Source organism: Neodiprion lecontei, chromosome 4, assembly GCF_021901455.1.
Source record: "Neodiprion lecontei isolate iyNeoLeco1 chromosome 4, iyNeoLeco1.1, whole genome shotgun sequence".
Classification (NCBI taxonomy): Eukaryota; Metazoa; Arthropoda; class Insecta; order Hymenoptera; family Diprionidae; genus Neodiprion; species Neodiprion lecontei.
Window position 1 is genome coordinate 29,537,691 of NC_060263.1, and position 576,716 is coordinate 30,114,406.

General features: G+C 43.4%; 10 protein-coding genes and 1 long non-coding RNA gene across 13 annotated transcripts; 8 read left to right on the forward strand and 3 right to left on the reverse strand.

The window, feature by feature from the left end:
* Positions 1–33,770: 33,770 nt before the first annotated feature.
* LOC107220627 lies at positions 33,771–35,366 on the reverse strand. The gene is made up of 6 exons (XM_015659294.2): positions 35,276–35,366; positions 34,725–35,184; positions 34,372–34,597; positions 34,170–34,292; positions 33,940–34,101; positions 33,771–33,863 (listed from the first exon to the last, which is right to left on the reverse strand). The coding sequence occupies exons 1-6, from the start codon at positions 35,364–35,366 to the stop codon at positions 33,792–33,794; spliced, it is 1,134 nt and encodes a 377-aa protein (XP_015514780.2). The 3' UTR covers positions 33,771–33,791.
* Positions 35,367–60,015: 24,649 nt separating this feature from the next.
* LOC107220624 (lysine-specific histone demethylase 1A) lies at positions 60,016–282,642 on the reverse strand. Its single transcript, XM_015659292.2, has 15 exons — positions 282,411–282,642; positions 279,184–279,411; positions 278,545–278,752; positions 278,251–278,402; positions 277,855–278,016; positions 277,641–277,757; positions 277,066–277,242; positions 276,663–276,938; positions 276,444–276,581; positions 276,211–276,284; positions 275,817–275,965; positions 64,781–65,073; positions 64,477–64,689; positions 64,199–64,409; positions 60,016–61,758 (listed from the first exon to the last, which is right to left on the reverse strand). Exons 2-15 carry the CDS (start codon positions 279,205–279,207, stop codon positions 61,571–61,573), a joined length of 2,382 nt encoding a protein of 793 aa, XP_015514778.2. The 5' UTR covers positions 279,208–279,411; positions 282,411–282,642; the 3' UTR covers positions 60,016–61,570.
* Positions 130,825–143,088, forward strand: LOC107220632 (toll-like receptor Tollo). Its single transcript, XM_015659301.2, has 2 exons — positions 130,825–131,184; positions 137,378–143,088. The coding sequence occupies exon 2, from the start codon at positions 137,944–137,946 to the stop codon at positions 141,637–141,639; it is 3,696 nt and encodes a 1,231-aa protein (XP_015514787.2). The 5' UTR covers positions 130,825–131,184; positions 137,378–137,943; the 3' UTR covers positions 141,640–143,088.
* On the forward strand, positions 281,610–290,348 carry LOC124294237. The gene is made up of 3 exons (XM_046739052.1): positions 281,610–281,916; positions 288,608–288,717; positions 290,115–290,348. The coding sequence occupies exons 1-3, from the start codon at positions 281,901–281,903 to the stop codon at positions 290,346–290,348; spliced, it is 360 nt and encodes a 119-aa protein (XP_046595008.1). The 5' UTR covers positions 281,610–281,900.
* On the forward strand, positions 290,318–295,325 carry LOC107220630 (uncharacterized MFS-type transporter C09D4.1). The gene is made up of 7 exons (XM_015659298.2): positions 290,318–290,772; positions 291,463–291,694; positions 292,145–292,382; positions 293,407–293,618; positions 293,718–293,821; positions 293,907–294,017; positions 294,378–295,325. The coding sequence occupies exons 1-7, from the start codon at positions 290,543–290,545 to the stop codon at positions 294,700–294,702; spliced, it is 1,452 nt and encodes a 483-aa protein (XP_015514784.1). The 5' UTR covers positions 290,318–290,542; the 3' UTR covers positions 294,703–295,325.
* A 525-nt stretch (positions 295,326–295,850) lies between these two features.
* On the forward strand, positions 295,851–301,458 carry LOC107220633 (uncharacterized MFS-type transporter C09D4.1). 3 transcript variants are annotated; one of them, XM_015659302.2, is made up of 7 exons: positions 295,851–296,339; positions 297,077–297,308; positions 297,975–298,212; positions 298,753–298,964; positions 299,027–299,130; positions 299,224–299,334; positions 300,480–301,458. In XM_015659302.2, the coding sequence occupies exons 1-7, from the start codon at positions 296,188–296,190 to the stop codon at positions 300,811–300,813; spliced, it is 1,383 nt and encodes a 460-aa protein (XP_015514788.1). In that variant the 5' UTR covers positions 295,851–296,187; the 3' UTR covers positions 300,814–301,458. The 3 variants fall into 3 exon arrangements, with proteins under 3 accessions (XP_015514788.1, XP_046592597.1, XP_046592596.1); XM_046736641.1 differs by lacking the exon at positions 295,851–296,339 and adding an exon at positions 296,398–296,520; XM_046736640.1 differs by lacking the exon at positions 295,851–296,339 and adding an exon at positions 296,726–296,810.
* On the reverse strand, positions 301,306–303,650 carry LOC107220634 (proteasomal ATPase-associated factor 1). Its single transcript, XM_015659303.2, has 6 exons — positions 303,239–303,650; positions 303,102–303,142; positions 302,736–303,004; positions 302,409–302,614; positions 301,849–302,164; positions 301,306–301,748 (listed from the first exon to the last, which is right to left on the reverse strand). Exons 1-6 carry the CDS (start codon positions 303,298–303,300, stop codon positions 301,440–301,442), a joined length of 1,203 nt encoding a protein of 400 aa, XP_015514789.1. The 5' UTR covers positions 303,301–303,650; the 3' UTR covers positions 301,306–301,439.
* Positions 303,651–303,901: 251 nt separating this feature from the next.
* On the forward strand, positions 303,902–306,157 carry LOC107220628 (integumentary mucin A.1). The gene is made up of 3 exons (XM_015659295.2): positions 303,902–304,121; positions 305,114–305,479; positions 305,755–306,157. Exons 1-3 carry the CDS (start codon positions 304,055–304,057, stop codon positions 305,847–305,849), a joined length of 528 nt encoding a protein of 175 aa, XP_015514781.1. The 5' UTR covers positions 303,902–304,054; the 3' UTR covers positions 305,850–306,157.
* A 9,063-nt stretch (positions 306,158–315,220) lies between these two features.
* LOC107220631 (toll-like receptor 7) lies at positions 315,221–321,059 on the forward strand. Its single transcript, XM_015659300.2, has one exon. The coding sequence runs from the start codon at positions 315,712–315,714 to the stop codon at positions 319,684–319,686; it is 3,975 nt and encodes a 1,324-aa protein (XP_015514786.1). The 5' UTR covers positions 315,221–315,711; the 3' UTR covers positions 319,687–321,059.
* Positions 321,060–326,578: 5,519 nt separating this feature from the next.
* LOC124293988 lies at positions 326,579–413,756 on the forward strand. Its single transcript, XR_006903849.1, has 4 exons — positions 326,579–326,684; positions 390,042–390,187; positions 390,364–390,567; positions 413,370–413,756. It is a non-coding gene; the product is annotated as an uncharacterized LOC124293988 (long non-coding RNA).
* A 3,966-nt stretch (positions 413,757–417,722) lies between these two features.
* On the forward strand, positions 417,723–420,205 carry LOC107220629. Its single transcript, XM_015659297.2, has 3 exons — positions 417,723–417,878; positions 418,724–419,023; positions 419,739–420,205. Exons 1-3 carry the CDS (start codon positions 417,873–417,875, stop codon positions 420,075–420,077), a joined length of 645 nt encoding a protein of 214 aa, XP_015514783.1. The 5' UTR covers positions 417,723–417,872; the 3' UTR covers positions 420,078–420,205.
* The last annotated feature ends 156,511 nt before the right edge of the window (positions 420,206–576,716 follow it).

The window sequence follows — 576,716 nt, forward strand, 5'->3', positions numbered from 1 at the left end:
TGCAAATGTCCGCATGTAGAGAAAAATTTGTCAAGACAATCGCCACTTCTTAAAAAATAGTTAAATCCGAAAGAATGTTCATTCTAACATTCCTGAGCAACCATTCAATTGTTTTAAATGGATATTTACTTGAAGCAAGAAAGTTTTATTTGAAATAGGATTATTTTTATTGGAACAATCGCATATTTTTTTGAATCAGTAAATCATCTGCTGAAGAGTATTCCAGTAAATATTGTCTTGGATCCACTCATTTTTTTTTCTAGTTAGAAGTACATGATTTTATGACCCAAATATGCATGTGTGATGAATTCGAAAAATTCTCTCTTACTTTGTCGAAATTTCATCATTTTCAGGGTGTGGTTGTGTTGGGCATCATAGCATCGAATGTAAAAACGGGATGAGACAATCCCGTAAAGATCATGGTAAGATTACTGGCCAGTAGATTACTTAGATATCAGATCAAACCAACCTCAGAGTTTACAGCGGTGGAAAAACTTGGGGAAATTAGTGAATATAGTTCAACCTCGTTCCTCGTGCCCTTTCGGTGGAAAGTTCGAGCTCTCTAAGTATTTTCAGTGCTCCCAGACTACCGCGTTCCAACTCCGAGATACGTTCGTCCGCGAATCTACCAGACCGTGTTATATTCTGCTCAATGCTGAGGAATATCTTGACGAATATTTTCCTACCGCTGAAGATACAAAATCTCCGAATCCCCATCTCGTAAAAGTGGATACTCTTTGCTCTTCGTCTTTGATAGGGATTATAAAGCAAACGAAACGCGTATAATAATAATGAATTTATATTAACATTTAGAGGACGGGAACACCCGTATCCGGGGGCGACGCATGGTCGACACTTTACCTATGATAGTTTTAACATATTAGATACTTTTTTTATGCATTTTCTGAAGGAGACCAAGAATCCCAAATCCCCCTCCTCTAAAGGCTAATTTGATTACGTGGGTATGTATTAAAACATCATTGTCATTAACTTTGTCCTATTACGGTGTTATTTAGGGTTGAATTTTTTAACAGCGAGGTTTTGTTTTGACTATATTATAATAAGGCCTATAGACGTTTGGTTATAAATATCATGTACAAGTGACAGCTACAACGCCATGTGACTAAGCGCGTAGTATGCGTCATGGGGAAGTCCATGGCCAATATTATTTCACCTATAGTGCAGGTCAAAGTATCCCCTCGTCTAAGCCGCATCGGCAACCCTCCGCCATAAAGTCGCATAAACTGAGCCGTCCCGTCGAAGCTTGGTGTGAGTGCTATTTTCCTGCAGCTACTGTGCTGGTATACCTCTGACAATGAGAAATACGTTGAAAGTTCCAGTCTTCGTTCAGATTATACACAAGAAGACGAATCTTTTCCTTCCCGTCTATTAGGAAAAATAACGGACGTCAATAGGGATGACGATTGCAATTCAATTATCCACACCTGCATGACACTTGACTGATAAACGCGGTTGAAAAGCGAATTAAATTAAAAAACGAGTCAACGTACCAGACTTTCAATTTGTCGTATAAAAAGTATAAGGTGCATTAAATAGAGTTGTCTTGAGAATTCGTCGACTTCAGTAATTGGGGAGTATCGCGTTAGCCGCATATTCGTGAACATGGCACTACAAGCGGTAAACGAGAGTTGTGTTTTCCACCCGTTTCAAGGAAGCTAATTTCGTGGCACATGCTTCTCCTTTACCCACGTTGGTTTCCGGAAATTAACACGATGCTGAATAAATTAGGTTTACACGTATAAAGGCTATCATCACACCCGATAGTAGCATTGATCATTACGTCACGTTTCTCAGGGGGTGCGCTGCTAACTTCGCACATCAACACGAGAGCATCGATATTCGATAAATACGATATTCACGAGAGAGTTTTGAATCACGTACCGTAACATGTCTATGCTCGAAACATCGGTTGAGTATGGGAAATTTAGTGTTATTGGCAAAAGCCAAAAGCGATCGACCAATTTCAAAGAATCGAGGCAAAATAAATTTACCTATGTACGTATGAAAGGAATCTCTATTGTACGTAACATTTTCTGTCGATGAATCCAATTAATCCAAAAGTATTTTATCATTATACAGAATGCAACGCAACCGTAATCTCCTAGTCCGTTGTATATAATTATTGGTATCACTCGCACGCTTTGCGCGCCCTGACATCGAATTTTCAAATTGATAGAAGCAGCAAAAAGTTCTATGTAGCTATGTAACTAAATAGTGGTACAGTATACTGTACGGTGACAGGCAGATATAATTCAATTTATGCGTTTATGAATACCTATTGAAACAAAATGATTATCGAATTTTTGCAGTAACATTTATCAAACTTGCGAATGTACACGTTTTGTCTTCGACAAGAAAGATAACCATTTTTATCTATTCAGTGACTTCCTGATATGATTTTGTAAAATACCTTGCAATCATCTAGAAATTTGGATAGGTGAACAGATATCTTGAAATCAGTGTTAGAATTGAAGCTTTTAGATTATTCTGTGTTACAGGTAGCATTATTCAAACTTGGACCGCTCTGACATGATTCAGAAGCTGCAGCATGGTTTTGAATTGCGTCAACGTAAAATTTGATTAGATATTAAAAGAGTTGTCTATTATATGCGAACTGTCATGACATCCGAGTTTTGCACTAAAGGAGCTTTTAAAGTAATAAAATAAATAAAAAAATATCATCTGTAGCTCAGTTTGAGGGTATTTTCCGTGACCATACGTTGTTACTCAACACGGCATAATATCAGAAAATAATGAAACGCAAACCAGCCGAAAAAATCGGTCAAATTGTCAAAATGCATGACCCGTCATACCTCAATTGAACACTGTCACATTCTGTACCATAATTGTAATAGGTATGTGACTCAAATTCATCAGCTATGGAACACAAATAAACCGAGCTTTGTGAACTGGTTGATATTTATCCTTCATCTTGGATGTAAAAGGATCGATTCTTGTAAATTCGGAAACGGCTCATTGTCACTAGCTAGGCTAGGAACGTTCGAGAATAGAATCTATGGTTATTAGCAATGTGAAATAACGAAATGCATGACAGAGAGAGTAAATACAAGCTGCCATACACATATAATTGTGAAATATTATACACAATAAACTTTTCTAAATAAATGTTCACAATGAATTTCCTCAATCAAACTACCCACCCTGTTAGTTTTCAAACTGATACATCCTCACAAGATGAGATTGGCTGAAACAGCAGCACAGCCATCTAATCGTCATGCGTATAAAACATTAGACTGCCAATGGATAAGCGAAGAAACGGAAATCCAGCTTAGCAAGAGTTGAATTCACGATAATCCGGGTGTGATTCTACGACAACACTTGTAAGATTTTCGAAATATTATTACACATACATTCTTTAAGACTGGATCATCGTCAGCTTCTCTAGCTAGAACCTAACGGAGTCAATAATTGTTACCCAAGGCACATGACAGATAGTTTAGTTATTTCTCAACTACCAGGGTTAATTTGACTGACAAGTTTATTTCTAACCGTAACATGAAACTAGGCCACTGTGAAGACGGGAATGGGTGCCAGTGAATATTCAATGTAAGGACTGGCTAACGTCAAGCAGAACAATTCGTATTGTATGGATCGCGCGCAGTACGATAACACATTACCAATTAGCTGCGCTTCGATAACATTGGTTCGAATACGCCAGTCACAGAGGAATGAAAAATAACATGGTCGCATTTGCAGCCATGACAGTTGTCGTCGATATTCTTCTATGGCCAATTTACAAAATGATTAACTTTGTACCATAGAAAGAGAAATAATAATAAATAGATTAAAAAAAAAAAATAATAGATCAAAAAACCGACCTAAGCCGTTGCACCACGGATATGTATCGTGCGATGCAGTGCCTAGTGAGTTTTTAGACTCGAGTAAGCCTCCGCTGCAGAGTCTTAAGGCAGAGAGCATTGTTTGGGTAAACAGTATCAAGACAATAAGCCATTATCCAGCGGTAGCGATTGGCTTGAGTCAGTGAATAGCAGGCGGTACAGTACATGTTCGGAGGGGCTGAAGGGGGATGGCAGCAAAGGACGTGATATCATGCAAAGGCACGGACGCCCGAACGGTGGGGCTACCGAGTGGTGAGCGGGAAAAGCCTCTAACGGATTACGAAACGGGAGCTGGAACATTAACACGTTTGAGGCTTACTTGCACGCTAACTCGCTCGATAAACGCCCAAACAAAACATGCGTTTTCCCTAAGCTCGCGCGCCTAACCGGTGTAACCGAAATGCACCACGCCGCTACCGCCTCAAGCATTTGCTAAGTATACGTAATTCGTGAATTGAAATGCTTTTCAGCCATGGATGAAAAAGTTTTCACAGTTGTTGCCGAACTTCCGGTAAATGGGAATTATCGCGATAAGAGAAGCGTGATTGTTTCGCGATCAATTGGCTCAACAACCGTAGGCAACGCGTGCGTCATGCACCCGGGAGGACTTGAACTTTGTTCAGTCATCTTATTAGTCGAGCTTAAACGCGCTTGTGATACTTCCGCCCGCGCGTCCCTGGATCATTTTTCTTTTTCCTCATCGCCCGTTAACTAACGCCAGGGTGTTCCCTGACGTTGGGTACCTATCCACGCATTGCGAGCCTAGGCACGTCTGCCACTAATCTAACCGCAAACAGACCATTAATATAGCTTCCTAGTCCCCGTTCGAATACGTCCCCCGCTTGCCGTCCGACGTCTCTAACTACTACAATTAATACTGCAGGCTACGGTTCGCTGCTCTTGTTGTTCCTCTATTAGTTTGACGATTAATTCGAACCTAATAATTACATCAATATCTAGACCATAATTTGACTGAATTATTCTTGCAGTTCAAAAACGCCGAATCTACCACAAATCAAGCGTTTTACTACACCTGTAGGAATGATTGATCCGTCCATGATGGATTGGAATGCCGTCAATATCGAGATCTTTTCGTAAAGTACATCGCAGCATCGGATGGGCAAATCTCGTGGAAGGATTACTTGATGCTACGTCACGTAGAGGAAATCTTTTTCCACGCAAGAGTCGTGCCATAAAATCTTTCCTCTATGACAAGCAATGGACTGACCCGCTAAAAGAAACTGAAAATTGAAAAGATAAATTGAATGGATGCAGTGATATAGCGGGAATGTCGAAGTACCGGAGTCTGTTACTGTCATTCCCCATTTTTATTGGATCGAGTGCTGCGGAAAAGACTCGTCATGTACGGGTGAAATCAAGTGCTTTATTAGTAATAGGCAAAGTCGATTGCTGGATTTTTGTTTTGTACAGAACGTGTTCTTGAACTTTATTTTACCCAGAACTGACGATGGCTATGAAGAATAAAAGTGCCGCTATTCTGTGAAATACGAATCATAATGCTATATTGTAATAAAGTCTTCATTAAGAAAATTGCTGGAAAGTATTCTTACTGATTAGTCTTGAATTGTTCGAAAAACTATCCAATCGAGTTTGAATTTTTCTATTATAAAGCTGAAAAGGAACGTGCACCGTGATTTGTGTATGTCTATTTTTCGTGCAGTCAAAGTATCAGGGAATAGTGGTTAACGAGCGGGGGCAGGAATTTCCTTACCCGGATTGGAAACTGATAATTTCCAGATACGTACCTCAGAATTTGAAACGAGCACAAGCAGTAAGCCCTCGACAAACATTTAAATACAAGTTCCAAAATAAACTAGCCGATTGGTTCAGGCCGAGGTTAGGACTAGTGGAAAGTTTCGTTGTAAACGAAGCTGTCGAAATTTGTGTACCTATCTATCGGGAACCAAGTTACTCTCAACGGGTTAGTTTACGGTCTCATTAGAAATTTATACGATCTCAACGTTAGAAACGTACAACCCCGGCTAATTTTACGCTAGCAATCCGGCAATTCGCACAGAAACATTCGTCTGTGTGAATCCTGAAACGTAATTCAGAATCCACACGTCAAGTTCGGACGGAAAAAGCGACGGCACGTGCCGGGAATTTCAAAATACAATTCGAGACTGTCATTATTTCGGATCGTGCGTAAGGAAATCAAGCATTTATGTCTCACCTGACAACGTGAACGCCCGAAGGCGGACTACGTAAGTCGCGGAAAATTGGAACGAAGTTAACCCCACGCGAAAACAAAACGTTCAACGGATACGCACGTCGTTCACTCGTGGATTCGGATTCCAGACCGAAAATTTATTTCGTTTGGTCGTTAAGTGAGGGCTGTAAACAAGTTCTGAGACCAGGGTGCCCCCGGTGTAAAATCGTAAAGAGAATTAATATCGGGAAACCATAGGGTTCTATTCGACTCTTTCCTGCGCCTGCAGCCCCGCCGAAGGCTCTAAAACCGTTTACTTTTTCGCGCCTATAGATTGCAATTGTAATAAATCGAAGCTTTACGGAGATTCCAAGTTTTTATCGCGCAGAGAACAAGATTCTTGCAATTGCAGGGTTCAGGGTCTCCGGGTTCCGCGTCTATCGCCCTCTCGTGCGGGAAATAAAACCTTTCTCATCTTACTGCTGCCGGGAACCTTTCATCTGCCCACTAATAGGAAGCGCTTTCCATTCTCCGCTCTCGACCACCCTCTCAACCTCCTCCAGGCTACGCCTATGATGTCTGTCTACCGAGCGAACGCATTTTCTCCCTCAAAAGTCTGCATCGAGGCGGCCAGGCGCGCATACATCCACCAAGGAAAATACATCTACAGGCTTTGCCGTCTGTCCTGCCACTGTCCCTGGTTATACCGTCCCGCAGGGCACAGACTGCTTGTTCCACGTTAGTTTGGGACACACATTACCGAGGCTTTATGCCGCTGCTTCCACAGTCACAAGCGAGGCTCCGCTTTTCCATAAGGAGGGAGACCGGCCCGAAGCTTCGGGCTAAGATCCGAACGTTTGTCAAAGAATGACGAACCCGAGGGAATTTTTTATTCTCCATTTTGCAGGCCGACCGGATGGAAAAATAATAAAAACCCAGCTGCGAAATTGGAGACGGACTTTAGATCGAAAACACATTTTTCATATCGGGGTAAACGGTCGAGACGTTTCGTGAAAAAGCTTACATTCCGCGAAAGTGAAACACTATGCGGCGGATCATCAGCGATACGCCGCTTCTACCGCCCCTGCAAGTCCTGCTGTCGCGTGCGAGCCCATGCTTTCAGTGTAAGCGGCGACGGAAGTCCACGAGGAGCAATCAGCCCGGCTGCGCCAAGCGCCAACGAGCTTTACCCGACGACATTGTCTCCTTTTGCACGGCTGTTGCACCCCTTGCGAAACAGAGTGCTTTCCGCTTTCCACGCTGGCGAACAGTCCAGAAAAGTCAACTACATACGGTGGCTTTATAGTACTAGGCTGTTGCGTGTTTTATATATAAAGTTCTCTGCAAATGAAACCCTCCATTTACCGTCAGGTTGGTTCGGTACTTTTCTTCTCTTCATTTTTGTCTTCGAATGTATTTTAACCGTCGTATCTGACGTCATTTTTCGTATTTAGTTCACATTCTTTTAAACGGTAGCGGTTCGAGAATATTAAAATACTGTCCGTCGTCCACATACTCCCAATTCTGAACGTGTATTTACATACTTGCAAAATTCAACAGCCAAAATTTGCCTCTCAGAACGAGTAAAAATGCGCGTAGTGTATAATTTTACTCTCATCCTTTTTATCATCACCATGGAATACTAAATATTTTACAACAACATGGAAAGCACGTCGGGGGCGTGGTGAAATTTCACTTGAAAATGAGAGAAAAGGAATGTGTACACAGAAAAAACACGGTATGGTGCTTTCAACCTATTTCCCGGACGTAAAAGAACGTGAACCGTTTACCTCCAACCGGTTGTTTTTCCTTGAGCTGAATTGCTCACCAGCGTGATCTACCGAGCGCGGTAACAATTACTGCACAAAAATGACTCGCCTGTCGGACGAGGCGAAGCGTCGTTCCACTTTTCATTAGTGGACCGAGCCCGCGAAATCACCGACTCCTGATGCCGTGGCCAACTACAGATTGCTGGACTTAGGGACTCGTCTTCCCTCGGCTATCATCCCTCACTTAGTTCCTCAGGATTGTGGAGACTGCGGACAGTAAAAATCTTTATTTCCCGGTGAGCAGTCAGGCGAGAAAAATTCCTCTCTCGCAGTGCAAAGCGAGGATTTTGATGTACGCTATTAAAACCATACCGTGGTCAGAAACTGGCGACCAATAATAACTGGGTGCAACCCGTCTACAGATCCGTAAAATTGTTCACGAATACTGTGACCGGAGTGCGTTACATTTCAGCAACAAATAATCCGGGGGTCAAAGTCGATAACTCAAGCGAACCGTGGTGGAGGCTCCATCTGCGGACGTGCCGCAGCTGAATATCGGTGGGTGTAATATATTTGACATACCTATACGTATATCGACGCGTGTCTGACTTGCGCGGAATGGACGCGAACGGTAAGACGGAGGATAACAGCGTCGTAGACCTGTCAAGTTCTCCCTCAAGACACGAGGTGACTACTCGAACTTAATAAGCGCGTAATTGAATGTGAATGACAATATTCGTCTGGCGAATGATCACCCGGATGGATGGACAAATACATGGATGTATCTTGCGAGCGTGTTGGGACCGCGTCTAGCCTGCAATTACAGTTGACTGTCAATTCCAGTTGACAATCGCGATGCTCACTCTGAGTGATATCTGGTGTTTAGGGTAACTTATTTCCGCGTGAAATATTTCGAGTAATTCTACTTTGTGAACATCTGTGTTATCTGTGAGTACATCTTATTTGGCCTTAGGCCATTGTGTGAAGGTCAGGTACATTTCTGAATCTTCCTGTTCTGTACGCGAATGTGAATTGTAACCAAGAATCTTGACGGTATTTTTATGAATTTTCATACCGTAGTTATTTGAAAATGTATTTCGCAAAATTTTTTCAAGCAAACAAAAATACACAATGTATCAGAGCCGCTGTAAAGTCGGAAAACTTTCCAACGTGGAAGGCTTCCATGATTCTGTAGTAAAAAAAAATGAGGATTGGAGGATGAGATATGGTCCGAAATAAAGTAATCAAAACACTCGATTGAGTCAAGAAAATTATTGCAATTTATTGGCTCGCAGGGGAAAAGCCACTGAAGCATAAAAACCCCTTATTGTCTTGTAATAAGGTCGTGCCAGAGTGTATGAGGTGTGAGTGTACGATCAATGGTTTTGTCTCGCATGCGGAGAGCTGCCGTGAAATTCAGAGGCCCGAAGGCGTGAATCTATGGAGGTTCGATCGACTGGCGAGAACCTAGTGTTTTTAATTGGGGAGGAGAGGAACAGAGACTCAACTAAGAAGATCGGAAAATGAGAATACCTAAGATAATCCGCGGCGATGTTATCGTTACCGTAGACTCGATCAGACTGAGAGCTCCGAGCCTCAACTCCCGGTTGTTTATCGCTGTTCATCCAACGATCAGCGCCATCTTTCGCGATTAACGACGATCCACCCCCGCGATCGCGCCTAAACTTGCCGCGGCTTGCTGGTAGTGGTAGAGATTCCGAGTATCAGACGGGGTAGAAAGCGTACGCGGACATGGGAAAGGAAAGGATAAGTTCGGTCTAAACAGCCGCAGTGATTGTACACAAATACCTACGTGGAACGATGAATGTACAATATTTTAGCCGCAGCATAATAAAATCAAGTTGTACGGTTTGAAACGTCTATGTCATGCATTGATTCACAAGTCTCTCTATACTTGTCAATAAACAGTAATTTGAGTTCCGGCAGCACGGGGAACAATTCCAGCTTTTTCAGACACGACTGTTTGCGGCGAGATTTCATCCGTAATAGAAGCTTTCTGTAGTAATAATTCCTGCTCAGCACGGAGCCATCGTGCCATCAAACGGCCGCGAATCGTCAAAACGACGAGCGGACCTCAACGGGCAAGAATATTCGAGGAGTACTTTAGTGGAGATAGGAGACGCAGCGAGGGTTACGACTTGGCGAGAGTAGGTTGCCCACCATAGCCGTGGGTATGGGTCCCCATGCAGTGCTTTCTCCTTTTTCTTCCTTCTTTCTGCCCGGCTGTAAAACCCTCGTCATAAACCTCGAGCTCAGTCAAACGAATTCCCCCGTTCTGCCCCTTCATCACCCTCTGGGCAGCTTTTATTTCTTTTCCGTCTATTATTTAAGTATTTCATCGGTTTAAACGGAGCCACGCAATATTTCTTCAATTTTACGCGTCGGGGGTTGATAAATATATAGATATACCGTTTATAGTATGACAAACTACAAATGCAGCGAGAAATTTCCCCGTGTCTCACGATCAAGCTTTATACCACTGACATTTGCGGTCTCAAAAATTCAATAACACCGCGGCTAGGCTTGAGTACATTAAAACCGATCTTTCCACCAGACAAAGCTGCCTCATTACGAGGCTGGTTGTAGGACTCTACATATAAGACAATCTGCCTATTAATTGAGCTTTCAACCTACGCGTAAAAAAACTACCTTATGATGTGGATGACTGGCTTGTATTCATGAGCCTGATGTCTCGTTCTTGCGTACAAGCAATTCGAAATCATAGTCCGCGAAGGATTTACCGGGTAAATATATGATCTAGAACCGGTTACCTCCAATTTGCGGGACTGACACGCTCGTTTCGCGTATTTAAATCATACCCTGCCAACAAACGTCAGCCAAACACATTCCGCTAATATACAAGGGTTAAATGTGGGTTAGACAAACATTATTCTTACCACCGGAGTTCGGGTCGCGGTCTCTCCCCGACACGTCACAGACACGTGGCTACGACGGCATGTGGTGGTTATTTCATGCTCAGCTGACACCGGCGCGTCCCGGATGCTGGGCTCAGTTGACACCAACGCCAGGGGCCTCGGCTACGCAGTGTTCCAGCGTCCGATGGCCTTCGCCAGATTTTTCACCCCCTGACTCGACTGCTCGCTTCCAAGCGTTCCGTACGTTCGCAACTCCTCTGTTTACACCGTGTAATAACGATCTGACGAAAAATAGGTACTTCCACTCTTGGACTCTTCTCACGTGATATTGCCACTTTGCATGGCAAGTTCGTGTACCGTGAGAACATGTATTATACATGCCACGTGTCTCTCCAGCCGCTAGATACTCCTTGATACTTTGATATATGTTCGTAATATGTCCCGCTCGAAGCGGCAATACTGCATTTCGAAATGAGGAATCTGTCTTCACTTAATAACCATTCCGACAAATTTTCCGTATCATACTAATGCCGAATCATATTGTTAAAATATTTCTCATCGCGGAATCATACGAGGAAGGGTGAAGGGTACAAATTCTGACTTCTATCGGAAGTCAGCATAGAAATACCGAAATTACATCGCGATGATGCTACCATGGGGTGGAGGAAACTTGAGAATGTAAAGGCGCCTGGTGCACCATGGCGTCCGCAAATGCTGCTCTGCCGCAACCATGCGTCGGTACAGCTCGCGGCATAGTTGAGGGTCACAACTCGCGGCAAAGTTCGTATAATGGACGTATATATGTAACTGCGTCGTTGACTGCGACCGCTAATACCAGTAAAATGACCTCCTATTACACCGGATGCATGCAGAGCTGCAGAGCCGTTTATACTGCAGCATTCATTGGCTTACGCGGTACATGTTTTTCTTTTGTTAAACGCAGAACGATTTACCCGTCACAGAATTCGCGGGGGCTTAAATTATTGAACGATTCTACCCCGCGGCACCATGAGCATGTTGTTCTATCCAGCGTATATGTAAACCAAACCCACGCTGCTTTCCGTTGCAGATATTTATTTACACTTGCACGTCGAGTCTAACGCGGTGCTGTACCTACATTTTGGCGAAACCTTATTCACAATATCCTGCCCTCTGTTTACGTCAGACGTGCTCATACGCGTATTACTAGATTTTCTCTCAGCTTTAGCTGATGTGGAAGCTGGGAAAATACTCTGTATGAGGAATGAGCTTGCGACACCACGCTGTTATACACATATAGCTACGGTGAAGAGGTGGGTGAATCGTAACGGAAAACAGGACTAGAAACAAATGCTAAAATACTAACGACTTGACTTCCAGAACGCTTTATTCACGCAGTCATTTTCATTCGCGGTTATTTTTCTCACCCTCAAGATTATACTTCTCACGTATACTTTACTTAGTTTTAGAATATTATACAATAGTTTGATATGGATATGTTGAGGAAAATTGATGAACAGCAATGTGATTTAAGTGGGCGATTATTTACTCTTCTACATCACTTGGAGCTTCTTTCAATATATTTTTTTGTAAACTACTTGTTTGATGTATGATTTATGCGCATCAGGATTGGTATTTGTTACGTTTATTTATGAGTGAGGTAGTTTGAAACGTTTTCGTCACGTGGCCATTTTACGTACGTATTTTAAATACATATAAATCCACGTCGTACGGTGAAAATGCTTTTTTTAAATACCTCTGGAATTAATTTTTCATCGCTTTTTGTTTCATGGCGCAGTAATTCTCAGCGAAATTGATCGATGAGTTATGGGAACATTTAACCGTCGACATCATTGGAAAAATACTTGGCATGTGGCCTGACATTAATTTGGCTGCGTCTATGGCTCCGCTGAGCTATTAATTATCTTTGTTTAATGCAGCGTCAAGCGATAGAAATTTCTTTGTTTTATTCAGCTTCATCGACGATGTTAACGTCCGCATCGGTAAACTGAGTTTTAATCTTCTACTTTCAATGTTTTGATCTATTTTGAAAAACGGTGGACACAGAAAGTGTTAAAATTTATTCGATTATTAACTGCATGCTCTCGTGTCGACACGCCAAGTATCACTGTTCGTCCTACGTACATGGCCAAGCACTAAATAAATCCTCAGCCCGATTTCAATGGAATTTACGTCAACTTGATCAGTGAATCGAACCATTAACGATTGTGGAAATCGTACCGTGATGCACGTTTATCTTCATTTCGAGTTTCGTCAAATCTATAGCTCCTGTAAGATCCGCCACAGCGAAAACGCTATAGAGATCCGAGACCCTTATCCGTTCATTTTGAATCGCACGCGTCTGGGAAATTAGATCAGAAGTTTGTCCGTCGAACGATGCAGCGGACCTTGGAATCGTTGAGCTGTTATGTTGGCAAAGAAGGCAACGTGACGTCGAGAGTTCGTCTCCTCGGATAGGCGGTGATAAACGAGCCGAGCATCGCAAGATCTTGATCGATGTCTAGAACTGGGTCAAACTGAACAAACTGTGCGGGCGAAGATGTCTTTACCGCCGATATTGTTGTTTCACCCAAATTGCTGCTTGTCCAGCATCTGAGGGCCAATTAATATTTTTTCACCGAAAATGTAACGTGCATTTGTCAGCGGAAATTTGTCGAGTAAATTGAGGGAAAAAATTCCGCACTTGCACCGAAGCAATTTGGACTGAACGTGAATCAGAGTCACATACGAATATGAATCGAGAAGCTGCAAGGAGATATTGGTACAAATAATATCTGAAACATAAGCAGAGCAAAGGCTATTCCGTTGTAGAGCGTTTTGTACAAATATGGTATCATCGAGCTCCATATCCAGGCCGTAAAACTACCGTAAAACTTGCCATTAAACTTTCGATTTTGTTTGTTTTCATTTCAAAACCTGGAAGCAGTAAAATCTGCCATAACTTGAAGGGGATCAAGGAGGTCTGGCTGGTCGATGGTCGGGCTTTTATAAAGCTGCGGGAAGACGATTGCGTTGGTCGTTCCCATATTCGTCCCCCGGACTTATCCGGTAAACTTAGCGTAGCGTGGTCCCGGATCCAACTTCCCGGCACCGTACTTTCCACTCTCCGCTTTCATCTTCTACACCTTTTTCGCGTCAGCCACACCGCGGCCGTTCTACCAGGGATTCCATTCGGACAGTAGTCGCTGAAATATACGACGTTATTACTCCGACCTCGCGAATCCACCTGGCGACTAGGGCTCCGTTTATTACAGACCTTACGCCCAACCGTGGCCTGGTTCTCTTGTAACTGACATCTCCCCGAGGATACAGTACATATAAATATTGTACTGCGTGCTAGCCGAGGTCCGTGTGTACCATACAGGTATTTGTACGGTATTTGTACGCATGTTCACGTTTCAAGCCAAAGTATCCTGGTAACTTGTTACAAGATAAACCAAGCGCTGGGGCGAGTCAAAGTGTTCGTGTAAAACCAAATTTAGAACAAAACTGAGCAGCTGGGTTTGAAAAGTTTTTCCGATACAGGTAGAGCAGGTCTAAGCGTCAAATTTTCAGATCTTGTGTGTTAAATAAATCGTAATACGTTTTCGCCTCGGACATGACATCACAAGAATTATCGCGCTCCGATTGTACTCCGCAGCTTTACCTCGTTCCGGCTTCTGCCCTGAGCGTACTGATCCTACCTTGGAAATGCGTTTTTCTGTAAAAGAAATAAAGTGTCGTGCGAAATGAGGGCGGTCAACGTGTACCAGAAACGCTGTAAAAATTTATTTCAAGAAAACCCAATCGTCAGTAATTACAGCTTGCGCTGCTTCATATGGCTGTGCTCTTCCTGGCAAAGAGCCCTCCTTTTGAAAAGCTCGTTTTGTTATATCCTGATACTACACATGCTATGTGCAGCATGGAGACAAATTAAAAAGCACAAGAACCGCGAAGCAAGTAGATGACATTATAAATATTCACGCGAGGAATGTCGCTGGTCGGAAAATGCAGCCTGGCGTTGACAGGATTTCAAATTTGCGTCTCGGGGTACCAGCAGGTTGTCAAGAAAGTATAAATTTGCATGGCAGTGAGTAGGAGGCACGTGATTCACGCACCAATGCCGAGGCGCACCTTTGGTACGTCTCTTTTACCCACGAGCGACAGGATCCGGTCGGTGAACCCCCTCGGCGCATATACGAGGGCCCCGGCAAGGAAATCCAGATAGTCGGCTCATAAAGTGAGTAAGTGGAATGTCGAGTCAGCACTTTGCCGACTTCCTTGCGGCATTCGGAAAAATAACTGAGATAAGCCTGCGCCCGCAGGATAACTTCGCATACAGTTACATAGCTGCTCTCCGCTGATACACGTGATCATGATCCACGAGCTATAATCATGGATAATACCCACGGAGCCTGCAGTGAAACTCTGCAAAATTTGTGCAAAGCTCAAACAAGCGATGCCTGCGTGCTTGTCTTCGCAATCAATACTTTGATGCTGAACGGTACTGCAAGGATGTTCCGCATGTACAACGGTGGGAAAGTCAAATATTTGTTGGCTCCTTCCGTTTTCCCAGTCAACTGCTCCGGGCCTCTCACAAGCTTCAACATTATTAAAGCTTGGAAAGTAATGTCTACGCATTTTCAACCTTTACTTATACGGCTCCTACTTCTTCCGTGGTATATAGCAGCTCAGGACAGACTTGAAACTGACAAATTCTTCAGTTTTTCACTTTGCAACGGTATGCACGAGCAGTCGTAAAGCCAATAATGGCCTCGTTGCGAAGTTTAAGCGTGCAATTCTTGTACCACAGCGAAATTGTTTTTGTTATTTTTCAATCAATGCAACAACATTTTTTTATTACAATCATTACTAAACCTTCTGCTATTGGCTCAATCTTTCGACCCAGATACAAGCTGAAATATGAGGAGTTGCGAGTTCGCTGTATTTGAACGAATAAGATGAACAATCTTAAATTTTTTCTCAAATTATTGAGAGGTTATAAACATCTGACCTGAAATTACACGACGCGATAAAATACAGTCTGGAGCTCTTTAACCCTCGTTCACAAAACTGTAGGATTAACTTTTCCAAACGTAGCAAAGTAGAATTTGATAGAGTTCGGCCTTTGGCTCCATTTTCCTCCGTTTTATTTTTATCGATGCCCAAGACAAGACTACAGTAATTCCTCAAAGTATTCACCTGCAGATTTTATTCACTGAGCAAAGCCTGGGTCAGGCAATAAAGAAGTTTCTTTGATGCTTTCCGCTCACTCGCTGACGCTTCACCTTTACTTATCCATGAGTGCCCGTGAGCGACTATAGAAACAAGCAAATCAAGAGGTATACGCTCGAATTTTTTTCCAACAGTTTTGCTAGATTGAACCAAATTGTAGCGTCCTACAAACGAAATTCAATACATCGAGGCTATCGACTACTCATCCCAACTAAGATCCGACGTTGAGTTGGTCCAGATACTCAATTAATATTTATACTATTCGCTTGCAGGATGTGTCGAAAACGCGCGCATGGTGACCGAATAATTCCGAGCGGAAGACGACAAGTTCAGTCAAATGCTGTTGTTGGAAGTATCATGCCGGCGAAGCGTGTCTCGAAGGTGGGTTCGCGGGGTAAGTCGAAAAGTCCCCGAAGTTCCCAGAATTCTCAGTTTTTAACGAACGATTCCATCCACAGGGTTGAATGTCATTTCACGTTGAAATCCGCAGATGCAAGCCGTACGTACACTTATCTATACCGCATTAAAACGCTGCCTGAACACTGTGATTTCAGAGTGTTGAATCTGAATGGAATAAAAGACGAGAAAAGAGTGGAAAATAACTTGACAATGACGAGCATTTGTATCATTCCGTGTTTGAAGTGGGATCGTGAGATTGTATATTCGTATCTTGAGCTGTCGAGCGTATTTTCAGTTAACTATCGGGGTTATAAAACTTTTCTACCCTGCAGGATGATTTTAATCGATAAAATAGGTGAGATAAGGAAAGGGAAGTGAAAAAACGTGAAGAAAAACAGAAAAACGATTCACTAATGGCGTATGTACCCTGAAGGAACAGTGAAGCAGAATTTGCGGTGTTTGCACAACGGCCAAAGTTGTGGATGGATACCACAAAGTTCGCCAATGTCCAGACCCGCGTTGTAAGACTTAAAAAATACAATCCATTAGCTGAGAAAACAACGTGGGATTTGGTCCCTGTCAGCCCCAATGGTTGTCGGAAGGCCGTCGTGTAGGTGAATAGAACAGAAAACAGAATTCCCCCTGGAGTGTGCAACTTGTCCACCGTGTACACTGTTAGGCATGTCACGCGCTATTCGTGAGTTTGGCCAATAGAGAAGGAATAGTGTCATCCCAGCAACAACCATCAATTCTATGAATACTCAAACATTCGCCATTCGTTTGACCAGACACTCAATTGCTGACGATGGGTGGAAAATATACACGCATAATGAAAGTTTGTGAAATATGCACGTCACGTGGGAGCAGCCGAAGATGTACCCTCTCTTGTCACGTTTGAGTAACTCTGTCGAAGATCCCCGCTAAGCCGTACCAATAAAGAGTGAGCCGTGTGACAAATGATGTAATTTTCCACAAAGCACGTGTACTTCAAGAGGCAGGAAATCGTCAGCGCACAGGGAATTTAATGATACCCCAAATTCTCCTGTTCGATCAACCGAATTCAAGCGGAATCGAAGAATCACAAATCGATAAAATTATGGATCAAATGGAATACAAATACAGTTTGTATGAAAGTAATATGGTATATTCAACTGTCTAAAAGATTGTATACCATATCGAGATTCTACTTCACCGTTCATTTGATGGCATATTTCTACAGTCAAGATCAAAATTCCAAAAATTAGTTTCGAATTAGAGTTGGTAGGCAAAATTTTACTGTACTCTTATGTCACCGTATAAAAATCTATGTATTTTGAAAGAAGGAATTTCGCAACATGAATTTCTCTAATCGGTTACACGAATCTGGCTCATTCGGTGAATGTTTAGACAGCCATTGATTGCAAACTGATAGTCTTTGCCGCGATGTTGCTTGACGCTGGAATTAATTGTCACTAATACACCAATGGATAGATCTGGTGAGTGAGTTTTACTTTAGTCTAGTAACCATATACACGACACGAGTCTGCCTACGCCTCATCAATTCAACTAGGACAGAAGCAGCAAGCAGGAAGAAACTACCTCAGAAATTACTCCTACCACCAAAATCGAATAGATTTGGCTTTTCTTTTACCGCACCTTTTTTCTACCCATTCGTTTCCGGCCTCTTTACTTCCTCTTGAATGAGCTTTCTTTCGAGCTAACTGCGCAGTGTAATATGCTCCAAATATAATAGTCAGAGACAATGGAATGATACGCGGACCAATAGAGAAGAAAATATTGCTCGTGTAATTCACGGAGATTTCACGGAAATATTGAGCAGAAGTTTGAGTTTGGGAGATTGGAAAAATGAATGACGAGAGGAAAGCCATTACACTGTATTGAGTCAAGATTAATGGAATGCGATGGGACGTGCCAACCCCCCTTTTGCAGCTTTTAAGAGACGTCACCACTTCGACGATTTTGCCTCCGGCAGATGTCAGGGATATTTCAAATCTATACAATGCACAAATTATTTCATGAAAAGGAAGAGTAGGAGTGATTCTGCCGCAGTCTTTGGCCCACTGACAATGAGTAAGAGTAGCGCCGATTCTGGTCGGTGTTCAATCGATGTCGAACCTTTTCGAAGGCAGTTTTCGTTATTGAAGATCAATAATAGGCCTCACTAGAGGCCCTGATGTAAAGTGGAAGACAGGATTAAAGGAGCTTTGCCAGGACACTTCGCTCGATGTGGCTTAATCTGAGGCATAGTTAGTGTTCACTGGAACGATGTATCCTTTGGTGATTCTGTGGATTCAGTCGGATAGCACTGGAATAAGGTACTTAATAGTACCGGGTGTTGTGCAAGAAAGATGACATATCTAAGAAAACTTTAGCTATAAACAAAAAATCTTGTTTCGATTCATATACAGTTTCGGAAATATAAAATACCGCTACGCTATTCAAAACCCATTTGTGTAATATCAAATGTGAATTGAGAACCAAAGTTGTAACAAATGGCACTGAACTCAGTTCCAGTGATAGGCGTTATCGGGTCTAAAAAGGAAAGGAATGTAAATGTCTGACCAGTTACCACAAACAACTTTCAAGTCGCGCGTACGTTGTTTGTTTCGGCAATGGAGCTCGGCAGCTAATCGCGAAGATCCCCTTTTCACGCGCTCTGTTTCCTCTAACCATAAAGCGGAAACTTGCTGGCGATAGGCGACACGAACACAAAAGATCTCAAGCACTCACGTTTTTGTTTGTTTCTTCGTTTAACTGTCACCGTTGCGACAATCAACACTTGACTGCACTCCTGATGGGCACGGGACAATGCCAAGTCGCCAGCTACGAAATGCGCAGCCATCGTTCCTGACTGGTACAATTCGTGCGCTACCGTCGTAACCTCAGTGGACACGAGAACATGAAAGCATGAAAAAGCGAGACTATTTCCAAATGTATAATATATATATATAATATATATATATATATATATATATATATATCATAAAGTTCTCCGGTAGCTAAGTTACAAATCAGGCAACCGAATTTTTGGCTATTTCGAAGGTCGCCTGCAGCCTCGCCCTCTCAATGGAGCAGGATTCAGTCGAATTTTGGGGCGATACAAACGCGTCCTTCTCTGTTTTTTTGGTTTCACCAACCAGCAAACCGACCAGTGCGTTGCGACGGCACAAGCTCTCTCTTTGCCATGATGCTGAAACTGATCTATGAATCGGTATATGTGAAGCTTCTAGGATGCTGGTGGCTGAAGAGACAGGATTCGTGTGGAGAACCGCATTGAGTATTCCCAACAGATTACAACGAAATATTAGCGGAAATTACCCTTACCTCGGTCCCTGCAGTACCGTCGCTATACTCGTTGTACGGATACGTGCAACGCAGCCCGCTACGTGTTCATCAAAAGGGTTGATTTTTCCATGAATATGTATTTGCATATTTTTACGGCCTGAGGCAGCGCTAGTGATACGAGCTCTGGTACGCCCGGTCCAATGTCATATTGTTTGACCTGTGATACGGATGAATTAAACTCATTTTGTACACTCTGCACTCGCAAGCTGTTAATGAATTGTAATCTACACATCGGTTTACGTAGAAAAGACCATAGTTGAGGCTTTTCTTTTTTTGGAAATAAAACCCGAATCCACGTTAAAAGTTGCCTCATTACAGAGAAACTGGTCTCGCAAGAGTGTCTGCTTTATGGGTTTTCCATAATTACAATAAAGTATACGATTTTAATGATAACCTTATTCGTCACCTGGATGAATAAGAGTTGGTACTGTACGTTCAGAAAGAGTCTTATTTACTGTTGGAAAACTCGGAGTAGGAAAGAGTGATGGGGATAAATAATAAGTTTTCCAACAATAATTCTGAAAGTAAGTATTTTGAATACCATAAACTGTAAGAAATGCCTGAAACGTTAATATTCTTAATAAGAACGCATATTGAATTGAAAGGCATTTATATTTTTTGCAACTGGGATTTAAGGGAAATTCTAAAAACTACACGAATAATTGTCAAATATGTCTGAACTTTTCCGATATCAGTCTATGACGAGATCCGACTGTACCCGGTACAGCGGAATTCGGCTGCACACAATTAATGAGATAAAAAACTCGAATTAAAAAATAAAAACCATGACTCGCTGAAATTTTTAAATAAAAAACGCTACTTGACACGTTATCGCGAAACTCAAGTTACAACCACCAAGCAAGAAGATTGGCAAACAAATTTCGAGTACGTTTATTTGCAAGTTCAAAATGGCCAACCATTAGTCTGTGTTCCGATTTAGATCATTCTTAAAATTTGTTCGCGAGAAGGAAATTGACGCTTATCGCTTTGCAAACACAGCAAGAATTCGCCAACACCGCAGCCAGACATCAATCTCGATACTTTTCCTTTAGCAATTGACAAACGAAACTCCTCAACTTTCTTTGACGTCCTCAAGTCTTTATCTTGCCTCAAAACCTCTCTAATCGACAACACGTAAGATTTTCAGACGCCGCCAGGACTCAAGTGACGAGCTCTAGCTTATCGGTAACGGCGATGTCCGCCGATGCGGAACGCTAATTGGCTACTTTTGGGTTCCCCCTAGGGTTCGAGAAGCTATTTGTAACGTGTATTAAAAATGTCATATTGCTGTAAATTACATTGTAATTATGAATGAACAATAAAGAAAGCATTGATAGCAAACGTCTTTCGGTGAAGTCTATGAATGAAACTCATCAATGAAAAACAATCATCGCCAATGAAACTCTGAATCGGATTGTCGGGGCCACATTGAATTATACCTACCATTGGCAGACTGTTATACGCTTACGACCTCTCAAACAAACCTGGAAACCAATTTCTCATTACGGCCGAAGTAATTAAAACAGATTGATCAGATTCAACTTGTCATTTCCACTAAAATATTTCATTACTACCTCAAGTGGCTGAAAGTGAGTGCCTTGCGATAGAATGATCGGTTTACATGTGAAACTTGGTAAACTCTAGTTTACACGTACTAAGCACGCGAACAAAATACCAAAAGATACGCAGGTTGAAATGACGCACGGTTACAAAAAAGCTCTTTGGCGATGAAAATTTTTTAACGAAACCTCGAGGCAGAGATTCGCATTGATCTGAACCGAAAATTTTCAAAACCATACCGTTGAAATACTGGATTTTTCCAACGTTTTTTGGCTCAAAGTGAAATTAAAATCGAGGTCTGATCAAAAGCTTAATTTATACTCGTCTACACTCGTCGATATTGAGTTACGAATTACATCCCCATGCTTGTTGCCTACCCTTTACTTTGCCAGCCAATTTGTCACGATGGAAACTGGTTCGCGAGGCTTTAATAACACCCCTATACCTACGGCCGCGTTGTTTCGATGTACGCGCAATCTTTCTCTGACGTGCGACTATACCACGACATTTATTTATTCGTGCCGGCAGGCACGAATAGCCGCGTGCTTATTCCCTCGGAGAATTGACAGGTTCAAGAGAAAAGAGAAAAAAGAAAATGTCGCAAGAAAATAGGCGGCAAAATAGAATCTATCAGACTTTTTCTCAGATCAATCTATTTTCGAACCCCGGGTGAGGTGAGCTTCGATTCCGGCATCGTTCGATCAGATTGATCGTTCGACAGAATTTAAATCCGAAGTGTTCAGGTATCAATTTCGATGTATAGCATACGTATATACATATATGTGATCGGCCAAGAGCTCTCAAGAAGTTGATCGCACCCTCACGTTATTTCGCGTGGGTTTTTCGCGGGTTGGCCAGTTCCCCGAAGTAGTTCAGGGCACAGGGCCGCGCTGTATTATTCCATTGTTATTGCGACACAAAGCCCATTGTTCGATTCGTTAAAACCAAGAGAACGCCACAAGTGCGATTCGGGGGATGAAAACGCTATCACGTTAACTCACCATATCCGGTCCTGCAGTAACCTTCGGTAGGAGTAAGCGTCGGATTCTCGGTCGGACGTGAGCATGAATCAACAGACGATTCGAGCAGGAGCGGCGAGGCACGCGGGTAACGCAATCAGTGTTCCATTATAAGGGCGGTTCTTGCGAACGCATTTCATTACTCGGGGGTAGTTTGGGGTTAATTTAAAATGGGTTAATCCAAGTTGGGTGGATGGTGCGCCCGCTGGCTCTGCGTTCCGTAATACGATTGAGGCATGGCTGCCCCCTTCCGCCCTCTTCGAACCGAGTCCAATGGGCTCGACATCTGCCGGTAATAGCCGGCGCCAACCCTTTGGCCGAAATCACCGAGGAACGGATGGAGCGACCGACGAGCGGACAAACCGGCCCTAGGTGAAAGGGCCAATGCGCGCTCCAACTTCCCCGTAACTATCGGTTCCGTAACTTTACCCGTTTAATTTCAATGCGTTATTATTGAGCGGGGCGGACTTAGCGGGCCCGCCCGCGGTTATGCCTCGAGACGTTATTATTGCCTCGATCGGGGTCATTGCGAATATGGCCGTTACGCGTGCGATAAATATCAACGTACTGCCTGCGGATCCTTTGTTCGATGCGTCTTTTGGCTGGCGATAATCGTCGAGCTTGCCAGGGTGTGCGGATTATCGTCGCCATTCCGAAAGCTCAACTGAGTTCGAGTTCGAGTTCGAGTAGTACATTGAAAACAACCTTCTCGGTCTTGCTTGGCGACGTTCTTTCACGGAGTGACCTATCCGAACAGCTGGTGTGAATGCGACGAGGTCCGTTTTACGACGAGGTTACTGTATTTCAATCGGTCAATTGACCGTGATTTCCACCCAGTGTTTTGGATCGTGCGATCGATCGGATATAAAACAGCTGCTAGTTAAATGTCCAATTAGGGTAGTGTCATTCCCTTCGTGGAATTCATCTTCCCGAACGATCTAATGTCAACAAATGTGCGAAGCGGAAAAGTTTGTATAATTGTTGTAGTTAAGGTGACAGGAATTCACCCCCATAATATCAACTGGAAGTTGAATTTACGATTTATTTGGCTAAGAAACACTGATGGGAACTGGTCTATTAGTTTCCATTAGGATTCCGTGCCACGTGTAGAGAAGTAGGTACCCACACGCGGCTGTTCTTGGTTGCTTATAAATCACAAAACTTTCGAGGAAGGGCCCCTCGTTTACAAAAGTAATTAATGAATACAATGCAACAAACATGAAGTATGTATACAAGCAACGTGAACTACTTGACTTTCGACCCCTCGTGATGAGTGTGCGGGCACGAACCAGTGTATGCATACATTCACTACCTTGAGGACAAGTTAAGCGATGGATTTCCACATAATGTCTGGAGATATTCAGCCCAAATGTAATTCATGTTTAATTTCTGTAATACATTTCGACCAAGTTTCGAGACTTTTGCACAATTATAAAATATGCCTGCCTTGACTCGTTTACGCTAAATTAATTCAGTTGGGTAATATTCGCCCGGTTATTCAGGGTTAGATACATTAATTGTGCCGTAGGTTTAAATCAAAGCGACCTAATTCCGTAGTAGTGATAAATTATTGTCTCCGGCTCAATTTTGGCTTTAGCCCGCAAATGCATATTTCTCATGAAGTATTATACAATATACAGTAATAACCTCGGAACATCGCGAGTCGCCTACCAATTTCAAGATAATTTGACATTCGATAAGAAAACAAGCGTTAAACATTCACGAGAATTTTTACACCGCTCGTAAAAATAAAGCATAAAAATTTCCACCCTCCGTCCCTCGGCCTGGTTTCAGAATGGCAGTAAACGCTTTCAGTTTCTTACCTTTTAATATCTATAAAAATGTTACGATAATATTCAAATTTTCAATGACTCTTGGGGAACAGTTACGTAGACAAAAAGTTTTCAACGATCCTGAATCGTAAATACATTCCTGACAGCTGGAGCAATTCGACGTTAAGCATTGGAACTTTCCTGATCCACATTTGATAACTGAACGCAAGTGCAGGGGATAAAGAATAGTCTGGGAAAAATATTAATCAGATTCTTTTCACGCGTTTACTTTTCTCAATCAGCGTAATTGCGCAATTTCCCGAATCTTATAGACGAATTGTCACTTCCTTAGGGTACTTTTGCGCATATGAAAAGAGTCCAGATCTGTATCCGTGGGGGTAACTGACGATGTACTCACTTTCGCAGTATCCGAATCTTGGCTGCATAAATATGTACCGACGCTTTCGCGGACGGCATGTTACACGTCAAGTTTTCACAAAGGGTCTCGTCTCCGGTGGGACTCTTCCCCCCTCTTTTTCCGCCCTTCGAGTTATCCGGCCCACATCCCGCTCCCGATTCCGTGGCAAGTTTTTCCAACACTCTCTGGAGACACCCTGTTTTACCCGTCTTCGAGACCCGATTCTCACCCCCGTCGTGACTCTGCACTACAAGGTGGATGCGTTGCGTGTCTGCACGTCGAAGCTCCGCTCCTAGACGGTACAGTAGTCATCAGGAAGAATGCCGAGCCTTCGAAGCCCCGAGGGAATCCACGTCTCTTTCTTTCTGGGCACTTCATCCCGGGAAAATTCCCCCCTCCCGCCTCCCTGCCCCTACACACAAACACACACCGTTCATCGTTCTTCGGTCGTTTTTTCTCTATCTAATCTCCAGTGCTTTGTGATCCTTCAGATTTTACCCCCGTTTCGTAGTCGAAGACCTTATACCGGATATTCCATTGGGAGTCTCGACAAGGCGTCAAGCGTTCAGATTCCTTGTCCTGATATGTATAGAATACACGTAAATATATATAACGTGCGCTGTTGACGACCAGAGTTTCTTTGCAAATTTCATTAGATACAAGTTTTCGTCACATTTCCAGACGACCATGAAATATGCACCACACAAGATGTCCTTTTCATTCAAAACTTGCCACGTATTCCAATATCAGAGACTCTTCAAAACTGGGAATGGCGGGCCAAGGAATACTCCATACCTGTCCGACTAGCCGTTTTCCTGTTTCATGGAGTCCAGAGGGAAGCGGGAGGAATTGCCATCGTCGCGCCTCCCGCATCGTCGATTTCATGCGTTGCGTGCCAGGAATGCTTTCGACTCCTTCTCTTTGATCTCGGATCGAGGCCATCCAAGGATCAGAAACGCACACATCGGGAATCCTGTATTGGTTGAGCGGGTAGGATTGGCGTCAGAAGCGACGTCCAGCGCGTATAAACGATGCCTTCGGCTCAACTTATCTGATTCTACCGTACGTATCGATTTCAGAACCGTTGCGTGGAGGAACTTCCGGTACCGTCGCGCGTTCTGATATCACGCTTGCTTTCTACCTGAACTCCGATTGTTACTGTGAGCGACGAACCGAAATTAGACGCTCCGTCACACAGCATCGACATGAAATGATGCCCGAAGAAAATGTCGAGGCATGGAATCATTTTCTACTATAAGTTTTCCGTACCTAAGCTCCGAGTCACTGGCTTCAATATTGTTTTCAATTGATTCTTTTCAGCATCACAATCCCGCAGAATTCATACAGGGTTGCGTTCGCGGAAAACTACGGCTATAATGACTTTACTATAGCACCTGTAATTTAATTAAATGTATGTACATCGCATGTTTTTTTTCGCCTGATTTAAAATGATGCAGACACTCATCTTACGGGTCACATACAAACAGCAGTCTTTTATAACTGTAGTTATCGTTTTCTTTCGACTTTATACTTTTTGAACCTTTTGTGTCTAATGTGAGATTATAGCTTCGTTCAGTCTGATGCCTTTGATTTTCAGGAATTGTGTTCAAAAACTCGCAGAATCAGGGTTGAAGCGAAGGAGTTTGAGAAGCATTTGAGTCTGTTCGACAATTTCGGATTCGAGTAATAACAGGTATAATATAAATGACCTTTCCCTCACGTATCATTTTGTGAAGAAAAGAGTAGTTATATTCGAAGTAAATATCACGTTACTTTAGGTTTCCTCAGTATACTCACGTAATTTTGAACGAACAAATATGGAAAAATGCACGATCAAGTTATCGTCCAGCTAGAGTGGGGAAATTATAACAAAACATATACTTTCTCGGATACTTATTTTATGACGTATTTCAAGATGAATATTTTAGAATGGAAATTGCGAGCTTTCGGATAACATATTTTGAATATGGTAGTGATTTTTCATCGCAAGGCATCTGATGACCAAGGAAATGCTTCTCGTCTGTGCAAAATCGATGAATTAATTACCCTTTAGATTCACGGAATCCAGTAAAGTCAATCTGATTATCCGAATCAGTATAGCAGCAGGACTGTATAATATATAAAGGATAAATCAGTGATCACATCAACTAAAAAGAATTCATAGTAAGCACACGGTAGCGTGCACGCAAAAGAGAGGCTAATACTTCCGGGGAAACGGACACTGCTGTCGACCAATATGTATAGCATGAAACGGTGCAATTTGCCGCTATCGAATTCCTTTGCCATTTCGAGCAGTAAACCGAATCATATTATTTCCAATATTGCCCTTGTTACGATTACATAGATATTGAATTCTTATAGCGATTATTAAAGTTGCAATTGCAGAAGTATGGGACTGCCCTTTAACAGCCTCCTTTCAACGAGGGCAGCAACGGTTACGGGGCAATAAACCTTTACGGGGTGAGTCGCTATGCCGCCATGGCTTCACTTTTTATGTACATAGGAAAATAGAATTTATTTTTACTGGTCAGATGTAATACAATGGATCATTTAATTTGGTAAATACTTGCGGCATGAAACGGTTATGTTGAGATTCCAGTTTCATGTCAGTTTTATGGCGGAGTTCCTGACCTTGTAAGGGATAGCCTAATTCTATGAATTTGGTTTTTTTTTACTCTTATTTATTACTGACTCCTAATTTCATTTTTTGTAACTATGTTTCAAAGAAATACTCCTTCATCGAAGAAAATATTTCTGGTGTGATCGAAATAGTGGCTATCAATTCACAGGTTTTCTTCTCTAACCCCTGAAAATCTCGGTATCGATAATGGTTAAAATATTAAATTACACATAAAAAAAGATCTAGTGAGGACTTCCCGGATTTAAATCACTTGGAATCATTCTTCGTCAAGTCTCTTCGAGATACTTTCGATTGCTTGAATTTACATGATACGAATAGAAATTTACTATTAGTGGTTCTTTCAATAATCGTTGAACCCAAAAAAGTTTGTGGAAAATAAATTCATCTTCCAAGAATTAAAGGCATCAATAGTAATAATTAAAACCGGATCATCATCGATAATACCTGCCACATTTTGCGATATTTTCCCTCTGGACCGCTAGTACGAAACGAGAAAAACAGATTGCAACGAGTTTTTCGTGAGGGATATATCGATCCAAATGTTCAATTCCATCCGAATCGAAATTTCCGAAGTGGCCTTCAATATTCTATTGGAAGTTAATCGGTTTGAGTGCAGCTAAGTGCCGGGTACCTCATACCATGCCGATTGCAGCGCTTGGCCAGAGGGTGGCACAATCGTCTAAATCTATAACTTAGTCGCTGTGGTTGTCCCTGGAGTTATATACGGATTCCATTATTAAATACGATGACCAATGCGAGGTGGGCGGCAACTTCGTTCAATTATATCACTTCTCGAAATGATTCGACCCGGCAGCGCGCCAACCTTTCCTTGGCCACACTATTGGGCCAGTTGGCGGCCGACGGCATTGGTGTCCCCAAAATATAATTCGTTATTGCTCCCAAAGGGTTTGGCCACGTTCTATCTCGACAAATTCCGGGTCAACCTAACTCGGAATTATATTACACTCCTCGCCACTTATGGTAAGCTAGACGCGCCGTTACAACACCCTCGACAAGCATCCCTTGAATTTACTGTCGGCTTGCCACGTTTAAAAATTTCTAATATCCCTGAATTTTTTGAACAAATGAACAAGTGAAAACGTCTCAGAGGGACTTTTTTGCGACCTGATACTTGAACTTGAATTCATTTTTCAATCACGTCGATTTTTCTTCCAGCTATAAATTACGTAGTAAGTAAAGGAGGTGGCTGCAACTTCAGTAGCAGCACATCTTCATTCTTTACGAAGAAGGATGTAAGAGTGTTTGAAAAGAAATTCGCGGCAGAAGTACTTTAAGTTTTCCGCGGTGTCGAGCTCAAGGCTTTAGAAAATATAACCAGCTTTCGACAGTCTTAGAGAAAACCGCGTCAAGATTTTCTCCGAGCTTCGCATATTTCTTTATTCATATTCACGTGTATACAGAGTTCAGAACTTCATAAAATTCTTCAACTACAAACTGTAAGCCTTATGTTCTGGCAGTACCTATTTCAAGGTGTGAGAGAGCTGTAAAGTACTCTGTACGTGATTCATGTGTAAGGATTTACTGTGAGACGGACACTAAAGTATAAGAGAAGTTGGTCTATCAAAAGTAATTATCTTATCAAGTCAAGTAGGTACAATTTTATACGTCGTTTCATGCTTCGATCAGCTAATACGGAAAATTTTTTTGTGACGGCAGACCTGAATAGAGAAGATAAAGAGAAAAAGAGAGAGACACAGAGAGACAGAGAGTAAGCCAGGAGAGGGCGATGGAGTCTAACCCTCTGATAAACAGCCAAAGGGGTAACCACCCTCCACGTCAAAATACGGTTGATGGTTGATAGCTGTTATCAATAGATGATTGAGTATAGCTGCCATAGAGGGACCCGCCCGCGTGTTCAAAATCACCCCGTACCCGCAAATGCACATTTCGTGTGATATTTCAACGGTGTTTTTATCGTGCAGTTCACCCTGTCCGAAGACGAAGCAAATGTATCTCGAATTCAATCTTATTGTCAGCACTCGACTTCGTATACTCGTGAGTTTTCCTTATCTATACTGTTCTTCCAGCGAAAATTTTTGTCGCTTCGAGAAATCCAGATATCTTCGTATTCAGCCGCCCGGTTTCGTGAGTTTTGGCTCCGAATTTTATCAGTCACGCGTCACCCTTACTCGACCTATTATCGTGCCTGTTCCTATGTCACGCATTGTCAAGGAAAAGCGAGTTCAAATGGTTATCTCGAGCAAAATTACAATTTCCGGAGGTTACGCGAGACAGAGAACCATACATGAAGCGATAAGGTGACATACATGTACAGTCTTAAAGCTTACGTTTCTCTAAACCAGTAGCACGAATTTAATTTTAGGAATTCCAGTCTGACCTTGACAAAAGCTTCAGGCGGTACGTACAGGCGGGTGGTAATTTCAACAGGACGAAATGAAGTACGGGCAAAGTTTTGCCCCGATATACCTTGCTTGTCGAGCTATACGCAGCCCCGCAATTTGGTGGAGATCAAAACCGCGTTATGACGGCGCTGAATTGCACGTTTATAATCAGCTTTCGAGCTGTTTTTATATTTCTCTGAAATTTCAACCGTACCTACTTTGATATTATGCTGAAGTCAAGAGTCTGCCCTCCACGTATGCCAGACACGTCCCACACTTGAGAGGTCTGAGCTTAGTATTCAATATCTCAAAACAATCCCTGGGGCAAGGGGCATAGTGGGCATACCGTTGCAAGGGTGGAACATTAGGGGCTCAAGGGGGAAGATGATATACATCCTACTCCTACTTCATACTGAAACAAGCACAAAATCGTTAGTTGCACTTGGCTCTATCCTGTCATCCGATTCCTCTAGCTTCTCGATAGTGTTGTGAAAAAATAGCATAAGTTACAATCAGTCGTTTTGACCTAGAAAAGGATTTATGAGTACGAGCGCAACCATTCTTCAGTTGAGTGGTCTCATTTGACAGAAATTTTTTACGTAGTTGCAATTCAGAACGTTTTTCGAACGATTTTTTCAATTTTTCTCCATTTACAGGCCACTTTTTTTAATTGGTAAGGGACTATTGACAATAAATTATGAAAGTTATTAATATCAAGCGAACCGTTGATGGCATGCGTTAGTGACAGACCTCACAGCCGGGTACTACTAGTACCCAAATTTACTTTTGTACTAGCTATAGGTCTCACCGTCACCCGTCTCGATAGACTCAAAACAATAATAGTGGGTTCGGGGTCGATTTAACGATTAATAATATGACCACCAGATACGAAACTGCACTTCAGGGTTTATTGGACAAGCTTTACATTCATTCAATCAGTAATTATTCAACGCTTGTGTAAACTTGGGTAACTTTCTAACGGTTATCCGTTCAACACGGGTCTCGTCGCGAGCAGAACCGGAGTAGGCCCTAGGATGACGTGTACCATCTCACCCCAAATCATCGGTCAGTACCTTTACTGTTCTAACCGGGGGCTGCAGGCCCCGCCGGTTTCCCGACACGGAAACCACTCCGGGGTAGCTTAGCTACCCCGGCAAGGCCAGCCCACGCGGCTACACCAATTTTGTGTGATTTGTTATTTATTTTCAAGTGTTCTTGATCCGCGGACTGTAATAACCACGTTGGTTTCCCAACGTGTCAACCACCGCGGTTCCAACCCTCAATCATGAGGCCCCGGGAAGGCCAGCGCGAGAATTCCCAACCGGCTCTACCCAGTTCTGCTCTCGCATCTATTTACTTGACCACAAGTACATTAGAAACACGATCCAACGTCATTAAATAATCAAATCAATCATTATGAGCCTCGATTCGTCGAGTTAATAGCCCCATGTTCACACAGTTCATTGTATCACTCTCGTATACATAACGCACTACTGTCAACAAGACTCACGTGTTTTCTCTTCCGAGTTTCGACTAATACTGATCTGGTTTCGGATTCTTCTCCAAATTCTCCTCTCGCTTGCTCTCGCGGAGATTTTGAGAACTTTAGACTATATTGTCTTGTCGACCACTCGCCGTAGTGTGCGTGAGATTAGCGTACTTGGATTCATTCACACACACATCGTAGTATTATAATACATTCTGTCCCTTTGCTAATCTCCAGCTGATCTATAGCAGTCGTTCACCCCCTCGCCTTACCATACCTCTCTGTTATTACATATGGTTTGAAGTAATGCTCGCCCAAGCTGTAGTGTTATTGAGTACACTTCTTAATTTTTTACACATTCTCAGGTTGGGATCGCGTTAAACGTTGGATTCTAACTGAATAATCACATAGGGCAATAATGGTCTGTGGCAATGGCCGAATACGTAATTACAGGTCATAAAGCACTAGTTACGGCTGTTGTTTTCTGTCTATGTATTGGTATGCGTCGCGAACAGCATGCATTGTTGAATTTTAGTTCTGTAGTGTATCCTAGGGATGATCCACAATATAGGAAGTAGATCCAGTTTTTTGAAATCATGGGAGTCATCGATGGCAAATGATAATCTGCGATGACAGTCAATTGAAATCAGTATTTTCAGCAGGTTTGACGACCAATAATCGATGTTGTCACTCATTCATCGTCCACCCCCATGATTCAAACCTTTCCAATGCACTGTCACTCGTATAAAAAGGCTATATAATTATATATTAGATATTAATTATTCAAAGGTGAAATTATTTATCTCGATTTCGTGTCACAGTTAAATTGTACACAACGCGGGTTAGGAATTCAACGGCAAAAGGTAGAAAGCAATTCGTATGAAGAACGTTCCAAAGTTTAACTACATAAATATTTTTTCCGATTCTTTGCTACAGCTGTTAGTGCGCGTTAAAAAATACTGCAGATAATTTTATTACTGTTTACGAAATTGCATTATTTTCTACTGCTGACAGCGAGTTCACACAGCTAATCGTATGCTTAAAATTATTTCCAGATCTCACTGATGAACTACCACGAAAAAAAAAAAAAAAAAACTGTCCTCTTCAGCACTCGCTACGTGTCCAAGCTTGGTAACATTTTTCCAAGTTAAACGTTTAATTTATTTCGAACCAAAGTAAAATGTTAACCCAATTATAGTTAATGGTCAAAGCTCAAGGAGCTTTAGTCAGAAGATGGATGAACGACGGAGCACGTCGTCTCTGGGTGGATACCTAGTAGGGTAATACGATCGCGTGATGTATTCGGGATCAGGTAGGATGCAGTAAGATGATTCGAACCCCGGGCTGCATCGAGGCGCAGCAAGGTGATGAATGATGCATGGCGGGATGCGGTTCGAATCACGTCTGCGGAATATCCTGTGCTCCTCTCCCAACGCCAAACCATACACGAACGTGTATCATTTCTATATCCCTCTATGCACGGCGGATCTCGGAGGCAAACTCTGTAAGATCCCCCATACCCAGTGCACGTCGTCGCCCCCTTGGTACATAGCGGGTTGATGATGCCCGAGGAAACGCCGAGAAAACTGAAGGATCAGTATTGAAACGGTGCTCGGAAAATTCCTCTGCCCAGATAATATGTATAAGGCATCGAAGATCATGCGCAAAAACTTCTCGAACGGAATGCGGCAAAGTGGATCCGCGTTTCACTTGTACATATGATGCACAAAATATTACTCCGGAAAATAATATCAGTATTAGCAGGCTGATATTCTGGGTGGAATTTATCGTGCTATTTCATAATCGTTGAATCACTTGAACTTCTCGGAAGGAGACACAGTTATTCAGAGTTATTAAATTTCCTACCGATCTTTCAAAAAGCTGGACTAACGTTGATTGTGAGTCAAATTTCTGGAATGCCAGTTGTATTGTATTTACATGGTAAGCACAGACGCATATGGTGTGCCAATGTCCGTAAAGAATTTCATACAGCTTCCGAAGAGTGTTCCAGTAACCGTACTGGGTGCGGTCATCGCCCTATTTTATGAATTTCTGACAACGAGAGAAAGGGAGAAAAATTCAATCGTGACGTGAACACGACGCGTGCAAAATAACAATATGCGAAGATTTCCATTCGGAATCACCCCCTTACTTCGTAATAAAATCGAGCACCGCAAGCGGCTCGATGTACACGTCTCGAACGAGAAGCGGTATTGTTTTAAAAAACCTATTTACACCGGAGGTGATGCTCGAAAAATTTCCCGAGGGACTCCTAGGAAATAGATTCTTGTAGCGGGCGGAGGTAGTAGTAACCCCATTCTGCACATGTTCTATAGAATCCAGGGGCAAAGTTGGTTAGACATAACCGTTTTCCCAAGGAAATCTTATCTGCGCGGGCTTAATTAAATGGCGCGGAAACACTCTTTTAATCTAACAACTCTTAGATAGAGAGTCGACTCAACGTAGTTAGGAACAGAAGCTTACAGCGTTACGTAACGTCACGTACTACGCGGAATAAACGCAATCGTATTCAGCGATGTGCACACTCGGTTTCATATTAGTTATTCCCTTCCAGCTCGGTTACCAAATCAAAATATTCGTACAGCATTATGCACCGATGGATTGAAGATTGGTTCACACGATTCTCTTGATCATTATTTGTGTTATTTGGTAGCCTTTGAAGCGCTGGAAGCTAACTCTTAATCCCCATTAAAGCTGCTTACTTTCATTTGCGTAAATGAGGCAAGAAAAATAATTTGCGGCATAGTATAATGAACTTTTCACTCAAATACAGAGATTTTAGTCGATTGATGTACTTACAATACGTGTATCAGTTGTCCGGGTGGTTAGTTTACAGCTATTGTTTATTTGTTGAATTGTTTTGTACCTTGCGCAGCATTGTGTAGAAGGAGAAACTAGCTCGGAGCACCTGGAAATCATTTTTCACCTCTGAGGTGTTGCATGCTTTAGAATAGTTTCCACCGTTGATGTTAACATGTACTTACATTTCCCACTATGTCAAGAGATACAACGTAAAATATCGTCCGCACGCTCATCGGTTTCCTTGTACCGAGTTGAAATATCTTCATACTTGAGAAGAACTTTTCTGTAACGCTACCCCCGTGCCAGGGCAGGGTTTCGAATGCGACGCTGGGAATCAGGGCGCTCTGAATGAATTGAAATTGATAAAATAATAACGAAATGTTGAGAGGTGTAAAACTTGAAAGCGTCTTACCGTGCGTAAAAGGCTATCGGGAATGTAAGAAGATATGAACAAGTCTCCGCAGCAAGCTACGTAGTATTCCAGTAGGCTGAGAAATCTCATATCGGTTGGGCTGAAGTCCGCACTTACAGTCAGCTGAATGCACGAGAACACCGAGTTCAATTGACAATTTCGTCGAGCATGGTCATCAATTAAAGAACAGTAGTGCTCTTACCTTACTCAGACTGTATATGACAAAGCATATTATCAATGTGACGAGAAAAAATCTAAGGAGTAGAACGGTGCCAAAATAATTCTGCAAGGCGTCTTTTAGTCTCAAAATACTTTGATGGTGAACAATACAATCTTGTAACGCAGCCTCAAGTTCTTCCTCGTAAACTCGTTCTTCAAAGGGCGAGAGAACTTTCTCACACCGTCGTTTCTCAAAGGCTTTGAAGAACCTGGCGTACAAATTGGTTACAACATGACTTATATGAAAATGGATTAAAGTAACCAGGCTTTTATCTGTATAACATCATCGAACTTGATAAAATTCACCCGTCAGTTGATACGATCATTCGTACTCACCGTTTAAACTCTTCTGTACAACACTGACATTTATCAGAAATTTTCGTTCCGTTATTTCCTGCATCCGAGGTGTAACCCTTCGAGGTAGTTTGGATAGGTGTCTCCTCGTGCCCATCCTGAACTCTCATTTTCGTTTTCAGAACAGCAAGAGGACCCACGTGCTCCAGTGAACATAAAAGCATGTCAAATTGAGCTTTGACTAACGCTACGACGCTAAAATAGAAAATACCAAAACATCCACTCAGTGAACCGATCCAAAACTGTCCTGCAAACTGCAGGATCATGTTGATTTCGTAGTAAGGACTAATTTTGAGATTCACTGGCGCCCAAACAGGAACCGAATCCTCTTCTCGGACTATCGCCGCACCGAAAAAACCGGTCGAACATAGGATCAATATCGTCATCCACGTAATAACGACTCGCTTGTTCTTCATCTCTGGTTCTTCCATCGTGAAATGACCTTTGAAACATGATATTCGTGAGTATCACTCATAATTAACTACACATGGATTGAGATTGAAGGCTCAAAATATTACAAAGTTTAAGCTCACCTGTATTCGAGGCATATCTGAAGGTGTTCCGAATTTGTGCGATCAAACGATATCTAGCTTTGCTTTTAATCCCGCAGTAAACGACGTGCATTATTCCCTGGCAGTATATAAGTAGTTGCAGCACATTTATACTCGAGTTCAGTAAGTCAAATTTGTTGACAATTTTCATATGAGTATAACATCCGATTATCAGAACAGTGTAAACGCCGTTGATGCAAAAGGCGCGAAGAATAAAAAGCACGTTTACAACCGGGTGACTAAATTGTGGCCAACTCAAACCTAACCATGTGCACAAGCTTAAATGAAACTTCAAATAACTCCGGGATACCGTCTTATCTCTTGATTCTGCCATCACTACATTAAACTTCTGTGAAGTCTGAACAACTGTCATACAGGCGCCGTTGAGTTGTGTGTTCTCTGAGAAGGTCAAATGTGGATTGAGGTTATTAGAATAGTACATTGCTAGCAAAATGGAATCGCGCTGTAACACAGAATTCCCTAAATTACGACAAATAATTATGGTCAAAGGCATGGGTTGTCCCTCTAGTGAAATTACACATGCGAAGACCGTGTCATTATGTAAATGAACCCGAAGCGAACCGAACTAATTCGTGAGGGTGATGTGTTATTACAGTCATACCCGTAAGCTCACCGATTAATCGATAATAGCTGGTTTGTAGTTTTGTGAAGTAAGTGCAAATCATGCTTGATCACTAGGCAAGAACTCGCGATCAATTCGAACCATTGCATTTTTCACAACATTCTTCATTTCAAGACACCGAATGAACTAAGATTGCGTCATTACTTGTTCACAATTATTCGGGCTTTTCTCTTTCAATATTTCAACACAGCGTGGAGAGTTTTTATATTGAATGGAAACGAATCAAATAAATTTACCAAATGAAAATCTAGTGTTTACCCTGATGTTTTGTCACAGCTAGTACCCTCAAAGATGAGAATGAGAGACGGCGAGAAGAATAGCCGTAGGCTGAAATGATGCAGGAGAAAAATGATGTAGCATATCGATACCACCGCGTTATACGTTATTTCACGGTTATATACCTGTATATAACCGAGGCAGCTTACTTTTTTGACGTTATTCTTCCTCTCTTTTTTGTGAACGCTTCGAGCGAAAATGCTGCCACCTACGGTATGGAGTACCCCCTAAAAGCTTGACGCTTGAACCCATTCAAAGTACCGCTCAGACGGAACACGCGTACATGCGGTGAATTCACACTAACGCACACGTATGCTAAGCTCTTAGCGAGGTACGAGCCATACGTGACACGGAGTATTAACACAGAGCCAGACGTTTTTGACCTTTACCCTACGAATGGGGTATTTCCACGTTTTGGCTTTAATTCGTGTTGCGTACGAAATCCCGGGATTTTTTAATGGATCAACTCGTGGCTGGCAGAGGGTCGTCCTTGGTACGTTGGTGTCGGTGTAATTACCATCCCCTTCCTACATTTACCTGCATACTGCATTACTTCAAATATCCGATATCATTATGTCGAATATGATTATTCTAAAGTAGAATTACCGATCCCCAGACCCGCGACTGTATTCACAAAAAACATTTGCACTTGGTCATTGAGTGGGTTATGACTTAACGATTATGTGATTGCTTTTCTGAAGTATAAGTTTTAAGACTTGTAATGAATTAACGTACATGAGAAGAAAATAGACCGGTTGAACGAAGTCTTTGAAACCAGATATCGAACTACGAGTTTCTGATATTACTTTGATTGGAATAACAATTTCCAGACGGTCGATTCAATATAATAGGTCAGGTTTGAATAACAAGTTCACTCATAGGTTATACGGTGAAAAAAATGTCTCGTCATAGCGTCAACTTTTACAAACAAAAACGTTGATACAATTAAATTTTCTAGACGTTCAACTCAATATTCGTGTATTAATCATTATTTCTACAAACACGACTACATCCGATGTTATGTTGCCTTATTTGGTGGATGGAGAAAGTATTTTTCATTACCAACTCCTTCAGGGTACTATAAACGTTGCAGTAAAGGTTGTTTAAGTAAAGAAGCGCATTATTCGAGAGATTCAATTAGTTATCTCAATGTAAAACCTTATGGGCAGATTAAAATGTATGTTACGCTTTTGATATGAAATTTTATTTTTCAGTCGCAAGAACTTTCACCCTATCTAAATCTAAGAAAATAAACACTTCCTTGGCCATTATATCCTAGCTTTTTCAATAACTGCGGTTTTCTTCAAATTTACAGCTGCTGTGTTGATAAATATAATTAGTAATTCAGGTGAATAGGTTTGGCGATGAACCACCCGACAATAATGTTGGAATTTCTTTGGGCGTGTTTCGGTTTAAACGAACAATGAGCGAAAGTTAAACAATTTTATCAGGGTAATTTCAGTTCTTTGAGAACCTGCAGGACTTACAAGCTTCAAAGAAAAAGTTTAAAACTTTTGTAGTAAATGGCATCGAGTTAATTTCCTTCCCTTTATAATTAGAGGAAATTCGCATCCGGGTGTCGGGGGTGAGTTCCGTGGAACAGTAGGGGTGAAAAGACGACGCCGAGTAAGAGCCTTTTTAATAAAGCAGCTCCTTTACTCGTTTGTTAAACATCCGTTTCCTCTCTCGACACGTTACGAAGAGGCAAATTGCAGCCACAGCTCGAGGCGCTTGATTCTTACAAAACGTATTGTACGCACATACCGAAGGCCAAAAAATACTGTCAATTCTTATCTACCCCGATTCGAGACGGCACAGCAGCGCATGTACGTAGAGAATTAGACTTGACGATTTTTTTTTACGGCAAACTGGTAACGGACATTGGTGTACATGAGATAGGAAGAAACAATTACAGTGCGGTAGGCGGTGAGCGTTAATCTTCGACAAGCATCGTTCATCTGCTTAATCCATGCCATTAAAAAAGACGTAGTCCAGCACAAAATTGGCCGTACTTTTAAACCATTTAGCACCTGATGCATGGGTTCAGCGAACGATTAGCTCACCCATACGTTTCGGAACAATCCGTACCACCGGCGCAGTCTCTAACACCATTTTCTAGTTGAGCCAGCCGTTCGACGATCACCGTTCAATGCCTGGCTCACTCGAAACTTTGCCAACGCGCGCAAATTCTTCTTCTCTAAATCCGAATGCTCGTAAGCTCGTGAGCCCGGAATGAAGCGACTTTTAGAGTGGAACATTTTTTTCAAATCATTCTTAATTCTCTTCATCCATGCTGGATCGAAATCATCAGATTACTGTCTATAATGTTTAACAAATGTACATTATGAAATGTAGGATGAAACATATTATTAATGAAAGACCATCAGAAGTTTGTAAGCTAAGAAGAAAAAAGGAACAACCACCTTTGTGGACCTCTACTTAAAACAAGTCTAAAATTCTAATTAAGCTCCCGTAGAAATAATAGAAATGAATCCAGACTGTGGACCCATTCCAAAAGCCACACAAAAGTTTTCATGTAAAAACAACGCGAAACTTTCAAAAGAACCGAATGTTCGCGGTCAATGAGTTGGGGATCGACCGATGAAGTTTGTAAAGCAAAACAAGGGTCGGTGAATTGAAATGGTCGCAAAAGTTGAGGGCAGAACTGAACGAGATGGACATATAGGGTCTCGTTCCACTCGACAAGCAGCCTGCTCTGCCTGCGAGGTCCGGAGTTTGATTTTTTTCTTTTTTCACATGCTCGTTGCCCGTTAGCTTGCATGGTACACAATAGTTTGGAGTTGGAGCTAAACCCAGAAATCAGATTTCTTCCTCTCGCAATTCTGGGTTCAAACTTTTTTACCAATATTGGATAGCTTTTTTGCAAGCTAGAATCGTAAATACAGGTATCACTAGTTATTGTACATAATTACAATTACTTTTGAGCAAAAGCGAATATTGCGGAACTTTCGATCATCCTCAGTAGAAAATATGTCCAACTTGAAAATCGCTACATTGTACAATATCAGAACGGAAAACAAAGTGTTGCTGAGATAAACTTTGACCGGTCGTTGCAAAAAAAAAATATATATATATATTTATCGAATGATAGTATAAATAACGCTGTAGGTGAATTAGATAAAGGAAATATGAGACGATCTGACAGTTAAAAAACAGAATTCTATATTCGGTAGTTCAGATACAAGTCTGGTACGTATCATGGACATATCATAGGTGCGTGATCCTCAGTCACAAATCTCAAATGACTTGATGCTTATTGACAGTATGGGATGTAATGTTTTCATTGATGAAATGAAGAGGACGAACGGCTAAATAATTGACTGAGTGTCTTCGTGCACGAAAATAGTTGAAGAGACGTCTTCGTACCCGAGGTCATCCTCAATTCCAAATTGAACAGCAGTGATGTCATTGACGGCAAGTTCCGGTTCAGGATCGAAGTACGCAGTTTCGTGGGATGGAACACTCTGATATTCGTCATCATTGATGATACGCGAGTCAATATCGAAACCAATCGATTTATTCGTTACGAGGTCTCTGTTTGAGTTTGGCTTTGTTACTTCACCCTCAACGTCGACCTTTTCATCAGAATGTCTGAAACCTTTGAAATTGCTCCGTGAGGTATCAGGGACTGTCAAGCCTACCGTCAAAGCAGCCTCACACAGAAGAGCTGCCGTAAATATGGCAAGTGTCACTTTAACGTTCATCTTGAAGTTGCGATTGTCCTTTGACTTGAATATCTACGCTTCGTGAGGATACTGAAGCCGTACTGAGGCTACAACACTTATTGATAGAACTCACGCCTCTGTTTTATCTGATAATGGCGCGACAAGAACTCTCGATCATGGGTCACAAATGTCGTAAAACAATTATGATGATTTGTAAGCTGGTGAGCTGTTCACACTTACACTTGCAGGTGATAAAATATTTTGGAGTAGAAAAGTTTTTTGGTATCTATTCACGTTATTTACTTTTGCGATTTGCTCAATCGACGCGAGATTCAGTTGTCAAATATCTAGTAATAGCCCAAGCTCAAATAAGGCTTAAATGGCAATTACAGCTGGATAGATAACAATATTCAACTATTATTCCAAGTTAAAAATAATAAATTTCATGAGCACGTCGTTATAACAATCGTCACGTAAAATTTACAACAATATGCAGCAAACAAACTGATTTCAATATCATATTATCGTTTGTTGCCGTTGGCACGAAAAAATTATTACCACACGACCGCGTTTTTACAATTATAATCGTACAATTATGGAAATTTGTGATATGAATTACCGACCAATTATTAGCAGTATTCTCATCATTGCTTCATAGTCTGGTTTCCGGTTATTTTTATTTTTAATTTTAATTTTCAATGCACGAAAGGGAACTCTATTGTAGTTTCTCTCTGTATTGGAACATATTTGTGTACGTGTATAAAATTGAGTAGGTTCGGATAACCAGCCGCAAGCAGCGTTAACTCTGAATACTAAACAATATATATTACTCCATGGATTGAATTGGAGAAAGTAAATATTGATCGAAAATATATTCAGCGGTGAGCTAGGCTAATTAAAACTTTGCGATCGAGCAATTAAGAATTGAAGTTGCGTTTTTCACGCAGCAGAAAATTAATTTGGAAAGTGTCATTCTGTAGTGTTGACAGCGACACTTTGACCCTAATAAAAAATACAGTTGTAGTCGCGGGCAAAGTTGGTACGAAGACGGAATCTCGGCCTAATCCAGGCTCTGTTACAAAAAGAGCTCCTGGCCTGATTTGGTTGAGTGAATATTTCTCGGCGTTTATGTCCGGTTAAAGTCAAGCCGCATGTCGGAGAGAACGAAGGCACAAGCAATAAACTACGGGAGGTTCAAAATAAATGACGGTTGCGGGTAAATCCTGGCTTCGAACCCGCCGAGGCCAGATTGATAGCCAGTAGTTTTTTGGGTAGCCTTCTATCACCCTCTCGTTACAGGGTGGTTGGCAGATCACCCCGTCCAAACCTTATTCTGTCATTCCTAAAACCTTTACATATTAGTCCGAGGCTCACTCTTGAATTTCCGAGCAGGCCGCTAATCACGTGGCTGGATGTTTCCTCATTTTTCCCTGCTAGCTGGACGAAGCTGTATCACTAATTTCACAACAACGGACATCGTCGCTCTGTCTTCCAGTCGCAAAGTGATAAACCTTGCAGGATCCATCTCAATTCTGATAATCAGATTACTCATAGTATGAGTTAAAGGTTGCAAGTAGTTCGGGGTCCTCGTTTGCTACTACATTTCTCGTTTTCGCAGACAAACATCGTGCCAATTTTATTCCGAAATTTCAAGGGGCTGCTTATCACATTTATACGTGTAATAATTTATCTCGTTTCATGCGTTAAAGTTCGTTTGCAATTAATACTCGACTGGGGTTCTTGTATGCCTGTCAGAGAAATACTATTCTAAACGTGATACACCGTTCGAAATGCAGATTTGAATAAAACAGTATGACACGATACTGGCGCAAGATATTTAAATTCTAGTAGATTTACGAAGCGAGGTATTTAAATGATGGTGTATAAGAGGTGGGCAGCGGTATTATGATCCAAAAAATGATAGGTATAGCAGAGTGAGGAAACAGACTGTAAATTGTCACAAACAAGAATCCTATTTCGTTGCTGACAAGATTAAGGATACTCCCGGATATCATCCTCGTGGCGAAGCGAGAGTTTCACGGAACCTAATGTTTGGATATCGTTCCCCCTGCCAAAATTTATCGCTCAATATTTCCACGCAGTCAGCAGTCTTCTAAGATATCAAATAATTCGGTAACTTTTACCCGAGGTGAATGTGCCAGACTTTAGTATTTGTGTTTGCACGCCAATATTTGAGGATAAGTACGACAGAAGAATTTGTGAGGTCGAACGAAGTCCGTTACTAAAGTTGCTTAATTATTCGGTTGTATGTTAAATGCATTCATTCGAATTTCAGTTTCAATCCTAGATATTTCACAGCTTCATAAGCACTTAATTTCGTAAATTTGATCGCATCAAGCCTTTGATAATTATTTTATTCTACACTTGTAGAAATGAAACAAAAAATTAAGGGCTGAAAATAAACAAGGAGTCATTGCTCAAATAAAATTTTTAATAGTATCGAGTATACGCATTTTGAGTCACAGTTCAGGTTTACGATGTTCTTCAACGTTCTTTTAAAAATCAGTCTACCATGGTGCGGGAATATTTAGCTCGTTCGCTTCGTCAGGTACCGGTCGGTTCAAAAGCACGGCTGGTTCATTATTTTGCCACAAATCATCTTCGGTAATGGATCTCTTCAAGAGTTTCGAACCAAGGTAAGCCGTCACTAGCCCATCTTCAAGAGCTTTCTGTCCAACCTTTTCCGCAGCTTTGCCCACACGTTTCAAGGTATCTCTGAACTTGTTACCTTCTGTTGAAGTCGTCAAAAACAGCAAAGCCACAACACAAATAGCAAATGTTATTTTAGAGTTCATCTTGTGTTCGCAATGTAATCGCTGTTTCGTATATCGCGACTGCTGCGTAAGGAGTCAAGAGGCCAACTGATGATGAGAGACTCATGGCTGGAACTTTATATCTCGTCACATGTAACGTTGTGAATTCCCGGTTTATCTCACATCGAGGCTTATTCCAAGAATCATCTGTTTATGTGAATAGCACATTACCCAATGAAAATCGTGAGCAATCGGCACTGTACTGCTAATATCTTCATGCATAAAGCGGATACTCGAATAGCGGAACGGTACACTGTCATTTCGCGTAAACGCACCATATGTACATATGCAGCTTTCCCTATGAACTCAGTGCATGGTTGACCATAACAGTTTTTCATTACACCAAAGATTTTTCCTATGTTAGTGCAACCCCTTAAAACCTTTCTGAAAAATTTACAAATGTTTTGATTCATTCGTTTTCACCTTATGAATTTTTCAACCCCTCTAAAAACCACCCAAAACGATTTTTTTCAAATAAGAACGAAATATTCCTCTTTCGAAATAAAAGATTTTTACCCAAGATTCAGATCGGATGAACTTCTGTCTCTACTTTTTTTTTTTTTATCATTTCAAGATTAAATATATATAGACATTTGACCTCATTTGAGACTTCCATGTCAATGTCACCGTTTGAAATTACTGGCTAGGAATGCTTGACAACTTTGATCTGGTTCAGCTATATTTCCGAACCCCAATTTCGAGCAGATCATAGACCAGGCTAATGCACGTCAAGTCAAGATAGTTCAAGAGTTCAAATACGGATGAAGCGATCGACCATGTAGACGTTGTATCTGATTTCATTTCATGAAAACTGTATCCAATTTGCCAGTTTTTTCTTACTTTCAAGTTCACGTACAAAAAAATAAACGAGGACAGAAACCTACTAAACAGAGTTATTGAATGGCAAAGACAATCGATCCATTTGCGCATTAACTGAGAAATGCAATTTCTGCGAACGAAAATAGAGACATTTGGATTTAAGTTTAGATTCTTTGGACGGATATAAACCGTTTCTTGAAAATAATAATTGCAAAATCTTGATTATAGTTGGAAAGATATTTACTTCTCTGAGTTCGATAAAAACAAATCCAGACTTTATAAATGACTAATGCGTGACCTCATTAGATTCAAAGAATTTCTTGTAATCAGAAGTTTCATGTTACGTTGAGAAAATATTTCCGATCAGAGTGATCAACAGTACATAAGGCTCACGTGGTGGATCACTTGTATTGAGTTCGATGAAGAGAGAATAAACAATTTCCAACACTTTAACCCACATGACTCGGTATTTCGTACTCCGGTCTCCAAGAGAAACAGAGATAAGAGGAAAGAGAGTACAATCAACGTCAGCACATGCGAATCGTCACGTATTTAAATGTAATGCGTTATTCAACAAAAGTTCGCGAGTTGATGTGTCGTAATGAGTGATGAAAGTACCAAGCTGCCGTGGTCTACTACAGGCAGCATCAATTAATGAGATTTTACCGGAGCGTAGAAAACCAACAACTAAATCTGATAACAACGAATGTTCATCAAGGATATTTTACTGAATTTAACGGCGAAATGACCAACGGTAAAGATCATGCTTGATTTCGAGGATAACGTCGCACATCTATGCAGACAGTTCGTATTCATGACTGAGAAAAACATCGACTGTTGAATCATGCCCGATGCGTAGATTACAGGTGAGTATGCAGCTCGTAAAACAATGCGTTGAACAAAAAAATAGGCGCGGTGATTAGGTGCGCGATGTATCGAAGACACTGTACTTTACGGAATATAAAGGAGACCTTTAGCATAAAGAAATTTAAGCTTGTTTTGTAATGTCAACATATGTACTTATAGCCGTCCGTGACTTGCTGTACCTACCTCTATACTTTATCTGTACTTAAGCAATCGGCATGAGCCAAAGCGTATTTAATATCGTGACGTGCCTCATTGGCTTATCAGTCATAATCGCAAGTTCGTGAAATCCGCTGAAAAATAACAAGCTAATGCCATTGAAACAAAGCGCGTTGTTGAAAGAAGCGATCGCTGCGAAGCGCCTGCACTCAGGACAATATTTATGAAAAAGATGCGCCATGCAAATAGATTCAATTCACGATGGACAAACCTGAAAATGACGAGACCGATACCTTTAAAGCGGTTGCAACAGAAATAAATTATTTTATATCACACTTGATGGCAACACAGACATCAGTGAACCCGGAGACCTGCTTCGGTAATGACTTGAGAGACTTTAGTAATAGTGAGTGTGAATTACACACATCGCATCGTGAAATTCTTCGTTTGTATTGGTGACAATGAATAAGAAATATCTTATGAGACCTGATTTTAAAGTTCATTATAATTCAAATCCCGGTCCACGATTTAGTTTAGAGTTTAATTTAGTTATAACTATACAACATGATTGCAGCAGACTAACGTTTGGTGATTCACATTATTCATCAAGGTACAAAGATAAAGATTGAAATTTTTATGGCTTGCGCATAAATTTTTTTTAACGGTGGATTCAAGTGGAATTCATATGCAATTATCATTTTCTTTCGCGGAACTACTTTAACATATAATAGGCGAAGTAATCCTGGCACTTTTCAAAATCAGTCAAAATTTGGCGAAGACAATGCCTTACGTTTTTCGCGATTTTAGCAAAAACAAAATTTTCGACTCAGAATCGATTTGAAGGACCTATTCTTCACAATAATTGCACCCTCAAAAACGCTAAAAAAGACTATATGGTTAGGACATTACAATCAAAATACAGAGAAATTTGTCAATATGGGGGCTAAATAATAATATGAAATATATGATACGAAAAATTACCGAAGACGCTTTCTTTTCCGCGAGTCTTGAACCTAACACATTTTGTCCCAGAATTGATGTGTAGAAAAATTTTCTGAATCGTTCGATCTTTAGGAACTTCAAAATTAGATCATTGCGGTCTCAACAGCCAAGACACTAGGACAAAACGATGTATTTTTTGTATGTTACTTTTGAAACCTTGATCGCAGCAATCGGTTTTTCGTGTGGAAATATTTTCAGATGGCTGGTGTTTCTCAGTTGTGATTACAAGACGTCAGAAAATGCAATTTCAAGAAACTCGACCTAATCAATGTGAAAATCCGATCTCTTGTACTGATAATTTGATGACCGATTAGGATGTCGGCATATCTTTGCTTAACTTGAGTTTATCAAATACCTGATCCTGGCTCCGCATGCATTCATCCATGTAACATTGATTTCAAAGTCAATTGGATATTCAGGAGATATTGCAGTCACCTGAATTACTAGAAAAATAACTGAAAGCAACATATCTATAGGCATTCGAATTAAACTTCTTGTATTGTTGATCGAATGAGTGCAGAATTCAGTCTTGTTGTCAAACTGCTCAATTCGAAAATGAAACACTCACGGTGAGAATTCCCAGTCACAAAGTAATCATAAAATTTTTTTGCTGTCTAATTCACTCAATTTGGTTTCATTAGCGACCATCTAAGATTATTTGCAGTAAAAACTGTCATTCGGAAAGTTTAAGAAATGAGCGACATTTCTGTGTAGTCTTGCAGCTTCTTTATTCACGTAGTTATATGTATATTTTCAATTCAATAGTACACGGCGAATCAGTTAAGTTTATCGCCCATTTCTGAATATCGCCCTCAAGTACTAATCGGTTGTGTTTCGTTCAGTTTGAGTTGCTTGCAAAGCCAGGCAGGGATTACGCCATCATCTCGAATTTGTTGGCCCACCTTTTCGATCGGCTTGCCAACTCGCTGTAGAACTCTGGTAAACTCGTTTCGGTCGTAATCCCCCGCTTGCAACTGTGATGCTCCGAAGCATCACGCACATACGTAAGACGAGCACTACGTTGTTTATGATCTAAAATAGAATGATGACGCTTCTCGAGAACTGGGGTTTCTGCGATTTTTGCAGCGTGTGATTACATATGCAGTTGATAAAAATTGACTCGTGAATAATTGACGGTACTATTCGAAGTTGGATAAAGCAATTTAGCTATAACTAGAAACTTCACAAACTGGTCCCACCTAGTGACGCAGTGCAATCAGCTGTACAAAGCCGGTGATTCCCGAGCAGGTTCAGCGAGCAGCGAGTGAGGTGAAAGTAGCACGAGGAAACCTGGTCACAAATCACAAGCCATGCCATATCGATGAAGCAGAACTCTATCAAATGCAAAGCACAATAATTATTATAAGTCGCTCGTAATAGTTATGACAAGTCCAGACGAGCAATTTTCCAGGTGAGCTTTAGCGACGAGTAAAAACAGTTCTTGGAATGCTGTTCAGAAGTGATTTTCGCTGAACAGAAAAGAATGGGATGTTAAATTTGTTAAAATTCACATGAATTTTTCGATGCATAGATGAAACGTTGATTCAAGAAAATTACATGCGAACAATTTAAATTAGGGTTTAAAGCTGGTCTGCAATACGGAACTGATAATTTGTGTGTGTGAGATAAAAAAATTGATTTTTTTAAAGGCAATAGCAATAATTACTCAAGTCTGAATAATTCGGACCGGGTTACGTGGTGAGTCTACGTCCGGACAATAAATCCGAATAGATCAGTAATTATAAATTACCTTTCATACGCGAATATTTTTTTCTCTTCATTAAACCTCTCCACATCGTAAAATCACGGCGCGTGTATTGAACTTGAAGGTGATTCTAGCTAATCACTACGAAAATTATGTTCGAGGTGCACAGAGGTTAACTGTTATAATAAATATCTTCAACAAATATGATAAATAACACAAATACTAATAAATTCATCGTATGTTTTTATCATTTACAATTAAATGTAAATAGTCATCTTAATAAGTCATATCAACAAGCTTAGGCCGTTAAAATATAGCGTTCCAACCTAGCTCATTCAACACTTGATTATAGTACCGTTAGAATAAGGTTTGGAAAATTAAAGTCTGTCTTTTATTTTTGAAGAATAATATATCACGCGTCCAATGCCTTATGGCAGCTACGAAAGACGGAGTCTCGTCAATTGGATATGCTAAATTTCGATAAAATCCTACCATTCAATGTTGAATACTAATACGTACTCCGGAAATATTTGCATACGCATGTATATTCATTATATCTAGCTGACTAGCAGCGTATTATACTCAAACACTCAACTAATTTGTGTGCAAAACGATTTGCGGTTCTTTTCATTATAACGGTGACGTGTTCCGGTGTTTTTTAGCGGACGCCAGTTGCAGGCGATATAACTATAAGCGAAAAATTCAGCTCTTGACTATTTATCTTGCTTCAAGGCGAGGTTAATGCTTGAAAACAATGAACATGAACTCCAACGAGGAATCTCTTCTTTATCAGAAAACAAGCATTCAGAGCTCATCCAGAGCTCAACCATAGAATTAATTCTTATTGTATGTCAGCATCAGCTTGTAACTCAACAAGGAATGCGCACGCAAATATTGAACCGGGATAAATAAATGAAGAATTATACAAAATATTACACGGAACAATAATTGTTTGGTAGTGTATTAGATTCACTTCAAAAGTATATTTAACGCATTGTATGTTTGTTCACCGAGTAATTCCAATACAGTTGAAACACTCGTTGAATCTAGCGTATAACATGAGATACATATTTGAATCAAGACATTGCTCGAGAAATGGCGAGTGAAAGAAGGTCGATGAGGAGGATGATGGTTCAGCAGAGTTTCCTCATTCAGCGGGTGTACGGAATTGGCTGGTTCCACGCCGGTTGTTCGACGTCTTTCAAAATGGCATCATCCACGGATCTCCTTTTCCGTCCAACAGCATTGGCCAGGATAACCTTGGACACAGTACCGTCATTCAGTGCCTTCTTTCCAACCTTTTCCACGGCGTGTCCGATCCTGTGCAGGGCGCGATGAAACTTGGATTTTCCCTCGACAAATGAGCCCGTGCACAAAAGCCCGACGAGAAGCACAGCAAAAATTACTCTCGTGTTCATTATTCTGACTTGATTTATCGGTCGTGCCTTTTCTTTTAAACTCAATGAACTTCTTCTCAAGCTGAGATGATGCTCTAGTAAATATTCTGACTTTACTGGTAACGAAGAGCGAGTGGGCACACATTTTATAGGTACTGTATCGGTCAGGTGCCTCCAGGGGATTTACCGTCTGGTTCTGCTGATAACCTGAATAACTGAACAGTTGTGAATCCCGACGTTCAATAGCGATTGTTCGACGTCAATTATGTCTTTCAACTTGGTAAAAGTGTCGAATGCATATGCTGGAGAACGTATTTGACTCATCACGGTTTTTACAAATTCGTTACTCCCGGTAAATACCCGGGTAATATAGGGATTCAAAGAAGTGTAGCTACATATGTGACATGTTGATTCGCAGATGCGATGAGCGATAAATTTGTAAATTAGCACTGCTGTAGATGCCACAGGAAGGTTAATCGATTTTTCCAGAAACTGATCGTTTCAAAAAAATGAAATAGACAGTAACTCTGATTCTTGTTGAAACGTACAGGCTGCTACATGTTCGCATTTCTACAACTAACGTTGTAAGACATTGCGCATGTAAGAGATACGAAAGAAAGTCGAAATCTTTTACAAATTTGAGATAATACAACGTGATTTGATCTCAAATGGTACCTGCTTCCTTTGTAATTTGAATTTGCTGAAGAATAAGAACGTTCTTTGCCTTTTGCAGTCGAGATCTGCCTCGCCCGAAACTTGGAGGTAAGGATTACCGCGGATCAGGATGGAAAACAATGAACAACTTACAAAACGGAAGAGCAAACTCCAATAGCAATGGTTGACTCGACAGACCTGGGACCTCGGTGGCTCAAGAGTTAAGCCACGGTTTACGCAATCGGAGAACTTATTTCGGTCGGTTCGATTCTCTGGCGACCAATGAACAGGGTTTCGTATTTTGTACGCCTTGGCATGTGTATGGAAAATCAATAAACTGACTCAACCAGCAACGAAAATTGATTAAGCCTTGGCTCATTATCACAACATTTCGAAGTATATAATTGTCAACATAACAGCATTCTTCCTCGAGAAGAGTGAATTCTTGTGAATTTTCAACAGCGCGTCTTATATCACGCTAACTCGTATTGTGTTGGGATAAAAATTATGTCAGCGAAGAAATACTGCGACATTTATCGGTACAATAAAAAGCCATATTCTCCAAGCCACTGGCGGGTGAATCGGATTCTCGGCCAATAAGGGCTGCTGTTTTTATTACCCAGTAACAGTGGGTACGATACTACCCTGTCTTTGCTCCGGCTTTCACGATACTCCTTTGCGCTATGTTACTAGTCCAGGGTTATACGTAAGCTGCTTTCGGCGCCTTATCCTCAGTTTATCCTCTGCCCTAGCAGCGATCTCGATTCACAGTTTTTTAGTGTTTTCAAAGGAAATCTTTTATGCGTGTATTGAACGTCTCCCAAAGAATAGTATCCATCTACGCCATCTAGACGTCTCGAGCTGGTAAAAGGTACGCGTAAAGACTGACAATATGACAGTGTGGTGTGTATTTCAATTTTGAGATTGACCAATGATTTAATATTTGCCACGCAGATGCTGAATCGTTGAGAAAAATAATCGAATCCTTTTAACGGACATGGTATCAAAGTGCACGATCATTGATCCAACAACAGCTCTCGCAATCAATTGCAAGATAATTATTCAATCTATTCGTCTTTCAATTCTACCCTATCAGAATAATTCTGCAACTTCACAGCCTGCAGGCCACGTACAGGAGGAGTTTGATAAAAAGTACGAGTCTCATGTACCTAAATATTTGCTATAGAAATGCATGGATCGTTTCAATATAAAAAAAAAAAAAAAATCTGGATAGGCAGCTAGTCACTGATCAATCGCATTGTCTGTTCAACAATCAACGATTAATCGACTATGCAGAAACGGTACTACAATCCACACGAAATTTTTCGATGCGGAGTCACGACGTATCTCTTTCGTTTATCTGTTGCTCGGAAAGATGATTCAACGAAACTTCACATTCTGATCCTACGAACATCCGCGAGTTGATAAGTGACAACGCAAATCATGCATTGGCTTCGAGTGATCTTTCTTTTCTGGCAAAGCTACGTCGTCATCTCATCGCTGTAGAGTTTAATGCGTATATAACAGAACAGATTTTTGGCTAAAAATAGAATCGTCTCGCGAAATAGCGAAAGTACTGTGTGTGCGTAGTATATCTACTACGCACACACGTATATGCGGATCACTTCTATTCATCCCATAACCCACGATATGATCATTCGGGATTACGACTACGCATCGCGAACCTAATTGAAAATTTTTTAATTAGTAGTTCAATCCTCGCAGCAGTATCGCAGTGCTTATGCGAACCAATGGATTCAAGCCGAAACACTAAAGCCTAATCTATACGTCAAATTTGAATGTGTGAGGCTGAATTTATTGCATCTGAACTTAATTTTTAAGCAATTTCATTGCTACCCTTACATTACGCACATGTATACGTTAACCTAAGTTATTCAACAGAATTGTAAATTTATGTTGATCGCAAGCTACAAGCATAACACAGAGCAAGTGAACAAATAGCACTGTAGATGAAACATTCTAATTAGGTAGATGCGATAAACGGGACCTCGGTGTAATTATAAAAACTTTTCAACCCTTGAAAACATATCTTTCCATTTTTTAAACAGCTACCACAGTGTGAGACTCTTTAAGTAGGTATAATAGATATCGATTCAAATTCGAAACGATTCACCGTCAAGTCTTCACAGCAAAATCATAATGTCGATTTCTTTTAATGCACCTATACGTACTTGTAGTTGCAGTCTAGTTAAGAAAAATAGCCTAGCCGTTCAGAAATTAATACTATTCAGTAATACGATCGATTTCCTGAAACGAAAAAAAAAAAAAAAAAAAAAATAGAGAAACGAGAAGGCAACATAAGTATCAAACATTTATAATCGCCACTTTACGGCTCTTGTATCAGAGGGAATCGTGATGCAATAATAACCACAACTATGCAAGGGTATCGAAAATTTGAATGAAAATCGGGATATTACTCCTGTTGATAATTAAAAACGTCTTTGGGAATAGCGGGCAGCTCTCGTGTAGACGTGCCGACGAACAGTTAAAGCCGAGAGTAGGTGTCGGTAGTGCTTAAAGATCTGAGCCATAAACAGGTACACGGCCCTATAAGCTACAAGACGGGGTGTCACGTTACCTCGCGCCGCCTTCAGACAGACAAGCTCTAATTAAATTATCTCCAATTTCCGGAAACTAGATAATAGCGACGCTCCTCTGCACTCACCCACCTCCGCTTCTGGCGTCAAGACGCCGAGGGGCGGGTTCTTCGCGAGTCATTTCCCTGGGATTCTGCGACAGAACTTGACAAGCCGAGGCGTCGATGCATCGTTTCTCAAATTTCCCCTGGTTCTGAACTCCGCGTTCCCGTATGATCTGTGGTTGGGAAAATTCCCCGTAGAATTATCCAGTAGAGATATCCACAAGCGACTGCATCGAGCTATGCCGGGCTTTAAATTGCGTTTAAGTCCTCAAACAGACACCGTTTCACGCGATATCTACCTGCGTATTATGTTATAATGTGACAAAGTCCTTTGCCGTAGGTATTAAGCGCGCAATTCCAATGATACTCACCTACATTGACGTTGACAACGTTAATCCATAATTCAACACGAAGCGTCGTAATATCCGAATGATTACCGCTTCACACGTTCCGATTACCGACTTCGTATTCCATCTGCTTTTTTACACTTCAAACTTCATAGGCAACGTTCGTTCTATTTTGTCACGATGAAGATGAAGGTTCTCAGATTTCATTGTAGCAAATTCATAGCTGCGTAAAATTAGACAGTCCTTCAGTATTTCGGGACTAAAAATTTCAATTACCTCAAAGTGCATGGATAAAGATTCGGAATCGAACAAACAATTGCTCTAATAATCGTTCGATAATATTTCGAGCTGGAATAATACTTTTAAAATGATGAAAACGTCGACGTTATAACAACGCCGAGCGCTGTTCGAATCAGATTACGTTAGAGCAGAGGCTGATTCAACATAGGTATTATGCAATTTTGTATGCCTTACGGCGGGTTTCCAACACATGGCTCATAACTATAATTATCGCATATTATCTACCGATGATTAGCTGTCGTTTATCAGCTAATTTTGGCGAAGAAGCGAAGGGCGGGCACGCACGAATTCACGTTACGGGTAGGAAATGTACGGTTGATTATTGGCGAAACCTCCTAATGGACTCGACGGACATTACCAATGATAATTATAGGTGGATTATTATTAATACCCGCATAATGCCAATTCTATACCTGAAATGACGATATACCTAATGACTGTACGATGATACAAATGCATAATCAACGCTCAGCCTCCATTTTCACACAACGATGCAAATGTGTTGCATATTTCGTATACAAATTGTCGCCGCATGCTCGTTCGGATATCTGCAGCTGATCCATTAGTTACCGGTTCGACACTACCGTAGGACTCGAATATTTAATTTAGGCTTGTATTCCAGTGACTTATTTTGAAATTTTGGTTCATGTAACCGATTTTTCAACGCTAGATGTTAGTTTTCAAGAATTGGATCGACTGAGCGAGTGTGACATTTTTGTTAGAATGAAGGGGAGCGGGTGTAAGGATCTAGGGTGCAGAAAGCAAATTTTCATAAAAACGACTTATTCGTTAATGAAAAAACTAAAAAAGATGTAATCAATAATTCCTTCGTACAAGATTTAGATTATGATTAAAGTATATGTACTAAATCTTTTGCGATGGAAGTGTTGACGCAAAGAATTTTCGGCAGGGGTGGGCAAGAAATCTTTTGCGAAAGGTTTCTGACGATAACACTTTCATTGAAGAAGTATCAAATTTTCTTGCACAATCAAATACACGTACTACACTATATCTGAATCTCGTAACAAGAATTTCTTGATTCCATCTGTTTGGTCATTTTTAATTAAAAACGATTGTTTTCAATCAAAATTGCTCTGAAATCGTCCCCCTAATGTACTTATAAGAAATATTTAATAAGGGAAGAAACTCCTCCTCAGTTCCAAAATGCTACATTTTCAGTTTAACCTGTCAATATCACTTTCTTCTTACTGTATTTGAATACGAATTTGTTCAAGAAGGATGAGATATCGAGTACCTCAAGCTAATTCGCGTAATATGCCTATAGGCAGTGTAGGTATGTGCAAGCAGTGGTAAATTCACAGGAAAAAGGCCAGAGCAAAGCCTAAGCAGTCTGCGAAGAGCGATTATCGATGCTAGTTAGGCAGAAGCCTTCAATGAACCGAACCCCCATGAGATTTGAGGGAGGAGAAGGGAGCTGATTAATGATATAACCAAATTAATCGATTTCGCCGTGGAAGACTAAAATTGGCGAAGCGAGCTCGGCGCTGGCGCCGACAGATAATTAACACCAGGTGACCGCAACGTCAACCATCTTCGAATGGCTCGCCATAACAGGCATATAACAAGCTCATCAGTTATTTGCTGCTCGAAATCGAGAAAAAAAAGAATATCCACGCACTGAAGTTCAAAGGCAAGCATTTTCAGAGCGCAACGTGCAGCCTGTTACGTAATGCCACTCTGAAAATAGGCGTGCAGTGTTACTGTAGTCTGTACTTGTTCTCACCTCGGTTTTTTTCATTTTTCACAATCAATTCCCTGCTGACCTTTTTTGAACTTGAGACTTTTTCTGCTGATATTCAGACAAACAAGTAAATCCTCTAAGTTTGGATCGTTCAAGTTGCGCTTAATCGTTTCTTTTCGAAGCTTCTGCGCCCGTGAGCCAATTTAAAATCAGCTCTATGTACCATACGTTACATACGTGTAATACATGTGCTGAAGAGTATGAGGAAAAAAAAACGCCGGACACGTACATATCGATCTTTCGATCTGCTCCGGGCGCTCTGATTAATGAACGGTAAATCGCCTTGGCGTAACGATCAATCAGGTGAAAAAAATCCCTAAATTGAATACGCCGGAGACGTTTTCCCTGGAAATAGAAGGAGACATCAGTTTACTTGTGAGACTTAATATCTTCAAGTTTCATATCTTCATTTCAGATACGAAATACATAAGATGCAAATATTTCTGTATCAGAAATAATGATAATATGCCAGGACAAGTATAACGACTATCGCGAGGTCATTAAACTCACGAGGTTATTGAACCCGTAGCAGGGCAAAAAGCACCTTCTCTCGAACCAGGGATCAGGTTTTTTTATCCGAATTTACGGTCTTTAGCGCGTGATGAGTACCCGAAATTTCATTTATCCGGCTGCAGGTATTCTCAACGTATGAACGTGAATTTGAAAAGATAAGTTTTGTCAGATCATACAAGTTGCTCATGCTTGCTTATATCTGATGTATCACCTTGGATTATATCGCTTTGTAAATATGTATAAGGAGAAGTGAAGTGTTATTCTCAAGCTGAGGTTGAAAAATCAAATTGAAGGTTGTCTGGCTGACTGCGTATAATTCAAAATCAGATATCTTTATTACGTAAGTTTCGAAGCGATAACTTTTCCTACTTTCTACATGTCTGTACCGAAGAAATCTTAAAAAGGTACGTTAGACTGACAATTAGAAGAACTTGATTTAGGCACATCTTTCTAATGACTGTGCAGTGCGCCTGCGCATAACGCAACTCCGGATGCATGTGCGCATCACGTGAGGCCAAGAAATATGAATTGAAATAGGCGTTCACTGACAGTGAGAACGATATAATTTTAATGCGTTCCTTGATTTTATTTTATAATTGCAGCCTATTAACGGACAGTTAGTGAATTTACAGACAAGGCAACCTGTTCCTACTACTCTGTTATCGAGGAAACTCGCAGATCTTAAACTTTATTAAAATTGTTCAATTTTTTGCTCGTAAGCCAGAACGAAAAATAACATTATTGATGGCCTATATCTTTGCCGTACATTTGTTTTTCTATTTGTAGAGGCATTTAGTATTCCAGACTGTGAAACCATTATCCAAAATATGAATAAAGATCACGTAATTTCGAATATTCGCAATGCACTTGAATTATTCAACTGAAAAATTTTCGTCATTAGGCTCGTCAAAGCTGCGAGTCTCTTCACTGGCTGTAACAATTCGTTCAAATAACATCGTCTGAACTGACGTGCGTACAGCTGCGACTACGAATTCAATTCGCAGAAATTTCAATGAAACGCGAGCGATACAAACTTCGTTTTTTTGACACGTACAATCTCGGGAACTTTTTACAATACCCAGCGGCATATTTTCTCTCTATACCATTGGGTTTTTATTATTTGAAAATACGAAAGAAACTTCCCAAATATGCCTCTGCTTTCACGGAATATACATACATTTCGGCGTTATATTGATAGATGATATTCCAGAGGACAAAATTCTACGACAAACTGCAAACACACCTCATTCGGTTCTATTCGTTCTTGCACAGCTAGCACTGTTCGTCACAACGTTTATTTAACCAAAGTTCCATTTAGCAGATTGCCTCGACTGTTTCAGGATTTGCAGAACAAAGATTTACTTTCTCATAGAGCTTTGAAATCATTTATGCACACTATGCAACGGCAGAAATGTATCATCTGCAGTATATTCAACGGTCATGTGTATTTGTAATTAGTTTTACAGCGCGGTATGAAATGATTGTAGAATCCTTTGGCGTAGATAAACCTTTCTTTGAAAAAAAAGGCGATACTATTCAAAATTATTCTTCGAATTCCCTGATATTTCTTTATTCTCCAAATTTTGAAACAAGCAAATCGAACAGATTCGACGAGCGAATAAAATTCTATGGTAAAAAATCGCCTTCTTAATTATGAACAGTGCAGTTATTGCAAAACTAAACTGATACCGTCATCTCTCGGCGGATCGCGGAACTGTCTCGGCTTTAGACCTGCTTGTCGGTATCGGGCCTTGGGATCCGTAAGCTCTGCATCGTGGTTTCGAGCTTGAAACGAGAACTGACTGACTGAGATCTAAATTAGGCAGATTGCATACAAATTCGACGAATTAACTATATTCTCATGAATAGAATCACAATTTCTGGTCAATTTTAAATCGCATGACTTTTGAATGTTGATGCCTGTGAATGCAGGAAAATAATTGTGTCGAGATACGATATTAGAATCTCACAGCCTCGTTACTACGCTTCGTTCTTAAAAGTTTTAATTGTATTAAAAGTCAACGAATCGAACTTCTATTACTGCAGAACATATTTTTTTGTGAACTTGGCTGGGCATTTTATTTTCTGTTTTTTTAGCAATCTTCTTCGTTATTTAAAACTCTTAACTTTGAGCCTGATACCAACTGATCGATGTTTCTTTAAGGCTAACAAGGCGTTTTCGAGTAATACATCTGAAAAAACAATAAAAATAAATCATAAACAGTCATTAGAGGTAAATTACATCGAGTTTGAAACGTGACTTGACTTTATGGCAACAAATGAATAATTCATGGTAGTTACTTTTATCGACGAGATAGAAATTGACAGTTATTATGCTAACTGAATTCCATTACACTTAGTTGAAGTAGTGTATTTATCTATATATCATCCTAATGTGCAACACATGAAGTTGAAGACTGTGTATCTTCGTAACTTTACCATGTTCCGCACCGTTCAAATTGCTGTGGAGCGAAAAGTGCCCGTGATTTTACCTATCGCAGAACAAATAGGTACATGAAATTATAATGGTTTTGCGCATGTTCTATTCGTACGTACATAACCACACGAAGTCACAGGTATACTTATTTTATGCTACTCGTGTTACGTATGTCTAAGAATGAATGTATCGCCGAATGGATAATTGACTAGAAAAGGGCGGGGGAGGGAAAAATGAAAAATTCAAGCGTCCGAGAAACTCGCTAGCCAGTTAAATAAAAATAAGCATCTGAGAAATGGCGGCAATAACCGGAGAGACTTCTCCCTATGCTGCGTATACGCATCGGATGCATTCAAGATTTCCGTGCATCCTTTCGACACACATTTCGATTATATTCATAAGATTCTGCGTCTGTGCTGGGTTTCGCTGTGAAATTAATTTTACGAGTTCAACCATATTTAACATTGTTGTGGTTTTTGTTATTCACCGCAGTAACAAAGCGAACCACCTCTTTCACCTGTCTCAATCTAATTGCAATCCTACTCATTTCATCTTTTTTCCGCCTTCTGATACGATTCTGGATCAGGTAGCGAATTCATCTACTTATAATATCGTTTTCCTTCGGCTACAGTTGACTCAATAGAAGCACATTCTTTCAAATACTACGGTGTCTTTAGTAATACTAAACAAAAAATTCGATATTACTGCACGGCGTTACATTTCGAATAATGAGATGAGTATTTTACATTGTACAGTTGAAATTGCAAGAAAAACGTATCTATGCGTTGCAGGTTGTCTAAAATCTTTTGAAGTAGATATGGAAGAGGTACAGTTGTTAATATAGCTGGAAGTATGCATATTGCGGATAAAAAATCTTTAAATAAACTGAGCAGATTTTTTGCCTTTCTTAGATCAGTTCTATATTTTGATCGATATTCAATCGTAGTCCAGTGACTGAATGTAACAGCAAAGAAAAAATATACCGCAAAAATAAAGACAGACATTCAAGTTAATAAAAGGCCCCATAACTGCATACTTAACACGCTGACTATGGGACATAAAAATCACATAACATTTGAAATAAAGAAGTTGATTCGACGCTAAGACCAACACCGCGATGTTAATATTGTGAGACTCCCTCTTGTGAGAGCCCTCCGCTTCGCCGACTGGATGCACGGGAATTAAAACGACGCTTGTCTTGTCACGTGGGTCCTGCCTCTATCAGATTTCATCTCCGCCATTAATTTCCAGGACGTTTATGGGCCAGTTTTATTCGTTCGACTCCGTTTGAGCCCGTTAACGTCTCCTAGCATTCGTCGCGACGGCCACTGAAGAGTTGAAACGTTTAAAAGAGTTTCGGTGGTTGAAACCGAAAACGGGAGTAAAAACCGAGGGGATTCGCATGAACGTGATATTTTGCTGTGAAAATCCGAGTGATCGCTCTTTCAAATACTTGCGAAATGGAAACGAAGCCCAGTTAGAGATGTTTTTAATTTTTCTTTCGAAACACGGCGGATATCGGATATTCGCGTACTTTTACGTGAAAACTTTATTCTCGAAGCTACCCCGATAAGCCGGGAAGATATGCAAGGCGGGACACTTGGCCTTTTGTCAGGTATGAGTTTGTAGGGAGCGAGGCCTGCGACCTTGTGAATTTAATTAAGGTTTTGCGATCGAAGAGGATATCCGCTGCGCGTATAAACGCCTCGGTGAGGTCTGTAGAGAATGAGGGCGTGCATAAAATTGATTAATTGGAATAAAATTCATGCAATAGCACGCAAGCGCATGATTTAGGCCAATTCCATTACACCAAGGAATGCAGAGACGACCCCAGTTTTGTTTGGGCGAGATTTAACAAATTAAAAATTACGACTTTCGAGTCTGGCGGAAATAACATGCGGAGAAAAAATGGATCAGCATACCTATGTGGACCACTTTGGAAAGGACGACAATCCCTCCCGCTAACCGTGTCACCGTTAATTTTCTCTTCATGGACCGCAGCGCTCTTTGAGCCCCTATATTTTCTATTTACTTCGTTTCGTTCATATTTACAAAGGAAGGAAAACAATAAGGTGTACAATTAGGTCTACCGGTGAGTAGAAAACAGCGAAGAACTAATAGTCAAAGAAAAGAAACAAGGGCACGTGACAGGGTGAGATGAGAGAATAAAGGAACGAAGGAGAGTCTGAGAAAGGAAAGTGGAAGAAAACACAGGAACGAATAGATAACCACTACCCATCTCATTCAAGGAGAAGTAACGAAGACGACAGTTTGATGGACTGCGGTTGTATCTACCGTAACCAAGACAAACTGTAAATAGCCCCTTTCCTGGCAAACAGCTGAAATTAAGAGTTACTACCAAACCCTGACCGCTATCTCCGTATTAGATTAGATTGCGCTTAATTTTTTCAATCTGATTGGACGTCCGATTGTTTTGTTGTTCTATTGGGAAAATTGTGACAAATTTAATCGTACAAGTAAACGCCGCACGATTTTTTACCACCGCCAGTTACTCGTTCTTCAAAAATCTACAAAAGGCGATACTTACTTGAGGGAAATAAATTTTCATTCGTACATTAATGTAATAGATGTACGTTTTATGTTCCGTAGAATACAGTTTTATACCATTTAAATTGAATTTGCTTACAAAAACGGAGGGAAAGCTATAAAATTATTTTTCCTTCATGTAATTTTTAGTGTGTAAAGAACGAAATGTCAGCAAAGAAAAGTGTTCCCAGGAATCATTACATATTTACATTGCTGTTTTTCTTGTTAAAAAAATTCGGGAGTCGGATGTAAAAAATTCATTCCAGTAACATTGTGTGTTACAACCAGTGATTTCGAAACTCGAACACTTGCACGGTAAAAAAATATGATAAATGTTCAACATTGTTTCATTCGTTATTTTTCATTCGATGGCATGCACCAGCGATGAAATCTATGGAAACGAACTGCTACTGAATTTCTCTACGGAAAATACAGATGCATTTTATATTATAAGTTGACGATTAAAAGTTTAATTTGTGCAGATAAATAAAAATGAGGAACTTTAGAAAGAATTATTAGCGGAATGTGTTCACTGTTTATTTACTCCATTCATTACAGTAGTCATAAATGATTAACACATTCATTGCACTTACAGAATGTGGCCGATTTGCATGATTGATTTATAATCAGTCGATTAGTTACTCGCTGTATTGCAATGTGTTATGTCAATCATTGCAAAAATCACAACGCACGCGCATCGAAAGTGTCCTGCAATATCGCGTATTTATAAATGGACCAGCAATGAAACGTTAACGCCATTTCTCGACGAATAATAAAGGATAATGGAATAAGTACGATGCGTTGAGGTATAATAATAATTAGAAGCAATTAATTTTTAATAACATCTGACACGGGTTTGCTGATCCCTGCGGACAAAAGGACTTTTATACAGAGATTGAGGTAATATTGACATTGATTTTGATAACGAATCGTAAACAGAAATAACGTCAGCGATCGGATCGCGCTATTTCCGTTTAATAACGAAAAATAAGAAGAATACATGACAGAGTTTAACTTATTATTTGCTTTTGCTCGAGTTTTTTGGGTTCGTCTAATCGGATCAATTATATGAATTAAAGTTCTGTCCGTTAGACAAATGTTTTGCAGCATGAAAGGTACGGGCAAATATCGCTACATAAGAATAACACGTAATGCTATAACTATCTATTGTAAAACTTTGTGAGTTGTTCCTATAGTGAAATGAAATTTCAATACGTAAACGAAGGTAATTAAGACACGGGGTCAATCGACATCCGTACCACCGAGTATAATAGAGATATACCATTGAATCTGGTACAGCATCAAATAATATCTAAACGCTAAGGCAGTCACGTGGTAAAAGAAATACTAGTAATAACGCTATAAGCATAATCTCGTGGGTAAAATACGCCCGCCGTTCTTCAACCGCAATCTCAAAAACGGCACATTCACAAGCATGCAAAAAATACAGGACTCTTATCCGGAGGCAGGTAAAGTCGATTAAAGTCTGCGTAGGACGGATATTCGTCCAAGTTTTTCCGTGTATTTTTATTACCAGACACATCCTAACGACGTTTCCTCCAAAAATGGTAATAAGAACATCAGACGGGAATCCACCTCGGATCTCAACCGGCAAAAACGACCGGAGATCGCGAGTCCGTTGGCGATAAGACGCTTCTGGGTGTCTGGCGCTACGGCGTTCCGCCCGGAGCTGCGGATGATGTCGTAACGATTCCGGCCGTGGAAACGACAGGCGTCGGCTGCGTCAGGGGGGCGTAAGGACATCCGGTGAGCTGGTCAGCGATTCGTCCACCCTCCCTTAGTCCGCTGAGAAATGCACCGTGCACCGTTGCCGGATAGTTGCGAATTGTGTGTTCCCCTGAAACCGGAGGAAGGGATTGAGGGAGAAGCGAACGGGGTGATTTCACGATCGTTGTCGAATATCCCGGGGTGTTCACGGTGGGACGATAAAAATGAAATCGTGCTACGCCCTGGAAACAAATTATCCCACCTTCCCGACGCGTTTTTGCGTGTTATGAAGAACGAGGAACGCGGGTCACGTGCAAGACACACTCGTGTATTCCTTCGGGTTGATCGTTATTTACAACCGACCGTTCAAACGTTAATGTCACGCGTGTCCCTGGCTTAAATATATGACGTAATATACCGCCTAATTGGTGCTCACTTAACGCAGCCGGCTCTCCTCCTACGTTGCCACTGCACTAAACCTGCATTATCCAACTTTCGATAGATTTCGGCCGGTCTCTCGTTACCGGTCGGCGGCACGTTCGTTAGTAGATACGGCATGCCACGAAAGAGAGAAAGGCGAAATAATTGAGGAAGCTCCAGGGCGAGATTAGTACCGCGGTGTAGGATTAAAGCGGGCAAAGATCCGCGCCGATTATCTTACGCTCGTAAGTCAGTTTCGTGATTATTCTGATTAAAATACACGCTGTAGAATTACTGAAGATATCCATCGTTGTTTGTTAGGATAATTAAAACCCCACCGATCAATCGTAGATTCACGCGTGGATCTGATGATGATGATTCATTTTTCAAGAGAATAATTAATGTCACCTCTTAAAAAGATTTACGAATTACCGAGGAACGAAACGAGAGAAAGATAAAACGAGAAACGGAGGGATATTGCGGGGAGGGATGAGAGTACGCCCGTCTTAATTTGCGGCGAAGCTATTAGCATATTCAGAACGCCGAAGTAAGTTTGGGAAAACGATATGCAGGCGAAACGGACTTCCAGGTTTAAAAATAATTTCATTTCCAAGTATTTCATTCGAATTCCAATTGTGGGCAACACCTGAAAACTCGTTGTAAGCGATATAAATTTTTCAAACAAGCGGGAGGAAAAAAGAGAGAGAAAATGAGACGCAGATCAGAATCCCGAATATTTTTTTTTTTTACCAAAGGCAAAAAAATAGGAGCAGCGTGCGTTGTATTCGTGGAGTATGCGTCTCTTTTGGGGTTGTGCCGATTTCTGAAAGTTGGCCTCGTCGCAGCGGTTGTATAACAAGTTAAAAGCAATTTCATTTTCATTTAGAACCGCACTTACGTAAATGAACGTTGACTTTGTCTTCGACGTTGCATTATTCCAAGTAATTACTATTTATTAATTACCGGGAAATCATGAGGCAAACACGGAAACTCATTGTCAAAACGACAGCTTCACCACTGGTGTGAATTTAATTAAAAGGCTTCATCGTTGCAAGGGAGGCTGCTGCGACGTTCTTGAATATATTTCGGGATCCACGGAAACTGTATAGTTGTCGAAGGCAGATTGTACAAGTTTTATGGATTGCCTGTAGGCCCATAGCATGAATTTCGGAGAGTACAATGTCTTCAAAAATGCAGGGATAAGGAAACATGTTTTTTGCAAGAAGATTATCAAACATCTCCTAGTGTTGCATCGATGCCTGTATGAACACATTTAATATAATCGGTGCTTGTTGCGTGAAAATAGTGATAACGTTATCGAGTTTCTGATGTTTGATGAGTAGCGTCGATTTTTAAAACGATTCTAACTGAAATCTGACGATTCCATAAAAAACATTTGCTCGTTTTTAGATTACAAAGTCTGAATCCCAGCAGTTTCGCCGGAATGAAGAAGGTGAAATCACAAAGAAATTCTGGGGAGATCGATTCGTTCAAAGTTTGCGAGAAAGTCGGGAAACGGTTCGCTGGAAGATCGAATAAATGAATGGCCGACTGATTGTGAGACGGGCAGGAAGGAAGACAGGCGGATGAAAGGTTGATCTTTCTTCCTTCGAAATGATAAAATTCAAAAGGCGAATTATGCAGGTGGGTAATCGCTCGTGAATGTTACCTCATACGTAAAATATTCAAATTTCCATCCAGGACGGCGCGGCGGTAGTTGGTATATAACGTATACCTGTCAAGTTTTTCACGATTCGCTTTTTCCGACCTTTAAAAACATTTATGCTTTCGAGCGTTCTGAATTTAAACGTTCTTCACGTTTTGTCGGAAAAAATTCCTAACTGGCTCGTGTTCCGTTAAAACGGCATAATAAGTATCGTTGACGTTGGCCCGGAGATACAATACGAACTTCGGCGATCTATCGGATGGAAATAACGTGAAAGTTTAATTCAGCGTTTTGAATTTTATACGATCTCAGTATCTTCGAGTGCATCTCACTGATGAAACTTATACGTACTACTTTTCAGCTCGCGGAAATTCGAGAACAATGATTCTACACCAGCAAAACCAAACGCGTAAGATTCACGTTCCCTGGCTTGTGAAAAACAAAAGAAAAAAAAGAAAATAAAACGACGTCACTACTGTTATACCTGCGAAAAATAAACGTGGCTGAAGAGGTGGAGCCCCAGGTGGATGATTCGGAGGAGCTGGAGGAGTGACGGGTGCCGCGAGAAGGTCGTAGTCACTTCCGGAGCTACCGACAGCAACAAAGCTGTAGGAACCTCGTGCCCAAGGGTCGGCCCTCCATCTGGTAACAACGCTTTCGCGTGGCTGAGGCACAACTTGGTTTCCGAATATACCCTGTCGAAGGAATGAGAATTAAAAATCATTACCGTGAAATTCCCGGCCTCTTCGTCGGTCAGTCTACCTTGAGGACGGCGATGCATCGACCCACGATAACGTCGTCGCTAACGTTCTCCATCACGCAAGCTGCCTCGCCGGCAACGAGGGCTAACAGAACCGGAGCTTTGTACAGGTTCCAAAAGAGGAAAAGCTCTCCTCGAGACGCCGTCGTGCTTCCGACGTGACCGAAGAGGTTTGCGGTAGGGTCCCAGAAGATTCGTTCGAAGCAGAGCACCACCTGAAAGCACATCCCGGATTGTCTAAGCGTCCGTTTTTCCACCCAGCAAAGGCTTGTTGTTCACATTGATCACGATGCTCCGAGTCCTAACCTTGTTGAGGTTGCCGAAACCGAGACGCTGGATCGCCTGTGACTTCCAGTCGGGAAGGGGCGGGTTAAACGCGACCGCCGAAGGTTGGGCCGAGGCTTTCAGGACTCCCAGAGGAAGCGTAACCAGGACTGCGTCAGCCTTGTGGACCGTGTGCGCTGTGTGCGGACTCCTCGAGGGCGCGGCCCAGACCTCGACACCATTTGGACCGTAACGAACGGCTCTTACTGCAGTGTTTAGCCGAATGTCAAGTCCCTCTGACAAGGCTACTGGGACGCAAGAATAACCATTGCGAACTAAAACAGAACAAGTTGGTTTTTGTGTTATGTTAAAGGGGAGGAAAATTATGGCGTAGGCAGAGCGAAGAAGATTGTTGATTTTGAATTCACCGGTCGACTTCAGATTTTTCTGTATTTATCGGAACAACGGCCGAAGTATGGGAATATCTTCAGAGGTATAATCAGGAGGGCAGTAGAAGACGTAGGCGGTAAATATTCTTATGTGTTTGAAGGGAAGCATAAGTTAACGTTGGCAGCATCACTCAATAACCTGCAAAAGTTTGCCCCAAAGGCGAAATTCGAAGCGATGCGCACGTCACTGTGCAGTTGTATGGAATATGCAACACCAACGTGAGTGAGATTGCCATGGTGCCGCATGAGCAGCCGCCCACAGGATCCTTCGACTTGAAACCAGAAGATTTACCGTGCTAGCGTATTTCGAATATTTGAATTACAATTGCCTATGAATCATTACTTCCACGTGAGGATATTCCTCAATGTGAAATACCGATTCTTTTTATGACTCGGACATAAAACAATTTTACACGTTCGAACGCTTACATAAATTCCGTGCCTCTCGAAGATGCAGGAAGCAGTTCTTTCACCCCATGGTCTTTTTTTTTTTTTTTTTTTTAGCTTTAGCATATGCGAGTAGTGGGCGCAGGTTCGGCAGCGGGATGATAGAGAGAAGTGAAGAGAGTTACAAGCCAGGCGAGAGGGTGTATGTTAGCTCGTCTCGATAGAGTTTCGAGAGTTTAGAGAGAAAAAAAGAAAGACCTTTTTACGCCTGCTGCATTCTTTACTGATTTTCTATCAACAGAACAAACAAATTGTCTACGATTGGAACGAAAAAGTGCAGCAAAAATTGTTCAACAAATGCGCCAAGCAATATTTACCTTAAAATCATACTGACACTCCGTACCGCGGTTATAATGACGGCAATTAAACGTCCAACAAATCGAGCAGAGATTGTGCCGCTGTACTCGGGCGGTACTCTAACGAGAATCACTTTCTTCAGACGTATCGTCCCTGAGGATGGAATTATGCAACAGTTAATCAAACTGACTGACCGTAATTTCAACTAAAAACGAAGAATCAGTCCAGCAAAGGCTTATGAATAACGCAAACGTTACTGCTTCACGAAATTGTTTTCACCAAAAGTTCTCCGATGCTCATTGTGAGACGGAAGAGTGACGAGTGCATTGCTTGCAAAACGGAACCAACATATTTCGATGCAACCCTCACGATTTATCGCAATATGCTTCGGTACAGCATTTGATAAGTTTTTAATGCAAAGTTGGTAAAAGTTTTGCCAAGGAATCGCTTGTACGTTGCGCTATATCAGCAATTAAAGTTGCCGCTAATACACCTACGGCAGTACGGCCAGGGTACACCGTATTATTCTATCGGTGGTCTGAAGCGAAAACAAAGTGGTCAGTGTGAAGGTGAAGTTCATACCATCTTGAGTCGACGGAAGGTTGTCCGACGAGTCAACCGGTCAGACTTGCAATCACTGGGAGTCCGGAGCGTCCGTTGATGCCAGGTTATATACTCGAGGCAGAGTCCGGTTCGGAGTACCGCAACGACTCTACCAATGACTCCTCCGTATCAGATCTACGCTGATGGACGTGCCGTGATTGATGTACTGTTCACACACCACACGTCCATTCCATTTAAATAATAAACGATTATTAGACTGGAATACGAAGCCATTAGAGATCCAGGGGACTCGGATGCCCAAAGGTCCAAAGGCTCGAAAAGCCGGCAGTAGTCGCACCCGACCATTCGGAGACATTCGAGACTCTTTCTTTACTGCTCGATTGCCCCTCGGATACTTTAGATCGTTATCCAAGCTCAGTCAAGAAAAAATCCGGCGGGTGTCTGCGCGGCTCGGAAGCTTTTGACAACTGATTTAGAACGAGGTTTGAAACGGACTGTACGTAACGTTACACTGGAATTTTGCGTTCAACGTGCTTACGACGAGGTAAAGTGCGATACTAGCGCAATCCTTGGCAAACTTCAGACCAATGTGACAATTCGTGTAACTTGTATCCGAGTAGTTTTTATCCACCGCTGCGCCATGATGAAAGTTCATCATTTGAAAAAATGGGTGGAGAGTGAAGAGTGATTGTTACAATGAAGTTGGCTTTATTTTAACCTCTTCAAACCGAAGTGGTTACATTAACGTCTCTTGCTTGGTTAGTTTTTTTTTTCAGATCTGCCCTCGAGGATAGAAGTGAAGTAGGTATCGAACAGGTTTTTCCTTTGAATATGCCGATAATCTATCCGCCCTACGATGCACCATGTAATACCTGCACTAGTCTTGCTTCTTGAAAATTACATTTATCGATACAATATTATAAGAGTAAATGTATGCTCGCGTACCTACGAGCGAATTTAAGCAAATTTCAATTGATACAACTTAGAAAGACCGGCTGCCAACAGGTGCTGTACGCATATGCCTGATTCAGCGACTCGAGATAAGGTGGGTGTGTTCGGCATTCGGTCCATATAAGAACATACGTTTTACGTGTGCGAAACTGGGTTTATATGTGTTGTAAGTAACAGTCAAGTTGTCTAAAAATAGGTACACACGCAGATGTGACGCAGTTAGAAACCAGGGTCGTACTTTGGAAACATTTTTAGTAATCAAAAATGTTGAAAAAAAAAATTTCTTTCAAATTTCCTGCCACGATTGTGTATAGTCCGATGCTAGTTATGACTATTTGTCTAAAATTAGGTCGAACCAAAGAAGAGTTTAAGAAAAGCACTTTAAGTAAGTTAATCTAAGGTAGAACGGAGATTAATGATAACGTACGCGTTGATTGGTTTTGAATTTGCAATCTTCTAGCCATGTGGGTTATTGTGAAAGGCTAGAGCGTCATGGTAAAAAGAGCTGCGTAAGATAAAGTTGAATAAAAATAACAGCTGACCAGTTCAAGCGGCATCAAGATGCAATATTAAGCCTTTTCAGTTACAATTACAAACTTAAATCTGAACTAGGAAGTCAGTATTATCGTAATTACATGCAAACGCATAGTAAGCGCTCTAATTATGATACACACGTGTCTCTGCTCTGGTATTAATTACGTTGATGGCTATTACGAAGCCGTACCGACGGATATTCCATGTCAAATGCCATTTCGTTAATTCAAATTTATGCGTATAATCCGTCGAGCGTTGCTATAGTCGTAATTTAAATTAGCACGGTGGGTACAGTCGGTCTTGTTGGTCACGCCGTTAGCAAGGCCTGTAAGTCCTGGCTATCCGGATCCCCTCGTCCGTCACGACAGCCATTTTGGTTATCAGACATAATGGTTACAGGAATAATCAACCCTTTCGGTAGGCTGGCGTTTATTGCCAAAGCTCTTTTGCGGACGTCTTAAACCTCACAGTGGCTACCGTGCGGTATGATTTGGCGTGATTTTCAGTAATTATCAATTAGATGCCTGATTTATTGCGTTCCATTAAATTATAGAATGGTCTGCAATTAACGTCCGCGGCAATCAGTAACCGTATTTGCGGTCCGTTCGATGCAAACCGTCCGAGTGCTTCTGTATGGTTGAAGAAAAAAAAAAATGAGAGAAAAGACCTGCAAAGGTTTATCGCGGGGAAAAAGGGTTAACCGAGTGTCGAAGTATCTACCTCGGAACGTGCATCATGGGTATAACCACATGGTTTACAACCACATTATTCTGCGAATAAACGAATGATTTTACTTTTATCAACTACCAATTTAGGTGTACAGAAATATCGTGATCTCCGGACGATTTTTGTTACGCAGGTATAAAGCACAAGGTTCGTACGGCTTGTCATTGAGATATAAAAGCGTACGAACAAAGATGATAGTAAGAATATCCACCTCCCGAAAATTGTGATTATCGATCAAGTTACTCTTTATCAGCGTTGCAATTAGTCACAATCCAATGATGCGAAACTCAGCTGGAGGTTCTGCAGATCTCTCGTGTGTATCTGTTGCTCAATCACATTTATTGTCCGTGAACAAGGCACCGATAAGAAGCAGGGACTGTTCCGGCCTCGCCACCCTCCGTTTGCTGTGTTTGATCTTCGCTCGCAGTATATTTCGATGCCGAGTCGAACAATTTGTATGCCGCGGTGGTTTTCAATTTACATTTAAATTGGTTGCTTATGGCGTTCTGTCGCTCGACGGGAGTCGAACTCGGGCACCGCGTAAGGGAACAGTCAAATACTAAAACATCCAAGTGGCAGAATTCTTAACGGGTTCGACGAACTTTTGTTTTTACCAGCAGTCCGAGTAGTCGGTTAGTCTTCTGCGATCGCCAGCCGTGAGCCTTAAAGCCGCCTAATCGTAAGCTTCCAATAGAACAAGACTTATAGACGAAAAAATTGAAAGCTCTCAAATTTCGGCCGTCGTCGACTCGTCTGTTCACTGTGTATACCTGTAAGCTCCCATAGACGATTATCAACACTGGTCTATTCGTTCAACCGTATCACGACATTTACGAGTATATCATGAACCAGGAGAGGCGTTCAGTTTGCTAGGATCGAAATGAGGAGAAGGTGCTGCATTCGCCGGTGCGCACGTATGTCGTCACCTCGGGTCAAGTCATCTCCTCCCGTTTCTTACGAAAGTGCCTGCGGGCCCCATTATGTTGAACGGTTAAGCGAATAGTCAGTTTCATTCTGAGCTTATAAAGGTTGGCGGTGGTTGGTGGACGACGCAATTTCCGTAACGGCTTTGTAGAATGCTCATCTTTGCGCGAGAGGAACGTTTTATCTCAAACCCTTCGGAGTCGTGATGTTTCACAGTTAGCTTCGTAATTCAATACCGATTAGCTCCCTTTTATACGAGAACCATGCTAAGCGAAAAGTTAGTCCCAAACCTTGGGGGGGAATCACGACACTGCAATTCCAAGTTCGGACCGAACGGCCAGAAAGCAGAATGCGAGGCAGTACGGAACGTAAAAAAGTGTAGCGTTTTGGCTGAAGACTGGGATATTTAGCAAGGCTTCCAAAGTCGAATAAGCAAAGCCAATAAAAGATAGCGTGTCGGGCACCGAATCGTTTTCGCGTTAATTAAATCCAAAGTTTGTATCTTTTATAACCTGAGCAGTGCCTAACGAACATCGTTTATAGGAATCTCTGGGCGTATCGATGCGGCGCGTACGATGAACGAGACTCGATTTGAAATCACCTTATCTTATCGACAAATTAACCGCGCCGAAGAACATTCGCGCACATAAACCGCATTATTTACTGTAATCGCGGCGAAAATAACAGACAGGGAACAAGGTAGAGAAGATTCTCATTCGGGTATAACTGTATACCTGCTTCCTCACGTCTTTGAAGCCTTTTGCTTATTTTTCAGCTGAATTCAGAATTATCCGTCTACCGGTCGGTTATTCTCGTGGTAGGTAACACGTTTCCGGACCACTCGCCGCAATATATAAGGAATTGATATCGAGGCGAAAATTTTCATTAAGGACCGTCGTAATTAATGCGATTTTTTATCCACGCGGTATTATCTGATGCCAAACCAAACCCCCGGACTAATCTTTTTCAAGCTGCTCGTTGTAAGCTGGACCGTTAACCCGTTCAAGTTTTATACTACTTTTGTGTCGATCCCTGAGAAAAGTATTCGAACACGCCGGTCAGTAAATCTCGGTAAGTTTTTCACGACAGGTATGCGTGTATAAGACGATTTAGTGGAGAGTGTGCAGCGAGTCAGGATGCAGCAAGCCGAAAGAATGGCTGTAGGTATATACACACTCGGAGCCGAGAATATACCCCTGTAGACGCGGCCTGTCCGACACGCCCATCCCTGCTTTTATGGTTATTACACTTTTAAACTATACTAAGGCAAACATCATTGAGCGGAAATCGAAATATAGTATCAGGGTGAGAAGTATGTAGTTGAGCCGAGTCCTTACAGCGGTGCGGGAAAGCAAGGAAGAATGTTGCCGAGGAATACGAGCTCGGGCCGCTTTAACGTTTCATACTGAAAGATGTTATTTTTTGATTGCTTGAGCACGTCCTAACGATCCCTCCGAGCAGTTTACACTTGCACGGTGAATCGGCGGTGAACGTGCACGGCTGGCCCTCCGACGAAAGGTTGAAAAATATCGTAAGATAAGCCTCTCGGCGGTGTTATCTCGGATTAAAAGAACAAAAGACACGCAATATTCGAAACGCTCGAGATAAGTTGGGCCACCCCTCCTGCCGGCTATCGATTACCTGCCTACCGACCAACCGAGAGCCCACCTTCTTATACAATTTCCAATTATCTGGAAGGGTGAATAATCCGAACGTACGGACAAAATACAGCTCGACTTTGTACCGTGTGCCAATTTTCTTTTACATCGTCGTTCAGTTGCGAATAGAATCGCTGAAGATATACGTATTATAAAAGACGAGGTATGACAAAATTTATGCTGTTGCCAAAGACGCCCGTGAGCTCATACATACCCAAGTATACGGTCGATCGAGTCATAGAATGTCAAGGATGGAGGAAGATACCTAGATACACATGTACGCTCCGAGGCTGGGTTGGGCCCATAAAGTTATATGGGGTGCCGCGTCGTGTACAGTCTCTCGATGGCATGCCGATGCATCCGTGATGTTAGGGGTGAACCTGACGGGGCCGCGGCAGACCTCCATACGGAATTCTTATGGGTTTTACGGCTATTTATTACGCCGTATAAATAATCGTCCTAAACATGTCCGTCCTTTCGTGGTTAACGCACACGTGGCGGGCAGAATGCCGCCATTGTGGTGTTGAGGAGACTATCGGAACCATGAGCTGCGGCCTGTGCAGGTCCTTCTGGTCACCACGGACTTTATCTTCGGCGCGTGGAAGGCAGGTTTGAGGCAACGGCTGGAGGACCGGTCGTCCTGTGTGCCCCTCGAAATGCATAACTCTTCGATCGCGAGTTTCCCTTCTCGCAACTTGTGTAAATCAAAGAACTTTAACGTTATACCACGACAAACTGAAAATTTACGCCACTAATTTACGACGCGCGTTCGATCCCTGCCAAAACTGTGGATTCTGACACGGCTGACCTTTGACTCTGGACTTGTACAATGCCGGACGTGCGAGTATGTATGTCGCCGAGGGGGAGGGGGAGAGGGAATTGCAAAGCGCAGCGGGACGCCTGTGTGAGCGTAGATATTGCAATTATAATAATCGTTGAGATCTCGGTGATCAGGGGTGGGGCTTGCAGCGGGTGGTTCATTGCCGAGGGAGAAGAATAAGAGAGCCGAAGAACGGTCCATGGGCACGAAACACGTCCGAATGTGCGAGGGGAATCCACGAGAGGGCGGGGAATATTTGAATACGACTCAACGAGTAAATCGTCCCTCTGCAAACGAGCAGTGGGCTACACAAGAAATGCATTTGCAGTGGCGACCAGGGCGCTTCGCATGGAAGGGAGAGATCCTCTCTCGTCCACTCATCCTCTCTCAGCCACGAAGGCAAAGGCGAAAGGCCTCCCTATCAACCGAGCTATCTCGCAGCGCTGTTCTCATAATATATAGGCCGTATCTCAGGCCCGCAAATTGCCTTTTTAAACACAACAAGACAGCCGTGCCCTCTTTCAATTTACGCCATGGCTTTTTTTCGCCCGAGCTTCGCCCCTTTCTACGTCCGAGCTTCTGCTCCGTTTGGTCCTTAAAGGATTCTTTCGAGAACCCACTCGTATATAACTGGCGTAATTACAAACGGGATTATTACTGTATGCCCACCGACTAGAGTATCTGTGCTGCTACCGATCTTCTCATCCTATCGTCTTTCACTCGATTTACCACCCGCTTCGGTACATCGAACTCGCTTACTTCGTATGCGCAAGGACATATCCAACTTCTCGAACCTATTCTGGAGCTAGACGGCAAAGCTGCGGTGTTCCCGTAACGATGGACGACGTGCGTAGGTATATCCACGACGAAATGATATACGAACCGTATAAGAATCTAGCGGTGGTCTCATCTCAAGCGATATTGCGGTGCAATTTTGATAAATTAATGTGTACCGGCTCCGGCCGGTGCAAATCACAACTTTTTCTGGTCTTCGTTTAACCTCGCTACACGGGAAACGAGAGAGATGTACGAGTACAACTTTTTAGCGCTACCGATGCTTCGTACCAGATACGAGAAATTGGTTCCAGTTTTGAATGCCACCTAATCAAGACGCAGTTCATTTCTCGTCAGCTAAAACTGCTCTTGTTCAAAATAGACGAATCGACGAATGGTACGATATTAAGTCTGCGTGTTTCGAAGCGGGTTGCACTAAAGGTTACACCATCCGAAAGTGTAAAAACTGATGAGAGGCATAAATGGGTACCTAACTTCGTATCGCCTGAGACAAGTAAATTGGATATTATTAGGTACTTTTTATCACTCACTATCCCTGAAAGCAATTAGGTATGTTGGGAGTATATTTAAAAACAGACAACGCGGCAACGTATAGACGGATGTGAGGTTCTCACTATACGCTGTGTTACGTACGTCGTATACGTTCGAATGAGATAGGTGAGTTGTCTCGAAATTTTAGGCTGATCTAGATTTCTAACTGGCACCGTTAAGTCGACAGAGAAATTTACTCCTAAAGCTGACCAGCAGATAAAATGATACGAACTTGTCATGAAACGGATGTATGTCTCAAACTATGCCCACCACACGTTCGTGTATCTATAACGTAACCGTGGGTATCGCGAACGTAGATATACCTACTATCCAAGAAAGAAAGAGGACGATAGATTTCAACCGCACCGCATAGTATGTGAAAAAATTGACGTTGTCACTTTGCGGTTTTGCACAATTCCCAGCGGTTGTCTAAACCGGTTGAACGCATCAGTGACAAGTGTGTTTTGACGTATTTTTAGACTCAAGAAACTGCTGACGAATCAGAGAAACTTGACGACGGTAATAACGAAGGGATATGATTTACAGTAGCGATAAATTGAATAATAACGTTTCACCTATAACTGCGTCGTGTAATTATGTTCTAATTGGTATTCGAAAAGTCGTATATAAAAGCAACGCAACGCTTTCGAGTTCTAGAAAATAAATTTGCTGCCGTAAAATATTAACGTCAAAATTTCACTTCCTCGGTTATTATCCGAGATTCGCTTTTATTTAAATCGAAAATGGGTGTTGTTTCAAAGCGATCTCGATAGCTACGTGCGTTCGCATATTTATTTCATATTAAAATCTGCAGGAAATGGTAATATCAAAAAATGGCTTACATTCTTCACTTCTCGTCGCATGATTAATATTCATCCACTCAATCATTTTATTGTTAATGGAGGAAAAAAAAAAAATTGAACCTTCTCGAAGAACCTCTGAGGTCTCCAAGCTATAGAAATGTCGTCAAAATTTTTGCACGCTGATGGTGCAGATATCGAAGGTTTGGGCAGCAACCAGAAGCCGGCAAACAGGTAGCGATATTCCTTTCTCCCGGGGTGTGGCGTGGTAATTTAAGAGTCACGTGACCGCTGCATGGAACGAATTAAATAAAGAAATAATAGCCCGGCTCGTAAAAACGTTCTATCCAAAGTACAAGCAGCGTTCGTTTGGCTGCTGATACACGACACGATGGTGATGACGATCAAGGGTACGATTTTCACGGAGCTGAATTTTCCACAGATTTAAGTAAAAGTCGACAGCAATCGAGCGCAGTTGTCAGTGTATAACGGCGTATACAAGTAACAATAATTATAGCTAGACGACTGGCGAGCCGGTTCGTTTAATCCTGAAACGATGTGGGTATAACCACGACGTGAACGTAGGGAAAGGTTATAGCTTTGCGTAGGTTAACGCAAGATCCCAGCAAACGTATTTTTTAACTAATTCTTGTTAAAAAAAAATCAAAAATCGTTTCCATGCAAAACAACGCGTACGCCTGTATACTCAGTGTAAGTACAGCATTGTACGTGCGTAGACCAAGCTATTTGTCTTGCGGTGATATAACGGTGAACTCGCGCCAGTAATATCGAAGCTCACCTTATCTCATCTCGTTTCTGAAACTTATTATTCATGCGCGATTTATACAAACCGATCATTGAATAGATACAAACAGGAGATAGGCCGATGTCTATTATCACCCGGTAGGGTGTGGCACGTTAGAAGTCGATCCCTCGTTTATCGGGTGTTCACGTTTTCCGCAACAAGTACATATCCGTACACACGAGGGTCACAGACGTCCGTCTGTTCTTCAAACGATAAAAATTCAGGATTCACGATCGGGTGACTTTATGACTTAACCTGACCAGGCGCGCCATTCGGCGAGAAATTCACTGTGAATTATCTCGAGACGCCTCTGTGCGGACACCCCTTGCATAGATCTTGAAAATCTCGTGGCAACGCGCGCGCGGTGACGTTCGCGGAATGGCGGGACTAAACGGCCCTCGTTAACGGAGATGGCAATTCTCCACGGGCAATCACTACTCAATGACTAGTGTTAGGCGAACGGAGCTTAGCTCAGCTTAGCCTGACTTCGCTCGGCGCAGCCAGGCTCAAGTTCGATCCGGGCTTATCGCGGACCGGAAGAGACGCAGACAGGTATCAAATACCGTCCGTATACCAGCCCGATTTCCGAAGAGGCAGGTTAGATTTTTCCGAAAGATTGAAAATTGCCTTCAACTGGTTATTTCCGGCCGATTCGGCCAGCCTGTAATTCATGTCAAAAAACATATAAGGTATAACGCGGTATCGAAGATGGCTCCTCTTTGCTGGTTTCTTTCGCTTTGTTGACTCCCTGTGTCTCGAGGCCTTTGTGCAGTTCTCCGAATCATCGCCGCAAGAACGTCGTTCCGCGATTTTCCTTGTATTCAACAAATCTCACGGTAAAGTCGAGAGAGAGGTGAGGAAATTAAATTTATCGAGAGACAAGGCACGTTCAAAGTTTGTCAGACAACGCGGTGGGACTGCCGTATTGAACAGATGATAACCGCAAAAGTTATCTTAATTAAATGGCAGCGTCTTTCATCATCCTCCACTCAAAGCCTTTTCGTCTCGATGCCGTTGGCGTTGACTTCACCCGGCGCGATGCCACCAGCTTCCGAATCGTTGCACGCTCAACTTACATCGCCATCCCTCGCTGAATTCAATTTTATACTCAATTACACAGGGTCCTTATCGGCCCATTCCTTATTATTCATTCGTGCCGCCGCTGGCACTTCGGCTGAGAACATCTCCGTCATGCTCGAAGATGAAAAAACGATCATTTGGTGTGCGTGAAAAGGCAACCTTCCGTTCCACCCTTACATCTGATTTCGATTCCAGTTCTCCCTTGCTCGATCTCCCGCACTACGGAAAGTCGCTGGCTTCGGAAGTCAGAGATACAGGCTCCTAAAAGCGAGTTGAATCCTGCTAATAACAACCACCTGTATTATAACCTGTAAAGGCACGCCGTATCTCGGTGTCTCGAGGGGCTAAAATTAAAATTCTCCGTTTGAAACTAGATCGCAGCCGAGCAATGGGGCGCGGAAAAGAAAACGGCGGCTATAAGTGTTTTCTTTGAGCGTGGACGCGTGCTGTGAATTTTTCAAAAGAACGCGTTTCATTATTGAAGGAAAGACGGGGCGCGAATAGACCGGAGGGTAGAAAGAGTAAGTAAAACACTCCTTACGCTCAAAAACCAATTAACGTTGAAGAAAGACATTGCCCGGCGTTGCGATGGAACCCCATACCCGAGTGCTTAAGACAATAATAATTATCGTGCCACCGAGTTGAATAACGAGGAAGTGGCAAAGTCAAAGCGAAAGGAGAAACGGTGGACGACGAGAAGAGCGGAAGGGTGAGAGAGGGCGGTCAGAAGTACTCGTAAAGAGAGCGTTGGGACAAAAGGCCAATTTGCGTAATTCTTTCTCGCTCCCCCGGCTCCCTCCTGTACCGAAAACAACTCACGTTGAAAATTTTTCACGACTCCAACAGCCCGATAACCGAGTACGCTCCGTTTCATGCAACAAAAATAAGTGGGCCAATATTTCCTTAGGGGCGTCAAAGGATAATTTCTAACTAAGCAACGAAATGTGTATTCCACAAGGAGAAACGCGTAGATTTCAGGCGAAAAATTCTTAGATAAGAGTCTACCTTGCAACCACAATTGCAACTTTGCCCCTTCGTGTTCAGGGCAAAAAGCAGAGAAGTCGCTTGGGAAAACGTACTGACAAATGCAGCAAATATCATTGTCAAAAAACGTAAATGGTGTGTAAATGCTGCCACGGTATCGGAACCGCTTCTAGGCTCTGAACCGTTCTGAAAAAATAGATAAAAAAAAGGGCCATATTCGTTATGCACTTCAAGGATGAAGCCTGTACACACATCCAGATGAGAAATAATTTGAAGCCAATACACGCTGGCAATACGAACGCTCGTGACGTGAAAAAAATTTGAACGCAGAAAGTGGATTCTATAATGCTTACTCAGGTCGGTGCGTCTGTTATTATCATAATTGCAAATGTCTGAGGGTAAAGAGATACACGGCTGAGAAAACGAAAGTTTTTACACGCTGTCAGGATGGAAAAATTGCTGGCTCATCGAAGGTTCCGTGGAGGAGTCGTGCGATCGTTCTCAGAACTACCAGGATGGGTATCAACACGCATAACTATAGAGGCTAGAGCGGCGCGGAGGTCCGGAATAAATTATCTTGTGTTATCATAAATCCTGAAGTGAAAACCCTCGGGGGTCTTTGAGAAAGGAAGTTCTCTCTCGTGGAAAACTCGACAGAGAGCTGCTGCGATTTTCTTAGTAATTTCATTAAATTAATCAACATTTATCTTTTGCCGAAGCAAGGAAAGTACGGCCTGCTCCTTCCGTTACCTCCGAGATTTCCTCGAAAATTGAAGGCCCACTTTCAAAATTTGGGAAAAAATCCATACTGCCATGCCGCACAGCCAAAGTATCTCTGGCTGCTGTTGTCAGCCGCGAAGAGTCAGATGTATATAAATTTTCTTCTTGAATATGCTTACATACGACACAAAGCGGCCGGACGGACCGAGAATTTTTTACATATTCCCCATTGCTGTGCAAAATATATTTCACGTGAGTTTACCTGGAAGCTGGAGCGGTATGAAAACAAAGAAAATATTCCCACGAAATGTAGCAAATTTTTTAAGTCTCCCTCCCGAGAATTCGTACAAGCACTCGGTCTGATAACAATTACGTACATTTTTCTGCCGGTATGTGAATATTTTTTGAACTTCTTGAAGCAGCCGGAGCAGAAGTAACGCAAAGAAAAACCTCGCCGAGGGAAAGAGTGAAATGCAAGGGACGAATGCGTCGGAGCAATCGTTATGCAATAAGGTGCGACGGGAAACGACACGGCGATGTAGGGGCGCGTGGGTCCGAGGATCCAATTTCCCCCTTGCACAGCGAGTGAGGCGAGGGTAAGAGAAGAGACTCGGGGCCGAGCGGAGTTGGGTGGTGGGCTGGCTGTCCTGGCAGCCAATTTTTGCCCGAGACAGGACAATTTCAAACTTGCGGGGGAATTCAAGATGCCGGTAGCTAGATGGGCCGGAGGGGGAAAAGAGAGAGGCAGAAAGAGCCCCGTGGCGTTGTATTATCTCCCAATAAGACGCTAGTCGTCGCGACGCTTCTTGAAACAAACATCGTTGATTGAATTCCAACTGTCCGACCCACGGGGCATTTATTGGATTACTCAGGGTCGTCGATCGATAGGCGTCGCGACGCCTTTGTAACAGGGATGCTCGCAAGGTATTCAGAGGTAGCTCCTCACTACTGAATTATAACGTGTTTGCAGGTGTTCTCGATTCGCAGCCGATACACCTTTCAGGGTATGACTAATTTCCGGACTAAAATTCTTTCACGACAGTAACTTAACACTGACTTTCTCCACCGAGATAGGGTAATCTGTGTTAGGCAGCATTTTTTCTGAACTTTTAACCCGTATAGGGAGAAAATATTTCTTAGGGGATTGTGACAATTGCAATTACAATGTCCTCGACTGATGGTAGTTTAGGTGCCAAAAACTGATACCTATCTGTTGATTTGCACGTTAAAGATGCGTAGGCGTCGACGCGTATTAACTATGCGCAAACTGAACCGTAATATAACTGGGCCTTGGATGCTCGATAGTTAATTACGAGCGTTACGAAGGACGGTCATTTAACGATGATAGAAGCGATCGGTGATAAATACGAGTTCTTCTTCTTATTTCTCTCTTTCTCTGACTGTGCCTCCTCTATTAATAGTCTCAGCCCTAACCAGCTTAACCGTATTAACTCTCCCTCTCCCTCTCCCTCTCTCTCTCTCTCTCTCTCGACCTTAATTATACCAATAGACTCAGTATCTGCCCGTTAAAATCAGGTAGACCGCGTTACCGCCTACAACGATATTTTGACTTTTTTTTTCTCAACTGCTTTCGAAAAAATTTATGTAATCATATGTATATCTGAAGATTTATAAATCTGCCTCGTTGTCGGTAGGGGAGCGTGTTAAGAAAAGTATCGACTGTCGGTATGAACTGTGATTTGTGTGAAAGAAATTCTGTACCTGATGTCTTTCCGACGAACAGAAATAAATTTAAATTATACGCGCACAGGAATCTACAGTTAGACGATTCAATGCTTTCTCGCAGAAGAATACTCAACTTTCACACCGTGTGGAGTAACTATGAAAGAAATCGAAGTTCAGACGAAGGAGAAGGAGGACGTGGCAGAAGGAAAAAATCAGTGCCTTAAGTATCATCATTACCGCGGGAGATCCGGCGATCGTAATGTATCACCCAATAACAGGCGCAACAGTGTCGTCCCGGTGAAAGATAAGGAAAAGATTTTACCTATCCTGCGCATGTACGCCGCGATCGCGATGTTGCGAAAGAACAGACAGGGCGGCGAGGTCAAACGCATCGCGGTTGTCCTATCTTGTTAAGATGATAATCGGAGGAGACTGAGGACGAATCGCAGAAACCTGAAGCGAAGACACCGGGCAATAGGTACTTGACTCGATCTCCAGGGGCGGATGGTAATTGCAATCGCTAATTCACCGATCAGTGTCTGCATCCTGTATATATATGCTATACGTGTATGCATATACATATGGGCGCATAGGTATTATACTTGAGATGATTTGTGGTCTGAGAAATTATTTCATTAAACCTAGCAGAACGACATGCTTGATAAAGGTCGAACATTACACGGGTAATTATAATTTAATAAGGAATACGCGGTGCAAATAGCCGCGATACCGAGTTTAATAATGTAAAAGAACAGGGTTGCCGGGGATAACGCGTTACTTATCCATTAATTCGCGCAACGATATTCGCCGGCAGATTATGTACCGTTTATACGTATTCATAAGCTGAAGGTTACTCAACATTAGCGACGATAAGTAGATTCATCGCAGGGATTTGCAACTGAAAATTTAATTAAAATTTGTAAGGTTCATGCCATTCTTTTTCACTCATAAAAATATAGAAAATAAGATTTCGATTGAGCGTTCGCGGATGTAAGTTTTTTATGAAAATAATATATTCCGAAATTCCATAACAATCGATATTTCGTGACGATTTTTTGTCATTGACCTACAGCTGCTGATTGGTGAAAGCGGTTGAATTACTAATTGAGCATTTTGCTGATCTTTCATTCTTGACACTCGTTCATTTACACGAGTAAAAAAAGAGACGATAAAAATGAGCAATTAAATAAATCCACACGCACCGCATCGCGAAAAAAAGATGATGAAAGGTTGCCCGTACGGTTCGGACTCTGCAGTGTTTGAATTTAGGCTTTGAGATTCGACTCGAAGTTAGACTTGGCCGGTGGCCGCAACTGGTTATAAGGCCACCACCAGCCAGAGTCCGATAAAATAAGACCAAAGAACGCAACACAATAGAACTAGCGGCCCATAAAATCAAGAATGTTAGTTGCCTTCCCGCCGCCGGCCCTCTTCTTCTTCCTTTCCTCCATCTTCTTCTTCGTCGCCTGCTAGAAGGCCGTATATTATTGGTTCGGTCCCAGTTATTACTGATTTAGAGCCTTTTTAAACAAATACTTTCGCCCTTGGGATTGGCTCCTCAAGCACCGTGGCCGGTGAATTTGACCGCCGATCGTTCCCTCTGACCGCGATAAAAGTGTACAATAAACTACCGGAGTTGTGCACGTTGAGTTTTACACGTACGCTTAGGTATATGCAAGCTGGTGGCGAAACCGGCGGTTACATCTCGGTCATAATACCGGCATAAAATTCTAGCTCCTACGAGGGATGGGTAAATCTGAGAAAAAACAAAGCTATCAATAAATCGTTGGAAAAGTGCCTGTGCGATGGATACAAGATACATACATAATAATGCATACATAAGTAAAACCGTTCCGTTGAGAGCTGGGAAGCAGGGAAGTTTTATTCCATGTTGTTCGTTCTTTGTTATCTCCGGAAAGTTGTTTTCCGCTGCTTCTTATATATTATACACATATATAAGAAGCAGCACATACATATATATGCATATACCCTGAGAGGACGAAATTGATTATAAAACTGATTTGCAGAGGCGTATTTACGGCCAAGTTCAAAAGATGGGAAGATAAGTAAATTATGGCCATACTCCGACGTGAATGATCAATGAAGAAAAGTGAAGCAAAGAAAAGTTAGCGAGACAAATGAAAAACGCCAGGATTACAGATTTCCACGGGGAAAGCAAATAGAGGGAAGAAATGACGAGCCGATGCAGCGGTTGCGGCGTTTTGCACTTTCTGTTACTTTGTCACTCTGACCGTAAGGAGCGCGGGCCGTTCAGGAGACCCGTTCTTCGGACTATAAATTCCGTTCTTCCATTTGTGCAAATTAGCAGTCTCACGTAGCGGCGCTCGTTCTTTGTGTTGAAAATGTAGCGCCAGTTAGTCAAAAGCGCATAAACAGCGGGACACCACCACGCATCGAACCCCCTCCCCAACACCGAGGCATAAGTATCCGAGACGAATGTGCTAAATATTTAAAAACGCGAGTGGGCCCGTCCTGACTTATGGGGCTTTGTCCAGCTGAGCCATAGTTGGACTCGGACATGGCGTTTGGCTGAAAGGGCAGAGCCCTCTGAATACTCCCACGGAACGCGAGATTCTCACCTCTCGGTGTCTCATCCTTATCTTTATCTTTGTCTTACTCCCGAGGCCCGGCGATCCGCGTGGGTAACGTCACTCATTTTCGGACGTCAGGTAAGCCCGTTCTTGATTTTATCTCGTTTGTAATTCCCGCCCGAATACAGTCGCCTCTCATGTTTGAATTGATTATTTGATTATAAACCCTCGCACAGCTTATCCGGAGAAAACTTCACGCACAACCCGTAATGAATTCCACGACAACATTCGCGAGTGTACCGCCATGCATCGCGGTAACTCTGGTTGCTTACAAGGAGTTGGCAGAGCAGTCCTCATCCAGAAGTGAACCTCCGTCGTCGTCTGATACGATAGGTTTTTTTTCACTTTCATTTTACGAAAATAGTTAAGTGTGTAAAATCTCGAATATTTCATAATTCACGCGGCACAATTACTCTGCAGGAGTTTCTGTTGAAACGATAAGTACATTATGTACGGATACCTATAACTTGATACGTATATTCTGGAACTAATCTATCTCGCAAAGACTGCCGTAACCGCAGGATTGAGTTTTTGTTGGCTTTTGAAAGTATGATCGTATCTACGGGAGTAGCCGTGCTGGCAGCTCTAATCACTAAATTGAAGCTAGTTATGCAGAATGGAGTCAAACCACAAGAATGTCGAACCGAGGTGAATCGATTTCAAGATACACTTACAGAAGCATATCGACGTTGAAACTGTTGTTTTTTTTATCGTGACGATCACTGTTGATAGACTGATCAATTATATTATCAGAATAAAATCACCAGAGATTAGAAGACTTTTATAGGTGGAAATTTCAATAATTCTCGTTCATTTCACTAACAACTCGGTGATTGCTACCATCGGTCTAATTTTCATGAGCAAAAAGTATTATCTGAATCAGGCCAACAATTTGTTCCACTGAACACAATAAATGAGCATTCATTGGGTATCTTAGAACAAATTCGCCTAGTGATCTCGATCGGCCCAAGATTTCAATATTTTCTGGTGTTAATTACGCTACTCAACGACTCAAATTCCATCAACAGCGCTTTAATAATTATTGTAAATTTGTTACGCGTGATCCGAACACAGAGTATTTCCGAGTTACTATCGAGAAAAGCAAAACGACACAATGGACTCGGACACATTTAAAACTTTCACCTTTATAACGATCCAAGAGGTTCCGATCTTTTTACTCAATCTCTTCGTCTAACCAAAGTTCTGACGACTGTCAAAAGTGTCCGATACTTGGCACGTTTGATACGAGAATCGATCCAATTGCGTGGGCGTTTCCGCTGAGACATTAGCGGGAAAATATCAGCCACGACTTCCCTGGGTTCACAGTTTTTCCACTCCGATAATCTCCGCAGGGCGCAAACGGTCGATTCGCAGTTCACACCTCGGGGCAATCACCTTCCGCGTTCATCCGTCCATTCGTCTCTTCCACTCACTTGACCGTTTTCAACACGTCAAATTCTTACGCGACAGAATCGCCGCGTTTTTCGTTATGCACGATCTGGTGTTCTTACTACTAACTTATTTGAGGGCGTATCGCATTTCTTCTGCATCTCCTCGATACCAGGTAAAGATCCACTGAACTATAACTAACTGTGTCGCGGCGGTTCTTTTATATTTAGTTTCGACTAGTTATTTTCGTCTTGCGATACTTAAAAATGTGGCCGTTAACTACCAGATACTAAATGATAGAAAAAGCTGGTCACCGACAATAAGCATCCTACCATACCGATGGATATATAACGCAATGTAAGCATTTTTTTATAGTCAGTCGTATTTGAAATTTATGTCAAGTTTATAGGAAGCAGTTAACGAGCATTCTGTCTGACTGGAGTCTAGTCAAGAATTTAAAACGGTGGTGATAGGATTTCATTATACTACGCACCCAATTTGGTGGAGATTTTATTCAGTCAATATACGGAGACAAGAGGTTAATTTTTTCTGCCTAAATTATTCCGAACGGTCAATGATTCTATCCTTAATCATTATATCGCTAGAATGAAAACGAATAATACACGAAGACGGATTATGATCAAAGTACGACTCGCCAGCGGTACTCGTCAGATGACTTGACTTTTCCTGGTAGGCAAACGCAGAAATTGTCCGGTACGTAAATAAGGTAGCTAGGATACTGTAGCATCCGCGATGGAATATAATGCTCAGACTATAGTTTCGCCTTGACGAGATTTCTGACAACTGCCAGAAATTTACGACAAGCGTAAAGCAGCAGAAACTCTATGCGTCTTATATAGGGGCTATGATTACGAAACAGTTATGCTTCCTATATTAAAATTGATTTATCGAACGGCTCAGCGGAGACGGTGTAGCAGCGATCATCAACCTCTGCGCCGCGATGTCTATCGCTTACGGCGATTCGCGTAGCGCATTTAATGACGTGCCAAAGCTTCCGCAAAAGGATGGGAAGAGTTGGGGTGATGGAGGAATTGACTGATTAACGAAGAAACTATGAATGGAAGAGTGTTTAAACGCCCCGCTGAGCCCTGCGGAAATACACATCTGCGCAAGGAAGCGCTATCCGGGTTGTGTTATCTCGAGTTCAATACACTTCCCCAGACGCCTGTAACCCTTTGTCACCCCTGCAGTGTTTCCTTGTTTTTAGACGGGAGAGAAACGCGACCTGCACGCGGTGGGTCAAAGTCGAAACATCGATCGCTACGCTCTCTCGACAAGGAGATAATCCGGAGTCTTTGTGTTGCTTCGTGGCACGTTGCAGTTCTTTGAGGTTAGACGAGCCACAAAGTCGTCCGTCATCAGCTTCCTGGAAGAGATAGTGATAAGGCAGGTAGCCTCGTCTCCCCGAGGGTCGAGTGGGCGCGGAGCTACGTCACGAACTCGAGGCGTGGGTGGGGTAAACATCCCGAAAGACCAAAAAGTCGACTAATCGTAAGTTGAAAAACCGAAATTTTCAAAATACGAATTTTAAAACAATTAATGACGAGTGTAACGACGTTGGGATTTTCGATAAATCACCCGGTAGAATAACTGTTTTCCCGATATTACATTTAACCGAACGCTTTCTTATCCGAAAAATTATTTTCAGGACAGTCGGCATTGCGAATGATCAAAGCACAAAATGTGGAGATACAGAAAAATGAAAGTTCCGAAATGAAAAATTCAGAGCGGCTAATACTTCGAACAGCCGCAAAATCGAACAAATTAAGTTGTAGACGATCCAAGTTCAAACGGAGCAAAATTACGATCCGAAAAATGCAGAAGGGCCTGAAAGCCGAAAGGCCGCAATACGATTGTCATAGTTATGTAGAATTATGATATATGGCACTAGACATTGGCCATCGAATATGCCTGGCGTTGCAGAGAATAATATGTGTTTTCAACGTCATCCAACCTTTCGGTACCTTGGCCATTCCATCTTTAGCGGGTTTCGGGATTTCGACCTTTCGAGTCTGGTCAATTGTTATAGATAAATTCGGATTCGTAGATTTTCGACAGAGGCGCAAGTCTGACATTTGAAAAGTCAAATTTTTGACTCTTTGGTATTTTCGCAATTCAATATTTTGCCCTCATAATCTTGTCCATCTTGTCATCTTTTCGTATTTATGGTCTTTCTCCGTTTGTAACTTCGGTAGTTTGACTTTCGGGATGTCGTCCCTCCAACTTTTTGGTCTTTCGCCTTTTTATCTTTTTATCGCCTCAGTCCGTGGCGTCACTCAAGACGGGGTCAGGTGTCCTTTTCCCCACCTTCGCACCTCCCGTCAGAGAAATTAACGCGGATTGTGTGAATATTTATCACCAATGCAAATCCTGTCCTAATCTTTTGGATATTGTTTACAAGTTATGAGGATAACGTGTATAAGCCAGTGAAAGTCAAGAAACAATAACGAATCGTATGGCGCGATGTCGCATTGAAAACTGAACGTCAACGAATTTGTCCACTCAACCAGCCAACCTGTTTCGCCCACTGGATTTTCGCGTTGAATTGAAGTCATTCAGAGCTATTATGCGATCGTCGCACAGGACTTGCCTCATCCTCGTACAATCGCTCGCTCCGTGTGCGGGCGTATAAATGGAATTTGCAGAACGCGGACGAGCCGTTGTGAAGGATAGGTAACCGTTCGCGTTTACTCCACCTAATCTACGATCTACGGAAAGATTTTGATCCGTTGGCCAGTACCGTTGATGCACGTACTAAAACAAGATGACCCTTGCGAATCGGTCCCGACACGGACAAGTGGAGAAGGGGGAAAGATTGCGCCCGAGCATTGAGGCCTCGGATTTATCAAAGCGATAAATTATCGGTGAACGCTGCCGGCCGTCTCTGTATATTCGCGCCAAGGTCCCATGAGACAAGAACCCTTGGTATGTAATTGCTCGGATTACAATGGCCTTTAAGCCTTTAAGCCTTTACGGGAACGTTTGTCGTGGAGGGAAACAAGTCACGGGCATGGCAGGGGAGAAAACAGGGGAAGGGCTAGGGGTGGGGACCGGGACGATTCGGAGGTTAAGGTAAAGCGAAGGCGGCGGCGGCGGCGGCGGCGGCGGCGGTATAGTATGGCTAAGTGTGTGGCTGGATCCGAGCCACCGGGACGGGCGGTCCTGCGTCAATAAGTCCTGCATGTAATGAGGCGGGTCCGCTGTTCGCAGGCGGACAATAATGTCCATAACTCACTGTCCACGTCCGGAATCATACCCCCCACCCCTGGCCTCCCTCCCCCGCGTACTTTTGGGCCCACGTCTTCGGGCCCTTTTCCGCGAACCCCGACAACTTCGTACAAAACTCGCCGAATTATACACCGCACAGTTTGATTTATTACGGGAGTCGTCGCGAACGCGTGGAACTTTGGGGCCGATAATTCGCCTTCGGGGGGGATTGTGTGAATTATACGTTAATTGATTATGGGAATTGCCATTAAATTTCTTTTCTCTTCTTTTATTTTCTTCGCGAGAAACACGTGACGCGGGGGAAGTAACGGTGCATGCGAACGGTTAGATACAGATCGGTTTCAATGAATACGAAGAACGGAAGAAATTGATTTCCTCGACATAAAAGCGTATATACAACTGGGTTCAATTCGGGAGGAAATTTGACCGTTGTCAATCTAAAGAGGAAAAAAGTTCTGAGGAGTGGTTGGAGATTGAGTATAGAAACAAAAAATGTCATCCCGTTTCTTTGTCACGGTGGTTGCCTTCGGTTTAATTGAATCGATGAAGTCGCCAAAAAACCCCAGAGGGGTTAGATACATGCCCGTCACCGTCGCATTCAGACGCCCAGCTTCTTGCCCCTAGCCAATTTTCTCCTCGCCGTTCTTCTTTTCCATGTATTTTTTTTTTTTTCTCTCTGTTCATTCCATTTTTCCCTCCTCGTTCATTCTCTTTTTCTTTATCCACCCTCGACCGTCACCCTCGCAACGAGGTTATTTGTATCTCATATTTAGGAGCTTGGGACCTCGTTTCGCGGTTTGTTGCACACGAGTCAACTCTTATACGAGGCGAAAATCGAAATCAGTCTGTCCCTCAGACCGTAATAATACTGGACACACTTTTTCCAAATCCACGTATACATACAGGTGTATTAGATCAGTGAGGTCTCCAACAGGACCACACCCTGTATCAGACTCAAGAGGTTGAAAAGATTCACGATTGTTTCAGCGTTAACATTATTTTCACAAACTTGCGCACAGAAATTATTGGATACGTGATACTATCTTATAATTATTTACGCACGTTGAAGTGGTCTCCTGATTTGCTTCAATTGAACATCAACATGGGAGTATTTTTAAAAATAAAATGCAACAGATAAAAAATATTGACTCGGATCGTTAACGAAACGATGGCAGAATCGAGTGACCAAAGTCAGCTTATTCGAATATGAGTGAGACCGCGGGCGCGTAAAAAGTTCAATGGTGTATCGGGTTAACCGATCAAGATATAGACCTTTGCTCAGCACAGAGGATCGAATATGGCGACCGGCAGAATTAATTTGCGGAACCATCTTTTTGGATTTGGCATGTCTTTGGTTATCCGTCAAGTGGCGATATGATCAGCAGTCCGAAGGAGACCGTCGTAAGACAAGTAGGCAGCAAAAGGCAGACCGCGGTGAGACGGAGACGGAGGAACAAACAGGCTTCAAGGCGAGGGACCCAGTTTTTTGGATTCCGGTTATGAAGGAGCTTCGCCCGAAGTCATCGTGAATCGCGGCAGTCTGACGTACATGATGGCAATTTTTATCACAAATCATAAAGACCATGCAGAATGATAATCTCTGTCCGTACGAATTGAATCAGCGACAAAAGTTCTGGCAAACCCGTGTGATTATTTTCTAGGAAAATTTCAAGTTTTGATCCATCGAATTATTTGACATTGCATTCGGCCAAGTAAATGTTCCGTTGAAATCAATCACGGCAGATTTTAAAATAGAAGTTCGGTACTACATGTAGATAATATCTTAGTTCTACCTAGTTCTATAAACAAAGAATTCGGGGGTCGCTTGGTTGTTGAATATTCACGATCATATCACGCAAGTACATGAACGAATTGTTTTCATTCCGTGGAAAAAGATCGGAATGTATTATACGTTTGCAAAATTTATCAACGGTCGATACGTAGTTTCACGAGCGGCAGTACATGCTTCGTTAATCATTTTATTAATCAACGCGTCGCTGCCAACGAGACGAGACTGTTAATTGAAACGGATCGGTGCAGAGGAACTGATGTTCTATAGCCGAAATTCTGCTAATAAAGCCACCTTTGGTGCGCTGCGAAGACGGCGCGTTTACTTACACAGGACACAGCAAGCCAGTTCAGAGGAGCGCAGATAACTTTGCTGCGCAGGAATGTTCCGTTTTTGCCAACATTCTCCAGCCCCAGACAATCAGCAGCCTACGATTTCATTTACGATCCCCATGGCGTTTCTCGTTCGTCGTTCTTCGTTTCCCGAACCCCATTCCTCTCACAAGCCAAACCATTTTGCTATAACTGCATTTAGTGCTGAGAGTAAGAAACACCAGAATTAAATACATACCCAGAATTCAGTTGAGCTTCGTCTAGATTACCAGCATTGAGTACCTCATTTCCCTGCAAAGCTCTCGTTAAACAAACGTTTCTCCTCTTCTTCGTTGTAGCTTTTCCTACTCAAATTTAAATCCTAGGAGGATAATCGTCGGGAAGACGAATTGTAACGAAGATGACGTAGAGCCAGACAGGTGGAGATGCCAAAGAAATGATTGCCGAGATGAGCTTTAAAGTGATGCAAGTCTCCTGCTTTCTCGGGGTGGAAGCGAAAAGTTTCAAATTCCGTAGCTTGCGAATTTCCCTACGGAAGAGCAAGTATTTCGTTTTAATAGCGCTTGCCTTCTGAATATCCGATTTGCTACGGATCGATAATTTGTTCGATCTACGTAGGCGGAAGGCTGTACGTAAATTAAAATTTCGGGTATCGTGTGTTCCCTTTATAATTATTCGAATCGTTGATAAAATAAATCATAAGTGCGAGAACAGTATTGACGTTTTTCAATATTTCTACGAATAAACGCTTCTCCCGAATTTGTGAGTTACAAAAACTAGTAGCGATATGAGAAACTTCAGTGTTCGGATTACGGCCGAGGTATTTTGGCGCCATGGTACGATTGGCGAGCGAGAATAATTTCTTGTTCTAGCTGAAGTTGAAATCGGAATAAGCACTGACACTAAACGGCAAGGAGTATCCTAGGTATGCGTGTTTTTGCCCTTAGACCGTCAGCGTTCAGGTTCATGGATGTGACAGATTACTCGGATCCCTGCAGACTCTGAGGCGGCGTAAATTCATTACTGCGTAGTGGACGAAGTTATGCAGAAACGGAATAATCCGAGAGCAAGAAAGACGCCCGTTCGTCGGTTCACAGACGAGCGAATCTCGTCGAGTTTTGAGGAAATTAAGCCGATCAACGGCTGCGGGCTAAAAGAATTCCGTGGGTCCATCGAGCGGCGAATAACAGCTCAATCCAACGGAGCGATCAAAATTGAATATCCTACCCCCGGTGTCACCCATCTCAATATCGATGCACCGCGTAGCTCGGCGCATTCCGGCCGGCATAGTGACTACAAATGAAGATGAACACGTATCGAAGCTACGCAGAATCCCGTCCTCGTGCAGTATGTCGGCTGTGTCCGTTGCAGGCAGACTTGTGCGGTACACACACATCGCTTACGGGATGCATCGAAATTGGTTCAAGTATGCGTAACGGCGCTCGGGTGAATTCGAGGACAGTCTCGTGACCGAGGACACACGAACGCCAGTTGCATCCACTGAGCTGATAATGAAGCACATTCATCTTGCAGCCGGACATATTGGCACACTGCAGTAGGTGTGACGTTAATGTCCAGGCGAGCCTGTTTCATGGAATAATATATGTGTGCATAGGGGGGTTGCACGGAGCGTAAATATCGGAACTGTTCTTCCTCCCGTGGATTGGAATTCGTTATTTTGAATGTTTCGCAAAACACATCCTTCGGGTAGTTAATTTTTTTTTTTTTTTTTCTTTACAATCGTTTCAACCTAACAGCAGTCGCTTAATGAATTATAACGCACCAGTTGTGACGATATATCGTGAACGACGGTGTCGGGGAAGTGGGCGAGGGGAGGCGGAGAGAATCGCACGTTGTCACGTAGTTAGCACGTGTTAACGTTGAAGTTGAAATAATTCCAGTGCTTATTGCATTAGCGAAGCGGCAAGCCGTGTGTAGTCGAGATGCCATTAACTGCTGGCCTGTTAACAGAAGCTTATAGGTATAACATTTATGCACTACCATGACACCGCGTGCTTGCGATCCCTTTTGTCTCAGTTTATGCTTTATAAAATTTAATAATGACATGTCGTGGCTCGGAAAGAGGCTAACTGTTATACCCACTACGATTGTAAAGCGTTCAGACAGCTGTGAAAATGAAAATTCAATTTCGTTGGTGCATTTGTACAAAGTAGGTACTATATAGTAACGAAGGTAACTTTTCGCTCTGTATATTTAAATGTGGGAATCTTAGCCCTTCAAGATGAAAGCATCTTACTAATAGATGAATTACTTGGTTGCTGAGTCAGCGACTATTATTGTAAAAATAGTCTCTCTCTAGACGATTACTTGAGAAGATCCATTTTCTTGAAAATTCATATCGATCCTGTATATTCTGTGTTTCGCTGAATTTGCTTTATTATCGGAGAATTCCTTTTCTTTCTTGTAACTTAAAATAACAATATGTATAACTTCTGATTTTAGTCCGATCCTACGACAGCAGTTTTAGACCAGCATTTCATTACAAAGCCACTTTCCTTTAGTCAGAATCAACACTCACGGCGTGCTATCTGAACAAATCAATGAAATTATTTGCAATGGGATTCGGAGCGAAACATTCTCAGTAACTGGAGAAATTTGGGAAATTCTCAAGGACCGTACCGGAGGATCTGCCGCGGATTGGTGCGTGTGTATGTGTGTGCGCAGGGTGCTTCTCAGCATATGTGTAATTGCACGGTTGGTGGAAAACAAAGGACGCGACGAGTCAGTTGGCGCGTTACGGAACGTCGAAATCGCGGTTGAAGGTAAGAGAGCGCGTTATAATTACGAGCGTAGAGATGTGAGCAAATAGGAGTAAGTACGACTCGGCACAAGTAAATACACCCAGCGCCATGGAGCGCCATAAAACAGGTAGAGTGTCGCGAAGCAATAAGAGGGAGAGGGATGGAGAGCGGGTGCGAATTACGATCGTCCAGCAGTACAAATAGTCGTGTGCTGTTGCTGCAGGACAACCGACCTCGTACGCAATTCGCGAGCTGGCAAACGAAGGAATAAAACCGGCAGGAGAGTGTCGGAACATCGACGTAGGTAAAACTCTAGGTACGAGCTTCGCGACGCGACGAGTTTCACCTTCGCGGATATCAGAGTTATCTACTATAGTCGTATACTAATCGGTAGTTGGAGGAGTGGTGGCTGTTCAAACGTACGAAGAAAATCCTTAAACTCGTTTGATGACTGGTGCGACGAAGTTACACGCTGTAAAATCGATGGAAAAATGGCGAATCGCATCGCTTGCGAGTGAAATATTCATCTGATATTTTTTGAAAAGTAGATCAAAATTCACTAGCAGAGTTACTGCATTAGAATGAAAACTGCAATTAGAAGATCGTCATGTTTGTGGGACAGAATGAATTAGATAATGATGCTGTAATTGAATTGCGTCGGATGAATATTTCATCTCGACGTATGAAATGCCTTTAATGTCGATTATTATACTATCTATTTATACCGGCGTAAACCTACAGGTGCAGAAGTTTATAGCCAGCCATAGCAGAGGATGACAACGCGTCGAATTATACAGCTAAGTCGTCCTTGCAACGGCTATTAACTGAGTTAATTAAACGAACGACGTATTGCTATATTCACTATCATATAAATTTATTGGCGAATTAATACAGATGCATAAGATGAACGCAAACAGGTTGTCGCTGTAAAGTGGTGGAAGCACCATGGAACTTGTTACCGGATCTGCGTGGACGGCACCTGCGTTAATTTCGGCCTGCTATCTCCTACGTATATTTCAAGTGCTGTATACCGTCAAAAATGGTAGTGTCAAAACCGGCAAGAAATTGGCCGGTTGCGACAAGTAGAGAACGATGTAATCCATTGGAAAATACGATATCATATAGCGTTAGATTGACACCAAACTATAGTCTACAAAAGTCCACACCAAGTTTCCCTCCGAGTGTAACGCGCAAAGATATTCAACGCATTCGATCGCATGCTGTCAAATTTGATGGCGTATAGATTGTACGGCACAATAAATCAATCAAACAAACTTTAGACGAATGTTAAATAAAGTCACTCGCTCCCACCTTTCAACGTAGTTGGCCTACTTGCTATACAATTTCGATAATTGAACTCTCCTTTCTCAACCACGACGATCGGTCGGTGCACAGAAATGGCTGCTACCAAAGACATGCTTCATCGCAAGCCCAAGTCGATTTAGCATTTTGGGAAGGCGAGCAGGGGCGTTTGTATCGAAGGCGGCAGTTAAACGCCAATAAATCTCTTTCTTAAACGGAGCGCAACAAAACCTGGTGGAAATGCCCAGTAGCAAAGACAAATGATATCTAATAGGAGGGAAAGATGTGTGGGGAATTGGTGTGTCGGGTGATGCCTATCACTCAGGCGTTTAATTAATAACAACACCAGCTCGGCTGACATCTGCTGGCGATGTGAGTAATGACCCACGCCCATCTGATCCCGGGATATTGCTACGAGCACGGTGCGACCTGGTACGTTCGGTGTACGACGGCTCACGCTGATTCACTTCGTACTATCGGAAGTCTTTTAACGTAAGGCGGAAAAGTCTGTCTCTCTCTTTCTCTCTCTCAACGCTTCTCTCTTTGGAGGTGTTCGTTCTCCATGTTTGCAGTTACGTGATTAATGCCATGCGTTAATTATACGGACCGTTAAGCGGACATCGTTGTTTATGTAGAAATTGGATAAATATTTCTGCTTGTATATTATTGTGATATTATGCTATTCGGTATTGTTTGTTAAACAAGCTTCCTGCTGCTGCCGCTTCGCTACGTACGGATTTGGTACTTTGACTGACAGTAGTTCCTGATTCATCTGCCGCAAGCAATTCATAAATAACCGTTTATTAATTATATCGAACCAGTGCAACGATGTTTGAAGGATCATTCTATACATACCTACACGCAAATATCGAAAGTAAATATGGACCTGACCTATTGTAGGTAGGTGGTCAGCTTTGAGCTTTGATTATCGACCAAATATATGTACAGCACACACTCGTAAAGATGAAACCGAAAGAGTTGCCTCCCGAATATTTTACTATAATCCATCCTCCACAGACGAATCCTCGATCAAAATTTTCAAATTAGCAACTTACACGACGCACGTGTCCAAAAATCGGTAATTGAACTATTTCATCAGTTCTCGGGGTTCGACCGTATCCCGACACTTTCGATTCCGTTCGAAAACCGAGTAGCTCAATTCAGCGTCAATGGCATGAGGGCATATTTTGATATTTACCGTATCAATCGTATGGATTTTTGACAACCGATTCAGTGTCGATAATTAATCAATAGTTTGATAACCTTGCACTGAATTTATTTTCGTTGCGATGACACGGTGTGTGTTCACCGCGTCTTCAGATAATTCTCTCCGAATCTGTCCGGGGCCTCTGACTCTGATCGGCGAAAATAAAAATAGCAAAAATGAAAGCACGTGCCGACAAGTAAAACCTTTGCGGGCGGTATTCTCAGAGGCGATGGTGCGGAGTATGATGCACGCATGCGGTAGATGGGGTATATAATAAAATGGCGAGATATGGCCTGGGTATATGGGTACGGGCGCTGTATAAAAGTGTACATCGAAGCTGCCCGCTAGTCGCGTATACCAAGGTGCACCCGTCCTGAAAAGAAACGTTTAATTAAATCTTCGTGGTTGGAGTATCGGGTTATGATAGAAACAAAACTCCAAAAGGCTATAATAATCGTAATTCTCTCCCGTACACCGAGCCTGCATTCGTTTTCTTATTTTCTCCCCCTTTGTAACAACAAAATGAAAATATTAATCAGAAACGAAAAATGGTTACTCCCACCGTCGAAATACCGGTTTTAAAACTACGCTGTTGATTTAATTTGTGTAAAATTGATGTGAACTTGGTACTTTCGTACTCTCGACAATGTATACGCGTGTAGAATTATACATATCTGAAACTCGTAACATCGTTCAAGCAATACGGGAACATCCGAATGAAAGCTTCCATCTAATTCGAAATTTCAACGGACACTCACCGATAAGAGGGAAAACGGACTGCAGTTAACGTATACTTTTTTTTATCGAGGAGTGACTCGAGACGTCTCGATGGAGTCATTTGGAGACTAAAAAGAGCTGCGCAGAAACGAGAAACATTATCCGCAAAAGCACCCTGAACCCCTCGCGAAGATACCGACACCGAATGCCGGAGGAAGAAGGGGTTGGGGGTCCCCTGGGATCATTGGCACCGGCGGCGCGCGGCGTCGGCTTATAAGAAGGCAGAGCACGTAGCGCCGTAACCTAGGCCTTGCAGCTCTTGTCGGTCGTGATTAATCACTGGAGAGGATTACGCAATAAACGGTCGAACGGGCCGCGCGTCCACGCTCGCAAATAAACGAGACCGAAGTCGGACTCTGCAGCCGTAGCAAAGCGGTGAAGGTCCTGCACGAAGGGGACTCCCACCGCCGCGCTGTTGCACCGGCCCTTTTTCTCTCCGCCGCACTGCCACCTCGCGCCATTCCTTATCCGTGGCGTTTGGATTATGGTTGCAGCTGGTATTAATAACGAAGAATGCTCGAGCTGTTCTGGTAAAGTGGAAAATGAAACGGCGAGGAGAAATTGAACGTCCCCGCCTCTTGGATTATGCCAGAAGCCCTTTCCAGTGTTGAAACCTTGGTCCTCGGCTCAGTTTGGCGGCCGACTTAAGTGACCGTCCAAGTTTGGCAATTCCGTGATTCAATTTGGAGGTACGTACAACAGACAGTCGTAACCATTCATATCAATTGCTAACCAATTGCCCCGACAATCGCGACGCGTGGGACCGGCACGAATAAAATATGTATACGCGCTACGTTTCGAACAAACCGGAGGCAAGCTTACTCAATTGTCAAAGATTCGAAGATGCGGACAACCGCGCGGCCGTTTCGTGCCTAGGATAGAAAGACGTTGACGAGCCTTGATCGATCGGGTCGATTAACACGCTTGAAATATTCTTACTCCGGGATTCCATGCGCTCTTCGGTGCTGAGTCCGCTAATGATTAAATGCTTGATTGATTTCAGATTACCGATATGAAATCGTATAACGCACGAATAAACGTAATAGACTGTCCGCGAGCATTAAGCTCTGCTCTATTAAACTTGATTAATCGGATACAACTAATATACATATGTATGACATCCTATCCAACTCATCACCGCAAGAACGACTATACGCGCTCAATGTTTAATTGGTGAGTTATAAATCAAGTCGCGCATTACATGCGCGGCACGTTTTCGTCGGTAATAAATATCAACCATTGCACAAAAGTTGTGAAAAAAATTTATAATTTTTCATGCCACGTTAATTTGCTTACCAATTGACATACACGTTTTCGACGTAATTTATTAGTTTATCGTACAAACAATAAGATGACACGGCAATTAGCGTCATTCCTCGAAATGATTTTTACATCGAGAAAGAAACGGTCTTCCGGTCGAATGCTGATGATCTCCGATATATTCGCAACCGGAAATTGCTGTGCAATCATCGCGGACGGAAGCAGAAGCCAGACTGGTCCTGGCTCTGTTTTCGTTTCCGCGATTGGCAAGACCGTTGTCGATACGGTTTCCGGAAAACATCCATAAAAGCACGAACTCACGGTTTCGCATCGATACGCAGTATTAACGAAATTGACCGGATTTGCGGGGCACAAGCATACTTGTAGTTTTCTAGTAGTTGATAGGCAATATTCAGAGACTTACTAGAATTGAGATATTGAATCGTGAGGTAACGCATAGGATATAGACGGAGAAGGCAGTCAGAATTGTAAATGGGAAAGTAGAAGCAAAGGTATCGTCCTTGCACAGAGGCATAGAATCGGCCAGCAAACGAACGACTGACCTGTCCATGGTGGAGCTCGGCATAACATCACGTGCATAATCAATGTAGGAATACCTTGAATACGCGAAGCTGAGCATCAGTCTCACGATCAATCCTGATGCCTTCTTAGAGGCAAGTGAATACTACACCGGAGTAGGTATACTAAAAGCGCGTTGGCTGCACTTTCGTCGGCGCGTGCGAAATGGAATTATTATTACAAATCAAAGTATCTATGATGCGTTCCAATCGCGGAAGAAAAAGAATCCGAGTGCCGTTAGACGCCTATCACGTCGTGCAGGTATTGATTTCGAAAGAGAATACTACATGTCCTACTACGTTGGCACGTTGCGTTGGGCCGCGTCGTACCGTCAAAGAGCAGCAAGCTGAGTTGAATGTCGACCGGGCGTTGGTTGTAGTAATGAAATTCTTTCAAGCCGCCAAGTCTTATCGAAAAAAGATGGAAGATACGAATCAAGCTTTCATTCCTGATGGCGTTGCTGCTCCATCAGTGAAAAAAGAAAGTTACACTATAGGAAGCAGCAACACCCATTCGATCGTGCGCCCCGCATAAAGCGTTATCTTCATACGAATGGAATACTTGATTCGAAACCGGAAATACTGAGACGAAACTGGAGAACAGTTTGACGAGATGTTAGACCGGCGTAAACTAACCACAATTTTCACCTCTGCAAACGAAATGATCGTCCATCGCAAAAGATTGACCAACCGGGGTTGCCTTTCCGTTCGCCAATACGGATCTTATTACACATTCTCCTTTGTTGAGATACACGGGGAACCCAGAGCTACCCGAGGAGGGACGACGGCATTGCGTATCGGCGGTAGTTTTCGATGAAGTGCGGTACAATAACCGCAACCGTAGCGTCGGGGCGACGGAAGCTACGCTCTGCATCGAGAGAAGAGTGGAGAGCTGCCTTAGTTGTTGGGCGGCAATGGTATCCACGAAGAGATCAAGCAATGTGGACTCTGTCCATATTAGGGATTCGAAGACTCGTCGTTTCCTGTTGCATCCGAGGACGCGCAGTGCCGCGGCACCGTGCGTGGATCGTCGTTCGACCGGGCCTCGCCGAGTCCCGGTGAAGCGGAGTCCTGGTCCTGCAGCCGAGCCCTGGTGATTCAATACGGCGAATGTAAGATAGCGGTCCACTCTCGGCGGGGCTGCAGCTCCTCTTCGGCGACGATAGTCTTCGCCCGGTGCTCCGGAACGCTAACGACGAATACTACTCCTGCGCTTATCGCCTCCGCTTTGGTTCTACGGGGTGTGTTCAAAGCCACCATCCGTGTGGTGGATAACGATTCTTCGAGGGTTGATCGGTTTTCGAGAGAGTCGGTAAACTAGCGACTTTCAGACGGGGAACGTCGGTCGGATCAGAAAGCAATTCGAACCGTCGCTTTGCGATAAGGTGAAAAGTTTCTCCTTGAGCTGCAGAAGTCACACCGGAACTTTAAGCACCGAGTATGCTGCTTACGCGGTCACCTTAACATTCTTACGTAAGAATGTATAATCGATTATTCTTTCGAATATCACTGCGAGTCCCTCCGCGGCCTGTGCAGCAGCTTACAGAATACCGAGAACAGAAGGAAGTTGGAGCAGCTAAACCGCATCGCGCCCACTTGGTCTCTCGTTTCAGACATTTAATTTTTTGTACGTTTTTTTTCCATCGCCTCGTGTACTCCAGCCCGTTTGTATAATAGAGCGCCTTCCGGCAAACGAATGGACATGTACCTTGGAAAAAATGAATTGCGATTAACCTGCCGAAACAGTTCCGTCACCAGTAAAACGTATCGATCCTTCACAAACGCGACAGATTGATGCATCCTCTTCGGGGCAGAGGGCCTGTCAAAGACCAGCTCGGGTCAGTCCTTCGGGAATGGAGTCGACGCGACTGTTGAGTGAATACAAGGTCTAAACGCTAAATAGCTGATGAATGTAGGAGCCCGGTGAGTAGACTTCGTGATAGTCGACCGACCGACCGAAAGCTAGTTGGATACGTAAGTGTTCGTCCGACCGGCACCGCGTGAAGGCAATCGAAAGTTGAACGGAATTAATTATAATACACAAGTAGTGCTCATTCGTCAGCGCAAGTCGATACTATCGAATTTTCTATTAACATTAACGTTAAGGTTTATTGTGAACATGATTTCTTCGTTCTATAATATAAACGCGGTGAGAGGAAGTCCGCGCAAATTAGCAAATCAAGTTTTAGCGGTGTGGTATGAATACGTACAAGCAAAAATCTGCAGAAATTACTTCTCGGCCATACAGGATCATAATTTCAACGGATCAATAAATTATTTCAGTATGTCGTTCCATAAAAAAAATTCCAAAAACTTATGCTTATTCAAATAGAGTCTGCCACCAGCACGTCTGCGTTTGTGGAGTTACAAATGAAAAGGAAACACTCTATATTACACAAGTCACGGTTAACTCTGAAGCACTTTCTAGCTCCAGCTAAACCAGCTCCACCGGACCAGTAAAGGTCAGGTAAATACAGACGAAACAGCGTCACATCATCCGAAAACTGGCACTTAAATGAAGACCAAAGTGTGAGGGTACCTTGGAAATGGTAAGAATTATGAATCGACGGTTATTACAACTGTTTCATTAAACGACTGCGGGAAAAATCTTTTATTGCACAGGCCACCTTTTTGCCACGAGTGGTGTCAGTGGCTGGGTATTTACCTTGACTGGAGGGGACAGTAGAACTTTCATGTTGCATGCTCGAGTGTTACAATCTGCAGAAATAAACTGCCAGAGCACTCAGCACATAAACAGTGGTAAGCACAGCAGTGTGCCAACAGGTTGTTTGGAGCATGGTAACTCACGCATGCAGCCTCGGTTTGGTTCGCTTAAGGTATATTCGCATCTAATCTGAAGAAGATAAAGCGAAGAAAACACTGCGACATGCATGGAATAGTATAGCATAATGACGCACTTTTCTGACTTCTTTATTCCGGTAGCGATGTATCGCTGATCATTGAATAAGAGCTGTTAGAAGCAACGACGAGCATTTGACGATTGAATTTTTACCATCAGTAGTAGTTGAACGCAAGGTCTTCCACGGACAGAGCTTTATCCTAGCTGGCGCAGTTCTAATACTGGGTCGTTCGCGTAGCGCAGCACATAGCCCAGGAGTGCAGTTATCACGGTTGGCATTAGCATGCAAGCCTTGGTAACGGGACCGCCGGGAAGGGGGGCTTCCGCCTCTAAACTTGCTATAACGTGGTCGTTGCAATCCACAACGCTCACCGGTTTACCAATTAGAATTTTTCACCGGAGAGCAAACTGTTGTGTATACACAGGCCAGAAACTAACCGATAAATGCTTAAGTTTGGACCATTAATCGTTAGCTCATTTAACAAGCGATGGCTGGCTTGAAATCCGTAGAATTCCAAAGCTTCGGTGCAACGTACGTTGTGTCCAAAAAAGTTCAGGAATGTCACGTGAAACATTTGATAAACGCTACACTAGCCAAGATACCGGATCGAGAGATAATGTGTTACGACTTGAGTTCGATTACGCTTCGAGCGTATCCATGCATACGAATTTCGACCGTAAATGAGTTTTGAGGTAGGAAATTGTTGGGCAACACAAATATCCGCTATGACACCGATTCGTATTCTTAAATTGCTAAAATATTCAATACTGATCGAGAGTTGAGATTCTAAAACTATTCGAGCTCCGCATGGATACTTTAGAAACGATCTTGACTAGAAGACCAAGAATTAGGATTCAGCTGCGTAAAAGCCAAAAGTTTGGGATTTTCGTCATCACGACTCCAATTCATGCATGAGTCCATGCTTTCACATTTGTGAAGTGCAACATGATTTTTTAAGAAGTTGTGTATTTCCTAGCACTGTGCATTTGAAATTTTAGTACCTTGTTTGTGGAAAGAAGAGGCGTACATATTGATCGAATATTAAAATAATTTCGAAACGTGCACCACTTAATAATAACGCGGGTTGTTATTGATATTAGGAACGTTACATCTTATAACGGTCATTTTAAGTACAGAGCAAGTTTTATTTAGATTGTTACACAGTGGATCTATGGTTTTTTGAACCTGTGGAGATGGACTTAGAACCAGAGCAGTAAGCATCGTTACAAAGCCTTTCAGTTCCAAGATGTAGGTCGCAAAGTTCCTCGATTAGGTTTACGTATGCGTAGTATACATACCACGTGACTCGTGATTTCCGTATTGTAGTTTAGAAAAACTACAATGCGTTTATGTCGAATGTGCAACATTTCATTTCGTTATGTCTAAAGCACTATACTAATTTTTCTTTATCCGAGTTCATTAGAGAATTTAATGTGACGATTTGCAAATACTGAGATTCCTTTAATTTAAGAGTCTGATGTTTTCCGGAGTCATTCCAAAAAAGATATTGACTTTGTATTTTCACACCCACTATGCGACTTCTTGTAACTCTACCTCGATTATCGCTCAATCCGTACATTCTATTGTAATTATGAATAAGCAACAAAGTAAACATTGATACCAAAAGTTTCCCCGTGCACGGTAACTTCTGGGCGTTGGCAATGCTTGTTCGTCGGTCGCTAGTCAATACGAAATCCTGTATGCAAACGGCTCGGCATCTTTTCTCATTTAAAGTTCTATCTTTGACGACTTCATCCTCCTTACTTAATCTGACTCCCTTCCTCAAACAGTACCTATTGAACGACGACTCGTCTTAGAGAAGATTTCTTAGAACTCACTGAAAGCAAGACACGCAAACTACTTTCTGGTGTATTCTGAGCAAATCCGAGTTACTATGGTGTCTGAAATTGCGTTTCTCTGAATTGCATCTCGTTGATGTGATGTCGAAAGTTGGAGAGTCTTCGGAGTAATGAGATAGCGATCGCGTTTCAACTCGCATAAACCGATCCTTCAATCATCATATTCGTATAATTTATATACTAATAAGTAACACGTGGATACTGTGAACATTGAAATATTTGTGAACAACAAATTGAAGTGCGTCCTGCACGTTTATAACCTGCGGAACTAACCTTTGAAAGCGTTACGTAATAATAATTTCGGGCGTGAGGCGCTGCTGCTCATTAACTGTAAGTGGTACATTTTGTCATAAAAGGTTGATAATATTGGTATAAAAATGTACACATATGTCTAGTACATTAACTCTATCAGACGTTATTGGTTCGGGTTATATCGAGGCAAGAAACTCGATTTGTTCATAAATGAGAAATTCTCCAAGTAAGAACGGAGGAAGAAAAAAACGGAAAAAAAGGGAAAAGGAATAAAAAATTATCATAGAAATAGGATTTCTTCGATACCTACTATACTTTTTAGTTCAAGTTCTGAGATATCGCGTGGCTGGGCGTTCGAGGGTAAACGATGTTTCGGAGTGGAAATTCAGCGGCGGAAAACCATCAGTCGATAACAACAGCGAGCGTAGATCCTTCGATACGAGACCCTCGAAACCTCCTGCATATGAAGCTTATCGGACAGATTTTCGAGATATTCATCGGCCTTTATCGCTTTCTCGAAAACATAGGCTACCTGAGAATTCAACGGCAGAAGTTGCTTGAGCCATGGTTCGATATATTTTTTCAATTTGATTAAAATCGGAGGACCATACAACAATGGAAAATTTTTATTCCGTCTTTTTTTCCATGGCTTTTTCGCCACGCTACCGCACTGTAGTTCTCGCACACCACCAAGGCCCGATAATGAAATCGTCTTTTACGACGCCTCGTTACCAGAGCCAAGAGTTACGGGCCTGATCTTGGGCCTGGTCAGGGCCCTTTCCTTCTAGTCGTGCATCTAGTGGCGCTTACTGCGAAGGAGTAAAGAGCAGTGGGAAATGAATGGCGAGGTAAGGGTTTCAGACCGAGCCCGACTTAACGATATCATCATCTTGGCACAATGGAGAATCCCTTTGCTGTATCTGACGAAAAAATTACGGAACTCGTGAACAAATTAAATATATTCAAATTGATTAGGGGAAGACACGATAAAAAGGTATAGCTAAGGTGTCGTAATAATATTTACCTGGCGGGAAATCAAAAACGAAGTATTGTGCCGCTTTTATGATACGTTATGATCAAGAAGAAAGACGTGGAGACTTTTATAAACTAATAGAAACTTCATTACTGATGCTAATGTGAAATTGTGTACTTTGTTCATTTTGCCCCACCCATGGGGCAAAAGGGAATACCTCATACACGTATAACAAGTGTTTCTTAGGGTACACCATATGAAACCTGTGGAACTTGACGGGTGAGCTTTTCCAGTTTGAAGATTTGTCAGAGACCCTATGGATTTGTCTCTCTACAGGTTTATTTGTTAAATCATCGGCGACTCTTTCGATACTCACTGCGTATCGAAGTTTTACCAGCATCTCACGATAGCAAGCGATTACAAGATGGTTTTTTATGCCCCACTGTATCCTATTACCCCACCTATCCTTACTAAAAATTAAACGCGAGTAAATAGATTAAAAAATTTTCAACCCTGAAACGAGAATTTTCGTTACCTAAGGGGGGATGATGCTTCTACAGATTAATCGTAGAAAAAGAGAACTGTTGCCATAACTATAGTTGAAGCAAATCTTATGTGGAAAAGGTATAGGAGCATTACAACATCTCTCTCTCTCTCTCTCTCAGTACCAGGGGGATGTGAGTAGTTTGTTGTTGAAATTACTACAATTGCGGTCAGATCATCTTGCTACATTGCGCTATCAACTTTCCTGTAGAGTAGTTTCAACTGCGTGTCAAGTTTTCTCTACCATAATTATAGTACGAGCGAAGGAGCTAAGCTTGTACTCTAACCGCGCAAGTAGACAGTGACGTAGATATAAACGTTTCCGTGACAGGTCCCAACGTATTTGCTGATGGAAAAATAAGCGTCACTTTCCAATAACGTCAGTTAATACCGCAAGATTGTGGTTCCCTAATCCACTCGAGGTATGAGGTGCTGAGATGGATGAGTCTTTATAGTCTATGGTCAACAGTCAAAGTTGCTATATTACAGCAACTGTCGGGAATGATTCTGACAGAATTCAAAAAATAATTAGTTTCTCTATCGAATGAAGTATACTAACGAATGGTGAGCTTGGCCAATTCTCTGGTAAATATGCAGTTGTAAATTACGAAGAAGAAGGTACCGCACGAGGCCGATAGCTGCGAATAACGAGTACTTGGAACTGGCCGTGCCGTAATTCGTGGTATCCGAAAATCGACCTGTCCGCGGAATGTTGGACTTGATGAAACGTATACCTCATGATTGTTAGTGATACCAAAGCTGACCTGCTGTTATTTTTAAATTGATCGAATGGCACTGGGTGTAAATTTGTTGGAAATCATTTGAGGAAGAAGGAAAGGGAGAGGATTTAAAAAAACAAAAAACGAAGAGAAAACGAAATGTAGAGCGAGATCACACGGCGGCGCCTCGGGTTTGCCCACTTCTGAAGCCAGCCCTGGTTGCAGCCACCGCCGGGCTTTGTTCGGCCAACAATGCACACGGCTGCGCCCACGTTGGTTTGTATGAAACCATATACATACATTATCCACCTCCGATATAGCCGTATTATTTCGTTCGAACCATTTTTCACTCTCGATAGATTCAGCGAGTTTGCAGCTCCGGCGTCGCCGATACGAGTGCACCGTGCCCCGTCTGTTATTAAGGTGCAATTGAACTCGTATGTCAGAGCGAGTGTTTCGTTTAAAAATGAAGCGGAATCGGCGCCTTCGAGGTGTCGCAAGACACTCGCTAACTGCATTCCGCCTTGCGTTGTGCGAGCGCGATAAAATAGAAACAAAGCATCGCGACTAGAAAGCAGGGGATTTTTACGTGCAAGATCAGGGTACCGTGTCACGCCGACCGTTCTCCGGTCGGAGACACATTAATTGAATCGCGGAGAATGGAAACTGTTGGAGGAGGCGTAGGTAGCAGTTGCGGCCACAGGAAATAGATACCGGGCGCAGAGTCGTGCGTTCCAGTGTGACGCGGTAAGAGAGAGAATAGGCAGGTAGGTGAGTGAGGGAAAAAAGTCGAGACAAAGAACCCGTTAATCAAAGAATTTGCCAACAGCGTAAGCCCCTCGACAATTCTGCAGTGTCAACACATTAGACGCGATAGACACTCCTCGCGGCAGCTTGAAAGATTGATGGGCGACATCAGAGTTAATTACGGTAACAACGGCCCCCCCCCCCTTTGGCAGAAAGGGAAAATAAGAATAAGTAAAAAAGTGCAGCCCCCTTGGCTCGAGACGTATCATGACTGCGGGGAATAAAGCTGAGACTTGTGCGAGATTGCGGTCCCACCCACGCGAGCCAAACTGCTTCGGCAACGGGACGAGGCCTGATAAATTGACATTCGGCACGTAAACTTGTGGCTCACCGTACGCCGTAGCTCGCGACGAGCGTGTTGCCCGTAGTTTCGTAGTCGTGTGCGACGGTGCGCGCGTATAGCTGCTGCTTAGTTTCGTAGTAGAGTTCGGGAAGGCCCGCTTCGAAAGTCTGTAAGCCACGAAGAACGGAGGGAGAAATTGGAATGGGGGAAGTCAAGTCGGTGTGGTTTGGCTTTCGGATCGTATAAAACCTTATATTTATGGACTGCCAAATTACAAGTTGAGGTTCGCAGCCAATAAAATTCTCCGCAGTGGGGAGGGACCGGCCAATTGACGAGTTTTTGAGGCATTTGCAATGGTAAACATTGGAACATCGGGCCCTGGCACCAAGAGCTATAAGTGCCCGCCGTAGTTCCCAATTAGTAAGCGATTCCTGCCTCGATATACCACTTATTAAAATAATTGTTTGGTTAATTGGTCATAAATTCGTCGAGGGGCTGGACCTAGCGGCGTCATATTTTCTCAGGAGGAATTGAGCGAGGGCATTGTGCCTTGTTTGCTTCTACCTGGCTTAGCTGTCGACTTATCTAAATTACCCTCTCCCGAATTACGATATGGCGAATGCACCCGCGAAGGGGTGGAACGGATTTTTATCCAACGGTCACCTGAAAAACCCATGGCGCTTGATACGACCATGTGTTAGACGGGTTTACTTGTTTTGTGGTTTTGGATTTCCCAGTTGGAGTGTCGATAGGATTCTAAGACGTGGTCCAACGCGTGCCGAAAGTAACAGCTCGCGTTATAATGTAAAACAAATACTTCAAGTCATCTACCTGTATACGTTCCTTGATCTCAAATTCCTTAATTCGGGTATTCCACCATACGGATAAAATACGATACAAGAAGTTTATTTATGCATATTTGCTGATCAAACAAAATTTCGCCATGCTAGGTAATTATGGATTTCGAGAGACAAATCGTTAATAAGTTGTTGATATCTGCCTTCTGCAGCTGGCGAGTGTCGACCTAGCCAAGGTGCCTCGTCTTTCTGTTCCTTGGCCGGTGATTATTTCGATCTTTTATTTTTTGTAAATGACGAGGAAAGACTGCGCGACCGGTTTTATATCAACCGTTTAACTCCGTGGAGATTAATTAATTGCGCTGGTGGGGAAAAAAGAGGAGAACTAAAAAGAGAAGGTTCGAGAGTAGCCACGCGCGTGAATGATAAGACAACGTCATCGGTACGTTAGGAACCTTTTCACGTTCTCACTTTATACTCACGTATACCACGCGCTGCGGCGATACCACCGATATTGTTAAGCAGTTACGTCGCGTCGTGCCGGCATGTACTCGCATTAGCACTTTGAATATTTGCAAAAGCCGTGTGCCGAGCAAAGAGAAAAATAAATAAATCGGTGACAGAGTGCGCCAGGACCGCAGCACGAATTTCATATTGCCGCTATTAATACGCGACTACAAAGTACTCCGGGCGTATCGAAGTGATGAATGGATCGTTGCGATTATCATTATTTGTGGAAGTTAGTTAGGGCTGATTATTTTAATACGGCTGTTTCGACCCACGGGACGAGAATGAGACAACACAGCAAGAGGAATATGGATTCGAATTTTTTTTCATAGTTAAATGGCCTGTAAATATGATTGTTTGGAAATTGGTGTTCGCTAATCACATGATTTTAAATGTAATTGATAATATTTATTAATTTTAATTTGATTTTTCGGGTATGAAACAGAGAAAGTCAGGCTGTATGTATTTCTGTAGGATGAAGGAAAGCCAATTACGCCGCGGGTTCCTCCGCGTAAGAGAAGGTCGATAAATAATTCTCACTTGGATATAAGTAACGAACGATACTTTTACACGAAAGGGCTTTTCTTCCATGAGTATAAAGTTTCAACCAAGCACTAAAGATTTATGTGTTTTTATTAGCTTACCGTAACTTATTTTAACGCGCATCTGACGTATCTTGAATTCCATAGGCGCATAGTTATTATACCGGTGTATGCATGCTGAAGCCAAATGGAAACTGCGGATCGTTAGGATAACGATGCGTCGGATGCGTCGGAACTATCATTTTATAGACTTCGATCATATACCGTTCATCGTCACATTGATAATTCCTGCACGCTTGATACGGGGTTCAACTTTGTAGTCTTTAGAGTGAGCGGACCGTGAAAATCATCTGTCTTCTGGTTCGTCGATAAAAATGGTGCCCCAGAGCAACGTTAACGACTTTGTTTTATCACGATACTAATTTGAATCATGCCCACTTACGTATGCATCTAGTCTAGTGCCGCACCCATATCATTTCCTGGTTCTTTACATTTCCGAAGATTATGATTGATGGCTGACGTACTCATGATTTGAAATTTTTCTGCTAATTAAATTCACCGTCTGCGTTGTGCCACATAAAAAATATTTCCTCAACATCGTAACTCAAGCCTTACCTTTATGTATTATAATATTTTGAATATAAATTTTAGTGGTATCATTTTGAGCAATATAATTGCCATACCTCGAAACACATTTTTCAACAACGAAAAAACTAAAGATAAATTAGCATAATCGTTTTTTGTTCGTAAATGAAGAGTTATCGGTATATTTCCGTCCGTTGTCAACGAGACACCTGGGAATTAATAACAACTCAAAAGAATCAATTAATTTAGCCACGCATTTAAGATATAATAATTCATTCAGACATGTTATAATCGAGCGTGAAGTTATTTCTAATTACAAACGGTAGGTAGATAAAACAGATTGCAGTTACGTCACATACTAACTGAAAGTTGAAGAACCGGCAAACAAGATGAGAGAGACGAACGGAGAAGAGACTGTGGGAGTCAACCTTCAATCACACCGGTAATTTGTCAGTCGGTCTCCCGGCGATGGCCAGGGCGATGAAGGTGGCTCACAAAAAAGATCCGGTAAAACAGGCCGCGCATTGTCCGTATTCAAATATCGTACATACGTACATATATACATATATACATATATATATTCACGCATCGGTACGCACAAGGAAACGATAGATACAAATGAGCATGCAGCTTTTCAGCTGCGTATCGAGCTAACGAAAGGAAAGAGAGGCACAGATGCATATTCACACGCTAGACAGGTGTTCGAATCTGATTGGCAACATATTCTCGCCTGATTGTTTCCTCGTATTTCACAACAAAACGACGGCCGAATATCCTCGGACAAAACAGTTTGATCATATTTTTGAATAAAGCTAGATAAAATTTGGAATATCAGTTATACAGTGTATAATATATATATTAGGGTGGTCCTTGAAAAGATCATTTTTGAATTTCAACGGGTGCCCTCCCCCCTCGAAATCGGCACCAAATAATTCAAAAGCGACTCCCCAATATTTTTCAGATTTTTATCCCAACTCTAACCCGTGCCCCGAAAAGGGTGGATTTTCACATGAAATCAAACGAAGAGTTTTAGATGAAATTTAATACGAGAGGGTTTTTCGGGTCGCTTATGAATCTGACCTCAAAATTTTTAAATTCAAAGTGGCAAATCCAATATGGTGGACCAAACCCCCAAAAGTCACTTGATATTGCCATAATGGATCTACCATTTTGAATTTTCAAATTTTGAGTTCAGATTCGTAATGAGCGATCCAAAAAACCCTCGTATACGAAATTTCATCTAAATCAGTTAGATTTGATGTGCCCGTGAAAGGGTTAAATGGAATCCACCCTCTACGGGGCACGGGTTAGAGTTGAGATAAAAACCTGCAAGAATTAGGGAATTATTTTTGAATTATCCCGAGCCGATATGGGAGGCGTGCCGGTCGAAATTCAAAATTGATCTTTTTAAGGACCACCCTAATATATTATATATGTATAATATGTATACATGTATATTATATATTATATATTATATATTATATATTATACATATATCTATATTATATTCCAGTATCGAGAAAGTGCTTGTTGGATTTATTCCCACGATATTCGGTAATCCGAAAGCCATCAGTCAAGGGATGAGATAACAGGCAATAATCCGAGAAACTTTTTTTGGGAATGAACCTATTAATGCGTCGCATGAGGCGAGTCGGGGGACCGACGGATTAACTCCGGGACCTCCGGGTCGGCTTCGCCGTGTTCTGTAAGGCTCAACAGAAAGCAGGCTTGTGCTATTGCTACTGAAAATCATTATTCCTCTCCGCGTCTCTCGGATCCTCCATTCTCTTGCCCCGGACTGGTTAGACTGGCTGGGGCGAATCGGTGGACAGGTAGAACCCGGTGGATCGCCTGATCGGTGGACCGGCGAACGGACATGCAGGTACTCACGTCCCGGACTCTAATTACTAATTAACGACAAATGTGTCCATGGATTCTGTCGCAACGGTGCAAAGACCGGGTGTAGAGGTGTGCACTCCTGTATCTTTCAACGCAAATGGTCTCGAGCCCTGCACACTAACAAGCTCGCTATCTAGCTAATTAGATACAAATGAATCGATTCATCTTAGATCTGTCCTTCGCACAAATCTCCCCCTCTCCCTCGCCCCTCGTTGCCCCTTAAATCTCGTCCTTTCACGCAGTTAGTTTTAATTATTTCTAATTGATATTAATCACCGTTGACCAACGCACGGAAAGTAGAACCTCGTTCGCGTACGCGTTATCAAGTCATCGCCCCGCGTTACCGGGATAATGCAGACTATAATACCATTGCTCTACCGACTATCGGTCAACTTTTTGGTCAACTTCATTCAGCTTGTAATATTCTCCTAGGATTGAAAGGTGACAAAAATTTGACTCGCACAACCCACGCGGTTGTATTTTGTTGGAGAAAAAATAAAAAATAAAAAAATATAGGAATGCGTGAGTAAAGAAAGCAAAGTTCTGTAATACTAATACAACGTCGGAAAAGATAGATCTGAGATAATGTACCAAACATTTCCAACGGAATCAATAGGAATTTCTAAAAAAAAATTTAAGAAAATAAAAGAAACGAAACGAAACGAAACGATCACAGTGGAACGCCACTGCCATGTGGCGTAGGCGTCCAGAACTCCATGCGATGGTTTCAACCGTGCTTTGAGCTTGAGATAACATCTTCCCAAACGTATATACATCCACATACACCCCCCCATTATAACTCTACCGGCACGTATACAACGAGTATAATAATGTACGTATCGCGCGTAAATGTGTGCGACCCTGTGTAGCATTGCATGAATTAATTGAACCACCGTTTGATAGTTGAGAGAAAATAGTGACACTGACCAAGCCGATATAATACACTCGAGCCGCAAGTGTGGAAGAATAATTAAATAAATTACATGGTTCAAGCGAGGGTAGACAGAAAGCTGCATATTGTTCTTAGGATGAGGCCGGTATGCGGCACGAGTGTTTCCTGCACAGAGCGGCATGAAAGCACGTGTTGGAGGAGAGATAGTTCCGTGCATCGGGCGTGTACGATAGTCGCATGTGTGTGTGTGTGTGCGTAGACTGCACACTGTCATCAGCTTGGTTTTTTGTGTCAGCCGGTTATTAGATTATGATTAAATGATCGAAGAAGTTGGGCGGGATAAGTAGGGGCGTGTAAGAGGAGGTCAGTGGCCAGAAGCATTGAGTATCGAAAAGGGGGAGCTAATTAAAATGTAAATAGCTTAACTGCAGGCATTTGAGGATCTTAGCTAGAGCGGTCTTGCGGCACGAGGTTAATGCTTTCTTTCGGATGATTACCAAATAGCAAGAGAGGAGCGCTCGTTGATTGACAACAACACGTACGCGACGTGATACTCGTTACGCGGTAATGTGCACTTCTTACGAGATGGAGCCTAGCGGCACGACGCAAAAACAATATGCTTTATTCACACCGCATCGATAAGCCGATTGATTCGCAACCAGACGGAAGAACACTTCCGACAAGTTTTCCACGCTGGTGATATTATGCAAAGGAACAACTAGCCAACGAACTCGAATAAGTCAATCGTAGGCAACATACGCGCGGCATATATTTAATAAACTCTTCGTGTCATTGACCAAGTGACTGGCGATGCCAGAGATCCTATCGATTCTACGGCATTAAATCGGATTGCGCAACTCAACGTACCCTTGGACTTTCTAAGCCTAGATAGATCAACGCCTCGGCTCGAGACGCCAGCTAGCTGGATTAGGATTTACACGTGAAGTATCAAGGTCGGTTCAATTAACGTTTCAATCCGTTGGAGAAGAAGAAGCGCACGTTGCCGGTAAATCCCTGGTGTAGGAATTACTGTCGTGAAATAATCTCGAAAGCGGATTCCGTTTTTTATTCTGCTTCAAGTAGATCCATGGTGGTACGAAAAAAGTTAGATCAAAATGCACCGGTGTGAAGAGAGTCACTGCATATAGCGACGTTCAAGATTCCAATCGATCTTCAACGTCATCCTCCTCCTCCTCCCGCGCTTTCCTCGGTACTGCAGCCTCGGATATGATAATTTGGCGTTTTGTTTATTAACGGTGGGCCGCTGCCCGAGTGCCCGTCAATCACGGCCCAACTCACTCCCCCTCTATGCCCTCCCCTTCAAGGCACATTTACGCCTGTAGCCACGGCTCACGATGAGCCTTCCAAAGAGAAAACGTCCGGTGCCGGTGCCCAATCACTGTAGAATTACGAACTTTAGAGGATTCCAATCATTACCTCCTACCATTTTAGGAGAGAAAAGATCTATGCTCGGAACTCTCTACGGGCAAAAGCCCTATTTATTATTGCGCCAGCAAAGTTGACTTTCCAGCTCCGAAAATTCTTCGATCCCGACGATCCATTCTTCGACAGTTAGCCGCGTTCCGAGTTCGACGATGAAAGTTGAAAATAGCGAACACCGATCCTCCAACGGAGGTTCTGAAGTACGATAAATAAGTTTTCGGGAATTTATCAGGAGTCATCAGCGTAAAAAAGTACTTCGAATTCTTTGGCATGTGGTCAGTGGATGGATACGTTGTTGACAGAACATCTGGATGAAAAGTAGAAATACTAGAATGCTGCATGTAGGACGTGGGACGGATTTGGACAAGACTTCGATTAATCAATCCGAAGTAGCGTGAACGACAACGGCTTGACAGATTCTGGGCATCGGTAGCATATTCGTAAGCCACGGTGAAGTCCATTGTAGTGGCCGAGCGTATGTCCCGTGAGTGTCGATCCTTTGCTTAGACCATTGTTAGAGATCGCGTACGTTTTTCTCTGCTCGTGAAGACCATTCGTCACGGCGCGGCGGCGAGCCGTGATGTGTGGCCGGCTTTGAGCCTCCGTTTATCCATACCTTGCTCTTCCACCTCGGCACGCGGTCTGTGGCTTTCTTCCTGCACCCTATTATAGTAAAAGCCCGTACACCCGCGTACTGATCTTTAAAACTCTTTCAAATCACCGCCGCGTGTTCCTTTTCATCTAGCCTGATGCTCGGATGCGGTAAGATTCGAAACTGGTTGGACGGCGAGACGCCTGCCGATAGAACAAAAGTCGATTGCTAATTCGGCTGCATCGAATCACCGAGCATCGACTTGAGATTGTTTTTCTCCGAACTATCAAAGCTACAACCGGATATGACACGGACTTATTTAAATGTGTTCATAATTTGTTTCAGTCGTTTTTTTTTTTGTTTCTTACAATCGTGTCACTCTAGATTCTAGAATTCGTTTTTTTTTTTTTAAGTTTATTTAATAAAATTTGCTGTTGACTTGTGATACAGTACCCAGAGACCAGGAGACTTGGAAATAACGGCAATTCTCTTGAGAAATATTGTAAATTATACATTATACATAACGGTGCACGATGTCTTGTAACGATTTATCGAGAATCGGATTCATATACAAATAACTTCCTGATTTTCAAACGTAGCCACGTGTCGTACTATCTCAAGTACGCACTATCGAGATACGAATATTTCAGGATTAAACTACTAGTGGGACGATTCCCTGGGTGACATCTGTCCACATAGACCGAATACACTTCAACGAAATCATACTCGCGACTTCAGGTAAAAGCATGATTTACTTCATTTAGTGATCGAAGCGGAATTAGAATCACATACAGTTACCATTTATTCACGTTGTTCAATTCTGTAACATCACAGGCAACATCACTATCGTAGATTCGATCGTCAGGCAAGAGAAGGATATAAAACTGGCAGAATCTGATAATTGACGGGTTATCGTTATCTCATCTAAGGAAATAGGTAGATCTGAGTAGAGTCTGAAGTAGTATGGGTTCAAAATTGCCCAACACGTTGAATAAACAGGCATGAAGAATAGTTATTGACAAATCATGTATCGGTACCCTAGCGGTTCTCTACTCGAGAATACAATGGTCAGCTAAGAGGTAACCGCGGCACGGAAGAAGTCAGCGTAACATTTGGTAGAACACAGAGAAGCACTCGATATTCAAAGTGCTGTGAACGGCACTTCCAGCCACGGCCTCTGCAGAGTTGTTTCTTATATAAGAAGCAAATATGGCAATGCAGGAAATAACGAATGGGCATGATATTCTCTTGCTTCTCCCGATTCTCTCGCGCTTTATACGAATCCCATAACCGTCTAGCCTTTCTGCACTTGGACCGCGATTCAGCCGACGACACGTGGATAGGATCCTTGATTGTCAGAGATACAGGTACGACGGTGGTTAATTGCAACCAAATGAAAAGAAGTATTACATACGTTCCACGGTAATTCCTGCGATCGGAAGGAAATAATTAAAACGAGAATTCCTGGTTGACCTAGGAACTATTTGTTTATTTGCGGCGATACCAAGGTTTATTATTTCGTTAAAGTTAATGGCCTTTAATTAGTATGTATCGGGAAAAATAAAACCACGCTCGAACATTGATCTTGAATTCCTTTACAGCCACTGCTGTAGCTTCGGCGTAAGAGAGTAAAAAATATCACGGGATCCAAGTAAGTAACCATCCACGTAACTACGTAGCTCTCTGTGCAGCGCCTTCACACTAGGTATTCCCACACCGACGACCGCTGCGCTTGCCTTCGTAATCAGAAGTCGGGAATCTCCGGTGGGTTAACCACACTGAAAACAGCTGCTCTACTTTTCATCCCACCACAAGTCGGCAATTATCAGGCCAGATGCACGTAATCGATGGTTTTTACCGAGCAGTTAAGGATAACCGACCCACATTACGCCACTAAGGAAAATTCTATTATCCTCGCTGGTCGAATGCTCGCGTCCGTTTCAATGACTGTTGTGTGATATCCGTTGAAATTTGCATGATCGAGCAAAGTTGAACAATTGCAGAACGATGAAAATCGAGAGCTTGAAAGACGCCGGATGTCCTCAAAGAGTATTCAAATGCCGGACCGGACTTTGATTTTTATCGTATAAAAGCGTCAAAGAAATCAATACATTTACTGGAAGAAACGAGTGGCGATAAGGGGTCGACTCAATGGAATGAAATTTGAAACTTTACTACCTACTCGTCCGCGCGTTTTTTTATCGCGAGAATCTCGGCGAACGTGTCTAGCTGGTACGCCGATGAGAACCGTGCTCCATCGAGTTGCAGGAGGATGTGAAGGAGATGGAAGAGCTCAAGCTGGCAAAACCGGGTAGCCTTTTCACCAAATGTCCAGTATCAGGTGTCAGCGAGCTTGACTCGCTGAGTCAGGCAAACGAACCCCTTCCGATTAACGTGTCACACCCATTCCTCGTGCCAGCCATCGGAAGTAATCCGGCGCGACGTTTTTATATTTCATCCCGTGTTATCCAAAGTTGGTCAAAGGAATTCCTTCCGTCGCTCACGGAGGAATTGCCGCAGGCTATAATAGTTTTGCGTGCATCGAAGAAACGATGGGGAGGAAAAAAAAGGTACAGACTGGAAAAGAAAAGAAAAACAGAAAAAAGAACTCCGGCAAAGCTGGTAAGCAGGCTTCTAATTATTCGATGATATTTACAGTCGAGCAATAAATTAGCTCATAATCAGAGACGATTTGAACCGCCGATTCGGTAACGGGGTTATTTTCATGTGATGAAGCATGAAGAGAGCGTACGGAATGTGTTATATACTCTTGAGAGTAAATCGTTAAATTGTATATTTCGCTCGTGATAGTAAAAAGAATAATAATAACTGGTTATGTACGTGGGGAGCGTGTACATGCATATAGATGCGATCGTCGAAACGCATATATTCCAATCAGCCGATAATGAATTGAAATGGGTGCCCAATATATATTACGGCTGCGGACCGACTCCCGGTAGCCTACGGAGAGGCGTCGTACCTTTATCGTATTTTCAGCCCCGGTGGGTTTAAGTTTCTAATAAAGTACAATTGACACACGGGCGATGGGCGACCGGTTGGATTTCGTTTCAACCCGGAGCGTTCTTGTACATAACTAGAGTCGAATTAAGTGCTGGACAAATGGTCGCGAACAGACAAACCTCATTATCATAAGGCTACATCAGGTCGGGATGTATCCGAGTCAAACGGAAACGCTGTGAAATACAAGTAAAACAATTCGATTACGGATTCGATGGTGATGGTGGCTCGATCCTAGCCAGAATTGCCGATTGTTCAAAGTTTGAAGGTAGATTTGTTGATTGAAAGCGAAAGATCCTGCAACTTTTACTGCAAGTAACCAACTTGGCGGCAATTCCGTAGGATTCATTTGTACCTCGTCCCAGAAATTTGACCGGTGTCAAAGATCTCTGAGCGGTTTAGTCTCGGTGGATGGTACTTAGTAAGAAATGACCGCTCGTTCGTCAGGAATAAGAGCTGAAGCTCGTTTTGTTCCAAGAGTCGTTGTGTTCGTGTTACATTCTCGTCGCATTAAAAATCCTGGACTCAGCTTCTTAGCTGTGCTACGTTAATTACCGCGAGCTCTATTGCTACATGAATTCCCGATATATAGTTCCGATGCAAAATGGGCGACAGCGACGGTTAGCGCTCACATTGTACAAGTTGACCGTATGCATGCGTGCGTCCGAACTGCGTCAAGCTCATCCTGCAGGCGTCGACAAGTCTCGTTCGCGCTATTAGCTTTATTGATGGGTGGTAGCCAATATATTTGCACGCCGTGTAACCGCCAGTCTAGATTGCGTGTTAATGGTTATCTAGCTACTAATTGTTCAACTCCGGCTATAGCTGTGTTATCGATAAATCGCAATCAAGCCAATGGGCATTCTCTGCTCGCTGATCACTTGACACGGTTCAGATGTAACCGCAAGCTGTAATCAAATGGAAGACTTCACCAATTCATTCGGACAAGATTGTGTTACTTCCAACGGCTATTGGTACAAGTATTGACTTGAAATATCTGGTGCACTTTTTCAAATTCACATTGCTCTCCGACTATGATATCTTTCATATATTGATTTGAAAAAAAATTTTTTTTTTTTATTCGTGTACACACCATTGAAGAGTACGCATCGAAATTACTGTACTAATAGGCCTTTTCATCTAAAAATTGTTTTGTGCGCATGCGTTAGCATCAGCCATCTTTTTCGTACTGCTTTTTGTAAACAATCATGTTAAAGTGCCCGCATATGACAATTAAAAATAAAACAATATTAAATTAAGCATACTTTGTACGAACAGTACGAATCTTTTGAATTACCGCTATTTCAACAGCGCGGCTACGCTTCCGCTCGTCTTATGATGAAAAGGGCTATTCGAATTTTTATTGTATTAACAACAACGGGTAATCCGCCAGAGTGGGAGCAGTTTGGACGGTAACCGATACGCGGATACGCACGCGACGCCGTTCAAGAAGCCCGGAAGCATCATCTTCCATAATAAAAGCAAATTATTGTTAGCCAGCGAGCTGATCATTCGGGGATCACTATAAATCGGTCGTCTAACAAGTGGTGTTATTACAGGCTCGTTACTAAGACCTGCGTCTCCGTTTGGGGATCTAAGAATATCTCTCGATTTATGTACATATTAAATTGGTTAATTCCATAAAACCGGGGTATCAAAATATCCTCGAGCTTGTGCGCTAATAAGAAAACAAATTTTCTATGCTTGTGCCAACAAAGTGTTTTCCTTGGCGAACGAAAGATGTCAAGAACGTCGGGGAGATGGAGACAGAAGCTGTTCAGGGTTTCCCATGGTTGTCCTGGAGCGGCGACAGCCCAGTGACATATCCTAGTGAATAGTTAACGGCTATAAAAGCGTCTGCGCGTCGCTCCCGACAACAGCCGGCATTCGAATGCCTTGAATGCTACCTTGTTAACGAGCAATTATTTAATTTAGAGTTATGTATCGAGAATCCGAGGTAGGCATTTCTGGTCTGTAGACTCGGCTATCCTAAGTAACCCCGGCGTTCCGTTTGCCCCACCGTCGATCCCGACCTTTTTTCCATCCTCAGGTTCAGACGTTCGGATAAACGGATTGAATAGAAGCGACAAAATATTCACACTCTTGAACGGCCAGTGTTAAGTAAACGAAGACATTGAAAACGGGATAAAGAAAATGGAATTTATTTAAATGGAGAAAAATTCCGTAAGACGGGGTTGGGAACGCCGAAACCTACGCAAGTGTGACTTCGTGTTCCGAGTGTATACGTGATAGCCGAGAAGCTGATCAGAATCGAAAACTCGAATACCAATTAGCTCTTCCGTAAAATATTAATTACCGAAGGGTGTATGCGATTCTTTTGTACACACTCCGTGAGTATTCAGGTTTTATACGTGGTAAAGAAATTCCGAGATGGACTCGGAAGTGAGTTCATTTTGCCGTTTTCGGTATGCTTTCACCGGCATTGAAGAAAACAAGAAGATGATTATTGCTTCTGTTCGGCCCACGTAGCTCAAACAAGTTAAGGTCTCAACCCGAGTGACCATTGCGGGCATTGGCCGTCGCGGGGAGGGGAAAGAGGCGACTTAACAGAAAAGGCAAATATAAGTAGAGATATAAGTGGTCAAATATTTGGGGAGCCATTCGGAGGCTACCGTCCAGGTTCAACCTCCAGGAGTCGGTCGATTCGAGGCACAGAATCCAGGAGTTCACAATTTCCGTTTTTTTCGAAACCGGCATCGCGTGTTCGCGGTGTTTCTTTCATGTCGACGATATTCCTTGCGTCTAGGTACCCGTAAATATACCGTGGATATAATGTATACATGCATGTGTACAACGCTCTTCAAGTACTACTACCCACCAATAACATACAACCACGTATAAGTTCGACTCCGTTCTTTTTGTAGCTCCACCCGATACTGTTCAAGTATCATGCGTATACGTATAGGTTAGAAAACCGGGACACCAGCCTCGCACCGACGCGACGCGACGTTGTAGAGGATCTCGAATCAGAACCTCACGACCAAAGGTGAAACGGGGATGGCGCGAATGAGCGTCAGAGTAAACTCATCCGTGCGCGAAGAAACATCGAGATTTTTTGAACTCGCTCGTCTCAAGTTCGTTGGTTTTTGTTATACACGAGGCTGTTCAGATACAGATTTGCCGATAGTTGATAAGCTGGCTTAATGATATTTAAGGCACTCAAGCTGCAGTAAAGCCCTCTGCATTCCCTTCGAACGGTCCGGTGAAGCGAGATACCATCAGGTTCCTCCCCAAGGACCCTTTTACCCTGCCGCCCATCCTTCTCCTCAGGTTTGGGCCTGATTCGGTGTTGAGCCGAAGCCAGATATGGCCCAGCATCTCCGATCGAGGATCTCTCTTAACCCTCACCGTACTGTCGTAATATTAACGATTTCAGGAAACTCGAACTCTGCCGTCATTATATTCTCGATTTCACGATGTTTTCAACATATATCGCAGTTACTTCTCGAACCGCCTCTTTGTTATCTTCGTTTCCACGGCAAGGCAAGATCGCTCATGGTGCGCCAGATGCGTAACGTGAGACTATCAGCTCTCGAAAGTTATCCTAGCCTGTAGAATCCGATTCAATAGCTTTCGCATAATGCTTTTAGCGAGCTGAAAGTTTCAACTACTTTCTCTCTTTGTCAACCCTCTGTAAGGTTGAATTTTCTAGCGCAGTATTCAATTTATACGTCATACCAAAGCACGGTGCCTCTACCCAGCTTCGCTGTTTCATCTATTTTTGTGGGGAATTTTCAGAGGAATTTCGATTGAAAATTAGAGCTCGTGTTTCAAATGCGCACCTATGTAAATTTTAAACCAGCGAGAAAATGTGTAATGAATAATAACGACGCTGCGCTACTATGAACCTATACCTATACTCCTTTCTATATTCCACCTTATCACGCCATGGGTCACGCAAGTTCGTTAAGGACGGCTGTACAGCCTCCGTGAAGCTGCTGGTCCACGCCTCTGACAGGCCTGTCTTTAGCGTAAAATATGCAAAACTATTAAAGGATTAACGGTAGCGTAATAATACAATGTGTGTTAGGTCCTCCCTCCGCAGGCAACTAATCACAACGCAGAACTGAAGAGTATATACATCAGTGAGTATCAAAAATACTCACTCAACGCTTATCGATGTATTGAAATCGTGACTCACCTGGAACAGAAGAAAGTAACATGCAATTAGAAAATCAATTTCCTTTTCGAGTTGATAGTGACAAGCAGAATGAAAAAAATAAAGGATCGATCGGTATTCGAAGAAACGTATGAGAAATAACTGTCAGCGAATCTTGTGGAAAACAACGATATGCATGATTTCAAAGTGGGATCTGTATCCGAGCTGTTCCTTGTGAATTGACAGGCTGACAGCTGACAGGCTATGAACTTTTCTGTTCCTCTGAAGTTTATACTTATGAATATTTTCCCTCAAAAGATTTGACCCCTCTTGACCCGGGCCCCAAGGATCAATTTTGACGATTGATTATCCGTCACGTTTGCATAGCTGGACGTTTACTCTGCCAAAACTGTTACAAAACGTGTCTATCACGTTGCTGAAGATGCGCATAAACAAAAGAGCGTATCAATTGTATATTAGGTATTTGAATCACCAACGCGAGTTGTGCGTATCTCAATTACATTGGAATTACTCGTAGTTGTTAGTTTTTCTTTCCGCAATCGCTTTGATATTTCCAAACGCTCGAATCCAACTACGTTGTTTCTCGCTCTACAATACCATTTACCAATATAATCAGAACTAATTTGAAACGATTCCCTCAATTTGTAAAATAGCTTTCATTAACGGTCATTTGTTCTGGTTCAGTTCGCATAGACTTTGCGGTAAATGAGCGACCTAAGTGGCAATCCATTGTTTCAACACCGCCCGTAATGATACAAGAAAAGAACTTTACGACCCAGAAGGGTTGAGAATAGCAGACGTACTTTACCGCCCCATAGCATATTATCGTTTGGATTTTTCGCTGTAATACATAACAATCTGGGATTTCATATATAATGCTTCGAACTGGTGTTAGCCAGTCAACTTCTCAGACAAAAATACGTACTGTACATTTTTGGGGTCACGATGATAAGCAGCGGAGGCGTAAGCCGTGTGTATACGACAAGTACCTAACCAGCGCGATGGATAAAGTCGGAAAACGATCGATGCCAGATGAGAAAGTCAGCATGACACGGCCGATAGATCCTCCCGTGGGAGGCAATGTATGCATTCGAGCGCCAACAATTCGGCCCGCCTTTGATCCGCCGTAAATTGAATAATTTGTCCGGGAGGATTTTCAAGATACTCCGAAGCCCGCGCGGCAGGGTGAAGAGAGACGAAGAGGAAGGTACATCCTTGAGGGAAAGGGACAGCGTCAAAATGATGTAAAAAAGGAACAAATAATTCGGGGATGGGGAATGGCGGAAGAGGTCGGCGACAGAAAGAAATTCACCTCGTTTACGTCATTAGCATAACATGGCGCGGCGTGACGTCATAATCGGCGAACAATGGGACATGCGTCACGCGATTGCCCGGCGTTATCCAGCGGAAAGAGGAACGGCGGATCGGAGAAGCCGAGTTGCCGGGGGTGAGAACGGCTATCTTCTCCAGCCGCGCTCTCCTAGAAGTTCGCCTATATCATAGAGAGTACGGAAGCGACGGATAGCGAAGTGCGGTAGGTTTCGCACGAGGGTTTTGGCCGTGTTACACGTGGCACGACATGCGACACCGCTATCAGGACCCGCAGGGTGGTCGTGCGTTGACGCGTAAGGACTTATGAAAGTGTGTGATCTCGATTTGGCATGCAGAAAAGGATCCTTGGATCCTTGCGTGTGGGTTATACGTGCGCGTATACCGCTAGCCAAAGTGGAGGATTCGTAGAGAAGAGCGCGTGCGTCGCCGGTCGATAACTTTCGATTCACCGAAAGCTACGTATGAGCCAACGAAACGTTCAGATTCGTTTACGAAAGTTGAATTTATTTCAACCCATCCGACGACCCTCGGGAGAATAATTTGCGGATAACCAGCACGGAGACATTCAATTGGATTAGGGCATTCACGCTCGGACAAAATTTTTTACTTCTACTCACAATTAATGTTTGCTAGTTAATTATGTATATATATATATATATATATATATATATATATATATATATATAATATTATATATATATTATATATATTATATATATTATATATATATAATATATATTAGATCAGGTACACCCTAGTAAAGCACGTCTTACCATTTATATACTACAATTTACATTGAAATGAGAATTTCTTTATTTTCAATGTTTGGAAATTTTTGTACAATGATTTCACCGTTTGAATCCCGTTTCCAATAGTAACAAAGTCTTTCGGATTGTGGAACTTTTCCATAGAAAGGACCAGAACATTTTTGTCTCGCGTGGCAAATTATTCAAGGAGCTTTTTGCTTGCGTTGATATAACGTTCGGTGGATTATACATTAATCTTAAAATTTGACTACCGCATCGTTACATAATTTACCTTTCGATCACGGCTTCCGTAAATATGTCAGTTTTTCTACAACGTTTTTTTTTTCCTTATTATCTGAATTACGAATTATATACTCGGCGTCATAACAGCCTCGCAATATTTAAGGGAGTAGGCACCGATATATTACGATATGTAAATATATATAACGAGGAACGGTTTCCTGGAAACGAATAAAGTACGCAAATCACGTCCCCATCCCATCTTTCTTATAACAGCTTTCCGTGTGTGCCGACTGGTGCGAAGTATACATATACGCATATACATCAATGTATGTGTTACAATAAAACGTCTCGCGGCGCTACAGCCCGCGGTGTAAGTTCCTGCAGGGTGCGTTTACTGTTTGCACAGCCTTCCCGTCGCGCCACTCTTCAGAAGGATAATTCACACAACCAGCGTGCTTTAAGCACTCGTAAAACTCTGCCCAGTTGATAATGTCGACAAGTTATCGGACGGGATGGAACCCCAGCCAGAAGTCACGTGGAAGCGTGGCGTTAACTTATTGAATAACCTAAGTTGGACCTTGACAGTATAAACTCGATGAGAGAGAAAGTAGTCGGTATCCGCATACCCGAGGACGCAGAGATATATCGTCGATGCGACACTGAAACTTAAGCTCCATCGCCTCGACAAGGTGTCATCGCGAAGCCAGGTGGATCGCGTGCAATATTACCGTAGATCATTTTTCAGCTCCGTGAGAATATATCAACCTCCAGGAATCGAGTACCAAATAACAAGTGGTTCGGGCATCGAGTAAGTCGGCGGAACAAGAAAATATGAAAAATAGTTAAAAGAAAAAACTTCGTCTACTCGGGAAATGCTGCGATGGCATGTTTTCGATTTCAGGGTCAAGGTGACGCGGTCGTGAAGCGGGCATGCTTTTTCCTTCGTTTTAGTCCGGAATGAACCTAGAAAAACTAGTGGAATAAAAATGATGAGAGCACGATACCAGAAAGAGATCGCTGTGAAATTGTTGGGAATATGGTTCGGCGACGGAGACGGCGCTTTGACAATTGATACACCGCCCTAGAAGCGTGACTATTACGTTCCAGTGGCGACAGGCGCGTTCCGTAAATTAATACGTCACTAAGGCCAAGCCGGTCCAGCCGGATGTCGGGCGTATACGCTCTTTTCGATACGCCAGCGAGTCACTCGCAGCGCACGATCATAACGCCTGCCCGATCCGATATTCGTGTTCCAGCTTCGTAATTCTACCCGACGGTAATAGCTCGAAATATTCGTTACTTTGCCTCTCTACGCGAGCAAGCTTATCCACGCTATCGTGAAATTTGTAGTCGTATTCGTGCAAATTTTATCGTTCAATTTTTATCAGAGAAACGGAATGCGCACGAACGAATAATGAGACATCGGATGTACCTGGAATCACATGTCCAAACTTTTACTCAACGATAAATTACCGCGTAACGAGATTCTAAGTGTTCAGACAATTTTCCATTCCCCAGGTAAACAGTAGTTGTGTAATGGTATGACTTTGATTGAATCGGGAATGACTAAAGATCACTGAAAATAGCGATAATAGAATCTTTGTATGTAACAGAATAGAAGAAAGACTGAATCTTCCTCCTTGAATGACAAGTTGATTGAAGTACCTGAATCTGAGAATATAGCTTGAATATCGTTGCACTGGATTGAGTTCCGTTGAACCGTTTCTTAAATTTTATGAAATTCTTGAATTTATAGAAAAATCCTGTACCTTCCCATAGATTGTTATCAAGGTGCGTAATAATGCTGATGTAATGACTGGACGCCGCGTGAGATTTCTGTAATGCAAAGTTTCGCCTTAGTTAGACTGTACGCAGTTGATTAACGGTACTTCGCGATTCCGCAGATTTATTGATCCCCGGTAATAGGTGAAGCGAGGAAAGATGCGGAGCAATTTTAAGGGATGCAAACTACGCCGAGAACTACTGGGAGATTCATCGCAGAGAAGATACAGGCTGGCTGTCGTTTGCTGAGGAATAGATGCAGGCGAGTCTTGCGACTATGAGGTTCGTTCCTCACCTTCCTCTTCTTGCCGCCGCGTGTCGGTTGGGGCCAAGGAGGTGGGACGAGGAAGGAGCGAGTGTCTGAAAGCTCGGCAAGACCGAGATGGAAGAAGCTCGCGTCGGTGTGCTCGCGTGTTGAGCGAGGGCCACGGACCACGGAGTCAGCTCGACCGACCAACGCGACCAACCGGTCGAACAACTTTTTAACGAGCCATACGCCGAGACCCTGAGTCGACTCGACCATCTTCGCTTCGAAATGAACTCGCGGTGAACGATACCGGCGATTCGGCCGCTATTTGCTCGCCATTTTCCACCTCGTTTTCAGACTTTCTTACCACGAGCTGCTTCTTCGTTAGCGTACAAAAATTCAAGGTCAAAAGGAGAGGGCACTTCGCAGAGGAGAAAATTTGAATTTTCGGGCCGATGGAGGAGAAATTTTGTAAAACACCGTGCGTTAAACCTACCCCAGGATGTTCAAAGACACGAGTTTCTGAATAAATCCAAGCTTCTTCATTGGTCCATCTTCGTGACGCATCTGGCGCTGGAAGCACTTTGAAAACTTTGGCTCGATGTTTAGGAAAGTTTTTGCACCTCCGGGTCGTTAACGCTTCGCCGGGAAAATGGTTGATTCGTGGTCAGACAAAAGCGGGACATCCAGGTGGAAGAAAAGGCCTCCGGCTTTTCGAACTTGGTTTCCTCTGTGATTCTGCGCCTCCGACCGATGCTTGAAAATCAAAGTACAAAAGAACCTACCATCCATTTCACGCAATCTTTTACTCAAAACTTTCTTCCCCGAAACGAGTCACTGCTGAGTTCATTCCTCGTTCTAGAAAGTTGCTCTTCTGACCTCCTGTTTTTTTGAAGAATTCGTAGGTATATCAATAGTTTCCAGCACACAAATTTTCAACGACGAAAGCCCCACAGCGACTGGCATTAATCACGTTTTGAAATGGTTAACGCGGCTGATCCGGAGAGTCAAGAATCTACGTGAAACTGAATCAATTCGCAGTTCGAAGCCACTGATTCGGCAACAAACAAGCACCAATATTGACAGGGATGCTGCTGCAATTTCCGATGCTCGATCAAACCACTGCAAGATGAACGTTTTGGCCACTGTGCACTGCGCACGTGAAGACATACGGGAAGAGGAATGATATATTTATAAGAAATAAATTAGTGGTAACAATTGCGAGCCGGTTAGCTTCGATTTCGACAGCCGGGCGTTACAGTCACCCCGCACTCGACAGTTACACACGTTGTGCACGTATACGCGGGTCTTCGTTTATAGCCCACTACGGCGGTCCTTCCGTCTGTCTGTCAACTGGTCCCAGTATCGGTAACTGTGAACCACTTTTTACACTATCCAGTGCATGTTGATGCAGCTGGAAAAGCAAAAAAGGGCTCGAAGCGAACGCATTCCGTTAACCACTGCATGAGCAGCTTCCGAAGAGAGGCTCGAAGAAAAATGTCCCAGAGGCTACTGGTTCCCGGATTCGATCGATTGATTCCTGCGGTGGCAATTAATTTAATAAAACTCGAAACGACATCCGACCAGAGGCTCGTTGGTCCAACTTCTCGTATTCAACCGTGAAAAATTCCACCCTCGATTTCCTGATCGTAAGCGCGGGACTTCAGGCATTCCGACTCGGGTGCCACAGGTTGAAACTAGTCAAATTCACGCGGTCTGATTAATCTACGATCGATAAATCACGCATTTGGTCATCCGGTCGCTATTTAATTTCAAGGTGAAAGTCTTGCGCGGGATACACGGAGCCGCGCTGCAGAGACCGACAGAAACGTGCGTCGAAGCCAAACGTCTGTCTGGTGAAGATTCATTAAACGTATGCGGGCCAATGTAGCTTATTATCATAACTATCTCTAAGCTCGCCGCACACTACTTCCCATCACACGAATACATGTCGCGTCCGAGTGTCTTGGAAAAATATATTTCTCGGACCGAGACGGGTTTAAACTATGCTTCACGCGCGTGGATGTACTCGCTAGCATTTTACCGACGCGACGTGTAGCACTCTCTGCAGGGTGAGTCACCGGGCGGCGGATTGAGCCAGGTTTGGGATCGGCATGCAGGGGTGTCAGGGTGGCCAAGGTGGGGCGCGTTGCACCGGAGGGAGAAATGACCTTTCTGCTTTCATCGATACCGAACCTCGGAAGGTCTTTGCGCTGTGCGCTCATGCCGGCAACGGTGCCCTAGTGTTTATTCGACAATAGATCGACAGCACCTATTTGCCGGCATATCGGTGCAGCCAACAAATGTCCCTAGATCCTAAGATACCTCGAACCTACTTCGCATTTCACTACGGAGCATCGCTACGCCTGCATCTCGGTTTTCCATTGTCTCTTACTATCTTCGGTCTCGACAGGATTATGTTTATTCACCTGTCACCGTAGCGGGAACTACCATAGTTGTCCGGGAAGGCCATTTGTCAGGACGCATTCGCGTCGCTTCGACGACAGGCGACAGGAGATGGGAGACCCGAGACGGTTGATGGGTCGGAGAGTGTCTCTCTGCATGAGGGACGTTATACGCCCCACGTTCTCCTTCTCCAAGTGCAGAGCCTAGGCGCAGAGGTTACGGAGAGGCATTGCAGCTGGGGCCCGAGGGCGTGGGCTCGGTGCAGCAGGCGAAGCAAACTGGATAAGTGTTAATTGGACTTTGTTGTGACCGCTGGCATTGTTCACCAAGTAATTTGCACGTGGGCCGCCGTTTGGCGGTCGCCGGTAATCACGGCCCCCGAAGCCGTCCGGGAGTTTGCACACACAACGGATAGTTGAGCAAAGATCGGTTCGCACGTTTCTTCGCCAGGGCCAAGCTCGCCGCGCGACCTGCGGTCGCCACGTTCCCTCCTCCCTCCGCCCTTGCCACCCCCTCGTTCCCTTGGTGCCGAAACGTGAGCTGACTGTACTTAATTCGACGAGCAAGTTACTGCGCGAGTTCCCTCGTCTTTGCTGTCCGCGCCATCTACAGGTTTCGCCAGCATGCTATGAGCCCCGCACCTTGACAAGTACTGTAATGGGGTTGTTTGATTTGGCCGCAGAGAAAAACAACTTTTTTGCACTCTCAGAGTAACCAGCCTTTTCGATTAGAGGACAAGATCTTTTACTCTGAGGGATTTCATTGAAATATTCTCGGTATAACAGTTGAAGGCCTTATTTTTTTTTTATTAAAATGCGATAGACGCAGTGACTAATGGGTTATGGGTAAAAAGTCGATGGTCTACGAACAAAATGATCACGTTGGATTCGACAATTTTTTTTTACGACCATATCGTTCGATACAATGCTACACAGGTAACAGTTGATAGTGGATTGTAGCAGTAAATGCGTTGGATTAAATTTTCATCCAATTTATGCCTCTGGATAAGCACGAAGGTGAAACTTATTTTTCCGCAGAGTGAAGCAGACTCGTTTTCCGGAGCTAACTATGATCCTCGTTATTTCGCAATTATGATTATCGAATCACGGCGAGGTGGTCAGCTGATAATAATTGCCATGGGCGATTGAAGAGTAAATGGCGGCATGTGTAGGTACCGAGGGGAGAGAGGTGTATAAAATCTTGTACAGGGGCCCGCTCAACGGATCGGGGGTAGTAATGAGAGGGTAGACGATCCCCGATAAATCCAGCGAAACCCAGGATTTGTAAATTACACCCTGTCAATACTTCAAGCGCGGGTAAATAAATGAGCAGCGCCTCTACGCATGGCCCGGGCCCAAGTAAGGCTCAACCGTGAACGAGGCCCCGGACCGGCAACGGGCGATATAATAGACCGAGTCCAAGTCACCGGATTCGTTGCCGTATCTATGTTATACACACAGACGAGTCCGTAGGTCGGTACCAACATTTTGTTTCCTGTAGGGGAACAAAGCGTGTTCCTCGGTCCCAAAATTTTACCCGCATAAAGCAGAGCTTCCTCCACGTTTCTCCAGGTTACCGAGATAGAATCTAGCATTCTCAGCTCCTATTATACGGCACGTTGTACATTTACGAGCTAAAACGCCTATCGTTGTTATGCAAACCACTACAACCGATTTTCTTTACCTACTCTCAACCAGGTTTCTGCGGCACCGCGGGCCGTTTGAACCTAGTTATCTGACACTGGATGACAATTAACCCCTTGCGGCACCAACGCGGCCTTGCTCTCGTTCTCCACCGAATCTGAGCGAATTGTGAGCGACATATCGCAAAAATTGTAAAACGGGTCATGTCGTTTGCACGCCGAACCGGCAAACTAAGGTTTGAACCCAGCTACACCCGATGGGCATGTTTTTCTGCATTTTTCCTTGTCCCTTGTGCAAATGCACATTATTACTATTCTTATTCTTATCATTATGATTGTTAACGTTGGTGTCATTGTTGCTGTCGTTGTCGTTGGTGTTATTGTTATTGTTCTTATTACGAAAGAATTTAAGAGAGTCTGTGCGGTGAAATAATGGAAAATCTATACGTAAAGCGATGTTGCATCCTGGAATAAAAACGCGCGAGCAACATTCAATCATGACTTGCACTAAAAATTCGCTGATTTTGAAGTCGAAGGATTCTGATTATACACTTTTACGTCACTGCTCGTCCTCCAATTCCCATCCCCACCCGGAAACATGTACCTTATACTGCCTGAAATTGATCTCTGCCCTAACAATGCCCTAAACGCGATCACTGAATAGTCGGCGGACGATAATTGATGCTTTATTATATGTTTCAAACCAGCAGCTCCATTAACATCCCATTGCCGAATTCTTGGTAAGTCATCAAACATGGCGATCACGACTGAGGTAGCTGGGGCGACTTGATTGTCTGTCCGTCTGTTTGTCCATCCGTCTATCCGAGCACCGTCGCTAATCCTAGTTTTCGTTGGAAATTATTACTGACGACACGAGGGGAAAGATCGAAGCCACGAATTAGTCAAACCGGTTCGACCTAAATTTCCAGTTCGGAGATTTCGGCTCAATTTGATACCACGTGAAAATAACATTATCGCTCAGCTATGTATTGGTGTGTTCATGCAATAAATGTCAAGTGGAACATTTTTTTCATGTCAGAGAATCTATATATATATGGGGCATTCCATGTCAAATTTACCCCTTTTTTCCTTCACCATTTTTGATTCATTCCGTGATTTTTTATACGATTCTACCATCCAAAAAAGGCACTCCTGAATTTTTTCAAATTTTTTTCGCTAACCTTTTTTTTTAAATATATTATTCAAACCCATTTCGAAAACGGTCGTTTTTAAAAATCTGAAAAAATTCTGAAAAATCTAGTTTCTCATTCCGATCATACCGACACCTGGCCGATGATGGGCCGATTTGTTCTGCTATTTTTTTAGCACTTTAAACATTCTCAACAAACGAAACGCCATCTTGAAACGTTATGAAAAATCTTCAAAAAGTCTCAAAAATCGAGTCTTTCATTTCGATCATTTTGACACCTGGACCACGATGACGGTCCGATTTTTTTCGATTTCATTCAGCACTTTTAATATTTTCAACAAACGAAACTCTATCTTGCAACGTTATGCATTGAAAATGTTGTTGAAAATGTTAAGTGCTAAAAAAATCGAAAAAAAATCGGACCATCATGGTCCAGGTGTCAAAATGATCGAAATGAAAGACTCGATTTTTGAGACTTTTTGATGATTTTTCATAACGTTTCAAGATGGCGTTTCGTTTGTTGAAAATGTTTAAAGTGCTAAAAAAATAGAAGAAAAAATCGGCCCATCATCAGCCAGGTGTCGGTATGATCGGAATGAGAAACTAGATTATTCAAAATATTTTCAGATTTTTAAAAACGACCGTTTTCGAAATGGGTTTGAATAATATTTAAAAAAAAAAGGTTAGCGAAAAAAATTTGAAAAAATTCAGGAATGCCTTTTTTGGATGGTAGAATCGTATAAAAAATCGCGGAACGAATCAAAAATGGTAAGGGAAAAAAGGGGTAAATTTGACATGGAATGCCCCATATATCTTTAAGATTATTTCGCTACTTACCGGCAAACACTTATTTATTCGCGAATGTCATATGATTAAGCAAATTAATAGTTTGTGTGTATTCAATCGAAATAATTTATCGTTCAACTGATGGATTCAACACTGTTAACATTATTACAGACTAGCTGTTGCCCACGATTTTGTTCCCGGCATGCGGTGCAATGCCACTCACAGAAAGAAAGTGTTTTGAAAGCACACGAATTGCCAATAAACTACATGAAATACACTAATTTGTTAAAACGACATTTTTGTTGAAATTTCGAAAACCTTGTATGCGATATCTTTGAAACAGTTGGATTGACGGAAAAAATTTACTTATCACATAATCAAGCGAATAAAAAGTGTGTGTGATCGTGCTATAAATTACAGATAAGATTTATAGAATTTCAAACTGACACAGGATAGCTTGAAATTAATATCATACGCATATGAATGATTACAAAAGTTACGTAGACGGCAAAAACTTTAAATTCGCATAATTAACACATCATAAAAATTATAATTGGCAAAAATGTTGTTCACAGAGTGAACGAGGAAAAAAGAAAACATTCGTAAACTCCTCCATGAATGCCAATTATAAATATATTTCACGGTGACAGACGGTGGGCGGCTGGGTATCGTCTTGTTGTTTTATTTCAGTTTATCAGATTTCTTGCGGCATTCAGGTTCGCCTTGAGAACATTAAGCAAAGTGCTGCCATTGATTTTGTTGACCGTGCCACCAGGCTGTCGCGTGTAATCGAGTTTTAATTTGATACAGTTTATTCTGTAGATGCTAAATGAATTAATAAATATTATACGGTTGAACAGCTGAACGAATCTGACCACAATGTAGTTACACCAAGGTGAGATAAAGTTACGTCATATTTGTGCGACAAGTAGAGTTCAGGAAGCCGCTTTAACTGATAAGGAAAGTTACGAGCTTTGCATGACGCAGTCAGCATTGAACGCTGTAGCGAAATACATCGCGTTTGTTATTCGCAGTAATAATTTTGAATGCAGAAAGTTTTAGCAAGAATGAAAAATTCGTACAAGTGATTCCAACGTGTCCATCTTGTTTTGAGGGTTGATCGAAGTGTTAGAATTTCATCAATATTCAGTAGCTATTCGTAGAGAGTCTTTAAATCCGTCGTGTGAAAAAAAAAAAGATAAAAGACAGGGTTTTCGAATTAAAGTTTGTGAATTAGCGGTATAGGATCCTGTACCACAGTAAATATGGATTATTTGGCTGGCTGACCACTGGGAGTGATTATCAATCAGAGACGTCAATTTCGATTTGTATTAACAAATTCATCGAGAAAATAATAATCCCCCGAAGAAGGTACACTTTCGGGATACTGTAATAATAACACTAAATTAGCGTTAGCTGTACTTAAAAACTATAGGAATAAATAAACTCGAATATAATTGTCCCTCGTCTCTGCCGATACGATATTATTTTTTAAAACAGCGTAGTCTCAACGCAGACCGAGTGTAACGGCTGTGTCAAGTGAGTCAGTTTTTAGTCGGGCGTAATGGCGCATAAACTATAATTAAATGTTATGCGCGAGCACGAACGATTCGGTTCAGCTGAGCGTCAATGTCACTCGTGTTTGGTTGATTTCGTGACTTTGCTTGCCTAATGGTCGGTCCCAATCAGGCTTGAGTAAGAGGTCGATGGCCCGCACTGCAGCCGAACGAGTGTAGCGGCAATAGCAGATGCAGCAAGTAGCATAAGTGAAACTTTCCTACGCCTATTTTATTCTCCTATTTCCTGTTACAGCGTGACATCTTGCCGAAGTGATTCACGCGCAATCATCTGTATCTCGCGTATAACTTTCGATCAACCGCGTGTATGAAAAATGCGCGAGCAACCGCAGGTCGAAGACACCACGCGGTTTCGTAGTGATGCAAAAATCGGTTGGTTTTAGTTTACCGAGTTTACGGCAGGTTTGCAAGCTCGTTAATTTTCGGACGGGCTGCTCCAGCGGCTACACACACACTGCAATGCGGTCCGCTCGCTCTTGTCTCGGTGGTGGTGCTATCGTAATCGTTAACGAGGGACCCTGTCAGCGCCAAGAGATACCTGGGGGTCTCTCGCCATTAACCTTCCGCTAACAAAGGCATTGCCACCTCCTTGGGCGCTGCTCGCTGCCATCTTTCTCCAATCTCAGCTTCTTCTTATCTCGCCCCTCTCCGCCACCTCCTTTCCTTGGCTTTCCTTTCCTTTCCTCGTCTTCCTTTCCCCACGCCATCCAGGCTTCACCCTCTCGAGTCCCCCTCCCCCCACTCCTGTCTTCGCCTCGTTCCGTATTCCTTTCTTCCTTATTTATATGCATAACTCAAAAGAGGTGTAATAAAAATTTCACGGTCAATTTGATTACGGAGAACAGTCCGGAGTTTATAATATACCGCACGGCTACGATCAGGCTCGATCTCCGTCCATTACCCTCGAGCTTACAACTCTTTGATAGTCACGACTGTATTTATAAATTACCAGCAATTCGCCGTACAAATACCAAGAGACACGATCGTGACGATGTACCATAAACCATTTTCAGTTAGGTGTAGTACGGTATTGAGTATCTTTTCAATAAACTCGTGACCAATCTTACCGATCAGTTAGGAAAATAGTGTTCGCCTGGCAAAACATGGACAAGAGGCGTCGAAAGTGTACGCGGTTAAAAAATTTATAGAAAACAATGTGCGAGAATGGCTTAGTCGAAAGAAATTTATTAAAGCGGAGGTTATAGATGTAGCTTAGACATACCTAGTGGATCGCGCTAAGCCAATTTACTAGCCTAAGATGCGGGAGATTCCAGGAAGAACATGCGAATAAATCTAAACTTTGCCTTTGCGCGCGAGTTAATACCTTAACAGAAAGTCGCGAGGACATAGAGACGGCGCGCAGAGAATACTTTACAAGGTATACAGGAGAATTTTCCACAACGCCCTAGGTGTTATTCAACCGGGATCGGCGGAGGCTCGGTCAGTGGGGAGCGTCTCCGAGGTGAGGGTGCCACCACGGGACCACCGGATTCCCGTGGTGAGCAATTAACTCTTCGACGGTGAACGAACCTCGTCAGCGGAGAGCGTTACTACACCTCGCCCAAACGCCCTACGCCCTACGGGAACGAATGCCAAGGCGGCCGAAAGTCTCCCTCAGCACCATTTCGCGTTATACCCACGCTTTTAATTTCAAGTCTGAGAATACTGAATCCCGCGAATCATTATACGTATTGGACTCTGTTTCCGTCATTTTTACAAATTAGATTGCTTTTTTATGTTTCGGACGTTTCGAAGCTTTTGAAAACTTTATACTGTACCGATTTAAAATTACTTCAAAACAGTCGGTTGTACTTCCTCATAACAGGCGGTGGACTCTTAAGCGGTTTGATGATGCGGTAACCGCAGATACGTAATTTGAATTGATCATCGAATGGACATCTAGAAAAAAACGAATGACCAGCAGAATCCGGTAGCAAAAAATGTTGTCAATTTTTACAAACGGTTCTGAGTCAAAAATATTGTTGAAAATGCAACTAGCGAGAGTAGAGTCTAGAAAATCTACATTGGCGAGTGAAGCCGGGTTCTAGACCGCGGCTGATAATAGCTGGTTCAGCAACAGGTGAGCACGGAGCGAGAGCGAGTGGGAGCAAAGCGGACGTTTAACGAGGGCGAGCGAACGAGAGAAGAACGGGGAGAAAAAGCGAGAGCGCGGGAGAGAGAGGACGAGGGAGAGGAGAACTTCGTGACCGCTACGATTCGTGATTCTCTAAAACAATAACCAACACAGACGCGGCTGAAGGAAAGCTGGTGCACACTGCACGGCATGCAGACAGTCAGGCGAGCGAGCAGCCAGGCTGGCAGGCATGCAGGCGGATTCTACACTTTGGTTGAGCATGCTATAACCGAACCGACGGGAGACTAGCTGCATTATGCCTCCCTTCGTCGCCTACTCTCCTCCCGCGCGTGCTCTTACTTCACTCCAGATTCTTAGGTATTTGCATTTATATTCCACCGCAACACTTCAGCGTCTTAAGAACGTTAACTCAGCCACCTAGCATATTGTCTTGAGTAACTGTCCGTTATTTTTCATTTGGTTTCTTTTTTTTTTTCCTTTTTATTTTTAGTTTTCGTTTCTCTTATTTCCTTTGTTGGCTCTGGTAGATTGGTACAATCCAACGGTCGGTGGATACCTGACATCATTTCGATGGCATCGTTTCAATCAAATATCGTCCGTTTTTGCATCGTTTGATCGAGATTCGACTACGCTCCGACTGGCTTGTATATATAGTTTCGTTCGGTATCGTTGGTTGGCAGTTGACCTTCATAGTCTGGTGGATCCAAATTTCTGATCATCGGCACGCAGGCCAGTTACTCTCAGTCAGCCATGACCACATTATATACACAGGCATGTAGGTTGCAGAAGTAAGACGCAAGTTCAGTACCATCAAATTAACTCGTAGCGTTGAGAATTCAAACAAAGGATACCGGTGTTTCAGAATTAGGAAGAGACCGGACTGGGGTAGAGTTGAAGTTAGAGGGGGAAAAGGGTGCAAAAAGAAAGGAACCAGCCGGAGATCGTATGTATAAAGAAGTGGAGAAGCAGGACAATTTGGAGTAAATTTATGGGAGTCGCTTCAGTTTAGGTGCGTAAAGATCGCCGATCAATCCTGCGGTGAACCGAGAAAATAGATCAGACCGCCACCCTGACTGATCATAGCTCGCCTTGAAAATGCCATTCTTACGGGGAAGGGACAAGCCGACAAACTGCAGGAACGGCCGCGTCGCGGCGCGTGCCTGTCCCGATCATTATTTCGCTTCGAAGCGGTTGTCCCGGCATAGTTACTCAACACTTGTAATTCATAAGTTTGCCACCAAGGAGACAGAGCTGATCGCATAACGAACGCCCACTAATGAATCAACATGCCCGGGTAGGCACGGCCTGCAGCTATCGCTCCCGCATCTCAAGCGAAAGCGGGGAATGCTGCAGCTGCACGGTATCTCGGGACTCGATGCCCCACGAGGTGGGCATCGACGTAAGATATCAGAAAATAAGGTAAATAGAAATAGTTGCAAACAGAGAAACTCGTGTTTAACATTCTAAACAATTGATCGGTAGAAGATAGGATGTAAAGTCAGCGTATCAGTAGACACATCTTGTTGCTGGATGATTGTTTCGCAAAGAATACTAAGTCGGTATAACAAGTGATACATTTGTATGGACGCAGTTCAACCATCCGAGTGGTTCATGTGTTTGACGAATTGGCTTCAATTTCACTCCACGTAATTATCATTTTTGCATTTATCTCGGTACGCAACAAGCGCAGAAATAAATCACTGTAATTCCAGTAGTAAAAGTCCTGTTCAAATTCGGCTTCGGTCGGTCTCAGAGAAAATTAATACACCGCATATATATGTATATTTTTATATATTATATACATAATATACTTGAAAAATATACATATATATGTATGTATGTGGTATGCATAAGCGTCGTAGGAAATTTTTGACTTCGTTTTTACCTTCTCCGAATGCATTCCCTGAATGATGGGGGTCTTGACAAAAAACCTGACCGCCTTGTACCTTGCAAGGCATTCCCCGAGAAATTTATTCCCTGTTGTTAGTTGCGTGGGTATATGCGTAATTACGAAGCATTATCGTATCTTTGGTTTTGTGAAGAAGTTAACAATCACCAGCAGCATGCGCTTTGCTGAGTAAAGTCACTTTGTTGCCGAACCAATTTAGTCAATTTAATTTATGACTTGGGTATGGCAGAGGTAAGCTTCAACGCATGTATAATGACGAAGCAGACTAAGAAAACTAATTGATGGAAAACGAATTTAACAGAAAAATAAATTTCACTTTTTTTGTATAACTCACAGTCGATGTACTTATAAATTAATTTTCTTCGTATAATCTGTCTGATATTTTTATCACCTCACAAATCAAAATAGAATATAGCCTCATATCTCTGCGCAGTGGATTATTTTTGTGGTCTCGAGTGGTTAAAGAATCTCATAGGATCATACCCCATAGTGTCTAGAATCAAGCGATTTGCATCATCAAATCTTGGTAGGATCTAAATCCTCTTTGTATGTGGTGTTAAATACCAAATATAATACCTATAAAGTATATCATATCGTTGATTTGAATAATCGAAATTTGATCATTAGCGGTTCCCCGTTATGATATTCGAATGAAACGCAGAAAGCATCTGAACATGTGACCAACGCCCTTTGCTCAGTTTGCAATTTGCGATAAGCTATACAACGAATCTACTTTTATATTCGGTGCATAATACATTAAAATTTTTTTGAACACGATATAAATCTCCGCGTTAATATACTAAATCGTTTCCTAAAAAGGATAAGTAGTTATTTCTGTGCACAATAATCGATGGCCGCAGTCTTGTTAGGTTCACGTTAAAAGTATATACCTTGAAATGACCGACGAGGTGTTTCGAAGGTGTGAATTATTAGGAGGGCATCCCAGAGGAGGTCCAGCCGACCTACCTGCGTTATTACAATAACAATCAATACTGGTGGGTCAAAACACGTTAAGCCTCCTGATTAGACGGGTGGTTAGAAAAGAGGCCTAGAGGGTCGGTCGAGACCAGTAAGTCAACTTGGTGCCGGAGTCACGCGTCAGTCCCTTTCACCAGGGGGTAGGCCACCCTCCAGGGAACCACTTAGTTGACCCTTGCTTCACACTGCTTTATGTCAACGCGTTAATGGGGTATGGTAGATTGTTCCACACCGCATACAAGCTAACATTCTTTTTAACGTTGAAAATAAGGAACAGGAATAAAATTTTCTTCTCCCGACTACTCGAGATCGTGACAAGTAGTTGTAGCTCGTTTTATTTTGTACGCCTTTCCCTATTGTCTGGTTGAAAGGACGGCGTTCAACGGTAACAAGTGAGTGGTAGTAGCACTGCGGTAGTTTCCAAGCATCGTGCCTCGTTACATTAGACATACAGGAGCCCAATTAATTGTCTTTGGAAAGTAAGAGTTCGCGAACCTTGGTTCTTTTTTCAAATTCCATCCAACTGTTTAAATTTCTCCAACGAAAGTCCCACGTTTCTCAGCGTTCCCATGATCCACGAACACTGAATAAGAACTCAACGATTATACGGAACAGCCCTACATGCAGAAGACCGTGAACGGAGTATACGTCGATAGATATAGGTACGAGTGACGCGATAAGTAATTAGGTGAAGCTGGTGTTAATTACGTGGACGATCCACCCTGGGCAAGCAGAGACTGTAGATATATCGAAGCCCGCGGTTTCAGAACGTGAAATAGAGTTTGTTCGAGTATAGAGAACTTCGTAGGTGAAAAGTAAGAGTGAGAGTATAAGGCAGCATCGACGAGACGAGGAGACAAGGAGGTGAACGCCGGGGGACGCGTACGAACGGTCCACCAAGTTTCCCTGGTAGGCAGGCACGGAAGGCAGGGAAGGCAGGCTGGCAGGCAGGCAAGCAGAGGAGCCATTGTAAAGGCCCAGAGTGTACCTGTCTTGTTTTTGTAGGCTTGGCAGAACGGCGGACACTAGGCAGGTAGCGGCGAGAGCAGAGTCGAAGGAGAGAGGTGGGCCGGTTCAGACACAGGGAAGCCGGAGGTAGGGGAAGGGGTCTAGTTGCGGTCCCAGTACTCGGGCCTAACAACCTACCAACCAGTCCTCGGAGAAACGCGGCCGATGCCAGAGCGGCCGTTTACCCTTTCGATCCAGCAGCCACTGACGCGTTGATACTGTGCCGTTCCGTTTTCGTTCGAACATTGAATTGCTAACGATTCAATTAAAATTGACAGGATAATAGCCACCACTTGTTACAGCGCGAGTGCCGACTGGTTGATACGGTAGGAACCGTCGAAAGATCGTCTCGCCTCCAATGAATGGATTACCAGTTGGATTATTTTAGCCCGGGCGCTTTGGATGTACAGTGTCTTTTATTCTCAAGTGAAAACTAGATAGTGATGAGTGATGTGAGATAGTTATTAGCAAGAGGGCCCGGAGCCGTTACAAGATAGGGTTAAATTGAATTTGAAGTGCGCGAGTAACATCAACAAAGTGTATGCAAAGATAAGAGTGCAAAGATGCAGGGTAGTCCTGCCTTCTTCGCGATACTACTGGGCACGATATTTGGAGTTCTCGGAGCCTCCCTTAGCAAAGCTCTCAGATACAAAGCACCCGATGAATGCAAGTGGGTCGCGACCGGGGAAACGGAAGACGACGTCTCTCTCGTTTGCCGTCTGAGAACCATCAATAGCGAGCTGGAGAACACGAATTTCAGCGTGATCCAGCCACAGCATACGGTGCGTCTGCGGCTGGAGTGTAGCGATGCGTTATTTTTTCAGAGTTCGCTTAGCGCCGGTAGTTTCAGACCGTTGGTGGAACTGCGAGAGCTTGCCATAGAGTATTGTAAGATCGGGAATCTTTCCGATGACGCCTTCCGGGGTCTCAAGGAACTGAGAAACCTGACGGTGCGCACCCACAACACGGACTGGTCTGCGATGGCTCTAGACGTATCCGCTGGCGCCTTTAGCGAAGAACTTGCTCAACTTGAAAGACTTGACCTCGGAGAAAACAACATGTGGAGTATACCGGAGGGCACCTTATGCCCCCTGTTGAATCTCGAGGTTCTCAATCTAACGCGTAACCGGTTACGAGAAGTGACCAGCTTCCATTTTGGAACCGGCGCTAGGTGCGCCCCGGGATTGCGCGAGCTGGACCTGAGCAACAACAGCATCGAGTCGCTGCCCGCCGCTGCCTTCTCCGGTTTGTCACGGTTACATAGCCTCGATTTACGCAGCAATACGATCACCTTTCTCGCCGATCGAGCCCTCGAGGGTCTCTCCTCGCTCGAGGTACTAAAGCTGTCCGACAATCGACTAGCGAGCTTGCCACCCGAACTCTTTACCGACACGAGAAACATCCACGAAATTCATTTGCGCAATAACACTTTGAGCGTCCTTCCGCCCGGGCTATTTGGCGAGTTAACGCAGCTTCAAGTGCTTGATTTGTCGCGGAATGAGCTCAGTTCCGAATGGATTAACGCAGTGACGTTCGACGGACTGGTTCGTCTCGTCGTCATGGATCTGTCCCACAACAGAATTGCCAGGCTGGAACCGGCTGTGTTCCGCGACCTGTACAGCCTGCAGATATTACGGCTGCAGGGTAATTTATTGGACAACCTATCGGAGAATACGTTTTCTGCACTCAATAATCTGCATATCCTCGTACTCAGCGATAATCACCTAACCGCGATTGACGCTGGTACATTGAGCGGCCTCCACGTCCTCAGTCTTCTCTCCCTGGACAACAATCGACTGAATAGTCTTCATCCGAACTCGCTGAAGAACGTCTCGTCCTTGCAAGACTTCCATCTTAACGGTAATAGACTGTCGACAATCCCGGAGGCTTTGAAGGCGACCCCATCATTGCGTACCTTGGATCTCGGTGAAAATCTCATATCTGAGATTCCAAACGGCACTTTCGATGATATGCAACAACTCTACGGACTTCGATTAACCGAAAACCATATCGGCAATTTGACAAAGGGCACTTTCGAGAGGATCACAGCTCTCAAAATATTAAATCTGTCGAGAAATCGAGTCCAGTATATCGAGGTTGGGACCTTCGACGCCAACACGAATCTCCAAGCTATACGATTGGATGGGAATCAGTTGACGGACATAGTCGGACTGTTTACGGGACTTCCGAATCTAGTGTGGTTGAATGTGAGTGACAATCGTTTAAAGGTGTTTGATTACGCGATGATACCGACGGGACTGCAGTGGTTGGATATTCATTCCAACGAAATCAACGAGTTGGGTAATTACTTTGAAATCGAGTCTCAGCTTCAGTTGAGCACTTTCGACGCGAGTTACAATAAGTTGACCGAGATAACCGGGAGTGCTATCCCGACAAGTGTGGAACAGCTTTTCCTGAATAACAATTTAATATCAAAAGTGCAGAGTTATGCGTTTTTCAAAAAGCCAAATTTAACGCGAGTGGACTTGAAAGCTAACCAAATACGCAACTTGGAACCTTATTCGTTGAGGATTAGTGTAGTGCCGCATGCCAAATCTCTACCGGAGTTCTACATAGGTGGAAATCTGTACTTATGCGACTGCACGATGGAATGGCTACAGAGAGTAAACCGACAAACTCTAACTAGGACTCAACCCCGAGTGATGGACCTGGACAGTATAGATTGCAAACTTCTATACGATAGAAAGCGCGTCTTTGTACCCCTAATGGAAGCTACGCATTCACAGTTCCTCTGCAAGTACGAGACTCACTGCTTCGCGCTTTGTCAGTGCTGCGACTTTGACGCGTGCGATTGCGAGATGACATGTCCGACAAATTGTACTTGCTACCATGATCAATCGTGGTCAACGAACGTGGTCGACTGCTCCTCCGGAGGTCACGTCGGAAAGCTACCGGAGCAAATACCGATGGACGCGACTCAGCTTTACCTGGACGGTAACGACTTGAGGATAGTGTCTAGTCACGCTTTCATCGGACGGAAGAAACTGAAAGTGTTGTTCCTGAACGCTTCGAACATCGAGATGGTCCAGAACAGGTCGTTCAACGGGCTGCGTGAGCTGGAGGATCTTCACCTACAAGATAACCGGATCCGTGAGCTCAGAGGCCATGAGTTCGAGGGATTGGATGAATTGAAAACGTTGCTACTTCAGCAGAACAAGATCGCATCGATCGCCAACAATACCTTCGCGCCCCTGCGTTCTCTGTACACTCTCAGACTGGAAGGAAATCATCTGACCAATCTGGCTCTCTCGTCGCTACCAAAGCCCATTAACCTCACTATATCGCGTAATCCCTGGTCCTGCGACTGCGAATATCTGCAAATGTTTCGAAATTGGCTTCGTAGCACGGTAAGCCGGGTTACCGACGCTTCGGATCTACGATGCGTCTACAATACGACCGAATTCGAAGCCTACGGCGAGGAGACGTTCAACGATGACGAGTTTGGATTCTCGTTGTCCAACAACAACAGTTCTACGTGCACGGGTCTTGCCGCCATCGAGAACAGCATACGTGGTAATCGGACCAAAATCGAACCTCAGGCTCTTCACGATTATCTTCCACTACTGGTGGCAACCCTATCCGCATTTTTCATCACAATGCTGCTCTGCATGTTGGCATTCATATTTCGTCAGGAGCTTCGCGTCTGGTTTCACTCGCGTTTTGGAGTGAGAATATTCTACAGAGAATCCGAGGTCGACCGAGAGGACAGAGACAAGCTGTTCGACGCCTTCGTTAGTTATAGCTCAAAGGATGAGGATTTCGTTGCCCACGAGCTTGCCCCCGTCTTAGAAAGGGGAAACCCTGCGTACAAACTGTGTCTACACTATCGGGACTTCCCCGTGGGAAATTTCATAGCCGACACCATAGTACAAGCGGTGGAATCCTCGCGGAGGACAATCATGGTACTCTCAGAGAACTTCATCAAATCGGAGTGGTGTAGATTCGAATTTAAGTCGGCTCACCATCAGGTCCTGAGGGATCGCCGACGCCGACTTATCCTTGTGCTAGTCGGCGACGTCCCGCAACGGGATCTGGATCCCGATATCCGACTGTATCTCAAAACAAACACGTACCTGCAGTGGGGGGACAAATTATTTTGGGAAAAACTGAGATTTGCCTTACCCGACGTCCCCAATAATCAGCGGAGTCCACAGCAGAGAAGACAACCGCCGCCGGTCCGACGGCAACACAACAACCGGACAGCAAACGTTCAACGTACAGTTGCTGTGCACATATGAGTGAAAACTAATTAACCAAACTTTTAAACGAAATATTTTATATTTTCATATGAATGTAAAACAGTGATATGAATTTGTTCCCACACAGGGCCCGAAGGACACGCGATCCATTCGTCGGAAGTGTTTGGTGCAATAATTTCTGGATGGGTGTACATAGTGCAAGAATGAATGGATGATACCCTTAAAACTTTAAATAAAATGTGCGTGGCACGCTAAAGTCTGTAAATAAATTTTTAACGATTAAGATGCGATTGAGGAGAATGGAATTGTTGATATTTCAAAATTATATTATAGCTGTGTATATTCGAGTGAGCATATTATACATATATATGTATGTATGCATATGTATAATTGATAAATATCTAAATATTGTAAATAATTTTGTATACTATGTTTATTTTCTGTTTTTTTTTTCTCTTAACGATGTATCATATATGTTATACAAGTATCTGCAGCACGCTTCGACAAACTACTATTAATTTCATACATTGAAAACATAACTGCGGTATAAAAGAATTGAAATGTTATACTCAAACGTGTTGTCTCTATGTGAACAGATGCGATAAATTGTAGGTAGTTTAAATTAACTATCACGAAGCGACTTCACGCTGTTGTAACAAATCAAATGCTAGCTAATTCACGTATATGACGAGTTGAGCGAACAGTGAATGGGCAAAATACGCTGGGCACAGTCCATTATACAAATAGATATGTCGTTACGTCATTGTCATACAATAGTGCGGAGATATACATATTGCATATTGCAATAGCGTCAGACGTGTGCCTGGACCGCAAAGATCAACAGGGACGACGACGACGAATTTGTCTGTACGCAGCTTTGAGTGAAGCCTTCCGGCTCACAGTGATATCAATTCCTAATATTTCCTCCATGTATGTAATCATACTCGATTCATTTAGAATGCAACGATTCGTCCGATTCGTAATCCGGTGAGATTTTCAAGCCGTACATTAATCGTAATAATGAAAATTATACTTTCGTAACATATTGCACGGAATGGCGGATGAGTCGTACGAAGTTGAGGTAAAAAGAAAAGTTTTATTGTAAATTTTTATTTCTTATTTATTATCATTCTGAATAATTGAAGTCGATTATTGTTACATATTTTACACTACTAGTTTTGTAAAGTAATGTTATTATTATTATTATTATTATTTTTATTTTTACCGCAGTAAGAATACCTATAAATATACGACTCTTTCACGAGCCTGAGAATCGCAGGCCCAGGTGTATAGTAACACGTGCATTACCGAAAATCCGTAGTTAATATGCGAATGACTGATTGTGAAAAATTTTAAATTATTTCCATTACTGTTCACGTTGTGCTATTTTCGAGATTCTTTGTTCGCTCGGGAAAGATTGTTTTGATTTGAAGAATGAGGGAAAAAATACGACTGATGAATAAAATTCTTTGTTTCTATGCTCTTGAACATGTGCTGTTGATTTTTTCGATCCAATAACCTGATAACTTTGTAATTACGTTTAATCAAATTTCTAATTGTAGAATAGCCTAGGAAATCATCCCTTCTTCAAAGTATACGTTCATGATCAAATACTCTAGTGTCCGAAATAGTATCACTAACGGAAAGGACTAAAATCGGCAGGCGTATATGTCAAATATAGTTACAGCTGGCTTCGTTCATAGCTAAATATACAAATGTATGTGTATATTCTGTGGGAAATAATTTTTTTTCGATTAGGCTCGAACTTTTTATTTTTTTGTGTCCAACTTCCGCCCACAAAGTGATTTCGTAACGACGCAGAGGTAATGAGATCTCGTCGTGACTGCTTCCGAGACAGCGTGCACAGTTTCAAATCTGTTTATACCATAACTCTAGGCTCAACTTCTATTTTATGAGTTGGGCCAGCGTTAGAGGACGAGTAATCCACTTGCAAATGTCATTTCCACAAACTATTATGGGGTAAATACTTGTCAACCGCTAACAAGTTCAACCGTGGACCGCAACGATATTGCTGTTACTATGCCTACCTACTACTATACATATACGAATAATTGTTATTTATTTATTTGCTTTTTGTTTGGCAACGTCATTTCGCGAACCATCGAAACATGCACCGCGGCATAAAAGCTACCAGCAATTAATTATATAGTATGAAACGCATGAAAGTTCCGAGGTACGTTGTAACCTATCATTTTTTCCTACGTGGGAAAGTAACGAGTATAACAAAGATAGGTATAATTAGGTACCCTTTCGAACTATTGCAAACCCAGCCGATACTCGGCATCAGTCGCTAATTTCAACATTCTCAGTGCATACCATGTACCACTTAAAGCATCTCGTCGAGTAAAAACTTTACTCCCAGTTAGGTACGAAGGAAGCATACTATACTTATAATCAATCCGTTTGCTCCATGGCCGCGAGAATCTCGAGCCCAAGTCGTAAGGCGAAAGTCAAAAGTATAGCGAGCCCCCTCATCATCCACTCAGGACCCCCTGGGCGCGATAGTCGTTGCGCCTTACCACCGTTGGCCGCACTTAACGTTGACTTCTTTGTAAAAAAGTCCATAGAAAAAGCAACGAATAAGTGGCATGTCGCCGATGCCCGCAGCGTTTCTCTGTGTACATACAGCTGCTGTTCCCTGCAGCTTTCGTGTGTATAAAGTAAGATCTATAGGCGCAAGGTCCGACGGGTACATCCATCTATGCACAAGTACATCCGTACGTGTGTTCGATGTGCAGCGAGGCATCACGACGCGATTTCATTTCTTTTCCAGTTAATTCGGGTACCTTCGGAACCGGCCACTCAAACTGATCTTGATTCGGTTGGTAGAGATGCTACGGCGGCGAATCGGTTCCAATTGAATTAACACAATATCAACGGAACTTTACACGATTCACGTCTAGAGTACTTCAATTTCATTCAAGCATGAGCGTCGTCATTTCATTTTTGAAATTGTTGAAAATTAGTTTTTCGGTACAGGCGAAAGAAGAAATTCAGTAGTCTGATCAATTGCAACTTGCTGTTTTGTGGTTTAGAAAAATACCGCTACCGTTTAAGGTTTATAGAGTGAAAGTTCCTATCAGCCAACGTTACTTCTGTGATTGTGATTTATTATCTCATTGTCAGTCACTTCGTTTATTAGAGCGTAAACCGGAGTTCAACAGCTTTTACCCGGCTGTTATTCATATGATCTAACTCTACGGTAGATAGCAGCGTCGATACACCCACTCCGGAATTTGTTAGACTCAGAAACCTGTATATAGATGACTATTTTCTATAAGCAGTACCGTCATTTGTCCCTGAATAATGCCTAACTGATTTTAAAAAAATAGGTCACTGCAATTGTGTAGAATATTATGATCATAGTTACGCAATTGATTCGAAGACTTTTCGCTAACTTCGCATATCTCTAAATGATGGGTCAGAACCAAAGATATTTAATGGTGATATAAATGGTTGAAGTAACTTTGAAAGGTAAACGTGAAATTTCCGATGAATATTAACATAATAATACCGCGGGTGTATCAATATTGGCAAAGGATGGTTGTTCGTTACGTAAGAGAAAATACCAGCGTAGATTTGCACAGTTCATTAGCGAGGAAAATTGGAAGGAATTGCATGATGAATTCTACTTATGTCAATTGCCTTTTCTCGTTACCCCACCTCGAGACCGTAACCTTCGCAGCATGGCAGTTACCGGTTACAAGTTCGCGTACCTGCCTGCATAATGCGACAATTTCCTCGCATTCGCGTTCTACTGGTGAAATTGAAAATTAGACTAGCTTCAATCGCTGTTCGAGAATCGTAGTGGGTACGTGTGAAGATCACGAAATATTAAGTCAGAATTTGTCAGAAGCAAATAATGGCGAGAGGAATACTCAGAGTCAAACTTTTAGTCAGAAACGCTAATTAACAATCCACTCGCCTGTTCCTTCTTTTAGTTTACACAGGTGATGTGTACTGTGAAGACCGGAACACTTGTCAATTAGCATCACTTGTAACTCAACAACACACGGTTCATTACAAGAGTAATCCATGAATAATCGATGAAAATATTTCACCTCGACGGCGATTTTTCTTTACAATCGACATTTGGTCGAGCCATGCGGAAGAAACATAAGTTTAAACATTATTATTTGCAATTTCTCAAAATTAAGGCAAGTGTAACAGTTATTGACCCTCTTCCAATTATTGAACTTTTTACATTGTATTTGTTTAGCGTTTACTTGTCAAATTACCAAAATATAAATTTCTAATGTTTAACTTTCTACGAATTGGTTTTAGTAATTGAGAAATTCACAATTTGTGCCTTCAATTTACAATTTTGGAAAATAAGAGTCGATAACTGGTACACTTACTTACCTTACACTGATCCACCGGTGGATCTTACACTGATTCGAAAATATAAACAAGTGAAATTAATGAAAGAAGAATGTCGATGAATTATTCTTAGACAGTAAAACTGGTGAAACGAATCCCACGAAATGTTTGGTTTCTGACACTTCCGCTACAATAGTATAATATTACGAAATTTCAATCTACTACGTGAACCACAGTATATATCTGTTACGTTATACTTAAGGTCGTGAAACTTCGATTGCAAAACTATCTCTTGGGAATGTAGGAAAGTCGTTCGATACTCGCGTATACAGCATTTGCATGGGACCAAGAGTACAATGCAACAGGTTCTGCATTTTTTGCGTGATTATTTTTTCTTGCATTCACACCTACCCGCGACGACTGGACGCTGGCTACAGACAACATCGGTCGTTTGCGTCCCAAGAGCCGGCAGAGCGGTGCAGAATGCGCCATCTTCAAGACATTTACGGGCGGGGTGATTTATGGAAGCGGAAAGTGTGCGTTCGTTAATGACCTAATAGTTAGCATTTGAACGTGTAGAGAGCTTCGAGAAGAAGTTTATATCGGACAGGGAAGACTTTATCCAAGATGGACAATTTTAAATCAATTCTACCACATCATTTCGGTGTAAGCCTAATTTGATGTAATTTGTATTCAGACTTCTTACTCGTCTAGAAATAACAACAGCAAAACTATCAAACGTATGTGGAGGTATAACAGTGATAACTTGAATAATAACTGAAACCTGTCCGGGATCCACGCATGTCGAATAGCCACAGAACACGATCTCATTAAAAGCTCATTACGTGACCGCTGTGTGTTGAGGCACGCCTGGTTGAATCAAGATTTATGAAAATTGACAGGAAATCAAGAAGGTTTCACCGATAAATAATAGAGCTGCGTCTAGAGCCAAAATACGAAATGCGAATGTTGCATAAAATAAAAATATTAAGAAACATAAAAAGTTCCATCTAATTTGAAAAATACGAGTTCATTGACCGATTGCAAGCTTATTTTTATAAGTAGAAAACAAGTCAGAATACGTGGATTAATGTCGTAGATAATGTCTAGGAGCCATATTATTGTTTGCAGCGTGTGAATTACATGACATTGTGTTGAATATTATTATAGAATTACTCACTGGACATTTAATTTAAACGTTGACGTATACAATTTGGTCGTGTACAACAACGGTAGAGTTCAGAAAAAAAAAATGCAACAATAGAAGAGAGTTCAGCAAGTTTCACGATAAAATCACGGAGTTTCCTTTTCACACCCGCTTACCGTTCACATCGTGTCAAGCGAGCGTCTTGACCTCCCTGTTTGTCCGTCATAGCATACATGCCTAAGGTACATATTAAAAGTGGTTCACGCCCTATGGAAGCATTGGCAAATCAATCGAAATCAATTCTTCGCTGCTACTCTTGTGCTATTATTCCATATAGGTAACACTAAAGATGTATCGCTGATGAGAGAAGCTGGAAAGTTTGTGATTTGTACTAAAGCGATGGAAATGTTTTGGCAATGTAGCAAGTGGCGCACGACAATTTCGTGCTATTTGTGTCATTTGCTTCACAGGTGGGTGCAAGATAGGCGAAGAAGAGCCGGAGGGAAGAGAGCGAGAACGGAGCGGAGCACAGCGCGAACTAATTACTACCTCGGCGGGCGGCACTCGAGGCGCGGTATCGGTGGCCTGCATCAGTCGATACTGCCTCATAAGTGCAGCATGCTAATTAATTTGACTAGCGAGTTAACACTTGGTGTCTCATTGCAAATGGCTCGCTCTTACGACCTGCAACATGTGCGAAGGAAGCAAATTTACCATTCCATATTCGATAACGGCCATTCGGAAGAGGTGTCAGCGAATTCCAGCCAGTCGGCCACTCTTCTTAAATTCTTCTTTTTCGTCATAACTTGGAGTAACGGTTTCATGTTCGTAACCGCAAAATCGTAAGGTAGAATGAGAGAATATCACAAATTTTTTCAAGTAAATCAGCAGTGGTTTGCGATTATAGTTTTCGGACAGTTGTTAAGTCATTGAAATTAAAGAAAAAAACATCATTGACTGTTGTGTAAGATTTTAGTGAGTCGAAATTTTGCGAGTTATTGTATCACTGTGAATGATGACCAGAAGAGTAGTCTTCATTCACCGGAAATAGAAATTTCTGACAAAGCGGAAAACAGCCCTCTTACGCGTGGATCAGTTTGTGCAGCGGTGCTTATTAATTTATTTACACTGTAAACCATCCTCAGATCGTATGAACCACTTGGCTGCACGCGAGCCTACGTTTGAAAAATCTTCAATTACGATTAATTAACTTCGCTTAGCCCGTTGAGTCGTAATTAAGAGTATTTAGACGCGAGTAGATTTGAAACAACGGTCACGCGAGCTAGTCAGCCCTTTTCTTCTCACCCAACTGGTTGGAATTTTTACGGCGTTTATTAAATTAAGCCGTGTTTTACGCCTAGAGTTAAGGTAAGTGCAGGCGTGAGCATGGCTACGACGAGGTCCCTCGAATGTTTCCCATGCGGCGGTACGTTGTTCAGAGGGAAAAGCGTTTCACGTTGTTAACACCGCGAGCACTTGAACTGCGTCGATCTTCTTCAAAGCTCATAGTGTCGGGTATATTCTTTTATCGCCCCATTAATATCGTTGAATCGTAAAAGCTTATTGTTTCTTAGCGTGGGTAGGCGATGGCCAGCGACTTGATGTTGTTTTTATATTTTTTCTATTTTCCGTTTTTATTTCAACCGTCGTTGGAATACGTGCGGCAGGGACTTACGCTGTCGGAAAACTTATGCGGTAACCGAAGACGAATCTACGAGCCGAGTTTACGCCCCGAGAATCCAACGCTGATTTATTACCGTGAAGTGAGTAGGCATATAAGAAGAGAGGCTCGGTCATGGAGCAGCGTGTCGCCGCAGAATCATACCGCCAGTTGATTAAAACCTATTTACCCGTCGTTTGATCGAAGTATCTCGACTAAACCAGGGACAAATAAGAGGAATGCATAGTGCGGTAGTGTAACCACCCCACCAAGCTTTTGAGCGAGGAACATTTAATACTCCATCTTCAATACTTTTCTTCAATATTTATCGACTACCTACGACTTTTTACAACTGAACAACAGTGAATCAAAAAAAAAAAAAAAATCATCCCCGGAAATGTAACCACCCCATCAAGATTCTTGCCTTTTGTAAAAAGTGGTGGGTAATCGATAAATATTTAAGAAAAGTATCAAAAGTGGAGTATCAAAAGTTTCCCTTTCCCCCTCGGAAAATGAAAAAGTTACGAACAGTGATCGATCAGTACCATAGCATGGAAAGTGATTCGTACGGTAGAATTTCGGCGTGATGGTTGGGAGGATTCGTTCCTCCGTTTGAATAGCGTTACTCAAACAATTTAACATTTGGTCCAAGCTGACCGATGGGAGTAATCATTTCCTCTCAATCTTCCTAGCAGCTTCCATACATCACTCGACGGACTATGAACGATTGCCACGTTTACCGGTAAGATGAATTAACGACAAATGGTTGAAATTAAATTATGCGTGACGATCCTGAGATGAAATTAATGCTGATGAAAAGGGGAGCCTGGACATTACCGCCCGAAGGAATGCAATGCTATTGGTTTTTTACTGTTAAGGTGAACGTTGAGGTCACCTTAACGCTTTGTTTCGACCATTCTACCGACCCTCGGAACGGGCCTCGGCCACCGGCGGCACAACCGATCCAAACACCGAGAGGTCTCCGTCTCGCAACCGCGTTCTGCTCGTTCTTTCGCTAGCACGCAGTTATACAGCGGCTTGCCCGTTCGCGCAGTGGTTGAGCAACTTCGGAGAATGCTGCTGCATGCCGCGATGTTGCTGCAGCTACCTTCTCCCTGGTCTTCGCTTCCGAAGCTTCTGCTCGCGTTGCTGGCGTTGCCGTTGCCGCTGCAGCGATGAAGCACTTCGCTTCACGGCGATGCGGCCGATTTCTATTTGCCCTATTTATAGCGACACTTATGGGTATAATGGTATTATTAAACCGGTACGTTGATCACGGCACGACTACGGGGGCAAAGGTGTACAAATAATAACGCATTAGGTGTTTATTTCGACCTATTACCTTCCTGTGATCGATGAGATTCTCTCCAAGAATACCTCAAAGAGGATCAATTATTTTTCGAAAGTCGCGATTCGCTACTGCATGACTTCCTTTTCGTATTGCACGGGGGTATCGAAAGGTTAGGGAGATTCATTGTTCACCGACTACCGTAAGCCGTGCAAAGTTCATCGTGACTTGATTTACTAACAGAATGGATATGAGTGAGTTAGTAAGTAAGCAGCCGTTAAGATCACCGTCGATTCAAGCCGTTGCCTAATCATTTTCATCTAGTGTATAAGTAACAGGAACAAGCCGGGTCTATTACATAATGAAATACTAATTTACACGGCGTTAAGCTTGTTAACGATACTTCCTTGTCAGTGGGTAAATATTTCTTGGATTTAGTCAACTAGTATAAGTCTTCGAGTCTATACACGTGGCGCAACTTAATAAACATCCACCGATGGATAAATAGCATGTATTATTGATAGATACAACGTAACGATTAAAGGTTTATTTGCTTGTGAAACGTCAATCGGGACTTTAATAGTTGATGGCTGTAAATGTTTAACTTGTCAAAGTTTCTGAGTGATTTCTCGGTACGAGTATAGCAACTGTTCCAAAGGTACATCTAACTTTTGGTAATGGCTCAGACAAAACTACCGTTCACAGAACGGGCTGAGTAGCTTCGAAAAGTTCTCATAGGAGTATTTATAAAAACCTAGCCTAGTGACGATGTTTCACTCGCGCTATTTTAAAAATCTAGAAAAGTCGCTAATACGATGTTACGAGGACTTAGGCGGCAAGAATCTTACCGAGACATGGAGATGCGCACCTGGAATCCTGTATTTGACCGCGAACCCCTCCGCCAGGAATTCGCGCGTTATACGCTGTTTTTAAGCCTGTGCGTTTTGCGTGAGCCTAACCCACGCTAAGTTAGCCTAACGCGACTTTCGTATACTCTCCTGTGCGCGAGAATTATTACCTACCTTGGCTGTTTCGCAGTTTCGCGGCCAATTGGCCAATTGACCTTTAGGTCGTTACTGCGACCGAGTATATATATTCAAACGATCCTGCGTGCGGCATGTATGCGTTCTTTGGATAGGAGAATAAAATACATAAGAGGTGATTAAAAACCGAATACGGATCATATATCATGAGGTACATACAAGTCAGTAACGCAATTATCAGATTCAAATTTTCATCACTCATCGAACTATGCACGGGAGAAACTACGTGATAAAGTATACACGACAATATGCAAATCTCATCTGAGATCATCAGGATGTCCGAACACGTTGAATTTAATCAATTTATTCATAATAAACATTCGATCCAAAGCTATTGATACATTTGTTATTCGATGGGGTATCGATGTGTCAGCTGTTCCATTTGAAAAGCACCAGTCAGATACAAAATTCATTTTCAACTTTGAGTGTAAGTATAAGATTTCAGGACATTAAATTTTTTCAGGAAAAGAGTTTTGCGAATAGTATGGAATTCGTCGATTCATTTGCAACGCAAATCGGGCAAGATATTTTTTCTTTACGAAAATTAACTTTTCTTGTAATTCACTGTACGTATTACGTACTATAGGTACGCTATCAATTTTGTAAAAGATTTAGATATTAAAACAACCATCCTGACAGCATCGATATTTAGTACAGAAATGATTCAGTTTAAAAAGTCAACACTCAAATATTTGTAATGCGAATAAGTTAATGTAATCCCAACGATTTGAGAGGCTAATTACGAAACTATCTGCCTGTCTCAGCTTCAAGATGCAGAATACAAAATTATCTTAATATCACAGTTCTGAATGATGTTTTTCAATTGCAATAGATGATATAAGTGTATATAACTGCAAGTGACGGAAGTTAAATTAATTTCTATAAGTAAAAGTATTAACTTACATGAACTATACAACCAGTTGCGTTATTGAGGTCGTAAGAGTTTCATTTTCGAAGTCAGCTGCAAAGCATCCGCGGGAATAATCATTTGACCCTAATAGAGAGATTCACAGAGAATTATTTTACAGACTGTGTTTTTCAATCGTTGGGTGTCTAAAAAATGTGATAATTGTTTCTGAGAATACTAACCGGCGATGTTATGAAATTTACGCATCGATACATTTGGTACAAGTAATGGTTGATTTATTACACACGATTATTAACAAAAAAAAAAAAAAGTTTGATAGAAGGATCAGCATTCAGACACACGAGGCGATTAAATCAATCATCAGAAATGGCTCCGATCGTAAAATTCAAGACCAGAATTTACATTCACTCTTCTCGGAACGAGCTTTACGCGTCACATTATGCTAAATAGACACATGTCTGTTTTCTCGTGCTGCAGTGTGGTCTAGGAAGAGAAAAAAGGCTCGAACGAATAAAGTCATTCGTAGTTCTGATATAGAGACCCTTCTTAAGTATCACCGCCATGACGATTTCAGCGCTTCCCACAATGGTACATGGGTATAATTTGAAAGATGACACTTCGTAGGTCACAGTAAAAATTCTTGTAGCTATACCTAAGCCTCAATATCACCATGCTTGCGACGTCTCAATTTCGATGAAGATGCTAGAAGAGGGTTGCCACGGTAGGGATAAGGGACTTACTGACAAAATCTACTACCGTACGAATGCCCGGGGAAGAACATGTCATTAGCCCAGTACGGGGTACGACCTTTCTACCGCACGTTGTTACACGTGAATCTAAAAGTGTAAATACGTATGTATGGATACATTTACGATGGTCGAGTGAAAAGCGATCCCAAGAACGTGTCCGGCTACCTTGACTAACTCGACATTTCCATAATTCGAGACTTTCACGAGAAACCCCAATTTATTTGAATAGCTACCGATGTTTGAAGAACAGCTGACCTGTATATGACCTCATACTTGCTGACAAACGGTTAATCAATTGATTCAGTTTGTCAAAGGAGAGCCTCGTTCAATTTAGCAGTACGTAAATATTCGTTTGGCTTGTAAAGGTTTTGATCTGAACCTGCGATACACCATTTTCATAAATTATCAAAAATGGGAACGTATGCACCTTTCGCCAAATTTGAAGCCTAGACGTTTTAAAGAAGTAAACATGCAATTTTATCGAAGATAACTCTAAGGACTAGCCAAAACAAAACATATGCGTGGCTTTGATTCTCCTCTCAACAACTTTTCTTTTCATTTGAACTACTTCCTGGGACACAGATTACTACGTCTGAACATCACGGGTGCCGATCTGAAGGCGTGCGAGTTTGCTGTTCAACTTCGTGATACCTAGCAAAACTCCGCCTTCGGTACCCTTAGGGCAAAAAATTATACAGAGTCTACTGTGGAACGTGGATGCTAAAGATTTCACTGAGATGATAAGTTCATGTCAAGAACTGACGAATGTATCATAATCCTGGATATATTTGAGGAACTTTTTCGTATTCTGCTTTATTCAATTACTTGAATATTAATTAACTCTTGAATGATTATAACAACGCATTTATGGATGTCAAACGTGAATAATTATTACTGTAATTATTATTATGATTATAACTGTTTTTGTAAGGTTCGAATGACTCGTTTTTTAAACCGTGATGCACGGACTGGTGTGCTTGCTCAATTTCTCGCCGGGCTCACCAAGTTTCAAGCTCACCATTTCGATGATGACAAGAGATAGGAATGATTGATCGTCGCACGACGAGTACTTTATACTGGCAATCAGTGAACGTCCGATACAGTTACTGATTAATTCTTCACGATATCCATTTACGTTGACGCGTATTTATACGTTGAGTAATAAAAACTCAGTGATTATGAGGATCATTTGAAGGAAGGGGAACGTAGGTCTTGAATCGGCTAGTAATTACAATGTTTCTGAATTCTCCTGAATGGGCCATATTTTTGAATATCCGAGCCGATCTCGCCTCGGGACGCGCGATCAAAAATTTTACCAAGCCTCAGGGGCTGGTGCGGAACACAACGTGGCTTCTACAATCACATTCATCTTTGACGCGTGTGCGAGGAAAAAATATTTCACAACGGCGCAGAGTTTACGAGACTGGATGGCATGTTTACCGCATAATTGGGCTGGACATTGTGCTCAATCTCGTTAAATCATAACAAAGGTATATTATTACGGATTTCAGCCGCGTACGAACTAACTTGAAGAGATGCCCCCACGGTGGTATTGAGATGTTCGCCTGATACGCTGCGCTCTATACGATTTACGATATCACGACTTGAAAATGCTATCCGGTAATTTGTGATAATAGCCCGTTTGCCGAACAGCATCGCGTGGTCCGAACCGGCCATCCGCAGGTTGGCAGACTCTTCGCGTCCAGAAATCAGTGGCCAAGTAAAGTAAACACAGCCTGTGCCGTCTCTGCCTGGCCGCAATTTCATAGGCGGCGCTAGTCGTACGTTACAGCTTGGAATGAGCGTTTGGTTGGACAATTAAATTTCTGACTTGGTTATCCTGATCCGGTACAGAGTGAGTCGACTTGATCAAGTTGCTCCCGTTTTTTGTTCGTCGAACAGTGGACGTGCTTGAACCAACGAGAGAGCGTGCGTGCGTGCGCGCACCCGTGAAACCTGTCATGACTGCCAGCTATGCGAAGCAGCGTTAACTGCCCAAAGCGTATCACCTTTGGGTCCGACCACCTCTTCCGTGTGTGCCTACGATACTTCGAAAATCAAACCAAAATTGAGCCAACGTCGAACCATGGTCAATGCGTCAGCAACCGAGAAGATTCATCTCCATGGAGCAGGAATTATACCCCGATCAATGAAGTTGTAAAGTTGCGAGTCAGTAGCAGCTACTCGCACGCTTGTCAAAGCTTACTACTTAAGAAATGGAACGTGGCTGATAGCTACGTCGATTATAGACACTCGAAAGGCTCCATTGTGTTTTAAGTACCGTGAGACAAGCTTCGAGTACTCTGACTGCAGTATAGGAAAATTATTCGAATTATATACCGGCTCGGTTTTCAATATTAGGATTTCTATTACCTAATTTTTTTCAACTATATGAATTCACGAGAATGTCGAACTTTTATGGAGGTATAAAATATCGAGGAAAAATAATTTCAAGTCTGAGAGAAAGCGCCCGAGGCCCGCCTATGGAACGAGCAATCGAGAGACGAGGAAGAACCGGCCTAACCTCACCTAACCTAACCTAACGTCAGTTAAGCTAACCTACTAACTCCTCTGGTTTCTTCGGTCTCCGCTTCACTCTTCACCACTCCCTCTTGTTCTGTCCATACTATATAATCAGCTCAGACGAGGAAAAACAAGACTGCTCACCCGACAGTGTATCATGCCATCACCGACAAATTCGCAGCGGCAGATTGATTTAGCTATTGACCAGCCAAGATTAATCCAATCGGACACCGCAATTAAGCGATTCGAATACTTTGTTGCTTCGTGGTTATCTTTTGATTCAGTAAATCAAACGATTTAAATATACAGCACTGTTTTTACAACAAAGATACATATTCACTAGTCGAATTGAAAAAAGGGACGATTGCATTTCGTATTCTATTTACAGTGCATGCAGTATACAGTATATTTTCAGTTCATTGTTCACATTTAGCCGCTTGCAAGTGGTGAATTGGAATCCTACAAGTTCACTCCTGCACTAAGAGTCTGTTCTAAAGTCATGATGAAAATGTATTAACACTAGATTGTGTAAACAGTATGGAGGCAGGGAAATCTCGCAGTCGTATTTTTCCGCGAATAGCTTGTTCATTGGCCAGCTATTGTTAAGCTTTATAGGTTTGCTTCCAAGAAGTCTTTGGTAAGTCAGTTGGTTTCGAGTACAGTAAAACGCTCAAGTCTGCTCACGTTACGGTAGTGCGCGCCAAATACTGACGGTAACTGTTGCCTACTCTTGTCTAGCACGAGTGACGGACTGTTACACGTCGCAACAAGGATCTCATGGTTGTAACTAAAAGCAATCGAGTAAGAATCATTCTCAGTACTCATGTCGCTAAACAATATTTATCCAATCCATCGCAAGATAAACATTCATGAACGCACTTGCTAGGATTAACAAACATCATCAAAAACTAGTGAAGAAGACCAGAAAAGTAAGGCGTGCAGGTTTGGTAACTCAGACGCGAAGCTTCACCGCTGTCAGCACCGACAGGGCTACTCCGTTATTACCATAAATATCCAAAGTTCCTCGGCAGTAGTTAGACGATCCTCGGTGAGAAAGATCCTGCAGATCGTTCCCGGCTTATTCAATTTAAATACCGCATGCAATCAAGTGTGGAGTCGGTGTAACATTTTCTCATATTCAGAACGTTTCATACAGCTTTCCGTCTACCTAAATTACGTTGCAAACACTGTTCACCTTTGCAAAAGTTAGAAATCGTATCGAACAAAACAACTACTGTCAGTAAAGCATGTCAACCTGTGAAAACTTTGTTAAATCGTCCTGGTAATTGGGCATACCGAACTGATTAGAATCGGACAAACTGTCCTTTAGCACATGTAACATTAGTGTGGTGGTCATCGTACGAGCCGTTGTAACAATCGCGAATCGAATGAGCAGCAAACGAATTATACCATCAACGTGTAATTGATGGTGAGGTATAAATTTTAGATGAAAGCGTAGGATGCACAGCTTGTACTTCGTGTAGCACAAACTTGATAACTTGGAAATCTTACACGATGCACTTGAGCCGCATATTCGAAGTCAAAATACAGAGCACGAAGAATCAGAGAGTTAAATGCACCGACCGCAAGAACCACCAGAATCGTCGACCGTACATCTGCTGACGTTAGAAACACGTGTCTGCGGGTAAGCTGGTCGCTGGTTGGTAGGAATGGAATCAGAATTCCAAGAAGGCTAATCAGATCCAGGGTATACCGGACGGTTGCATTGTCCCGCAAAACAAATACATATTTTATACATGCTATTCTTACGCTACCAGTACGATAGTCGTCTTTGCGGAGCAAGCGAGGCCTGGTACAGATTCAAACTTTTATATTTAAGCGAGTCTCTGAAACCAGGCGATTAAGTTGAAGCCACACCGTAGCTGAATACGACAGAGGAGTGTAGAACGAGTGACCTCGGAATAACAAGTTCGCAGTTGGTTTCGCGATAAAGGACACACCGAAAATCTAGTGTCTGAAATTCGTAAAAAAAAGACAGAATTCTAGGCTTCGTGATACGAGTTCTTTGAGTATATGGTCCAAGTTAGGAATCCATGGCGTATGTATACACCATTCGTGAGCCACGATGAATTCACGTGATCTAACTCACTTCGAGTCAAAGTCGATTTTCACACAAAGGGTTAGGAGAAAAATTGAAGATACTACGCCAACTCTAGAGAGGAGCAGTAAGTAATTCAAATACGAAAAGGTTATAGATGAGTACTGGGTGAAGTAAGTTACGGGAAAGTCAACATCGATGAACAGTCTACCAAGGAGTAATGATTTGTGCACAGGACTCAGGCGGCAGCTGTACCAGGAGCTGCGGAGTAGTAGCAACAATGAGCCTCATGAACTCGTAGAATTATTCAACGAGGTTATTGAAATGTCGTATTGTTTCGGAGAGATCCAAGCGAATGGTTGCCTTTCTTGTAGTACCCTGTTCGCGAATCGACATCCGTCCTGCGACATCCCCTGCAAATCCGTTTCAACCCTGCCCTGTTTCGGGTCATCTATATTTCATGGAGGTCATGAACTTTCCTGCACCATCCCATCCAGCACCGAGGATCTCTTTGTGGCGTGTTTCCTTTGAAATCCACCCAAACTCCGAGGGATAATTACATCGAACCAGCGAAATCGGCAGATGCCGATCTCTGACAGTGAAGAGGTCGCTCCCACGGCGCACCTCGCGAAACGCAATCAACTTGGATTGATCTTCATCGTCGCAGGTTCGTTACTCGCCGACGATGCTCTTTGCCAGGCGAGGAGTTTTAAGATATCCACCGCAAGTTCAGTACCCCGCGCTGGAAGATCTGACGTGCGAGTTTTACACGAAGTAAGAGAAACGTAAGGCACGTGTGTACCTGGAACAGTGGCATTGTTTCAAAATAAACTGCTCGAGGTAGGTGGCGATATTTCACAAGTGCTACCCGACGAAGGGGCGTACGAGCCTTTCTGCACGAACCCTCCCGCGCTCCAAGCACGACCTCTATGAATTCATCAATATATCAACCATATCTGCTCCAGCTACGAGAGGCCGGTATCGATGTATGCTACAGCCGAAGTGCATGCTCGCGGAACTATTTAATTCAGCCGCTCCTGTTCCCGAATGTGTTTAAAGGGTTATGATCTCGGGAGCCGTGAGATACGATCAAACTCTCCGTTGACTCAATAATCGTAAAAGTCCACCACGATTCGGTGTTGCCAACAGTGGCACAGTCGTGGGTGATGACATTAGCAAAGCATGGATATACGAGAGATGCCGAACTTTTGTAAAGAAAGTTGTATACAGCGAAACAATATGTTACGAAGATTCCTCCGTATTTTGTAGCTCCAGATTAAAAAAAGTGAATAAAAAACTGTGTTAAGACGAACGTCGTCACACGAATAAGTGTTCTCGTTTCTTCGATACCATTTCCAAACACTCCTGCACGAAATAATTTATCGAAAACCGAATGGAAATAAATATTAGAAATTCCAACAAAATGTTAATATATAATAAAAGAGCAGCCTTCTCATCGCGAGAGTCGTTTAAACTCGCTTAAGATAGAAAACAACTTTCTTCGAGATGCCCTCGGCCGACCTTTCGCTCTGCTACGAGACTGTCGCCACAGTGCAGTGGTAGGTATTACAGATATGTACTTCATCGCTTAAATGTCACCTCTCAGAGTTGACCACGATATCTCGCAGGACGCGAGTCTCGTACACAGGAAGGCTTTGTCGTCCAAGGAACGTTACCTAATCTTCAAAGCGTGTATAATTGACGCTGCAAATCTCTTAAACGTGCGGCTGCACGATTCATTCGAACAATAAAAGTTGTCGGCTCGATGACAGCGAACGGCTTCCGAGCAGTAGATACCCAGAAGGTAGACGGCCCTTCTCTACGGGACCGTGATAAAATTAATTTTGCGGTCCACAGCTGGGTCACGAAGTCGGGTAACGAACCCGAGTTGCTTCTCTCGCTTCCAGTTATGATGCCTCCTCTCCTCCGACTAAACAATTTTGTACAAATTCTCTACATGACATCATAGTTTTCGCATACGAGCCATGTAACAGAGAATTCAAACACCGCGTTTTTTACTTGAATAATGGTGTAAGTGTTTCGTGGGTTGACGAGAAAATTAAAATGAAACTGATACAATGTTCGTGGTTCTTGGCTAATTAAACATATTCTTGGTTAAGTGAGCACCACAGCTCTAAGGTTTTTACAAATATAATGCGTTTGCTCAACGAGGCGTATAAAGACGGAAGCGAGATAGTTGGTTTTCAAAAGCGGCAAACCTCCGCAGCGACAGTTGGTTAAGTGATCGGAGTTCTGTTCTGACAAGTAGCAATAAGGAACGCGGCGATGATCACATGCCTTATGCCCTGCCTTACGGATTACAGAGTTGAGCCGTTCCTCGTATCCTTCTATCTCGTCGTACAAACGTGAGCGAGGAAAGATGTTGAGAGGTGTTAATTAAAACTGTGGCCTCTCCCGGTTGCTTACCCTTTCTTCGTCGGTTAGTCCCGCCACGCATGTCGGAGAATTCGAAGCCCCGTTGGCAAAACGGATTGTTGGCGGGAGACGGAGAGGCCACGAATTAAGGAGTTAGAATTGCACGGGGGCTCACGTATTCCAACTTTCTGAAGGTATTAACATTTCAAGCCTTTGAGATGCCCGATAGCGACTTAATCGTGCAAGCTAATTGCTTTTAAATCATTTTCATCTTCTTATTTTTACGCGCTGTGTAATCACTGATGGATTCCTACCAGAGATGCAATAATCCAGCATCAATGGACATAGTGTTAATATTTTTCTAGTCATTTGCAGATGATTTTCATTCGAAAATCACCACGGTTGTTGCCTTGTGCGTTCAGCAAGAACGGTAAAGACCGAGTTTAAAAATGGCCAGGTGCACCGGATTGCTGGTTATGTTTCTGGCGATCGAAGGGCGGCTAAATCCAATAGGTCCAAAAGAGGCGTGGAACCAGAAGTCCGACCGTTGGCAACGCTGCGGGTTGAACGCTCGGGCGTATACCCGTCGACCTGGACCTGATCCCGCAGGACTCTCGCCGCAGCACTCGTTTGACGGAGCTCCTCGTTTTTCAGGTTATTTTTTCGAATCGAGTCCCCGTATCGGGTATCGTTGCCGTTCAATGCTTAACCTAGCGCTTGAAAGGTGACAGACATAACAAACGAGAAGTGTGAACGGCAGCGTATTTCAATACAGACCAAAGCTTTTCTACCGGCATTCAATTTCATCGTTTGAAATACCAATTTCAGAAAATAATTTTTCAGCAGGCGGATCCGTGTATATACGCTAGTTTTTTTCAACTGCAATTCTAGAATTAAATTTGTGGTTCGACCTTAACGTCGAAAACGACTTTCCTCTTATTCAGCCGTTTCGCCACAGATAGTTGGCTCCTGAATCCGTTCCAGTCTTGATTTTTCTCTCGTTCTTTTTTTCTTTTTTACTTTTTCAACGACCGCATGAAAAAACGGAGATTCTACGAAGCCGCAAATCGCCGGGCCAGCGATCACGGTGAATACGATGCGCCGAGATCGCGAACGACCAGACATTTCTCTCCTGGCGCGAGTCCGCTCGGCACGCCGCGGTCTCGGGGACAGCAGGCTGGGGAGCCATGCACGACCGCGCACGTTAAATGTGAAATATGGACAGAGGTATATGAAAATCAACCGCATTGTGTGACGTCTTGTTCCCAACGACTAGCTCGCTGCACTTCTGGCTTACGATTTCAAAGATGAATCCACCTCGCAATACCATTTCCATGTATATATTACAGACTACTCTAGTAAGGTTATCGCGTCACTTATTGCAAGATGACTTCTTTTACTTTGCAACGATTCTAAACTGCAATTGCCGCGATTACGCACAACCGTAAGCAGAAACTCACCTGAAATTCCTATTTCTAGGTATAACGACACTTCAGATCAACAATGAACTGCGGTAGCAAATTGGCGTCATAGAAATAATGATTCAAAGCAAATCTATCTTTTCCAAATAATTGTTGTCAATTGATCCAAGTTTTACCTCATTTTTCCGACGTCGATATTCAAGTAAAATAGGTAGGGCTGTCATTGGTATATACTATGACCAACTGTTTTGATTCCCGAGTCACCGCACAATGATTTATGAAATAACCGCAACGCCAATTATTAAACTAATGATAGCCGAGCTATACCAAGATGACAAATTTTCCATCACATTTAAATTGCCCCCTCGACTTCCTATAATGCTCTAACAAGGTTAAGATTCAGCCGTTTTGAACCATATGCCGCTAGTTTTGTGTGCTTCTATCGGTTACAATAGTTGGTTGAGGCTAGGGAACATCATGGTTCCGAGATAGACTCGGTAGAAAAGAGAGGGACGGTAGTATCCGGTACATGGGCTGCGGGCTCGAGGTGTTGCGTGTGAGTTAACAAGCTAACGACGGCGTGCGAGCGCGATTTTCTTTCGTATCAGCCTCAATCTACCCCCACCCCCCTCCTTCCCGCGACCCCACATCTTCCTTCGCCTCTTCTCGATTCCCTCAAACATACGTTCGTGGCCCGCTCGTTTGGGTTCCAGTATGTTCGTTATTTTAGAACCATTCCATCGAGATGGCAAACGCTTACTTTTTATCCTTCGTTCTCGGTTTCCCGCGTTTGCTATATCACGGCGACTTCACTCGGAACTACAAACCAGGTTCACCAAATTCTTTTCGAGTGCTTCAGCGTCGAAGTGGCAGAACGCAGATCTATGACTGCAGGAGTCCGACCAACGAAAGAAAACATTGTTATTGGATGAATACTTATCAAAACTGACTTTATTGTTGTTATAGATGTTCCAAGACTGAACAAGCACTTCGCCATTGTGATTAGTTATCATCCGGGGTGGTTGAAGTATACGATACCATGCAGCGGGCAACCATCAAGAATATACACGCCGCGAGCTAATAATCGATTTTATGTGCTCAAATTCCTCCTTCTTCCTTTCCTTTTTCTTCGTCAGCTTTCGCGGTGGTCGTGAAGCTACACGCGCTCATCAGGTATGGTACCGGCGTATCACGCACGCACAAACACACGCAATGAAGGCATGCCTGTGTTTGTATTACCCGTACGTCTCGTTATTACGCAAGCAAGGTTCAGTGTCGTTGTGGTTGTGTGGCTTCTCGCGGCCGGTGAAGCAAGTCTTCTGCAGGGAGAAAAGCAGATCCTACCGCAGCCCAGCTATGGTGGCATTTTGTTGCTCGTCGACTGAATCTCATACGATATGTATCGCTTATGAGTAATTGTCGACTGCCTAGTGTCCGCATTATGAATGGGTTTCCGTTCACTTGCAAATGTAACCATACATCACCGTGTTAATTACACAACTGAAATGTGTATTATACCAATGTCAACAATTCGCGCTCGGCTAACACTCTGCTCCACGTACGAGGAGGTGTACCCTTTTATACACGCATGATGCTACCAGTTACACAAATCTACTTTTATCGTACCCCAATCGGCAGGTACTTGTATAATACACGAATAAAACTGGATTTGTCTCATTTTACCAGCAACCATAGATTGCGAACTAATTCAAGGAACATAAGTCGAACTCTTTTTTCTCCAACTAACAGATAATAACAACCTAGCAAAGGATACGAATAGACTTGACGCGGATTGATAGTATCTGTAAGCTATTTTTGACTCACGGTTTCACTAGAGATGTGGGCGTGCGCTTACAGCTCGTATTGTGTCATTTAAGACTCGGAGAATCGAGCAGACAGAAGCATGGTGCCGTAATTACGAATGGTAATTGTATTTGTTTCTTCGGTAACGAACGCTGAAGCGGGACCAATGATTTTTACGGTAAGTATAATACGTATGGTATGGAAATTCAATTGGTTATTAACCTCCCGACGTTAACCGGAGTCTAACTGCATAACCGCGACGTTGGAAGCCCGTCGTTAAAAATATCTCATCAAAGATTCACAACTGCCGTATAAGATTAGCTGTAACTTCTTCACATCGATTTCTCCAATACGTACTTCGCAATATTTGGAAAAATAGTGGATGAAATAAAATTAGAATTCCATAGTTGGATTCAAAGCCGTAACTTTTCAGGACAATACCGATTGCGCAGATAATTTCGTGTCCGAATGAAACTGTACAGACTGAGCTCAGCATTCGTCTCGTTCCTGATTCCTCCGCGCTGTAAATGGCGATGACTTGACTGGATGATGCAAATAAGCTTTCATCACGCGGATATCCATGGATGACAAGGCAATGAACAGACGTCAGACAAGGCATATGCCAAGGCAGGTATGTGATATTACGATATACATGGCCGATGATGAAAATTCTGCTTTCGAACAAACGTATCCGAGGTGTGCGTTTTGGGTATATCCTAATTGTCGTACGTTCAGTTTTAAGATTTGACACTCGACTTGGAAATTCAGACGCCATGTAAATACAGTAATCACAATTGACGAAATCGATTGATTAGTCAAAGAATGTAAAGGTGTGCGATAGTAGTATACACTTCACTCGTCCAGCACCTTAAACCCGATATGTATAAAGTGAAAAATGAATAATTTCACCTCAGCGTTAACATTAGCATGCTAATCGGCCTGTATAAGCAGTAAACAAAGTATGCGGCGGCGGTTATTAATGCCCCGCGGCGTGACGAACTTGCCTATGTTAATACTTTGACAAGCGATCCTTGTTGCATGCCAAGCTAGGCATCGCCACATTTTTCTATGCGAATCGCTTCCGAAGCAATTAAAACTTGCTACGCCAAGTTGTGGGCTTGCAGGCGTTGGATAAACGTCCACGCCCATCGTCACGGGAGAATCATAAATGCGCGTGTATGTATATAAACGTCACGGACATCCTCTTCTGTAATTTTGTCGCATTGGGAGAGAGTGACGTTTCTCACAAATATGTACCAGCCGTCATCTTTTAATTCAATCGTTTTAAAGGAGATAAGAGGCGGAAGGCAGAGTCCCGCCGACCAAACTAACGTGTTCGGGGAAAACAAATTCGGATGCTTTCAACCTTATCACAAATTGAGAACCACGTAACCTTCAAGCATCGTTCTACTATCCTACTAGCGCAACAACTAGTCTACTGCTCTACTCATCTGCTTGGAACAGGAAGACGAGATGGAAAATCGGAGAAGAATGACGGTTACAATGTCGTTACTGGGGAAATATTTTTTTTTCTTTTTTATAAATATTAGAAAACTCTGTTCGGAAGAGGTTTCACCCACGGAAGAAAACGACAGTAAAGTATAATTGAAAAGAACGCTGAAGTCTGTAAGGTAATCTAAAAAGTGGATAAATCGTTATACGATCACTATTGTACAGAAAGGAACCTTTCAGCAGATTGCTTGAAAACACCCTAAATTTCAGGCTTCGATACATGCAACCAACGTCAGGCACGTAACGAGAGATGAAAAAAAGAGAAGTTGGATATTATTTGGTAAACTGAAATCCAACGTACGGCGCATAGATCCTCGTCTCGGAGTCGAGAAAACCGAGTTCAAGAGCTATTTGTTACCGCTTGCAGGTGTAATCTTTGTTCTCCGGTTCGTGAGACGGGTTCTCCTTCGTGCCGGTCTACAGTTACGCGTCACGTTCCTATGGTACACGTATATTCGGATCCGCATGTTTACTTATTCACGGAATTTGAGTTGAAAGCTCATATATTTATCGAGCTGCATGAGTTGTGTGAAAATGTGGATGTATAATGTGGTACCTATCTACATTTATACATACAAGTTTCGCGAAAAAAATTATCAAACTATTTTAACAACGTATAGTCAAGATGTATATGCTTCTCAGTAATATTAATACCCCCGCATGAGACGCAGTGGGGAGTTTGAAGCGGGCTTATACCTCAAGCATATTTCACATTCACAACCGCCTAATCACACCTGCACGATCGCTGCATCAGACAATGCCACGATTTATTCGTATATAGACACGTCGACCATCAACATCGATTTATAAGAAGCTGACAATAAAAATATGCACGTTATGAATCAACTACACAGTTCTATTTGCATAAAAATTCATTGAATTTACTCGCCTATAGTAAACAACGTGAGCCGTATAATTTATGAGGAGCTAGAACCCTCGGAACCGTCGGCAATTCGAGCGCGCCCGGGTCGTGAGCTCTACGAACGGTCGAATGAACGGACTCCGCCAGGCGTGCAGCTTCGATATTACCAATAATTGTCGGCTCGAAAGGTTATCTCAAGAAAGCGCGCACAGCGAATTCCCTTCTACCACCCATCACTTACCTTCGAGTCCTGAATGGTTTCAAGTAAATCTCAAGATTTCACCTCGTCAACCCGCATCGTGATATTATCTCTTACGGTCGATCTGACAAGTTCCAAATAAAATTGTAGGTGATTCCTTCAATAACCTCTCCAAGAATTTTGTTTCTCCTAAGCAAATAGACTGCAGAAATAATGCAAATAATGTTATCCTATTATACTACAATTTGTTGATGCAGTCATTTTCGAATGTAAAGTTAAAAGACATGTAGATTGAAGAAGTTCACCCGCAAGTTTGAAGAACTGCCTATTTTTCATTATTTATTGATACATAGCGATATTGTATTAGAGTTAGAAAAAAATGATTTTATCGAATACAGCGATTCGAATTCCGGCTTTTATTCAAATCTACCCACTTTGACGGTTAACCCTAAAGGGTAACGATTTCCTCCAATTTTTTTCTCACTCAAATGGCCGGAGTGCGGCTGTGAAAGTTCATCTTAAATCACGGGCTCGGTTGACACACCGAGCCGAGAGTTGTTCGGACAAATACGTCTGTGCGGTTACCCGTTGTCCAGGAGGTTGGTACGGTATAGATATCGCGTGTCGATAAGTCGATCGACTTAGAGGAACTTAGTTAATTTAGCCGTCGAATAGTGGTAGGAGGAGGAGAGGAATTGAGGGACGAGTCGGAGAGAGAGGACGTCGAATAGCCTTTCCTTGGCACGCAAGCTGCCGGAGTTACGCGTTGGTTCGGCCGACCCGGGCGGCCCTCGGAACCACCGCCGCACGCATTCAAGTTCAAAGTTACCGCCGACCTACGAGCCGCGATCAAGTCCACAACGATCACCAGCCGGCAGAGTCGCCCGACCGGAAAATTATTATCATAATGACCAATAGATCCGCCCGTCCATCCATCTTCGCCAGCCGCGCTGTGTGCGAGAGCTCCTTTACGGTACCAATAAGGAAACACGCTGTACGGAATGTCCAGATCGACTGGGATCCCCTGCACGGACCCATTATGTGTATGCTTCTACTACCGCATCACAATTCCGCGGAAGAACTTCACCACCGGACGAAGTAGCGCTTCAAACTCCACAATGCAGAGTACATCTGCACGGCACGCTGATCCTCTCCACGCTTCGAGGCGATATTGATATCCGTGTAGATCAAATTAAACCGGGACGGCATCGGCATACGGGCATTGCAGTCATGAATCCCCGCACCCCTCAACAGGTATTCAACATCCCGGCGAATTGGCTTCGGAATCTGATGAGAGATGAACTCTTAGTCAGCAGCTGAGATGTGCAGCCTACTTGCACTTACGAGCGGACAGAAGTCGATTGAATTTCCAATAAAAAAATTGCTTCATTAGTGATTTGAGAGCTCGAAGTCCGTTCGTGGATAGATTCGTTAATGGATAGCATAAGAATGGGGTGATCATACAGCATTTTTCATTATCTGTTTGAAACGATGCACCGTCGGTATTGGTAATTCTCTTGAATGAAACGAGGTCCGACGTGGTGTTTAATACCAGTGTGATATTTGTATTCAGGTCTCAGACGAATGAATACCAACTGATATTCGGACGAAAGTATGCGGGGTTCAAGTTTCGTATACCGCAACATATGCGGTGGTTTCAGTCGTTGCCGATTGAGAAGAATTTAGAGATCGTAGGCGTGTCGGTGGCAGAGATAAAAATGCAAAGAATATTCGTAGCGGAGTAAAAAGTCGGACTTTTAAGCAATTAGGAGAATTAGCAGCCGCGTGCTCGGATCCTTAAGGTCAGACGACATCCGATTCGAGAGACGGGAATTAGAAACGATGCGACGGAGCGCGAGGAGGGAAAGAAACTTACTTGGGGCGGAAAGAGAAAGGGGGGGAACGAGGCCCGATGAATGTGGGCCAGTAGCCAACAATCCATCATCGGGACGGTTTATCTTAAGATCGCGACAAAAGACAGTCCGGCATTGCTGCTCCTGGCAGTCGCGAAGGTATGTGCCTGATATTATTACGTTACAGCTGCAGAGCTCCTTCGGTTCCTTCCAGTCTCACCGACAGACCGGCCAACCGACCGACCGGCCGACGGCCGACCAACAGACCGTCCGACCTCGGACCATGATGGCTGCCCGCCATCGCCTTGTTGCCTGCGGCTCTTGTTAGCACGCGATGCCCGAACGATTGCTTCTGGACCCGCCGCCGCGTGGAAAAATTGCACTCGCATAGTGAGAAAGCGGTTGGTTGTAGTTCGGACCGTGATCGCCGGGCCGAGGAGACAAGGCGAAAGGGGTGAACCGAATTTGAAAAGTGTTCACGCCTTGCGTCCTTGAGCAAAGGAAGAAAATCCAGCGATGCTGCAAGGTACAATTGCGAATTTCGAAAGGTACGTTAAGTCATCCCTGGTACAAAAACCGTACGCCATTACCGAGAGACTATTAATAATTAGACACTACATATAGTGCCAAGCATTCTAGAGGAATCAAAGGTGGTAAAGCATTAATCACAACTCAAACCTATTAAGCGGACAAATATAAACGTCGTCATCCGATTGAGGATTATTTATTATTACACATATATCAAGCGAGTGCAAAGTGAACTTGGGGAGTTTTTTCTAATGGAACAAGGACGAAAACGAAATTGATACTGAAAACTAGGATTATCCTGTTATAAGAAAATAAATTTGGAAATTTTTTAAACAATATCAAAATACTGTGTTCTATCTACCTGGGTTTCTGAGAGTTAGATAGACTCACGAACGCTCCTGGCTCTGTATGCTAAAAACAAAGTCCAGCAAAGCAAAGACTGTTATTATGCAGAATCGACTGAATAGCAGCTATTGGGCATTCACGTAGTACAAAATAAGGGAAGAATGGATTTTCACAACTGCGTTACATATGATGTAGAAAAAATGATGCACCTGTTAAAACAATATCCGTACCCTCCGGAGAGTGAAACTAATAAGTCTATACTCGCTTCTATTAGTCGAGGGCAACGAGGCAGAGAGAGAGAGAGAGAGAGAGAGAGAGAAAGAGAGAGAGAGAGAGAGAGAGAGTGTGAAAGACAAAGAGTAAAAAAAGAAATAACAGGACCTAGCACATATCGTTGGTGGCGGTAGACCGAGGAGGAGCTGAAGCGAGCCAGAAGGCTTCGGTGTGTGCGGGTACATCGCATACTCTTGTTCCTGCCGACAAGTATGTGTCCGTATAATACCTACCAAACCCTGAACTACACCCCGGACCATCCGAAGGAGCAGTCAGCTACGGGAGTTCTAATTCTGAACAAAAATTATTCAAACCCAGACTGGCGGCTGGCGGCTCATTTGCATGCAGATGGGCCGCTTTGAGGCGTCGACAGGCCGCGGGGGCGACTGCTCGGGTTCGCCCCAGCATCCTCTGGCCCTCCTCTAATTCTCCTGCGATCCTACAACTACCAAGATTCCTCAGCGACGCTTTTTCTTTTCGCATCTCCTCCGCGCAAGAGAAAAAAAAAACTCAAATCAACGAAACTCTGACCACGGTCGGCAAAAAAGTTGAATGAAAATAAACCACCGCCTGGCACCAATCCACATTTTAACTAGGAACGATACAGCAGATGTAGCTAAACCAGTTTTCACGTGTGCATGAGAAATCGTTACGAAAAAAAAAAAAAAAAAATTCCGTTCAGTTCTCTTTTCGTTTGAAACTAGCCTCGGGCTCACAGACCAGGAGACATTTTTGGCAATGGCAGAGTAATGAGCTGCCAAAATCTTCGTTCCGAATTTGCAGTAGCAATTTCGTGGAGAAGATTTATCGCTTTCGTAGAATATTGCAGCAAACAAAATCAAAGTAGTTCACGGAAATGTTTTACAGACATCAATTATCAACATCATATGTATGATTCCAGTCTGCAAAATCGTTTTCTGCTTGACCGCACACGACAAGCTTGCAACGCGACACAATATCAGCACTGCACGAGTGATCATTTGGAACGGCACTGTGCAGTTGTTTGCAGTCTTGACCGTACAAGGTTATAGCTTCCATTGGATACTTCGAGTTCTTACCGGCTTGCCAAGTTCATCCAGTGATACTTAAGGGAATAAGAATAAACCGCGGGATCTCACGAATTGTCAGGTTTTTATCTTGCACAATGATTCAACGACAAGTCCATTTTCGTCAAGGAATTGATCGGCATTAGTTAAGGTGGATCTTAAAAGACCTTGGTACGTGTTGCTCTTAATTGTGAGTAAATTATCCCAAGTATGTATCACTGTTCAACAAACGGCAATGCAATGAAATCACCGATGAACTCAAGTGTCTTGGATCGAAAATTCAGCCTCCTTTATCGGGTTAATACGGTAGAAGAGACAAACGAGAATACAAGTATGAAGTTCAGGAGATATATGCTTCAGCCACTGGTACAGTAGTGAAAGGTAAGAGAAGACAAGTAACGTGAGTTTGTCTAATTGTAAGATCAGAAATAGAGCAAAGGAATAGAGCAAACGAAAAGAAGCAAACACCTCACGAAATGTATCGTGAGAGAATGCCGTGGAATTTGACATGCGAAGAATGGCTCTGCTCACTCTGGACACAAAATGAAGTATCCAGAAGACTGAAATAATCGACTCGAATCGAATCGAATCGAATCACTCGAGAAAAGAGAAACAAAATCGTCCACGTTCCGGACTGTCGACTTTTTAATCACGCTGATGAAATTTCCCTGGTATCTTATTAGAGACATAAGAAGTAAAAATATTAATAACCTCGGAGGTAATTCAATTCCGGCAAAATCGTTATCTACGTTCTTTCTTTTTGTATTCCGTACTCAACCGATTTCGTCCAGATTTTAACCCATGGCGTCTCACCTGCCCTCCGCATTTCAGTTCACCACCGCAGTTCAGTTTAGCTAGCGAAGCGATGACCTGGATACATTAAGCAGACATGTTTCGGCTTACCTGAAACATAACACGATGTACAACGTTAGCACGGGTAACCTATAAGGGACCTGGAAATAATATGCAAACCTAGCGACCTCTCTCGGGTTGCGTGCAATCCTATCGGAAAGACAATGCAATTTTACGATTTAAGTTAATGGCCGACCGCGCGAACACGTTGCGCGTGATTCGTGGTATTTGGTATAGGGTTTAACCTGCCTACTCAGGGCAGATAATCACCGGTGGTGTTTGCGCTGGCACAACTCGCTTAGCTTTCCCTTTCGCGGGAATCTCGTATCAAACTTCACGGATGTATTCCGGATGTAATGCGAGAATGTCACAGTTAATTCAATTCTGCATGCAATGCCGAACAAAACTATCCAAAAACTTTTTGGTTTCAAGCGAAAATAATACAAAATTTATTCCTGCAATAAGTCTTAATTCGGTTATAGAAATACATTTCTTTGTATTACTGTTGCGTGAAACAAAACTTTTTTTTGGATATGTGTATTCGAAACTGCATGAAGAGTTGCACTGACTGCGGTATTGTTATATCAGTGATGCGTGGGCTCTGACAATAGTCAAAATAAGTAACGTTCAACGCGTTGGTACAAAGACTGACCCTAGCTTCTTCTCAAGATATTTTCCATACACCACGCCAGATAGTTTTGAACTCTATTTTCTACTTGCCCCAACCCTCCGCTTCCGTGTAGCTATGAAATTGTTCAATCTTAGCATATACATAAATACATAATTTGACGAGATCTATAATCAACGTCTCGCCTGTTCACGGGTAGAATATAATATAATGAGCAGAAATTAGATAAGACAAGCGAACGGATATCTTTACAAATAACCGACTACCACCCTGTGAAAAAGCCTTGTGCGCCGCGAGATTGACGAGTTGTTCGAAACGTCAGGCACGCAAGGTAAGAACAATTTTTATACCAGATTCACGCATATTGAGTTATGCTGGACTCACGCTAAGCTAGCCTTATGATACAGTCCGGCCCTATCTCTAGTATAACAAGTTAAAATAATAAAATAAAATTTGAAGAAAAGAAAAAAAAAGGATAGTTGAAAACGATAGATAATCTGTCACGTCACCCGTCGGAACCTTCTCGCATTCAACAGACTTAGAACATAATGAGTGGGCTTATTTCAATCCGAGCTTTTCACAAGCCGCGAACTGTAATACTGATATGCTCTTTCGATCAGAGTAAAACGAATATTTATATATATAGCTTTCTGAGTAGGTGCTCCGCAATAATCGTACCGCGGCGGAAGATCAATCGTTAGGTTACTATAAATTAGTTCGCCAACTCCGGTGAGATCAAGGTAGGTATAGTCAAGGTCATTGCCGCGTTACAGCTTCCCGACGGTAATCCAACCGCACACAAAACATGATCAGGAAAGAAAGAAAGATAGAGCGAGTTCGCTGGAGTTGCAATTTGTTTCCAAATCCTCGTAAGTTCAATTCCCAATTTCAGTACCTTTCAAGTCTAGCTTAGACGTCAAAAGAGCGTATGATATATTGCGTTTCACAATCAGAGCGATCTTCACGCGTGTATCGTCGGTGTCCAACAATTTTTATGTAGAGATTTTTCAAAGCTGATAAATCAATTTTTATCCTTCTACTCAAACGGAGGTGAACTAGACTTACGGGTTTCTAAAAGTGAGCCGCCGATGCAGTCGGTTAACCCTTCGAATTCACGGCGAGTACGCTGCACTATAGAGCCTCAATGAGGCGTTAATTACGCGCATTTCTTACCATTGCGTCATCGCGCATCAGCTGGGAAGACGATGCTCAACGATCTGGTCAACAATGCGTATCACTCTTGACGAGGCTATGATCACGAATGCTAGTGTGAATGAAGCTTTAATTAGTGCGCCGTTATCGGCAGGGCTCGCCGATTGTCCAATGCGAAGTGCCGCTTATATTATTGGATACTCCGAAAGTCGTGTGCGCCAGCGATGAAATGACTTTTATTAGCGGGCACTGAATGATCACTTCGCCCTTGCAGATCACCAGATCACTTTCAATCATTGTAGGTTTATTGTTTTGGAAGGAGGGCCATAGCCGTGTAACATTACTTGGTTCATTGCGATAAGACTTTCTACGATCAATTAATTTTTGTCGAACACATATCGATACATTTATTCGTACACCTGTTCAACCCCACACCGCACAACCTCCATCAATTCCTCGGACTTCTTCGCTGCCGTATTCATAGGTTCATTTTGTTCTTCTCTACGCCATGTTTCCTGATGCATATCGTTCCGACTTTGTCGACGCTGAATACTAGCGTAGCTCGGCTTCCGGCCGTCCGCAGTGGAATACCTACACCTTTTGAGGACAGTTTAACAATGTAACAGCTGTCGGTTTTATCGCATCTCCACGTGGGTAAATCCTCATCAACTCCAGATAGCTGAGATTCCGTTTATCGAAAGCATGAAACTTAGGATGGTGTTCACTCTGCATTTTATAAATCTATTTCTATCCCCCCCCCCCCCTCCCCTCTCCTCCTTCATTTTCAACAGCTTCAGATAAAAGCGTCCCTCGTTGACGGAATTATCCCTGAGACCATTGTCCGAGTCAGATTTCGTTGACGTTGGGTCGACGGATAGAAGAAAACGGATTTAAACGACACTCACGGGGAATAGATCACTCTTGAGGCGCCGACAGGCCCATTCGATGCAGGCGACTACGATCACATGTGTAAGCTCCCTGCAGCATTGACCGCACATGACGTAGACGTGCACGATCTTGACTCAAATAAAGGTTAACCATACAGCGTCGTTATTTGGCGGTGAGTTTACGCACCGTGATTCTAGGCGCGACGCAAGCAAGCTCTTCGTGCTTACTGTACCGGCGCGGGAGTACAGCTTGCGGCCTTATCTAAACATCGACTAAACATCCTTGATTCGAGATAATCCGCGCCGTGTCTAATGTGATCAATCAATCAGGAAATCAATCTGCCTGAAGCTGGCGCGCGTGCGTCACGCACAGGGCCCAAGCGTATCTTCCACCACGGTTGAAACTCCGGTAAGGATCCTGCATGCGCAGGGCTCGTGGGGAAAAACTCGGAGCATGGCGACCATGCCTAGAGTCTGGGTCCCCTCTCCACGCGCTTCTTTTAGACGAGTGGGCCTCGCTATGCCCTATCGGGGATTAGGGGGAGGAGGAGGCCCATAACGGGACTCAAGTAACACCTTTTAAACCTGTTCGTGAGACTGACCGCGTGACGTTCGCTTCGTGTACGGTGTTACGATGATGTATTCGATGCCAATTGAGCGTCCGGTGGAATGCAAAGCCGAGACGACGTCGGTTCCGATCCCGCCGCGGATAAACTCTTATTCTGGTACAATAAAAATACACCACTCTGCGGCTTGCTTCGCATACGGGGAAGGAGCCGACCCTCGACTTCTCTGCAACAACGGGGTCTATGGGATATATATGTGAATTGTAAAAAACAAAGAACAAATAATCCGCGACTATTTACTGACACGGGAAAAAATGGTTTGATATTAGAAATTCGTAAAATAAGCATTTACTTCGAGGCAAACAGAAACCATCGGAATAGTATAACTCATCGCCTCGTTACAAGACGAAGTTTTCGTACTGAGGTAAGATTGTGTCGCCATGAGATTGACGTGAAAGCGGTCAATACTGATGCAATTGCTCAATCATGTACGTTGGAAAATACCAAATGGATTATTCGATTAATATTCTGTGAAGCAGAGAAATAAACAGAATCGATTCGGAAAAAATGTAGTAGGAATTTTCATACCTTCAGAATGAAAGTAGATCACGATCAACAACTGCAAAGTGAAACATGCTTAGAAACCCTATTCTCCCAGAAATACGATACGAGGTGCAGCCCGCATTGACCGTCAATTCTTATGCAAAAAATAGCGATGTTTCTCCATTACATGAAAATATGTCTATTGTGCTTTACGGCTGCAGTTCCTAGAGTGTGTTTGAATATCCGCAGGCGCAGGTTGTTAGCACAGCATAGCAGAAATGTAGACATGAGTCGTACAAAAAAAAAAATGCGAGAGCAAGAAGCTTTAAAGGTTGTCGATGATTCCTCACGATTACGGTGCAGAGATTTCAGTCGCAGAAAACATATGCTCTGACGATTGATCAGTCGTAACGAACATTGACGAAACTTTGATATAATTCCGCGTTTAACAAAATTTCTGCGATGAATTATCCCCCCGCCAAGAGGAACGACACGCCGAGAATCCTTACCGAACACGATTTTAACGCAGCGTCGGCACCGTTCGCGGATGTACATTTGTTATAATAAATTCCGATTTCAGATGGGATCTAATCGTAAGGAATCGCTAGCTGTGGCGGAAGAATCTCGGAGGAAGCTGCGCATCGAAGTTGGCGAGAAAGGGCGATCGAAGTGGAACGGGCGCCGGCCCGGAGGGCTGCCTCCAGGCTCAAGAGCTCCAGGGATCGTCGATGGGCGCGCTGTTTACCGCGGGGCAGGAGCAGAAGTCCTGCGATCCATTACCAGCACGTACGCACGGACGCACGGACGAGATGGTCGGGTTGAATCTCGCGGTCCGCGAGCAGCGGACTCAGCGTCAAGGCTGAGTCCGCAAAGTCCGAGTCGCTGCAAGAGCGAGCAGCGGTCCCTTTGTAGCAATGTCCGCGCTTCTGCATACATTCTCGCCCGATAAATATACCCTTTGGCAGTTTAATCCCGGGCCCCTTGGCTCGCGAGGAGAAGATTCCGCTAGTACCGGTAGCTTCTGAGAAGAACCTGCCCGGCGGAGGTTCGGCCTTTCCTTCCCCTTTCCTCCCCCTTTCCCGCCGTCAACCGCCCGTGCCGGCTGATCGCGACGCGAAGGTGGCTGTGAGAGGACCGAGAGGACTCCTCTTCCTTTTCTCCCGTTTATCCGTCTTCCCCCGCGGATCGCCTCACTTATCGCGCATCGCACGCTACGCACAATTAATCTGCTCGACGTCAATTCACGTCGGACACGGCAACCGGCCTGACTCCGATTACGGAAAAGCATCGCTCTGTAGCATAGGCACGACTTCGTTCTTCCTACTATGGTACAAAGATCCTACCAACACGAGTGTCGCTCTCCTCCTGGTTATACGAACTTCGCGACTTTCGACGGGTCGACGTTCACCGCGGACGTTCGACGTGCTTCCTGTGGGAATAAAAATCAACCGCTATCCGATTGTTTGTTGCCCTTACCGTCGATACCGCCGAGTTACAGACACGTGGCGCGTGCTCCAAAAGGAATGATTCGTTGGAAACTTGCAGAAAACAATTGCGGAACAGGTCAATATTTTTTAGTATTGTGTAATAACGTTTACTTTGGTTCTACCGTGAAGCTCCCAATTTTAACAGTCAATTCGTACACACATTTTGTGGGGTTTTGTTTTTTTTTCTTCTGGCTGCGTCGACACAAAACTCAGGGGGTTGTACGTTAATCTTAAAATTGACTCCCAGCAGTAGAATTTTAGCTGCAGAAACTCAGCAGTTTTTTGATTCAGAAGGAAACAAAAGCGTCAAATAGTTCTTGTATTCTGATACAGACTAATTTTTAACTACATAATTATTTATTTTGATAATTCCAAAGCTTTCTCTAATATAGAATTCAGGTACAGGTGTGTCTATATGTTTCGTCTTGGCGCTCATCTCTGGAATCGAATAGTAACAAGTATGCTGTATCTGCAGGGCTCATTGAAAAATAAGAAGGTACAAAGTATGAAATCGATCACTTACGCAGTCTACGCTGATTATGATATTTTCTCTCGGGCAAGGAGTAAAACGTATAAGAATATTACATCTAGTAGATTTTCTAATCGAGTAATTATGGTATAGTCTGTGACAAACTTATAAACAATCCGAAATTTGCCGGGTACTCATATAGTTATATTTCCGACACGCGACAATTACAGCAGCGTCTTGTTTCAATATATCAGCACTGTGACTTATTCGAAACAATGGATGATTTCGGTGGGCACTGAAATCCGAGGCGAAGGCTGAAAGGTATCACGGCGGTTACTAAAATCTTTAAAAGAAGGGGGAACGCAATAGCATGAGATCTCGAGATCAGAAAATAAAAATTGAATGTAAAAGAGGATAATACCTAGAAGCGTTCAAATTCGTGGTAACATGGATCAGCGTATTCGTGCAGAATTTCAACGGAGAAAATTACAACTCTCCGCTTGTATACTTTCAGTTTCAGAAATAAAATGAATAAGAAATCAGTCTATACAATGCCTCGGCATTGCGTGTCAATAACAGCATATTAATGGATGTAATAATTTGGTTTTACTCCACAAGAACACGAGAGGATAACCGATACCTGCTCGATTCGTTCCAGCGTTCAAATACTATAAGCCGGTATAAAATATACCTGTCATTCATTTTTATCAGAATCCGACACCTGGGGGCGCCATTATATGTACATCATCCCGGCTTTTTTTGCTAATACTTATTACAGAGACGATCAACCGGCACGTGTGTACGAAAGATACCAATACGCCGTCGCGGTGAACAGGATTAATTGCAAAACGACGAGGCCTAAACTCGAGATTTGTTGCATCGTGTGCTTCGGTCCAATCAATCGATACGCAGTTTACAATTTCACGCAGTTTGAATGTAACGAGGCGCATGAGTATTAAGGCATCATTACATTAAGAGTCGATCAGTCTTACGATGAAGCAGACATATAATTAATAGCAGATGGGAAAAAATAAGAACCATTATCGTACTGCCGGAACGTGTATAGTAGCACTTTAGTGGTCATCGCTCCGAGACTTTGCCATGCACGAAACGGATGCTTACGCCGCATTGTGTTACACGGCAGGAATGTTTCTTGACGGTAAGGATCAGATAATCGGATATAAAAGGATAACCAGTACATACTGCCCATCTTGCGTTCAGAAACATCGCTGAAGAGCGTATCAAAGACTATTCCAGTAGCGTCTTTCTTGCCTACGGCTTGATGTGTATAGAAATCATCGAAGCTGTATGAGAATAAAAATTTAATATCACTGGACGCAGATTCGACGACCATGTGCATTTTCAGAGAATTATTTCCACAAGTCTGCTCGACGTATACTTCGCCAATATGCGGTTACTCCGAAACCAGACTGAAACCGCGTTCCGGCACGAACGGGAATTTTAAATGGAAGTCTCAGTCTGGACTCAGGGAACTCGAGCATTTCCGTAGAATTGAATCAAACCCTTGTGAAATTAAGTGCCAATTTCAATATCGGCAAGAGAGGAGTGTTTATAAGTCCAGTTGACCGCCATCGAGACTGCATGCTCAATTCGTGATCATCGTTCTACGTAGCGTCACTTTCTTTCATTTTTTCACCCGGCTCATTTACTGGAACTGTAACTCGGAGCTTAGTTGCTGGTGAAACTATCTGATCTGGAAGTGCTTCGGAATTGAAATTCACTGTCAGAAAATAAGTCTGGAAGCTAGCACACAGGGCTAGATATATCCTGCCCCATATGGGGCACAGGAAGAAAGGCATTTAGGTACTAGTGAGACGGTAGCAGCAAAGAAGCAATAGCATCTGGGGTTGACAAATGAAGACTTTTCCGCGACAGTAATAGCGCGAACGTAACACTTCGAGGGCCCAAGAATCCGCAAGGAATGTGTTCATCCCGACCGCTCGACTGCTCGCCGCGTGTCCACCTTGTAGCTCTCCGTGTCTGCCACGTGACCTAAGGTGCTCTTCTGCACTTCGCACCGTGAAAATTCTCAGTGCTGGGGTATTGAGTCGGTTGTAATTAGCGTGCGCAACCATTGGCACTTTTTTGCGAAAAGATTTTTGAACGAAACAGTGCGACGGATTTAGAACACGGATAGTTTGGTCGTCGCGTGGCTGTGGCTACCTGCGCGTGACGCGTTAGAAAGTTCTTGACTTGGTACAGGGAGAGGAGGAGGTGGTGGAGGTGGAGAAGCTGAGCGTAAATCGTTTTACCTTTACTGCAACGGAACTTTGACTTGAGATACGTTACGGAGCGTCAGTTTAACGGGTAACCGCGACAATTACTACCGCGTAAATGACACTCGCGTCGGACGATTGCGTTCGTTGCGTTACGGTTGACTCAGTACAAAGATATAAACCAAGTCGTTTCGGATGCTGCTACGTGTTGCGTGGTAATATTGTAGTTGATACATGTGGTACGCGATATCTACGGAGGTCAATTTGCAACGACGACGAAGTTGCGGAATAACTTTGATAAATATAAAATTTACAGTAAATATCAAAGAAAACTGGAACGATATTATCAAAACTGAATGAGCACATCAAGCACGTAAAGATATAGTTCAAGTGATACGTCTAAATTGCGGTTAAGAAAAAAAAAAAATTATGCTCACTTGTTAACATACAACTTGTATGAGTAAGGTAAAACTTGACGATACATTTGCAATCAGCCCATAACAAAAAAGATAATCCAGTTAAATTAAAATAAAACAATTGTATCTGAGGAAGCAAGCCACAGAACTGACTATCTGCATGGTGAACGTGTCTGTTACACGGGATTTACACCAGTCCAATATGCTTTGAAGCGAAGGTTCTTTCGTTGAAACACTCACGGAAATAATCGTCAATTTGAGTGTAAATTCGCATCCTCAACGTTTTTCTCGTATGAATTCAGCTTATTTATAAGTTGAGGATGAGAATTCACGCCCAAGTTGGTTTTCTTTTTCGTAAGGGAACGAATTTTTCAAAGTTTTCGTTCAATTGCTCTTGACCTTATAAGTTAAGTACGGAGCTCACATCGACGTTTGAACATTCCACCGAGGTTAATCACAGGTCTTCGTTAGAAAACGATTAAATAGCGATTACCTACTCGGAATCCTGATGGTTACTGATACTCAGTTTTATCAAACGCGTCCCTCAACGCAAGAGTCAGAAAACCTAGCAGCACAATTTTTACTGCAATCCTACGAGTTTCTGTTCTAACCACGGTTACTCCAGTTAACTGAAACTAAATCACGCGTCGATATTAGGTAAGTGTAGTTCAATAGTGTACAGGCAATGATTTTTACAAAGTTTTAGGTGAACTGACATAGAATAATATTTGGATGTCAATATCGAATATACGCTTTACTCGTGAGTAATGTTTCAGTTCGAATCCAGATTTACTGTAATGGAGAATGAATAAAGTAATGGTCAAGAGCAAACAGTCGAACCAAACGCACGACATAACCTAAAGCCGCATGTGTGTTTGCCAAAGATTGGCAAATACTAGAGAAGAGGGAGGGAGGGATAAAAAAAATAAGGGTTTCAAAAATTGGTCGCGTACCTAGACTAACGACTCAAAACTAACGAGTACGGTATTAAAATAGCGAGATCATTTGCGTCCTAAATTCCACAAAAGGTATGAAAGCATCTCCTAGACAGTGCAGAAATTGAAATAATTCCGCCTCTTGTCAAACTGTATCGCCACTATGTGGCAAAACATAAAAGTTCAAAGCGTGATAGTCACACTTGAACTTGTGTGAAATCACCAATAATGATTATTTCTGCGAAAGTTCGACGATCCCGAAGCTTCGTGGTAGCCAGACACCGGAGCATGCAAGGAGCAGACGCATAGCGTGGCAAACACTTCCTTTGAATGGCATGGGGTATATATCGGTGGGCGCCCCACCCTCGCCAATAAACTATACTTGGCTATTGTTTTATAAATCGTAAAATTTAATGGCTTCTGACGAAGTGTGCTTGAATGCAATGAAGGTGCCTCAGGGCAGCCGTCGCGAGTTGCTCGTCACCTATTGAGGGTACGGCGGTTATACGATGAACGTTCCCCCACCTTTACCTTCGCGCTAATACTCATACGCCGAGGTCGTAATGAGTGGTGCAGTGAGGTAGGTACGGTGCTAAACTCTAGTAGGTACAACTGGCCGAGACTCTTCTGTCGATCGTCATGGCCGTCACACAGTCCTTAAATATACCTTTATCGACGAGGAGGAATAACTGCGTGAAGCGCAGACTTGAGGCGCGTAATTTTCCAGCATAACAAATCCAACCTTAACGATCTCTCGCGGCTGAAAAGTCATCTCTGCAAACGTACTGAGCGTACCATTTTTTCGGAATTACGGCTACGAACCTATACTACTTGTCAAAAATGCATATACCTGCTACGGTGATTCGTCACTATATTGTGCGTTGTCTTTGCAGCCGACTTTCAGCCGGAGTACATAATTTTTTTACTTTTTACCGTTTTAAACCAGCAATTTCACTGTGGAAGTAAAAGCTTTCTATGAGATTTCACAAAATTTTAATTGCTGAATTCACTGCTTTCTTTCAACCAACATTATGTAGCACGTTCGACTGCCAACTTTGTCTGCTAAATACAGTTGCACCTTTATGAAATATCATACACGTGACTTCACGAGCAATGGGAAATAGTATGCATATTACCGTACGTACGGTTCTACGCTGCACGGCGACCAGGCATGGCCAATTTGCTGAAATTATTCATGTGTGGCCTCAATAGATTCCGCAAGATATTATATGTACAGCGATGCGATTATCGTAATGAACTATTTACCTCAAGACCTGGGATGACAGGGATTTCTCAGCTTCCGCCATCAATCGTCTTTGAAATTCAGGTTCCATTCGCTACACTGACACTCATTGTTAGAAAATCGACGTATACGCAACACACCGTGAATCAAGAGAAGGACTACGTGTATCACTGCTGAGCTGGGTATTACGTACGCGGTTATTTGAGTTTGGGGGAATAGACTTGATTGGAATAGATGAAGTTTCTACCACTGCACTTTCAAACACATTCAAAACAACCCGTTGCGTGAAGTGGTTGTCAACTTGATTGAAGATTTCACTCACTTGTGAATATATACGAGTACGTAGGAAATTTGGTGACGTGCGTTCTTCCCCAGTTTGACTAGAACACTGAGGTTTGCACGGCGAGGTAGAGTATACAATCACTGTTTACGCGCAACTGTGTTTACGTCCGTCTCCTTGACAAATTGATTTGTTATTCAAATTTCGAATCACAAGCGAATGCTGACGGTATCGGCACAGCCACTATAATATATCTACTGCTACATTTTTCACGAATTATCTACATTTATGCAATTGAATCAAGTATCTCATTACCGTTCGTTTTTTTTCTTCGTACCAAAGAGGATCTTTTAACTTTTCATCATCTATGGTTGTAAGCGAAAAGTATTCGTTTTTCAAAAATGGCTTTTTCTAGCTTCAATGAATCTACGTTTTCTGATCTTTGGTATTTGAAAAAATGTCGGTCTATCTGTCGATCTGTCGACCTGTTGGTCGGTCTGTCTATCTGAAACAGTTTAATGGGACCATCTAAAATTAACACGACTATACATTCAATAGCAATAAAATAATGCTGGAAGAAACAATTTGATAAAAAATAGAGAAACTGTTTTATGAAAAAAACGAGAGATAATCATGAGAAAAAAATTTCAATTTTACTTCATTGTACTTCATGGTACTTGAATTTGTTTGTAAGGTATTGAAAATTACGCCAAGACATACTTTTTTCACGGCTTGTTTCTGTTGAACGTACTTTACATCAAATAAATATGGAAGTTTTTTTATTGGAAAACTATTTCTATCTGAGAACCTCATTGTTATAATAGATTATTACTCGCAAGTCAGCGATTGACGAACATTTGATAGCTGCTGAATTAATTGTTGAGAATGCCTCTGCGTTTCGAGGTAAAGGAACATTTTGTTAGTTTGTCTATTATTGATAATAGCCTACCTAATTACAGTTCCGGTTGAAGTCGAATGTTTCGTGTAAAGATGGTGTTCCCAGAATTCTCGTCGTTGTGAGAATTTTCGTTTAAGTACAAAGAACTTTCGAATTCCGAACAGATTTTGCCGGAGTACAGCTGTACAATAATATCGTGGCATTGCAATTTTTGTGTAGCGCAAAGTTCCAATGGGCTGTGAGTTAGGTTAGATTCGGTTGGATTATGTTAGGTTAGGTTAGCTTCACGAAGGAATGCGTGCTTCGACAATACTTTTCCGTTTCGTTCTGTATGCAAATGTAAGCCCCGTAGGGGCGAGGCGTCGAGCCATCGAAGCATCAATCAATGGCAGGCGGCAGCTGATTAAAAATTGCGTAACACCATGAATTATTAATGTGACGATAAACGTGTAAATCCGTAGTTTACCCAGATAGTAAACCAGGTGGTTCCAGTTTCCGATATCCGCTCCACCAGCCATTCTGTGAAAATATATTTCCCTCCCTCTTCGTATCACAATGATATTTCACCATCTGGTTTACACAGCTTCTCACACAGATTACCGAGAATATTTCAATTACGGTATAGATTATAGAAGTAGGTGAAAAAAAAATCACAGATAAGTTAATGAAGAGGCGCCGAGGAGCGACGCGGGTGAACGATGGAATAAAAAATTCCACTTCAACCAGCCGCGCTTCAAGCACATATGCTAATTGCGGTAAAACCATTTCAAGTGTTTTATATACCTTCCTGCGTGTACAGAGAGAGGCGAGATTTTCTAAAGCAAGTGATATTTATTTGACCGAACCAAATAAGGCGATCATATATGGCGGAACAAGGTATTTTATGTTTTATTCAAAGAGAATATCACTTGGTTGAATGAAGAACAGTGTTATCAACAACAATGCATATTTTTGGGTCAATGACACAGAATGTGTTTAAAAGGGCCAACAAATACTCGGAGCGTATTTTTATTATATTATTTATTAGCATTTTATATATATTTAAATAATACGCTATTATCTATAAGAAAAGTACGAGGAGCAGAATAAGAAAATAAGAACCACCAGTGCAGTTGGTATCACAGTTGGACAACGGGGTAAACTAGCTGGTGAGGAATGCTAACAGCCAGGCGCATAAACAACCAATGTAATTCACATACTTCATTCATTCGAGCACGTTTCACGATAATAAGAGTGAACCGGCAGTAGGAAAAGGCATCAGAATTTAGGACTCGAAGGACCGTCGGATGGGCAATTGACTGTTTGCCACCACAGAGAGATTCCTGCTTCACGGACTCGGATCTCTGGTGTGCGGTTGCAACGGCGCTGTGTGATTAGGACAGGAGACATCTCTATTAGAAAGTAACTGTACCTCGGTCCTCGGCCAACGCCCTAATCGTGGAACATCTCGAATTTATTTGTCAGGAATAACCATAATTATTATTTATCCGCCTTGAACTGAGGCTTGACCAATCAAACGCACATATATCACTACCGACACGGCTATTATCGGTATAATTGTGATCTAAGCTGCCGTTTCCCAAGACCTAGAGTTCCTAGAGTTCCTTCCGTGTTCTTAGGTGTGGATAGCGATGGAGAATTCTTCCAAAAGATTCATGGCCTACGGACCCTGGTAAGTTTCTATTTGATATCCTTTTCTGTGGAGCAGCATACCTACATTGCCTTGCGGCTGGCGTGACGCGTTATTCACCTCATTCGACGTGTAACCTGAATATTAGAAACGCCACCGGTTCACCGCGAGAATAATTAAAGTAGATTATTGCTCCAGGAAGTTCATTTGCGTCAACGCGTATCGCATCTCAAATGTCATCGAAGCAGTGAACCCGCAGCGACAGCTCACGCGCAGCTATTCTGCCGTATCTCGGATTTACTATACAACACGATATCCATCGGTACCGAGGCTCGGACGAAGAGGAGGGCGACCGGCAGGTACCACGCTGTCAAACGGGCAGCCAATGCCTCAAATTTCAAAGGTCGATGATGCAACCCAAGTGGCACAGGTGAACCGGTCGACATCTCGCGCCTTCAACCAGCGAGATTTCTCCCGGAGATTAGACAACCGTGGCGTTGGTGCTAGCGCGGTGTGACTCCGAGAAGATAAGAACCAATGATGGCCGTGGGCGGTCTCGAGGATGGGAAAGGTACAGAAGTCCCTTCGTCGAGCAGCGGGAACGTAGGACAGTATTGTGCACGAGTCTGGAAAGTGCTATCGTCGCAGGGAAGGGGGGACAAAGGGAAGGAGAAATTGGCGGGATGGGGAGTTCAAGACCTGTAATTAGCCTCGATCGAGCATGCAAATTAACTCGCGACTTTATTCCATTCCATTCGGACCGCAGCAGGCCTGTTGTAGCGAGCGAAGAGTAAAGGGTTGGAATGGAATGAGATGAGCACGAAAAGTTCACCCACAACCTCCCAACGGAACGATCAAGCCGAGTCTTATTCTACGGCTTCGATCGTCGGTCTTTGCAGTTCACTGGTCATATTTAATTTTATTGTTATGACGCCACACCGCGTTTAACTCCGTCCCGCGTACACGCGGTTTTTGTACAACGAACGGAGTCTCGGAATGCGCTTAATGCGTTCAACGTGTTTAATACAACGCGAGACTTTCAACATAAATCACCGAACAAGCTTGGGCAGAGGTAAAACCAGAGAGCTCAATATACAACCTCGTGTATAGTTCGTAGACGATGTGTATTAATAGTATAGGGCCACGTCAACCCCCCCTCCGCCAAAAGAATACAAAACTAAAGATTGTTCCAACCGGGTCTGTTGGAAGTTTTTTCGAAAACTACAAACCGATCGGCAAACTCTGGAGAAATTTTTGAAGGATGTCCGTAGAATAGAGTTCTCGTTGTCCTTGTACGCGGTACACGCCAGGTGGATGACGGGTCCTCGTGAGATCAAAGAGATTCACTCTCTCCGCACCCTGGTATATAAGCTCTGGCTCGCTGCTAGGTGTGTATTTGTGACACGCCGCTACGAACATCAAAGGCCAACCAGAGTCGTAAAAATAAATCTAATTAATTAAACTGAAAACAGAAAACACCGACGTGAGCCAAGATAAGACGCGCGCAGGGTCCACGCTCCGTCTTTGCCGTGTATAGAAGATTTTACCTCGGAACCGGGGCCTTGTGCGCTTGTGCCTTCCTTGCGCCTTCAAACACACCACTAATCGGGAGAACGAGAGGAAACGAATCAAAACGAATCGGGACGTCGAGAGTTAAGGGGGGAAGAAGGAGGAGGGTAGAAAAAAGGAGAAATACGAGCCGAGAGATCTCTCTGTGGAATCTCATGAACGAACACACGGAATCGCTAATGTCTACTATTTCGCCTTGGCAGCCAGTGAATGAAATGAAGAACAAAATGGAGCGGGTCAAAAAAAAAAACAACAGAAAAACTAAAGAGAAATAAAAGAAAATAAAGTCAAACGGAACAGTGATTACGAAGAAACCCTGGAAACAGTTTCAGCTTCGCTGACATAAATATTGTAAGTACTTCTAGTGATGATATCTTGCTTTGTGCTTCAAAAGGAGGTGTTAATCCAGATACCCGGCGATTTTTTTTTTTTTCCAAGAACGAATTCGAAAGGCTTCAGAAGCTCCAGGTACTAACAAGGAACCGACACTATTTCTCGAGATGTTGTGATCCGATTTCGACCATTTTACGATTCGAGATTCGACATGACGCGTTCTTACCATCCCAGCAGCGCTGTAGCGGCTAAACTGCAAAACCGCTTCCAAAGTCGCGACCGGCAGAAAGTAATGTTCCTTTGTTCTGAGAAAGCGAATCCCAATTGACAAAATAAAGGATGATGCACCGTGCGTGTGTCGAGATCCTCGCCTCGCCTCCCACGCAGCTGGTTATCTCCGTGACTTAATGCCGGGTAATGTGCTCTCGCGTTACATCTCTAGTGGTACGGTACGGCGATCCTAAGGACTCGCAACAACTGAAAAAGCCCGGGCCCTGATTAGTGGGTTGGTCAAGTGTTGAAGACCGTTGCTCTCCCGCTATTCATTCAACGGAGCGTATACACATATAAGCATCGGATGCGAAACTACGTAATCGGACGTCTTACAACAGTATAATTAATTTTCTCCGTACAGATTCGTTCTGTAATTTTGTAATTAATTCGTTCAAAATTATTCACTTGGAAAAGTAATCCACCACTGAACCATGGGTCGCGGTAGGCGTTGACTATCCGTTAATCCGGTTACCTCGACTACACTTTCTCGTTTCATTAGTAGTCGTTTGCTGAAAAAAAAAGCTGTAATCGCTCGTCTCTTCTCACCCGTATCGAAAGTAGTGAGGAATTTAATTTCATGGTATCCTCTGCCTATCCGAAGCCATAAAGTAAATTCCGTAATGCGGTCTCCAAAGATTCTTCGTATGCAACGACTACAGGTTGACTGAGAGTAAGAGTGAGGCTGGCAAATCCCATACGTCAAGAGTCCCATCCCTAATAATTGATACCGGAACATAATGATTATGTAAGTTGATTGAACGATTCACCCCATGTCCTGATTAGTTGCTATAATTGTTGGGCATGATCAGAAAACATCCAAATTAGTTTAGTCACGCGTAATAACAAATTGCTAACGGATGATACCAGATACTTACGGGCCGCTTTCCGTATCAAGCAGCATACGATATTCCAAGCATTGAAATGGAGCGTGTATACATGCCTCTCGCCGTACGCAGATGGTCACTTTTTTGAAGAAAAACTTCTTCGGGCACGCTTAGCGGATCCTTACAAGGACACTTCTTACATGCATAATCGCCGTCTAGCGTGTGCCTCGACATTAATACATCGCAGCCAGTGGCGTCTTGAAGTTCATCCTCTCTTGGACTAGGCATGCACCTTCTCCCCCCCCCCCCCCACCCTCCTAACCATCTCCTAACTCTACTACCTTCTTTGTCTCATACACGTGAATATACGCCCCCTCACTGCCTCCCTGGGATGAGAGTCACGCCGTCGCCGCGTCGAGTTGAAAAATGTATCGTCAAGAGAGCGTGTATGCTCATTAGCCGATTACAGGTACCTTCCCTCGATGTTCCATGCTCCCTTTCGGTAACCATCGTACTCGACGTTCGGAGATCTGTCGCGATGCCCTTTTATTCTAGTTCGAACGGAATCAGAAAAAAAATGCGAGACAAATAGACGCGATAATTGATAGCTCGTTGTTGCATCTTTTGAAGTACACTGTGCGCAGCTGTTGTTTTTAGGTAACGTGATTGAAATTTTAAACAATTACGTGTAGCAACTGTTTGATTCCCAGCACCTATATAAACGTTGAAAAGAACGACGCGCGTCGCATGCAGCGACAGGAACAAGGCTAGTGATTGTACACCTTGCAAAGTCTTGCTCTTCCTATTCACGATGTAATAATAAATTTACTTTAACGATCTGTTGGTAGAGGCAATCGGACGGCACAAACGTCAAGTTCGTACACAGAGATTCACCGAGACGCTGGCGATGAAACTAGCTGAAATAAAGGCGAGCAGAGTGTACCATGGGCAAATAGTCTCCTCATAGCTACCGATGTGGGACTTTGAGAGGTCTACACATAAATGTGCGCGTTGTTTACTCCCTGACGTGTGCACCCACATGCGTGGTGAATTGCGATCGATATGCACTACTAGAGGATGAATGACGATAATTTTATACGCGTTAATTTGAGCCCGGTGGCCGTGGCGACCTGCAGCTAGGAAAGAGCGATGAGATAATCCGAGAAGCGAGCGGCGAGGAAGCGAGGAGGCATGTTCCCGTAAAATGTGGAGATACTCTTGACGGGTAATCGGTTCGCGTGTGTGTGCAACGAGACGGCGGATTTGTTGTCCGTTCCGAGTCACCGTTTTGCCCGTCTTGCCCGTCTTGTCTGAGCTCACAGAGCTGCAGAGGTGCGCTTACCACGTCAGTCGTGGCCCTTATGGTTCCTCCGTAATACGTCGAAGGGAAAGTTTATCGTTATCGCAGGGCGGTGATCGGCAAAGTTCAGAAGAACCCGTTGGCCATCGCGGCGATGGGCACGCCACCTCGATAACAGCGTCGAAAAGTTAAGCCGATCTCCCCGAGCCAATAACTTTCCACGTCACGACCATTCGCGTCTTCTCATATGCTTAGATCGATATATAGATATATGTACACACAGGCGAGATGGGATTCTGCTCAGAGCGCCGACGGAGCCGACCACTTGCCGCATCACCACCTACTGGGTGTTCCTATCCGGTCATCCCGCGGTGCTCTCAGACGAACTGCGTTTCAAGTTTCTATCCAAGATAATACATATGTATAATATTCATTACAAAAACAAAAAAAAAGAGAGAGAGACAGAGAGAGAGAAGGAGAGAGAGAGAGACCCACCATGCACCACACGAAGCCTCGACGACAGCTCGTGACCAAATACCTGGGGGTAACGGAATTACGAGAATATTTAATCGGCAATAATTGTGTATCCGATTGACGGGCGAACGTCAGATTGCAGATTCAAAGCTCGAGAGGCTTGGGATGTCTTGGGAGGAACGGGGCATAGCTGGTACCGGTTTGATGAGTTGGTTGGTCGGTTGGTGTGTCGGTGAGCGCGCGTGCATGCCTTGGAAGCTGGCTACACAACGAACGCGTTATAATCGGAGCAAACATGCAGGTATCATACGTAGATGTAAAAGTATACCTGCACGCTCGTTGAGTTCAATCCAACCTCCGTGTGGTAGTGGGGAACCAACGCGTGTGTTTTATTACACGGTGAATCAATATCATCTACTTAGCGCTGCATTTTGCATATTTAATCAGTGCTAACGAGGAAACCCTACGGTGCGCTTCAAATTTGCCAGTCATCGAAATACCCGCAGCCGTAACCGCCGATATCCCGACATCAAAGTACGTATTCACCGGTCGAGAATTTTCTCAATTTTTCATTTCGACAACGTAATTTGAACACTGGTATACAACACTTTATACAATGCAAATAACGGGCCTACAGAAGCGGTGAAGTGAAAATAGTGCTGAGAATATACAAACACCATACTCTGCTCATGGAAGAAAGAGAAAAGCGAAAAATAAAGAAAAAGTAACGTAGAAGTGAAAAAATATGACGATGAATATCACAAACGGAGTGAGGTAAAGGAAGAGAATCAAAGAACAAGATTCGGAAGAACGCGGGAGGCGAGCTGGCGAAGTGGTGAACGCACCGGGGAACATATTGCTGAGTTAGGACCAAGACTGGATTCCGCAGGAGGAGAGGAGGCTGTTTCGTTCGCGGGTGGGAGTGTACAAGGTCTTCAGTACCTCGTAAATTACCACCGTGGCCCTCGCGATCTGGCCCCTCCTGGATCCCTACAGATTCCACTCGGCTGCGGTTTAACTCGGGCCCAGCGTACAGTTCACGAGAAGTGAAGTACGCGCCTGGCCGAGCATGAATCTTCGTTCGATTCTAGTCAATCAGGATTACAAGCCCTAACGCCATGGTTCGGAGGTGGTGGCCCCCGTCGGTCTCGCCGGAGGAGGTCGGAGAAATACCCTAACTCTTGTAACATGTTCGTTAAATGAGCACACGAGGTTACGCAAGTGTTTGCAAGATGCGTCGTCTCAATTTGCTTCGTCGTCAGTTTTACTCTCCGAGTGGTGATGGACGAGTACTCAAAATAGGTCTTTAACCGGCTCGGGGATCAGCCAGGGATCAATCCCGACCGCTCGTTACCAACGAGACGGATCCGAGTTCGTCGAGCGATCGAAAAACGTCAAATCATTTATCTATCGCGCGATTCGCGATTAATTGTCCCGGATACCTCAGGGATGTTTGGTACAGCCATGCACACCGAGGAACGTTTAAGACTGGTATAAATCGTGACTTGCATGATTCGGTGCTACTTCATTGAACGTATGTGAATAGAACGAAGCTGTGAAACGAGTTGAGAAAACTATCTTCTCGTCAATTTTGCGGTATTGTATTCTCATTCCGGTTCTGATCTTTTGTCCTTCGAGCAACATGGCCAGGCTTTTTCTTGCCAACGACAAAGAAGGCTATCCTATATAAGCTACAAGTACGATGCTGCACGAGGCTCTATAAGGCTCATTGAATATTCAATGAATCGATTCAAAATTTGTACTGTATTCGATGAAATTTCAAGTGACATTCACGACGTCTCGTAAGGAATCGTAGAGGCCGTAATTGATGCCGACAGTGATGCTGCCATGGAGTAATCTCTGATTATTTATGAAATCACTTTTACTCGGACGTTGAATGACTGTAAGTACGGTCAATATAGTATCTTCAAAGCCAATTACCACTCCACTATGGAATTATATGCATGCCTATGATCAAGAAATTGGATGCTCACAATCCAGTATTCAACCTCTAATTACCATTCAAACCTAAACAGTCCTAATTTATTGCCAAAGAAAGTTGTATTCGATTGCGATAGAAATACAATTCAAACTAACTATACCTGCCAATTGTAATAGAAATAAGAACTCGTTACATGAAATTATGGTGAAAATCGTTCAATCGAATAAGGAAGCCACGTGATATTCCATCTTGTGAGGTCTATCTTGAATTACAGTAGTCAAGTAAGAAGCTTTACCTCACCTGAGCCGTGTTTCTACGGTATATTTGCGCTGTATTGACGTCGAGTTGGTAATTCCGCCATGGGTTAATTTATACGTCATCAAAAGTTGAGCTAATAGCTCGAAACGCGTCATTAGTCAAGGCGTTGCTCAGTCACTTTGTCACTTTGTCCCTTTGTCAGTTTAGAGTCTAGGAGAGCGGGGAATCGTAGCGCTAATGGCGGTTCCGTTTAACACCACGGAAGCGGTCATCAATGTGTTTAATTCAGCATCAAATTGTTTACATCTCATTAATCGCTAAACTGAAGTAAACCGCGTTGGCCACTCGAGCGAGAAAACCATTTATTTCGGTGATCGTCTTTGCTCGGTATGTAAACTTTTTGAGAACCTTTAAGCTAAGCGGGAAACTCCTCTTGACTGGATAATTAGCCGTTACAGGTCGTCAAATCGCAATCCAAGGATCACCTTCGTTATACGTACGTCTACACCTATACTTTTTACGTCCTTAATTCCAAGCTTAAGACTTATGCGAACACCGTGATTTTGTGGTGCTCTGAAATTAGTTTGCGTTCAGAAGGCGATAACGATCCATTACGCATCGAGCGTAATAAAATTGACGTAATTGCCGCGAGAATTGTGTGTGTTAACGCATAGCAGGTATTATATCAGGCTATATCTCACATGCACAATGCCCTTTTTCCACGAGAAGAACAACAACAAGAAACACCAGCGCATCGAGGCGATGTATCGTGGAATAGGATGTGTAATACCTCGACCAAACCGAGTGATGGATTAACTAGTTTTTTGATGGGAAGACTAGGCCGTCGATGGCTCTAACGCTAACCCGTGTTTACCTGGCATCGGAGGTTAAAGGTCTTTCGTGAATGAGACTGTACAAACGTGGGATTATGATAATGCGTACAAATTAATAGGTTGGTTGGCAGTTGGTACCCTCCCGCCCAACGAGCCGGCACTGGGCACCGAGCAACGGACAAGCGCCATATTTTCACATCTTTATTAGTAATACAAAACATAATATGAAATACTAGGTCGATTTCAATGATACCTATTATATGCATTTAGAGGTTATATAACTATTTCCGGAATAACCTCCCAGCTCCGCTAGAGTTTCCCTCGACTAACAGGAAGTCACTTTTAACGTTCTGCTCTAAACCGTGAACGAGGTATGGAACTAGAAATTGCCCGTGTAAAAACGGCACAAGGATTACTCGGTACTTGTCGTCGCAGGTGGTGAATATTAACGCTTTAAACCGGTTTCTATTTCAACGGTTATGTCTAAAAGCTGTAAGATAAGCACAAAGCACCTACAGTTGCAAGGACGAATGCAAAACAGGAGGAATAAGGATGATAATTGCGGCGTTCACACTAATCCAAGATGAATCTGTCCCGAGAAATAAATCTCGAATGGATCGATCCGCCGTATTTCCTTTAATCGAGGAGGCATCATCCCTATCGAATTAGATAACTCCCTATCCCAATAACAGGAAAGTCAACGGGTAGTTAATACGGTAAGCAGGGACAGCTGCCTATCGGGCGAAGAGGAACACCGCGCTATCGTTATGGCTACGGCTGTGGCTACCGTTTATGGATGGGATCGTCTGGCAATAGAGCGGACAATACGATGCTATTTAGATAATGAACCAATTAAGGATATGTCCTGGGGTAGCCAGGATACGGAGCCGGGGACTGGTATGCATAAGCAGGAGTGCGAAGACGATGGTCCGGCAACTGATCTCGGTCACCCCGCCTCTTCTTCGTGGCTAGCGTGTGCGGCAGGTTCGCCTTCGCCTGCTACTACTTATAATTCCATTTGAATTCTTGGGTTCAAAGCCGTTTCGTTGTCTTGCTGAGTCGCAGTGCGGCGCGTCGCGGTACGGCACGTAGCATCGCACATTTGTATAAATTATGTAAGCACAAGGGTTGGCCATTTACCTAGCTAAGTACCTCGGCCCTGATAAAAGTTGTTATAAATGACGCTCGGCGAAGGTAGTCAAGATATCTACCTTGCAGCTCGCAGTGATATAAAAGCAGTAGGCGATGTAATCGGCCAAGGGCAGCTATCGGTATCGCTTTATCCTGGTCACTGGCACGCGGTTTCAGAAGCTGCGCTCAGAATACCTACGAGTATAATTTTTCGGTAAGTAGGTATGCGTGTAACGTACCGAGTGGGTGATAATGTGGTGCGGTATGAATGGAGAAGGAAAGGGAGGCATTACCGCTTGTATTTTGACGAGACGAACTTAGGGTTAATGCAACGTGATCGTAAAAAATTGTTGGGAGCTAGTCCGAGCAAGTTGGCTTTACAGGTTTTGGGGTTCCACGTGCGTAATTGAGCCTCGTTAAGCAACAAACGATGATCTGTAACGCAGATACGTTTACTTTACGCGACGCCTTCTGATTCGACACGCCACTAAAACACCCTTATGTCTTTCGCCGCCTTAATCACCCGAGAATTCACGGGTTCGCTCTTCTTCTAATTAGCATACATTAGGCGCAAATGCATTCGTAACAATACGCTAAATTGTCAACAGTGACAGTTTGGATTTAACGCTCGTTCACGAACAATAGTTTCCTTTGACATCGTTTCTCCTGCATCTAATTGTTTGAACGACAGCTGGTTGCTACGTGTCTGCAGCTCCTGATTTAGAAGAACCGGAGCTGTTTGTATGTTTAGTGTATTGAATTACGTTGAATGAATGTCCTGACAAATTAACCCAAACACAAAGCATTGATTATCGATGTCTATTTTAATTGTAGCAAAATAGTTGACTCAGATACAAGTAAGTTAGCATAAATATTCTGAAGCTGAAGCCTGTAATTTACACACGTAATAATGATCATCAACTGATAACCAATCGTATAAGACATCATATTAAATATCATAATCCGTCCAGATATGAAAATCAATTTGACTTTCTTCGTGCAAAAATTAAATAATTTCATCGTACAGCCTAGAACATTGGGCAAAGTAATTTTATTCTCAATTGTTTTCCACCTCCAATTTATCTACACTAATACCGTAATCATCAAGGCGATCACCAATAATGAACCTGGAGTATGATATATTGAGAACGATTAAAAACACGACGAGGTGAACAACCCGGGTAAATATTTCTCTTATCAGAGTGAAAGATCAACTTGTACAATTGAGTCGAGCTTGCAAGTTGCTAAGTACACTTCAAACATCCGTAAGCTACTGTAAGCGGAGAGCTGTGTGCCTTACAAGTAGAATCGAAGGTAGATTCTACGACGATGCCTCGGTACCGCCTCAACATCCCCATTTCCAAAGTCGAGGCGTGAGCCAAAGGTTATGAATATTTAACGGGGCAGCCAAAGCAAGCAGCCCAACTGTGACAACGAAAGCCAGTGGCGAAGCCATTGTATTGGGATCTGCTTCGATATTCACAAAGGGAATTTATCTAGCCGACAGTAAAGCGACGAGAAAATTTTGTTACCTAGATAATAAGGGCGGAGGTGGAGGCAGCGCTGCTCGCATCGCGGCTTCCGTCAGCCGTGAATTTTTGTAACCGTTTAGTCGTAGGACGATGACTCTTTAATGCGAAGTTATGCGAAATTTCATCGTGATGACCATAACCGACCTGTTGAACTCCCGACATTTTATTATGCGAACAATTAAACCTCTGCAGAAGCGAGCCTTATAGAACGCGAGCACAAATTGTCAGCAATTTTAACGAAGCTGTACGTCGTACCGACCAAGGCCAGTCCGGGAATTGCTGAACTTTTCGGTGTGAATCCCGAGAGCTCTGCAACGACATTTGCGCGTCGATAATTTTAACAACGCTTTCTGAAACTGGGCAGAGTCAGACAGGGGTGGGTTCGCGTTCCCAAGTATAGCTTGCAGCTTAGCGTTGCTAATGCAATTACAAAGTTTAAAATTAAATTTTCTGCGCCAGCTCGAGCAGCGCCACCACCCTGACACCGTGGTTCCAGATCGTCGCGGTCAGCGCCATTTTCCCTGTGACAAGACCGTTTACTGTACAGTGCACATCGTGTTTCGTCATTCTGTACGCTGATTCCTCAAATTATACGTGAAATAGATCAATTCAATACCATCGATCTAGTTGATATTTTTCAATTCTCAAATTTTGTGCCACTGTTTCTTTTTTTTTTTTGATACGACGTAAAGTGGGTGACAGCACGAGCAACCAAAGGGACACTCTCAATCTTCAGACATCTTACATCATCTACTCCAAATGCAATATACAGTCGTTTCGGATCACCCGATACGAAGTGACGGACGTTTCACGGAGCTGCGTCGTCTAGTTACGATTATTTTTTACGAATTGTTATAGACGCAGGAAGTTCAGAGGCGAAAGAAAAAGGCTCGTGTTTGCTGTCTTTGCATTCTACGTTCCCACGGCATTCCTACAACCGCGGCCAACAACTCCCGCCGGTTCGTCATAAAGACTATTCAGCTCGCATCAGTGTGACAATAATGATTTGCTCGAATCAGCAAGCGTCAGAAAATGAATAGATTGGAGAAAAGCGGGTGCAGGTTGGACGGAACGGTGGTAATGGCACTTGAGGATAGATCGCATGTGCCTAATCGAGTTATTTTCATTTCTGTTGTGCACGAGATATCTTTAACTCCGAATACACAGATTACTTAATACTGGATCCAAGATCTAGCAGCTTTCCTGGTACCTAACTACCGAGTTCAGTAACATCACTATCCCAAAACAAAATAGAATTACGAAGGAGTGAGTTGCGAGAAACTTTTTCTTCGTTTCCGTAACAGCGCGCAGCAACTGGGTACTTATTACGAAAGACGGAACTAATAAGCTATTACCTCTGCTAAAAAAAAACGAGAAAAAAGAATAACAAAAACAAACGAAAAGAAGAAAGAACAACGGAGGTGTGGCTGAAGCTCCAACTAATTTACTAGAATTTTTCAACAGACTGCAGTAGCCAAGAAATCCCACAGATATTCGTATCGCATAAAAGCTTAGAAGTTGAAACCTATACGAATACGATTAAATTCATACAACTCACAATTCACGAAACTTCGTGTGAAGTTTGAGAGCTTATTAAATGTAAGGGTGGCCTTAACTGACGGATTCGCGGAGCCGACTGAGTTATGACGCGATCGAGTAGCCCATGCCCGTCCTATAGGTCGCGTGGAACGCACGTTTGCCTCGTAGTCCTAACTTTAATTCGTGCTGAGGTTGCGCCGTTGGAAACTTGGAAACGTAGACCCGGCAGTTATAAATCAGTTACCAAGGAGCTTAAAGTCGCCGGGAAAAGGAAAGTAATTTGATTGAAGTTAGCTCAGAGTTTACAGACAGGGGTGAGGCGGCGGACCGAGTGGAAGTGCGGTGTGGAGAGCACAGTGGGGCTGGATATAGCCGCGAAACAGAGTGAAACAGGGAGGAATTGAACATGAAAAGAAAAAAGGCGAAAGAAAAGAAGAAGGAAAGAAAGGATAAAAAAAAAAAACACCAAGGGGCGGCAAGAGCTGGGTAATATTTCCTCAAAACCCATCGGTCGACGGCACTAAACTTCCACAGTTTCAAGAAAACTGCCTGTATCAAAGTTGAAATGTTGTTACGTGCGTAGATTTTGGATCACGTGAATATGGCCAGACACGTGCTGCATTTAATCGGTAGGTATTGGAAAAGCAAAGATAAAGGAGGAGGGTAAAAAAACATAAGCTGCCTCGCGAAAAGACAAAAGCAAGTGGCGTATGCTTTCTTTCTAGGATAGTCAACGATAAACGCCTAGCTAGGAAATACAGGCTGTATGCCTATATTTTGCGCCATGTTTTTAACGCGCGGAAAGAATAGAGAAGGTGTTTTATGCGATGAAATAAAATACGGCAGAAGCAACGAGGCAATATCACTGTCACGGGTCGGAAAACGTCCGCGGAACGCGTAATCGAGGAACCTGCCGCTTGAGCGAGACAACGCGCGCGAATACCGAGCAAGAGGCCGAGCTGCCATTCGTCATCGCCTCTACCATGCTGCAAGGAACATTACTCAAGCGTTTGCAGCGGCGGCGGCTGCTGCTGCACTCTACCTGCAATTTCATATCTCGTAGGACGAGCGCGAGTGGCGGTAATTCATGCCACTAAAATCAGACGTTGTTTCTAAAAAATTTCCCGTTTTACGATACGGCCTACGAATATCGCGGAGAGTATTTCAAACGAGCTAGCAGCAGCCTCTGTCTGACCGATATTCAACCCTCTCACGGAATTTAACAACGCCCGCAATACGCCTGAATAGTATTGCATCATTTTACGTTAGTTCTCATTCGACTCTTGTGCAACCGCAAAGAATGGGCCGGAATTTTCAAATCGTGATAACGTAGTAGCAGCAAAAATTGAAATTTAACCTGCGCAAATTTGAATTTGAAAGCAGTCCTAAAAGCAGCTTAAGTTCGAGCTGCGAATAGCTTTGTAAAGTTAGAATAAAATTCCTAATATTTGTTCTCAAAAACTCCTTAGTAACGTAACAGGTTTGTAAGAATTTTTGATATGGTAATTCCGGCGTATCAAGCGCATAGCTGGAATATTGTACCATTCGGGTAGACGACTGCTGCGTCTTGAGTGCGAGTCACAAATTCGCATCCATGAGTTGCAAATTTCTTTAGTACGAACAGAAGTCGTCATTTCGACTGTGTCACGGCTCGAGAACTGTACGAGGCGTATATTTAAGGAGGTGAGAGGACCGTACGTATGGTGTGTTATGAAAAGGCTGAGATGCGCCATGCAAGTTTACACACACCGCGGGATAACTACGGCAATTTAATTAACCGCGAGATGAGAGTGGATTTTCATGGAGGTGAATAAGGGCAATCATTGTACGGGTTAGCCAGCAACAGACTGGTTGAATCGTTGGTAAAGTAAAAAAGGCTCGACGTTTGCAAAATAAAAAAGAAATAAAAATCAAGTGAAGTAGAGCGTGAAACCATTACAGCGCCTCGTAATGGGTGGCATAGCATTCGCGGCTCATGAATAACATGGTGTCAGAATGGCTGCTGGACTGCAATTCATGCTGCAAATATGTCAGTTCTATCTATAATAGAATGCATTGTGTTATTGGAGAACACAAAAGCTGGTATTGGCTTATGGCAAAAGGAACTAATGAAAATCAATGAAAATCTCTGAAGTTAAGAAAGATCCTGATTTGGACACGTTATATCGCCACGCATACGGAAACCGGAAAAAGCACCGCTTCCCGGTCAATCTTTACTGTAGTGTTTGTGGACGGAAAGAAACGTTCAATGTGCTTACTATAAACGTTCGCATCGTAGGAATTGAAATATACATCTACGGGTTACACAAATAAAAGTAAGTTATTACGAGTACCGTGTTGATATATTTGATGAGGTAGCTGCCATCGGTTTAATTACCCGGTTAATAACGAGTGGAACTGGTGTTGCCGGAGCTCGAGCATGTTAACGAGGAGTCGATTCATTTGGAATGGTACCAAACGCGATTCAGGTTTGTGTTTAGAACGCTTAGTGATCGTTGACCCCATAAGGAGCCACTGCACTGCATAAAAACGACATTCATCTTTCACCCAACACGTGATGCTTCGCGCTGCGAGGTAGCAATAAGACTCGCCTGCACAAGTAATGAATCCTGTTCACGGAATAGTAAGTGCACGATTAGGTAGGACCGACGACATTTTCTGGCTTCCCAGAAATTACGTAATAGATCGCCTTAGTTGCTACTAGAATTCGTAGGCAAGTAAGGCATGGGAATCTAAATACGCACACAAACGTGTACAGAGTAGGTAATTTTCAAGGTAAAACAGTCAGGTGATATTGAACCTTCGATATTTGACCGTATTCCAACTTCATTTGTGCAGATGGGACCGTGGTACAAGAATACAAACAAGATCGCAGAAACAAAGAGATTCTGAAACGCAGTGAATAATTTCCTCTAGGTTTTATTTCTCATTTTTATACTCTCATCTTCGCTACTTCTGACCCACGTTATCGAAATATTTCTACCTCTGGTCTGATTTAAAGACTAAGATAATATTCCGAAACGAAGAATCGAGGACCAGAGACATTCTACAGCACCATAGGAACGCGATGACAACCATGAAACTCTCAAATACCAGATTTGAAATGGGATAAAGATGAAGTAGTACAGTCAATGAAAGGTAGCGTTGCACTCCTACACTCGACGGCAAAATCCTGAAACTCTGCAAGCCGACGATTGAAGCGAAGAAGAAAAACTCCACACGATGCAAGGATTTAAATTTTATGTAGTACAAGGGATAATTTGAGAGTCGAAAATATCATAAAAGAGGTCTGGAAGACGGGCCGAGCACAAAGCAGTGCTCGTTGGGGCGAACGAACGGGTGGGTCTTTCTTGTCTCGGACTGGTGAGGCCGTCAACAACGTTTGGTACATTTGTTTAACTAATTTGAAGGCGGAGGATTCGGCGTGCGTGGACGCGGAGGCGCGGCTGAAGGGTAGAGGCGAACGGAGGAGAGAGGAAGAGGGGGTGAGGGAGGGGGGGGGGGGAGAGTGGAGAGGAGGGAAAGGCAAGCGCCGGCTGGACCACGATTAGCATTCTCTCATGAAGGAATGTGCCGACCATGTCACGTCAGCCAGTGATCGGTGTGAAACCGCCTCGCTGCCCTCGGAAGGCCTTCAGTCGGCCCTCAGTCGGGCATCCAGGTACCTCTTTTGCCTTGAGCCTCGCATCTCTTCCCCTGCGCGCCGTTCCGAGAGTCTGGTTTGGATACCAGGGCCGTCCGACAGCCGATTACTGCCGAAGGGTTCTATCCCGGGCGGCTCCTGCGTGTCCTCAATAAAACGCTGTACGTAAAATTGCCCCTAACAAAGTCCTGTGAGGTCTGTAAGGATAATTATTACCACTGTTGAGTGATACTCGGCACTCACCGGGTAACATCCTGCCGTCCTCTTTCAACTCTACACTACAATTCATGAATACCAGAATATACTTACAGAGTGAGGAAAGATGGTGCGGCGTTAACACGAGAGGATCCCAAATTCTTCGGAAGTTGATACCCCTTTTTCTTCACGGCGGTATAATTCATTGTCAGGCCGTCGGTGGAAGGTGGACGTTCACCGTGGTAACGAATACCAATAACTTTCGGTCGGCATAACAAATGTAAATATCTAGTGTCATCGTAGATTCCATGAAGATCAAGGTCTACTGCAGGTGCGTGCACTGCGGTGTCGACGATGTAAGAGACCCGAGGCGGTATGGCTGGAGATTCAGAGGTTGTTCAATTGCTATCCGTCAAGCGTGCGTGACTCCATCGAAAATACGTCTACTGAACACCAGGCTATTTCACATTATACAACGGAGCCCATCTGCTTCGTTGCTATTCAGGTACCACGCCTCGCGCACGGCTTTGGATAAGCTCAACGATTAATATTCCAACTCCTAGAAAAAGTGGAATACAGGGTATCACCTTCCTCATCCATAAACCTACGTGCGCGAGCTCCCTGAATTGAATATCCAACAATCACGGGCAAGGATAGAACGGCATGATGAAATGAGCGCGAGGACTCGTATAATTATCATTATCTGCCGCATGAAAGTATAAGAAACCGTTTAATATCTTGTGCAAAAAACTAGTCCTCATTGATTGTCCTACAGGAAGCTTCGGCGAGGATGCGACGCGTATTTGCGCAACTGACCGACGCCGGTTTTAGTCAGCAAAATAACGCGCAATCTTCTCTCCGATTACATCGTACGTCGGCATGAGATGAAGATATTTTTTTCGTTCGCGAGAACCGCGCTGACCGTACAAAGAGACAGTTACACGTGTGCTTGCGGGAGGCGGAGCTCGAGGAGGGAAGGGTTTGCAACGGGGGTCTTGGTCTGAATTGAAAATCACTCACCGCCAGGCTAATGGATGCAACCGGCCCGAGAATACCAACCTCTTCGTCGTAGGTCGTCACATGTGTGCATCCGTTTACACAGGCTTACCCACGTTGTTTACGCAAACACGAAACTCGCCGGGTCATTCGAATTTGATAGAGTTGGAAACCCGTGTCGTATTATTTTCTGCAGTGACTGACCACGTTTATAACGTCGTGCCAACCAATTCTTCCCCAAGGTTAAACGAATATCATTTCGGGTTCCGTGTTCTACGATTAAAGGTAAAAACTCTGAGGGCAGCCTGAGCATAGCGAGGGCCACATTCTAACGTTCGAAGTACTCGGTGGATACTCAAGATAGCAAGGCGTGGAGAAAGTCAGGATGCAGTCTTAGGTATGTAGGAATAGGCATATAATACACCTTGACAAAGATAACCAAGTAACAAAGTAGCGGTATCGAACGGTGACAGATCGTACGTCGCGGTCTTCGCCTACCGGTGAAAAAGTATTTCATTTTATATTGCCCACGTCGCAGCAGGACACTGCGATACAGGAAGCAAACAAAGATTCAGATAATATCCATATCAGCTTCGGCCCAATAGGGACAAGAAATATATGCATATATACAGAAAAATCAATACGAGAATAAAGGTTGAACAGTGGGAACGATCAGTAAAAGCATAAAAGTGTTTCAAACTTATCACATCATGGCAAACTGTATTTTAGTCTCATATCACGTTCGAAGGATCGCAATCGCCTTGCTTATATGGCCTTTCCTTCTTTCAAGAACGGCACAAATTGTGTGAACGCAACTTTATGTGAGACTGAAGAGTTCTACTTTCAAGAAACTATTTTTTTTTTTTTTTTCAAACTTTTTTATTATTTGTAACTACAAGCCTGAGCGGCGGCAAGGATATCTCAAAAATTTTGCGTCCATCGACTCGACTTGACTCGCTGATACAGTACTATAGGTTGGCGCACCGCGAAACGCGCTCGGGGCTTCGATCTGAATTTAGATTAATCTTAAACTCGAAGGTAAGCGCGCGTTTATAATTCTAGTCTTCGATATCCCTTCTGCCATAACTCTAGCAGATCGTCGATGCGGTCCACAGCGTTTAACCTAGCGCTGCCGATATTTGCACATTCTACCAGATTCTGAGATGTTTAGCAGAATTGCTCGGTTCCACTCGGATTTCCTGACCGAATCAATGTATTTGAGACCGGTCTAAAATAGCACATGGCACCGTGTCACGATCACATTCTATGCCCACTGCAGGCAGGTACCTGGCGCAGGATAAGCCAAGCAAGGATCCAGGTCGCCAGACCTGTTTCATTGTATTACTCGTTTTAACGGGGCTATTTAAATAATGTCTTTTAGTTTGACAGACAACAAGGCTTGTTAAAAAGCCAACACGCTCGCAGCAGCAGGACGAGCAGCTAATCAACCGGGTGGAGATCGCATTGCGATAACTCCCACCCAGCCTCCGCCTCCGTCGGCCACAGAAGGACTCCGAAGCATCGGACCCATAATATACCTCATGAAGGTTTTACCACCTACAACATTCGCATGTCCAGCGAAATGAAAAAAACGACAAACACGGGCTAGATTGCACCAGTTTGATCCGACTACCCTCCGTATATTTTTCACCTCCGAGAACTTTTGTCCAAGTTTACTCGAGATACTCATCTTATTCCACGTTTCCAGTGTACGTGTGTCGTCGGGACCTCTCCGGGTGACTACAGACTTGCGCGAGTTAACTCGCGTAATTAGAACCACACGTGTAATCATCGGCGAGTGAACGATGTGAAAATTATATCGGTAGAGGAAGAAACACGATGGCGATACGTGTACGTCAAGTGGAAAGGGTTGACTGCAGATGCGATATGCAAATCGCGGGCTAACGCACTGATGGTTTGAAATGATTTGTCGTGTCGTGAACAAAGTTGGATGGGAAGAGAAAATTTCATCGAACGACCATACGAGTCGGGTTTTTTGTTTTCGTGAAAAATGAGCCGAAAGGTAGATTTCGAACCACGGATATATAATGGCTTCGAGTTCGTTACAATTCGGATATCTTTTGATCTTCGTTTCGTCGTACAAAGGAATAAAATAAAAGATGAAAAAACAGTAATTACTGGGCAGCTATTGCGTGTTTTTTCTACCAACTTTGTCAATTGCAAGCGTAACGCTGACTCCAATTCCATAATTGACACAATTTCATCGTACAAAGGAATAAAATAGAAGATGAAAAAGCAGGAATTACTCGGCAGCTATTGCTTTTTTTTTCTTCTTTATTTTTACCAACTTCGTGAAATGCATGCGTAACGCTAAAATGATACTAACTTTTACGGAATGAGTTGATCTGATTCAAATCTACAAAAAAGACTGTAACGAGCAGTGTCATTAGAAAAATAGGTACGATTGTCTCCATGAATAATCAAGGACTAGTATCACAGCAAGAAACCGGAAAAGCTCAAAACTCTTTCGAAGTTACAGATGAAATAAAATTAAACATTTGAGGATATCGAAGCTTTAAACTGTTTGCTGAAATAATCCCTTTCGTGAAGGGGTTGCTTTGACAAGAAGCCAATTACCCCTTGATCATTAATATTTCGTAGCGTTGACTCCAGAACCGCAATCGCAACTGCGAGTCGGTCGCCTTTATTTCCATTTAATTAATATTTACTTTTGCAAGGGGCGACTGAATTGATTCTATGTTTGATACGAGAACAGGTATTTGAGTTTAAGGAAGAGGTTTATTAAGGTCGAGATTTAATATGAAAAATTAGGATGAAAAGTCTGGAATGAGAACAAAGAATCCAGTTTCAAAAGAATTTCAGGTGTTTCGTACAGAAGCTCAAACCACATACCTTGAACCAATTCCAAACAAGCACTGTTCGGGTAAAGTTTAGCCAATAAACCTTTTTCCCTCAATCTTTATCGTCTACATTCGCAAAACTTTGTTGAACGGATTTGAATAAAATGATAATGCAACGTTTTTCGGCTAAGTGAAAAGAAATTCGGATAGTGAAACTTATCTTTTTTCCGGCTGTCAATTCTCCTCTGGTGGAAGGTTTTGGTCCGGGAAGGGACGCTGTTAATTCCGAATGCAGAACGCGTGCAGGCGTTGGTACACATCTTCTTCATTACGTGACGCAAAAGGATGAGTTCCAGCGTGCGGATCTGTACTTGTTCCCCGCCCGTAAATACGCGACTGAATCCCATCGAAATCCCAGGTGGGGAACCCGGGCAGTATTCCGATTGATTTAAATTTATTTCGTCTCCTGGCGGGCGACGACACGTTACGACCAACGGGCGCAACAAATTACGCCTGACTTAATTGCCGCGAGATGCAAAACGGACATATGAACCCTCCCCGGCCCTCTTTTGGCTCTTTCTTGATCCCTTCCTCGCTCCCTTGCCTTCCGGAGAAGAAGGGAGGACGAGTTCCTCGACTAATGCATGCTGATTGCCCGGATAATTAAAACGGATGCCATGGGTCCGATCCGAAGATCCAATCCACCGCAATTCACTCTCCATTCTCCAATCCATTTCGAAGCAATTCGATCGAATCTCGTACCGCCTCCTCCTCTCCCGTAGATTAGTGGCTCAATCTCCGAGGAGTTCCCGCAATTTTTAATCGAATTCTACGAAACCACTCTGAACAGTAGCCAAGGAATCAAGTTTCAAAGCTTGTCTCTTTTTCGACTCGCGTTGCGATTTTACGATGCCGGGTTAAGTATACGATCGTCGACTATTCCGATAGTAGATTTCCAACTGCGAATAAATTCACGAATTTTACTCAAGGCGGGCGAAACTCGACGAGGAGTTGACAAAATGGCCAACATTTTTTTCGAGTCAGAGCGGGGTAGGTGACCGAGATGAGAAAGTCGTAGGGTCGCGTAGGAATTTGTGTGCCTTAGCGAAATTATATATATATATACATATATAAGTATATCTTTTCAACAGATCATTAAACGTTATCTCATATCTCCCAACACGTCTTTCCCCGCGTGATTATTCATTTTCTCAGCAATAATTCTTACGCGATCTGTCTCGTAACTCTTAATTCTGTACCTCGGCAAGCGCTGAGAATAAAATGAATCTTTCGCTTTCAACGGCTGCGACGTGGTGCGGTGCGCGTTCCTCCGGTGGCGCCCAAGAATGTCGCAGAGTTAGTGTGGCAGTAGCTCGAGCAAATCGTGGATCATTTTTTATTTTTTTCCCCCCATCGCCTTGTCACTGCTTGTTTTTTTTTTCTTGTCCTTATATCAAGACTCCTTGCAACTTTTCGAAGTTAGCACCACCGAAACGGCCGTTCATTCCAGCGTTGGACAACGCATGGATATATTGTGGAAGGACACGCAGACTCGACCCCTTGTATGCAAAGGTTCCAAGCGCATGTGCATATCTTATTTTTTACTCATTTTCACTTTATTCACAACTTAAAGACGTTACATAGCTTATACGAGATTGTTCGGTCCTGATCGTATTTTCTTCGTACCACTGTGACGAATTTTTATGTGCTGTAAGAGAGAAAATATTCCTTTGGTACTGTGCCAAGTATCAAACTGCGATTCTTTCGTCATTACTATAATTCTTATCGCAATTATTATTAATCGTTTGAGACAATTATTTACATGTCCGAAAGTTTGGTAAAACCAAAGCAAAATTTAAATGACAAACCTCAGGTGGTAAAGTGAAATTTCATTTAGAGCCAACCAACAGAATTTTGAGTAGAAAAGAACTTGTTAAATTTGGAAAATGATGTTGTTCAGTTTGTTGATAAAAAATTCTCTTCGCTTGGCATTCGCGTTTTTAAGAAGCAAAGAGCGAAGAAGGAAGAGGGAAAAAAAGGGCGGGGAGAAGGAAGAGGGCGAAAAAGGCGTGGGGGTGCACGGGTCTTGAGGAGTCGAGAGTATACCGCGATGCGTGGTGGATAAGGATACCGACTGTCTAATTAAACGCGCAAACAAATGCCCCTTTCGTCTCTCGATCCGCGAGTCTTTCCTCCTCCTCCCGACCCCGCCTCGACACTCTTCTCACCTCTCCACCGCAGGACCATTACCAAGCGAAGGCTCGATTTTATTGGGCGATAAAGGCGCCCCTGAAATATTTCAGCAAAATAAATGCACGGAACGAGTTTGCTAACACGTTCGCAATAATGACGAAATTCTTGATCGTGCAGCGTTGGTTAGGATATCTGATAAAACTCTTCTCGGAATCGTTCGGGTTGCGTCTATAACCTGCGAGTTCGTCGATCCGCTGAAAATTGACCAAAAAGATCTGCTTCTTCTTTTCATGTACGTAAAATACGTCATTTTGAAACAAGAAATTCCAACTTTCTCTACGGATAGGAGAACATACCCTGCGTGCATTTCATGGCCAAGCTCAATCGTTGTACTGAAATAACGACGAAGGTGAAGAGGATCCGTTTACATGACAGGTTTGCGAACCCTCGCTGCCTTCATTAAGTCGTATTCAACCACCACGTCTGTCATTGTAAAGTCGGGGGAAAAAATCTACAAGAAACATCGAAGCGGCTTGTAGACCTCTTTGCAACCCGTACTGCGTTATTTCACATGTCGATTAAATGGCTGTCCAATATTTTAGCGTAAGGCGCAAAGAGCGAGGATCGCTAAGCTATGTGCAGTGAACGGTGCAGAAATAGAATTGTACATTTCAAGAATTGATAACTAGTTCCAGTCTTAATTACGACTGAGAGGCAAGAGATCGCGGTGTACGGCTTTGATGGTGTACCCGCTGAAGGGTTTTTCCTTATACATCGGTACGTAGGTATAAGACGTGAAGATTATCATATAATAAGTCAAGAATGTAACGCATACACGACGCTGGATGTACGTACAGACAAACCAAGGGATCAGAAAGCCGAGCGAACATTTCTCCGCGAGATGCAAACACGACGGCGGGATAAAAAAAATCCGGGCAATATTTATGAGAATCTTGGGTCGACCCGATTTGACTCGATCGAAGGTCCAAGGTCGACGGTTGAAGACGAGGGTACGGTTCAATTTCGAACCCAGTGCGGATATCTTGCGCGCATATTTTTTGAACGATCGAAAAGAGAGAAGAAGATGAGACTAACGGAAAAAAAACTGTTGCCTCAGAAAGCAGACCCCTCTCGTTCGCGTTGCGATTTGTTACATCGAGAGTGGAAATTGCTTTTCCAGTTCATGCCCGTCCGTTTGCAGGTACATCCAGAGGGAAAGAATCGCATATTCGCGAACGAGGCGATAAGGATTCGCCGGGTGAGTTGTCCGTACGAATATTATAGCAGCTTGCTGAGGGTATAATACTGCAGCGATGCCGCCGTAATGTAGTTGTAGCTTCAGCCCCGGCATACATAACTATAAGTAACGCATCTTTCGTCGTGTTTCAGTGCAGCTAGTGGCGAACAGGGTACAACAACTGGCCCCGGTGCAGAGTAAGGCCCCGTCGCCCGGAGTTTGTCGGCTCTTCCATGCATATATACAGCACCCTGCAGCGTCCAACATCCGCAGCATGTAGATGCGGTAACAAGGCTATAATCTATGGAGGCAATTGCCGGGATGGCGTATCAGCCGGAAGATAAGTCATCGTGGGTGATGGCAAGTTGTTTCGCATCGAAAACTTTTCCCGATCGTCTCGCACTTCGCCACGTGATACTCGGGTTGTATGTGTGGAATGGAACGAAGGTACGGACGACCGACGCACGATAGATAGGCAAAGTGGCTCCGTGTCTATGTGGACGAAGTCCTTGGCCGGGACCAATCGGGCTGGACCGATTAACTGCCGTGCGCAATTACAAACTTCCTCCGCTTCCAGTTTATTAACCATTGAAGGATCATAACCGGGCGGAGGTTGAAGAGTTTAATTAAAAAGATTCGCTAAATTGACAATTCGATTTTACGTCGCAGCGAAGAGAACAAGGATAAAACCATATTAATCCGATACATAATTACGTACAAATTTCATTGAAACACCCTACGTAATGCTTTCAAAAAAACTATACATGGAGCGACGCTCACAGACACATATCTACGTGTTTGAGATAACTTCGATAAGATATTGCGCGAAAAATATTCATTTTCTATTCCGGTTCTTTTATTTCGATTTAAACCATTCGAGAGTTGTAGTGCAACGGGAGAAAAAAATTTGCAGGACTGAAAATTGCGTCGTGATTCCGATCTATTAAAAAACTTTATCGCATGAATGTATGTAGGAAGGGCATGCCAGTTACGTGAAATACGATATCGAAAGAAATGAATAGAAACATGCAATATGGACCAGTAATATTTCCAGCACCTGCGGCTGCGCGGAGCAGGTAATCATTGTCCAAATGAACACCAGGAACGGGTTGAAATACCGTGGGTGTGACTCTGATTGTGAGCCGAGTCATGTACGCGTTCAGGCCCGAGCGTATAGTGGGCGAAGAAGTCGCCTAACTGTTATCTCGAGCGCAAATTCTACACACTCGAGCAATGAGATAATTCAGCACGTGTCGTTGTACTCGGCAAACACAAATGGCGATTCTCGCAATTCGATAAACTCAATATCAAATGCGAATCAGGATTCGCACGGTGGTCGTTGAGAGGTTTACCTGGACTAGTACGTAAATACGGGGGATCCATTGTTTACACTTAAGCGAGTTTACGACGGAATTGCAGAAAGCATGACGTCTCGCCATTAAGAACTCGGCAACGACGCCCGTGTTATCAGTTCGAGTCTCGGAGGTGTTAACGGGATAAAATGCGGCGAACATGAATGAATGTGGCTTGCACGTTTGAGTGCGGTGCTTGTGTAGCATTAACGGAGTCAGACCTGCCGGTGTAACGAGGATGAAATATTATTATTGGACCGTTGCGAGAGACGGGTATGTACGTGCCCGAGGGGCAGATGGGGGGTCGGTTGATAATCTAAGGCCAAGAAATTGGAAGCGCATGAATTTAAACTTATATGCAGAAATATGAGACGACAAAGAAACGACAAATCATCGAGTCAGCCGAACCAATATCCGCGCGTGATTCGAGAACCTTCCTCCGCGAAGAAATCTCCTCGTTAAACTGCACCGAGGAGAATTTTATCGCCTGCACACACGTTACTCATGCACAGAGACTTTTCGGATTCATACGGTTATTTCCAATACGTGTTTGATAGTTGTAACGCCTGTGAAGGTTAATAATTACGATAAATCCGTTGCAATTAACCGTGATTGATTGGAAGAATGAGAATTGAATCGGAGAAAGAAAAAAAAAATTAAGGTTACAAGTCATTGGATCCTGAGTTATGAGTTATTTTAAGGATACTGGAACATCATACCGGGATTAGTCACTCTCGGGACTAAAGTCATAATAAACAATCAAGTTTTTATCTCCACAATCTTCGATCAAGCCGGTGAAAAGTATACGCATTTCACGCTACTGCAAATTCGCTCTTGCGCACTTATTGATTCGCCACATTAATTTTTATTACTATCAGTCGAGGCAAACAGACTTCGTGGAGGGCAAGGGAGGGATTACAGGTATCAGGATTTAATAGATAGCCGATTTCAGATGGCGGATGGCGGACAGCAGATAGGATAAGACGCGAGATGGGATAGCGGACGCAGTTTCCAAGAGTTTATAGGCCCGGTTAACGCGACTCTAAAAATGTTTGGAGTCGCATCCAGCTGGTTGGGTCGGTCGTCATTCGACCCACGAAGAGCGCGCAACGCCCCGTGTCAGCCGCGTCAATTTTATCATCTCCTTTCAACTCTTCGCAGTGAACGACTCTTCGCGACTTTTAACTCGACCCTGGACGTTAGCTAAGCACGCGGGTCGAACCTCGACAGGAATGTAAATTCAACGAGTCATCAACCACGGTGTCACTTGACACTGAAAAAGTCAGCGACGCGACGCGCTCAAGTTCGCGTATGATCTTCCTCGCAGAGTGCGTGCAGCCCTATGACCCCCAATAATTGTCGGTGCCGAACGTGCAGCCCAGCCTAGAAATACAGAGACAAAACAAAACAGCATTTTTATCAATACTTTCCGGCGCACCGTAGCGGGCAGACTTGGGAACACTCGTACGCAGACGACGAAGGGGAGAGAGAGGATGTTTAAAGTGGGAAGAAGAGCGGGGATGAGAGGACGGGATCACGTAATGAAGAAACCTATATAGAACGAGAGAACAGTGAGAGCTCGGCAAATACCAATATAGACGTCCGATATGAGTTTTGTAACGGAACAATCCGCGTCAGACTTCCGAAACTCCCGTTCTTTCCGGCTACAAAACTTTTTCCACATTTTCTATCGTTTTTCAGTTAACAGTCATCGGCCAGCTTTATTAAAACGAAACGCTTTTCTGCTTCATACAAAAAACTTTTATTTTCCCTCAACTCAAGTGAAAGAGTATAGGGAACTTTATCCTAGTTCCACGAATTCAGATGTTTCTTACTCGACTTCTTTCACAATTTAATTCTACAGTTCTTTACCAGCCATTGTTTCCTTCAGTTTATAAATTGAAATAGTTATAATTTTAAAGAAGGTTCAATGAGTCGTAACTTTTTGCAATCGCATAAATAAAACAATGGTAGAATGTACGTGACCTGCTTTTTATGATAAATAATGTTACTTTGCATCTGCCATACTAGGCTTGGCTCTGTGGGGCATGAGAATGAGTCTGCAGATATCGACAAGTCACGTTAGTTAACGGAATAACTTAATTAGAAGGGTGTTGCGATGTACACAACAGACATATCGGAGCTTTCTATTGTGATGGATCTCTGTAGGTTTCATTATCCGGTTAACGGTAATTGTTTGATTGTAAATGCATCAAATTGATAGCAGCTGTAACTCGTTTGAATCTCAATTTATTTGCAGATGCTAGAGAAATGAGATTGAAATTGAGTCGGGTGATTGAGGCACTTCGGGTAATGGAGAAAAAAACCTCAATCTCATTGTCAGCCGACTGCACGCTAGCAGGTTTTACATACCCGATACGGTCTTAATTTTCTTTGCGTTTGGAAATGTCACCAAATCAATTAATTAACGATCAAGGCCCAAAAAAATTTCCGTACAGAACACTCGCAAGGATTGGTCAAATACTTCGTTACCCTCATAGAGATGTATCGGAAGCTGTGATTTTATTACGCCTCGCCTCGTAGCCGAACGTTATTCGAGGGGGCGTGCATCCCCGGGTATATCAATAACTGTCACGTGAATGTCTCGCTTCAATTGCTCAGCCTCGAGCATGACATTGGATAAAAAAGAAAGAAAACGAAAAAACCCCAAGAATGATCCAGCGCGAAGGCAAGTGTCCCGGTGTGTAAAAAGCACCGGTAACTAATTCCACCACGTAACTAAGCGTGAGCAATAAAATCAGTTACCGCAAGACAGGCAAGGTAGGAAGGTATAAGATAGGTGTAGGTACTTACTTTTTCGCGACTTGCTAATTTTATACCCATTGAATATTGGAATCGTGACTCACCTGAAACATAGTAAGAATACATCTACGTTTAATCAAGTTTTTCACCAGTCGGAGATTTTCTAAACATCCGCTCACGTGCAAGACGCCCGCGTGCGGCTCATCGACTAAAAACATTGTCTTACGCTGTGACGGGCTTCGTAAAATCCCCCCCGGCGTATCTTTTTACGCCCACGAACGACGCCGGGTCAAGTGACCTCGGGCTCACGTTCGATCATTGACGTCGATTCCGCGTTTAAAAACACAACAAGACAGTAAAAATCGGCTAAACTTACCTAAGAACGACCCTTTGACGGATATATTCAGCGAAAGATAAGATGCGGCGATAACCGATGGTAAGTGAATACGCAACCGATACTCGAGCCTCCCTGAGGTAAAAAGTCTAATTCGTTTTTCAAGATAAAAAGTCTTCCTGGGATTTACGTTCGGCGATGCTTCGTTGGATGTGATTCGGTAATACAAGTTAAACGAATAAAGCAAAAATCACCCCGAATCCGGGCAATCAGTTTCGTTATTGTGTCCGCATGGAGTTGGTAACTGGAAAAATGGACAACGGAAGAAGAAACAATGATCGAAGAAAAAACGAGAGAGCCGAAAAAGCGAAAGGAGAACTTTATCTCTTGATGAACTTTTCCAACGAAGCGAAACGACGAAATAGTTGGAGTTAGTTTGTGGACGAACGCGTGGCGCTCTAATTTGAGGTAAACAGGGATATACTCACGATGCTGCAAACAAACCAACTGCTGATTTCCTCAAGGAAAACTAAAAATTGAGCCGCCAACAAATGCAATTGCAACGTTTAGCCTGGCGCTTAGATCTAGTTTGCGGACTCTTAATAAATTTCATTCCGTGGACTCGTATTATCGAACACTTCGCCAACACATCAACATTCGACGTAAAACTGCACACTCGGATGCACACGTATGTTATGTTATGCAATATTCGTATCCGACAGAAGTTTTGCGTCGAACAATAAATCGTTGATCCTTCGATTGAACGCACAGCACGATTAAAAAAAAAATCTATAACATGCTATAAGAGCGAGAAAAAGAAGAGGAAGAAATAGTACATCGTGATACCTTAATGCGCTATTGTGTGTAATGGCGGGGCACATAATAGAAAACGTACAGTACGGTTCTTCGAACAGGAAGCATAACCTTTTCGCGTGAACAATTCGAAAGGTTACGCGTAGAGCTATCGATCAGAAATTACGCCATTTATTGGTACAAAGTATACCCACCAACGTGAGTACCGTATAGAAGTCTAGCCATAAACAGTACCGACTCTTCCATCACCTGCACCCCATTCCCCCGAACTGCGTGTTCAAATTCAGCGAATAGATCTTGAAAGTGGTTTTATCACCTATCGACACGTTCACGAGGCATCTCCCGACTACTGACATCAGAAATAAGATCTCCCAGAGTGGATGAAGAATTCGACATATCGCAGATGAGTAGATGGCGGAAAACCTGTCGAAGATTTCACACTGCTGGTCGTAGCCTCCAGTCCGAGATGAGTCGCTTGATTCCAATAAGTCTTAATGAACTCACGATCGACGGATCAAAATAAAATGCTGCCCAATTCTCGAAGGCACGGATCAATACTATTATTTCAGTTCGCAATTATTATTGGTGCGTAAAAACGTTTCGATCCAGACACGGTAGACGCGGCCCTGAGGCTGAGTAGTTGAAAAGTATCCAACAGTCGAGCAACAGCAACAGCAGCGGCACAGCATCGTCGATGACACGGCGCATTCAACCTGTCGAAGGCGGGGCTGGGCGATTTGAGATATGTTTGGTTTGACGTACGTTTGCATCGGGGTCTAAAATCACGACCAGCCACCTCATCTACACTACATCCCTAGATGTATACGGCAGCATCGGAACGTTGAATCTGGCCCAGAAATTCGAAGGGTTAAATTCTCATCGATTCCCAGGTGATGCGATAAACACGAGAAAAATGTTTTTAAAAAAATCGGTGTGTCCAATCCGGCGAGCGCGAAGTTAATTGGCAGCAGTGTCAATATAATCTGGTTGATCACTGTATAGGTTCGAAATACGCGGAACGTAATCAACAGTTTGTTTTAAAATGTACATATTTGATATCGCACTTGCAGTACTATTAGGGAATCAATGCGTAGCTGTTGATATCGATTAAATTACCACCGTAACAACTATGAATGTTGTTTCAACTTTGGTTCCATTTGTGCGCAGTTCGATGAACTGCGCACAGCTCACTGACCACAGTCAGCGTCATCAGAGTTTGCATATCTAGCGAATTTCAACGAAAATTCATTAGCGTATTTACTCGTTTCAACTATCGATGAGATATTTTGTTTTCCTTTTTTTTGGAACGAATCGAGTAAATGCGTCAAATTGAGACAAATTAGAAGAAGTTGTAAGGCGACCCCGCTGTTCGAGGATTGGTGTTCGGTTTCGTATGAAACGCGGCATGAAATTATCCGGCGTTGCACAAAGGACTTTAATTAGCCGCGTGGTTCGGGTGACCGTTGGAAGGGCCCGGCAACGTACGGCCAAGAGCCCCCGGAAAGCCATCGTCGTCTAAGCCACACGGTAGCGAAGGCTGTGATACCTTCGTTAATCGTTTGGAATTTCAGGCCTGATTTATGAACGACGTTTCGTAAAAGAAGACCGTTTATAATGTCCAGCCAACTCTCAGCTGGATGTTTTCTCAACTTTTTCAACGTGATACGAATTATACGAGAAACGAGAAAAACTTTCATTATAATTTCAACGAACTCGGAACGTTTCAAAGATGCGACGACTTAGCTGGGGCATAAAAAATCATGAGTCGCAAAGGTAGAGGAAAAAGAGAACCTCCGTTGAACGAGACAATTTTCGAGATATTCCTATGCAGGCATTTGAGATCATTCGTGCAAGCCTCTGCACCACGCTCTCTGGAACCGAGTGAACGCGTCAAAGTTTCAAAGTTACGTTACAAAACTTCTCACATAATCAGGTTGACACATAGATATCCCAAATGCGGAGCATCATTGCAGTAGGCGGCAAACTAGGAGACCCTCGTATTCACACGGAACGCAATGCGTTACAATACCCGCTCACAGAGGTTACTGCATGGAACTGGTATACTATCGCGGTAGTGCCGCTATGGAGCAGGGAGAGAAATACTTTACTGCTCTAACGTGACAAAAGGAGGATGCGCCAGCGTGTTACAGGGGAATGGAAACCGCGCAGTGCATCGGTGGAATTGTTGCGGTTTGGTTGATGGTTACAAGCCATAAGCCATCAGTGATCAAGAACTGGGACCCAAAACTGAAACGGAGGCCGCAACTGCGGTCGGGATGCAGCGAAATGCAGAGAGGTAGCTGACCACGAAGCTCAACGAGATGACAAATAAATGACGAACGATCATGAGAGAAACGAGAGATTGGCTGTAGACACGCCCCGAGCATAACAGTTTCCTGTCCCTTGTGTCCTGATCATCTCAAGAGAACTCATAAAGTCGCACGAGGCGCAGAAATAACGATACGTAATTGTGCAATTTCATTAAACTAAATCATATGTTTCGCTTTTGCGAGAGTCAGTGAGTGTGCTGCAACATTAAGAGAATTCCGGCATTGAAACGGGAATTCACTGTACAGTTGTCGTCCATTTTATTACGCGACGAAGGTATTGACGTCAAAAATTTCACTATTTCACCAATTTGAATGGACAGGCATGACTACTAATTGAAGTTCACAAAATAAGCAAGTCAATTTCATCAGAGATAGTGTCTCACTTCGTTTTCTAACGTACGTGACTTCATAGGTCGGTTCGACGTACATATTCGCCAGAGACGGAAATGATCTCGATTAATTATACTTTAGTCGAATAAATTATACGAGTCAATTCTGAGCTCACCGTATCAGGAGAAATCTAGAAGACTTTATGAATGAAAAAATTAAACAGACACAGGTGACGTAAAGTAATAAAAATAACAAAAGCACGCACGCTCGATCCTTTTCTCAGCTTTAACTTACCTATCCGGAGTTTAAAATAAACTAAAACAAAATGAAACTACAACAGTTTATATCCAGGTTAAGTTCGACGCGGTGTACGTTGCAGCAAACCAGTTAAATAATTATCGCAATTAAATGAATTAGCACATTAGCATAAATTAATTGCGTAATTAATGGGTAGTTCCTGTTGAACGAGTAGCGACTGCATGATAAACGGGAGCACGCGAGGCACTCGGTTCACATTTCTGTGAGAGAAGAACCCGGAGATCAAGAGAGAAGAGGAGTTCGTACGAGAAAGATGGGGGGGGGGGGGGGGAGGGATTAAGGAGTAAGAGAATGAGACACAAACTTGACTGTGCCGCACGTATCCGCGCATAATCAATTAATCCTTATTCGCCCCCGTGCCCGGAGTTTCTCGCACTCTGATTACAACGAATTAACGCGGTAAGCGTATCTTTAAGCCCCATGGTTGTAGTGGCGATATTTACAACACATCAAATATTACGGTGCTTGAGAAGACGAAAGAAAAAGTCAACCGAATTGTCAGTTGTTATAATATAACGCGTCGCGTCGAGAAGGGACTTTTACATGCCTCTACTTTAAATGTTCATAAATTTAAAAAACATCAGACGACTATAATGTTGTCAAAAAATGTTGGATTAAGAGTTCATGGATTTCAAACTATGGAATAAATTCAAACGGAAAGATCTGGTGGAAAATGATACTTGCTAAACAATTTCCTGACTTGTCAAGATGGATATGTGCTTTTTACTGTACGTTTTTGAGCCTTCGGTATGCTGAAATTCCGGGCCTTCGTGGTCCCCGAGTCGAGCGGGAAAGTACAGTGAGACGCAACGTGGCAAATCTAAAGTGTTTTGGACAGAGGCTCTTAAGTTAATCAAACGAGCCTGAATTAGTATAATTTGTTGCAGCGATAGCGCACTATCACTGGCGTGTCGGAGTCTCTGCTCTCGTGAGCTCGGCACAAGCCTGACGCCAGACAAAACGGCGTGCGTCTGTTCCTCGCAGTACATCCCGGGTCCTTCGGATCGGACGGATTATACGACCATTCAAGAATACCACACAAATGTATTGACGGTGATTCATTGGACCACTCTGTGGACCGTAGTTTTTCAGGCACTTTGGACCTCGCTTTCCTCCCTTTTATATAGTGACAGAAAAAGATCCAAAAAATCGGCAATTAGTTATCCATGACAGCGGATTTTCCAAAATCTTTCAAACCGATATCAGTGAATAGGAAAACGTGACCACACGTGAGACGAATATTTTATGAAAACTGAGATGATGGAAATGCCGAAAATAACGACGCTCGTGAGCAGCCAAATTGTTACCAGATTTACCAGCATTACGATGCACTCTTACTCTCGCACTGAAGGACCTTCGAGTTTTCGTTCCCATCATGTAACTAACTCTTGGACGCGTCAACACTTACAAAGTAGAAATTCTGGCAAAGCGGTGTGCCATCGACCACTTCGGATAACTCGTTTAATTAAATTAGATATTGGGACACTTCCGGATACGTGAGTAAACAGGATCTTGACAATGTTTGGTGAGCGGATTATCTCCGGCACACAAAAACCTATCAATTACTCACCTCCGGAGAATACGGAAGGATTTTCTCATTAAACTACGATCAATCACGTCGGCGAAGGACGAAGTCAACTTGAGAGGAGGATAAGTGCCGATGTAAATTTATTCCTGCCTGAATATATACAATAATTGGCGTCTTGAGCAGCTTAGGTTCATCAGCGGGTTACGTTGCCGCAAGACGATGAGAAACGGCAATTGTTCGTCTCGCCGTATGCTTATTCTTACCAATCGAGCAGCCAAGCTATTGTTCGACAGCCGATAACCTTCGAACCGAAAATCGTAAATCTATACATTCCACACGGCGAAGGATACTGGGACAATGCAATCTATACATTACCACAATTTAATCCCGCAGGGCTCGCTACTCTCGATGTGCAATTATTATGCCACTAACCAACGTGAATCTACCTGTGTATCTTAAAATGTGCCATAATAAAGCCATGTATAAAACCAGATTTTCGAATGTAAATTGGAAAGTGAGCTTTCTCTTACCCATTGTTCAACCGATTCCCATAGACAAAAAGTAACTATGCTCGTAATCGAACTTTCGTTTCAGGTTTTCTGTACATAAATACATCAGAGGCTACGGCTTCTGCGTACTGAACGAACTGACTATCTGAAACATTCCGCTCGCATTATCTCTCAGTATAAGAAATTCGTTGACTGCAAAGTACCAATCGACATTCGAAGTATGGCAAATGCACAGCTCCTGCCAATACACACCTACACACGTTTCTTTCCAGGTGATCATTCTTAAATGACAGCAGACCTTACTGGTGTGAATATGATTCCACAGCTGATCGAAGGTTGCCAAAAGCGGTTCGACCATAAAATAGGTGGAGGCGCGATAAAACGCGATGTCACATCCTAACCGACATCCAGGGCTCGACAGTGGGAAGCACGTTCACACGACGCTCGTTACCTTGATAGTATAAATCGACCTGGCATGGCTCGTTCGAGTGATCCCACAGAAGTCTCGCCCGGTTATACCGTCGAACAACTATTAAATCGGGGTTTGTCGCAAATGCAATTGAAATACCGCGTCGCCGGTGTGTCAGCGAGCTGACATTCTGCACGTACGTGTTTTATTGCCACCGCAGTGATTCTCTTTTCTCCGGTCCACTCTCCACACCTATCAACTCCTTTGTACCATCCTGCGGCACCCTGACGTTTCCAAAGGAAACCTTTGCCCCGCATCCGTTGAAACTAATCGAAAAAGAATTGAAGAAGAATGAATTGATTAAATCAAAGATTGTAGGCGATAAGGCACCGGATACACCGTTATCACGAGAAAGTTTAACCGCAACACACGTGATTAATTATTCGCTAACTTATTTAATCAACTGATAATCGTTAATTTCGTACGTTTTCTTCCTTACGGTAAATTAGTATCCTTACCTTTTTTCTTATGGGAATTCAGGATTATCCATGAGCTGGGGGTACAAGTTCACCCCGAAATTGAGGTTTTTTTTCCGTAAGGGTGCAGATACAGCAGTTATCACGATTCTGGCCTCTATTATACAATACCTAATTTTATAAAGTATTACAAAAAGTTCCAAGTTCATTACGTGACGGAGAATCCTGGATATTATTCTTGTGGAAGTTAAAGCGTAACCAAGTGGTTTATGTAACCGTCGAGGAATAAAAGTAATAAGAACTTGGTTGCATCTACGGAAGAGTGTTGCGTTACGACCCCGAAGGAGCGTTTATGAAGAAGTTGAAGGACAAATATGTCTCGGCGAGCTCGTTTTCCGTTTAAGGTTACCGGCAATTGCCGTGGCGGAGCCTGGAAGAGAGCAACTACGGCAGAGTCGCGGTTCGGTCCAGGATTGAATCGAATTGGATTAGCCGCGTAATACTGCCGCGGGACAAACTGTGCTTTATGAGAATCTTGATACTCTCGCGGTACGAACAAGGCTTACAAACAACATCTAGGCATACGACGCGTACCCAGCAAGCGCAAGGCCTGTTCGCACACCGCTGGTTCCGGATGGCTCGGTGGATAGATATAGTAGCAGTTTCGAACAATAAAGCTGGCCGATGTGAAGTATCGCGCACCTTCGGTTACGGTACACCTCCGATGTGCTTGCTCAGCCTCTGCTCAAGCTCCGTTTCTTCTTCTTCTGCTTCTGCTCCGACGTCGTCTTTATCTTCTTCTATTTCGATTCCTCCTCATCCTGCTATACTCCGTCTCTCAGTTGGTACTGTTCGACGCATTCGATGAGGAAATGGAAGATATAGGCGAAGACTAAGTTTGAAATTAAGTCGACTCACTGGCACGACTTTCGAACCGGATCAACGGAAGGCATTTATCGTTCAAGAAGCTTAATTTCTTCCACTCCCTCCTTCTCTCTTTCATTCTCTCGAGCTTCTATAACGGCGTGATGCCCGCGTATAAGATGGCAACTAACGCGCATGCAAGTGTGAGAGAGATGGAAATGCGGGACCGTTCCTCCCTGGATGGATTCTTTATACCTTCGAAGAGACTGCCGTGACATATGGAGCCTTTATCGTCGCTTGCAGGAGTCGGATCTGGCCACCCTTGCGCCTCTCTGTCTCTCTCTCTCTCTCTCTGCCGATGCTCGAGCTGCCGAAGATACAATTCCCTCACGCACTCACGCACTCTGAGGCATTCACGCACACGTTAACACGCGCGGTAGACGGGCGCCGAGCCGAGACGAAGACAGCGAGTAACTCTACCCTGCTTTATGCGCCCATGTTACCTCGAGATACCAGCCTACAGATAACAGTATTGGGACTCCACGTTATCCGAGCATTTTACGAACGACCCTCACCCTTACTCCCGGGTGACCGTAGCTCACTTTTTGCGCGATTTGTTATCAACAAACGCCGACGTTTTCGCGCAATATAAAAGTGCTCACTGCCGTCTCCGCGCATGCATCACCGAGTCGAGAGGTAACCGAGCTTTTGAACACCGGTCAAACGACAGTCTTTAATTACCGGCTGAATTGCCCGATGTATCCTTTTTTTCGAATTTATTTTTGAAAGTATGACTATCTTCAGAGGTTGAAAGATTCATTTTCAATTTTTTTACATTTTTTTTTTTTGTTTTATTCGAAACACGTCAGTTATTCCTGGGTGCGATATCTTGAGTTGATGTCTGCCGTGCCTGCAGGATTACGGTTACAATTGAAATTGATGTTGTCTAGTCAGTCGCTCCATCAATCAATCACTCCCCCCGAGCAGCTGCAAATTAATGATTCAGCCCGTCAGGGCGATAATAAGCTGATAATATCTTCGCAACTATCCACAATGAGAAGCTTATTTGACAATGTTTGTTGATAGATGAACCGACCCCAACGCTCCGTGCATTGCAAGCACGATTAAATACTAATGAATCCATTTTACGACGGGAATACTTAATTTGATCTTCGCCATTCAGGTTCAATTCCTGTTTTCGCATCGGTAACCAAATATCGCTGTTATCAATAGAGAGCTTTTTTCAGAACAAAAAGGAAGGTTGCAGAGACCAATGCAGCGCGTACAACGAATGGAGATGAAGTAGTTTTATGAAACCTCTAACCGACAACCACATAATATGGACTTCGAAAGTTGTTACACGTACGCTTTCCGGTCACGGTACCTACCTAGCAGATCATTCGATTAGATAAAACGTAGAACAGAAGTTTTACGGTTTTTTAAATATGTGCGTAAGCTACAACCGTCATTATAATTTTACTACCGTTTTTACGGAATTTTTATTGCTTGAAAGACTTGCTGCACGTCCGTATTTGAAAATGTAGTTATATTCCGATACGTTATCGCGGAATAAAAGTTTATTCGATATTGAAATGAAAACAGTAGCCATCAATATTATTTCTCTTATATAATCATCCGATTAAACGAGAGATAACTCAGAATAAATTGATTGAGGGCCCAAATTTGATGCAGAGAATAAATAAAAAGAATGGCGGTAGTTGACTGGAAATTTGAAACTGTAACAACTATTCCGAACTCCCTCATGATCGAGCAATAGGGAACCTGCACGCATCTGAAATCTCTATATTCCTCTATTGGACTCGAAAGTAGGATGAAAAATAATGAACTTCCCAAAACAGTTTCTGTTTTCGAGCAACATTAACGCTGCAAGAATTTTTTCTTTTACACTAATTTTTCTTGGTAAATTTGAACTGGCAACCATTTTGCTGGACCCCTCTATCAGCGCCGCCAGGTGACACGTTCGGGCACTATGCTCGGCTGTAAGCACCGTCTGCTCCGAGCAAGCCGGAATCCTAACCTGCAATATTAATATTTGAAGCTCTGAAGCATAGTTGGCGTTGTCAAAATTGTATTTATCTCTGTAAATAACTATTAGTTTGGTTAAAATAAAAAGACAACTATGGATCCATCAGCACCGCAACCAAATTTATATTGGTACATGTATTGTTTTGTACCATCTTGTAAAAATACAAGTTCAACTCCAGAAAAGATATTTATCCGAGTGCCAAATAATGTATTAAAACGGAAGGCTTGGTGCGATGCAAACTGCATTTACATGGTGTATAATAAAGTTAGGATTCCGGCTTGCTCGAAGCAGACAGTGTTTACAGCCGAGCATAGTTCCCGAACGTGACGCCTGGTGGCGCTGATAGAGGGGTCCAGCAAAATGGTTGCCGATTCAAATTTGCCGAGAAAATTTAGAGGACAAAGAATTATTTTCTGGCGTTAATATGGCTCGTGAAAAAAACTGTCTTGGGGAATTCATTATTTTTCATTCTACTTTCGAATAAAATTAAAATTAAAAAACATGCAAGTTCCCTATTATCCGCAGTGGTGATTCAATATATCATGTTATAATTACATAGTGCTGATTGAAGTCTCGTATAACTTTCGCGTGCCTTACACTACAATCCCGGTATTTGCATACTGTAGGCGAGAACAGGAGAACCCAAACGAATCTGAATTCGCTGTCAGGGAGAATGTTGGAGATGAGAAAGAATCAAGAAGGAGGAAGTGGAAAAAGTCGGCGTGTAGATACGTGCAATATGTAGCCCCTGTGTAACGTGCCGATTTCGCTTGAATCGATCGCGTAATAATACGCTACGTGCGTTAATAATTATCTGTCACAACCCATCTTGTTGTCAAAGTATTCGAGGTTAGTATCGCCCCGTGCACTGCCAATGCCAAAACGGGACGGAACGGGGTGCATCGCCGCTGGGTGTGACAGCTGCCTATAAAACATGAACGAGTGACTATCTGCGGCCGCGGCGCGGCGGGGAGACCGCGACTGAAAACGCCAATTTCATAAATTTAACGGCGACAACAAGCTATCTGGAAAGACCCTGTTCAAATAATTGCCGCTATTATACGGCCGTTTCAATGCGCCAAGGGCCTCCCTGATCCTGCCTTCAGAGCTTTGCCTCAAATTATTAACCGACCGCTTAAACACATACCCCCTCCTCCACCTCTTCCTTCGCCTCCTCATCCTTTGCGGCGCCATCAGCTATAGAAAAGGAAGAATGATATGAAATCTCTTACACTCGTTTTCAAGTTAGGAAACGCGATCGGAGGATATCCGACTGGATCGAAGGACTTCCGTTAACGAGCAAGGCTGATAAAATTCAATCGATTTACTCTCAAGACTCAAACAATTTACGGTGTCGTCATAACTCGACGCTCTGCTGAGTTTTTTTAAATTATGCCGAGCGATGGTTAAACATCCCAAAAAGACCGGGGTGAGGTGAAACATCATGGAATAACCAGGGCGATGACCATCAGAAATGGCCTTGGCCTGTGGATTATTAAACGAGCAATGCCACGTCCACTACAACTCGCGTGGAAGTCGGGAATTAAAGTGTCGCCAGGTGCGGGCCGCCCGTTGGCGCTGATCCAAGAGCGAAGTGTATGAAGAGTGGTGAAAAATAGTGGAGTGTGAAAAGAAGGACCGGAGAGAAAACGTACCGGCACGCGTTTATTCTCGAGTATAATGAATCGGTAAGAGCAAGGAATGACCCATTAGTACTGTCCGACCGTGAATGAGACGTTGGCGACTCGGACAGCTAGACACTAGGCACTCGAGCTGTGGTATATTACCGTTCTGTTGGGAGGGTGTCAACTCTTTCTTACCCTCTCACGGGGTATTGTTCTCAACTGAAAACTGCCTAGCTCGAAAGTACGATGACCTAATAAATCCCAAAGACACTGATTCTCGACGACTAGACGCTGACTCAACTTTCGGTCGTACGGCGCACGCAACTTTCTACCAAAGACGGAGGTGACATTTTGGTCTAGACTGGTATGACCGCTTATAATTGATCGATCCATCCACCGGGCGAAAATACTTGATAAATTGAGTGTTGGATCGAAGTTTAAGAAACGCTGATAAGAAAACTAATAAAATGGTTCGACTATTCAAACGCTTACGAGGCTCGAGAGTTTTCAAACTGCTACTGGCTTGGAAAAATTCGCAGTGATGGCTTTTCGCATGCCCGAAACGGTCGTAAAGAAGCCGAAAGTTAACGGGAAAGTGGATTCATGGGAAAAATCAGGCACCTCCGAGAAGCGGTAAAAACTTATAAATCATCGCCGTCGGGGGATATTACTACACTTGACAGAATGCATGGTAATTACTTCAGTCACGTGGCTGACTTGGCAAGCAAACCCGCATTCGAAGCTCGAAAACGATCAGCCCTAAATGAACCGACGTCTCTGTTCATCCGGCTGCAACTAAATATCAAGATATGGCGAGATGACAAGATAAACCAAAATAGCATCCCAATATCGACTTTGATGTCTTCAAAGTTCCGCGGCTTTACGGTCTTGCGCAGGTCTTGGTTACGTAATTCGATGCGACAAGCTGGCGAAAATAAAAGCTCACGTATTTTCAATCGGGTTCCTCTTTTGTCTGCGCAAGGGCCGGCACGAAACATTTCTGTGACCAAGATGAGTTGATTCTTATATTTCGATATAAACATAAAACACGGTGTACCCAATGTTGGAATAACTTTGTATCCAATAATTGAAAAAAATAAGCAATTTAGATCGTCGATTGAGACAGGACGTGTTGAAGTAGTTTAAACCTTACAGTTGTCCGGTTGTAAATCTAGCGGCCAAGCTGCTGCGGGCCACAGAAAGCCAATCTGCCAATTTATAGGTGGTCTTGTCAGGTGGAGTAACTCTGGAGCGCAAGTGCAAGCATTGGTTGGAGGACAAATTGTAAGAAAGGTGATAATAAAATTTAATAATAATAACATTGATAAAAGCAATAAAGAAAACGGTATAAAGCAGCAGCAACAACTGCACCAAGGATAACATTAATAATAATAATAAATCGAACGTGAATAATATTTGAGGGAGTAAAGAGAAGAAAGAAGAGTGAATAAGAGGAAAAGGGAAAAAATAAGGAAGTTAAGAAATAAGTGGGCAAAGAACGAGGCGCGAAAGAGAAGAAAGGGTCAGGCAACGTAAACTCTGTACGGTGCAAAATTTATTCCAACAGTGAGCATAATTTTTAACAATATCGTCGTTTGGCTCCGCGCGTTTCGCTCGGCGAACGGCGACCGGCGGTCGGTCCGTATAGGTATAAGTAATGGCCGGTGTTTGGGAAGCGTTCCGCGTAGCTGCTGCCAAATAAATACACACATCTCACCATACTGAGATAAACAAGCAGCGAATAGGTGGGATTTTTTCACGAACAGGCCGTGCTGCTGCCCCCGTCCTGCGCGAGTCCGTCGCTGAACCAGAGTGGCAGGAAAAAGAGACGAGAGCCAATGGGAAACTGCACGACTGTGCGTATGAGTAATTTCCAAGTGCATCCTCGTGCTTTCCGATGCGAGGCTGGATGGTAAATTTGAACCTGAAACCTGGCTATGCGGCATTAAAAGAGGAAAAGAAATATAACGAACGGCTCGGCTCGTGTGCGCGACGACTTCACTTTCCTGCCTCGAGGCGGTCTCGTCGAACGTGGGGCGGTTGCTCATATATTTTCAGAGATATCAGCCTAACCACAAGACTAAACACAAATAAGTTTAAGGAGAGGAACGAGCCCGGGTAAATCAGTCGACGGTCGCCTAGGCACGTGCGCCTCGAGTCCTCGACGAGGCAAACCAGACGCGCAGTTTCTGCGGTTACGCGGGGCATCGGGACAATTTTCCAAGCCATTTGACGCCAATACCTCGCCAAGGCCTGAAATCGACCCTTATTCAGGGTTGGAACATGGATAAGTGGGTGAGATATACCGTATCATCGCCGTTTCACCAATTGGGTTATAGCTTGTAATTTCATTGTCAGGTGGATCCGTTCGGTGTCGTTAGAAAGGTTCGCATTTCGCTGGAATACAAAGGGTTTGTTGCTGATGATGTTGTTAATAATAATAAAAAGAATGTCTCGGTATTTCACGAGCGTCGGGATCACTATTTTTCAATTGTATATCTAGGAACACGCTGGAGCAGGTACGGCGAGGGCCTGAGACGGGCTTCGTCATTAGTCACATCGCGACACGTCTATAACTCTGTCGACGACACGTAGACACGGGGATCGAGAGGGAGAGAGAGAGAGAGAGAGAGAAGAAAGAGAAAGAAGGGAATTAAAAAAAATTAAATGAATAAAAAATAAAATAATCGTATGACGTCTCAATTACTTTAAAAATTCAACCGTTATCTCAAACGCGCATGAACGTTTCAAAGCGCCTAGTCCTGACCGTGGAAAGTATTATATTTCATCTCTCGTTAAAAGTTGGAGCGATGCAATGCGCAACGACTGGATAGTTCGAATAATTGAATATCATGCGTCGCCGAGGTAGCCGTAGGTATCCAACTCCTTTCGAGGAAAATAACACATCTCAAAGTTAACGACAAGGGGCGGTGTAAACCGGTTCTACAAAAATATACAACTCCGAATGATCGTTAATCCTAAATTGATGAAGAAAACTTTTTCGACCTCAAAATGGAAAATGTTCCAAACAATTGGATAGTCATGTATGCACACATATTACCTATAGGTACAGTTGACTTGACGTAACTTCTCGCTTGAACCCGCCACCTGATCGGGCGCGTTACTACTCTTATGAAATGTATTTCACAATCAATCGGCTTAATGCGCAGTAGCCTATAGGTACCTATAGGTACAACGATAGTACGAGGACTCGCACGATACTCTCCAGCTTGACGATTCCTAGGAAAGGATGACCCTCGGAATTCCGACGGAAGAAAGTTACGGAGAGTCTACCGTACGCGCAGGGAGAACGAAGGGACAACGTCACCCGAGCTCACGGTCTGCATAGAAAAATAAATATGCGGTGACTAAAGCGCAGCAACTAAAGGTACGTTACGTTGGTGTCCGCGCGCGTCACTAACCCAGGCAATGACGGATGGATGCTAGGCTTGGCAAGGTACCTTACTACACGAAATCCCAAAAGACCTATGACCTCTGAATGATCCATTGTACCCGGGAAGAGCGTCTACATGCGTTGCATAACTGTACCTCGGCGAAGGAAAAGGACGTGATATCCGCGTACGTAACCGAGAGGATCTGAATCGGCGGTCGATGTGCAGTAGATGTTCCGCGACCGATCTGGGTCCAGCGTCCTGACGGATTTAGTATCCAAATGGCGAGTACCGTTGCTCGCGTCGATCATTAAAAAGACATTCAAATCTTGGAACGGATCAACGCTCAAGATCCTGCTGTACTGGTGTTGACCTATTACGTACGCGTAGAAACGGACATACACACGCCTCCACGTTACCTACACTTGTTATATTCAAGTTCAGCCGAGGCCGTTCTCGTTTGCGCACAGCCGCGGGCAACTGATCCAATACGTCTGTACCGAAGGTAGAAACGCAAAATGATTTTTGCTACACCCAGACGACACTAAATCGTTCCGCCGATTCGAACCCTGTTTTGGATTCCTGGATTTCTCGACTCTCCGCGATTCGAACGATGGCTTTCAACGCGAAAATTGCCTTGATGTGAAGGATTCGAGTTGCGTGACGCGCGAATACTTACGACTTAATATTCGGCAAGCAGACTGAGATGGATGATTGGAGTGTCCGCTTTAGGCGTTGTTCTCCGGTGTAATGCCGCAATATTTAACCGCAAAGTGTGCAAGTATTCATGCATCTTGGTCTATGCATGTTACCTACGGTAGATGATGGCGCAGTCGCGGCCATGCGGCCCAAAAATCGCAACAATCTGCGAGCCAAAGCGAACTCTGACTACATAACGAGCCAACAATAGGCGATAAGAGCCGCGGCTCGCTTCGACGTCGCAATCGTGTCAAGAGAAACAAACCTAAGCCAAGCGAGAAGAAGAACCAACTGCATGAAAATTTCTGTCGGTGAATCTCACCTGGTAAAAAGTCGAACAAAAATTCAAATAAGTATAAACCGAACGAAGCCGATATTCGTCTTTGAAATACATTTAAATTATAATCACTGTGCACGGAAACCTGAATAGCTCAAAGGGTTTGTAAATATCCTGTAAAAACACGATTACTTTCAAAATCAAGCAAAATCAAGGAGACTGTTGAGAACGGTAAAGAAATTTCATTGCGCCGATTGAAAAATCTTGCAAAGTACTATTGCGTAAAGATCTCGATTTTTTAAATCTTACCTCTTAGTAAAAAAGTATTAACGTCACACAAACTCCGATTAATTCCTATATCAATCTGATTAATTTAACAGACTTATACCGAATTTCTACGGTGAAACGAAGCACGTTAGATATTTCTTGGAATCATGTTAGGTCTTAAAATATTTCACCTCTCAAGGTTTGCTTAACCCCCTAAGGAGGAATGCATGCCTTGAGAACAAAATTGAAATTACTCCTATAGCGAAAATCAATTCTACATAACTTCTTTGCAATAAATCTCAAACTGGCCTGTCATCCGAATAACTTCGATATTGCCTTTGTTGCTTTTCGTAATTTTGATACAAGATCGATGAAACGAAAAATATGACAAAACAAAGGAAGGGCCACTCTAGGTTAAAATCTATAATAAAGGTACTGCCCGGGGACTTCCTGGCCGCGGTACGTATTAAGTAAAGCAAATTCCTGAATACTATTAGCATCGCGTATACGTACGTGTGTATACCCATCGTTACATCGAGATATCCTTGGCCGGTCTTCGGGTGAGGCAAAGGCTCTTTACCCGGCAGAGAGACGCGGTATAATCGCGATAAGCCAAGCTTCGGCTCCATTATGCTCCAGTATCGATACATCGGCACTCATCAACGCGCGACCTTTCTTGGCCTCTCGACCAACCGGGCTATCCTCTCAGAAATCCATACGAAGGCTGGAGGGTCGCTGGTCGTTGCTCGTATGTTACCCGAGACGGTTCGATCAGCAATAAAAAATTATTATTTCGTTTTTTTCCTTCGATTTTTTCTTTTTCGTTTTTTTTTTTTCTTCTATTTTTATTACTTTTTTTACCTTTTGAAACACCAATTTATCCGGTGCCGCAACAGTAAATCAACACTTGTGCCAAATCACGGGTTAACCGCCTGCATTTTAAATACGTACCTGCGGGATTTCGCGAACTTCACCCGCGGCTTTACCACGCCCCAGGAATAATCATAGCATATGATCGCAAACATTTAAATAGAAAAAAATTAATTTGCAATTCATTTTACCAGAAACAAAAATGAAAACTCTGCCTAGTCTAATCGCTACTATTCATTCAATGCAATAACTGTTAATTCATAAACATTCAATGTACAGAAGGTTGCAGATCGAAGGTTATAAGCAAGCCTATGAGTTGTAAGTATTTTAATAATCCCGAATTACTGTTCTTTAAGGGATTACATATACCTGAGTAGGTAAAAAAATCGATGTTTTAAAAAGGTGCTCGTTCGAAAATACTATTCTTTGAGTGTCCAGCTTGATAGTTTCGTAAAGAAATTTGCAGTAATGAAAAAATTCTAGCGTTTTGTAACCGACCGGGTGAGCAACGACAAACGATTTGCGCGACATGGGCATCAAAAGAAGGAAGGATAAAGTTGACACCGCAAAAAAAAAAAAATGCAATGGAAGCGTCGACATTTCAGGAAGGTCCATCACATGGCCCAAGAATCAACGAATTCGTCTAAGTTTGAAATACACCAATTATCTCAGTTTAAACTGTACACAAAACTTTAAACGCGTTTTTCTCGAAAGCGTTTTCAAAATCGGTACCAGAAATATCTCCGCGACTACTGGACCGATCGAGATCTAGTTTTGCAGAGTCATGTTTCACAATAATCTAGTACTTATCGAGCCGTTTTTACGATACCTGGCATAGTTTCGTTTTCATCATGAGTACTGAACAATTTTGAGGCAAAAAATTACCTGCTTTATTCCAGAGACTGCCATGATCAGAAAAATTTTATTCCTAAATCTCAGTTCAATAAGTACCAGTATATATTTATTTACTTCAAGAAAAAAAAAAATATTCTAACCGAAAATGGCCAAGGCATGTCTGGTACCACAAACGTTATCAATAAAAATACCTCCCAGGAAAATGACAGTAACTTTTTTAGTGTTTGAAATTTTTAAACCAAATTTTCACACAATATAGATAAGATGTGATACTTTAAAGGATATATAATTGTTGTTCAATGGAATTTAGTTTTGTACACGAAATAAATTCCCGAGCATAACCCTAGTTTTAGCGGTCCCAGGTATATGTAACCCCTTAAAAGTAGTTTTCACAGCCTAAATTTCCTTCGAATCAAACAAAGGTGAGAGTGAAAAATCTGTGTCACAAGCTGCGTGAAAGAATTTCACGAAAAGAGGAAAGATATCCATCTCTACGAGGATTGTGTAAATGAAAAGGAAAACAAAGTGGTGCAGGGAGAGTTGCTCAGTCTCGTTTAGCTGGGTCCTTTCCTCAACGTCGTTCCCGCTTCGCAGATCTTCGTACGCGACTCGATTCGCGAAGGACTCGTAAAGAGAGTAGTAAAAGCGAACATAATCTCTCGCAATAAAATTAGCATATATACTAGTTATAAGGTGAGGCAAAGAAGGCTGCGAGAGCGTGGCACACAGCCCACGACTCGGAGGCGAGTGGGGAGCAAGGAACGACGGGGGAGGGGGGCTCAAACGAGGTGCCACGGATAAGAGAAGTCCTATCATCCGACTCTATACTCGACAGACAAGCAGTATTTTACGAGCACGCCTGGGATACGCGAGCATGCTGATTTTAATGACGCGTGCGCCTCGCCGAGCGTCAACTAGATATTGGCGTGTCGTGGAATTCCCACTGCATAAATTCCCATTATGTATTATACATTCAGCACAAGCTACAAAGCTTTTCCGAGTACCCAGTCATGCAAGCAACAGGCGTAGTTCCGATTGGAAGATACAGTCATTTTTAAATCACGCTGTGCCGAAGATGAGTTTCCGAATGTTTCGTTTTTCAGTAGAAATGGTAAAATTTGCCACCTTCGGTTTGTCAGCTGAAATTTCACTTTCCAGTCGTACCGCATTCCGGTATCCACCCAACATATATATACGCAACAGTTGTTAAATGACCGTTGAGTGCAGATTATCGTCGATAGCTTTTCACGCTTCGTCGACTATCGCAAAGACTGGCACAAATACCGTACTAGCCGTGCGAGACGAGTCGTGTGTGACAAAATGAACAGGAGTAATCTCGACGCGCGGCGATCAGAAGACATCTTACTAAACCCTCGTCGTTCCTCGTCCATTTCGCTTCATAGCTCGTACATGTCCGGCAAAACTGTCATGTAACGTTCGACGAGCCTCGCAGAGAAAAATATATAACTGGTTACCACGGTGTTGGTACATGGTATCCAACCACTGATAGAAGTGATCTTTTCAAACGATCCACGAAGAGGATACTCCTACAGCAACGAACAAGAAAAGGAACATGTCCGTGGTGTCCGAGTCCCTGAGGGAGAAAGGCACACATTCGCCGCCCACCTCCGTCATCGCTTCGTGTACAATGGGGGAGGAGGGATACCTGTGATCCCAATTACGAGGAACTTTTCACTTAACCCCGGCGAGTTTCGCGCAAAAAGGTTGATCACGATTTGGCGGGGTATCGGAGCGGGGATCGGTGTAATACTGGGATCATAACTCAGCTGCTGGGATGTCAATTAGCTGCGGCAGCGAACGGGCCCGCACGGTCGCCGATGATACGAGCCAAGGACCTGCGTCGGCGTCTCTCACCCCGCGGCCTGGCCCGGCTTCGGGGCCCGGGATGGAACACCCGCGCGGCGGCCTACCCGCAGGATCCATGGGACTGGGGTGATTACGTCGTCTACGCGGTAACCGAGCGGTTACACCTCCGTGCAGCATTGTCCGGTTTCGTTGAGCGTAAAGACCTCATGGGAAAGAGAAATATCGTCCGCCGTGGCGGGTTCGGGGTGACAGTCGAGAGCCAGGAGGAGGCTCGATGCCGATGCAGGGACGTCGAAGATCGGGGCCGATGCGCCACGGTGAAGAGGTATCGCGATACTCGAACTTTTTCAGTGTTAAATGCCTCGGTGAAAGCCTGCGCCGCGCAGCTCTCGCGAAACACGTGAGCGTGGTGAGGTTTTCTGCAATCTTATCAGATGTAAAGAGTACGGGGTACTTTGGGGTACGGCGTGCGGCTCGAAGCTCGAAGCTTGCAGCTTACACCGGTCCGTTACTTCCTGCTGGTGAAATTTTTGAAACATAACCTCATCGCTTGAGAAGAATCTCGCTCGAATTACACTGAGCGCGCTATCTTTATTCCACCCGGAACAGCCGGCAGTTACGACGGAGCCTCCTCGACGTTAAACCACGAGATACAACTTATCCTGTACACACAGCACCCTCCAGATAATAATATTATACAGGCTTCGTTTAACTCCTGCAATTATACAAGGTATGTATACAAGAATATACGAACAATAAGTGGAGTGTCGTTTTCACCGGCTTCAAAGCATCAGATAAGACTTTTTTTTAATAAAAAGATAACGCCCAACGCCTGCAACGCGACTCTATTCACCCCCTCAAGTTTAGAACGATATCTGAAGTTTGGAACAAAAGCCTGGCGTACCGGAAGCAGGAACGTTTCTACCCAACGTCACCGTTGGGCATTTTCGTGTAGATGAAAAGGTTCGCAATCAGATACACGATCCGGTTAAGTGATTCCGGGATGATCCGTCGATAAGATACCTACAGCGACTTAATTTTACGACCATTCGCGTTGTTTATCGATTTATTTAATATCACTTTGATCCCCTAGGAAGTACGGCACGCACCGGCCGGGGGGATGATCGTCGTAAGTCGTATGATAATAACACGCTGTTAAAATATTCGCACGAAGCGATAGGAAGCATATTTTTTCGCAACGTACAATTACGGCTTCCTGGTTTAATTGTAGCTGGTTTCTCGTAGGTGGATCGAATCGTAACTAACTTTGACTAATAACACCGTATTACCAATTTAATTGTCGTGCGACCGGCAAGTATTGCCTCCATACCCCCCGACGGTGTATTGAAAATACCTGCCGGAGGGAAAAAGCAACACGCGTCGTATATTACATCGGGAATGGAACCCTGCACCGCGCGCCGTTTGTAGTCGTGAAACTCTGCCGAGTGAGCGAGCGAGAGCTCCCCGCATCACGGCCCGTTCGAACTTACTTTACTGCAATTTGACTCAGCTTGAGCCTGCGTGAAATGAACACAAGAACGTTAATTTATAAGCGTTGGATTTTTCTTCGTACGCTGCTTATTTTCTTTTCTATTTCTCTATCCGCTTATTCTGCAAACATTCTTACTGAAATCTGGGAATAATTGAGTACACGCGCTCGACCGACACAATAACATACGGTGAGTGATGTGCAATAACGGGATAAAAAGGCGATTCAATTCCTTCGGGATAACAAAATGACGCTCCGCTAATTAGCAAAACAAAATCACTGTAAAACAGCAATCGGGGAAAAAGCCGGGCGTCCGGGATTACCGAAAAAATGTCGTAATATTCTCACGAGCAGTAGAGAAGAGCAGACCAACGTTATACGATAAAAGAAACATTACAGGTATGAAGCATGCAGGGCGAGGTATTATAAGCTACGTTTTAAAAACTTATCGCGGCAAAAACGCTGGATTGAAGATTAAGGTTTTTAGATTTTGCAAGTCGCGTTCGTGCAGGCGAGAGTATCGATGAAGGGGATGGAGAAGGGAGGATGGTTATATAGGGACCTCAAGGTGGAGTGAACCTGGCGGGCTCGCTGCACCGATGCAATGTGCCCGAGCAACTTCTTTCTGCTCCATCGAGCGCCTGTATTGTGGCGCATGGCGAAGCGCAGCGCAACGAATCTCTTATTGGCCGAGGGGGAAAAAAATGTCTTTAGATATTGCCGCTACCGCGGTGCCTACATGTGCAATATACATACACACACACACATATATGAACATATATATACCACATACACGGATGTGCCTACTTTTACTACGCACATCTGCATGTACAACTATACCGGTATTGCTGAAGCGTCGCGAAATTGTCGGTATTCCGGAAGACTTCGGTATTTTTTAAACTGCAGCGGCAAATTCGTCGAATATCAGACTGAAATTTTGACAAATGCAAGGATTATACCCCTTCCGCGAACACGCGTTAGAGCACAAGAGGGCAGGGACGAAGAGCGAGTGCCTACAACCGTGGCGTACATCACTCGGCGCAGTTCATAACTTGGCAAAGTTTCGCGATCGCAATTAACCATCCACGAGTTGCGTCAACTATAAATGAGGCGCGGCGGTTGACAAACGAGCGGGAACTTAATGCTGAGGATGTAGGAATGTCGCGGGGGCATGGGGGTCACGACCTCCCGCCTCCCGCCATTCATGGCCCATTCCGAACTGGGCAACTGTGCTTTCGCACAGAGACCTGCGACGAAGTCGTATTGCTTCAGGGATGGGACTAGTCGTCTCACCCACCCCTCGAGAAACAGGGGAAAATTTCAACCCATTACACCGAATTTGATTACCCTTCAAACTATGTGACATTAGAGCGAGGGCACGGTACGATTCAACTTTACACTATGAAACTTCGTGTATCTGTGTACTCAAAGGCCCAAAATTGTATCAATCTGTCGTGCAAATCAAGACATCGAAACGATGAAACAAATATTTCAACGTGTAGAATATGAAATGCAAAAGTGTAGCCTCGATTTTTCACCGTTCGATCTTCAATTTGAGGATATTCTCACATTACAAACACGGCGGCGCTCTATGACGTCAACGGTCACGGATCGACAACTTGTCCAAGTATAACCGTTGGTTCGTTGGATTTGGAACTTTCCTTGGCGTAAAGAAATTGGAAAAAAATAAACCGAGGAGTATCCACGCCGGAATTGAGGCACTGGCGAGGGGCACGTGAATGGGTTTTTGTCGCTTGTAAGAAAAAACAACGAATGAAAATCGGGAGGAAAAAAGCGATTCACGATGACTGTGGAACATTCGAGTTAACGGCGTTACGACGACGGGTTTCTCGCGGCCTCCCTCGGTCAGAGAAGGACAAAAATTAGGAGAGCACGACGCCTGCAGGACCGCGAGCAGAACAATTACCGTAGGCGGTAATTGTGAGAATGGAACGTGAGGAGCAAGGGTACGAAACAGGTGTTCGTTGAACTTCTTGTAGTCAAGGGTAGAAGCTGTACAGTTCGGAAATTAGGCATGATCGGATATTACATGGAACTTAATTAGATGGGAGATCGAAAGCGCGATGATCTATATGCATACACACACATATATATAGATTAAAATTTCGCGTCTTGACGGATGGATACAACCTGTCGGTATTAAATCGGCCCTCCTCCGTTGCCCGCTTCAGGGCCCGCACAGAGCTTGCTTGCAATATATACACTATACGTCCTATACGTATACCGGATACCTACTGCACCTTACGAACTTCGTAAAGAGGACCTAATGAGCGAAAATTCAGGTTCCGCGGTGGCAATAAATAAGGAAAGAGCGGTTACTCGCTCGGTACTTGTCCGAGGATATGCGAGGTGGGTAACCCCGACGTTTGCGATAATAATTCACCGGCCCATCTTCCGCGGAATTGTGCTCGTCGTCGTCGGCGGCTACAACGCCGACCTAGTAGCGGAACGTGGGCGTGCAGGCACTCTGACCAGTCGCAAGCAATATACTACGGTGATAAAACGGGCGAGGGTCGCGTCTCCTCCCGCCGGCTGCACAGCCTCCGTCCTTTTTTTTATCATCATTCCGCTCCCGCTGCTCCACCGGCCGTCCTTTGCCTCCTTCCGCTTTGCCCGCGTCTTCTTAGTAACTTTATCTCGTCAACGGTAAGGCTCGTGGAAGATGGACGAAGGACCACCACGCGACACGCCTGCTCCGCCTATCTACCATTCCGGTGAATGCTGAACCATGCTCGACCGACGTGAGCTTGCCGAACCTGGTACCACACCGCGTGCAGCCAGCTCGCAGGAGCTCCTCAACGGAATCTGGACGATTGTTTGGTCGAGGCCAACTTCTCGACCTGGCTAATCCACTCGGATCTACAGGTGGCTAGCTACCGTTGTCCCGAGATAGGTACACAGGTCACGCGAGGTTGGCGTCTGGTGCCAGTGCCCCACACCTGGCGACCCAACGCTTGGCTTGAGTCCGGAGGTCGGGAACAACGACGGTCTCTTGGTCCTTCGAATTTATCGCGTCTAATCAGCGCACGCTAATCTTCGGGAGGCGAGCCTTCGAAGTGAAATTTTTTTTCATTTTACTCACACCGTAGAAAAGAGATGGAAAAATTACGGAGGAAAGTCTTCAATTTTATAATTTCTTGAAAGTAATTTGTGGATTCTTAACCGGAGACTGTGCAGCATTGTCTTTCATTTGAAATGCGTGCAGTGAAACACGGAATATTTTGGACAACTTGGTTTCTCTTGCGACGGTTCTCACCGAAAATAGCCCTACAAAACCAATTGTTTTCAGCTATTTCTGGGTGAAAATATTGAAAAACTTATCACAACGTTGCGCAATTAAGATTCAACCGAGCAGTAACGTCGAGGCAGATTCACGTCGTGTGAGCTCGTTGATGGATATTCATGAACGGGAGAATAGTGGGTTGAGAATATGATTTTCAATTTTCATGCTTATTAGAAAGTCGAGTGTACTTTTGAAGAATCCATCGATGCAAAGGAACGAGCTTAATTGGACGTTAAGTGCGATGAGCGAGCCAGAGCCGAAAGAGAGGGAGGAATCGGTGAAAAGAGCAGCATTGAAAAAGATACGACTGTAGTCACAGATTCAGTGACTCCGTTTCTCTTTTTGAAAAATTGTTCCAGCCACTCGGAAGAGGAGCTCATCTTTTCAAGTTGCTACATATAACTTGTATGTATAGCGAATAATTCTTGCGAGTTGTACAGGCTTCGCTCATTGCCGTCTTGGAATTGGACTACTTTATATTCAGCCAACTTCAAGATGTTCAATTATGGGTCAGTACCTGTTGTATAAAGGGGGGGATTCGGATGCCGGAATACTTTGGTAATGCTTAATGACGCGTAGAGTGCACTCGGTCGAATATTCATCATCGTTATTCATTTAATATTTATTCATTTCAACTCCATGAGTTTCTGCAGCTGTATTTTTCTCGTACAACTCTTCTTACGAATACTTACACGATGTGAATTTGACTTCTTCAAGATTTAAGTAAAATCTGATGTTTTGCTGGATAACTTTTTTTATTATTACAATTATTGCACGGGTTCGGTAGCTGAGAGGTGTTCCATGTTTTTGAACAAAAAATTGTATACCAACCATAACCCCCATGGTTTTTTAATATGCATTAAGTTCCAAGCTCAGGTGAAATACGGATATGTACATATCTATTACATTCGGATAATGGAAAACGTGTTAGCTACCGAAGTCACTCGGTGTGTGACGGGAGTCGTTGCACTTATGCCAGTGATATTTCACAGGGACATATACCTTACACACACAAGAGACGCGGGCATCAGCAAACAAGAAGAAATGTGCTTCCTACCGGGACACCCGTAGGCATAAAAAAAGCCTCACCATTATTCACGAGATTACTCTCGTCAGCCCTGCAGGCCGAAAGAAAAATTCGGTTGCTTACTGCTTCTCAGATGTAAAATCTTAATGGTAGGAAATTCGTTCAGAGGTTTTCATTGCGCGACAAATATGCGGAAACACGAAATTGCTAATTAACTGCAATTCTCCGTGACCCCGTTCCTGTAACATTTCCCACGAATTCTTGAAGAAGCGTATGAGCAGCAATAATTGCGATTTAATTGCTCGAAACGTGATACTTATGACGAAGTAGGTATAATGTTTATCTTCCAGTCGTTGATCGGTCGAAGACAGCGGTTATTAACGGGTCTAATAAATAATTTATAATCGACACGCGGCGCAACATTTTCAACCGGCAGGTGGTATTGCAGACGCGTGTCTGTAGTTGCGTCAAAACCCACGACGCCGAGTTGTTACAGCAATTCAACCGTGTCTCGAAAACGACGCACAAGACTTGCCTAAAAGTAGGGATGGGATATTCCCATTGTCTCGCAATAAAATATTTCAGGTGTTCAAATGTTTACTCATTCGTATTTTTTCACTTTTTATTTCAACTATGTGAAATAGTTTCGTATATATGTACAGTTGGTAAGTACCAGGCGGAGATTTGTCGAACGTGAGCTCTCCGAGCGCTAAACGACGTGGTTACCAAAGGCGATTATTAATTTTATCACGTTTTAAAATATCCACAGGTTACCTCAAACAGCGCAGCGGGTTAAAGACGATAAAATTTTATGAATAAGAATTTTAAACTCTCGAACGGTTTGAGAGCGCGGTCGGGAATACATCCAAGCCTACTTTCTATACTAAAACGAAGCATCGTCGTAGGTGTATCATTGCCCGGAGCCAACAACTTATACCAGAACCAAAATACCAGACTGGGTTGAATAATCTACCTTGATCCAAGTTTTTTGAAATTTTTTTTTTGCCGCTCACGTCACTTGCAATTAACAAATTTATGTATACGATATATTTCTTTATTGGAAGAATATTTTACTCGCGAGGTGCTAGCAAGAGACTGACTCTAATACACACTCATTTTACTTCCATCAGTTTGACGGTAAGTCACGTAGCACTAATTTCGATTTACCCACTTTCTACAAAAAATTTACTCACCGACTGTACGAGATTCCGATACCCACTAAGCTTGTACATAGACTGAAATGCCTCTTACCTGAAACAAAAATAAACTAAACTTCAGAAATATAAGTAAATACCACGAGTCAATGCTTGATTCAAAGAGTTAAAAGGAACAAATAACGAGAATTACATAAAAATGCAGAATTGAACAAAGTATTTCTGAAAATAAAATGAAATGTGAATGTATTTTGGTGCAAGACGTGGTCATTTTCACTCTATATTACAATTGTCAAAATGCGTTGTTATAAAAAAGATGGAGTCCTGTACTCTACAATTTAATTCGATAATTTGAGAAAAAAAAATGATGTAAACAACAACAGGTATCAGGAAAATAATTAGAAGGGAAAATGTGTGAGTAAAACATCCGTCAACGATAGCGCCATTGTACATAAATCATACACGCTACTTGCACGATGGCAAGAGATTGATGAGTGCCGAGCTAAGCATGCCTATACCTATTACGATACGGTTTCTCTTTACTCGGTCGATTATACATCAAAAGCACGGTTCAACCAACTTGTCACGTGATATTAGCGACAGCATTTCCGCGGAGTATAGACCGGGACACGTTTGAGGCATCCGCCGATGCGTGTAACCGCAAGGTAATCTGCGCACGTATACATATACGCACGTATCTGCGCGCATACGCATTTCGAGCGCAAGTATAGGCGAGGTATAAGATCGACCGCACGCGTGGATACGTATGCGTCTACATATGTAGAATATGTAGGGATGTCAAACAGCCAGGTGTACTTAACTCGGTTACTCACCGAGAATACTCACGCGGCTGTATAATGTGTGTACACACGTCGTTAGGTGGATAGGGCGAAAGTAACAAGTCGGAGGAGCATCAGCGAGCAGGTTGAATTAATCAAGAGTTATTTGGAAATTCAATTAAGCGACTCCGCGTATAATAGGAAGGTAAATTGTAATAATTAACGGGAAGGCCGAGCTTAATTGGCACGGTCCAAAGATACACGATCCATGTAGTACGAGAAGAGACGACGCCTGATCGTGAACCCAATCCCTGCGACGACAGCGCGATACTCGCACGCGCATATGTATGCACGTATATCGGACAGCTTCGTTCCAACCTTCCGCATGGGTATACGTATAATAAGTAGCACCGCGGTGTGTAGGACGAGAAATATTAAAATCTTTTTTTAGCATCGCGTTACAACGAGACGCGACTCGGCCACGCGGTGGCTAATAGCATTGCTCCTGACTCGGAAGCCCTCGCGTTATACTTATATGTATATATATATATTACGACGTGTATATACCCACGGCTACTTTCCTCCTCATCCATGCGTATACATATCTATACTATCAATCTTCGAATTTAACGTGCATGCGTTTTCTTCTCACGTATGCGGACTCTACATGTTCGAAGAATATTTACCGCCCTCGGGTTTCACTCACTGCGAGCGTTCCAACAGTCAATTTGTAGGATTTTAGTGCACTTGAGAACACGTTAACATTGACGAGGAAAAAATCGTAACAGGTTCGATACGTGCTTTTTTCTTCTTGTAGACAAATTTAATCCTCGTCATTTTTCACATAGGCAATTCTGAATTTTCAAATTTCAATAACGTCTGTAAGTGCACAATTTTTATCGTCAACTATCATGCATTGATAGTAGAGAATAATTTCTGATACATGAAATTACTTCGACAATAATTCCAAGCTTTTGATTCCGCCTTGGCGCAATTATGGAATCAAAGTCTGAAAAACTGTTTACACCAATAAAAAAAAAAAAAAATTACAAATAACACTGAAATATCAATAAAATAACAAATTTATAACAAATTTTCAGGGAGTAACATAAAAACTTGACTGATATACACGTACGGAAACTTGGCAATTAAAGCATTGAAATTGTTAAATATGAAAAAAAAATAAAAGCTAAAGAAAGGAAAATAAGGTGAAATGAAAACCACGAGAAAATGTTGCATGAGAAGGATGACTGGGGTTAATTGCGCATCCTTGTTTTAATTAAAGTCTTAATTTTCAGGGGAGCAAACTTGTAGGAACAATTTTGGCGGTATATATGAGAGTAAAAGTTAAATAAAGAGCAAATGACGGACAAATGTTGAAGTTGGTAAAATTCTATTACCCCCCGTTATACGCATACATTTGTTAGTGCGTACTCGCGTACGGTGTGGTATGGTCGTGTTATTTCGGCACACGAGACCACCATCTGCAACGTTTGATACAACTCGCGAGAGAGAGAGAGAGAGAGAGAGAGAGAGAGAAAGAGACCGGGCAATAACGAATGCAAACAAGCTCGCCTAACGACTGGCAGCGAATATCAGCAGCAAAGGGCGAAGGGAAAATAACATTCAAAATAAAATTTCGGTCGGGAATGCGAAGTGGCGGCTGCCCGCGGCCGCGCCGGCTGTTGTATCGAGTGGTCGATCCTCGCTGGCGGAAAATCCCGAGGGTTGGGAATTACGGGGGTGAACGTAGAGTCGCCTTAACGGGCGCCTAACGTGGGTCAGCGAATGAAGGGAATCGAGTTTGCATGGAATATCAGGCCGAGATCCCCGTCGACCGAGGTTAAGGTCGGCACGAATCGCTCTGACAGCGTTTTGAAAGTCGTTGGAAGTTTTTGATCAAACGAGAACGATCCGGGGATGGGTAAAAGAGGTTCCGGATCTGGATGAAGGAAAGAACGAGAAGAGAAGATGGAAAGAAAAAAAGATGCGGAGAAAATAAGTAGGGCGGGAGGGAAACGTAGGGGAATGGCCGCCACCGCCACCGACGTCGAGTAAATCCTCCGAAGCCGAATTTTTAACTTTCCGACCCAAGAAATTCAATCGCAAACTATATAAAACATATATTGCCGGTGCTCGCGGTGGCGGCCGGACAAGAAGAAGAAAAGCAGGAGCTAGGGAGCGGGATAAAAGTTACTTTTTCAGGGGGGCGGAGGGGGGGGGGCGGAGACACCGACACGTACAAGCATCGAATCGCGACGCGGCGTGGCGGCGGGTTACTTTTATGACGCGAAGCGTCACCCAATTTTGATCAACTTTCGGGAGATTAAATCCGAAGGAAATACATAAGACATGAGAAGGCACCGGTGCGGTTGACGGTGTAAAAAGTGACTCCCCGTAAATTGAAAGTATCCGCGATGTACTTACATTCTCACGTGGTTTCGCGATTGCAAAACATTCGCGACTAGTATGGCGGTATAAGCGACTCTCGAGACTCGGAGAGTGTATTTTGCGAGTTTTTATTGACCACCTTGTAACGTATTCCGTCAGTCGGTGAGTCTCGTCCGCCTCCTCTACCCCGTACGTATGTCCGTAGAGACCGGACACTTCTTTCTCGTCTTTCGAGCAGCTGCGCATCTGCCGTTCCATGCCCTGCCCTGCCCTGAACCATGGCACGCACAAGTCGAGGATCGTTCCGCCTCTGTCGAAACGCCTCTGCACCCCTGCTTCGTCAAGGAGGTAGAGCTTTTGTCTCTGATTCTCATCGCCTGCGGTGGTAACAACCCGGCGCGAAAGCGTCCCGTCCGTGAAGGGAAATATTCGAGATAAAGGAACACAACGTTGAAATGCCCGTAAAAGGCATTGGCGTGTAGTTTAAACCGAGTCAATTGTTGCTTGTCTTGTCTTCGTTATCTTTTACGAGCTGGTTTTTAGGGATACATCAGAGATAAGACGAAAACATTATGCCCTCTAGTGGCAGTTCGGATAAATTCAAAACTAAATTCTACCGCTGCATATACATTGCACACACGCACGCTCTGCAGTGGTCCCCCAACATTTTCATTTTCAAACTCTGAAGGCGGGTCAGTATCGTACCAGAGCACAAAAAGCTTCAGACCGCACCGTATGTTATAATTTCTGGTCATTGTTGGCGGAGTAAATTGTTTTTAATCAACGAGAGAGAATCGATTAACGCGGTCACGACCAGCCAACAATTACGAAAAAATTCTTATTCGCTTTTCGCGTGACCCGCTCGCCTCACGTCCACACTAAATAAATACAAATTAAGACCAGGTTGAAGTAAGAAGAACCATCCTGAACCGTTTTAGTAATGTGTGTAATGTAACTCGGGTCATCAGGGCCTGTAACGACTCGATCACGTGTTCGCGGTAGATCATGCACCAGGACGGAAACACTTCACGGCTAGCTTTAAATAATAAATAAATAACGGTCAGGTTTATTGTAATATCCACTTAATGAGTTAAACCTGTAATTATCATGCTCCTATATACACTACAAACCTTTCAGTTCATCGATACTAATCTTTTTCTCGATGAAATCTCCGCTGGTTAATTCGTCGTCACGCGTACCGCATGCGCATCGTTTCATCTCGAACGGTTCGGTTGGAATACCTAATATTTGATTCGTCCAAGACACCGGGGAGTTCGAGTCAATGTAAACATATAAAATTCTAGTAGCACCTAACGCGACATTTTTTCGTCCTCACGTGCAAGTGACAAAACGAAATGCGAGTAAGACGCGGGAACGATCAGACGACTGCCGTCGATTCGGCACAAAAGAAGGAAACTTGACAGTCGGTCGCGCAGTTGGTACGTACTTTTTGTCGAACGAAAGAATTCCGCGAAGAGATACAGACCGCAGGCTTATGCGATATGCGTCGTTTGATTTCGAGGCCTTCGACCCACCGGCTTTGAAGCCCAACTCGAGACCCTGCTCGGCCGAAGCGAGCCACTGTTTCATGGTTCTCAGATAAGAAGCTGGAGAAACACCGGCTTTTCTATCTTAATTGATGTCGGTCAAGTCATGCTACTCATTTTGAAAACCGCCCGCGAGCATTTCCTTCATCAGGCGTCGGTCCCTCGGCGATGGGAGGCGCGCCCGAAAAAGCTATGCGGCCTCAACTTAACGTCCAGAGGCGTTACGCTAAACCCCGGTTAATCTCTCTCGTTCAACTTCCGAGTGGTTCGTTTCAATTATTTAATTACACAAAGACTCACCGCCCCTAGCTTGTGGATAAGCAGGAATACCACCGTTGCATAATAATCTTTCCTTACCAGGCAACGTTTAATTGCTGTAATTAACCGCTGATTCGTTCCGTTCGTTTCATCGAGTCGATATGTATCAGGGTTTACTTCGTCGGAGTTATAAGTATAGATGAACCAGAAATGGTAGGTACTACGAAGATTGCCCCATTTTCTACCTGCGTAACCAAAGCGGAATGATGAAAGTGACGGTGAAGAACGCGCCTGTCGGGTACCTACACATTGCGCGGTTAATTATTTAACAATTAACGCGTATGTAACCCTACGTCATACGATCTTGTTTCCGTATCATGCGAAGATTCTTGCAACATGGGTCAAATGAGTTCAAGATCGGAAAGATGACAAAGAATAGTCAAGTTTTTAGCCGATCCCTGAAGTACGCACTCGAATTGTTCGATACAATACTTTTCACCGTGACTAATTCATCCACGGAATCGACTAGCATTACCACCCTAGGCAAAGGCGACGGATTGACACTGCCAAGACTCGAGGGATTTGAGAAAGTCGTGACCAAGGAGAGAGGGGCGAGAGGGTGGAGGATGCCCGATGATTCGCGAGTCGGGACACACAGCTTCGTCTCAGTCGCGGTGGGCCAACTCGGTTGTCCAGATATTGACAAATCTGTATCTAACTCACGTGCCTCCGAAGAGCCTTGGGAATACTGACTTCGCAGACCATTACCAGTGTCATTTTATTCAGTCCAAGTTTTACCCACCCTACGCTCGATCGTTTCCCCTGTAACTTCGAGATATCAGATTCGAGATCTTGAACCGATGACAAAATACCAAACGTTCCGCCGATCCCCGACCCCCGCCACACTTCCCCAACATCGCGACTAAAAGCACCGTCTTCTCAGACCGAGGTTGTCGATCCCGTGACATCGCTACTCCATCTTCGTATGGCACGACACGCATTGTAACTCGAACAAAATCGAGAATTCCTATTTTTACAGCCCAACGCCTACGCGGGCCAAGCCGACGCATGTTCATTGTATCAATTTGATAGAAATTCTGTTTCCAGCTCATTGCTGGAAATTATCGCTGCAGGGCGAGTAAGATAAAACGTGTAACAACACGAGAATAGGCCGAGAAAAAATAACGAATTGAAAAAACTTGGTCGTACCGTGTTCCCTTAATAAGAAAAAACAATCTTTCCGCAATAAACCCACATGTCCCATTCGGTTTATTTTTTATGGTCATCTTACTACCAATATAGACAGTTATTACGTTACATTAGTTTTTATTACTTGTTTATGCATACACTTACAGTATACATATATATGTATGCATGTATATTCATTCGCTTGTCTTGTGGCAGCTTGATTAGAAGTGAATACCATGTCGGGACGACACAAATTCGTATAACTGCAAAAAGAATTTCAGAAATCTTTTCACATCTGTCGGGTGGCGGAGTGAATTAAAGAATGAACCAAATGATATCGAACGTGAGATACGGGTACGGGAGAAAAAGAGCAAACATAGTGGTTTCATTAAAGAGTCTCCTCGGATCGGATTCGGTAAAGTATCGTCGATCGAATTGAGGTACGAAGGCTCGACATAACGCGGGCATCCGTTACCGTGTCAATTAAACTTTAATCTGGCATACGGTAATTATTCCCCAAATGACTGGAAGTGGTCGGGATAATTACGAGAATAAAAACAATCGGCGAAATAGCGATTTGGCCAGTTTTCACGCAGCTTGCTCGGCGCCACTGATATCAAGCTCCCGCTGAGCCGGTCCAATCTGACAAATGGGGTGAGATAAAAAGATAATGACAGTTGAAAGGGAAAAAAACGTAAAAAAATTTAGCGAAACGGCGGGGCGGTCTGCGGGGAAAATACGTTATATTCCGCCTGCCTCGCTCTTCGCGGCAAAAAGCTGTATCTGCAAGAGCGCTAAGTAGATAACGCGCGCTCGAAGGGCCAGGAACAAGCGCGGCGGCATTCAATTTGCAATTAGGCTACTTGAGCCTCCCCGTCGTCTACATGTAATAATTCGATCCCCTTACCGAGATAGCCAGTCTCCATATTGCAGCCCGAATTGTTCATCTCTCAAACTGGATGCCCGGCTCTCGCTTTCGCACCGGGCAACGTGTGGATCTCTCGAATAAAATTGCATCCCATTTCTCTCAACCTCCACTCTGAGCTAGCCCGAAAGCAAAGTAGACACAGTGATCTCGCACTGTCCTAGTTTTCCCTGAACCGTTAAAACGGAGCCGTCGTCGTCACCCTGCAGGGCTTCAAAAAATTGCTGCTCGGATAAAGTATCCAATAGTGCAGAGATATCCTCTCGGCCCGAGGATAAGGTGGCTGAACCGATAAGACAAGAAGTCTGTAAGGCGTATCCTTGGCGAAAATTTTTCAGATCTCGCATCCGAATACATTTTACAATTCGAGGAAACAAATATAACAGATTTTTCTCATTCTTCAAAAGTCATTCGGCGTAAAAGCCGCGAAAGTTATCGCCTGACTCGTTCTTACGAACAGTACATAGCGGGAGTGGCAAACATCAGTCATTTCGGTGTTCATATTTAGAAAAAATGAATACAAAGTATCGCGTACGGAAGTAGCGTGGATTCCACGAGGATCCATGGTGAGAATAAGAAAGAGGAAGGGTCCAGCCTGTGAAACAACGCGAGAGCTGGCATATCCCAGTAAGTTATAGAGGCGAAGGTAGAATAGTGTACAGTTGAAGTGCGAGTTCCCTCGCGCTCGGAGGGCAACTACTGCCGAGTCGGCACGAGAATAACCCTCATTTCTATAATTTAGTGGTTTTCTCCGCGGGACGCGCCTTGCCTTCGAGCCCTTCCCAGACACAAGCCAGCGAAATCCTAGCTAACACCGTGGCATGAAGAAGATTATCAAAATTTTGTGATACAGGCGCGCAAAGAGAAATTGTATTTTCTAAAATCTTATATAGTACTCTGTGAATTTGAATCAGTGAAAACTCAGTGATTCCCAGTGTACATACACTGATCTTCGTCAGTGGTATACTTATACCGATTCACATTTAGAGAGTACCGAACTCGGTTAAGACGATGGATAATCGAATAATGTTTGTAGGTACAAGCTGGAAGTTTAGTCCAAGAATTGTCCCATGCGTGATGCAACTGTAATCTTTTATTGTTTCATATCGATTGGAGATTTGAGGAATGTTGTGCCTCAATTTTTTTCCATTTCCGTTACAGCTAGTTAATAAAATAAGTACGGTGAAAACATTTACTACCCTTTAATACACGTCGATTTGGGATAAAATGAGTCATTTCAAGAACCGGAGTAATTTTCATGTCATCGCGGCAGGGAGGCTGCACGTTTACGTCTGTTGAAAGCAAGGACAAAAGAAGGAGGCAGGCGTTCGTAGCGGTGTTTCAGGTTTACTGAGGAGACTCCGATGAGCGGAGAATCAATGATTGGTAACCATGGTGGCACGAATGAGTTAAAGACTCGAGTTCCAGAAATGGGCTGATTTCGCAGTGACGAACTCCATCCGTCCGATCGGTTTCTCCCTCTCGGTATCACCTCTTGTTTATTCCGTCGTCCCTCTCAGCCGTCAGCGTTTGACGCGATAAAGAAACGGTACTGCAGGTAACGTTTTTCTACGTCGAGGCGAAACGTTCGCCGGATCGTCGACGGCGGCGATGCTCCGCCGCGCCGATCCCGCTTCAGCTCTTGCGTTCCTATAATTTACTGTTTTAGTCGGCATTGCAGCACCGGGCGACATAAATCTCCACGGCACTCCGAAATAATTAATATTTAATGTGGAGCGGCGCACGATCGGGTGACGGGTAGCTGGCTGAGAGTAAGAACGGCCGGGGGAAAAGAGGGCGGTAGAGGTAGATGAGCGTTTGTATTTATGGAGGAGTGGGTTTCTTTTATTCGCGGATGATCTACGGGAGTGCGTGACGCGGAGCACCTCGCCACACCTCTCGCCACTTTCCTTTTATCCCGAGTCACCCGGAGGATTACAAACGAGCTCGGCGTAACCCTCTGGAATCCTATAAAAATTACGCACTGTTGCAACGATCGCGAGTGAACGACGACCAAAGCGTAGAATTCAAGCGTGGGTTGAAAGAACCATTGCGGTCTAATGATTTGTACCTACGTCACACCTAGTGGTATCGATTTCCAAAAGAGCATGGACAACAGATGTTTGATTTATCGAAGGAAAATTAGCCCTGCATTCGATACGGCATCTTTGACGGGGCGAATTTGATCCGCGACCTGATACTCGAAGTTTGAGGAAGTTCCTCATGCCTTCCTTAAACCCGAACCGGAAGCAAATTGAGTAAATTGATACTCGCGCAAGGCGTAGCAGCGCTAGAGTTCTCGGGGTCAGTAGGGGAGCGTACCGCGTATCCAACCTACGTCCTTAGTATACAGACGCGTGAAATAATTTAATTGCGAGGTTCACGGTCGGGAGATTTCGTTTCTTTCATTTCAATTTCAGAGGGACTTCCGGCACGAAGATAGGCGCCCAAGATACCGCGCGGCATCGTTTTGTTCTTAGCTAGCGGCAGCAACTTCTGTAAAAAATTTCTTAAGCATATAACGCCGGTTACCGTATAGTCGAAAGGTGAGATAATAAATTCGACGAGTGGCTCTCAAACCATTCCAGAACTAGCGATAAGATCTTGATGGTCTATCTTAGAGAAAAGTAGGAGTTCGCCGCTCCAACCGCCCCCTTATACTACGTGCAATAGGGAGGGATATTTTCTTTATTAGGCCATTCGGGGAGGCGTGCTGCGCTCGATATTCCGATAAAACAGCAAGATCTTTGGATCGAGTTTATTAAAGATGACGTAGCTGGAGAGGAAAATTTTAATATCGTAAATAAGATTAGCTCGGCGCATCTTTACTACAGCTACAGCTTGCCCTAGTTTTCTGAACAGCTGCGAAGAAGGAAGCCGTTCTGAACGTTCAAATATTGTTCATCTCGAATTCTCGCTCAGCAAAAATAAAAATTCGCGTCATGTTTTTTCACCCAGAGAAATAGCTCGTCGGTAAATCGGTCCAATCAATAAACTGCGTGTGTCATATAAGAAAATTGGTAATGACTGGCGAATCGTTGTGTTAACTGCCACAATAAAATGCATCAATCGGCTAATGCCCAAGTTCTAATCCTACTTTTACGATGGCTTTTGTTTCAGTCGATTTTACTACGTCGAGAAAGGTTTGCGTTCAGGTTTGTTTACGAAGAGAAGCGAATCACTATATCAAGAAACTGACAGCTTGCCGTGGCGACAAATAAAGCTGGAGGAAAAATCGATGAATTCTTGGAGCCCAAGTTTCACATCGAATCAGTTTACCGCGACAACTTTTCATGACAGCTCTCCTACTTTTCGGGCGGTAAAACTTTCGTTGCAGTTGCAAACTTCGCACCGAGATTGGATCTCGACTTTTCCACAAGCCGGATGAGAACATTTCCGAAGGGGAATTGGACAGACGAATTGTCTCCTCGTATCATTCGTGTTCCGTACAATCCGCGAGATATTAGTAGATACTCGAGTGAAAAATTCGTAGCAACGTAAAAGCAAAAGTAGAGCTACGGTTCGACAAGTAAAAGAGATGCGGTCAATATACCTACCAGCTTAGCTATTTTCCCAAGAGGATTAAATTGAAGCGACGGAGACCTGCAGGGTGAAAAGGGTACACAGGGAGACAAAGTGTGACAAACGATTGCTATAAACATAATGGGGTGTAACAGGTCCGACCCGAATCGCATTACTTTAGTCATTATTTATTATACGCACATGCCGTTTCCATTAAATTTCTAGTCGACTGCGAGAAATGGCATTCTCTGGAATTCGCCATATAAAATCAGCTGTTTATCCACGACACGCGTTACTCCATGTATGACGCTACGCGAGCCGCTGAGCGGTTTACGACTAGAGTAACACCTGAACGGCTCGAAGGTCTGTTGGGAGGTGCAAAATGCAAAATGCACCAATAAACTTGTGAAAGAACACACACTTCTCTAACAATTTCATGTCTGACAATTTCGTGCCGCTTGTGAGTGACTTCATCCAGCTTCGAGTCTCACAGTATTACTTACAAATCTCACAGTATTACTTACAAATACATACAAGCTTCGGTGTGTGCGCATGTTCAACGTTCGCATACGTATAATATATTCTATATCGCATAGCGCATTTCTGTGGTGAAGCATCGCAAACGCGAGTCGGTGAAATCTGTCGAGAATACGTCAGACATGCGAGCAGTCAAGTTTTGGGTGACAAGAGGAAAGTGGGGTGAGAAGAAAATTAATGGCATCTAATTTCATGCGACGGTAAATACGGTCTTGAAAACGAATTCAAAGTCAAGATCGGAAACGACGGTGGTTCAGAGAGGTATAAATAAAGGCAACAATTTAATAAGCGTCGAGGCGCTCGTTTCAATTTATTTCCCCAGTCACGGAAGAATTCTTTCCTGTACCCGTCATGAATATACCTGTACGATACCCACATGACCATTCATCGCGGACAGATATACGAATGCCTTTGCACTCTTGCGTAGCCAGTGACCAGGATCGTCGGAAGCTTTATGACAACTCGTGGTTTACGGACAGTTATCAAATACCTAATTTAATACAGGAGAACTTGGCGCAAATGAGAGAAAAGATTTTTAAACGTTTGCACAGGCGCGGAATTTCTCGCGTGCAACTTCCTTAATAATTAATAATATATGACACGTTTTCAAAATTCGAGGACGCTGGTATCGTAAGATTTCACGTCATCTTATAGCCAATATATGGCATTCTGTTTCAAAATACAAAATATTCTGTTCATTTACTCCACGGCCGAAACTTATGCGGTCAAAAATATTATATTTGAGAATCTTCTCTGAAAATTGGCTCTTCCGCAAACGCAAGAATTTAATTTTTTCCTAATGACAGCTCATCGTAAGAAAAAAAGTATACCTCAAATACTTGATCTCGAATGAAATTTACCCATACAAAATATGAATGAAATTTTATAATACTCAACGTTCTCATTTCGCCAAAGAATCGCCGTGCAGTTATAATATAGATATCGATAAGTTATCTACCTTAATGCTACGCATTACGGCAGGTGGTATACTATAAATTATGTAATTTTACAAATTGAGCCATCAATATCCTAATATCTCACCTGGAACGTATTCCTAGTACTTCTTCGACTGGATGCGGAATGATCAATGACGTCGAGCAGCATCGCATACCAACTAGTCAAAACTTGAATAAACATTCTCAAGCACATCAATGGCGAAAAATTGAATACAAAGTACTGAATTTCATCGTCGCTTCCTGTACCCATATTAGTTTTATCAATTCACACGCGTTTCATTTGCCAAACCTGGGAAACAAACTCGCAAATTGCAGTTTTTCAGTTTCCAACAATTGCCACGAGTCCTTTGAATACAGAAATTCGGAGAATAGATTAAAGCACCAAAATGATAGACGTACGTGTAGCGTCACACGTGTAAATACCTCGCCTTGAGTAGTACCTGAGAGGAATTGAACAAAGAAACAGTACCTCTAGAATCTCGGGTTGGTTCCGTGCGTTCGAAGGAAGAGAAACAAAGTGAAGAAAGGTCGCTCGAAAGCAAGCGTTTAATAAGACGCGTGATGTGAAAAATGATATGCCTCCATAATTTGTCTAGCTGATGGGCTATCAAGAAGTTAAGTGAGCCAGGGCGCAGGGTGTGAGGCGTGGCGGGGTAAGGTGGAGAGATGGGAGTTGGGAAGCGAGGATTGAGGAACGAGGAACGAGGAACGAGGAACGAGGCTCACCCAACGAAACCCGTAGTCGGCAAGTAAATCCGAGCGTCGCCGGAGTGGGCCTCGCCTCTTCTCTCCTCTCCTCTCCTCTCCTCTCCTCTCCTCTCCTCTCCTCTCCTCTCCTCTCCTCTCCTCTCCTCTCCTCACCTCTGCTCTCCTCTGCTCTCCTCACCTCTCGTCTCCTCTCCTCTCCACTCCTCTCTTCTCCTTTCCACTCTTTCGCCGCTCTGAAAGTGAATGAATGGGCCAACTTTCAGGTAAGTGAATTATACACGATCGGTTAAAACATTTCAATTGGCGGGGCAGAACATGACGAATCCATTGTATCTCGGGAATAGAGCATTCACCGCGACAGCAAGAATAATCGAACGAATTTGTCAATCATTCTCCAATTGAGAAGTGTAGAATGAACCGGAGGTGGTCGGGAGAAGGTCGCGCGAGCGTACCGTACGACGAGGTCCTCTATTACGCGGACAAAAGAGTCTTCTATTCAGGAATGCGTGACATTACGTCGCTCGGGGCCCAACCTGAGCTCAAGCCCCGTGCCCCTCGTATGGGACTCTTATGGGAGCTCATAATGCTGCTCGTCGGGACACACGCGGCCACTCTATCGGCGGCATTGTCACTGCCCGTATCCTTGCACGACAGCGCATGCATCGCTCCTTTTCAAAGTAAAAAAGATATCTCGGCAATAAACCTTTATATACAACACTGCACGGAGTTTGGGACCCGGACGCCTGCATGCGGTGCCTGATGGTGCAGTGTGCGAGCTGCGGACCAAGCGTCGCGACGCGGACGAGAAGAGTCTTGACGGCGTAGCAGGGGTTCGGTTAGTTCGTATTATGGCTAATGTAAGATACGAATAGACGAGTATACCTACTGCTTAAATTTAATCGACTGAACATACCCTGTGTTACGATACATTCGGTATAGTATAGCGCATGTCAGCCCGTCTCATGATTTCAAATTCAAGAAGTACTTGCGACCCCGGTTGAACGATCATTTTTCAGATGCATACGAGGAATACGACGACGCGTTAGATTTACTAGAGCATTCAATCATCTCCGTTTTCTACGTTGGCAAAGTCTCTCGGTGAACACGAGGCTGCGGAATATGTCATCAGCATCGATCCGGATAGCTAAGGCGGATATTCTAACTGCAGTTGTTGTATATTCCGTCAAGTTGAGTAGGCAAGATTCAATAGTGAGTTTTTTAACCTGGTGTTTTCATGAATATAAGAAAATAACATACTCAAACTGATTTAGCGACTGCACTACAACTGCATGGTTAAAAAATAACATCAATTTTATACTTGAAGAAATTTGTTAAAATCAATCTGCAAACATGATCAAACGATGTAGTACGATATTATAGTTTCAAATTCTCATCTGGTATTGCCCTTGGCTATATTCGATGACGAAACTTTCGCACCTTCATCCCAAGCAACTGGAAATGTATACCGTGTAACGTCCACTAACCTGACTTAAATACTGCTGCAGGTGATCAGATCCAGAGGTGTAAGGTGTCTGGATGCGAGATGATTAACTATGAAACGAAATACGCCGGAATACGACTCTTTCAAACAGATACAAAAGTCCGTGTAAACCTGCTACTACTTACAAAAACGAATAGTCGCCCAGAATGTGAACAAGTATATCTTTACAAATCCGCGATATGAAACTTAGAGGTATCTAAATGGGGGTCAATCACTTCGGAGAACCGAATATAATACACATTCGTACATTACGAGATCAAGGTGAACCTCAAACGTTACCACCTTGTAAGCAAAAGAAGAGAAAAAAAACTGACCAAGGTGTCAAAAGATTTGAAACTAAAAGGAACGGATCTCAATGAAGTAGTTCGACCAGACTGCGTATCGTGTTACCTTGAGGCTTGAGCGTCTTTAACTGTCAAATGTAATCAGTAGAAATTGATATCTAAAAATCCCCATTGTGTCACTAAAGCATCAGCGGATATTTGTTGTAAACTCGTTCTACCGTAACGTGACGCAGTCGGGAGAAAAAAAAACCAATGATGATAAAACAAAATAAAAATAATACGTCATCCCGGAAGAACCAACGATCCACAAAAGACGCCCTTACTTCCTGGTTACACAAAGAATCGTGATTCGCGAGGGTCAGTCCCTTCGCCGCGCTCCCGCGGTTCGTTTGACAAGGATCCTGACCAAAACCAACAGACACACAGCCAGGCGCACAAGTACCCGGGATGAGGAGAACTGCAATCTTCCATCGTCTACGAATACCGTGTGGTTAGACTAGTCTGAAGATAACTAGCGCAGAGCAAAGAGTCACGTAATCCACGACAGTGACCACCCGGTCATTTGACTGATTTGGACGATAATTTAACGACATGATTCCGAATCCTCCAATTTTTTGGGGACAGATGCCCGATGTAACGAGGCACATTGGGGCAGGCATACAACGTGCCTCCGATCACACTAACCCGCAATTTATTTTTCATCGATTGCTGTGCTTTTCTTCATTTTTATGCCAAGCGCAGCAGTCACGCGTAGGAGCTTCGTAGGCAGTACGATCACGTTTGAGAGCGGTGGCAACAGAACTGATTAATTTATTAGTCACGGAAGTCTGTGGTGCGAACGTGGTTCTCAAGGTGTACTTTAGATTCCGGTGCAAGTCTCAAATCTTACAAGAAGCGCCTACTTTCTCGTTCATTGCCAGTTGTTACAGTCATTAATCGACTTCGCATTGCTCTGCGACAAAAGCAAGGGCTTTATTCCCATTTGGCATTGGCTACGCAAGTATAAGGAGCGCACAGGGAGCATACCAATTAACTTGGCATATTAATTAACTCACAAGTCGCGATAAGCATAGTGAGTGAGTAAAGTAGGCAACGACTATACCCACAGCGATTTCATTTTGATTAACTAACTAAGTTTCCAAGAAAAGGACAATCTCAAATAACTGCATACCGGCAATAACTCGTGGCCGACTAGACACAGCCGTACAGTGTGATAAAAATGAAAAATTGGGGGAGGAGGAGAGAGGGGGTTAACAAAAAATGAAAACGGGGATTAGGAAGCGGGTACAAAGACGCGGTGGAGTTGAACGCTGGCCGACCGAATGGTGACATAAACTACGCGGATGCTCAGCGGGATTCTTTCGGGTAGTTGGCGGGTCCGGCGGGCTCACGTCGAGAACGGCATTGAGCGCAACGAGTGACACCGCGACGCTGCGACGCCGCGACGCCGCGCGCCGTGAGTGATGGATGCGACCGCGTGGGTTCGCAAGACGTTACAATTGACGCGGTCACGCTGTGGACCCATTACAAAAGAACACCGGCCCGTAATGCGAGCGTGCACAACGGGTGATCGAGAATAATTTGTAGTACAAAAGCGAAGCAGATATTCCGAATGAGATCCGGGTTGACGAATACCTTAGATTTGTCAAAACCACGCGTCGACAAGCGGATACGATGTGCCTAACTAGGAAGACGCGGATTACATCACGAGTTTCTCGAAAGTGTCAAATCAGTTCACTTTTGACGCACCTCGAGTGGAATCGCCTTCCCTCCGAGGACTCGGCAATTTTTCACTCACAATCGTAATGGAGCTTCAAAGGGATATTGAAACGGACCAGGCATTATACTCTATACCCTAGCTACGGCTGAAGTACAATTCTGTAAAATTAATATATCCAGCGTCGCGTCGCCAATCTTAGCAAGAGGGTAGGTACATAAAGGTTATTCCTTCGATTAAACCGAACACTTTATACAAGAATCTCAATAAAACTCGAAGGTGCTTTCTTCTCGAAGGGTATGAAACGATTTTTCGTGCTTCAACTGAAGTGTAAATAAAATTTCATGATGAATTGGTATTAGCTATCGTAAAGATTCCTACAGCTCATTTGGATTCGTCGTGAATTTGGCCGGGAGTATTGAAAGAAACGATCGCTTCGATACTTAACATGTAATACCTGTTCCAATTTAAGGGATAAAAATTGAACCGAACATTCGAACGCTGAAATTGAACTCAACTCCCTTGTAACCTTTGTTAGAAACTGGAATCAGAGACTCTGAATTTCTAGTTCGTTGACGTCACCCGGTATTACCCGAGGCTCGTGGGGACGAAAAGTCGGTATACCGGCGGTGCGCGACGCGATCCGTCGTGTCGAGATGACTCACTGACACGAGCTACACGCATCTAGCTACCAGGAGAAAAGGACCAGGTATAGATGCAGGAGGCGGGGAAAAGCTAGGAACGAAGAGGATCACGAGGAGGAGGCGGGCGCACCTCGGGCATGAAGGCATGAAAGGCAGTAAATATCAAAGGCACTGATCTGTTTCAACGACCGCTCTTTTGCGGGCATTTTCAAAGCAGTGGGGTTCGGATGCCGTCGAGCGGAGTGGAGTAGTCCTCACAGCTCGAATAGCAGAGACCAGAGAACTGCTTTGAATAAGAAATTAACATAATGCCATGCTTCAATAATATTACACCTTGCAAGCTCTCGCATACATGCATATTTCGTTTCGATACCGATACCCGGAACAGGATGCTCCCCCGGAACTACCCGGCTGCACGTGGACGAGGTATTGTCGTTTTTTACAATTACAGCTGAACGTAGGAACGTGATCGGTAGTGCGGACGATTGGCGATAATCGTGAATAAGATATGGATAAGAGTACCTTGAAAATCGTAGAAAAGTGAGATTGCTCAAGGGTGAATGAATCTAGCGCAGTAGGGCATCGCAACCTTGAGCTTGCAGCAGTCTTCTTGTTAACGGGCAGAGGCATCTCCTGATCCCTTCTGGGTCCTCCTGCCATCTCTCGGTCTTACTCGTTTCGCAGAGTTACCCAGCGAAACACTGTGATTATAGGCATTCGCCCAAGGGTCTGTTATACTAGCTGGTAATAACAATGCCGCCTGCTTTACTCCCGCGGCGAAGCAGGCATCACTTTTACACTGCTACGCGTATACCCAGCTAACGCAACACCGGGAATATCATTTCTCCGCATATCACTCTCTTTCTCGCCGTTGCTCTCTCTCTCTCTCTCTTGCTCTCTCTCTCTCTCTCTCTCTCTCGCACGCGTGCAAGTATTTCGAGAATAAGTCTCCTCTTATTACCGCAAGAGAGTACCGACGCGACAAGAGACTTCCACGGTCCTCCCTTCACCCGCAGGACTTCTACGTTCGCAGGGCTACTAACGCGTAAACCAGGTAATGGGTAGGCGGCGGCTTGCGGCAAGAGTCGAGAGCAATTTGCATTGCTTATTTCCATGTCATCCCGCGTACCGACTAAATACTCAGAAAACAAAGATATATGTATACACCGCACTTCTACCCATGGCATGTACCATCGTGGTTCATTATTCGGAACCGGTATTAGCCCCGCTTCTACAGGACGTTACTTCTTCCTCTGTTCATTTTTATGAACATTCAGATTAGCCGCACGGAAAAGTCCCTTTTCCGATTGCGGTGATTATCAAATAAAAGGGAGACGGATGCATATTGACTTCCTATTATTGTAGGAATTACTGATACGATACCTTGATTGCTCTTGAATTTGTGCATTTTATTGTAATCACGGATACGCGGTAAAGCAAACATTGATACCAAAAGTATCTTCGTGCAGACTTTCTAACACTATTTCAGTCTGTCACACAATGTACGGTAGATCCTTATGAAACTGAAATTTGGTTGGTGGCAGTTCAATTGTCTGTCTTCGAGTATCAATTACAACAATTTTAATCGGACAATAGGGATAGCCAAAGTAACTGAGCGATTGAAACAATTCATCGGTACAATTTCACAAAGTGATGCGTAGTCGTGATTGCAAAAACCAAAATTAAATTGAATCCATCATACCGTCACGTACACCATAAAAATATAAATTCATATTTAATTCAATTTTTCACGTTTTTGCGCTTTTGGTTTAACAGTTACAGCTATCTATTTTTGAAATTTATATTTGATTCGATGTTTCTCAATTTTTAATTACTTCCTTCGTCTGTATCTTCTAAACCAAAAGCTTGCTCACTTCCATCTTGGTGTAGAAATGTTCATTATTTAACAAAGAATTCACGAAAATCTACAGCCAATTGATTAGGGCTATTTCTTCGAAAATTGGGTTTTTGTATTTTTGGGAGCAATAGAAATCAAACCCGTGGTCCAAAACATCTAAAACTCAGTGAAAGATGATTTCTTTGTAAACTTTGCACCTTACTTAAAAATTAAGAAAGTGGCTGATGGCGAGGGTCAGACGTGCATAGGTCGGTTTGGGGTGGAATGCCCTGTATATAATCTGATGAAAATGCACAAAGGCGAAAGGAACGAGAGCGGAAAGTGAAAGACAGACAGCTAAACAAATATCCAGAGGGAATTCAGCGGCTTCTTGCACACCGAGCACAGAAAACTGACCGACCTCGGAGACACCTTTGCAATGTAAGCGAGAGGGATAGTTTTACATGGAAAAAACCAACTGGGAATCAGTGTCATAGAAGTAGATTCTTTCGGAACTTACAACAGTTATCATCGTCTTTTTTGGTACTTATTTACTATTAAGGATGAAAAGTTGGCACGAAATGATCTCATGTTATTCCTTGAATTTCGCTCAACATTTTAACAACAAACGAGTTCAAGTAAGTAAATCTGGAAGAAAACGAAAAAATAAACTAAGGGGTCCGCAAATTTCTGATACAACCGTTTGCTGCCTTCACGGCCACTTAAGCTCGTTAAGCTTCTTAGCAATGTTTCGTTTCCGAGCGACGCCAACACTCGGGAGGCGGGCGCAAGCAAACCCACTTTTTCAGCTGTGATAAGAAACGCGGCAACTTACGCTGGAGCAACGCGGGAATCGCATCTTACGAGCTCAAGAAGTTCGGCTTTTTAGAACGGATATATAACGAGCGCGCAACCAAGCACTGAACCAGACTAAGCACACACACACACACAAGCTTTTCGCATTCAATTACAGGCATATGTATATATAACCGAATGGTAGGCCATCAGATGAACGCCAATTGGTTTCTCGTTACTTCTCTCCGTTCCAAAATCAGAAAATCGAGAATTACGTCTACATCGTCCGTATACGATATCAACGAAGACTGGGTAAAGTCTGGCACTTGACCAATCAAGAAGTTTCGCAGTGATTCGCTGTATCTCTGAATCAGTTGATTAATCAGAGTCGTCGTAAGCTTGGATTCACACCGTAAAGTGTTATTTTGCGAAGTGCCTCTTTGCATGTAGCCGCCACCTCATCCCCCCGCGTTCAACTTTGGACGCTTCGAGCCACGCTACTAAAAATACGAGCTGCCGGTGGTTAGTAAATCGGCAGTTATCGGCGACCACCTCGCAAGGGTACGCACCTCGGAATGAGATACCCAATTGCTCGTTCCGTCGGCATGATCGGAGTAAAGGCTAGTCTTCTAATCCAAAGCCAAGCAATGACGCGCCGAGATTTAGAATGACACAGTCGCGGCGTGAGAACAGCTGCATTCGTCACGACCCGTGCAGGGTTTAATTGCAGTCATAACAGGATGGCTAGTTCGAGTCGTGACGGTGGTACGTAGGTTAGATTATCCCAAGGCAACAGAGTATATAAACGAGGTATGAATATGCACCTATACGGATCAGGTACAACTGCAGAGGAACTCGGGCGCGATCAGTTTCAGGCGAACATATTATTCTAACGACAAGCAATGCATGACGAGTTTAATTGAATCCACGACTCGGTTCGGGCGTGCCTGACCTAAGGAAAGAGATAACTAAGAACAAGCCTGCAGGACCGCCACAACGGTGAACAAATAAATCAAGTCAACGACTCTCTGAGCTACGTCCGCCAGTGAAAGATCAGGGATATTCTAAAAATGAACTACGACCGAGGTTCGGTCCAATTTCCGATGCGCTCTTCGAGTATTTTGTATAGCACCGAGAACGAGGAAGTGAACTAACGGTTATCCACCCTGACAATCTCCGGCTATTGATTTTTAATAAGGTTGATAGAGCCAAACACCGCGGAGGAATAAGACAGAAATAGGGTTCCGCAGAGAGCGGGAATAATTCACGTGTTATCTACACCATCTCCCCGCGGCAACGAGCAGCAACCAACGTTTTCTCCGTAGCTTTGGAACCGGGTTATAAGGGGGGCTTCGCTCCTATGGTAGGTACGCCGCACCGCATGTCGCATCGTGCATAAGGGTGTACACGAATACTGTACTACACGGATTACAGCACTCGCAGTATGCAGGGTCAGTGCTCACCTACCTCGGGTCGCCGTCTGCCCTCGTGAGCTACGGCAACACCACGGCTGCAGTTAATTAGTTGAAAACGTTGACGTGACTGAAAGTGGAACGAGATCTGGATATAGCTTCACTGTACGGAATGAAACGCGCGTTTTTTCTATTTCCGAGGAAGCTGGTGCAAAAATGTACGGTCGACGTACGTACGACGTGCGGTTGATTGTAATTAAGGACATAGTTTACGCCTCAGTTAATTATCGTGTGGAGGAATCCAAATCATTCCGGTTCCAAACGACCAAGTTAATCGGTTCACATCGCCAAAGAGTTTGTTGTCAGTCTAGTATTTTTAGGAATTTTAGGGACCAAGAACTTTCTGAATCGATTTCGAGTAGTTAGCACCCACGATGCTCTGAATTCCTGCCTTGACTGATTTCCGAAGTACTTGTTTCGACGCTTTTTGCCAGTGCCTTGCTAACGCGACATCGCATTAGCAGAGTAACCGAAATGCGAAGTATTCTAACGGAAAGAAAAAAATCGTATACTTAAATTGATATTAGCGCACGTAATTAGCAATAAAAGTTCAACCAATTATGTACGCAACGACTGGTATTCAGGCTTTTTTGACACGTCTCCCCGATGTTATTAAATGGTTTGATAAAATTTCGACATCGCGTAGTTACGGCATAGTTGAAAGGTCGGCGATACTGCGGGGGTAAAAGCAATTTTGCAGGACCGGTCCGTCGAGCGGATGAAATAGAGGAATTCGCGGTTGAAGTAGGTAGGTGGGTTGAAAAGCTGCAAAAGACTCGTCTCCCGTAAGGAGTTGTCAGGGTCGTCTCCGGGTAGTCGGTTTGTAAGCGCCATCAATCAGTCACGAGAGAACTCTCCAGATACGACTATTTGAGGAATGCCCCGTGCGTTGTTAACGTATAATGGGGGTTTAATTAATTTTATGGGTGTCCAAGGATCTAAGCTAACCGCGACATTCACGGAGAGATTCCTTTCTTCCAAGTTCCTCGAGAGGCTGCCGGCCGCGGCGCAACCACGGTTCTACCCTGCTTGCCATGAATCAAGCATTTTCACGTAATTTATCTACCATCAACGCGCACCCTATCCGCCGATCCCTGCCCTCTGGCCACAGCGTAGTTTCGATAACAATCGGAGAATGGGACGACGCGGCAGCCGCCTAGTTCGGAAAATATTTACCACTGAATTTTAATTATTTGCTCTTTCCGTCGGCCGTTTTACCTGTCACCGTTTTCTTGCATATCGATCTATAATCTCTCTAACAGCCCCAACGATCGAACGAAAGACTTCCGTCTGCGCCTTCGTTTTCATCTCGATCTCTAGCTTCCTTGTCTTTACTCTCGGGTTCTACCTGCAGCCCCCAACCCTCGTGCGAGATCGCCGATTATAAAGCAGTTCGCCCCGTTGACACGTTTAACAGAACGAGTAAGTATTATTCGAACGAGCAGATGAACGTCCGCTTCTTTTATAATATTGAAACAGCACCTGCGCTCAAGATGAAACTAATAAGAGAAGAAAATGCGATAATCAGAATGGTAAACTCCTGAGAACAAAGGACATATTACTCTTCCACGAGGTTGAAGTTAGTAACGTCATCATAATTGGAAGGAAAAATTCACTTTCTTCCAACTTTCGAATGACTTTAAAGCAGTTTTCAAAATATAAACATGCCTTGCTCTATTACGGCCTATTAAATATCAGACAATTTTAAAGTCGCGAAATAACGGTTTACCTCGACATGCATCGTTACAATAACGTTACTAGCTTCGTATAATACAATTTTTTCTTGTAGGCTGTGAGGAAGGTCGACCTTTTGCATTAACCGAAACGTCAGCCAATTTAAATAAACAAATTTGACCGTTTATATCCACGAAGTGTATATTTCTTCTTCGTTACCAACTTCAACATGATACACTTCTAACGAAGCAACGATATCATTGCAACTTGGTGCAAAATACTGTCTAACTGGCGCGACTGAAGTGATTCTCAAGCGAAAGGGATATCGCATCGTAGATCGAGGAATTCGTAGAAAGTAAAACTAGCTCCAGTAGAAGATGAGTCGACGTAACTTAAGCATACATCAACGTTGCGGCAGAGGGTCTCGTTCGGAGATATGAAGATTGAGGAACGTCTACCGGTATTCTCGAAAGGCTCGTCAGCTGTCAATTAGTATGTACCTTATACCCGACTAATTCCATCGTGCGCCGTTTCTCCGTGCTGCAAAACCGTGTTTTCCGGCATGATTTTTTAATTCCCGCAAACACCGCTCGAACACGCACGTGATCTTTGCATTACATGATCTACGTGCACTCCCTAATCAAGACTGGCAATCACGCAGGAGACTCGAAGGAGAAAACGCAGTCCCGGGTTGTACGAAATACCCAACTTGCAACCCGATGTCACGCTTAACCGAGTCTTTTCTCAAAGATAACCGGATGATTGGCAAGTTGTATACGAAATGAATAACATCACTGGTCCAGAACGCAAGTGGGCCGACATGCCAGGTTATCACGTGTGGATCTAACCCTCCTCGTTGTAATGAAAGGTGCAGCGCGAGGCGGCCGCTCGAGGATCCGACGGCGAAACGAACCATTCCCACTGATCCCCCGTTATTATCTTGAATAAAATTTGCATCGAAACGATTGCTAAAAACTACTGGCTTTGATAATTACGCGGAAAATCCCGGGCGCGAAATGTAAATCCTTAACCGAGATCAGCGCGGGCTTGCGAAGGTGATCCGAGAGAGACGCGGCTGATTGCGGAAAGGTCCTCCGGCGAGGACACGTCTATGCTCGGTACTCCGTCGACGGATACCCGTGTAGGTATGTGCCTACCTACATTCTTCCGCATGAACGAAGCCGAGCCGAGAGCCGTGTTCGTCCAACGACGGGGGGTTGATTAAAATTACGAACTCTCATTAAGGTTCGAATTACGCGCCAACATCTGGAGGTAATATGACGAGCACCTTTCTCCCTCCCCTCTCGATTTGCCTTTCATCCGTTCCGCTTACCGCAAGCTCCCAATTTCTCCACTGTAATACATATTTCTCATATACGTACTATATAGATTGCGAATCTGCAACGTGTGGAAGACGACTTTGCATTTTGATCTCGGACCGAAATGCCAGAAAAGATGAACGGTAGATCCTGGCAGAAGGACGAACGTGGTTATACACGAGATGGAATATCTGTATATGAAATCTAAGTGAATTTTTCCACCCGAGCTTGAGCGAGAAGAAGAAGGGAGGAGACACCCGGAGGTTCAGAGTGTGTCACACGAGTGAAGAATTACAAAAAATTTCAACCATTCTTCTCAGAGACCGGAAAGAATTCTGCAGAGGATAAGATATTTACACGCAGGCTAAGCTATGAGATACCATCCGATGGTATCCGTGGAAAAGAAAAGGCACCACCACACCGGGGAGATAATAATATTCTCTGGCCAACAAGGGACACCTTTCTGATTAATGACTACGATTTTATTACAACGACAGATAAAACCTGTTCATCTCCAATTCCATCAGCAGTTGGAAGAACGCCAGGTCCCTACAGAGCTACGGACCTGATCCTTGAACGAAGTAAATGTGATCGACTTGAATTTACGTGAATCCAATTTCTATAAAACCTTCTAAAAATTTTCTTCCCTCGTTTATCGTATCCCCGTCATCTCAAGTTCTCGGAAGGAATACTTTTTAATCAATCACTAGTCCCTTTGATCTAACGGTGTAGTTTCACTATCAACTTCCTCACACATCCACACATCGTCCATTCGAGAAGAGAATTTTTGGCCACGGAATTTACGGGAATGAAACAAGAAGAGGAACGCGCCGCAGAAGTTACGCCGCGATGGTTGTGACACAGGCCCAAAAACTGAGCGTAGAGTTATCCGGCCCACATCTCTATTCGTCTTGGGTCTCGATGTCGCCGTCTACCGTCACTCGAGACACGGTGAGATTTCTTCGCCCAAGACGCCCTCCAACAAATTCTGTTATTAATGATACTGTAATCGTTGTCACTCGATGTCGCTGTATTATTCAGCGTAATCGAGGATCGCCCAGCCACTCGGTACCTTGTCAGTCCGCCACCTCTCCGCTCTCTGAGTGATTTCACGCAAGTACTACTTCTGGATACGTAAAAACGCACCGCGTTAAATCGAGGAATTCAAGCGACGATAAAAACGAGAGCGATACGGGACGTAAGAAGGTATCAAACTATGCAAATCGTATGCTGAATGGAGAAACATCCCCGACACAAGCCTGCTTACTCTGCAGGAGTAAGCCACGTTTGGTTTGAGATTATGACTCGCAGACCAAATACTAAAGCCAAGGATCAACATCCGTGCATCTTAAAGCTGAGGCTGCAAAAGTTGGGAATATCTCGACCGAGGAGGGTCCGTTTTATACGGCGAGGTTATCTTTTCCATCGCGTGTTTCACGTCTTGGCGGCTTTTACCGCAACGCAGACTGCTTTTTCTTTCCTATGCAAATGCATCAGGTCAAGAAATTGCGAGAGATTTACGTCACTGGGCAAGCTTGCGCCGCGAGAACGAGGATGCAGTCTGCGAGGCTTTACCGCAATATATGCACCGGTTGTACACCAACTCGTATGTAGGCAACTCAACCTTCTAGCTTTGAGATTGTGCATAAATATTTATACACGTATATAAATCTGTACGAAATGTATATTGTTTATGCCTCATTTCGGAGCACGAATTGGATCATCCCATCGATAAAATGTATAGATGGACTATTACATTTTATTAGATGTACGAACATATAACATGAAACGCTGGAATAGAGAGGAGAGAAGACAGATGCGAATAGATTTCCTTTATGAACGTCGTAATTGCGTACTCCCAGCTCGTGTTTTTCTATATCGCAGGAAAGCAATTCGGTGAATGATCCTCACCGATGGCTTGCGATGAGGTATAGAAATTTTTCGTTTATCCAAATAAAATCGTCGATTCATGTATATTCAGCATATTTTCTGCAGCATATATAACATATCCACGCATGGCGTAATACGTCTCGCGACGAAGTGACAAAACTGTATGAAGAACTCGAAAGATGTGGTGCAACAGCCTCGTTCAACGGCTGATTGGAACCGGCGGTAAAACTACGAATGGATAAACGAACAGCACGAAAATTGATTTCCATAGGTAGATGATCGCTGTCGTCCCTATAGTAAAACCGACTGTGCGAAAGAGTAAAAAATTCCGTGAAAGTAATTGACCGGACAAAAGGTGCGCGTTCTTGAAGGCTGATCAAGCCGAGAAGGAAGAGACGCGGGGACGACGAGCTAGCCTGCTAATGAAAATTACCTGCAGGGGCCACGTGCAACATGTGACACCGTATTTGGCTGACACAAGACGCTGCTGGCGCAATCAGGCTTCGGTTGTATGCAGGTACGTACATACCAGATGTATCCCTCCTACCTATGGATGGGCAAGTGCCGCAGCGACGAAGAAAATGCTAATATGATTTGTGTTAATTATTTAATTAAGAAAGGAACACAGACCGCTTTGATTAGCACCATCGCGTTCCTCACTTTATTGCTGCTCTCGCGGCGTACCGTTGCGCGGACGTCGCGGCGTCGTAACCATATGAGATAAAATTCGTCCCCGGTTGTTACAGGCCTTGGGTATAAGACAGCCGCGCGTTACACTCACGAGCTTACACATCCCTGCGCGCATTAGGATAGAAGACACCGCACGCTCACGAACACCTACTCATGCCAGATTGCCTCTACCGCCCGTATCCGATTCCCTAGACAAACCTGCACGACGATGATAACTTATCCGGCAAGTCGAGTTTTTCCTCGCGCAATTAGTTTTACCTGTGGGAGGCCGCATTCTGCACTGTTGCAGTGCAGTCAAGGGAAGCAACGGTTGAAAGATCAACGCGTCGCAAATTAGTAAATTTAACCGTACAACTAGTTACCGAACGTTGCAAATTATTCCCTCGGAGTTGTAGCTCCTACAACAAAGTCGTGAAATTTAAACAAATTTCGATAATCGAACACTGGATTGCGTCCATATAACGAGGATGTGCGTACGTATTATTCATGAAAGGAGTAAAATACGAGCTACCTGTATTTCTGGTCAGATAAGACTGGAATTAATTGTTTGTGTCTCAAGTTGCGCGTACGAGTTCTGCTCCTCGATGGAGTGGCGTAGGCCGGTGCGATGTGTCGCTGATTGGACGGACCCATGTAGATACCCACTCTGTTGATTTATAAAAGAATTTGAGTCGAGTCACCCGACAACGCCTTGCCCGTTCTCACATACTTGCCGCTCGTTTTTTCTCACCGATATAGCTAGATTATTTATTTATTTCAATTCTCTTCGCTCTTTGCTTCGTTGATTTTTCTTTTCGGCTACTTTTCCTCTCGTTAGTTCCCTGATCATTTCACCTCGCTTTATTTCCGATGCAATTTAGCTTCCCGCGAGTGGGTATCGTTCAATACACCAAAGTTAAGGGTTGTTGTTTATTTTATGGGTCCGCTTCTCCTCCTCAAGTTCGTCCCACGCGCCCGCCTCGAGAACAGGAAGTACAGGGCGCGGTAACGACCCCATTGTGTTACTTCGCGCGTTGTTCGGCCGTTTGGGCGTTGAGCGTTTTCAGTACCCGCCTTGTATCGGCCGCGTGCCTTCTTTCGCATATATCGCGTGTACGAAACGTCCACGTACCTGCGCCGACGAAATATGGCTCTTACAAGTGTGACGAGCGCCTTTCAAGAAGTGCCATGATGGGCATAAAATCAAGTGACGCAATAGGAAGAGGAAATGGGCTTCATTTTTCAACTCGAAGTCCGCCAACTCCGACACGCGACCTAATTCATTCTTCGAAAAGGCTTATATACGTATATAGATAACGGTATAACACATAGGCATAGGAAGGGGGGCGGATCGCCAGAGTGTACTCACCCCAACCGATATGGAACCTTATTTTTCCGGTTGATTAAGTAGCGAGTTTATCATTTCCGTTGTCAGTTCCCCGAACAGCAGAATAGCAACACGCGAACGCGAATGCGAACTGCCGCGCGAGATTTATATGCGGGAATAAAGTGGATTTGTTAGAATATAGTGGGTACGGGTACGCGGGAGAAATCATCTTTAGACAGAAGATGGGATTGCCTAAAAGATTGAGGAGCCCGAAGGACGAAACCCGGCGGGATGCGGCCGAGACGGAGAGGGGGGAGTGCCTTGATAATATCCAGCGATAAAGCCCCCGACTAAACGACATCAGGGCGGGAAACATTTCTCGTTTCTTAGTGAAAGAATAGAGACCCTTCGAGGATACGCCGACGACGCGCTAATTCACTCACGAATTATGCCCCATATATCTCACGTCTCCCGAATGTGCGAATTTCGAATCCCGTCCACGGTTCTGATTTTCGAATGAAAATTCTTTCTCCGAACCATGGTGATTTGCCGTCAAGAAGTAGCACGACAAAAACGGTGACGATGTTCCACGAAGAATCGTTGACACATGGAAACATTACTTCAGGGTAAACTTTACTTAGGCACGTGGAGAGAAAATTTCAGAAAAAAAAAAATTCAGAGAATGTGAAAGTAAGAGGAAAAACTGTGGAAACAGCAGGCAAGGGTGATTCTTCATTGTCAGTATGGTGAATGTGTTCGTTACCTGAGCAACGAATGCTGGTATTATTAATAATGAAAATCACGTCTTAACTCAACGAAATAAATGCAAGATCCGATGAGTATGGTGGATAAGAAGAATAAATCTCAAGGAATATTGCTATCAATTCCGTATATAATTTAATAATTTAGTAACGAGGGGTACCTAAACGGATTTCGCCACACCTAGCGTCTGCATGGTCGGTATGTTTTACGGCCACCATCGCTATCGCTGCTTGGATCTGCCGATTCTGAAACGACCGGCGATCGACGAGGACTGACGAAAAGCTGCATTCACACGCTGACAAACACTTGCAGAGTGTCGTTTGCATGCCAGGGAGATCGATGCGATCGATAGTCGAGGTTACGAGGCGATTCCACTTCGATCGTCAGCCGGATATACCGGAGGTACTCCAAGCGTGATCTGGAGCGGAGGTGCAGCTGTGCAGCGTGAAAAACCGAGAGGGAAAACCCGGGATTCAATGCTCTTCTTAATTTGTCGTTTCGTTGGGTTCTGACGCTCCTTTCCGGTGTCGATTTCAAGTCCGTTTTAACCCGTGAGAGCCTGAGGGCTTTAACCAACTGCAGCAGGCGACGCAGGGGAAAAGATATGCCCTGGCTAGGTTCGAAAGCCTATTAAAGGTTCAAACACTTGACGGCAATCTATAAATTACACCTCTATGCGAGCGCTATTAACGCGTTACTTACAAAGTAGGTACCCACATTCCCTCCCCATTTCGCGGCTAACGATCGACGCCACTGCCGCTCTTCCGGCTGCATGTTTAATCACGTCAGAGCTCTTTTATTTTCAACTAAAGCAACCCAACGGTTGATTATTATTTGAAAAAAAAATTATTTTTCTCAACTTTAAAGAATTTAAATGAATTCCAACGATCGGATAGGTCAGGTGAGAACCAGGACCTCTACTACCATGTACCTCTACTGGCAATAAAGTTCCATTATACTTTACAACAGCTCAAATACCACACACGCAACTCGCGTCATAAGATTCCTTCTCAAGGTTTTTCTCATTTTCTGCAAATGGTAGGTACTCAAGATGGAACAGAAACAGACGACGCCGAGCAAGGCGACGTGTATATAAGAGAGATAACGCTAGCCATGATCGTGTTTCAAGGGAGCAAAGCACCCTGATTGTAGACTTCTACAATTGCTACGGCTACACCTGTTATATCATCATCCGCTTCCGCAACTACGACGATCGACGCACTTTTATCTCTCAAGCGGTGTTGAATCTCGCGTAATACGTCTAGTGATCCAACTTCACAAACCACAAATCGGAACAGCTATATCAGAATGACTGTATTTAGCAAACGTCAATGGTTACGACTCGGATTGATAACTTCACTAATTTGAAAAAACCAAGGCGACGAAATGAATATTTATCTGTGTCAATTCAAGATCCGTTGGTCTGACAAAATATTTGTTTGATTTAAGCAATCCAAATTCCGATTAATTGGGTGAAACGAACGTTTGGTTGGACCAACAAATCTTGAATCGACACAGATAAATATTCATTTCGCCACCCATAACCACACATTTAGTTATTTAAAGAAAAATTTTCTCTCGGTATAGTGGTCAGCTGTCTTGACGCGGTGACCGACACTTGAGTACTTACCTAGGCATGACTTTTCCAGCGGATCCAGCATGTAGGGAGAAGAAGAAGAAGGTGTTTGCAAGATTGAAATAAAAGTTCTTATCGCTGGATGATTAATGGAGCCAAGAGTTACGCTCGCGCGTTTACTCTCGAGCTAACCGGTAGTGACATTTTCCCCTGCGGGTGAGGAAAATTGAAAAAAAAAGTAATTCAAAACTGTAATACCTTTCCGCCATCGTTCGTGGTGACGTTAATCTCCACGTAGCTACTATGCATAAACGGAAAAGTTTCAATACGGAATTTTCGACACCATTTAAAATTTGTTCATCGGTGCAATAGTTAAACCTGATTCATGTATATATATATACGTACAACGGCATTTCTCCCCAAATAACGACAAATTGCTAGCCGAAAGTGACACGAATGATGTTAGAGATCGTTCGGTGTTTCCAGGCAATTTAGTTTCGAGTTCACTTTAATCAGGATTAACTGGTTTTCTTTCTCTCTGCTACTCGTAATGAAACTCGCCCTGCAGATTCGAGGCAACATTGGAATTACACTCTTCGTATCACTTACAAAATTTCAGACGCGAGATGTTCTTGGTCTTAGAGTAAATGCCACTTTCTTTACTATCCACTCCAGTTCCTTGAGAATTAAACGAACGAAGCACCATCCCAGTAAACGACCATAACCACTTGTTACTTTCATCTCGTAGAGCCATCTTGAAGAACCGGAGGGTGTCCCGAACCATCCCGTAACTCGCTACCCAAAGAATGTTACGTGAACTACAGCGAAAAGCTGTCACCCCGTGAGGGAAGCCGATTACAAGAGGAGTAATCTTATCTTCGAAGAGATGCCTTACACATCCGAGGTCCGGCTGACCAGAAGAAGCTGCAGCACAGAGGCTAGGGCGTAAGTATGTTTATGTTCGATGGTCCCGGACAACCGGTGGGGCTTAATTAACTCGAGGCGAGCGGTAGCCGGGGAGTACCTACCTACCTACCCGCTAAAGCACCAAAGTGGCCCAGAGCGCAAACAGTGCGTACAGCGCTCCGGAGTACCTACACGGGTAGATGTACCGACGAGAGTCGACACAAGACACCGCGGGCCTCGGGCATGCGTGTTTAGCAACATATTTATCGGGCACACCGTCCAAGGTTTTGCGGGTGGTGGAGATTAGATGTGTTTTATAGATAAGCTGATTCCGATCTGCGTGAGATACCGCCGCGATAGGCTCCATGACTCCAGGGTTCCGCGAAGCTCCTGGGACTCCAGCTCACAAAGACGTCCCAATAATTGCCGCGGGATCTTCTTTCTTGTATACATAGCCCGGTCCGTATGGATTCACCGATCATTCTATGGCGACCACCTGCGATCGATTTGTGAATTTGGCACGTCAATCTTCATACAGTTTCATGAGACACGTATTTTTGCGTTTTAACAAAGAACGAATTTGTACCGCTGTTTCACCATTTTCAAATTTTTATGAAAATTGTGTTTTACTAGAATAAAACATCCGTGTTTACTTTAAATTGCCGCTATTCGTCGTGCCAAGTCATCCGATTGCAACGCGAGAATGGATTGAATCGAATAACCTGATTTAAATCATCGATCATTGTCTTATTGTTTAAATTAAATATTGTATTCCCAAGTGCAGAGTGGCAAATCAACACGAAGAATGAGAGCAAAATATAATATTAAATGAAAAAAGGATAAAATTGAGGCAATCGTTATTTGAATTATATCGACGTAAATCGACGAGACAATACATGGCGGGTACAAAGAATAAACTTATTCGTTATAATTTATTCCCGCGTTATACGTGCGGGGTACGTCATAGACAAATATATAGTCAGACATATCGTCGGGTAGGTCGCGGGACTCGCGTCGATTGGTCACGTACATTTCAATCCGTTCCGACAAATTTATTTTTATTTATCATTCTCCGGTGAATAAAATAGACGATTCGATTAGTGACGGTGAGATAACGCGAGGCATTAGCTGGAGAACCGAAGACCGTGGATATAATAACGCGATATAGGACCACACATATATAACGTAGGTATAGAGAATACGGGTGGAGTTCGATATCGGATTGCGTAATTTTGGTGGACTGCTATCGCACCTAACTCACCCGATCATGCGTACCGCCAAAGCGAACGACGAGGCTTTTTTCCAAATTTACAACACCACTAATAGGGCTTAAAATTTTATACATATATATATACATATATATATATAAATATATATATATATATATAAAATATAATATATATATATATATACATGTATGTATGCATATAAGAAGAAGAGAGCTGACGAGGAAAGTGATCCGAGAAGAGAAGCTGCTACCACAGCTCATTTATCCCAGCTACCGGCGTTGCTCACCGCTTGCAATGCACTCGTCGACCGAGAATAACGGTCCTTCCATTCCAATTTCGCCGTTCCCCGCACGTTCGCCGTTTATTATTTTCGAGGAACATTACGGATTTTTCATACCCGTGTGCAGCATGTGCATATATATATATATATATATATATATATATATATGTCATGTGAACGACGTATATATGTATATATATATACGTATACTTTCAGGTTCCCAGAATCATCAGTTATATTCCCATCCGACGTTCTTATCCGGTCAGTAAATTAACCGGTATGCCAGTGAGACAAAACTCGGGGCCCGTCTGTGTTTTGCTGGGATTCATCCGCACACGCAACGCGAGGTCTGGAAAACAGCCTATTAAGTCTCAATTAAGTTGGCAATCTAGGAGCTGAAAGTCGATGGTTATAGCGGGGCTCGTTTCTCTATCAGCTGGCAACTGCCAGATGTATTGTTACGACCGGCACAATGCCGCGGTAATGCCTGTAACGCGCCAACAATGGATATACACAATGGGTGTACTCCGATAAGTGTAGGTTAATGTCAGACTGAACACCGTATTGTAACCATACATACAAAGTACATCTCCGGGTGCACGTAACTCCGCATCGTGGTATGGGCCACATCTCAAAGGTTTCATTTTGCTAGTTATACACAAATTTCCCAAAGACAGAAACATTCCCACCGTGTTTAACGCATATGGTTGAACAAATGACATGTCATTACGGAAGAGAGCTCTGATTCCGACCCATTTTCATAAACCACGTGAGCGATGACTTACATCGTCATTATTATACTACCAAGTTCGATTCGGGAAGAGTTAAGCTTTGATTACCAGTTTATAGCAAAACCAATCAATTTACTATCCAGTGAAAATCTATCGCAATTGAACGAAAACCGAAGAAGTGAACAAGTAACGAAAGCGAAAAGGCACGGGGTGCATACCCCGGCAATCGACGCGGGGTAAAATTATAACAAAGGCTTGTAACATCCGTTAACGGTCCAAGTGGAATGGAGTTCAAAGCATCCCGTCAGACGGCTGAATTAGTGTAAACCTTTCACGTAACCTACTGCAATTATTCCGTTCAATGGAATCATGGGGAAGGCTTGCGTTGTCGTTTGATTCTGTCGAATTAAATCCGGTTGGTCGGTGTACGGTGACACGACGGTGACAAAGCTCTGCCCCGCAGCAGCCGCGGCGATCTCTTGTGATAGACAAAATTAAAGGGCGGCGACAAATGAAATGGGAACCGAAAGCCCTTTTACTTTCCGTGAAATACCAATGCACGCCCCGTTGACAAACGCAGCGTAAATCCCTGTTGTCTGTAAAACGAGAGCCACGCACCTGCCCTGATGGTCACAATGCGTTGATTCATGCTCCGACTCAATAATCAGGTCGAGTCTGTACCCACACCTTGTATTAGCTATTCTCCGAAAGCGAGGAGAAAAGCCGAAACCGAATGAAGAATGAATGGCTCGATTACGCTGCGAAGAAAATTATTCGTTTATACCGTTTCGTGGATTGTGAACGAACGAATAATCCTATGATATCGAAACTGTTGTGACTGTCACAGCCAAAACGTGCTGGTTAAATGATATAATAACCGACGAGCAAATTATATAAACACTATATTTCATTCAGTATGTCCATAGAAATGTGAAGTATGTGGACGATTGGGAACAGACTATATTAAATACCAACTCCAGCAAGTGGTACGTAATTGAATCACGTTGCGTTAAACTTTTTGCAGCGAACATAGCAGACATATTTCCGCACGTTCACTTTGCGCCGAACGCGCATTCTTCATCCGCGAAGGAATTTTGAATTTTATTCAACATCGTATAACCGGGGAGTAACTTTTTCACGAATGCAGACATCATTAATTCCAAAGTTATACTGCAATCGACCGGTTATTACACAAAGCTAAATAACTCCCAGGATTCAATTTTCAACGAGGCTATAAATGAAAGGGATACATACCGTTACAAATGCTGATATTTTGCAGCAATATATAATACACGAGAAAAGAAACTGAACGTTCACTAGAAACAGGACACAGCAAAATAAAAAAAAAAAAAACTTCGCAATTATTCTACCGTACCTGTGTTAAAGTGTGGAGTAGATCGCTGAATTATATAACATGTTATACAGTATTTTGTACTTTCCCAATCTATTTTCGAAATATTTTAATACGGATTCAAATTTTTGCTACGAAAAATTACGTTTCGTTCCATTATAAAATAACCATAGAAGAAAGCGAGTACTTTTATAGGTATGAAAACGGAATGAAATTTATACAGTACCTCCCGAGGTTTAGAGTATATGAACTATTATTTACGTAAGTTGTGGTAATATCCTCGTGGAAGTCGGTGCTTACAGACGGTGGTGGTTTTTACCGCGAATTCGCTAATGCATAAGGGAGCACAAGCAGTAATAAGGCTGCTTGTTAGCCGGTGGACGGCTGAGGCCGACTACGGATGGACGGAGAAAAGCGGAGAGAACCGTAGAATCTGCCCCGTCTGATTATATACGAGATTCTTCCACCACGTGTGATTCAGCTCACATTTTTCTAACAGAAACCACATTTTTCTCATAACTCATACGAGGAGGCAAGCCACGTCATAATTGGCTCCCTGGCTTGGTTAATATAATAAGCAGTAAAGTCGTCTGAGGGTTTCTTCGGAAATCCCGAGAGAATGTTTCGAGAGATACGTAGCCAAGTTTTAAAGGCTTTACCATCCATCGCGCGACTTTCTAAACAGTGAGTGAACATTGTTAATTCATTGATTTTTTTTCTCAACATCATAAATAAATACATACACGCCTTGCTAGAAACAATTCGTACGTCCGGCATTAAATTTGAGCAAAACCGGTTAGCGGGGTTAGAACGACGGGACGAAGGCAGGGAAAGGGTACGCGTGATTTCAAAGAAGTATTATTATCTCGTCAACCGTGGTTCGTGCTATTAGCTTGAAATTTTCTACGGTAGTTGGTGCTTTCTACAGGTATGCAGGGTATAACCCAGCCCCTTTCATGAATATTTTTTTCACAAAATATCCATCATACAAGTTACATCATAATAGGCAGTATACCAACCAAGTTCCGTAGGAAACTTTGACCAACTAATTCTAAAAACTACAGTAATGACGAAAACCAAGATGCTTCGGAGCGAATAAGTGAATCCAGGAAATGTCCTACACATATGTTTGTAACATTGGAAGTAGAGGCTCGATACTCGCTCAAAGCTATCACGCGATAAGACGGTACTTCTGCTAACAATTTCATTCGCATGGACAGACAGAAATTCCATTAAAGAGCGTCCGACCCGGATTTCAAGTTTCGCGTGGCAACTGGCCCAACTCTAAGGAATCAGGAGCCACAGACCATGAACCGGGAACAGGGATCCTCGTAACGGGCTTACAACGTGTGTCTGTGTAAGTTCCCGTATTACTCTGTATGACGTCGCAACTCTCCGTGCCGCTTGGACTAGTTTTAGTTTAGTTGAGTTCAGCTTAGCTTACCGAGATTGTCACCTAAATCCACAAGTTTCCCTTACCCTGTGTGTACAATGTGTACAATACACATACGTGCACGCGTTCAACCACTGCCGTACAGATAGTCTCGACTACTCGTACGATCCTACCGTCATGAAGTGCTACAAGGAGACACGCGTATGGTTTGCCTAAAGGGTTGATCACTTTGTACGCTTACAACTCGTTTGCAATATCACTCTTGGCTCTGATTTGATCCAATTCAATTCTAATTTCGTCTCTATCTAATCGGATGGAAATATACCATAATTTCTAGATCTGATTAGTTCTAAACAGATCTAACAATATGTAATGTACAGATTTCAGTAGATCTGTATACACATAATTAGATCTAAATATGTCTAATCAGATCTACAAATTATATAAGGTGAGATCAAAATGGATATAGACAAAAGCCGGATTTAATTAGATCTAATTATATCAAATCGTATCAATTCATTCTTGCCCGGGAGAAAATAGTACATCATGTAACAAAGAAATAAAATCGAAGATTACCTGAGAGAATAACCGACTTTTCCTACTGTGTTACACATAGGAATTTATTACTGACACAACTCTGGTCACATTATTTACTTAAAAGTGTTTTCCTTTAATGTGCAAGTGTGATCTATTAGTCTGAAAACTATAATATGATTGAAACTTTATAATAATACAGAGAGATATAGTTCAAAACGGAAAAGGAAAAGAGGAAACCAGAAAAACTGAAAAATTGATATGCGCCGATTTGGATTTGTAAGGTCACCATTATCACGGTGACGGTTTATAAGGTGAAATATAAGGTCATGTAAATGCGGGAGGAACGCGCTATTTTTTCCCACAGATGAGGGAAAAAGGTAAAGAAGGAATAATATGCCATTATCATCCCGCTTTTCAGGTCAAAAAAGTGAATATTATGGCTGAATCGGGAATAAACGAATTCTGCTCATGATCTTCTCAAATAAATATTCGTCGTTCAATTACGAAACGTACTGTCGCAACAACTGTGAGAACGAGAAGATCTGTTCAAGTATCATCTGGTCTTATCACTGTTAAATATTGCGTTAAAAAAGGGTAATGATAAGCTCGATTTAAACAGGTTTCGTATTTTTTAACCACGTAAATTCGGCTTGGTCGCCGTTTTTTTTAGAAAATGCAGTCAAAATTGTGATTATTGACCAGAAAAATAAAAAGTCCAAAGACTCTCGTCGTTTAGTATACCTATGTTACTATGTTTCAAGCGTAAATAAGTAAAGTATCCGGGAGGAGAATGCTTCGTTCATGATATTGTGAATAATTTGAATAGAAGTTGAAATAACATGCCAAAAACAGATCGGCGATGCTGACTAACTTATATTAACCAAAAAAAAATATGTTCTTCGAAACCGGTACAACGTATAATAGAATACTAAAGTATGGTATTGCAGTTTAAGTTAACATTTAAATTTAAGTACCTGGAGTATTTCGAAGTATATCCCTGAATATCCGGGAAAGCAATCGAGTTGATATTCCTGAATCAATCTGACGACTTGTCGTGGAACGATTTTGAAACGACATGCGGAGAATGAAATCGAACGGCGGAATTGGTTTCATTTGCGGAAAGCTACGTTAAGAACTAAGATTAATTGCGCGATGCAAAACAGTTTCAATGGCGGATAAGGAGCCGTCCATTTAGCCTTACGTAATATCTGGACAGCCCTTAAAAAAATCGTAAAAATACCACTGTAAGTGTATCACTAACACCTTTCAGGCTTGTCGTGAAAAACGCGTAAACCTCCAATTCAATCACATAATTCTAGTATTAGTGGCATTATTTCAATAATCAACAATCACCCATATCGCAGCAACCAAATACACAATAATAACTAGAAGTTTGAGAGTCGTGAGAGATCGAAAAGCGGAATACGAATTGCTTCTACCTGTTAGATGGCTTCCAGTAAACTCGAAGTCGTCATCCTGGTCCCAGTGTTTCAGGCTCAAATTAGACAGCGACGTCGCATTGGCGAATTCCAGATTAGCGAAGTGCCAATCGAGTATCTGCCGATCCTTCGATGATAAATACACGTCACTGTAATATGAAAAACGACACATTCATAATATTTTTCAAAACAGATCACGTTCTTTCGCCTCGGTGTTGATTGTGACGAATTTCTCAAATTGAAACAGATAATGCTAAAAATTTATTTGAGAAAACATTTGAAACAATAATTTATGAGGATTCATCGCTCAGTATTTCATCAAACAGATTATCACAAAGTAAAATCTCATGTGAAATCAAAATCGATTAGCTGTAATTAATGCAATCATAACTACCTTGGCGGTGAGGCTTCAAGCTCTTGCAACTTTGCTTCAATTTCTTTTTGCTGCTCGGCAAGTTGATCCCACTCCTGTAAATAGTAAAAGTCTAGTCATACGTGATTTTCTGACTCAAGTATGTCGTAAAATTTTAAAGATTGCTGATCAAAATTACCAGTTTATGCAAATATCATCATTAAATTTACAATGAAGCAAAACTTATTTCAGAAAATGACGATTTTAAGACATACCTTGCAGGCGTTGTTAATATCACGCATTTTTGACCGAATGACAAATTCTTGCGTAATGTCACGTGATTGTGATTTGCTCTCCGACATTTCTTTATACTGTTTATTCAACTCTGCCAAACGTTCTTTGATCGCAATCATCTGGAAGAAATAATGGAAATTACTCGCACTATTCGATGTTTTCTGGCACAATTGTGTTATATAGCTTCATGTAATACTCACCCTGTGTTGATTTGAGATCAATCGACTCTGAAGTGAAAGCACAGAGCGCAAATGTGCAACCTGTCGTTGTTTGACTCCTTGCTCTTGTAGACGAATAACCCACTCCAATGCCTGTCCAAGAGATACAGGCCTCGTTGAAGCTGTTTGACCTTGTTGGTTAACTGCAGTGGCTACACCACCAACGTAATTAAAGTCGAGCTGATGAGACAAATACGATGTGGCCTCCAATAATCTGTTGAATTCTCGCTCAACCATCTCATCTTTGTCCTTCGGTACCTGAGAAATACAAATTACGATAACAGACTGTCGATCACCAAATAAACCTTTGTCTATCCTAAGAGTATATTATTAATAGAGATATTTGGAAGAGGCGTAATCAATCCAAATAATACTCTTGACTTACAGTTTGACCATCACTTTCATACAATGGACACTTTTGTCGGATTTTATGTAATTCCATGTTGATTTGCTTGCTAAGGGTAGTTACTGGGTTTCCACCAAGTCCCGTCACAACCATTGCTCCAAGATCCGCGATGTAAGAAGATTTTCTAAATGTTGCTATGCGCCCACCGACGCGATCCTGAATGAATACCAAAATATATTACTAAAGGCAACCTTTAGATATTTCTACGTTGCTTTTCAAAGAATATAATCGCATGAAAAGTAATTAACATGAGGAAACAGGATTGCTGCACTTCATCTGCATGTAAAAATTGAATTGCTGGTTTATCGTAAGTAAGCTGATAATAAGATCAAGCCCGATAGATGAGCAGCTGTTAAACTCGTCATTTTTTTTATAAACTCACAGCAGTTGGATTGGATGTTTATTCATTATCGTGAATCGATACATACTAAAAATGGACTGGTAAAGCATTAGATTAACTGCATGTTACCACTATCCAATGGAGAAGTGCGAATTTTTGTCATTTGTAAGAATAAGAAAAGGTACTAATTGATAAAAAGAAATAGCAAACTCACCCGAGCCTCAAGCACAACAACTTCTAATCCGAATTGTTGCATTTGCTGGGCAGCAGCTAATCCGGCGATTCCAGCACCAATTACTATAACTTTACCCAATTTCTTCACCGGCAATGGCTGATACGAAAGAAAAGTCATAACACAAATAATTGATGAAAAGCGAATTTTATGTAAAATGCAGGTTACATTCAGATGATTTAACAAGACAACTTACCTTGAGCCGTTTAAAAACACCAAAATTAATGAAACCGTGGCGTTCGAGAAAAGCGTGAACTCTGCGAACAAGTATCGGATCACTGTTATATGGCGCTTCCACAGCCGGCAGAGCATTTTCGATAATTAATTGCTGCTTAGGATTTTCAAGCCATAGCTGCAGCTAAAATATTAAAACATTTAATTATTATTTTATGAAGTGACGAGAGCTTCAATTTTGTAGCGGCAACAGAAAGGAAATAATTCTGAGTTACGGGTATTCTCAGATATTCAAATTTACTGATTTGGTGAAACAAATTAAAGAGAAGTGAGGGGCAATAGAGTTACACGTGACTAATGTAACAGAGAAATATAATTCGATGTTTAGAATGGATGAGACTAAATGAGCATAACTCACCAATCTATTCCTTATATGAAGAAATACTTTCTGAGTCTGCGGCGGTCCTCCAGATACGTCAAGGAAGCAGGCAGCCTCTGTTGAGGTCAGCTTTTCAAACGGCAGGCGACTTTGGAAAGCTGCGCCTTCCAGCCCAGTCAATAATTCTTTTACTGAAATCGGTATAGATTATTATGAAGATGTTTGAAACATTGTCAAATTCATGGTTCACATGCACAAAATTGCTGATGGTAAAAAGATATTCTTAAAAGGTGAAACGTGTGTTAAGTAGTAATTTTAGCAGCAGATGCCTACCGTGCGGATCTTCGTGATCACTATCCTGTTCGTCTTCCTCTTTAGCTTCGACTTTGGGTGCAGTTGACGTTTCTGACGTTTCCTTTTTCGGTTCAGGCAAGATTTTTTTTTCTGGCGTGCCAAGGCCAGTTTTCGATTTTTCGGAAGTATCGGATGCATTTTCATCATCAATTTGATTGTATTTTTCTTCCATCTCTCTGTACTCAACCTATAGAACGGTGTTGAAAACGTTATTGTTTAGCATTGTCTGGAAGTCAAATAAATTTGAACAATATAGTATGAGAAGCCTTACACCTTATTAATGTAAGAACTTGATCATCTGTAAAAAATCATTAACTCTTGTACAACATTAAGAATTTCTTCAAACATTTGACAAAAATATGACATAACCTCACGTTCTCAACTGTTCTTATGAGTACAGCATCTGTTTGAAAGTTTCCCAGCATGATAATGATTCCGAATATACAAATATTTCGTATCAAATCTTCGCAAGTCACGATCCCAGTAAAAATTCTACTTTCACTTCAACGTTCAAGGAAAATGACAGGACGCTGGATACGCGATTAACCTCTATCGCAAAATGAGCGATAGCTTGTGATATTAAACGCAATGGTATTCAGCATCATTTTTAAGACTTACCTTCGCCTTCTTTCTTCGGCTCATTCTGCTAGTCCTTATTAAATACCTCGTTCACGTAAGGTCAGCGGAGACAAGTAATCCACACACTGAACGAGGGTTGTTTGTTTTGATCTCTCTCCAGTCCCGATCCACCGGCACGTTGCCAAACGTTGCGCTGCGCTGAGTAACGTCATCGATTGTCGTTCCTCTGGGAAGTCGATACCTCGCACGCAATAGTCGCAGTCAAAACTACGCTCAAAATTCAAATCAAACCCATGATCAAGAGTTGGGGAAAAAAGTTGACGGAACAATTTAAAAGCGGCGTTGACGTAAAGATGTATCGGGCTCTGTATCGAGCGCTTTCCTTTTACATCAATTTTCTGATGCAAATCACTTGGTGTCGTATTGCGTCAGAAAACTGACGTAAAAGGTAAGCGCCCGCCTAACATATTCAGTACAGAGAGAAACCTTTCAGAGGTTTCTCTCTGCTTTCAGTATAGTCTTCAGTCAACGATCACACCTGGCCAAATTTTCGTGATCAATACTCTGCGGGTAAGTGGACCGAAGCTGTGTTGCGGATCCGGTAACTTTATCGGCAGGTACCGTTTAACAGGCAGTACTATAAAACATACCGCTGTCCGATTAAGATGACTGTCTTTAACAGTGTTCGGACAGTTCACATATATACCAACGTTCTCCGTTGATCTTTCAGGATCCCAGATCGAGCTGCAGATTGAGCTAAAGAGTTAAGACAAAATATAAATTACCTTCACTGTCAAGCCGATTTAAAGCGTAAGAACATCGCCTTGTCCTAATCATGTACCTAGGAATACCAAGAGTTTCGTGAGTAAATCTCCGCATCGCGCCGCAAATAGGCAACCAGAGCTACAGCTGTCGGATGTGAAATGTAACGTCGGTTGCCTATTTGCTGGCGTCGAGCAGCATACTTTTTACAAAACTCCCAATATTAGATTTATCTGTTTGCGATGGATACAATTACCGAAAAACTGAAGTAAGAAATTACTAAACAAATTGGGCGACACTGCGCAATATTCAAGAGATAAATTTATTTCCACTATTCAATGGATTCTAGGTAATTAGGTTACACAAGTTGGGGAAAAACATTTATCTCTGAATTCAAATGTGAACTTCACGATCAAGCTAGACAATTTATTGACCCGTTGAATCTATGAACTTTGTTGAATAGTGATTTTCAGCTAATGAATATCTGATACATGACTTTTCAATTATGCGAGATGGATAAATCTGTGAATTCCTTCGTTTATTTTTCACACATACTCAAATGGTCAGACTTTTTTCCTCACACACACTCATGCGATCATGTTAGATCATACATCTACGTCTATTTCAACAATCTGCAAACACGGGATGCGTTTTATTCGTCACCTTTTGAGAACGTGAGGCTTGTAAGAAGTGATTGGTTTCTCAATTTTTCTAATATTTACCAAACGGACAGTTTTTTTCTGTTTTTGAAATCAGGTAAATAAAGCGCACCCGTAAAATATCTTTCTAAACCTACAACGAAATTCAAATTAATATAAATTCAATGGGGATTCAAACACACGATGACAATTTAACGATTTTTTAACCGAAAAGAGACGCGTGTCGCTGAAAAATATTTACGTTATTCTTTACGTCTCAAAGTGTTGAATATAATTTTTGTACGCACTACGGCTAGCACCTAGAACTTGTACGCGTTGCCAACAGCGGTATTCAACCTTGAAGAAATAGAAAAATAATTATAAAATCACCGCAAAGAAACACTGAAGAAATTGAACTCTTCAAGATCCTCTGTCAATTTTTTACTTAAAGTTATGAAACGAAATGATATTCTTTTTGCTACAAAGTATTGAAATTTATTCGCACTGTGAAATATGAAAAATGGTTGATCTGTATAAATCTTCTCCGTATAAAACCTATGAAGTTCTCCAGAATATTGTTATTGATGCAAGTACAAACAGTGTTGTAATTATTTTACAGCACGTATATCATGAAAGTAGATGTCGAGGTGGACATATTGATATCCATTGCGATTTAACTCTGTACTGACTACTTGTAGACGTCATGCTATATTATATATTTATGTACAATAACCTTCAAACGAGTTTTATTTATGGATGTGGAAGTGGTGCCAATGGGTAGGAGAATTCTAAGCAAAGCCAATTTAACTGCGCAAACCGAATTCCCGTAGTAGTTCATTTTTAGAAGGCGGGCGTGTAGAAATGTAATTTCACATTGTTTGTCAAGTGAGTTAAGATTTGTTATCGCGTACAATTCATCCGTTTTTTAAGGATTACCGGAATGAGTAGTGTTGAAATCTACTACAGCTGTGAACTTTTAATATAATTTTAATTGGAATGTTTTCCGTAGAAAATGTCATGCCTTTTCTAATGGGGCTTCTTGAAATCATGCAGTATATACATTATACATTATATACATTATACACCTACATACTTAATTTATCCGACGATGTGCGTCACGTACGTAACTCAGGCATTCATTTACAATACAAGTTAAGAAAACGAAAGTCGTCTCATGTCTTCACTTTACATGAACGTGCAGACCGTAAAAGCGACTGCAACTCCCCTATAGTTCGAACCTTGTTCTATTTGTGAATGGGATTTCAAGATTCGTTTCAAGTTTGTACCAGTAGTCCACCTCCATTTCGATAAGCTGCGTGTAGAACATTATAAAAATGACCAAATTTAACTGCATCAATGGTCGAAAAAAATGGTATGGTATAAAGTAAAAAAAAAAAATATAGCTAAATTCCAGTATTACCTTCGATTTCAACTCAATACAAGTATTAGAAATTTTTTGTGCTGATTTGTGAGTACTCGTTGCAGAATTCAAAGTATGTTCCGTATCGACAGAGGTCACTCATCCAGTGCAGGAGTGAAAACGGTATTGACCAGCCTTTGCCTTCTTATTGTTAGAGGAAACAATGACCTGTAAGGCAGCTGCAGCAAGTTTTAAGCCAACTATCTGGAATTAAATTAGCTTATTCATAAAATCACATGCTACATGGTATGAAAATGAATAATTATGGACTGCTGCAAACGACAGGTGGTCGTTGATATTATACCGATAGCTGCAATCGAAAGTATAACACGCGTCACAATCTCGGAATGATACTTGGTAGGAAAAGTTTGCACGCTTAAGTCGCAAACGTAATGGTAAGCAGCCACTCTCTTGCGCGTGCAGTGATTCTATTTTTGTGTACTTACGCTTAGTCTCCATTAAGATAACGATACGTGCCCACCATATTGCAACAATACGATTCCTCTTCAATGCATTGTGCAACCGCGTTGCGCTGCGACGTTCCCACTGCAACAGGTACTCAAAAATTGCGAGAATAAAGCCGCTGGGTGGGTAGTCGAAAGGTGTTCGAATAGGATTTCCTGTTTTCACCTGTCTGCGAAGCCGGTCGGTCAATTCATTCGATATCACTTCTGAGAGCTATAATTAGAATGTTCTTTCTGCGAAATCATTACAAGCACGTGTGGTTTGATCGAGCCACAATATATTACGCTGCAACCGTCAACCACAACCGCAACTATTTGTCAATACTTTATATTTATACGTTTTTCCCGCTATCCGTTAGTATCTATGAATTTATGAGAAACACTGCACCGTAATTTTATACAGTGGTAAAACTGAATCGTTTCAAAGTTAATTATCCGTGGGAATTATTTTTTAATTCGAGTCAATTATTCGTGTCTTTTTCTACCAAGTCGCTGACAATTAGATTTATCGTTATACTGATACGCTAAAGTGACAAGTAGGCCATGGCTCAAGTTTACCCAACATTCGAAATTTTCTCAATGGTTTACCTGTATAGCTGTCATTTATACACGCAATGATTAACTTTCGAAATCTGAAAGTAGGCCTCAAATTTTACTTCAGCCGATACATTTTGCATTGTGTCATGACGACTGTTCGTAAACAGCTGTGCCAAATGTAAGCAAGCATGACCTTAGTTATAGTGTAATTAACAATCGATCATAAATCTATGATCCGCCAACGGTACGTTATAACCACTTGTCTCTAGAGACAGAAAATACAGTCGACAAGGTGCGCGCCACGTGAAACGCCAACAGAGGCAAAACGCGACTTTGTTGTGTTTCAAGTTTTTCTTCTCATGCGATATACAGTCGTACCGTGAGCCAAGAATAATTGCAATAATAACTGCTTCATTGAAAAAAGCTGAATTACTGTACCACTACCACCGTGGCTGTTTTACGTGGGTAACATTTTTTGCGTACACGTTTGACGTGAATGACTGATGAGAATAATGTCGAAAGCCAGAAATTGCTTTGCAGAATGAGATGTGTGTTGAATAATATTTAGGTGAAAATAAATCAAATGCAGCAGGTTTTTACGTACTTGAACAACGAGAAATGACATCATAAGCTTAAAAATTCGTAACTGCAGACCATTTTACTTCTGAAAATGTAAATTTTATTCGTGATTCGGTATTTAAGCATTACCGCGGTTCTAAACACTAACGTAGACTTAGACTGGTTTCGATACTTTTCTTTTGATTTCTATTCATTTAACACCCATAAAAATCTATTTCCGGATCAATTCAAATAGTTTTTTGGTGATCCAATATTTTCCAAGTCGTTCAGCACCATCGAAATCTTATACCCTTAATCAAGAAACCGAGACTTGAAGAACAGTTTCAGAAGCTTTTATTTTGTTTATTTCAAAGGAAAAAAAATAAAGAAAACATTGACGTGTAAACAATTCTTTAGATTCTGAATAGGAAAATAATTAGTATGAATAATAAATTGAAATTATTTATTTGATAAGTGCTCTCGTATATTTAAAAGGTTGTTCTTTCAGATTTCAGAACCTTTCCACACATTTGAAAATTATTAAACAAGTACGGAGTTATGAAAATCCACTGGAACTTCGTTTTATTAGTGCAGTTTGATTAAAATTTAAATGCCAAATTAAAAAAAGTGCTTCGGAACCACTTAGCCTTGACATATGAAATTTTTGAAAAGGGGATTCTCTTTGTGTTGATGAGAACCATCCGTTCAAAACGTAGAAAAACATATGTACAAGTAGTAGTAGAACTCGTACATCCAGCTCAAAGATGTAGGAAAATGTTTTCAAGACGACGTGCGATTGAATTAAGCCTCACGTGCGATGGAGCAAGGGCGTCGTACAAACGCACGTGCTATGAGAAAACGGGTCGTTCAACTACGAGATTCCCATTCAAGACACATGTTAATCATCCGAACCGCAGCATCGACGTTCTAAGCTGCAATTACATCTCACCACGTGATGAGCGAATAACCCCACGTGTAATACGAAATGCATGATGAAGTTTGATTGACAGATTACAGTAGCTTCGACGACCGAAGTCGCACTATTATTTTCCAGTTAAGTAATTATTCCATACCATTTAACGATTTTGGAGAAAATATGGTTAATTTAGTTCAAGTTGTTTTTCTCATTTATTCTGATATTCCCGAATTAACTAATCCGACAGTTATTTCAGACTTGAACGTATCGTTTATTCGGCTCGGTTTGCGTCTTTCGATTTTCGTAGCTTTCCTCCTACCTCTAAACGCCACACATACATATACTCACTATCAAATTATCTATGAAAACATATCATACATAATGCAACTATTTGATGCGACCCGAGCCGCTTAGCTGGACAGATTCCAAGACAATGATCAATGAATCACTTGTTGTTAAGCTATGCTAATGTATAGACTCCGCAAATTGCGGAGTACATATCAGGTAAGTGCAGCGCCTACTGTTTACGGATGATTGTTTGTCCGATTTGAGATTCCTTTACAATGTTTGCTTATTCGTGGAAAATATAAACCGGCTGAGAACGGGGATTCCGATTTTTTCAACAAATTCTAAGAAAGAAAGAAACCTGTACTCAAATGCAGACGCGTCTTGGATCTCGAACTTGTAACCAGTTATCACCTTGTGTCAATTATTGAAAACGAGTATTGTATTTCATGACAATTTCAGAACCGTAACATATAAAATAGTGTAACACTGCCTTTACATCGGATTCATTGAATTGTTGTAATAAGTATTTTCAGAACTGTTTCAGAACGACGGAAAGTATGATAAAGAATCCGTCAAACTCTACCGTATCTATCTTTCTTTTTGTTTCTTGTGTATCTGTTTTGTTAAGCCATTTATCACTACCAGAATATTTCATTACACCTGTCTCCGTCTCATATGTATTGGCTACACTATCCAAACGTACGAACGCAGCTGCCAAGAATTCACCTGTAAGCACGTATGACGTATGCGAAGGTCCAAGAAAAAGACAACTAATGATGCTCTCAAGGGGATTTCCCGTCTACCGTCCGACGTGAAAATGATTAAACTAATTCATTAGCCTTTCACGTCGTATCTTGACCACAAATACTCGTTTGAATTTCGTTGAAACTTTAACGTATTTTCATTTTGCAAGATCAATTACTATAATAACCTGCTTTTATTGAATCTTGGTGATCGGTCAATTATGTAAACGTATTTTTTGTTAACGTTTCGGCCCGGATATGGGCCCTTCTCAGAACGATTTATTTATTTAACTGTCAAGAACAACATAAATTTTTTATAAGAAAAGTACAATCAGACATTAAATACTGTAGATGTAATACTCTTAGGGCTATTATATATTACAGGTTAGTGAGTACATTTTGATTAATTGAAAAGAAGATAGACTTAAAGTGTTATTTACCTTTTTATAGTAAGCGGACTAAGATACAGTCGAATTCATAAATTACAATTTGTGGAGACGATGTTCTTTGAGAAACGGTAGTCATTGTCGGCTCCTCTGGTTGTTTAACGTGTAGGAGTTACAAGTTGGAGATTAGCGGTTTGTAGATATTACTTAAATGTTCAACATCTTGTCTAAGGTTAACGGAATTAGAATTGTAGGACACACTAATTGTAGGACACACTAATTCCGTTAACCTTAGACAAGATGTTGAACATTTAAGTAATATTTACAAACCGCTAATCCCCGCCCACACACCACATATTGTTTAACCTTAATTAGACACATAAAATTAGTATCCCCATGGCACAGTTTTTTTTTTTTACATAATTTTTTTTACATAATAATTTTTTTTGTTTTTTTGTATATATGTTTATATTTGGTTCACCTTCACTCTGGATCATATTTGTTTCTCCCATCAGTCGTTATTCACCTGTTGACCCAATCGGTTCAACAAAAAAAATTTTTGTTAGACATGGAGAACATAGTCATAAAGATCCCAACTCCACTTTCTTGGACATTGTGCAAACTAATTTTACTGCTAAAAAAACTTTCTTTAAAACCTTTTAATACATTGACACACAGACTGTGAAGATACATAGTTTTTTAATCTTTTTAATTAATGACCTCCAACTTGTAACTCCTACACGTTAAACAACCAGAGGAGCCGACAATGACTACCGTTTCTCAAAGAACATTGTCTCCACAAATTGTAATTTATGAATTCGACTGTATCTTAGTCCGCTTACTATAAAAAGGTAAATAACACTTTAAGTCTATCTTTTTTTCAATTAATCAAAATGTACTCACTAACCTATAATATATAATAGCCCTAAGAGTATTACATCTACAGTATTCAATGTCTGATTGTACTTTTCTTATAAAAAATTTATGTTGTTCTTGACAGTTAAATAAATAAATCGTTCTAAGGAGGGCCCGTATCCGGGCCGAAACGTTAACAAAAAATAGGTTTATATAATTGACCGATCACCAAGATTCAATAGAAGTTTACATACGAGGTCGAAAATTCCTACACTTCATATAATAACCTGCGGTGAAAAATACATGATGTAAGTATAGAATAGCTGCAGCCAGAGTAGCATGATCAATATTTCCAAGAAATTTTAGGTATTATGAATTTATAATAAGATAAAATTAGCAGCACAAAATAAATTTACTCACGAACGAGAAAAAACAGTCTTGGCCAAGGAGATGAATCCGGAGTCTCCGACGTTACTTACAATTATTTTGAGGCTTGTGTTGATTTATATAATTAAAGGCCGCGGTAACAATGAATGTGCATAAATTGATTTCAGAACTCTGTACTACGTGTAAATGCACTTAAGCCCGTGCAGAAACCATCACGAATTCGTAACTCACGAATGGTGCATTAAAAATTTTTTAAGTGAAATATCAGATTTCACGTATTGTCAGTTAATATTATGATACGTGTACAGAAGTGCATGAGTCTCGCTTACGATTCACTCATGGAATTCGCAGTTTATACCCATCTTCCGCACGATAATCGCTTGAGTGTATTCAAACAGTTACATTTTTACGCTGTATGTTGTACGATGTATAATTTACATTAAGCATCCAACGTTTCGAGATTATCATCACGTACCTACCGTGCCATAAAAACTTGTACGCATATATTCGTGTGATTGCAATATTTTGCGACTGGAAGCCAAAGCTCTTTTGCCGACACAGTGCTGATGGATAACTAAAACAATTTCATGAGCAACGAAATAAGTGTAAGCACGCACACTAAGGCGCCTTTTGTAAAAAACCGTAGATTTTACAGGTGTGGTCAAACAAAACACGTAAAACGGTAATCGTCTTGTTTCTTCGGTGACAAGACAATGAATATGGAATATAGATATGCTGTGTTCCATTTATTGTATCGACATCAGTTGAATTGCAAAAAAGCGTCAAGACATTGATACGGTGAAGGCTTTATCGAAAATTAACCCGTCAGAAGAGTGTAACATTCATTCGGTAAGGCGATTCTCAATATGGGTACTTGATGTTTCAGTAATGAAGTGAGCACAAAGTATCCGGAAGATATCGTTCACCATTTTATTCAAGCATCGCGTTATATGTCTCCCAAGATGAAAGTATAATGTTGCGGAAGAAGTTATCGAAGAGAAGAGTGAACTTGAATATCTGATGTATGTACAACGTGCGTACGGTTTCTTCGAAGAATCACAAATTAATTGCTGATATTCCGCAAGAGCCGAGCGACAGCAACCAAATGCAAGGTTTTAGCAATAAATTTATGCTGGCAATGGCGATGAATATTCAAAACCCTGCAAGTGCGTGTCGCTGCATAACATGAATCTACATAAAATTTTGATGATAAAAGAAAAATTAAAAAATTATACCTATTTTTAGATTTTTTAGTATTGCGCTGGACTTTTTGCCGCTCCATTATCATGCTCTTACTCAGGTGGATCTAACAATAAATACTGGATTCCCCCCTGTAAGCCATAATCTGAGACGCATTAAATTTGTAGATACTTTGGCACTGTCATGAAACGTTAATTTTGATTTTTTAATGGGAAGAATTTCCACTAACCATTGAATTAATTTTTTGAATGGAAAAAATTGTCTTCAAAAAACTCTGATTTAATGGTTAATGCGTTATTTTTTCATTAGAAAATTTTCAACCCGACACCAACAGCACTTTATATCTATTGCGTGGGCAGAAGACGGCATTCTTACGTGCCATGAAACTCAAGGACAACATCGGTGCGTTTACCTCAGAAGTAAGTCTTGACTATCCTCGGAGTTGCATATAGTTGTACCTGTACATAGTTGTACACGCAGGTATTTTTTTCTTTTTCTTCAGAAATTCTAGTTTATATTTCACACCTCGACTGGGTGCGCCGCCTTGAATAATTCACCGATAATTTAAAAATAATTACACGGCAGAAGTGCAGTAGTATCGCGCCGCTGCAACCGATGGCAATCGGAATATATCCACCACGTCTGAGAGCGGGATGCACGTCGAACACTCCTTGAGGTGGAAGTGTTGAAAAGTGTGCGTGAATGCATGGAATTGTGGTCAGGCCAGTCCTGCGTGGTTTCTAGTAGCGGTTACTCAATGGAGGCGATGTCGGCGAAGAATTGAAAACATAGACGTAAATCATAAGTGTCGCAGTTGAAATCGTCCAAGCAACAACACGTCGATGGCATCCCAAGTAGCATATGGTCAACTCGTATTTGATTTCAGCTAATTGAAGATAGATGAGAAAAGCATGTTTTAATTGCCATAGTCTACAGCGATATGCCAACCACGTTATGAATTGTTTCGATAATATTTTTAATCGGATAGTGAGATACAAAGATTAGGTTTTAATTGACTTTTGGTCAACGGAAAATATTCAGTAGAAGCCTCAAAATCTTTATTATAAGATCTTGTCTATCCTATAACATTAAAAATGGTGAGTGATAACTAAAAGATGTCTACTTATTCCTCCGACTTTGTATTGAACTTATTTTCGAGGACATCAGTGGTCATCAGGATCGGCGGTCGCCCATCGCGTCAAGTTACGATTGACATAGATTCAACTTCAAGCTTATTGGCCGTCATTAACAAATCCAGGATTGATACGTGTAGTCGTCTTTTTGCCATTTGTAAGTCATTTTTTGACGATGACATCATGATGAATATATATAGTGTAATTTCAGTCAATATCTCAGCAAGTGTGACACCTTATACACGTGTAATACGGAATTGGGGGTATTTTATTTATTTAAAGCCAGATATCCTTCCGACATCTTGTATTTTTTTTTATATTTTGTGTATTGAACCGAAAAATTTTACATAATAATCGTAAAATCAAGTAAATCCCACAGACGTAATCGGAGTTAAAACTTTAATTTAAAAGTCGTCTAATCGATCTAGTTCGGATACAATGTTCGCCGTCCTTCATCGTACACGCCTCTGTAATCTTATATAGTTGTAACGGTTTTGAAGAGACTCAAGTTCAGGTATCAGGTCTTGCGAAGTGAAGGTTATTACTGAAAGATTCGGTTGGACTATGATTTTGAATCTCTATTTTTACACTAGTGAATAACTTTTGTACGAACGTGAACAAGAGAAAAAAAAAAATTATGTAAACGTATTCACAAAACTGGAATGAGTTCCAGTTATCCGAAGATGAAACCACCGTTTGGTACCTGCCGAAGTTTCACCAGAGATAGTTTCTGTCCGCACGCCGTGCAGACCGGCGGTCCCGCAAGTTTCGAAGCGTGCTGGATTCCCTCTGACGTCAACAGAGGTGGGGAATGGGTAAAAATCAGTCTTGTAGCGCAAGTCCTTCACCGCTGGCATCCCCTTAAAAGCAACTCAGTGTCGGGAGTAGATCTCAGACAATCGGTGAAATTCGAGTAAGTCGGTTCTGGTCTCGAGTAGTTTGCTCATTTGGCGATAAATACGCGCACGTCGTCATTTATCAACAACAAGGGGATGGCATCGTGCGCGTAAATTATTCGGGAACCGGAAATCCGCGCAGTGCAGGCGTTCGATAAAAATCGTTCAGTGAGGCGCGAAACAAGCTGGTGGACATTCTGTGAAATATCGTTGAAATGGCTTTCGACTCCGAAATGGAGGCCGCCACTGCTCATCTGACACGCACTAAAGACCCAGTGATCATTGCCGTCGGACAGAAACAACAGCGCAGCGACATTAACTCGAACACCCCGCTGACGAGGGTGTACACCAGGAGATGGCTCGTTCTTTTCATTTTCATATTATTCACCTCATCCAACATCAGCCAGTGGGTTCAGTACAGTATCATCAGCAACATCATTGAGAGGTATGAAAGTATCCGAGAACTGCATGAGGTACCATTCGATTTCGAAACGTTTTCACGGCGACAAGCTTCCGTGCACTCGACTGTACAATTAAATTCCTGTAACATCGAGCAATGTAACTTTTACGTAATGCGATCTCTTCTTTCCCTCATTTTATTTACCACGAATCACCAACCCAAGGTTTGTGGTCAATTCTTTCACATTCTTACACCACGCCATAAACTCCGCGTAGTTACAGACATATTAAAAGCGCTTAAGTTATCAGACTCGTCATTTGTAAAACGGCAAAATATGATCGATTATTGAATTACAAAAATTCTGCAAAGATGAGGAAAATCTCTGAATACCTTAGTTCGGCACATTTGCTTCAGTATTTGCATAACGATGAAATTCGCAACGTTAATGTAATGCCGCAGTTTGAGAAAAGATCGTTATTTTGAAAGCGTTGAACTTTCGGAATTTTAGTAAACAGCAAGAAAAACTTGACCACATTTTTCAAACTTAACTACTCCAATCAAGCCACTCTGAATATGCAAAATCGTGTAATTCTTCTGAATATTTCTTTACGTTAACGTATCTATGATGTGCGAACCTCGCCAGTTTTCAGTCCACTTTTTTGTAACAAATGCTGCAGTATGAGTGAATCCAAGCTCTCCTGGACCTTCATGAAATAAAGCATATGTATTTGACAGGTATTACAATGTTTCGACTATCGCCGTGGATTGGACATCTCTACTCTTTATGTTGGCTTACATTCCTCTGGTGTTCCCAATATCTTACATGATGGATAGAATTGGTCTACGCTGGACCATAATTGTTGGGTGTCTGCTCACTGCACTCGGATCCTGGATTAAAGTCTTTTCGATACCACGCGACCGATTCTACGTGACATTCATCGGGCAATCGCTGGTTGCCAGTACGCAGGTAATCCGCCTCGTTTGGCGTGAACGTCGTTACCAATTATACGTATAATGTCCATGCGAAACCGCGGATATTTCCAGGGTCAATAAATTCTGTCGGAGACACATGCACCGGTCTGAAAATGTTCATTAGCAACTTGGATCGCATACACCCAATTTCTTGGTCTTTGTTGGGCAAAGGCTAGCCATAACGATATTCAAAACAAATTGAGAAACGACACTGATGTAACGATTTTCCATTAGATAACGTCCATGCGTAGATCTGACTCAAGCTAAAGCCCTAATCATGCCCTCTGAAATAAGCGATTATAGACAGTTCCACATCGGCTGTCCAATGTATCAATCTATAACGCGTACGAGAATCGTCGGGGATCCTGCAATGCACACGTGTTCGCATCTTTTTATCCGCTCCCGAATCTTTCATGTTCACATTATAACGTCCAGTAATGCTCAGGTGATCGTGCTGAATGTACCCGGCCGCCTTGCCGCTAACTGGTTTGGATCGAGCCAAGTATCAACAGCCACGTCCATGGGTCTGTTTGGATTTCAATTGGGTATCGCAGGCAGCTTTTTACTGACGCCAATAGTTGTGAGGAACCATGATGATTTGGATGATATTGGCGACGATCTGTCGCGGTTATTTTGGTTCTTCGCTGTTTACTCAACTGTCGCACTGATCACCGCGATCGTCTGTAAGTAACCGAAACATCCAGTCTTCTTCCACTTAACCAAACACTATTTACTCTGCAAAATCAAACAAAAACCCAGATGTTAGATATTTTAGTCGGAATACACTGATATTCACACTAAAGACGAGTGTACTTGCCATTGAATTTTTCGGTACATTAGTGCGGTTCAACTTATATTATTGCACGTGCTTGTATTGAAGTATGGTGACAACATTGTGTCATCAATTTATATGTTTCACAAGGTTTGCTCGATATCAATACGATACACTTGACTTGTGGAACACGTCATCGATGTTTACGTTTCATGATCTGAGGTTCTGTTGTTTCTATTTATGCAAACGTCGCTACATTCCAGCATATAAATATTGAAGCATAGAATTTGAGATGATTCCGGTTTACGCTTATACAGAACCCATACAGATGTGGCAAAATCTATGATGCTTCAGCGTCGAATCCGGGGAACTACTACATCGGACTTTCCCGGCCCAATTTATCAAATTTTGAGACTATTTATCAACTTACAATAGTTGAATGCGGCCATTACGTTATGCGAAGCCCAAGAGCCTACAGTCATCTACGTCAATGAAATCCAGTATAATTTAGCAGTGACTTCAATAATCTAAATTCCATTGACCACAAAAAAGAATATTCTGGAAGTCGCTATGAAAATCTAGAGCTGACAGACCTGGGAGTTTAGAATAAGTATAATCTGAAAATCAATGATTCAGCAATTTCATTCAACAACTACTTAAACTTAGATTTCTCGCTAAGCTTCTAGGAGCGTTCTTGATTTCAATGACACGCAATAAACTTTACGGAATTCGAAACGTGGGAAGTGTATAAATTTACAATAGTACTGTATGTAGAGGACAAAAAAACAGTCCGGAGAAGAACTATGTCCGTTTATATAAGTTAGATGATAGACGCAGATAATTCATGAAGTACGAAAGACAACGGTTACATCTATTCCATCCAAGTTTCTAATCCTTAGATAAGTCAATTTTCTGTGACGTCGTTCTGCTTGCAGTTTTAAGAGATGAGCCTCCCCTACCACCCAGCGAGACTCGCCGTCTTCAAAAATTGAATATATCTGAAAATTCAGATGGTTTTTTACCCTTGATGAAAAGGCTTCTGTCGAATAGAAGTTACCTCGCGTTGTGCCACTCTTTCGGCATAAACATCGGCGTCCTGAATTCTATCGCAACACTTCTCAACCAAATGTACCTAATACATTTTGAGGTAATGGTTTTCTACACAGAATATTTGAGTATTCAAGACCATCGTAAGTCACTGCAGGTCGAATAATTGGTGTAACGCAATTCACGTACTTTCATACAGCATGGAGAAAAAGAGGCGGGACAAATCGGATTGGCAATCGTCATCATGGGGCTAATCAGTTCTCCAATATTTGGTTACATACTTGACAAAACACACAAGTTCAAGTAAGTATCGATATTCATTCCAAGCCTCAATGAATCATCCTTGTTGCAACATTGCGAAACGTAACTGGTGTGTGGGTGATTTTAGATTGACGATAAGTGCGGTATACGCACTCTCTTTGCTGGGACAAATACTCTTCGCAGTTTCATTGGTTATGGAGATAAAGTGGATGGTTTACGTTTCAGCCACATTCCTTGGGTAATTTTGTATTCTAATATTGATGTACATCGTCATGAATGCTTCTTTGTTCGATACGGATGATTAGACTTTACAGCCTATTGCGATTATCGATGTTAAAGTTTACTTCCGGGAGAGTGACTTACACAAAGTTAACCTCCTCTCAAGTCATTATTGCGAATTCCATTGATAATAAATCCCAAAAAAGTTAATGTCCGCATTCTTCGTAATTCCGCTATAACAGTTATGTATTCCATTAACAAAGCTATCAAAATTACAAATGGTCACCGTCAGCGAACAAGATACCAAATTCTTTATCCCCAGTGTTACATCACTGGTCATAAATTAATGGACTCCACATCACGTTAATTACTGTTTCAGATTTTTCATAACTAGCTACTTCGCCGTGGGGTACGAAGTCTGCGCAGAATACACGTATCCAGAACCAGAAGGAGTTGCTACCGCATTTCTAAATGTCACTAATCAAATCTATGGCATCGCTATAGTATTAATATTTGGGAAGGTAATCGATATCTTTGGTGATCTATGGGCGCACCTGGTGATCGGGCTTTTCCTCTTCATGGGACTGATTACCACTCTTTGTACGAAAGACCTGCAGAAGCGACAGAATGCCAGGCAACGTGCGCATTACAAAGAAGTTCCAATGAGCAATACAAGTTTTCAAGACGAAAAACAAATTATTTAATAAGTTGCACTTATTTAGCGGTATGTAGGGATCACTTTGATGCTGTCACCTCAGTACGTACATATAATAGGACTATACGAGTAGTTTTAATTCTGAGCCGAACGCTGACGTTGTCAAACTGTAACCAAAGATTGTTTTTTAACTTAATCATTTAAGTAGTATGTGTATTAAGTCATTTATATAGCGTACTCAGTTTGTTCATGAAAAATTGTTTTTTGTCTGCACCATCATTAATGATATGTTATCATATCTTTTTGTGGAAAAACATACTGCAGTGATTGCGGAAGTCGACGCGTCTAATGTGTTTTGTGCTATAAAAGTCATATTTGTGAGATCTTTAATCACATTTAAAAATTTTTCCATGTATCAATTTGTATAAAACACTCATCGCAATCACTCTTAGCTAATTGAAGTTGTCATTCTCCTTTGTTCTTGATTGTTCAGTCTTGATATATAAATCAACAGCACATTCGAAGGTGCGTATAATCTAGTATAATGTAGGGTAAAACTGTACATATTTATCGCTAAGTCATATTTTTATGAATTGTATATATACCAACGGAAATGTATTTCCAATATTTCAAAGATATTATCATAAATAAAATTTGATAACAAAACATAAACTTGCGGTGAACTTTGACTGCCAGGTACACGTGACATTCATCTGTGAACAGGTAGCAAATGAGAAAAACCAATTCTATCCACAATACTGTTAAAAACAAATTATAACTCCGCACACATTGCAATAATTTTCAAATATTGCCAATAGTAATTTCTGATTCATTTTATCAACATTTTAGTTCCATTTTAAATGGTACACCATCTGTGTAACAATACAGGTTTCCACCTATACAGACAGTTGGAAAACATTCTGTTAATCGAAGAGCATTCGAATGCTCAACAATACTCACCTTGTGACTGAATCTGAAACACTTCTGTTCACTCTGACTAACCTCCTAGGCATAGTTATTGTCTAGCGCATTTCTACGATGCAATAGGATGTTTATTAAAATGCCCCCTCAAGGTATCCTCGCCGGCAGTTATGCTGACGTCAGAGCGAGAAGGCGGAGCTCGGGTCAAATACGAGTCCAGTCAAACCTACCGATCACTTCTTGTTTCCCCCCAATGCCTATTTGAGAAACAAACTTGGCCTGTAGCTATAATTTCATCAACAACAGCAGAAATTAGTTGTGCCTATGAGCTATTCGTCGGCTCGGAGTAACATCGTTAATTTCAGTATTCTTTAGTAGACTTCAGACGCACGGTACACGAGACCAGCAGAAGGCTCCTAAGCTTATCCTAATTTCAAAACGTAATCGTCACTAGACGGAATCATAAAACTGGATTGAAACACAAAGTGCCGTATGGGAAAAAAATGTGAAAGTCTGTGCGTCAGAAGCCTTTTTCGATGATTTTAAATACTGGTTGCACGGCTGTTAGGTTGCGGATATTCCCACGACAGTGAAGAGCGTGAGGTCGCTTGAAATGGACCAAAAACAGTGCACCGAAACCTCTTCTATCCCCCTGACAAGGGTGTACGCAAGAAGATGGCTGATGCTTACCATTTTCATTTTCTACGCAATCGCAGGCATCGGACAATGGCTGCAGTACAGTATCATAAGCAACATCATTGAAAGGTATGTAATCACACGCGGACACGTTTCGCTATCGCTATCATACCACCAACATCCTGCACGAGCCCGCTCACGGCCTAAACCATTACTTTTATCAGAACCGGAATGCCTGATAGATTCTCAGGTTTCCACATTACGTAACACGACGTACCGTTGAAGACTTCATCATCCTCGAACCGAATTTGTATGTAACTATTTGTCAGTGTAGTATTCTGTATTAGGTGATTCACGTTGGACCAAGGTCCAGCATAACGCCCTTTACCCAATTATCCAATTATCATTAGAGTTAATGGTACTTTATTTTCACACACTCCGGGAAAGTTAACTTGTGTTTCTGACTAACCAGAATTATTCAAATACGCCGGAGTATAAGAACAGCATTTTTACAGCATCTTCCACAGCATTCGCTATTTTCAGTCAACCTTCGACCAGGCAAACGAGGTGATACGTCGATAGCAAAGCCGTCAAATGCATGTATGAGTATCAGATATATCTACCGTAAAAAGTTCCTTTCGGTTATCTAAAAATTAAACGAAAGACATTGAAGTAGTTGTATCATCGTTACCTACAACATGTGCAATCACGTAACAATGTTTCTTAGAAAAATAAGTTTTATTTCGTCCCGTTCAGAGACTTGCTTAATACATAATATTGTTACACGGCCTGTATATTTTGCACAATCGCACAAGTTCTGGGGGTTGTAACGCAATAATTCTAACAAAAAGACACTACTTATTTAGATACTACGACGTATCGCTCGAGGCCGTGAACTGGACTTCCCTGGTATTTCTGGTGATTTACATTCCTATGGTATTTCCCGCATCGTATCTCATAGATCGATTGGGCTTGCACTGGACCGCGATCGTCGGATGTGCTATTATCACTCTCGGCAGCTGGATCAAAGTATTTTCAGCTTCACCTGACAGATTCTACGTCACCTTCATAGGCCAAGCCGTGATATCTAGTGCCCAGGTAAAAAACATATCGGGTGATACACGGTTCGTTGAATACATTTTTTTATGCCTGTAATCACTTCATATAATCAATACATACGTATGTCAGCGAAAGGTGCCTGCTAATTGATCGCTTCAACGATATGTGGCCAACTGCCATTCTGCTAGGATTGTTCTTTGGTATACAACTATAATAATCCGCGTTCCATTACAAATTTTCAGGTGTATTGACCAATTTGCTCGTAGTTTCCAAGGGTTCAGAAATTTCCTGTACCATTTACTTATACGTGAATGCATAGTTTATTGCTTTTGCTGAATTTCAGTGAATGGAAATGGGTAGACCAGAAAATCTCCAACTCATATACATATGTACTATAATAGCAACTTGATGGTATTCAGAAGGCAGTAATTACGAAATCTCATCGACCTGCTGCAGATGTATATCATACGTAGATATGAGATGCGGTGTATAAAAAGCGACCATTTCGCAATGATCCAACTTTTTTACTGTCTGATCAATCGCGATATCGCCTAGTATATTCACCTTCACAATGTACCGTCCTCGGAATGTCACAGCTGCTGTAATTTACAGTCATAACTTTCACAAGATATTATTGAAGGTTTCTCTACTTAAGCTTCTCATCTTTATAAAAAGTGAGATCGTTGTCACTTTTTTATGGATTAGGTGTTCGTGATAAGCGTCCCTGGCCGTCTTGCCGCTAACTGGTTTGGACCCCGTGAGATTTCAACAGCCACGGCAATTGGGCTTTTTGGCTGTCAACTAGCATTAGCAACTAATTTCCTCCTGCCACCAAACATCGTCAGGAATCATGAGAAGTTAGAAAATATTGGAAATGATCTGTTTGTACTCTACTTGACTACCGCTATCTTCGCATCGTTGGTCACCGCTGCTGTAGTTGTCTGTGAGCATTTAAAAATACGTATATCTATAAGAACACGCAGAAAATATCATATTAATTGACGATTCAACACGCCGGCATGTTCCACTTCAAGGGTAAATGGGGTAAACTGAAATTCGGCTAATCCGATCAGCCTTATTTCCACGATTCTTGCAATTCTCGTCCAATGGCCGTCTGCTCGTTTATACAACGAATGAAAATTAATTGTTAATGGAAACTGTAAACAGTAAAGGCAAGTTACATTAGCTTCTTGTTGGTCATGATTACCGCATGGCCATTCATGATCAACGCATTCTTCATCACGCCTTCTGCTCATTCGTGTCATGATCGAAACGTGATCGAATTCCATCACCTCTCCATATCTTCTGCAACTAATACTTACGCACACACCAAAGTACGTAATTTAATACATGTACTGTTACCTTAACGTCGTCGACGTAATGACCGGTTTGACTAGTGCGAAAGATATGTTAACCTTGGATTGCTTCTACCGATTACTTCAAATAAAATTTACGTATCAATCCACACAACTTTTTGCAACAGTTTTTCGGTCAGATCCTCCGCTACCACCGAGCGAAACCCGGAGGCTGCAAAAACTGCACAAGACAGAAAGTACAGAAGGATTCTTAACACTGACAAGAAGGCTGCTGACAAATCGGAGCTATATCGCTCTCTGGCATGCCTTCGGTGTTACTATAGGCGTTTTCAACGCTCTTAGTACACTGTTGAACGAAATGTACCTCCGGCGATTCAAGGTAACCAAGCCACGCAATTAATGTCCAAGAACCAGCTCTTCAAAATTCTTCTTCCTTTTCAGGACGGGGAAGTCGAAGTTGGACAAATCGGGGTGATTATGACAGTTTTAGGTATGGTTGGCTCCATCGTCGCGGGTGTCGTACTTGACAAGACACACAAGTTCAAGTGAGTTCAAATATCGATGACAGAGCAAACCATAATTCAATTAGATGAGAAAATGTTGTTTCCGAAACTGAAGCATCATGAACTTTCTTTCAGACTGATGATAAGTTTAGTCTGTGCACTATCGTGGATCGGACTTATGCTCGTAGGAATCGGCTTGCTGGTCGAGTACAAATGGATCATTTACCTTGGAGCAATCGTGTTCGGGTAAATAATAAAACTTTCATATCTATCTGTAAATGAATAGCAGTTATACACTAGCTAAATCGGATGTTGACTACAGATTGAGATTAAGACAAATTTTCTAATTAATCAGTTTGTTTTCGTTAAATCGAGTTCAATTTAGCTCTGCTCTTTTTATGCATTATCGGATATACAACGATTCGTGAAAATTTGAGAATTTGCACAGGTATTTTATAGGGTGAAATAAAATATTTTAATCAACTTGAATAATGTTGTTTTAGCTTCGAGTAAAGATATATGTAGGTATATAGATTGAAAAATTCAAAACACGGTACGTAATATTGAACATTGCAATTCTTGATCTTTACCATATTTACCGCATTATGGAAATCTGACGAGATACGATTTCGTCACTCAATTAACCGTCAGGCAGCTCTTATTCAGCAATAGACAGAAGTGTAAAATAATGAAACATTAATGTACAGACGTTTACGTTGCATGTCTCTTGATCTTGAGAATAGCATATAAGACATATAGGTATAAAATGATGCGTTCATCATTACCCATACTGACTATGTACGTGCCAGATAACATTGACGGAACCACATTCCTTGCAGTATTTTGATCAACAAAGATTGTGTGCAAATCGCAATTACATTATTATAACGATCTGATTTTCAGCAGAAAGTAAATTACAATACATAACACACACTTTGTCTGGATCTATTGCACAAAATGAATACACAAATTAGCAGCATGCTAAGCGCAAGATGTGCGATACACTACTCAAATTGCATGACTTGTTGCATAATTGCTACCAATTTGTGCTTCATTACTTGTGCTCATTTTACAATCGCAAAAGTAACCGCATACGTGGAATTAAGCTTAGCTAATTTACGCACAACTCGTGATATCTTGCTTGCAAATTGCAAACATTTTGTTATCTGGGATTATTTGCTCTCTGATTATGCAAAATTAGTAATGCTCGTAGCTCGTACCGCTACAGCCATATTATAGCCATATTTGCGTTGTAGAATGTATTGTACTTTTTTTTTCACTGCTCAACAGTTTAGTAGTAACATCGGTTACAAGCTGTGAAGATTAGTCGATTTCCTGCACATCGACGAAAATGTTAGGCCATTTTCAAAGTCTCTTCGCTCATATTACAGGTTTTTCAATGGTGGCTACAGCACACTTGGGTTTGAAGTTTGTGCGGAATTCACGTACCCGGATCCAGAAGGCGTGACTACTGCTTATTTGACTGTTGCCCACCAATCGTACGGTGCAGCGATGATACTTATTTTCGGAAAGGTGATGGAGACTTGTAGCGATCTATGGGTCCACATAGGGTTTGGAGTCATCGGCTTTACGGGCTTAGTAGCTCACATATTTACAAAAGACTTGCAAAGGCGACAAAATGCGAAAGAAATCGCTTGTCGCAACAAAGTACAGTTGAAAGAAGACCCGAATCCACAAGGCGTGGATAGAACTCCTCGAAGTTAGACATCTTATTTTGCGTAACAGCTTGACCATCGAATTATGCAAGATTTTCAGATCACAGATACGATAATTTGTCGCCAAGCAGAATACGTTAAATCCATTCGAGAAACTTATTCTGGTTTATTCCAAAAGCATTTAACATCACGTGATAGAACCGGCTAGTATAATTGGTTCGAGTGAAATCCGCGTGTCAACAAAAAATGTCCGCAGAACTCTTTTCAAAAAACAGTTAAAACCTATAAATTGTATCAAAATCTGCTTCTGATATAATTGACATAACGCTGTGTGTCGTAATAATCGATCAACAACGGAACAAAAAGAAAAGCTGTATTTTTCGGAAAAGAGCTGTGAATAATTGAAAAAATATGATTGAACAAAAATGTTTCACGTCTTATTTCAATTTTAGTTTTAGAAATTACAAATATTTTCACCAGATGCATCCGACCTAGTGAGACTAATCTACGTTCTTATATTATAAGTAAATCGATACATAGATCAGTTTGATTCTTTCGATAGACATATATTTCTAAATCATACACATGTTAAAAAAGAATAGATCATACATTAGCAGCACGAAGTTTCAACCACACTTGTTAATGTTGTAAAATGGAAATGTTTTTTTCTTGAGATCAAAGTCTTTCGACAATATCACCGACTTGGTATTTGCGTATACACCCGTCCCTCGCTCCAACGTAAATGTGATCCTGTCCGTCCGATGTCAGATCGTTGATCGGTTCAAAATCGGATCCCGTTAGCTGCAGACGAACCGGCGAAATGGGATCCTTGTTCGACGAGGACAGCCGATAACCAATGCATACACCATCTGTTTGGCCCACCAAGAGCAAATCTCTGTACACTAGCAACGCTCTGACAGGGCTGTTGCTTTCGTGGATTACCCTCAGAGTTTCCAGCTGCCTGACTATACTTATCAAATAAATCTAGATGGAACACGGAAACGGTGGCTATCACTCACAGAAATTTGTCAAAACTCAGGATAACTATACTTAGCAGATCATCATTAGAAAACATGATCCTTACCTGTCCGTTCTCTAAGCCAACAGCCAGACACTCGTTACTAACGAGTGATAAAGCGCTCACACTAGAAGGGAGAATTTTTTTGCCCAGCTCAGCTCTGGCTGCGATTGCCACTAATGCAAGAGTCCCATCTTCACAGCCTAGAGCAAGCACTTTTCCAGGTGTTCCAATCTCTCGATCTGACAAGACCTCTTCGTTTGGGGGCAGCTCTAATTGATTTGAAGAAGTAATAGCACAAGCAATGATGCTGCTCGTCAACTCACAGAGAACTGCTAGGCATTTAGACTCCCCAACGTCCCATAGTCTGGCTGAACCATCCCTGACAATTCCATGGATTATTTAACAGAAATTGTGTCACAAAGTAGGAACAAAGAATAACAGTCCACACAATGCATCTTATGCTACAACATTGTCAGTCGCATTCTTTCAGCTCACATTGGGTTGGGATTCACTTTGATAAGACAAATGTGCTCAATATATAATAAAAACAACATGTTGAGTTTGAGATTTCTGAAACGTGAATGGATACTTTGAGCAGAATATGACGTATAAACAATTATTACTTGGATGCGGTGATGACATTTCTACCTCTCTCAACGATAACCATATCTGTGACGGGGGCAGTGTGGCCAACGAGGGTAACGGGACATTTCCCTGTCTGGGCGCACCAAACTCTTGTTCTCCAATCCGCACCACCTCCCAAAACTACAACACCAGATGGAAACCATCTGCATTGGTATATTTCCCCTACATGGCCTTCCAATGTGCGCTGCAATAGAGCATACCATACTTTCAACCATGAATTGTTAATCTTTAGAACCACGGTCTATGGCATGCCTACTTCAGTCCGAAGAATTTGATCGATAACGAATAAAATATTAAATCCATACTCTGATAACTCCACGCTGCACTTCCCATACTTGTAGTTCTCCTTGTGACCCGCTTGACAATCCCAAGCCTCCAGGGGTAACCGAGACCCTGGTACAAGATTTGGTGTGCAAGGGAAACGATGTCAGGGGAGCGACAAACGTAGTGACGGTTCCGGAGTCTGTGTGTTTTATGGTCACTGATTTTCCAGTGTAACTCATCAATGTGAACCCTTCCGAGCACGATATTTGGCCATCGCGTAGTTCCAGTTTTCCCGTGACACTGAGTTGGTCTGCCATAAAAATATGCATGTTATATGAATAGTAATAATTACACAATCCACTTACATTTATGAAAAAGTATTATTTTGAGTCATTGAGATACATCACCTCTGTACTTGTAGGAAATCCAGGCTTCCTTGTCACGGCCTCTATTTGGTGAAAGAGAGAAAAACTGATTATCACCTTGCGATGGGTAACGGTTATGAGGTTAGAGCAGATCAAATTAGCAAACGTGTAATAATCACCTGAGACATGCGTCCCAATCGCAACGAATGTTAATTACAGGCAGATTGCCGTTAGCAGTCATTTTTGACTCAGCTCCTTAACAATAATAAGCAATTGTAGGATATTTAAATGCCAGCGACAATATAATCATCGATCAATCTAATTGTTGCAGTATCGAATTGTCAATTCATTCCAAACTCGCTTGAAGTCGGCAACAAACTTGCTGCCGCTTGCATGAGCGCGACGGTGCAAATATTTTTGCAATACTTTAATACGAGTATCGCCTGGTGAAAAGCGAAAATTACAAAGTAAAGAATCTGGCTATAAAGTGCTAAAAACAATCAATTTTTCGATGTCTTCTATTTTGAGAATTTTCCTCAGTACCGAACTGACGAACTTTGCCGTAGTGTGAAGGTAGCTTCAAGCGAACTGTCATTCACAGTACAATGTGACTCAAAACCACAATCAAGTAAGCATTCTGATACATATTTCGCTCGCTTTAAATCCATTAGAACCCATCCGATCGTAAATGAAATTTCGTTTATTATTTTAGTACCGTGAAAAGACTTGCCATGTAGGGTTACACAAGATACTGCGTCGCAATTCGTTGTTAGTTTCATTTTTTTGAACCTGTTGGTTGGGCGGTGGGGGGCGTGCGTCGTCGTCGTCGTCTCAATGTCGTCATGGTCTGAAGCTGTCGCCTGTCGCTACTGTCGCCTGTCGCCGGTTCGACTGTGTTCCTGGTAGTTTTCTTAGCTCCAGTCAACGCGACGGTAGATTTAACCTGTAACTTTTTACTCTTCATTTACCCAGTAGTTTTATAAATTCGTATAATAATGAGGGCTGTACGAACAACGTGTATTCTGATCGCACTCGCTTGCTTCGTCCATGTGTTTAGTAGCGGTGAGTATCCATCATGTCCGAAAAACGAAAAAGTTCGATGGCGGCGTAGAGAACGAATTACAGTCTCGTATTTTCCTTATTCCTCTCGCTGCATGTTTCTACCAACGTGCGCATGACGTTCACGGCACGATTGACGTAGATCATACGTGGTCAATTTGTGTATTACTTTTGAAAACGAAATTCTATACCTACCGTTCTTTGTATTCTCGTCAGCGTTTTCCAATATCTAGACTAGTCATTCGCAATGAGCATTTTTCTTGCTGGAACTTTTGCATTCTTTTTATTCCCTCACGTAATAATCACGTACAACTTTTTTCTTTCCACTCGACACTCCGACTGTGCATGGATGACTAACTGATTTGGCTGGTAGAGACTACAGTCGTTCTTTTCTCCTCGAATTCTCAGTCAGACACACATTTTTTATCCAATTCTGTTGTAATTTATTGAGTCCTTTTTTTCTTGCCATGACTTATCATGCCTTTCAAGTTGTTCAAGAATATTTTTCACCAATTTTTGTCATTCCATCGATGGTGTTCAATTTTTGGATTGTTCAACTCTATCCCTTTTCGAAAGATACTCATCTCAAAGACTCCAAGCGTATTTTCTCATACTGAAACAAGCTGATTGAAGCTTGTAGTAGCTTCACATGTAGTTTAGAACAACCCGTGCCATATATTCATAGAATTCTATTGACTTTATGAAATGAATCTGTATTCGGAATAACAGTTTTTTAGCCATGAATCCCATCTCAATTACCCCATCCTGTCTCAAATATTTCCACCAGACTCGAAAGTCTTATTACTTACTGCTATAAACTGTTATTTCACTCATCGCCAGTGTTTATTAAAAAGTAAAAATTGAAGCATCAAAGAATTAATCTAATACTCATCTTCAGTTAATTTAGCTTCCAATCAATAAGTGTTTAGGCATAAGTAATTGTTGAATATATCAAATCTTATATCCACCATTTACATGTTGTTTTCTTTATTTAGCGTCTGGTGAATCGAGCAATGGTGGCCCTGAGCCAACGACTAAACCTATGCCAACCGCAACCACTGTCACTACTGCAATCCCTGATACCACTACTGTTACCACTGAACCGACAACGAAAATACCAACAACAAAAACACCAACAACAACAAAAACACCACCGACAACAACAAATCCAAATACCACTACTTCTGCGCCAACTACACAATCACCCACTACACCTACTCCTTCGCCTAAAACAACAACTCCACCAACTTCACCACCACCCACACCATCTACTACGACAACACCTATCACAACTGCTGTACCACCGACGACAACACCTTGCCCACCCGACGATCGTCACTTCGATGGACTCAGTTTCATGGGTAAGTACACTTTTATTACGCATTAAATTCACTTCTGTCCACTTCAAGGAATCTTCAATTTCAAAATGTGTGTTTGCCTCTAATAGATATATCATAACGTATGTACTTTTCGGAAGAGAAGACTTGTTGATTCAACAAAAGTGTTTCTGCTTGACAGCTCGAATGATTTATAAAATCATTGTTACGAATTGAAAAACAAAGATTGCTTTTACAGTAGTCAGACAAACATGCCTAGTGTATGTTCGAAATGAATGTTACTGTACCTCTTCTCACAGGTGGCATAATCCTAACTGGCGGTCTGGTCGCGATCGGCTTTATATTGTGGAAATTCTACAAAGCACGTACAGAGCGCAATTATCATACACTCTGAAGCTACGTCATAAATTTGTGAACTCACACTATGATCCTCTCAGTTATTAGAACTAAATACTATTGATAATTATCTTAGTTATTATAACATTGTGTATTTTTTATATCGTCATTATAGTATTTAGTAAGTACCGAAAGATTGAAGTGCTCTTAGTACACTGGCGTGCTGTTATATGAGATTGTTTATCTCAAGTCAGACTATTAAAATGAGTGTATTATAAGATTGTGTGTGTGTACAGACAAACTAAGGAATCAAGATCCTAATGTAAAGTGTGCCATGGTTACCTAAATACATTCCATGGAAAAGGATACAATCGAAATTTTTCACCCAATGTTTTTTGATACTAACCGATTATCAACAGGAAAACGATTCCACCAAATTATCTCGTCTTTTTGTTTTTATTTGTACGGTCGTTAAATCGTGTAATTGCTTAACAGAAACTATAATTATTGGTGATGTCATATTAATTTACCGAGAGTTCAGTGGCAACATAGAAATGTCAGTTTAGTGATTACTTTGCGAAATTGCAGCCTGCTTATAGAGAGATCTATTCAATTCCTTATTCATTTTCTTTATTTTACAATTAATATTTGACTTTTTGAAGTACATAAATGCTCTTCGCTACCGTAAATAGGTTTGTCTTGTTTTTTATATTAGTTATGGATATTGCGAGTGGATCAACTTTATGGTATGAAAATATATCATATGGACTTGAGTTTCTTTTAAAATGTTGACTGTCAAAAGTTGTTGCAGATTTAACTATTACGTAACCTGAATTTTTTCTGAAAGTTACAAATCCAAATGAAATCGAATAACTATTGTTAATTGTGTTTTTTTCCCATCTTACAGTCAACTCAAATGTCTGACAAAAACCAATGGAAACGAATATTACCTTATAATGTAATTTTGATTTAAACCAAAACTTTGTTTCAATTTTGAATACTTGACAATGTATTACTGACTCAAAAATGGTCGGTCTTGTAGGATTATTTTAAAAATCAAAGTAAGTGATGATACGCAAATCCTCGGGAAGTTAAGATTTAGATAGCTTATCTATCAAACTATAGATAGAGATAGAACGAGAGGTCATGATAATATACACGGTGATGCCTTGCACGCTGCAGTCATTCGCAGCGCATTGCACCACTAAAGCAACTGATTGAATCAACTCTATTATTCATGGCTGCAAACATTGTCTAGGAAGCCCATGTTATGTAGAACAATGTTGTTAACTACGCTGCTCGAGGGACTAGTTAGTTTTCGTACAGAAATGTTTTGTTAATTTAACAAATTCCGATTTGAAAGAAACCTCGCCCATGATGCTTAGGATATGGAACTAATAATTTTTATCCTCAATAATTTACTCTAGACAAAGGTCAACGCTTCTGTGTAATCGCTCGTAGGAAAAGTAGGCGTAGCACGCTGATATCATGATAAAAAGGTCCCGCATGAAACCACAAAGGCATGGGATATGTGTATTAAGCTGAATCTGGCAGCCAGGCTTAGCAGCCGAATCTCAGAATGCAGGGACGAATAATAGGGGACGGGGCCCCGGGATAAAATTTTTTGAAACGCATGTCTGAAAAAATCTGAAAAAATTCACAGAAGTAGTTTTCCCATCGTAGAACATGATGCCGTTTCAACTTTTGCGTTGCAAAGCTCCGTTGTTTATTAATTTGTTAATTAACGGCGTCGTGTTCTACGATGGGAAAACTACTTCTGTGAATTTTTTCAGATTTTTTCGGACATGCGTGTAGATTTTAATGTTAGCAGCCGATTGTTGAAAGTTGAAGCGGCATCGTGTTCTACGATGGGAAAACTACGTCTGTGAATTTTTTCAGATTTTTTCGGACATGCGTTAAAAATTTTTTATCCCGGGACCCCGTCCCCTGTTATTCGTCCCTGCATTCTGAGGTTCGGCTGCTAACTCTGGCTGCCAGTTTCAGCTTCATGATATGTGTTAGATATTCAGCGTCAAACAAATGTTAAAGTTTTATTATTTTCTAATTTTCAAGCCTATTTAAACTTTTCGTACCCCGAGTATACGTAAAAGCATACATTCTCCGTTCTTATTTCATCCTGAACGTTTTTTTTTTTTTTCAAAAATGAGGTATCAAAGTATTTTGTTGAAAAAATACTTTTTGTCCCGATTACGTAAGTTAAATGTTAGAAAAATGTTAGTTACCGAAAAGCGAACCGTTTTATTTACATTAATACTATGAAAGTTGCTTACGCTCCATCGAACAATTTTAACTGGAGGTATAATTTATCGTCAAGTTGGATGGGATAGCCAATTTTGAGGACAGTTGGATATACTATAGATATGAAATAAAAAATAGTTCGGACTCGGAAAAATGGAAATCTCGTTCCACGTATGATCGGCGTAAAGAAGTTTCGATTGACTTAAAAAATACGAGTCCTGCTGGCCGATTTAACGTAGATTTGCCCACATGTATGATGCGTACACATTGCAGCAAACAGACGGATAAGATACCATTGTGAGGAGTATTACTGGAAATTGATAATGCCGTAAAACAACGACGGTAAAAGTAAAAATTCATCATTCGTAAGTATAGTACGAGGAAAGAACGTGAACCCGGCAAGTACAAATCCATGTTAAATATTTGCTTTCCATCTGACTGATGCAAAATATTCCTTTGCATTATTTGAACTGGTTAAGAAAGTAATTCAAAATATCTCACCATTGGAAATTTCAACCTACAATGAAACAATTTCCTGAATCTTTCACGTGAGAAACAGAAAAGAAAATCTGGACTTTGAGACTTTTGCTGCAACTCAGTCAGTCTTGTATGAAATCGCATGATTCAGTTTGTTATCGCCTGTGTAACGACGCTCCAAAAATAGTTACATGATCGCAAACAATGGTTTTACGAAGATTCAACTGCTCTTCATTGCGTTGACTACAGAACGTAGAAGGAAATTCCGGAAATTACTGATCAGCATAAGTTATCAGAAATTTATTGCACAGGGTCCGGTTGACTCTGTAGGCACAATTCATCGCTACGAATAATCGAAACGGTTCGAATGAATTTTCACCCAACAATAAAGTCTCTTAATTCAGGTAATAAATTCAGTCGGTGATGAAATATTATCCTAAAAATATGATACTTGACGTGAGTTATTTGGGGTAAATTGAAGAAGGGTTGCAAATTGCAAGACACGCATTTTCTGTTCTCAATATTTTTTAGGCCCACCAGCTATGTTACAAAAATAAACTTGTTTGCTGCGGACAGACAGTTCGTCGTGCGTAATTTCACGTCACAGGTAAAACTTAGGCCACATCTGCGAATGACCTTGAGATGAAAAGAAAAACCTACTTCAAATGCATCGCAATGCATAGCCTTGGAGAGAATATCTTCACGTACTCTGACAACGAGTCGGATGGTCTTACCCACGCCGAGACGCTGTCAATTGGCTCAAACGGTCCTCGTTCAAGCCTCAACAATCTACAAGTCTCTACCATCTCAACGTTTAAAACTGAGGTGTATATCTACGTATACAAAATCACAGTTTGTTGAAAGCACATAAGGCTTATTGCAGATATTTATTTCGTCTGGCTCTACAGAAGATGGCAGACTTCGAGAGCACTCTTCCGTAGTTGGAGAGCTCTGTGTGGCGTGTACCTTATCTGAGAACAAGGAAAACATCGCAATATTGGCGAATTTAACGAAACAAATATTTGAAGAGGAGAATTGAAAAAGACTTGAATTGTAAGTGCCGTTAAAAAAAAATAAATAAATACAATCTGCAGCCGAAGTCAGGCAACTATACGTATAGCAAAACGACAGTTTTTAAAAATTTAAGCACTTGCAGCCTCTTTTAATTCATTCTCGTAATTTTTGCAATCGAGAATTTATTCAACCACTGACATTGTCATTTTGAAAACAATACTACAAATATACTATTAATGCGAACTGTGTTAATTAGTTCTGAGATTCAGAGCTTAAATACTTGAGATCACGAAGATATACGATGAAAGCTAACATTCACTCAATAAAATTTCATAAGAATTCAATTCTTTTCATTATTTTACTCTGAAATTCCATTCCTGAAAATGATAAGCAAAAAAACTGTATTTTTGTGGCTAGAAAATCTGGAAACTTCAGGAGTTATTAGAGTGATAATGTAGTGGACATCTTAGAGAAGAGAACTTTTCCATATCTTAATTTCGGCATTATCAGTGGGCGTCGTTTGCATTGTCTGTTGATATGCCTACGTTTCATTTATCCTAACATACTCGCACACATCGCTCGCATACGTCATAATGTGTACAGCTGTCAAGGCCTTTGGTTGGATTAGACTCACTTCCGTCCGACGGAGGTTGCCGATCGATATAAGCTCACTTGTACGCGAAATCCACGCAAGAACAATTCGTCTGTAATAAAACAGGTATTTTGTGAAAATGTCAAAATATCTCGCCAAAATACTTTTCTCTTAACTTGGAAAGATTTTAAGAGCACAATAAATTTCATGAGAAATATTTCGCTTAACACAGATGTGAGCCACCGTATATTTCGGTTTCAATTAATTGCCATTTCAATGACCAGCTACAACAAAGCTACGAAAAATGAAATAGGTACAATGCAAATTGTTTCGCTTTTCTTACGAGGCAAATTTTCTTGTAAGATAAGTCCGGATAAAAATATATTACTGTATTCTATATGAGAATTTCAGTAATGTAAACTCAGAAATTATGTTTGACTCATTGTTGAAACATTTTAATTCAGCGATCCGTAAATTCAACTTGTTATTTGGTGGGTCGGTTGCTATTGCATAATATACATTCAGCCTGCAGGCTGCTAGCAATTAATTGAATGAGCATCGGCTGGTTTCGATAAAGAGAATCGCTGACATATCACTGAAGTCGCAGCGTAAGTTGCAACACATATCAGATGAAGTATGTAATTTTCTAGAAACAATTGCTCGTTTATAACGAAGAATTCGCGTCAAAGTTATTGTTTACATCCGATAAACAAAGCTTAGGTAGGAGAAGCGTTTATGACGAAGGGTGGCAAAATTTGCTTACAACATTCGTGCCCTTTCGAATCGTGCAATCAAGAAAATTGTTTTCAATTGTTTGAGCCGAAAATTTTAATTCCGAAGGAAGGGCTTAAAATACGCAAAGGTCAGCCCTCGGCCCCTTGATTTTGGTCATATCGGAAAAATGATCACACGATTCTTAATTAAGCGAAAATCATGCGCTCTCAGATTATACGGTACAAATAGTTTTCACGCAAAATCCTCATCACTAGTTCTTAGCACAAAAATCTTTCATTGGATTTTTTCTCTGCATTTCGAAAAAGATACGTTATTTATGCGAAAACTATGCGGTCTCCACTTGCAAACTTAAATTTTATTCCGATAACAGAATCGTATATGCGCCAGCGAATATCGACTTCGTGAAAATTGTTAAATCGTAGTGTTTCGGATGCGATGACTTATATTTCCGTCAGCGATCCTTTCCGCCGAATCCTGAACAGCTTCGATTTTTCATTCAGTAATTGCCACTCCAATACAGAATTCTCTGTTTGCCAGTGAATATACGAACGATTTTTGGATGGAGCGCCAACTCGGGTTATGGACAAGGGGTGTGATACTTGAAGGGCGTACGAGATGTGGCAGGTCGGCCATATCGACGGAAACTTTTCGGGCACCACTTTGAAAATTTGATCGTTATCACTCAACAACTTGTTTCTCGACAGATTTTATCAATTAGTAATTTCTATGGCATATTTTTTCCACCAATACCGTATATGATTTTACCCCGGACTAGCTGTGTACTTCAATAATTCTAAATATTTTTAAAAGTTGAACTTTATCTACAAGAAGAAATATAATTGTTTTCTCTGAAAAACAATTAAGATTAAAGTACTATATCTATAATCCAGATGGATCCAATTTATTCGTTGAGAAAATTTTGGTGTAAAATTCGTATCTCCATTTGAAATCACAATGGCTTGTTTTCTTATTATTTTCAATTCTGTGTTCGTCAATTGAGAAAGGACGAGGATTCAAATTTACCTGAACGAGTTTTCACTAATTTCCACGTAAATTCAAATCACAGTGTTCGATCAATGTGACATAATTTGAAAAATACTTGTTTGCAAACTTGCGTGGAATAACCGAAGAGTTGCAGACTTGTTAGTCTAGTCAAAATAGGATTTCACTTGTAAATCCGTCCATCGCCTTCGCAGTCATAACTTGCATTATTTTGTAAAATTATACATATTTGACTCATGAAAGTGATAATATTAATTGAACTGTTCGATCGACCACTACAAAACCATTTTGAAAATAATTGTTTTTCCAATCACACGTAACAAATGCCTTTTGTGATTGAATTCCTCCGAATTACAAAATACAAAAGTATGGAGTCATCAGGGTTTTTATTTCTCATAGTTTTCATACCATCGAACGTTATTTAATGAATGTGATTTAGTCAAAATAAGAATGTGCAGTTAAGTGACGTAGTCCGAATGGCCAACATCGTAAAAAATTAGTTACGCGTAATGTTACTAATCGTAAGTCAAACTGCCGCAATGCGTTCAAATCACGTAAAATTATTCTGGTGTTTCAAATTCGTATTAAATATCAGGGTACAACGTGACGTGGAAAATTCGAACATCTTTATCACTTCCGGGCAGTAACTAGTTTTCAGAATTGATAAGATGTAACGCTCAGAGCCACAGATAGTAGACTAACAGGTGAATCCAACTGTCCCATGTACTTAAATTATTTCATCCACTACACCCCAAAATCGTTTACTAACTTGAGAAACTATAATACAAGTAATTTCTTTTGGCTAGTTCGCTTATTTTGCGCGGCGTACCACTCATGGAAATACTAATAACTACGCTGCCGGCACTTTCTTTTTCAACTAGCGATAAAGCACTTTTACGTAAGTTATCATCAACAATTGAGCGAATGGCAACAACCACGATATCGTTTGTTGTATCGCAATGGCTACTGTACTTTGTTACCTACTGTCGATAAAAGAGAACCTTACCGATGGCGCTGACTATACTCGTATATGGGTATATTTTCAATCACCACCGCTGGTTGATGATCTACCGACATTTTCATGACCGTCTATCGATCGTCATGAATCACCTTTTCAAACCCACAGCGTTTTTCTCGTGTGATTGAGCCACGCGTCTCTCTAGCATTTCTTTACTATATTTAGCTGTTACTTCGCAATGCTAGTGGTATTTATCGCAGGCTTGCCGTGATTTCCCAAAATTCGGGAAATCTGTGCACGTCTTGCGTATTTTCCGTAACGAAAGTTGGAAAAATTATACCGAGAACGTTAATATAGATAGAAAAATTCACTGACGATTAGTTAACTATTGAATAACATTATTGAATTTGGTGGATTATTAGACAGAATGAAGATAAAAATTTTCACACTTTTTCGTATTTACAGCTATATGTAGGGAAGATAGGCATGTGTCCACACAGTTCTCAATGTTGAGATTCTAAGGTGTTTAATGTCTTGTGAAAGCAAAGTTGGCCTACCGAGCGTTCACCCTGGATTGAGAAAATTTCTACCTCTCGTCAGAAACATACCGATCGTGCATCCACTTTTACGATTCTAAAATTACATGATTATCTATTCTCTACTTAAACTCTGGCTTAAGAAAAAGATATACATCTATGTCAGTTAATCACCGGCACGGCATTGTTTCTTGGTATTACTTTAAAAATATGTGCAACATAAGCAGAATTTCATAGGGGGAACGATATTCCGACGGTAGAGTTGCGTACAATGTATGGATACATTATTATGTTGATGGCTGACCGAAGTAGGGTTAATAGGTAGCATATAACTTGGAGCCAATTATTCCATCGTCATTTGCAGAATTATTCAGTTCACTCTCTGTAACACACCGTACAACGGAAATGTAATAATTAGCATCATGTACAGCAATACATGTATGTAAATATACTATATACATATGTCTGACGTGTACCTGACTAATTATGAATATAACTGGTATCAGCTGGTAATTTTCGCTAATCGCTTCAAACATTTTTTTAACTGGTTTTTAGCATCATTTTTTAATCTTCATCCATCACTGTATAACGCGTGGCATAATTTGATGGCTAAGCATCAGATTGCAAATTGGATGCCAACTTTTGCTCTCTGCACTACCAGAATATGTGTCGAATTATTTCAAAGTTTGAAAAGAAAAAGTGTGATGCTAGAAGCTTTTTGAAGAACTCTAATTATCAACTTTATTTGACCGAGGTCTAGAAAGTTACCGAATACAATCAATCCAAACAGTGTGCAGAAACATATTCGTTTCACGAAACTTTTTTGATGGTCAGATTTCGTGTCCGTCCAGCAGGTTTGAAATTTTACCGACGTATCCCCTTAATGATAGATAAAAGCGAGGAGCTAAATGACTGAATAAAGCTTCACCAGGTTGAAAATATTCTTCGAGGAATTATCCAAGCTCAACAAAGTGAAAAAAAAGTAATAACAACGTGGTGGAACAAAAATATACATCGCGAGTGACTGTGGTTAACTCATTATAACACTATACCATCTTGCCACTCGGTGTAGTATGAGTGATTTCGGAAGCGCGATTTTATGAGGCAACGTGGCGTGTCTATGCAATAACAATTATTGTTTTAATCTTTAAACTGGTGAATGTATAGGTAGGTATGTGTAACCAAAGTATAATAGGTGTTTGCGATATGTTAGGACAGTTAGTCCAGGTGTGCGAAGTTTCACGATGATTAACAGCGCTCTAACTTAACCAATGGCAGATTATTTCTGTTTTCTTGACCTAACTCGTAAATCTTTAAAGATCGCACCTACATTATTGTACTGCAGTTTACGTTTTCGATCTCCGATTCGAACTTCCGCTGACGTCACGACTCATTTCATTCTTCAGACCTCTCTTGCGCAAAGTACTCTAAACCGATATTGTTTTTATCGCTGGGCGTGAGGGGCAATAATATAGGGGAAAATTATTGTCATATAGTTTCTTCATAGAAATGAGCGCATATTTTCGTAAGATCAAAAGACTTTTCTTCGCGTCAAATAGCGGATGACTATGAAATGAAACGAAAACGTGAAAAATTAGACGCTGCTGGTCATTTTATACATATACGCATAATAACGCGTGGGTGCGAATATTGTAATCCATTTAGGAATCTTCGTTGAAAAAAAAAGTTTTCCGCAGACCTTCGTTTCTGGTGGCCTGACAGGTAAAGAATGAATACCTCGAGGTTCGTAGGGGTCGGTTCTCCCCACCACCGAGCCAGCTGTACGGAGATGAAGGGGGCGAGAGCCGTACGATAGCGCTTTCTGCCGGCTGCCGCCTGAAACTCGGCCCACTAATACCTCGACGAGTTTCAGTTGCGTTCAGTCAGTGTTGAGCGCGCGGCGAGCGCGAATGGATCGTCTTATTCGCCGTCGCTCTAAGTTACGAACTTTGTGTAGCGAAGACTCGGTCAAAGTCTTGACGAAGAGTTCGAAACGGGTTCGGACGGTCGCGATATCGACGCGAAGTGATAATTGAACAAGGGATAAAGAAAAAACGAAGAAGAAGGGGGACGAGAACCCCCGAGTTCCGTTGAAGTAACAGTAAAGATTACAATCAGTGAAAGTGTAACGAAAGTTCGTCGGCACGGTGTGCTCGATAGCTACGTGCCAACCAACCCCTACGAGACATGGGCAGTTTTGTTTTATCGTGACGCACAGTGTGCCAGCCAGCGGTAAAAATACCAAACCGTTTGATTTTTGTTCCGTTTTTCTTCGGTTCAAGTTTATTTCCATTCGTTCATACCCCCCGCCCCTTGTCTCGCCGTTCCGTCGGAAAATCTTCACACGATGCTCACAGTGCTGTGTTCGCCCTCGTGGAAGTGGAGTGCTAGTGTGGTGGTTATCTGTTTCGTACTGTCCTCCGGGGTGCGGGGCACCTGCCACTGGGCCCCGGAAGGAAACGACACGCGATCCGCCGTCTGCGCGCTTCTCAAGCTCAACTCGTCGGCAATCGGCACCCTTCTGCCCGCCCTCGACGGCGCTCTCAAGCTCAGGCTGACCTGCAGCAACGTTCACCACTTCGAGAGTCTGATATCAACCGAGAGCTGGCACCGTCTGAGCGGTCTTCACGAGCTCCACGTCGACGGGTGCAAGCTGCTGCGGCTGCCGGCCTCTGCGTTCCAACCCCTCGCCGAGCTCAAGCGGCTCACGCTCCAGACGTTGAACACGGAGTGGGGCGCCGGTCGTACCCTCGAACTCGTCCCCGGCGCCCTTGCCGGCCTCCGGGAGCTGCAGACCCTCGAGATCATATACAGCAACCTGCGAGTCCTGCCGCCGAATGTTTTATGCGAGCTCGGGAATCTCCAGGTCCTGAACCTCACGGGAAATCACCTACGGGAGATCAGCGAAGTCGGCCTCGCCGACAGCCGGGCTAATCGTGCCAAATGCCACGCGGATATTCGGGCCCTGGATTTGTCTCACAACGAGATCCGAAGCCTCCCGGAAGAGAGTCCGTTGTCCGGTTTGCGCCAACTGCAGGAGCTCCACCTCCAGCACAATTCCATCGGTGAAATCGCCAGCGATGCGCTCACCGGACTCACCAGCCTTCGCCTCTTCAACGTCAGCTACAACGGCCTAGGCTCGTTGCCCGAGGCCCTCTTCGCCAGCACCTGCGACCTCCGGGAGGTGCATCTGCAGCACAACGAGCTCCGTGATCTTCCCCGGGGAACGTTCACCAGACTCGAGCAGCTGCTGGTACTGAATTTAGCCGGGAACACGCTCGGGAGCGATCGGGTGGACGAGACTACCTTTCTGGGCTTGATTCGTCTGATAGTCCTCGATTTGTCCCACAACGCTCTGACTCGCATCGACGCCCGCATGTTCAAGGATCTCTTCTTCCTCCAGATCCTTGATCTCCGGAACAACTCGATCGGGCACATCGAGAGCAACGCCTTTCTGCCTCTCTACAATCTGCACACCTTGGAGCTTTCCGAAAATCGGCTCCACTCGATCGGACCTCAGCTATTCAACGGACTGTTTGTTCTGAGCCGGTTGACTCTTTCCGGAAACATGATCGTCTCCGTTGATCCGATGGCCTTTCGGAACTGTTCCGACCTTAAGGAGCTCGATCTCAGCGGAAACGCGCTCAGCACAGTTCCGGAGGCGCTCCGCGATCTTGCGTTCCTGAAGACCCTCGACCTCGGCGAGAATCAAATCAGCGAATTTCGCAACGGATCCTTCCGGAATCTGCACCAGCTCACCGGGCTCCGTTTGATCAGCAACAACATCGGGAACCTGACGCGCGGCATGCTTTGGGACCTGCCGAATCTGCAGATATTGAATCTCGCCAGAAACAAAGTGCAGCACGTCGAGCTCGACGCGTTCGAACGGAACACGAGGCTCGAGGCGATTCGGCTCGACGGAAATTTTCTATCGGACATAAACGGCGTGTTCACAAGCATCGCCAGTCTCCTGCTTCTCAATCTGTCGGAGAATCACATCGAGTGGTTCGACTACGCGTTCATACCCAATAATCTCAAGTGGCTCGACGTTCACGGGAATTTCATCGAAAGTCTGGGAAATTATTACGGTATAAGTGATCTAAAAGTGAGGACACTCGACGCCAGTCACAACCGGATTACCGAGCTTTCACCAATCGCGATACCGGACAGTGTTGAACTCTTGTTCATAAACAATAACTACATCAGCCTTGTGCGGCCGAACACCTTTACCGGCAAAGTGAATCTCACCCGCGTCGACATGTACGCGAACATGATCGAGACCATGGAACTTACGGCTCTACGTCTGACTCCGGTTCCCGCCGGAAAGTCCCTCCCCGAATTTTACATCGGCGGAAATCCGTTCAACTGTAACTGCTCGATGGACTGGCTTCCGGTGATAAACAACATGACCGCACTTCGTCAGCATCCGCGAGTCATGGACCTGGACAACGCGATGTGCCGTGTATCCGGGCCGCGAGGCACGGCGATCGTTCCCGCCATCGAGGCGAGACCCGAGCAATTTTTGTGCCGTTACGAAGCTCACTGTTTCGCCCTCTGCCATTGCTGCGACTTCGACGCCTGCGACTGCGAGATGACTTGTCCGTCGGACTGCAAGTGCTACCACGACCAGACCTGGAACACCAACGTCGTCGACTGCTCGGGTCTGGGCGCTCCGGAAATTCCACGGCGAATTCCCATGGACGCGACGGAGGTTTACCTCGATGGCAACGATCTGCGGGAGCTCCAAAACCACGTGTTCATCGGGCGGAAGAACATGCGAGTTCTGTACGTGAACGGTAGCGGGATAGAGTCGATCCAGAATCGGACGTTCAACGGACTGAACAACCTCCAGACGCTTCATCTCGAGGACAACAGGATACACGACCTGAAGGGATTCGAGTTCGAGCACTTGTCGCACCTGCGAGAGCTCTACCTCCACAACAACCTGATCGGATTCGTGAGCAACGTTACCCTGGTCCCGCTGAGATCCCTCGAGATACTGCGACTCGACGGTAACAGGCTCGTCACGTTTCCCATCTGGCAGCTGACCCTGAACGTTCGTCTGACCGAGCTGTCTCTCGGGAGCAACCCGTGGTCCTGCAGATGCAAGTTTCTGCAGGAGCTTACCACCTGGGTGTCGGAGAACGCGCACAAGGTCGTCGACTCGACGGACGTGTGGTGCGACAACAACGAAACCCGGCCCGCCTATCGACGCCGCCTCGACGTGAACGAGACCGCCTGTTCGGACTACTTTGCCCAGGGTGGTGTCATCGAGAGTATAATGGTCTCCGACTACCTTCCCATGGTCGCGGCCACCCTCTCGGCGGTCCTCCTCCTTCTCGTGGTCACTGTCCTAGCCTTCATATTCCGAGAACCGGTGCGAACGTGGGCTTACTCGCGTTACGGTGTCCGGTTGTGGGCAAAGGCTGCGCCGCCCGACGACCGGGAGCGACTTTACGACGGGTACCTTTGCTACAGTCCGAAGGACGAGGACTTCGTCCTGCGATCGCTGGTCGCCGAGCTCGAACACGGTGCCGGGGCCGGAAGCGGCGGTCTGAGACTCTGCCTCCATCACCGGGATCTTCCCTGCCTGAGAGCCGCGGCTCCCGTCGTCCTGGAAGCGGCCGAGGCCTCGAGGAGGGTGCTGATCGTCCTGACGCGAAATTTCCTACAGACGGAATGGTCGCGGTTCGAGTTCCGCGCGGCGGTACACGAGGCGCTTCGCGGTCGACCCGGGCAGCTGGTCGTCGTACAGGCAGGGCCGGTCGCCCCGGAGGCGGAGTCCGACCCGGAGCTGAGGCCGTACCTAAGGACTGCGGTGAGGCTGCGCTGGGGTGAGAAAAGGTTCTGGGAAAGGCTCAGGTTCGCGATGCCCGCGGGCGATGCGCTACGTCGCAAACCCTCGTCCCTCTACAGACGCAACGTGAATACCTACACCCTCGAGGGCCGCCCCGAGAAGGGCACGCCGACGCTCCGGGTCCACGGACACATCGCCGGTCACCATCACCCCCTCTTCAAGGATTCGCCGGAGCTCCTCCAGGCGCCCCCGGCGTATTCGAGCACGGCCACGCTGCAGAGCCACAATAACGGGAGGCTGGAAATCGCCGGCAGGGAAACGCCCGGAAGCACCGCCACTCCGAGTCCCAGACTGACGGTGAACCACGCGTACCAGGAAACCGGCCTCGAGGGCGCCGGGAACGCGGGCAGGCGGCCCCTGTCCGAGCACATTTACTCCTCCATAGACTCGGACTATTCGACACTCGAGAGAAACGCGTGGCGGCAGCAACAACCCCCGCCCCCCGGACAAGCCTATCTTGTGTAGTTCGTTTTTCGCCATTATATTATGATCCTTACCCGCCCGCAAAACCCGCCTGCCTGACGCTCGAGTTTGTTATAACCATCGTAATCGTAATATTCGTAATATCCGTAATAACGATAATATTATTAATAATGATTAAAAACAATAACAATAACGATAATAATGCTAATAATATTCGTAAGCATAATGATATTATTATTAATTAAAGATAACAATAACAATAATAATAATAATAATAATAATAACAATAACAATAATGACGCTAATAATAACTGTATCAATAACGTTGAAATTAATATCGATAATTCATCATTGTCACTGTAATACTTACGTACACAATTAATCTATGTATATATCATTATGCATATAATAATAGGTGCTCCCCTATTGCTGTGACTGCTGCAGTGCTGCATTTTGTAAAACTACCACACTGGCCTACCTCGCCAATGACTGATTATTAATTAATTAATTAATCAATTAAAATACCTAATTTTATGCTTGATAAATGAAATGGTTACGTGATTGCCTATATATAATACGCTCGTGACAAGGCTGTAAATATTTACTTATCTATATATATATATATATATATATATGTGTATATATGATTGTACGTATGTATACGCACACAAATACGTATATGTATATAATAAGTGTATCTATATGCATATATAGACGTATACACGAAGTATAAGAAATGTGTATAAATCGAATTAAAAGTTAGCGTCAAGTGTGGAGCAGATGACGCGAGGCGCGTAAAAGCCCTGCGCGTAGTCTTAGGGTCCTCTGAATTTAGGTAGGAAATTTTTTGTAATTTTATATGATTGAGAGCGAAGCCTGTTGTACGATATGTAAATATGTATTATCGCCTCGTGTAAGATATACTCACCGTAAAGTTAATAAATAAAACATACCTATCATTATATATTATATATATAATAAATATATATGTATATATATACACACATGTGTAATAAATATATATGTGTGTATATATATATGTATATTGTATATCGACTATACTATGATTATTTAAATTGTGTGAATAAATTTATAACTTATGTTAACATTTGAATTGAAATCGAAACGGTAATGTCAACTTATTATTATCCGTGCTTACTTATACACAATATATATCGTGAAAAATCTCTCGACGATCGCCGTAAGCGGTCAATGAATTTATTATATTATTTTAAGTCGAATTATTTATTTGCCGTTATAATCAGCCAAAGCAGGGCGACAATTTTTATTTTTTTGTACATTTTTTTCGCTGTAATGAAAACCTGCGGTACTACGGTCTTCGTTGATTTACTCAAACTTGATAAAGTTAAGTTTTTACTTCGTTTCTGACAATAAATTCAATCTTGTCAATTTAATTCCCTTCAGCTGTGTGTTATTTTTCATCAATTTACCTCCATCTACATCATTACATACGCAGACGCGGATCCGTTGTACCAACTCCACGACATCGTAACTAAATCATCCATCCTTCGATACGAGATCAGGCCTGCGGCATCGAATAAGAGATATGCAGTCACACGTGTGTGCAGTGGTTTTCATTCACAGTTAGGAATCTTTTAATTACAGCAATTAATTTCTGGCAAACAACTCGGCCTTCAGCTGCCGTAGTAATGAAACGCTACACTCCTTATCCGGTCGCTAATCTTCGGCCGATTGCCTCACGTGTTGCTTTGATCTATACGCATGTCTAGAACATTTCTATAACTATATCCCGTTTGAAAACATGTGTCTGACGAAAACCGAACTCGATGAAAGTATAGAGGATACTTTTTTCCATTATTCTAGAACGTATTTTACAGAAATACATTTTACAAGGCAACCTACAGAGTAAATACAGATTATGGTATAAAGCTGAAACGTCACGCGGGCAAATCGATACGAATACTCGATCACCAAGTCTAAACTGACCGAATTTCCTTCCGGTGAACAAACACACGAATATACTTTTCCCTCGAACAAACGACCCCTTGAAAATCAATACTAGCCCGACTTCTACAAGTCGGGGAACTGGAATTTCTGGTTCGTCAAGCCGCCTTCTCCTAACTCTCGCTACACGTATATAGGTACTCCAGTATCCTCAATTTCAAAAAACCGATTTAATCAGTGACCTACGGGACATGACACGTCTAGGGTACTCCGACATGTCCTTCATCCTTTTTTGTGTCCGCGCTTCCTCCTTGTAATTTGTTCAACGCGGTTAGGCCACAGAATTTTTCGCTCACGCTCGTTGTATTGACACTCTTACAGAGAACAACGAACTGGCGAAATAGTTTAGAAGGCAATCAATCTGCGGTCTGGGCTGAAAATCGTGGCGCCGGATGAAACAATTTCGGGAATCAGGGGTACGTCAGAGTTCATTACTGCGCTCAGGGTTACATGTAGTAAGATAAAGTGCCATTGTCACGTTGTTTCTTTTATTTTTTTCTTCAGTTATTGGTTTATTTAATACGGTTTTTGATCAAAACACCCCCTTCTCTCGTCGAACAGAATTACCGAAGCCCTGGTTTGTTTTTATGTTGTGAAATCTACTTCGCATCGGTGTTAATATAGTTGGCAAAGAAAGTGAAAAGAAGAGTAATTGTTCAGTATTCCTAGATGTTATCTACGGTAAAGCCATCATTCATCTACGTCCAAAGTACGGCGAAAATAAAGCGGGGAAGCAGGAGAGGGAGAAACGTGGGTAAAGAGGGAATCACTTTTTTACTCATATATTTAAATATGAAAATAAAATTAAGATAATCGATCAGGTCACGTAGATACGGTCTCATGAAAAATCCCTCTATCACAAAACGCCTGATTTTAACTATAAATACTTTGTTTTGCAGGAATGTTTGACCATGTAAGAGGACTCCTTGTGTAAATATCGTTAGTTCAAAGATTACGTCGAAGACAATGAAAACGTGTAAACTTGTCCGTTACAACGTCCGAACCTCTGACAAAACATTTAAAAGCTACCATGTATTATCTCTGTTGCGCCCTCTCAAGTGTATGCAATTTACGGTGAAACACCAAATGCGGGTCTGCAACCCGATAACGAATAACCGATAGGGCGTGAGGTCAGACTGCGGAAAGGAATGTCGGGGGAGGCGTTGTGGGTATAAGAAACAAAAAGCGGAGGTTAAGCATTTCGAATACCTACGCAACATACGGAGACCACGGGGGTTGGTGACAAATCGTTTTCGGCGTATAACTCAGTCCTTAGATACTTGTGTGCAGAACCAGGAGCCGCGAGTATGCGCTATCGGTTTAATACCCAACGTGCGATCCGGTGGGCGAATCATCGATCGGCGGGCAGCGACGCCACGAGACGCCACGCGCCGCGCACCTATATTATTAATGGCCTCGCTCGGTGTCGGTGCGATTCACCTGTCCCTCCTTCCTCTTTCGCCCATCGTCTATCCTCCCGCATCTCGTAGATTCGACGGGATCGCGACGTCGGCCCGAGTTTAGCGATAGGAACCGGTTCGATCAGGTGTAATTCTTAGGTCAGGGGACTTTACAAAGCCGGGCCAGAGGCGTAGCTTTACCTCGAGAAAGTCGAGCCGCCGTTGGCCCTGACCGCGCTGTGAGAAGATCCGACAAACAACCGTTTGTCAACTTCCTCTAACGCGCCGGTCAGATTTCTACGGCAAACAAGATATTTGGCGAGAAATTTATTTTATTCCATTTCTTCATCGGAATTTATCGATCCGTGACGGACAGGAGCGCTCGATCGGTTTCTTTTTCTCCTCTCTAACTTTTGGCTCGCACGATTGTACGAGGCGTGTATCCGATAGTTTTTTGACGAGACAAACATGCACACCCTTGTATATACGCAACGTTGCGTGCCGGGCTAATTCAGTTATTGCATAGAGTTCCTGAACGCTCGTTAATTCCGTATTGTCGCGGCAGTTTGGAGGAATTATGAGAAGGAAACGTCGGATGAAAAAAGAATGAAAGAAAATAACCGATACACCGCCTCTCGTATACTTCCGGAAATTTATCGGTCACGCTTATTGTCGGCTCGGAGCCGGGTGCGTGCCTTTCAGGGATTAGTTTTTAGACGTCGCTACATTCGATACCTATACCTGACTTTTCCTCGTTTGCGTATTAGCGGGAGCTTAACGAGCCCCCAGGTTTTACTTTAGGTTACCATCAGGCTCCGCGTTCGCGAATATTAAAGAACCGGATCATGCGGATTTGTACGAGGAACAATTTCCGTTTACGCCACTGGGTTATACGATGGCAGGAGGAAAACGTTGCTGCAAAGAACATCGCTTGTTAACTCCTGTACCGCCAACGCGATGGCGGTGAATTAAAAAATTGGTCGAAACTTGGAAACGGGTATTCATACACGTATGCGCGAGGCCATTAAATAAACAATTATTAATTACAACTTTTTTATTTGCGTTTATCAGACAATGCGTCGCAATGAAAAAAACACGTAATTCGCCACAAGCGATTTATTATCTCAGTTTTCGAATAATACGGAAATACGTTACAACTTTATTCGAATTGAGTATGATTTTTTTTTTATCATCGTGGATATTATTCTTTTGTCCGCCGTACATGGCCGTAAAAGCTGCTCTTGGCACAACCAGGTCGTCAAGCAAGTAATATTCCAATGTATAATTCATATTTGTGAATTATACAGTCATGATTTTATCCTCAACTCTTCTGGAAACCTTTCATTCTCACTCCGGATTATTATCTTCCAATCACCTATTTCGATTATTTTATGTATCAAATTTTTCACGGACTTTACAAATTCTTGGTAACTTCAAATACCAACGTATACGTCCGTACAATTCGAAATCGAATGCAATCACGTTTCATGCGTCAGATTGATTAAAATTTATGATCTTGGACACTAAATAACTCCATCAAGCGTCGTCATTACTGCACTTAAGGTTCTTGAAGTTTTATAGCAGAAGTTATCGGGACAGGATCTTCGAAATAGACATACCGCGTCGCAGTTGCAAGGGGAATTAATTGACCATCGGAAATAATTTGGTAAGAATTAACCGATCCATCTATGCATCTACGATGCGTACGACTACACGTGTAGGTACGGAATGACGCGTGTATCTGTTCATACGGAAATCGGGCACCGAAATACGTCTGTATAATAAGGGTGAATTATAGTTATGTATGTAGTACCGCAGACAAAGGTGATGGCGGAGGCGGTCGGGGGCCTTACCTGAGTTCGAAACCGTTTCGAGTGCGGCAGGTGACAAGTGGACCACCGTAGGGCCTCGGAGAATTACATAAATAAACGCCAGTTAACATCAGGCGGGTCAGATAACATCGCCGAGGAGAGGAAGAGGAAGAGGAAGAGGAGGAGGAGGAGGAGGAGGAGGAGGCCTCTCGACGATCGCTGGCCTTTCAGTCCTTCGAACGAGCCTCGGCGTCGCGTCGGCTGGGTTAGATAAAGGAGGTTATATGTGTCTCGTGGCCGGGCGGAGCTTTTGCTTTTCCTGCTTTAATTACGGTGGGACCCGCAGCCGCGGAGGGCGGGCATTCCGTAAAGCGCCGACTGTACTTGGGCTTCAGAGATAAACTCATTAATGCCAAGTCGGAGTACGATTAATCCGCACCACGCTAGACGAAATTCCTGGCCGAAACGTACGCTGGATGCTGCTTTCTATATAATCTGCCGCCAGGGGCTGGAGGCCCGTATGTCTCAGAAATATAACCCATAATGCGGCATTTCTTTTTTTCAATTTGCAATTTCACTCGCAATAATGCCTAGCGATTTTTGGTTATAATAATGAGCAGAACTCTTTGTGAATGAATAAAAAAAAATCCGTCTTAGTAATCCTTCGCAATTTCGTTCCGCTTCCAATGTGCCGAGTGTAAAAAGTTTCCTGTCAATCTTGTCTCACGTACTTTGCGCTAAACAAAGCAGAAAACATCTAATATAATTATACTTGAATTTATTTCCCCAGATAGCTGCATGAGGTAAAATTACTTTCTGAATACGCGTATTTTTAAGAATCCGTAGATTTTTATTCATGAACCAGTTTACGCTTGAATTATCGACAAAGATTTTTTACACCGAACATCATGTTTACATCTATTTTAACGCTGGTTTAAATGTTAATTATTCTGAAACACATGTTCAAGCCCGAATACGTACGATATTTCAATATGATTAAATTTGTCCATATAAGTTGAACAAAAAATGGAGTTTACCGATGTACTACTAGCTAGAAAGTAACTACGATTCTGTACTCTTCGTTTTGCGCTATATAAGAAAGAGTCAATAAAACGTGGGAATAAATCCGCATCGTTGAACAGTAAGTCAGAAATTTTACGATGAAGATGAAACTATCCGTGATATGTATGTAGGCCATTCTCCGCGTACGCTAGAATCGCGTAGGAGGGTGAGGAATTTTTATATCACATCACCGGGATGTAAAGATATACCTATTTCCTTTGCCTCTATATGACCAACGCAGCAACACGAAAGGTGTAAAAATACAGCAATATAATAAACCTAGTATAAGGAATGCTTGATCCCCTGCGTCAGAGATTACATATTTCCTACCCTAGAGCAGGAAAATAATATTATTTTCTTACCGTATGTGGGACGAAACGGCGTGGTAGACTCGAAAAAAGCTCGAAGCTGATTTTCTGGCGTTCATATATGTACTGGCGAATCAAATACAATACACGGCCCTTATTAGTTACGTATTTTCTTGCATCAATCATCGACGAAATATGTATGTTAACAAGTTTATTTACGCATTGCTAAACTACCACGAATCTCTACGCATTTCGATACTGAGATATCGGTGGCGGTCAGCCACGAATAAATGACCCTGTATAATACAGATCACGAGCTTTGTTTCGCAGATAAAACAATTCACTTCTTTCTTTCTGTTTATTCCAGAAACTCGCACTTCCATTGCACATTTTCTTCCATACACCTTTGGTTCACATTATTATTTTCGGAGAAAATAAAGCGAGCTTGGTCGGCAGCCGGTCGTCGTGAGTGGGTGAGTACCTATATATGTGTATACATATCGTGGGGGTGATGAAAATGAATTCTGTTTCCTTTTGGTTAATTCACGAGGCACAAATAGCGACACGTGACGAAAAGGGGTAGACAGGTGGCTGGGCCAATTTCTGAGCCATTATTGGGCACAAGGGTAGGACTCGAACCGTTCGTACGCCGTTGCGACAGTCGTACGCCTGTTTGGTCCGTTTCTTCGCGTGCCTCGATTTTCCGTGGCCATGAGGGGGTCTCTTCTTCGCACCTTCGGAATGACCATGCTGAACGAAGGGCGCGTGACCGATTCGGCGAGACCCGCCCTCTGGAAACCTTTTACGCCACCGGGTAAGAGGCACCCCTGGTTCCGACTTCGAGACTTCGTCTTTTAACGCGGTGCTGAACATTCCTTGTTACATGCGTCGCGTTGGCTTCGAAGTCGCCGTGTGGAAGGCACAAAGAGGGTATGCGCACGCTTCATTTTCCCCGTTTCACTTTTCGCCGACCATTTTCCGCCCCTTTCGCCCTCCATTTTCCACATCTGCATCTCAGGTTATTACACGTATTGGTACGAGTTAGCCGCGGATTCGTCACGTTTGGTGACACCATCTGCGCCGGAGTTCTTCTTCTCCTCTTTCTCTCGCTTTTTTTTTCATTTTTATTCTTACCTTCCTCTCTTTTTTTGACGAGCGTAAAATCAGACCCGCAGCTGCTTCTCTCGGTTACTCGATCCCTTAGACGCGAGCGCACGACGTAACTTGTACTATTTAACGACGCCGCGACGATTCATGCCGCCTTGCATGCGTGCAGGTATCCCCTTACGACATATTTCTGTTATTCATGCACTAAATTCAGGCGATCTGCAGTCTACCTGCACATAAGCGCTACATTGGCTGAAGAAATTTTCCCGACTGCACAGCGACTTCTCGGACGGTACCAGTTTGAGAGAAAAATATTATTCGATATGACGAATAGAATACCGCTAGTTTGTACCCGTGGATACATACACCTACGTATTATGTGTATGCGGCATTTGCACGCAACCGTAGCGGCTCGGGTAAACTTTCGACGATGCGCGAAATGCGGTAGGCTTTGCGTGATAATATGTTATAAATGAAATTATATAGGAGGGAGGAAAAATAATAATAATAGGACAAATGAAGGAGAGGAAAGCAGGAAAGGCACCGAAAAACTACAATCACTGCGGAAGAGGAATAGATATACAGTGAAATCTTTTTTCACGACGCATTATACGTTGCCACCCTTTTTTCACGAAGGTATAATACAGGGTACATCTGATTTTGCTACGATCCCCCTTTTCACTCTATCCTGTTAATTTGATGCACGGGAATATTTTACCGTGTGGGATTTTCTTTGCTTCCTTCAAGCTTGTTTCATTAGGAAAATTATTACCAGAGTCGATTCAGCGCTGCGAAAAAGAGACGCCGGTGGCTAGATTGGGAAGCCTGCAAATTGTCGAGTGACGTAAAATTGTGTAGAACGGGGAAGAGCGTCGCGCCGCGGCGACTGAGAGACACGGTATCAATTACAGTCGCAAGCTCTGGGGGTCTGGGCGACGTCAGGCGAAGCACAAAAAGTGCCGTCGAACGCGATCCGACGCATTTCAGAATTCAACCACTTCAAAGTTGGAAATGTTAATCGAGCAACTAATTAAACCGTATTTTTGTAAGTGCATCGTTCTATTCAAGAAGCTACAACAATAGCTCGGCAAAACGCCGCGCGTATATTATAGAAAGGGAATATCTGACGCTGCGGATACAGGTATACTCGTATACGTACGAGTAATTAAGGAAACGTTGTTCCCTGACGGTAGCTACCGAGATACGCATTTCTCAGATAAAGGAAATTCCTCGGATATTTTCGTGGAAGAAAAATCGACGGCAACGAGAAAGAACTTTACCCGTGGGTATACAGCGATTAAGCATCGGGGGTGTACAGAAACGCTATTGCAGAAATTGACTCGAGCATTTCTTCCTGGTATGTAGAGCTAATCTAGATCAATTAACGAAGGCGAATATAGATAACGAAATGCGATCCGGGGATGAGGGATTTGTAAATTACCAGCACCATAGGAATTTATGAATCGGAAAATTCAGTCTCACTTATCGTCGGTAATTGAATAAGTCGTCGTAGTCCATTATTATCTCCAAACATTTTGTTGTAAAAATTTTCTGATGGAACGTGGAAATTCATTAAAACTATTAGGTATTTAAAAAAACAAAAAAAAAAAGACAATACAATGTGAATCAGAATTAGAATTGATTCTTGAGAAACTTGAGACTTCCGTGCTGTTCGTCATTTAATACGGTGATAAGATTTCTTTTTTTTTTTTTTTTTAGCAAACAGAGTTCAAAATGCCAACTTGGAAATTTCAGCATATCTCATCGCCGAAGAAGTCGATTGTACTTCTACCTCCTGACCAGATGCCTATTTCATTCGACCCAATTGGCATGATCTTCTCTAGCCTCTGTAGAATCTTGCATAAAACTTAGAGTTACTTAGATTTTTGAGTCACGCTGCTTACTTTTTCTTAGCCTTGTGCTAATGCTGCAGCTTAGGTTGACAATGAGAAGTACTGCAGGCGAGGTTTCATCGGGGGATCCACTGTCTCTTTGTGTCTTGTGAGATAGTATATCCGTAACTTTGAAGATTGAGGCTTTGGTGTTATCCGTGGTATGGCCGCCACTGTATACCCTTATCTACCTACCATACATCCACTGCACTATAGCTATAGATCACCATGTCTCTTTTTTTCTGTCTGGTGGATACAGCGGTTCATTCTTTGAATGCTTTCCGTTGCGTTTATCAGTTATCGACTCTTCCTCTATAGTTCTTAAACGCATAGTAGAAGTACGACGCTCAAAATTGAGAGTGCCTTGTTCGAATTAGATTGTTGTCAACTCCGTGGATCGGTATAATATCTACAGTATCTTTTCAAGCATCCCACGCTGGTTTTGTACTGAGCCATCTCCACACGATTCGTGTATTTAGCCAGTTGGGAAGTGACTGTCTTCATTCAGCGAAACCTTTTCCGTCTTATCGAATGTCAGTTGTGCGAAAAGTCAAATATTCGCACATTCCTTGAATTCTTCTTCAGCTTATGAGTATTTGCGGTAGTGCGTATCCTATGAAATGCATCGCCAGATGTGGTTATCTACGTGAATGACTAAAGTTTACCAAATACACCGTGCACCGCGTGGAACTTGCTCCGTTCCTATAATCTCCAAGAGCCATCGCGCACCATAGCATTCGAGGTAAATCCTCGCATCACATGCCTATCTTTGCATGTAGGTATATGGCTATTGTTACCGATGCTTGACATCCGTAAATACACTCTCTGCACACAACGTGCCTCCTCCCATGCGTGAGCTCTGTTTAATCCGTTTATGTGCGAGATGATTACGCAGAAAATTAACCATAGACTGTAAGGAGGTGTCGGGGATCATGAGTGAATACAGAGGATTTGCGGAAACACTCAGTAGGCATAACTGTATCATTTCGTAGCATTCAAATACATCTCTAATCTCACAATCACAGCATAGATTCTAAATATTGGTACGAAAAAACTCTTCGACTCATGTTATCGGTTAAAGTTAAACATATATTTAAAGTTTTCAAAATTTCCTGTATTGTCAAATGCATCGGTAGGTTCTACACGTATATAAATATCGCACAAAACACGTTTAACTATATTATATAAATAAAAAGGTGAGTCAATTGCTAATTAACGAGCTTTAAACGTGACTCACGTTATTGATCAGCGTAATATAATAACATAATATACTCTACGGTATAGCTGCGCACGGAACTTCTGCAGGAATTGTAGTTTTCTGTGCGCAGGTATAAGGGGTGAGTAATTGTCACAATTATCTCATGGAATAATTACGAGAGTTCCGCGAGCTTGACGTTCGGTATACAGAGTCAAGTCGGGGGTTTTCCTTCGTCATATGCACTCGGAGTTCTGAAAATAACTTGTATGTACCCACCGAGTGATGTTCGTATCGTTCTCTTTGCGTTGTCGCGGCAGAAGCGCGTAAGATAGAAATGAAAAATAAAATAAAAAGAAAAAAAATTAAAACTACTACAAACTGCACACAACGATGCAGGCGAACAACCGTGGCACTCGGATATATCTTGAAGATATTTATAGTTTCAGCTTCAGCGGTGCAGCATGGAAATGCAAATAAACAGACGGAAACAATCGCTTTGGCGGATATCGCGCGTCCGGCGTGCTTGTACACAACGTGTCATGGGGTGCAGAGGGATGCGCACGGGGTGAGAGTCCCCGTCTTTCCAATATCACGCCAAGCCAGATTCAATTCCTCTCATCAAATCACCGAAGTCCATAGACGGAGACATTTTATCGTCGTTGCCGCGAGTGACCGAGGCGGGATTGCCTATCTCCGCGATATATTATAAATAATATTATTACATCGGGTTGGGTAGGCCCGTTACGGGTCAGGTGAGTATCAGGTGAAGTCAGGCTTTGCGGGCATCGTGGATTTTTAGGTCAAGTCTATTAGAGGCGGACAGCCTCCATTGTGTAGCCCTTACGTCGCGTGATTTTCACCCCCGAGCCGAGGCTCGACCTCGCGAAAAACGTCTTTATTTATGCGTGTAACGGGGTTGTATTCAGGCGCTGTTATTATTACCACGTCGCAGTGCTTTGTTGTCAAATGCAAAATTTATGTACCGCGAGGGATGTAACGGAGTGTTATAATGTCGGACCGTGACCAAACGAATCGTGTTTATGTTGTAATAATTGCACATTCATCCGCAACGGTAGGCATGCACGCACCGTACGGATGTATACCTACGCTTACGCTCAAGCCACTCCACAGGCCACCTACCTATACCTACGATCTGCATCTGCAATTACGCTTGTGAAATAGTGATGAGCTTGACGGTGCAGCACTGCCCATTCCTCGCGCATGTATTATACCAATGCGGTGGAAATTGACGACCTAGGGGGTGCTCAAATTTTTTTCTATCCTTGTTCTTCTGACTGGACTGAAGGAAAATTGTCCGTGTTTATATGCGCCTTTTGTAACAGCTGGAAAACAACGCATGCTTGTCTCTTATTGTCAGATTGTGTTGGATTTCAAAATTGGACAAATTATACGTTTAAATTTCATACGGTACATATTTTCATCCGAAAATTCATTAATTTCTATGAAGCGAAGTGACTTAAGCTCCCGGCCACAGGGTGCGGTGACAGCTTTTTGTTTTATCGCTGCTCACGCCTGTGGCGTAAATATTTCCGTTACCCAGGACAACCAAGATCACCAAGAAAGAGAGTATAGCATCTGTATATGTGTATATGTATATATGTATGTAGGTATATATAGTCCATCCGACGCCAGTGTTATCCCATGTAATAACCGAGCAGAGATTCCCTCAGACACGTACTACGCAGTCAGCTATTCTCGCCGCGGGAATGAAACAATCATGTGAACTGAACCGCAAGTGATAATGGAAGCAATTTGAAAATATTGTGTACCTCGTCGCTCTCACGCGTTACACACCGCGCCCCGGTGCCGATGGGTGAACACACCTACGACTGCATATATATGCAAGGCATACCCTGGCAGCACAACGGCACGAAGCGAAGCGGGGAATCCCCCTTGCAGGATGGAAAAGCCTAGGAATCCAGCCTTGCGGCCGATATCCGCGAACATCGGATCGAATTTCAACAAATCGACTTACTTTTTTCCCATTTCATCCTTCTCCATTTCCCATCGGGAGCTAGTATCTTACAACACGTACAACCGCGGTATAGTAGTAAGTATAATATCATCTAGTCGGCGGGGCCATGAGCGGAAGGAGGGACGGGGAGGATGTCTATGCAGCCTCCGTGCGTACAGGAATGCTCGGTCGTACAACGTATTATATCTATACCCGGTAATCGAACTCACCACTCTGCATTACATAACTCAATAACCTTCTCTCGCATACGTACAATACGTATATATGGATGTATATGCATACAATGAACCTGTTTTTTGTTGTTTTTTCTTTCATCTGTGATCGTCATATTTCAGGTAAAATTTTTCGCTAATTTACCGCTGAAGATTTTGTACAATTGAACGTGGAATTTGTAATTTATTGTGTACACTTGAACGTGTATTGAAATAATCGACGTGAAAATTTAATCAGGAGTATATTAAACGCGAATCACATCTTTCGCGATGCGTGATACGAAAGTGTTTTCCCCCATTTCCTTAACCGCGAGTATTAAATTCACAACGGACATGTGACGAGCATATCCTCATTATAAGTTTAATTGCAAAACGGATTTACAGACGTCGGATCAACGGGTGCTCTTAAGGCAGGCTACATTGCTTAGCATCAAAACCTTTCGCGCCTTGGGCTAGCGGTGCGCAGAGCGAGCGATTGATGCTTACGGTGGTTCGATCCTGACGAATGAAACTCCTCACGATGTTGCCCCTTGGCGTTGAAGTTTCTGCGTTCGACGTACCCAGGATACATGTATACTTCACGGCATCTCTGAAAGTACTTTTTATCCAACGCGAAGTGAGAATCGCTGTCTTTCAAAGTCCCACAACTCGTGAAATGATCCTACTTCCATTGACAAGGAGTTTGAATTAACAAGAATTTGTGACACCGCCGATATTCTGCTCAAACTGACAATTATTTTCACGCAAATATTATATATGCGAGCAGTGTAGTAGTGCAATATGTTACGCACACAAACTCCCGCGACTGAGATCATCGATTATGTAGCAGGGAGATGGAATATGTTTTTTCCGTTACCACATCCTTTGTCATCAGTCACTACTCAGCGGTTTGTTAATCAGTTCTGTTATCGCTTGTACGCAGCTCTGTACCTACACGAATATAATATAACCCGTTATATGTTTAATAATAAAACAATCGCTCTAACGGTGTGTGTATAGTCAGCTATTATTTCAGATCCTCCGTAGTGTTCGAAGGCTACAAATGAGTCAGACGATCTCTGTAGATTACGGATCTATTTCATTCTTTGTATGCCTCTAGAATTGAGCTGAAGCAACTTTCCCGACGGTGCGACGTGAGGTTGGGTGATTATTATTGAAAAAAATTCAAAAGCATGGCACAATTGTCAGTCATAGAGTCTACAGTCTCCTCGTGTCCTCGTGTCCTCGACTTGTGGATTACTCATCCCGCCCAGTTTCCAAATCTTGTTGATACTATATCACGACTGCATTCATGCTCGAGTAATTGCACCTGACGTCGATGCCTCGGACCGTGGAAGGCGTCATGACTGAGAACGTTAAGCAGCAGAGACAGACCTCGGGGGGACTCTCTCTTAAGTAATTGTCGTCCAAGGATAGCCGGACGTCCCTATAAGTCGGATGTCTCGCGTCTCGGACAGGCGAGAGGACCAACGAAGAGAGTCGGTCTCTGCCGCCGCGGACGAACGGTTCGCCTGAGCGATTCTCGCAAAAGGGTGAGTTGACTAGTGATTCCATTAGCGGTTCGAGGCGTTGATGCGGTATTGTGACTCTCGGAGGTGTTTGTTTCTCCGCGGAGGCGGCGAAGAAGTCGAGGCGCGGGTCGCCTGCAGGAAATGGGTGACAGAGGGAGGCGGCGGGAGGCGGAGAGAGCTGGGCTCAACTTCTGGACCCAACGGCACCATGGCGTAGACGGATCGCCCGTCGGCCAAGATCCTCCGCTTCGGTGCACAGGTCCCCAACGTAGCCGGACACGCATTCGGACGCAACGAAACTCCCCGTTCAAGTTTTTGACGCCTTGACTTTTGTCCCGGAATTTTGTTCGCCTTGTATATAATGTACAAGTGCCTGCGTCTACGCGAGACGTCCTTTTATGCGTCGGCTGAGCGTGTGTTATAGTCGGTATACCAAGTTCGCCGAAAAGCTTGGAGCAAGTTTCACTTCTGCGGATCTTACTGACGCTGTGACGCCGCGACGCGGTGAAGAAACTTCGGAAATGGGTTTTGTCACTCCTTTGTCAACTTTGTCGCAATTGGCTTGTGGGTATACTCGAAGACGAAGTGCGAGTTGAAGAAAGACGAATGGGAGAAGGAGCAAATTACGGGCTTTGTAATTCGCCGAAGCGGAGATCCCTGATCAATTCCTACTACATAATATGTCTCGCCAATTTGCGGCAGCCAACGAAGCGCGTATTTCGTCAATTAGCTCACTTCGCCGAGGGGGCAAATTTAACGGATACTTTTTACACTTTGTAGGTTGTTCGTTTTACAATCCCATAAATTATATCGTTACTGCTGTAACGGCAGATTGATATCCAGTTCATCACTTTTATTTTGCTATCAGAATCTTATCGTGCGAAGATCAGTGACAACGAGATGCTGTGGCATTAGTTCGAGGCGTCGGATTACAGTTTCAGACCTGAGACAATAGCTGTGTAACTGTTAATTTTACTTTTTTTATTTTTGTAACCTTAACTGCAACGGAAGACTGATAGCTACAGGTTACGAGGCATAATTGAATTTTATCAAAACGGGATGCGCTTATTAAACGATACCGACATCGTTTCTTCATAATTATTGTTAGATATTATTGGATTACAGGCACTTGACCGAATGAGGTAGGATCAAGAGGGAATTACCGTAAAACGTCATTACATGCAATCTCTTGATAAATAAATAAGCAATCGAAAAATAACTACAGACATTAGCAGCAAAGAATGATCGGTAGTAGTAGAAGGATGCAAAGACATTCATTCTGTACGCGTCTTGCTTGTGGCTTCCGTCTTTTATTGGTTTTAATAGTTCGTCATGTTGTACGTATAAGCGTGTGTGATCGTACTTGCAGAATGGGAACACATTAACAGTACGAGAGGGTGATAATTGATACAGGTAATCCCGACAGACAAATATAACAGATTACAAGGCAATTACGTGATTAATTTTACACTTATTTTTTGCTCCCATCAAATTTATGTACGAATACATAATTGATTCAACGATACGTTAAAGCTTGCAGCAGGTTGAACATTTTCTCTATTGCGGCCGAAGAAAATTTTCCGCGACTATATTTCGACTAATTGTACCTCGATGGATTGAATGAATTCTTCATAACTGTTGGACCCTACAATAAGTCTGAATTGTACCTCAATTGTACAAATATCGTCCGAACGCTCCGGAGGTTCGTATATTAGTTGAAGTCCAGTCACACCTAGACCAAGAATTCCGTCTCAGAGTGATCTGGTCGAGTCGAAGATTGCGTGCCACGGAATGCGCCCTCTAATTGCCCTAATTACCGCGTCGATTTGCCGGGGAGTTCCGTCAGTTTTCGAGCGTCTGCAGAAGTTGAGGTGTGCATCCGTGGCGACAACTCGTGAACGGGTAACGAGCGAGCCTTGCCCGGAAGATCCTGAGGGCAACTTCCAAAGTTCTCGTCTCGAGGGCGAGCCAACGTGTGACGTCGAATCGGCGTGGCGCTGCACTGACCCGCGCAAGGAAGCAGTTATGAGCGGCTCAACAGCCAACAAATTAACGGTTGATTTACGACGACGTCCGCGAGTCCGTCCCCGCAGGGCGTGCGGCCGACCCGTCGGGGGTTGGCCGGGTTTGCGCGAAGCACCCTTCCGTGCGTCACAATACGCGAGTCCCTCCTCATTGTCACGCGCGGGGGCGGAAGAAGGAGAGGAAAGGAGAACGGCAACATCGACCGTACGATTGCGATCTTCCGGACTTCAGTGAGCAGTGAGTAACCCGTTACCGCGTTTAGGAGAGAGGGACGACCCTCCCCCAGGTGCACCGAGCCCCGTCGACGCTATTGCCCCATAAACCAATACGCGACTCAGGATGCAGGGATGAAGGCTTGTATAGCCGGCCGGGTAATGTGAGATATACGAATAACGTGCACGCCGCACGCCGTGACGTACGCGCGCGTGCATGCGCGGATCTGCATCGACGCAGGTGAGCCTTATACCATACTCGGCGAGTGGACGCCGAACGCTGCGCGAGCAGCACGCAGCTACACGAATGGCACGAACACTTACCGTAGTTTACTTTCTCTCTACGAGTCGGCAGCCGCCGTCGGTAGGTATGCTTCACCCCCGTGGGGTGACTTAAAATATATTTCTACCACTGCCTGCTCGGCGGCCTGCACACGATATCGCGGTGTACCTACAGGGAGTTGCGTGACGTCCGCCATGTTTGCCGAGAGCCAACCGCCCCCCTCCGAACCCTTCGCTCCTTCTTACCCGCGCCCCCGAAACAACCCCCGGCGTTCCTGACCCCCCTCTGACTTTCGCCGCTGCTCCTGCCGGACGTACTGCGTCGGCCTACGTAGGACTTTCGTTATCACGCGAACTCTCCGTCCAACAAGTCATCCAACCTTTTCACTCCGACCACCGCGATGCCGGAGTTCCGAAGGCGCCCAAGGTGCGCAAGGGCAAGGGACAAGGAGGCCCCGGGAATACAACCCTCGCATTTGCTTCCTGCGTTTTTATGACTCCCTGTGTCCATCATGGTTTCTAGTCCATGCTGAAAGTAAGCCTCTTCCGTCCAGCGAAAGAAACAAGTTCTTTGTCAGTTTTCCTTCTGATGGAGTACAGGGGAGACTGGAGCAAATTGGGGCACTTGTTGAGGAAAGAACACGATAATGCTTGTGCGAATGAGGTCGTTCTACTCCTGTTTACTTATAATAATTAACAGAAATATTTCACTTATTGAACTGCCAAAGGAACACAATTTTCAGTGTTTACAGGAAAAATCCTCTTTGTCTTGAGAGGAAAAAGTAGGCAGCTTCAAAAATGAATGAAAAAATGATTCAATGTTCATTATGTTTTAGACTTGACCTACTTTGTCCCGGTCTTTGCGACGTGTATTTCAAAAAGTAGAGACTTGTTGAGACACTTCATATTTTTATCGGATTATGAATTTAATGCGCAGAACAAGTGTATTCATTTTTACAATTTATTGCTATAATTCCATTTGCCCCATAAAAAATAGTCATCAGTTCAACGATTAGTTACGTCGTCATAAGCTTAGTATGTTAATTATCAACTGCGCTTGACAATTTTTGAGCTTGAATGAAATACGTTTGTACACGCATAGTAAAATCACTAATGAAATCAGTGAATTCAAAATCTAATTTCTTATGGCTAGTCTTGGCGATCGTGTATAACTTATCTAACGTGTAAAATGAGGTGGGAGTGACAATTTATAGTAAAAAAAAGACATGCACCCGAGTAATTTACGGACAGTTCCTGCAAGCAGTAACGGTAACGCTGTCATTTAGCGCAGGTGTCGCGCAGCGGGCAAATTCTCTTGCACGAATTTCGCTCGGTCTCTTTAACGAATATTCGAAATTCCTAACCGGCGCGACTCGGCTACCGAAGTGTCGCCCTATATTCGGTCCTTCCAAAAATTTTACCCCAGCGCAACGCGGAAGCGTTATAAGGCCCCCGCTTGAGTAACCCGGGTTCTTACGTACTCATTGTTCGCGAAGGGCGTCGAAAGTATCCACTCGTGTTAACAGCTCTGTAACATTAACGGGAAAAGAGCTTTTTCATCGTCATCCGTCAATATCGATCAGGTTAGTAATACTGACTTAACCACCGATTGATTTCGATGCTTCCCGTCACACCGGCCTGTCGGGTTCACCTGTACGATCTTCGCCCGAAGGTCCCGTTTGCCACCGGATATTCCTTGTTTTGCAGGTTCACGTGCGGTTTGCGATAAATCGAGGACGTAGGTATGTTGTGCGAGTAGGGTACTGTGACTACACGCTCCGCCACTCGCTTCCTACCTTGAACTAAACCAGACCGTGCCCTATACTTTGACATGCGGTGGATAAAATGCAATGGAAAAAACTGAGAGAACGGGTGGATATTTCTCGTTGGTACGGTCCTACCGTACACATGACATCCCGGCATGCAGCTGCTGCGGTGCATGTCGGGATTTGGATTTTTCATCGGCGACGCGCACCTTTTCACCGCAAAGGCGAACTTCGGGGCTGCGCATTGTCGGACGGTAGGCAGGTTTTCGTTCGGAGCATTACCTGTAGTTGATCTTTTCCCACAACGTGGTTCTGCCCGGTTTTGTCAAAATATTGCAAGATCTTTAACCGCGTAGCCAGCTGTCCGACCGATAAGTATCGCAAGGACGGAGCGGCGATGCACGCTGCTTCTTCTCCATCCTCGAACGCATCCTGATCCGAGTTATATCTTGGCCGTTATCTCGGACAGATCACCCGGTGGCTTACCCATTCTCGACGCGGGTTTTCCTCTCCGGTATATACGGAACTTCGACTCGGTGGTTTTACCCCTGAAAGCCTTTATCTCGGCGAGGATCTCGCAGATGCAGTCGGCGCGCGACCACCAGCTGCCCCCCTTGAAGATACCGATCTTCGAATCCGAGTGCACCATGGAACCACCTCGAGCCCTGCGACGTCACACAATGCGTCGTCGTCCTCGTCGCGAAAGATTCTTGTCACCGAACGGGCGTGTCAGCTGTCTCGGACGATATTGCAGTGGAAAGCGACTGTAACCGCGGAATGTAGCGCCGGCTCTCGTACTTCAACACCATTCCAACGGGCCTCGATTCCATCTCGGTTTTTGCTAACGCGGCCCCGATCTCCAATAATCCATACAAACTCTAGTTTGGGATTGAACCCTATTTCATGGAGCAGACCGATGAGCTTTGCCGTTCCTCGGACCCCCAGGGCACGGCTGATCGGCGTCGATTCAAGCAGCGGATACGAGGAGCGGGCTGGTAAATCAGCCCAGGGCTGAAGCGGCCTCTGATCGTTTTGGCTCTTGAGAATCATTGGCCGCGTTCTTGCTGGCATGACATCACCCGAAGGGCCCGTCTGGATCACTGCAACAGCAGTCAACCCTCCTCAAACAAATTCTACGTTCTTGTCGTTGTTTTTTTCTATCCGTATTTTTTATAGAGGTTAATCACGAGCGGATAATTAATTAACAAAGCAATTAACCTGCGCGCGCCGCCGTCGCTTCCTTTGTGCCGGGTCGGACTCATTTGAATCCATATTGAAAAAAACTTAACCCCGTATCTCATCCCCTCCCTCCCTGTCACTCCCGACAACTTACCTATCCTGAAAGCGAACGTGCCGGACATACCAGTCTTCTGTTCCATTAGTCCTAAAAGAGCTCCGCTCGCCTCGACTTCACGAACTCACATCGGTGCATCGCGCACACGCGTGCGATTCTAGTGTGCGTGTCATTAGGTCGAGGCACCGGTAAAATCCTTGAAGCGGTAATATTGGCTAGCTGGAATAATCTTTTTTAATTGATAAATTGCTATTCAATCATGGCATTTTATACAATTATAATACTTTGCATCGGATTAAATTTTCATCTCTACAATTCAACTCGATGCAGGACTTCCGTCTGTGTCTTTAATGATTGCGGGCCAATTTAGGTACCCGTTGTACACGGTAATTACGAACCCTAGTTTTGGAGTTGCATATATTCATCAAATGTATCTAAGCCTGGCTCCAATCAATCAGGCATTCACTTATTATACATGCATGCTCAAAAATCCCTAGGAATATCCCTAAAGCTTGAATAGCGATTGTTTTACTTATTGCTAGTGGGTGTTCAGGTATATTTATGCTCAAGCCAGCGTTTTGACGTGGAATTATGTGAACATGGTTGAAACTGGATAGAATCTGTTTGCCGAGACATCATTATGTACATTAGTAAACGTGTGAGAATAGACAGGTTTCTTCTGAGGGAGTTAAAGTTTTTAAATGAAAAACTCAATATTTTTGTCGTTCCAACAGTTTTCAGTGCAGGTAATTCAAGACAAAAGAAAAGTTTGAAATATTATCGGTTATTTTATTTATTTTTTTTGTATAATTTTATACCTGCAATTAAAATAGTGCAGAGTTCGTTCAAGAATTTTGTGTCAAGTATTTCCAAAACTTCTATAACATGATAAGATACTAAGATTACCGTAACGCATTTTGTAAACACCCCTAAACAACTGACGATGAGTATCTAGGCTCTTTCGTATCTTATTTCCTGGCTTTACACGATACGTCAAGTGGGAATTCTGATCCGGACTTAGAATCCGATAAGTGTTAGTAACAGACCGAAAGACGAATGTTTCGGCTAATGCCCAGAGCTGTATAGCTTTTAGGAGGTGCTTGTTTTTTCGCGGTGTTTTTAGTTGAAAAAGAAATAGAAACAGTACACAGTCAGTCGGCCTCCGCCGGTGTTGTATGCCCCGAGTTGAGAAATTGAGAGGATAACGCTTCGTGATTCGTTATCAAAATAATTGATGTGGCTAGCTGAGCATCCCAACCCTTTATGGAGATATGGCACGTGGTCCTCGTCTGCAGACTACGCGAAGTACGCTACATATCGACGCTGCTGGTACGCATAACGTTTCGAGATCAAACAAATCTTCATCGTGAAAATTGAACCATGAAATTCATGATCCGGGTATAATGGGAGAGCACGATATGAAATTATCACGATATCACGAATGTAAAGCCACGAGGATCATTACTCTTATAGATTACCGACGCTCTCGTACACTGTCACTGATTCTATTTATTTACTAATTTACTATTATTTCCAATCAATACCCTCAGCTTCATAGTTACGTCCGACAAAACATGCGGTGTTCGAACTCTCCTGGATATATCTGGAAAGTATAGCCGATTTTCGTGACGCATTGCAGTTGAGTATGTTAACATAAAAAAACTGATATGTATGTCTACCAACCACTTAGTAAGTTTCGAACGACAAGGTTGAATTTGCATGAGAAATTCTACATCGATGTAGAACCGAGTCGCACTAGCTCAATTAATCGTGCGAGTCGAGCGTATTTTCTCACAAAAGAAAGCCAGCACGAACTTGGATTCGCAGCGTAATGGTAGTTACATTTTGTTTCCCGCCTCACCGTATAAAAGCATATAAATCGCCCGAATTGATTCACCTCAAACTTCCCCCGCGTTTCATTTTTCCGGTAAATGTCCGGCTTCTTATACGGCGCCGAAGACAAAGGCGTATGGTGAAAACGCGTCAGGGATCCGGAAAAAGGAAAGAACCTAGAGGAGCAATCGAGCGAGTTTTTCGCCACTCATTGTGGTTGATCTCGGGGGTCATTAAAAGTCAATATTGAAGTGGGTCGAGCGTAAACGAACCTCGTTTCACCTTGGTAACCAAGGGGCTTCGACGGGTGGAAGGAAACGTTACGCGTAGGCCACTCCACGCAGCTTTCAGCCAACGAGTGTAATCCTCGACGCCGGGCGTCGTTACTCAGGAACCGGGAGATCGACGCGACGCGTCGCGAGGAGAAAAATCTTGCCGAGTAACCGGTGCCGGAGTCACCAGTACTTACCGTTCTGATTTTCCCAGGCCGCAACAAGTGCGCGCCCCGTCCTCCTGATAAATTACGATCGCTCGATTGCTCCAAATACAGCAAATTCAACCGCGTTATTTACCGCTCTTTTTGCGCTATTTAATTCTAGATTTGGCAGCGGCGCCATGGATTTGAAGATCATCGGATGCAGCCTCCTGCTTTCGGTCTGGGCTCTGCCAGGGATAATATTTTGACAAGTCCCTTCGGAGGTCGTCGAATCGCATTCCCCCCTCTTCTCGCTGAAATAATCACTAGGAATATCGATCGCGTCGTCGCCTCGCAAAGGAGGTGTAACGCAAGCAGCGATCATCGCCGGTCGGTTCAAGACAAACGGAAGGCGAACGCAAGGGTGGATTTCCGGGCGTAAATGAGTTAGAGACGTAGGCTGGGTGCGAGGGATCGTAATTGCCAGGTTCCCACCTGAATTAACGCTCGTGCCCTACCCTACCTGCAGCGTCTCGTCCGGACCTAAACTCCGCGGCACCAGGGCCGCCTTTAAACGACGCTGACGACATGCAAACATCCCGGACGCCCTAAAACAATAATCACAATGAGCACCTACGAAAGCTCGTGAGAGTGAAGAGTACCGCTAGCGGCTTACGTTAGATGGAGTCGGTTACCGTAACATCATTTGTTCCGGACGTGGAGTGATGTTGGTATAATACATGTTGGTTAAACAGCTTGGCAGAAGTTCGAGGGTACATACTCCCGAAGTTATGGATTTTCCTCTTTGAAATATTAATCGTTTGCCGGCACCGCGGCTCTATTTTCGAACTACCGTTTCACTCGAACTTGGTCACAATCGGTGACGTCAACTTCGAACCAGCGATGTCGAAGACCGTCGTGAAAAATAATTTCGTCCTCCCCGGTACTTATCGTATGCTACGCGAGACTCGAGAATTGTCAACACCGTTTGAAAGTGATGATGAAAATGAGATAAATCCATTATACCTTTCAGCAAGCGGAGAATTGAACCATATTCGTGCTCCAGGTGTGCTGTGTCAATCCCGTAAGGGATTTTTGGGCTCGGAATTTTTGACGGACAGTGTGTTATGTACCCGGGTAGATTATATTATGTGTATTTTAGGTATCTATATAATGTATGAAGGTGCAGAATGGACACGCACATTTTGTCGGGGCACTCGCCCAGATTATAAAACTATTTAATTAATTAACCGTTGAGTCATACGTTACCGCAGAAAAGTCAAAAGCAATTACACGGCGACCAAAACCTTAGCGAAACTAATCTCGCTAACGAAAACAAAAAATGAAAAAAAAAAAAAAAAATCATCACACGTGTGATATCTAATATGGGACCATGAGAGAGTCACGAAACAGTGGCAAACGGAAGAGGCGCAGGATTCGTGATTTTTTTTTTTTACTTGATTTTGAGCCTGAACGCGCAACGAGGATCGATATTTCTGTAACTTGTCACGCAAAATTCGTCGGGCTTGTTTAATAGCACAGGAATCGCTTGATCGATCGGTTTGCCGTGGACTCCTGGCAAAGGCTCTCGTAGTTTCTGTGGCGTTCATTCGGTCAATGACGTTGAGAAAACCGACCGCTCGTCAACATAGCGTGAATTAATTTACTCGACGGCTCGAACAAGGCCAAAGACGACGGCGAAGTCGGGAAGATGATGGGTATTGTCAGAGCCGAAGGCTGCGAAGTGTGGCCTGCGGAACATCGCCAGTCCTGAAGTTCGAACGAGTCTCCCTTTTGTTTCGATTAGTCTACGCGATGTGAGGACCGGAGGGATTAATGCAGGCTGCGCTCGAGCACTACAGGGAACTTTGGAGCTGTAAGCCGTTAAAGTGTAAAATCTAAAGTGTGAGGTGTGCTAAGAAGAAAGAGCGAGAGCAAACTGCCCAACTGTAATCCGAGCTGAGCAGAGATTATTTTTTGTTCTTTCCTTGCCTTCGCTGTCTTCCAATATTCCGGAGGACTCTCAACCCAGCCTCGATTCTCCGACTTTGGTCGTTCGCCACGAGCTTGTCAATAATCCCCTTCAACCTTTACACACCAGATTTATATCCAGTTCCCAGGTGATGATTATTTGCAAATCGCAATTGCTGACCGTTTCTTTTTTCTTTTTTGTTTTTTTTTTTTTTTGATTATTGAGGACGGGTTGTTTTAAAATTGCTTACTTTGAGCAAGAGAATAGTGCAGAAATTAAAGCTCGTGACGCTCTTACAGCCTTTTTTTAAACCGTCGAATTTTCAGTCTTCACTTTTATCCACGGTGTATTTTACCGCAGCCCAGACAACGCCTGCCCCGTAAAGTAGTGCGTGGCAGGCGTAGGTTAGTATCGGTTTGATTTATCATTTCCATTACAGTGGTTCTCTCCCAGCGTTTCGCGGAGCGACAGAAATCGGCGTCCCGAACCGGGTATCGCGCGGCGTCGAATCCAGCGGCAGCGTCGCGACGCTTAATTCATCGAGGAGGCCGCGCAATTACTCAGTCGGGCTGGCGAATTTGCCCCCCGTTGCCACCCGGTACCCACCAGCCAAGACCTCCGGGGGGTTGGGGGTCGGTGCTCTCGGGTCGCAGGTTCAGACCCCTACTTCGGCAAATGGGCTGGAAGGAATGGAATTTCCGGTGAAATATGTTGGAGGGACATCGCGAAGGGGTTTCCCACCCCGCCGCCCCATATCGCCTCGCCTCGCCACGCGAGTTTCGTTGCCTCACTTATTAACGCCCGGGATCGTTTATTCAAATTCGCCTCGGTCATTACCTTTCCACGCTCCAGGAGGTGATTATTGCACCGGCAATTGAACGGTATTCGGATATTTGTCGCGGACGGATAATGTCTGCTGAACTTCGCGCTGATTGCGAGTCGGGGCAGCTCGATGAGAGTCTGCTTGAAGCCATTGTGTTGCCGATATTTATCGGGGCATACCGAGTGCCCATCGTTGTCCACTTCGCTTCGTTATCTATCGAGCATTGAGATGAGCAATACTTACCCGCGAGCAGGACACGCGGCCGCGGTGCGTTTTTTTCTCATTCGCGATTTTCTTCACTCCCCGCACGAACGCAGATCCGGCCAAGCTTCGCTTTGCCCTGCCCTCTTCGATCCACCGTCGAGGTGACTAGCCATTCCGCCTTGTCCGCTTGGCTTATGGCCCGGACGCGATACCGCGACGTATTTACCCACACGCACACACCCTCGGAACAAGTTCCTTCGCCACAGCCGGGGCACGTCGGTGCGTTAAGCCTGCAGTGCGTAAGGCTACAAGAAATTTGCTCCAAGTCGGATTATTCATCGCCTTTATCGCTTCTCTCTTCCGACCTCCTCTCCGCCTCATCTCCTCACTTCCTCGGCCATTCGCGATCAGACAACAATGGCATTGGGCTAGCAGGTTATGCAGCCAGCGCTCGAACCTCGCATAGGTATGCACGCATGGACTTCGTTGGCCTGAACGACTGTTATTCCTGATATATCATGGAAATGGATGAGTTTCGGAGCAAACTGGCCATGCATTGTCGGTTCGACAAATGTAAGTATTCGTATCATTCACGTATGATCAACCGTTACTTTGATGCCTTACACATTTCACGACTAGTAAAAATTCTCTGCATATGCATAATGTATTACCTTTACTGATTTGAATCTTTTGTACGCATACAATCGGATGTGTACGAGTACGAGCCGCTGATTCGTTAAGCGATGAATATGCCTATACACCTTCGCAGTTTCGGTGAAACGTGTCTTCGCGACTGCTGCCAGTTACGCAAGTCGACTTCGTTTCAAAGGTTAACAGCTCGCCAAAAAGGTGAGTAAAAGACAAAGACGATAAAGAAGACGCAAAAAAATTGAACAAAAGTAAAAGAATTCCACAATGTGAAGGTGCGATAAAAAATTTAATGCTCCCGGGTTTATACTGCCAGCGACACATTACGACATTTGTCACCGTGGCTTATCGCCGATACATGCGTTTCGCTGTGTACACGTGACTTTTGAGGCGTATATTACACTGCCGTGTCAACGGAACGGAAATCGAATCAATTTTAATTAATTTTTATTGTAAGCAGGTCGACACAAGGACGTGTAAATATTTCTAGCAATAAATTATGCGAAAGATTGTACCCGATCGATTCACATTTAATTTTAGCTGATTATTACACAAGTAGAACATTCGCTTTTGTGTCTTCCTTTACATCGATGTATGCAATGGTTAACCGTGAGCGATGGAGGAATTCAGGAATACGGAAATTATAGGAAAATTTCAGGCGATTAAAGGTAAGAGGCTACTCGCGCTCCGAATAAAATGAGAACGTTCGATCTCATCTCCGCTCTTGCTCATAATTTCCAGAGCGGTAAATAATTTCTTCGAGAATCAATTAATCAAGTCCTCCGCCGGCTTTGGCTTACACTTTCGCTTCATCCTCGTTAATAAACAAAAACTGAAAGTCGCGCAGCTGTCCTCTAGAAGTATCCGTACGCAGACACGCCCTCCGCCTTGCACGCGAGCCAGGTAGGTATAATAATTCGCATCGCGAGATGTAACAAATTAAACATGACTTCGCGACAGCGTTATGAATAAGCGTGATGCGGTGATACTCCATGGCCATCGTCGTACGTTATAACGACGGCGACGACGACGCCAACACATTCTAAATATAAAGTTTCACCTCCGTAGAGAAACTCACGAAGTTCCTGCCCGTCGCGTTGCTCGGAGGATAGATGACGTGCTTTTCTGCGAAAGGGTAAGCGAACCACCGAAGGATTTGTAATCGGAGCTCGCCTTGCCTTGATTGCGTTCCTCGTCCATCATTAGACGTTTTCATCTCTTATGCGGCATCCGTGCGATCGTTGAGCCCCTGCAGACGGTGTGGAAGTTGAGGTCCAGGCCGATGCCGGAATCATTCGGTCAACGTTGCACGGAGTCGTTTCAACTTTTGGCGCGTTACGGTTTGCCCAAAAAGTTTTGGCCTTGGCAGAGGACGGCTCGAAGGTTGGTACTCGTTGAGGATCCTGTTTCCACGCAGTCGCTTCGGTCAAGTGTCTTTGACCTCAAAATGGTTGTTTGTATAATTAGTTGGCTAGAGATCCGTAGTAATGTTTGATACTTTTTGAGAGCCAGGGATTTTAAGCCAGGCTAGGCATCCCTAATTTAACTGAGATTTCTAAGGATAAGGACAGCTCGGTAACCGGACGTCTTTATGTACGTTGAAACTAATGGACGCTATTCGGTCGACAATGCTACGCGGGGATATCTCGTATCGTTTTTATCTTTGAAAAAATATCGTAAAACGCATCAAACTTAAGCACGATTCTTCGTCGTCAACGACTCGTCGTCACTCGTGTGGACTGTTTCATTAAAAAGTCGGTTCAAGCCAAAGACCCCGGGATGCTGGAAGTCCTGGAGCTAGACTAAGACGAATCGTTGCCATTGATTGAACACCGCTCGCGAGAAAGATACAACAACGGATGCATTCATTCCGAAGAGCCTGCGGATAGTCTGAGAGAACGAGAAAAGAAAAACAAAAATCGCCTATGCATTTCCGGCGCGGGCGTTTGGTGCAGGGTGCGAGGTGCAGGTGCGGTCCGATCTACTTTGTCTCGTACTATTCGTAGTAGCTATACTCCTCCCCTTTTTCACTTCACTTTTCCGATTCATCATTGTGGTCTTGATTGCTTTTCTCTTTCACTCCGTTGAGTTGTGCCACGAACGGAGGCGCTCGGCTCGAAATTGTTTAACGACAGGTGAAATTCAGAGATACGTCGTATTCTGTCGATAACCCCCCGAAGTGCAATACTATTTGTACTCTCGTAATAAACGAAGGCGACGGTATAGGTATTCCGCAGGTATAGGCCGTGTACCTATAATTAAGCACGGAAAAGACGACGTTTCACTTTGCGTGCGCCGGGTGCTGCAGAAGTCCTTGTTCGTCGCGTAGAACAATTAATCGTACATAGTTCTCAACGATTGCAAAAGGGATGTGGAAGTGTCCAGGAACGGTCAGATCGATTAATCATCTCGCCACAGATGATATCGAACCTTTGAACTCGTTGGCGTTTGCAGCGGTGAAGCGCTTGGCGACTCGGCTCGACTCCCTCCGATATGTACGCAGTATTTATCTCGCGAGTTTCGCGTCTCCGCAGCCAAGGTGTCGGAAGTGCCGCCGCGTCGTAGCTGATAAATCGTTGTCACGCTGGGAAGCGATCGTCGCCGTGCAAGCCAATTCGCATCCGCGAAAAGCACGCGCGTGTTACTTTTTATACAGGCGAAAGTACCCACGTGTGTATCATCGTCTAAATTTGCCTATTCCAATTCAACGTTCGCAGACTCGTTAGCATGACACGGCAGCTGTGCACATTGAGAAAGGTGCGCACTTTTTGAGACGCCTGCTCGTGTACCGGATTCAGGCTCGTTTTTCATTCGACACGCGGAACGTATAACCGAGCTCATTGAAAAGGACTCCACATGCTCGTGGCTCGATGAGAGAGAGGTCGCCGAACCGATGCATCCGCGGAAAAAAGAAAAGACCGACGTTAGAAAATTGACCCGGCGCGTCAATCGATTTCGTTACGGTCGATCTTAACGAATCAATTAATCAGAGACCGGCGAGTAATTAAATCGTATACGTGGGGTTCTCACGCCTTCCGTGTGCTGACCGTTCGGAACACACTCTCGAGGATTCGTGCCCGTCTTCATTCAGCCGCGATGAGACACACGAAGACGGTATCGGGATGCAGTCTCATCTCTGATCCTTTCGTCGTCCATGTGCACCGATGCGCCCTGATGCAGTCTGCGCCTCGGGGAGTTGGAGTTTCACGCAATGTTGGACGGATCCGTCGTATAAGAACGACCGCGAAACGACGAGATGAGGCCGGCGGATCTCTTGCGGTCACGTTCACGCGCTGCACGGTAAATCTCTAGATACTTGGAATTTCTCGACCGTCGAGACGCGGATCTAGAGTTTAATTCCACCGGAGAGGGTTTCCAACGTTCCTAAATGGATTTTATAATTGAATTTCTTCTTTCGAGAATGTCAAGTTTTAGGTCAGAGAAAACTGCGAGCGGAAACGTTTGAGCTACAAAATAAGATTTTTAAAATTGGCATGGTTTTTAGGTGTCGATGAAAGAACGGACGTTTGATCTGATGAAAACATGTCCGCGAATCAAACGGTCGAATTAATCGCGATGAAATGAAAATTAAAATTTCGGATGGCTGTGGAAATTTGTTTAGAAACACATGTTGACTATATATTGTTGCAGCCATTTATTGTCATTGGCTTCTCCCGATTTCTCATCGAGTTTTCGAAAGCTGAATAAGCTGATATAAATCTCAAAGTTACTCATTAGCTTCTCGATTAAAAATGTACAATAATTGAATTCCGAATAGGAATTTTGATTCAGTATGTAAAGTTTTGTTTGATTCGATTAATTCATTTGAAAAAAATCCAACATTATTCATAAGCGAGGCCCTTCAATTTAAGGGCAATCAGAAAGGTTGGAATTGATATTTTTAATTACAATTTCAGTACTAAATACAGGGTCGTTATGACACGAACGAACTTGCCTGTACTTCAAAATTACGAGTAAAGCCGGACCTTAGATCGACTCGATCCGTTCAGCTATTAATTCCGACGATGTTGTCACGGTTTGAAATCGTTCAGCTACCATACACCGGAACGTCCGCGCAATTTCTGTAGATCTGAATTTACGAAGAAATCGCTCTGGGAATTGTTTAATACTTTTATATGATGAACCTAAGTATTGTTTAAAACAAAAACTGTCAGCCTCACTTAAGTCAAACGGAGAAAAAAAATGAATAAAAAATGAAGGCTTGAGAAATGAGAGTTCTACTCGTCACAGGATCGCGCCAACATCAGCAAATGAGGTGATTTTCGAAGCGTTTACGAAGGAGGCGATTCTCCGTGCACTGGACTATTAGAGAACAGCTGAAACTTCGGTCGCGAGCCGGCGTACCTAATAATTATTATTTATTAATATTCATAGATGTGCACGGCCGATATGCTAATCCGTGATTTATATTGCGCCAGGGTGGGCCAGGAGAGGCCACGAGGCTTCGAGGACAGACGCGGGCAGGTGGGCGGCAGGAGATGATGATTTCATTTAAATATTTTACAAGGGCTGAGCCTCGGCTGTACGGGTATCGGGAATGCTGGCTGAACGCCATCCAGCACTTACTCCCATATACGCTCCCATTGTACGAGGAGCCGTTCACCAAGAAGTATCGGTATATCTGCCCGCGACGCGCTCGTATGCCTCCTCGCGACGTAAACCCTCGTAAATATTTGTCGATCCGGCGGGATGTTCGAATAATTATTTTCGGGCTTGGAATCCTCGCCAGCTGAGTGTGTTGTACGATATGCGGGATTAGCCACCCGTGCACATCTACCTGCGGACATTACGCCTACCGATCGGATCGCTTCGATTCACAGGATACCTGCGTTTGATTATAAACTTTCGGATAAACGTTCGGACTACTTTGACGGGTGTCTTATTCTCGAAACTAATGATTCATAAACCCGAAGTGCACCGCTTGTAAATTCCACTCTAACTCACCCTCGGCGTTACGACATCTAGTCAAAATAAAGTGGGTATACCTACACGAGGTTTATATCGCACATTCCTACGGCGTTAATATCCTTGATTAACGTCTCGATTCTTTTACACTCTTGTTAACGTTTATTTACGATGCCCGGCTCAATCTGTGCACCTCTGATTTCGGCCACTGTTCATCAAATCTTTCTTTTTAACCTTTCTCGATACGTCGATTAAGACGTTGGGAACGCGTTGCTTCGTCAGACCGCGTTATATATATATATATATATATATATATATACATACATACCTGTATATATAATATATGCTGCTGTAGAATCGATTCTGTTCTTTTGTCGAAGGGTAGACCGACCGGCTTCGCATCAATTGAAGGGTTGAATTGAGTCTGCAGCTCCGTCAATTACTGCGCGTATAACTACAAATGGGCAAGATATTGAAATTCGAACAAAGCTTCAATTGGACGTGTGATGCAATTAACAAAATTACTGTGTTACGTTTCATGTACTACTAGTAGCAAGAGTAATACATAAGTTGATTATATTTTCAATAATGTGTCGGCCATGGATGAACTTCTTCAACAGACCGCCGTTCCATGTGCAGGTGTAGTAATTATACGCCCGACTCTTCAGAGTCGCCTGTTCGCTCCAACAGTTATAACAGAGTGAGGAAAGTGCGCCGCGACTAATAGCACGTCTGTTGACTGGTGCATAATTACTAACATATGCGTTTTAACAGTCAAATGTCATGCGGTTCCTTTAAACGTCCCTCAATTTTGGTTGTGCTTACATTAGCATTCCGTGATCGCAAATTAGACGTCATTTTCGACGTTGAATTAGACGACGAGGCGATCGATATTGCGACATTTGCTAATCACGATCAAGTCCCACCCCTCCTGCTGCCTCTTCGTAGTCGCAATGAAGATACGACAATTATAATTTTCAATTAATAAGTTTTAAGTATGGTCGAATAGTGTACATACGAGGAATGAGAGACAGCTAGTGAAAATTACCTTGTTGCATTTAGTACTACATTGAGTTATTAATAACTCGGAAAATATGCTTAACAAATACCTGAAATCTTCCCTTTCTGTTCTCTCTGCATTGAAATCATATTTTCAACGATTTCATATTCGTTGAACGATAAAATTATGTAAGTAAATATAAGTATTGAGATTCGTTGTCTTATAATCTGGTCCGCTCTTGGAATACAAAATACGCGGGATAATAATCGTAATTTTAAATCTGACGTCAAAAAAGTAAGCTGTAAAGTATAGCTGGGTAACTTAATTCGAATTCAGAAGTCGGACTTGTTGCCTTCCCGCCCCAAATCGACGCTACTTATGTTACAGTGACATAGCCGTTTAATGTGTTCGGTAGTTAACATCTTTACAACTCTCTTGTAGCAAGTTAATTAGCGTGTTTTTTCGTCCTTCTCTTGTTTTTACATTCTTTTTATGTCACCGTGCAGATAAAATGTTCCACGATAAATGCTGTTGCGGTGCATGACTTGCGAGATATAGTTGAAAAGAATTCCTGCAGCGGTTTGCTATGAGGAAAAACATTGTTCGATAAACTAAGTATGTCTAATGACGCGACAATCTTTGCACGGTTTTACGATATAGTGCAGTATGAATATAAAGCTGCGGTCACAGTCGGAACCGAATGCACCGGAAGCCACGGAAGAACTTGAACAGTACGATAATATACTTTTTCGATTAACCGCTGCAATAATTATCACACAGTCCCCTAACTAATTAACCTTGCTGGCCGTATATAAAGGGGTGAAAAATTTACACGAAACAGCTCGACTGTTGCGGTAGTGACTCGTTTATAGTCACGGTGAAAGAAAAAACAAATTGCAAAAAAAGAAAAGAAAAATAGACGATGGCGAATTTAATTAAAAACTCTATACCTGCAGGCGGTAGCTCGTTTGTCAGGTCTGTGTCAGGTTGATTTGACTTTCGAAAAATGTGAAAACATTCGATTCCCGCAGGACTTTACAGTCCCTACGTTGAAAACAATTAACCGTGTGTCTTTTCTCTCCGCGCTGCTCACCCGTTTCACCTGCAATCCTGCAAATCTGCAACGTTGATTAACAACAATCACCAGAGCCATTTGTCAAGCAATTAACTCTTCGGTCCCTTCGCAGCGCACGCGAGCGCAAATCTCAGTTTGAAAATTGTTACAAATCACGGAGAGAAGGCTGCAAGCTCATTTGTTTCCGGAAGCTTATCGTTAGGGCAAAAGACTAGCGTGGATTAGTCGTAGCTGCGCCTAACGAAGTAGCAAACTCCGATTTTGGCCGGCGGTGCCGCGGGCGTCGCGACGCACCCTCTGGCCCACCTGACCGCAACGTATTTGCATAGCAGAGCATACTTATCCGTTTCAAGGCACAATAAACGAGAGGCAAACACGGGTCACAGGTCAAACTCAGTCGAGTGGTCGGATCGGGGGATTAGATAGGGCAGACGCAGAGTCCCCTGCAACCGACCAGCCGCCATTGACCGCGGTGCGACTAGGACCAAGGGAATAAGGGGATAAACCTCTTGCGAGATAAGTTGCGACCAGCGAATTACGTTACGCGCGCCATTTTTTAGCCTTGCCAACTTAATACGTGCCATTTTTCCAACGTACGGTTTACGTGTGATCGGATGTGCAATTTGTGCCCTTTTTCACAGGAGATCGAGGATTTTCCCGCTTGGTACTAAACCGGGAAAATTTATCACCACCGATGTGCGATGTCGCCCCGACCTAATTGTTTCACTGCCGATGAAAATTATTATGCGATAATTTTCTGCAGGACCGCTGCTAATCGAGGCCAATGCCGGTTACATTGATCGGAAAATTTGAAATCGTTACGACAGGCGGATTTATGATTTATGATCGTATAATTCTGGTAAAATGCTGTGTATGCACGTATTTTTGAATGAAATTCAACCGTCGCGTTTTATGATATCTGCGTTAAGGTGTACGACATGTGAAGAGTAATTAAACTTCCCTTATTAACCCGGAAAAAAAATCAGTATGGAGTCTGCGAATGGCTCGTTTAACTGGTTTTATATCGTCTTGCTTGGCGTAAACGTATAACGGGTGTACGTATGCTTATACAAAGCAGGAGCATATACATGATAGAACTTTTTCACGGGTGAGTGCCCGTAAACCTGCTAATCGTTATACCTGTAGTACAGTATAAAGTTGCGTGGAAAAACGACAAATGATCGTTAGAAATCACTTGTCAAAAAGATCAGAGTTCAAAAAAATCAACGAGGTGTTATCCAAAGCACAGGAATTCTCATCTGAGACGCATCGAGATGTGGGCAAGATTTTTAGAGTCAATTCTATACATGATTCTACTTCTATAATAATTCGATAGCGATTTCAAAAGATATTGCAATACGTTGAAATATTTTGTAAAAATGCTGTATACGAAAGCGCACAATGACTGAGTTAGTCACAAGAACGGGGGTTCCAAGGATCCTGCAGTACTTTCTGAGCCCACGGATGACGTTGCACTTCGATCAATTAATCTATCAATTAAGAAGCAGGCTGTAACTGACGTGAGTCCAATCAATTTGTGCCATGCGACTCAATTGCTTTGTTCAATAATTTCTCTTGCATTGTAACCAGGAATAAACTCGTAGGACAGTTACCCGTGACGAATTGATAGAAATTCATCGTGCAAAAGGACGAATGTGAACTGATATTTTGAAGTAATCTCGTATCGTATGTGGAGACGGATTTGCTACTTCCTGTAACCCGTAAAGTATTATTCGGTGAGTAAAAATTATATTTGTTTTCTACGACTCATACGCATCTAATAGCCGTTTCCACATTTTCGACATAACAAAGAAAAATGTATATTATACTCGTACATATATAGAATGTTGAAAGTAACCATGTGTAGAAGAAAAATTGTTAACGGTGTAATATTCCGGGGTGATTTCCGCAGTATTAGCTCATTGCAATGCTGATGAAATAATTGCCGTTAACAGCGGCGACCCTAATCAATTTGCTCTCGAAAGTTTTTAATTGAACGACGCTACTTAGGACGCCTTTAATGGCGACGGCTGTGCTGCTGGTTGTTCAGCATCGATATCACGTTACGGGGGCGGCAGGGAGCGAGCATTACAAGCCAGCGTTTAATTGGAAAAATAAATAGCTGAGTCAAGGCTTGGGATTTCCTCAAGAATGGAAAAGGGTCGAGTTGAAAATAAGCGCATCGCGGAATAATACGTGCGAGCCGGCGTTGTACGGTTAATGCAAAGCGGAGTGATATCGGAGGCTCAATTCCGAACGACCACGGAACGGTCGTGAAACCAAGGCAAACGCCTCCGTGAAATTCTCACGATTATATTTCCACCGGAAATAAAGATTCCCTGCCAGCGATCATGTATGCAAACACATGCACGTGTCGGTGTACAGTTAATTAGACCTGCAGTTCCTTCATGGAGTTCTCCAACGTAGTTTTCTACGTATAACCGTATTGTGCCGAGAGTTTCCGCTGCAGTGGAACTTTTCAGACGCTCAACTCGTTATCAGCCAGGAAACCAATATCGGTATTAAGGTGCCTGTCACCGCGCCTTCGTCTTAAATATTCGGAGCAAACTTCTCATATTCCGTGATTCCGGGAAGTCGGACGCTTTTGATGTCCGTATAAAGCGTCCAAGGTACACCCATCCACCCACCTGCCCACCTTCGCAGGGGAGACCAACTGCCTGAGGTGCCGGGAGGTGTCGCACGGGCTGCGTCTGATGGTCTGGTTATTAATTTTTGGTGCTCGGACGAGGGTACGGGGCGGCCAAGTAATGGTAATTAGATGGGAGATAGGTTAGAGGCTGCGAGGCGCCCACCCAAGGAGTCGCCGCTGAGGAAGAGGCGGAGGAGGTTAGAGCTGACCTCCAGGTAACTCGCGAGCAACGCACTTGACTCGGGAGAACACGGCCAAGGTCTGCCAAGTCCAGTGAAAGTGTTGCTGCTCTCTTTGATTTGAGTTCCTCGCAAAGATGCTCCGCCGATAAACGGAGGATCCGCGGACCGGCGAACGTACGGCTGATTTTTTTTCGGAGAAGGCGTTGCCGATGCAATTTAAAATATGACAGATGCATTCGGCGGTGCTGTTGGCTCTGATATATCGTACCGAGAAATGCTTGTATCAAGTGCTGTAATTGCGAAACAATTAATAACACCGGTCTTAATTAATACCTACTCCCTCGTGTTATACGAAGAGCAAGAGAAAAGTACAAACGAAGAGAGACGTGGAAATGGATAAGGAGGCAGCGAATTACAATGCGGCGAAAACAATATACAGTCTCAACGTCGTAATTAAACGCATTACAAATACAGCAACGGCTGCATACTCCGTTAGAATCATTAACTCGTTACACATCGGGGGAAACTATCTCACCTTCCATGATCAATTATCGACGTGACGGTCTTACCCTAATTCGCAAGCGCTGCAAGAAATTGATTATCAGGGTACCAGCCCCCGTCCTGCCCCTCAAAACTGAGGCAAATCATTTTTCATCCTTATTTTTGCTTCGTGTGCCTAGTTTTGTGAAAATTTAGACAATTGCTGTTGCAGGTGTCAGAATGATTGATTATCACATTTATGATTACATCTCTGGATTTCTTCGAGAAATTTTCACTCGTTATTTGGAGTTCAGGCAAAATAATTGTGTTACTACTTAATGCAAAAAACTCCCACGTAACGTCGATACATTCGTGATTGCTTTCTCTGTACGGTGTATGAATAATTCACCCATGATCGACTGTGTTGAGATATTACTTGGACAAAGCCCTCACGGAAAAAAAACCCCTCTTGGGTGTAAATTCGTACCCCCAACTCATAGATAATGCTAATTTCCCATAAGAAAAAGTTAGAGGTACGAACTTACACCCAATTTGGGGTTTTCTTCCGTGAGGGAGTCCTTGGATCTGGTGCAATTGGAGACTCAATTATACATAGGTCATGAACAGCAAGTATAAGAAAAACTGTTCTTACTACTACCACAATTTGTTCTCAACTTTCGAAATTTTGCTGATATGTCCGCTGATGTGGAGAAGTCAAACACCGGTATTCATTAGATTAGCTTATGTATCGCGATACCAAAGATGCGGTGAAAAGGCATACAGTGGTTGTAGGTAGAGGTTCGAGCAATTGGCCCAGGAACGAGTCTGCGCTATGACTCTCATCGGCACTCTGCCCGACTATCTGTAACACAATTTCGTATCGGCTCGTATAGTTCAGATTTGAAAATGAAATTTGTCTGCCGTGCAGACGTGAATATTGGCCTCGGCCGAGGGCTTAAGAGTATCTACGATATAAATATTGATACGGGCGTGGCCACGTGAGACCCACTCACGCACAGCGGGCCGCTCGAGTGCAGTAAATCAAAAGCCGCGGAACGGGCCGAGTCCAGTGTCTGAAGCCTGGAGCTTGGAGTCTGGAGTTTGGAGTCTGGAGCCGCGGCTCTGGCGGATCCTCGACGAAAAGGCGGCGCGCTGCACGAGCGAGGAGCTTCATCCTCGCGAGATAATGACGGCTTGCCTCGTGCTTGTGGGGCCCCGTGAAATCTTTATTAGCGGACACGAGTGCGGAGCGAGAGAGACACGCCGGGCCCCGGATTTTCGGACTTTGCGTACTGCGCCCACAGGAACGCAAGGGCGGTCCGGGGCCTGCGGCCATGGGATCTTTGTATTTTAATTCAGCGGACGTTATGATCGCGAAAGGGGCGTCAATCGTGCCTAAATTTGTCAGTTAAACGATCTCAGAAAAGCCTCGCCCAGACTCGAATTGCAGCTCGTCTCAGAGACGCGACACGCGAGTCGGGGAATCCGTTTGAACCCTGGCCAGCGCTCAATTCAATCGGATGCAACGAAGTCTGAAAAGCCGATTTCTTGGCACGAACTGGATTCACCGATAAATAGATCATTGCATCGAGCACTCACTCATTTAAATGAGTCTCGAATGAACATTCGGTTGCTCAAGTTTTCCGGTGGCGTACAGTCAACAAGTGTACGTAATACGCGAAGGTTGACGGAAACTTTTGCGGAAGATAGTGATGCTGTTATTATGTGCAATTGAAACTCTACTCTCTCTGCATATTTCTTATCGGAATTTCTGGAGCCGCGTACCTGCACAATAAAGACGGAAAATATTCGAAGAGAAATGTTCGTTATCGCACGGTTAATGCACGTTCTTACTCTCCGCAGACTCCGCGGTAGAGCGTAAGTATTCTTGCAGGTTATTAGTGACTTACGACTCGCCTAGCCCTGCCGCCGCCTAGCTCGTGCGGAATAAATGAGAGCTCGTGAAACAAACTAATATGATACAACCCGCAAATTACCGTAATAAAGCTTTGAGGGAAAGTTAACGTTAATGTCCTAGACCTAGACGTAGACCGTTCTTGTTAAAAATGGACGCTGACTTCCTTCGTTTCGTTACGTAAGTATTCTATTTTAACGTTGTGCAATCACGACGACGCTGCAGTGCCTGGCGGTTTCGTGTCTCGTACCAGCTCGTCGAAATTCAGTTCTCTTCTAACGTAGGTACAGTTGGATTCGTGCGCAAATGGAAAGGTGCACACGAGCTTTATTCGGTGCAAGGAATTAAAACGATATTTTAGATGCCAGATCTGGACGCTTACAGACGGAGTGTCAGTCGTAGCAGTTTCCAAATGGAAAACTTGAGATATTCCTAGGACGTTGAAAAAAGAATCGAAAGCACTAAAAAAATTCAATCTTGGCTTTTACGAGAATAATATACTCGACGACGATACCGTAAAGTAATAATTTTCGTTCGAATCTTAAAACCCCATTAGTCGGTTGGGTGGTGTCTGCGGTTTTTACACCGCGGATCATAAGTCTGTAATTTGAAAGTTGACGAATGCGGGTAACCATTCATGCGAACAAATCTCTTTAAAATTCCAACTCGATATGCCGGGTCGTTTTATTACCTCATTTCATCGCAGGTATCGGATGTATTTACAGCAATTCGGTTTCAAGTACGACGCGGCATAAATAATTTATATTTTTCGTTCCCAAAGCTTGCACTTCACGGCTCTGCCCCTCTAAATTTAGGAACGCTGCTGTTTAGTAACGTCGCTTTTGAATTATCCACCCGGAGGTGGTAAGATATTCCTCATTGAAAGAGCACCTCGATTCGGTGCATATTACCAGCACCCGCAAACGTCATTTGGAAACACGGAATACTCGACATCTGTGTGCGTGATTTCATTAAAACTTAACGAAGACGAAACAGCTCACCGGTCGTATCTCTCGTTTCCTGCCACTTGTAGCTTTTTACGAAGACCCGCAGCGTAGGTGTGCATGTAATCACTCGTGTGTGCCGACGACCAGGCGGGTTATGTCTTTTATTTTGCCGGTGAAGAATCCCCCTTTACCCTGCTTAACAACGCGTCAACGTAAGGATGTAATGTTTTCTGGCGTAATAACGTTTCCTCGCATTATCCCTCGGAGCCCAAGCCAAGGGAGTGTATAAGGGAGAACGAGAAAAGTTGCAGGATGAAGCAGAGATGGAGGAAAAAAAAAACCGAGGGGATCCACGAAAAGGCGATGGTTGTGATCAGGTTACTCACCCTTTGTCCTACCGTCTGCCTTTTCGGATTCCCTGGTGTTATATTGAATTTGCACATTTTCTGTTTCCGCTATTCTGCCGCACTGCGCGCATTTCCACGTGCGGTATGAGTGGATATCATATTATATACATATACGTGTATTCACGGAAGAGGGATGAGAGGGAAACGTAATACCACGTAGTAAGTGGTATTATAACCACCAAGGTGTATGGCGATGTGTATTATCGCCCCATTCATTCTCTCTTCGAAGCCGTTTTTGCCGTTGGACCTGCGGCCTCGCCTAACGCGTTGATATTATCATTCGCAGGTGTGGCTCAGGCCATTTTTACACTTTCTCCTCTACCGCGGTATCGGGTGGCGATGCGAAACGACTTAAAGCACTGTCGAGGCAGACATAGCTGCCACAATTAAGCCTGTGTACACGAGCGGAGGAATTTGCACTGGTTTGTTTTACCCGGGCGAATTTAACCGCATGTTCCTCACGCCTTTATTTCCCATCACCACGAGTTTTACGATTTAACTACGTGCAAGGATGAACGAATAAATAGATGAGAGAAGGAGAACGGATTTATTTGCTCGAGTTTTCAAATCAACACTATCCGTCCTGCAGCTTCGATCTGCACCAGATGACGCCGTTACCAGTTCGTCGTTTGCGGCTAGGTACAGACCGAAGGGATAATTGGATTCGTCGACTCTAGTAGGCGAGGAGTTCGATTACATCTGAAGAAATTCCCCTTCGTTTTCGATCTCCTCTTAAACCAATTTCCCGATCTTGTTGAATAGCTTGATCCCTCATGGAAAGCGCGCCCCCGAATACAGAATTTATTTTCACCACTGCAGTGCAGCGGTGATCATTTGACGTATATTAATACGAATATCATTTCTTTAATCTGCCGCTTTCATTGCCCTTTTTCCAATTATGAATGGCAAAAGCAACGTAATTGGATAATCTTGATATCGGCTATACACCATTATATTTCATATCGAACATGAAAGCGTATCGACTAAAATGATTTCGCGTCAAATTGGAGTACAGATATTTTGCCCAGAGTTAATGGGTTTTATCCTCTAAAAAACTACACGCACTCGGTCGACCGAAATAAATATATACAAAGCGTGATGAATATTTTTATAAGCTTTTCACAACATGAACTAATTGACTATTTAGAACTTATTGCAAGTAGCAGTAATCTCCGATGAAAGGTAAAAAGAGCATTGGTAAAGTGTGGTAGAATTAAAATGCGGTAAATGCGTGATCTGTGTGTTATTTTTCATTCATTTGGTACCGCTAAGTCCACGGTTGCATGGAAACTTTTCAGTTAGATATTTTTACTTTAAACAGCTTCACACCGCAAGAGTACAAGTATAAAAAATGAAACTAAACGAGAATGAGAACAACCCGCGCTCAAGAGTTTCTAGCCATATGCTGCAAGATCTTCAGGGAGTAGGTTTCATCGTTTCCGATTTCACATGCAATGGTCCGAATAAGAAAAAGCCATTGCACACCACTTTTACAACCAGCGGTCCATTTGCAAGCACGAATGATATGCCGAATGACAAAATATCCCGGGTTATAAATGTTCCGGAATCGTGTTTAAATGGAAATTGCAGTGGATGACAGTGGCATAGCGATTCGTATAAAACCCGACAACTTGAGGGGACGACGCTTCGAGACGAATCATAAAAATGCACAAACCTAGGTAAACGCGACTAGCACTGACACTGCTTTGACTCGACGATAAAGCTCAGTACTGGCTGCAGTAATGCGAAAAACAAAACGATGCGGTTAACTTGAAACTTGGATGTATAAAGGATCGAACGCACACCCTAGCTTTATTTTCATTACACAGTTTACTAACCAAAAGTATACAAATTTTAAATTTGCAACACAATGCAAGTATGCATTTGAATGAACAAAACTCTTTGTCCATATCCAATCTATAGTGCAAACTATTTCCGAACACCGAAGTACAAGCCGAAGGGTATTTCTCTGGCTTTTGTTGTCACATGAGCTACATGCATAATATAAGTACTGCCGATGCAACCAACGATTTTTCGGTACCTATGAATGCATGCGCTATTGGCTTCGGTTAGCGGTGAATTGCCCAGTTTCCGCGGCCTGAGTCGGGACAGGCAGGTAGGCGAAACTTCTTGCAATAAGGCCTGGGGGGCGGGCGGCGCCAAGCGCCGCGGTGCTATCGCATGGATCTATGTGGGTCGTGGGTTGCTACTGGTGCCGTAGAGAGAGAGTTGCGGGTCCTGATCTACCGGGTCTGAAAAAGTGGATTGCAGCCGAAAGGATTTCCACCTTTGTCTCCGACGTCAATGAACTCGAGGCATCACGGGCAGCGTAATTACCTCTCGATCGTAAGACCGGCCAATGCGGGGCGCGTGGTAGCATTTGAAAACGGTTTTTTAACATGTTCTCTTCACAGCTGGCTAACCGCCACGGCGTGGATCGTGTTACCCGTTTCCAACCTGGTGACACGGTTCTGCGGCGTATCACGAAGAGCTTAATGTTCATTATTGGTCCCGGTCGGTTGAATTTTCTCCGAGCACCTGGCATCGATCTGCGGGCGGTCTCGCCTACCAGGTAACTTTCGAATAACAAGGTAACTCACGGCAAGACGTAACAGGGGTAACGGAAAAATTCACCCTCCTTTCGGTCGTGGAGTTGACATCGTATAGGAAAATGTACCGATTTTGTACGGTTTCACAGAAGCGTGGTTATGTCACGCCATTGAACGCGTCAAATCGTTACAAGGTACTTCCATGTGTACATTAGGGTGTTCGTTATTTTGGTAATTTGGAATTGTTTCAGTTTCACCCCAAAAATATGTTCATGTTGAATAAAGAAAACTTTCTGCCAAATATGGTGGCACGTGTTAATATTATCAGGGAATGTTTTTATTTGCCAGGAAATTTTTGTTATTCAACATGGCCTCATTTCTGGGATGAAATTGTAAAATTTCCAAAATGACCAGAATAACGGACACCCTAGTGTACATACAGTAGAAAAGAAGATAAAGAAACAGAAGATAAAACATTTTTGGTGCAACGTATCACATCTACGGATCTGTTCCCGAGTTTTCAGTTTTTGTGATGGATTTTGACAAATGCCAAAACGGTGTATAACCGCTTACACGACCCACATGAATTCCGAATGAGGGCAAATTTTAATTTGTCACATGAGTAAACTCAACTCGCGTATATAACCCAACCCAACTCCACCCGAAACAAGTCGCGGCAGCCTCGATACGTACTCCAAAAACGAGTCGAGCTGCGCAAATTTGTTGCGTACACACGCACCGCGGTCCGTATGCGATGCAGAGCCTGGGGAAATGGAGTAATAATTACACTGGCCACGGTATGTGTACGGTCTTTTGTACAACTGCGCGTGTGTGAATTTGGAAAAAAGCGCCGTTACACCGTAAATTATTAATTGAATGCGCCCCACCCCGCTTGATGAAATATATGCTGGTCGGTCGCATTTGCCGAGAATTACCCAAGTTTTCAACAAGGGTTCTGGTTGCACTTGGTTTCACTCAAAGGGTCAGGAGAGCAACTCTAAGCTCGTCTAACGATTGAGTAATAAATGTGTAAAAAAAAAAAAAAATCAGCAACAAGACTGTTGCACAAAATTCACCTCTAATGGTAAAATGGCACGGCACAGTCAATCTTTTTCGTAATTTTGATTATTTTGCGTTTTTCTCTTCGTATGTCTTTCGCTGACAAAGCATGAGTACTCAGCCGAATACTATGTTGAAACTTCCGTAGCATTACGTTGGGAAATATACGCAGGACTATTCCATACCCCAGGACAATAACACCGCGTGTGAGTTCAGCTTAAGAGCACCTGTTCTGCTACGTTAGATTCCGTTTCACCGGGTTCTGATGGGCCGTACCGGTTTTTAGTTTCAAGCGTGTTTCGCCCGCGCATCCGACCGTGTATTAAGTTTATGTTAAACGTCAACATCGACGATGAAAAATGAAAAAGTATATCATGATTGATTACCCGAGAACCCCCGGGATAATATTTAATCAACATTGGAATAAATTTTTTAATTTTTTTCGCACCATCAACTGTTTCGAAAACACTGTGAAGATCTGTAGTTAATCAGCATATTTGAACACCATTCGCAGACTTCCTTGCTGGAGCACCGAAATCAGGAAAATTTTCAGGACGAAACTCGTGAGAGGGAAGGTGAGGAGATAAAGAAAAAGAGAAATCAAGTTTGTCGAGGAACACACTCCGGAGTTGGGACCCGTTCAGGTACTTACTTCTGAATGATTATCCAAGTTATTTTGGTACCCACACGTGACGCAGGTTTGCTTCGGGATCCCGGAACACCTTTCTCGGACAACGAAAGACAATATTTTACTCCTTTCTCGTGCATCCGCCGCGTTGTGAAGCTGCAGTCCGGGCGAAGTCCAGCCGCGCCAGGATACCTTGCCGAGAAAAATGTGTAATTGCCATTGGCAGGGTTGTAATTGCTTGCAGGCGACTGTGTACCGGCTACTCCTCCGTAGTAAACCTTTGCCGGCGTCCTCATTTGCACCGTAAGGGACTGCCGGGAATACTCGACTTGTGTTGTGACTGGCAATCAGTGCGTGGAGATTGCGTCGATCACGCGTCGCATGCCGCTGATTCGCTTTTAATAAATACGATTCCATTCCGAGAGCTATAAAGTCGCCCACCGGAGAAACTGCTTTGGCGTGACGTTGATAATTGGTCCGGCGCATCGATCGGCCGGCCAACGATCTTCGCACGTGTGTGCATGCACTTCTCTTCACGCATCACATATCAGCAGTGTAACTATTAATCAGCTTTCCGTGTTGCGACGAGCCAATTTTTAAACCCATTATTGACATCGTATTCATACTTTGCATTGAAACTTCAAAGAATCCAGCTGCGATATTTTCTTTAACCTGACTACTATATACAAGTATAATGGACTACCAATGTGCTTCGGTAACTATTTTTAGTATGGATATGACCTGTGCAGTTTGGAAAGGTCAAGGAATATCCGTTCTTCGCGCCTGTTTACTCCGATTAGTACATTGACATTATCCAGTGCGGAGAAAAACGCGTCTCCATGTGCTGCGAAGGGTGGACTCGTCATTTAAAAATTAGGCACGAGCCTAGCGCAAGAACCGGAAGGCCCAGAAACTAAAAAACCAGCGCTGACAGGTCCGCTATCTGCAGATATCACGATACGTGGGTGGAAAACCGAATCCAGAGGAAACGTCTCGTAGTCAAGCTCCGCTGAAGTTGGGCCACGACTGTATAAGAGTTCCTAGATTTATCCAGGAGGCGTTGAGAAGATGAAGAAAGAGAAGAAGGCTGAGGAGGAGGAGGAGAAGACGAACAAGGCGAGGCATGAGAAGGGACACAGGGAAAGAAGAAGAAGAAGAATAAGGTGTCGGCCTAATCTTTCCAGGAAACGGACAATAAAACAATTCCGGCGCTAAGTCACGTCCCTTAGACGAAAAGACGAAATACATCCCAGGCAGTAAATGGGGCAGCCAGTGGGTCCGCAGGCTGGCGCGACGCGTGTCGGCTTTGCCGTTCTACGTGTGATCTCTCCTCTCTCCCATTGCAACCGTGGGTGTTGTATTCTATTTTGCGTGCGACGCCCGTCGTCGCCTTGGGACGGCCACGGAATAAGTCTGCGGTAGCGCCCCGACGCCTTTGTCGTCTGCTCCCGACGAAGACGAAGACGACGACGCCGCGTCAACGCGGTCGTATAACTGCGCGGTCCACCGATGTCAAGGGAGCTCCGAGGGAACTCGACCGAGATTTCTCTCTGCGAGCTCCAACATCTGATATTTGTCTTCTCTCGAATGTGTCGCATGCACACAATGCATATTCGTAGTTGTGTAATCCGCATACCTCGGCGTGCTGCAGCCTTGGAGAGGGCCACTCGCTTCGAAGTCCTGCATCCGATGATTTCGGTTCTACTTACTCCGATGTCAATGATTCCCGACGTCATTCTGTGCATCGGTGGATGGAAATTCATTCGAAACTTAAAACGCGATATCCAGTTCAATTTTGGTTGGGCTCCGAGTTGGTCTTCCACTTTATCGAATGAATAATATCAATGTCGTGTATGTTCATTGTACGTAGATACACACAGAATGTTTTATAGTTTTAAGAACGTAATACATTCCTATAGCAATGGCCACTAAGCTAAAAATAATCTATGTTTCGATTAATCGAGTTGGAAAAAATAATCGAATACGACTCGATTGAATTGGTAAAAATGAATCGATTAATCCGTTATTTCATATTTTTTTGAAACGGTGCATATAAAACCAAAATTTCGTAAATTGCAGTGTGTAGTCTAAATAGAAGAAAAGTTTCATTCAAAATATTATTCAATTTCGGGTGAAAATATTCATTTATCTTTCACTTGTTATATCAAATGGGTATCTTAGAAAGTAAGACAATGATAATACTTGATACTTGAGATTGTATTGCATCGTTCATAGGGGTAATGACCAAAAATCGATTAGGAGGGAAAATAATCGAGTCGATCGATTAAGCGAGCTTGAAAAATTTCATCGAAAATCGATTATTTTTGGTCATTCTTAGGATGTAAACGCCAGCAGGAGACAAACTGTATGTACGTACCTGTAACATGCGTGCCGAGGTAATTGGGCTGTGTACGAAATGCGGCAGCCCAGCCTCTCGACGATCGCCGCGACGGTCTTGCCATGCGGTCGTATGAAAGGGAATACGACCGAGATACGACCGGGAAACGATCCTGGAGTATTACCACCGAGTGGTTGCGTCGTGTCTGGCCGGCTCGCCTTTTACACGCCGAATTATCATCGGTGGCAGCGTGAGAATCGAGGAAAGGAACGTGTTGAAAAATGAAACCGGTACTTAAGACTATGAAGCGAGAGGCGTGATATGGATCATTTGTAAGCGTTGATCGATACACAAAAATATATATGTATACATGTCAGTGGTTAACACAAGTCTTGCAGCCGTTGCAGAATTCACACCATCGATGATATCGATATTTGATCAAAAATAGGGACACACGCTTTGTATTCAAATCCGATGCCGACAAGTTTAGCCTGATTTCGTTATTTACTTGAAAAGTTTGTTTTATTTTCAAAAGAGCTTGAACCAGCGGCCAAGTCGATGCGGCGGAAGTCTCGCTCTCGACATCGACCTTGCGATTTGAAATATCATAATTTGAGAATACGTCAGATGATAATCCGGCAGAAGAAGCGCCGTCAGCTTATGCAAGTTAGCCAGGAATGGAGATACTGTGTCGTAAGGGCTTAATTCAGATGCGGTGGGTATAAGAATAACGAACGACGCGCGGGCTTTAAAAAATGATATTTATTCGTGCTCACGCGGCGTCGTGTCTTGGGTCGTCCTACCGTGATAAATTCCTAAACGCAGTAGCCAACGGGAAACAAATTGTTGGACACTGTGTAACTATACGAAAATAAGTTAAAAGGTAGATGTTTAACGCCTGTTTAGAAAATTTCAGAATTGCTTTAGGTTACGTATCAGTGAATATTACTGCTGTCACGGATTGTCGCTAATACGCCACGCGGCTCGGATTGCCGGCCTCTCCGAGTCACGAAAATTTGTCCGATGATTTCCCAAAGGAAGGCTTCGACACCTGCTTGGATCTTGAGTAAGAGAGAAACACTTCTCGGATCTACAATTGTGAAAATATTGCGTGCATGCCATGCATACGCGTAACATGTAGAGCACGTGATTCGAATTACCTACATTATTCCAACAGTCTTCGGGAGTGTAGGTATACACATATAGAGTCACGTATAGTCACATGAAGCATGACGTCGATGAAGGTGTAGGGCTGGTGGGAAAAAAAGTTTGGACGATTCTTACGCGTCTTTCGCGGTCTATTATTCGTGCGGTAAAAGAATATAAAAGGAGAGTGACAGTCGTGGAAAAAGTCGATCAGAGTCGACCCGGGGACTGTGTACCGCTGCTAATGAAACGCAATCCTCTCTCACTCGAGGGTATTCAGTCCTGGACCCAACTCAACGGCTCAGCATCCCAGCGGTCTGGCGGGTCCGTTCGCTCTCTATCACGTTTCTCCTTTTTCTCCCTCGCTCTGATAGGATCCGCCAAGAATCATTGACGCGTCGACGATGGCCCAGCATGCATTTAATTCGAGCCGAACGAGGGCCGGTGGTACCAATGAATAAACGAACCCGGCCTCGATCCTGTTGGTTTAAATATAAATTAGACCAGATGCAATTACTGGAACCAAAACGCACCGGCTCCGACCGCAGAGAGATCGTCGTACCTGCAGGACTCGAGCAGGGTGTCTTCCTTACTCTTTATCCCACGGACTTCCAAGGATCGCTGATGAACCTTGCAGCAGCCTGCAGCTCCTGGCTTCAGCACTCGGCTACCTGTTTCTCGGCTTGCCTCCGTGTTCTCTTATCTCGAAGCATTTCTGGCGGCCTTTGGCCAATTAAACGTATTCAAATGCGTCGGCCGGACCACCGTACGTCGTACTCGTCGAACCGAGGAGCGTGAGCGAATCTGTTTCTCTCTCGATCGTCGTTGGAAGCAAAGCGAGAAGAAATTATAATTTGCCTGTCGAATATTTCTACAATTTTCGCATTAAACAAGAAAAATATATGAGCGAAGAGACGCGCCGTCGTCAGTGTCGCGGTGAAACGACAAAACGTCGCCGCTGCGGTTCCTCGTAATGGATCGAGGACTGTAGATACCTGCGGGTAACTTCCGAAGACGGTGCGATAGAAACAATGAGCTCTCGGTAACGTGTTCATTACTCCGGCATTCCAGGACGGACTGTTCGAGAAACCTGTATACTCGGTATCTGGCACTACACACCCTCTAGGAGTGTGTACGTCCATGTCGGGTGGTTCCTCGACCGCTATATCTGGAGCCTCGAACCTAAAGGCTACAGCCTTGTGCCTTGTGCCCGGAGCGAACACACGGCAGACCGCGGCCGTAACTGTTGTGGTGAATGTTGTAACTTTGCCGGAATCATGAACAACTTCCGGTGAGCTCCTACAGTTGGCTCGCGCTTCATGCATGAGCCCATATTTACGTGCACGTAGGTATATACATAATACGCATGCCTGCCGCAGCACGAACTCTCGGGCACTGAACATTTTTCTGTTATATACGTATATAATGAGCGAGATTTGTGGTAATGGCCGAATAGGTCTAAAGTATTACAGGAAAACTAACAATAAGCCGGAAAAACGCTTATCACGGTTGGGCATCTTTTGGTTTCATGATTTTTTTTTTCATTTCAACACGCGGGCGGTATTTCGACTATACTCAAGTGAACGCGAAATCGATAGTCGATGTTTGGGAAGTGCGAATAAGAATTTTTTACCGTACGTACCTGCGTGTAATCAACGACTCGAATCAGCGTTTTTCGACCGAACTGTCACCGTCAGCTGCACACATCGATACACGGGACACATTTCTCCGGGTATAGGAAAAATACCAACCACAGCGCGGACCACCTCGTAATGCACTTAAGATGTACGTAGGACGTACTTAAGATAAGAAACAAGAGGACACGTGGATTTCTAAAATTAGAACGTGCCGATTCGTTCCGATGTCCTCCATTTCTCGCCGAGGCAAACGACAGCGCTTCACTCTTAGTTCGAATCTTATCTGAATTCCTAATTCGTTTCTTATGCCGTTAATATTTTTTATCTGTTTCTTTTCTTTTCCGCTCACCGCTCCTTTGCCCTTTTGTTTCTTGTTTTGTATAACGCGCATCCTTTTTTTTACTACACTCTTCCCCCCTTGTGTCTGCCGGATTTGTAGGCGGCGAGAGAAAATCAAGCGATCTGTCGGGTGGAAAGAAAAAAAAACAGAACAAAAAGAAGTAAGCCAGTAAAACGGAAAATAAAATGAAACGGAAAAGAAAAAATTGAGTTCAGATAAAGCTCGCCGAGCTTAAACCTGGCCATCTTGAACCGGCATTCAGTGTATATCCCAGGTTCTTGCATAAGTGCCCATTCATATACAAACAAGACGCGTGCACCGACTGAATTCCAAACTAGTCCCGAGTAATTCGGAAGCGTCCCGACCAACACACACCAACCTTCGTCGCAGACGGACCGAGAGAGTCAGGACTGTCTACACCACGCGACAAACGCCTAAGACGCCCCACGACCTTCCCACCTCACCGCTTTCCTTCCGAACATCCACAGGGTGTCTGACAATTACCGTATACCACTTCGTGTGAAAGGAAGATTATGGCCTGGTATCGATCGACCGATCGGAAGCCTCTGAATCAGCGATACCGAAGTCATATGATTTTCCGAGCGTCGAGGTGCGGTGAGTCAGAATTATTTTATTTAACCACCCAGGACGTTGACTGGTCTCAGGAATCCAAATTATCAGAAAAAATTAATCGGTGAATTTGTAATTGAGCAAAGAATTTTTTTAGAGTTTGATAAAACTGAAGTGTGGTACTTGAGGATAGCAGAAGAGTTTAGAATTCAATGATGAATTCCGAAACTGCTTCATAAATCACGGAGGATCCGAGATTTTGATTATTTTGACTCAAGTAATGTGAATATGATTATGCATTTACTTTATCTAAATTACTATGCGTGATGATAAAACGTAGAATGACTTCTTCGGCCTTTCTTGATTTTTGTTGTAAGTATATGAGTGAATTTCTGTACATACTTGCAGGAATGAAATCATGGAAAAAGCCCGAAACTTACTTTGCACAGTCTTATCACTTTCTCCTTACCACATGCAGATACTTATGACTGTTTCCTGTAAGCATAAATTGGTACTTAGTAACTGATAGCATCTGACCAACGTGATTGGTGTTGTTGCTCACTCGTTTGTGGTCAAGTGATTTTCATATTGAGATGACGTCATATCCTTGACAATCGCTTCATTATGACCGTTGCGGGTCGTTGCAGTTTTTTCTACGTAAAATGATTCAGAACCTTTTTTCATCGTAGCAGATCAGATTGTAAGGTATTTTTCCGAAGAAACTTTATGCAAAAAGTGCTTCTGCCGTCACCCAGTAGCGATGCTTTGTTTTAGAAACCCTACGTAATTGATGAATTGCTTCAAACAGCTCTGTTTATCGCTCGTCCGTCGGAATTAATTATCCAGGCTTCTCATTGCGCGTTTCTCATTGACAGTGTATTTTGAGCATCCAAGTCTCAAACTTCGTTCAATAGGGTTATTCAAATTCTCATAAAATTCATTTGTTTGTGATTATGAGCGGCTCCAGTGCGGTTTTGTGTATTATTATTGTACTCTAGCTTTTCACGTACAGCTTGCACAGTCACGTTTCCTTACCTCAAAATCGGCTTTCGAGAGCACGTAGATGAATTTTATACCTCAACAGGCGCTTTTGCGAACGATCCTTTTTCAGTCCAGTGAGTTTCGAGGAAAATAGGCGAATTTTAGCCACGTCAAACGCGTCCACGGAGTAAAATGCTTTGCTGCTGAGTAATACCTGCAGTATCGCGTTTCACCGCTGGGCACTGATAAGTAATTTTGGAACGGAAGGATTTTGTGGAATTTTCGTTACTGTAACGAAAGAATAGTAGGTACAGCATGAGGAATGATTATTGTGAGAGAAAAAGTTATTGTATATTGCAGTTTGGTATTGAAATTGCTGTGATAAATTTCATTTATGCAAATATATGAACGCTGCATGCGGAATAACGAATGGACAGTTTATTGCACTATGAATCGTGAAGCTGATAATGCGCCAATTTATGTATATTACTGAAAATTACATCCTGTAAACCTTTGTCCTCGCGTATATCGGGTGATATTGATTCACAGAACTCGCGTACTCGCGTTGAGGTTTATTTTGATTTTTAAAGAATTTCAGGGCACACGCGTACGTGTTCAACGTGGGTAGAATTCCATGGCATCGCGAACGAAACGAGTCGTGGTCACGGTTGTGTAGTTTTAGAAAATAATTGACCGCTGTGGGCGATGCTAAGTTGGGCGGCAGAACCGCTTCCGCAAGTAGTCACTTGCCTTAAACGATTCTCAAGTTCGAAGTCCTTGCCAAGTCTACAATTTGGCGTTGCCCAAAGCGTTATATATGCGCATGTAGTATATGTGCAGCGCGTTCTGCCGTTCGGCCGGTACAACCGCACAGGCTTACTTATTCCTGAGCTGCATAAGCTGTAAGCTCTAAGCCCAACGTTGAACTGTTGAACGGAGATTTGGATTACGAGAACTCCGCAGGTTGGTTAGTCCGTGGTCTCTGCATGGCGTATTAGTTTCTGTTTTCCGATGATTACGATGTTACAGGCCGCGCGAGTGAAGGAGGAGACGGAATAAAAACGGGAGAAAACACAAGCTCGACTTGAAAAGACCGAGATAAAAACGAGTGAAGCGGGAGAAAAAAAATGGAATATTATGAAACTCGGCGAATATTTTATCGCCGTTAGCTTTTCACGATCGAACGACTGACGGAGACTGGGGATCAAACTTGGGGACGGTCGAGTCTTCGAAAATTAGGGTGTGAAACATAGAAGACCGTTGGCAGGCTAATTAAGGCGCCGCGACGCCGGCGTCGAGATGAAAGGGAAATAACGCGAGCGACGGCTTTGGCTGAGGCGGCAGGCAGGCAGGCAGGCAGGCAGCATCTAGCTGGTCTCAGTGACATTCACCATCTCTTCCTCAAAAACGTAAAAAGGAATAATCATTAGACGGTTGAAAAAGCCAGCCTTCCTTCAGCCCCTAGAGCTTTAAAGCAGCATCACCCTTAACGCTCGACCTGCTTACCGGGGCTAATTTTTCAAAGCTTTTTAAGATCGGACGACTTCTAGTTTCGTCGTTTACTTTACCGGTGATCGCCAGAACTCTGCGCCGTGCGCCTGCCGCCGGGTAAAAATTTTCGCATCACTGAAGAATTTTTTTTTACATCTACATTGCACGGCAAGTGGTCTCGTCAAACGTTCCTGCTCTTCAAAATGCTGCTTTGCAGCTACCCGGATCGTGTAGCATAATCCGTAGCCAGAGTTTATTCGTCCAAATAAATCGTTTGCCACGAAACATGTCCTTGTAAAGAAGATTAATTGAGTATGATATTTTTTAATCAAAGCACTTGGCGGAGTGAATAACACTGTACGCCATTTCATCAGTGAATCGTAAGTCGGTCATTACCCTCTTGCTCTCATTGGAAGCGGCTGCTTCAGATGATGAGCTTTCGTAACTCGAACCATCAATTTATACACTACGGTGTGATCATTTCTGAAACTTTCATTCGCTTGTAAAAGTGGTGACTAATTAGATGGCGTCAGAGTCGCAGTAACTATGTTCACTTGGCAGAAAAAAAATGCAAGTTTTCGAATTGAGTATTTTAGAAACAAGGTTTGGGTGGCGCAGGTTGTAAGGAAGAAATGAACGCTTACACAAGTTCACAGATTAGTTTATCCGTCGGAGCTCAGCTATACAAACGAATTGCATAATTTCGCAGTATTCTTACCGTTTCATTCTATTGTTTCTACGATTTAGTTCCGCCCTCGCCTTACGCCCCCTCTGAATCTTCACCCTTAAACTTTTCGACTCTCAGGTATAACCCAACTTTGACAAAGAATTAATGAATTGTTCCAAGTGAAAATACTTTTGAGTCACTTGTTTCTCGTTTCCAGCAAACTCCGGCGGGTACACAGATAAGTTATCTCCCCTGCAGTTTCCGTCAGCAGTGAAAAGCCGCATGATTATTCAGCAGAGCTTGGAAAGTAATTCATACTTCTACTCGTGTTTATCTCGCAATTTACTTTTTTGAGCTTTAACAATTGATTTAAAAAGCTAGTCGATCTCCTATTACATCGTTTCACCGAATAATTAACAATCTCTTTTAGATTGGAACGGGATACATATTGAAATGAATTAGACGTGATCCGAATTGGAGTATATTTGAATTCAAATGAAATCGATATTCTCTGTTTTGTTTGTTTTATAGCCTAATATTTTATCTTTGATCAAATATTGAATTCTATTCCGAAGGATGTGCTCGCTAGAATTACCGTGGGTGAAATACTTTTTCAGTGAGCCCAGTACCCCTATAATTCATACTTTACAAACAAATACTATACATTTGGTTAAAAAAACAAAAACAATAGATGTTTGTACTGTTCAAGATCGGAGACAAATTGTTTCTTCATATTCACAGCACAAGCAGTGTCGATACACGATTTTCCCCCGAAAAGCAAGTGACTGTTTCTCTGCGTGTTTACCAAAAAGAAAAGAATCCTGATATCGCATTACCCAGGCTCTTCCACGGATGATAATAAAATCTGAAAGTGGCGGAGAAGCGGTGAACGGGTGTCTAGTTTTGTAACGTTTCATCCGTAGCTCAATGCAGAGGCGCTCTTAGGGACGGAGTAGATGGCGACGGTGATGTTGTGCAGTGCTCGGTCGGAATTTCAATAGAGCCAGAGCAGGAACCGGTTCGTCTTGACTGGGACGGAAGACAGGCGGCTGCTCGGGCGTTCGGGCGGGGCCTTCGCGCACATACGCGGGTCCGATCGCACGCACTCACGCACGCAAGTCGAGGCAAGGCCTGCGTCCACGTACGCACGACTCTTCACACCTCCGACTAATTAAAAGAACCATCCTCACACCCCGAGGGCTTCTCTTTTTCATCTTCCCTCGCGTCGCGTCCTTCCTTTCAGAGTCCTCGTCTGGGCGGGCGCCCGCGCCGAGTGCCGTGTACCTTGGGCCTGAAAAAGAGGTGGAGAACTCGGTCGTTCCCGGCCGTCGCGGCTCGGCTCTTCGTTGTTTATACCCCGAAGCGAACTTGCCACAATAAACCCGTGTGTAAACGTTTTTCTCCGAGAGGTCACACCCGCGTCCTGTCCCACCTCTACGCCTCGTCTCCACTTTCATTCAAGCCCGAGTCGCCGGGTCACCGCACTTGGAACGATACGACGCGTCCTCGACAATGAAGTTCAGCCGAACCACGCTCGCTAATCAGCGTTACCGAACCGCGTTGATCGAGTGTCCGGCGCACGGAAACGGACGAGTTATAATTGGGCCCGTCGCTGTAGGGCGACGCCGGCGTCCGGGCCCGACGACTAGACGACGGCAGGGTTGGGCTCGCTGATCAGCGATGTCTGCCGGAGATTATCGACACGCTCGCGCCTCCGCGCCCACGTTGGTTTCACGTTCGTTGGTCCCCGAGCCCCCGGTGCACGGGCCCCTTTTGTTGCCGTTGTTCGCGCTTGTTGTATACGCCGGGCTGTCTTTTCGAGTCCATTGAAACAACGACCTCGTTTAGTCGCACCGTTTTGTCAATGGAACGATTCGTGTCGATGATTCACGGATATTGGTGGTTGGGGTGAGGTATCGGCGTTGACGAAGGCACGGCTGATGTGGAATTTTTAAGGAGCATTGGTCACGAAAATTCCCACCATATTCGACGCTTTATCGCTATCCACGAATATCACCGGCTCACTGCGAAGCACTGCTGAATGGTATGCTAAATAGACACTCGAGGAGTAAATAACTAACCAAGGTGCAGGATTCGTCCGCGACAATTATGATTGTGAAAAAAAATAAATAAATAAAGAAATGCGTCAACAATCAACCTTCGTCACGAAGCATTGAGCTTTTTCTTTCAACGTATTATAAATAATTGTTACATTAGACGAGTTCGTTTATCCAAAGGTCGTGTGAAATCGATTAATAAGTTCTCGATATTTAATCGCCGACGTTTTCATATCAAATACTTCCTCGGAAAAAATATATCACACTAAGTATATCAAATCTCTCGAGTGATTCGTCTTTCACTCTTCTCGCCTCATCGCCGGTCTTGTCTCTGTCGTGCAACCGCCTTGAAAATTCTAACTACTCGAAGTATCGACGCGACGTAAGTCTGGTGCATACATCAAGCTAATGCAGCAGCAGGGGCGTTGATGCTGAGGCAGGGCTAACCGCGTTGATTGATTTAATTATCTTCAATTGTACCCGCCACCGGTGCGGACGAATCGGAATATCGATTTGTACCGGGCATAATGGTCGCTAATCGATCTTCATTGGAGTCGAGATGGACCGCGAGATATTCAATCACTCCGAGGAACGGTGCGACGGCTGACCGGGCGATCCATCAATGCGAGACACCGGGGCATGATCCCTCGCTTCCTCCCTCCCGCCCCCCTTTCTCCCAACATCGCCGCTCCGTCCCAGCTTCCCTCGCGCCGCGGCCTAAGTAGGTACACGGGGCCCAATAAACGACGCCGGGCCACGGACCACCCTGCGCAATAAACCAGTGTAGGTCTCGAACATCGAAGGGCCCGATGCTCCGCTCGCCTCATCCCGGGCCCGATGAACGCTGCCCGCGTGCACTGCACTCATACGTAATCGCGTGTACGCCGCACGGCGTACTTGGTACCTATACCTGATTAACATATCTTAATTGCAGGTGTTTCTCTCCCGGCCGGGTCGCTCGTATCCCTCCAGGGCCCGATCGCCGGGGCATTCCAGTCCGGAGTCCTTAAGCGGGGCCCTTCGATCGCGAGCCTTCGAACCGACGACGGGAGCCTGCAGGAGAAGCGGCTACCCGTAATTGGCCTCTTCGTCGTGATCGTCGTCCTCCTCATCCTCCTCGACGCTGCATCTTCCTTCGCTTCATTCCCCCTCCTTCCCCCTTCGCCCACCTCCTCTCCCTCTGTCTCCTCGCCCTCGTTACGCTAACTTGTCATTGATCGCAGATACGCAGATAGTATCCGTTCCCAACTCTATATCCCTTGGTCGAGTTTATAACCTCCGACGTCTTTGCAGCATGCCGGCTATATGTTCCATTGTACGTACATATTACGTATGTATACAGAGTTTCGAGAACTCGCCGAGTGACACGCGCACGCGGGGCGCAACGAGCTGTAATGTTACTCGTACTTTCCGGGGCTTGATTAATAACGGATCTTCGTGTAGTTCCGGCCCACGTACGTACGCCAATCTACAGGCTTCTGTCACGGCTGACCTTTACGCTCGATTCAATGCCGCGCGAATCACTCTTTGTCCTCGCGGTTGTATTATTCTTGCAGTATTACGATCCAACGGTACCTTGACATTCGACGCCTCTCCCGCTCTATACCGCGTGTAGTGTGATTTATACGCCGGGATCCGAGTCCTTTGGGCGTGATTTGTTACACGGCACGTAACCGTCCTCGGCGTTTATGCATTAGGATTTTTCGATTCTATTTTCAATATTTCAGGCCCACTTATTAGCCCGGTACCCACTCGCTGCATATTATCTCTGAACGTCGATGGTTACAATCGTGACGCTTCGGCAGGTGGGCGTTTGTATCACCACACCGCGAATCGCCCGCAGTTATATTACAGACCTTCGGGAATATCTCGTCCCGGGGCCCGAGCGCTGACCGATGGATTAATTACCGCGGGTAGACAGTTAACTCATTATACTTTGTAGAATGTACAAAACCGTCTGTATTGGTAATTGCTTTTTTCCACTCTTCGACAAGTGGTCCGTTCCCTCGCCCTCGTCTTCGTCCTCGTCCTCGTCCTCACCCAATTCCCCTTCGTTCCTCCCCCATCTCGTCCTCGGACTCCGGGATTTGTTTCACCACGTTAATACCGCGCGTTGTCCAAACACACGCGGTGCATATACGCAGGCCGTGGGCGCAACACGCAATTGCCACGTTTGCGGAGGAGGAAAACTGCCACGGATACTATTGACACGGCGGAACGTCCTAGCCAAACATCATCTGCGCGCGCTAAAAATCACTGGTACGTACCTGCATGCTACATGCATGCTGGCGTGTATGTTGCTCAGCATAGTACGGTATAACGTGCCCGGAATAAATGGAGACGTGCACCGGCAACTCATCGCCGGCTCGAGCATCCCGGTCAAATATTCGTTCCGTCGAACTCTTGACATCGGCTTCCAGCCATACGAGTCCCCGTTTGTTCTTCACGGTCGATATAACGGTGCGATAATATTTAAGGTCGTATCGCCTCTTCGTCCCGATGACGCGAGGATTGAAATCTGGCAGATTTGCGGGACCGCGAACGAACGACACGGGTGATCGGATTCGGATCGAAGCCGTGAAAATTATGCGCGATGCAGGAGGCGACGAGAGTGGTCGGCGATTAAGAGTCCGCCGCTTCGGCTGCAGCGAGGAAGAGCGATATAAGTCCCAAAGGACGTCGGAGCTGGCGAGTAACGATTCCCGGCTGTCAAGAGCGAGGCGCTTAATTGCTGCTATCCATCACCGGATGCCCCACCGTAGCCGGTGCCTCCGGAACGCCGAGGACAAAGCGCTCGACGCTCGCGGCTGATCCTCGTATCCGCGACGGATGCGTCGCTCCGCGTTTTTTCGAGACAATTTTACTGCGTTTAGGAATTATTTTATCCAACGTTAAATCATTCGATCAGATTAATGATTATTCCTGGAACGATTTCGGGACCCGTCCGCAGTCCTATTGTCTGTCGGTCCCCGGGAATCCGAGGGCCCTCTACGACTTATGGGACATCGCGTCGCGGCCCTTTGTGTCCCTGCAGGAATCGCCCTGCCGCAGTTCGCTTCGATCCTTTATGCGCCTCCGCGATCTCCTTGCCTGCCGCTTGCTGCCTATCTTCCGCACGTTGTACGCGTCCTCGGGGCCAGATCTGGTTTATATTTTATAAATAGCACGCGTAAGAAAGAGCTAAACGCTGCAGGTACCAACCCACACGCGCATATATCCGTCCGAGTCCCCCGCTTTCGATCCCGCTTTGTTGCAACCGTGACGGGGAATTACTTGCTTCACCTACACGTGATATTACTCGGAGTTGCTAGTTCAGGTGTGATAAAATATTCACAACTATTTTATCGGTATTTATTTACCTTACGTGTGGACCGCGTGCGAACGACCATTATAAGGCTTTTAATTGACTGGAGTTCCGCGCAACTCTTGGTGCGAGAAACGTGATTAGTTTTCAACCACGCCTCGGATAACCCAGCACGCGAGAAACGGCTTTCAAGAATATAAGAAAAATCGGATGGGTATAAAAATAAAAGATGAGACGGAGATGAGAGAAATGGGTTAACCGAGGTGTATTTGTGGGATAAGATAGTTTTTACCGCGTTGCTTATACACACCTATGTTTTATCTCACCTGCTCCAACCTCGTAACTGCTTTTCAAGATTGGGTTCCTAATGAAGCGGATAACCTGGCTAGGTACCGATTGACCTTTTCAAATGAATTAACCGATCGCAGGTGAAGCGAAGACTTTCTCACATCCCGATATCCCATCACTTGCGGACCTGCTGGAGGAAGGTGGGAGGAGTGAAATTTGGGACTCATCTCACGTGACGCCGTGCCATGTTTTCTTTACACCACCTCGACGCGGCAAGCGGGCCAGTTTTCCTCCTTCTGACAAGCAGGCTCGCCACCCCGAGTCCATGCAGGCGCCACCGACATACCTGGACATTTTTATGCCCGATATGAAGAAACCTTAAATCTTTACGGTTCATAAACATATCAAACCAACTAACAGGATATACTGTACCCAGCGTCAATGCAGCTCACCTGACTTCCCTCTGCTGCAGCAGCTTGTGCACATTGTACAGAGTTTGACCCGAGAGACAGGAGTTTAGGGGCTATCAGCTGACACTCCGTGCGTTAGAGAATCAATTTTTCAATCTCTTATTATCACAATTGGAGAAATTAATAGGTATTCAGGATACTCCAAGATATAATGCATGTTAAATAACGAGGCATTGGTAGCAGAAACCTCTTAGACTAAGGAAAAATGTGACGATATTTTCATTCGAAGCTTAGGAGCTTCCGCAATCCTTGCGCGAAACAGTGAAGCCGTGCGCCAAAAGGGGCCAGATTTGTTGATTTGCTGGTCTGTTGTATGCATTATTCAACGGTGCGGTTGTTATTAGGCCATACTTCACTACCGATCATTTATGTAGAGAATGTGAAGCACAGCGTTTGGAAAAAAAATCTTGAATTAATGCCGACTCAACCGAGTGAGGATAGTTTTAGTGTATTTGTTACATATAGAGATGGACGGGAATGACAAAACATCCTACGCTGTTTCTGTCCCGACAAAGATTGATGCAAAGATCCTGCAGACAGATCAAGAGTCACGATTTGTAGCAAGAAAAGTTAATATCCAAGTCTGTGTATTTGGAGACCTGCTTGATACCTCATACCTACTATCGACAGTGAAAAAGCGAATCTCATACCTGCGATCGTCGTATCAAGTATTGGTTCTTGGGATTTTCGGACGACCCGCAGCTCTCTTTCCTACGCGACGAACTCAGGCGCAAAAGCAATAGCTAGAAAAATAATTAGAGTAACTGTACAGCGTAGAACTGCATTTCTCGGTACCGAGATATATCACACCGTGTCACGGCTGCAAGTTTTCTTGGTACATTGATTTCGCATAAATGAGCAATTCGTTGATTGAATTCATCTGCAACTTTTGGATTAAATTGGAAGATTCGTATGATTGCGTCCAAATGAAATGTGACGTATCTCATCTTCCTTGCCTCAACTTCCGTTTGCATTGGAACGCTGATTGCTCTCTGCCGCGGCTCAACGTTCAAGCTGGTGATGCGGAGTCACAATTACAAACCTTTTAACTCCACTAATCTCAGCGCGGCAGTTCGATGCGGCGAAGCAAAAATTCTTACACGCATTTCAATGTAAATATGCGGTGACAAGAGCCGCTTCAACACCTGACCGAAAAGTCCTCAACGTTAAAGCTTTGCCTACACATCACCGTCAATTTCCTGCCGATGCCGCGATGCTGCCAGCCGGTGACAGTATAACGCTATCCGTGATGTAAGGCGCAATTTAAAAAAGAATGAAATTTTCGTAAACCGGAGGCAAGGGATCGGATTTCGGAGTGACTATTGATTTTATGTCCCAGCGTGCCGGCTCGCCCCTGAGTAACATGTCCTCTGAAAGGCCTGACTTACGACCGTCTGACACCGGGATACGATTGGCTGCAAGCGGGGCGACGAGGCGTCAGTGTCAACCACTAATTGCCCGTGAGGGCCAGCGAGTCTTGAAGAAGATATAGTTGATGGGTCTCATAAAAGGGCCCACATCCTCTATTATATGGCTGTCTCTGCTTAGGACTCACCTATGTAAAACAGCAGCGGGACTCAGCCAGCTGAAAAGTTTACGAGGCGTCTAACCGCGTCCTTACGCTATACGGCACTGTGCAGCTAGCCAGTAATTCAAAATAGGCCTTTGGACATGCCTCGTATGACAATGTTCGGCCTCATAAAACCTCAGCTATATGTACGCATCGTGCCTGACCGGGGTTTTTAAAAAAATACTGGCTCGTTAAAAAATGAATCGTCCAAATGACAATGAGTACAACCTGCTGGAGATTCCTTTCAGGCTGCACGCTCGGACCCATCCTGCAGTACTTTGTATTCTCAATCGTATACATTTCATGGCTACTATAAGAGGAAATTTACTCCACGGAGTTTTTGTTTACGCGAAGTGGCCTCAATGCGCGGTACTTATTGGCTTCGGCGGTAATAATTGTCAAACATTTCATCTTTATGCGTGGGTGCTAATTGAAAGTGGAAATATGTACTTGTGCTTGGAACACAGGTGCCGCCGGTGTATTCTGACTCGTAGTCATATGTATTTACTTTAGCTGTGACGTGTAACATTCTGCATTCGTGACGGGGAGACTTTAAATTTTTTCATGACTAATTGTTGACATACTAATGAATGCGGTATGGATTCATCTAGCACTGAAATATCGTGGTAGTGAATATCATGTTATCGTTATAAGATTGCGTAATTCAATTGCTATGTTATCGGTTCAAATTTGAGGTGTTGAAAAACATCAGTACAGTTGTCAAGCGTATCATTTAAATAAATTTTTTTATTTATACCATCGCAAAATACGTGCAATGTCTAATTTTTACTAATAATTGAGCTAATCGAAGGGGCAAATAGGAAGTAGGAGCTGTTGATTCGTGGTCCCAAACCTTTTTGAACCCTGTTTATACCTGGGTCAATTATGCAAGCCTATAGGATAGGCAACTATTTTCAGTAACGTATTCGTCTTAACTAAGTGAGTTTTGCAATGTTCAATGTGATGTGACTTTATGTGTACACATACTGCGGGTTTATAGTATGGTGCTCAAGAGAGTTAACATGAGGAAATTTTGTACCTGCGTATCTCTCGGGAGTATTTTTGTTCCAGCAGCTCACAGAGGACCCGTGGAAAAAATGATGGCATCGTTGCTCGGCAAGCAGTTTTTGGCAATTTTTACGCCGAAATTATACGCCGGTATCCGACGATTTTTGTTGACGCTTCACGTTGTCCGAGATCAGATTGATAGTAAATAAAAAATAATAAAAAAAAAAATCAGCCCGAACGCCCTCTCGATCGAACCTCCGTAACGACTACGTCATGAATCTCGAGCAGCGCTATATGTACGAACTTATATTATGCGGTGCAAATTTATGTCCGAGTTTGCCGGGTGTCTAAGTGCATATAAGCGTGCGATAGGCATTATTTATTTGTCACTAAAAGCCGAGTGTCTGCAGTTAAGAGAGAAAGCTTTCGGTTCCGTGGTGGTAGTAACTTGAAAACTTATCCTTTTTCTTGTGTTAGTCTCCGACAACCGATGAGTGGTCGGAAAACTATAGTTTGAAGTACTGTAGAGCTCTCAGTTCCGTTCGTAACACCTCGCCAACTCCACGTGCGAAAATCTCCACCAGTTGACGGGTTCGATATTTCGTTGAAGTTTTCGCCAAATCAACCATGAGCACGAGTATCAATTTTTGACCGTCAGGAAAAATGGATACACGGTGTAATATTTCGTAAGCTCCAAGTGCATCGTGACAAATGAAATATTTTTATCGCAGACTCAGTTACGCGATGCTAAAGTCAAGCCGCATACATAATATGCGCTGGTTATAAATGATCCGTGAAGGATCAACTTTCAGTAGAGTCTGGCGTAGCTGGAGCGTTTCCCTTCAACCTGGACCGTCTGTCTCATGACATATATGTAATATACATATATATAAATTCATGAGAAAATTTTCAAAACATCTCGCGTTGCACGGTTCCATTAGCATCGACACGTCTGCATGATGAAGTAGACGAAAGCTCTGACAAAATTTTCGCGACAAGTTCTGGCTGGCTGGACCTCATCCTCCGGCTGTGCATCGAGCCGATTTACTTGTTATTTCAGATACTGTCGCGTGCCTGTCGCGTATCAATAAAACCTCGCCCGCATGAATGAGCGAATGACGCGCACGTGAATCGCCTTTGGATTGAGTCCAGCGTGGTTCGACCGACTTAAGGTGAGCCGACGACACGCCGTGCCGGCTCTTTGGTACATTTCACTAGAGATTCGGTAGGGGACCTCGTTAAACGGTAGCACCGGACCCGTGTACCAACTTGCGTATGACACACACCCAAACATGGATTCCAGCCGTCCTCTCCCGTGTAGAACACGGAGACCGTAGCGGCGGCAGCGACGACGGTTGCGCAAAAAAAAAAAAAGAAACGTCGCCTGACGTGGGTTAATTATTGCGGTTGAATCAGCTGTCGATAAAGCCGATCGCAATCTGGTAATTTACGAACGGCGTGAGCCAGATCAGCGACCCCCCTTTCAGACATCGCGAAGCGTTCACCGTAGGAACGTTTATTCAGTTTCCCTCCTCGCGGTTCCCGCTTGGCTCACCTTGCCTCGTCTTATCTCACCTCGTCTCTCGCTCCTCGCCCTGTTCGATCCCTCCAACATTCCGGACCTTCACCGATGCCCGCGGAAGCACAGAAGCTGGCGGGGGAAGAGCGTAATTGGCGTTTAATTGAAGCTGGATGCTAATGAACAAAGCATTCGAATGGGAGATGGAAGTCTATCCGCCGAGTCGCAAGTTCGCCCGGTGCGTACAGCCATTATATTGCCAATTTTGGTAATTACTTCGATGGCCGGGAGGAGAATGAACGCGTCGAGAAATCGTTTGACTCTGTTTTTCGGTATCTAGCTGCCGGAGCTGTTGCCAACCGGTCGTGATCCGAGAGGATGCGGCTGTAACGAGGCAGGAAATTGGAGCGATATTAAAAATGGTGAGCAGTAATGACCTAGGTTAATGGCTTCCATACGAGATGATAGGGAACCGCGTTTTGAGTCTAAGCTCAAGCCGTCGCGCCATGTGGTTCGGATAAATATTATATCAAGCCACGTTACGTACGATCCGCGAAACGTATCTGCTACTTGTTGAACCAGCTCTGGCTCGAGTCATCTTTTGAATCAGTGCCTCTTTAATGGGGATATACCGCCCGCTTATGAGCCCGGCTTGTTCGCAACCGAGTATACCTGTGTACATGTGCGCATATAACGGTTAATGTTACTTTATGACGCGTACATAATACACCGAGTCGACACCCTTTCCCTTCTCGTCATCGTTTAAATAGATGAAGCTGTGGTGGGAAATAACGAGCCTGATATAACTTGGCACCCTGGCCATACCGCCGCCGCGGAATTAATCCCCCATGGGAAATCTCTGTATTAATTCGCAAAACTCCGTTCTTCCTCCTTACAGCTTCCTTCTATAGTCTTCTCTCGGACCTGAAAGGTAGCGTGGATATTTGACTCCGTAATTTCATCCACATGTTTCGAATACACCGTCCAGTGGTCGGCATGCAGGCGGCTGATGAACCGGGAACAAGAGATCGAATGAACAGTTTTGACCTACAGTATTATCCCTGATTGGATGGCTTGAGGCTGTTTATCGTTCGAAGAGAGATTGCGAAAATTAGAGGTTGTAAAATGAAAAAATGCTCATTTTTTTTAAAGCAACGACTGTAAAGCCGCACATCGTGTGCCGAAGGTTTACTGGGTGGCTGACTGTTTGTACGGATGCTGCACGCTGCAGTTTGAGTGATTTCGAGCAGAGTATATCGCGTGTCCTAATGGCATAGCGACGTTTGCGTCCTTATACGACCTTCTACCACGCGTAAAGGTAAAATGGTACGTTGTGGGTTTTCGTTTGTATTTACGCGAAAAGCATTAGAATACGTTCAAGAGCGTTGAAATAGGAAAACGGAGGAATTAACGGTAAAAGGTTGCAAGTACTGTTGGTTATGCCCTTTCATTACGAACTTTATGAGAAATAATCACATCCACTAATGGTGTAAGGTCGCAGTAGCCCGCATACGACCTTATACCACGTCTAATGGTAGAAGGGCAGATACGTAAATTTTTTTCTTTCACAAGAATAAAATTTTCAACCAATGGTGGAAGTTTTTAACTACCAGTTGTTACGCCTTTGTACTGTTACATGTGATCCAATTTTTCGAGAAAACAAGAAATAATTTCAATTCTTCCCGGAGTCGAGAAATCTTTATATTTCGAAAGATTTTACGTCGTTCACGAGATAAATAAAAATAATAATAAAAATGTATTTTGGTGCTGAAGGAGCGTATCCAACAGACATAAATCCTTTTACCTTGATTTAATTCCTCGGATAATCTTAATCTAGATATGCGTTTTGAGTGCTTTTGTAGCGAATGACGGTAAAAAAAAATTATACGTCGCATTATATCCAAATTCGCCTTTTCAACCAACAGTTCCTTACACCATCAGGCACGCGACATGTATATGCATTTACCCACTCATACTATTTCCGGTTTCCGTTATCCACGTGGGAACGCATGCGCCTACAAGGACCTGGAGCCATCGAGGTCCTGGTGGAGCCCATTTATGTTCAGCTAGTGGGTAATTCAGGTCCGACGCTTCTTGTTTGTCACCAATTTCACGGCATTGAATTCCTGATGATACCGGGGAGGTGAATTTGCGTGGGCGTTAGCGACGATCGATGGGAGGAAAATTGCGCCAGTTTTGGAATTATCTTACTGTCAGAGCGATCTGTAATCAATGCTGAGAGTGAAAATAGAAGCAGCTATAGATCAGCCATAAGGCCTGAGGATCAATTTTCAACATATAAAAATACAAATGAGAAAAGTTTTACGTCGAAATCCAGTGTGGCGGAATCAGTGCTGATGGCATTTATTCGTGTATTTCTCTTCTTCTCAGTTTTTTTTCTTTTATTCTCGAAAAGAAGAGCCAAAGAAAGAGAAACGTGCAAGAAAAAAAAAAATTTTTTTTAGCGAAACATTTTACGATCTCTTTTCTCCCGGGGAAAACTTTATATCCCTAATTCTGTTTGGAAGTAAAGACGTTACAAAGAGATAAAAGTGTTCCCTGTTTCATAAAACCAGAAACAAAGTGATCCGTTACGACTTTGGAACATTCCACGAGTGGTTCTCGCCTAAATTCCGAACATCTCGAGCTTTTAATTCCTCGTGAAAGTAAGCCGGAGACTCTTTACATTTCTCGTGCCGCCTTGAGCGGTACATTAAGCAGCCGATACGCGGCTATATAATGGTTCACATTATTTCCGACATTGGCGGAAAATTACTCTATGTCTTTTTTCGCGCCGGATTGCGTGTCTCTCACTGTCAGCGATGAAAGGACACACATACATTCACGTGAGGGTAAAATCTAGATCACGACGTTCGTGGAAAAGTGAAAGACACGGTATTTCAGCTGCAGGCAATAGCAATTCAGCATCGCCAACCTCGGCGAAAGTCGTAGAACAACGTAACTTGCGTGTGAGTCGAATGACTTCCGCAGTCTCGTTATGAACGAAAATTTCGTGGATAATTACATTATTGTGTCGTTTTAAAGCCGTTCGATTGGTAGCGCAGCGGGGTCCTCAGGCATGCTACGCGCCATAAATTCTTAATGGGATGGAATCTGCAACCCGGGTCTAGGTCAGTCCGAAGGAAATTGCACTGAAAAAAGGCCAGGAGAGATGAAAATATCAGGTTTATACCAGCAGTCGCCAAGAAGTAATCTGCGTTAAACTGCATCCGAGCTCGTAAATCGTTGGAGCTCGGATAACTCATTAAACCCTTGACCCTTTCCTATTGGATTTCTTGCGTCCGACAAACGCCATTAAAATTAAAACCTTCGAATCGATATTTATAAGTAGTACAGCTACTGCCGAAACGTCGACGTTGCGGAGTCTTCGTTCGCAAAAAATTCACGATCCTACAACACGGGAGAGAAAACAGCCTTCCAGCTACCATGGATTGTAAACTTGTTGCGCCTCGAGTAGGTATTTCGTGTGAGTTGTATAATATGCGCAGCTGCAGGCAGGCGGGAAGGCGGGCAGGTAGGCACACAGCGTGGTTCTGAATTTATCTTGGCCGATCCTTTCATCTGGGACAGCCATAATTCCATGTGGTTCTAGCTTATTACAAGTCATACGCGACCCGGCGATGCCTTGCGCACATCGCGTGGTATGCGTGCATACCTCTGCAGGTACACTCGTGTATTCGTGCACAGCGCCGCGTTTGCGCTCTCTCACAATACACTTATAATATGCCTGTCCGTACTCAAACGTGTATTTAGATACGTAAGTACCGGGGGAACGGTGGGCGCACGGTGCTTCAACCGCGAGTGAAACTCACGGGGGACTGACGGGTTCTGGGACCGGAGTCTGGTGTCACGGTCGAGACAAACGTGGTCGCCTCGAGCTGGCTCTTGTCGTAACGTTGAGATTTGGCGGCCTTTCGGACGCGGACTGAACCGTTCTCTGCGGTGAAATCTAGCTGACGGGTGGTGACGGGTCATGGTCGGGTCACGGACAGGTTCCCGCCGCGGAAACTCCCCTGCTTCGTAATTTCTTACAGTTTTACCAACTCAGCAACGAGGCCCTCTTTTAAAGAGTTACCAAAAACTTTGCACAACCATCATCCCCGAAAAGTTTCTAAAATTCTTTTCTTCTCTCCCTCAAGTTTCTACTGTCAGAAAAGTTTCTGTATATTTCCCTGAACACTCTGCGAGAGTTATATCAAATGGTCTAATCAATGAGGACAAGGCTGGAGGTCGCCGAGGAAATGGAAGCCGGCGAGGCGTGTTAGGTGCGTGTGAAATGCAGACCATGTGTTCAGTTTCCGCTGAATTCGCTGAAATTTTCACGGAGTATAACGTTTCATCCATGGCGGCATCTGTTGGCCAATCTGTCAGTTTTGGAACCGTCCTTTCTACTGATTGAAATTACTCGTGATTAAGCTTGTTTGGCATTTGACAATCGGTCAGCGAAGTCCTCGATGTGTAACGCCGGAGGAAATCAATCGGACAGTTAAAGTTGGGTTCAGTTGCTCGGTATTATTTATTACCTATCATTAGATATACCGGTGTTCGGGTTGGTTTTCGGGGTTACCGTTGATGGATACCAATAAAGTATATGCATGAATTAGTAATTTGGTAAAGTATCAGCTAATTAATTGAGCCATTTCATTTGTTGGGTAGAATTCTTGAGCTCGTTTTTTCACTCGGCTATTATCGTATCCTAATCGAAGCGAGGGTGGCACGCAACGCGTCGAGGGTCACAACCACCTCTGCACCGGTTGACGGTAGAAAAATATTCGACGTGTAATAATGGCCTCTACAGGTATTTGGTAATTACGAGTCTCGCCGTGACAACAGCGGTGTCACCGCGTGGCTAGACGTGTTTTTGTCAACGGCATTCCACCAGGAGTCCGGCCATCCCGGCTCCGTAGCGTTAGGAAATATATCGTCCGGCCAAAGCCAGAAGTCAGGATTGCCAGTCCTCGGCAAAGAAGACTGCCTTGGGCCTTGCGTGATGCGACGGTATTAGACAGGCCGTCCCGGCTCTTCGTTTCGTTTTTCCTCATTTCTTAGGGTAAGCCCACACCGGAAAGACTCTTCTCCACGCTCGGAGAAAAGGAGAAAAGCTTCTTCGATTCAACCGACACTTTTTCCACTTATCGGCGGAGTGAATTATTTCGCAACCGCGTTATGGGTAACTTGTAAACACTTTCCCGGTTCAATCAATATCTTTTTTTGGTTTGTTGGCTTTATCGAAAAAAGTTAACCTCTTGAACGATTTTTTTTCGAGACTATCAAACTTTTACTCGGAGTGTATATCGCCAGGTGGTGTTGAATGAAAACGATCTACGTTGAAATCCCGGAGAATTGTGAATTTATTTAAAAGTTTGGTCGTTAACTCTGCATGCGGTGCGACTCTTTGGTCGGACTCGCAGGGGTATTCAGCCGCGCAGGTGGGTGCCGATTTGGCGGTCCGAACCTGCGTACCGACACGCAAGGATCGTCCGGCTCTGGTAAGTGGAACTGCTGAAACTAGGGCTTCGGATTATATACAATCTTTTGTCCGAAGAATCTTTGAGTCGCCTTGAAATGTCGAAATTTTTTGACTTTCCCTGCATCACAACGCCGTTTCCATAACTCGAGGGTGGGTTCGAGAGGGAAACTTTCCGTTACTTTCACCTATGTTCAGAACTATTACAATAACGGTGAATTAATCAGAGACGGATCCTGTGAGTGGAATAAGGTAATTGGAATGATAAAATATGAGAGGCCTTCGAAGTTTGGATCGAAAATCCACACTGACGCACAAAAGAAGTTATATATGCCATCGAGGGTTTGGTAAGTGGTTTCCTATTCATTAGGCAACTGGTTTCTCTAGCTCAAAAAAGTCCTCGTCAATAATGCAATAAAATTTCATTTGGGATGATCGAAAACCTTTGTTCCGTGTCCTTGTTCGCGATGCCATTAAGGTATAATTTTAGTAAGTGCATCGCGGACGAGACCTTCGTAGGTTCTAGTTTCGTCCGTGTCAGTATATATCGGAGTATTGACAACTCAAGCGAACGACGCCGATCTTACGAACGACCGGCACGGCACGGTGGGCGATGAGACGAGTAATAACGATGATAATGGCCTCTGCAGCACTCTATCTACGGCTTCTTTTGTCCTCAAAGATGCATTTTACGTGCTAGGCGTATGGGCATACCTGCAGCAGCCGCATATACGCGTGAGGCACGAGTCACATATTCCTTCATGCAACCGACGCGACGTGAAGGAATTACAGAGCAGAGTGTAGACACGTAGGCACGTACCGCGACAGATCCCATTCTCCTATATCTCTTATTTACAAACGTATTGTCTCAATTCCATAACAAGTCGGGATGCAAGACTTAAGAACAATCGGCAAGGCCGTTTGCACATTCAATTCTTGAGTTGCATTTTCGTCTTCCTCGCTTCGTTTTTGGATACCGGTTGTGGAATAAAGAAAACGGTGCGTGCAGATATGCATGCACGTAACCACGTACGCGGAAAATGAATCACAAATTGAAAAAAAAATGGAGTCGAAGATAACATCAGCAGAGAAGAATCATTGATCAATCATCATCGTGTGCTGCTTAAACCTGTTGCCGTGGCTTGTCAGGAATCGCTTAAGTTACCGAAAGAATTTTTCCCGTTATAAATTGTGACCACGGAAGATGTTTCTTTGTCTGGCTATAGTTTCGCGGCTGATGAAAAATTGAAAAATTTGCCACTGAAGCGATAATAGACGATTTTAATTGGATTCTCGGAGAAACAAATCGGCTGACTTGGCTACCTTCTCAAGCCGCACGCAAAGTCGCGCGATCCCATTCGACATGGATAATAATTCATTTTTACTTTTATCGTTGCGTCACGTGGATAAATCAAACATCTCCACCTGACTTTACGAAGCTCAGGAGCGGGTGGGGCCGCCCAAAAGAAGGGAGTTGGGTCAGGGAGACCCACCGTGGCGCAGGAGGCCAATGAATTCGATTATTTTCGATTTGATTTACGATATTGGAGGGTTTCTCAATGAATCGTTAACGATATTGTCATTACGCTTCAGGCACGTTCGAGGTGTGTTCGAATCTGATATTCTCTGCCTCTGCAGATCGTGAATACGTGTAGCCATTTCAAACACTCAACTTTGATATTACGCTACTTGCACGTCACGCCTGTTTTTAGCGGGTCTAATTGCTAAAAGACTTTCTTATTTTACAGAGTTTTCATCGTTGGTAAACTAAATGGTCTGCAACATTTGAAGAACTCAATTTTTCGATAATTTTCCTGCATCGGAAGCTTCATCGCCGTCGAACACGTTTCCAAACAAACCAACCCACAGACATTTAATTGCAGTTGGTAAATCGGTAAGTGGAAATCGAGGTGAGAAAAAAAGCAAAATTAGAAATTATAATTGATTAATTCTACTCGTATTCACTCTATTTTATCGGTCACTTGTGTCATTCGCGAAATTACGGGTATAGAATAATTGACCTCGATACAGATTAGATCAGAGTTTGTTTTTGTGCTTTGGATGGAACAGATTGGTATTTGGTGGCAAATTAATATGAAACCGGGACACGTTCCTCTCTACATTTACGCCTCCCTGACTACCGGGGGTTGATGCCCAGGTAATTTAATATCCGGTCCAGTGGAGCGTCACCTGTTAGTTACCTGATTCCACCTGAAAATAGCATCGTCGATCCTCTGGATTCACTCGGCTGTTCCACACATCTGTGTCGCTATGGTGAGTCCTACAATGACAAAAGAGCAATTTCATGTGTTCGAGAAAGAATATTGACCAATGAACTGCGAGGTCGCAATAGGGAAGAATTTGGATGATTTTAGTTGAAAATTGGCTTATTGAATAATACTATGGAATCGCTGCAGATTCTGAATTCAATATCGAATATTATGGAGTTCAGAATCGGAGATCTACGTAAATTTGTGTTATGAGAAAGCTTCTACATTTTTGGTTTTCAGTAGGAGGAGAAAAATGTAAACTTCTGAAAGCCTATCCAGATGAAAGTTTAGTACGTAAATATAGTCGGGAGCTGTTTTGTGCGAGGATTACTGCGAAGCCTGTTAAAATACTCAAATAAATGAAACTGTACGATGCACAGTGAGCTAAGCCAGTCGAAATATTGTACAAATCGAAAGTGATTCGAATAATGAAACAAAACTATCGGCTGATACGAAAAATCAAGGTAAATGTCGGAGCGGATACCAAACCAGAAATCTGAGAAATACGAGAAATGAATTAAATAAAATTTATTCATCTATATTTCTATGATGTAAAAAATTTAAGCTATGGCTTCTCGAGACACTTTCATTAAGAAAGAAAAAAAAAAAAAACGCTTTCAAATCTTGTCCGCGGTATCATCGAACTATCACCAGTCCGTACTCTCATTACAGAATTATGCGATAACTCAAAAGAACATCTAAAGATTTTTAGGCGTTTGATCTGAATTTGATTAGAAACTGCGAAAAGTTCGTCAAAGTGGGGCGTAAGAAGCGTCGGGCGAAATAATTAAACGACAAGTAGGTACCTCACCGTTTCCCAAGAGAATGATAAAGCGAGTACCGACCTTTGGGTTGCTTTTTGTACCTGAATGAATCCTCCGGCACGATTCAAAGGCGAAATCAGGGACGAAGAAGTTTAAGAGAGACAGTATGTACTGTTCTCTCATTATACTCGCATACTCAAGCAGCCATAGAGGTATGGCGGTGGAAAATTGTTCCTCTATGTCAGAATCATGAATTTTAAGGTTTCGCGGAGTGCAAACCTCGCCGATATTACGTACATCCTCACATGCACGGGCATAACTGATGGTATAGACGTATTCAGAGCATGCCCAATAAAAAATGGGCCTCATAACTTATTCGTATGCCGTTGGAAAATTGCAATTTTCCCAGCTGATTGTGAGCATGTACATCATCGTTATACCTACCCGCGTCTCGGCTGCAATACACCTATCATCGTCAGTGATAGATGGACGGAACATGGAGGGCCCCCGGCCAAGGAAATTATCGAATTCTTTGAAAACTTGCCCACTTATGTCTTCCGATTCGGCGCCTGGCGCAGCTTCGGTACTTTTCGCCCCCGTTGATGAATGCGGCTTCTGGCGCTATTATTTTTCGATTCCGAATTCCGATCGCTGATTCCACACGCCTCAAATCGTAATCTCAAATTTTATACCACCGCAGTATCCGACATCTGGGAGTAGCATTTCTTTTTTCTTTCATACTTCGCTTCACCTGATTTTTTCCTCTTTATCTGTTATATACGAGAAAAAAATAAAAATAAAAATCGTGGAAAAGGCTATGTCAGATTTAGAGGAAGACGGACCAAATAGCGCCAGAGACCAGCCGTGGTTATGAATGCACGCAGAAGGGCGGACACGCCGGATCGTCACGTCCCGGGATTATAGAAAAAAGCTTTTAGGATAAGCCACCCGACCGTCCGTCCGTTCGTACGTCGGCCGTTCGTCCGTTCATCCGTCTATTCGTCTGAAGTGTGTTCCTATACACACTTCCCTTTGTGGCGCCGGACGGATTCGGAAATTCTAGACTATATAACCTCGTTAGCCAGAAGTTATAACGTGGGTATACCTGAGATGTAAGGCGTTCGTTGGTAGAAGCCAAACTGAACCAGATATACGTCTCGCGCATATCGTGACTTCGAGTGGTGCTTCACTATTTGCAAGGTACGAAAATTCGTCGATCGAATCAATTGTTTAATTGAAATTTATCAAGTAAACTATTCACAGCTTTCGGCTGCGCAACTTTAAAAAGTGTCACATTGCAAGCTTTGAAATACTTACAATTTTATTAAATTTAAATAAGAAGTATAGGAGTGAATATCATTATCAATTACACAATCAAACAAAACTGCAAATAAGTTCTTGTGTTCATACTTGTGACCTGAAAATTATTTACTTCAGTCGAATTTTCAACCAGCGAAAAAATGCGACCGTTTCAGCAAAAACAGAAATTTCGTATCCGGACTCGATCATGTTCTCCGGGTGAACGTGTTGAATGTTCAGGACTTTTTCCACACGTGCTGAGTGGGTTTTTATACCGTCTAAAAATAATTCACATACTTTTTTGTGAACTTCTCACAGTACTTGGAAAATTCCTTACTTTTCATAAAATGGTAGACGGCAGAGGGGCGTCTCGTTAAATTAGTTAAAAGATATTCAGAAAATTGCGAAATGATAGCGGGGCGTAAAGCGTCGAAAGAGAAGCTGGTGAAAAAGAGCTGGCATATCCATTAAGGAAAGAAAAGTAATTTCTTTGGCGGCGGTAAGGCAAGCAATCGCAGTATTGGATGTGAGATAAGGTGCAGCAGGCTGCTCTTCGGTGGGGTAAAATTAGTTTCTCCCCTCGGTTCCGAGGCCTTTTTCAATTTGAAATTTAGCTTTTTGTCACGTGACTCGGGAGAGTAAGGGGTAATCGCAGTATTTCAAGACCGCGTGATCGCGTCGACGGGGTTCCAGGATTCTCGGTCGGCGTCGCAGGTCTGCGCGTCGAGGAGGACATACCTAAAGAGAAGAACCTCGAGATGGTCGAAAGAGGAGCGGAGGCTCGAGAGTTGGCAACGGCTACCTGAAACGCGGCCGCGTTTGTGTGACAGTGACACATATCGGCTGTAGCGTCAGACAATGCATCCTTCTTGGACACCTTAATTACGCGGCGGCAGCGGCGGCGGCTTCTTTCCTTCTTTCCTCTCTAAGGACCCCGCACGTTTTGCCTGCCCTCCTTCGAGACGATGGACGCACGGCTGACTGCGTCGGCTGCTCACCGGACATCAGCCAACTCACCGGCCGAGTTTGGAATGCCTGGCAGAGAATGCGAGTTAAATTCGCAGGTGCCGGTCGGATGGGAACTTAACCGATACCGCCGCCGGCCTGTTCTTTAGAAATTTCTGCACTTTATACAGCGCCAAAATCCCCGCAGATCAGAAATTTTGCATACCTATAACAGGATCGATTGTTTCCGACGTCGTATAATGGGGTAACAGTAGGCCGTTTCTCCCAGCATTAGCGGGGCCGATGTGAATAACAGCTCGGTGGAGAACGCCGCGGGAGGTCCCGTTTGTTATCGTTTAGCCTGTTTCGCTTCGACTAATAGTTTTCACTTTTTCATAATTACTGGTAAACAGACTTAAGTGGAGAGTTATCGACCGACCGGGTTCGGGGTGTCCACGCGAACAACGTTAAGGTTTTGACACCTCGAGAGAAGGCATACCGCAGACACCGCGATCGTCACCCCGATGACCATGAGCTAGGGGAAGAATCTACTTCAAGGCCACGACATGTGCGGTGTAAAATTAAGAACAGTTGCACGGGGACAGTCGAAGACGTGTCTCGGAGGTTCGAAGCTGCGCGTTGTGCGGGAACAAGCAAGGAGCGTAGGGACACCCTGCTAGATTCCTCTACATACTATAGCTATGTCACGTGCAGCGCGGCAATGCGAGGGACTTCTTATTCTCAACGCGGCGAAAGCCAGCTGGAGTATAGAGGGTAAACTTTATAAAGAATATCGGATCAAACACGGGCATTAAATCACCCCTGAGGACGACGGAGGACGACGGAGGACGACGGGAGGACACGGGACGTGTGCGGCATCGCCGAGTCCTCCGTTACTATTTGTCATCCAGCCGTGCTGCAACTGGCCTAACTCGATCTCGCTCCAAACTAGCCTAACTAGTAGCTTTCGGCTTTTGGTAATCGAACCTGCCCGGGTCCTTCGAAGTTCGTCTCCACGTCGTACGTCGAGTCGTGTTGGATGCAGGGGTGCGCGCGTGACTATCCCCGAGGTAACCCCGCCGCCTGAACTCGGAGCCGAGGTTTTCAACCCCTGACCGATTCCGGGATACGGAGGATGACGTCACACGCGATACACAATTGCTCGTTACGTCAATGCCCTGCGAGGCCTCGGCTTACTCAATGCGCGATTGACGCGTCGCTCAGGGACTGGAAACTCCACTCTCCGTTGCGGATGATTGTGGTTTGTTAGGAACGGTCAACTTGTAATTCTTACAATTGACCGACATTATCGCGTAACGTAACAACACCCTGCCAACGAACTGGCGAACTTACCGCTTGTCAGTCGATCGTGTCCCGGCAACTGTCAGGCGGCTTCACAATCTGCTAACGCCCCAACGATAGCTACGCAACACGCATATGCCAACGGTACGTTCCGAGTATTTATGTGCGCACATCTATCTGACGCGGGAGTGACACGCGCGTCGTGTGCTACCGCTTTTCCACCCCTGATCTCACATATGGAATACAACAATTTACCATTTCTCTTTGCTCGTATGTTAACGTACTCGGAATTTTTTCAAGGATTTTGGTTGCTATAACTACCTTTCTAGCATTTATATTGAGATCCAGTGTTTTAACAGCTCTGTGTATTGTAATTTTCATCCCTTATTACCTTGTGTGACGGTTCATTGACGATTACTTTTCGTTGAAAACTTGCGCTCGAAACGTTCTGTCACAGGTAATCATAACTTTCCAAAATCGATATAATTTTATGTAAACTTCTAGGTCCAAAGGTTTGTTATCAACTCAATTTCCGTGCCATCAGTGCGTTGAAGGAAAAAATTAGTCTTCTAAAACCTCAAAATACGAAGTTTTATAAAGATCACAAGAGTGTATATCGTGTTTTTTCAACTACGCACATTACACGCTGACGTAGGCACGACTTTTTTGTGCACAGGTATATGCGCCACAAAGTGAAGGGGTTGAACTGTTGAAACTCAATTTGTTCAAGATTATTACCGTGAAAATTACAAGAATCTCTCGTTAAAATTGTACATTTTTCTTATAAATAGGTTGGGTCTCAGGTGCAGAATTCAGGTAATATTATTCGATGTGCTTTAAGCTTTGATGTTAAATGAACGAAGACTTTGTTGACTTCAATTATCTGTCGTGGTGACGGATGTTTCACTCACAAAGATGTCCCGAGTCTCATTGTAAGGGTGGAATATAAAAATGCTCCCGAACTGCGAAGTGTGGACTTTGTATTACTTCATTTCGTCTCACGAAGCATGGTCTAATTTTTCCTTTTCAACCTTTTTCAAATACAATAGCAGACTTCAATCTGTCGTATCGTTTTACCCGTCAGTTTTACAGTTGTCTTGCAATAAAAACTACCCGAGGCAAGTTTGTATTTGAAAAAAAAGTGGACGGATAAAATTAAACGTTGTAATATTTACTGGTTTTTTTATGCACAACTGACTGTGAAATCAAGATCGCAGGTTTTCTTGACAGGGCGCTCAAACTTGAATGACGTATCTCTGCGTTGGATTTTCGTTTAAAAATCCCGCTCCACCACCGTTTGTGTCTCGGTAAAGATTTTCTAATATTACCGACCAACATGAAGTATATAAACGCCAGTAAAGCTCTACAGGCAGCATTTTGGGTCTATTATATTTAGTTAAAAATAACCGACATGCCATCGTGGTTTTTTACATTATTTTATTTCTCTCTTTGCATTGCCTCATTTTCCACTTGCAGTTACCTTTTTCGATAATGGTTTTGGACGCGGCGTGGCGCAGAGTATCGTGTAACGCATCGACGCATCCTCTGATCGACAGAATTCTGAAGTCCCGCGGACGAGGTATTCTGATCGCGAGAGAGCCGTGATACGGAGCGTGGGAGTCCGAACCGTTGGCTTAGTTGAGTATTTCAGGATCCATTGAGTTGACTTTGGCGGTTTGATTTGGGGTTTTGAGAAGGTCTCGGACCAGACTTAGCGTTCGTTACGCGTGAAACAAGGCCGTCAATCGAACGATTTGTACCGAGTGAATATCTAGCGGGGAATATTCGTCGTGATGTAACGCATGATAGGCACCGTTAGTACATTGCTAGAAAGAGCGAAACCGTAAATGATCTGCTAATGACCCGACAGAAAATTTCACAAATTACATGCTATTAACTCGAGGATTGAACACTTGTCAAAGAGTTGACGGTATCGTTACAGAATGTGCAATGATCGACGTATTCGATAAGCGTGCGAAAATAATACCCGTGCAGGTGAACAGGGCAGTTACCAATTTTACTCCAGCCAACCGCAAAGGCTGTTGTTTCGAACGGCTCGAATTGTTTTACAACGGCCTAGTACATCGAAATCCTATTGCCACAGTTTGAATGGGTCCTCCGTAGTTGGCCTCCTTCTCCAAATATGACAAGACTGTGTTGGTCGTTGTACAATGGAGGTATCTACATGGGCAGGCACCATTATACGCACGTCTAATCCTGTCCTCGAATGGTTAATTTGTATCAGGATTTCTAGCGGCATAACGAGCGTTCCAGCCCCTTCTATACAAACCGAGACAGATATAGTTTAATAACTTTTGAATAATGACGGGCACACAAGCACAGAGGATGCCTAGTTTCGAAGTTAGTTAGTTTTGCGTATGAAATGTGCAGCCGGGTCACGTGGATTCGTGTGGGTGGCGCAGAGTCACCTGCGCTACGTTCTCTCTCGAGGCAGGTACGTGAACGCCGGGGCGTATCAACGCCGTTTTAAAGGAGCGAATCGATTCCCTCGTGCGACTCGAGTCAATTAACCGTTTCAACAGAGTTTCTGAACTGGCATTCATGATGATCCTACAACTTTCCCCTGCAGAGCCGGTTGATGAATCGCCGTTCAAACACCCACAACGTGCGGATGCAGACAGTTTGAAGCGATTTGAGGTTTCATTGAGCACCGCGTCCATCCACCGCCTCGTACCTGTAGAAAAATCAGCTCATCGTACACGGTCCTCGCAGATTGATCCACGGCTTGGAAATCACCGTCCGATCCATAAACAATCCGCGGCTGAACGTGTTCAGCAGACGATTCGTTCGTTCGTGCTGAAGAAGGAGCCCCGCGATGAGGCGAGGGCTCCGGGTTCTAAAGTGCGGAACCCCACTGCGTGACCTGTCGGCGTGAGTGCGGCTGGATTTATACGCGGAGGTAAAGTTATCGCATATTTGCCCGAACCTCCTACTTCACGACCCGTCGACCAGCCAGTCCAATGACAACCAGCGTAAACAGGCGCCTTTGGGAACCATGACAAGCCCGATGACCGACTGACGCATGCCACTGTCGGACCACCTCGGTGCAACCCATTTCGCAAAGCCTTTTTCTTGCGTGTCGGGTGATGGCGCGACGCTAGCTTAAGCGATTACAAGGGCTGCAGGGTGCAGGATAGTTTACGCAGGGCCTGCCGGTAACCCGGTGCCCTAAACGGCACGGTCCATTGACCATTGTCCGAGCTCGTAACAATACTTTTCGGGTTCATTCCCAACGGGACCAGCGGCCTTCCGCCCGTCTTAACGGTTCGGCGGAAAAGGCGGTTGGAATTTGGGCTGTTCCGTAAAACCTCGAGGTGAGGCAAGTGCGGCGATTTCTGTTTACGCACCGCTGGCACACGCCGGCTGCTTGCAGGTAAAAGGGTTCCGGTCCTCCACCAGCGACCGTGTGGTGCTCAGGTTCTACGTCGTGTTGGCGCGGCGATGTGTGTACTGCAAAAGCAAACGACGCGACGTTCCATAACTTAATTGAACGGCACATCAAACTTGTGTGATTGCTCCTAACTAACATCGTTAAGTCCTCGCTGTCGGTTCTGTTTCGACTGATCGTGAGTATTTAGTTAGACGATATAATGTTACTACGTATGTTGTTACGTTTAACGGTATTATAATTTTACGGTTCGAGTGTGCAAACGGTGAAAATTGATTGGTTCCACCGACGGGTGATTGACCACTGCTGGTGCGGTTGTGTATATACTTACTCGTATGCGATATGTGTATACATATAACGTGTCGAAATGAATTTTATTTCCTAAACACATGCGGTAGTGCAGGGCATCGAAGATACTGATTCGTTTTATATTCCAGAGCCGCGCTGCAGCAGCGAACGATGATTTACGCGCTTAATCTCGTCTATGTATGCGGCCAAGAGAGCGGGGTTATTTTTAGGTGAGGTTCAGATGATGGGGGAGGGGGGGGGGGATACAAGGACTCCGGATTATCGACGGTATCATACTTCCTAGATGAATTATGACTGGTAATAAGATATCCCAGGAGAGGATTGAGATACCGATTTGCAATTTTTTACGTGGCAGGCGGAGCACCCAACCCACCGCCACCTATCGGGTTGCGATATCGATCGCGTCGGGGCAGAAACTCTCTTCGAAATGGCATATCCCGTCATTTGATATTCTTGGATGAAACGCGTTCGCGTTTCACTAATTTGTCCGTATTGTCAGTCGGCCGCGGCGACGCGACGCTGCAGCGGTAAACGGGATATTTCACGAAGACGTGCAATCGCCCGTAGATATACCCACCGAATAACGCCATGGCTAATTACTTTGCCGGTAATAATTACAACGGTAAGTTAATGAATCGTGACGTGCCTTTGGATCGTGAGATCTGATATCACGGAACTTGAGATGCCCGCAACAATAACGATTATCAGTGGGAAACTGGCGGTAACAAACCGCCGTACGGAACACAGGGGTACTTAATCCAAGTTCTGGCGACCGGCTGATCCGTACCCCAGATGGGTATCACTATCCGTATATCTAATTCCCTTCCATTCGTGGTGATAATGATTAATAGAGATCCAGTAGAGCTAGGCATATGCGTGCCGGAGATGGATCGTCCGCTTGTCTTTGTTCGCTCGTTTGATCGACAAGAGGGGTTAATTTAAACATATTAAGAGCATTTATTTAGTCACTCGCATGGGAGCGCCGCCCGGGATATTCTAACGCTGAAAAAGATGAGCGTGCGTCTTCTTCAGGGCCCATTTATTTCCGAGATAGTATTATATTTTTCATAAAATATCTTAATATCATCTCCCCTTCACGCTCCCCTTCCCCGCGACGATCCCCACGCTTCTTTCCCACCCTTCCTTTATTTCTCTTTCTCTTATCCTCCGCCTTCTTTCGCTCCGTAGCTTTCTTTTTCTCCCTCGCGCACAATCCTTCTCGCTGAAACGCGTCGGGGAAAAGTCTTCGCCCTGTTTCTTGCCGTCGTTCGCTCCGGCAGCGATCATATTTTAGAACACACAAGAAAGAAGGAGGACGGGCGGACGTCACTGGTATTTACCAGACATATGAAATCTCGTCTCGTCAGCTTACGAAGTCCCTTTGACACGGCGTTCGATGTTCGACTCTCTTCCCCGCCCGCTGCCATACCAGACCTTCTCCTTCCCTGGGCACGTCTCGATCGTGTCCTCGTGTATACACCGGTCTGGCATCTTACTCTCTGCATGGATAGTTCCCGGTGATTACTTTACTCAGGTGCTCTGAACCGAGTTCCAGAAACTCCTCCGCCTGCTAAAATATTAAAAACTTGTGCGACTCACGTATCAAATCACGAACAAGCGTACGGCTCTCTGCACTCGTGTATCTCGTTTATAATCCGCATCGATGGCCGCGCTGGCATTTGCATTTATACCGCGAAAATTTCGAAAGAAGTTCAAGTCTTTATACCTACGATAATAAAAAACATTAACGCTCGGCAAGGCTCACCCCGACGTTTTCAACACTCGTGGTCATTATCCGTGCAGCTTTTCGCTGTTGGGTAATTCCGTAATCGGGTAAAATGCGGAAGGTGGCATAACGAGGCCACGCGACCAACTCTAAGTGCGTATTATCCTTCGGGAATTCTTACCCTAACGGGAGACGTGGCCGCCGTTCGTCGTTCGTTTGATTCCGCCAAGCAGGGTAGAAAAATTGAATTTAAGCGGTGTTGCCGTCGCGAGGTATATATACGGCTCCCCCCAGCTTTTTCGCTCCTCTTTTTTAGCCACCCCAAACCCGTCGGTGAAGTTGGAAAGTAAGGGGCGAGAGGCGGGGGTCGCCCGATGCCACATCATAAAACAATTAGGAGAATAACAGATGGAAATGAGCTCAATTTCATTCAGCTCAGCTCAGCGATCGAATACTTCACTTCCCGTAAAGCGTGCAAGATATCTCGCCGGCTCCGTCGTTCGCCAGCCGCGTTTCCCGCTTGGCATACATACCGCGGATTGCTAGACTTTTTGTAGATCCCTGCCGCCCCGTGGATTTCTGGAGTCGAAGCAGGTTCGAGGCTTACGTTAATCCCATAAATAATGAGAGCTGCATTCGAATTGGCAGTGGAGACGCGACGCTCTCGCCTCTCAGCCGCGGTAGGAAATATATATCGGGGAAAAAGTCTCGCGTAGTCTTATATTTTCAAACGCATTCGGATGCCCGCATGTCGCTTTCTCTCCTTCTTCCTCCCACGCACTGTACCAAGACTCGCGTTGCGCAAGAGGGTGCCATCGGCATCGGAATAAGGGTTGCGCGTTGAGCCTCGCAACAAAAGAGGGTTTGGACGGTTCGGGATGAGTCACGTGTCGGATATTTACGAGCAGTTTTCTGGACAATTTTGTATCTGTGTCGTAGTCTCGTCGACGGGCACGAGGCCGAGGGTACGTCCCCTTGCGAGTCTAATAAAAGCGGTATCTATTCCTATCGTTTATCTCGAATGACAGAAATTTATCGGGCGAACGATATCGTTACGTGAATCGGTCTCATTTTTCCCCCGTTGAGAAGCTCCGAGTCATCGCCAGCAACGCTAAAACCGACGTTTAAGGATTCGTAACTAGATGAAAAAATTCTCCCGCTGATACAGATTTCAGAGTTCGATTCGTCGGTGCGGCTTGCATGTCGTTGTTCACGCATGTCCGTCGATGAACGACGTCGATAACAAAGAATCGTGCAGGATTGACCGGAAATGGATTTGCCAAGAAACGCGTGGACGACAACGGAATGGAATCAAAGGCCGGGGACGGAGTGCCAGTTGCAAAATTAATGAACTCGGAAGAGACTCGTTGGTATACGTGCAGCCCTGGATTACCGGCTTCCTTCTCAGGGGACGTCCTGCGCTAGACGGCAGCATATTAAACCTGTTTTTACTGCGATACGAAGTTAGGGCGAGCGATTTTAATTGGATTAGACTAGGCAGGAGATAGTTCTTGCGAGGAATCCCATCCCCGCCCCTTCAGTGCGGGGTTTCTCATTGTGATTTACGTGACAGCCACCGGGCAAAAAAGGACCGTTTTATTAGGCACACTGCGACTAAGTGAGCGCTAATTTTTTCAGTATCCATACCTTCGATGCACTTTCATATTTTTCCCTTCCACTCGATTACCTGTCTTTCTACTCCGGCACGTGATATGTTTTTATATTATATTATACTTATACCATTTGCGGCAATGTAAATGTCGATAATTCTGATTGTCACAGCCACCATCTACAGACTAGCTTTTGATAATAACTAGACAGATGAGATAGAAATGTTATGTGTGGCGAGACACAATTAATTAACGGACTTAGGCAAAATCTTCCGTGAAAGGATTACATTTCTAATTACGGAATAATATACTTTGGAAGGTAATAATATATGGGATTGAGAAAATACAGAACAAATTTTGGTCTCACAATGAACATGAAATAAATTTTTTATTTGCGGTAAGGATTCAAACAGTAAGAGTTCTTTGGTTAAGTTTTAATAACAAACAATCAATATTGAAGCAGTGACAGTATAATATATAGTACAAATATGGAAGAAACGTGAATTAAACCTAAAGAAGGAAATACGGAAAGATATTCATATTACACATAAATATTAGGTGTAATTTGAGATAGAAAAGATGGATTCGGATAATTGAATACTGAAGATTTGTTGCATTTGCTAGTTACTGTAAATATTAATTTTCATTGATGTTTACCATACACTCTCTGCATAACCTTTTTTTTTTAGTTTGATTGAAACAGGGAAACGAAACATATGGGCATGTTAAATTTATTTCATGAAACCGACAAAATCACCGTACCTTGATTTCAATTTCACTGTGCACGTGCATGCTCCGTGCCAGTTGTGACTGCCCCTTTGGTTTCAATTGCTGAAGAATCACCAAAATTCTATGATTCGAAAGCAAATGGGTCGTATAGTAAGCATGGTTCAACGCAGAAATCACGAGCGATGAGCATGTGCCCAGGGGTGGGGGGGGGGGGGGTGAATATTTACCGCTTAATTTGCGTCACGGAAAATCTTTCGGTCGTATCGGTTCCGTGGCGTGACGGGTTCGGTCGATCCGGGCACGTATCTCGCTTGTACGGCGACACAGGCGCGTCCGCAAATCATAGCAACTAACCATTAGCGAAAACCGCGGTCTTAGCGAGTGAGACCGGATCGAGAAGGTCTGATTCTACCAATCGAGTAGCCATACTCTACACTCTATATGTATATCAGCTCGACGAAATCCCATTACGAATTCTGCGGCATGGTGCGGATCCGGGTGAATTATCGACCGAATCATTTTGACTCCTCCGTTCGGAAGTGGGGTGTAAATTTTGGGTGCAGGGCTAGGTAAGTGACACGCTCAGTGACACTTTCGTGATCGAGGTCAGAGCGATTGCGTCATCAGACAGCCGCACGGTTCGCTGAGCGGCCCGCAGGCCACTGACAACACCGACGAACAGTTTAGTTTATGTCTCAATTATAATGGTCCCCGGCGCAATAACAATAAACGTCACATATATTCGGTGTTCTGACGAGCGCGAGGCTGATACCGGGAGAATCTCGTCTCCGAGGCGGGCCCTAAACGAGCTTCATCGGCGCAATTAACGGTGCCGGACGCGCATCCAAGGCGGCTGCTCATTCTCGCCTGCATCCTCGCCGGAGAGCTCCGGTCTCGGGTGTCACTCTTTGTCACTTTAGGATTACGCTCTCATCCCCGAAAGCGCGCGCTCGTTTCACAGCTCGGAATATGCGGTGCATTTTTCGAGAAGGCCTCATCCGTGAGTTCAAGGACCGTTACGGATTAAGTCACGGGTCGGAGTCGTTCCTCGAAGACGCGTGAATCGTCGCTGCCACAACGGTATCAGCCGAAGCCCTTTTCTCTTTTCTCCGAGTGTTACTCGCTTAACATACGACACACCTGTCGCCCGCAGTCTAAAGCCTCGAACGTGGGGAAACAATTACCTTCCAGCCGAGCTCGCATGTCGATGACGTCAAACGCCCGGCTTCGCTTTTTCAAATTCTTGTCCATTTAGTAAACACTTAGAGAGGGAAGCGGGCGGAAGCGGGTTAATATAATGACTCCCGATACCGCCGCGCATCGCGCGAACCTGACGAACCAATCAGGCCTCTCGGATGCGCTGGGAGAGATAGCTTTATCCGGTATGTAAATTCCCTGCATCACCTGTTTCTCTGTTCATGTAATACATTCTACGCTCTCGTCTTCTTCGAGGTGAAAATAAGAACGACGTCTACGTATTATCCGAGGTGAAATCTTAGTCTCAACGGAGCAGATAACCGTGCCGCGACTTGTTATAACCGGGTGAGAAACGCGAATCGTTTATCGAACGCAACGACGACGGATAAGAGAACCTGCAGGACAATAATTTGCGGCTCGCTTCGTCGCTAGGTTCAGCCCTCGGGTTCGAAGCTGCCATACTCCGCGTTATTTCCATCCCGTCAGTTTCAGTCTCGAGCGACGGTTTCGCGGCGGGATGCTGCACGCGTACGTGTCTCTAATTCGTCGCATGGGATGAGGCGGGTTCAACGAGTCGCCGCGGTGCAGTTCAAGGCTCGGGTTGCGAGCAGCTTTCGCGCTGTCGTGTGCCGCGTGTTTCGACTCCCCGTCAAGGAGGACAAATATTATCGCTACCGAAAAATCAACAGCTTATATCTATTCAGGCCCCGCGACGGCCGGATGACAGGGACGTGTTATGGGAATCTCTTTAATTATTCCACGAGTGACTGTTTCCTCGGTAATTGGACAGGCCCCGGCAAGGCGCGGCCCACACTTGCATCGCGGGATTCACGTAGCAGGTATCGGCACTCTTCGAGGAAATAGACTCTCCGGAGTCCCGAGATCGCTGCACAACAACGGAGGTCTCTCAACGGTCCTCAGTGATCTCGCCCGGCACGTGCGGCACCTCTATCGTAGTCTGTCTGCTTAATTAGTGCCAGACACATCATCCAATTAAGCGGTTAGCGCGGCAGCAAAGGCTCGGTGACGCAATGCGACCAGCATCCGACTCGCTACTTCGAATGAATTGTGTCGTCGACGACTCGGCGTTGTTCTTATGCACCTGACGTCATCGGGATATCACCTTAAGTTTCGCTTTGCAGTTGTAAATTAGACTGTCGCGCACTCATGCCGCGGGCTGTAATGGCGGAGTCTCTTGTTACTCGGCTGCATTCCGTCAACCGTGAATTAGCGATCAAGGAATGGGTTCAATTACATTCGTTGAAATTGCTGACGATTGAGCTGGTGCGAAGTTAGCCTGGAAATTTAGCGTGTGCTGGCTTCCTCGCAGATGTGTATTGAGTGGCCGTTGAGTAAGACGCTTTGATCGACGATCTCGCATACTCGCATGCGGTATATCTACCTAGGAAAGGTTGAATCGTATTGAGGTGGGTTATTTGTACTATAGAGAATTAGGTACAAATTATTATGTTCGAAGAGGCAATTAATGGTGGCGACAGATGTGGCGCGACATGAGCCAGCTCGGTTATTTACTAGCTTTTGGTCGAAACGCTAGTTGCTTAATTGGATAATTACCGGGCAAATGGAAAATATCTTTTGGGGTAGATAACGCTACGTAATTAGATGCTCTCCGAGCGCCAAGCCTCCTATCTGTTACTATCGTGAACTAACTATTCCTGTTAAGCATCCATTATGCGTGGTGGCTGCTATTATATCGTTCCATTGTTGCGATGAATCAAATCACCGGCTACTTAATGAAACTCGGACATCCGTTCTGGTAAAACTTGAAGTATACTTATAGGCTTTCTTTTATAGATAGAATGACTTTTGAGAATTTGATCCCTACGCCGAACTTATAAAAACATCATGATAGCAAAGCGAGCTTCGTGAAGATAACGCAGTGGCATGATTCAACCGTTTCAGATACAACTCCGCGATATTTATTGCCTTTTTTGATTGGTATACGTGAACGTCACCGTTTGCAAGGGGATCGCCGTGCGAGGCTATATTTTCAACTGATAAAAAATACATATCGCCGCGTATCTCCTTCCCGTTCTGTATTAAATTCGTCTCGGTATAGCTGCCTACATCGCGATAAAATTGCATAAATGTCGCAATGTTGACAAATCGACGGGTTACTCGGGTGGAACTACTATTATGGACATCGAGGCATTTGCACGGAGACTGACGGTCGTTCGATTATATCTTTTGTAAAACAATGGTGGATCGAGTGGGTTAAAAAATAGCACTTCTTACGGACCACTAACTTTTATTTGGCTTCTCAACCCACCCTCGAACTCTGAACCCTTACGACTAATAGCATGTTGAAAATTTTTCTTTCACTGTACGATGATCTTTCGTGTGAACGTTTGGGATTCAATTGGATCCAGTGGAGTTGAACTTTCGGCTCACCTGGCGCCACGCTGTGTGTGAATTACTTGCTTCATTATTGAACCATTATTCAAACACCGCTTATTCAAATCTAATTTACGTTCAATTATCCGCTCACTGTCAGCATCACACTGTTAGCAATATTCGGTAATGAAGTACCGTCTTCGTGTGTCGAGTAACCATACAGCTAGCGGTGACGTGAAAGTTCAACGTGGAGTCAAGTCTTTAGTGAGGCAGAATGAAGCATCTGCAACTTGGTTCGGAAATCGCCATTAAGACTATCACGACTTGAAGCAGGGAAGTTTTCAGCCAACTGCCATGGTTGACAGTTTTATCACTCCACCAGGTAGGTATTTAGCAGGGGTAGTTTTCAATAGCGAGAGTGGATACATGAGCTCGAGCTAGTTCAAGCTAGTCTGCATACACCTCCCATTTACATACGACCAGTGAGTGCCGACTCTATCTTGCAAATGCCGTGGTGCAAAATCGTGTTCGTACCTGCTACAGTGAATTTTCGATTCAGGTCCAGTATGTGCTTCGGGAAAGACGTACACACGGACACTGGGCACGTGGCTTGGAATGAACCCGATCCACCGCCCACACACGTGACTATTACCTACGGCTTTGCATGCCGGCAAGCTTACAGTGAGAAACAAGTCACAGACCGTGGCTAAGTCGTTCGATCCACCTACCAAACGGGCCTGATTTCCATTTTCGTTAATATTGGGATGCACGTCGCGTGGTGCTGCTTGGGACCCTCGAAGCCTACGGCCGCTTCAAGCTGATTCAGAGTGCCTAAACGCCTCTTTATCACACCTTAACGCGACGTTGATATCATTGCCTGACAATTATGACGGCGTTACGTCGTTTGATGGGCATCGGTGCAACATTACCACAATTTATACGAGTATCTTTTGGAAAAATGATGCTTACGATGTTACTTTATGGAACAGATGTGAGCGTGCAAATGTTTTCTCTCATAAATGTCGCTATAACGCCGAGTCATTAACCGCTCTTTATCATCCGTTGTACCTAATGATTTATAACTTCACGCCAGTCTTTTGTTGACTCTTTTAATCTGTAGTACTTACCGCTTTATCAACTACCAGCAAAATACTTGTTAGAGAAAGGTAGATAACTGATTTAAAATAACAATTCTGCGTGTAAAATCAGCCTAAATTCTCTTGATTCTGTTACTATATGTTTTACGGATAAATTTCAAATATGTTCACCTGGTTACTTCAGGAACATACTACAATCCTGAACTTGACAGGAGGGTATTTTGAGATTTTGTGAACAATTCTAGCAGAAATGCGAGTATAAATTACTTATCTGAATTGGTATTGTTTAATCTAAACCAAGAGTTTGTTTGCCATCTGCTGTAGCTTGATATGTGGGCTATTAAATACCTCTTAGGCTGATCCTTAGTTTCACTTAATCGTTTTAAGATAAGATTAGAGTCAAGTTGAGCATGAACGGTTAGTTGATCATCGCAGAAAGCCGAAGAACGTAGCCTGGTAGGGAAACATAATAAAGGCTGGAAAGTCTACGCCGGCGACGGTGTCGACGGTTAAATTGAGCTAACCTTGCGCAAAAGTAAAGCCAACTCTCGATTCATCTTCCACAGATATCTTTCATGAATACAGGGCTTATGACTCGAAGGTCAAGCTACGTCAGCAATCCGCGTCAATCACGTAGAAATTTTATTTGCCAAAGGAAAAGGGATGAAAATGAAGATGAAAAAATTGTCGCAACAGTAACAGGTAAAAGCACGCAAGGTAGGAGAAAGAAATTTTGACGTGTGCACGCGTGGATATAAAGAACCTCGTAAATGGTGTAGCTTTGGGTAAAATTCAAATAAGCGGGCTTGTAACCGACACGGTCGAGATAACAGGTATTTAAAATTTTCTTAAATTATGAATGGGCATTTGCTCGTAAGTTAATCAGTAACCTCGGCATTCACGAAGTTACCCGTGTCGTACACCCAAGCAGCATTTGTAGTATGTGAATACACTCGTGTGTCTGTATAACCGATCCCTCGCGCGGTACGTGAGCGGGCCCTCGGTGGGCTTCGGTGTAGGATAGGCCTTCGGAGAGCTTAAGATGCTTTGAACGCCTCCTATTGTGTATTGCTGCCCTGCATACATAATGCTCACATTATCACACATGCGTCACATACGCCGGATTATTACAGGAGAGGATGCACGCGTATGTGTCTTCCTGTTGAAACGTGGATTACAAAGGCACCGTCTCCCATTTATTATACCCTTGAACTAAGTAGAAAAAATAACCAACAAATACCGAATACCGAATACCACACCGCCCATATACGTATACGTATGTATCTATATTGTGTACAGTACATAGCCGGAGGAGTATTTCGACCCACCGCCGTTTCCTGTTGTTAAAAAGTCGCGCCTATCATCACAATTCATCCCGCGACAGTTCTGATAGTATATAAAAGCTTCGATTTAAGACGAGCCTTATACAGTGGAACTGATCAGGTTTCCTGCGAAAGGTACGTAAGCGTCTACTGGTTGCTCTTTGCAATATTTCTCCTAGTTTCTCAACACTGCGCCAAGTCGAGTGGAACCTATGGCCTTGACTTCGAGCCCTTCAACCTCATTTTTGTTACCGAAGAATGGTGATTTCGGAAATGGAGTGAAGTTACTTCCAGAGTTGCAAATGGATGTCGTAGGTAACCGTGTTCCGGTGAAGATGCCCGAAGCACGTATCGACGTTTTATAAAGGACGACGAGGAGATCGACGCCCGTGGCAGAGATTGACGCACACGGTAAAATACCTGGTGAACTTGAGCCGATCGTCACGGCTTGGTCCTGGGCCTGGCTTAGATGGTTCTTGTTGGTATGTAGCGCGTCATGCGTTGTATGCTCTGCGCACACAACGCGGACACCAATCCCAGTGTTTAAGAGATTATTGTAAGCGTTCATCGGTGTTGGTAGATTGGCTGTGCCGTGACACATTCGTGTACCGTGCAGGCTCAGCACTTGAGCAGCCCCACCGGCTCGGCGGTCATTGCTTAGTGCAACACCCACACGCTTATTAGAATACTTCCTAGTCCTGAATCTAAATGAAAAACTGTCCTCGGGAAGAATTAAGAGCGATTTGTGTGCGCCCCGCAAATGCGAGGGCAAATATCGGAACGGATTGCGCAGCCCAGGGATCTTGAGTGCACCGAGAAAGAGAGCTGCTCAAATACGCCTACGATTTGATTGGAACGCTATGTTTGCCCATTGAAATCGCTCTTGCGTTTGGAATTGTACAATTGAACTTACAATTCATTTTGATGAAGAAATTTTGTCGAGGTATTCAAACACCGGAAACCAGATATTTTCACTGCCAGCATATTCTTCAATTTTCTAATTATGCGGTGAAAAAGAGTTGAGTACACACATACGTCAGCGCGCTAGTCGCTGGAACCGCTTATAACCGCATGAATTTAGCCTGTTTGCATAGTGAGCCAGTGCAAACTGCAGGAACGGTCTACCAGGAAGCGTGCGTGCTAAATGTTTAATTTGCTTAAGATCGATGCCCTGGTAATTCCGCCTTTGTGTTTACCTTGGAAATTACCTGAAGCATGATACCATGCGCCTCTCGGAATACAAAACGCGATATGTCTCTGTTGTCTGTAACGCTACGTACGTTTCGTTGGAGAATCATCGATATTATGTAAAGCGTAGTTGGGTACGTCGGTACAACGGCATCGATGAGCCTGCTCTAACGCAGGTACCCAACTCGTACAAGAAACTCTAGGATGGGTTGCTTCTCGGCTGACAGAGGCCCCCCACAGATATTTATCTCCTCGTATTTTTTTATCACCCCGTGAAGCGGACCGGGAGTACAAAAACATTTCGGTTTTAACAACCGCTTAGATGTCCCATGAAAAAAATCCTGTTCCTTGGTGTATCTACGGACACCGGTTCATAGCATGGCAACCGATCTTTTTATCTCCTCGAGTCACCTCGACTCTTTCCCGGCTGGAGGGAATTGTTTTTAAATAAGTTGATTAGTGTTCGATTCACACCGTGAAGTATCTGGGACGTGCGAAGGTCTTCGTCGAAAATACATTTGAAATTGAAATAATTCTCTCCGAGTAGATATTGGACCCCAGGTGTCGTGGGTTCTGATATTTTTGCGACTGAGAGGGAAAGAATTTGATTGAATCACAGAGAGAAGGAGAAAAAGAAATAAGGTCGAGATGAAAAAAATGGAGACTCGTGACAAGTTCTTTCTAAAATTCCATTGTGGTTTCCAAGGTTTCAAGTTTTACCGGAACACACAAAAGCTTCGCTCATTCCTGACGAATGAATGTCATATGCTATTTCATGTACCGCGAAGACACGTAAAGTCAAATATCAAATAAATTTTATGACTTCAGCGTGAGAATTCAAAACGATCGTTTTGCATGTTTTACATGTGTATATGACAAAAATCTTGTTGCCTTAGTTTTCATCCTGATTCATGATTGTGTCCCATGTGAGCATCGTAGATGTTCTCTACGAAGAAAATCGAAACTGTGATAGTTAAAATTGGAATACCTTATTTTGAGATGAAGAATGTGCATGCCAGAATCTATATGGATAGAAGGAACAAGACTGGAGACAGTTCTGATCAATCTGGATGAATGAAATATACAGAACGAGATTATAGAAAAAAAGTTAATGGACTTCTTTATCGTACCATATATCTAATGTCATCATCGACAAGAGGCAATGCCAATTATTTAAATACACTCGAGAAATCCGCTGCTGGTAATGGTAAAGCAAATTTAGAGAATCGTGATTAACTGTGACGTTAATTCCATTTTATGTAAGTGAGAAAAGTGTCAGATAGTGATAAAAATATCATGAGGTGAATTGTTACAATGGATAGCATTGAAGCAGAGTGATATATATCGTCGAAAACATTCAATTCCTAAACTTTTCAAAAAAAAGGACGTAAAGTGTGGGACTTATTATTAGTATTGATGGGACTTTTAGAAGCTTTTATACGGAAAGTTGTCATCCCAAAAATGAAGAGGGACTCGATTATCAACATCGACATAATCGACCGGAAAAAAACAATTGCGTTTGGTACTGATAGGGGAGTACCTATAGCAATGAATACTATTTTTGATGTAAGAATACTCACTTATTTATTCAAGTACTTAGTAGTGCAAATTAAATACCTAAAAATAGCAGGTATTTTACAATAAATTTTACTTTTCCCTGTAGCGTGTGTTTCGAATCCAGTAGGATAGCTCGTGGGATCGTTTCTCACTGATAATAATAATCGCAGCAAATACAATACGGAATGTTAATAAATCTTCGCCGTTTCTCATGTGATTCTGCGAAGCTCATTTTCTTCGTCTGAATAAATTCAAATTCCGAATAGGGAAGCAGTGAAGGAATCGCTGTGGTCCATTGCTAACGTGGAATTTTCGTGTGCTCTTGGCCATCTCACGCTTGGGACAAGGGCCCTCCTTTTCTCACTAGAATTACGTTGCCGCACACGGTACTGAAAGGTTGAACTAGCGAGGACCGCCCGCGACTCTCTGGACCCGCCGAAAACCTCGTAAGTGATGTACTCCACTTCTAATGACGCATGGCATCTTTTCCCGTGAATAAGTCACGCCACCCTCTCGGACCTTCTCGTTGCCGCCTACACCCAAGCGATCCAGAATTCCAAGCTCCACTGCGCGGTTGGTGGAGCAGCGTTAATTTATGCGCGGTCTGAACGCATTTATAATACCGGAGGAGAACACTGGATTCACCCACCTATACCGCATCAAGGTACATGTCTCTAGTGTGGGCGCTGGGCGATGATAGCTTGAAAATGAAATGAGTTTGGAAAAATGAAGGAAGCCACGAATCGGACAATTTCTTGCCATTGCCGGGCGATCGGTTGACTGGATAAAATATTACCTTTCTTTAGGCGAGATAAATTCGGAGGGCCTACCGTGCAGGTAACGATTTTTCATATAACGTTCAATCCGCATAGTCGGCAGTCTGCGGCCCGAATCGTCTTTAATATTACGGCCGTACCCAACGAGTGTGGAAAAAATCAATTGGCATCATTCGCACGTGCGACCTAAGAACAATCGCAAAAATTGTTCTGGACGTCGAAAAGGGATCCGCTTCGCAGGGATCCTGGAAAAAGCGATTATCAAATTTAATATCGCCGGAGACGCAAACGCAGCATCTCCCGTATCCCAGCGGGTGCCCTCGTGGTCTGCGAAGACCTGCAGCGACGGCTAAAAAACTATTCCGAGCCAAGGCGCCGCGATTGGAGGTCTAGAGGACCATAGGAGGATCGTGCGAGGATCGGAAAAATTCGCATTCGAACCCGGGCGACGAGAGACGGGAAGTAAAAGACGTAAGCGGCGGATTGGCGAGGGGAGGAAGTGATAACTCTGCCCGGTTCGGAGCTCTTCTTTGAGGCAGAGTTCCAGCCCCAGGAGTCGGCGCCCAGCGGGCACTAGCGTCACGGCGGCGGGCGCCACGGGGGGCTGAGCCCCACCCTTTTTATATTGTGTTTTATATTGAAATATATATCGAGCAACACTCCCAACTTAATACAAACAGTCGAATTGGTGCGGTCAACCAGGCGGTGTCCCCCCTCCTTTGGCCCCACGGGAGATTGCTTCGAGGCGAGTGCCGTGTTCAGCGCCGGGAAACCTTCCTCGTATTTATCGACATCAATAGAAACCGAATCCAACCATGATTCGTTCACCTTGCTTCGATTCACCCGATGGTAAAGTGGTACGAAATAACGTCACAAATATCTGAGCTTGAGGTACCTACTTCCAGAGTGGTCATTTTCGAAAATATCTTAAGGAGGGTAAATTCTTTCAGCATTTGATGGTATCATTTCGGAAGCTCCAGTCGATGTTCCGTGCGAACTCGTAGTGGGGCTGAACTCTAAAGGAATTTCTTGCATCATTATTACCAATTATAAAAGCGGTTCAGAACTGTAAAATATTTCGAAACAGGCCGCAGGTTTCCTCCGCGGTGATGACCGTTTCTTCGAACGTAGACTCTTATGCTGATTAATACTCATTAAGGCAACTCGTAATCCCACGTAATGTTTCCGTCGAGTACTAATTAACTCCTCTTCGTTCAACAGCTTAGAAACTGCATCCGATTCCAAGAACGTGATACTAGCAAGACATCGATCAAGGCTGACAATGAGCAATTACGCGACCTATAAGTGGCGTCGAGATTCCGTGTCACAGGTCCAGCGGTAATCGGAGTGATGAGAACGGCATCCAGAAATATTGTCAGAAGTACGGTCTTCGCAAGGATGGGGGTTGCGTGGCATTACCGTCGCGGTGCTCCGATGACATCGGCAACTAATCGGTACCGGCGCCACCCACTACGAGTCCAGTATCAAAGCCTGCTGCTTCCTTTGAGCTAATTTCTGCTGCAATGCCCATAAGTCAGACTGATTGGCGTCTCTAATTTGGGGGGCCGTCACCATGTGTGCCCATGCCACACACGGCTGCTGCACCGCTACCCGCTGACGCTAACGGATGCCATATGTGTACACGTGACCTTGCCAGTTGCAACGTCTTGGTCTCGTTACTCGAGACGCCTGCTTCCAAATTTGTTTAGTCCTCTCTCTTTCGTAATTAGGTTTAATTAGCCAATTTCACACAATTTAGCAACAAGCGACGGACATCAAGCATGGAAATTGGTGTGGTTTTGTTTCAACGAGTCTTATGTACTATGCAGTTTCTTTTCAATGACATAACACATTGGATTTCTGAAGATGAAATAAAATTTTCCGCGAGATGTTTTCTGCACAGGCATTCCTCAGCCGTTAGGTCAACTTGAATGCATCTGTCACTCGTAATCCTGAAAAATTTGTATTGACATCCGCAGTTCTTGCAATGAAACAAGTAGTTTGGCTCTTCTTTCACATCTAGATGTTGATTCGACGTTATACGTATTTCACGTGACACGTATCGGTGATTGAAATTTCGGATTTTGTTCAAAGCGTATGGTGTAGACGCACTCCAACGAGATTAGTTATGAAACGCTGCAGACTGTCGAATAAAAGCCAAACTGCATCCGGCAAGGTATATAATATATATATACAAGCTTAACGTACCATTGTCCATGTCACAGCGCTTCGACAAGCGAAATCAATCAGCAGCTTACACGCCGCGACACTTTGGAATACACTTTATTCCCATTGTCCCCTTCTCACGGCATCCTTTGTCCTCTACCGCTTTCCCAGCACTGATCTCTGTCTTTTTTTCTGTCAGGCGTACCCTGGCATCAACTGATCTGCTTAGCAGCCCTTCCTCTTCCTACCCCATACTAATGGACTTTGGGACTCGCTACTATAGTGATCTCGGCTCGAAGTTCGAGTCTAGTATACTCTGATTTTACACCATTATGCAAACATTGCGGTTATACGCTTCTCATGATCATCATCGACTGACATACAAAAGTCTGCTTCGTTATTTTTCAATTTGTACAATACCGTTGTAAAAATTCAATATCTGTACACTACCGTTCAGAAGAACAAGACGACAGTCCTTGAAGGGTCAGTTTCAAAATTGGCTCTTTGACAGAGATTCTTCTCTACACACCGAAGAAGGTGTCGTGGACACAAAAAGTCCCGGGGATTCTTTGCCATGTGCATATTTGCAGAACGTTCTGCTGATAAAAGTTTCAGAGCTGGGAAACCCATGGGGGATAGCGGATGCGAAGCAACGAGGTCCTGTGTCACGTCCCGAGAATTCCTTTGGCGGACGGACGGATCTCGTTTCTCCTTTCCGTGTGTACCATGTTTATCAAACTTGGCTCGTATCTTGAAAACTTCCTTGAACGGAAAGAGGCGTGATGAGCTTTGCAAGGCACTTCGATTTCCGTCTTCATTTCACACTAATCCAGTTGGATAAATGTGGGTGCAATGCATGGAGTCCGTGTATGAGATGTTCTCCGATATCGACAAGGTTGGATATACTTATCGATTTTATCCTTACACGATCGGAGTTGGATGCACCACTGACATGACACCCGTGACGGGACAATGAAACGATTTTGCTATCCAAGTGCGGGCAGAAGCTAGACGCCGTGGATCCCCGCTGAGCAGATTGAAATTGTCTCTTCGATATGCCTTCATAGAATTCGAAGTTCTTTTACCTGGTGGCTTTGATGGTTTTGGAAAATGGCGTCGGATCTATTGAGTTACGATACAAACGAATAATGATCGGATAGGCAGGTGGAATAAAACAGAAACTTGAAATATGAGAGTGATACATGTTATATGTATGAGGTTACCCATCGCTCCCTTTCACCGTCTGTTCATCGTTGACGCTGGCGACATACCCTTGGAAATTGTACGAAGCGGAAGTTAGTACATAAATATGGGATTCTCTGATTTATAATTCAAGACATATGTGTCGGGAAAGCGGGGTATTTGTTGCTTTCATGTTTTAGCGTTAGTTTTTTCCAAATGGTGAGGAAAGGCTGAAAAAACATGAAACTCGACACTCGTCACTCGTCACACATCGTTACTGATCCATCACGCACGGTGATATATACAGAAAAAATATCCATCGACGCGACATTTGTTATTCCGCGTGTGCAGGTCCAGATTTGCGATTACTCGGCACGCAACCTGTTCAATTTATTTAAATCAGTTATGTTTTGCTCTCTCTTTCTCTTCCTCGTACTTCCTCGAACGTGGCTTTATATATGCTTGGCTCACGTGACCTTTCACGAACTGTCAGAATCGATGCGAATATGCAATACGTTGGTCCGATGATACCAGGGTACAAAGTTAATCCACGCCTGCCAACTGACTTATAATTAAGAGAAAAGAATAACTGACGCATATTATATACACGCGTCCGCTCATCCCCCCCCTCCCCCCCCATGTTTGCTGCCCCACTTGGTTTCTTATTTCGGCTGGCCCCGCTAACCCCCTTAATTTTCATTGCCTGATCCCGTGGGTATGATGAAATTAAGCAGGCGGGTCCAAGGAAACCGACGACTTTATATTCCGGTTGTGTACACCATCCGCCATTAACGCTTTTGGTGAACTTGTTTCGAGGAATTGTTGCATGTGCGAGCTGCAAACAGAATTTGTCACTGCGCTTTGCTCAGCTCAGAACATTCGTCGTAGTGAACAATGCCACCGTGCAGCCATAAAGCTGGATCGTTCTTTGAGGTAACTTTTTTTCGATCGTAAATAACGTTCCGCCGTTGCCTGTATCAGACAGTGAAATGCTTTCGCGGTTAATTAACCATACCTGTGCACCAGCCGTTCGCAATCCATTATGTGATAATTTTAATTAGAGTTACGAATTTAATCATACTTGCATAGGTACGGGTGATGTGCACATCCTCATACACCTTGGTATGAGTACACCGTATGGCCCGTCATTAGGATTATTAATGTTCATATTCACATCCAGATTTGACAGAGACGCATGGTGGTAGATAAAACCGGAGAAAGGAGAGGCGGTTGACCGAGAGGGAGAGCGTGGGTGTATAAAACCCTATGGGGAGGATATCGTTAGGATATCTGTGTAACAAACCGAATAGCAAGTCTGCACTTCGTATGCGTTGCACGTTCAGCCTCGTGCGTGGGCTCCGGTCTGACAGACGGGCACGCACGACCGAAGGAGCCCGTGCGCGCCTAGCATTCGGGGTTCCCCCGAACCCGATCCAATCAATGTCCGATCCAATGACAATGCCACTTAGTTGCGTTAATAATCACCGCGGAAAATTTACATAGCCAGCTTAAGCGTGTCGAGGTTGGCTCTCTTCGACCAATGCGGAGAGGAACCGAATGAGCAGATTCGCAAAGCGCCAGCATCGATCAATTGCAGGATCTTCGATCGATTGACACCCTTCTCTTGACGAAGTTTCAGTTTTTTTTTTTTCTTCAGAATTGTGTGATCTCGAAAAGATATAGCGTTGAAAATTAAATTGCTTTTGTGCATGTTCGTACGATTAATCAAGTCAGTGCAGTAGCTAGTTACAGCAAGTTTATACCTTGAGTAATGTAACGCTCAAAGATAAATGCTTCGTGAATCTTGCATCGAAGTTATCCAAAGCTTTCAATGATAAAATAAGACCAGTAAGCATTATTCGCGTTGTAGTGCTGCATAATTTCGATATGGAAGATCAGAATTACTTGTCGGTTACTCGGATAGTGCAGGATATTTGTCCAAGCGTTATGCATGCGATACTCCAGTACGACTAAAGCCGTACTTTCACGTACTACATGAATATTACCACCCATGCGTCAATTCGTCTTGCATAATGGCATTATCCAAACGACAAAGAAGATTGAAAAATATTGTGAAAATGTGTCCTGGAAACGCTACGCGTACGCTACGTTGTGCATTTCGACAGAGCGACGGTGTAGGCACCGGTGATTGCAACAGCTCGCACCATACCGTGATTTATTTTAGGAGGCCAATGTCACTTACATTAATAAGCATGCAGTTTAGGACAGTGAAGTCGAGTTATTGGCATTCGGATGGTGTGATCAAACGCCGGCGTAGGAGTATAAAACTCTCGGAGCTTCTGAGGGAGGCATCAGTTTACTCAAACTCCGAGTACTCGTATCCAACCGAACAGTAGAAACTGCTACCAAATCAACATGAAGGTAAATTACTCGAGCCGAATTTTCACCTCGGTATACTTGATTCGGTCTTGTAAAGTAATTACATTAAAGATTGTTCAAGTGGAACGACGGTTGCTTTAAAAAATTCAATTTTCTGCATGTCTTAAAGGCATTTAACAAGTTGAGCTTAGCCATAGATAGAAGTACGTCGATTCGAGTAGCTAGAGAAATACCAATAACAAATGATTCCTATTAAATTTCGGAAAAGTACTAATGTTAACTGACCTTATTTACGTAATCTGAGCTTAATTTTGTCTTATATTTAACGAACATCGTGTCTTCCTCATTTAAGTTATATTGAACGACGTGAACGTCACTTGCGATAATTATGTTAGTTTAGGCCATGTTATTTATAGCGGATAATATAAATTCTCCAAGACAATCCTCCCGTCAGTATCGATCGACGTCAACTCAAATAAATTTATCCACACTCAAAGCACCCTCTAATCTCTAGATAATATTTGCTGCCCCCTTCACCGGCGTCCTTAAAGTGCAGATTAGCTAAAACTCCAGTACAAAGAGCAAGAAGGCAACATTCTATTTATTTCTAGGTGTTAAATATTATCTCTTTAGCTTTAACAAAAGCCATTGCTTCTATTCTTGCTGTGAGCAAGATGTTTGTTCTGTCTTGAATACAATTCTCTGATGTCCCAGCAATACATCAACAAAAGTATTTGACCGCATGCAGCTAATGTTTAATACAATAATTGGTCAATAATCTTCAATTCCCATAATCAAAGGCACACTCAGCGTAAAACATTTTCATACATTTGTACTCGACGAAAATTCGTCGGTTTTAAAGCAGAATTTTTTATCTTCAATGACAGATCTTCGTTTGTGTCGCTTTCCTCGCCACCCTGGCAATGGCAGAGCCACCTCAGTTCCGTCGTCAACGTCAATTCTTCGCTCGCCAACAAGAAGACACAACCCTGGCTCCAGCAGCCGATGACGCACCATACCCTCCATCAGGCTGGAAGCCGGCTGGCCCAGCGTTCGATCTCCCTCAACGCCAGGTGGACAACTCGTATGGCGCACCTGAACCACCAAGTGCATACGGGCCCCCGACGTCCACGGAAACACCCACCACTACCGCCATTGCCGAAGAACCAACCACTGCTCCTCCTCCGGTAAGCCACAGCGCGATACATTGAGTCAAAAGTGTTTCGATGACTTCACGATGTTGCTTGTGAGTCACGAGTCAGTTGAAACATATTTATCGAATATAGTGCAATTTGAAATCATGAGGACTAGCTAATGGGCGTTTAAACATTATGGACCAGTTAGAGTTACATGACTGGTACATGCAAAGGCTGGAGGGAATTATGTCTAAAAATACATGTGGACAGTTTATATAAAGCTGATCCGAATGAGAGTTTAAGTCAGAATCTAGGAGAGCCCGAGCACGGATTACCGTTCGATAGAGCCGGGTAGGAAAAGTTATACACGTGCACGGTTGATATCCGAGTGCTATTACCTATCCCAAATATGCATCATCTGCACGGATGGAATCCGTCGAGCTCGTCAATTTGCAATCGCGTTCGTTGCGCCCGTTCGACCAGCCTGACGTCAAGATCGAAATAAATTGGCAATTATAACGGTTGCGTTGCGACGTTCCATCAAAGGGATTTGAATTTGGTGCATTTTGCTCGTACGTAGGTGGCTGGAAACTCGAGACGAGCTTAATCAACTTTTGCTCACTGTGGTGCAATATCACGATCGAACGAATATCCTTTGCATAGAGGATATGATTCTTTCCGTGCAGTAATTTTGGTCCCATACCTCTTTGATCTACGATCATAGGATTCCATCTTAATTCACCACTTTTTCATCCGTATCACTCAGGCCATCGACAGTGGAAACGAACTCGACGAAGAGGGCAGTGGACAAGGTGCAGAACAGCAAGGTGAATACTACGTCGTACTGCCCGATGGACGTCTCCAGCGAGTTCAGTACGTCAGCCAAGAGAATGCCGCCAAAATGAGTTACCTTGCCAAAATCCAGGCCCAAAACGTCGGTCCAATCTACGCTTACAATCCTCTGAAGAAGGTGGAGCTGGTTTCACCTCTTAGCGCGGAAGCTCCGGTCGCTCTAGTATCTCCTCCCGTGGGCAGTACGTCCTACACCACGGTTACAACGAACTACCAGCCCGGCGGCGCCGCGAAGCTGGTCTTCGCCGTTTAGAAGAAAATCGATATAAATAGGCTCTCCTGATAGCGATCAGCTATTGGCCGAGACGTGTAATTCTCCAGGCGTAGCATAATTATTTATTATAAAGTCAACAGGTCAAATAAACGAACATTAACCGTAAAGCTGAGTCTACCGGTTCATGATGCGCGCTCCCTTTGTTCGATAAATTGCCCTAATTCAAATAATTGAGCGCAATAGAATCCAAAAATAAAAATAAATAGAAGTAAAAAATGAATGATCTAAATTCACTGGGGATTGAATAGAGCGTTATCGGCTGAATCCCGGAGAACGAGTCAGAAAGGAAGTGGAACCTTTCTCTAGCGTTATCGCGATAACGGGAAAACTACTTCTCTGTATAATCACCATCGCCGAGCTTTCGGAAAAAGATTTAACGACGGATTACTGCAAGAATGATCAGAAAATAATACAAGTCTGAGTTCAATGAGGGTATAAACGGTGTCTACTGATTTTGCATCGGAATTTCTGTTTTTTTCTTCTGTGAGCTTGGAGCGCGTATTGATACATACGAATACGGGCATGGCTTAACGTTTAAACACTACGAGTGCATACCGTACAAGAATTTGATGTAATATACGTGAAGTAGAAAGTCTTCGAAGTATTCAATACTTTGCCGTGCTGGTATATAAAATTTCCCTCGACACGTGACTTTTCTTCCAAAGTCGCTGGTATGGTACAAGCGATCAAGCGAAGGTGACTTCTCTGCGTTAAAATTTGTCACGGCATGTAAGGCTGCGCGTTTCCGGTCCACCGAAAAAGAGCGATTCCTTCTAATATCCGGTACCTTCGCTTAAATACGCTCAGCTCGGTTGGTGACTAACTGAATAGACCGCCGGGGAATGAAAACGTCCCTTTCCGTCGTGTCGCCCCAGCCTGGACGCTCAACTTTGTCTGGAATTCATTCGGTGGCTGGTTCAATCGGTTTCTCTCACACGCGAAACGGGAAAGTATAACGTACCTCACGCATCGAGCACGTATCGCGCCAGCGAGAACACACTTTTCAAGAGCGAAATGTCGGGAACCTGAAGCGTTAAAGCGAAAGTGATCGAACGGAATGCCTCCCTCCGAACGTCCATGATAAAACCGCTCGTTTGTAAGCGCGTGATCGAATTCCTTTCCTGGAGGGTTGCTGCCGGTTCTGGTTGTGTTCGCTGGGAAAGGAACCTTCTCCCGCCGCCCACTCACCCCCCTGGTCTCGTCCCACCACCACCACCTATCGTCCCTCGCTGGGGGGTTACAGAATCAATCCTCCCGGTATCCCGTTTCTCCTCTCCTATCCACCCCTCGTCGCTCCCACCCCGGGCTCGGTTCTTCTTCTTCTTCTGCTGCTGCCTCTTTCTTCTCCTCGCTTTCTGAACCTCGACGAGGACGAGTACGACATTGTTACCAGCCTTTCCATGCTCGTGCTAGGAATTCTGGCCATGATAGCTGTTCGATGCGAAGCCATTTATTTCCATCCGAGCCGATTCTTGGAGAGTGAAAAGCAACGCGTGCCTTGAAAATGAATCACTCGCGAAGGCGGGCACACGGCCCTGTCGATAAACATCGTTTTACACGTGGTTTGTCACTACGGTTGTCAAAGCGTTTCTCGAAAACATACGTTTTACAAATATACGCCGCTTTTTTCCTCCTGACAAACTGCCGCGTTACGTGTGCGTTTCATTTGAATACTTCTCCACTTGCTCATATTTAATTCACCAAGTGGGACCAAAACTCCAAGGTTCGCGAGAATTTCACTGCATCTTTGACCACGTCATACATCCGAGTACGGGAGTCAAAGCACCCTTATACGCATATCTCGTTCGACCAAATTGTCTGCGAACCCATTGCAGCGAGAAACTTTTTTAAATAAATATAGGGTCATTAAAATACAAAATGGGTTTTCATCCTATTTTCTGTGTCATAGAAGGCTGCGCGATTCACAGTAGATCTATATACTAGACGTAGATTGATAAATAGAATTATTCTGACAATAATACGCAGCTCAATTTATGATTGTCTTCCGTAACCTGTATAGTGAAATTTATGAGATTCTATAATGGGTCTCCAATCCGGATGGCTACACATAACCACTACGTCAGGCTGGCTAACTGTTTGCGACCTTCGATAAATCGATTAGACCGTGACACTGAATATTGTACGATAGGCATGCTAATGGCACCTGCGAAAATTGGCACGACAACTGTACACAGATTTACTTAGTCTGTGCACTCATTTAATCACAACGATCATGTTGCGTATATTAACATATAAAATTATCGATATAGTGTAATTGGAAACACGGAATTGAGAGTTACGATTGCATTCTTGAAATCCAGTTGAAGCCAAGAGAGTTATTAAATTATTACAGTGGTGATTGCTAATAAAGCACATGGAATAATTTGCAAGTCATTGAATTTATATTGCAGCGAGATACCGAGCATCTATCCGCTTCGCTTCTGGTATTCGTAGCTACAAAAACTACACCTCAGCTAAATGTATACATTGCAGTTGCAGATTTTTGAAACTAATAATCCCCAAAAATAGCTTGTTGATGTCGTTAGTAACTGGTGGCATCGTCGCGTCTCTATTATCGACAGCGTGACAAACGCAGAGTGTTTCGCAATATGTCTCCAATGATCAGTATAATACGAAGAGAGAAGAATTGGACGAGAATAACTCGACAACTGATTACACCTATTTTAATGATATTTCATTTTCCATTAAATTAAGCCCTATTTGACGCGCTGTTAATTTAATTTAATTTAATTAAGTTAAATGTAAGAGACATTTTACGCAATCTAATGAATTTGAGATTGATCCAGGCGGCTTGGAAACAGGTATACATGTACATTTATTGGGGTGAACTTGAAAGGAGTGCAGAACGAAATGGGAATCAAGAAAGATGATAGACGACATTTTATCTCTGGGACAGCAGCCGATAACACCGCCTATACTCGGGTAAAAATTACCTGCTCCGCGTTATGGATTGCCTGAAAGATATTGGCCCCACATTCGACGTACATATATATCTGCCCTCAGGATGCGCGCTGAGAAGTTGTGAATTGGCAAAGGCTTATGCCCTGTCATCCACAATCTACACTCCGGGCAGTGTTCCGGATAAATAACGCTGCGTGACACCCGGTGGATCTGGATTACTGATGGCGGTCCACACGCATCATTCGTCCGAACGATTGTGGGTTGAGTGGGCGGAAGAACGGCAGAGCCTTCAGTGGACGGACGGACGGACCAACCGGCGGAAGGTGAACGTCGAGATCGATTGCGAGTCGTTTTGGTGTGGCAATGATTTATCGCGTGGGATGAGCGTGCGTAACTTTGTGGCTTTGCTGAAAACTCGAGGGAACTCGGGACCTTTGACTCGAACGTTCGTTGATTCATTAACTATACTTTACTCAGAAAGAAGAATCCGCTTGTTGACATGTTGATTTGAAACGGACTTCTTGATTCAAAAAGTTGTCTCACATGTCCGGAGCATCTGGAAAGCAATAAGCAATTCGGTGAGAGCTAAAACTCCCATGAAACAGCACATGAGCAGTTGCAATCACCAGTAGTAAAGATTTCGTTTCAACCAATATGATCATACTCGTTCTCTCTGTCTCTCTCCCTCTCTTACTTTCATCCGTTCAGCTTATCACCCCGAGATCTCAACTCGGGACGTTTTTCTTGGTTCGGTAACGATACCCCCGTTTCCAACATTTTTATGGCCTTCCGCTGGAATACACCTCAGCCGGGCAGCAAAGATGCCAGATGTTCGTCGTGTGAAGTGGTCTTTGGTGTACCAAGAAATTATCACGTTTTATACGGCTGTGCCGCGTCCATCCGCTGTATGGAAGTTGCGGATGCGTGTGAACAATTAACACTAGTTATACACAAACGTTCGTCAAGATTAACCGTCAAACCTGCGGGTAATCTTTTGTTATAAAAGACGCTGTACCTACAGAACTATGGTTACAAGGGTTAATTACACGGCGTCGCGCCGTCTTGCTCAACGGCGTAATAATCTTCGCCATTGTTTCCATCTACCGTGGTATGGCTTTATCTCGATAAGTTTCACTCGTTGACTTGCGACCATTTTGGGCCAGATGTCAAGCGACAAGCCTGAAAAATTCATGAATCGTATTGGGCTCTCGTCGTTTTTCGATCATTTTCAGTTTTCGTGAAACGGTTCCGCTTCCCGGGACGTCCTTATGCGGAATAATATAAGCTATCGTCGACCAGCCCTGACCTTACGCCCCAGGGTGCAATTGTTTATACAATTCTAGCCGCGTTTACCTTCTGTCCGAAACTGTTGGGTCCGTTGTTGTAGCACACCTTTTCATCTGTGGGCAATTTCGTCGGCAGCATAATTCCCGCTCTACGCTAAAAAAAACCGTCTCGAATTGGCGCCTCCTTACCGGAACAGTGTCTGAAGAGAGGTGTGAAATTCAACCACGACACGCCAGTCAACGAACTTTGTGAGAGATTGTATCTCCACACGAGGTGTGAGTGACGCTCTCCTTATTTCGCTAATAATCGTCCAGATCGTCCAAGCCGTGAAACGCGTATATTTCAGTTGAATTCGTAATTACCGGATGGTGGGAATACCATTATACTCAATTTGACAAAAGAAAAAAAAAAGAAGAAAAGGCCGAAAATCAAGGACAGCTTTCAATTATCGCGATTGTCAACTATGATGGTGAAGTTCGATCGTAAAATTTAATGATGCGTTAGGTGTTAAACTTACAGCCGCATTGGTGGTGTGAATCATACGAGATTTCGAAAGTGGCCTCAGTTATTCCGTATCCTACATTCAACCAAACCTGCATCCATGCACTTAGTTTTGCATGAATGCATTTAAGATACTTCGAAGTAACTCGAACTGCAAGCAGCATTCTTCTCGGCATACCTACTAATCGCCGATTATCAGTTCACCCAATTCACAGTTGCAATTTCAGTCTACTGCTCGGTGAGGCAAAACGAAAGGTATTAAAAAACGGTCGCTGAACTCTGGTTCACTGGCAACGCGGTAGCTCGAAAGAAATTAGTCGATGTTCCGGACGGCCGTTAGAAAAAGTCCCGGAATCATGGACAGCGCCGACCGCAGGATATGCCAGGAGGTGGCACGCATGGTCGGCTTAGGAAATGTCAAAAATAATAGGCACGATCGATTTAATAAAACGGTTGCTGGCGAGGTCACATGGGGTTCTTTCTCCGAAAGGCCGCGTGACAGGTGCGGTGAAGTTAGTTCTGCGTGAGCCATGAATACACGAAAACGTACTTTAGTTTTTTGGTCCTTTCGTGTCTGCGTTATACTTTATTCGTACAGATATCAGCCGGGTAGATATACGTCGCGTAAGCGCATTGTATCAGAAAGAGAGTAAGTACGGTGCGTGTCCGTCCGCTGGTGCGTGCGAGGTGCGTGTCTGGCTCGTAAACCGGCGCCTGTAATACGGGCAAATAATATTTCACGTGCATAAAAGCTTCCACTTATATAAATTACGCGGGACGAGCATTTTCAATTGTTTCTGCAGTCGGTAAATCGGCGGGGCGTGCTCCGCCTCCCGCCCTTGCCGTGAAACTCCCGCAACCGGAAATGAGCACCAACTGTCCGAATTTCGATATTGATTCACCTCCCCGACGGTAACGAGCCACTATCGCCTTAGGAATCCGAGATTCCCGTACTTTGAACCCACCAGAGGCTCGAATTGATTTTCTCGAATCTCGAGGGTTCACATTCAAGGAGAATCGGAGGAGGCTGACCATAGCGAGGAAAATTTCTACCCATCTTTTCTCCGTATTTTATAAACGGTTTCAATTTGTTTCACGGGAAGAACACTGCATTGTTTGTAAAATATTTTTCACAATATTCTGAACATTTAATCATTGAACTTTTTAATAAACTCCGGACTTAAATGTTAGGGTGTTATGAAAATTCGATAGACAAGGCCTCATTACCGGAAAAACAATAAGGATGTACATGAAAAGTAAAATATATCTACTGGCATTACCGATTTCATCAAAGTTGTTCTACTGATTAGTTCCAACTAGCATGAAAGTGACCAACATTTCTTTTACTGTGAAAATTTTGAATCAAGCGAAAGTATGTGTTACACATACTGGTGATGCATAAAAAAAAAGTCATCCGTCGCAAAAAATCGTGAAAATTGTTGTATCTGGTCAGACTTGCAATTTATGGTCTAGTTTCCCCGGTTTCCCCGATGGAGATAAGAAACGTAGAGGACAAAAATGAAAAAAAGAAAAACAGACCAACGAAACGAGAAGAGGTTGGTGAGTTGGCCAGACAGCCTCGCACCTTCACTCGTTTCACATCTATCGAGTTTAACCTATGATCCTAGGGAGATCAACCAGAAGTGGCATCCGTTAGAGGCCACCCAAGAGATGGGATTCGATGTGGGTGCAGAGGATGCCGCTCGCGGCTTGGCAGAAGGCCGATAGCGAGCGAAATAACGATATTAGGATGTGAGATTGCGATCGGGAGGCAGGCTACGGCCGGTCGAGCTTATCCTGTGGGACCCGGCATTTGTCCTTATTACGCAGCAAGGACTAATCTGGGCGGGAACGCCGACGGAGACACTGGGCGCCCGCGTGTATTGCTTCGGGCGCGAGATAAAAGCGAATCCTTGTCTTCCCTTCGTACTCTCTCCGCGACCAGCGCCTCGTTGGATTCCGCCTTCCTCTTCTGTCTCTCATCATCCTCCAGAGCGCTCTCTGTCTACCAAAAGACCAGCCGGATTGAGCTTTCCTGCTCGATACCACGAGACATTCCTTGCTCAACGCTGCATTAAAAACCTTTGTTTCTCGATTCGCCCTAATTTCATTGGGTGCCGCCTGGCACATGTTTAAAGTACGCAAAATTGAGCATAAATTTTCATATAAAATAAAAAGAGATAGAAAAAAGGAGAAAACAATATAATGCTATGGGAGCTTGATCTACAACATCTCAGCTCTTGCTGATATTAAAACCCAGGCAAAAAGTCGAATGTTTTTTCTTTCATCATTATAAACTGTTGGCAAGTAAAACTCCTAACGTGTATTTAACCGCTCAGTGGTGTGGGTTGCATAGTCAATTTTCTTGTGTAGATATATTTTTATCAGGACCCTCTTTCTATTCCGCAGGTTTCTTGACCAATGGGTTTAGAGCGGCATTAATTTTCATAGCCGGACTTGCCTCTGCGCCCTTATTTCCGGAAGTTAACCAAACTGCGTTCTCTCGTCTTCACCTTGGCACCGACCCCCCTCACGTTCAAGCTCACCCTCGACCCTATATCCAACTCCTAGATTAGTTGAAGCCCCACCCCCACCCCACCCTCCGCAGGGTGTTTACATGTTTTAATAATTAGCTGTGGATGAATAATGCAGCGCCAACATATCTCTACCCTCTAACCCATGCCCTGGATAATCCGGGCGCCGGTGAAACCCGGTGGGGACGACTGCTGGTCGATAAAAAGTACTGCGGAGTTAGCGTTAATAGCCTGTATTATGCATATACTTAGATAAATTTTTTTCTCGCAAGCAACGAAGATTGCTCCACTTACCATTGGCTATCTTATCTAATTCCAACCATTTAATTTCCGCCATTTCTTGAATAAATTTATCGATTCATATTTAAGGTCACCGGACATACGCGAAAATTACTAACGCTAAGAATGGGTGACATTTAGGATGAATCAATAAATTCCCGTTCGAAAAATTGTTCGATGTAAGTGTAAATATTTACCGAATACAGCGATATAATGGAAATCATTTGTATGTATACGTTTCCGGAGGCTTGGCTTGCGAAAGCTAATATTTTCGCCTGCGCTGATGGAATATTTGATCACCTGATCGTCCCTGATTTAGCGATCAATAGCTGACACATTGCTTGATACTCCAAGATAAATTAAACTAATTTCTTTACACTTCGTCACTGTCACAAGCTTGTAGTTTGGTTTTGCTCTAGCATTAGACGATGTTTCTTCACCTTTCTATCACGTGTGTACAATTGCTTCGTAAGATTTTTATACGATTTCTAAGATCGTTCACAAGACCTGCCCCTCCGTTTTTCTCCAAATTCAATTAAGGTCATCGGTAAAAATATCACCAGAAATGATGCGCTCGTCACTCGTAAGCAAATGAGAGTAAATAGTGATTCAATATTTGTATTGACTATAAGTGAAATGTGAATCTTATCCGTAAAGAATCAATGGATCATGATGTGTCAACGAATAATATAGTGGCGAAAAGGCTCACGTTCGATATCTCGACGCAACCTGAAATGACAAGGTTGTAGTCTTCACGAGTGATCTAAAAGCCAGGTTCTCGAGTGGACAATAACATCACGGACATGGAACTTGACTACACAGAGTAATTCGGAACTAGCTTAATGGATTAGCTAACCAATTAGTCGAAGTTGGTTTAGGCATTATCAGAGCGACCATTATCGACCCCGGTAAATCGACGTCAGCCGTCAATAGTCTCCAGACCTAGGTTGTGACTACAGCGAATTAGGCTGCTCACGACCTCCCATAAGTTCGGCGTTAATTGGCCTGATTTCATTCAGCCTAAAGTGTGAACAAAATACGTCATTCTCTGAGAACGGAAAGTTACTTCACCCAGGAAGTGAGTTGCCTGTAATCGCATGCTAATCAACGGTTTTTATTAACTGCAATGAAATTTTCCACCATGAAGTTTGCGGAGAGGCTGACTTAATTTGGGCCGTGATACCGCTCGAAGTTGGCATAGCAGTCTGAGATTAAGCCACCGGTTTTGTCGGTTCGCGAGGACACACCGAACGGCCTAATTCCACCCAAAATTGCCAAACAGTACTGTGTACGTTTAGCAATGTAATTATACAGGGCTTAACGCCTTACGGCCTCGCCTCACTTGCGGACACAGCGGGAAACGAAGTCCCAGCATCGAACTGGTACGGAACTTGACTTCTTCGCAGATACCAGCCAAATGTGAGAAGTCACTCGTAATCAGTTTAGCAGCTGGAAACGATTGTTACCCGAATTTCGGGTACTGAACGTAAAATCCGGAAGAAAGGTAGTTCGAAGCACCTCGAAGTCGATGTAATTTGACATTACCGAGGTGCTGGAATTTCGAATAGAATTTTCTTCTAACCAACCCCTTTCCGTTTGAAAGAGGGCGCTTGTCTTGAGAATCACAGAACGGTTGAAAGTCGGGGCTATGTAGTCTTGTCTTAAAAGGCGAACACAAAGGGGGATGGAGGGGTTCTGATATCGTCTTTTCCGATCCAGTCGCGTGTCATTGGCGAGCCTTCTTCTTGGCGCATAGAAAAGGAGAATAAGTTTCGCGAGGTAAACGACTGTGAGGATAATCCGCCGTCTCCTTGGCCTTCGTTCCGATCTCTGAAGACGCTATTTCGCGTGTTCGCGACGGTACACCCCGTAAATCCGGTTCTTCGTATTTGACGTTCTTTCGCCAAGACATCTTCACTCGACGCTCACGAGCTTTCACCGCTTCCCGCACCTCCGCCCATAGCACCAGTTCAAACTCCGAGCAGAGTCAGAGTTGAGACCCGAGACCTCTTTGTAACGCGAACGAGCCAGCCAAGTGTCTGGTTTCCCGTGACGAGGCGCCCTCCCGATTCAGCTATATTTGTCACCTAAGCTCTGGCTCTCTTAGCGAGAAGCTCGTCGAGCTAATAAATTACTCAACGCATCGTTAGGAATGCCCTATAATTTATACGACTGTATAACTTTTAACCAGGCCCACGATTAACCGTTCCGATTACAGCGTTTCAAATTTATAATCCCTCTTCAATCTTTATTCACCTCCAGACAAGGTGAGTATTGAATTTTACTTCGTTGCAAATATATCCTCAGCTTCTACACCGTTAGGATGACCAGCGGAATGTTCAACCTACCGGCTTTGCACCCCGGCGGCACCGGGTTAAGGTAGGCAAAGAAGGGTGACGCGAGTGTAGGGCTAGATGATACAATAACAGTTTGTTCTGCTTTTCGCGTGACCGATATAAGTTGCTCGGCAGGGGTCGCTCATTCTTGCCGCGGCAGGGGGCGACGCCCTGGCCGCAAGGTTTAATTAAAATTGGGGGAAAACTCGACGGACGATGCAGCTTGCCTGCTGCCGTTCCGGCACCTGCCAACCTCGAGCAGACATGGTTGGCCTACTGGCCGTTTCGGCGGCTAGCCTGAGTTCTGAAACTCCTCCATATACACATATTTCACAGCCCTATGTGGAAGGCTGCGAGTGCAGGCGTGTGCAGGCATATACATATATAAGACACTTACGTGAGAACTTGGCGTGTTATCTACCTACTGTATCTTGAAATTGGATATATTTTTTTTCTTTTTTTCTTTTATTTTTATTGTTTTTTTTTTTTCTTTTTTTATACCTCATCCGTTGAAATTGTCCGATATTACTTTGAAGCACGAGGCAACCGAGCGTATTTTTCGCCAGGCTACGTTGAGGTGCACCTCACAATTTAATTTACTGTTACGACAATTACTGCCGATCTTTTAAACGAGTTCAGCGCTTTTGCTATCTCGATTCACAAACGGATATTCTTCGTGGTGCTAACTTTGATCGTTAATTCTTAACAATTACCCTTTTTTAATTTCACTAAATAGCTGCAGGGTGTTTTAGAGATTAGTGGTAAAAAGAAGAAAAAAAATTCCCCCTTCTTTCTGCACTTGTACGGTCTAGTTGGTTGGAATACTTTAATATACGTCTAGTATAAGGCTACTCATTCTTTTCGGTCTTTTCTGTAGGGTTAAATCAACCGTTTGATACTATTTTACATATAATAACCGAAATGATTTATTTCGTTATTTACATCAGTATCAGTTAATAAATTGTCAGGAGCAAAGAAATAACAAATAAACTAAATTATGCACATAAAACTTCATTATCGTGGATGACTGATGACTTGATCATTTTCGAATTCATTTATTGTCTTGATCAAGGAAACCTGCGCGGATCCGAAACCAGCAGTGGTATAAAGATAATATGCATATAATAACCAACTCACTTGACGCCCCATGCTTGATACTTGTAAACGAATCGAAACAGGGCCTAGAAATATATTGTGATGATAAAAATATGATTCATACAGGTCTGTCACCAGGCAGACGTGGTGGCCGCACCCCCGTTAATTGCGGTCGAGCGAACGAGCATGGTGGCGAGGGGGAGGTGCGGAATTAGGGGGTGAGGAAAGGGGTGAACCGGCGTGTCACGTAGTGGTCCAATAATTGACACGCACCTCTGCTACGTGGATGAGGGACCACGTGGTCATGAGGGAGGTCTCCTGGTGATGGACCCCCAGCGATTACGAACCTTTCGGCATTTCAATGTCTCTCGCTCCATTATTACTCCGTTATCACTCCTCTAATGATGATTAACTGAAATTGACTTTCGAGTCGGCTGTGGACCAGAGAAGCTGGAGTAAAAAACGGAAGACTGCACATCCTTTGCTAGCGTTTCTTTTCTACTATATTTATTGTTGTCATTCGCAACTACATGCATGCATGTAGCTACACGCATCGTTTGGAGCCTTTCAAGCCTTGTTTTTCTGCTCCTTTTTTTTAAATTTTTTATTTCCTTTCAATCTCTTTTCTGTACAGCAAAACGTGAAATTCAAAAGCTACGCATTTTTAAATGAACTGGCGGGGTGTATTCATTTCCGTTTCTTTGACGTGGCCTCGCCCCTTTGACTCTACCGACGCGTTAAAACAAATATAGCTACCGCTTTGCAAGGGAAGGAAAAATCTCAAACCACTCTCTCTCTCTCTTTCTCCCTGTCTTTCTCTCCCCTCAAGCCCAATAGATTTTAGAAAGCCAGTTTGTACCTAACGTTTGAAAAATCAATTCAACGACGTCTAATGCTTTCACTTAATTTGCCTTTCAGTAAATGCGCACCTTTCTTTTTGACATGCTCCTGCTGTTTGCGCCGTTTCAATTCGAACCTTTAACATGTATCTGTAATATATCTGTAGTGATACGTTCATACAAATTTACACACCATTAGTTCCATCTGATCATACATAGTATTAACGTTCGAAACCAAAGGTTGTATGTTCGGATATTTGGATGTTCAGAAAGTGACGTCACCCAACATTTTTTTTCTCTTGACGTCATCGATCTATAGTAATCGTAGACGACGAAAATCAGCTAACCGAATTCCTCAGTCTAGAAACAACCGCGCAGTAGAGCGGACGTATGAGAATCGCGCTCCGCAGAATTCGAGTACTGGGTTCTCTACCTCCTGGATCCTGCGCTCCGGGTCCGCTTCCTGGTGCAACTTGACTTCAAGGAGAAGCGCTCCGTAGTTCCTGCGCTCCAGGTTCGCTACCTGGTGAAACTCGACTCGCAGGACAAGTGCTCCGTAGTTTCTGCGCTCAAGGTCCACTACCTGCAGGAACTCGACTTCCAGGACAAGCCCTCCGTAGTTTTTGCGCTCCAGGTACGCTACCTGGTGAAACTCGGCTTCCAGGACAAGCGCTCCGTAGTTTCTGCGCTCTAGGTCCACTACCTGGTGAAACTCGGCTTCCAGGACAAGTGCTCCGTAGTTTCTGCGCTCTAGGTCCACTACCTGGTGAAATTCGGCTTCGAGAATAAGCGCCCCGTAGTTCTGGCTGTCCAGGTCCTTGACCTGGTAACTTTTGACCTTCAGGAGTAATTTTCCGTAATTCTGGCTGTCCAGATCCTTCACCTGGTGGATTTTGACATCCAGGAAAAGCGCTGCGTAGTTTCTGTGTTCCAGGACCGCTACCTGGTGAACCTCGACTTCAAGGAGAAGCGCTCCGTAGTTCCTGCGGTCCAGGTTCGCTACCTGGTGAAACTCGACTCGCAGGACAAGTGCTCCGTAGTTTCTGCGCTCAAGGTCCACTACCTGCAGGAACTCGACTTCCAGGACAAGCCCTCCGTAGTTTTTGCGCTCCAGGTACGCTACCTGGTGAAATTCGGCTTCGAGAATAAGCGCCCCGTAGTTCTGGCTGTCCAGGTCCTTGACCTGGTAACTTTTGACCTTCAGAAGTAATTTTCCGTAATTCTGGCTTTCCAGATCCTTCACCTGGTGGATTTTGACATCCAGGAAAAGCGCTGCGTAGTTTCTGTGTTCCAGGTCCGCTACCTGGTGAACCTCGACTTCCAGGAGAAGCGCTCCGTAGTTCTGGCTGTCCAGGTCCTTGACCTGATGACTTTTGACTTTCCGGACTAATTTTCAAGTTTACAAGTTTGATTATTGAAAACGTCATGTTTTGTACCATCAAACCAATATGCATGCTTCAGATAACATTTTGAGTCGGGAAAAAAACTAAACGACCAGAATCAACAAATTGCAATTGGTGAGTGGTTGGCATTGTATACATAGGAATACATGACAATAACGTTAAAGCTAAAATTGCTGTGCGTAGTGTTTCAAATCTGTCATGACTTAGCTGATTGTTCTGTGGTATTTTTTGACGAAATTTATTGTCAAAAAATCGAATCACGTTATACTTACATGCATGTGTAAACGTGATTTGTAGCATTATATAGGAAAAATCTTGCGGGCAGATTCGGTTTGCGTCACATGCACAAAGACAGTGTTCATTCTGTACACTGTGAAGCAAATACCAGGATTTTTTGAGGAGTCATCGTGGCCCAGTCTCCCCTACAACTACGTCATCTGGTAAAACACTGACAACGAGTACGCGAGCGCACGAGCACAAAAACCAGTTACACTAGGCATCCGACCCCGAGCGAGCATTAGCGAGCAAGTGTTTTAAAACTAGTTTCAATTAATACGATTTGTGACGTAATTTGCTGATTCGTTACGTATGAAGCATATGAAAAATGCAGATAGAAGACTTGTTCTCTTTCGTTTCTGTCGTCGAAATTTTTACCAATGATTACACAATATTTTAAGGACCTTATACATTCCTATCTCCGGCTCCACACTGTTCCGATAATGAGGGGTAAGACCTGATATTTCACCGAATCAGCGTTGAAAAAAGGCGTGGAAATAAAAATTGGCAAATCAATGTGCAAGCGTGACGTGGGCATAGTAAACTATCACCATTGTCACTGAAATAATATCTTTTGAGGCTGTCAACCTCGTTTAACCGGCTTTGGCGTTAGCTGCCGGCGGGTAGCCACGCAGTCTTTGGACAGCGTCCATTCGAATTACACACTCGAAGAGATTTCGAGTTGGTAGCGTACTTCTGTCGTAAGCCTGGGAGAAGGGTTGCAGCCCCAACCGCTGGCCCGAGTAATGAGCTGCCTTAATTGATGTACGACTGCTTTTAAATGCAATAAATTACTCCGCGTCGTACAGTCGGCTGTGGAAAATTCCGCACCAAGGGTCTTCGATCTTTCACGGACCAACCAGCACCGGCGGATCGTTAATTGCTGAACTATTCAGTCCGCGACCGAGGGCAGTGAGACCGGGGACCGCGTGCTAGGGTGCATCTAATTCGACCCATGTTATAATATTCGCGAATCCCGCGCCGTGTAGCGTGGCTCACGTTATTATAATTAATGCTTCAGTGTGCTATTCACAGTCTCGGAGAGGAGCTGAACAGGAGAATGTTTGCCACTTCATGCGGTGTTCAAACTTCAATTACCCACTAATCCTAGGATTTCCTCGCGCCCCCGGTCCGCAGGTATTCTGAACGAATAACACGCGAGCTGGCCGTTCTACGCGATTCGCATTAGTTAGCATTGATCACTGCAGCGGGCAGCCGTGTTGCGGAATCGGGCAATCGTACGTGATCAATGAAATTTATTATCGAATATGCGCAAATTGCGTGGTCAGCCAATTGCTCGTTGCGTCATTCGCGGCGTTGGAGGGCCTTCAATCGTGTTTATATCGTTTCGAATTAACGGGGTTGCGATAGATTTTTCGACATTCAAAACTGCGGCGAAGCCCGAGTGTAATCTAATCGCGTGCCGGAGCTCATACCCGCGTGCCGAAATTAAACCGGCACTTGTAGAGATTACACAGCTGCTACGCGCCACGTATACGTATTTCATACATCCACGTATGCGAGCTATGAAAACGTGCTGCGTCTGCGATAAAAGGTCGTTATTTAAATTATCAGCGAGGTAATGATGGAAGGCATGCGGCATTAGGAAGGGAAACGTTCAACTGACCGACGGCGCGGTGCGTTGCCACAACGCGTAACGTGGCGTGGGTACAGATAACGTAATTTACAGCATCTGCGCCACTGCCGTCGCAAAATGTATTAATTTACATTTCAATTAAGCGTCCTCGGCTCGGTAAACTCGAACAATGTCTTAGCTTCCATTATCGTTACTGAATTGATGCGAACTGACAGATCCAGACATGCCCACATTTTCCACCCTTCAAAATCCTTCGTTCTTCTCCCGTATCCTTCCCGCCCCTCTTCCCGGACGCCGCAACGATGCCCGTCATCGTTGAATATGACCAAATTCGATCCGCAAATGTCTGCAAGGCGGAGGAGGAACGTCTCTAATTTGTTTTCGTTTTCTCCGCACAGGTGCTATATTCGGTAAAAACTTTGTTATGCTGTAGTAGATATTCCGGATTTTTCGAGTTTGCAGTAATCACTCGATGGTCCTCTATCTTGAATTATTGTGGTACTCGAGAATTTTGTCATTCAGTCAAACAAGATCCGAGCTTAAGCTTTTTTCGATTGTAAATTTTCCGACCATCATCGTCATCTTGTCCTTATGATCGGCTTATTCGGTAAACGTCATATCTCTGTCTACAGTAATTATTTGAATGATTGAATTATTCAATTGCAACAGTTCTAATATATCCATGATTGGTGATCGCTGTGCATCTGATCGTTACGTGACTTATACTCAGATAAACGATAAACAATTGAAACTGTGTTATTGATCCAGTCCTATTCAGTTGAAATTTTGTAAAATTCGTCGTTAGCGTAAACATCAACTGGGGAAAAAGATACGAATGGAACACCCAGCTAGCGAGAACTATACTGTGAGATATATGAACTCGGAGTTATCCGTTTATTAATAGTATCTCAAAATTGAGGCAGACCAAAAAGTTGACGTGAACCAAAGCCCGCACAGCTGCAGCTCAGAGTTCTGAAAATAATTTCACTCGCGGTTGTCCGAGAATACAAAAGTATAAATTCAATCCGTCACTACCAATTATTCGTTGCGGTTTCAGCTAGGTATTCTTGAAACAAATTTTCCTCCGCGATTTCCGTCGACGCACTTTTTTAAACCGACCACAGAAGTATAATGAACATTATACGGCGGCGAGAAATTACATAGAGGTGTGAAATAACGCTGCAGCTCCGAACCCGTTGTCCACGATGGGAGGTGATTGTGGTCAATTAAAAGCACGTGGTGGAAGCGGTAGTTGCCGAGGGGAGAGAGAGGGTGACGAGCCTTGGTGTCCGGACAAACAGATTCTTCGGGGGTGAGGCGACCAAGCGTGTCTGCGGGTGCAGAGACACGTTCGGAAGGATCGAATATCTCAAATAACGACGGGTGCCTCGCAGTGCCTTGCGAAGGTTACGCAAGGTGAACCGTATCACAGACGGATGTGCCGCATGAGTAAAGTTCGAAGACCGTCGAGCTCTCTTTGTTAATCCTTGAAACTTGGTAATTGATATTGTACCCGACAACTGAGGCACGGTCGTTGAGCTGAAATTTAACTATTACCATAAGGACTTATAATTACGGAACGTCAGGAAAGTACCTACGAGACCTACCTATCGCGTATTAGCGCTGAGGGTATTAAACAAAATTTTCGTTACTAATCTACCGGAGTTTATCTAAGTGCCCAGCAGCAGCAGCAGCACCACCACCAGCAATATTAATATTCGTGCGATGAAATATTCACGAGATTTCCCTTTATATGCGCCGTACTAGCTGCGGTACATGGACACAGCTCCGCTTAACACACCGGAAAATCTTTTGTTCGTTAATACGGGATGATCCTTGCTGGTATACATATATAATAATAAACCAGCCGAGGTATAAAACTTTAAAGAAAAAGTTTAGAGCAAAGACCTAAGGGGACACTTGGGCTCGAGCTGCGAAGAACCCGACGATTGTTCAAGATTTTCTCAACTTTCGAATTATTTCCAAAACGAATTCAATCTACACTCACCGCTCAAGTCTCTCGAGAGTAATTTGGCGAATTCGGCTTTACTACCATCGTTCTCAGGCTTCGGCGACTCGGGCCTTTTCAAGAAATAATCGAGACATCCCGAGAGCTTCGACAGTGGGTGGGTACTTGATTCATCGTGACCTAGGCGAACCTTGCAGACGCGCTTTTGTGGGCACGCTGAAACGTGACGCGGGGAAATTCGCAATTAGGAGAAGTAAAAACGGTCAGAGGTACGCAAAAGCACGTGTGCTTTTCCGTAGAGTGGCCTCTTCAGTTGCGTCGCAGCGGCAGCGTGAGACGCGGGACCTGCATGAGAAGGGCTATGAGGACTTAGCCGAGGGCTAAGGCGATGCGTGCCTGAGCAACGACGCGGTACTCGTGAAAAGTCCGAAGTCGCCTACGTGCTCGCAATGCAATGATACGTCACATTTTCAAAGATCCCGCGATCAACTCGGAAAAATGTTCCTGCACCGGTTGCCTCTCACTTTTATTCCCTCACCACCGTCTGCTGCATATCAGGTGCTATATACTTGCGGTGCAATTCTGGTTATCTGACGTGAAGAAAAAAGAAGTATGATTCTTCGACTTGTTAGAGTTATTAATTGTGGATCAAAGTGACGAGCTGCAGAGTATGAAGTTTCACTTGGAAACTCGAGCTAATTAAAATTACTTCGGCAACAATTTTTCCCCTCTTCTTATTTCTTATTGAGAGTAGAAAATTCCTCATGCATTCTTCGACTCGACTAATTTTTATTCTTATCTATAATTCTCGCTTCGACCATTGGATGGAAAATTCATCTGCGTTTCCAGCCGTTCCATTGTCTGACTCCACGTAGTAACTGGTACGTAACGTCGAAGAACTGTAACGAGTATTTTCATCAATGCCTTTTGACGCTCGCACGAAACTGGCGCTGTTAGTATTTAGAAGGAGGGTCTTCCATTGTGGATATGCCGCGGGCACATCGGGGGCCGGAGATGTCAACTCTGTGTTAGACAATGGTATACCTTGTCATTGACAGGTATCCCGGAGGCGATGTAGTTTGCCAGGACGCTTCCTCCTATTTCGTGGTTATGGCAGACCGAACGAACGGACAAGCTGACACGCACACGTGCCCGCGCTATTAGTGCAGGACTCGCACGGATGCACTGGCCCGTGTCATATGACACAGTATGACAACGGTCCCGGCTCGATGTCTACAGGAGACAGCCGCCACGGTTTGATGTACGTAATGAAACGAACTGTTCTCTGATGCTGACTCGCAGAGTTTTGTGAATGCAATATCAGCGTGACATTTCTTGACGAAGAGCTGAACATGTGTTGATTTCTCGTCGATATCAATTATTCACCATCGAGCCCCGAGTGTTACAGTATTCTAGTTCTTCAGAACGTCTGGGTCTTGGTCTACGTCTTGGTGTACTTTAAGCAAAGAAAGTTGATTCCTTCTCTCAGTGACGCAGTACGATTCAGATTTATATTCGGTGAAGAGAAGAAGCCGAGAGTATCGGTCGTTGTCTTTCTGTCGTTATGGCTGTTGCGTGAGCTCGACGAAATGTATACGATTGGGGACAATACCGAAATATCCAAGTTCCACGTGACGTCGTGCGTGTAGATTGCAAGACGATGTTTGCTGCTAGGATGGGGACGACGAGAGGGTCACAGCCGCTGCTGCAGCCGCTGCAGATGACAGGAAAACCCGGTGGCTCGGAGCTCCCCTCGACGACGGTGGCATAGGTCAATCGTGTTCGTTTCATCGATATACACGAAGGGGCAATTCTCCATCGATCCCTTCATACGAGCCTAATCAATGCCGCCGAGTCTTGTTTCCGTGAATCTTTCATCAAAAAGGTACGTCATGACGTGTTTTTCAATTTTATCTGGTCACGAAGACGTTGCATATTTTCTGTGAGAATTTGCAAACGTCTGTATTTCTTATTGACATTAGTAGTGGATTTTTTTTATGGGGTACGGACTGATTTTCGGCGCTAGCATTACCGTCTTTAAAAGCTTCGACCGACGCCCATCTTGGTTATTATTTACACAGTTCTGAATGACAAAGGCAGATTCGCGATGCTAGGGGCTGTGTACGCTTGCACTTGAGACTAACAGCCCTCCGAGTTCCGTTGCCATTTATAAGTGCCTCCAGTCGAGAGTTGTTTCAGCTGTCGCAAAATTTACCATGTGATACAAGCCTTGCCTAGAGATACGCGAGCATGGCAGGGGGTTATGTAATCATGGATTTCTGGTTTGTTATTATACGAATATGGGTTTACGAAACTCTACAAAGGTGAAGGAATCAAGTGCATTTCTTGAGGGTAAAAGTTGTTCCTAAAGAATTTGTACATCCTGCTAATGTTAGCTGCAATAAGAAATAATTTTAAACTCATGTAACACCCTTGAATTTGAATGATTTGCACTATTTTTATTTTTTTCTTTCTCATTCGTCACTTCAACGTGTGAGGGAAAACATTGTAAATCAAATCTTGCCCCGCTGTGAAATTCGGACAACTGTGCTATACGTTAAAATGTAAATATTAATATACGGATTAGGGACAGCTGCGGTAAAATGCCTCTGACATGTGACATGCGCTGAAGACTCTCAAAATAAACGGAAACTCTGTGTCAAGTGTTACGAACGTACAGAATCATCTCCCTAATGAACGATTTTCATTTGTTTGTGAACTAGGCGATGACATTCGGCAATTATTCTTGTCCCTTTATTAAGTTAATCCGTCAACTTGTCTTGACGGGAAAGTGATTTCGGAAACTGAAATATGCTTTTGCCAATTGCGAATCATCATCGATCAATCATTTTCTTGACTGTGATTTGTCGTGCCGTTTACCATCGCGCTCACTGAGGTTTAACCTAAAAAGGCATGCTTAGGGGTAATAACATTCGATTGTTCGGACGCATGGGCGTAATTCTGCGCCAGCCAGAAGACATGCCATTAGTGGTCGCCGCATTTGTCCCCCGGACCACACCCGGCCATTTTCCCTTTCATGCCAGTCAACACGGTCAGGGGTCAAATTTATCGAATCGTATTCGAAGGCAATCTTCTATATTTTTTTTATTAATATTTCTATTAAGCCGGGTTCATAAATTGCCCCGCTGTATCGAACTGCTAATGAAGCTGGGTTAACAACTTTGCTGAAGGAACACATGGTGCCACAACCGCTCGAGGGCTGATATTGTCGGGCACCAAAGGGGTGAGCTTGCATGGTGACCGCATGCGAACTTGTACTTTAATTAACGTGACCACTGCAGGGCGATACTTCTGTGCCCTGAGGAATATTAGATGATCATTAATGCTGTACGTACTCACAATTCATTACTGAGTGACAAATTTTACATCTTTCTTTGTCGTCGATTTACTACAGGTTATAGATTTAATCAAGTTGATTCGATGCACTCTACAACAGACACTTGATAGTTACTTGGATTTCTTGTTATCCTTGCTCTACGATGAATCATGTTACGCTTATCAACCATTTTCGTCAAGTTCACATACCTCCAACTTCCGGAAAAATTATAGCTACGGATATGCATTCTCTTTGTGTGCCACCTTGTCACGAATAGTGCAAGGTATCCAGGTACATAAAAAGAGCACGATGTACGTACTTGACGAGTACAAGGCATTTTCTTTATTGAAATATCGCTTCAAATTTATTTCCCGGCCATTTGGTTATGTTTCTGAAAGCGAAGTCTATTTTTATTCGGAATCGCATATAAATGATACATTGGTCCCAAAAACATTCCGATATTCTGAATACTGATTGCTTTTATCACTACGGTTTCGATATCATGAGTTTCTTTATCGATGAGAAAATCGCGTGTCTGAATTCACATAAAAGGTATAATATACCAACAGCCAGGTATTAATCAAATCCGTGTTACTAAAATATTGCTGCATTGCTTCCAGCGAGTATGACAATAATTCTGGTATAATGTACGTAACATCATAGTATCGTAGTACGTATAACTTCGTAAACGTATCGATAACAGAAGAAAAACAAATTCCATTGTAATTTTAGTGGAGAATAGCCTTCGCGCAGGCATTACTTCCTGTCCCGATGTGGCCATTGGAAAAGAATTGAGACGTTCTCTAATGTATTTATGGGTATACGGTAGATACCTGTGTCCGTCACGTTACTGACATACCACGCGACCGCCCGCGGGTGAACATGCACGCACACAGACCCGAAGTCACAGACGTGTACAAGCATACGGCAACAATTGAGAAGACGGTAGGAGGAATTCTAGGAAGAGAATTGTGATTAAAATTGACTGGTACTAAAAAGTGGGCGAACGGCTATCGTGAGGTTGTTACTTGATTGTGTTCGTAGGTGTACTCGGGTGGACTACAATGTGGCTTACACGTTTACCGATCAGGAGTGAAAAACAGGGGCCTTATTTTTGGTATGGTAGCCAAGGGCCGGCGCTGTTCTACGCCACCTCTTACCTAAATTAACTAAAAACTATCCGCATCTTTTGTTCGATTCAATGAATGACCTACGAACAAAAGGTGTTATGTCTTGAAGCGTTTCACGGTGCATTGTCAGGGATACTCGGTTGCTGGAAGCACCTGCGCTACTGATGACTCTGCCATGACTTTGCGTTCGAGGTACCGCCTCATGCCCTATGCACTCGGAGCATTCACGTTTTTATGGGAATTTCGGATTTCAGGATATTACGAAGACCCGTCGACTCGCCCATATCGCGATTTTCTGCGAATACTTGTAGGTTACTATAAGAAGGCCTCGGCGCATTAGTGCTTTTCGCATAACATGCATGAAATATTACGTCATTTGGCACATATACACACACCGTCGAACAGTTCAAAGATAACGGAGCAAGGTAAACACGTGTTGCTAAAGTGAAACCGTTGGCTGAAAAAATTCCGGTCTTTATCGTGCATCGGGGTTTCACAAGTGCCGCCTCAAATAGTCTTGTCCTTTGGAACGGCGTACCTGCAGTATACGTGAACGTACACCCGGTACTGGTGGACTTACTGCCGTCACGTACGACGTACCAGGACCGATGTATACTTGTGTTCAGATACAAATGTAGACGGTATTCCATCTCGTATCTCTATCTTGGCTGGAAGGCGCGTGACTTTGCATTTGTGTGTGTTTAAAGCGTATCTGATAATTCGTTCGTTTCAATTTTAATAATGCTGTCACGCGGAGAGAGCGCTCTCGATATTGGATCTGTAAATCTGATCTGGCCTCCTTTTCACTCGGCCAGGTACCGCCCAGGCGAGCAAAGCGAGGACAGCGTCACCGGGATCTATAGTCGGAAGACGGGATAAGAGACGACAGGAGACGAGCAAACCCAGCTCGAGATGAGATGAGAGAAAAGAGGAGAAGCCAGTATTTGAAGCGTGCATCTGACATCGCTCGTTCACTTGAAAAGCTATCTAGGCTGTTTGCTTCGATCTTAAGAAATCCGGAGATCGCTTCTCTCGAGGGCCCGAGGGTGCGGGATGATGGAGACTCTCGTTATATTTATTTCATAAAAATTTTTCCTATCTTTCCGGCATTCTTTTATTTACCGCTCAAAATGGATGCCGCAGAGCGTTACGGTTATTACACAGTGGCGGTCAGCACCAAGCGGCGTGCTTCGCATATTACCTTCTACCTGCTTCGCATATTTTCTTTAATCATATTTTCTGAATTTCCATAGAACAGCGTCCTGCCTGAGAAACCTTCGCATATCCCGACATCCGGTCACTCTTGTTTCAACGTTGTCCAACGCATTTTTCACGTTTCTCTAGTTTATTTCACCATTCTTCGCTGGTCGGGTATCTTCAGTCTATTGCGGCCAAGGAATCCAGAGCCTGGACCTTACAATATCAAAATCCACCCCTACTTGTAACTAGATGGAAACAGATGTATAACTTTTTAGTAGTATCTTGTGTTGGTCTCGGTTCATCTTAAGTCACTTGCATTCTCAAATTGAAAATAGCAGTCTTGTTAGAAACTATTTGATTTAGTTACTTGTGAACCGAAGAAGTATGACAATGTACGTAAGCACGAAACCCGCGTAGGTACTTCCGAAATTCACGGAGTCAGGTGAACGAAGTGGCCTTAATGCCACTTGATGCGCTGATCACTAGGTACTCTACTGCACATAGCGAGCGCCTTGATTTCGCATAGGTAGACATAGGTATGTAAGCCTCGCACATGGTTGCAGCATGAGATACGTATGTATGTCCATGAAGGTAGACAGTCGTCGTGGTTCAGTGACGCGGCGGTCCCACCGGTCCCGGGGGAGCCGTGATCGGAGCTGCAGCCGCCAAAAGGGTGCTGGGACGGTGGGACGGCGGTGGCTTCGTTCCAGGTAGAAGCCTCCGAGTTTGGCCGATTCGGGTTGAATTAGTGTCCCTCTCGTTCGTCCGCGTTCCGCAACAGAACTCACGTTCGTTATCGTGGACGACGAGGCATAAATTGACCGTGCAGTTTGTTCGAAGCGAATATGGAAACAGCCTAAGTTTGTTGTAGCGAGGATCGTTTGTCCGGCAGAACGTGAACGCGGTACGTTAGGTTCAAATATAGCATGCGCGTAATAGCGAATGGAAAATTCGGCGTCTCAAGTTTTATTGACGATTATCCGAATAAACTTGTAGTGTCAAAGTATCTACAGGTAACCCAGTTGACGGGGGTCCGCTGTTTCGAATCATAATTAATTAGCAGGTGTTCCCGAATTGTTTCATAATGCGATCAGGCATGCTACATGTGACGTAATTTTTAAATTACCGTGTAAAGGTTGTAAATCAATTTTCGGTATAGTTGCACAGGTCTACGTTCACGCGAATGTCTTGAAACGAATTCTATGGCTCGCACAATCGTATATGACGACAAAAAAAAAGGTGGAATTCAAACCCACGAGGCAATTTGGCAGCGAACATTAATGTTGTAGAGCGGAAAGTGAAAGGGAAAATAACAGGTCTGGTACGTAATTAGTCCACGGCTCATGACGATACTGCTGTGGAGAATGTGATACAAATTCGACTGGACCAGCTTACGCGAGGATCAAGTGTACGGCAACAATAAATCTGTAAGGGCGTTGAAATCATTTTTTAATTCACCGATATTTGCTTTATTCCCACTGTAAAGGTATACGTGGGATTGAGGCTTCGATAGATGAACACTAAGCAACGAATGAAAACTTATATGGTCCTCGTTTTTGACACCCGGGTTGTTATCTGCTGATATTTACATACATTTACCGTTATCTTGAAAACTGGTGTTTTAACGACAGAAGACTCGCAGGTGATCGTCAGAAATAATTTTTATTCACCGCAACGACCAGGAGAGGACAATTAGGCTACATTCAACTGAAAATTCTCATGACCACATATTGCCGCGGCATTTAGCGTAATTTTACATGCAACGTCACGGCAATTACTTGCCGCCTGAGGCACGATACGGTTGCCTACCTGCGACCGGCTGTCTTCTACCGTGTGTGCGGTGGATTGACCATTCACCAAGTTAGAAGATGAAATTATTCGGATTTTTTCAGTCTGCATAGGAAGAGCTATGCCGTAGGATCGCCTTTTACGCGCAACGTCAAAAGCCTTCGGGGATGACTACGTCGACCGCGAAGAAGCCGATACTTGAGGCGTCACGCTTTTATTCGCGCGGTACGGAAAATCAGGAAGAATCGCCGAGAAGGAAGCGGCGCAGAGCGTATTTTCCTTTTCGTCTTTTTAACCCTTTTTTTCTTTCTCTTCCAAGGACCTGATCTGTCACGCCGCAATTCGTTCCCTCGTTGTAACCGCGGCATTCGCTTTACCCCGGTGAAAATCACGGATCCAATCAACAACACTGCAGGGATAGATACCAAGGATTGAGCGTGGCGTAGCGATATTGAAAGTCACCGACCCGTGCTTCGGCGTCTTTACTTGCATACACGCGACGCTATTGTTATTATAATAACCGCGCAACAAAGACGTGCTTATGCCGCTTTTTGTAACTACGGAATTCACGCAGCTGAAATTGGCTCGAAAATTAAGGCTCGATCCTCGAATTGGTTTTTCACCCAGCTTTATTCGAGCATTCGCTCATCGAGTTGCGGAAGACTACGAGTATTTGAAACTATACATGTTGAGAGTAGCAGAAGTCGGCAGGTTTTAAATAATTACTTAATAGCCGTTTGATCAATTGCCTTCGGTTGTGAAACGTATTCTGTTCGAAAAATAGATCACTTCGTGCGAATGTGCTTCTTAATGTGTGGGATTTGAGATTATTTGGGCTGCACTTGTTCCGCGTTGTAGGTACACGTGGGAAGATAGATGAAATCGTAGAGAAGATAGAGAAATTTAAGATCGGAAGGAGGTGATTCTTCTTCAGTCTCGTATGAATTTTGGTGGTGGCCATTAGCAGCTTTCGACACACGACTTAGATTTCCATTAGAGGGATATCGAATTATGAAGATGACACCCGTGACGAGGCGTGCGATGCCGACATAATGCCGGCGTAATGTTAGCCTATAAATATACTAAGGCTCCGTTCCCTTCCACCTCCTCACATGCACGCACCCGTACACGCGCTCCTATCGGAAAGTAGCATCAGGCCAATACCTAGGCATATCGGCCACGGTTGTACGATTAGCTTTGTCTGCCGTTACCTCATCGATAGCTTCGACGATACACCGAAATCCGTCGTTTAAGAACTGATCTGGTTGGGAAGGTGTACCGGAGCACGCTCGCCGGATCGCTTTCAGTGTTCAATTGCGAATCGACTTTCACTAGTTGACAGGAATATGACAACGACTATTCACTTTCATCGATTGGTACACATTCTTCCCGTCACTTTTTCGAACTCAAACACAAAGGTAAACTGTGGAATTGCCGTGGTTTCGTTCTGCTGATGTAAACGTATGGGTATTCGGGAATATGTAATGGATGAGAAGAATAGATAGGGTCGATTACCTACCGCTTGGCTACCGGGATACAAATGAAACCGGACCTATTAGCGCACCGAGAGCCAGCGGAGCCTGAAGATCTATGGGGAAAAGCGGTGGATCAACAATTAAGCCGGGGTCATAAATGACGGTCATTATTTGGTGAAAAGTAACACACACCAGAGGGAGGATCAGGAGTTTTCTGTGGAAATTCCAGGTATGGACTTTATTTATTATATGCCTGAGTTTTACATCTAGACTTGAGATTTTAAAGAACTGCAGAAAATGCTCTCGGGATTGGTAGATATCGGAGCTAATGAGTGGAAGCTCATCAAAGTGCATCGGGTAAGGCTGAGTGCTGACAGGTGCTGGCTCCTGGCATTCGTCACGGTATTGTTTAATGCCCCTAATTTTTCTCAAACTTTTTTCACTCTTTTCTATCCGGCCTCTGATACCACAGCCAAACGCTTATAGAAGCAACTCTTCCCTGTAATTAGTTGTATGATGTAAACGCAAGGCGCAACGCAAGCGCAGGTGCACCTGGTATCAGCCCTTCCAAAAGACGGGTATTTCGTAATGGCTTGAGATTCAAAACTCTTCACGGTCGCGTTTCCGGCGGTTGCGGCCCCGCAGGGTTCCGAACTCCCTGGCGTTACCTGCACGCAAACCAAACCACATATGCACTTATGTTGTCAGAAGACTGAAGTACCTCAACATTGTGTTCTTCGTTACCTATTTTTCACCATCAAAGTAACAACTCCTGCAATTGCTGCAGCAGCCAAGCCCCACTTCTGGGCTTCGACGAGATGCGATCACTCGATGCACACATACTCAAGATTGGTGCAAGAAATGGTGCAATGTTACAGTTAGGCGTAACTTGTTGTTTTACAGTTAGGAGGTCCACGGTGTTCTTACGGTTGTTGTAATTACGCAGCAGGTACGCGCAACTCCGACTCTGGCGATATCTTGGTTCGAGCAGGCAACGCTGCAATCTCTAGGCTATGCTTGGTTGTATTACGGGTTAGAATTAATCGTCAATGGACAATGAGGTCGCATTATGATCGGCTGAAGTAACTGCGACTTATTGAACAATCCGGAGGTTGTTGCCACCGTAATTTATTGAATACTGTTACGCAATCATTGCGCAAACACAAGTTTAAATAAGACTCAGTTTCTGATACAGAGTCAGTGTACACAGGTATGCATGGAGCAGCATTTAGCAATTGCTGCTATTTTTGTTCTTCAAACCTGACAGGAAAATTACGCTCACCGTAAAATTGAAGCAAATTCAATTGACCGGTTCGGTAACTTCATTCTACCAGTTAAAGGAGCATTGAGTGACAGCCACGTGCTGTCGCTGACAGAATAAAAGGAGACAGGAAAGAGAGGAACGGGTGGCTGCGACGAAGGGGCTCCTCGGATGCAGGGGGAGCCAATCGGCGGAATTAAGGATTCTGGAGCGCGAGTCTCGTGATCCAATTATGGGCGGCATTGTCTTCTGAAACTACCGGCTCCCTTATCTCTCTCAGGTTGTTGCTACCCTTCCCATCTTGAGATTCTCTATCCACCTTTCTTCCCGCTACTTGTTCCTGTCCTCTCCTTTCTTACCGCCGTTCTCCTCTGTAACTCCAGACACATTTTTCAGTAGCGTCCTCTAAGTAACGAACCTACTTACTTATCGAACTAATTCCTACTCAGTTTTATAATCAACTTCACAATACTTGACAACCGCCCTGTTATTTCATCTATAAACGCTAAATCAATAACACTCACGAATCTATTTAACCGCCGTTACGAGCCCCTCGATGTCTATTTTAACACCTCTCGAAGCTCTGCCAGACCCGTTAGAAAAAACAACGACTCGAGGGGAAAGGAAATGTTTGATTGGAACCCGAGCTCGCGTGCAGCGTACAAATTGTACGTCCCAACCTTTCTTCACGCTCCATTTCTGCGACTTTGCTAAATCTATAATGTAGCCTTCGCAGAAGCAGTACTCATAAAATTTCCGTTAGCTTCTCATCGGTTAGCCGTTAGGTTTTTAAATAATTGTGCTGTAGCGAAATCGTGCGTATCAATGCTTGTTTCAGTCTTATTATCGACGCGCCAACTTGCTTGACAACTTATTTCTTGACCAATTCTCTTCCGTGTCTTACGAGTCTTCGATATGAGCTGCGAGGTTAAAAGTTAGCAGCTTCTGCCGGAAGCCCCTTTGCTCCAGGCTAGAATCAAATTTAATTACGGTTATTAAACTGGAGTCACTTCGCCAAGGCCTGGTAATCTCGTTCTTATAGAACCCTTATTCAATAATTCTTATATTTACCAAATCTACTTGAATTGTTTTATTTATGAGGCATAAGCCTGAGCTGCAATAATAAGCGCTTGGCTTTTTAAGCAGATTGTCATTTGGTTTTTAATTCGGTAAATCAATATAAAACTCGACCCTAGTTTTCGGTAAAGGATGGGAATTCATCGGTCTTGAACGAAATTATTTCAAAAAGATATGAAGACGTGGTTCAAAGTCGGCTGACAGTTATACAACAAAAACGTTGCTTACATTATTAATGGAAATAATTGCTGCGATAACACGCTGACATTTGCTAGGAAAACACAAGCTCGTGGATTTTCTCCGTCCGATGGACCCCCAATCCATTAAGTTGTATGACATGCTGACTGTCGTCTGTCTGTCTTCGGATCTGCTAGTCGAAGATCCAACACTGAGGCCGTTCATTTCCTTCAAACAGGAGTCGGATTTTCCAAACACGTATTTTTTTAATCTCCCTTCAAGTCTTCCACGTAGGTACAATCTTTGGGTACTTCTACGGACTATTAATAGTTTCTCGAGACTTTTGTTTACTTCAACTTAATTAGTGTTCTTATGCTTATTGTTTCGAAGAGCCTGGAGGTTGAGAATTTTCCAAACTTTCACGTAAAACTCGAAATATACGTATACCTACGTAACGGAAATACGTGCTTACTGCTTCAAAGACATCCACCTTTCACATTTACAAACAAAATTACCCACCTCTCAGTTCCAACTTCGCTAACGATAGAAGTTGAAGAATTCTACCGTTCTGACATTTCTTTCAGTTACACGAGCATCCACAGTCGAACTTGGGTTACTTTTGGAAAGATTTTTGCGCAGGATCAGGGCACTCCATTCACCGTGAAATCCTTTCGCTTCGAGGTCCTTTCAATAGCGCGGATCCACGGTGGACACAATTTGGTGCAGCGCCGATCCTCGTAGCCGTTTTCTCATCGTAGACTCGAGCGTCGAATCTCAGGAGGAATCGTCTCCGCTGACAATGTCATCCGTACAGCGCGCAGCAAGGATCACGACACGGGAAACGCAAGTCCCCTGGGAAGATCCGAATCCGTCCCGTAGATTGTACCTATATCCAATGCCTCGAGACTCCGGGATTGGAAAATCGCGGCGATTGTCTTCCTGCTCGTGTGGATTGAAGGAAGCATCGATTCATCCGGACTTGCGCATGTTCTCGCATACTAATTAATCCAAATATTCACGGTTCTTGATCCAATTTTTATTCGGCCTTCGGTACCGGAACTACACGTCGCACCGCGTATCTACCTCGGGTATAATCTTAAAAAAGAATCTGAAAGCCAGGAAAACACGACTCTGCGCCTGGCAGGCGATATTAGAATGGACAAACCTGTCGTTGACATTAATTTTCTCTCAGCTTTTAAAATACAGCGTTCTTACCCGGTATGAGAATCCCGTCCGTGGTGCGAGAGGTATAACCATTATTGATTTAAAAATCGAATGCTTTGCACCCTGCAGGGTTTTCGGAACCCTGACGCAATTTGTAATTCCGTGAGTGAGGTTCGATTAAAGCTCACCTTAGAACGCTTCCGGCCCCCGACGTTGAGATTTAATCGTTTCTAACCCGTGTCGCGTTAAATGGAACCGGTTAGGATCGTTCCACCGGGCTAAGCATAACCGAAGCTTGCGCAGTTTTGATCCGAAGTCGGTCAGCGCACGTCGACTCGATTGATCCGGCAAACCTCAGCTGAGTTGGAATTATGATGTCATTTATTAAGCATTACTTGACGCAGCCTGTGTCAAGGAACTCGGCGCGAGACGGGGTTTGTTTGCCCGATAGCCGCTGGTTGAAATTGAGCCAAATAGCGCCGATATATCACGGGGTCTGGGTATTATTAAATCATGCTGCAGTTGGTAATTCAGTTTCCTGCAACGTGCCCGGTCTCGGTACGTGTCTCGTGTCGATTATCGAGCGATAACAAGCTTCGATATATCGAGGGTGGCCTGCTCGTGGGGCACGGGTATCTGCGGGTCGAGGAGGGAAGAGAGGGGGAGGCAACGTCCGAGAAAAGGCTGCTCAGAGGGTTCGCTGTGCGGAGGGTTGCAGGAGGGTGACGGGACGATTCGCGCAAGCTCCCTTCCAACCCAGCCAGACCCGACCCGGCCTTGCCTCAGCAGAGTAAATTGATTCCGGGGGTGGACATATTGTGTCCCGGTGGGTTTCTGTCCCCGATACGAATGAAATGATAACAGCGCACGAACTCGATAGAGCTTCGCTCAGCTGAGCTCGCATCGTTTCGTCTCGCCTAACCTCACCTTGCTTCGCCTAGCCTCTCCTCGTTCAGCTTACTCCGAGTAGAGCCAGGATCTTGGGGCAGAGAGCTAAAAGAGGAAGCGAGCACCCCGACTCGCACGTACGACCATTCAAAGGAAATCCTTGTCTTTTCTTACCGAACGTAGGTTGCCGCGCTCACATATGCCGACACCGAGACACCAATGATTACCGAAATAATCAGAGACAATACAGGCGACCACCTTTTCTCAACCATAATCTGATCACGTTGTATAGAATCGTGTGATTGGTCGTAAATCGGCAACAATAACTCTTTCTCATTATTTTTGCTGAATGTGTAAAACTGTTTTAACAATGGGATGAAAAGGTTTCGTTGGGTGCTGCACAAATGCTCAAGCTTTTACTAGGCAGAGGAAGGGCTTGCACTTGCAGAGTTATATGAAATCGGAAGTCGAGGGTGTAGATTGTCTCATGATTTTTATTTATTTATTTAGTTTTTTGTTCAATTATAAATGCACAGAAGTCCTTTAAACTCATACGGATCGCCATGAAATCGCGATGAATAGCACTAACAAATATTGAGTTTAAACCGAATAATTTAGAAATAAATCCAGCTGACTCTACTCTGGTTTTCATTGTGAGGAATTTTCACTTGAATATGGAAAGTAACGTGTAATTTAACACCAACCACACGGGGTCTGCTTAACAGCTCGCCCATCTAGACTCAAAGCGATGTTGGTATAATTTCGTGCTTTACCAGCACCATTCTTGCCTTTGTTCACCGTTAGTCCTATTCGGAGATGTATAAAATGTGCGTGATTCAGAATTAACTTCAGAGTACCTCAGGGATTCGTGCGATGATTATTACTGTCGAAATTATTCTCTAGCAGTCACGAGGTGAAAGCTGATCTATTATTGATCGTCCGATCACAGCAGGTTCATCGACAGCACCTGCCACTGACACTGAGGCTCGATGGTAATTCGTTGAAAGTGCACCCGTCAGACCGAAAAAATATTGTTTCAACTCACAATCAGTCTTCTGTCTTGTCACAATAAATCATGAAATTAATAATCATTGATGATTGTGCCGCTGTTTAAAAGTCAAACTATTATTACCACGTATGTCATCGGTGAATAAAGAATCTCAAAAGTGTACTTGCGCCTAGATTAGATTCGCTCAACGAATGTAGCGTCGCTGATTTTCTTCCTTTTTGTTATTGAACAAAGTGGCGATTGGTGTTTGGGTATTCAACCAATGGAAGAGGAAACTGAACTTTGGGAAGCATAAAAAGCGATATCGGCGTGAATCGTAACAACTTCTCGATGTATGGGAAGGGTGAACTCGTCCAATCACATTATTAAATAGAGTAGACGAGTTGCGTCTAATGGCCAGCCGCAGCGGAATCCTGAGGGAATCTAAATGACAAGATATCTTCTCATTCCCCCTTAGGTTCATGTCCGGTCAGCGGCCGGTGGAGCTACGTGTCGGATAGAATTGATTATTAATTCAGTGCGGTTTCATGCCAGCCACCATGTTAATATTGATGCGCCCGGCGCTTGGATTAATGCAGCTATACATACAGCTTCGGTTGAGTCCTACCTCTGTGCTACGTGAACGGATTCGTGAGAGTCAAGGGGAAGTCTGGGGAATGCGAAAATCCAGAAGTATATTAGAATCTCGAAATTACAGTGCCTTGCTGATACACGTTAGGTGCGCTTTGCCTTCGCCTATACTTGCGTTCGGAAAAGCTCGTTTAATCAATAATACAAAATGCATCAACGTGTAAATCGTTTGTCAAACAGGCTGATCGATCGTCACAAGCAACTAGTTCGATCAAACTTCAGTATCAATTATCAAATTCTTTTTTCTGAGCCGTCCGAGCAACAAGCTGCTAAGAGTACCAAAAATATCAATTCTTCCATTTCCGCCTTACGTTTTTTAAACTTGCAGGAGTTACATCATTTTGGCATAAGCAGCTATTTCCAATTTTATTATGTAACCAGAATAACCAAATATTGAGTAACAACTCTCAGAAAACTACAAAATTTTGTGAAAGCTTCGATCTGCTCACTTCAAGTGCCAGATAATAAATTTACGTAGTACAATTGAGTGATTCACGATTCTCTTTCATAAGTATTCAAATGGTCCTAGCTAGAATACTCTAATATATTGATACTTTATCTATAACGTGTAGTTGAAATACAAACGTGGATTCAGTTCGGAAAGAGTGGTCTCGCCCATTTTTTCCCCACTACTTTAAACGTGTCCAGCTCTTTTTCTACCCTTGACACGAAATACAACTGAATGCATGCCCGCTAATTGATGTTTCGATGGCGGTGATCGGACAATAAAAACGGTAGACAAAAGATGTAAAACCGGTAGCGCGACCATTGAAAAGTGTTACAACTCGCGTAAAAACAAATTAACCTTCGCCCATAAATCGTCAAAATAACGAGCACACAACGACATATAGGTAACTTGTACCTCGCTCTCACTTTTATTTCGCTGTCTGTACACACTCCGTGATCACAGTGGCCTGGCATGTGAAAATAAATCCGGTTTGATGCTTCCTACTTGTCAAACTACTGTTATGGACGGGTTTTTTGCGAGCTGACGGAGATGGCAGAGGTATTTTTCATCGACAGGTGCAAACGCGCTATCTCGGGCAGGTGTGTGTGCCTGCTACCATCCCGTGCCTTGAAATTCTGTTTACCGAATCAGTGTTTCAGCCTTTAGAAGGGCCGTGCTAGGTGGTTGTGGAAAGGGAAGAGAGGACAATGGGAACATTTTGACGGTACGCGTCCCGCGGGAGTAAAAATATTTGCAGAGGGGTCTTCGGCTCGGTCAGACGGGTCGCGCCTTGACCGGGACATGGTCCCCACCCATGCCGTTCCCTTTGGGCTAAACACTGCGCCTCTCAATGGAGTTCTTCGTTGTAGAGCAGGACAACGCTGCTTCAATTAGACATAACGTAGGGCGAGGTACCTACGTCAAAATTCAGTATTTGCTGCTTGCAGCATATTTGGGACCATTTGTTGTTCCAGTTTTATGATTTTGAGTACAGTCTGTAGTTGTGTCAGAAATAGGAATACGTAATGCTGGCAGGTTAGATTCGATAATTGATGGAAGCACAGCTTATTGTGATTATTATATCCAAGAACGAATGCAGCACGTGCGCACTGTGAATCAGTGACTGTGAGAGCCATTTCCACGCAACTTATTATCCTATTTTCATTTTCTTCTCACACCGTTACTCGTAAGTGCAAAGAAAGAGCTCCACAATCGACAATTATTGACGTCCGTTCGGACAGCTACTTAATTACTCATTTCGCGCGTTAGTCAGATCTCCGGTTCAATAAGCGGTGGAGTCTTTTGACGTGAACTGTGCCAATACCTCTTTACAGTAATTTCTGCCTTGAGATGTGACGAGGCTATGTATGGTCGAATTTTCAGAGAGAGAAAGAGAGAGAGAAGCACAGAAGGTGAGTTTGAACTGCTGAACTGACACGCTTCACATTCGAAGGGTTGATATTAATGACGAAGGCATACTAGCTATAGCGACTTGAGCCTAGTGTAAATTCGGTTCGTCACAGTCGCTGTAGGTATTTTCCACTCTCGTGTGCCTTAATGACTAGCAATGATTTACACATACGCAACGGAGGTATTGCTGACGTACAGTCTCGAGCCCTTGTAGTTGCTTGGAAACGGTCGATTTTCTGTATCGTGAAGGAAAATCGATTTCCATGACAAATCGGACCTATCGGTGATAAACGTGGGTATCGCGAAGTGGCGGATCCGCGACACTGATCGTATCAGGTACCTTCGCCACAGCGCAAACGATGTGCTGGCTATTCAAGATGCTCAATTTTCTCACTAAAGTGCAACGATTTCGCAACGTAGGAATACCTGATCATTAATATTCGCCATCGTATCTGCACACCGCCGCAGTTTTGAGTTAAATTAAGGTTTGATATACCTAACATTCTTGGGTGAGTAATTAACGACGCCCCGTGACTTCGCTAACTTCTCAGACATTACTTCAGGCGTCTTTATACACACGCCTTAGTCTGTACGTGTACGCCGAACGAAAGCTGTAGCTGTATTGCTCGTGCATATCGTCGGTAATGTACGTATCTATGCTTACGAACACACGCTCATAATGTATACGGTTTAGCTGTCAAGGAAAACCCGCCTATTCAGTTGCTGCCACTCAGGCAGTCAGTCGAACGCAATATACGCACAGTGGGCTCGAATTTGCGGTGATGTGTATTATATTGACCTGCGTAGATCAACCACTGTGCTTGACATTTTTCTTAACACGATTCCATACCCACAGCGATGAAGGGCTTTCATTACTTTGGCAGTCTGACGACAAACTTTTCAAAATGAGCCCATCTATTTTAGTTTTACAGTTGGAATGTTGATGAAACAAGCCGGTATGCTTGCATCTGTACCGCAGTGAAGGGTTGAATTTTCCGTTCTGCTTTACTTTCGCAAGGAAAAACGTCAGAACCATTACCTCGAATCAGCTGGCAGGGAAATATAACGGTCAGTTCCCATGTTGGAGAGACGTCTTCTAACCCTATATACGGGGCAAACAACAAAGTTTATTTTTGGAAATGTTCCGCAACGAAATCAGCGTCCGTGCTTCACCCTTGAAGTTAAAACACCGAGAATGCAGACTCTGGAAGGGCAGAACCAAGAGAGAGTTTCTGCTTTCCTCCCGAAGACTCGTCGGAAACTTCAGCTTCCCACACTCTTTCACACGGGTAAGTATCCTTGTACCAGAGATTTTCTTCGTGCTCCGTTGGAATTATTATATCAAAACAATAATAATCATCATACTTGTAATCTCGTTTTTCCTCGCTGACGCCGCAAACCTGTCTATTACCTCGTGAAACCTACATTTCTTGAATAATCTCTTTATTAAAAACCTTATCTTTTCGCTCAACCTTTGTCCACGCAATTGATCACGCCAACGAAATATCGAAATGAATTACCGACGTACTTGAAATATATGTCATGCATCGCTGAATCAACGAGTGGAAACGTTAATCAAGAAGCAAGGGAACAAATTGAATTAGCCCTAATGATGAGTTTTCCTGTGATTTTTACATACAGAGTGGGAAACACACAGACGATACTTTGCATTGCCACTGCCTGATCAATATTAAATATCATTCACTGATCGAGAATCTCTGCCTTGATGTGCCGAAATCTCGAAGCATTTAGAATCCGTACGAAGAGACTGTGGATATTTTTGTTTCCAATATTCTTGTTTTGCACCTCGTACTTTTATCCAAAGCAGAATTTTCTCGCTGATGAGTGTATTAGGATCAAAGGATTGCCAGTGCCATTGTTTGCACCTGCCGACATAATTATTGTCTGTGTTGTTCAAATTAATTAATTTATACATCTTGAAAATTACACCTAACGGTAGAGCTGCGATTTGATTTGCGGGAATTCTTTGACAGCAGGAAATTGGTATTTCCGTTGCCTTTGATCTATTCTCAAAGTTTTCCCGAGAATGAGACAATAGATGTGAAATCATGTTTGCCCGAATCACAGCGGGTCTCTAAAACTTAGAGACCTTCGCCTGTAGTTAATATCGCAGAAATGTTTATAAAATTAATGCTAATTATTACAATCTAGCTTTACAAGTAAATATCTGTATAATTCCGAGACGTGCGAGTCGGGAGATAATTTGACTTATGAGAGATACCGCGTCGGCGCGGCGGTAAGTTTTGTCGTGGGTAAAGCCGAGGCACTTTCACCCCCATCCTCCTCATTATCTTGCCACTGGAAACCGCGACGTATCAAATTTCTCGTTCTTATGCAAAACTCTTGCTTCCACCGGAAGTAACGTACAGTAAGGGAAACCGGAGGCGTGGTTCTATCGTATCTCCTCACCAAGGTAAACGCAACCAAGATATTCGTCTTTCCGCGATACGCTCGTGTTTGGTCTTTACGCCCTCCCTTTCTCTACTTCCTACTATTTCCCACCACTCCCCCTCCCCTTCTTTGATAATACCACAGAAGCGGGGTGGAGGGCGTGGGCCGAGGGGTGGCGCAAGAATCGCAATAATGAGAGCTGAACTAACTCAATCAACTCGTCTTAGCCCGCGTCCTACCGGAGCAAAGTAATTACAGTTTGCCAAGAGTAGTTACATACATATCTATACTATCCCATCCGATTCCGTTCTATTCTATCCTCTAGCTATCTGGCTGTAGGGGGAGGGAAGTGTGCCGGTGAGGGATCTCGCGCGATCCGAACTCAGATCTGTAATCAGTTGTACGAAACGGGAGCGCGCGTCCATTGTTCCGAAAATATCGTCGGAATGGTTGCGCAAACATGACGGCTGCCCGACGCCTCGTGACTTGCCTTAACAAAATGCTCCCCCTTACTTTGCCCCGCACCCTCGCCTTTTTTCCGTTACCTTCAGCCACCAAGAAGCAAAAGACTTGTCAATCATTTGCTTGCCTCGGCAGAGCGCTACTCATATTTCGTCTCACTTCCTCCAACTCATCCTCCGGTTACCCCCACCCCTTTGTCGACGTGTGGGTATATGAAATTGCTGCTAATTGATACCTTTGCCCGTGTCTTCTCGATAAACTTTTGAATCACCCCTAATTAATGCTTTGCGGTTTTATCTTCGGAGTACGCTGGGAAAAAAAGAAACAAGGGAAACCCTGCCTCGTAAAATCGCAGGCTTCAAAACCGTGCTCAAAGGAGTTAAGAGGACGAAGTTGGTCAAGTGATGACCACCTTTGACCTTCGCCATTGAACACGAAAACCTCGAAGGTTCTTAAAATTACTTTCAATTCATCCGATGCAGGGATGTAAACATCATGTTTTTAAATTCCAAAAATTTCTATGCCGATTCAACCAGCAGATTGGTATATTTACGATATTCTGTAGTGATTCTGGCTGTAAAGTCACCCAAGTTTAGGTGAATATCCCATTACCTTTTCGGTGAATATTTCATGCCGCCTGCACCTATAATAATCGAAAAAGGGATGGTCAAAATTTCCTAGTTCCATCATCCAATTATTCGTCGTTCCGTAGAGTCAGGGATTTCCCGGCTGCTTATATGTCTAGCGTGATCTAGATTCTCTGAGAGCTTTCCTTCTTTTTCCTACAGAGCTTGCTGGAGGCTCTGTTTTGGCGTTACGAGTTCACGTCCGGCCGCAAATACCAGGTTTAATTAGAGAAACCATCGTGTGCAATTCGTTTCTCCTTGCGCAGAAGGGTAACCGACCCTCGAGCCTTCTCCTTTTTCGCCTCCCTCAAACACTCTCTTCTCTTTCGCATTTTCCCCTTGTTCGGAGCTTATAGCTCCGACTCGGCTTCTACGAAAGCCAAATCTCGAAACATATAGCGAGCTGAGGGTTCTAAGGTGGGCAGTTATACGGCGAGGCGAAGCTGATACGTACTCGAGACGAAAGAGCTGGGGGTGAGGGCGTTTGCACAGAACCGTTGGCCCCGACCTGCCTCGACTACTATACCGACCAACTGATCGTTCGCTCGTTTGATTGTGCCTCAAAGGATTCGCACTTCTTCTTTATACACAATGCCGAGCTTTTTAACCGAACACACGGTTGCGCTGCTCATGAATTCCATTTAATCAACGATGAATTGCAGAGAGAGCTCAGTGCCTAGTCGACAAACTTCTGTGAAAGAGATTATATCGTCTTTTACTTGGCACGTGCTACGATTTAAAGGCTTATATCGAATGCCTTTGCCGAGCGGAATTGAGTTCTCGAGTTTCATGTTTCAAAGATTCAGGTCACACGGACTCTAGTCCCAGATCTAAACTTGTCAATTGGGAATGAATGATTGCTGACGATGAGTTATAGAAAATTGAACGGAATGATTCTGTGCAAATAAGCTGTAATACTTATTATTCTACACCAAAATAAAGTTACGGTGTAATATTAACGTTTGGTAGAAGTCTGACTCAGTTATCGTTTTGTGGGGAGAAATTCGTCTCTTGCGATTCGGAGTGCTATTTCACATCATTGATTTCGTTAGCCGTGTCAGTCTTCCTGGGTCGTTATATTCCCGGTCAAACAAAGGGCGAAGAGTTTGTGGATTTTGAATTATTTTCAGCCCGATGCCGTTGTATAGGTACCTACACTTGTCGTGATCTTTGAAGTGCTCTTCGAATCCTTTTTGGTCATTCATATTCAAAGCAATAAACGAGATTTTTCAACGTATACTTCATACAAATGTCGCACTCTCTGCTTGATTTTCACGTCAGAAATGGGACTTGAAAGCAGCTTTCAGATACAAAAATAGAAAGAGTGTTCGACCCCGTTCGTACTCGAGTATGAAGCAAATGCATTTCCAGTTCACGATCAGTTGCACACGCGGGATGTCACATCGGGAATTGGAACACGCGACTTCCGCAACGACACCCTGGCACTGGATGGTACATGGATACAAACCCAATTCGAATACGCACACAGAACTGAACATCGGTGCGAAACCATCTGTTAGAACATTCGGAACTGAAAGCAAAGTTTTAGGATACATCTTTTTTGCACGCGCTGCATTTTCAAGTATGTAGCTTGGAACACACGGGTGTATATCTTTGTGGGTGAAAAGTCAAATTGATAACTTATTTGGTTCTGAAACACTTGATGAATAGCACAGAAGCAAGTATTTTTATTTCACTGGCGATCGTATGATTGTGGTCACGTTTCATAATAATGTACTTTGCAAGCAAAATGCTGAGAAAAGGGAAAGAGAGAGGAAACGCTGCGACCTGAATCCCCCCGCACGCGATTCTCCCGCGCGGCTTTTGAATAATCGTGATAAAAATAATAACAACAATGAAATAAAGATGTAAAAATCAATAAAGACTGAGAAGAGACGAATTGGCAGAATACGGGGACACCACTTTACCTTATTGTGAGGAAAACACCGTGGAGACATGTACCCAAAGCCAGTCTCCCACCATCAAAGGGTTGCTGGGCGGACTGCGGTTAATTTGCAGACTACCTAGATATGCAATTATTACTAAAAATGGTCATAATTAAAGGCAAGGCTTAGCCAGTTAATTGCATGGTAGGGTTGAGCCCAACTCAGTATTTAGGACGTAAGCTCTCTGGAGGACTGATAATGGACCCATCTGGGAGGGAGAGTCCCTCTCTCCCTCTGTAAACTTCGGTTCGTGCGCGAGTGTACAAATGGCGGAAGGGAGAGGGGCGGGACTGCGCGTATAAGAATCGGACAGCGCAAATATTTCCCGCACTTACGAATAATCCTGTTAAGGTTAAATGGGATGTGTAAACGCGGAAATTATCGCTCTCTGCCGCCTAAATTCAACGAATCTCTCTCGTGGCGCTTAAGCGGACGTTTCTATATTCCACCTACGCTCGTACACCTATCTACCCCGTGAACATGTATCTATCCGCATATCTGTACGCGTACAAACACACTCGCCGTGCATTCAGCAAAGCGATATTTTCGCTCCCTCGTGGCTCTACCAATACGAATACACGGTTACACGGATAAGCACGAATACGCGGCTAGAGACAGTATGCTGCGGATATATACGCGGGTAGCAATCATTGCTTTTGAGTCGGATATGACATGGTTCAGATTTACCGGAGTCTCGAACCTCGCGTTCCTCTCCCATACTCGAACCGGATTTTAGTTCAAACACATCCATCACGTATTCACACGTATCTGGGACACGTATTCCCATTCTTTAATATGTTCCTACTGGAAATTAGAATCTAATTCACGTTCGGTATTTGATCGACGCGTCTTGCTTTTCAATTATTCAAACAGAACGACCGCGATATTTGAATACTACGTGTCAGACCAATTCTTCAAACAACGTGCTTGGGGTAATGTTAAAATTTCATGAGCATCCACCTCTCAGTCCTTCCTCCTTTATTGAGCCTGCTCAAAGAAATTCACTTCCCTTTCGTCTGTGATCAATGAAATTTTGTTTCCTTGGGTTTTGACGTACGGTACCTCGAAGAAGGCTCGAAACGGCATCGCAGGATTGAGAGAAACCTTTAAATGCTGCCAACATTCGAAATGAGGTATTTATTAATGCTTATATAGTTCAATTGGTTAGCTTTGTGACGGATGAGATGTTTCAAATTGTCATGAATGGCGTATGGATGAAACGGTGAGCTTGCGTACGATTCTTAATCTTCTTTATATTTCTAATCGCTTGCTGGCACAAAGGTAAAGTTGGTTCCAAAATCGAGTTATGACAAGCTAGTATGACAATCAAATAATGTTTGAAAGAGACCTGAAGAATTTGGAGAATGATTTCACATTAATGATACAGCAATTAGGCATCTTTAACGTGTTCTGCTGATTATCGATTATCATGTGACAAGCTAATGAGCTGCTCAGCTACCCGTCAATCAAACTTCACGCCTCAGAATATTACTAGATTTCCTATTTGTCGATAAAAAAAATCACCGATTATAAGCAAAGCTGCATTTAAGTCCATAATCCACGAGTACAAGTGGTCGAGGATTTTAGATTAATTGATTTGACTTGTAGCTCGCTTTTGAAGGGCTTCTCATACTACTGCAATGATTACGGACCAGGTAAAAAGGTAACCGTTCCTAAAATTCATCGTGTAGCTTGGTTATCTACAGTCGTCTGATCGGTAGAACCCAGTGTGATAACAAAAATATCTATTCGGTGCAGATATAACCAATCAGTCAAAATTTAAACCTTTGCACAATAATCGGTTCCGGACTTTTTCATCTGTACTTTGTCACTAAATGACTATAGCTGCAATATTGGCAGAGCTTTGAATTTATGATTCACAATAACTTTAAATTTCGCAGAAAGCATGTTCTATCTTTATAAACGATAACTTATTGTTAATTTTGATGGGAAATACATATAACTGCGATTTGAGATATTCATTTTCAACCGAATCCTGTTCAGATAATCAGAAGACGGTATCGTGAGATTAGATTTACAAAATCAAGTCGAACAATGCATCTGTGAGAGCCACACAGCCGTGCTGTGCGGATATTTAACTACCTGCACCATTAATGAAATGTTGGAAAAATTTTGAAACGGCGCCGAGCACGCTTCCTTTGACACGCGAGCCCTGACTCGGTCCAACCGTCTTACAAACTAAAGTAAGGATTCCGTCAAAGTGGATTTCAGGCTCCTCTTGGAGCAGCCAAGGAAAGCCAAGGAAAGACGCTATGCACCAAAGGGAGTGGTGTGCGTCCGTGCGCGTATGTGCGTTGGCCACGCGTGGCCACGCGTGGCTGCGCGTGGTCGAGCGCGGCTATGCGTGCGCCCGAATCTGGCAAGCAGCTTATTTACTGCGTCTGCCCGGCTTAGAATACATCTATTCTCACCACTAATTTCTATGGCTTCGTTAACGAGCCCGAAAGACCTGTGCTAGGAAAAGGGCGAGCAGCCTCGCGCCTTCGGTATAACGTTGTTGTCGACACTCGTTCGCTCACTTTCAGGCTGCTCCGTAATCGCTTGCTCGTCGTTCACTGGTCTTTGCGTGGCTTTTCGACGATCGATAAACATCTGCGGCTGTGAGCTCGTTAGAATCTGATGATAACTCTCTGTTTTAAGCCCCCCCCCCCCCCCCCCTTTCGCCGTTAAACTATCACTCCTGCCGTTTATCTTCTCCACGTACTGACGCTCCGAGACTCTTTAGAATATCCCGGGTGTGAACATGACGAAAAACCAATTTACGGTATATACTGTTCAGAAACATCTTGGAAATGTTCTTGACTCCACGTACGATGAATATCTTCGTTAACCTGTTCATAGCCAAGCCATCACTCTCATCGCAACAGTTAAAGCTGTAGGATTCCTGAGAATATTGCAGCCTTGAACGTCACGAAAAACCAACTTACGTTTCGCTTTGGAAATATACTTGAAGTTTTCATGAAATCTACGTGCGATAACCATCTTTTCCTTTCCGTCCACCGCTAGTTTATTACTACGGTTGCAATCCATCTCTACTACTCGCACCAGACAGCGACTCCTCACAGAAATGATGAAAGAATAATTTATGGACTTGTTCAAAAATATGTTCGAAATGTTCATGAAACCCCGATATGTGATGGCTGATACAGAGAAATTGATGTGAGAAAAGGGAAGGAAGTGTACATTCTAGTCTGTCGGCCAGCTGTTCCGGGCGGTGTTCGATCTCATAATTGAATCACGTGTCTCTGGAAGCTAGACATGGGTGAACAAATTTGTTTGGTCCACCACAGCATGCCTAAGAATCCGGAGCAGAGCTAACGTTAAGTGACTTTTGGGATTGTCCTGGACACACGATACGTAAACATTCCCCGAGGACCCGATTATGGTATGCGATCGAGGGGGTGCATCCAATTTTGAGTCCACCGTGACTCTATAAAACTGGCCTCCGCGTGGACCATATGCAGGGTTCAGCGATGTGTGCAGAGGATATGTAATGCTGGAAAACAAATAGAGCTATAGGTTGTGTGTGGGGGGGAGGAGGGGGCATCGTGGCACGCCGACTGTGGAGATGCTGTTCCCCGTTACATTGGACCACGCGTTACCTACAGGCTGAAACCTAATAAGTTTCACCGTGCTGTACGTAAGCAGTACTTTAACTATGAGGTTAGAGTGTCCCTGATGAGCAACCTAACCTTATCTTACCTAACCCAACCTAATCTAATTAAGAAGAGAAGCAGCCACCATGGCAGCTTGGGTACTGTCTTTGCAACGCTTTAACAAGCGTGATGCAGAAACGGACTTCAAGGCGTCCCTGGCAAAGAAGTGAAGAAGTGAAAGAAGACTCTAATCAGTTTTCTTTGGAGACTTACTTTTAGGCTTTATGGGTGGCGGCAGCCCTCCGCTCTTCCTTCTTTTCCTTACTCTGTCTTCCAGCTTCTATCTTGCATTCATCCCTGCGACACTAGTGAGCACGAGGAACATCCCACTGCTACTGCTCGACACCGCGGGTGTCAAGGGCCCGGCGTGTGTATATTTTCAAACACTCGAGTCCCTCGTCCTGGAAAAGTGTCATTCTGAAAGTGGTGGAAGGGTCGTGTGCGTGAAATACGCGCACAGCTGAGGAGCCACTGAGAAGGACGCTCGAAGGGCTCTGGGAAGACGACGCAGGATTGCAGAGAGCACCTATAGTACACCCAAAAATATGGTTATTTATCCCAGAGGAGCATCTCTCCTGCCACATTTGTTCTTCTTCTTCTCTTCTCGCACTCACCAGCCCACCCACTCGCCAGTAGACTTATATGGTATGAGTAAACCAAAAAATGAACCGTGTATACCTGTACAGCAACATTTTATATGACATGCTATTTGTTTCTGCCAGGGCGTATCCTTCTTACGTTTTCGCCTGATATTTTCACATGAATTTGATTTCTATACCTCAGATTGTAGACAGTCATGGAGTATATGGGGCCATTCATTAATTACGTAAGGGTCCCGAGGGGGAGAGGGGGTTAAAAAAATCTCTACATGCCCTTATCTGGGGGGGAGGGGGGGTGGTGTTAACACTTATTCTTATGTAATATTTTATATGTCGAAATTTATCATTTGAAGTCTACTTCCATTTCGATGCCGAATGGCCTTTTTTCATTCTATAATATACAATTCTTTTTTTTTTACTAATAATTTACACCTTATTTTTAAAATTTTTATTGCTCATCAAAATTTTGAATTCTTAAATGTCTTTATTTTTATCCCTTTTCAATCTTGTAAATAAAAATTATAGTACATTCCTCCCGTTTATTTATATTATTTTAATTATTCAGAAAAACTAGACAGAATCTTACGTAAGACGGGGAGGGAGAGTTCGAGAAATCTTATGTGCCCTTAGATGGGGGAAGGGGGGGTCAAAAATTGCCAAAATCGTCTTTACGTAATTAATGAATGGCCCCTATGGAGAAATTTTCAAAAGTCTATAAGCTGTATAAATATGATTCGCATTAATTGCTGCGATGCCTTGTCCATTAAAGTATACTTTCATCCGCATGCAATGACCATCGGCCAAGGGTAAGATTGGAACAAATATTATATGATATTTTTTCATTTCGTGTTGTATAAAAGTAGAGAATCTACACAATATGCATAGTGCATTCCATTTCTATGAGCAGGAAAGTGAATATTTTTTGAAGTCTAGTATAAATGGGAAGGTTACAAACAGTACAATGGTAAAGCCTGGAAAACCTCAACTCGATAACCCATTAATTTACATATTTTCCAGATTTTTGGTGCACATTTGTCGCAATAGCTTTTGAGTCTGGTTTTTTCGACCCTCATATTATCATACACCTACACGGGTGATCTTCAGGATGTCCTCATACGTACCGTGGGACTTTCCAATAACTCTAAAGTCACGATCCTGTGGCTTCTGTAACTTTTGTCACACCGCTTTCGATTACTTTCGCTCGTAAGTCGAAGCAGCTGTTGAGGGTCGCGGATGGCGCATTGCTCGTTGCTTGCAGGAAAGTGACTACTTAACGGCTTCCGTGAATGACTATAATCCTTGCAAGCTTCCAGTACCGCATAGCTCAGTCACTGTGCCAGCTTGTCATGTGAGCCATCCCGGCTGCCGAGGTCGCTCCTCACTTATCAAGCCTCACGCGAACTCGAAGGGTGCAACGTAAGCGGTACGCCGACTCCTCGACTCTACCAGTTCGTCTTGAGTCGTCAAAGGAAGATATATGATCGCAGGACGCCACTCAATTATGCCGTTGTAGTGCCATTGATTATAAAAGGGTTCGCCAGACGGAACGAATGAACAATTTTCTAAGCTAAGGGGATATTCTATTATCAAGTGCCATGCCTCAGTGAGTTAAAGAGATACTACACACTTTTTAATCGGTTTAATCGATAGAGGAATTAGGGCCATAGGGATAGTGCTACTACACCGTACGCAGCAGGTTCTATCCGCCGTAAGGGGAGTAAGCACAGAGGCATGTATACCGAACTACTGAAAAGTTTTTTCATCTCGTATGACAGAGTTGAGGTCTCCGTAGTTTTTCCGAAAGAAATTTTCTTCTCGTCTTCGTTGGGGGCCGTTCATTTGATCTCAGGTCTGAGTCTTACAAAATTATGCACCCTGAACTGGGTTGGCACCGCGGTAGCTTTTCCCGACACCAATGCCAACACAGACTGATGGTTCTCACCGTTACCCAGGGATATTTTTACCGCCTGCGCATCATATAATCTGTTTGAAAGTTACCCCCAAATTACCTGCAGTTCTTTACGTGCCTCGAATAAGGCAACGAAAAACGATATCAGCCTGGCTATGGGGGGAGTTGGAACGTGTCCTCCAAGTTGTATCATGGTTTTGAGCCATCGAAGGGGCCTCCAATGGCGATGACGGAGAAGCTGGGAGAAGACACAGTGATAAAGGGGACGCGATAGAGACAGACACACGCTGGGAGGAAGGCATCACCATCGAAAATGTACCGTACGTGACGACCCCTTGCCTCCCGGGAACACCGTGCACCTAGGCTCACCGAGCGACGATTTTCCTTACCGCTGTGAGCTGCTCGCAGATCTTCTCTCTAATTAAGAGCATATAAGATTTGCATATTTTAACAACCGGTACGTGCCAATCCTTCGAGTCACCCATTTCATTATGCATCCCATTCCCCAAAGCATCATGACCCGAATTAGCTCAGATAAAGCCCAGGATTTTAGCGCCGTTTCAACCGACTACCCGCGAGGTTTGTCTTCAAAGTGTTTACATGCCCGTGTACATATGCTGGTCTCTCCTTGTATACTCATCCCCCTATTTATGGGTAGATAGGAAACTCGACTAACATTTCTGGGCACAATGTTATCTGAAATTGTGTACAACGATTAATGGAACTTTCGTAAGAGCCAGGCGTTCCCTAAACTTTGATAGCCCCTTTTAATCCTGAGTAATTTTCATGGCTTCACCAAATTCCGGGTTGATACTAAGTATACGTGTCTTAACGAGATGACGCAGCTTTGAATCACCCAAAGCAAGCATCGCGTAGTCGACTATTACACATACCTCATATACTTCACGATATACATTTAACTTCAGGCATCTGCGTAAAGAATAACGCATATAATAAACATTTGTCATAAATATGTGGAGTCTATAATAGCAGACATAACCTCGATCATTCGAACATATAGGTGGGTGTTTTCGGAAACGTGAGAATGACTGGAAAACTAGTAGGAGAAAGTAACGGTGAAAAACTGAAACGCTTCAATAGTTCAGACCACTAACTATGGCCTTCCCAGGCTGAACATTGCACGGACTTGGTTTCGAAATTCCTCGAAAAAACACTTTACTCGGGACCTTACGGTTTCGTTGTTGTAACGACAACTGGAAACAACCCATAACAGTTTTCTAATTTGATTTAAGTTTTCATTGTCAGAGAGTCGAAATAGCTAAGGAAATATTCCTTCTATTTTCATGAAATTGAATTACTCTCCAGGCTCGGGGATGGACGGATTACCGAAACTTTGTGCATGAGTAGAAGGGCGGAAGCCTAGCGTAAAGAGGGTGAGGATCTAGACAAAGCAAAGCCACACTCGCCCCTGCCCCTTTTTAAGGTCGCCGAATGCGAGCGTCGTTGAGATGGCAGGCGTGGCGGGGCCTTGGATGAAACACACGAACGTGCCCTCTCGCCTGCAGTATTACTAACAACGAATGCGAAACATCCGGTCGAGGCGCCTCCCCTGCGCCTGCACACTCGGCGACACAGCCGTCTGGCTTCAACTTCTGTTCCTCCAGCTGACAAATAATTCCGAAAATACGGAGCCCTAAATCAACCCGAGTTCACTCATTAAGCATTTCTATTTCACCGCCGTGAAACCTGGTTCAAGATGCGCAATCCTTTAAAGTCCCCAAACGAGGATTGTGAGGAGGACCGTGGCTGAGGGTCCAAGCTCAACCGAAGAAGAGAGTCACGGAAAGGAAAGGAAAGCAGAGAGAAGAGAGGCGAGAGACATGGGCAGGACCCCATCCATCCATTAGGAGTTAAGGGCCATTAAAAGCAGAGCATGTTTACACAATAATATTGCAGTGGGCGCGCCCCTGTTGATACAGTGCATCCTCTATGTGTCTACTGCTCTGCTAGAAAACTCGTCACCTCGCTTAAGCCACGGCAATTACGTGCTAACAATGATTATCGACGTTATGCAGTCACTGCAGTGTTACGTGTAACGGCTACAGAGTCCCTGTACTTGGAGACAGTTTGGGGATAGTTTCTTAACCCTTATTCTACGGCAAAGGGCACGCGCGCGCCCGCGTTGACGCGTGTAGACGATCGTAGCGTGACAATCGTCCTTTTTCTCTAAGTATTTTCTTGATAAAGGGATACTGCATGCATGAGAAAATTGAATGGGTACTATTGAATTTAAGATTCCGATCAATTCACTGGCAGAGTAGTTACAGGTGCATGACGTATGGAGCGTTGATTGTATGTGGATCGCGATACCCTATCAACGGTTGAATCGAATTCGTCGAATTTGCGTAACAAGCTTGTCCCACGCTCGCTGCTCTCAAAGAGAACGAGATTTTTAACAAAACATAGGAGAGCAGATCTGCAGTTGATTGTGTCTCTGCACGGTGCGAGCGGCGGCTTACTCATTAAGCCCGTCACTACTCGCGAATTTTTGAATACGCTTTGAGCCACCTAACGAGATGAATCCGGTATTTCTCGATAATCCGGAAACTGCCAGCTTCGGCCATCTTTTCAAAATTCAAACAGAGAACGCACTGCGCTGTACAGGCAGGACTGGAACAGAGCCGCAGCAAAATCCAACCACAATCTGGTCGACGTGTACTACATATAAGAATGAACAAGGAGCCTGAAAGTTTTCAACGCGTACCCGCACTTGAGCACACATATTTCTCTCGTGAGTGCTCTTGCACGGGTTGCACGAATTAAGCTAAACGGAATACTCGTGTGATTTGTAGAGCGTGATACGTGCGGAGCTGACTGACAAGAGCTGCGCGAAGCGAAAGAACGTCGAGCACCGCGAGGGTAGGTGGTAGGGGGGGAGGTAAAATAATGAAAAGAAAATAATTTCCCCGACCAAACGAACATTGACACGTAGCTTGTACGCAGCTCGTGCGCAACTCTTGAGATCTACCTGGCGACGCTCGCACTCGGCAATTAACGAGCCCAGTTGGTTGCTGACCGGGACGGCAACCGGTTGTTACGTACCACGTCGCCAATTACCTGCGTATCTCCGAAGTATCCCCTTCGTCTCGGTGAACAATTAAAGTAATTAAATGCAGAGCCCAGGGACAAGCCAAATGCACTGAGAGCACTGTAGCATTCGTCTTCCACTTGTGAAATAGTTTTCGCGCAGTTGCAGGAAACGTTCGCCGGGTGACGCATGAATTTCTGTTTACTCAACTTGACATCCACGCGTCATTCTAAACCATTACCAATCGCGGAAAATTATACACTTTGCACTCCTGAGGTTCAAGTACCAAAGGCGAAAGATGCTTATCGCTGAGACAAACTTGGCGACGGCCCGCCGTCTTATCGATTGTCTTATCAAAACCAACGCATATCCTGTACGCAAATACGTTGAGATTCAGCATTTGATTTGTTTTCTGGGAAATTCAACTGGGTCACACCCCTTTCCTCTCTAGTTTTCACGCGAACAGGCGCTGAATTTCCAACGTGTGATAAATTCTGTCAGGCTGCATTCCGCGATAGCTGGATCGAGAATTGGGATCATTGACGCGATATCACGAACCCACCGAAAGGGATGGATCGGGTTGTTCAGAAATATCCCACAATTCTATGCAATTTCAGTGGGACATGGAAAGATGGATGGCGCGCAGAACGTTGAGGTAGGAAGAACGGAGGTAAAAACGGGCCAAGAATAGAAGAGAGATCGCGTGATGGCTGTGAGTTGGGTATATTCTTGCTTAATAGACGCTCTTGAGCCCGACCCGAAGACTTTTCGTCTTCTATCTGCAACCTTACCAACGAGGAGTAGCATATACGATTTTAGATTGTTTGAAATTGAAACTCTAGGTGCGTAAGAAAATTTATACGAATCTCAACGGTTTGCGTGACTTCTCAATCGCCTTTTAAAACCTGTTACCGCAGGCATTTCGCGCTTTTGTATAAAATGTACTTATATTCAAGTAGTCAGCATGGAACATCACTGAATATCCATGCTGCTGGTCGTAACTCTCGGTAACTGTTAACATTCGACTCATTCGCGTTTTCCAAAACAATTGAACGTCCATGGCTTTGGTCCGAAGACAAGCGTTGCTCGAGGCCATAGTACGAACTTCTGGCTCTGCTTAATTAGCATTCTCATAGCAGCGGCAATTCTAACGTTATCATTCATGTGCTGTTCCAGCTAACCAATGGTTCTGAATTGACCTGGGTTTTTGAAAACTGGACAGGCCATTTCTGGTAAGTTACATGAATGGTGCAATTCCTATAGCAAAGTAAGTTATGTAATGAACCACTGTGAAGCCTTACGCCCAGAATGAAGACTGTCAGAAAAAATGTTCTCGTTGCACCTTGTACAATGTGAATGTGATGATCGCTTCAAGTCTTTTAATTTGAAATAAAACTAATTTTTCAGGTCACTTTCAACGAAGATGTCACCTTCAAGGTCACGTTTGACAATTAACGAAATAGAGGAGTTTCCGAGTCAAGTTTTATCATAAGTAGGCACCGCTGCCATGCAGTCGAGAAATCTCTGCTGGACGATCCATCAGAGACGCTGCCTTGTGTTTTATACTCGATTTTTACGAGCTTGTAAATTCGAGGGGTCTCCTATTACATAAATGTAACCTTCCTTCGGTGGAGGTTCGTCGAGAAAGCTCGTTCTCTCGATTCTTCGAACGTTTTGATGTGGCACTACCAAGTCATTGTCGGTCCTGGCCTGTAGCCTCAAGTAATAAACGAATGGGGTTTTCGTGTCGCACAGGGAAGCCGACTGGATGGCATGATAGTTCATTAATTAGCAGAGCAGCGGTGCCCTTTGTGACGTATTCCACACAGGCACACCCTCGCGCATTTTGCGGCCCATCAAAATAAACAGAAGGCTCACCCCCGCTCTGTGCCTCGAAGCGCCGCACTCTCCTATTCCCTCTGTGAGCCCCGTACTACCGCAGTATGTATAAACACATTAGCGTCGGTATACTACAGTGTATACGCACAGCGTGCTTGTCTGTGCATCCTCTAAATCCAGGCATCACAGCCCCTGGGTGGAAAATGACTCTAGTTTGGTCTATCGGACGACGGAAGTTTCATTAATTCATAATAGACGTTCAACTTTTGCCCTGCGGTAGTACTCAGACAGGTGGGTGGCTGCGTGAGTGTGCAAAATCAAAGTTACCCGCGATTCAGGGTGCTCGATAAGCCTCTTGCCCCGACAATAATGTGTAGCTTGTGTGAAGGTACGGATGGTGTACGTGGTCGGGGCCACCCTTGAAAACTGATCCACCCTCTAGAGATATCGTCGTGCAACATCGCTCCGCGGGTATCATGTGCCGGGGTTATAGACGCAATTTGATATTTACGGGGTTTTTACAGTAGGTACAAGTTAGCGCGCCAACTGCATGTAAATTTGCGAATTGATATCCCAGTTCACTGCTATACAGCATCCCTCGCTATCTGGGGTAACTTGCTGCCGCGACACGCCTGGATTAATCAAGCAATTTCCTTAATTACAGCATTTCGTACCTTCAACGCGTTAAATTCAGCTTGCGTTGGTTGTCAATGTCAAAGAATTAGGCCTATTTATTTGCACGATAAATTGAGCGTGTCAAATTTCGACCAAGTAAAGTAAATCCAACGGAAGCCTTGCCTCGTCTTTATTGTCCTATCGCAGCAGTGGTTTCGACATTCGTGTATCTTTCTATTCATTATTTTTGCCTCTGTGAATTTTATTTGACTTATGAATGGCAGGGTGCCACTTGATCTCAAATATCGGCCACTCCATAAAAACAATTAGCTTGAAATTCGTTGATGAAACCAATTAATGGTATCGTCTTTTCATTGAGCCGTAATTGATGAGAGATTGTCAAGCTTCGATCGGCTGGAGTAAAGAGGAGAGTGATGTAGCAATGTTATCATGTGTTTGTAACTTGCTTTCGCGTTGCTATTTACGCCGTTCAAGCGTCAATTCGAAAGTCAATTACAGATGGGTAAAAGGTCATTTGCAGGTCTATATACCCGCAACACCGGTGGAATATTGATCCTCTCTTGCCAGCTGATGAACGGCTCTGAAAAGAGAATGGAATAGACCAAGTGAGATCTTCCTGGTGACCAAATGATCAAGTGGCGATTCGTAGTTAAAATTAAATGCACGCTGTTTTTGTTTTCGACGCAGCGGTGCTTCACGTATATGTGGTATCTTTCCACGTCGGTATTGCGAGTGTGAAACGCATTGGACATGATTGGATGCAGCTTCGAATCACAGCCATAGGTTCATTGTGTGGGCTGAACGGGTTCACACGTTTACTCTGTTACGGACAGGCAGCGTGGTTTTGAGAGAAGCTATATAACATTCGAAGCAGTTTATTGTTTTTGGCAGCGATGCAGAGCGATCATCGCTTCCTATACACTTATAACCGTCAAATGTTATTTCATGGACGATCGCCCGTCACGGTGGATAAGATAAATATTAGCCTATTGTCATTAAGCGTTGAACAGTGGGACAAAGTTTCGGTGCATCGCATCGTTGAAAACCAACATTGGAAAACCGGTGCAAATATTTTTGATGTGCGTCATTGAAGGATTTGTAGACACTCTCACTAACTACAGCTAAGGCAAACCGATGCGCATCGACTACTCTCAAGGACCGAGCAAACACAGTAGAAAAGTTTGGAAAATTTTACTATTGGAAGGTTCCGGCTGCGAGTATCTTTCCTGCCGTGTTGCCAGCGGTACATGAAGCCTCTGTCAGCATGCAGGTAAGTGATCGAGATTTCTCAAAATTTGTGAGCTAACAGTCTAAACATGCGCAGGAATGGTTGCCAGCTTGGGATGGAACTTTTACCAGCTGGACCAGGTGTTTCCGACCTTTGGTTACCAGCGCGACAAATTGAGCAAATAGAAATATTGTCATATTCAAAGAAACGAACTTGTGAAGAGACAAATCACCAATTATTTAAGGGTGACAAGAATTTTTCTAACGCTATTTGATGCGACAATTTACTCCGCAGTCACCCAAGAGAAAATATTCCAGAAAATGTCATCTTTCGAACGTATTACGGATGGGCTGAAGGTGTGCGTGTGTACCACCTTTGAAGTTTCACTTTCCTTGTCACTATCTCGGTATTCCGAGGACCAAACAACGAAACAAATTACCACCCGGTACGCGACGTCACGTTGGGAGCGTTGATAAGATCGTAAGGTGTCTTCTTACACCTCCACACTTGCGCGCAACGCCTGCGTCGTACACCAAGCTTGGGTTGATGCACTCATTTCATTTGCATAGACGCCGATTTCTCGTCGCCCTATCGCTTCAACCATTATTAAATGACACAGAGTAAGTCGAGAAGGAACGGTGGCTCGTAAAGTCGGTGACAATTTTATTTCACAAATGCAGCTTACGCAAGTGAAACCGTTTCCTTTTTTTCCATTTTGAAACTGAGAGCAAGAGGAAAATCCCTTTAAAATAAATCCCTTCTCCATTGCATCAAGATTATCTGACTCAGCGGCTGTGGGAATCTTGTGCAATTATGAACCGGTAGGATACGACACAAAAAATTCTTGATAGAATTCGAAGCGAGCTTCGCACGAACCGGTACCCTGATGCGACGAGCGAGCAAGTACATTACAGTCGATGCCACGCCCTTAGAATCTAAAGTGCTCGGATGAAGATTTGAGCATCACTTGAGCCGAACCTCAAGCTGAAAGAACTCTCGGGTGATGAGTAAAACTTCTCATATAGTAATGTTTCGAATAAAGCATAGCTTTCTTGAAAAGATCTTAGCCTAGTCTTATATTCATGTTTTACGTCCATGAAGTTCTACAATTATTTGGACAGATAATAATATGAAACGTAAACGAAAACAAGTCACCTTGCAATTGATATTTTATTTCAGATTACAACTCATATTCACTTCTGATAATTCTTTCTCGCGTTCATACATAATCATTCACAGCTACCTTAAACTGTTCTCAGTATTTACAGAACGCCACTGAGAAGTCATACTATGATGGTGAAATTGCCTAATTATAATAGGTGTTATAAAGTAGGATGCAAATGCTCTAGTAACGTTGGTTCAACCGTCGACTTTTCCTTAGTGAAACCTGCTCACCAGTAATGGCGGCGATGAGGAGGATCGGCAACGTTGGCTTTCGAACATCCTTTCAAAGATCGTTGTCGTCGTAAATTCACATGGCCATTGAATTCACCAGTAGTTTAGGTAGATGTTTGATTATCTAAACTGTAGATGACGATGTCTATTCGTGATTTACGGACAATGTTTCTAGCATTTATGGGAATCGAAAAATATTGAATCAAACGTGATTACTTGAAAGAAATCCTATTTTACAAATGAACTTCTGTCAGTGTCTGAGCCTACATCTTTCCGGAACTACTAAGAATTAGTCCATGTGTTGATCTTGAAGTTGGTGCGTAATTTTAGCAGCTATTATTCTTATACTAACGGGCGTCGTTAACTGTACTGTTACACGTGGTATATCTATTAAGTGTAATTAGATGTACGTTTGATTCAGTTGCGACTTTACCATCACAGGGATAAGAATAATGCATTTCCAAAGCAAGGTACGTCTTGACTGGAGTGATGATACTTGACCTGTCCATTTGCTACGGTAGCAAGGATTGAAGCGATTCACTGGGAATCTCTGGTAGAGTGCTCTAAATAACACACCCCAGCCGCACAACGCCGATTGTGGACCAAGACCTGGAGATAGGCATGTATAGGCGAAGGTACTGGATGCAGGTATACCGATACATGCTCATCTGGCCAGAGCGGATACTGATATTGCAAATAATAACAGTATTACCGGTTCAGCGTACCCTTTTCCACCGATCCTCAAGGTGCTGGCGTGCAACCTTTCGGCTGCAGGCGAGCAGCTATCCTGGATGTCCTGGCTCTCCAAGCTTGTGACTCTTACTGCTCGATGTATTTGCAGACGCGGGCAGCCATCCGCATCCGTCCCGGTCTGCCGCCTCCTCCGAGTCAGCCCAGTGTCCCCCTTCACGCCCGTGGAAATTCTTAATAGCCGCTGGACTTCTAGCCTCCGCAAGACTGGTGAAAAAAATTTACCTTGAATGATCCTTATATTTTCATTATATCCATTATACGCATCCAAACATTCACAGCTTAACGGTCAGCATTCAGTCACTTTTAACCAGGTCATCCTGCAACCGTTATCAACTCTGTTGCAGACCAAGACCTGTGGAATCTATCGTTACGCATGAGGTTTTTTCGGAGTACGCGGTTGTTTCACCAGGTATGGTTTCAGCTGCAAGTAATTTATGTTCTCAATAATTGGTTAATTTTTTATTTCTTCTTTAATTTAGATCCAATTTTATATAGTTTTATCGCGTTGAGACGATGACTATATGACGAAATTGTGTCTGCTCAAACGTGCATCGCCCAGTACGTTCTAGCATGGCAGGTATTTTATGCGCGGCTTATACGTGAAAACAGGAACCTGCAGTCCCTTGTGTCACTCGCCGGGGTAGACTGCTCTTGACACTTTAGAGCAGCTTCGTGTCTCTTGTTTATCGTAGCGTTACCTGTTATACGATGTAATGTGCAGTATACTGCAATGTGTAGAGCCATCTACAGTCCATGTTTTTTCATTTTTATCTTCCAGCCTAACTTCGACCTACAATTAATGAAATTTAATATCCCACTAGTACTAGCGACCTGACTGCTTAATCGTTACTAAGTGCAAACCGCATTTTATAGTGGATATTACTTGGGTATTTGGAACAATTTTCGATCATTCTGCCGGTCACAGTTTAAATAGACATCATGACCACCACGAAAAATAATGGACAGAAAAATTTTCTACCTCTTTGTGGCTGGAAGATATTGAAAACGGCGCTCTACGATCTAATAGCAACGGACGAAAATTATGGGAACGCAAACCACATCTAGACGGTGCATAATTCGAGCCCAGTTAGGCATTGACGTGCGTATGAAGAGCAATTGCGGAAGATCACTGAAGCGTGACTTTTCTGGTTCTGTTCCGTACAGCTATACAGCTAGTCCTCTCTTATTAGCTTATTGAGATGCAAAGGAAAATCAGCTCTGTTCACAGTTAGCTATGCGCGGCCGCGCGTCTAGCTCGAACGATCATAAACCTCCGGTTCTTCAGCAAATATGTATCTCGCAGAGTATACACTCCCAGGATCAGCTAATTCCGAAGTGTTGTTTTTGCATTTCTAATCTTGCCTAAAGGAAAAGAGCATCAAGGTAGAAGTATAAGGATATTAAAGTGTGAACAGTTTAAAGAGTGTGAGGCATTTAGTGGAGGGATTCATCCAATCTTATCGAGTGCAGTATATTTTTATCGACGGAAAAGCTTCAATGAAGCGTAAAATTCTAGTCAAAACATTCGAAATACAGCTATCCCTGAAGCAGACAGCTGCAGAGAGTTGAAAAATGACGGGAGCGGGAAAAGCGGCGAAAGCTGCCAAAAAGGAAGGAAGCAGAGGGTGGTAACGCGCACATTCACTGGATATACCGAGAGGGTTGGATTTAGAAATTTGTGGACGGGTTTTTGCGGTCGTAAAATGTAGCGTATTCAAATGAATAGTTGCGGAGCAAAGCTAGACCGGCTAATAGGTATGTTCAGCCTTATTTGGGAGGCTTAAGGTATTCGGTGCTCTCCTGCAAGGAGAGGATACCAAGGGATCCAGACGAACGGGAAGGAGAAGCCATTAAGTGATCCCTATAATTACAGTTAAAGTCGGAGATTCCCATTGCCAGCTTCTACTGGATTACGAGTTGGAGGATTAACATTTACTGTTGCCCCGTAAAAATCTTTCGGTACCTCAACTCCACACCCGCTTTCGCTAGCGCGCATATCCATGACTGAAGAAGTTAAGCTCACGGTCCGCGGTTATCTGGGATAAGGCAGGTAGTCCCAATCATTTATACCTATAAGGGAATGTGCGTGGTTCGAGCCTCTAAACTTTCCTGGGATTGCAGACAGTTGCTCCGTCTTCGAGGGACAACTCAAAGAACATTATTTGGATCTAATTGAATAAAATTCACACTGCAGGTCCATGATCATTGACGTAGATTCGTGCATGAGGTTTGATCCTGGATCAGGATATTTGGCTAGCGTTGTCCCAATTTTGATTGATAGAATCTCTCAAAATCTAAATAGAAGATAAAAAGAAATCATGCTTAGTTTTTCTAATCAAATTGTTATATTACATAATCAACGTACTGATTTCCTCGCTTATTTCTTGAGTAACACGTGATACCATGCTACAAATGCAGGAAATATGAAAATGGCCCAGCTGAGTAACATCCCTTCAAGCCACAACGGACCTGGCATAATGTGTCATTAGGTCTACTCTGAATAACAATCTTCAGACTGCGTTTGCAGTGTAGAATAGCGAAGCCTTGGGTTCTCACTGAATCTTATGTTACGCTGGCCATTACAAAATTAATCTCCGTGAACATGTTTCAGAATCATTAAAGGACGCACGTGAATTCCGAATGGAATCTGTTATTCATATGTGTGTGTGTTTTCAAATCGTGGGAAATGTCGGGCAGTCTAAAACGTCCTCGAAAATTGTTTAGGATAACGGGTAGGAGATATCCCTATTTCTGACCATAAATTCGACCATTATAACTTCTTTACTATGTGGCCATAATATTCGGGTTCGTGACCTGCAATATACCTTTTCAAGCGGGGTCCCTTTGGTCTTTAATTGCTAGCTGGAGTAAAATTTAGTAGAACTTGTGTGATTACAAATTTCTCGCCGAGTGCTAAAACGGAATATTGCGTACCACCTCAATAATTGACACGGATAAAATGCACTTGTAATTAGGTATGTAAGAATAGGATCGATACTGAATTCTGACATTAGAGTAATTCGACTTGAACAATTATCAGTTATTGTCAACAGCTAAATCCAAAAACATGGATGTGAGTTGTATGTAATGCACACTTTGCCTGAATGTTTTTCATTTTTACACAAAATAGTTTGATAGTGCGTATATCATGTTCATTTGTTAGATCAGTGCGGTAGATGAAAAAATGCGAGTTAGTTTCAGTGGATTGTCCAACTTTGAACAGGCTATTTTGCGGTTGGGTTCTCTGCATAGTTCGGATTTACGTTAAAAATAAAAGAGAGAAAACTGGTAAAAGCTAGCGACGAGGGAGCATCCGCTGAAATTACAGAAGGTTGATATGGATGAAAATAACCAGCGTTGTGACCCACGGGGAGCGAAGCACCAAATACGAAAATAATAACACGCCCGGAACCCATTTTGGGTCATTATTTTGAGTAAATGGTCCCTGGGCCCAGTGGTTACGTAATTAAACGTCGACTCGACCAGGAAAGTCGTCTGCTTGCAGCTCCGACCTGCCTCACTTTTCTCGACTGCTCGCATTGCTCGCTTCAGTGCCGACTTTGTGGCAGTGGCATGGAATGCAGTAGCGTGTGGAAAAAATCCACCTCTCTTATTGTCACCCACAGATTTCTAGGAATGCTATCTGCAGACTGCATATCACCTCAAATTACGTGAATAGAAATGAAGTACGCGTTGATAATATAAAAATGTGCATTGCTATAGATGTTTTTTCATAGCAGTGTGTGCACTCTACATTTCATAATTAGCGAGAACGATGTACATACCTCGCTCGTAATTGAAGCCGCCCGAGTATACGTGCCTTAATGCATATGATACTTTTATAAAATCGCTGAAGTTTCCCGATAATAGGGACTCGAGGTTCAAAAAAGTATTAACAATGTGTTTGATGAAAATTGACGACTTCTCTGTGAAATGAATAGGAGGACAAGATAAAGGATTTATCCGCTGGAATGCTAAACATATGTTAGTGTTAAATCGTTGGATCTTACGGTAAGATGAAAATTGATAATTTAAAAGTATGGAGCTTAAATTTCAATTGCTTCGTCACGAGTTTCGAGTAGTTTAAGTCTCGACTAAACCTCTGGAATAGTGAAAAAGGAAAACGCGGATAGGATCCGTTGATCGAACCGAAGCATCGGATAATAATCTCTAAATTTGAATAAGCCAGCGTACGGCCTAAGCGCGAGGGAATCAGGTATAAGTAATATGGTTTCCTTGGAGTGGGTGGTGATATGGATGGAGGTTGGACTTATACCAATACGCGATGAGGAGAAGACGAAGAGGAAAGAGGAACAGAAAGGGGATGGGTATGATTCCCGGGTAATCCTTCCATCCGTCAACGAGATTTGAATAAATTGGCGGAAGACCCGCCGATGTCGCCAATCGAGTCGCTTCGATAGAAAACTTAACGCCGGAGCTAGATTGATATGAAGTTGTCTTCGAGTATCCCTCCTGCGACTGGCAAAAGGGGCAGTTACCTTTGAATGCATCATCGGTTCGATAGAATTTACATTATATGTGCGCAAATGGTATATACGTAGTTATAACTAATACGTGAAATGCAATAGCATGCTGTATTCCTAAACTGCTACTCAAGTTTTAAAATAATTCATCAACTTCAAAGTTTTTTGTGCAATGTTCATTAGCTTTTAATAGTAGTGATCTTTGATATGATGTAAGCGTCTACAATGAACCGTAGATTGAGAATAAAAAAATATAGCAAGGATTTGGACGGATGAAAGAGGAAGTCTAAGAAGGAGATATACGGTCAGATGCAAGTTAAAAATCTTCCCTCTCTTTATTACCATAACAGCACCATGAGAATAATAGATCGTGGCTGCAATGAATTCTTTGAACAGACATTTTTTGATGTCGGACATTAGTTTCATAGTGAATTCTGAAATGTTTCATTGGTCGATCGCTGAGAATTACCGCCATTTCGTAGATTTAACTGACAGTGAGGTTGATTCTAGAAAACATTATCTATCAAAGCTTTTTCGAAATATACTTGCAACGTGCTATAAACACTTTATATCACCACAATCGGACAATTGAGAAAAACTTTGTCCATTAATTGATGTTGAATTTTTTCTCTCTCATGCAATATCCAGATTATTTTGTAATATTGTCATGGAAACTGGAGCCCGAATTCGTTGCGATAAGAAAAAGCCGACAGTGATAAGTCTCAGAGCTAATCCTATGTCGACTACTTAGCTCCGTTCTGCATGTGGCCAATAACCTAGTTGTGGAGGCAACGAATCTTGCTCATCAATTATTGATCATCTCATATAGGTATGAATTATAAATACTAAGATGCCAGGAAGCGCGAGCGAGGAAGGTTACTAGTCTAGGGAGAAGGACGTGGTAATGTCGTAAAGATAGGTAATCCTACGGAGCGTAGAATGGCCGTAAGCCGGCATGATTGATCACTGATTTATTGAGTGAGCGCAAATCACCCCCGCACCTACACGCCTACGCATCGGGACGTGATCCCTGCTCAAGAGGCCAGAAACCAGCACAAACACTGTTCACCTTGAATTTAACCATCCGATTCACAATCTGGTTCGACCGGTGCCTAATAACAGTCCCGTCATCCACTATGGGCGACCAAATATACCCGTTCACTTGTTTGTTGATGACGCGGTCCAAAATTCTTATCGGATCGCCCTTTTTGTTCTATATCAACCCACCCTGGAAAGCTTATTATACCGACCCGTGTGAAGTTTAACCGGGCGATCAGCACTTTCGAAGCAGTTGACGTCGCACCGATTACTGATCGAAAATTGATTTTATGCAACTCTTGGAGAACCAATCTACGTTCTATAATAAGGTGTGTCGCGGATGTAAGCTTGTAAAACACATTACGCAAACTTGTGCAAAAATCCTTCACGAATCGATGCGGATCCCCGACAATTTTCCGGAGTCAGACCAAACAAAGCGCTGACAAGTAAAGATGGAAAAATCTCGTAATAGTGTAATCGGACGGATTACAAAATCCGTCTTAGCCTCGTTACGCTGATCGGGGATTGGTAATTGTAGATAATTGAAATTGATTTATTACTAGACAGATGCTTTTTTTTGTGAGTGAAATTTTTGATAGTGTAAAGCTTGATTTAAACAGGGAGACCATCAATTTGACAGGTTTTTTTGGTCAACATTAGAAAAATGTGTCAAACCTACCGAAATTCATATATATTTGCGGCAAATTGCTATACAAACGATATTTTGCTTTTCGATTCAAAATGAATCAGTCCGGATTCCGGGATTGAACGAATGTTGCATAAGCCATATAAGCCGACACAATGCGTTCACGATTCTTTTTGGATGGAATTCCTGCGTCCGATCGAAATTGGTCGAAGCTCTCATCGAATAACGACAAACAGTTTTATCGAATCGATACGAATGCATTGTTTTCTCGCAAAGACATAACACGTTGATTTATCGTCATTATTCGATAAAAACTGTATTTGGTAGAAAGATGAAAAAGAAACCGAAGCACGATAAAAGAACACTAATAATCGAATCAGCCAAGAGGAAATTCAGTTGAATCGAAGCCCGCTGCAGAGTTATCCCAGATGATGTATACCTGTCACTGCAGCGTCGCGTTGTTCAGGAAACTGTTCATCATGAATGCTATTCTAATCATGATTAATCACGTATTGATGTGAACAGGGTGTCTCGGGGGTTTGAATTATTATTAAGGCATCTAGCTTCGCAACGAGTATTGCTCGGTTATAGTGCCGCGTCAGTGCCGGCGCGTCACCGAACAATACACGACGTCCTCCCCCAACCAAGCTCTCATGACCTACGTCTAGCCTAAGTAAGTGAGTTACAACCCACGTACATGCTGACTCTATTGAGTCACCTTGCGTTGACACTTGGCCAAATTTTGATCGAACCCTCGAGTCGGGTCCCAGCCCAATTTTACTTGAATGGAAAAGTGACGAAAGTAAAAAGTCGAAGTCGCGCACTCGACGCACGATTTGCCTAGATGAGAAACTCGATTGGTCTCATTTTTCTTGGAATATTGTAGCTGTGTGACTGAATCTTTAGGGTGGGCTTAACGTGCGATGTGAACGCGAGTGTGTGCGCGTGTGTGATGACTACGTCAGAAAGTGTGTTTAATGTTATTCATAGGGTGGCAGAACTGAGGGGTCCGCGCGCTCGTTAAACCAAATACCTCGCGTCACACCAAATTAAAAACTCATCTAAATGCGGGCGAAATGACCGGTCCAACCGAGATAATAAAAGTTTTAAATAAATAAAGATACGTTTGCTTCTTCTTATAATGACAAAATTACCATGAATTAAACAACGACGACCAGACAATGTTATTACAGGCACATTAAAGTAATTCCGGGTTGCTCCCTGATACCTTTGAAATAAGTCTCTACTAACACAGATCCGTGAATGCGCAGATACACTCACGCGTGCTTACGGACTCGCTGTATCCGACGTTCTGCGAACTAGAGTCGTGCACATATCGGCCTATGGTTCGCGTAGCCGCCACTTGTAAAGCTGCAGACTGTATAAGTCGTGTAGAAGTACCCGGCTTAATATCTAGGGAAAGGTTCTCGTGCGGCAGGTAGCAGGGATCTCCTGAAGTCGTACAGCAGCCTCCCTTGTCCCAAGGCTATTCGACCCGTCCTTCGCCTAATTATTGCCAAATGGTGAGTGTTATATATTATATAAAATTAAAAGGTCTTTGTCTCGGGTGAAATTGTCGGTGAGTTTTGGTGAAGGTGAAATTAAAAGGCTGCGGGCGGGACCGCAGGAAACGTTTGGGTTGAGCGTGCCTTCTCTGAAATTGGAAAATAATCGTCCTCAAAAAATATGGTTGCAATTCCTCGACTCGGTGTGCGCCGAGAGCCGCACATAAGGCGGCGACGGGACGCGCCGCACCGGCAGAGCACTTTCGTCGACTCAAAATTAAACTCCAATCCCTTTCGGGGCGAAGGGTGAAATGACGCGTAATTTCATCCCATTTGAGGACAATTTGTTCCTCCGAATGCAATTTCGTAAGACCAGATGTCAGCGGCGACTCCCCTTCATCGTAGCCTCCTCCCAACATTCACTCGGAAGGCGAGTCGACGTCGTCTGGGTTGTCACCAGGTGCTAATAAGGAATAGTGGCACTTTTTCATTGGCAACGCGAAATTGCTGACAGACGGAATAATGGAGAGAACGCCGCCGAGGAATGAGGGTGACGGGGGAAGCTATGAGAAAAATATATAAGAGTACTCCGCGCTCTTCTGACCAGCGCAGCGTCACGTGGTCACGGTGCTGTCTGCTTCTTGGACACGCCAGGCTGCAGCATCCGGGTTCGAGTTTCCTACGTGTCTAACAATGAAGTTTATATACGAGTTTCACAGCCAGCAGAAGGACCATGAACTACTAAGCCGCATCTTGAGAATTATTTTTGTCCACCCACGTGTGTTATACCAGCGTATGATAACGTGACCCAAGAACCGAAGGCCCTGAAATCTCGTGGGTGTGAAGCAATAGCCGAATTCAATTGCAAATGCCACGCAGGCCAATTATCAATGAATCGAGGAAGCCGTATTGAACTTGGGTTTGACAATTGAAGCCTGATAATCGTCCTCCAGGTCGGGCTAATCTTCAAATTTAATGTCACTCTTGTGACACTTCTGAAATGCTTTCAACTTAAAATCACTTCAACGATAAGACACGCTGGTGCAAAATTCGTAGTGTTTTACTTGGCTCTTTAACTATACCTTTATCACCCTCGAAACAGAGATAATAAAGTACAGAGACTAGTGAACAGAAATGAATACCAAACGTACGAAATGCAAAAATTGATTGACCGATTGCGTCGTGGGATCACAGTGGTTGTTTCAGCCGACTGCAAGGTCCTGGATCGAATCTGCTCCAGGTGGAATATTTACGAGTATATGTACTATACGTGTACGGTATAGTCGTATACATATTTCGTGAAGCGAGATAACCGCTTCAGATTGCAGCAGGTAGATGGTGGGGTGAGTGCCTACGTACCTGAATTATTGATAATCGATATATTGATGGGAACGTAAGGGCGCCGCGTGCCTGACCTGCCTTCAACTATCCCGTGGAGCCGAGGCGATTCATGGAAAATACATCCCAGACAAACGCTACAGTACACGGGGACCGTAACAATGCAATGTGCAGGATTGGCCTAGTTTATACGCATTTTTATAGTTCTCTGGTTCTTCGAATTGCCAAATAAAGTAGCAAGACTATTGCGGAACATGTCTGATTACATACGACAGTGATAATGACAAGAAAGGATAAAAAAAAAGCCCCTGAGAGAGAATAAAGACTGTGATCTCATGAGAGATTGTCCAATAGTTATTCTCTCTTTCGTTTCACGAACTTTATCTACATACACACATTTTCAATCTACTCAAGAAGTTGCTGGAAAATACATTAAGGTAAATTGATATTATTAGAATTATTATAATTCAGATGACTTTTTCACTTTGTGCGAGATGAGAAGAATGTTTCTTCCATTATTATTGATTTGGTTACGACTTTTCAAATGTTAACTTTGCCATTTTTCGTATTTTAGATGACTGCTGTTTTAGCAGTACGAAGCGGTTACGAATCGTCGAAATACTCTTGGGAACTGATTTACATCAGGTCAAAGATGTAATATTTAAAATATTTATTCCGCGAAAATTCATGGTTGAATTTGAAGTGATGGACTGGCGCGTTCGTTAGGCAGGCCTTGTCGTTTTTATCAATCAGTAATCGATTGTTCATCATCGTGGAATTGGTGAATATCAGAGATGTTTGAACGAAACTGTCGCAAAGACAACGTGTTGTTTCTCATAGACGTGAAAATGAACTAATGTGTGGAGTATGCAGGTAAAAATTGTAGAACAGCGAATCTTGGGTTCGCGGTTGAATGAGCCTTTTCGTAGAACTCGGAGTCATTAACAGAAAGAAATAAACATTTTGAAATCGAAAGGGACGCTGTCCAGCCACAGTCGAGCGATTCGTGGTGTAAAAATGAGAAGACTGCACGCTCAAGGCAGACCTTGAGCTGGTTGTGACCTACTCTGCGATCGTTGCTGAACACCTCCAGCCAGGACAATGGATCCTCGCCCCGTTCTTTCTTCCTTTTATTCTTCCCCTCTGCCTTCACTTCGTTCACTTTTGACGCTGAGGAAGAAGCTCTTTCTTGAGGGTAAGAACAGAATGTAAGCGCTCGTTGTGTGACGGCGACTGTTTGACAAGGTAGTATTTCTCCTGACCCATTTGGAACACTTGCTATACATACCTATATACTTATTATACATGTATCTATTTTTTTCGTCTATTACCTTTCACCGCTTTTGCACCACTATCTCGCGCTCTGACTCTTCTTTTCTTTCATTCTCTGCTTTTATGACTAACGATAAGATCTGTTATTGCAGATTTAAATTACACTAAACAATAAAAAACCTTAGCGTGTGGGTATTACAGAGCCATTGCAATAATCCATTGTTGCTTTCGATGCATAATATTTTACGTCAACGCCATTGCGACCACGATATACGTCAGCTCGACTGTTCATTTACTATCTTTTCGGCATTATTCTGCGTTCTTGGGTAAATAGACCGAATTATCACATTTCTGACAATTCAGAAATGAATGAATAAATAAAATAAAAACAGTGGCAGCGCCGTCTTTGTTCATATAAATTTTCAGGAGAACTGAGAAAACCCCTCGAGTCTACCGGGCTTTTGCAATATTTACCATCGAGTCCAGTATTCCGGTGCCTGCGTAATCTCGAACGTAAACAGTAATATCGCATGTCCCCGTATTCTGTTTGCTTCACTTTATTTGCGCATTTTTACTTTCAATTAACTCCAACTACGAGTCGCTCTTCAGTAACAACAAAATAATCCGCCTTAACCCACACTCGCGAACGATTCAAAACGCCAGTGATACCGGGCAGAAATGAAGTGGGATGAAAAAAGTTCGACTCAAACAACCAGTGAATTAGTAGCTCTCCTGCAGCGTTGGTAAAAGCAGCATAGACAGCGAACGAGCCAAAAACCGGGCGTGCCTCTTTTTTTAAGTATGACATGCGGCTCCTAAAGGGTTCGGTTATTACACTCGAGACAAACGAAAATTAGCATGATTTGCGGATCGAGAAGCGGCTGGCGAGCAGATAGTAGAACCAGCAGAAAAAAACCGGGATGACTCGGATCGAGCAGAAGTCCGGACGAGACCATCGGGGGGTCCACGATGTGGCTGTGTTCCCGTAATAAGAACAACTCCGCGACCACGTCTGATCGAGCTTGGCCGTTAGGACACACGGGCTCGTCGATGTGTGTACCTACGGTCGTATCAGTGCGCCAGGCAGTGCCGAGGAATAGCTTCGTACCCGCCTTGACTTAGGACGCAGCACCGGCGCAAGTTCAATGAGCCCTGTGACGCGGCCAAGACTGCAGCCGGTGACTCCTTCCTCTCCCTGGACCGATGGACCCAATCGCCGACGGATGGAAAGACCGGCTTGCCTGCCCGCGTTTGTCCTCGATAGTTTCGCCGCGCCTCCGTGACTGCTCTTTTACAACGTACCTGCCGTACCGTAATTCAAAATCATTGTTCGACTAGGAGCCACCGAACCTGTCCAGTATTTGTCCCCCTGTCATTCTCAGCACAATTCAATATCCTCAATTCCCGCGTCATTGTATGGCGAGCTTTCGTCGCTTGCGAGCACATCGCAACGTAATTACTTCAATCTGGTTTCTCCTTAATAATTATCGTCATCTAACAAGGTACCAAATTCATCCACAGCTTCCCGCGACCACTCGATTTGCACAAACCACTCAATGTGACCGACGTTTATTCTCGTGTAGATACAAATTGTGGGAGCGTGTAAGTCGGTACTTACAAGTATGAACTCAGACGACGGATAATAGGGTCGGCCAGTTTCGCGGGTTCACGAGACTTTGTATTTTTCCGGAGGTAAACTTCGCCGTGCAAATAGCGTTCATTGAATTTTTCCCGCATGCTACAAACATGAAAATTTTCTTGTGAATACAAGGATTGAAATTGACGTTTATTTTATTTTCACAAGATGACGTAAAGGAAGTTCGGGTGTATTTTTTAGCACACTTACAACTAATGAGGCCATTGGTACCACCCTACACGTGATATTTTTTTTTGTCAACTACCTACTAAACTTATATAGAGCCAATGCAGCCGTTTGATGATCATTGTAGTAAATATGTGCGTGTTATACGAACTGTTACATGTTTCTTGCTGCTTCAGCTGTGTGGGCGATGCCCGATGAAAAATTTCTACAGTCTGCTGTACGCTTCATCACTCTATCGCTGTAATCAAGAAAGTCGCTCCATGGCCGACCTGATCATGATCACAATGAGCAAACTTGATATGGTAGCTAAGGGGTGATCGACCCCAGCTCTCGCCCGAGCTGCAACTGGTTTGGACTGCAATTGATATACGAGGATCGTTTAACGCAAACTTATCGGCGTTTTCATGGAATTATATTGTTCGAATAATCTGTCATCGACAACTCTATGGCTCGTCACGCTATCGACTACTCGCCCACTGTCGAATCTCCATAAGTATCGATCACCGATCTGTGCCTAACCTAGATCAAACCGGTCACCGCTGTGGGTGATCGAGCTACTCTCGTAAACGATGCAGTGTGTTGGGTTGAACCCGAGGTTCAGCGATGTGGCAGCTGGAACAAATGACTATCGATTGACAATTGAATAAATTTCAAATCATGCTCAAACATAACGACTGTCAAGCACTGAAACATATTAATTTGGTTTTGACAATCGATTGCAGGGAAGTGGAAAATCACCGACGAACACAGACCTCCTACATCATAGAACCATTTATTTGCGAAATTAATTCGTGAAAATACAACTATTTATCGACGCAGCTGATACCTTGACATTTTCCGTCATTGTTACAGCCTGGAAAAGCCTAGAAAAAAGAAGTTGTCAGAAAGCATTTTTAGTATTACCTATATCACGAGAGAAAAAGGAAATCTGGTCAAGTCGGGCTACGTGAGCTATTTAATCTTCATCGCTGAGCTTAATTACTATTAGTGAACGTGCCTGTTTGCCTTCGTTTCATGTAAAGTCCCGAGGTGAAGTAATTAAACAGCATGGTGCCGTGTTTGGAGAGGTAATCTATACTTGGAAGTAAGTTTAGTGGGGACGAAAATGATCTGCCCGACAGTTGGCCAGAAAAAGTTGATTATGCAAGTAATGGCGGAGAGAGGCTACTCAATGGGATTCTTCTGCTTGATTGAAGTGCTTGACCAATAGTTATATGGTGCCTCGTAGGTAGCGAGCACGCAATGCGAGGTATCGAGTCGTGCTCTCTAGTGAGTACAAAAAAGAATATCAAATGTTTATCCCTTTAAAGAGGAAAAAAGAAATCGTACAAGGAAAAGATGAGAAAAAGACGGCGAAAGGAACGGGAAGCCTGAGGGACCCCTAGAAATACTAGGGACCGAAACAAAAACGCTCGAATTACAAAAGTCCGGTTGAATTGTTCACATTCCTCAAGGAGACCTCGAGACACTGCGAGAAACCTTCGAGCACTCTTTGCCCCTGCCACCTGCACCCCTGCCCTTTTCTTCTATCCACCAGCTCGCAGTCGGCACACCGTTGTACGCCTTTATGTGATTCTGACGTGTACATGTCCTCCAGTTTATCACTTGCTGATAAACCTTCAGCAAGCGTAATAGTGGTAATTTTTTTATCGCATACGTGACCCGTGTTTCCTCGACTATGTTGCCTTGTTCCTTCATTTGAGGCAAGATGTAACGATGGTGGATTTACTCCTTCGGCACTCGGATCCTCGTCTTTTGGGTACCCAACTGTTGTACTTGCAAACGAAACAAGAGAAATTGACGGAGAATGACGATTAATGAATACCGAAAACGGCACACATGCATGAACATGGTTGAGCATGGCAGAAGCTAGTAAACGAGGTGAGCTTCTCTCGTTCTCCATGCCGACTCCCATATACCTATTCTTCTTTCGTCGTGGCGTAACGCGAGCCTTGGCTCTGATCCGAGGGCCCGATCCATCCAACTGCGGGGCCCAGACTACCTGCGGCGCGGGTCCACCGAGCAGATGATTGCGATATCTTCCGAGCACAATGCAAAGCAATTATTAACCTGTGGTGAGTCTTTGTACTACTGCCGCAGCTACCTGGTTCATCGGTGTCCGACTGTCTGGCTGTGTACTGTATGCAGATGTCACGAGACTTGAGCGACGCAGACGTTTGGGAGAGATGCCTGGACATTTTTCATACGTTCTCAAGAAACCAATAAAGATTCTTCGCCCATTGTTGGTAGGCAGACGTTGGTGGCGACCAACCCACAAAGTGTAATCCAAGCTGTAGGTACTGAAACTTTTCCAAAATCGAATGCTTTTTATTGCACCTGGTTAAAGAAGCGTATCAATACAAAAACCAGAGATCCCTACGGATTGTGAAGGTGCTGGGCAATCGGACTATATTTTCAACAGATTTTATCGATACAACTTTTATTACATATCGCAAAAATTAATACCAACTACTAGAAAGAAGGAAACTCCAAAATTGAGTTATAGCTTGTGGAAATCTTTAACGAATCAAGCAAACACGATTTGTCTGGATGGCAGCAACGCGAAGTGAATGCTCATCAGATGTCGTGGCCTTGCACCTGAGACTCGTTTGCAAAAGAGATCCTGTAGTTCCTCGAGCGAGTGTCTCGCGTTATGTACCAATCGTGCCAGGATTCAGGTTGGCACAGCGCAGCGTAGGGCAAATGAGCACCCATGTCATGTGATTCCTGTGAAACAAAAGGACAAGAGAACATGAGGACAAAGCGAACGGAGTTCTGGCTGGTTCTACGTGAAAGATAAACGTCTCCGAGCGGTCATTCCGCGATGACTTATGCGACAGCGGGACTTCGCTATCGTTATCGCATCCTCGTATCACCGGTGTATCTACATCGAGTAAGACCCCCGGGGCCTCTCTTACGTAAGTATTTCTTCGCGTACTGCTGGACCGGTGGCGATACCAAAACGTTTCTGAGAAATCCGGTCATTCGAGAGAAAAGGAGCACTATGGACCACAAGTCATTGCGCCAAGTGGTCCGTTCCATGTAATTCGGCAGGTGCGGGACCTGGAACTTCACCTCGACGTGGTGTGTCCACCGTGAAGTTACGGTGACACGAGGATAACCAGATTACCCAATGGTGCGCTTGTAATAAAAGAGATCGAATTCCAGCCGTCACCTGTTGGCGTCGAGTACGACACCTGACTCGGTGTGTCACGAGGCCGGAATAATGCAGCGCCGTCTGCCGAGGCTATCACAGATATGACTCTCGCAGGCGAGTGCACAACGACGTTGACCACCCGTTGCTGCATCAGCGAGAGGGATCCTCTACCATTGACAGATTCCAGAGCTCGCACGACACGTGTCCTCCGAGAGAAGAGGAGGAAGAGGAAAAGAGCAATGTATTCATCCGCATGCTGCGCACACACGCACGACGTTCACATATTGGTCCGTATCGTGGATACGAAATAGACGATGACGTAAAATCCTCGAAGAATGTGTCCTCAAAGCTAATCCTAGCCGATGACTCGCTACATATTTGCGTCCGGAGAAACCGCTGGGATCTTGAAAGATTATTTTTCGTTAAACAGCGGAGAAACAGGGACAAGATTTACGTCGTCATTCGTTCCTGACACTAAGACGCACTTCGTAGAATATTTTTTTTCTCTTCTCCTTCGATTCTGTGGGTATATGAACGACGTACATGCCAACCGATTCAGCCTTCGGATTTCCGATTACGCGTCGCTCGTCTATACCTGCAGCTCAAATTACACTTGGCATTCTTCCGAGCAGGTGTATCGGTCTAAAATAGTTCAGGATATCTCCCTGTGGATTCCAGGATCTGATGGGTTATTATTATCATTGTTTTTCATGTGACTATTATCAACACGTATTACTTTTCTCACAAGCCATAGGGAATTCCCGTGTCAGTTCCAATGAATTGTAATGTTTGTGTTACTACTAGAGAAATTGGCTGCTTGTTCATTTCTTCCCTGGCTTATCATAAGGTTTACTGAGGCTAACGTACAACTTGACGTTTCAATTTCACGATTGAATCTTGCTCTTGTGTACTGGCGCGCGTACTTGTACCTCATATTTTTCAATACCATCAAACTATTGTCGATGTACCCAGCGCAATTGGATGGAAGCCCTGAGCCCCAATACTATGTTTATACGATCGGGCGATTTGAAATATCGAGGGTACGCATGGTCTGCAGAGAATCTTGTACGTAACATATATTGAGAATGTTGTAGGCAGGGGCGTGAAAATAATTCTTTGCTTAATAACGTTCTCGAAAGATATTCGATAAAACATGAAAGGTATACGTATCGCGATGCAGGTATATTGGCGTTCTTTTAATATGGCTCGAAGTCGTGACGAGATGTTTCGCAAAAATTATACCAGGTGAACCGCCCGCCTAGTATAGACAAAGGATATCCTTGACGGGTTCGTGACGCCCTCGCCCTCTTGCTCTGCATTCGTAAACCGCTGACCCTTTCTCGGTTAATCATTTGCCCTCCCCCCTCCCGCCTCTTACCTTGCTCCATTTACCCCCATCTTCCACATCTTCCGGACAGCTCCGTGTATCCTGCAAGAGTTCACGGTATCCTCGTACCGGCTTGCTTAACCCACCTTACCACTGCTTCAATTTAACCTAATAACATTTTGTCGGAATCAGATTATAGGAACTTAATATTGAGCCAAAATGAATCATCGTGAAACATGCTCAAGTGATTCGAACTTTATTCAGTCGATGCTACGACGTATTATGTGAAGGAATTTTACGACGGATAATTTTTCACCGTCCGATTCGTCATCCCTGCTGTATCTCGTTTCTGTTCGGGGATGGATCTGTCCGTAGATAAGTTGCCCCGCGGTCCTAGAAAGTCTTGCAATATTGTACAGACGTTTCCGGCATGGTTATATATAAATAATTGCTCGCTAAGTTGCCCGAAGATGTGAACGGAAGGTGCGTCGAGGTGTTTCGAACGTTTTTCTACAGATCTTACCGAAGCGCGATTTTTGTCCGAGGCGGTAAACGGTTCGTCTTGAGTAATTCCTATGGTGGTTTGAATAAGAAGATAACTGAAGCGAAAAATCACGTGGAACGAACCGGAGATAAATAGTACCGATGAAATAAACTAAATGAAGACGTAAGATGGTAGATGAGCCAAGGTAAGAGAGGCGATGCCCGACGATACCGGCGCTCGCGATCGAGGAACGGGGTCCGCACGACCCGTTCCGGTCTGACGCGCCTTTCCGCCTCTCGATCGAGCTGCGGGAACCAAGTTGGACCGCGTCTGAACGCTGCGCGAAGTATGCCCCAGATCCGGGTCTAGGTCGGCGATCATCTCGTTCCTCGCTTTGTTCCACCGCGCTGCTCTGCAAAAGTGCATCGTAATGCGATCCGCCGACCCGCCGATCCACGATCCCGAAGGTATCTGATGATGGAACGGGCGTGCAACGTGAAAAAACGGCCACCCCATCATCCGAGCAGTTTGCCCCTTGCTTCAATCGGACTCCGACAGGGAATACGAAGTTTCAGAATTCCAGAGCCGGTGCATGCCGCGAAAAATTCGGATAACATTCCGGTTCAAAGGTTGTTCGGCGATGTCGAATGCTGCGAGGCACCCCCGTCACTCTCGGTCGTCGAGTTTACCAATTGTCATCCCTACGTCCATGGCACGCTGAACATTTGCGACGCAATTCAAGAATGGAAGTATATGTGAAAAAAAAACTGCGCTCCGCAGGTAAAAAGCGAAAAGTTGTGGGAAGAATGGCCGATACTCGGCTTCAGAAGTGGATTGAGGGCTGGTACCTACTCGGTTTTACGGGGCGGCGTGCAGAAAACATTTACCGAGGCGTGTCTAATCGCTGTGCAAACATACCGTCGGGGCTTGCCTCTTCTTCCATCAGAAACTCACGCGTGAGTGTAACCGTTGCGCGACAAATGTCGTGAATTAAACGCTCTTTGCTCGCGGCACATTACACCGAAACTTGTTGACAGACGTAATCAGCCACGGGTTGAAACAATGACCACTGGGACAATAGAACCGGCGCGGCGCTATTGCAATATTTATGTAACCTCTCTCAAACAAACTGTTATTGCCTTTTTGAACGCGCTTGACCTCTCCGAACTCTTCACACATTCAGCCGTATGATATTGTTTTCATATATTCATTTCGTATTGTTGTACTTCGCCGGCGTCACTCACTTCAAGGGAATTAAAAAATTATGACAGCGCGATTTGAATTACGCAAAGCAATTTACGTGGGTAAAGAGAAAGAAATTTCAGGTACCAGTGGCCCATTGATGACGCTACCCTACTTTTACCATTATTTCTTGTGTAACTGTAGCGCGAGTGGCTTGAATTTGTAAGGTGACTATTGAGAGTATTTCACCGGATCAATCTCTTTCTTTATACCTTTATTGCGCATGTGAGAATCTTCAGCATCGAATACATCGGTACATCGTACAGGGCACACACACCCTGATGATACTGAATTTTCTCCTTCTTTCATATGTTGAAACGTAACTTTTTTCGAACTTTTAAATCCGGTCTTTGCAAACTTCGTTCAGATCGGTTTTCCTTCTTTCAATTTCGACTCAAGACACTTTGCTTGGAACTTTTTCACGAAGGATTTAAGATCATAAGGTGGAGAAAGAAGGTGCTGTATCCTTTCGAAATTCAGTGACTATAGTATTTGCAGAAACAGACTCTCAACTGGTAACGTTGTACGTCTCAGCGCTCAATGCACCCACCATGATTATTCGATATGATTTTTTACAACGTTCCTTGAGTCATTCAAACAACACTCGAGTAAGCTGTGTTTTTCTGAAAATTTAAAAGCTATGTCGAAGTCAGCACCGAGCAAAGGAATCAACTAATTGTAAAAAACACCCGAGGACCCGTTCTAAGAATAATTCAATTTGAAATGTTTTTTCCGATGTTGTATGTACTCGAGTTTACTCAGTCAAGTGAATACTGACAAAGGTGACGTGACAAGATTCCCTGAAGTCACTCTCCGTTATTCGACATTGCCGCACGTCGCGTAGTACACAAGGCTGCTATATCATTGTACAATTATAGTAATTACACTTCACAAAGTTACCATTCCAAGTAACGGACAATAACACCGCATTTCTCTGCACTGCGGTTCTTGACTCAACCAAGGTAAATAGAGGAAAAAAGACGTCATAAAAAACGAATCCCGAGAAAGCCCGCCCGCTCTCTAACAGTTAATATTTAACCCAATAAAACTCAGGAAAACATTAGAAGCCTTGCCGGTTTAAAATCAAGTGAACGACATGGTTGCTGGGTCGACATGCATATATGGCAGTCTGAGACTTGTTCACTATTCGTACGTGTACGCCTTTGTTAATATTAGTTCATAACCCCTTTGACAAAGGCAGGAGTGTGCTTTTTCGAGAAAAACCATGAATCATGTATTTTGCGTTCGTAACGGAGCGCCTGTTTGAAAAAAAGTGACGAAGAAAACCATGTTTACCGCGTTATTAACGTACAATGATAACTAAGGAGACAAGTAACAGAGAAGAAACTGAGTTATTCCCACTCATCGTCAGTCGCGAATAAGTATGACACGACCTCTAACTAACCACAGTTAGTAATCCTTTAATATTTCATCCGGCGTATTAAGCCTTCTGATGATAAAGTCAGACGATTATTTTGGGTTGTTTTGCAGCAAGTATGAGAAATTGTTTCTCAAGATATGAGTCGTACGTTGTTGCTTAAGTACGTACATTTATCAAGTAGTTAAACGGTGAATGCGGTAACTTGATAAATGAACATCAACTGACAACGACATGTATTTCGGAATATGAACATACGCCTCATTTTATACAGCACAAGGAAACATAGCTTCCTGATTTTTTTTTTTTAACTCATGCTAATTGTGGACGTTACCCAAAGCACAAAGCTCTACCGCCGCGATGACATCGCTAATGTTTTTTAAAATACAGTAAGTGTTTGAAAAATACTGTAATGCATACAGTATTACAGTACAGTTTTTTCATTTCTTGACTTTCGTAAGGAATTCAGACCTCGTGACTGTTCGCCAAGAGCGCACGTTTTTAATCGCTCCGTAAACACGTGGTCCGACCGTAAATCACTGGGAAGCAATAAAGGAAGGCTTGTCCGCGCTTGCAGTGTTGATACAAAAATTTCAGAAAGATTGCATCTGGAATACATGATATTTCATTGTTTACGAAGGCGGTGGTATTTACAGAGCCATCATTGGAACGGCGCGGTATCTTGTTTATCAAAATAACACTCGAACCAGAATGATGAAAAGGCAGAGGCGGGGATCGGCCTCTCCCGCTCTGGCGAGTGTTTGGCTTGCGTCGGGACAACGGGGCAGCTGCCTCCCTTGCCGCACCCTTGTCTCGACGTTCCAGACGCAACTTGGGGTGGTCGAAGAAACTGCTGAAATACGAACAGGAATACGCCGGGGATGCCGCGGCGTCTCCGCAACTCCGCATAACGTGAACTGCTGGACCAGCGACGACGATGAGCGTCTGGGAGGGTCACAGACGCCCCAAACGTTACGTCACACCGACAGCTCACTCCCGAGTCCGCTGAAGCGGCTTCGCGCCAGTCGCATCTGAACATCTCGCTATAAATCTCCGAGATTATATCCACCGGTTGTACATATCTACGCCGTCTTTATTTCCCCATTGTAACGTGGTTTTTTTCCCTTTCTTTCTTACATGCGTGTCGGATAAGCACGTAAATCATAACGCATCGGGGCGTCGCGATGGGTGGACCTCCAGTATCACTGTAATTTCGAAACAAGTGGCAGCGACGGCGGAGGGAGAGAACAGAGTAGGGCTATCATAGATTTATGCGGCAATTTCCACTTGCTCTATGAAAAAGCTATGTTTGTATCAGAGAGGACGGGAACTGCGGATAACAGCGATAGAGAATCGCATCATTCAGAAACTCACTTCTGCTTGATACCTCATCGCAAGGTATGTGCTGCAAAATTGCTTTTTTACGATAAAGGCCAACTGTATCGAAGTTTCTGTAGGCTTTCTTCATTTGCAGCGACTGTGTGGAAAACAGACGAGCAAGCTTTTACGGGGGAGCATGATGAGTATTCTTCAATGTCTTGTACCTACTTTCAAGAGGATCCATGCATCCACCCAAGTACGGTGTGAGAAATATACGGTACAATAGAATCGGTATTTCTCTGATGATAAATGTAACGAAACGCAGCCTCATATTTCCATGAGCGTAATTTATGGTAGAATTTGAATTTCCGTGTAGTAGAGCTTTTTAAGCTGTGGTGGGGCAAGGAGCAGAAACCAAGAGGCTTAGGAGCTCTGCCTTGACGCAAGTGATTCAGGACTCGCGCGTGGCTCTCCATTTACGTCCATTTCGAAATGAGTGGTTCGCAAAAATCTCGAGAAAAGTAACGACCATTCCAAATGTGCGGTAAAATGTATGTCGTGTGTTAAGCAAGCGGTCGTCACCTGCAGGCAATTGTTAATCTTGTGACTGGCCAACGGGATCCTACCTCAGGATCCGTGGGGACTGCCGTTCTCCGTGGTCAGTCTGCGTGGCGACGCTGTAACAAGGACGGCTAAGGCTTTTCAACTACCGCTGACCAACCAAGCGGGCAAAGAATTTTTTTCTCAATCTGTTTGTATTTTTTCTCCATACAGCATGACTTTGTTTAACTATTTTACTACTGTTACTAGGTCAATCATGAATCGTCTAATGACTGTCGTTCTCGGTCATGTTTGTGAAACAGAGCCTGGAATCTGGTGTGCACTGGTGTACAATTCAGCGATTGTGCTCTCAAGCAACGTATTAATTCACCTTTCAAAAGTGCGGCGTACCTACCTATTCGATACATTATCGATATCGCAGTTAAAAATGGCTCTCCAGCCATTCAACGTACTAAGGGTGGGGATCTGCTCACACGCAGACATATGTATAGTGTATATTTGTCCACCGCCCTACTTCCCTATGCTCCTTGTTATCCTCGTCGTGTCCACAAACCGACCAATACGTTTAACTGAATACGAATCACAAGGGCAACGGTGAGGGCATTGTGCTGTAAACAATGTATTGCATAACTGAATGATGTCTCCACACGATCGGACGTTGCTGCGTCAAACATTCCATCCTGAACATCGGTCGAGTCCGAGTCGTGTCGGACCTTCTTGCACTCTCGGTACGTACGCAACTTGTTCAACTCCCGCGCGTATCCGGGCATACCGTGAATAAGCAGTACGAACAAGAAACGACGCACGGTCGTCCAGTTCTTAGGTGCCTAGAACGAGTGAGACAGAAATAAGGATAGTAGAAACGGCGGATGGAAACACGGACGCGCGTAAGTAATGCGTTTGGAAATGATACAAGGCCGATCTCGTGTAGACAATAGGAATGAGTAATTCTCCGAGTATGTAAGTCGTGTAGTTCGCGGTATGATGGGTTACGGTTGTCGCGCTGGTTGGCGATCCCCTTTTCGAACTCAACGCCGAGACGCTGCAACGCGCTGGTGCCGCGAACGCGCGACTGTCAACACGATAAATCTTCGGAACGAATTGAAACGTCGATTTGCGTGCCGATGGAGAACCGGCCGTACCAAGTTGCGCCGAGGTCAAGGTGCCAACGGTGTTTTGTATCCAACGATCGTCCGCAACCGCCGCCGGGAAAACTCCGCACCAAGAGGATCATCGTGGCTTCGACCACCGAATGCCCTCGAGACAAATAGGTAAGTCTCTACCTTCTTAGAAACTCATGCCTGCGAGAAGGTGCGTCGTCGACCATTCAGAAATCAAGCACGCCAACGCCGAATAATTTGCTTCCAAAATCGTTTTTTGACGTCAGCTTCCGGCTTGCTCGAGAATATTTTAATACACGAAGATTGGACGAAGGGTGAATTCCAAGTACTAATTATTCCGTTTTATCAATCGCTAATTAGCTCGGTTTGCGCGGTTATAAGCGAAAAGTGATCTGCGAATTTTTCGGTAGGCCAAGCTCAATATTTGAGACAAGGATGAAACATAGATTGTTTAATTACAAAGGGTTATCTTATAATTTGGTAAGGGTACCGCACTGACGTGGCGCGACCCCGGTGGTACAAGTAAGCCTATTACCCCCAGACTAATTAGCAGGATTGCGTCAGCGTGATCAATTCCTCTCCGCACTGATTAGCGCCCCATCTTCCATTTCCGTCTTTCTATGTTTCTGAGCATCGCTGCTACCTTTCACCTTCCGTCTACCTCCTTCCACCGACGCACTGGTCTCCCAAACCTGCGCTTTACTGGGTATATTAGGCACTGCACCACACCGACAATGGATGCTCGGCTTCCTTGTTAAACGACCGTCCCGGCGCCGATTGGCAGCTCTAATCGTTCGCTAATATGATTAGAGTTTGCGAGATGTCGGACAATGCGGTACTGATTATGATGTGATAATGGCCGTTAATTGATCGGTATTCTCGAGTCGCTACGTAACCGAGTTTCCAGCTCGTCTTACCTAAGCTATACGTTGAATGGGCGGGCGCATTGTTCCGGGGCATGTAACGCAAGATCGGATAATTCATGGAATTATTTTCATCCATAGAAATTGTCGAAAATGTTGAATCTCACGTGTGCATAGGGTATCGTGGCTCCTTGACATTTCGACTGTAAATGCAGCTTCCCAGCAAAGTACATCCGAGTTACATAACTGTATCGGAGTTGTACGCTCTAGCAATCTCAAAGTGTCGCCTTATACGGGTTGCCAGTCAAGTGGGTATTAACGAATCAAATCCACCCTGCAGAGTCTCTCTTCTCCTGCAATACACACGCACACTTTACTTTAGTTCACCCTCCTCCACCTATGTATACGGGAACATATACGTCCACACTTACGTACATGCGAGGTGTCTACGAATAAGGTAGTCAAGTGACGTATACGTATGTATATATGCATACGTACCCAGGTTCAGACGCCCTGGTAAATTCTCGGATGACTATAAAACGCTTGCTCAGGGTTAGCAGTAAAACCGGAAGGATCTAGACGCATCGTAGTGCACGCGTAGTCCCGACATATAGCTGTTATATACGTCGTTCTGGCAAAGGATTTAGCCTGGTATAAGGCCTCGTCTGTTCAACTTAATGGCCTTCTGCGAATTCTTGATCTTAAATTCTAGTTTTACTACTTATTCCCTTGGTACGCTGCATAGCTCCAACCGTTGTCACTGGCTCTGTCGAGTGTGCAAATAGCTAGGGCAACCGTTGAGCTTCTTCCAGCGTGTTTTCCCCACACCGCCACTAACCGCAAGCTCAATTTCATTTCTGCAGCTGACCCATGCATTTCACTGGATATCTTGCGCTCCTATCACATTCATCGAGCAGCTCACCTGGATGCTAAAAATAAGACAGTGATCACAGATTCTACCGAACAGCTTCGCTTCACTACCTATGTGACTCAGTCGTTCTAACTACTCGAAAGAACGTAATAAAAAAATAAGTGAAATGAAATAATTATTTAATCTCGTTGTGACTATCGGTCGCAGGCTACAGAGAGTACTACTCCATCCGCTGTGTTAAACATACCGAAACTGGGTTCCTCTACATGTCCGAAGTAACAATGACGAAGAGGACTCCCCAAACTGAGTATAAATCTCGAATGGACCGCGGCATTGTAGTACGTGGATAGGTACGAGATGTTTCGGGATGCACGTGTAGAGTGGCATCTCGACGGATGAGCCCACGAAGCTCTCCTCAGTGTGGCGGCAGGGTAGGGCGGATATCAGGGATTGTGCTGGTAATACGCCGTGCGTGGCGATACGTGGCTTTCGGTGAATGTGTGCGAGCGGCGAACGGTGGCTCCGCGACCTGGTGCAGAGCAGAATGACGCCACGTACAGCTCTCGGAGCCTGTACGGTACGTTTCTTCGTCCTCTTGTCCGCCGCGGGGGTCCACCCGGACATTCCTCCACCTAATGACCGAACATCGGACTTCCAGGCCTCGTATAGCCGGTGGACTGTCCGAAGACTACGCGGTGACGCGTTGTTCGGATACGACGGACCAATCTGACGCATGACACGACAGATTCTCCCCATTACCGCTACATGGGACGCAAATTGATTTTAATTTCTGGCTATAAAACGATTCGATCGGCTTACAACGGTTTGTTTTGATCGAACGAAGATAAACCACCCAAGATTTTTACCTAAGGGTATTACGGCAACGTGTGTTACGCTAGTTCTTCCAGGGTATTGATTCGTTTGTCGATCATCGAATGCAGTGCTACACCGCAAAATATCAGTTTACAATTTTCTCTCGAAACCTGTATCAGTCAAGGAGAATAACCTTCGACGAGCATCACGCTTGTTTCAGGTTATAATTTTTTTCTAGTTATTATCAAGTCTCTGCTTTAATTCAATTTTATCAAAGATAAATTAATCCGTGGATTTGTTTCAACTATACCGCCGTGGTGATGATTACGCTCAAGCCACGGAACATTAATTGCCTGCAAAATTTTCCCGGCCTCCTGTTATTCATCTTCTTTGAGGTTTGTTGTATCAAAGTTTCTGAAACCCAGTTGGTTTCAATGTTTGAACAATCTACAGCCCCGTGGACCAAGATCGTTCTTCGTAAAATTCCAAACACTCCACGCTCTAACTTTGCTGAATACAACTGTCTCATACTAAGTTGGTGTTATAAATGCGGTAGCTCTATTTTTACGTAGGTACTTATAATGTTTGCAATTCTCGTGACGACTTTTCGGATATTGAATTAAACTGTCAATTTCGCTATTACGAAACAGTTACTGCGTGACTCACTTTCGATTTTCGTTCCATGTAGACACCACCGTGTAATGAACATTGAATTTTGCTTCTTAACTTCTGCCACATGTAGGTTTCATGCTAATGCAGTTAAATCACGTTTTCTAATAAGTGATCAGATAAGTTCAAACAAATAGTTCAAACAAATTTAATGGAAATACTGAGAACAATTCAGCAGCGGCACGTCATGATACTCATCGAGCGCTGACAGTGATAAAAAGTCTCATGCTGATGAAAATTTTTAATTGAAATACTTCCACCCACGGTCAAAGTGGAAAAGCTCGGGCGTGCGATGGAGCGAGCAACCACCGTCCGTCATAAGTCCAGAGACCTCAACCAAGTGTCCACCTCGCATATTATTTTTTCCGCAACAGCATCAATCTTACTCGAGCTCGGAAATCTGTCATATCACGACGCGGGGCACAATGATCTCAGGGACGATGCTGGACGCTGAAGCCAATCTTGCTTGAGGAGGAAGTGGAAGAGTTTAAGAGAGAGAAAGAAAGCAACAAAGAAGCTACGGAATCACATATATCTACACTATGTGCACACAGATGCACTCAAACCTCCGTCACAACTTCTAACCATCCGTGCTGTGGTATCGTGAAAATACGAAGAAAATAAAGGACAAAAAGGAGGAGAAAAATATAAGTCACAAATGTGCGTCTTCCCCTCTCGAGTTTCATAGAGAAATAATCCTTCGTTTTCTGCACCCTTGTTCTCGACATCCGTCGCTATATACCTACAGACAGAACATGCCTTGTGGGTCTTCCTCTGAACTCGCTGCAAGCCGTAACCCCCGGCTTAAGCCCCTTATTACTTTCCAGAAGTGTATTACTTCGGTATAATGACAGCAAAAAGTGGCTAAGATTATCGATTTATTACTTTTCCAAGTCCGTTCTCGAGCGCACCATTCTTATCTAACTATGGTTTGCACTACTTCGATGAGAGGACACTAAAAATGTGTTTTCGAAACATGTCAGGCGCTGAAAACTACAGCCCAGCCAAAAACTTCACCACCACCGATCATCAATTGGTTTTTCCTTCGAATTCAGTCAGACTGCGCTCCAAACTGCGTGTGATCCTCAATTACGTGTTTGGAATTTATCTACGTTGGAAACACGCCGGTTTCGAAGAGATTGACTCGGACAGCTGGCGCTCCGGTTGTGCACCCCGGAGGCACCAGCTTACATTACTTTTTCTAAGCTTATTCCGTTTGTGTAATAACGGATAACAGGTAAGGACCGAAAAGAAGACCAATACTTGAAGCCGAACAGGGAACGAATAGGCCGCAGACGGAGGCATGGCCACCGTAGCCGCCTGCAACCAATCTCAGTCACGCATAAGGACGCGAGCATACGTTGTTAATTTCGGGGGGACCTTACGGCCCAAAGCCATTCACGGGATCCGAATCCAGCGGGTCCGATAATCGCGACTGGCCCCACGGCTATTTCGCTCCTATTTCATCGTCCGTCTTCCGCCGCCTGCATTCCCACTCTCGCCTTTCTCGCTTAGTGGCAGCTACGTTTTCGTAGAAGAAATTCTCGGTTATTATTCTACCAGGCGTTGCGGGCTTCGGTCGTTCTCAAGTAGCTCAACAAGACCAATTCATTCCGTTGCCCTCGTGCCGTATGATGTATTCTAATTATTGCTCTACAGTTTACTAGCGGGCCGGGCGATGCGAGCATTGGCTGCAAGCGTGTCTCTCCGATCACTCGTCTGATTATAATAAAATATTTCCCTCCGAAGCAGTAAAGTTGGCCCGTGCAGACGGTCTCGCCCTCGCCCACGTACGGCTCGTCTACGTCTCGGCTGAATCCCAGACTGGTTCGCGGTCGGCTTCGGCACGCGATCACCTTCGCTAAGAGATAGGGGCTGGGCTGGCGAATGCGAGGTAACCCAACAGCAATTGCTTTACGGTTTGCTACCGAGACGAGCCGGGCTGCCCGGTCCGCTGGTTGATGTACGACCAGATGCTGGGTGCTGCATCGACTTCAAACAAAGACGAACGGATCTCACGACGCCGGGAGATCCGAGTTTGCTCTCCGTCTGGATTCCACACTAGGAGACGGGCGCCGGACTATCGCCGGTACATTTGCGGTCCAGGTTCGTGTCTATATAAGTACCAACCTATGCATGGTATATTGATTAATAGAATTGTAAGGCGGATCAGCGGATGAAAAATGGTTTACAATGCTGAAGACTATAGAGAAGCATAGGATGGGGTCCGTGTCAGCGTTGCTGCCAGTCAATGAAACTTGAGACCCGAAAAAGAATTCTACCAACCGGGAAACTGGTTTCAGTCGATTTGTAGAACTTGAGAGGCGGACAATTCTTCCTACGCGAATCGGCCCAAATACAACGGATAGCTTCGTGTACCCAGTGCGAAACGAGAAAGTGCTTCGACCGGGTTGCGGACCGCTTCGCGAAGCCCCCGGCAAGGTGATCTGCGAGCGTAATGGCTCGATTTATATTCAGAGTCGCAGCTAATAGCCATAAGAATTAGCAGGTGGGTGCAGGCGGGCGAAGAAGGGCCTGAAGAACGAAGAGCAGCTACACACCCATCGGTCTTGCGCTTCTTCATACTTCTCATTATAACCGTCGAATCTGCTGCGCCTGTGGGAAATCCTCTCATAGGACGTCGCTGCTCCGGTTTAACGGAATTTGCAAATTGATGTGCACCCCGCGCAGTCGCGGCGACTCTCGCAGAAGCTCGTGAAGATTATCATTAAAATATTTTTGCTATACAATTTGGCGGGTGTGTCTAATGCAGAAGTAACCCGAAGTTGGCTAAGTGTTGCTAGGATGTCACGACTCCGGTTCGCGGCAGAAGAACGTTTAACAAGTCTCATTATATGCTTCGAGAAACCGATCAACTTGGCGATCTCTTTTCAAAACGTGCAATCAGACTAGACTAACCGGCAGGGCTCGTAATAAGCGGGATGTTAAACGAAATTATAGAGAACCTTTGTGAAATGTGTATTCGCCAATAATTTGGCAAACGCATATATCGATCGCAGACAGAGAAAGCCTCTGCCGACCGATGTTTAAACGGCGTAAAATTGTTGACTCACATGCAATTTACATAATGCTCGGCCAACTCACCTAAAAAATATTATGTCTTTGTTCTTACTGGCTCGAATCGACTTAAAGGCAACGAACACTACATTCAATACTCGTTAGCTTACATGATGCCATGTATGATGGAAGGTTGTCGGAGGGGTCAAGTACCGCTTTACACGGTGCGATCCGTATCGTGTGCTTCAATGTCTATCGGGGAGAAATTACAACGCTGTACTAATCCATTAGGATTTCGGTGTCGAAATGAAAAGGCTTCGGTGCTCGTTCGGTGTATAAAATTGACTAAATGTCTCAAACTTAAATTATTCTGTGAGTTTTAAGGTTGGTTTCACTTTCGTAATGATTTCCACCTAAGTATATACACGGAAATGGGATGAAACAAAAAAAAAACGATGATTTTTCCCGTATCGCAGTACTAACGACTGAAGAAAAACACGACGAATTCAAACACGATCTTCAGAGTTTTCTTCGGCCCGTCGATGATAATCGCGAGAAGTCTGGGTATAATCATATTTACACGTAATAATTTGAATGACCGTTAGTTGAAATCGTTCCGCTGCGCCGTTCGAATACTTCGAAAACGCGTCGTCACGAAGCCTCATTCCAGCTAATTAAGAAAAGATGTCCAAGCTGAACTTTGGTTGAAAATCAATCCCTTGAATCCGGGCCTTAATCTTGGAAGATTAGATATAGCCGTGCCCATTCTTTGGAGGCACTGCATCCTCACGTTGAAACATGAGTTTAAAAATCGAAGGACGAAAGGATTCAGACGAGGACTAAGTAATTCCGATGTTGAATCTCGCGGGAGCAGAGATTACAGATGCATCGTGGATTATGAAGAGTGCGTGCTGGTCGTAAAAACAAACCCTTAATTCCTGAATCTAGATAAACAGCTTTGCTCCACCTGGGTGTTCCGAAACCATCAGCCAGACATACTTTTGGACAGCCTTACAATACTCGTTCCCCCGATTCCGGTGGTTACAAAAGGCTTGCGTATAAAGAAACTCGGAATGCGAATCTTTATGGAAGCTTGAGCTATCAACTCAACGGCTAGTGAATGTCACGCGGGTCATTTTTCAACCCACACTTATCACAAGAAAATATAACGTGGCAGTTGTTGCTATTTCCGCCGGTTCGTGCCTCGAAACCAACGAAATTAGCCTTATCAGATTCCAGACTTTTGTGTATTCAAATTATGTTAAAGATGCTACTTGATAACCAAATAGGTTCAGTTTTCCTGCGGCGACGGAAAAACAATTAAATGATCCAATCTCTCTCTCTCTCTCTCTCTCTCTCTCACGCTCTCCTATCCAGTTCTTTTTATACCCACAAGCTGAATATTTTCATCGAAACTCTGCTGTCTCGAATCGATTTTCACCTTGATTCGTCTGTCAGATAAGAGTTAAAAAATTAATTGATTCTCGCCAGTGGAGTTATAACGGTCACAGGAGTAGACCGCACTTGTAACGATTTAAAAACCTTCGAATCACCTTGTGCCTAACCATAAAACACAGCTGGAGGATGACTCTATCGATGTCATGGTCGGGTCACGGACGAGACTCAGTCGATCCGCTTCGATGAGGTGCATCATCTCCTCGGCCGGACAACACCGGTCAAGTGCTTCGATTACACTCGGAATTTGTTTCTCACGGGAAATATTCGATTTGTCCCGAGCAGGCCAAAAGCCACTTTTTCTCGTTGAGGCTGAATTCAGATTCCTTCACGGATTACGGATGATGGGAACTGAAACGTCAACGCGCGCATGGAGCCCAGCTATGTTACTAGGAATCTGCAAAGACTTTGGTGCGTTTCCACCCTACGCAGGTGCGTTGCTGTACACGTCACGATTTTCTCTAAATCCTTTGGACGTTGGGTGAAATATACGGGGCTTAGTCCGTTCATTTTTTACTTTTCTCTGATTTTTTACAGTCGAAAAGTCAAGCGGAAATCACCCTGGTGCGCGTTCAGACGGCTCGGGATCGCCGACCGTACGAGTGAACTTTGTAAGAAAAACTGGAAATTGAGAGATCTTATAGGATTATACGATTTGGCAGAGACGGGAATCAGGATTTCTTTCTCGAAGAATCGTGCTCGAGTTTTGGACCGGGGATAAGATCATGTTTTTTTATTTTATCATATCGGTATAGTATCGCAGACAAGGTGGAATTTAATAGAGGAAATACACACATTGTGCTTTATCATCTTAGAATGGGTCACTTGTCTCTGAGAGTTTTTGAGAAAAACAATCTTGCTGAAGTAGCTTACTTTGCAGTTGCTTTTTCTCTTTTTTTTCTCTTTATTACAAAACCTTGCTGTTCAGCACAAATTATCAGTTTACCTCGTAGCGCGAGAAAGTTGTTTTAAAACAAATAAAGAATGTCCAGATGAAAATTTCATAGCCGAGATTACGCGAAACTTTGTAATTTCTTTTATAATTGACTTGCCGGGTTTTCTTCAGAGTTGGTCAACGACAAACCTTCAAGTTTCAACAAATTTTGCACATTCCTTTTTTTCTGTCTTGTCCCAATTTTCAAGTTGCAACTAATAACTTTGCCCATCGGTTCACACTTCATGTAATATAGTTTCAGCTGATAGATGAACCATTTCGTACCGTTGTTGTAGTAGAAAAAAAAACCTACATTCACAATATTTTTACTTGCAGCTGCAATTAGATATCATTATAAAACCAAATAGTGGCAAATAATGTTGCGTTGAAAGCTTGTGGATAATTTATTTATAAATCCGTCTCGACTGTTTTTTGTTAGTAAAAACTAAACTAATTCAACACGCAATTGGTTTACGATGTATGAAAGCTGTCAAAAGTTCAACAGCACTCATCTATTCTCAACTTGCACAAAAAAGAAATATAAAATAAATAAATAGGGAATACAATAATCGAGGTAGAAACGAGTGCACTATACATGTTGACGTTTATTTGGCCTTCAGACGGTCGAGTTTCGTGCGAATGCTAAAAGCTGCCAAATTAATCAATGACACGACAATGATATTAGAAGTGGAAATCACAACCTCATAAATTGGATTCCCTGAATCACAGAATGGACGACTCGGTCAAGGCGAAATATGTACGATAGCGAAAACGAGGAAAGCGAAAGTATTATTTATTGTCAACGCAAGGAAAGGTCCATGGAATTTTGTTTCTCGGTGAACCGTAAAATCTTGGCCGCGAATCTATACAAGAGCAACGTGAACACTACGGATTCTGCATCTCTTTTTGATAGAAGTAATCGCGAGGAACGTATTTTCAATAATATCCATCGTTCATGAAACCTGATCATAAAAATATGTCACAAACAAAAAGTAGGAAGAAACATGGATCAGTTTGGTACATCAATTCATGGCATACTAAAGTAATTCACTTAATCAACTTACTGTAAATTCGTTTGTTGAGTTGAGTGTTAATTTATTATATTTTCTCCCATCTTATAATAATGCCACGAAACGAAAGCTACCACATCCTGTTTTAGTAATTACACAAGGGTATAAATCTTATCGATCTACATCGCGTGGTCTGTTCACTTCTTACAATCCGAAATCATTCCGTAGGTTGATCGGTCGAAGTGCATAGCTCGAACACCGAGAATCGAAGCTATTCATTATGCACAGGTTCCACCTGTCAGCAGTAATTTCTAGGAACAAGTTCGTACAGCAACGGGCTGTATGGTTAATGCCCTCTTGTCATCCATGATTCTCGGTGGTCTAGTATATGTCTCGACTAAAAATAAACGAGAGAGAGAGAGAGAGAGGGAGAGAGACAACGAGAAGCCGTATAGCAGCTTGGAGTACCGTCTGGTATTTGTGAAAAAATTTTCATGCAATTCACAGGTCAAATTTCAAGATTAATTTTCATAGTTCGCTTTAGATACGGGACTTAATAAATGGAAACAAGGGTAGTTGAACGTTGAAAAATATGACGAAGGTTCGGGAGAACTTGGGCGGTGCTGACCTTGATTTTATTCAAGACATGGCTCAGACTGTGAGCCAGTTTCAAGGGGCACCTGATTAATGCACGACAACTGCCACTCGAGCTCACGAGTCTAGAGCTCGCAGCCGATTCGGCGGTGTAGAGCGTCGGTTGGAAGCTTCCCCGGGGAGTAAAACGAGTGCGGAAGACGCGAGAGGGGAAGGGGAAGGGGGGAGCAAAGGGTGCTTCCAGGACGGGAGAGCCGAGCCCCGTCATGTCCAGACTGTCTCCCTCCCGCTGAGAGACACACTCGTAATGACCAGTCCGATCTTATCAAAGCTGCAGCTTAAGCTCCCCGCCATTGTCCACTTATCTATCTCGGCTGCCGCGCTGTCTTCCTGCAGGCTCTCCTCTCGCTGCCGCGCTCGGCTCTCATCCAGCAGCCAGGATCTCCCATGTATCCGTTCCACGTTGCGAGCTGCAATTCGCCGCTGAAAAACTACTCAAAGGTACATAAATCGCGTGCTGTTTAATCTAACAATGAACAACGCTCAGTCGTGAAAGATTATCTCTACCACGACAGTATGTTGTACCTAACGAGAGATTCAGATTCTAATGTTTTTTGCAATTTTCCGAAATTTTATCATTATGATCATCGTGATGTATAAAACATAAATGATACTGATCTTCAATTTTTTCCATCGCCAAACAACAGACCAATTATCAATTGTCTCGAAACAGCAGATTATTGAATTAGGTTTGTCGTTTTTAGCTACATTTTTATCGCGCGAAAACTGACATGTATACAGGTACACATCCATTTCCCGACGCGTTACCATTAAGCATTTATTTCGTTTCCCTTGGTACTGACACGATGATATATATTAAATGCATCGATTTTTTCGATGCGGGAGGGAAAAGGAAATACGAAAAATGGAATAACGAGGGGCATTTCCGAGGAAAGAGAGTTGAACGAAGTTTGACACGAACTGTGCCTACGAAAACTGCAGTTTTAAGCCGATGTGAGCGCCTGCAGTATGGAAGTGGGAAGATTAATGGTGCACGATGCGACGGCACAAAAGCCGTTTTCGCATCTCGACGAAGCCACCGGCAGATAAAGCTCAGCGATCTTCAATGATAAAATTAATAAACGCTGGATGAGTTAACTGCGAAAAGTCTTCCATAAGATTAATTGCCAGCCAATTCACTTGGATGAATGTCGGCTGATAGTTCTTGGCACAATCTGGAGTGGGGAAATAGACGGAATTTTAGCCTCTTCAGTGACGAAGTAGACTTTATTACAAATTCAAGAAAGTTTTCAATCTAGCATTTCACGTTGAATACGTCGTTCCACAACATTTCAAACCAGGTATGCGAAAGGGAAGTTACCGAAACTGCGTATTACGTTTTGCTCGTGTCACCTGCGACCACGCCGGAAGTTTATTCATAAGAGACGCCTTTCGCTTCGACTGACAGCAGCCCCAAAGAACCAATGAAAAGTTTTGTCACTTGCGGAAAACTGGGGTGAGAAAAATTCACGTGACAATTCTATGTCGTTCTAGTCCACACAGCTCGTTCCATTATCCACCTGAAATTGATATTAAACATCATGGAACGTCACCCTTATTTAATACTTACCCGCGTATTGTGTATATTTACGCAATGTGGGTCATGCGATGAAGATCAACTTAGATAATATCGAAAAAATATCAAGAAGTGTCGAACTCAAGGAGAAGAGAGAAAAAAAATGTAAGTATTACATTGGGGTGCAAAATAAACATTGCTTAGGAAGTTGAACCTATCGAATTCTATGTCTGGTAGTTATAGGGTATCAACCGTAAAACCGATCGTTGCCTTGGAAAATTTTTTGGGTGAAACTGGTTCTAAATGCTGCATATAACGGCAGAGACTGACGATACTTTGGGTAGATAGCAAATGTGACACGTCGAGGGTGAAATCGGACGATCGTTTAGAGCGTTAACCGTCGGTTAGCAGTCGCGACCCATGTCGCGTGGGAGCGAACCTCACGGTATACTTAATCTCCGAATAAAATCGGCAGCTTAACCCGGCGTAGGTTGGCTGAATATTCGTTTGAAAAATTCGTGAGCCTGTGTGACAAACCGGGAAGATAAGTAATACAATGGGGTATGGCAGGGTCGTCCGCGGGTCCACTGGCACAGATATGGGTAGTTTGAACGCTCAGGGCTGTACGTGCGGGGCCCCCATGGGGCGAGGGGTTCGCCCGATATCATCTAAATTCTAGAGCTTGTGAGCCACTCCCACTGTTTGGATATGGCCACCGTTTATACCCACACTGAAGCTCGCGCCTTCACGACGTCGCTATATCGGTAACTCGCACGTGTACAACGGACGTGTGGTAATGGGCTGGTGTTTTATGCCTGTATACATAAGATGTGGATCAATTTCCATCAAGGTACCCATTGCATTTCGGGGTTCCATTCATTGACGAATTATACCCGCTATAGATATCCATTCAGCTACGACGAGAGTCAGGATGAAAAATGAAGGAAATATTGAATACTACCGATTTATCGGTTCAGGAATTATATCAGGAGCAAAGAATATCTCGCGATAAAAATTATGCGTGTAACCGATTTTATTAGGAACCCGCAAACAGCGTGGACCAAATCCAAGCCCCGTTCAATTGGGACAAGGTGTACGAATGGTTAAGGGATATTTTTTAACCGACTATATTTTTCCGACCTGTACGCGTAAAATCTTTGGCAGCAAAGCGTCCAAATTCGATTTACTATCGTGTCAGCAGAAAACGTATTGTGTATGCCTCGTACATACCGTAATGCATGTGCACATAGGAGCTTGATGTATTCATCATTCTGGCAAAAGTGTATTCGCGCAAGCTTGCTCCTGGTATATGAATCAAAAACGCAGGGAATGAAAAATGCGCGATACGCGGATGCAAGATTGATAAATTGTCCAGCGGTAAAACCACGTAATATAGATTGAAAAATAGAAAACTGTTCCAGACACATATTTGAACAATATACCCGTGCATAAATTGTGTGTGCATGTACGAGATTTGTCCGATGCTATTCCTCATTCACAGTGAAAGTGATTCTTCATTCGACGTTATGCCTGAGCTTTGAATCGCTCTATTTCGTAAATCACTTTATTCTATTGTTTGCCCGACTCACAGATTGAAATTTAGCGTACTGCATTTTCCCATCGTACCATTATATCTAAGCAATCAATAATTCTATAACCAGTTACTGGTACATCCGTAGTTTATGAAACGATGCGCATCAGTCGTGGGGAATATGGTTCAATTAGGAATTGGGGGATGAATATTTATGGCACCTACACAACGAGTTTAACTACGTTGACAAGCTTATACTTCGTGACTTAACGAGTCGATAAAGATACAGGTTTCATTCTTGCATGCAAGGTAGACCAGCTAGTCGGTATATCCTTCGGTATCCTTGAGTCGAGGTGACAGACGGCTGGCCCAGTTTCAAGACAAGCTGAACTTTTTAGGCTAAGTCGGTCAGGTTAGGCAGCGAGATGTAATCCACGGGGTCTAAACTTGCATCACGTCGGTACGGAAGTTCCGTAAATATTGAACGCGGCCATTCCCTTGGGACCTCGATGCTAGACAGACTACCCTTAAAATTATTCAAATTTTAGATTGCTTTTATTACTATTTGCTCTCGTATGGCTTGCATCGAGAAACAAGCCGATTACACGCTCTCTGAAACTTTCAGCTCACAAATAGGATTTCCGCTCGCTTGAGACCCGCATTCCCCATGTCTGAATATACGGTTTTGTCGGATCATAGTTGTATTTCAGCTGGCGTTCTAGATTGCATAATTTCCGAATGCACTGATCGCAGTTCAAGGTTGAAGTGAATGCTGGAGAAAGTTTTTCGGCAATTTTTAATCTTTCACTTCTTTCACAAACTTTCCTCAAGTGGTCGGTTCGCCAGTTTTATTTTTTAAAAAAAATTTCAAAATCATTGGGTCCTTCGCGTCGGACACGAGGCTAAGAAAGTGTCAGGCTATGAAACTTGGTAAAATTATAATACTTTGGCTACAAATATCAACCAAATGCATGCGAATCATGCAAGTCATATGCGGCTTACTTATGTGTTGCGAATAAAGTTAATTATACTTTTCGATTCACACTCAGGTCTTTCAAAAGCTTTTCTCACGGTTTGAAAATTTTTTTCTCTCTCGGTTTTGTAATAGAGTAAAATACATATCGGAGATAAAAAATCCGCGGTACAGAGTTAGGCATTAAAGTTTGTTGACTTTGAAAAGTGGTAACTTCTTTTTCCTATTCATAAACGGGTGATAGGAAGAATCAAGCCGTCGTTAATTATTCTGTTCTATCTGGAATAAAGGAGCGAAGTGTGGAACAGTTTATGACCTTTCGCATATTAAACTTATATCGCGAAAGTACCAGTCTTGCAAAAGATACTGTAAACTTGATAAAAACGTTATAACTTATATATTCTGGGCTACTTTCTTGTTACGATAAAGTGAGGAGGCGAATCGCAATTCATATTTCATAATTCCTTGGAGACCGAGTCAATACGGAAGAACAGTATACCTGTAATATTGAGAAGTTTTTTTTAAACGACTCGCTTACCAAGCGGAGTGAATAACTTGACATCTAGCAATTACTGCAGATTTTTTTTGTTCTCGACGTTTGATATGAGCTGTATTCGGTTGAACCGTCCGATACGTAAAATTAATAATCTGATACAAAATCCTTTCGGTTTTCGGAAAATTTCCATTTATACGTTGGCGCGTTTTGGCTAAAATTATATCAACTGCAAACGGTGTGAGGGAGATACGTAAGCTGTTTAATACTGTTTATAAACCACAGACGTGTAGAAACTATTAATACGGTAATGAGCTCCAGAACACAGCGAATGTAATTATCACATTGCGTATGACTTACGTGCAGCAAGAGAGACGCGTAAGTGGAGTGCCTTGATAAATTCTCGAGCACGATTCGACGCCGCGTTGTGGGGAGGCATCGCTGCGTGGCTAGGCTCCGACGTAAGCTCCATCCGAGGGAGCGAGTGGTTACCAGCCGCATATATACATGCGTGGCAGTTCTGAAAGCAGGGAATCGAATTAGCTAATGGATTCCGTAATTACGAAAACGGCGAAAATTTCTACACATTCTATCTCAGCCCGGTAAAAGTGTGTCCCCGCTTAACTACAGTGGCTGCGACACCCACTTTACTTTCGTTTTGTACGATCAGATTCCACGTGCAAGCCGAGTAGTAGGTATCTCCAATTTTACAAATGTATCTGTGGACCTGAAACTGTCCAGTCCGGTTTTCCCAGACAACGGAAGCAGGTCGTTTTACAACTTGGTCGAGTGAAGGGTGCTCACGGTGGACGGAACCTTGATGCTCGAACGGTCCTATGTACACATCAGATTTCTTTTTATACTTTATTGCAGTGGCATCCTCCGATTAGCATAATGCTATGGAGCCTCAAGCTTTCACTGCCTTCGAGTTAACCAACGCCAAGAGACGAGGTGACTATCACACAGGACCGTTACGTACTTCAGAATTTCGAACAAGGTCTTCTTTCAGTCGTCAATTCACTACCGCCGCGCAACGTTGAGTACTTGCCTGATTTAAATCTTCCGGATGAATACTGGTAGTGCGCGAGCATGCTTAGCTTGGGCACTGGCATTTTACCGCGTGCTGGCTAAACCTTAAAATACGAGAATGTATTACGCACATGTACGCCGTGGAACCGTGATGCAATTAAAGCAATAACTTGCGTACCGCAGCTCATGCGTATTCGGTAAGTCAGGAATCAATAGAGTCACTTGGTCCTCCGGTGGACGACAAACGACGTGGAGAAGGGTAGGGATAGTTTGAGAGTATGGGTTAAAGCCGGGGTGGGGTGGGAGGGAGTGAGGTAGTACTAGTCCGAACCCTTATTTAACGCTCGACAGAGGCCAAATTGGCGGCTAATAACGAGCTCGTAATTAGTGGAAACGTTAGTTTGCTCTTGTGTCGCTTTGTAGTACCTACCATATATAGTAGCACCTTCCACAGTTGAACCTTGGGTGCCACATTCACCTCTTCAATCTGCAGGAACGCGACTCTTCTTCCTCCCCCTCGGCACCACCCATGTCGCCGAGTTCGCCGTATAGGTATACACATTTAAGGCTTGAACAAGTCGCTCCTTACCCGAGCTCTTGACGCTTCGCCTTGACTTCCTTCCATGGTAACCCTCTGCCAAAACTAACCCCACAACTTGCTTAGCAATGCTCTTTAATTAGCTATTGTGGTTGCCAGCAGCAGTCTGCTCAATGCCACTGTAATTCCCTATTCTTAGTAGAATTTCCTCAGATGTCTCTGCGGCCACACCAAGCAGCCAGATGAATTCCTAATCTTAAATTGCGCATGTATGCACGCAAACATAGTTAGTTGAGGAAAGTTGAAGCTAATCAAATGGAAAGATGTGTACGTACATTCTCAACACCACCACCGGAAGGATGATACCTATTTGTTCCACGATCTGAATTTGAGGTGCAGTATTTTTTTTTCATGTTTTTTTTTTATATAATTGTATATTATTATTCGGTAAAACCACCTAGGTCAGCAGTATTTTTGTGGTGATGTTTCCGGTAGATTATAAACTCAACAAATTTGTTATAACGTAAGCTTACACAGTAGGAGCCTCTGATATCCTACACGATTTAGTGGGAAAAACTAACAGGGTAATGAAATATAATCAAATCAACTTTATCCAGGTAGTGTCACAGGTTAACTCGAAGACATCTGGTGGGTCGAATGAAACGTCCATCTCGAAAAGAAAGAGAGAAGAACGAGACAAAAATTAAACGCCAGCCCCATAGACATCCTTCAAGATTATTGCCCGAATTAGTGGCAAAGGCTGGTGTTCAGTGAGTTAGGAAAAAAATTTCTCACTTGTTTTTTCAGACTCTAATAAGAGGCCATTTTTAAAGGGCAAGATTGATGTACGTCGGTAGCTCGGTATTTCGTTGTTTGTCTTCCGTTCCAGAAAGATGCGGTCTCCGTGGTAATGTCAACGCATCAGTTAAGGGATACAACTCGCGGTCTATCCCTCATATACCAGAGGCTCACTTATTACAGTCACACTTGGAAAAAAATAGCGCGCCACGCACCATTAAAGTTCAAGAAACAAACGTCCTAAATGTTCTCGTATCTACAGGACCATCAGCCAAGAATCTGGCCCCAATCTCCGATCTTCCAATCGGCCTAATCTCCAGCGCGAACCAATTAACATGTGATCCAATTTTCAGCAAAAATATCAGCTCCTGCAAAGTCAGACCCTCGACTCGGAGACCATGAGATGTCCGTGTAGATAGACCAGTACTATACCTGCTCATTACCCGCAGGTAGCATACCGCGACGAGGTTGTGCAGCGATCGTTCATACGCGGGGACCGTCCCGGCAACGGTTGCCTAAGGCGAACGCAGCACCCGTAATAAGCATGGTTACTCTACCAAGCCATCTTGCACCGCTGCAGGTGATGCGAGCGAGCAGGTCGCTGGGATGAATAAACAATTATATCCAGCAATCAGGTTCCACCGAAGTAATCCTGCAATTTGGAGCAGGGCCCCGGGGGCTCCGGTAATGGCTGCTCCCCGTCGCTACCGGTTCGTCGTCGCGATGCTTCTGATCGAGGAGGGTAGCCTGCCGACTCCACGCGTCTACGCCGAAACAGCGCTGTTCATCGGTGGCTTGATCAAGTCCCGGTAGTGGATGTCGGCTGCTTCAGAAGCTCGTGGGAACAGCTGGGAACCACCGTTGATTTTGCTCGAGGTTATCGGACGAGTTACCATTGGTCACCGGAGTGCTTCGCGATCCAATAAATCCGGCCTGGTGTCGATCCTGTGTTTGCACCTCGTTTGTACTCCGTGGTTTCTGGCCGAACAGATGCGGGGTGGAAAGGTGAGGAGAACACAGATCTCCGACCGCCTGTTTGCGTCCATTTAAGTCTCTAATTTGCTAAATTTTTGCGAAGGTGCTAAGGTTCTGGCTGAGCCTCGCCAGTTGATCAATTAGAATCAAAATTTAATGATAGATCAAAATCGAGGCAGGTATGGATGGGCTTCTGCCGACTTTGCTTCAACGCGGATTTCGAGTACGTACGTACGCCTCGGAACAATGTCCTCCGAGGGGGTTGAAACGTAATTGTAACTTGACAAGTAAAGCTAATCATTTCTCTTTGGAACAGCCTCACCTTACAGGGCGAATGAGACACGCAGCGACACACAACCGCGACCCTGTTGATGAACACTTTCAATGCCAGAGAGATCTCCATTTGAAAACTACTGATTCAACCGTTACAGTTGATAAACTTGCTTAAATGTCAATGACACTAAACTCCAAGGTACGTTTGTTAATATTTTATCATCCAGTATTCGAGGTTCTAATGTTTAATTTGAACTGAAGCAATGTTTTTTCCCACGTATTCATCTCACAACCTTGACTCGTTTTTTCTTCATAAGCTGTGCTATAATTTCACCAAAATATTATCAAGACACATGTATTTCTTAAAAATATTTTTCATCAAGATTAACTGAAGTAAGTGCATCGGAATCTATTTTCATTATCACTATGCACAGGTAAGTACATCTCGCTGATCAACCAATTAATGAATTGTTTCGGACGCGCGTTTCGGTAACCGAGACAAAGGGTGTAATTGAGAATAACTTCAAATAGCGTCAACCCTTCAACAATAGCCGTTTTGCAGCTTGTTCGCTCCCTGTCGTGAAAGTTTCACATCAAATAAACAGTTCCGTGACCAATTACACGATGTTGCTGAATCTAGAACATCTTTACCTTTGAATTTCATTTTTCACAAGTAGCAGCATGGTTAGCTGCTTGGCGATGACTAGAAACTAACTGTTCGCGTTTGCGTCAAAATTTGCATAAATATTTTTGAAATTCGAAATGCACAATTAAGTAACTACATGCTCTAATGACTGACAACTCATATGTAAGACTTTTCGGAGTGAAGTGAAAGAAGTGAAGTACGTACAGAGAGTTTGAGAACCGTTACTAAAAATATATCACTGCATCAATCCACTATGTCATTGAACTCTGAAGAGAAACCAGACAGCCTATAATCTTGACACATTTCACTGTCTGACGTGTGTCTCTGTTTTTGTTCCACATTGTGGAATTGTAATGAAAATACATGGCAGCGTCTTCCAATGCCAAACAGTAGGTAGTGTGTAGATTGAAAAGGCTAGGCACAAGATGAAGGCAGAGTACAGGAACTAGTGGGGACAGATAACCTTCGACGTTTCGTAAAGGATACGATGTTGTTAAATAGCGACACTTAGCCACTGCAGGCAACGTCACTACTAGTCTAGTGAGTGAGCGAGCGAGCAGCGCTGCAGGCGAAGCAAGGCATTAATTAATTAACGTTAACCGATAAACCTCTCCGGGGCCTTCGAAGTGTTGGTTGGATGAAGTTACGAGACTACAAAGCCTGCTTCGTACAACGTCGCTCGGCAAGCTACCTGGAGTGCTTATTCGTTCTTTAGCAAACCTTATGGAGAGGTGCGAGGGGCTCTTAGACTTGTTCATCGTGTTATCCTGGAAGAAAATATGGTACCATGATAGGTGCACAAAATTGCATTGGTAATTTAGGCTTCTCATTGTGCCCGTCCATAATCTATTGCGAATATTGACAGGCAGATCACCGACTATCAAACTGCAGTTTCACCTGGCCACTTTTGCAATTCCTACAGCCTTACGATCTCAACATAACGTGATGCTGAAGAAAATGATAATTGCCCGTGCTGCAACTACAGCCCGTTGGTGCATTAACTTACTTGAATCTACAGAAATGATTTCATTTCGAATCTTTCGTTCCCTCGAAATTTGTCCCTGCCCCCCCTTTCCGCTCTCAGATAAGTGCTGGGCGTTGTATGAAAGATCACTGATTGTAAGTGAGTGCGTGACAGCTGTATCTGCCACGATTTTTGGAAAACTGTTATATGTATACACGTATTCGTATCAGCTTCGAACTGACAGCGTGTGCACGGACTAACTCGGAATAAGGTTTGCCGTCACATTTTGAATGCAGCTTTGTTTGCGCGCGTGGTTATTCTTTTTGGCTCGTCTTCTTTTTCACGCAAGACGTGCGCTCCATCTCACATTCTTCTATGACATCCATCAAAGTGTTCGACACTGACACTTTGAACATTTTATTTTTATAACCCTAACCAAAATGAATGCCTGTTTCAAGAGGTTATCTTGAATTGTAGGAGTCTCGGAGAAACAACCGATACCATTGACAATATATTTCAGTAATTGAAATAATTTCTCACGCTTTGTGTAGAATGCCAAATCTGACACGGTGTTGCTTTGATCGTCATATAATTCAGATGCGTACCCACAATCTTTGTCTTTCAATCCGCTTTTTTACGCATTCATGGTAATTCGTCTTAATAGCAAACGAAAGGGATTCTGAAACGAACCCTACCGTCTTGGCCAGACTGTGACGCATTGGATTATGTTTTTGTATTCGCGTAAACGGCTCACGTTCTACTTGCCAGTAACTTTCTTGTACTTAAAGTCGTTTCCCGGCAGTCACTCTATCTCATCGCGAAGTTCTTCTATAGACTTTTATGTGTCTGTAAAGCATATATACGTACATACATATACATCCACATGTTCATGACGTAACAGTCGTTCAAACTTCTCGGACGACTCAGGGACAGACACCCCTTGCAATTAGGAATGGTTTTGCTAAAGTCGTACAAAAACGCGTCAAACTTCCGCGTACGTAAGTTATAGGTACTCCTATTCATCTGAAGTGCACTTTTCTCTCGTACCTGCATCTAGGGAATTTATACAGCATAAGACGCAGTGCAGTCCATAATTAAAAAACCGCGAAGGGCAGACGAGCGAAAGATACGAGGGTTCAACGACATTTCCATGTTTCACATGCTCTTGTTTGATACGCGCGTGTTACAGTCAAGCCTGCAAGCAGAATGTGAAGAAGGGCAACTCTGTAAATGGAGAAAACACCAAGGCTGGGGAAATGTTTTGGAGATTCACCAACTAATGCGATATTTTCTTCAGAATAAAACTGAACATTCACCAGTGCGCAGATAAGCCCGCAATGCTGCATCTGAAACTACACACGGGATATTTTATAAATTGCATATGTAATTCTATCCAATCACTTGCTCGTAGAAAACGTCGAATGGCAAGAAATAATTCTTGGTAGAAATCCAGCATGAAGAACTGCATCGCGTTCGCCGCACTTGAGACGCAACCTCGTTAATGTTGAGCGGGTAAAGAAATGTCTAATTATGTGTGCTTAACAATGAGTCGATTCCGGGGGGAGGATGGGGGTAACGAAAATCTGTAATACATGAGATTGTTAATTTAGAGCAGCTAACCGGTTGTTAGCTTTGATGAATTATTCTGGCCCGTCATCGAGCCACCCTACGAGTCACCGTACTTTCAAGAATTTTGCCCGTTGGTCTTGGAATGTTCCGACCCTCCATACGCCCCGGCGTGTTGAAGGTCGAAGTAGGCTATGACCATAGATGAAACACTAACCTAGAAAGGTCTAGCCTTCGGGAAATAGGGAAAGTTTTCCTCTGCCTTCTTCTATTTGGCGAGTTGTAAAAACGACACACTGATAATTGCAGTAGACTTATGAAGGTCTATTGGAAGGTTGTTAGTACCCTACATTTTCGGTGCAGAGCCGGAGGTACCAGGCTCAGTTTGAAGAATATTCAGCATTTCAGCTGAACGGTCTAAGTGCATTCGAAATGCACGGGGGAGCCTGCGATACTCTAATTTGGCAAATTTGTTGTCCACGAAAGTAAAAATCAATGGGCATAATTCCAGAATTTATCGAAGGTCGAGAAAATCCGGAAATACACGATCGGCCATTTTGCATGTGTGTGGCACGTTGTGAACCTTGAATCGTGGAATGCTGGATGACCTTTCAAAACATTTTTAGAGAGTGATTCGTTAGGTAGCGGGTCAAGTGCGGCCCTGCACAGTAAACCTGCTTGTGAATTAAGGGAAGCAAGGCTATTCCGGAGAACCTTGCCCCTTCGAGTGAAGTCGCGCAAACTCTAACGCGAAGGTAGGAGCCGTGAGGTTCGCTACATTTTACGGTCGACTTCGTATTTGCAGATAATGACGGACGCTGTTGACCCATTTTCTCGACGAGACCCGGGCTTGTCTTCCTCCCATCCCTTAAGCCTGCGTCAATATTTTCACGGTATAATTCATACAAAAGCGAAGGAACGCGAGTGGCGTACGACACGCGAGCGAAGAAAGCGTGACCAAAACCAGCGTCTAGAACCTCTTGGAAATTATTTACGCACCATTGTCGTTCGCTGACGAATACAACAATTAGCAAACTCACCCTTTCCAACTTACTACTTGACACTGATTTACTGCCGCCCTGGCGTCGGTGAAAGTGTTTCCACGTCTCTTGAAGAAGTTTACGTGTATATTACGAGTACATTCGAAGAGAAGGGTAAAATCTTTGAAAGTTTCGAGGATTCTTCGTAAATTTATCAATCGTGCAGCTTTATCCTGCCTTTCGGCTGAAAATCATTGCCGTAAATTTACGCTGGCTGTTTGGAATAACTGCTTTCACCATGCGAACATTGAAATTAAGGGTATTGGAGAGTAAATTCGATAGGTAAATTTTTTATAATTCTGCATTGCCACCGTTCAGAATTCGCGAACTGAAAACTTTCTGTATAAATAAATTATAACCGATTCTCCTTTTTCCGAGTGGCTTGAAGGTAAAACGACGGGTGTGAAATGCGTGGGGTGTGTCGCTCCGTTACTTTGAAATCAACGAGCGATCGTTGATTCTGGCGTCGAAAGTTGGCAAAGGCTAGGTCGCGAGAAGGAGGCGAGGAGCTTGAATCGGTTAAGTCTCACACTAGGAATATTCGTAGGAATATAGAGGATTTATGACCCCTTCTACGCCAGCGTTTTCCTGCGACATAAAGCGAAGTAAGTAGTCGGTAGGTGGGCTGGTATATATAATAGATATATGTATACCTGCAGACCCATAGATCGAGGACAGGGCATATTCGCGAATACAGCAAAAAGACAGGGAAAAGCGATGGGTTGGCCCCTCGTAGAGCGTCGTGTGCCTAGAGTCGGCGTTATTTATGAGGAGTTAAAATTGGGTGAGAATAATTTATTGTTCGTCACGCACAGCCTGTAGCCGAAGCCAAAGTTTATGGAGGATCGTGGCTCGGTCCCTTCTCGGTCTTGACTTCTGACTCCTGCGCCCAGGTTCGACGCGAAATTTAAAACTTCGATACAGGCGCTGGCTCGCCTCTCGCCCGACTCGCCCAACTCGCCCATCCCCGGTCGCACGGCGAGCACAATGCGACGCCGGCAAGACAATGGAGTCAATAGACCCTAAATATGAGGAAAGGTCACGCCACGTTTACAGCCAGGGTATTCTCCCGAAGGCACCACCCCGCGCCCTCCAAGGCCACATGAATAAAAGAGCCACGCTTTTCCTCGGCCGCCCTCGCCCTCCGACGCCCACGTGCGGTGCTAGTATTTTATGGGCTCTGTGACGGCCTCGCGAGACTTTCCATCTCTATCCATTTTTTAAGACCACCTATCTTAAATGACGCCAGTCGCTCCTCCGTCTGCATCTCCGTCTCATCTCGTACCTGCACTGGGTCCGGACGCACGGCGTCGTTCCGCTCGAGCAGAGAGCTTAGTTTCGTTCGTACAATCACGTTCCTACGAAGTGCGATTTCTCTGTCGCCTATTCCATCTTCTCCACCTACCTTCACTACACTTTAACGAAAGAAAAGCCGATTTGCCTGTAAGCCGGAAGCTGGTGTATTTCAATCTTATCGCTAAATTTTTGGAAAATTTACCTTCTAACTTATATCCTTGTGTATTATGCGCTTGGAATTATAGAACATCGACCTATGCAAATTAAAATTCTTTGCAGGAATAAATTACTCACACATCTGCAGCCTATGGCTACTGGATAGTTACTGTCGTAACGATTTTATTCTTGTCCTGGGTCAAGGACGGTGTTGGTTATTACTCTTAGTTATTTGCAATAACCAGCTCGTGAATAGGCTATACAAACGTACGGAATAATTGATGAGAAACAGACGTGTAATCAGTAAAATCGACGGAATGCCAAATTCTATCCAACCCTTTGCCGAACATTCGACGAGTAAATATATAATTTTTAAATTAACCTAATGAAATTTTTTTTATACTTATTTCCGTATAAATTCAATTATTTCACTGTCACAATATTTCGTTAAAGGCAAGTATTTTTAGCTAATGAATCCGCTTCAAAGGAGTATTTTGTTTGTTCCGAGGCAATATTGTTTTTTCTTGGTAGTAGAAGATCGTTGAAAAAACTATCATGCTAATGCACAGAAATGTAAAAATACTTCCGTCCTTTTAGGTTGAAGTATGACAAGGAGCCTGAAGAGCTAGAAAGTTTAGCGGTTGGCAATTCGCGACGTGATCACATCCAGCAGGCACTGTCGTTGTACGAACTTGGCTGATATAGGTATATGCGCCGAAAATACGCGTCGAGGCGACGAAATCGTCTTGTGATATACGTGGGTATTTGTTGCATTTAAATCCGTTGAACTTGGAGCGCGGAGTCCGCAAAAGCGATAAGAGGCTTAGTATTGTCGCAGCCTGGATCCCCGCACCGCAGGGTCCTGGAAAAAGCGCCAACGCCAAGGCTACCTGTTTGGATAAGCTAAATAAGTATGCGTATAACAGGATCGATATGGCGACCGGCAATTCGTTCTACACCGAGCATTGAGGGGGTGAAGTGGGGGGGAGGGGGGGGGATGGGGGGGGGTGCAAGACGACCCCCTGCGGGATGTTGTTCGGCGGGGCGTCGGGGCGTCGGAGCCTATTGACAACAGATTCGCCGCCCCGAATGCGTCGGTTGGCGTCGGTTTGCGTCGGTCCGCATCGGGCGCGCTAAGCCTGTTTTTAAATTGCTAATTCAGGAGTCCGCTATAATGAAATCCCCCTTCATCCTACTTTATTCCCCTTATTTCTATCCTGACTTTCTTTCCCGCGACCGTTCCTTCTTTCGTTCTTAGCCCCGCCATTTCTTTGCGCTTTGTTTTAAATCGAAAGAGTTAGGAGAAGAAGAGGCATTATTTCGCTGTGTCAGATTACGACTGGGCTTAGGTTCTCCCTTTTCCTCCCACTCTCCGTCTCTCCTTTTCTCTTTCCTCTTCAGCGCCTTCAGCCGCGTCCGAGCTCTTTCTTTACCTTAGCTTGTTAATAAGCGCCAAGCTCGCTATAGCCACCCAGCAGCATTGCTACGCGATGCTAACTTTGCTTACGGTGTGCTCCCTGAATTCCCTCCACCACCCAGCTCGTCGTTGCCTCCTCCATACCGCCGACTGTCCCTTCCTTAAGCTCTGCCACCCGCCTTCCCAACAAAATTACGTTTATTACATCTCCCTTTATCTCCGCCTTAGCTTCTCAATTTTCTCCGATTATTATACGGTAAACCAAAATATTACCAAGACTCTGCGAAGAACAAAACCTTCATCGGACGCTCGTGTGAGTCGGTTATTCGATCGCGGACCATCGCGATCCGCAGACTCTGATATTCACTATTCTTCGAAAATCGATATGCATTTCACACCGTCGCCTGCATTGAATGCCAAGAGGCAGCGAGAGAGCGCATGGGACTTGCAATGTTGTAGAATTGAAAATTGAAGGAAAGAAATCTCGCTCCCAGAAACACTCGCGGTCTCACCGAAGCAAAGCAGTCCAGTTTACTGCTACTGCACGAGACGGGTTGGTGACTTGCACTTTTCAACCCTTGGAAGTACAAAAGTTTCGCGACCATGCACTTTTCAACCCTTGGAAGTACAAAAGTTTCGCGACCAGCTTTTCGTCATCCGGAATTGGCTCTTGCATGAAAACTAGCGGAAGTTTGCTGAGATGGACGTGGTAACACTCGAAGGGCGTCGAATTGCCCCGCTACAACCATTTCCATTGTCCGAGTTCCTAAATTAAACGCTCAATTTTCGTTGTTAAGTATATTTTAAACGAGACTGCGGACTTTGGTGAAGCTTAATTGCCGGTAATCCGGTCAGTCCCTTGAGCTCCAAGCGTGCAGTGCACACGGTTTGCCAAATGAAAGGGAAACGGTTCAGCGCAGGATGTTTGAGGCACACCTCACCTCCTGAAAGGCAGAGTGTTTGCCCAACAATGTAATCTTTCATACGGGGGGCACCTTTTCTGAGATACTTTCCTCATTGTCACCACGGTTTTCACCGTGGCTTCAGAATGTATATCTCGCCTTTTGCCTGCTGCATAGTGAGTTAGCATTCACTACGGTTAAACGTTTCATTCACAGTCAGCAGTACCTTGCCCTAGCGGCGTTCTTTCTTAAATGCTTAACTTATATTCGCGCGGTTTGGCCAATGCAGATGGTACAAAAATCACCTGCAGCTCATCCTGCTCTCGTATAGTGCGCGCACAGAGCCTCTGATAATTGAACCTTGCCTGCAGCTGGCATGAATTTTGCTACCGTGCGTGAGATACCGTCTCGTAATTCTTCATCACCCAGAGCCGTACAAGCTCACTCGCAACTTGATACCGAATTTCTTCTCCCGAGTCCAAGGCGGTGAGTTTCATTAAATCTTCAGATTGCATCGCCTGCTCCGAACGCTTACCACGAAATGGATTCCTACTTGCAGAATCAGCCAGGTTGGATCGACGCTGCCGTTCTATTTGAAGGCAAGCCGATTGGATTCGTCTTGGAAATCGGCATGAACATGGGCGGGACCACGTTGGTGCCAAACGGTGAGCTGAGGTAATCGCTGCATGGTGCCAGTATTCTAGGCACAGTAGCTCGTGGTGTCGGTGAAAGGGTTGCACCGAACCTGGAGCAGGGTCAAATGCTGATTGACACTTCCATTGTACTTACGTTACTGGGATGTCACAGTGCCCCACCCCTTGTGACAGCGGCACATCCTATTCCCCTAGGACCCCACCGTCTGTGCCGCAGCCCCACCTTCGCTAAGCTGTGGGATGAGTGATCGGTAGATGCATTTGTACTGTGTAGTCTGTACGCTGCATGGGAGTATCATCTAAGCTATGTATTCTGCACACAACGCTACGAATACTCAACCAAGAATTAAGGTATGAATCACTCAGCCTATATGCGGGGTGAAAATTAAACATCGTGTTCGATCGGACAATTTGGTAATCGATTTTTTTCCGAACTCCTTGGCACCGTGAGTATCAAGCGATTTCGCATCAATAACGGATTTTGGCGTGTTTGTTTAACATTGCTGCCCGCAGGTGCGAACGCGTTACTTTCATAAACACAACTGAAGTCATTTGGGCGAGTCTCTATGTATGGGACGTGCCCGTTTAACTTAACCAGATTTTGACGATTATCTCGTTTACTTTACTTCTTTTTTAATTGTTTGCTTAGGATGTTGTAGACACTACACAGAAAATCAAACATTTGATTCTCTCATTTCGATTGAATTTGTGTTTTATAAAATCAGGACATGAGGAAATTTTTTCAACACAGCTCAGTATTCTTAAACACTTATATTTGATCATTAGCAGTCACTAGTGCTGAAGATCGAATTTTTACACAATAATGCAAGCACCATTTTAACATAATACTAATATCAACAATCAATTCGACTTTCTAGTTTCTCAAATACTCTTATTTCAACATTATATCGTTGAAGATATCATGGCTTATCCCAAAATTCCCAATACTGAATAGGAAAAATCCTGAAAAACAAGTCGATGCTTAATTTTTAGCATTGAAATATTTCATTCTATCGCGCTAAATTCATTTCGAACATCACACACAACGACCTCGACCAATGATGCTGAGTACGATCAGGCAACGTGTGATCCTCAGAATTTCCTGGGCCAGCCACGTGCATCCCTCCATGTATCCACCGGGTTCTTGGGGCCCGGTTTGTTCGGGTTCAATAAAGGCCGTCTATTTACGTAGCTGCCCCCAATAACGTCGTTAAAAAGGTCCCGTACACTCCGCAACGGCGCGAGCGCTCAAGGCTGCAAAAATATTTACTTTTCGTTTTACTCAATTTTTGGAATCAGTCGAAAATGATTCCGACCTAGGAAATTTTCGTGGATAGTTTTCGCCTTGTAACCGACGATCGGCAGGAATCGAAGAACACTCGACCCCGAGACATTCCTAGATAAAAACGCAGAGCTTTACGTAGGGTATTAGTCCCACGGGATGAGCAGTAAACGACTTTATCTTACTCTCTTCAAAGATGCAGACGCCATGGTTCTGCAGCCGTATCGCTGCGGCATCTCTGGGTTGCCATGAAATGTATAGAGAATTAGTCGCAGCTTTTATGGGTTGTAAAACATCACTTTGGGTAGATACCGCAGACGGTTTATTTTAATACATCCTCACGTGATTACCAGTCAGTGACCCCAGAATGTCGTAGTCCCACCACGACAAATTGCAATCTATTCTTTCTCACTAGAGTCAACAAATGAACAGGTTATGGAGCTTGACAAATAACCGATTCGTGTTAACCCGAAGAACATTCTGTTTGTTTACTGTATTTATACACCGGCACCCCATATATACCTTTGTCTTTCTCAGGGACCGGGTCAAGTCTGCGGCACGCTGGATACGGTGAGAATTTGGTCTTTGACGAGGATCTTATTCCAAGGAACTCGAAACATCCCTCGTCTATATCACTCCTTATCTCGCAGCTCCTTCTCTGCTCTCGAGATTATTCTGCTTTCCCGTTTTCGGTTTACCCTTAACGCGTTTGCTCTTATTTTATGTCAACGAGGAGTATAAAGAGTCAGGGCTGCTATCACGCGCTATTTGTTCACCTTTACTTTCCAGCGAAAGGTAGAAAGTACACTATCTGAATCCCGAGGAGTAAGTTTCAGGGAGTGAAAATTATTTTTTACTTATAATCGACTGCCGTCGTTGGTGTAATAACCACGCGTCAAATACCTGAAAGTACTGTGGGAACAAAAATATCTTTTACCTATAACTCGTGAAGGTGATTATTTTATTCATACATACTGAAAATTTCAATCTCAAGGCCCACGTGATGGAGTAAAAAAGAACAGCCGGAAAGGATCGCTCTTTCTCGAATCTTGAATGGCCGAGGTTAAACGGAGCTGAGATCTACATACATTTATGAGCAGAATGCGAGAGAAGTGAGAGAGAATGAAATGAGAGAGATGAGGCAGAGGGAAAACGGAACAGAAAGCGGGAGACTCGATTCTACGAGATGGAGACCGTGGTGGTCGAGAGATGAAAGGAGGCGAGGGGGATTGTTAGCTTAGCTGGCTGTAGTCTAACATTATTTCCTCCAATAATCGAGTTTTCATGAAGCCTGGGAGAGCTGTGGCGAGGCTCTTTGGATTGCCGAAAAGTGAGGCTTACGGTGAGTCGAAAAGGAAAGGGGCCGGTGGCAGGTTAGGTAAATACGCGGCGAGCAAACTGCGAAGAGCCATTTCATGAGCTTCAAGACGTCCTGGTCTTTGAGATTCGGTTAAGTCTGTCGAGCCTGGAAACAAAATAATCAAGGGCCCGCGGTTCGACGAGTAAGGGATGGAAAATCGTGGACGAGTTTTGTTGCTGACCCGAGTTCAGCCCTCTTCTTTACAAGAGGCTCCTCGAAATCGTATCAAACTTCGACGAATGTTATATTGATAAAATATTCCAAAGTCTCAGTGTGGGCTGAAATTTAGGGGTGAAAAAACGGCAGGCATCAAAAGGTCACGCGCACGGCCACGTGCGCTCAACCGGAAGTTTCGCATTTTCAACTTTGAAAAAGAAACTTGTACCCGCCCGCTTTCGAATGGCGAGCTCAGATTGAAGAAGGAGGAGGTAAAAGAAGACCGTCTCCGAAAAAGTTGCAGCGTTTCCCATACCTGTACACCTTACCACCTTTTCGAGGCTGGTAGGAGCCAAACGGGAAAATAAAGATGTAAATGCCATTTCTGGCGTCTCGTCGGGGTCGCCCGTTTGTTTAGAAGCGGGAATACAATGACGGCAGGGACCGCAGTTCAAAGGGCGGAGGGTTCGTAGGTGCGCACGCATGTATACCTACCTGTGATACTCGTATAACGATATTCTGTCGCATAACGATTGTCCGTACAAAGCATCGTCGAATAGGTTGAGGGGGATAAGCTGCCGAGTCCGATACATTTTCCGGGACAAGGTAAATAGGAAATAATTCTCAAATGCCGAAGAGCCCGTCAGCTCGTATAGGCATACGTGCTCAATGCAACGTCGTGCTTAGAATTAAATGAGAATCCCCCTGAATAAACACCGCACTTGAAATCCGGCGCGCATAAGTGACAAAATGCATAGTGATGTTTTTTTTAAAGATTTCAATGCGGTATATCACAGCCGTGCAAGTGGGTTATAGGTATACCCTCGAAGCTGAGCAAACAGCACGGATTTTATGCAACAAAGCGTAACTATCAAACACGGCCCTTCCCGATGCGGATTCAATATGCTCTATTCGAAAATTCTGTCGTTGGTTGGCCAAGTGACAGATGAGAAGAACATTGAAAAAGAAGTATTAAGCACCGCTTTTTATACATAGGAGGCCGAGGAATGAAATAGTTCCCGTTCTCCGTATCCAGAACATAGTTGCGATGCAGAGAGATAGAAAAACTGTATCGAAGTGTACGGTCTTTTCGTTTTTCTATTTGCTTACTATTCTCTTGTTAATATAATTAATTTTTTTCCTCTCCCATTGAAAAGATTTACTCGTGCGAGTAATGACTAATTCTTCGATCTGCCGGTGAAGAATTCTGCCCGAAGATTACATTGAGTTGAATTTTAATTCGCTTCTTTGCACGTGACTACTTCTGCAATGTAATGAAATATCTAAAACATCGAATTCCCTGTTTTGAACAACATGTAACCTGAACTGCACCTGGCTTAAGCTTTGCCACTAGGCTCGATTTATCTTCTACCCAATTAAGACGAGGAAGAAAAGTAAGGGAAAAAATAGAAATTTACAGAACCAAGCGGTCAACTAATGGGGCAGGTTAACCTATCAGCTGTCAAATATTAAAAGGCTCGTAGTTAGAAGCCCTACCCTTGTCGCCCATTTTCCCTGAGGCGGTGTAAAAGACGATTTTCGTCGAACGGAAGACGAGCGAGCGAACCGCACTGCGGCACTTGGACGTGGTGCATCAGAGGTTCGACCACGACGAAGGGTACATTAGCGAGGCTGATCACTCGGCGATATAGCCGGAGGCTTCCAAGTGTTAACATCCGCCGACGCAGGTAACTCAACTGACGGGGACTTCCTTGCCCGGTGAAATATGCCAACTCATTCAATATGTTACCCTCAAGGCTCGACAAATCACAATTCTTCACATGCGCAATGGTCCGAAGTTGCATGAAAAATCTTAAGTACAACTATTACAATATAACTATACATTATATTATGATAGTATAACTGTTACACGTGAACGACAAAATCACGATGAAATTGAATGTGAGAAAACGATGATCTTGTAATAAAGTTTTCACAGTAAAGGCATGAAATTGGATGTGAAAATAGCCGAGGAATGCTTTTGTCAATTAAACAGAGACAAGGCGTTGTTATGGTTGATCAGTTTTTTTCCGAACCGATAAAATTGTTTTAGTTTTTTCAGATCTGCCGTAACCAATTCCTATATAAATTTGAATTTACGTCGCCATAGTTTTTCTATGCAGCCCGACGATGACGCTTGGAAATATTTTTTACGTCCTGGTCAAGTCTATACGTTTTACGGCTATATATGCCTCATACAGAAAATGAAGTCACGCTCGAAATAAATTCAACCCACCCTTAAGCTTTTTAGTTTCGTTTTTGAGGCAAATTATAAATCAGCGATAATACTGGGTGGGAAAAATAATAATAAACTTGATTTATAAAGTGTAGAGCTCTATTCTTGTTGCCCTCGAAAAATTACACCCGTACACATTGCGATGGATTGGAAATAAGTAGTCGCTATCTTAGCGGAGTGGCATGATATTCACTAAAAAGAAATTGTGAGTAACGAGCATCGATCCGTGTTCAACTTGAGCCGAAGTTCCTTCGCTCGCTTCTTCCGTCTAACAAGTATCCGGACGCACACCGACAACCGTGCATCAACGACGAATCAATCATCTGCAATATATCATTGAAGAGCATATTGAAACGTTGGAAACTTTGAGGGAACTGTTTTATGACAGAAATCCTTCATAATGCCGCCAACCCTGAAAGGAAAATAAATCGTCAGACTTGCCGAAGCTCTTCGCCCGTCTCCAATCTTTGCATTTCGATCGGTTTTGTGGCGGCGTGTTTACGAGATTGGTTCGTCATTCAGACGCGGCCGGCCCGGCTATTCCCGCGTCGAAGCAGCTTGACTCAGAGCAAAGAGATGCCGTGCGTCGCCTCGTTCCCACCCACCCTCTTGAATTATACACTCTCTCACCGATGCCCTCTTAAAACGGTAGCGCGAGAGAGGGCGAGACGGCGACGCCGAAAGTAAGAGAGAAAAGAGAGGACAGCTCTGACACGTACGGTTCCAGCGCATACCGTCGATTGTTTCCGCTCGGTGGGAACAATGGAGTAACGATGGCTGCGATGACGGTGCATGCGGAGTCCACCAGGTCTAGAACTTGGCCAGCGCCCATCTGCAGGAGGCTGAGGATATGCGTGTCAATCAGGCAATTGCTCGCGCGGCGCGTCACGTCTTGAACCAACGTGTGTTGCGATCGTGGCTACAGAGGCATGTTGAAAGGGAGGAAGAAATCTGTGTGCTAGAAAAAGGAATTAATCGAACAGTAATTTTGCGGTCAATTTCATCCCTGCCTTTGTTATAATCGTTCTCGGCGGAAGCTTGCAGGGTCCGTTCAGAGACTCTGAATATAACCGGTTGATCGCGCGATTCGCAGTTTGTCAAAGAACAGCTCGTCGTATAATATCGGTATCATTTTACACAGCGGGCGGAATGGACCAAGGTTTAGAGGTTCGTTTCGTCGCTGAACCAGGCGAGCTTTGTGTCAAGAAATCAAAGCTCACCCCTAGGGGAACGAGGACCGCTAAACGTCGACACGAACGTAAACTCAAGCGGAAAGTTCTGCGCAGGTCACTCGAGCAATTGACTCGCACGCATACTAAATTCCCGGTCGTTTCTTTGATTCAAAGCCACATGCTGCGGTGACCTTTATTAGTTTTTTTTACCCCCGCTAAACTCTCGGCTGCGTATCGCGGTTCCACGCCCCGGCGGAACGGCACTCGTTTGGTCGTTAGAGCGGTGAGTTGGGCGGTGCCGAGGTCAAAATATTTAGCAAAGAGATTGCACACGCTCGCCTCGGTGCTTTGAGAGATCCTTTCCGTTTCTGGAAAGGTAAGAATTCTTACCTGCCGCCCGGATTAGAGTTTATTCAAATTTCGCTTGGCACGTAAGGAGCTGAGAAACCGACGCAGGAGGGGGCAAAGATCGATAACAATTTTGCCCTTCCCCCGCTTACCGGGCTTTCTATACCTGCGAGATGTTCCGTATACCCACCCGAGGAGGGTCTTTAAACGTTTCTGCACGGGACAGTTTAAGCACACAAAAACTTATGAATACCTGCGTGGATCCATTCAACTCGCACGACGTCGCACCGCGTCGCATGTATACCCGGCGACGTCGGACAGGACAGGAAGTGCGTCTCGTGGTCTCTGCGTATGCCGCAGGCGCGTATTGAGAAGAGCCAAGGACCAGCGGAAGGTGGGGGGGTAGGTAGCACTAACGGAACTCGGAGCCCCGAGTGCGTTGACATTCTTCCTTTCTCTCGAAATCACTTCTACAATTCACCTACGATTTCTCTTTTAATTTGATTTTTTCGCATTTTTTCTCCCTCAGTACAAGTGAGGTATTACCGGCGAAACGTGAAACGATGCCGGTGCGGCTTCGTTCAGGACGCAGATGTGGGAAGATAGGTCGGCGGAATAAACGCTGCCGACCTTTCGCGTGTGGTGAGCGTCGACGATCGGGAGGAGAAGCTTAACGTGGACAGGATGACGCGTGATTCACGGTAAGATAACGTCTCGGAACCCGGAGAGCTAGGCCTTGTGGCGTATTGTGTGCGGGCCGGTGGCGGGTCAGCCGGCAACCATAGGGGAGGATTAAAAATGGCCTCTTGGCTGATATATTTTCGGATGGTGTTTAAGTAAAAGGGCTTATCGCTTCTGTATCTCCAATCTTTATCTGCTTTAAGATCTTCGTATTAGGAGCCTCTTGCAAGCACTTGCTGATCCTCGATTCACCCGGGCACTAAAACCTGCTCCTGAGTGGATTGAAAATCTACAACTGAATATTTTTCTTCGAATCGCCAAATACTTACTACTCTCGATTTTTCAGGAACATCAGAAATCAATTCGAAGTCTCGATCTTGAAAACTTTGTTATTCCATGCATTACAGTAAGTATATATACAGTATATTTCATGACATGATTCATATTGAAATTAGTCGACATTCTGCCTCAAACAGTATAATCATAGATGCAAGTCATGCGATCAGGAGTGAGGGAACACGTGTAAATGTCGAAGAGGTGGACACCAATGACACAAGCGCGGGTAAAGTTAAGTAGATGCAGCCTGGCGTTTGCGGACAGGATTGAAGTGTGGCTTCCTGTCGTTCAGATGGCGCCAGTCTCCGAGCCCCCCAAAGAAGGTTGTGATTCTGGAAGAAGGAGGCTCTCGCATGCTTTCGAGAACCGAGGGGTTCATCCAGGATGACGCTTTTCAACTGGGCAGACAGCTGCTACCTCGCCATAATAAAGATAGGTATAAAGAAGCTAGACCGCACAAAGCATGCTCGTGCTCCTATGTGTCTTTCGAGGATAAATCGGGGACGCAAGATTAATGGAAACGCGCGGGGAGCACCAGAAACCCCCGCCGTAACGACCTCAGATTCAATGGTAATCCGAAGATTGCGACTGGCATCTGCCCCGACAATAGAATTGCCAAAAAGTTGGAATTGTATTGCGAGTTTACGGTGGAGATGCGAACGCGCCTTCCTCGAGACGAGGCGTGCCTCGATGCATCCCTTTATTCAACGGCCACGTTGATCATTCCGTGCCTTGTGGGTACGGTGTGCTTTTGTTGTTTACCTGTGAAATATATACTCGTATCCACGTGACGAGGGCCGTGAAGCATTCGAACTTTTTGGACTTTGGCCAGTACTTCAGGGAAAGAGTTGAAAAGTTTTGACAAGTCTTAATGACTCCCCCGAAGGTTGACGGCTGTGTAGAAACGAGAATGATGAAACTCTCAGGCTTATATTAGGCGAACAATTAGCCAGCGGGCAAGTAGATTCTATTTTGAATACTGAAAGTCTTTTGAGACTTCGGGCAAACTCAAGTTTCGTTAAAATTAAGATCTTTCGGGTTTAATTACAGGTTTCACGGTTCCTTTTTAACTCAGCAATAGTGAAACCAATTAACGAATGTATCTTATGCAGGATTTCCCTCTGGCTCCAGGCTCCTAGAACAGTAATGGAAGCGAGTTTCGTTTCACGTAACTGTTAACATAACGGTAAACAGCTTCTAGGTGAAACAAAGCAAATTGAAATAATAACTCGAGACTTATGACACAGATTTACACTTCACCGGCATCCTACTGTCTCCAGCTTTCCTTCGTCTCGTGTTTCAACTTTACACGATTTCTCGGGACATTTTTAATTCATTAATTGAATTCTGAAATGCATCCTGCAAGAGAGTCCATTCGAATGCTTCATTTTAATGTTCAACATCTGCCAATCACCGGGTGTTACGAATAAGCGGGCAAGCGGTTCCAAAGTTCGGACAATCGTCAAGGAACTAATTGTCAGGCAAAGTATTTCATGGGTCGTCAGCAGTTTAAGCCTCAAAAAGCTCTCGCGTGGGTCTTTCAGCTCCTAAGCTTAAAAAATCCGCTCTTGTTATCGTAAAATATAATCCGGTCTAACCAACCGGCGAATGCGTCGTAACTCAAATCCAACGTTATTTATACCTGAACTGGTTGGTTAGCCGGGCAACGGTTCGTTGCGGGGTGAGTTCTTCGTCCAAATCTTCAGACCGTTCGAGGCGCGAAGAAACCCTGACTCTATAATTATTATTTATCGCATTCAATTGTCCCCGATCGCGTACATCACCTCCAATTTCGAGATTTAAACAGTCGACCCTTTTTATTCGGGCCACACGAATCACCAGATGCTCTGACCACGAACTCGCCTGGGGATTGCGTGAAACCATATTATGTATGCGAATGAGTATGTGGCAGACCGCAGTTCCATTTGTACCGGGGAATTTGTTGATTAGGTAACAACCCATTTAACGCTTTGCAAAGGCAGTTCTACAACCGAATTTTCGTTTACCTATGCGTGAAAAAAGTCGATTAAACCGAGCTCACGAAGAACGACGATTGTCCTCATCAGATATGACGAATTAACCATTTTTCAGTCTATCGTTGTCACCACGGTTCAACGTGGTTCTTTGAGAAACTTTTTCTCAACGCATACAGGTTATTGAACCACTCGTAGTATCATTATCTCAGAGATGCATTATAGAAGTAACGCTTATTGCATTTCAAGCTTCGGGGATGTGCTCTAAATGCACAGCAGTTTGATTGGGGCTTCATGTGGTGTCACGGATACTCACGTTGTTCCAGATGATACAAGTTATGACGTGTAACGTTATCGAGTTAGCCCTGGAGGGAGCTTATTCACACTTGAAGACTCTAAGTGCACAGGCGTTTGAGTTATAGTGCCAAGTGCCAATATTATACAAAAGAGAGGCATGTGCGTAAGATTTATGTCGATTTACGGCTATTGGGCAAGTCACTGATCAACAAGCTCTGACGTTATTGACACCGTGAAAATGCATACACTGGAATTGATAAATGCTGCGCCATACATTCGTTGCATTTTTCCACTGCTTTCCGCAATATATTTGGCGCAGAGAACACTGTTATGAAAAGAACCGGGAATTGCAATATTTGGTTTCATAAGCCTTGGGTCTAGTCATAAATTCAGAAAATTGGCAACATTGGCTGCTATTTCACGAAACACCTTACGGCAGTCATAACTTCGGCCAAATAACCAGCTACCTTTTATACCCACAGGCTTCTCTTCATCAGCGATAATCCCTCCCGAGGTTTCATCGTTCATAATGACGATGTATATAATGATTTTTTCACCCCACGTGCAAGTAATTCAATTCTTATTTGGCTCTGGTCTACGACTAATTTTCAGCGAGACGAAACATTATTACAGCTAGAGTGTTGGGGGTAATATCTGTGCATGAAAACTCTACACGGTTACCATGCTCATAATATTCAAGGGAATATAGAATGAAGGGACCCATCCACGTGTTGTACCACATATATAATGTTTGATACATTTTTCTTTATAATTTTTAATGAATTGTACACGTAGCGCTTGGAGGTCCGGCTAGTAAGGTACTAACGAGGATAACGACGATAACAACGGCAGCACAGAGCGCGAATATAACGCGCGACAGCCCGCATTGTGCCATGTTTCACTCTTTTAAGTGGACCCAAGGCGAAGAACAGGCTGTTGTCCCTCTTCACGAGGGAAACGAGTGGGTGCCGGAGAGGCCGCCTTTCCAGGACTGGTATGATTAAAAAATATGTGGCGATAATGGGCCGGGAAGGCGGTGGACTGATCCGATTGGGGGATGTGGGGCTAGCCAGTTGGTTGCAAGTGTCAAAACAAGTTGCCAGTAACTACCAGTGATGTATGGGACCTGGGATGCGTGCATTTCAGTTTTTATTATTTTTATTGGTTCGTTTTTCGAACGCCCAGACTGGTCGCTGCGAGGCCCTCACAGTATAACGACGATTATAATACATCACCGATGGAAAACGAGTCCAAGTATTACATTCTCGGGCTGACTTCTTCTTTCATATTTATTACACGTACAACAAGATTCTCGACCGCACGGACAGTCATCTCTTTCATTTATAGACGATCCGAGATCTCCCAAGTACGCTCTCGTAATATCTACAGCGAATACAGATCCGGAGGCTTGTCGCGTGTGAGTATATTTGTCACTGTTTTGACTAACGGCTTACTTTTTATCGAGCCAAGCTAACCTAGCGTGATAAAAACTGGAACTTCTTCGACACGGAAAGCTGACTTGAGAGAGAATTTTAATTAAGTTGTCTAGTATAATTTGTCAGCATGTTTCAGACAAATTTTTTTTTTTCAAAGATGCGAGTATATCGCGTCGTCATTATAAATTGTTCGTGTAAACTGAGACGATTACTATTAAAATGAACTAGACTAGTAATAAGTATCAGTCATAATAAACAGCAATTGCCGCCTTCATGCTTTGTGCTTTATGCAGTGAGGCAAGTATCATCGTACATGTTTATGAGTTAATCAGGCAAGAAAATCGATCTTGTCTCTATCAGTACTTCGGATCGAAAAAAAGATAAATATAATTTACTAGGTACTAAGAACATAATTCTAGTACCCAAACACAGCTTTAACGCAAAGAAGACATCAGTACGTTACGCTACTAGTGTACAAAGTGGGTAATTCTCGCATTTGTAAAATTTGTCGTCCGAGCGAAGCGAATTTCTCTCAATGACGCGCGTGGCAATATTACACGTGAGCCACTAATTTTATACACCAGTGTGCAAAGTAATTACTAACTACGGTTATTGGTAAAAAATATCTGCGTCAACCGTATTTTTTACTATTCATGTAACGAGTAGATTTTACTCTGCACACAGTGATGTTCACTCTTTGTAGAGCAAATTCTGTATTTTACGAAATGTGTGTTAGAAAAAACCTGACGTGTCCCTCTTTTCCTTCACTTTGGAGTAAAGTCTCCTCTTTTTCTTCTCTCGGCGAAAGATTGTAAAACTTATCGCTGCACCGTACGAGCATCGTATAACCGTCTAGCTTCCTTTCATCGATCCCGAGGAGTCACGGCTATTGCAAATTTTATACAGCTCGCGTGCGCGGTTCATTAACGCTTCCCTGAAAAATGAAACTGCAGTGCAGTTGTCGTGGAAAGGTGTTAAGTGTAGGTAGCACGTATGGGAGCCGATGTAGTCGTTCAAATTCATCCGTCGCGCCATACTGCAGAACGAGATGATGTACGTGGTCGGGGGCAGATCCCGGCTGGGAGCTCCTAAACATGTCGTGATTGTGTTTGACGGCGTGTGTATAACGTGATAAATATTACGGACAGGGCCGTACTAATGTCTGGTATTTATAGGCACCCCCCGGGGCTTGCGCGGACACGCCGCCGACTTCCAGCCGGGATGTGGGAGTGAGAACTCGAGCTATCAGAAATACTAACCGCTCGATAAATACCGCTAATAAACGGTATTTATCGCCCGACGCACAGGTGGACCTGGCCGAACTTGTTCATTCCCTTTCCTCTGTCGACCGTAGCCGTGTTTTCCAACTGATGTCCCATAGAGCAGAGTAGCATCTCGCCTGCAGCCTCAAAGCGTCTCGAACACGGAATTTCTGTCATAAAAGTATCACGCGGTGCGTGCGAGGCTTTTTACCTTTTTTTCAATAAAAAATCCCTCGACACTGTTATTTTTTTCACCCAAACCTTGTACGTGCATTCAAAGTCACCTCTGTAAGTGGGGATATATTTGATGAATCCAAGCAGCGACGAACAGCAGAGCGTAGGACCAATCGCAGCATCCTGTCATCGGCCTGTTATTGTTATACAGCTGCCATCATATGGAAACCGATGTTGACGGCTGCGCTCCAAATTATTCGAGTGGAAATATCAAACTTATTCGGACGGTAATTCGATTGTGCCATGATTGCACATCACGCTCATGATTCCGTATTCCTGAGCACATAACGTCACCCACAATACACGCTGCACCCTCATTGTCTGACAATCACGTAGTAATTTCAAAATAATAGCGTGTGGTTCTCACGTAATCCATCACTCATCCGCGATTGTGCGCACGAGATCGACAATTGTCTACAATGTTGGTCGTAATATGTGACCGTACGTACAATATCTGCTTCACAATGTCTTAGATTACTTGAATGCCCTGGTCAAAGTATAGAATTCCAGTCCAAGGTCTCGCGTATTGTTTTCATACTTGTAAAATTTTTAATACTGTCTAAAACATGTATACACATCGTAAACTTAATAGCAATCAAATGGACAAATATACGTCAGCGACACGGGATGTCAGATTGGATAACACGTCTCATTAACACCTAATTCGTTGCGGAGTTATAACATCGGTATTTTTCTTCCTTTGCAGGTTTGGTAGTCTCAGATTCGGTTACATCGAAACGGCATGCCAACACGATGCGTACAAGTTGTCCGAGTGTCTGAGACATGGCCGCAGTTAGCAGGTAGATATTCGGCCGGTCGTATTTCAGAGCGTGGCTGAGGGGGACAAGAATGCTAGCGAGGAGCTAAATTACATAATAAATGAACCGGGGCCCAGCTCGAAGAGTCTTTCCTCGCATTTCTTTGGCTGGAAAGATTTTTTGGGGGGAAGATCGCATCTGTTTTGTCTCGTGTACCGCCTCAGGGGACAAACACGGCTCAGACAGCACGAATTACAAGTGTTGCGGCAACTGCATCGCAAATATTACAGGTTAGCACAAATTCCAATTTAAAATTTTACGGATACTAGGAGTATAGCAAGGAGAGTTCTGCGTAGAAACACCTTCTTTACCGACCGAGCCGAGCAGTCCGCCTATACATCCCCCCAGACTCAAACCCTTTTCCGCTCCGCGCAGCCCAGACGCAAACCCTTGAAAGTTACTCCCACTCTCACAAGATCAAATGTGCTCTGTCGACCGTTCGTCGGTAAGAAAATCTCCCAAATGACCATGATCGTCGGTAAAAAATCCTCCAAATGACCATGATTGTCGGTGAAAATGCCAAAAAATCCTCCAAATGACCATGATTGTTGGTGAAAAATCCTCCAAATGACCATGATCGTCGGTAAAAAATGCCTGAAATTGTCGTGGTGTTACCCCTTGTAGGATAAGTTGTATTCTTTGTCGGTAAAGAAAATCATACTCATCGAGCGCGTTTTGCGGTGAAGTTTGAAAAATTGTTGTACAAGAAATTAAATAACTATAAAAATGGATAAAAAATATTATCTCTAATTGTGAATGTAGCTAATACAGCTTTAACCGTATATTGATTATGTTAATGATCTGTTGTGACAAGATCGGAATTAGATAAGCTCTCTAAATACTCTTTTCTAGACTATGAATTTATATCATGTATATGTAAATGTATATGTCTTTAGTTTATACAATCACTGCACTAGGATTACCCTTGCCACGTTTTATGGTGCGCTTGTGTAATTTGTATATTATTAACCTTACGTTTTACTCTATTTGCGACAAGTTGTGAGTGTTTCTAATTTCTTGGCAATTATTTATGTACATGTATGTGTATATATGTATATGTATACTTATGCATGCGTATATACATATACATATACAGAGAGGTATACACAGAGGTTTTAGTATATTCACATACGGATTTCTGTGTATAGGTATACTTGAACTAAAATATCCTTATCTCTAATACGGAGTTCTTCGTAATTCGCATTTGTTCTTGTAACCCAATGTCCTACATACGATGGCAAAAATCTAGATCCAACTTAACTGAGTCTCAAAGCCCTGTTGACATAAAAGCAGCTATTTGATAGAAATTATAGTTCATAGTTTACACAGCCCATTGCATGATATTTCATTATAAATACATATGTTTCAATGTATTTAGAAATAATTTATCAAATGTACAGAGGCCATGTGCAAATAATAAATGAATTCGACCGCAGTTTGATGTATTCATTGGAGCTTTAACAATAAATTTAAGCTTTGTTACTTCTCTTATTTTATTATGGATAATCAAAAACATTTCCGACTATTCGTGCTGTGGAAGCATGGGGATTAAACCAAATGTAGCAAAAGATTAGAAACAGTGTATGTAGAGTACGGGTATTTTTCTAATAATGCAAACACGTGCCGCTAGCTTAGTTTTGACATATCTAGAATACCACGCCTTGCGAATTAGCTTTCCAGACGGAGATGAATGATGAATTTTAAGGACTGCATTATCGTTGTTGAATACTCTATGCCTCATGGGAAACGAAAATCTGTAACGATGAAATTGATGCACCAGATCATCGTCGACTTTAACTTATGAAATGTCCTACCATTTTCGAACACCTCCTACCTCCCCCTGCCACCTCCGACCATCAATGGCCACTTTCGACCACCCCCTATCACCTTCCGCCAGCGCCGACCACCTCCAACCATCCTATTTACCTATATTACTGGATTAGCTATGATATGAAAAGAGAAGAATTATTCATTTCGAAATGGGATTCTATTCGACGCGCACTCGATGTATTCCATAACATTAGTATTCATAATTATTCCAACAACTTTTCATTTGCTCTTTCGATCTTGAATTTTCATAGGCATAGAATCGAAACGCTGTTTTAGCTGGTCGCAAGTGAAGTATCTGCGTTGGGTGGAGGAGCAGAATTTATTTTTCGAAAAGTATTCGGATGGAAAAAAATTCAGAGTAACTGTAATACATCACGGATGCGCTAATTTTGAACGAGATGAAATGGATGCTTCGTATATGAGACAGTATTTAACGCTGCGTAGTGATTTTAAGACCTAAAAAGGTGATAGGGAAAGAAAGAACGAAGCTTCTTAACACTTCGAGTGTATTTTAACACACATTTGAAAGATACGAGCGAAATTTTTCATCATCCAACTGTCGCAGAACGGCAGCGTTATCAGCTGACCCGTTAACTGAAGGATATATCTTCAGTCAACGGCTGACCATCGAAGGGCCTGGCCGCTTGTGTCTGGAATCGGCAGGAGAGATGAAGTGCGTATTTCTTGTATGAAATGTGAAAACTAAACTCATTATACATCATATCATATCATCATACATCATACATCATACATCGTACATCATACATCATACATCATCATACCTAGTATTACAGTTCGAAACCAAAGTTTGAATTTTCGGATGTTCGGAAAGTGACGTCACCAATCTAGAATCGGCTAGCCGAGTTCCTCAGTCTGGTAACAACCGCGCAGTAGAGCGGACGGTTGAGAGTCGCGCTCCGCAAATTTCGAGTACCGGGTTCTCAACCTCTCGGATCCCGCGCTTCGGGTCCGCTACGTATTTCGAGTACCGGGTTCTCAACCTCCCGGATCCCACGCTTCGAGTCCGCTACGCGGTGAAACTCGACTTCCAGGATAAGCGCTCCGTGGTTCCTGGTTCATATTTACAATAAATTATTTCAATTCGTTTTTCGCGCAAGCCGAAATTCAGTAGCTGTCAGTCCGCTAATAAAATTTCTCGACTTCCAGGATAAGCGCTCCGTGGTTCCTGGTTCATGTTTACAATAAATTATTTCAATTCGTTTTTCGCGCAAGCCCAAATTCAGTAGCTGTCGGTGCGCTAATAAAATTCCTATAACTTTACAATCTTCTCATAATCTTTTTGGTCAAATATGTCGATAAAAAAATTATATTAAACCTTACACGGTATTTTTGATTTGTTCTCATCCTGAAAATATTTATTAGCATTCGAGGTATAACTCGAGGTGGTTGGCGGTGGTCGTTGGGGGCGGTTAGGGGTGGTTGCGGGTAATCGCGGTGATTCAGGAGGAGAAGGACGAGGATTTCTGCTCGGTGATTTTAACAATTTTATAATATTCGATGGCGATTGCAATTATATTTCATCTAATCTTTTTCAAACTTGTCATCTTTACAATAAATTATTTCAATTCGTTTTTCGCGCAAGCCCAAAGTCAGTAGCTGTCAGTGCGCTAATAAAATTTCTATAACTTTACGATCTTCTCATAATCTTTTTGGTCAAATATGTCGATAAAAAAATTATATTGAACCTTACACGGTATTTTTGATTTGTTCTCATGCTGAAAATATTTATTAGCATTCGAGGTATAACTCGAGGTGGTTGGCGGTGGTCGTTGGGGGTGGTTAGGGGTGGTTGCGGGTGATCGCGGTGATTCAGGAGGAGCGGGACGAGGATTTGTGCTCGGTGAGTAAAACACTTTTATAATATTTGATGGCACTTGGATTATGTTTTATATAACATATTTCAAACTAGTCATGTTTACATTGAATTATTTCAATTCATTTTTCGTGCAAGCACATATTCAATAGCTATGGATAATCTTATACAATTTCTTATATTATTAATTAATTAATTAATATTCTTATAATATCTGGTGGCAATTGTAATTATATTTCATCTGATATATTACAAACTTGTCACGTTTACACTAAATTATTTCAATTCATTTTTCGTGCAAGCACATATCCAGTAGCTATAAATAATCTTATACAATTTCTTATGTTATTAATTAATTAATCAATATTCTTATAATATCTGGTGGCAATTGTAATTATATTTCATCTGAAATATTACAAACTTGTCACGCTTACAATAAATTATTTTAATCCATTTTTCGTGCAAGCACATATCCAGTAGCTATGAATAATCTTATACAATTTCTTATATTATTAAATGATTAATTAATATTCTTATAATATCTGGTGGCAATTGTAATTATATTTCATCTGAAATATTACAAACTTGTCACGTTTACAATAAATTATTTCAATTCATTTTTCGTGCAAGCACATATTCAGTAGCTATGAATAATCTTATACAATTTATTATATTATTAATTAATTATTTAATCAATTACTCAATCATAATAATCCTTACACAATATTTTCGATGTGTTCTTATACTGAAAATATTTATTACTATTCAAGGTATAACCTGAGGTGGTTGAAGGTGGTCGGAGGTGGACGAGGAGGAGGACGAGGAGGACGAGGATTTGTGCTGGGTGAGTAAAACACTTTTATAATATTTGATGGCAACTGTAATTATATTTCATCTGAAATATTACAAACTTGTCACGTTTACAATAAATTATTTCAATTCATTTTTCGTGCAAGCACATATTCAGTAGCTATGGATAATCTTATACAATTTCTTATATTATTAATCAATTAATTCATATTCTTATGATTTTTAATGGCAATTGTAATTATATTTTATCTGAAATATCACAAACTTGTCACGTTTACAATAAATTATTTCAATTCATTTTTCGTGCAAGCACATATTCAGTAGCTATGAATAATCTTATACAATTTCTTATATTATTAATTGATTAATTAATATTTTTATAATATCTGGTGGCAATTGTAATTATATTTCATCTGAAATATTACAAACTTGTCACGTTTACAATAAATTATTTCAATTCATTTTTCGTGCAAGCACATATCCAGTAGCTATGAATAATCTTATACAATTTCTTATATTATTAATTGATTAATTAATATTCTTATAATATCTGGTGGCAATTGTAATTATATTTCATCTGAAATATTACAAACTTGTCACGTTTACAATAAATTATTTCAATTCATTTTTCGTGCAAGCACATATTCAGTAGCTATGAATAATCTTATACAATTTATTATATTATTAATTAATTATTTAATCAATTACTCAATCATAATAATCCTTACACAATATTTTCGATGTGTTCTTATACTGAAAATATTTATTACTATTCAAGGTATAACCTGAGGTGGTTGAAGGTGGTCGGAGGTGGACGAGGAGGAGGACGAGGAGGACGAGGATTTGTGCTGGGTGAGTAAAACACTTTTATAATATTTGATGGCAACTGTAATTATATTTCATCTGAAATATTACAAACTTGTCACGTTTACAATAAATTATTTCAATTCATTTTTCGTGCAAGCACATATTCAGTAGCTATGGATAATCTTATACAATTTCTTATATTATTAATCAATTAATTCATATTCTTATGATATTTAATGGCAATTGTTATTATATTTTATCTGAAATATCACAAACTTGTCACGTTTACAATAAATTATTTCAATTCATTTTTCGTGCAAGCACATATCCAGTAGCTATGAATAATCTTATACAAATTCTTATATTATTAATTGATTAATTAATATTCTTATAATATCTGGTGGCAATTGTAATTATATTTCATCTGAAATATTACAAACTTGTCACGTTTATAATAAATTATTTCAATTCATTTTTCGTGCAAGCACATATCCAGTAGCTATGAATAATCTTATACAATTTCTTATATTATTAATTGATTAATTAATATTCTTATAATATCTGGTGGCAATTGTAATTATATTTCATCTGAAATATTACAAACTTGTCACGTTAACAATAATTTATTTCAATTCATTTTTCGTGCAAGCACATATTCAGTAGCTATGAATAAGATTATACAATTCATTATATTATTAATAACTTAATTAATTACATTAATCCTCACACAATATTTTTGATGTATTCCTGTACTAAAAATATCCATTACTATTCCAGGAGTAACCCGAGGTGGCTGGCGGTGGTTGGAGGTGGTCGTTGGTGGTCGGAGGTGGACGAGGAGGCGGACCAGCTGGACGAGGAGGAGGACGAGGTGGTCGAGGAGGAGGCGGGGTGGGTCGCCGGAGAGGAGAGGCGGGGAGGGGACGGGGGAGGGGGCGGGGGAGGGGGAAGGGCCGGGGGAGGAAAGGGTCGGGGTTGGGAAGGGTGGGGGTGGGGAGGGGGAGGGGGCGGGAGGGAGGGGTGAGGGGGAGGGAGGGAGGGAGGGGAGAAGGGGGGAGGGCGGGAGGGAGGGCGGGAGGGAGGGAGGGAGGGCGGGAGGGAGGGAGGGAGGGAGGGATGGAGGGCGAGGGGGTATGCTCTATTAACTCTAACGGCTCGCACCGACATCCGTCCTCCCCTCCCTTCCTCCCTCCCTCCCACCCTCCCTCCCTCCCGCCCTCCCCCCTTCTTCCCTCCCTCCCTCCCTTCCTCCCTCCCGCCCTCTCCCCTTCTTCCCCCCCTCCCTCCCTCCCGCCCTCCCCCTCGCCCCTCCCTCCCGCCCCCTCCCCCTCCCCACCCCCTCCCCACCCCCTCCCCACCCCCACCCTTCCCAACCCCGACCCTTTCCTCCCCCGGCCCTTCCCCCTCCCCCGCCACCTCCCCCGCCCCCTCCCCGCCTCTCCTCTCCGGCGACCCACCCCGCCTCCTCCTCGTCCACCTCGTCCTCCTCCTCGTCCAGCTGGTCCGCCTCCTCGTCCACCTCCGACCACCTACGACCACCTCCAACCACCGCCAGCCACCTCGGGTTACTCCTGGAATAGTAATGGATATTTTTAGTACAGGAACACATCAAAAATATTGTGTGAGGATTAATGTAATTAATTAAGTTATTAATAATATAATAAATTGTATAAGATTATTCATAGCTACTGAATATGTGCTTGCACGAAAAATGAATTGAAATAATTTATTGTAAACGTTACAAGTTTGTAATATTTCAGATGAAATATAATTACAATTGCCACCAGATATTATAAGAATATTAATTAATCAATTAATAATATAAGAATTTGTATAAGATTATTCATAGCTACTGGATATGTGCTTGCACGAAAAATGAATTGAAATAATTTATTGTAAACGTGACAAGTTTGTGATATTTCAGATAAAATATAATAACAATTGCCATTAAATATCATAAGAATATGAATTAATTGATTAATAATATAAGAAATTGTACAAGATTATCCATAGCTACTGAATATGTGCTTGCACGAAAAATGAATTGAAATAATTTATTGTAAACGTGACAAGTTTGTAATATTTCAGATGAAATATAATTACAGTTGCCATCAAATATTATAAAAGTGTTTTACTCACCCAGCACAAATCCTCGTCCTCCTCGTCCTCCTCCTCGTCCACCTCCGACCACCTTCAACCACCTCAGGTTATACCTTGAATAGTAATAAATATTTTCAGTATAAGAACACATCGAAAATATTGTGTAAGGATTATTATGATTGAGTAATTGATTAAATAATTAATTAATAATATAATAAATTGTATAAGATTATTCATAGCTACTGAATATGTGCTTGCACGAAAAATGAATTGAAATAATTTATTGTAAACGTGACAAGTTTGTAATATTTCAGATGAAATATAATTACAATTGCCACCAGATATTATAAGAATATTAATTAATCAATTAATAATATAAGAAATTGTATAAGATTATTCATAGCTACTGGATATGTGCTTGCACGAAAAATGAATTGAAATAATTTATTGTAAACGTGACAAGTTTGTAATATTTCAGATGAAATATAATTACAATTGCCACCAGATATTATAAAAATATTAATTAATCAATTAATAATATAAGAAATTGTATAAGATTATTCATAGCTACTGAATATGTGCTTGCACGAAAAATGAATTGAAATAATTTATTGTAAACGTGACAAGTTTGTGATATTTCAGATAAAATATAATTACAATTGCCATTAAAAATCATAAGAATATGAATTAATTGATTAATAATATAAGAAATTGTATAAGATTATCCATAGCTACTGAATATGTGCTTGCACGAAAAATGAATTGAAATAATTTATTGTAAACGTGACAAGTTTGTAATATTTCAGATGAAATATAATTACAGTTGCCATCAAATATTATAAAAGTGTTTTACTCACCCAGCACAAATCCTCGTCCTCCTCGTCCTCCTCCTCGTCCACCTCCGACCACCTTCAACCACCTCAGGTTATACCTTGAATAGTAATAAATATTTTCAGTATAAGAACACATCGAAAATATTGTGTAAGGATTATTATGATTGAGTAATTGATTAAATAATTAATTAATAATATAATAAATTGTATAAGATTATTCATAGCTACTGAATATGTGCTTGCACGAAAAATGAATTGAAATAATTTATTGTAAACGTGACAAGTTTGTAATATTTCAGATGAAATATAATTACAATTGCCACCAGATATTATAAGAATATTAATTAATCATTTAATAATATAAGAAATTGTATAAGATTATTCATAGCTACTGGATATGTGCTTGCACGAAAAATGGATTAAAATAATTTATTGTAAGCGTGACAAGTTTGTAATATTTCAGATGAAATATAATTACAATTGCCACCAGATATTATAAGAATATTGATTAATTAATTAATAACATAAGAAATTGTATAAGATTATTTATAGCTACTGGATATGTGCTTGCACGAAAAATGAATTGAAATAATTTAGTGTAAACGTGACAAGTTTGTAATATATCAGATGAAATATAATTACAATTGCCACCAGATATTATAAGAATATTAATTAATTAATTAATAATATAAGAAATTGTATAAGATTATCCATAGCTATTGAATATGTGCTTGCACGAAAAATGAATTGAAATAATTCAATGTAAACATGACTAGTTTGAAATATGTTATATAAAACATAATCCAAGTGCCATCAAATATTATAAAAGTGTTTTACTCACCGAGCACAAATCCTCGTCCCGCTCCTCCTGAATCACCGCGATCACCCGCAACCACCCCTAACCACCCCCAACGACCACCGCCAACCACCTCGAGTTATACCTCGAATGCTAATAAATATTTTCAGCATGAGAACAAATCAAAAATACCGTGTAAGGTTCAATATAATTTTTTTATCGACATATTTGACCAAAAAGATTATGAGAAGATCGTAAAGTTATAGAAATTTTATTAGCGCACTGACAGCTACTGACTTTGGGCATGCGCGAAAAACGAATTGAAATAATTTATTGTAAAGATGACAAGTTTGAAAAAGATTAGATGAAATATAATTGCAATCGCCATCGAATATTATAAAATTGTTAAAATCACCGAGCAGAAATCCTCGTCCTTCTCCTCCTGAATCACCGCGATTACCCGCAACCACCCCTAACCGCCCCCAACGACCACCGCCAACCACCTCGAGTTATACCTCGAATGCTAATAAATATTTTCAGGATGAGAACAAATCAAAAATACCGTGTAAGGTTTAATATAATTTTTTTATCGACATATTTGACCAAAAAGATTATGAGAAGATTGTAAAGTTATAGGAATTTTATTAGCGCACCGACAGCTACTGAATTTGGGCTTGCGCGAAAAACGAATTGAAATAATTTATTGTAAACATGAACCAGGAACCACGGAGCGCTTATCCTGGAAGTCGAGAAATTTTATTAGCGGACTGACAGCTACTGAATTTCGGCTTGCGCGAAAAACGAATTGAAATAATTTATTGTAAATATGAACCAGGAACCACGGAGCGCTTATCCTGGAAGTCGAGTTTCACCGCGTAGCGGACTCGAAGCGTGGGATCCGGGAGGTTGAGAACCCGGTACTCGAAATACGTAGCGGACCCGAAGCGCGGGATCCGAGAGGTTGAGAACCCGGTACTCGAAATTTGCGGAGCGCGACTCTCAACCGTCCGCTCTACTGCGCGGTTGTTACCAGACTGAGGAACTCGGCTAGCCGATTCTAGATTGGTGACGTCACTTTCCGAACATCCGAAAATTCAAACTTTGGTTTCGAACTGTAATACTAGGTATGATGATGTATGATGTATGATGTACGATGTATGATGTATGATGTATGATGATATGATATGATGTATAATGAGTTTAGTTTTCACATTTCATACAAGAAATACGCACTTCATCTCTCCTGCCGATTCCAGACACAAGCGGCCAGGCCCTTCGATGGTCAGCCGTTGACTGAAGATATATCCTTCAGTTAACGGGTCAGCTGATAACGCTGCCGTTCTGCGACAGTTGGATGATGAAAAATTTCGCTCGTATCTTTCAAATGTGTGTTAAAATACACTCGAAGTGTTAAGAAGCTTCGTTCTTTCTTTCCCTATCACCTTTTTAGGTCTTAAAATCACTACGCAGCGTTAAATACTGTCTCATATACGAAGCATCCATTTCATCTCGTTCAAAATTAGCGCATCCGTGATGTATTACAGTTACTCTGAATTTTTTTCCATCCGAATACTTTTCGAAAAATAAATTCTGCTCCTCCACCCAACGCAGATACTTCACTTGCGACCAGCTAAAACAGCGTTTCGATTCTATGCCTATGAAAATTCAAGATCGAAAGAGCAAATGAAAAGTTGTTGGAATAATTATGAATACTAATGTTATGGAATACATCGAGTGCGCGTCGAATAGAATCCCATTTCGAAATGAATAATTCTTCTCTTTTCATATCATAGCTAATCCAGTAATATAGGTAAATAGGATGGTTGGAGGTGGTCGGCGCTGGCGGAAGGTGATAGGGGGTGGTCGAAAGTGGCCATTGATGGTCGGAGGTGGCAGGGGGAGGTAGGAGGTGTTCGAAAATGGTAGGACATTTCATAAGTTAAAGTCGACGATGATCTGGTGCATCAATTTCATCGTTACAGATTTTCGTTTCCCATGAGGCATAGAGTATTCAACAACGATAATGCAGTCCTTAAAATTCATCATTCATCTCCGTCTGGAAAGCTAATTCGCAAGGCGTGGTATTCTAGATATGTCAAAACTAAGCTAGCGGCACGTGTTTGCATTATTAGAAAAATACCCGTACTCTACATACACTGTTTCTAATCTTTTGCTACATTTGGTTTAATCCCCATGCTTCCACAGCACGAATAGTCGGAAATGTTTTTGATTATCCATAATAAAATAAGAGAAGTAACAAAGCTTAAATTTATTGTTAAAGCTCCAATGAATACATCAAACTGCGGTCGAATTCATTTATTATTTGCACATGGCCTCTGTACATTTGATAAATTATTTCTAAATACATTGAAACATATGTATTTATAATGAAATATCATGCAATGGGCTGTGTAAACTATGAACTATAATTTCTATCAAATAGCTGCTTTTATGTCAACAGGGCTTTGAGACTCAGTTAAGTTGGATCTAGATTTTTGCCATCGTATGTAGGACATTGGGTTACAAGAACAAATGCGAATTACGAAGAACTCCGTATTAGAGATAAGGATATTTTAGTTCAAGTATACCTATACACAGAAATCCGTATGTGAATATACTAAAACCTCTGTGTATACCTCTCTGTATATGTATATGTATATACGCATGCATAAGTATACATATACATATATACACATACATGTACATAAATAATTGCCAAGAAATTAGAAACACTCACAACTTGTCGCAAATAGAGTAAAACGTAAGGTTAATAATATACAAATTACACAAGCGCACCATAAAACGTGGCAAGGGTAATCCTAGTGCAGTGATTGTATAAACTAAAGACATATACATTTACATATACATGATATAAATTCATAGTCTAGAAAAGAGTATTTAGAGAGCTTATCTAATTCCGATCTTGTCACAACAGATCATTAACATAATCAATATACGGTTAAAGCTGTATTAGCTACATTCACAATTAGAGATAATATTTTTTATCCATTTTTATAGTTATTTAATTTCTTGTACAACAATTTTTCAAACTTCACCGCAAAACGCGCTCGATGAGTATGATTTTCTTTACCGACAAAGAATACAACTTATCCTACAAGGGGTAACACCACGACAATTTCAGGCATTTTTTACCGACGATCATGGTCATTTGGAGGATTTTTCACCAACAATCATGGTCATTTGGAGGATTTTTTGGCATTTTCACCGACAATCATGGTCATTTGGAGGATTTTTTACCGACGATCATGGTCATTTGGGAGATTTTCTTACCGACGAACGGTCGACAGAGCACATTTGATCTTGTGAGAGTGGGAGTAACTTTCAAGGGTTTGCGTCTGGGCTGCGCGGAGCGGAAAAGGGTTTGAGTCTGGGGAGAATGTATAGGCGGACTGCTCGGCTCGGTCGGTGTTTCTACGCAGAACTCTCCTTGCTATACTACTGATACTGTTTTGTAACAAACATTATGTTGAAAATAGAACTGACTGAGTGTAAAAAAATCCGAATCAGAGATAAGGCGAATTCTCCTTACTTGTGATCGATAAAAAACTGATCATCTTTCATGAAAGTGGGTGACAATTTTTTAACTTCTTCTTGCCGGATTCAATGGAAAGGCACACATCGGTTCAATACTTGGTAAGTACGTGAAGAAGATGAGGCAGAGTGTCTAGTCCATCTTGTGAGAAAAAGGAGGGGAAATAACCGATTTGAGAATCACTCAAGTCAGGCAGTGACACGAAGCAAATAGACATTCCATTCGATCTAGTTTCTAGGTTATTTGCCCCTTCGTGACAGATCTCATAAGACTGGAAATATGCAAATCTGGCCCAGATTTGCCCCAGATTTGCGGAAATTGCTAAATAGGATTGCAGGAAATAAGTTGCTCGAGAGGCTAAGTGCACAGAATTGCATAATCAACCTTGAAATGTCGTATGCGCTGTAATTTTGCGAACCACGATGCACCTGGCTTAATGCAATAATATTGGAGGCGCAAATACTAGAACGTTATCAGATTCAGTCATCGCACGTATGTTCCGCATGCGAAACGTTTCCACACGAGAATTGGTTAACGTTTTTTTCTGGCCCAGGCCGCTCCCTCAAGGATTGAAATCATACCACGATACGACGACGTTTCTGCGACTTTATCGAACTCAATCACGGTCTGATCTTTGTAATGACGCTTGTTTACCCCTAGGTTCCATCTGCCAGGCCAACGGCCTGGTATAACGGTCACAGAGAATTCAATCTGGAATCTGTTACGAACGAGTTCATCCTGCGCGTTTCACCGACTTAGAAAACAAGTCGATCCCAACCCGAGATACACGACACCACAGGACGTCGGTCCTGGCAGAACGACGCTACAGATGTCGCGGGCTAATAGGGAAGCTATATTTCAGTCTCACCCTCTTAACAGTTGTTCCTAAGTCGCGTTTCAATGTAGGTGGTTTCCACTAATCTGGCCGGTGCGTGTCTTTCAAGAACAAAGCAAATTCATCTGCGACGATACCGTCGGAGCTTCATTTAGTACCGTGAATCCCGATGCTGTTACTCTGCAATTACGTAATCACCGAGTGGTGTAATAATAGCCTCTCCGTTGTAATACGAGATTCGGGCCCTTCAGAAATTACAAATTCAGCCGTGTGACGGTGACACACGCATATGAGTTACGAGAATGACGACGATAATCCCCGGACGATGGCAGCTAGTCGCGTGTGATGAGGGTAACGCTTGGACGAGGGTCGTCATTCGTTTCAGAGTCAGCGACACATTTACGAATTTAGTAAATTTTTAAACCGGGTTTCACGATTGGCCAAATTTTCGTACCCAACCGTCACGACATTCTTGAGTTGCAGCAAAAACTTTTTTTCTCTCTCATCGCCAGTATCCACAAATACATTCATCCAAGCACCCGAGCTGATCGACGTAATAAAATATACTGGATTAATTCCAGCTCTCCCTTGTTCGTTAAAATTAGTCTCAGGTCATAAATCTAGAATGGAATAGGTATCCTGCGTTGCGGAGTACACGCTTCTCTGACTAAAGCCGATCAAAACTTGATCGGGTGGAATATAATACGAAAATTTCAAGATTCTAAACCTGGCATTTCAAGCCTAGCCACCCCATCAGACGAGAGCGGCGAATATGCGTCGAAGTAAAAGGGTGCCTTGACTTGGTGGTGGTGTAGAGGGTGGCGGTTGGGAATCGCGTTATAGAAGGAGTAGGAGAATGAAACGGTACTCCGTGAAGCGACAATTACCAACTTTGGCTCAAATAAAGCTCCGCATAATACAACAATTACAATTACGCCACTGTCCACAGACCTGAATAAATGATGTACTTGGTCGCCCCGCCTCCAAACGAGTTTCCACTTCCACATGAAGAGCCGGCTCTCGCACTTTCGGATTCCGGGTCATTACTGTGCCCGTTCAACCGTGTGAAATCGGAAATCCAATAGATCTTGATAACTTTTTTCGCTAGATTTGAAAACCTCTCAGGATTTCTTCGCAACTCGAATTAACTTTGATGTCAACGAATCGTCTATATTGGTACTCTACCTACTTCGACGCTCTTTCCTCTTGCACAGTCAGCAGCAAAGTGTTATCGATCGTTCAAAACTTTACTCACGTTTCTTAAATCGATCTCACTATTCGGGTTAAAAACTTTCCGTCCCTGTAACAACGAAGTTTAGAACTTCATGTACGGTTTCCACCGGATTTTCAAAGCGATACAATTCCTGTTTTCTCAAGAGGTTTTACTGTATATGTAGAATAACACTGTTGGAGAGACTTTGCTGCGTGAACAAAAATAGTTGATTCACAGAACTTCTTGCCAATCATGCTCGTCGTAATGGGCTACTGGATTTTGTCATAGTATAAAAAGTAACAACATCTTCACCTGTGTTTCTTCCAACTCTTGAGACAAAAACTCGAGGCAAAAACGCGCGAAGTGACCATGCTCAAGCTCTTAACTACTAGTCTTCTTTTGCAGTAGAATAACGATCCATGGGTAAATGTGGATGTGAAAATTTACCTTCGTATGCATAGAAGCCGTTGCAAAGAACTAGTTCATTTGCCCCGAGTTCACTAGCTGGACAATTCCGGTAAACGCTTCTGTCAGGACAGTAAATAGTGAGGACTCAGCTTGAAATTGCGCTGCTACCATGCATTTAGATTTACAAATGTGTCCCAGTCCGTTTCCTCAGCTCGTTGAAATTCTCGGACCAGCCTCACCTTAGGACTTTGTATAGACAGTAAACATCCGCGTATTGGTTTTGACCACGCAAATGATTGAAATTGATGTACCAAATGCATAATTTGCGAAATCAAAAGGTCATTGCTCACGAAACGGAATGAAATCCATAATATCCATTGTGAAATAAGCGGAACCCGTTGAAATAAAGACAAGTAATAGCGGAGTAAAATATTGCAGGTGGATTCTTACTGCCCCGCATTTATATCTTTTCTGCGTAGCAAACACTGACGCATTCTGCAACAACCCTACGGCAAGGCCCTCCTGGAACTTGGCACAAAGTCCACGTTACACCGGCGGGGTTCAGGTAAATTAAACGAGATCAAATATTCCTTTGTGAATTTCACCAACGAAGTAGTGACGTTACCTTCAAAACTCTGATGAATTAAATATACCATATGGAATAGATTTCACCTACCTACTACAGTATTTTCAATGCTGAGCCGTATTTTAAGGCTTGTTGTATTTAGTCTTGAATCATCGTGTAACGGATGCATTCACTGCATGTAAATCGAAGATTATCGAGAAACAGCCACTGAAAATCGATAATCATACGTGTGGGAAGAGTTTACTTTGGCCACTGGAATGATCGCTGTATTTTCATTTCATGTTTTGTATTTTCAGTCAGTATGGTGTGCATCGAGTTAGCGTAACGCTGAAGTTGAAGTTCCTGCCGGATGTCACCTGCCGTAGTAGTTAAATTAATAATAGAATGGAACGAGGACAACGTATTTCGACGCACATGCCATGCCCATTCCACGACTTCCTTGACTGCTTGTTTATTTATCGCCGAAGACTGCACGAAAGACCAAGAAGAGTGAGTGGCAGCTCGAGTTACGACCAGAGGAAACGACTGAGGCACCGGCAACTTCGCGGAGGACAACAGTGACGATTTACAATTATTTGCCGTCATAATTTTCAAGTCTTTATCGCCATTGCCGGCCAACCCGGACTGACGCTTTACTCAGTATTTCGACTTTTAAAGCCACGGTAGTGACATCGTCCGAAATACCCTTAGCATAAGGTTGCGAATAGGATCGGATGGAGAAAGATATCGGGTAAGAAGCACAGCGTAGGAAGAGAAGAGCTTTGGAGGGAGATATTTTGCTTTGAAAATGTTGAATAATGCAAGGATGTAATTCTTTCTCGGGCAAAGATGTATCCATTCGTCGAGACTTTGTAGCCAGGTAAGGAAAAGCGGCGAAAAGTATGATCCAAACTCTTTGTTGAAAAATATTTCGCTTCAGGCCGGTACGAGTCACGTAAGAGTTTTAGGATGAAGGGTGAACTTATTTTTGTTGAAGGGACGGGCTTAAAATTGGTTTGGAAAGACACAAGGGGTTGCCCCCGGGAGGAAAAGAGAAGGTGGTGAGGAGGAAGGAAAAAAGAGAAGGTGAGAACAGACTTGTGTGTCCGTTGGTTTTACGCGTGAGATTGAAAAAAGGCGACAAGGACCGTGCAAAGCGTGAGCAAAGGGGGCTGAAATTGAATTCCGCGTTAGCATATGTTAGCGATGAAAAAAACACACGCTGGCAGCGTGGGTGGCTCGGATGCGCGTTCGATGGTTCGGGATCTAGAAACCTTGTACATACATATCTACGAGCACTCTTCGTGCAGTTTCACGTGATACGATATAATGTACAACACGCTTGGGTACCTACGTCGACTCTCCAAGATCATACAGGCACAGCTTCTTACCGCGAAGAAAGGGTCCTAGCATCAAATGGGCTTATCACTTCATCATCAATTAATTACGAGCGTCAAAGGCGCCGATCTTACAATAGCAGCCGGCTTTGCGTGGCAAGTTATTACAGAAAATTACCAGGTCGAAGTATAAATGGTTGAGTACGGGGATCACATTCAATTTGTGTTACACAACGACGTTCTAATTTACAACTGACTATTAATTTCAGTGGAAACTACGCGGGGAGGGGGTGTGTGGCTTCTTTTGCCGGCGCGGCCCTGTTACGGTAGCTTCGGCAACGCAACGCCACATTTAGGTTGAAGAATTTTCCTTACAGTATACCTAACGAGAAACATTAGCCTGAAAATAATTGGACAACCGAATATCGAAGTGCATCTTTGAAAGGCGAGACCTTCCGCCGCCTCTTCATGTCGCCCCACTTGTAACGTTTAAAGTTTTTTTTTCTCTCCCTCTCTCTCTCTCCTACACTTTTCTCGTTAACTGCAGAACGAGGCGTGCGGCACATCCTTCGGCATCGGAGATTCGGGCACGCCTGCGAAGAGACCAGAGACACACGGAGGCGGTGACAAAGAAACACATGTTCCTTACAAACTGCCGACTCAGCGGCCTCCGTCCAAAACTCATCTGGCCCGGATCTTGGGCCCCGCACTGCACTTAATGACTGGGAGGCTGGAGGGGAGAAGCCGCACTATCTGGTAATGTAAAAATGAGAAAACGAGAACCGAGAAGAAAAAGAAGAAGAAGAAGAAAAAGCTGCTGGTGAACATCCTAGCTCGGACGATATCCCGGCGTCGATCATGAGCGTCAACCGCGGGAGGAGATATCTTCGAACGGAATATCCCCCGCCGGGCAGCTGATTGCCTCTTCATTTTGTCAGCTTATTGCTTGGCGGATCTGTTTGTCATTTCAACTCCATAGAAATCGGCCCCTGATGGCGGCGATGCCGGCTGTCGTTGTCCGCCGGAATTACGTCGGCCGATTTCTGTTGTGAAACTCGAAGGAAGATCATCCGCTGCACACGTCCGCACGGCATCCAGCGTCGAAGACGCACCGGGCCGCCCGGTCCAACTCTAATTGTGAATATCATCCGTGAAAAATTCGTCTGCCACGTTCTCATGCCGACTGACTCTCGAGGCTCGCCTCTTAGCCAGGAACACGACCTGTGTATTTGACTTGGTTCAAAAGCTGCAGCTTTCCTGAACTAATTGCGGTCTCAATGCCCGATTCGTCCGGAGCTGCCTGCGGGGACGCGTTTTCTCTTTGGCATACCGATTCCGGAGCGGCGACCCGTATGGGAATTCCGGGGATGAAATCGAGGCCCCGCGATTTGTCACACGCGAACGTTTTTGCAAAGCTGGAAGTGTCGTTACGGCTCGCGCGCTCCTCCCTATACCCGAAGCTACCTGTGCGGGCCCCGATTCCCTTATTAGGTCGAGGGCCTACACGCACTCTACGGGATCCCGTGATCAAGGCAAACACTGAAGTTTTCTATACCTACTATAAACGTCGGGGACGTTTCTAAGCACACCACAGTTATTTACCCGCACGTTTACAGGCATGAAAATTTATTGGAAATATTATTTTTGCTAGGTAGATCGACGATTGAATATTTACTCGACAACACCACGTCATGATAGAAATGAAACAACGGAATGAATCAACCACACATTTGTGTAGATGTTGTGAACAGTAACGACGTTTACAGGGTTAATCGAAATTCATGGTATAACACGTTTTATTTCCGTACGAGCGGACACTCACGTGTAATTGCGAAAGTAAAAAATTAGCCAGAGGGTTGCGATCTACACTCTGCTGGAAAAATAACTACATACCTACTGCGCGTGCATGCGTGCATATATAAAGGAAGGCATACGCTTTGACGGCCGAATACAAATAGCTGTAGGCTCACTGCGATTCCCTGACGAGGGTGATTTTTACAAAGCACTTTTATTTTTATTTTTACCGCTTGTTTTGGCTTTTTTCGCTCGAGGGGAAGTTGGAATTAGAAATACGCGTCGGCGTGTCTCGTAAAGAGCTGAAGATAGTACGACGAGCGGCGAATAATTAAACCAGGGAAAATAGGTCCGCAATTCCGCAGCAGCGGTGCTCGAACGAAACACTAAACCTACGCCACGGGGATATTCCGGGCTTGCCATATGCACGCGGCTGCATTGCAGCGAGATACACGAGTATTGGTCTCGACTAATAATGCCAGGCTGTTTAATTGCTTAATAAAATACGTAGCTATTTATTTGAACTTGTAAGTTACGCCAATGTGGTTTCCTCCGATGAATAAATCCCAGAGCAATTGCCTTCAAGGGCTCATTACCCGTCGTCGTAAATATACATATTCATGCATCTGTATTGTGAGACCTTATGGACGAATTCACTGTCAGTCGGTATAATAAAGTTTAGCAGGGAAAGTGCAACGAGACTTTACCAAACGTTGTTGAACAAAAATTTGTTGACCGCTGGTCATTGTTATTTCATCGCAAACGAAACCGTGCTCTCGAACCTGCGGAATGCGCCTTCTGCCACTTGATACGCTCCTGAAACTGTAACAGCTGACGATTCAGCAACCCTTCAACGGAGCTGCGTTCTCAATACGAGGGATTAGGCACTTGTCGTGCAGGCTACTTCGATACTTGACCCAAACACGGCCAGCTCACGCGATTTCCGAACCGACGATGAACCGAGGAATGAGACGCGGATATTTTTTCCTTTCTAGCAGCTGTGTGCTTGTAGATATTGTGCGAGGGACAAGGATTTCTCTGTTTTTTTGTAAACGCCAGGTTCGTTCGCTCCACACGCCATATACGCGACTTACTCAATTCGCGTTATGCTACGTCAAGTTTATTCGTCGAAGAGTTCCAATTATATTTTTTGCTCCTTGAATAACAGCACTCTAATCACAAGTTCTAAAGCACGTCGGTGCAGCGCTCTGCCCTTCCTTTCATCCTGCGTCTCTTTCACGTCGCGTCCTGACATCTTTGATATCGATAGCACGCGAGTACCAACCTTTCGGCAGTGCGGCAAAAAAATCGTCTGATCGTTCAAACTCCGATACTGCAAGTCCTGTGCTTATTTATACAGAATAATATCAGCGAAATGAGATGGTTGCTTTTGTTTGGCCAATCTATTGAAATACATATTTACCCTCCACGCATCGTTATTCAAAACTTGCCTTATCAAATAACAAGTGCAAATATTTCAGGGCCATAAACAGATAGGTGAATTTCTCTGCATAATACGCTTCCACGAGACGTTGCAATTTTATAATTTCTTTACGAATTAAAGTTATTCTGGCAAACATATTTTTATTGATCTGTTTTGCAGCATCTGCCAAGATTACCGGCATATCGCTTCTTTCTGCACAAATTAGTAGATACATCTATGAAATCGTACTTCAAAAAATATTTGTACTAAAAACGAGTCAAAGGTACAAATATCAATTTACCCCAAGAAAATACTGATTATGTAGATCCAAATACGTTTAGTCTACCATTGTTGTGAGTTTTTCAAACGGAGAACCAAGTGAGTTTCCTTGATCTGGAGGGATACGTTGTACCATCAGTGTATATTCCGTGAGAAATCACTTACGTCTGATCGTTGAAAATGCTGAAGTTGAAACAGGGATGTACCCTCGTTATCTGAAGTCTCACCGAATTGTGCGTATACCTCCCTAAATGTGGATTTTATCATATTAACGTCTGGCATATGCCGGACTGGTTGATACCGAGTTTTCGAGACATACAAAGCGAACGGTGCGAACAGTCGAACTACCAACAGACCGCCTACCCACTTGAATCCATCTAGAGATAGGCGAAACCATCAGCTCACGGTCCTGAGAAAAGTATCCTGCATCCTGGCTGCACCGAATGTTCCACTTTGAGCACAGACATATACCCTATACCGATGCCTTCCTCGCGGTAAATCTCATGAATGTAGTTGAAAAGATGCCGACGCGGTTGCAGAGCCGGGCGGGAAACTCTGCTGGGCATCTGGGGTAATGATGCCTTTCCTCGACAAAAGGTATCGATTCGAAAATTGCACTTGGACAAAAGCCGACAGCGGTAACAATGATCGGGAACCTCGGTTCGGGTAATTATAAACGTTGGCAAAATTGCCACGATTGCTTCTCCGTCGAGGCACAATGCTTCTTTAATTTGGGACAGCATGCGGGGGTCCGACTAGTCGCTCCATCCCGGTGGCCGACCCACGGACCTTTTGCTTCCCTTTTTGCTGCCCTGCCACGCAACTCAAAGCAGACCGCCAAGACTGAATGACACTATTTGGCACCTGTTGTTGAGGCATGTCCGAGATCGGACGCGCCTCCTTTACACCCTCGCCCCGCTTTGGCACCCTCTCGGCTCAAAAACACGCGTGTAGGTCTTCCTGCTGGATGCTCGTGGGAGTGGCATGGTGGGAATAAAGTATTCCGGCATTCAGTCAAGTTGCGCGATAGCTCTGACTGCGCCTTTCTTTTCGGTGGCAGGAACGGAAACGTAGGATTTCTCCCTCCACCTACCGCAACCATTTTACAGGAGGGAAAATATCGGGAAATATTCAGAGTTTCGAATGGCTCCAAGGATCGGGTTTTGCGTCTTGAATATCGCGGTGAATGATTAGTACGGCCTGTTTGTTTCCGATTGGCGGCTCTGATTTCCGTCGGTTGTAATTTACAGACGGAGTTTGATCGTCGTTGAAGGAGGTGAAGCCAAGGATGTTGCTTCTATGGTAGCTGACGAAGCCATAATAAGGGTTATCTATAAATGAGATTATACGGTGAAACTATCTGTAGGCTATGATATCAGATACCATCTATACAGCACCTGGGATCTAATTCATAATAAGAAAAGAAACTCTTTTCAGTATGTTTTGTCGTAAATCGTAGTAAGTCTCATCACCTGCTGATTGTATTCATTGTCAGTCATCAGGCCACCTTATACTCTATCATAACCAGGTATCGTGGATTAAAGTTTCCAGCATAATTTTATTGACTAGCAGGATTCGTTTGCATTTTTACTTAAAAGTATTATTTTTTACGTAATATTAGATTGTTCGCATGACGAAGAGTTGTATGAAATATATGAAAGAGAAAAAAAACACCAGAGGATTAAATAATCCCAACAATCAAACGGAGTCTTTATCTTTGACGGGGAACTGGAGAATTAGGATAAGGAGAAATCCAGAATTCACTTTCGTTATTCAATGTAAAAAACTTTTAAACAGGTTGAATTATCGACGAAGTAAGACTTCGCAAGTGCCAAGTTATTCCAGGGCGGGTGTGCTTGCATAAGTTATGTTAAATTTGCGCAGCACACACAGAGAGATAGAGATAAAGTAAGAGAGAGAGAGAGAGAGAGAGAGAGAGAGAGAGAGAGAGAGAGAGAACGCCGTGTCCTCTTCAGGTTTAAACGAGCGTGAAGAAATTTTTGTTAGCATTGAAACCGGATCAAGTTTCTTTCTACGTGCAAATAATAAGTAACTAATTGAATGTTTGCTTAGGATCTAAAGCTTGGATAGATTTTTCGGTCGATTTAGGGCCCGCCTAGTTCCTGCGGACAGGACTGTTGTGTATACGGGCCCGTGCTGAGTCAACACGAAAATTATACGAATGCACATTTAATAGAGAGGAGCGCAAGATGAAAGAAGAAAATGAAGATCGGAGGGGAGAACCTGATAGGGAGGACCAAAAGTTTCCAGGCTTTTTGCGCGATAAATCATGGCTGTCGCGTCTGGAAAGTCTGGAGCGCAAAGAAAGCAAAGTGAGCTCTCAATTAATCCCTTACATTAAATTTTCCCTTTGCGAACGCAGATTTTCATGATGTGAAATTTCTCTGCTCTTAGAAATAATAAAAAATTCTTCGTTCCTCCTGGTTTTTCGGTACGGTATAATAAATTGGAAAATATATTTTTCGAAAGAGTTTCTTGTACCTGCACTTCAAACCCACACATACTCGGAACGGCTATAGAATCTCTACACGTATTCGTGTGCTGGTGCGGAACAGCAGATGCCACATTCCAGTTTTTACAGGATGTGACCGAGCGATCGGTCTGATGCCGAAAAACAGTAGCGACGTTTTTTCTGTTCTGTTTTATTTTAAAATCGAATCTGATTCACATAATACTAATTCAGATAGACGGCTATTTTCGCATACCAAATAGCACAGCGATTACTTGCGAGACGCATGATTTATTCAGGCCGTATGAAAATCGAATTATCACTGTACCCAGAGCTGGGGATAGGGACGGTCTCTTGAAGGGGTTGAAAATAAAATAATTTCAGGATTCACACCACGCGCGGTGCGAATGGAAAGCCGCTGTGTGCGAAGCTGGCTGAGTTGGCAAGGGGTGTCAAGGAAGTGACGAGAAGGTCGTGTCAAGATAGAAGGGGGAAAGTGGCTCGTGAGACTCGCGGAGACAGTCGCTTCGTATCAAAGAGCACTAGCACTTTCTTCGCAGTCTCTGAACTCCGACACCCTTGCGGAGGGTTCGGCGTCCGACTACAACCCGCTTATTGCACGCCACGTTATGAAATTCAACGAAAATCGCAACAATTCTCTCTCTATCTCAGAATTTTCACATTGCTATATTGCAGGAGCTGCTCAATTATCGTTCCTTTTTTTACCCCTCCAAATTTTTCACACTCTACTCAACATTTTCATTTCACACATATTTTCATGACTGGTAGTCAAGAAAATTGTTTTCAAACAATTTAGTATATCTTCGAAGCGATATGTTGTGACTTGCAAATTGAAATCTTTTTCAAAAGATTTACCTACCATCGTCCAATCGGAAAATGCTTTATTTCATACTCATCTTGTTTCTGTATCAGCGGTTAATAATTTTTCACTTGTCAAGTAATCACAACAGTAATTCACCATTGTTCTTTTCGTATCAGGCAACGTTTTCAGCGGTATTCAATTTATGCAATTAAAACTATGCAAATTACTGCGGATGTGTGAAAGACAAGAACAAAACCATCCGGAGGAAGTCGCGAAAGGAAGTTCCCCCCGTCGATACATTCGCAATACACTTACTCAAACTCAAATATAATGTTCGCGCGGAATCTTATTGCCGGAAAGCTTTCAAGAGTTTGCAGATTCAATCGCAAATTGAGAAGTGTAACAGAAGCAGAATATTGGGAACGCAAGTGTGTTACAAAGTCACAAGACACCGAAAGCGATGCGGTGAATGTGCTGAAGTGATACTTTGTCTCAGTACAGCATGCTGAAACAATTCACCGCCTTCCACCCCAGTTCTCCGAGGTAACAAATTTTGCCGAATTTTATTATGCTTCCGCAATTACGCGACCGCAGTCAGCACGCTGATATTTCTTGGCTGAGACCAAACGCAGCCCTTTATCCAGTCCTCACGGAAAGCGGAACACTCTCTCGCCCTGGCTAGTCTCTCACGTTCAATTATCTCTGGAAAACCACCCTCGAGAATTGGATTCTGTATGTGCGAATTAATTCCGAGATTTAAAGCCAGGAGGTGCGAATGCGGGGGGAAAAAAGAGAACGAAAGGAATGAAATGAAGGGATGAGCCGGCCGCGCGGTCATACAGTATAACGTGCCCTATAACTATCACGAGGAGCAACAGCGCTAATGAGTTTATAAGCTAGTTTACGATGAAAAAAATTTCTCGCCTCGTGCTGCAACGCCACGCGCCGTGCCAACTTTGCGAATGAAATTCAACTTCAGTATAATTTCTTTCCACCGAGATACGAACATAATTATTTCTCGCTCGTACAATAACGACGGATAAAAATTTTAAACAAAAGGGAAAAAGTAATAAATAAAAGAATTACTTGGTGCAATTAAACGTTTGCGTCGAACCGCTAATTCAATTTGCCATCACGTATACTATGAGATCATGGATTAACATCTCGTTAACCGTTAATTAAGCCGGCGAATAAGAATATTAACAAAATGTCCAATAAATGCGAGGATCAAAGTATTGTATTTCCTAAGTTCTTGGATTTTTTATCACATCATTCGCTGAAATTGGACGTTCACGTAAGAGGTTTCACAGAATGTGTTGATTACTGTTGATACAACATGAGGCTGTGATTTCAAAATGTTATCCTAATTGAAGTGTCTCACGGCTTATGATTTATTTAATCATAAATCATTCATCATACATAGTATTAAAGTTCGAGACCAAAGTTCGGAGGTTCGGATATTCAGAAACTGACGTCACACAAATTTTTTTTTCTCGTTACGTCATCGATCTATAGCAACCATCGACGATGAAAATCAGCTAGCCGAATTCCTCAGTCTGGAAACAACCGCGCAGTAGAGAGAACGTATAAGAATCGCGCTCCGCAGATTTCGAGCACCGGGTTCTCTACCTCCTGGATCCTGAGCTCCGGGTTCACTTTCTGGTGCAACTCGAGTTCCAGGACAAGCGCTCCGTAGTTTCTGCGCTCAAGGTCCACTACCTGCAGGAACTCGACTTCCAGGACAAGCGCTTCATGGGTCCTGCGCTCCATGTCCACTACCTGGTAAAACTCGAATTCCAAAACAAGCGCTCCGTCGTTCTGGCTGTCCAGATCCTTGATTTGGCGACTTTCGACCTTCAGGACTAATTTTTCTTGAATTTGGCTATTAAGGTCCTCCATCCGGTGGATCTCGACCTCCAGGATAAGCACTCCATGGTTTCGGCTGTCCAGGTCCTTGACTTGGTGACTTTTGACTTTCAGGACTATGTTTCAAGTTTACAAGTTTGATTATTGAAAACGACATGTTTTGTACCATCAAACTAATATGCATGCTTTAGATAACATTTTGAATTGAAAAAACAACCGAACGACCAGGATCAACAAATTGCAATTGGTGAGTGGTTGGCATTGTATACATAGGAATACATGACAATAACGTCGTTCAATTGGAGCTAGAACTGCTGTGCGTCGTGTTTCTAATCTGTTAGCACTTAGCTGATTGTTTTGTGGTATTTTTTGACGAAATTTATTGTCATAAAATGACAATACGTTATACTTACATGCATATGTAATCGTGATTTGTAACATTATATAGGAAAAATCTTACGGGCAGATTCGGTTTGCGTCACATGCACAAAGAGAGTGTTCACTCTGTATACTGTGAAGCAAATGCCAGAATTTTTCGGGGAGTCCATCGTGCCCCAATCTCCCCTACAACTATGTCATATGGTAAAACACTGACAACTAGTAAGCGAGCGCACGAGCACATAACCAGTTACACTAGGCATCAGACTCCGAGCGAGCTTCAGCGAGCGAGGGTTTTAAAGCTAGTATTTAGTATAGTTTTTAGGTTTGCGTAAATTCTGTTACCTTCTCATGGAAGACTACCGAAATCTGAAAAGTTCCGCAGAAGAAGTTTAGAACCATGAGCGTTTTTTTACATTAGTTTAGAACGTTACGTCGAAAAGTCTTCGGAAGTTCGCGCTTGTCTGTTCGTTTTTTTCGGCAAGAGATGAAGCGGAACTTTTGCCCGTACTCTCGACTAAATATTTGGTTATAAAATTTACGACCGGTAGCAAATTCCCAACGAATTTCACTATAGCTTGCCGAGAATTCAGAACCTAATTTTTTTTGGCCTTTTGCATAACTGTTGTTTAAATCTCGAAATAACCCTAAACCCCGAACGCGGTCGGACAGACTTTTTTTCTGGGTCGACCCGATACATCCATTGCTGCTGAGTCCTTGGCAATAAAATTTAGTCAAGAATCTCACTTCGATCGTAAAATTTTATTAATTTTTATGGCTAGAGCCGTTCGTATCCGAACGTAGAACAGCTACCGGGGAATATTACGTTGCCATTGGGAATATACCATATAGCTATCGGTTGTAAAGCGGTTGCATCCAACGTTGGGAATACCCAAAAGGTAAACGGTAATTGGAAAATTGAATTTGGGATTTAAGGTGGCTCCTGCGGCCGGCTTGCTTACTCGCTCTAAAAACTGTCAGATTTATGGTGAAACTTTGCATTAAGCTGCTTTGCTATATCTATTGCACAGTGAAAACGCCTCAACCTATATGAAGAGCGAAAATGTGTACAGGACGGGAAGCCGTTTCCACTTTCTCATACCCTCTTGTTTCCTATTTTCAGTTTATATTCATTTAGTTTCATTATAGAATCGAGTTTGGAGGGTAATAAATTTTAGGGAAAAACGACAATAAGCTTCCGCGGAATTAATTTTCTTCGTGATTTTGATATAAATAACTGGAATTTTTTAATAGTTTAATATATGAATATAAAGAAATTTGCCGCTTTCCGAGACTAATTTTCTTCGAAAACGTACTGAATTCGCCCGAAATCTGTATAAAATTCAACGGCTGCACGTCTTGCAAGATTCACCGGGTACCTATACGTAAAATCTCGGGAGGTCAAAAACCATATTCAGGTATACAGTGTGGGATATTTTATATAGTACACGGGGGGTGAGCCTGTCCTGTGGGAATTCTCCCCTGGGCCCAAAAGGCCAACAAAGGGGACCCGAACCATTCACAAACGGAGCAGTGGGCTTGAGTGGCCGCAAACAAAAATACAAAGAAGCCCAAAAATATGTCAAACCGGTCAACCCCCTCCACGTTGGTTACAGGGCCATATTATACCGGGTGAGTCGAAACTCAGGTGATCCAAAACATCATTGAAAAAATAGAAATTCGTTTCCCAAGTTGAGTTTTTTTTTACAGTATCCAAATTCAGTTATCGTTAAACGACTTTGCCAGTGGCAATTTTGGATCATTGCAAAGTTTTCTACACAGGCCTGAAATAGAAAATTCCCCATACAAAATCGACACTGTTTGTCTTTTATGATCGGTAAATTTACAGTTTTTCGAAGTCTAGAACAATAATTCATGGTATGCTTCAAGCTGCTGTAGAATTTTTTTTAATTAGTTGAATTCTTGTGTAGGAATTTCTTATTATAAATTACGGAAAAATATTCCGAAATTCGAGAGTAACTTTTTTGAATAAGCAGAATCGATAACTGATCTATTGCAAAATGAAAGTAGAAAGTTGTAGACAGTTGACATTAATTTGCTGATAATTTTTCCATGACTCTGTACGTCATGGTTCGTTTTTGGATCACCTGGTACATTATGTTTTCCTGTTGTGGTACGTGGTAAGATAGTCCCCGGAGGAAAAAAATTGAACAAAAAATATCGTCGCCAAGTATTTGAATGGCGGACAATCAATCCTCTGAATTGATCATATCTGTGTGTATATCTCAAGATTCCGCGATACGGCGACGGCCGTGGTGCACATGCCTCTGCATTGTCACTGACTATATTGTCACTCTGCGATCTTAAAAACCACCAGCGTCCTTTCGTTCTTAAGCCGAGCTCTTGGAAGACGCTCTTAATGACGAAGCCTTGTCATGAGTCATGACGCAAGCAGAATCTAGCAACGATTTATCGATACTGTGGAAATCAATCTTCCTTACTGTTATAAGGCTTGGTTTACACAATTACCGTCATTCATTCGCCAACGGTCGGTTAATAATACCTTTTGACTGCAAAATTTGTCTGTGACTGATTACAAGACTGGCTGACTAAATGCATACAAGCACTTATTATCAAGTCTTCTCTTTTACAGGCAGTCATCGCGATCCCGGGGATAGATAATGCTGTTGAGATCATTAGTCTTCTTCGGAACGATGCGGAACTTCCAAACTATACGCTTGGAAATTTTAAATCGGTACCTCGAGCGACATCTCGGTGAAAAAAGAAGAGTAAACTATCCTGTTGGGCTTTCACCCCTCTTAGTGCTATGAGCATAAGTACGATCTCTGATATCTATTGCCTGAAATAGCCGCTATTTTAATTTCTTCTGTTTTGTTTTCAATTTATCGAGGCTTATTCTTTTCACATCAACGTACCAAGGATTTTATATTTAAAGAGAATTCTGATTACTTCTGTTGTATTAATTGACTCGTAAGATTAGCTTGTTAGCGAACGATTGTTTTACAGTGCCTGCTAAAAATGTTAATTTACTGGAAGTATTTATCAAATTCATTTTTTATTTCACGCAAAGGTGTTTTTATTGTGTACTTTTTTAATCCATTCAAATTGCTGGCAAACCATCGTGAGACTTTTGAATGTCAGACTTTGAGGTTTCCGTCGGTAACACGATATCCAGAACGATTGAACCGAGGATTTGCAAACGTTCTTTTAGCAATACCGATCATTTCGTTCCGTCGATAGAACAGAATGAAAATTCGAAAACTGTCAATATCGGCACGCAATTTACCAACGCACGTAAAATTCAAAAATCCAGGGTAAGGAAATGAAAGGGGATGGGCCGATAACCCACAGATCTAAACTTCGAAAAATTGCGTTCATAGGGAGTAAATATATTTACTTGCGGTCCTTGGTTCGTTTTATTGTAGATATTGATTATTTGTTTGTTTCAACTAGGACCTACTAGAATTTAATAAATTTTCTAAGATCAATGGTCGCTTGATATAATTTTTTTTTTTTTCTAACAATGGGTAAATATTGACTGAGGTTTATTCAAATAATTTGAGGAATTTTGAATCCCGAAAATTATCACTTGATATAAATGAAATTCGTCGAAATTGAATTTTTTTTATTTTAATCAAGTAAATATTTTGAGGTTTAAAAATGGTTGCATTATTTGAATTTTCCTTAGCCAATATTGACTAGTCGTTAGAAAAGACAAACTGAATCAAACAACCTTTGCCTCGATCTTATTGTTAGTAAATTTATTAGATCTTAGTACGTCTTATTCAAATAAAAAAGAACCTCAATCGATAGAAACAAGTCAAAAAGAACATAACGTAAAGAGATTTACTTGTAAAAGAAGGATTTTTTTTTACTGTAAAGAATACACTAGCAATGATACACAGTGCTTCACGTCCGAAGTTCTAAGGGATACTCTTCAGTGACCTACACTTCTATGGAACGTATAAATAATTTAAGTACGGTAAGTATTATCTCCAAAAAAAGAGGAGGTGGAAGTTAAAAATGAGACGTTGAGAATGCGTGTATGACTATCTGCAGGTCGCTACAGCGATCTTTCAAAAATAGCCTGAAAAATCAGTGACGGACGGTTTGCGATATTCTGATAAATTTTATGAACCTATCGATGAGCAACTTGTAGATTGAAGCATATTGACTAGCATTTCATTATGAGACTAGAGCAATCCGATCGAGCAAGGCATATGCCGAATATCATTTTCCCACAGAAAGAAACAGGAAAACATACCACTCGCCAAATCTTATCAGCAAAGGTAAAAATTCAAATTTTTATCATTGAAATGATCATTTTGAACGACGTACTCAAAAATGTAAAACATGGTTAGAATAACGAAATAGTACTTTGAAATTGTAGAATCGAGTTCTTGCATTTCACCTAATTGTTTCAGACTGTCAAATTTAGATACGTTTGGATGCCCTCTACAAGTGTAAAAGTACCGAAGTCTGCGAAGTTATACCATAGTCGTAAAAAATTTTTACACCGCTTTATCGAGGATTTTCAGCGATAGTACGTCGCGTGACTTGAACAAATTCGCTAAATGTTCGACACCGTCCGCAGAATTTACTCGCAACTATTATCGTAAACAAGACTCGAATCTGGCTCGTAAATCAGTGACAGGTGAACAAATAACGAAATAAATAAGTGTAAAACGTCTCTCAGGCTGTGATATATAACATGCTCATCCCCCTTTCACGGGATACTAATATAAGCGTAACGAAGAGTTCGATGTATCCGAAGTAATATTTAACGACAACGCAAGTAATTATCCGTTGATCTTTCGAGTAGGTCGACGATTAGGAGTGATTTGACTGCAATAAATCGAGACCAATGGTAACGCACTTTTATTATGCTACTGTTGAATTGATTTCGAAAAGACGGTCCGTTTTGTTTTGCAAATTCGAATGTGCCCTGGAATTGTTATTCGGAAAAAACATGTAAGTAGTATGGAAACTGAATTAGATAATAATTTCAACTTCTAAAATATGGTCGTTTAGTTCTGAGCTTTTGTTACAGATACCTGGCCTGGTAGTTACCATGAGGATTTGATGATATAACAGTTAACGGATAACACATTACACCACGAGTTCCGTTGCCGTGAGAATTAGATTACAGTCTGTATGTGTGCTGCAACCACCACAAATGAAACTATCAACAGGTAGGGTGCCGTCAGAACTGATACAATACGGGGAACTTTAATGTTGTTACAAATTGTATGAAGTAAACACAGTTTTTTATACTAATGGACCGTAAAACTATGTTTCGGTATCTGAAAACCAGAAACAGTTCACATAAACGAAACTGCGCGTATTTTAAATTAATATGTATGAAAATTGATTTTATTGATAAAAGTGAAAATTTTTTTTCAAGTGCCTGTTTACAGGTAATAGTTGAATTTAACGAGTCACCGATTTGATTTTACGTACGTATTACAGCGGTCTAGTCATACTTTAAAGCAATAGTTGACCTACTTGAAGAAATACAATATTATACGTCGATATTTGTAGGAATAATTTTGAACCTGCGTACTGGTGAACAACGTTTGATCGCCGTATACGTCATCTAGATCAAACACACAATCGGAGTTCAAAATATTTGAAAAGAACGAAGCGTGTCGTCAAAGATTTTTTAGCCCTCGACATTGTCATCCACGCGTTTATGGCTTTAGAGTAAATTTCAGTGCCGGGCAGCAAGGTATCTATGTACGTCATACTACCCTACTCGAGTTTGGGGGTGTATTGGAAAGTGTGTTTCTGAAGAGACGTAGAGGGGTGAAAAGAAGGAGAGGCATTTGCATGCAATAATAAGTAAGATGGGCTACTGGCGGTAGCGCCTGACTATTAATGAGTGTTACTATATACGATGGTACTTGAGCTAATGCACTCTCCGATATTTTCATATGCCTTCTAAAAGTCCACCCCTGTCGCTACCGCTTTTCTACCACGCCAGAAGTGAACTCTTTAAGAATACCTTCACCCTAAGTGCACTTGTAAGTAAGTAACTGGCGCTAGTCATCGTCTGGGTGGATACAATGGCTGCAAGTTGAACCTCACATTGCACACTACATCCCGATCAGCAAATACCGCAAAAAACAGTTGAAACTTGACCAACCACCAGTCTGCTTAGGTTCAACAAGCTAAGAATGGATGTCTCCCTACAATTTTCCGACATTTTTGTCAAACTGAAGTGAAAATGGATTTTTAATTTCTCTTCTTCGTGAAAGTACTGTTTCAAGACAATGGCAAGTACACTAAACCTTAAGCAAAAATTAGCATGTAACGTACCGAACCCTCCATTCGATCTGCTCGAATTCCTTTACTGCAGCGCTTGATGGTGTCGTTCTCTTTTTCATTAGCACTGCGTTATCGCTGTTAGATACTATGCTAATGCTTATTCTTCTTTCGTTTTTTGTCCTACCTTTTCTGTTTCATCGAACGAAACACTTTAGCGGAAAGTGGTTTTCTTCTTTCTTCTTCCACTACATGCCGTAAAGAGATACGGACTAACCTACCTGTATTTTTCTTTCACGATAAATAGCAATTTCCAATATCTAATTGGAATCCAATGGCTTGTGAAGTTCTGTAATCGAAAGTGAACCTAGCTATCGGTGTACGGCGTAGATTTCTTCGGGTGGAGTTCAGTTGGATTAGGTTTCGTTCCCAGCAACTACGATCTTTTCTTCATTCGTTCACACAGAATTGGGTGAGTACACATAGGTATACATACGTACATTACATACGTACATACATAGTACATACATACACACGTGCATGACCATCATACATATTCGCGTTCGAATTTACTGCAAGAAACGTTCGGAATTGGAATATTGAACTGTGAATGGCAAGTGTATAGACTGAGACAAGGGTGATGATGCAGGGTGGCTAAAGGGTTTTCGTATTTCTTTGTTCTCAGCCTTTTTTTTCCTCATTCTTTCTATATCTCTCTTCTTACGGCTGAGGGTGCATATGGAATAAAAAGAATAGTACGGGCAGACGATGAAGTGGAAAATCGTCTCTAGGACAATAATTGTTCAAGCCCTATTCAACCGGACATAAATCGATGTCTGAAGCGTGAAAGTTTAGACCCGAAAGCTCTTTGTCTTAGCCTGTACTCCAGCAGACCATTTCCTCCCTCAGGATCGCTGTATACGTACCTATTTCGCAACCCTCCGTCGAGCATAACGTTCAGCTTCCGAGATTCCAAGCTCCGTACGAGAGATACCTACACAAAGATATGCAGGGTTAAATTTTTGTGACACAGGGCAGGAATGACGTGTAAGTTTGCAACTCGTACGCTCAATTCTTAGAGGATAGACAATTTCATACACAATTTTTTACATTTTGCAATAGCAAAAACATTGTATTTCTTCGTGAATAATTAAGTATGCGTCAGCAAATATGTGATTACTATTGTCACCAGAGAAGGAAATGCAAATTTTTGCCGAGTGATAAAGGGTATTTTTGGGAGTACAGATCGGCATTTACATGCGATTTCGAATGCCGACTAAAGTATTCGCGTGTTTTCGTAGTTGCGGCTCCGGTTGGATTGCTGAGACTTGAGAGCCGCCCTAGAGTGTCCCTGGGGACTGGCCGGGTTTTACCCGTGTAAGAGGATTCTAGCCGCGTCTACGCTACTGTAGTTGAATGAGTACGGGGCCGGCGGCGAGCGAAGGCCTATCTGCTTATTACTTCGGGGTAAACCATCCGGCCTACAGATTGCCGCCGTTCCGGATTAGTCGAGCTTTGCACCTCGTTCGAAGCAGTAGGTATTTTGGTAGATCTGCTCGTCAGATCAGACGTGTTTTGGAATTATCGAAGATATCGTGCGGAATGACGAACAAACAGTAATGGAGCCTTGCTTAGTTGCCCAATTGAACCCGTATGCCTTGATCTGATTGTGAGGTAAATAGGTCGACAATTTTGTTTTAAGATGCATAACACGTACGATAGCCGTGTGAGAATAACCTGTACCTCTCCAACGTAGGGCTATAATTCGTAATATCCGTCGACGATTATGGTTGTCATATGTGCATGCTGCGAGCATATAACGTTGTTGGTTGATGTAATTTATTACGTATGGAATTTCTATTGCGATGTATTTTCAGTACCGTTGTTAATAACAGGAGATAACATGCTAACTAGAAAAAAATGCTGGAGGAATATGTTGCATGTATTCAAAAATACCGCCGTGTATGAATATTAAATGTGCGGAAATGCATTCTGCGGAATGAGACGGGCAACATGCAGCTCAACGGTGAATATCGTGGTACGAATGCTCCGCATTCCACAAAGTGGCGTGTTTCATTATCTCCGTGATACACACCCAGCATACTCACGCGGGCGCCGAGGCGACTTAATAATGCTTGGGAAAAATTGTCAAATTCAGGCGCGCGAGTCGTTGCGGAAGTGAAAATTCTCGCGTTATAAATATGAATCAGGCTTATACGCATCTGTAAGGAGTGAAATTTAAAAACTCAGTCAACTTTTCCCGGATACCGAAGATCGCGGAAAGCTGCGATAAGGGCCTCGTGTCGCTATTGAATTTCACCGTCGACCTTTTCCCTTTACCTATATAAACGACGAGCAAGGCTCCTTCCTCGGCTATTGAAATGATATGAACCGCGCGATTCCCCAGCTGAGAATAACCGTTCCACGTACGTTTCAATGGCCGTTTGCCTTTACGAAACGACTGTCAGGAGGATGAATATCGGTGAAAAATATATATATAACTGTAAAGCGAAAGTGTACCAGGAAACGAAAGATATCGTCCAGCTCGAATGCCAAGCCTGCAGTCTTCTCTCACCCCATGGACATGTGGTTTCCTGATATTCTTTTCCACTCCACGTCCAATCAGTTCACGCCTCATAATCGTTCAATGTTGCCATATTACCGTAAATAGAAACTTGTGCATAATAATACCTGAAGACTCATACCTGCAGGGCAATGTTGACACAGCTCGCTTGTTTATCGTAACTACGTCTGCAACGATCCAGGTGGTGTTCAGTGTTCAGACGGCGTTCACCACCTTGCTGGAAAAAGTCGTTTGCATGAACGGGTTCCTTTATGGCCGCCAAATGGGCGAATGAAAATAATTATTGTATTAAATTTCTTTCCAGTTGGTTTTCCGGGTTCCGTATATGCAGCGGCAGCAGCAGTCGCAGTAACTTTGGCTAAAGGAGCTCCGAGAAATGGAATTGAAACATTCAGGTATATCTTTTTTTTTGTAATGTTTAAAACACCCCCATCTATGCACCTTGCAGACTTTCCTAACGAGCGCGAAAGGGACAGGAAGCGAGGGGATAGTCGGCCGGAAATCTGCCTTCGACGCGAGACGTTTAACGAATAATTTCACGTCGGCGAAGGAAAGTGCTCGGAACGAGTTATTCGACGGTGCGATAACGACCCAGTATACCGAGTACATGTGGCATGAACCGCGTAACTTCGGCAAAGCTCACCAAATCTTGGTACAGAATAGATATTACAACTTGCCGTATATATCTGCGTTAAGCGGAATTTATGCCGGAAACTGTGGATAGAATTTACTTAGCCACATAATTGTCCGGAAGCAGTCAGACTGCGGCGAAGTTTTAATTTATGTGCCTAATAACCAGGCAATAAAAAATGAGGAAAGAGAAATTAGAGCTGGTTATACTATTTTGCCGGTAGAATATGGCAGGGGTGAAAATGGGCGGGGTGTCGTTTATCTAACAATGAATAATGACCGCGAGTCGCCTACAAATTCAGCGTTGGAAAATGTACAGTGAGCATATTTCAACTCGAATTGTTTGGGAATGGATATGGCGCCGTAACAAGACTCAGTTTTTCGTCACCACTTTCAGCGGGTTTGCCAATAAATTTCTACTTTCGCCTCTAAGCCTACCCGGCTACTGCCGAAAACCGCGGCTCGGCGTTGAAAGATTTATGACTGCTAGGCCCATAACTTATCGGGGATGGATACGTCCGCGTGCACTAGATAAAAATAAATGTCGGTAAAGCGGGCGGCGGGTTTGCTTGATTGAATTGTATCGCATAGACTTTGAATATCGCATCGCGTGAAGGCGATTTGCTCGATTCGGGGCGCTAGTATAATATACTTATATGCATGTATACAAGGCCTGCGATAAGCGAACATCGGATATACGACGGAGCCCTCGTTGTGTTTCGGTGAAAGTGAAGGTGTATACGTACACCGTGGAATCGCAGGGGGGGGAAGGTGATTGAAATGAAAATAAGAGTAATTTGAAGAGAATGGCTAATAGAGATGAACGGTGTGCCAGCTGTTTGTGCTCGGTTAGGCGGTAATCTCTAGGTGTTGAGTTGAAATTGAAAATTGAAAATTGCGAGGGCTCCTCCACCAATAGGACAGCAACTGGGAGCGTACGCACGAACGAACGAGGCTCGAAAATTAAGTTTTAATTCACCGTTGGCCCCGGTAATTCGCGGCTTTATTAAAACCCATATTTTTATCGCCGGATAATATACATAAACATACATATGTATATATATGTATATGTATATATGCGGGTGCGCTTATTACGTGTACGCAAACAGAGGCCGGTAATTATTAGGCCATGCCCTAACGGCAGCCAACTTTGGGTCTGTTCCCCTAGAACCTCGGGCGCGAACTGTGGGCCTATCTGTCTAAATAACGGGTCCGTTGGAGGCATAAATAAGACCGGTTGGTTAATAATCTTATTTAGCTAACAGAGTAATCGCAATTTGCTTAAATCTCACAACCCTATTCCGCCCTCTGCCTCACGGCGATTAATGAATTTATGGGAGCTTGTTGGAGCCGAGCGCTGCGAGTATACGCTGTATATACCCCTGGCTGCAGGATTCGAAGCCGCTGGCTATAAACTAGGCTTGCCAACCCACGGACCTAACCGAACCTCCGCGCCCCTTCTCGCCCCCGCACACATGCAGCCACCCCTTTCAGTGCGGCCGCCATGACGCCCCCCCCCCCCCCCCCCCAACTTCGCCCTCAGCGACCCCTAGCTTTTAAACCGAGCTAAACCTGCCATTAAATCGTATATCTACCGCGCTAGCTGCTCTCATTTCGATGATATCGGAAGTCAAAAGTAGGGATCCAGCGATCGCGGCGGTATGAGCAAATCAGACCGCATCGAACCGAGATAACAACCAGCGCCGAATTACGGAATTAGCGCGTTATCAGTTACCGCTTTGCTTTCAGTGTCCTGAACTGAGTCTCGATGGATTATTATGGCCGACAGTCGGCGTGCGACCCTTCATCGCTATGGCAAGGGATGCATTGCACCCTTTGCCAAAGTGGGTGCTGACGGTCCTCGGGAGAGAGAAAATACGATTTTTTTTTTAACAAATTGGTTTATTTTCTGGTGAAAAATCTAAGTCTAAGTTGAAATTCTCATTTCATCTTCTCGGTTGTTGTCGCAAAGGTTCTGACGACACTTGAGAAAAATATATAAATTAAATGACAAGTCTTGACAAGGATTCACTGGAAAATATCGGTTAAATCATGCTCACAGGGCCAATTAAAAACATCTACTACTTTCGAGATAACAGAGTTTCAGAATAGCAATCCAAGTTTATGCTGCAAAACTTAGGACTGGTTTGCAAAAACGCACCCGCCAATCCATAACGGTATTTCAGGTGTTTCTCGATTCTTCAAAACTCCATTGCGTTTTTGGTGCCATTTTAATATTCCTGCACTATAATATTGAGCGTATAACGCTTATTGAATATAAGCGGAGTTATTTCGCTGTGATGTTAAGAAAGAAAACACCCATTTTCTCGGTAAACAATTGAAAATTGAGTCAATCGCGTATCGGTCGAAGCTCACGGCATTACAAGTCGAATTTTACGCGTTGCAATGGTCGATTCGGAACCGAAATCGAGCAATGAAGCGCACACAGACCGAGTGTCGAAGGAGATAAAGAGAGGAATGGAGCGAAGGGCTGAGAAAAAGCTTTTAGTCATAGTCGTCAAACGGACGAATAATATATTGGGTTGATTAAGGGCGAGGCGGCAGTAGCGCTGCTGACGGAGGGGTTGGCTCACGCGGCACCCGTAGGGCAATAATCTGTACAAATTGAGACGCGCCCGGGGAGAAGCGGTGGAAATAAATCGGCAAAACTGCCGGGGATAAAGACTCGCGCGAACCGTTTGACGCCATTCGCCATCTCTCGGCCGAAGCTTTGCCTGCGGGTACGCTTACCGGAGCTCTGTGTATACACGCTATGCGCCTATACTTACGTATGTACAGTCCGACTCTTGGTTAACTGGCCTCCAGGGTCACTCTTCATTTCATTTGCAAATATGAATTTTAACAACTTACTAAAGTGGGCCGTCTCATGAAAAGGGCACGAGCCGACTTAGCCGACTGATTACCGACGGGTGGATGTACAAGAGGTAACGTATACCGGGTCAATTCCTCCGGGGACACTTCTTCCGGTCGCTATTCGGAATACTTCGGATTCATTTCACTCGTGTTCGCCAGCCGTTCTGCCGATTTCTCGGGTATTTTGATTCAGAAATCCCGTTTTCGCGTGAAATTTTGGCCGAAATGAGAATCCTCACGACTGGTGTCCCTTCTTCGCTTACGTCACCGGCGAACGGAGAGAGAAAAAAAAAATCGTGCGACTATGATTATATTGATTGAAAGAAGTGAATAGACGGAGGAAAGAACGGAAATGATCGCCGCCTCTCCCCTCGATGCCAAGCGCCGTTTCCTATCACCGTATCCTATACGCTCGGTAAAGAATGACC

What these genes read in the sequence shown, in the direction of transcription:
- LOC107220627 (XM_015659294.2), bottom strand. Translation starts at nt 35,366, where the DNA reads ATGCACGTCGTTTACTGCGGGATTAAAAGCAAAGCTAGATATCGTTTG. An exon ending in TGTACAGAAGAGTTTAAACG is followed by an intron (nt 34,598 to 34,724) that starts GTGAGTACGAAT and finishes TTTGTACGCCAG; the next exon opens with GTTCTTCAAAGCCTTTGAGA. An exon ending in TCATATACAGTCTGAGTAAG is followed by an intron (nt 34,293 to 34,371) that starts GTAAGAGCACTA and finishes TCGTGCATTCAG; the next exon opens with CTGACTGTAAGTGCGGACTT.
- LOC107220632 (XM_015659301.2), top strand. Translation starts at nt 137,944, where the DNA reads ATGCAGGGTAGTCCTGCCTTCTTCGCGATACTACTGGGCACGATATTT.
- LOC107220624 (XM_015659292.2), bottom strand. Translation starts at nt 279,207, where the DNA reads ATGAGCCGAAGAAAGAAGGCGAAG. An exon ending in GCCGAAGAAAGAAGGCGAAG is followed by an intron (nt 278,753 to 279,183) that starts GTAAGTCTTAAA and finishes ACCGTTCTATAG; the next exon opens with GTTGAGTACAGAGAGATGGA. An exon ending in ATGAAAGTGATGGTCAAACT is followed by an intron (nt 276,939 to 277,065) that starts GTAAGTCAAGAG and finishes TGTATTTCTCAG; the next exon opens with GTACCGAAGGACAAAGATGA.
- LOC124294237 (XM_046739052.1), top strand. An exon ending in TCGGTGCGTTTACCTCAGAA is followed by an intron (nt 288,718 to 290,114) that starts GTAAGTCTTGAC and finishes AGTTATCCGAAG; the next exon opens with ATGAAACCACCGTTTGGTAC.
- LOC107220630 (XM_015659298.2), top strand. Translation starts at nt 290,543, where the DNA reads ATGGCTTTCGACTCCGAAATGGAGGCCGCCACTGCTCATCTGACACGC. An exon ending in ATCAGCAACATCATTGAGAG is followed by an intron (nt 290,773 to 291,462) that starts GTATGAAAGTAT and finishes TGTATTTGACAG; the next exon opens with GTATTACAATGTTTCGACTA. An exon ending in GACAAAACACACAAGTTCAA is followed by an intron (nt 293,822 to 293,906) that starts GTAAGTATCGAT and finishes GGGTGATTTTAG; the next exon opens with ATTGACGATAAGTGCGGTAT.
- LOC107220633 (XM_015659302.2), top strand. Translation starts at nt 296,188, where the DNA reads ATGGACCAAAAACAGTGCACCGAAACCTCTTCTATCCCCCTGACAAGG. An exon ending in CACCGCTGCTGTAGTTGTCT is followed by an intron (nt 298,213 to 298,752) that starts GTGAGCATTTAA and finishes TTTTTGCAACAG; the next exon opens with TTTTTCGGTCAGATCCTCCG. An exon ending in CTTGGAGCAATCGTGTTCGG is followed by an intron (nt 299,335 to 300,479) that starts GTAAATAATAAA and finishes CTCATATTACAG; the next exon opens with GTTTTTCAATGGTGGCTACA.
- LOC107220634 (XM_015659303.2), bottom strand. Translation starts at nt 303,300, where the DNA reads ATGACTGCTAACGGCAATCTGCCTGTAATTAACATTCGTTGCGATTGG. An exon ending in TGCAGCGTGGAGTTATCAGA is followed by an intron (nt 302,615 to 302,735) that starts GTATGGATTTAA and finishes GCTCTATTGCAG; the next exon opens with CGCACATTGGAAGGCCATGT. An exon ending in AATGTCATCACCGCATCCAA is followed by an intron (nt 302,165 to 302,408) that starts GTAATAATTGTT and finishes TGGAATTGTCAG; the next exon opens with GGATGGTTCAGCCAGACTAT.
- LOC107220628 (XM_015659295.2), top strand. Translation starts at nt 304,055, where the DNA reads ATGAGGGCTGTACGAACAACGTGTATTCTGATCGCACTCGCTTGCTTC. An exon ending in CGTCCATGTGTTTAGTAGCG is followed by an intron (nt 304,122 to 305,113) that starts GTGAGTATCCAT and finishes TTCTTTATTTAG; the next exon opens with CGTCTGGTGAATCGAGCAAT. An exon ending in CGATGGACTCAGTTTCATGG is followed by an intron (nt 305,480 to 305,754) that starts GTAAGTACACTT and finishes CTCTTCTCACAG; the next exon opens with GTGGCATAATCCTAACTGGC.
- LOC107220631 (XM_015659300.2), top strand. Translation starts at nt 315,712, where the DNA reads ATGCTCACAGTGCTGTGTTCGCCCTCGTGGAAGTGGAGTGCTAGTGTG.
- LOC107220629 (XM_015659297.2), top strand. An exon ending in CAACCACTGCTCCTCCTCCG is followed by an intron (nt 419,024 to 419,738) that starts GTAAGCCACAGC and finishes CGTATCACTCAG; the next exon opens with GCCATCGACAGTGGAAACGA.